This window comes from Erithacus rubecula, assembly GCF_903797595.1.
Source record: "Erithacus rubecula genome assembly, contig: scaffold_90_arrow_ctg1, whole genome shotgun sequence".
Lineage (NCBI taxonomy): Eukaryota > Metazoa > Chordata > Aves > Passeriformes > Muscicapidae > Erithacus > Erithacus rubecula.
This window is the reverse complement of record NW_027635424.1, coordinates 1-506244: the sequence shown is the minus strand read 5'-3', so window position 1 is coordinate 506244 and position 506244 is coordinate 1. Positions and strand designations below refer to the sequence as shown.

Sequence of the window (506244 nt, the reverse complement as noted above, 5' to 3'; positions counted from 1 at the left end):
TCATTGTATGGTCTTCAGGTGGGTTTCAAGGTCATCATGGGGCATCTAGGTGGTCTTAAAGGTCATTATGTGACACCTGAGTAGATTTCAACTTCTTTCTGTGACCTCGTATCACTGAGGACTCTCTTTCCAGGTTAATGGTGTCCTGTTGGACCTTCCCTTCACCCACAACCACCAGCTCCAGGTGTCCCTCCGTGGCGTCCACGGCTTCATCACCACTGGCGCGGGTGTCACTGTCACCTTTGACTGGTACAGCTACGCCCGTGTCATCATCCCCAACACCTATGCCAGTGCCGTCTGCGGCCTCTGCGGCAACGCCAATGGCGACCCCCACGACGACTTTGTCACCCGTGACGGCCACCATGCTGACAACGAGACCCACCTGGGGGACAGCTGGAAGGTCGGCGATGTCCCTGGGTGTTCAGCTGGGTGCAGCGAGGGCTGCCAGGTGTGCAGCGACGCCCAGAAACGTGCCTACCGTGGAGACAAGCACTGCGGGCTGCTGGGGAAGAAACGGGGGCCCTTTGCTGCCTGCCATGCTGTCATCGACCCTGCCCCTACCTGGATGACTGTCTCTTGACGCCTGCCTGTACGAGGGACACCAGGACACCGTGTGCCAGGCCATTGGCGCCTATGTGGCTGAGTGCCAGAGCCAGGGAGCTGCCGTGCGGCCGTGGCGCACGGCTGCCTTCTGCAGTATGAGGGGAACCTTGGGGGGCTTGGGAGAATACGGGGGGCTTGGAGGGCAGGGGTTAGGCAAGGAGTTTTGGGCTGTCCATGGAGGAGTTTGTGGTGTCTGGCAGGGGGAAGGAAAGGGGGGTTGGGGCTGTCTGTGGGAGGTTTGGGGTGTCCATAACAGTTTTGAGGTGTTACAAGAGGTTTTAGGTCTCCATGGGGAGTTTTACGGTGTCAGCGAGGGTTTTGGGGTCTACCCAGAGAGTTTTGAGGTGTCCATGGGCGATTTGGAGTTTGCACAAGGAGAGGCCTGGATGAGAGGTTCTGGGGTTCAGACAAGGGAGTTTGGGGATGTCCAAAGCAAAGTTGGTGAATTTGGGGCCTGCATGGGGAGTTTTGAGGTATCCATGGAAACCTGGGGTGTCCATGAGAGTTTTGAGGGTTTGCAGGGAGATTTTTTTGTCCATGAGGGTTTTGGTTTTCTCAACTCTTCTCCTTTCCTGACAGGCCCTGTGTGTCCCCCAAACCAGCACTATGAGCTCTGCGGCCCCCCCTGCCCCCCCACCTGCCAAGGTGAAGCTGGACCTCAGGACTGCTCTGATGTCTCCCCCTGCTCTGAAGGTTGTTTCTGCGATCCCGGATTTTTCCGGAGCGGGGATCACTGCGTGCCCCTCCCCCAGTGTGGCTGTCTTTTGGAGGGCCGTTACTACCCTCGGGGGGTGCAGTTTTACCCTGAGCCCCCCTGCACTCAGCGCTGCCTCTGCTCTGAAAATGGGAGGCTGGAGTGTCACCCCACTGCAGGCTGCTCCAGCGATGAGGAATGCACGGTGCAGGATGGGGTGCTGGGGTGTCACCCCCGCAGCAGACAGTGCCAGGTTTTGGGGGCAGGGATTTACAGCACCTTCGATGGGCACCTGGGAAATTTTGGGGGGTCCTGCACCCCTGCTGCTGGAGTTGGAGAGGGGTGAGCCTGAAGAAGGGCTGGAGCCTATCACAGTGGCCTTGGAGCAGGAGGACACGGAGGTGCAGCGGGTGACGGTGATGGCACACGGAGTGACCGTGGTGATGGACAGGGGACAGCAGTGGGAGGTGATGGTGAGTGGAGGGCCTGGGGGCTTGGAGGCGTAAGCCCTGGTTTTGGGTGCAAAAAGATATTTGGGGGCAAAAAAGTGGATGGAAAAAGGGTTATGGGAGGTGCAGCAGTGAGGGAAGGCCTGGTTTAGAGTGAGTACTCTGACTTTGGGGTGTATGCCCTGTTTTGTGGGTGCAAGCCATGTTTTGGGGGCAAAGCTTTTGGGGGTGTAAGCCTGGTTTGGCAGGTACAAACCCTGTTTTGGGGGAAAAAGGAGTTGGGTGAAAAAGAAGGGGGTGAATAAGGGGTTTTGAAGGACATGGCAGTGGGGAGAGGGCTATTTGGGGGTGTAAGAGCCGCTTTGGGACACATCCCACTTTTGGTGTGCACCCTGGGGTGTATGGACTCTTTCTAGCCTGCTAACCCTAGGTTTGGGGCAAAAAGCATAATTTTGGGGTTGAATACTCTCTTTTGGAGTGTAATCACTATCCATTTTGGGATGTAAGCCATGGGTTTGAGGTGAGCAGAAGGAAGCCCAGATCCTGGTTTTGGGGGTGCAAACTCTGTTTTTGGGGATGCCATCCCTATTTTGTGGGGTTAACCCCACCTTTGGTGGTCCACCTTCCCTTTTGGGATCCTCAGCCCTGTCTCCCCCCAGGTGGATGGCGAGCGCCACTTGCTGCCGCTGTGGCTGCGTGGAGGCGCGGTGGGGGTGGCGCAGGTGGGGTCCCACCGGCTGCTCCAGGTCCAGGGGGGCCCCAAAATCCTCTACGATGGCAACGCCTATGTGGTGCTGACGTTGCCCCCCGCATCCCGCCGCCCCGGGGCCTCTGTGGCAACTTAAACGGGGACCCCAACGACGACGACCCTGACAGGGCGGCTCTGGGCATCCCCCCCCCAAACTGCAGCCGCCTGGCGCCAGCCCCCGCTGCTCCCCGGCTCAGGAGCGGCGCTGCGCGGTGCTGGAGACCCCAAGGGACCCTTCGCGGGGTGTCATGGGGCGGTGCCACCCCAGGCGTACCTGGAGACCTGCAAGCGCCAGGTGTGCGGGGGCGTGGGCGACCCCTGCCCCGGCTTTCAGGGCTACGCAGCCGCCTGCCAGGCAGCCGGAGGCACGCTCCAGGAGTGGCGGGAGGCCACGGGCTGCCGTGAGTACATGGAGGGGTTGGGAGTTTTCGGGGGGGTCGGGAGTCCGAGGTGACAGGAAGTTTGGCGTTGGGAATTTGGGGTGGTGAAGTTTTGGGAGGATGGGAATCTGGGGGTCAGGATTTTTGTGGGGCAGCAATTCTGCAGGGAGTGGAAATTTTGGTGGGGGTGGGAATTTGGAAGTCTGGGGGTGGGATGGAGCAGGGTCTGATTGCTGTATGGAAAAAGGGTCACGTGCACATTGCTAAGCCCCTATCTGGGGAATACCATAATCACACCCCCAAAGGGCTCCCCCCACCTCCTCCCAAAACGGGAAACCTGTGTCCCCTAGTGGAATCCTGTGCAACCAGTGGGGCCCCCCCCGATGTCCCCACATGGGGACCCCATGGGACCACCCACCCCATAGATGGGATGGCATTGATCCCAGAGACACCTATTGACCCCCAGATGATCCCCCGCTGTCTCCCATTGACCCCCTCTGTTTCTTCCCTCCCTCTCCCAGCTCTCACCTGCCCCCCAAGAGCCATTACCAGCTGTGTGCCCGCCTGTGAGCACACCTGCGCAGGCGTGTCGGCCCCGCCCCCGTGCAGCGAGCGCTGCTTTGAGGGGTGTCAGTGCGCCGAGGGGCTGCTGTTCGACGGGGCGCGCTGCGTCCTCCCGAGGAGTTGCGGCTGCCTCCACCAGGGGCGCTACTTCCAGGTGGGTGTGGCCCCAGTGCCTTCCAGTACAGCCCAGCTGCAGCCCTAGCTCCTTCCAGGCTCCCCATATTGATCTCGGGTCTCTTCAGTGTGCCTCCCCAGTCCCCAGTCCTCCCAGTGCACCCCCGTTCCTTCCAATGTGCCCTCTCGAGTGTTCCCAGTCACCCCAGTCCCCCAGTATACTTTGCAGTATCCTCAGTCCCTCTGAGTGCAACACAGTTCCTCCCCATAGCTTCCAGTCTCTCCCAGTTGATCCCAGGTCCCTTCAATGTACATCCCACAGTGTCTCCAGTCCCTCCTAGTACACCCCAGCATCCCCCATGTCACCATTCCTCCCCAGTGTGTCCCACTTTCCCCAAACATATCGCCCAGTGGATCCCTCTTTACCCGGCATCTCTCCAGTCTCCTCCAATCTTCTCTGGTATTCCCTGTATTGTCCACGGTCCTTCCCAGGGTCAAGTCCTCCCCCACTGTTCCAAATCCCTCCCAGTTTGTCTCTGTTCCCCCCACAGTGCCTCCCAAGGAATCCCATTCCCTTAGTGGGGGGACTTAGTATCCTTCCCAGTGTCTCCCAGCACATCCCAATGTCTCCCTGTGTCTCCCCAGTGTTCCCAGTTTCTCCCAGCAGGTCCCAGTCCCCCCAGTGTGCCCCCATGGGGATGGGGATGTATGAGGATATGGGCACACACTGGGGACATGCTGCTGGTCCTCATGGGCACCCATTGGAGATATGAAGGCACATAGGGGATATGGGAGACATGGGCCCCCTTCCCCCCCCACCACCTCAAACCATCATCATCCCCATTTTTTGAGCCATTTTAGGCCACTTTTCCCACTTTTCACATTTTATCCACGGAAAACAGATCGCTGAGACCATGCTGATGCCTGATTGCTCCAGTCCTGCACCTGCCGGGGGCCTGGGGGCCTCCAGTGCCGCCCCTTCACTTGTCCCTTTGGCCACACCTGTGGCCTCCGTAACGGCACCCGCGCCTGCATTGAGCACCCGGGGCGCTGCTCCCTGTCCCCTGCCACACGTTTCGTCACCTTTGACGGCGTCACTGGGGCCGGCCTGGCCACTGGTACCTACGTGGTGGCCAGCGTGTGTGACCCCCGGGACCCCGCGTGGTTCCGGCTGCTGGGGGACATCGGGGACACCGGGGAGCAGCCGGCAGTGATGGCACTTCACCTCTTCACCCCCCACGGCTTCATCACCGTGCGGAGGGACGGGAAGGTCTGGGTAAGTTAGCACCACTCTGGCTGGCACCCCAAAGTGCTGTCACCGCTGTGTTTTGTCACCCTAGACATCCTCCTGAGCTTCATTTTAATTAAAAAAAAAAAAAAAAAAAATCAATATTTTTTTTCTGTAATGTCACCAGGTTAGAATTCACATGGGTTGTCCAATCCCATCAGCACCACAGGATGTTCTTTCCTTAATTTTGCCCCTAGTGGCTCCATTTTCCTCCCCTTGGCTACCAGTGAAGCACCTATGTGGGTGATGGTCACTAAGAGACATCCATAGATTGACGCACCCCATAATTTTTGACCAAAACTGCTCTTTTTGCCTCAGTTTCATGTCAGAGGAGCACTACATGGGTTGTCCCTCATCCTGCTCCTACCATGCCTTGACGCATCTCGTCATTTTCCCACCAACTCCCTCTTTACCACCCAGATTCCTGCAGCTACCCTTCCCCCCTGCGTGGCTACAATGCCCATTATTCTCCTAACTTGGTGTTCTCTAGCTCAATGGGGTCCCCACCCCGCTGCCCGTGGAGCTCCCGGGATCGCTGACCGTCACGGCGACGCGCGCGGCGCTGCGGGTCGGCCGAACCCCGGGGTTCCTGGTGGAGCTGGGCGCCGCGGGGGTGACGGTGGAGGTGCCCAGGGAGGCGCGGGCGACGCTCTGCGGCCTCTGCGGCGACTACGACGGGGCCAGCGGCACGACCTGCGGGGGCCCGACGGAGACGAGCACGCGCAACGCGGGGCGCTGGCCGAGCCTGGCGGCACCCGACTTCACCCCGGTGGGTGGCACCAGGGGACACCTGGTGGATGGGGCTGGGGGCATTGGGGGTGTCTTGGGGGTGGCCTAGGGGAGCGGTGCCAAAAATGGGGGGAAATACCTAAAAGAGAGGGAAAGAACCCCCCCCCCCCAAAAGGGAGACAGAAGCTCTGGAAGATGGAAAAGAGACCAACGAGGGAAAAAAGAGTTCTCCAAAATGTAGAAAAAGAGCCCCAAAAAGATGGGAAAGGATACCAAAAAGAAGGGAAAGATCAAAAGTGGGGAAGGAGCCCAAAAAGTAGGAAAATAGACAAAAAAAAGGAGCAGAGCAGAGGAGGAGGTAAAATAACCTCAAAAGATGGAAAAGAAGAGACCTATAAATGAGGAAGGAACCAAAAAGAGAAAAGAACTGAAACAAGTGGAAAGAGACAAAAAAGGAGAAAAGAAGGGGAAGAACACTTAAAAAGAAGCTCCTGAAATGAAAATAAAAGCTTCAAAGAAATGGGAAAACACAACAAAAATGGGTGAAGGACCCACAATGGGAAAGGAATTTAAGAAGGGAGCAAGAGCACAAAAAAAAATGGGCAAAGAGGCCAAAAAAAAGACACCAGAAACAGGGGAAAGAACCCCACACAAAGAGGGGGAGGGCAGTGGGAGAGAAGCACAGGAGAAGGTGGGGAAAGGGCCCAAAATGGGGGAAAAGTGAATAAAAAAAGGGGGAAAGAGCCTCCCAAAGTTGGGAAAGAGACCGGCAGCAGAGGGGAAATAGCACAAGAATGGGCATAGCAAGTCCAGAAATGGGGGAAAAGACCTGGAATTGGAGGAAACTGCCACGAAGTTTCCCTCTACTTTTGCCTTTCTTCCCATCCAGTGGATGTGGAACAATTGACATTTCACCTGGGTGCCGCGCCCCGTCGCGACGTCCATCTTCAAACCACCTCAGATCCGGAAACCCGGATTTTTTATGAGCCCCGAACTGTGTTTTCGCCCCCAAATAAAACCTGCGGGAAACGCCGTTGCGGGTGATCTGGGATAAAAAGCGGGAATTGAGAGGAAGCGAGAGCGTGGGAATGCGCTGGGAGCAGCTGGGGCGGGAGGGCTGTTCCAGCCCGTCTGCCGCGGGCGTTCCGTTCCCCCCCGTCGGTCAATATTTCCCACCGCCGAGTCCCACGGGGGGAAGGGAGGGGGGGGGCACCCTGGATGTTTGGAGCCGGGGAGGGTGAGGCGAGGGGGTTGCGACATCCGAGTCCACCGGCAGGTGTTGCTGCGGCACACCTGCGGGGGACCCGCCCCCGGTATGCCCGTTCCCCCAGTTGTGCCCCCGTGTCCCCCAGTCTGTCCCAGTACAATAGCCCGCTACCCCCCAGTCTCTTCCAGCCGTGCTCGGCTGGCCCAGTGTACCCCTATTGTCCCCAGTCCCTTCCAGGGCATTCCAGTCCTCCCGCACTATTCCCCATGGTGTTCCCAAATCCCTCCCAGTTTGTCCCAGTTGACCCAGTCCCTCCTACTGCATCCTAGTGTCACCCAGTGTCCCCCCAGTGCCAGTTTAAGCCTTGTAGTGTCCCCCCAGTATGTCCCCAGCATCCCCCCAGTGCCTCTGAATGAATCCCAGTCCCTCCCAGGGCCCCTCCCCAGTGGCCCCATCAACATTCCCAGTGTCTCCCAGTATGTTCCAATTAACCAGTCCCTCCCAGTGTCCCTCCCCAGTGTCCCTCCCCAGTGCCCCTCCAACATTCCCAGTGTCTCCCAGTATGTTCCCAGTGCCTCCCAATGTATCCTAGTCACATTCAGTGCCCCCCCCACCCAGTGTCCCTCAGTAGATCCCAGCCTACCCACAGTGTTCCCCCCCAGTCCATCCCAGTCCATTCCGTCCCCCCCAGTTGCAGTCTGGGCAGAGACAGAACTGCCTGGGGCCCTGGGAGGTGCCATCTGGGGGTGTCCCATGTCATCCCCCACCTCCCCAGCCTGTCCCCTCCTGGGGATAAAGTGGCTCCAGTCACAGCACTGGGACAGACTGGGACCCGTGGGAGTGCAGTGAGTGGGGACACTGGTGGGTGTGCGGGACATGGGGACATACGGGACATGGGGGCACATGTGGGACATGGTGGACACAGGGAAATGTGGGGGACCAGTGAGGGCACGAGGAGCACATGGCAGGAAATGGTGGGGAACATAGGGAGGGCTTTGGGGGGGGGGTCTTTGGGAACATGCAGGATATGGGCAGTCATCATTCTGAGTTGTGATCCAAAGCCGATTTTATTGAGGATACAAAAGGGTTCATATAGGGTATACCTGACTGATTCTTAATTTTGGTTAACAATTTCCTAGTGGGTTATACATTCTCCATGACATCCGGTACTGGGTAATCATTACAAGTTTCACAACCACCTCCAGGCCCATGACCTCAGCCTTAGTGCTTCATGTCCTCAGGAGCCTCTGCTCCAGCAGCACCTGGGCACAACTTACCTCAGAAGCACCTCAGGGTCACCTGTGTGTGATTTTCCCCAGTGAGACATTATGACATGAGCCCTCAGCTGGTCCCGATGCTGATGGAGCAGGTTCCATGGGGTGGTGACGTGTTCCTGTAGCTGCACATTGGCCAAAGTAGGTCTGTGAGATTCAGCATTGACACAATGAAGTATCCCAAGCCCTGTCACTAAGTCCAGGAAGACAGGTAGGAACAGGTTGCCCAGAGAGGTTGTGGCTGCCCCATCCTGGAGCTGTTCCGTGGATGGGGTTTGGAGCATCCCCAGGCTCCCACCTTTCTCCCTTGCTTTGTCATCCCTCTGCTTCCCAAAATGTTGGTTTTTTTCAGGTTATTTTTATTTTTATTCTTTTTGTAGGCAGTTTTCTCCCGGTGCCTGAGCATCTCCTCATGGGACAGCTTTCAGCAGCTGCAACTCTGCCCTTACCAACAACCTATGAGAGCTTGATGGTGGATCTTAGAGCTGCAGGAGTGGGAGATTTTCCTTCTTTAAAGGTGTTTTGGGGTGCAATGGAGGCTCAGAGCTGTGTGGTTTCTAATCTGGCAGATCCACTGAAACTCCTTGATGCAGGTCTCAGTGGTGACCTAATTCCCCCTGGACCATCCCACAGGCTCAGCCAGGGGTCCAGCTGGGAACCAGCAGGCACAGAAGGTCAAACCTGGGAATCCCAGGGGGTAGGAGGGGATTTGCCTCTTCAGATAGGTCCAGTCCCTCCTGCTCTGGCAATATCCTAGCAGATCCAGAAGTTATATAGAAGTCTCTGCAGGCTTTTATGTAGCAAATAATGGTTCAGGGAAAAGGACAAGTGGTGACGCCAATGTGTGACAGTAGTCACCCCAGAACAGTCTCCATCCTCAGTCCCAGGAATGACCCCCTCTTGCTCTGCCACAGAGCACCTGGGGAACTTGACTGAACCCAGGCTTCTGGAACACCATCACCCTGGGAACACCTTCATCTGGGACCTGTCCTACATCTGCAGTGCCATCAGTTCCTTCACCAGCCCATTCTGGCCCAGTGGTACCAGCAGTGTGGCCCCCAGACTCCTGCAAGTACCTGTGGTTTTCAATCCATGTCTGTATCCAGGCTTTTGGGGCTACCTAAGAGCAGAGGCCAGACAAAATTAAGAGAATAAAAAATGATTATATTTACTGAAAGGCCTTCAGGTACATTTTGGACAGACAAAACTCCCAGGGACTACACCCAAAATGGACCATGGGATCACAGGTTTTCATACTTGCATAAGTTTGAATCCATTTGCATACTGGGGTTAATTTTTCAATTACAGCTTCAGGTAATGAAGTAATTTATCCCAAGTTTGCTCTCCCCCAATTCACTTTTGTTTACATCCCTCAAGGCCTGAGACAGTAAGGTGTCCTTACTATACCCCCTAGTTCCAGGGATTCCCCACGTCTAGAAAGTGATTGTTTGTCTGACTGAAGTGGGAAAGCAGCATCTAACATTATATATGGAGTTTAGAGTTATACACTAAAGAATTACAGGATTACAAATATATGAAAAATATAAAAGCTAAAATCCTAAGGTGCTGCATATAGGTAAAACCTTATAAAATAAGGGCTTGTTGCCTTGTAAAATCATGGCTCAGGCCTGCTACTTCAGCTAAGCAGGAAAAGACTGTGGGAAAGTTTAGAGGTAGAAAAACAAGTTATATAACCATCACATGTTTGCATCAATGTTGTATGATGGTTGGTTGAATTATATTCTTTGTACATAAATGGAATGTAACTGATAATCAGCTAACTGCTTAAAAAGGCCTGGTTTCTGTAATAAAGTATCTCTCCTTTGCAGCTGCCTAGGGACTCTGAATCACTTTGCTTTGTACACTAAGGCATCAGAGACCAAATATCACTGGGCCCTGGCCCAGCATCCAGTCCCCAGGGCAGAGCCTGCACACCTCACCCCCTGAAAGACCGGATCAGTGCTGTGTTAAGCCATCAAGAAGTCGCCTGGTCCCCTGCACACCCAGAGAAGGATAATCGTGTAAGTCCCATTTGCTCCCCAGAGACCATCCTGAGCTTCACTTGTCTCCAATCAGATTTTGGGAAAGCTGCTGGAGCAGAGACACCTTGGGCTGGGGCTGTTATCTGGCGGCTGTGACAAGCCAGAGAACTTTCCTCAGCTCCAGAGGGCATTCTCCAGGGTGGTATTGCCATCTCCTATGAATCTGCCCCCATCCTTGCAGCTTCCAGAGCTCTCTGACTGCTGGTGGAGAACTGCAAGGGAAGGGTGAGAAGAGGAGAGGCTCCTTCGGCATGATGCCCACCAAGATCCACCTGCATGTGGCTGGATTCTCACACCAATCGGGAGCTCAGAGTTTCCTCTCATCCCTCCCCCCATCTCTCTCCTCATCCCTTCCCTCATTCCAGCTCACCCCAAACTTTTCCCTAAGCCAAGGCACCTCATGAGGGGTCAGATGAGTCTTGGGTCCCAGCCTAGAGCAGACTCCAGCCTGTCTCTTTTGGGGGTTGGGCAAAGCACTCACGAGCTGGCACCACGAGCTCATCCCCTGCTCTGCACCGTGGCTTCCTGCTGGTGGCAGGATGTAGCCCCTCTGAGATGCACTGACCCTCAGTGCCAACGCACCCAGGCAGCCCAGAGAGCCCCAGAGCCTCTGACCCCATGGATGGGGGCCGCTCCTGATCCTGTGCTCTACCCCTGATCTGAGCAGCCAGAGGTGTCTGGCAGACAATCTCATAGAGTGTGTGCAGGAAGCAGGGGTAGTAATTTGAAGCCCGAGGAAGGTTTCTGAGCCTTTATTGAAATGACCACCAGGAGGCTGACAATCACCTCGTGCAGAAGCTGTGCATGTGAGACAAGGGTTTACATAACCATGTGATTCGAAAATAGGTTACAACATGCAAGTTAGGAAAGTATAATGTGCACACTAAAAAAAAAAATGTATAAAAGCTAGTACTGTGTGAAGAATGGACGAGCGAGTTTGTGTCACTCACTCCTGGTGTCAAATAAACAAATACCTGCTCTACAGGCCCTATACCATGGAGTACTGTTTTCTTGTCTGTTTTCAAGCATCACCGCTGCTGCCAGAGCCGGGCGGGACTGGGGACAAGGGAGTGGACACGGGGGAAACCAAAGGCCCTTGGGCTGCAGGGATATTCACACTTGGACAGTGCCAGCACAGAGCTTCAGCCCACAATTAACCCTGAGGGAAACGCTGGGGAAGGCTCCATTTCAGGCTTCTTTACTCATCGCTGTGAAGGGACCAAAATAAAAGGGGAACAAGCAGGACCTGACCCCTTCTCCTTTGGGAGGATCCCCATGCCTTGGGCTATGGAGGGACCATGAGAGTGGTGTGAGGGGCTGTGAGGGGCTATTAGGGTGTTTGAGGGGCTGTGAGGGGCTGTGAGGTGTTTTGAGGCTTTGTTTGTGTGAAAGTTCATGAGAGGCCATGAACTGTGAAGGGCTCTCAGGGGCTGTGAGGTGCTGTGACAGTCCATGAGAGTTTGTCAGGGCTGTAAAGGGTCATGAGGGTCCACGTGCTGTAAGGGGCTGTGAGAGGCCTTGAGGGGTAAAAGGGTCTCTGAGAGGCTGTGGGGAAGCCAAGCACCTCATGGAACCAAGGGTCCATTGGACCAAGGAAATCATTCTTGACGGTACAGAATGGCATGGGACCAAGGGGCATTGCCTCACACCAAGGCCTTGTGGAACCAAAGAGATGATGGTGATGCTATGGAACGTCATGGAACAAAAGGCCATTATGAAACTGTGGAATCAAGCAGATTGTTTATTGACAGTATGAAATCTCATGGAACCAAAAGTTCATTGAATCATTGAGGGGCCTTATGAAATCATGGGAGACCATTATGGGGGTTTAGAGGAGAAGGAGAGGCTTTTTTTTTTTTTTATAGAAAGCCTTCTCCAGCGTGAGGGACAACAAGGCACAAAGCAGCAGTGGTGGATCTGATGGGATTTGGGCTTGGATCCAATTGGATTTGGAACAAAAGCGCAGATTCTGGGAGTAAATTGGAAAGATCCAATAGATTCTGAGAAAAGGAAGTTCGTCCCAGTCATCCCTGAACCATCCCAAACCAGACGCATTTATTAATGATTCTGGAGATTCCCAGAGATTCCCAGCTACTCCAGAGACATCTTCAGCACCAGTCAGAAGTTCTTGTTGCATGTCCTCATTGGCTTCACAGGGCTGGGCAGGGGCTCCTTGGAGTCAGGATCCTCAGGAATGCTGGAGCCAGAGCTAGATTCTGACAGCACTGCAATCACTGGTGTCTGGAAGATCCAGGGATCCCGAAGACAGATCTGCTTGGATTTCTCCTTCCTCTTCACTTCTTTCCTGTCTCCTTCTGCTCCTCCTCCCCTGGAGCGTGGAGTTTTGTCCCTTTGCATCTGGCACCAGCTCCTGGAGCGGTCCCGGTGCTGTCCAGCCTTTGGAGTTTCAGCATGATCCCTGGAAGGATCCAGTGGGAAAGGTCATCCTGAGGTGGGGGACACCAGGTTGCCCCCAAGCCTTCAGCCTCACTTGTTTGGGGACTTTTCCAAATTCTTCTTCCTCCCCTCGGTTTCTGACTTTTCCAACTTCTCAGACTTTTCCGACTTTTCAAACTTTTCCAATTTTTCCAACTTTTCTGACTTTTCCGTCTTTTCTGACTTTCCTGACTTTCCTGACATTTCTGACTTTTCTGACTTTCCCAACTTTCCTGGCTTTTCTGACTTTCCCAAATTTTCTGACTTGCCCAACTTTTCTGACTTTTCCATCTTTTCCGACTTTTCAGACTTTCCCAACATTTCTGACTTTCCCAACTTTCCCAACTTTTCTGATTTTTCTGACTTTTCTGAAATTTCCGACTTTCCTGACATTTCTGACTTTCCCGACATTTCTGACTTTTCTGACCTTTCTGACTTTTCAGACTTTCCCAACTTTTCAAACTTTTCCGACTTTTCCAACTTTTCCGAGTTTTCTGACTTTCCCAACATTTCTGACTGTCCCAACATTTCTGACTTTCCTGACAATTCTGACTTTCCTGGCATTTCTGACTTTCCTGGCTTTTCTGACTTTCCTGACTTTCCTGACATTTCTGTCTTTTCTGACTTTACTGACTTGCCCAACTTTTCTGACTTTTCCACCTTTTTTGACTTTTCCAGCTTTTCCGACTTTTCAGACTTTCCCAACATTTCTGACTTTTCCGACTTTTCTGACTTTCCCAACTTTCCTGATTTCTCTGACTTTTCTGACATTTCTGAATTTCCCACCTTTTCTGAGTTTCCCAACATTTCTGACTTTTCCGACCTTTCCAACTTTTCAGACTTTCCCAACTTTTCCAACTTTCCCGAGTTTTCTGACTTTCCCAACATTTCTGACTTTTCTGGCATTTCTGACTTTTCTGACTTTCCTGACTTTTCTGACATTTCTGTCTTTTCTGACTTTCCTGACTTGCCCAACTTTTCTGACTTTTCCACCTTTTCTGACTTTTCCAGCTTTTCAGACTTTCCCGACATTTCTGACTTTTCTGACTTTTCTGACTTTCCCAGCTTTCCTGATTTTCTTGACTTTTCTGCCATTTCTGACTTTCCCACCTTATCTGAGTTTCCCAACATTTTTGACTTTTCCGATCTTTCTGACTTTTCAGACCTTCCCAAATTTCCCAACTTTTCCAACTTTTCTGACTTTCCCAACTTTTCCAACTTTCCCGAGTTTTCTGACTTTCCCAACATTTCTGACTTTCCCACCATTTCTGACTTTTCTGACTTTTCTGACTTTCCTGATTTTCCTGACATTTCTGACTTCCCTGATTTTTCTGACTTTTCCAGCTTTTCCTTCATCCCTTCAGATTTGGACTTTCCTGACTTCTCCTTTTTCCCCAGTTCAGTTTTCAACATTCCTGATTTCTCCTTCCTCCCCAATTCAGTTTCTGACTTCTTTTTCTCAAATTCTGTTTCTGATTTTCCCAGATTTTCCTTCCTCTCCAATTCAGTTTCTGACTTCTTTTTCCCCAGTTTGGTTTCTGACTTCCCTGATTCTTTTCCTTTCTTCCCCAGCTCTGTTTCTGGCTTCTTCTCCTTCCCCCTCCTCCTCTGGGTTTTCTGCTTTTCTGGAATCTTCTTCCTCAGGTTTTTCCTTTCTTCCTAATAGTCCAGAAACTGTCTTTGGAACTGAGAAGGAGATGGTGAAGTCAGACGTCACATAATTTGTCCCATTTCTTCCTTTTCCCCCCACATTCTTCCCTTTCTCCCCATATTTCTCTCTTCTTTCCCCATTCTTTTTCTTTCCCCCTTTTCTTTTCCATTTTGTCAATTTCTTTCCTTTTTTCCTCATTTCTTTGGCCTTTTCACTCTCCATTCCCCCTTTGCCCTTTCCCATTTTTCCCATTTTCCTTGTTTTTTTTCCACCAATTTCTTTTCTGTCTCCAACTTTTTTTTTTGCTTTATTATCCCCAAAATTCCCATTTTCCTAATTTTTTGCTATTCTCCCCTTTTCCTTGATTTTTCCCTATTTGTTTCCTTCCCCCATTCCTTTACTTTGTAATCCCAATTAATTCCCATTTTCCCAATTTTTTCAGATCCCACCTTTTTATTTCTTTTTTTCCCATTCATTTTCATTTTTCCTCATCAAAAAAAAAAAAAAAAAAAAAAAAAAAAATTACCTTCTCTGCCTCTCTCAGTTTTCCTGCCTTTCCCTTCTTTACTGATCTGTGGTCCCAGATCACCCCTGGGACGTGGGGTCTCCTTGGGGACGTTCTGAAGGCTCTTTAGCAGCCTTGCCCTTGAAAGTGGTGCCTGGACCATTTCCCTCTTGAATCTGGGTAGGAAACACCATGATCATCGCAGAACCACCCTGGAATCACCACAGTTTTCCCCAAATCTGCATAATTTCCCCCTCAATTCACCACTTATTCCTAAATTCACCTTTTTTTCCCCCCAAATCCACTATAGTTTTCCTTAAATCCACCACATTTCCACCAAATCCATACTATTTTTTTCCAAATCCACCATTTTGCCCCAAATCCATTTTTTTTCCCAAATCCACTTTGGTTTCCGGCAAATTCACATTTTTCCCAAATCCCCCATTAACCTCAAATCCACCATAGTTTTTCCAGATCCATTATATTTTTCCCAAATCCATCTTATTTTTTCTCCAAATCCAACACATTTTCCTTAATATACTATGTTTTCCCTCGAATCCACCATGTTTTTCCAAAATCCACCCTGTTTTTCCTCAAATCAATGTTTTTCCTGTTCCACCACATCTTCCTTAATCCACCTGTTCTTTTTCTACAATCCACCACATTTTCCTCAAAATCCACCTCATTTTCCCAACCCACCATGACTTCCCAAATTCATCTTTTTTTCCCCAAATCTCTTTCCCTCCCAAATCAACCCCATTCCCCCAATTCCACCATGGTTTTCTCCCAAATCCTCCTATCTTTCCTCCAAATCCACCATATCTTCCCCAAATCTCCCATCTCCCATTTTCCCAAAATCCACCAGTTTTCCCAAAATTCACCATCCCCCAGACCGTCCCAGGGCAGAATTCCTCAGGCCCTCTAAATCCAAGGAATCCTGGAGTGGGTTGGGTTGGATCCCATTCCAGTCCCATCCCAGAGCCCGGATTGCCCCTGGACGCACTCAGGGAAGACGATGATGGAGCCACATGAGGTCAGAGCAGCCACAGGGACTCCCCGAGGCACCACTATGTCCAGGAGCTCCTGGATCTGTAGCAGAAGAGAACAGGGATGGGACTTTCTCCATGGGGATGAGGTACTCAACATTTGAAGACCCTAAAGATAGTGCGACCTTCCCATGGATGAAAAGTTCATTGTTGCAGGAGCACCAAAATGGTTGGGAGTTCCTATCATGGGTGAAGACAGCAGTGATGGAAGACTCCAAAGATGAGGAATCCAGCATTTCAGGAACCCAAAGAGGAGATGGCGCGACCTCCTTAACATGGATGAGGGAACTTTGGAGGAGCCCAAAGACAGTGGAATCTCCTCAATATGACCAAGGGACTCAGGGACCCCAAAGACGGTGGAACTTCCTTAATGTGCATGAGGAACTCAACAATAAAGGAGACCAAAGAGGACCTCAAAGATGTTGGGACCTCCTTCATGTGTATGAGGAAATGCTGGACAATCCCAAAAATGGTGGGATTTCCTCAACATGGCCAAGGAACTTAAGCGTCCCAAAGATGGCAGGACCGTCTCCCCATGGATGAGGTGATTTTAAAGGAACACCCCACTCCCCTGCTCCCATCCCCTCAACCTCCTCACCTTGAAGACCCCGTTTTCCAAGTTCTCCTTCCCGGCCACTGCCTCCAGGAAGTCGTGGTAGAACCTCATCCGGACCTTGTGCCGCTCCACCAGCAGGACTCCAATGTCCCCCAGGACCAAGGCCACGTCCTCACCTGTCCCCAAGCACCGCGACAGGAGGGACATAGTGGCCTGGAGGGCGCCCTCCACCCTGCGCCGGGGCAGTCCCAGCACTGCTGCCACTGCAAACGTCCGGAGTGAGTCCAGGTTCCCTGGGAGGACATGGAAGATGGCGGGGATTTGGGCTATCCTTGCGGGGTTTGTGGTTTTCTGGTAGGGTTTTGGGGGTTTCTTGAGGTTTTATGGGGTCTCCTTGTGGCTGTTGTTGTCCACTCTTATTTTTTTCTTAATGTCTTAGGATGTTTTGGGGTCTTCTCAGAGTGATTTGGGGTTTTGAGGGATTTTCTTTGTCTCCTTATGGTATCTGGGGTCTTCTTGTTGTTTTATGGGATTTTTCAATTTTTTTTTTTTTTTTTGTGTCTACATGATTTTTGAGTTTTTTTGACATCTCCTTAGAGAATTTGGAGCCTTCTTATGTTTTTGGGAGGGTTTCTTGTAGGTTTTTCAGGTTTTCTTATATGTTATGGGGTCTTCCTATGGGATTTTTGGAACTTCTGTTCATTGTGTAGGGTCTTCTCATGGGTTTTGGGGTCTTCTCATGGTTTTATGGGGTGTCTCTGTATTTTTGGGGGTCTCCTCATTGATTTATGGGGTCCTCCTTGGTTTATGTGCTTTTTTGGGGTGTCTTCATAATTTTTGGGGTCCTCTTGTGTTTTTTTTTGGAGTCTCCTCAGGGGCATAAGGGTCACGTGATGGTATTTTGGGGTCTGCTTGAGATTTTTTTTTTTTTTAGATTTTCTTGTGGTTTTTTTGGAGTTCCTTGTGGTTTTTGGGGGGTTTTCTCTTTTTTTTTTTTTTTTTGGTCTTACTATGCATTTTTTAGGGGGGAGGTCATGATTTTGGGGGTCTCCTCATGGTTTTATGACATCTCCTTGTGAGTTCTGGGCTCTTATAGTGGTTTTTAGTGTCTTCACAAAATTTTTGGGGTATCCTAATGGGTTGTGGTTTTTGAGGACTTCTTGTGGGGTTTTCTGGGTCTCTTTTTGGTTTTCTGGGGTCTTCTCATGGGGAGATTGGAAGTCTCCCTATGTTTTTGGGGTTCTCCTTGTGAATTTGGTCATCTTCTTTTTTTTTGTTTTTTTGTGGTTTTTTGTGTTTTTTTTTGTTTTTTTGTGTCCTCATGGGTTTTAGGGGTTCTTCTCATGGTTTTTTGGGGTCTTGTGGGTTTTGGGGTCCTGTGCTTATTAGGTATCTTCTCATGGTTTTATGGGCTATCCTTGTCTTCTGTGGGGGTCTCCTCATTGTTTTATGGGACCTCCTTGTGGTTTTGGGATCTTCTTATGTTTTTTTCAGGTTTCATGTTTTTTTTGGGTCTTGTCATATGCTTTTTTGAGGTCTTGTAATGTATTTTTGGGTCTCCTCAAATGTTTGGGGGTGTTCTTGTGATTTTTGTTTTTTCTCATGGGGCTTTTTAGAGTATCTTCATGGGTTTGGGGGCTTCTCATGGATTTTTTGGGATCTCCTCTTATATTTTTGAGGGAGTTCTCCTTGTGATTTTTGGGATCTCGTGTTTTTTTGAGGTCTCCTTGTGATTTTTGGGATCTCCTCATGGACTTTTAGGGTCTCCTCAAATTGTTTTGGTTTCTTTTCGCACCTTTCAACTCCCCATTTTCTACCCCCTCCCTCAACCCTCTACCTCCATCCGTGCCCACCTCAGAATCCCCATAGTCCTACCAGGCCAGAATTCCCAGTCATCCATCAAATTGTGGTTCTGGACCAAATTCCTGGCCAGGCAAAAAATCGGCCTCTGTGTTGTCACCTCCATGTCTCCAAGCTGCACCCGCCAGGGAACCACATCCAGGGCGCCGAAGGTTGGGATCCACACCCCCTGCAACCAGAATTCTGGCAATTTTGGGATCTGCTTTCCCCCAAAGTAGAATTTTGGGATTTTGAAGTGTGAGTTTGAGATTGTGGGGTCTGTGCCCCATGTAACTTGGAGTTTTCAGATTTTGGGATCTGCTCCCATCTGGAAGTGGACTTGCATGATTTTGAAGTGTAATTTCAGGATTTTAGGATCCCTGCCCCCTGAAAAAGAGATTTTGGAATCTGCACCCGCTGCAAGAGGAGTTTCAGGCTTTCAGGATCTGAATGCCCTGAAAGAGGAATTTCGGATTTTGGAATGAAGCAGAGGTGATCTTGACTCTCAGGAGGAAGCATGGCAGGGGAATTGGAGTGACCTTCTTCCGCAGCAGGAGCTCTTCCAGGACGAAGTCAGCCACTGCATCCCAAATTTTCTTCCACTCTGGCAATTGAGGAAAACTCAGTCAGAGTGGGTCCCGACAGATTCTGGCATTCCTGGGGTCCAGGAGGTGCTGGTACCTTCAAGGGTGGTGGCTGAAGCAACCTCTGTCCTCCCCCAGAGCTCCACCCTGGTCCTCCTGGCAATGCGAGCTGGGGAGCTCATCCCGTACTCTCTCAGGATGTGGGATCAGGATGTGGGATCAGGATGTGGGATCAGGATGTAGAGTCTGGGATGTCTCACCACCAGACTAGCTCCCATTGCATCCCCCAAGGATGCTTGGTGACTCTGCTGGTGGCACTGTGACTTCACTGGGGCCTCTATGATGTTGTGGGGACAGGGGTGCGGGATACGGGGATGAGGCAGGGAGGAGGGACGGAATATGGATTGGGGGACATGGAATGGGAGACATGGAGGGTGTGGGACCAGTGGGATGGGACATGGGATGGGGGATATGGGGGATGTGGGATGGGGCATGTGAAATGGGGTTGGGAGATGTGGAGAAGGGGGGATGGAGGACATGAGAGATGGGATATGGAATGAGGGCTACAGGATGGGGACATGGTATGGGGAACATGGGAGATATGGAGGAATGGCAAGAGTGGGGGATATGGGGGATGGGGGACATGAAATGGGTGACATGGAGAGGGGACTTGGAGGATGTTGGATGGGAGGCACCGAATGGGGGACAAGGGAGACATGGGGGACACAGTCTCCAGGTGTTCAAAGACATTACAATAAACAGACATAATGACAAAGCAATTTTTATTATCAGGTCCTTACACCGGGTCAATGCCCAAATCTTGGGACAGGGATCACAGTTGCTTGGCTTCACTGCCATCCAGTTCTATACCAAAGCTGTGTTATTCCAGCAGAGAGCAGCAGGGTCACCAGGGGCTTCCTCAACTGGCGGCTGAAATCTTTTCACACATCTCGCAGCTCACCTGAGGACAGGGATCTAGTGATGGTCTCTGGCCCTGACTCTTCCTCATGTTGTGAGGGCCCTGCCTCCTCTTCCTCCCTCACTAAGGGATTGGTGCAGATTTGGTTTTGGATTTCTTCTGTGTAGCAGCCACTGCTCCTAGCAGGGGCTATTCCCCTGGTTCAGGAGTGCCCACGGTGCCTGTTGCTTTGCTTTCCTCCTGAGGGTGCTGTCCAGTGACCAGCAGTGTCCCACAAACAGTAGCCAGGTTGCATCATTTTGCACCTCTCTGAAGCTGTTGCAGCATTTTTAACAGGGTCCTGTAGCTGTTCAGGGGTGAACTTCCAAAACATTGGAGAAGAGGCGTCCTCCAAACACCAATCCGTTTGCTCCCACATTCCATGCCGCTCATGACTATCCAACCTCGGGGCAGATCTCTGAATGACTTTCCTAGAAATCTCTGACTCTGAGGAGAGCTGGCAGACTCGGCAACAAGAATAGGCTTTCCTTAACACCGAAAGGGAATTAAAACTTCTCAAAAGCTGTAGGAACAGGCCTGAAAAAGATCCCTGAGAGGAGCACAGATGGGAATATGCACAGGGTGAGCTTCCCTACCCACATGAGCAGACCAAACAACTGGACCTAATAGAGCAAAAGCTCAGATCAAATTTATTCCTGACCTGCTCCGGGCAGATTTGTTGTGCCCCACAATGACACCAGAAAGGTGCTGTCCCACATCCACACAGCTCCTTTCCAACCACATCCTGCTCTAACTTCCCATCAGCAGATGGGAAGTTTGTCTCTCAGTGTTCACATGTTGACTGTGAAGCCACTTCTGCTCCAGGAGCCTGGTTGGCCCCATACTTGGGACAAGATATTAATCACAAAAAAGCTCATTCCAGCAGAGGTAAGACAGGAGCAGAGGAAAGGGGAGAGCCAGGCCCAGGGGACATGGCTGGAATGGTGATGGTTGTGGGGGGTCACTGGCCTTGCAGCAGTCTGGCTGGCCCTGACAGGCATTCTGGCCAGGAGGCAGTGTTAAGGCCATCCAGCACATGAGAGACCCCACACAACAGGAATTCCGTTCTTGGGGAGCTGCAGGAGTGAGGCAAGAGGGAGAGGCCTCTCCTGGGCTCTGACTCTGGGAGCAGCTCTGTTACATAGCCCAACCAGCCCTGAGACACAGGGAAGCTGGCCAGGCTGTGATCTGTGATCTGTGGTGCCCAGTCCAGTATCAGACACTTGGACATCCCAGAGCACAGAGAGCTCCCTTGTCCCAGATAGTTCTTGGCACTGGAGGGTTTAGGAAAATGCCACAGGCTGTGGGGATCAGCCACAGGGAACTGCCAGGGATGGCACTTGCCATCATCTCTCTGCAAACCACCTTGATCCCCATCCTTTCCCTTCTTGGGGTCCTTTCTTAGACAGCCCATGGGAAATCTTGCAGATTCCCCAAATGCCCTTTGTGGGTTTCCATCATGAATCTGTCCTGACGCAGAACCCGCCTTGCTCAGCTGGCAAGGCCATGGTGGAGAGCTCTGCCATTGACCCCTTGGTGAGTCCTTGAAGAGGAGCTGTCAGAGCTTTCCTTGAATTAATTGTTAAATTTTTGTTGTTTAAATTGGAATGCCCCTAAAATACCATCTACTGCACCCTCCTTGCTGAGGTGTTTTGGTCTAGGGCAAATTTGGGAGGAAATTTTTGAATGGCATTTTTTTTTTTAACTGGTTTGGTAAAAAATATTTTTTTAGAGAGAAGTGGAAAAATCTATATATTTAACAGACAAAGTATTTTTTAGGTTGGAAATGAGCAATACTAAACAGCAAAACTTTTTGCTGTTTTGAGGAGATGGTAAATTTCGAAGGGGTTTTTTTGTTGGTTGCAGCTTGGCTTGCTAAGTTTGTTTGTATTTTTTTGGCATTGGGAAAAGGCCAGGCTTGGTGGGCTACAAGTGTGAGTTTCCGTGGTTTTTCTGGGATTTTAGTTTAGAGAAGGTTTGAATAATTTTAAGAAAAAGGGAAAAACAGCTCAGGGGACTTTTTATTTTAGCTAGTGAGAAAATTAATTAAAAAGCAAAAGAGACTTTCTTTTGTTGTTTATTGTAGACAACAGAGTTTGTCTGAAGAATATGGGGGAGTAAGTGCTGTTTTTGATAACAAACTCTGCATTTTTTATTTTTTTTTTTAATTTTTGGAACTAGTTTTAAAGTTGTAGACCTTAATACCAACAGAAGAGAACAGAAGATTTGAGGATGCAAGCATTATAAAGTTACCTTATGACATTTTACTTTTTATTTTTATGTTGTTAGTTTATAATTATATTTATTATATATTTTAATTTTATAAATACATACATTATATATATATATATATATACACACAGGATCTAGTTATATACAGATAATAACAGTGATATTTGACAGTGACATTTAATAGTAATATCTATATATGATTTTTACTTAATATTTAGATTTTTTGAGGTACATATTGTGCTGTTTTATTATTTTATATTATTTATTACATGCAACCTGGTTTGCGAGCAAAGACAATTTTATGAATGGGTTTGTTTGTATTTGAGGCAAAAATGATTTAAACTTTTTTTTTAATAAATTTTTGGGTTTGAGACCATATGGTGCAGTTAATTTGTCAGGCTTTTTTGTATTTATATTTGGATTACAATTTTGCATACTAGAGGGGCTTTATTTGTTTGATTTGCTTGATGGCAGTACAGTTTTATAGTTAAGGATAACTTGGGAAATACTGTTTATGGTTAAATTTATTTTTTGGTTTTGTGCTTATTAATAGGTGATGTTTTTGTCTTGATGACTGGAAGCATTATGGGTTTATTGGGCTAGGAATATTTTTTTTTGGTGTTATTTATTTAATTTTGATATTTTTATTTGTGCAGCATGATTTATTTGTTTGTTGTTTTTGTTAGTTTTTCTTAGTTTTATTTTTGGGGACATGGGCATTTATATGATGAATTTTTACAGGCAGGTTTTTTAACTGAGTGGCAATGTTTTTTATTTATTAGTAGTTTAGATTTTTTTTTATGTTGTCAGTGAGTCTTTAAATTTTTTCAGCTAATTTTACAGAGCATTGGCTATTATTTATGAATTGGTGTAAAGGTAGAGCTTTGGCTACTTTTTTCTTTTAGCAATGTTTAGGGCTAGCTGAACAGCTTTGAGTTGACTTTTTTTCGGTAGCTTGTGTAGCTTGTTGTGTGTGGCTTTATACAGTTTTTATTTTTGATTCATTTTTACAATGTGACAGGAGCTGTTGGTGAAAAGAGCATAACGTGTTTTATTTGTTGGCAGTTGGTTGTATGGTGAGGCTTTTTAGCATGTGTTGTTTGGTTTTGGTTTGGTTTTTTTTGTATTAGCAAAGTTTTTACATTTGGGTTAATTTGCAATTATTATTAAAATTTTAGGGTGATTTAATTTTTTAATACAGGCAGGTTGTGTGATGAGGGTAATTTATTTGTTTTATGTGGTGTTGGTGGCATGATGGGCAAAGGGAACTTTTGCTTTGAACATTTATTTTAGAAGTGGTAGTCAAAGTGCTAGGAGGAGTTGTGTTTTTGTGTTAATTATGAACACAATTATGAATTAGTTATGAATTATGTTATTACGTGTTAATAAGGAACACTTCTTTAAAAAGACTTTACAGATTTAAAGGGGAAGAAGGAAAGGCTGAAAAGCCTCATCCTTTGCTCTTTTTTAAAAAAATTGGGTGCAATTACTAATAAACCTCCAAACATGCTACAGGAACAGGGATACAGGGTAGGACGAAGAAACTATAAACTATACATACTTGGAACAAACTTTAGTAGCTTTATAAACACTTTATAAATCACTATCACTGAGCTCAGCATAACAGTTATTTAAATATATGTGTTTTTACTGAAAAGCTAGGTGCTAGGACACTACTGGAGCTATCTTCGGATAAGAAAATAAGTTTAGGGACCAGAAAGGTATTAAAACTTTAAAAAAACTTAGAGACTCAAGACATATGAAGACTTCTACTTGAAGACTTCTACTTTGAGGGACATTATGAATTCAAACAACATGGTTATTGATGGCTTTATCCCATTACAGAGTAAGTACAACCAAAATGCAATTAGAACAGGTTTTTTTCCAGTTTCTCGGGCCACGCGCTGGGCGCCAAAAAATATTTCTTTTGGTTTAGCAAAAATTTGGGAGGAAACTTCTGAATGGGATTCTTCCCCCAGCTGGTTCGGGGAAAAATATTTTTTCGGAGAGAAGTGGAAAAAAACTGTTTATTTAACAGACAAAACACTCCCCAGCACGGAAATTAACAATAATAAACAGCAAAATGTTTCACTGCTCTGAAGAGATGACAAATTCAGAAGAGTCCTTCCATAGATTGCAGCCCAGATCACTCAGTCTGTTCTCAGTCGCTCCAGAATTGGGAAATGCCACAGCCCAGGCCAGTCCTGGTGATCCACAGGTGCGAGCTTCTGGTGCTCCTCTGGGTTTTCAATCCTGAGCAGGTTTGAACAATTTTGAGAAAAAGGAAAAAAAATAGTCCAGGGGACTCCTTTGCCTCAGCTAGCCAGAAAACTAAGTAAAAAGCAAAAGAGAGCTCTCTTGTGCACTGCAGAAGAGCAAATGCCATTTCTGATAACAAACTCGGCATTCCCCCCCCCCCCCACTTTTAGTCTTGGAACCAGTTTTAAAGTTGCAGAACTCAATATTTAACACTAACAGAACAGAATAGATGATTTGGCCTTGGCCCTTTGCATTCCTAAAACATCCAGGTTTGCTCAGCACCAGAGAAACCTTTCCCTTGTTTGTCCCCTCCTGTCAACAGTGCCACCAGGGTTCTGCTCTAACTGGAACCTGGGGACACTTTCTCAGTTATTTTTCACAGTGGGACCCATTAGAACTTGAATAAACTTTTGAGATTGATTGTAACTTTGAATTATTGAGAGGTTTCTTCAACTCTGTTTCACAGATTGATGTTCAGGGACTCAGCAACCAACCTGCAGGAGAAGTCCTTGTGCTGTGCCTGTGCTGCTGAGCTGGCTGGGATCCTGGCACAGAGGCAGCTCCTGGCAAGTGCAGCAGTGCAGAGAGAGCTCTGCCCAGGAGCAGCTTCTGTGCACAACCCAGCAGGGCTGGAGCACTGCCTGCAGCCACCCTGGGCACAGAGCTTCAGTCTGTCAGGGCTGGGAAGATGCTCAGAAGTGACTGGGGCAGAAACACTCCCAGCCCTTGACACAGGAAGCCTCTGGCTGCAGGACAAGGCAGCTGCAGCTCCTGGAGTGATCTCCTAAAGCTGGAACATCCCAATACCTACAGACTCTGTGAGTACATTCTCTTACTATCTCGAGTGTGAAGCACGACAACACGCTCAGAGCTTCAGCTGAGTCCAGGGGTATTTCCAAGACAATCATTTCTTATAAAATGAAATTTCCTGAATCTTTGTTTACCATTTCCTACCCTTGGGGAATGGGGGAGGTCTCGGTTTGAGACAAGTTCAGGAGGAAACATTCTGAGAAATGATACACAAATTCTTCATTTTCTAAATTCTGGAGGCACTGAACTCCAACTTTGAGTGCTCTGCAGGAGTTTCCTAAGGTGCTTTCAGCCACTCCTCTGCACTAGGACAGCACCAGCATGCCCTTTGCTGGACCCATCAGGCTCAGTCTGACCTGTCCTTTCTCCCCCATCTGCAAACAGAAACTGCCCCAGCCAGTGCCCTGCAAACAGGCAGGATTCTGTAGGGCCAAGGAGAGTGCACAAAGATTTGGGGGCTGTGAGCACTGGCAGGGAGACATCAGGCAGGGAAACACCTGCAGGATGAACATCTCCAGGAAGCAGAGAGAAGATCAGGCTATGAGAGAAAACAAAACCCTGTGGCAGGGAGAGTCTAGAGATCTCCATAGGATCCCCTGCAGTGCAGCCCCTCCTCTGAACAAGCCCCCTCCCTCCTGTCCCCCAGCCAAGCCTCTGCTCTCAGGGCTGAGGGTCCAAGGCATGAAGCCCCTTCTGTGCAGGCAGAGAGGCAGCAGAACCATGGGGCAGCTCTGCAGCCCCAGGCCCAGTTCCCTCTGCAGAGCACAGGGCTGGGAGCAGCTGCCTGGCACTGGTGGCTCTGGGAGGGGGCACGGCTGGCTCAGGGTGACTCTGTCCCCAGTGCCTGGCTGTGGGCAATGCTGTCAGTGCAGCCAGGGAAGGAACTCCAACTCCTTTACTCCAATGCCATCACTGGGACCCTTGGAAGTCTCCCTGTGATTTCCTCCCAAGCTTTGAGCTTCCCTCCTGGATGCCAACCTGTCCTGTAGCACCTTTGGGTTATCTGAAAGCCCCAGTACTGATGCTCTACCCAGCACCATTACTGCTCCCACTCCTCCAGCAGTACCTTGATCCTGGCCCAGCTGTGGAAGCGTTCCCATCGCTGTTGGGAACGATCCTGTCCCACTCTATCTCCTGATCCTAGATTTCATGCCCCTTCATCCAGCTGATCCCAATGGTGCTGGGGTAGAATCTGTATCCCCAGCAGGGCAATGTAAGAATCTCATGTTTCACTTTTCTGAACACATGAATACTGGGGACCTGTGGGAATTGGATAATGGTGAGATCCATCCATGGATGTCCTATGGGAATGAGATGGGGGTGAGATCCATCCATGGAATTCTCATTGGACTGGAAAGATGATGAGATACTCTCATGAAATCCCCTTGGAATGGTGTGATCCATAGACAGTCCAACAGAGTCCCAGGGATCTCAAGCCCACCTCTATGAAGCCCCACACATCCCAGCCCAGCCCAGCCCCATGGATCCCATTTCACCTGACAGACCCTGTGCCATGGGACCCCCTGGCTCCCCCACCCAGCCCCACCCTGGTTGCTCCCGCCCCACAGCATCTCCAGGTTCCCAGCAGCCATGCATCAGTTCACCTTGTTGATCCAGGTCATGCTATCCCAGTTTCTTGGCTCGGCCCCAGCAGCCATTCCTGGCATCTGTGGCTGCATCTCTCCCTGCCTGCTGTCACAGTGCTCGAAGGGGTCCCATCCAGATCCCTGTGGACACACTGGGGGACCCCTGGGATGGGCTCCAACGGCAGCACTCCCAGATACTGCAGGAGTGGAGAACTGGGGGGACACAGACGTGTTTGGGAAGCTTGGGGGGACCCAAAGTGAGAGGCTGATGGGCCATGGGGAGCTCACAGGGAAAGTAAAGTGGGAATTGGGAGAGCTGGGAAAGCCAGGAAGAAGGTTTGGGGATCCCAGGGTCAAGAAAAGGAGAGTTGTGGGGAAACCCAAGATGGGCAAGAAGGAAGGTCCTGGGAGTCCTTACTGTTGAGGAATGGAGGGGGCAGGGAAAGTAGGAATGGAGGTCCAGGGACTCCCAGGTCCAAAGAAAAGGAGGAGGGGGCCACAAGGTGGGGAGACCCGGACGGTCAGCAGTGGGGATTCTGGGGCTCCCCAGTGTTGAAGAACGGGGTGCTGGGGGTTGCGAAAGGTGGAAATGGGGACCCAGGGACTCCCGGGGTCAAGGAAAAATGGAGAAGGCTGGGAGAGGCAGGATGTCTGGGACAAGAGTGGGCAGGAAAATGGGCTGTGGGGGAAATTCCACTGCCGGATACGCGGCCATGTGCGGGGGAGTCCCAGTGCTGGGAAAGAAGCTGCAGCGGGTCTGCAGTGCCCAGGACTGGGGGTTCACGGAGATCCAGGTGCCCAGGAATGGAGCTGAGGGGAATTCCGGTGCAGGGAATGGCGGTTCAGGATACCGGGCCGGGAGTCCCGCGCCCCTCCCGCTGCCCCCGTAGCGCTGAGAGCGGCCCCCGCCGCAGCCATGGCGGCGCTCGGCGGCCCCGCCCCCCGCTAGCCCCGCCCATCACTGGGCCCGCCCCCGACTCGACCCCGCCTCCCGACTCGGCCCCGCTCCCGCCCGTCTTTGCCTTTAGCCCCGGCCCCGCCTCCAGCCCCGCCTCCGCCTCCAGCCCCGCCCCCGCCTCCAGCCCCGCCCCCACCTCCAGCCGCGGCCCCGCCTCCTCCCAGCCCCGCCCCCGCCTCCGCCCGGTCCCGCCCCCGGTCCCGGCCCCGCAATTGGCGCCGCTCGCCCCTGCCCACCAATGGCAGCCCGCGCTGCCCGTGACATCACCGGAAGCGGACCTGCCCGCGGGAGCACTGCGGGAGAGAATTCCCGCGGATTCACCTGGATCCCCTCCCGGACCCCCTGAACCACTCTGCAGGCCGAGCAAGGAGTGCAGAGCTGGGGCAACCCAGAAACTGGCGGGGCCTGGTGGCGCCAGGCTGAAGGAAACGGAGCCGCCAGAGCCGGGAGAGGCGGGAAGGGTCCAAGCTTCAAGGGAAAGGGAGTGCAGGGAGTGGGAGGGGGGGTCATGGGGGGTCCAGGGTGTCCCTGTGCCCAGGAGGGAGGAGTCCAGGTGTCTCTGGTGTTGAAGAAAGCGGGGCATGGGAGCTGGGAAAGGCAGGAATGGGGGTACAGAGGGTCCTAGGGTCAAGGAAAAGGGCTCTTAGGTCTGGGAGAGGAGGGATGGCTGGAAAGGGGGTGCAGGGGGTATTGGTGCACTATAAGGGGTGAAGAGGTGTCCCGGAGCCGGGGATGGGGACTTAGGAGGATCCCGGTGCTGGCTGTGGGGATGCAGTGGGGTCTCGCTGCACAGGGATGGGGTCCGGGTGCTCCTGGTGGCCGGATAAGGGGCTCCCAGTGGCCAGGAATGGGGGTTCCGGGTGGTTCCCGTATCTGGGAATTGGAGTTCGAGGGCGTTCTTTTCCTGGGAATGGAGATTCAGGCGGTTCCAGTGCTCAGGAATGGGGGTTCAGCGAGTCCCAGTGGCAGAGAGGGGATGCAGGGGGGTCCCATATACAGCAGTGCAGGTTCAGGGCTGTTGGATAACGGGGTGCAGGGGGGTCCCAGTGGCCATGAAGGGGGGTTCCTGGCGATTCCCCTGCCCAGGAATGGGGGTTCAGGGGGTCCTGCTGCTTGGGTCCCACTCATCCCTCATCACCCCTCCGGGGGTCCCCCAAGAGCCCCGGGATTGCCAGGAGAATCCCCAGAGCCAGCACTGCTCCACTGGTGCTGAAAGTGGCCAGAAAATCAATTCCCTGAGACAATTTGTGCCATTAGAAACTAGGAATTCTTTATCTGCACAGGACACTCATTCTGTGTGTGAGCTGACACTTTACAACAAGGTATTTATCCATCATAAAAATACATATTCATTACAATGTGCTCCTACTCTTAACTCATAAACATCACCTTCCTAGAACTCATTTGCATGCATCTGCTTCTTATGGTTCTGGAAGGTCTTCTCAAGGGGCCTCTGGTGGCTGAACTCACTGAATGCTTTGAGATTAAAGGTGACATTTCCTTGAACATCTTGTCTGGGCTTGTCCTGTTGCTTCTTGTTACAGAAGCTAACTTGCCAGAAAACCCACTGTAGTTCTCTTTATCTGTTTCTCCACTGTTTCCAGCCATGTTTATCATCCTGTGTGCACGCCTTTACATCCTTTTATCTATTTTGTCAGTTCGTTTTTAAGCTCCATCAAGCAGCTTCGGGGGAACTGAAAATTACTATTCTCTACGTCAATAATCATGTCCTTCCTTCTCTTGAGACTGTGTCTCTTTTTAGACAAGTCTCAATACTCTGTTTTCCAGCACAAAGTGTCCCAAGAACTCTAACATGGAATCATAGCACACCAAGGGCACTCAGTGCAATGACTACAGTGACTGCCACAAATGCATTTCACAGCAGCCTCCAGTTTGGCACCCATGAAGCCAATCCTACCAAGAATTTTCTTCATTCTGCCACTCTTCTACTACTCTTTCTATCTTGGTTATTCCTGATTGTTGGACTTCAAACCCATTTCTGACAGAAGTGCAATGTTACTGTCCTATAACGGCACAGGTTCCTCCCAGGCCAGCAAGCAGATAATCCAAAACCATGCAATCGTGTAGAACCCTGTTTCTGTTTGTTGGAGCTCACAGGATGTGCTATTGCATATTTTAATAGCATCATTAGCTACTTCTAATAAACGATTTAGCTGTAGGACAAGGCAGTGCACATGGGGCACAGGGTGAAACAGAATCTTTGGCTTTCTGAAATCAAAGGCCACTCTTAGGGTGGAAAATGTGGTCTTGGCCCCAAGTCTTCCTTGTGGTTGCTGCCATAGTATCCTCAGGGACGTATCAGCAGTGCCTGGAAACAGCACCCAAACCATCCTTTAGGAAGCCATTTACAGGCATTGTCTCCACACACCCAGCAGCTCCCATTCCCAGTACCAAAGGTCTGATTTCCCATTTCCCACTGTGGGCTGCTGATGGATCCCGGGCTCTTTCCTGTGCTCCTGTTGTGTCCCAGGTGCCTTTGAGTTTCACAGAGTTTCAAGGCGTTTCACAGCACCTGGGAGTGCTGTAACACTGACCCTGAGCAGCTCCAGCACCCCGAGTTCTACTGACATTGGGACTGAGGGTAAAGCACAGAAATCCTTTCATGTTGTGGCCTCTAACTCTAACAGGGTTTGGTTTCTCCTGAAGGGAAATCTTAGGGAATCCTATAAAACTGATAATTGCAGTCCTTTGTTCCACAGCACAGTTTTCTGTAACTGCCCCTGCACTGGCTCCATTGCGAGTCAGAGCCCATTGACAGAGCTCTGGCCATCCCACAGGGTGGACCCTCCAAGGGAATCCCATTCCTCCCAGTGTTACTTGAGAACACATCCAGCAACTGTATATTGAGTATTTTGGCTGCTTTGAGCTTTAAATTTTCATGACTAATCCCTTGGTGAAACTCTAGAGATGTCTTTGGCAAACAAAGATTCTGGTTGACGCTCAAGTTACACCTTACAGAGAAAAGTAGTACTTTGGTGACAAGGTTATTAATTCTTTTTCCTCAATCTCATTTGGGTTAGGAACAGTAATTCTGTTGCCCACAGAGCTGACACCTGTTTAATTTCAGAATAATGTCCCCAAGGTCCTTTGATGTTCAGCTTTCCTGTGCTGTCTGTGGGTGACAAGGCTTGGAGAGGTGCCTGGTCCCTGTCCCTGAGGGCACCCAGGCTCCTGGATGGAATTCCTGTGCTGCTGTGTCCAGTCCCATCAGTCCTGATGACAGCAACTGCCCATTGTGAATCCTGCAGTGTTTTAGCCAGAGATACGAGGAGCTACTAATGTCTGCTCCACCTTTAACATGAACATCCCTTGGCATGTGTGGAGTTCAACAGGGCTGGCTGTAAAGCAGCTTATAGAGGCTTAATTTTTCTGCACCCCTGGGTTGGATCCAAATCCTCAACAAAGATATTGGGGGTTCTTGCACCCTCGCCAATGAGGGTTCTTAATAGATTTTACTGAGTTGCAGCTCAGTTGAGCAACTCATCCTTTCTTCCTTTTCCCTGGCTTGTGACTGGTATGGAGTGTGTAAATCCCAGTGAATTCCCAAGGCCTTGCTAACTTGTCCCACTATTCTTACCCTAAAATTAAACCCTGTCTGATGACATTCCTAGAGGAACTCCACCTCATAGAATTACTTGATTTATCAGTATTTTCACTAATCCTTTTCCATGTTGGTACAATAGGGAAATGCTTCAGGCCACTGGAAAAGGTATCCACTCAAACTAAAAGATATTTATAACTCTCTTTATGTGGAATTTTTGTAAAGTCAATTTGCCATAGTCTCCAGGGCAGTTAGATTTGATAGCCCTTATCACCACTTTATTTCCAGTATTTGGGTTATTTATTTTATGTGTGCCACACTTTTGCATCTTTGAATATACAATTTTGGCCATTTTGGAGCTAATTACTGTCTTTCTTCAGTGTTTCAACAATTTTTCTGCATTCCAAAGTGTAAATTAATGTTTCTCTCACAATTGCCTCAGGAACTATTACTTGTGGGGAGGACTGCCCATCCACCAGGGTGAAATCTAGAATTTACTGCTTCAGTTAACTGAGTCTCTTGCACCATATTCTGGCTGCCTGCCAGGTAGACTAACTTCTCATTGTGGAACCAAAACGTGGATGCCTCTTTAGACAGTCTGTCAGCCAAGTAGTTTCTGTATTTTGGCCCTATTTAACTTGTCTGATGTGTTCCATGGTGCAGAGTTGCAACTTCAGCTGGTTTTTGTACTGCTTCCAGCAAGTGTTCTATTTGTGTCCCATGTTTGATTGACAGTACCTTGTGCTGAACAACAAACAACAACAAACCTCTCACTCCGCAGATTTTCCCCAGCAAGAAGTACAACCAAAAGTGTACTTAGAATCCACCCAGATCTATCTTCTTTCTTTTTCTCTCTTCCTCTCCTTCCTTCTTCCTTCCTTCCTTGCCTGTCCTTCACTTTCCTTCCTATCCTTCCTTCCTTCCTTCCTTCCTTCCTTTCCTATCCTTCCCTTCCTTACTGCTTCCTCCTTCCTTCCCTTCCTTCCTTCCTCGCTTCCTTCCTTCCTTCATTCCTTCATCTTCCTCTTCCTCTTCCTTCCTTCCTTCCTTCCTTCCTTCCTTCCTTCCTTCCTCCTTCCTTCCTTCCTTCCTTCCTTCCTTCCTTCCTTCCTTCCGTCCTTCCGTCCTTCCTTCCCTCCTTCCTCCTTTCCCTCCTTCCCTCCTTCCCTCCTTCCCTCCTTCCCTCCTTCCCTCCTTCCCTCCTTCCCTCCTTCCCTCCTTCCCTCCTCCCCTCCTCCCCTCCTCCCTCCTCCCCTCCTCCCCTCCTCCCCTCCTCCCCTCCTCCCCTCCTCCCCTCCTCCCCCCCTCCCCTCCTCCCCTCCTCCCTCCTCCCCTCCTCCCCTCCTCCCCTCCTCCCTTCCTCCCTTCCTTCCTTCCTTTTCTAATGCCTGTGCTACAGCAAGTGTTTTCGCCTTCTGTGCTGAAACCTTATGAGAGAGCCTTAGATGGGCAGTTTTTAAAAGTCCATACCAAGGCTGGACTAATAATTCAGAATTAACAATCCACCAGTTGGCAATTCTGAGAAAGACAAGCAACTCTTACAGTTTGTGGCTGGTACTCGAATGTGCTTTGACCTCAGAGAATTTCAAAACTCAGGAAGGTCACACAGTCTTCTTCACCACTTGGGCCTTCATCCTTGATTCCCTGTGATTGCTTAATGCTGAAATGTTTAACAATTCAACAGTCACGTCTCAGCACTGTACCTAGAAAATTTGTTAATGACAGGTAATAAGCCTTTTCAGCTTTACAGTTTTAATGGATATTGGTTTTGTTTTACCATTCCTGTGTCTGATTTTAGTTTGATTCTTAGAGGTTCCTCTCTTTTTGATTTTCCAGGAATCCCACTGACCCACACAATGGGGATTACTGCATCTTTAATTTTCTTTGAGATCGGTTCAGATTGGGAAGTCAGTTCCTGTAACATAAAAAATCTAAGCTTTCACAAATTTAGGCTCAGGGATTTTAATGTGAATATCCCCTTCTCAGTACTTGATTGCATTCAATTTTTCCAGTAAATTTCCTCCTAAAAATGGTTTTGTAGAGTTAGGCAAATATAAAAAATAATGGGCTCTCTGTACTTTTCCCAGTTTGAATGTCATTGGATTGAAAAAGGGGCACATTTCACAAATCCCAATGGCAGTGACAGTTGTGATGGAATCATCACTTACTTCCCTTGCAGGGTGTTTAACATCAAATAACCAGCTCCTGTGTCTATAAAAAATTCCAGTTTTCCATTTCCCAGCATGGCTGTTACCACAGGCTCTGCTGGGGATGAAACCTCTGGTCCCCTTCACAGGTACCCAGCCATTGCCATGAGGGGGTTTGGAGGACTTCTGGTTTTAGGTGAGGACACTCCTGCTTCATTTTTATCACCATTGATTTGTTCCCAGTCTTCCTAATGAAGGTTGAGGAACTGAACTCCTTCCTCTGCCATGAGAATCCCCCCACTCCCTGGGGGCAGCAGTCCTTTGCTGATTTCTCCTGTAACTGCTGTTATCTTCTGTGTAGTCACCTCGTGCTGTTTCCTGCATTTCCTGTAATTTTATTCAAATACCATCGGGGACTATACAATGAAAATAGGAGTCAGGCAACTTTTACCTTTCCCCTGAACCTTATCTTTACTGCTTTTTTGTCTATGCCTGCAGCCAGCCTTCTTAGCCCTCTATGCATTGGACTTTACAAATGCATTCAAACCTTCTTTCTTATGACAATCCAAATACTTAGAGCAGACATGTCCCATGCTACACATAGAACACCAACATTTAATAGTTTTGTCATAATCTTCCTTCTCTAAAGCCTAAACAAAAGTGTCCAAAGATGTTAAATTAGTACCACAACCCTTTTGTTGTTCAGGGTGATTTCTCAAAGTTAAAAACATTTCTGTGTACATCACTTCATCTCATTTTGTTCTTGATGCAAGAATAACATCACTTGTAACAGAATGTTACAGTGCCACCACCCATTGCTCATTGTCACCTTCCCCAGCCCATTCCATCACTCCATGTTTCCAGAGGCTGGTCCATCACAGGGGACGTCATAAATCCATTCAGTGCCTGCTCCTTGGCCAAGTGTCTCTAAGTTTGTTTCGGAAGTGCCTCCCATTATGTGTCTCCATTCTTCCTGCAGTGCTGTGTCCCCAGAACTTGTTTTCAAAGCCCAGGACAGCGTTCCAGGCAGTGACATGGGACACAGGGTATGTTTGCAGTCATCTAGGAGTTGTTTTCACCACCACAGGCTCACAGCCCTTGCTGTGGTGGGTTTGGGGCACTGTGATGTGTCAGTCTGCCAGGCCTCCCCGTAGTTGTATTCCAGTCCTTGTGAGCAAGACCCTCCCTCAATAGGTTTTTTATTTTGGAGGTCAAAAACTCTTTAATTTGATATTTCTGAGCCCAAGTCCTCCCTAAATGAGTGTTTCTAATCTCCCTACATTGATGTTTCAGACACCAAAATATCTTCAAATGTGGTTTGCTTAGCTCCAAATCTCTCTAAATTGCTGTTTCTGAGTTCAAAATGCCCCTAAATTGCTTTCTATGAGACTCAGAGCTCCTTTTTTTCTACAGCCAAAACCCTTTAAAAATCAGTGTTCTGGAGCCACAAAGCTCCCCAAAATGATCTTTTTCAGCTCCAAAGCTCCTCACATCACTATCACAGCACCCAAGCTAATGAAGTAGAGGCTTTCTAAGCTGGGAAGTTCCCAAAATCAGTGTTCCAGAGCCCTGATATCCCTAACTCAAGCCAGGTGTCTGAGAGGAATGTCACATTTGTGTTTACAAATGAGCTGTAGATCTGTTGGTAGGTAAAGTTAGCACCCAGACATTAAAGAAACATGAATGGAAAAAGATATTTGCCTTTACAAACAAACTGTAGGTTCGCTGATAAATGAAATTGGATATTGGAAGATGAAAGAATCAACGGGGAAAATCTATGAGTTCTGTAAGAATTAAAAATTAAAATAAAATGTTATACATTAACCAGGAATCTCATGTGTCAGGTGTTCCAGGAAGTCTGTGCCTCTCAAGTATCTCAGCCAATGGGGAGAGGGAAAAGTGGCCGGGAGATTGGGATAAAAAGGGAGGCTGCGTCTTCCAAAATGTGGAGAGATCCCAGGGGAATGCCCTATGGTCTCTCCCTTTATTAAAATAAAGCAAAACGGACTCCTCTGTCTCTTTTTTTGGACATCAGCCTCTGGTGTTAGTGGATTAATTTTCCTGTGGTGCCCTATTTGTCATCAGAGCGTGGAGTTCACTCCCAGTGCTCCCAGTCCCCTCCCAGTGCATTCCCTGGGATGCCTCCAGGAGCAGGGAGCAGCTGCTGGCTGTGCTCATTCCCCCACCCAGCCCGAGGATCTGCTCCCTGCTCAGAGCATTTTCACTTTCGGTGTTCCATGCATTTGCAGGAAATCAGTGTAAAACCAAGAAAGGAAGTGCTGGAGGGAGGAGCCCGTGGGGGTGGGAATGGGAGCAGGCAGGATGAGATATAACCGGGATGAGCCCCTGGTGGCCTGACCCTGCTACTCACACCCCCAGCGTGGAGCTGCTCCTTCCCAGCCTTGTCCAGGTAGGCACCAGACCCTTGCTCCTGTGTTTCCCCATGGGTTTGCTATTTCTGCTCCAGAAAGTGACGTTTCTGAACCCAAAAGCTCCCTAGATTGCTGGTTTGTATCTCCAATGCGCTCTAAATGGGGACTACAGAGCCCAACATCTGCTTAAATTGGGTTTTTTAGAGCCCAAAAGCTCTTTAAATTGCTCTTTCTGATCTGAAAATATCCCCAAGTCACTCTCCCTGATTCCCAAAACTCCTGACATTATTTTTTCTCAGCCTTGAACTCCCAAATCAGGGTTTCTCAGGCCTGTGTGTCCCTAAATCAGTGCTTAAGAGCCCCAGCCCTCCCTAAATCAGTATTACTGAACCCAAATGGTCTTTCCGGTCCCAAAAATTCTCAGCTGGGTTTTTCTGAGCCCCAGTGCTCCTGAAACTTCTGCATTCTCAAATTGAAGTTCCCCAGATGGCTGTTTTTGAGGCCAAAAGGGCCTTGAAGTGGAATTGCTGAGCCCCAAAGTATCCTAAATTGCTGCTTTTGAGCCCAAAGTCTCTGGACATTGATTTTTCTGAGCCCCAAAGCTCATTAAATTGGTGTTTTTGAGCCCTGAAGCTCCCCAAGTTGCTTTTCCTGACCCCCAAGGATTCCTGACATCCCTTTTTGAGTACTGCAGTTCCTTAAGCGTGTTTCTGGGGCCAAGAGCTCTCTAAACTGGAATTTTGCCCGAAAAGCTGCCTAGATGGGACTTCCTGAGGCCAAACATTCCCCAAATCAGTGGTTTTGAGCCACATGCTCTCTAGATTGGTGTTTTTCCACCCCAATTCTGCCTAAAGCAGAATTGTTCAGAGCCCCCACATCTTTGTACATCAGTGTTTTGGACCCCAAAGCTCCCTAAATGGCTGTTTCTGAGTTCCAAAGCTCCCAAACTTGCAGGTTCTTAGCCCAAATGCTCCTGAATGGGAGTTTGTGAGCCCTGGGAACCCAAAATTGCTTATTTTGAGCTCAGAAGCTGCCTACATAATTTTCTTTTCTGAGCCAAAAATATCCCTAATTTATTTGGAAGGCTGTGACTGAGTGCTGGTGGAATGCGGTGGGAGGGGAGAAGCTCCAGAGGGAGGATTAGGATGGGAGATGTGAAGAGCAGCTGGGATGCTTGGAGATCCTCAAAGGTTAAGCTGACTTGTGTGAGTGAGCAGTGGAGGGGTCAAAAAGCAGGGACACCGTCTCTTGGCAGTTTAGAAACTCCTTGGGAGTTTCAGGGAGGGCTGGCAGAAGAGCTCTGGGGGCAACCTGGAGGGGTGTCCAGGCCAGTGAGCAGGTTCCCATGATGAATGGCAACTGCCCTGGCATTCAGGGCCAGGCAAGGCAAAGGGTTCCAACAGCGTGGGGGATCTTGGAATGATGGCTCAGCAGAGCTGCCTGGTAGGGGAATAGGGAGATGCTCATGGGGACCTGGTCCTGGCCCACAGGGAAGATCTGGTCAGGAATCTGCTCATCAGTGCCAGCCTGGGCTGCCACAACCAGGAAATAGTGGGGTTCCGGGCACCAAGGGGCAGGGACTAGGGCCAGCAGCAACGCCCAGAGCTGGGGCTCCAGAAGAGAAGACTTCAATGCACTCAGGGTGCTGAACCAGGTGGCGGCAGGAGCAGCAGCTCTGAATGGTGAAGGAACCCAGAAAATCTGACAGACCCTGCGGGTCAGCCTCTCCCAAGGGCAGGAATGGCCTTTCTGAGAAGCCACGAGTAAAGCACCCATCTGCTGAGGCTCTTGGCTGAGCTGGCCAAGCTCCAGGGTGAAAAGGCAGCACAGGGAAGATGAGCGTGTGAGCCAGCAGCAAAGCAAGCCAACAGCACCCTGTGCTCTGTGAGAGGAGCACAGACAAGGGAAGGGTTTGACCCCCTGCCCAGCACATTTACACCACACCTGCCCAGCAACAGGGTGGCTGTGCCAATCAGGAACCACTGCACTGGTGGGTCGCTGGGGTGGGAATCCCCCAGCTGTCCTTCACATGGTCCTGGTTTGAGGACAGGTGTCTGCCGATAAAGGCAGAAGTTTTCCTTTGAAATAGAGACTTTAGTTCCACTCCCCCCCAAGTATTACAATTGTTTGAATCAAGGACTCTGAGGCAGAGATAAGGGAGTAGGAATAACAGCTCTTTTACTAATATATCTAACTATACAAGCAGAAAACAATAGCAGTTGTTAAAATTACCAACAAAACAGAATAGATAACTCAGTTCCAGTCCCTTCTTTAGCTGCAGGCACCCTCTCTCTGTGCTCGGTCCTGGTGCTGCAGACAGAGCAAAGCCCGGCAGCTGCAGAGAGCAGGCAGGAGCGCAGGCGGGAGGGGGCAGCAGCGCCGGTCTCGGGTGGGAACGGGCCGGAGCGGGCAGGTCCTCGCTCACCGTTTGTGTTCGGGTGATCAGCTGTGTCTGCAGAGGCAGGAGGCTGGAACGGGGCAGATGCAGGGCAAGTGATCACAGAGGGTCTGGCTCTGCTGTGTTCCACAGCAGGGGCTGCAGATGGGGCATCCTGCTCCGAGCTCCCCAGAAACACGAGTCCCTTCCCAAAGCATGAGAGGGCCCTCCTGAAGCCGCTGCCACTGACCCCTTTGCCTGGAGTCATCAAAGATCCTGGGTGTAACCCGGCCAGCTCCATTGGCATGATAATGGGAAAATTTTTTTCAATTGACACAGTAATAGAAAAGCAGTCAACCCCCAACATTATCCACCTGGAATTCTTTCCATGCCAACATGCTACAGCAAATTAAAACTTTTAAATCATATACATACATGCAGTTACAGGCACAGTATCATAGATAGTTCACCCTAGAACAAGGTCCCCTTGGGGTATGAATCGGGTCTCTCCATCCAAGTGCAACTTGGTCCTTGAACGAAAACCACCCCACGAACAGGATTGTCTTTGCTGGAAGCAGAGTTCACCCAAACAGTTTTTCCTAACATGCCTCTCAGGTGTACCACTGGAACCTTATCTCCATCTGGTGTTCCCAAGGGCTGAGACTGGGGAGGGTCTGCTCAGTTAGTGGAACTTCAGGTATTCACTAACCATGTGGCCTTTGGCAGATTAATCTCCCAGTTCTTGAAAGTCCCCCCATCAAGTGCCTTTAAGGTGGTTTTAAGTAGACCATTGCACCGTTCGACTTTCCCAGCCGCTGGTGCATGGTAGGGAACATGGTAACACCCACTCGATGCCATGTTCTCTAGCCCAGGTGTTTATAAGGCTATTTTTGAAATGAGTCCTGCTGTCTGACTCAATTCTCTCAGGGGTGCCATGCCTCCAGAAGACTTGCTTTTCCAGGCCCAGGATGGTGTTCCGAGCAGTGGCGTGGGGCACAGCGTAGGTCTCCAACCATCCGGTGGTGGCTTCCACCATGGTCAGCACGTAGCGCTTGCCCTGGCGGGTTTGATGCAGTGTGATATAGTCAATCTACCAGGCCTCTCCATACTTATATTTGGACCATCGCCCCCAATACCAGAGGGGCTTCACCTGCTAGGCTTGTTTGATGACAGCACACATCTCACAGTCATGGATAACCTGAGAGATGCTGTCCACGGTTAGATCCACCCCTCGGTCTCGTGCCCACTTATAGGTGGCATCTCTGCCCTGATGACCTGTGGCATCGTGGGCCCATCGAGCTAGGAACAATTCTCCCTTGTGTTCCCAATCTAAGTCTATCTTTGAGACCTCTATCTGTGCAGCCTGATCTACCTGCTCATTGTACCTGTGTTCTTCATTAGCCCGACTCTTGGGAACATGGGCATCCACATGACGGACTTTCACGGGGAGCTTCTCTACCCAAGTGGCAATGTCTTTCCACTCATCAGCAGCCCAGATTGGTTTTCCTCTACATTGCCAGTCAGCCTTTTTCCACCTCTCCAGCCACCCTCACCGAGCATTGGCTACCATCCACGAATCAGTGTAAAGGTAGAGCTTTGGCTATTTCTCTCTCTCAGCAATGTCCAAGGCCGGCTGAACAGCTTTGAGTTCAGCAAGTTGACTCGATCCACCTTCTCCTTCGGTAGCTTGTGCAACCTGTCGTGTGGGGCTCCATATGGCAGCTTTCCACTTCTGGTTCATCCCCACAATGTGGCAGCAACCGTCGGTGAAAAGGGCGTAGCGTGTTTCATCTGCTGGCAGCTGGTTGTACGGTGGAGCTTCTTTAGCCCGGGTCACTTGCTTCTGCTCCACTTCATCAGCGAGACCAAAATCTTCACCTTCTGGCCAGTTTGTAATTATCTCCAAAATCCCAGGGAAATTTGGGTTGCCAATACGGGCGCACTGTGTGATGAGGGCAATCCAGTTGCTCCATGTGGTGTTGGTGGCGTAGTGAGAAGAGGGAACCTTTCTTTTGAACATCCACCCCAGCAGTGGCAATCGGGGTGCCAGGAGAAGCTGTGCTTCCATGCCAATCACCAGCTTGAACTCCCTCACAGGCAACAGGATTTCCTTCTCTGTGGGAGTGTAATTGGTTTCAGACCCTTTGTAACTTCTACTCCAGAATCCCAGGGGTCGGCCTCAGGTCTCACCAGGCACCTTCTGCCATAGGCTCAGTGGTGACCTGGCACCGTCCATCTTGCCATTTCACTCCCAGGAACTGGATCTCTCGGGCAGGTCCTTTGACTTTGTTCTTTTTCAGGGCAAAACCGGCTCCCAGCAAAATCTGGATGATCTTCTCTACTTTTTCAAATACCTCCATTGCCGTGTTCCCCCACACAATGATGTCATCGATGTACTGCAAATGTTCTGGAGCCTCACCCTTCTCCAGTGCAGCCTGGATCAGTCCGTGGCAGATGGTGGGGCTGTTTCCACCCCTGGGCCAGTCGGTTCCAGGTGTACTGCACGCCTCTCCAGGTGAAAGCAAACTGAGACCTGCACTCTGCTGCCAAAGGAATGGAGAAGAATGCATTTGCAATGTCAATGGTGGCATACCACCTTGCTGCCTTGGACTCCAGCTCGTACTGGAGTTCCAGCATGTCCGGCACGGCAGCGCTCAGCGGTGGAGTCACTTCATTCAATGCCCGATAGTCCACAGTCAGTCTCCATTCCCCATCAGATTTCCGCACAGGCCAAATAGGACTGTTGAAGGGTGAGTGGCTCTTGCTGATCACCCCTTGGCTCTCCAGCTCATGGATCATTTTGTGGATGGGGATCACAGCATCTCGATTTGTCCAGTTCTGCCAGCGGTGCACTGTCATGGTGGCAATTGGCACCTGTTGCTCTGTCACTTTCAGGAGTCCTACTGCAGAGGGGTTTTCTGACAGCCCAGGCAAGGTGTTCAACTGCTTTATGCTCTCTGTCTCTACAGCAGCTATTCCAAAAGCCCACCTGAACCCCTTTGGGTCTTTGTAGTAGCCGTTCCTGAGGAAGTCTATGCCTAGAATGCACGGTGCCCCTGGGCCAGTTACAATTGGATGTTTCTGCCACCCCTTCCCTGTCAGGCTAATCTCAGCTTCCAGCAAAGTGAATTCCTGTGATCCCCCTGTCACCCCAACAATGGAAACAGGTACCTTCCCCACATGTTCTGATGATATCAGGGTGCATTGTGAACCAGTATCAACTAGCATTTTATGTTTCTGTGGCTTTGATGTGCCAGGCCATCGCACCCACACTATCCAATAAATCCTGTCATCCCATGCCTCTCCCTGGCTAGAGGCAGGGCCCCTCTAGCCCTGGTTATTATTTCTTTCCTGGGCACACATAGTGGAGGTTCCTTCCAGGGGATCTGACAGAACATCCTCCTTGCTGTAATACCGTGCATCTTGCTTGTGGGAGGTTGAGGCTACCTTCATTTTAGTGCGGTTCCCTCGGTTAGCATTTCCCTCCCTGAGCTGATGCACCCGTGCTGCCAGGACAGAAGTGGGTTTCCCATTCCATTTTCCCATGTCTTCCCCATGGTATCGCAGGAAAAACCACAGGTCAGCTAGTGGGGTGTACCCTCTCTCCTTAGCTGGGGGGCATTGGGTTCTAGATTTGGGGCCTGTGACTCGGACTGGTGCCACACTGATCTTCCTTATCTCCTCCCTTATCTCCTCCCTCATTGGAGGTCCCTGGCCACGGCTGAGACATTGGCCTGCATTGGGCCATTCATCATACTCAAAATTTCTGAGCTTGTTGGCAACAGAACACACTGTCTCTTGGTGGTTATCAGCATTAATCTTTGCTATGAAGGTGGTATATTGAGATGGCCCCAAGGTTGCCAAATTCCACAGCATCTGCCCCGTGCACCTGACCTTGTCTGGGTCATTGTCATGCTGTCCATCCCTCCCAAAGATTATCTCTAATACTGCCACTTCTCTCAGCTGCTGGATCCCTTCCTCAAGGGTCTTCCAGCGCATTCTACGGTGGTGCTCCTGCATTCTCTCTCTGTGGACAAACGTCTCTCTCACACTCCTTAAAAGCCGGTCCCAGAGGGAAAGGAGGCCTTGCTCCCTTACAAATATCTGGTCCATATTTTATTCCTGGGCCAAGGATCCCAAATTCCGGGCCTCAGTTCCATCCATTTGTACACCTGTTTCTGTAAGGTCCCAGACCTGGAGTTACCAAGCTGTAAAAGGCTCACGGCCCCGCCGAGCAATGTCTTTACGCAGGTTACGAAGACTATCGTAGTCTATAGTCACCGAGGGACTCGGTGACTATCTTAGTCGCTGGCTCCCTTGCTGGTTGTGAGGACCCTCCTTGCTGATCCCCATTATCTAGGTGCCTCGTTTTAATCATAGATTTTCTAATTTCCACAGGGGCAACTGTTGCTGGCTGTGGCTGCTCCTGTGATCCAGCTGGAACCTGGACAGATACAACATCTACGGGTTCCACTGCATCACCATTTGACTCTCCCTCTTTAGGGCAGGGGGAGGGTTTCTCACCAGCTGGAGAAAAGTGCTCCTTCAACATCTGTCTTTGCTCCTTTAACATTTAGCCTATATCCTTCACTAGAACCCCCGCCCATTCTGGGTGGCTCATTTCTGCTATGGGCTGGGGGGCAGGGTTTGGCTCTGGGGCAGCATCCCTAGTCCCTTGGGCAGGGTCATGTTCTGTGGCAACATCCCTAGTCCCTTGGGCAGAGGCAGGTTCTGGGGCAACATCCCTAGTCTCGGGGGCAGGCTCTGGGGCAGCACCTCTGTTTCCTGGGATAGGTATCAGGGTTGTTATCCAAGCCAATATTCCCTTGTTTCTGAATGCTAAGTAGAACAGGCCTATCGGCAATGCCAGCCACTGTATAATAATGCTAGCAATTAAAGCAGATCTGAAATCCTCGAAAACTGGTGGGGTAGCCTCCAAGAAATAGGTGATAGGCTGGGAGAAAATTTCCGTTGCATTCAATACCTCACAGTAAGTACCATGATTGAAATAACACCTGAAACACGCAGTTAGAGTACGAAAGCTCTCGATCCATGCAACCGCTTCCCAGAAAAAAATTAAAAACCCATGAATTCCTGACATAATCAATCCACCAAATGAATTGGATAATAGCTAAAATAACTTTGGTGAGGGGGCCCATATTCAAATAAGGGCTTGCAAATGGAAGAGAGATATCTGTGACCACATGGAGCCCAAATTAGATTAAACCGGACAACATGATGCCAGTTAAGAGAGCTGTTACTCCTGTCTTAACTCTCCACTCAGTGCCCTCTGTCCCACATCTGGGCACCAAAATCTGTCCTGGTTTAAGGACAGGTGTCTGCCGATAAAGGCAGAAGTTTTCCTTTGAAATAGAGACTTTAATTCCACTCCCCCAAGTATTATAATTGTTTGGATCAAGGATTCTGAGGCAGAGATAAGGGAGTAGGAATAACAGCTCTTTTACTAATGTATCTAACCATACAAGCAGAAAACAATAGCAGTTGTTAAAATTACCAACAAAACAGAACAGATAACTCAGTTCCGGTCCTTTCTTTAGCTGCAGGCACCCTCTCTCTGTGCTCGGTCCTGGTGCTGCAGACACAGCAAAGCCCGGCAGCTGCAGAGAGCAGGCGGGAGTGGAGGTGGGAGGGGGCGGCAGCGGCCACGCCGGTCTCGGGTGGGAACGGGCTGGAGCGGGCCGTTTGTGTCCGGGTGATCAGCTGTGTCCACAGAGGCAGGAGGCTGGAATGGGGCAGATGCAGGGCAGGTGATCGCAGAGGGTCTGGCTCTCCTGCGTTCGGCCGAGTGGGCTGCAGACGGGAGTTCCTCCTCCGAGCTCCCCGGAAACACGAGTCCCCTCCTGAAGCATGAGAGGCCCCTCCGGAAGCCGCCCCCATCTACTCCTTTGTCTGGAGTCATCCAAGATCCTGGGTGTAACCCAGCCAGCTCCTTGGCATGATAATGGGAAAAAATTCTTTCAATTGACACAGTAATAGAAAAACAGTCAACCCCCAACACACGTGCTGGTGGGATTTCCCCAAAAAGATCACTGTCTGCAACAGCAAAACCAGCAACAAAGATGTGACTTCCCAAACAGAAATGTCTGCAGCAGAGCAATCTGCACCTGCAGTCGCCCCTCTGGGCAAGGCCAATGGAATCACTGTTGGCAATATACAGCAGTGACTCCCCCTCATCACAAGGCTTCACGGCAGTGAGCCCTCCCTGGTCTGGGCACTGCTGAGGGCCCTCATGTGCTGTGTGCAGTTTTGCCAGAGAGAATGGAATGGGGAAAGGACCCTGTTCCCTTCCTGGGGCCTTCACTGTGCTCTGCTGAGGCTTGAGGGAGCCCTGCTGCCCTCCAGAGCCCCCAGGGCTTTCAGTGCCTTTGCCTCATCAAGGCCTAGCTGTGTTGCAGAGGGTGGGGGCCAGTCAAGAACCGTTGGAGGGAGACCAAAAAGTTAATTATTCCATAGAATTACCATTCAACGTTCATTGTCCCTTCCCTCCCACAGGCTACAGATACTAATCCAGTTCCTAATTCATTCGTACAATGAAAAAATTCTCAATTCAGGCCTCATTTATTTTTTTTTTTTTTTTTCCCCTGATAGCAAAAATTGTTGCTGTGACCCTGGCTACATATTTGCTTGGAGCGAAGTACAATGTAAGTAGCATATTGATTACGTACAGTGTGGATTATGGCCATAATTGTATAATGGCCAATTGTTTGTTTCTATAATCCTGGCTGATTAGATAAATGGTTAGTCTAAATATTTAATGAATATTTCATAGAGTGAGTATATCTTAATATAAAATATAAAAATTAAAACAATAGCTCGCCTTAGCACCCCAGTCAAAGCATAATGAAATTTCACCTCCACTCATACAGCCCTCCTGGATTTAGCTCAAATACTGGTATTAATGTTGTACTAGACTCAATGCATAATTCAGACTGTCTAAGTTAATGGGCCTTTGTTGGCAGACCAGACTCTGTTGGTCTCTGTCCAGCAGAGACATCACTGACAATGCAGAAAAGACAGTTTCTTCTTTTTCTCTTTTTTCTTTCTTTTTTTTTTTTTTTTTTTTTTTTTTTTTTTTTTTTGGCTATACTTTTTCTTTCTTCTCTCTTCCCACCCTTCCTTCATTTTCTTTTTCCTTCTGCTCCCCTCTCCTCTCTTTCCCCTTCCTTTTCTTTTTTCCCCTCAAAGCTTCAGGTTTGGCTCAAGATTGCAGATTCTACCCTGCATAAATTAATTTTCCTGTCTAAACCTGTTTGTCAGGGCTCCTTCAAAGTATGAGAGTGAGACAAATACAGACAGAGAGAGCGATTTGTGTCTGATTGTGAGAAGTGGGGAGACTCATTCCTGGAAGCACAATCATCGTTCTACGAGTGGCTCTCAGAGGTAAATGCCTGTGTTCATAATAGCAGAGACACATTCAGGACAGCTCCATGTGCACATCATCTATTCACTGTTTCTGTATAAGAAGCCATCACTCTGCTTTCAGGAGAAAAGCCCTCAAATATTGAGCGTTTTATGCCATTTATATTCTTTACTTCCTTTCAGACCAGAGCAAAATAGGAAAAGGTAGTGGGAGGAAATAGAGTTGGGTTCCATCCTGGGGTGAACCCGTGGGACAGCCATGGGCCTGGGCCTCTGACTTCTCTTGGGTCCCTGCTGGCATTTCTCTATTTACAGTTCTCAGTGGAGCTCTTTTCCTCACCTGGGCTTATACTCCCCTTGAACAACAGGAAAGCTTTCTTGACATGCAGCAGTTTTTAACAAGGGGTTCCTTAATTCAGTCCAGGTTCTCCTTCTTCTCTGGAACATGGCCCTGGGCAAAGAAAAGAAAAAGTCAGGAGGAGCAGACAGCTCAGGAAATGGAGTGCAAGAAAGAGAGGGAGAGCAGTGAGCTGTGCCCTGAGCAGACCTTTCCTCACTCCTGAGCAGCCCCTGCTTCTGCTTTCAGCCCATCATTGCTGCTCTGATGGACCCACTCAGAAGGGACAGGCAGCTTTGCTGGAAGGATCAGTGAAGCTGTCCTTTCTGCAGCCAGCTCTGCAGACCAGGATGTTAAAGAAACTTCCCAGTGTGACCATTCCTGAGGCTCTCTGGCCATCCCACTCCAGCCACCAGAGGTGTTCAGTGCTGGGACCAGAGCTCCTCCACAGCAGTGGCCCTAGTGCCCCAATGGGCCCTGCTGGACTCCCCACACACCCCCACTCCCACACTCAGCCCCTGTGTCCTCCCTGGTTCCAGCCCAGGTTTCCCACAGCAGAGTCTCAGATGTCTGATTCCCTAAAGCCATTTATTCCCAGTGCAGTAACACAGGAACAGCCTGAGCTGCTCCTCCAACAAAGGAATCCCTCAGTTTTACACCCTCACAGTCTGTATGCCCAAGGCTCAAGTCTGGCTCTTCCTCCGGAGCCCTCAGCTCCTGCTGGGACTCTCAGTGTCCATTTCCTGGCTGTGCCACAGCTCTTGGTGCCCTTTGTTGTGCTTTGTTGGCACCATGGGCTCTTGTCTCAGACTCTCACCTGGAGCTCAACTTGCACCTGGCACTGCAGCTGCCCCCAGCCACCTGCACCAGGTGTGTTCACAACCAGGAGAGGGTGGGAGGTGAGGTGGTTTCCATTTTGTCTTTGTTACTCAACTTTCTGCTCTCTTGGGAGTTGCTGAGAAAACAAAGCAATCGTCCCCAAGTTCAGTCTGGTTTACCCACGATGGCACCAGATGAGGGATGTCACAGGCTTTATGTGAGCTCTCTTGAATCTCCTGTCCAGTTGAGTAGAGGGAGTGAGAGAAGTTTGGTGGGCATCTGGCAGCCAGCCAAGGTCACTTATCCTTTCTCCATAGATTTCTTCATAACTGATCAGGATAACTTCCAGGATATGAGTTTGAAGGAACTGAAAATGGTCTCTTACAACTGTGGAAAATTGTGGCTGGGGTTGGACACCAGGTTCTGCACTCTGCAAAAGCAGAAAGTCTTAACTTTGACCAAGGAAGATGATGTGTGTGTCTGTGAGAATTCTCAGAGCTCCAGGGCAGACAAGATGGGTTAGGGACCAGCTGGGAGTAGAGCAGAACATCTTAACAATTGTTATCTTCTCTAATCCTGTGCCCACCACAGAGATTTTTCCCCTCTTTTCCCTTGCATTGCAGAACGAGTCTTGAGAAAAGTACGCAGAAGAATGGAAACACGAACATGGCTGAAAAGTTTGGTAAGAGCTGTATTACTTCTATTTAGACATTGATAGAAGGGAAAATAATTAAATTTTAAAACTCTGAGTAGATCAGAGATTTGGGTAGTATAAGGGATATATATTTTGAGATATATCCCAAAGATCTCTTCAATGCTTCCATAGGGAAAATCCTTAGGGAAATTTTGCAATGAAGCTTCCTCTTTTTCATTTTTCTTTTTATTCCAATGTGAACCTAATGGCCAAGAAGAAAGGAGTTCATGGCAGCATTGGCCTCCAAGGAGGCCAATTTGAGACCATAAGTAAATGTGGACTCATGTGTCCCATTGCTCTTGTCTGTGGCCATCCTTGGGAGTCCTTGTGATGGAATGTGTCATCCCTGAGAGAAGTGAGGCCAGTGGAGGTCTCTCCCCCGAACACATTGCCTGCAGAACCTCTCCCAGAGCACAGCAGAAGGCCTGGCCTTTGGGGTGGGATCAGTTTGGTCAGAGGGCGACCTTCTTTAACCAGAGACATGTCCTACTCTAGCAGGGGGTGTTGCTGAACAAGGCTTTGAGGGTCAGACTGAAATGAATGTGCCAAGGGACAGTGAAGGGAGCTGGGAGGTTCCTCTCCACTCTGGAGTGTGAGGCAGAAGGGTCTCACCCTCTCGAGGGTGGCTGTGCTCTGGTGGGACTGAGGCAGCTGTGTGGTGCCTGAGAGCTGTGGCAGCTGAGGCAGCTTCCTGGCCCAGGAGAGCCTCGGTGGCCCCGAGGGTCACGAACCCACCAGCATTGCTGTGGGGCTCCTGGTCCACAGGACCTCATGGCTCCTGGGCCAGCTGTGGGATGTGTTCTGCCCCAGAACCTGCTCAGTGCAGTCCTGGAGTTCCTTGGGGAAAGGCCCTTGTTAATGTCCTGATTTTTTTTCTGTTTTTGTTTTCATATGTACCTGATTTGCAGTAGGTACAGTAGCTTCCTGTGTGGCTGAGAAAGTCATAGTAGCAATAATCGACAAGATATACAACGAATACTGTGAGTGTGGACTCATGTATACCATTTCTCTTGTCTGTGACCATCCATGATATGGGATGGGGTGGGATGGGATGGGATGAGATGTGTTATCCCTGAGAGAAGCGAGGCCAGTGGAGGTCTCTCCCCCGAAAGCACAGCAGAAGGCCTGGCTTTTAGGGTGGGATCAGTTTTGTCAGAGGGGTGACCATTGACCAGAGACACGTCCTACTCTAGCAGAGGGTGTTCCTTGCGATTGGTAACAATTTCAAAGACATAGCACATCCCTTCTAGGAACATAGCACATCCCTTCATTTCCTTTCTTTGAGCACTAAAGAAGGAATCTCAACCTGGGCTTAGCTACAGGGACAAAAGGCAGAAGCCTTTCTGTGCAGGTCAGTGCCAGTCCTTGCCCACACTACCTGGAAACTAAACCCTGCCAAGCAAGAAGGAGATCCAGAGGTCTGTTGTGCATGATGGCCTGGTGCAGTCAGATCAAACAATCCCACTGTCCATAAATTCCCATTTCCAAAGGTCTCCAGCCAGTCCTTTGTTATACTGCCCTTCCCCATGCCCTTCCCTGTGCAGATGCCCAAGATTCCAGGGTGCAGAGATATTCCAGCAGTGGGATTCTCCCAGCCCAGACCAGGACAGCCTGGCCTCTGCTGGATTGCACCTCCTGGATTCTGAGGCCAGCTGTCCTCCTGCCCCTGCTCTTTCCAACTGGGATGCTATCAGGGGAATGTCATTCCCTCAAGGAACACTTGGAATTTAGTGTGACCGGAGCTCTCCACTATGTCCAGGCCTTTGGGCTGTGAGATTGGGATTCCTCCCAGTATTCCTCACCAGCAGCACAGGAGCTCCAAACCCATATTTAGAAGGGCTCTCAGTAGCGCCAATACTCCTTACAACAAGCAGAAGCTGTTAGAGAAAAGTTTCCATATCAGGAAGAAAACTGGGGCTACAGTAGGGAGGCCAAGGCTTCTTCCCAGAGCAAACTCCTGTTGCAATAGTATTTGAAAGCCAGGGTAGTAGTAAGTGGTACCCAGAGGTGCATCAGCCTGTGAATTCCTCATCTCTGTTTTTCAGGGATGAGTGAATTCTTTTCCAAGGCTACTGAATTAGAAAGGATGATCTAAAGAAAGAGAGGTCTGGAGCAAATAAGTTGGTGGACAGGCAGGACGTGAGGGAACTAAGCCTGAGTTTTTTGTTTCTCCTCTGAACAAAGAAATAAAGGAAAAAAGAAAAAAACTTTTCCACATTGAACCTTGAGCACAGTGTTTAATTACTCTGAAGTGATTAGTTCTCCAGAGAGAGGAAGAAAAAAACAACCAGCAGAAAGATCTAAGAGACCCTCAGGAAGAGACTTTTAAAAAGAGAATATGAGTATCCGCAGGGAGACTGGGTGGTCTTCTGCTCAAAGGAGAAATGTCAGTTTCCCAGTGACACTAATCTTTTTGTACAGAATGGAGAAACACAGAGAAGACCAAAAAGCACCAAGAATCCAACACCATAAAGGACCTGGAGTGCAAGACAGGCAAGGGCTACCAGGACCTCAAGAATAAAATAGAATATCTGCATGAAAATTTCAAAAAATTTGAGGGGTCCACACAGTATGAGTTTCAGCTCCTCAGAGCAGAGCTGGAGAAGCCCCAAGGTGAGCAGGACCTTTGTCAAGCAGACTTTCATCCATGCGAAGGCAGAAGCTGCTCTACAGTCCAACCACCCTGTGAGCTCATCCTGCACAGCCCCCCAGAGGGCAGGGGCATTCCTTCCATGGGGAACAGCTTCCGTGGTCCATGGCACTGAAACACCTCCATGCTGAAGTGTTCTCTGCAGGTGCAGGTGCTGAAAGAGCCCCTTGTGTCCCTATTTTTGCAGAGGATGTGTGCTGGGAGTTCTCTCAGTGCCTGATACTTGCTAAGGGTCCCACCTTGGAGTCCTGTTGCCGTCCTTTTCCCCACTGGTCTTCTGGTGCTCCTACACTGCTGGTCCTGTGCTGGGGCACATGTGAGATCAGTCTTGTTTCCCTGTTGGTGATCAGCAGGGAGGGGAGCTTCCCTGGGCAGAGCCTGGCCGTGTCTGTGAGCACAGGGAATACAGAGAGCAGCTGTGCCTGCAGGAGCTGGTGCTGGGCAGGGAAGGAGTCAGCCAGGGCACAGACTGCAATGTGGCCGGGCTAGCCCCAACCTGTGGCCCTGGGCCTGGCTCAGGCTGGACACAAAGTTTGTAGGGAAAAGCCTCATGACCCAGAGCAGGGAAAGCTGAGGAAGGATCGACCTTCCCTGACTCTGGGGCAAGTTCTTGGGGCAGCTGCAGGCAGCAAAGCCACAGCAAAGAGCAGCCTAGGGCAGGGTAGGGAACCCCCTGGAATTCCTGTTGGCTCAAGCCATTGTGGGCTTAGAATTAAGGTTTTGACCCACTTTTCAATGGTGGAGCTCTATTTACTGGGTTGCAGAAAGCAGAAATGAAAGGTTGGAAAGAGATAAAAATTTGCTTTACGTTTCTTGTCCCCTCCCTGCTAAAAGTCTGAGGGTAAAGTTAAAACCATTTCCAGATTGTGCCTTCATGTCCAAATGGAATTCCTGCAAGTTGAGGTTTTCTAAGGGGATAAGAGGATGGAAAAAAGCCACCCACAAGAAAGCCCTGGAGAGAGACCCTGTTTCAGGGATGTTAAATCAGAGCCTGTGGGCATGCTTGTGTCAGATAGCTGTTCTCCTGCTCAAGGAGGAAACAACAGTGGCCCAGTGTTCTTTCTTCACAGGAAAGAAGGAGAAGGAAAGGGCACAGGCCCTGGAATCCAGGTTGAGGAAGAATGTCCGGCAGCTCTCCCGAAGAATTCAAACTCTGGAAGAAGATGTAGAGGATTGGCCAAACACCATAAAGTATGAGCTTCACATTTGCAGAGCAGAGCTGGAGAAGAACCAAGGTGAGCAGAGCCATTGCCAAGCAGACTTCCAGCCATGCGAAGGCAGAAGCTGCTCTACAGTCCTACCACCCTGTGAGCTCATCCTGCACAGCCCCTCGGAGGGCAGGGACAATCCTTCCATGGGGAACAGCTTCTGTGGTCCATGGCACTGAAACACCTCCATGCTGAAGTGTTCTCTGCAGGTGCAGGTGCTGAAAGAGCCTCTTGTGGCCCTATTTTTGCAGAGGTTGTGTGCTGGGAGTTCTCTCAGTGCCTGATACTTGCTAAAGGTCCTCCTTGGAGTCCTGTTCCCATCTCTGTCCCTTTCCCCACTAGCCTTCTGGTGCTCCTACACTGCTGGTCCCGTGCTGGGGCACGTGTGAGATCAGCCTTGTTTCCCTGTTGATGATCAGAAGGGAGGGGAGCTTCCCTGGGCAGAGCCTGGCTATGTCTGTGAGCGCAGGGAGTGCAGAGAGCAGCTGTGCCTGCAGGAGCTGGTGCTAGGCAGGGAAGGAGTCAGCCAGGGCACAAACTGCAATGTGGCCATGCTGGCCCCAGCCTGTAGCCCTGGGCCTGGCTCAGGCTGGACACAAAGTGTGTTGGGAAAATCCTCTTGGCCCCAGAGCAGGGAAAGCTGAGGAAGGATCGGCAACCCCTGAACCTGGAGCGTGTTCTTGGGTCAGCTGCAGCTATCAAAGCCACAGCAAAGAGCAGCCTAGGGCAGGGCAGGGAACCCCCTGGAATTCCTGCTGGCTCAAGCCATTGTGCGCTTGGAATTAAGGCTGTGACCCTCTTTTCAATGGTGGAGCTGTGTTTACTGGGTTGCAGAAAGCAGAAATGAAAGGTTGGAAAGTCATGAAAATTTGCTTTACATTTCTTGTCCCCTCCCTGCTAAAAGTCTGAGGGTAAAGTTAAATGCATTTTGTCCTTGTTTAGGGCAATTATGGAGAAAACCTCCAGAAGGAGCCCCCAGAATACAAACCCCGATGACTCCTTCCCTCACCACTGGGTTCAGGAAGAATTTCCTGAGAGAAAAGTGGAAAAAACCTGTTTATTTAACAAACAAAACACTCCCCAACACAAGAAAAAAAATTGAACAGCCCCAAATGACATAAAAGCTCCTGCATGGCTCTGAGAGGATAACAAACTCAGAAAGTCTCTCCTGCCAGTGATTGGCAAGTTATCTGTCTCTGTCACTGGGGATGACTGCTGCAGATCATAAAATGCAGACTTCTAGTGTTCCTTGGTGTCTCCCAGGTCCCTATCCGGAACAGGTTCAGATGGTATTCAGGAAAGGGAAAGAAAGAAAGAAAACAACAGTCCAGGGAAAGAAATTGGACTGCCTAGCTAAACTAGCTAATAAACAAAAGCAAAAGCAAAAGCAAGCAAGCAAAGCAAGCAAAGAAAGCAAGCGAGCAAGCCTAGCCACCCCTAAGCAGAGACCATGGGGGAGGTGAGCCGGCTGATAACGAGACAAAACAAACCTTCACTTTCAGAGTCAGTTATGAAAGTAGAGAACATAATACCAGGCATAAACAAAACACACAATTAGGGATACAAGCACCATAATGTCACCCCAGGACATTCCACCTCTTATCCCCGTATCATGAGCAAACTACAAAACACCATTTAAAAACTTCATCAAGTAAAACCTTCCATCTCACTTGCTTAGACCTTTGACACTTACACATTTCCTTCTATCTCGCTTAGACCTTCGACACACACTTCCTTCTGTCTCATGTCTGTGTGATCTAATGTACTGACAATGGTGTTAACATTCAGCAAACAATATTTGCATATGTCTCACTTCACAATCAGATCTCCCTGAGGTACATACCGTGTTGTTCCATCTCTCTGCATTATCCACCATGTGCAACCTGGTCCTTGGGCAAAGACAATCCCACAATTTGGTTTATCTCTACTCAAGGCAGAATTGATCCATACTGTCTTCCCTAACAAAGCTCTGACATGGGCCACTGGGACTTCATCTGCTATATTAAGGAACTCTCTCCATCCTTTTGCATCACCCACCAAGTGCAAACTGGTCCTTGAGCAAAACCCACCCCCACGAACAGGATTGTCTTTTCTGCAGGCAGAGTTCACCCAAACAGTTTTTCCTAACATACCTTTCAGGTGTACCACTGGAACCTTATCTCCATCTGGTGTTCCCAAGGGCTCTGACTGGGCAGGGCCTGCTCGGTTAGTGGAGCCTCGGGTATTCACTAACCATGTGGCCTTTGGTAGATTAATACCCCAGTTCTTGAAAGTCCCCCCACCAAGTGCCTTTAAGGTGGTTTTAAGCAGACCATTGCACTGTTCGATTTTCCCTGCTGCTGGTGCATGGTGGGGAACATGGTACACCCACTTGATGCCATGTTCTCTAGCCCAGGTGCTTATAAGGCTATTTTTGAAATGAGTCTCATTGTCTGACTCAGTTCTCTCAGGGGTACTATGCCTCCAGAGGACTTGCTTTTCCAGGCCCAGGATGGTGTTCTGAGCAGTGGCGTGGGGCACAGCGTAGGTCTCCAACCATCCGGTGGTGGCTTCCACCATGGTCAGCACGTAGCGCTTGCCTTGGCGGGTCTGAGGCAGTGTGATGTAGTCAATCTGCCAGGCCTCTCCGTACTTATATTTGGACCATCACCCCCCATACCAGAGAGGCTTCACCCAAGCTTGCGTTGCTTGATGACAGCACACGTGTCACAGTCATGGATAACCTGAGAGATGCTGTCCATGGTTAGATCCACCCCTCAGTCTTGTGCCCACTTATAGGTGGCATCTCTGCCCTGATGGCCTGAGGCATCGTGGGCCCATCGAGCCAGGAACAACTCTCCCTTGTGCTCCCAATCTAAGTCTATCTTTGACACCCCTATCTTTGCAGCCTGATGGTTTTGCTGCTTGTCATTAGCTCTACTTCTGGGCATCTACATGGCAAACCTTCACAGGTAGTTTCTTTAGCTTGGTAGCAATGTCTTTCCACTCATCAGCAGCCCGAATTGCTTTTCCTCTGTGCTGCTATTTCGCCTCTTTCCATCTCTTCCACCATCCGCACAGAGCATTGGCTACCATCCAGGAATCTGTGTACAAATAAATCTTTGGCCACTTCTCTCTTTCTGCAGTGTGTAAGGTCAGCTGAATGGCTTTCAGTTCAGCAAATTGACTTGATCCACCCTCTCCTTCAGTGGCCTTTGCGACCCGTTGTGTGCAGCTCCATACAGCTGCTTTCCACCTCCAGTTCATCCCTACGATGCGACAGGAACCGTCAGTGAATAGAGCGTAACGTGTCTCCTCTGCTGGCAGTTGGTTGTATGGTGGAGCTTCTTCAGCCTGTGTCACTGGTTCTTGTTCCTCATCTGTGACACCAAAATCCTCACCTTTGGGCCAATTTGTAATTACTTTCAAAATCCCAGGGTGATTAATTTTTCTAAACCGGGCGCACTGAGTGATGAGGGCAATCCACTTGCTACATATAGCACTGGTGGCATGGTGGGTGGAGGGAACCTTTCCTCTGAACATCTACTCCAGCACTGGTAGTTGGGGTGCCAGAAGGAGTTGTGCTTCCGTACCAACCACTTCTGAAGCGTCTTGGACTCCCTCATGGGCGGCCAAGATTTCCTTCTCTGTTGGGGTGTAGTTACCTTCAGACCCACTGCAGCCCTGACTCCAGAATCCCAAGGATCGGCCTCGGGTCTCACCAGGCACCTTCTGCCACAGGCTCCAAGACAAACCATGGTTCCCAGCTGCAGAGTAAAGTATATTTTTCACATCTGGTCCCATTCTGACTAGGTCAAGGGCTACAGCATGAGCAATTTCCTCCTTTATCTGGGCAAAAGATTGTTGGTGCTCAGGGCCCCAATGGAAATCATTCTTCTTGCGGATAACCAGGTAAAGAGGGCTCACAATCTGACTGTACTCAGGAATGTGCATCCTCCAGAAACCTATCGCACCTAAGAAAGCTTGTATCTCCTTCTTGTTGGTTGGTGGGGACATAGCTATGATTTTTTGATGACATCAGTAGGAATCTGATGCTGTCCATCTTGCCACTTCACTCGCAGGAACTGAATCTCCCGAGCAGGACCCTTAACTTTTCTCTTCTTGATGGCGAAGCCGGCTTCCAGGAGGATTTGGATAATTTTTCTCCTTTCTCAAATATTTCTGCTGCTGCGTTCCCCCACACAATGATATCATCAATGTAGTGTAAATGTTCTGGAGCCTCACCCTTTTCTAGTGTAGTCTGGATCAGCCCCTGGCAGACGGTGGGACTGTGCTTCCACCCCTGGGGCAGTCGGTTCCAGTTATACTGCACACCCCTCCATGTAAAGGCAAACTAAGGCCTGCACTCTGCTGCCAAAGGAATGGAGAAAAATGCATTGGCAATATCAATGGTGTCATACCACTTTGCTGCCTTGGACTCCAGCTCATACTGCAGCTCCAGCATGTCTGGCACGGCAGCACTAAGTGGTGGAGTCACTTCATTCAATGCACTGTAGTCCACAATCAATCTCCATTCTCCATCAGATTTGCGCACAGGCCAGATGGGGCTGTTGAAGGGTGAGTGGCTCTTGCTGACCACCCCTTTCCAGCTCTCAGATCATCTTATGGATGGGAACCACAGCATCTCAAGTTGTTCTGTACTGCCGGTGGTGCACTGTCATGGTGGCAATTGGAACTCTTTGCTCTTCTCCCTTCAGAAGTCCTACTGTAATTTGATTCTCAGATAGTCCAGGCAATGTGTTCAATTGCCGGATGCCCTCTGCCACCACAGCTGCTATCCCAAATGCCCACCTGAGTCCTTTTGGATCTTTAAAATACCCCCTTCGGAGGTAATCTATGCCTAAAATGCATGGGGCCTCTGGGCCAATCACAATAGGGTGTTTTTTCCATTCCTTTCCAGTCAGACTCACATCAGTTTCCACCAGGGCAAAGTCCTGAGATCCACCAGTCCCGCCAAGTGATAGTGAGAGATTCCGTCCCCACGTATCTTGATGGGACTAATGTACATTGTGCACCAGTATCAACCAATGCTTTATACTTCTGTGGTTTCGGTGTGCCAGGCCAACGAATCCACACAGTCCAGAAAACATGATTTGCCCTTGCCTCACCCTGGCTGGAGGCAGGGCCCGTCTAAGCCTGTTTATCCTTCTTTCCTGGGGCACACATCTTAGAGGTTCCTTCAAGAGGGTCGGACATGTCATTATCATCATCATTCTTGGCAATTTGGCTACGGGCAACTGGAGCTGCTCTCCTTTTGGTGCAACTTCCTCTTTGAGTCTTGCCTTCTTTCAATTCACACACCCGTTGTGCCAGAGCAGCAGTAGATTTTCCATCCCATCTCCTCATGTTTTCTCCACAATCATGTAGGAAGAACCACAGATCAGCTTGGGGGGTGTACCTTCTCTCCCCATAGGGGGAATGTCTGCGTTGAATACCAGGGCCTCTAATTTGCACAGCCGAGATTTGGAGGAGGTCCTTCTTAATCTGCTCCCTGAGTCTCCTATGATTCTCCTCTATCTTATCTTCTAATTTCTGCAGTTGTATTTCCACAGCTGCAATTCTGTCATGTGTTGGGCCATGTACAGCATCTGCATACGCTCGGAGCTTCTTTGCCATATTGAGCACAGTCTCTTCCCTCTTATCCCGCTTAGTTATCACTAAAGCAGAAGCGTATTCATGTGACCCAAGTCGCACGAGTTTTCTCTACATCACAGGTGTACATGGTACTAAATCTGGATTCTTAGTTGTTATGTCATCTGAGAAGATAATCTCTTCCACTATCATCTCTCTCAGGCGTTGGATCCCTCTATAGTCTTCCATTGTGTCTGCTGCATATACAGATAGTCTGCATATAAATATCTTTGTGCTACACTGTCCAGGACCTGTGCCCAGAGGCTGTGAGGGTTAGCCCCCCTGATAATTCCTTGGTTGATGATGGGATCATGTGACAGGGATCCCAGATGCCTCCCTTAGTGCTGTCCAGAATTGTAGCCTTGCCTGCAGCATCCCAAAGCCGGACCAGGCAACTAATTATAGACTCCTCAGGTCATCAAGTGTAATCCTTTCGTAGACCATGGAGGGCCTTTAGGGAAAAGGACTCAATATTGGCCTCTGATCTTGCACTGGTTGCTTTGACTCCTGGTTTAATTTCAGGAGACATTGAGGGTCCTTCTCCTGCATCATCATCACCATCGTCCTCCACTGGTCGATTGGTCTTGGCCGTGCGCTTTCCACTTCTCGTGGTGGTAGCAACAGTCATTGGTTGAGGCTTACTGTCTGGTTTAGCTGCTGGCCTCAAGCTTGGGGTGTTGTCTGCAGCCTGACTGACTGGGATAGTGGCTGATTTATCTCCCTGTTCCCTTTCCTCTGTCTGTGGCCCTACAGTAACTAACAGGGTAGGATAAGCATATGCCAGGGCCCAGCTCACTGTAGTGATCTTTTTCTCCCTAGAGTTATCATGGCACTTCTCCTTCAGGTACTTTGCCACCTCAGCTGGATTCTGAATTTGTTCATATGGCAAGTCCCAGACTATAGGGTCAGAAAATTCCTTTAAGATTTGGCCCATATCCTCCCATTTCCCACACCACTCAGGATTCCTCACGCTTGGCTCAACTCCTAAGTCAGGAGTCTCATCAGCCCCTCTAGAAATCTCATCTCTTATTCTATAGAAACTCCAGACTGTATAGAGAAAGCTTACTTGATTAAACACCAGAAAGATGGTCTCTTTAACATTCAGGGAAACTGAATATTCTCTAATACGGATGTAACAAATTCAGAGGAGAAGAAGGAAAACAAAGGCTGAAAAGCCTCATCCCCTGCTTCTCCTCTAACAAACTGGGTACACAACCATAACCATGATCCATGCATTCCTGGAACAGACTCCAGCATCTTTATAAACCTCCTGAAAGCCATTGCAACCAAGCCCAGCCTGATGAATATTCTGGTCAGTGCCCCTCTACTACAGAAACTACATATTAGGGACAATACCAGAGCTATTTCTGGATAAGAAAATAAACCTAGGGACCACAGAGTTATTAGGACTTCAAAAAACCCTAGGGACCAGAAAGACATGAAGGCCTCCACCCCAAGAGACATTCTGAGTTCAAACACCATAGCCAGTAACCACTCTATACCAACACAAAGTAATTGGAACCAAAATATTATTAGAACAAAATTTTTTTCTCCATCTTGAGCCCCAAGCCTTGGGCGCCAAAATATTTGTCCTGGTTTAGGGCAAATTTGGGGAAACCTTCTGGAAGGAGCCCCCAGAAAACAAACCCCCATGACGCCTCCCCTCACCACCAGGTTTGGGAAGAATTTCCTGAGAGAAAAGTGGAAAAAACCTGTTTATTTAATAAACAAAGCACTCCCCAACACAAGAAAAAAATGAACAGCCCCAAATGACAAAAAAGCTCCTTCATGGCTCTGAGAGGATGACAAACTCAGAAAGTCTCTCCTGCCAGTGATCGGCAAGTTATCTATCTCTGGCGCTGGGGATAACTGCTGCAGATCATAAAATGCAGACTCCTGGTGTTCCTTGGTGTCTCCCAGGTCCCTGTCTGGAACAGGTTCAGATGGTATTCAGGAAAGGGAAAGAAAGAAAGAAAGAAAAAAAGTCCAGGGAAAGAAATTGGACTGCCTAGCTAAACTAGCTAATAAGCAAAAGCAAAAGCAAAAGCAAGCAAGCAAAGCAAGCAAGCAAAGCAAGCAAAGAAAGCAAGCAAGCAAGCCTAGCCACCCCTAAGCAGAGACCATGGGGGAGGTGAGTCCGCTGATAACAAGACAAAACAAACCTTCACTTTCAGAGTCAGTTAAGAAAGCACAGAACATAATAACAGGCATAAACACAAATCAAACAGAACACACAATTAGGGATACAAGCACCATAATGTCACCCCAGAAAATATATCCAGATTGTGCCTTCATGGCCAAATGGAATTCCTGCAAGTTGAGGATTTCTAATGGGGAAGGAGGAGGGAAAAATCCTCCCACAGGAGAGCCCTGAGGAGAGACCCTGTGTCAGGCAGGTTAAATCAGAGCCTGTGGGCATGCTTGTGTCAGATAGCTGTTCTCCTGCTCAAGGAGGAAACATCAGTGGCCCACTGATATCGTTCTTTCTTCACAGAAATGAATGTGGAGGATATATCCTTAGCCCTGGAAACCATGTTGAGGAAGAGCAAGCGGCAGCTCTCTCAAAAAATTGACACTCTGAAAGATGATATAGATGAATGTCAGGAGACCATAAACAATGAGCTTCAGGTCCTCAAAGCAGAGCTGGAGAAGAACCAAGGTGAGCAGGACCTTTGTCAAGCAAACTTTCATCCATGCGAAGGCAGAAGCTGCCCTACAGTCCAACCACCATGTGAGCTCATCCTGCTCATCCCCTCAGAGGGCAGGGGCAGGGACATTCCTTCCATGGGGAACAGTTTCTGTGGTCCATGGCACTGAAGCACCTCCATGCTGAAGTGTTCTCTGCAGATGCAGGTGCTGAAAGAGCCTCTTGTGGCCCTATTTTTGCAGAGGGTGTGTGCTGGGAGTTCTCTCAGTGCCTGATACTTGCTAAGGGTCCTCCTTGGAGTCTTGTTCCCATCTCTGTCCCTTTCCCCACTGGCCTTCTGGTGCTCCTACACTGCTGGTCCCGTGCTGGGGCACATGTGAGATCAGCCTTGTTTCCCTGTTGGTGATCAGCAGGGAGGGGAGCTTCCCTGGGCAGAGCCTGGCTGTGTCTGTGAGCACAGGGAATACAGAGAGCAGCTGTGCCTGCAGGAGCTGGTGCTAGGCAGGGAAGGAGTCAGCCAGGGCACAAACTGCAATGTGGCTGGGCTGGCCCCAGCCTGTGGCCCTGGGTCTGGCTCAGGCTGGACACAAAGTGTGTTGGGAAAATCCTCTTGGCCCCAGAGCAGGGAAAGCTGAGGAAGGATTGGCCTTTCCTGACCCTGGGGCATGTTCTTGGGGCAGCTGCAGCCATCAAAGCCACAGCAAGGAGCAGCCTAGGGCAGGGCAGGGAACCCCCTGGAATTCCTGCTGGCTCAAGCCATTGTGGGCTTAGAATTAAGGTTTTGACCCACTTTTCAATGGTGGAGCTCTATTTACTGGGTTGCAGAAAGCAGAAATGAAAGGTTGGAAAGAGATGAAAATTTGCTTTGCATTTCTTGTCCCCTCCCTGCTAAAAGTCTGAGGGTAAAGTTAAAACCATTTCCAGATTGTGCCTTCATGGCCAAATGGAATTTCTGCAAGTTAAGCATTTCTAAGGGGGAAGGAAGAAGATAAAATTCCCCTACAGGAGAGCCCTGAGGAGAGACCCTTTGTCAGGCAGGTTACATCAGAACCTGTGGGCATGCTTGTGTCAGATAGCTGTTCTCCTGCTCAAGGATGAAACATCAGTGGCCCACTGATATTGTTCTTTCTTCACAGAAATGAATGTGGAGGATATTGCATTAGCTCTGGAATCCATGTTGAGGAAGAACAAGCAGCAGCTTTCTCAAAAAATTCAGACACTTGAAAATGATACAGAGCAACGTCTGGATACATTAAATTATGACTTTCATCTCCTCAGAGCAGAGCTGGAGAAGAACCAAGGTGAGCAGGACCTTTGTCAAGCAAACTTTCATCCATGCGAAGGCAGAAGCTTCTCTACAGGGCAACCACCCTGTGAGCTCATCCTGCTCAGCCCCTCAGAGGGCAGGGGCAGGGACAGTCCTTCCATGGGGAACAGCTTCTGTGGTCCATGGCACTGAAACACCTCCATGCTGAAGTGTTCTCTGCAGGTGCAGGTGCTGAAAGAGCCTCTTGTGTCCCTATTTCTGCAGAGGGTGTGTGCTGGGAGTTCTCTCAGTGCTGTGGCAAATAGCAGCCTAGGGCAGGGTAGGGAACCCCCTGGAATTCCTGCTGGCTCAAGCCATTGTGGACTTGGAATTAAGGCTTTGACCCACTTTTCAATGGCGGAACTCTATTTACTGGGCTGCAGAAAGCAGAAATAAAAGGTTGGAAAGAGATAAAAATTTGCTTTACGTTTCTTGTCTGTTACATCTAGATATTGCTTGGGGTGAAAGGCGAGTAAAGGAGCAGGAAATGCCTTTGTGAAGGTTTTTCAGTGATGTTTATTTCAGTCAAATGTGCACCGTCCATGGTTCGGGGAACAAAAGCAAAGGGTCTTGTGAGGGTGCAGGTTTAAGTACTTGAGATGCCCAGGGCTGGGAGAGCATCAGGGACCAACCAATTTCCGGGAGACATGGAGGTAGCAAAAGGGTGAGGTTAGGGTAAAGGGCTAACACGGAATTAGGGCGGGAGTGACCTAAAGGCTGACGGACAGGGAGAGAGCAGGGGGTTGACTTAGGGAACAGAACAGGGGTTGCATTCCCTAGTTGGGAACACTTTTCTGGGTCTCCACAGTTGTCGTCACCCTGCTAAAAGTTTGAGGGTAAAGTTAAAACCATTTTCAGATTGTGCCTTCATGGCCAAATGGAATTCCTGCAAGTTGAGGATTTCCATGGGGGTGTCCTAGTTTGAAGGACAGGTGTCTGCCAATAAAAGCAGGAGCTTCTCTTTGAAATAGAGAATTTAATTCCACTCCCTCTAAGTATTATAATTGTTTGAATCAAGGACTCCAAGACAGAGATAATGGGGTAGGAGTAACAGCTCTTCTACTAATACATATTTAACCGTACAAGCAGAAAAAACAGCAGTTGTTAAAATTACCAACAAAACAGAACAGATAACTCAGTTTCAGTCCTTTCTGTAGCTGCAGGCACACTCTCTCAGAGTGTCCCAGTGGTCCGGGTCCCAGAGGTGCAGACAGGGCAGAGCAGGCAGCGCTGTGGAGAGCAGGCAGGAACAGGAGGGTCGGGGGCGGCAGCAGCTGTGCTGTGCCTCAGATGGGAGTGGGCTGGAGGGGGCAGCTCCTTGCTCATCATTTGTGTCCCGGTGATCAGCTGTGTCCTCAGAGGTAGGAGGCTGGAATAGGGCAGATGCAGAGCAGTTAATTGCAGAGGGTCTGGCTCTGCTGCGTTCTCAACACGTGTGCTGTAGACGGGGATCCTCTCCCTCCGAGGTCGCCAGAAACACGAGTAGCCCCTCCCGGAAGCTCTCTCCCACCTACTCCTTTGTCCAGACTCATCAAAAGAGCAAGGCTCCATTAGCATGATAATGGGAAAAATCCTTTAAGCTGAAACAAAATAAACCAAATCCCCAACAGGGGAAAAGAGGAAGGAAAAAACCACCCACAAGAGAGCCCTGAGGAGAGACCCTGTGCCGTGGAAGGTATATCAGAGCCTTTGGGCATGCCTGTGTCAGATTGCTGGTCTCCTACTCAAGGAGGAAACAACAGTGGCCCAGTGTTCTTTCTTCACAGGAAAGAACAAGAAGGAAAGGGCACGGGTCCTGGAATCCAGACTGAGGAAGAATGTCCGGCAGCTCTCCCGAAGAATTCAAACTCTGGAAGAAGATGTAGAAGATTGGCCAAAGACCATAAAGTATGAGCTTCAGGTTCGCAGAGCAGAGCTGGAGAAGAACCAAGGTGAGCAGGACCTTTGTCAAGCAAACTTTCATCCATGCGAAGGCAGAAGCTTCTCTACAGGCCAACCACCCTGTGAGCTCATCCTGCTCATCCCCTCAGAGGGCAGGGGCAGGGACATTCCTTCCATGGGGAACAGCTTCTGTGGTCCATGGCACTGAAGCACTTCCATGCTGAAGTGTTCTCCACAGGTGCAGGTGCTGAAAGAGCCTCTTGTGGCCCTATTTTTGCAGAGGGTGTGTGCTGGGAGTTCTCTCAGTGCCTGATACTTGCTAAAGGTCCTCCTTGGAGTCCTGTTCCCGTCTCTGTCCCTTTCCCCACTGGCCTTCTGGTGCTCCAGCACTGCTGGTCCTGTGCTGGGGCACATGTGAGATCAGCCTTGTTTCCCTGTTGGTGATCAGCAGGGAGGGGAGCTTCCCTGGGCAGAGCCTGGCTGTGTCTGTGAGCACAGGGAATGCAGAGAGCAGCTGTGCCTGCAGGAGCTTGTGCTGGGCAGGGAAGGAGTCAGCCAGGGCACAGACTGCAATGTGGCCGGGCTAGCCCCAACCTGTGGCCCTGGGCCTGGCTCAGGCTGGACACAAAGTGTGTTGGAAAAATCCTCTTGGCCCAAGGGCAGGGAAAGCTGAGGAAGGATCGGCTGTCCCTGTGTGAGGTTTCTCCTTTGGCCCGAGATCACCTCAGGTAATCACATGAGGTGGTTCAAACCCTGGTTTTCCCCGAAGCAGCCGAAGAGAGATTGCTGGAGATGGTTTTCTCTTGTTTCAAGGAGTGTTTATTGTTTCTTATCTCAGGACCTTTTACTTGGCCAGCAGCAGTCTGCCCAGCTGGGCATCCAAAGTAGAATCTGCCTGGTGAAGGCAGGGCTTATCTTATATAGTTTGTACTACGTATTACATGTTCACAAAATTTTCCCAATACAGTACAATTTCATTAAATGGTCCAGCCCTGACCCCATCCAATCTAAGGTGCCAAGTTGTCACCCAACATGGATGACATGGAGAAGGAGGAAAAGGTATCCACCCCCCAAATTCTCCATCTTGGCCATGTGTCCCTTATCATAAAAAATCCAAAAGGTCTATATATCTACGTACTAACAATCTAATTTACACTTTACTGATTTTGGTAGCTTGTTTCCATTCCCTCTGGGTTGGCAATTTCCCCCAGAGGTTAGAATTCAGTGCCTGAGACACCAGGATCTCACTCAGGAGTCTTTAAGACCTTGTCAGGGGAGTTTTGAGACCCCCAAAGAGGCCAGGGGTATGTCCTGGGCTCCCACAATTGCCATTACCTGACACTGGGGCATGTTCTTGGGGCAGCTGCAGCCAGCAAAGCCACAGCAAGGAGCAGTCCAGGGCAGGGCAGGGAGCCCCCTGGAATTCCTGCTGGCTCAAGCCATTGTGGGCTTAGAATTAAGGCTGTGACCCACTTTTCAATGGTGGAGCTCTATATACTGGGTTGCAGAAAGCAGAAATGAAAGGTTGGAAAGAGATGAAAATTTGCTTTGCATTTCTTGTCCCCTCCCTGCTAAAAGTCTGAGGGTAAAGTTAAAACCATTTCCAGATTGTGCCTTCATGGCCAAATGGAATTTCTGCAAGTTAAGCATTTCTAAGAGGGAAGGAAGAAGATAAAATTCCCCTACAGGAGAGCCCTGAAGAGAGACCCTGTGTCAGGCAGGTTAAATCAGAGCCTGTGGGCATGCTTGTATCAGATAGCTGTTCTCCTGCTCAAGGAGGAAACATCAGTGGCCCACTGATATTGTTCTTTCTTCACAGAAATGAATGTGGAGGATATTGCATTAGCCCTGGAAACCATGTTGAGGAAGAACAAACGGCAGCTCTCTCGAAAAATTGAGACTCTAGAAGATGATATAGATGAATGTCTGGAGACCATAAACAATGAGCTTCAGGTTCTCAAAGAAGAGCTGGAAGAGAAGAACCAAGGTGAGCAGGGCCATTGCCAAGCAAACTTTCATCCATGCGAAGGCAGAAGCTGCTCTACAGTCCAACCACCCTGTGAGCTCATCCTGCACAGCCCCTCAGAGGGCAGGGGCAGGAACAGTCCTTCCATGGGGAACAGTTTCTGTGGTCCATGGCACTGAAACACCTCCATGCTGAAGTGTTCTCTGCAGATGCAGGTGCTGAAAGTGCCTCTTGTGTCCCCCATCTTTGCAGAGGGTGTGTGCTGGGAGTTCTCTCAGTACCTGATACTTGCTAAGGGTCCCCCATGAAGTCTTGTTCCCGTCTTTGTCCTTTTCCCCACTGACCTTCTGGTGCTCCCCTGTGGAGCCCAGAAAGGTGCTCCCAACTAGGGAATGCAATCCCTGTTCTTTTCCCTGCGTCAACCCCGTGCCCTCTCCCTGTCGGTCAGCCTTTCTGTCACTCTCACTATCTTCCCCTGTTGCCTTTTCACCCTAAATCCTCCCTTGGACACCCCGTTTCCCTTGGTAACTGGTCCCTAAGGATTTCACTGCCTGCTCATCCCGTGTACTTAAACTTGGACCTCCACAAGCCCCTTCACCTTTGTTCCCTGGACCCTGAATGATGCACGCGTGGCTGAAATAAACATCTCTGTAAAACTCCTGCAAAAGCCTTTCCTGCTCCTTTACTCGTTTTCACCCCAAGCAACATCTCAATGAAACAAATGGCGCTCGAAACCGGGACTCTTCTGTGATTGCATCTGCATTAACCAGCCCAAGACTGTTTTTTAATCTTACTGTGGTGAGTTTGAAACTCTGCAGCACTCTTTGCTTTTTCTTCTTTTACTCTCGCGTGTTGGGAAGAGACTTGGGGTAAAAAATGCCAGTAAAATACATCTGCTCACAGTGGGAAATTTATCTCCAATTTAAAAACATTCTTCGTCGCCGCAATTTTCAGTTTTTAATGGGGGATTTGAAAATGTTAGTACGCTGGCTGTGTGAAAATTATCCTGACGTTTCCAAAAAGTCGTTTTTAAATGATGATTCTTTGAATGAAGTTGCCGAAAAATTGCAACATCAAAAACTTCCAGTGATAAAATCTCTACGTCTGTTTATTTTAATTAGTCTAGGTGTTCAGCTTTCTAATGAATGTTCAGAAAATGCTGACTCCAGCCAAAAACCTCTCCTCCACGTTCCCCTTCACCTACAGCCTCTCTCCTGTCACAAGATAAATTTTCATTTTCATGTTTTTCCCTCACCCCAGGTGTACAAAATGACACAGACTGCATGGTGGGATGTATGGAGTCCCCCTCCTCTCCCGTTTTTGGGTCACGCCCTTCCCCTCCTGTTCAAAACCCTGCACCCACGCACACTCTGCCCTCTGAGCAGCCATGCCGAGCAGCTGCTGAGACAGAGAGCCCGCAGCTGTGCCGGGGCCGCCCCAAAGCCAGAAGCAGTGGTCCGGCCTCAGAAGCTCTGCACCAGAAGCCACACGCCCAGAAGCAGCACGTGCTGCCCTTTCGCCTGTGCCGCCAATAAGGAGAGCGGGAGAAGCAGCCCAGAGCTCGCCACCCGCGCACCCCGCCCCACGGGCTGCTGGAGCCCGCGCACCCAGCCCTGCCAGCACGCACCACACCCCCAGCCCAGCGCCAAACGCACTCCTCAAGCTCTGCTGCTGCCTGCCCACAACAGAAACAACCCCGCCAACACCAGCACGTCCAGCAGCACAGCCACGAACACAAACTCACCAGCAAAAGTAAAAACATCATTGCTAAAAAAGTTTTAGGAGCCATCAAGTGGTTCAATGTAAAAAACAGATATGAATTCATCACCCGAAATAATAACAAGGAAGATGTGTTTGTCCATCAAACTGCAATGAAAAGAAATAACCCCCAAAAATGTTTCCACAGTGTAGGAGATGGAGAATTAGTACAATTTGACATAGTACAAGGGAAAAAAGTTCTTCAACCAACAAATGTTACTGGACCTAATGGATTTCCAGTGAAAGGAAGCATCTATACACCAAACTGCAGTTACTTTTCAGCTACTAAAAAACGTTGCCCTTTACGCAACAACCAAAGCCAACAGCCTTCAAATCACAGCAGCAATCCTAAGCAAAAATGGCACAACATGCTAATCAGCTGTCCTGGAGCCAAAAGTGTATTCCTCCATTTGCAAAACTTGCCAAAGAAATAAGTGCCTTCCCCCAATCCCTATTGCCTCCCTACTTCCCTTGCACTTTTCCCTTTTCCCATCCACAAAATAAGTTCTTTCAAAATTTCCCCAAATCCCATTTTTTTATGTTCCCTCAAATTCCTAACCCCATTTCCCCTCCAAAGTCTCCCTCCCACTGCCATGCTTCTCCCTACCTTTGCTACCCAGCCGTTAATCTGTTTTCCCAAAATTCCTTTTTAATACAAAGGGAGGGATGATATGGGAGGGGGGGTGGGGGGGGGGGGGGGGGGAAGGAAAAAAAAAGAAAAGTCTCCCAAGGTAACAATCTTTGTTTTTTTCTTCAAAATTAATGATCTCTTTTTAGAGTTTCAACAGGTACAGCACTCTCATTCTGCTAGCTACATTGCTAACAGCCACCAGAGTGCCAGTCTATGCTGAAAAATCCATTTCCTGACTCAGTTTCCTGACAAGCCATGCCAAGAAAACTTCCATCTTCCTTCCTGCCAGTTCCAAGATGCTTCAAAAATCCCTTCTTACACTAAAAACCCAAAAAATGGCTTGCATTTTATAAATTTTTTTATGAATGCTTTTAATTGTTTTTGTTATTTTGTGTTCTTTAGTTGCCTCAACCATTTGATTTTAAAATCCTTAATAGAAACCTTCTTAATGAATAAAGAAAAGGGGAGTTGTGGAGACCAAAGGAATTCCCAACTAGGGAATGCAACCTCTGTTCTGTTCCCTAAGTCAACCCCCTGCTTTCTCCCTGTCAGTCAGCATTTTGGTCACTCCCACCCTAATTCCCTGTTGGTCCTCTGCCCTGACCCTTCCCTTGTGGCACCCCCGTGTCCCCTGATAATTGGTTTCTAATGCTCTTCCTGCCCTGCTGATCCAGTCACAAACCTGAACCCTCACAAGCCCCTTTGCCTTTGTTCCCCGAATGCTGGACGGTGCAGGCATGGCTGAAATAAACATCTTTGTAAAATCCCTGCAAAGGCCTTTATTCATTTTTACCACAAGCAACATCATAAATGCAACAAAAATGGAAAAAAATAGCCCAGGGGACTCCTTTGTCTCAGTTGGCCAGAAAACTAACTAAAAAGCAAAAGAGAGCTCTCTTGTGCATTGCAGACAACACAGTCCTTCTGGAGAATGCGGGGAGAGCAAGTGCCATTTCTGATAACAAACTCTGCATGCCCTGCACCCCCCCCCCCCCCCCCGCCCCCTTTTAGTCTTGGAACCAGTTTTAAAGTTGCAGAACTCAATATTTGACACTAACAGAACTGAACAGACAATTTGGGGATACAAGTCTCATAAAGTCACTCCAAGACATGGTGGAAGGCACAGCTGCCACTAGAGCATATATTCAAAACTCCAGACCTTAAACAATTTTTGGAATGGTACATCCACTTCTATGGACAACCTGTTTGTCTGTCTTGCCACATTCATCATAAAATATGTCTTCCTTATTATCCAATCTAAATTTATCCTTCACAATTTTAAAGACATTGCAACTTCCTTTGCCACAGGCCTGAAAATAAACAGTCTTTTTATTATTTTCTTGCATATATATATGACTGTAATGTTTCATCTGAAAAGACCTTGAAAAGACACAGAAAACTCCCAAGATGGGATCTAGATGCAACAAGCACATGACTCATAAAGACTGGGGGCTTGGGCTAATTGATGTGAAAACTGAGGACAGAGTAGTGTGAAGAGTGCTTGAAGTGGAGTTCTTCATTGTATGTAACAGCCTGAGAAAGCAACAATGTAACACAGACGACCTCAAAAGGCCTAGACTAAACAAAAGGAGAAAGGAATTTCTGTCCCAGGGCAGGGCTGTGGTGCAACACATCCCTCAGAAGGAGTCTGGAGCAGCCCAAGGCTTTGTGTGTCCAGGCAGAGGCAGGCAGGATGCAGAGCTGTCAGCAAAGGAAGGGGCCAGTGAGGTGGGGCAGCAGGGGATGACGACAGCCTGTGGGGACAGAGGCACAGGACATGGACACCGTAGGACAGCCTGGGCTGCGCAGGGCACAGGGATGGGCAGCAGCTGAAAGGCCCTGCCAGAGCCAACTGCTGCAGCACTTGGGCCATGGCTGCTGGCCCTGGGCCTGAGGCCAGCAGGGGACAAGTGAGCCTTGCTGTGCTGGGGCCTCATTGCCTCCTTGTCCCTGCTCAGCTGCCTGGCAGGGGCTGCCCCATGGTCCTGCCCTTGGCATTGCACATCCCTAGAGCTCAGTGGCCCAGGAAGAGCCCTGAGCAATGAGGGAGGGACAGGATGTGCCTTGCCAGGTGCTGGGGCTCAGGCCTTGGCCCTTTGCATTCCTGAAACACATCCAGGTTTGCTCAGCATCAGAGACACCTTAATTTTCCTTGTTCCTAACTCTCATCACTGCCTCCAGTGTTCTGCTCTAACTGGAACCTTGGGACACATTCTCAGCCCAGTCCCTCAGTGAGACCCATTAAAACTTCAAGAAACTTTGGAGTATCAATTAAATTTCGAGTTCTTGAGAAGTTTTTTTGAAAACACTCTCTCAGGGACCAAATCTGATTTTAAAAAATAGACTCCTTAGAGGGTCATTGAACTCCAAGTGTTGTGTCTCCTGGAACAGAGGGAAATACTGGCAACCAGGAAAAGATTCAAAAAGACATTTCTGCTGAGGAGCAGCTCATCTCCCAGCCCAGCAGGGCTGAGGGCACTGCCTGCAGGCGCTGAGGGGACAGGGGCCAGGCACAGACAGGCTGAAGGCAATCAGGATTGGGAAGACATTGAGCTGAGACTTCACTTGGGGAAACACATTGACAGCTCTGGACATGGTGAGTCTGTGGGTGGAGGGCAATGTCCCTCGTGCTCCTGGAGGGATCTGCTGGAGCCAGCACAGCCCACAGCCTGGGCCCTGGGCACGGTCACAGGAACAGGGCAGGATGGTTCCTGCTGCCTGGGATGGCTGCAGGAACTGAACCTGGGACTGCAGCCAGGGCGTGCCCAGGGATGTCCTGCAGAGCAGCTCCTGCAGCCCTCAGCGCTCTTGGCCAGCCCAGGGTATGTGCCACCTGCCAGGGGCAGCTCTCAGCCTGCCTGGCAGCTCCCCATGCACTGTGGGGAGAAGTTGGAGGTGGAAGGAACCACCCCCATCAGGGCAGATTCCTCTTGATGTGGAGATGGTGCTGCATGGCCAAGGCTGCTCTCAGCATTCTCCTCAAGGCAAGGGAAAGGGGCTGTCAGGTTGTGTCTGTGTCACTGAGACCACTGCACTGTCCCACTGGGCATCAGCAGATCTGCCTCACATCTCTCTCACAAAGTGCCTCCTCACCATCCTCTGCCTACAGACAGCAGCAGCAGCACCTTGGCTTGCAGCATTTGTGTTTGTCTCAGCTGTCCTTAAGGCCCTGCTGGTAGGGAGATGCCCCTGGGCAGTGCCGTGTGCTGGGAGGGGTTTGCAGTGCAGAGCTGAGCCCCCAGGGCTGGGCTGGGTTGGGCTCTGAGAGCACTGGCAGGGACAAGGCTTGGATAGAGAGAAACAGCTCCCAGTAGGCACAGCTCCAGGTTGCAGAGAGACAGACCACTCCTGGGTATCCCTCCCTCTCCTGTTGCACAGGGAAAGAGAGAAGGGTTTAATGAGACTGACTTTCAAACTGGAGCCTTAAAAAGTTCACTTTATTTTTCCAGCACATTTTAAATATGATCACCCTGAAATAGAGAGAAGTGTGATCTGCTAGGGCACCTGTGAGGAACCTGGTCTGACAGTCAGCATGTCTGACTGCACTTGGCCACAGGGAGCCCTTTTTCTCTCTGAGCTCCCCAATGTTCAGGCTGAGAGCAATGGTTAAGATCAAGCACTAACTCAGCAGCATGAACTGGAACTTAAAAATAAGTTTTTTTGTAAATCTCTCCCACAGGGAGACAAAAAATTTTGAGGGGATTCCTTATTTATCTATTGGAATTGACTCAAGGAAATCTGCCCCACCTTGTCAATGTCCTCTTTCAACAGTCCACCATGCCCAGAGTGAAGAAATGTCCAACAGCAGCTCCATCAGCCACTTCCTCCTGCTGCCATTGGCAGACACACGGCAGCTGCAGCTCCTGCACTTCTGCCTCTTCCTGGGCATCTCCCTGGCTGCCCTCCTGGCCAACGGCCTCATCATCAGCGCTGTAGGTTGCGGCCACCACCTGCACACCCCCATGTTCTTCTTCCTGCTCAACCTGGCCCTCAGCGACCTTGGGTGCATCTGCACCACTGTGCCCAAAGCCATGCACAATTCCCTCTGGAACACCAGAACCATCTCCTATGCAGGATGTGCTGCTCAGGTGTTTTTCTTTGCCTTTTTCATTTCAGCAGAGATTTCTCTCCTGACCATCATGAGCTACGACCGCTACGTGTCCATCTGCAAACCCCTGGACTACGGGACCCTCCTGGGCAGCAGAGCTTGTGCCCACATGGCAGCAGCTGCCTGGGCCAGTGCCTTTCTCAATGCTCTGCTGCACACAGCCAATACATTTTCCCTGCCCCTGTGCCAGGGCAATGCACTTGGCCAGTTCTTCTGTGAAATTCCGCACATCCTCAAGCTCTCCTGCTCACACTCCAACCTCAGGAAACTTGGGCTTCTTGTTTTCGCATTCTGTTTTGTATTTGGTTGTTTTGTGTTCACTCTTTTCTCCTATGTGCAGATCTTCAGGGCTGTGCTGAGGATCCCTTCTAAGCAGGGACGACACAAAGCCTTTTCCACCTGCCTCCCTCACCTGGCTGTGCTCTCCCTGTTTCTCAGCACAGCCACATTGTGCTACCTGAAGGCCCCCTCCATCTCCTCCCCATCCCTGGATCTGTCCCTCTCAGTTCTGTATTCAGTGTTGCCTCCAGCCCTGAACCCCCTTATCTACAGCCTGAGGAACCAGCAGCTCAAGGCTGCAGTATGGACACTGATAACTGGTGCATTTCACAAACATTGAACTCCTTCCTCAAATCACTTGCAATAAAAGCTTCTTGTTGGTTTGGTTGCAGGTGATTTAGTCCTGTGTTTTAGTTTTTCATTTTTGTCCTCAAATTAATGCCATCGTTTGTACCAGTAATTGTTTTGGTTCTCTCCACCTTTGCTGTGGCCACAGACTGTGTCAATGAGGATGTGTGCTCTCTGTGGCTTTAAGTGCAATAAAAAAATCTCTGGTTTTCACTGGAGATCTCCTACACGTTCCTTTCTCTGAAGCTGCAGCAACAATGTCTGTGCGCAGAGCTGGGGACAAGTCAGTGCTGGCACACCAGCTCTGCTGCTGCTGGCCACACCATTCCTGATCCAGACTGGATGCCAGTGGCTCACCTGGGCACACTGCTGGCTCATGTCCAGCCTGCTGTCCATCAGGGTACCCAGGTCCATTTCTGCCTGGCTGCTCTCCAGCCACCCAGTACCCAGTCTGGAGCACGGCAGGGATTGTTGTTGAACAAAGTGGAGGACCCAGTACTTGGCCTATTTAAGCCCCACTTTGTTGGATTTGGGCCCTGGATCAAATTTTTCCAGGTCCCTCTGCAGATCCCTCCTATCCTCCAGCAGATCCAGACTCACAATGAATTTTGTCATTTGCAAATTTGCTGATGGTACACTCAATGCCTCATCCAGATCATCAGTGCAGATATTGAAATCTATGCTGATGATAAATTATTAGGAACAGCTTGGGTAGCTCATCCAGCAGCTCCCTCATTTCCCTAGTTTGGATCCCATCTGCTCTCAGAGACACCTGTGAGCATCTGAGAGGCTCAGCAGGTCCCCAGCTGCTTTCTCCTGGATCAGAGGGTTCTGTTCTGCTCCCTGTGCCCATCTACCAGTTCAGGAGAACACTTGTCGTGAGGAAAACCTGTCTTATTGATGAAAACTGAGGCAAAGAAGGGGTTAACTACCTCAGCCTTTTCCTTGTCTTTGGTGACAATATTCTTATCAATAAACACTGGAGTTTCTCATTGTCCCTCCTTTTGCCATTAATATAGTGCTCAAAACTTTTTGTTATTCTTTACCAACACAGCCAGGTAAAGTCCTAATGGGGCTTTCACCTCTCTAATTTTCTTACTGCATGACGTAACAAAATCCTTAAACACTTCCTGAGTTGTCTGTCCTTCTATCCAAAGGTGATGCATCCTCTTTTTACCCCTAAGTTCAAGGAAAAAGACCCATGAGGTCCCAGGCCAGTCATTTTCCTACCTTGCTTACTTTTGGCACAGAGGGACTGGTTGTTCTTTCTCCTTTCTTTCTTGAAGTGTGTCCATCCTTCCTGGAATCCTTTGTTTTTAAAAGGCTGTTTCCCTTAAAAAAATCAATACCTGATTTGGTACTCCTCAAATCTGCATCCTGAATAGGACAAATTATTTTCTCTCTAAGTCTGGTGTAGAACTGTTGTTGATGCCCATCCTTTTTTTACAGAATTTTTAAAAACTCTAAAATTGTATAGTCAATGTATCCCAAACAGCCTTTGACCACCACATCTCCCACCAGCCCTTCTCCATTAGTGAACAGCATTAGTGAACAGAGCTTTCCTGGGGTTTGGGAAGGGAAGGAAATCTCCCCAAATAGCAGCCTGGAAGGTTCAGCCTGGAGGTGAGGAAACAGCAAATTCCCTGCCAGGGCAGAATGTTGGTGGCCGAGGTGTCGCAGCATGAGGCTGGGCCATGCCATGGCTCTGTGTGCCAGGAGCCAGCAGCGCTGGGTGCAGGGAGCCCAGGGAGGGCACAGCAATGCTGGGATGAGAAAGGCTGGGGGGACAGCGAGATGGGCGTGTGCAGACGGCCAGGGCAGAGAGCAGCATGCACAGGGGCACAGGCTGCAGGAGAGATGGCCAAGGGCTGGACAGGGCACCCAGGGCCACAGACACCCAGGCCTTTGTGCCCTGGGCTGGACAGCGCCTCTGGAACCCCACAGGAGGAACTTTCCTTGCAGGGGGTGCACTTTGCTGCTGCCTTGGCCCTCCCTGAGCAGGCTGGTAGGGCTTGCAGCGTGATGCCATTTGTCCTTGCTGCCCCTCCCATCCCACTGCCCCAGGAACTGCCCTGAGTCACCCGTGAGGGACAAGCCCTGCTGGGCCAGGCCTGGGCTCAGCCCTGGCCTTTCTACTGCCTCCAACACGTCCAGGCCTTGCTCAGCATTGCAGTTCCTGCTCACAGTCTTTGGCTCCTGCAATCCTGCCCTCAAGGATCTGCTCTCACCAGTCCCTGGGGAGCCTTTGGCAGTCCCTGCCCTCAGTGGGGACAGGGATGCTCCAAGGCACTTGGAGTTTTGCTTCTGATTCCTTGAGCATTTTCTTCAACCTTCTCTCAGTGCCTGGGGTTCCTGGACTCAGCCCTAAACCCACCCTGGGGATCATTAAAATACAGAAACCCCTCAGGAGTTCTTTGTCTTCCTTCAATTGTCTTCTAGTCTTCAGAGTTGTGCAGCTGAATGGAGTCAGTTTGGATTTATGTTAAGAGGGAAGATTTCAAAGGGCATCTCATGACTTTTATTCTTTAATCAATGGAGTATTTGTTTTTTACTTTTTCAAATCAGAGAGAACACTATAGAAGCATTCCCAAGGTGATCTTGATGCTGAATGTCTCCTTAGGAATTTTAGGCATACAGAAGGATGAGCCCCTTGCTGGCTGACCCTATTTGGACAACCTGCACCTCATTCTCAGCCTCAACGTCTGACATCCCCTACCTGGGACTGACATCCCTGTGCTGTGGATCAGAACCTAGTCCCCTGAGCTCTGCAGCTGGGTGTCCCAGCCCATTGCACCATGTCCCATCAGCTCTCCTCAGGGCTTAGCCTGCACACAGGCACAGGAGAAGTTTTACTCTTTATGAGGAAAGAATGGAGAAGCCTGAGCAGGTTTCCTAAGCAACAAACCCTACCGAGGAACCACATGCTCAGCACAAGCTGGCTAGAATGATGTCACCTTTCTACAAGGCACAGTGTGACCAGAACTGATCTTTGTAAGCAGAATTCTCTGAATTTTTCGGCTGAATCCCTTGTTCCTGTCCTTTCCCTGTATCTGTGTTGCAGATGGAAGCTGCTGGTGCCATTCTCACCTTTAACTCCCCTTTGGAACGCAGACAGATATTCCCAGGTGTGTTAAGCAGGATTTGCTCAATGTTTCTATTAAACTTTTGAATTCCTCATGGAACAAAGGTACCATTTTGACACTGAGGAAACAAGGAATCACTTGTGACACTGAGGTCCCATGGAACCAAGGGCCCATTGTGACACAGCAGGGCCACGTGGATCCAGTGGTCCATTGTGACACTGTGGATCCATGTAGACCACAGCAACACCACCAGAACCTCATGGACTCCAGGAGTCCATGGTGCCCCAGTGGGGATGCATGGAGCCAATGGTCCATTGTTACCCTGCCCACCCTAGGAGTCCATTTTGGCACCATGGGAGCTCATGGAATGAGGTAGGCCATGGTGACACTGCAGAACTTCATGATATCCAACATCCATTGTGATCCAGCAGGACATCATTGGAACCAAGGAACTGCTGCGGACAGTACAAAAACTCATGGAACCAGGGTCTGCTGTGGCACTGCAGAACCAGCACAGCTGTTGGACCTTGTTCCCTGGCCCTTGGGAAGTGAATGTGGCAAGTTGGGTCGGCACTGGGGTGTGGGCAGTAGATTTGGTCAGTGGATATGGTCAGTGGGTGCAGTCAGTGGGCACAGACATTGTGTTTGTTCAGTGGATGTAGTCTGTGAAGTTGTGGTAATTTGGTGCGGCCAGTGGGTCTGCTCAGTTGCGTGTGGTCAGTTAGAGTATGGTCACTTGTGTATCAGTCAGTTTGTTCAGCTAGGTAGTCAGTGGATTGTGGTCAGAAGCAGTGGGCAGTGGGTGTGCTCAGTGGGTGTGGCCATTTTGGGTGGTCACTGGGTTTGGTCAGTGATGTATGGTCAGTGAGGGGGTGTGGTCAATGAGGGTGGTCTGTGGGAGGTGGTCCGTGGTGGTATGGTCACTGGTGGTGTGGGAAGTGGGTGTGGGCAATGGGTGTGGTCATTTGGGTGGTCAATGTGTGTGATCAGTGAGGTCTGTGCAAAGGTGTCTTGGCAAAGGTTGTGGTCAATGTCTGTGAGCAATGGATGCTGACAGTGGTGTGTGATCAGTTAATGTGGTCAGTATGTTAGTCAGATGGGGGATGGTCACTTAGGTGATCGGGGGTTTGGTCTTTTGTGAGGTCAGTGGGAGATGTTAGTGGGCGTGGTCATTTGCTTGTGGTCATTGTGGTTGTCAATTGTGTGTGGTCACTGAGAAATGTCATTGGGGTGGCCATTGGTGTGTATGAGGGGTGTGGTCATTGGGTGTGGTCAGTGGGTGTACAATCAGTTTGGGGGTCATTGGAATGTGGTTGGGGTTGTGGCCAGTGGGTGGGGTCCATGGAAGTTGTCAGTGGGTATGGTCAGTGGATGTGGTTGGTGTGTGTAGATGATACCATAGCCCCCAAGAAAGGTCCCTGGGAATTCGTCCCCTAAGACAAAGAAACCCCTCAGAGCGATGCCCCTCCCACTCCTTATCAAAACCTCTGTAATCTATTAGGATTCCTATTGATCTTTTAACTTGTTAAATGATTGGGATTTTTCTTACTTAGAATTTTAAAGTAATTGGATAATTTTTTTAACTTGCCGTTTTATTGGTTAGAAACTCAATCCCAAAGAAAGATAGAAAAACCCTTTTTTTATACTATGTAATCAGATTTTCCTAGTGGATACCCTTTGGAGAAATTAACTACCTTTGGAACCTCTGCAGTGAAGTCTTGAAATCTTTTCGGCTGGCTTTGTAGCTATACTGCATTGAGGACTTTTCAAATCTATCCAGACTCGTAGCAGTTTGAGGCTAGAAACTCCCCGCTAGTACTAAAGTTACAGAGCAGAACAGGGTTATATATAGAAAAAACTAGGAATCACTGAGATCATAGTGGGATTGCTGCAACCATGGCAATGGCCTGGGCTGGGTGATGGGGTGCCTCAGGTTGTGTATGGAGCACTGTGACCCTGCGGGGCCTGATGGAACCAAGGGGACATTGTGACACTGTGGGGCCTCATGGAATCATGGAGACCACTGTGACATTGTTAGGCCTCACAGAACCAATGGGACTATACTGACACTGTGGAATCCATGGAATGTTGGGATGCTTGTGACACTGTGAGGTCCCATCAAACCAAGGGGCCATTTTGACACCATGGGCCTCATGGAACCATGGAGACCATTCTGACACTTGGGGTGTCATGGAATCAAGGGGCCATTGTGACACTGTGGGCAGTATGGAGCAAAGGAGACCATTGTGAGCCTTCAGGGCCTCGTGGAACCAAGAGGCCCCTGTGAAACAAGAGGGGTCTGATTGAACGAAGCAGAACATTCTGATACTGTTGACCCATGGAATCAAGGGAACACAGAACAGGTCTGGCTGGTTTTGTCCTCCCAGGAGCCACCTGATTGATCTAGCCGACTTTGGCATGTTGAGGTCATCATCTCATCTGCTACTGAAACACTGGGGCTTCCTACATTCCATCCTATGGAAAAGAAACTGTCCTTCTTGGATAGGCACCCAAGGCCACAATTGGATTCCACCTCCTACATTGCCTGTTGTGACGACTGGAGGAGAATTGTTGGCTCAAAATATTTCATGTGTGGGAGAGGAAGGGGCAGGTGCAGACGTGCCCTGCTCTGCAACCCCAGCAATGCACTGGCCTTACCCCAATGCTCCCAGAGACTCTGTCCCAGCCCAGCAGTGTCTGCCAGTTCCTGGCACACCAAAGGCAATGCTCCACACAGATTCCTGGAGGCCCAGTCCAGCTCCTGAGTGACCAAATGATTGAAAGTCCAAGCTGAGGGATGAGCCCAGGATGACCAAGTAGAATTTAAGGCTGAACACAAGGCAAGCATACATCTGACCATACCACCTCTTGGAATTTGAATGCCATCTGAACACTGCTGGAAATCCAGGGGTTGGTACCTGTGTGTGGTTTCTCTGTATTTATTGTCTTTCTCTCTGCATCTTCTATTTCTTTGGTTTATGTCTTCTTCCAAATTTGAGTAAGTTGGTGGGGTGAATTTCTAGACAGGGCCATCAGCTGCTGCGGTCCTGCCTCCTTCTCCCTTCCCCCAGAGTGGCTAGACAGGCTTGTGGTGTAGCTGGAATGCTGCCCTTGATGAGTTTTTTCCAGAAATCATCAGGCAAGGGGGATGGGCAGCCATCAGCCCTTGGGTGCAGCCTCTGAGTTCTAGCCTGGATTTTGAGATCCTGCCCCCCTCCCAGAGCAGCACGTGCCCTTCTGACCTGGGGTCCTGCTCTCCTGGCCCCGGCCCCCAGCACAGCTACTGAAAACATTTCCATTGTAAAATAACCCTGGACTGCAGCCCAGGAGAGATCACTTGACCATCTGCAGGCCTGGGCAAAAGATGAACTCTTGCACTGCCCAGAATGTGACTTGCAGACACTTTGTTCTCTTTCCTGATTGAAAGAACAGGACAAGATGAAGATAGGCACAGAAACAGCATGAAAACACCATGGGCTACAAAGGGAAAAGTCAGATCTCAGATGACAGAAGGAGGTGAGTCATGGACTGAAATTTCTGTGTTTTTAAGCTGTGGAGAAGAGAGAGACTTTTTTTTCCCTATAACTCAAGAGAAAATGCATTATTGGGTTGATGAACGTTTAACTGTAGACATGAGCAAGAGGCATTTTGCTAAAGGAAAGCAGGATGTGAAATGGCTGTGATCCATGAGAAATCTGAGTAGAGAGAAGAGAGATGAAGATCCAGCTGTACCCAGGGAAGAGAAGAAGAACAGAACTGTGTTTTCAAAGATGAAGATAGCTTTTTTTTTAACTATTTATAGTCTTTAAATTGTCGTGTCCCCTAAGTTGATATCATCCCTCACAATTAGGTTGGGATAACTGTAAGTCGATGAAAAGGGACAGTGGTGCAGATGGAGCCCAGGTAGTGAGGGCCAGGTTGAGCGGAGAAAGAACAGGGTGTGTGCAGGTGGTGGCCACAGGCTATGGCGCTGATGATGAGGCTGTTGGCCAGGAGGACAGCCAGGGAAGATGCCCAGGAAGAGGCAGAAGTGCAGGAGCTGCAGCTGCCGCATGTCTGCCAATGGCAGCAGGAGGAAGTGGCTGATGGAGCTGCTGTTGGACATTTCTTCACACAGGTTATGGAGTCCTACTGAAGGAGGACACAGTGAAAAATCAGGCAAAACCTTACTGAGAAGTGTCCAAGCCCATTCTCCCAGCTTATCATCTCATTTGCTGAAGATGCCCTTCATGTCTGGTGCTGGTTTTTCAGCCCTGGAAAGCACTGAGGGACCTGAGCCCCAGGGCTGAGGGCTGTGCTAGTGGGGAGGGAACACCAGAGCTGGGATGCTCAGGGCAGTGTCTGCCCTGCAGGGCAGGGCTGGCAGGTGCCACATCTGCCTTGCAGCAGGGCTTCCCTCAGCACTGCCTCCCTCCCTCCCTGCCCATGGCTCTGCTGCTGGAGCTGTCCCAGCCTCAGCTGTTCCTGTGGCACCAAGCTCCTTCCCTGCAAGAGCTGCCAGAGCCCAGCCCAGCCCCTAGGCCAGCTCTGCCCTGCAGCTGCTCTGGGGTGCAGGGATTAAAGAACAGCTCCCCCAGGCCTGGGCACCATGGAAAAGTGATGCTGGATGGATCTGGAGGCTGGGGAGGTGGAGGCATCTACTGAGGGTCCCAGGAAAATTCAGTGTGATGGATTAAGAGCCTCAGCCCCTACTCTACCCTGCACAGTTGAGTTGCCACACTTGCCAGCCTGAGCCAGTGAAAAGTGGGAAGACAAGGAAGAAGAGACTCAAGCAGGAAAACCTTGCTTTGAATGAGCTCATGAGAAGTTCCCTCAGAAATGACCTGGGCATGAGCTGGACCTGAGAGCAGCCCTGGCCCACACAGCACTCTCTGCACAGCAGCAAGCTCTGCCCCAGCAGGAGTAACTCCTTGCACCCACAGCTCCCCTCCATCACCCATAGGGAGCTGCCAGGCAGGCTGAGAGCTGCCCCTGGCAGGTGGCACATGCCCTGAGCTGGCCAAGAGCCCTGAGGGCTGCAGGAGCTGCTGTGCAGGACAGCCCTGGGTAGGCCTGGCTGCAGCCCCAGCTTCAGCCCCTGCAGCTACCCCTGGCAGCAGGAGCCGTCTTGCCCTGTTCCTCTGACAGTGCCCAGGGCAGCCTTGCTCTGTAGCACATCCTCCCCCAAAGCAGAAATGGCAGCAGAGCCATCCTTACAGTCATATCAGTCCTGTCGTGGGTCAGCTTTAGGAGATCCCTGCAGCCAGAGAATTACTGTGTCAGAAGCTGTGAAGATTTCTCTATGAATAAGTGTAGAAATTTCCTTCCAGCTGCTTTAAGCCTTTCTCTACTCAGCCCAGGTACTTGCAGGCAGTGCCCTCAGCCCTGCTGGGCTGGAAGAGGAGCTGCTTCTCAGCAGAAATGTCTTTTTGAAGCTCTTCTTGATTGAGCTTGGGAGCTGCCTCTGTACCAAGAGCCCAGCTCAGCTCAGCAGCACAGACACAGCATAAGGACTTTAATGACCCACTCAGGGCATTGGTGCTCTCTGCATCAGACTCTGTCCCTGAGAGAGTGTTCAAAATCTTCTTAAGAACTTCAAGTCAAACTGAAACACCGAAGTTCCTAGAAGTTTTAATGGATCCCCACTGAGGGACACAACTGAGAAAATGTCCCCAGGTTCCAGTTAGAGCAGAACACTGGTGGAAGTGATGACAGATGGAGACAAACAACGGAAAGGTGTCTCTGATGCTGAGCAAACCTGGATGTATTTCAGGAATGCAAAGGGCCAAGGCCTGAGCCCCAGCCTCTGGCAAAGCACATCCTGTCCCTCCCTCATTGCTCAGGGCTCTTCCTGGGCCACTGGGCTCTGGGGATGTGCAATGCCAAGGGCAGGACCATGGGCCAGCCCCTGTTAGGCTGCTGAGCAGGGACAAGGAGGCAATGAGGCCCCAGCACAGCAAGGCTAACTTGTCCCCTGCTGGCCTAAGGCGCAGGGCCAGCAGCCATGGCCCAAGTGCTGCAGCAGTTGGCTCTGGCAGGGCCTTTCAGCTGCTGCCCATCCCTGTGCCCTCTGCAGCCCAGGCTGTCCTACAGTGTCCATGCCCTGCGCCTCTGTCCCTGCAGACTCTTGTCATCCCCTGGCTGCCCCACCTCGCTGGCCCTTTCATTTGCTGACAGCTCTGCATCCTGCCTGCCTCTGCCTTGCCACACAAAGCCTTGGGCTGCTCCACACTCCTTCTGGGCGATGTGTTGCACCACAGCCCTGTCTTGGTTCAGAAATTCCTTTGTCTTTGTGTCCAGTCTGCTGTTTCCCATCTGCACTTGGAATTAATTCTTTCTTTCTGTGGTTGTTCTCTACTATATCAAAAGGATCCACCATCTCTGAAAACACTCTTCATACCCTCTCAGGGTTCTTCTTTTCTGCTGTTCTCAGTGTCCATTCCACTGAGGACAGAGCTCCTTTGTCTCTGTGTAGTGGTCATGTGCTGGAGGCCATGGGTAGCTGGAACAGGAGAAGAATTCTTTTCTCTAGGAAGGAAACCACTGAACCCTGGCGTCTTGAAAACAGATGAGAGGCACTCACAAGAGGCCAAGATTAGACCTGTCTGTCCTTCCAACTTTCTTCTGAAAGCAACCCTTGGACATTTGTTGAGTTTTGGCAGTCGAATTGTATTTTAACCATGACTGCTTCAACCAGAATGCAGGTTCTTCTCCATAGGAAACAAAAAGTTGAACTCCCAGGTTTTAAAGACTGAGTAGAGGCAACGCCATAGACACCAAGGCCAGCCAGACCTACAATCAGGCAGGAATCCTTGGACAGACAGAATTTTGGAGCCCAAATCCCACTTAAGTCTATGGGCATCTGGACGAGAAGAACATTGGAACAAAAGTGTGGAGCCCCAGGGTTTCAAAGGCAGATGAGATAGACATCCTACTGTCACAGGGTTGTAGAGAGTGATGAAGTCTCCCCTGAACCTCCACTTCTCCAGGATAAACAATTCCAGCTGTTTCATCTGCTGCTCACAGGACTTTTGTTCCAGACCCCTCACCAGCCTTGTGCCCTTCTCTGGACACACTCCAGCCCCTCCTTGTCCTTCCTAGATTGGAGGCTCAGAACTGGACACAGCATTTGAGGTTCTGCCCAACCAGTGCTGAGCACAGGGGAACAATCACTGCCCTGGTCCTGCTGGCCACAGCATTCTCGGTCCAGACCAGGAGCCATTGGCCTTCTTGGCCACCTGGGCACACTGCTGGCTCATGTCTAGCCTGCTGTCCATCAGTGGCCCCAGCTCCCTTTCTGCCTGGGCACTCTCCAGCCCCCCTGTCCCCAGCCTGTAGCACTGCAGGGGTTGTTGTTTCCAAAGTGCAGGATCTGGTCCTTGGTCTTGTTTAACCTCACCTTGTTGGATTTGGGCCCTGGATCCAGCTTGTCCAGGTCCCTCTGCAGAGCCCTCCTACCCTCCAGCAGAACAACACTCCCAGCCAACTTGGTGTCACCATGGTTTCATAAGGTCCTAGAGTGTCACAATGATCTCCATGATTCCATGAGGCCTCACAATGTCACAATGTCCCTTTGCTTCCATGGGAACCCTTGATGTCACAAAGTCCCTTGGATTCTTGGGCCCTGCAGCATCACAATGGCTCCTTGGTCCCTCAAGGCCCTGCAGTGTCACAATGGTGCCTTGGTTCCACAAGGTCTCACAGTGCAGCAATGCTGTTCTTGGGCTCCACAGTGTCACAATGACCTCTTGGACCCAAAGGACACCATGGTGTCAAACACATTTCCTTCATTACATGTGTCCCTGAGGAGCAGCACTGGCCCCTTGGTTCCATGGGCCCCTGCAGTGACACCATGGCCCCATATTACATGAGGTCTTGCAGTGGCACAATGCTCTCCATGGTCCCACAAGGCCCTGTATTGTCACAGTGGCCTCTGTGGATCCACAAGGACCCACACTGTCACAATGGACTCCTTGCTTCCATGTAGCCCCACAGTATCACAGTGCCCCCTTGGCTCTGTGGTGCCATGTTGTACACAGTGTCACTATGGTCCTCTCAGTTCCATGACACCCCATAGTGTCACAATGGTCCCTTTTTTTTCCCAGGGTCCTGCAGTGTCACAATCATCACACAATCACCCAGGCTGGAAAACGACTTTGAGAACTTTAAGTCCAACCTGTGACCCAACACCACCTTGTCACCCAGACTATGGCACCCAGTGCCACATCTAGTCTTTCCTGAAACACCTCCAGAGATGGTGACTCACCCACCTCCCTGAGCAGCCCATTCCAATGCCCCATCACATTTGTGAAGAATATTTCCTAACATCCCGCATAAACCACTCCGAGTGCAGAGACTGTGTCCTCTTTTCGTGTCACTGTTCCCTGTGAAAAAGAGTCCAAACCCCACCGTCTGAACCCTCCTGTTATGGAGTTCTAGAGAGTGATGTGGTCTCCCCTGAGCCTCCTCTCTTCCAGGATAAACAACCCCAGCTCCTTCAGCTGTTCATCAGAGCATCTGTCTTCTGGACCCCTCACCAGCCTTGCTGCCTTTCTCTGCACACGCTCCAGCTCCTCCATGTCCTTCCTGAATTGGGGGCTCAGAATTGGACACTGCATTCGAGGTGCTGCCCAACCGGTGTTGAGTAGAGGGCAAGAATCAATGCCCTGGTCCTGTTGGACACAACGTTCCTGATCCATAAGTGTGGGAGCCCAGGGCTTACCCCTGGCCTCCTTGGAGGTCTCAAAACCCCCCTGGCAAGGGTCTCAAAGACCCCTGAGTGAGACCAAGGTGTCTCAGGCGCTGAATTCAAACCCCTGGGGGAAATTACCAACACAGAGGGAAGGGAAGCAAGTCACAAAAATTAGGAAAGTGTAAATTAGAATGCTAAAATGTAGTTAAATAGACTTTAGGGAATATTTGTGATAAAGGACACGTGGCCAAGAAGGAGAATATCGGGTGTGGATGCCTCTTCCTCTTTCTTCTCACTGTCATCCATGCTGGGTGATATGCTGGCACTTTCAGATTGGATGGGGACAGAGCTGGACCATTTAACAAAGTTGTCTTCTATTGGAAAGTTGTTATAAATATCTAGTACACAATTTAGAGTATAAGAAGATAAGCCCTGCCTTTACCAGGCAGATTCTGCCCTGGATGCCCAAGGCAACAGAGCGCTGTTACCTGGGCAAAGAATTCCTGAGATAAGAAGTAACAAACATCCTTGAAGCCTCTGAAAACCCATCCCCAGCAGTCTCTCATTGGTGGCATCGGAAAGAGGTGGGTTCCAGACCACCTGCGTGCCCTGCTGGAGGTGATTCCAAGCCTAATGAGACACCCCAGGCAGCGACACATAGGAGTCCCAGGGGTTGGATGAGGGAAATGGTGGGAAGTGAGGAAAAAGTCTGATTGACTGTCATCCATGAAGGGTCTTGATTTTAATATCTCTTTAGAATGCATTAGAAGATGCTGCAGGTCAGTATCTATTGGGCATTATTGATATCAATGAAGAACCAGAAAAAGTAAACAGCACAAAACTGTTGTCTCTTCATTGTTTTCAATATAGCATATTCACTTGGAATACACTTCTGAAATCTGTCTAATTAATCACAGGACAATTGAAAATTAAAATCACCCCTAGGGGATTTTCTTCTTTGGGGGTTTTGAACAAATATTTATAAAAATTTCTCACTGAATTTCACAAGTGCAGAGGCCTCTGGAGAAGTAAAATTCATCCACATCCTCCAAGTGGCTGAGGATCAATCCTCATCAGAGCAGGAATGAACAGAAATGGCCACAGCTTTGTGGCTGCCCCAGCTCTGGGATGGGCCCTGGCCTGGAGCAGAAGCAGCTCTGCAGGGCCCCAAGGCCGGGGCTGTTGTGCTGGCCTGGGCAGATGGGATGGCAGCAGGGGCTGCAGAGCTCTCAGGAGCTCAGGGAGAGGGGAGCAAGACACACAGGGAGCCTCCTTTTGCCTTGGCCAAGCACCTTGCTCATGGCTGGGACTGAGTCCTTTCTGAGCTGCAGCTGCTGCTGTGCCCTTGCCAGGGGCTGAGGCTGTGGGGCCACTGCCCAGAGCCCCCTGCCCTGAGCAGAGCTGTGGGGCCAGAGCCGGCTGGGCTGTGCTGGGGAGAGGCCCTTGGTGCTGCACAGAGCTCAGGGCAGCTGGCACAACTTGCAGGGAGCTGGACTGGCCTGAGAGAGCCTGCCAGATAAAGCAGCAGTGTCCGTCTCAGCCTGGCTGAGCGTGCAGGGGCAGGACTCAGCCCTGGCCTTGTGGGGCAGGGCCAGCGCCTGGGGAAGGCATTGGAAACAGGCAAGTGGCTGAGAGAGGAGGCTGCTCTGTGCCCTTGGTGGCATGCAATGAGCAGGGAGGAGCCCAGGACATTTGTCAGAGCCAGCCTTTTCCCCAGGCATTTCCAGCCCTGGCTGCTGAGTCCAGGTTTGCCCTGGGCTGAGTTTGGCTGTGGCCCAGCTCCATCCTCCCGCAGGGCTCAGGGCCTGTTCCCGGCCATGGCCAGCCCTGCCCGGCCTCTCTGCTTGCCCAGAGCCCGGCAGAGCCCGGGGCAGGGCTGTCAGTGCAGGCCCACAGGTGCCATGGGCTGTGCAGGAGCTGGTAGAGGCTGTCCAGCAGGGAGGCCATGGGGCACAGAGCCCCAGGGCTGCTGTGGGCACCATGGCTGCACGTCCAGCTCCAGAGGAGATGTGACAGAGAGGACTAGAGACAAATAATTCCTGCTGGATTCTTTATTGTGTTTGCTTACAGAGGTGACTTGCATCCACAGGTAGAGGAGGTGTTTAGTGTCAGATAACACTGGTAGAGTGGAAAGAATAATATTATTGAGCTGAAAAATTATTTCATGCATAATAATTTCACTCACTGATGTTGTAGTAGTCAAACCTGCTCCAATACTTTCCTCAGGGTTTCTTTCAGATGAGAGGTGACCAATAGAGACCACAAGCAGCCAGAGATCTCTGTCTCATCCTGACCGATTTCGTCTGGAGAACCCTTGCATATATGGAATTTTTCAGGGGCAGTATCAGTTTTGGCCATGGGTACCTGGTACGACAGATGGTTCTTTTCCATTGGAAGGAAAGCATAGGGCTCAGGTGCTTCAAGGGTGTTATGGGATGATGTTTAGACTGGCTCCTCTCCTTGCTTCCCCCATGCAGCTGCCGGCCCCTTCCTCGGGCTGTTTTATCTAGGCTGGTGTTTTCCAGAAACCCTTCTGATGAGAAGAAACCCTCAACTCGCGAGGATCAGTCAAACTTGCCAGGTGGCCCCCAGGAGGACCAGACCAGCCAGATCTGTTCCATGTCCTGTTGGTTCCACGAGGCCTCTCAGTGTCACCTTGTTTCTGCACTGTCACAATGGCCGCTTGATTCCATGAGGCCTGCATTGTCACAATGGTCTCCATGATTCCATGGGGCCTTGCAATGCCACTGTGGTCTCCATGGATCCACCCTGCCCTGCAGGATCACAATGGCCCTTTGGCTGAACAAGGCCCTGTAATGCAACAATGGCCTCTTGGTTCCACAAAGCCCTGCTGCTTCACACCTGCCCCTTAGGACGCTGCAGCCCAGAGTGCCACGATGGTGTCCTTGGTTCCACGAGGTTCCACAGTGTCACAATCACCCCTTGGTTGCACTGTGTCTCCACAGTGTCACAATGGCCCCTTGGATCCATGGTACCCTGCAGTGTCACAATGGTCTCCATGGTTCCTTGATGTTTCCTTAATGTCACCATGGTCTCTATAGGGAGGAAACAACTGAGCCTCAGTGTTGCAGGGGCAGATGAAAGGCAATCATCAGACGCACTGGGACAGCCAGACTTGACTGGATTGGCAATTTTGTCTGGTAACCATCTCCAGATAAATGGAATTTTAGAGGTGGAATGCCAATTTTGGACATTAACACCTGGAGGAAAATGATAGTCCTTTTCCATAAGAAAGGAAGAATGGAACACTGTTGTTTCAGAGGCAGATGGAAGGCGGCCATCAGAGGTTAAAGGCAGCCTGAACTCTGTCCTGGCAACTTTTCTTGGAAAGTAACCCTCGGATTCACAGAATTTTGGAGTTGGAATCCTAATTTTGGCCATTTCTGCATTGATAAGAAGGCTGGTTCTTTCCCATAGGAAGGAATGCACCAAGGCCCAGTATTTCAAAGGCAGAAAAGGAGAGAGGTGGCTCCTGGGAGACCAATCCAGCCAGACCATCTTGTCCTGGCAGCTTTTGCCTGGGAGAAAGTTTTTGGACATACAGAATTTGGGAGGTAGAATCCCTATTCTGACCATAGACACCTTGACAAGAACCATAGTTCTTTTCCATTTGAAGGAAAGCACTGATCCCCAGTGTTTCAAAAGCAGGTGAGAGGCAGCCTCCAAGAGACCAAGGACAGCCAGACCTGTCTGTCTTGGCAGCTTTCACTTGGGAGCAATCCATGGATGTACAGAGTTTTGGAGGTGGAATCCCAATTTTGGTCATGGGCACCTGGTCGAGGTAAATGTGGTTTTTTTCATAACAAAGAAAGTGTGAAGCCCAAATATTTCGGAAGAAGAAGAGGGCTGAGCACCACAGGCCAAGCCAGCCTGATCTGTCTTTCCTGGCACCTTTCATCTGGTGCAATCCTTGGACATAGGGATTTTTGGAGGTGCAATATCAATTTTGGCCATGAGTGCCTGACATGGAAGGAGAGTTCTTTTCATTAGGAAGGAAAGCACCGAGCCACAGTGCTTCAAAATGCAGATCAGAGCCAGCTGTCAAGAACCTAAGGCCAGCCAGACTTGTCAGTCATGGCAGATTTTGTCTTGGAGTTATCCTTGGATACAAGGAATTCTGGAAGGGGAATCCCAAATTTTGCCTTGGCTGCCTGGATGTCAAAGTGGCTTTTTTCCCCATAAGAAAGAAAAGCATATGGGTCCCAGTGTTTCAAAGGCAGATGAGAAGTAACCCCTGGGTAGCTAAACCCGCCAGATCTGTCTGTCCTGACAGATTTCATCTGGGAACTATCTTTGCATATAAGGAAATTAGGAGAAGGAATCCAAATTTTGGCCATGGCCACTTCAACGAGAAGGATGGTTCTTTTCCACAGGAAGGAAATCACAGAGCCCCAGTACTTGAGTGGCTGATGAGCAACAGCCCTCGACATACCAAGGTCAGCCCCATCTGTCAGGTGGCCCAAGGAGTCCCAGCCAGCCAGACCTATTTCATGTTCCCTTGGTTCCACAGGGCCCCAAAGTGTACCAGTGTTCTCCTTGCTTCCATGGACATAGTGTCACAATACTCTCCTTGTTACAATATTCTCCTTGTCACAATGTTCTCCTTGCTTCTGCAGTGTCACCATGGCCCCTGGGCTTCATGCAGCACTACTATAGCAAGGCTAATACGTGCAGTTTAACAGCTAGATTCTTGCCCTGAATCCTCAGCTGAGCCATTTTCATGGCCTGCTAATAAAGCCTCAGCTGAGCCATGTCCATTGCAAGCATCAACAGGCTTGTGCTGACCCAGGCCCTGACTGCCTGAGCAATCACAAGTTCCACCTGGGGGGAGGCCCACGAATGCCCAGGGGCTTAAAACATAGAGCAGGTGCTCAGCCTATGGTGCATACCCTGACTTCTGCTGGGGGCTGTGTCTCACCCACAGTGGAACCCGAGGAGTTGGCAGCCATGTGTGTGCCTTTCTATTGAGCTTCTTTTTTTCTGTGTCTCTCCTCTCCTAATGGTCTTCATATGGAATGGTTTTGGGTATCTCAACAACTGAAGTGTTTAAAAGTTTCTAAGATTACATGGATTAGGTTAATGAAGTTCCTGCTCTGACAAGTGTTTTATGTTGAATTGGATATTGTATTAAATCCTTTTCAAGTATTCCTTGATTTTCTACAATTTGCCAGTAAAATTTTGTAACATTTTGACACCTTGAGAATATCTGGCTGGGAATTCTCCTGTGCACCAAATTTAAGTAAAGGAACCTTTGGTGACCCCCTGCATTTCAGTGTTCTGGGGTGTTACAACCTCTGAGGCTAACAATGGCCTCTTGTTTCCATGAGGTCCTGCAGTGTCACACTGGCCCCTGGTTCCATGAGCATCTGGAGTGCCACACAGGCTGATGCCATTTGTCCTTGCTGCCCCTCCCATCCCACTGCCCCAGGAACAGCCCCGAGCCACCCGTGAGGGACAGGCCCTGCTGGGCCAGGCCTGGGTTCAGCCCTTGGCCTTTCTGCTGCCTCCAACCAGCCCAGGCCTTGCTTGGCATTGCAGTTCTTGCTCACAGCCTTTGGCTCCTGCAATCCTGTCTTCAAGGATCTGTTCTCACCAGTCCCTGGGGAGCCTTTGGCAGTCCCTGCCCTCAGTAGGGCCACTGATGCTCCAAGGGATTTGGAGTTTTGCTTCTGACTCTTTGAGCAGCTTCTTCAACCTTCTCTCAATGCCTGAGGCTCCTGGACTCAGCTGCAAATCCACCATGAGGATCATTGAAATACAGAAAGCCCTCAGGTTCTCTTTGTCTTCTTTCAAATGTCTTCAAATCTCCAAGGCTTGTGCAGCTGCTTGGAGTCAGCTTGGACTTTTCTTAAGGAGCATGATTTCAAAATGCATCCCATGACTTTACTCTAGGGAATGTTTTTCTACTTTTCAGTTATAACGAAGTGATAGAGGCATTTCCCATGTGATATTGACGCTGACTGTCTCCTCAGGAGGTCCGGGAACATTTAAGAAAGAGCCCCTTGTGGGATGACCCTGTTTGGACAACCCGCTTCTCACTCCTATTATAGCCATGTCATGATACATCCTACCTGGAACTGACACCATAAAACACCATAAAATATAAAAAAACCTCATTAATTTCTCTTTATTATAAAAATATTATTAAATTTTAGAATTATAATTTTATTATTTATATTATTACTAATCTATATTTTATAATAAATTTTTTATTTATAATATAATAAAAACCTTTAAAAATATAATAAAATATAATAAAAATTAAAAATATAATAAAAATATAATAAAAACCTTTACATTATTAGAAATGAAAAAAATTATTGGTCATTGCTATTAAGTTGTGGGAGTCCAGGGTTTTTCCCTGGCTCCTTTGGGGGTGCAAAAACCCCCCTGGCAGACCCCTCAGAGACCCCCGAGTGCTGCCCAGGAGCTGCAGGGGCTGAATTTGGCTCCTTGGGAGAATCTGCCCACATTGAGAGAAAAGACACAGAAAATAATGATGAGTAGACTGTAAATTAGAATGTTAGAACGTAGATAAATAGGTTTTCTTGAATGTTTATGATAAGGGACACGTGGCCAAGATGGAGAATTTGGGGGGTGGACACCTTTTCCTCCTTCTTCTCCATGTCATCCATGTTGGGTGACACGTTGGCACTCTTGGATTGGTTGGGGTCAGGGCTGGACCATTTAATAAAATTGTATTGGGAAAATTTTGTAAGCATGTAATACGTAGTACTAACTATATAAGATAAGCCCTGCCTTCACCAGGCAGATTCCACCATGGATGCCAGGCTGAGCAGACCGCTGCTGGCCAGGCAAAAGGTCCCAGAGATAAGAAATAATAAACAATCCTTGGGAAAAGAGAAAACCGTCTCCAGCAGTCTCTTCGGCGGCTTCGGGAGAAAACCAGGGTTGGAACCACCCTTCGTGTCCCTCTGGGGTGATCTCGGGGCAAAGGAGGAACCCCAGACTGCGACATTAAGTAACACCATTTCCTTCATTCATTAATTAAGCTCTATTGGTTTATTACGTCGCACCCTTTAAGATAATTCATAATGTTATACTCCTTTCTTCATCTTTTTCATCATCTTTATTCCAGACAGGGTCAGGTTGGGCACTTTGGGATCCACGGAGACATTTTTAAGGCACATTCAGTGCAGTTTTGGGACTGAGGGAAGAATTTTGAGGGACGGGAGGACTATTGGGGACATTGAGTGGGAACTAAGAAAGAACTTAGGGATCCTGAGGGAAAGTCTTGTCTTCAAAGTGGCTCGTGGCAGTCTGTAAGGGGGGGTTTCTGGTGCGCGGGGGATGATGGGAGTTGTAGGAGTAGGTATAATGCAGTTTAATGGGGCCGCAGAGCATTACGGGAGTTCTGGGCGCAGCTGCAGTTTCTCTCAGTGTGGTGCAGAGATTGACCGGAGATGAAGTCACTGCTCACATAGCACTCTACAGGAACCGTGGAGCATGATGGGAGCTGTAGTACCAGAAGTGATTCTAACAGAGCATTTGCAAGTTCCGGGAGGGCACTTGGGGGACACTTTTGCCTCTAAACTGTGACTTCAGGTTCTCAGAGTGGAGCGCATATGGTTCAGGAGCACTTGGGGAGAGCTTGGGGAGCTCTGATTTAGCTCTTTATGGAGTGGGGCTTGGCAGGAGTTTAGGGCACAGGACTGTGTTATGAGGTGCTCTGAGCTCTCGGGGGATGACAGGAGATGAATTCCCAGAAGTAACAGGCATCTGTGGGCTTGGGAACATTCATAGGATCTGGGGATGTTTTCTGGGGGGAGTCCCAAATGGGTGCTGAGGGGGAACTTAGGGATCCTGGAGGGTCTGGGGACACTTAGGGAACATATGGGGAGGATACTGGGCTTCTGTGGAATGCGGGACATGATGGGTGTTGTAGTCCAAGCTCTGATGATGTTTCATGAGGTTGTGGGGCATGATGGGAGTTAGAGGCAGAAAGGAAAGATGGCACCAGCTCCAGGCACTGCCCCCAACAACACGAACCACCGTGTGGAACCTCCTTGGTGGCACCTTGGACTGAGACACACCTGAGGAGGGTAACTGTTTGCAGTGCACTAATATAAAAATGTTTAGGTTACCTAAAAAAAAAAAATCATTATGAAACCCTCTTTTCCTGAGTGCAGCCCATTCTCTAAGTAAAGCAGGTCCAAGGTGAGTGAGGACAGGCAGGATGGGATTGGGCAATGTGGAGCAAGGTTGTCCACATTGGGTCAGACCCCAAGACACATCTACTCTGAGCAGGACAGACGTCCTGATGAGAAAACCTGGATCAATAGCAACCACAGAAGACTGCAGTCATCTTGGCTCTAAAGAGAACAGCAATAAAATAAACCCTTAAAATAGCAATGTTTCTCAGAAAAAAATTCTCAGAAGCTCTTTGAAATATTTCTCCATAACTGGAGTAGGAAACCTGCCTAATAAACTTCACCAGACCAGAGGAAAATCAAGGCAGAATCATGGTTTTTCAAGAAATCTCTCAAGAATTCAGTCATAAAGGAACTCCAAAGTTTCTGATACCGTTCATGGGTTCCACTGAGGTACACAACTGAGAAAGTGTCCCAGGTTCCAGTTAGAGCAGGAAATTGGAGACAGAGGTGACAGGTGGGGGCAAAGAGAAGCCAAGTCTTGGTGCCTTGGGACACAACAAGGTCTGTGCCACCAAGGGCTCTGAGGGGACACCTTGTCCTGAGCCACTGAGACCTCCTGGCACAGCCCCAGCAAGGCAGGGCACTGTCACCCCTTGTGCTGCCCTCAGCATCCCCCTCACATCCCAGTGGCCTCAGGGATCTTCTGGGAGTAATCCCTGGGGAGCCTTGGTCAGGAATGGCCCTGGGGGCTCCTTCATGCTCCCAGGGACTGCAGCTTTTTCAGAGGACTTTGGGTTTTGCTTTTGCCTGGGAGACTCTGAGATGTTTGTGCAATCATGGCCTCCAATTATCAGCTTTAATTAGTCTCTTGAGAGCCTTTCTCAGTAACAACATTCAGTGGGGCTCATTAGTACTTCAAGGTACTTGGAGTTTTTAAGGTAATTTCCCTTTTCCTTTCTTCTGTGAGTCTCTGAGTAATTTTTGGGCAATTGTCCAAGTTTAGGACAAATTTGGGGAAAAAGAGCTCCAAAGGCCCTCCCCCCCCCTTTTCTTTTTCACAATTCCTTCCTTCACTGAGCTCAGAAAGAATTGTTCTTCTGGTGAAAATGGAAAAAACTTTTTTATTAACAAAAATACAAAAGAAACACTCCCCAACCCAAACCCAGATGAGACGAACCCAGCCGGTCCTCGCCGGGGAGAGCGGCAGAGCCTCCCAAGCCGACCTCCAGCAGCGGCCCCCGAAGTCCAGATCCTCGTCCTCCGGAGTCGGTGCAAATCCCTGGAGCAGGAAGAAGGGAGAGAGGGGGAGGGGCAGCCGGGAGCAGGCCCAAAGCAAGCCCAAGACAAGCTAAAGCGAGCCCAAGACAAGCAAAAGCAAACCCAAGACAAGCCAACACAGGGGCACAGACAAAACAGCTGGGGTAAAAGGGAAAAAAACGGCCAAAGCAGCCAGGGGAGGGGGTTACAGCTGAGCAGACGGCAGAGAGCAAGACACAGCCCACAACCAAAGCGCAGCAAGAGAGAGAGAGCCGGAAAACACCAGCCTAGATGAAACAGTCCGAGGGAGGGACCGGCAGCTGCACGGGGGAAGCAAGGAGAGGAGCCAGTCCAAACATCAGCCCATAACAGCAATCATGGTCTCCATTTTCTCCTCCAAGGAGTCTGTGAGGAGTCTGTGTCTGGGATGGACCTCAGTGGGTCCCATTTATGCTTTGTGGCACTTTGGGTTTTTCTTCTGCCTTGGACTCCTGGAAGGGTTTGTGCAATCTCCTCTCAGGACCTGAGGTTCAATGGCTCAGCACCAAATGCATCATAGGGGTCACTGGGATCAAGGAAGTCTTGAAAAACCATGGCTATGGCCTTGATTTCCCTCTGGTCTGATGCCGTTCATAAGGAAGGTTTTCAACTCCAGTTATGGAGAAATATTTCAAATAGCTTCTAAGAAATTCACATACATTTTTTCAAGGTATTTTATTACAGTTCTCATTAGAGCAGAGGTGGTTGCAGCATTCTGTGATTGATATTGATCCAGGCTCTCTCCTCAGGAGGTCTGGCCTGCTCAGAGATGTTGTGCTGTGAGATCTGACCCAGTGTGGACAACCTTTTTCTAACCCCATTCTGTCTGCCCTCACTCACCTGGGAACTGCTTTGCTTGGAGGACTGTCTGCACTCAGGCAGACAGAGGTTTTTCCTTTTCTTTCTTCTTTGAAGGAATTTAAAACTCCTAACTTTCCCCACTTAAAACAGACACATTCCTCAGCTGTGTGCCAGCCCAAGATGCCACCAAGGAGGTTCCCCTTCTCCAAGGCAGAACTCTGCATGGAGCGTTTGAGACCTTTGGACTCCTTGGTTCCCTGAAGTGTGGAGAGTTAGGAATATGCATGCGGAAGAAATCGAGCTGTACGGTCAGTTAGGACCCCTTCCCCCCATTGCAGTCAGACCTTTGCTCCGTTCCTGGACTCACCCAGCTGGACGTGAGCAGAAGGAAATGATACTGACTGCCCAAGCTATAAAAACCCTTGTGACCCTTCAATAAACTCCATTTGCTGTCCACCACGTTGGTGTCCTAGAGCATATGGACTGCCATGCCGGGCTTGAACCAGGTCGCCGCAACAACTGGTGCCGAATCCTGGGAGACGATTTCCACCCGGGGTCCGAGGATCGCCTGGACGAGGACCCGGCGGCTGCACAGCTGGTCTAGTGCAGTGTGGGGAGATGTCCCTGGACCAGCAAGGAGCATGAACGGTATCACAAAGGTCATAAGTGAGATCCACACACAGTGGGGTATCGATTCTAAGCTTAAGGATTTTATTCTCACTGTGCCAAGACTGATAAATCTAGGGGCTATAAAAAGCTCCATAGAAATTCTCCATCCAGAGATATGGGATAAATGCACTAGGGCTCTGGCCGAGGAAACCATGTCTTCAGTCTAAGGGAAAACCCTCAAATAGTGGGGCAGAGTCATCCAGGTTTTGCAAAGGGCTTGACAAGAACAGGAGACCTGGAAAGCCGAGCGAACTTGTTTATTAGCTGCGCCACAGATGGGGATCAGGGAAGCCACGCACACCACGGAGGAGTTTGAAGCACTCGTGAGCGCAGACGCGCGGACCCTGGAACCCCTTCTGTTGCCCGATGCCCCAAACAGAACACAAACTAACAGAGTTAGTTTATGCGGTGCTTTATTCAGGGCCCGGGGAACCTGCGGACTAGCGTCCAAAGTCAGGATGCCACAGTTCCCTTTTTCCATCAGGTTTTTATACCTTTTTACAAAGTGGTCTACGTGCAGAAATACACATTCTTCAAAACAATACAGATACATAAATCTTGCAGGTATCATTCCTAAAAGTTATAAATTCTGCATGCTTGTCTACTCAGAACTATAGGCTACCCCCCTTAATCCCCCTTGTATGTTTGCCCATCACCAGAACCCTTTATTTATTATTATTATACTTTAGCCTTATCTTGAAAGTTTCTAGATGTCCTATATGCTCTACTAAATCCTTTGATTATTGTTTTCACAGTTCTAAATGTTCTATATGCTCTACTAATTCCTTTCACTATTGTTTCACAAGGTAGGTTCTCAGGGCCTGTCCGAAAACTGCAGTTTTCTAAGCCTTAGCATGACTACTACTATATCTACATTAGTCCTTTTTCTCATTATTTCGGTATCAACTCCCCTCTTTTGAGCATTCTTCAGATTTTCTGCAAGGATGCTCAATTCTTCAAGTTGTGGTTTCTATGTAGAACGGTGAGTCTTCTTTTCGAGTTGGCAGGATTACTTCTTTCTGGGTCAGTGCTCTCATGACACGTCGAGTATAAGTTCCTTCTCTGGCAATCATTCCTAAAAGACATCTATACATAATCATGCATACTACAATAATTAATACAATCATTATTACATATTGTACAATTGATGATATCCAACCAGAGACTTAGATTCCTAGGGAGCTAAACAGTGCTCCTACTCAGTTATGTTCAGCTTCCTCCTGGACTTCATGCACTTTTGTTTCAATTTGTTCCAATTGACTTATGTCCTTTTCTACTTCTTCTGTGACATTTGGGATATGTATGCAGCAATGATCAACTTTTCTTTGGAGGTATCCACAGACTCCATGTTCTTTTAATAAAAGCAAATCTAATGCCATTCTATTTTGGATTGTCATTCTTGTTGTTGCCTGCAATTGTAAATTTAGATCCTTAAATCCTTTCTTTGTAACTGTAGCTAGCCTCTCAGTTTGTCCTAGTAATTTGTACAGCATCTCCCCGTTTTTATATGTAGAAATTGGTGCAAACAAGGATTCCAATACCTACCCAAATTTAACTCCTGATGAGGGTTCATGCCATTCATCTTCATTTCCCTGTCCTAGTTCTTCTGCTACTTTATTTGTTTCTCTCTTTGCTCGTGACTGCATCTCTTTCTTCGTTAATTTAGACTGTTTCCAAAAAGGACATAATGTGGGAACCCCTAAGGTAATTTGTGTTACAGGCCCGTCTAATGGTAAATGTGTTGTCCATTGTCCATGTTCCATAATCCATACTAAATTTCCTGGACTCCTGATAGTTGTATCCTTACAGCTCAAAGTTTTACCCTTCTGGTCCTGCGGGAAAGCTCTTCCTGGAATTGAATGGTTAAGTTTTCTACACTCACAACCCCATTTTATAAGCATTCTGACCGGTGCCAAACTAATTTGATTCTCTGGAGTGTCACAGGTGAGAATTTGGGTGCAGTTCCAATTTTCTTTTGTGGCGCTCAAAGTTTTTGTAGAAGTGCTGGTTTGAGATAGTTCTGTGTGAGTGGCATTTTTGCTTCCCGTCCATTGGACACACCAATTAACTTGTCCAATGTAACTATAATGTTCTAATATGCTGGGGCCCCATACTGTTTTTCAACTGTCCCACGAGGATTCCTGCCGGGACGAGTTCTGGCATATCATTTCATAATAGCTTTCATTTTTAGGTATTCTTTTCTTTTGCCAATGTGGTATAAAACATTCCCACTTAGCAGCATCTTCAGGTTTTACTTTTCCCCCTGCCGCTAATTGAATTCCCCAATCCCTAATTTGTCCTAACCTTCCATGGCTAATTAGACAATCCTTATAGGTTAATATTCTTAATGTTTCTCCAACCTTTTCCCATATTTCTTCAATTTCGATTTTATTTCGTAATTTTAATTCACAACTTCCATTCTTACCTCTTTTTATTAGGGGTAAATTTCCTACTGGAATCACTTCCCAAGGGATTGGTTCCCCTGCAGCTTGTGGCAGAGGTAAACATGCCGTTATTTTTGATACGTTTTGTATTTGTCCAAAATCTCGAATTAAACCTACTACTAAATTTTGTTGTTCCTGGTTTCTCTGTAGTGCCAGGCTTGTATCTCTCAATCCATTCCACATATCTACTCGTGCACTGACTGGTATTACCTGCACCGAGTACCCCCTTCGGGTTTTATTTTCCTTTAAAATACCTACATTTATGTCCCCATAATCAAAGTTTTCTTTAATCTACACAATGCATGAGAATTGTCCTACCTGATCAGCTTGCATATGAGATATTGTCAATGTGGTGTTACCTTTTTGCTGTTCCATATCCCAAAATGTCACGATTCCTTCTGTAAATACTTCATCTGTGGTGATTTGTCTCCAGGCTCCCTTTACTTCTTTTAATCCAGCTCTCTGGTTGTCAGAAAACAGACAGGTTAAATTTATTCCCGCACCTTCTGGCACCATTACATCTGGCTCCGGAACTGTAATTTTAACAAATGCTTCTCCCACTTGCATTATACAGACTAATGTTAAAAGAACTAAGTCCTTGCCCTGAACACCAGCTTTGTTGCTGACAGAGGCTGTACTTCCCATCTTTACGGGACCTTCTTGATTCGAGTGTAGTGAATCTAGTTGTCGATCCCTTGGACTTTCACTGCCGTGTAGGTAGTCATGATCACTTGGTGAGGACCGCCCCATACTTCTTTCAAGGGTTCTGTATTCCAGTTCTTCACATATACTTGATCTCCTGGCTGGATGTCATGGACAGGATTTTCCAAGGGCAGAGGCCGGTTCCACTGCAATGCTCCCAGCAGCGCTGTAAGGACTTTATTTAAAGACAAAATGTAACTCAACAATACTTGATCTCCTACTAAGTGAGGGTCCCCTTTGTAAGTTGCAGCATGATATGGCTTGCCATACAAAATTTCGTATGGACTTACTCCTATCTTTTCTCTGGGTTTAATCCTGATTCTTAGCAAGGCTAGAGGTAGTGCCTGAGGCCACTGTATCTTTGTTTCCTGACAAATTTTCTTAATCTGCCCTTTTAATGTCTGATTCATCTGTTCTACCTGGCCACTAGATTGTGGTCTCCAGGGCGTATGGAGATCCCAGGCTATCCCTAATACTCTGGCTACCTCTTGGACTACTCCAGCTACAAAGTGAGGTCCCCTATCTGAGGACATTCCTAATGGGATCCCAAATCTAGGAATGATTTCTCGTAGTAAGGTTTTAATTACTTCCTTTGCCTGGTTAGTCCTGCACGGGAAAGCTTCCGGCCACCCTGAAAAAGTACACACATACACCAGTAAATAACGGTACCCTTGTGCTTTTGGTAGCTCTGAGAAATCTATTTGCCAATAGTCTCCTGGTTGCGGCCCCACTTGTAACTTTCCTAGTTGTATTTGCCTTCGTGTCACTGGGTTATTTTTAATACAGACAGGACACGTGGCGTTAATCCGTTTTGCCATTGTTAACATCTGGTTGGAAATTACCTCATGTTTTAAAAATTGTACCAATGCGTCTGCTCCCCAATGGCACTTGTTATGTTCGCTTTCTAAAATTGTTTTCATTACTTTTGTCGGCAGTAGAACCTGACCTACAGCTGTGACATACCATCCTTTTTCATTCTTCTGGGCCTGGAGGAATTGAGCAAGCTTTTCATCTTCATGTGTATACCATGGTTTCTGCTCAAGAAAAGAAGTTGCAGGGTTAATTCGCACTGGCAATAAAGCTAATTGTGTCCATACCTCTCGGGCAACCTGTTTAACAACTCTGTCAGCCAACTGGTTTCCTTGGAACGCTTTTCCCTCTTCCTTTTGCTGTCCTTTTACATGCATCACTGCCACTGCCTGAGGTTTATGCACTGCTTCCAATAGTGCTAATATTTCTTCTTTGTGCTTAATTTCTGATCCTTGAGAATTCAACAGTCCTCTTTCTTTCCATAGTGCTCCATGTACATGTATTACTCCAAAGGCGTATTTTGAATCAGTCCAAATGTTTACTCTTTTCCCTTGACTCAATTCTAAGGCTTTCACCAGAGCATGTATCTCGGCTTTCTGGGCTGAAGTTTCCGGGGTTAAAGCTCGAGCTTCTATTATTTGTGTCAAAGTCACTACTGCATATCCCGCTGTCCAAGTTTGGGACAAATTTTAGAAAAAAGACCTCCAAAGGGTCCCCTCCCCCCCTTACAATTCCTTCCTTCACCAAGCTCGGAAAGAATTTTCTTCAGGGGAAAGTGGAAAAAACTTTTTTATTAACAAAATACAAAAGAAACACTTCCCAGCACAGACCCAGATTGAGATGAACTCGGCAGATCTTCGCCGGGAAGGGCAGCAGAGCTTCTTTGGCAGACTTCCAGAGGTGGTCTCCGAAGTTCAGATCCGTTTCCTCTGGAGCCGGTGCAAATCTTAGGGATGGGGGGGGGAAGGGAGAGGGGCAGTTTAGGCAGCTGGGGGGGGGGGAAAAGCAGCTGAAGCAGCGGAGGGAAGGGGGGCAGGGGGGCAGCAGAAGCAGCGGCAAGCAGCAGCAGCAGAAGCAGCAGCAGAAGCAGCGGCAAAAAGCCCCAAAAGCTGAAAAACACCCGGCTAGATAAAACAGCCCGGGGGAGGGGCCGGCAGCTCCATGGTGGGGGGTAGGGAGAGGAGCTAGTCAAAACATAACCCATAACATTCCACCCCTTATCCCATATCGTGATCATTGACACACGATTGGGATACACACTTACTAGGCACAAACTTTCTCTGACTTGCTAAAAACCTTCAACACTTACACATCTCCTCCTTCTCACTTGCTCAGGCCTTTGTCACTTACACATTTCCTTCTATGCATAAAATCTGGCATACAATGGTAGTGGCACTCAACAATAATATTGTGTACAACTTTATCCTATAATCAGATCTCCCTGAGGTACACAGCAGGTTGTTCCATCCTTCTGCATAATCCACCAAGTACATCCTGGTCCTTGAGCAAAGGCAATCCCACGAATGGGTTTGCCTGTACTTGAGGCAGGATGAATCCATACTGTCTTTCCCAGCAACCCTCTAACATGGGCCACTGGGACTTGGTCTCCGTCTACTACATTAAGGCCTTCAGACTGGGCAGGACCTGCTCGGTTGGTGGAACCTCGAGTGTTGACTAACCAAGTGGCTTTTGCCAGGTGCTGCTCCCAGTTTTTTAGAGATCCCCCACCCAATGCCTTTAATGTGGTTTTCAACAATCCATTGTACCTCTCCACTTTACCTGCAGCTGGTGCATGGTAAGGGATATGGTACACCCACTCAATACCATGTTCCCTAGCCCAGGTGTTGACAAGCTTATTTTTGAAATGAGTCCCATTGTCTGACTCAATTCTCTCAGGCGTACCATGCCTCCAAAAGACCTGCTTTTCCAGGCCCAGGATAGTGTTGCGAGCAGTGGCATGGGACACAGGGTAGGTCTCCAACCATCCGGTTGTGGCTTCTACCATGGTCAGCACATAACGTTTCCCTTGGCGGGTCTGAGGCAGTGTGATGTAATCAATCTGCCAGGCCTCCCCATAAAAGTATTTGGACCACTGTCCACCATACCAGAGGGGTTTTACCCGCTTGGCCTGCTTGATGGCAGCGCAAGTGTCACAGTCATGAATGACTTGGGTAATGCTGTCCATGGTAAGATTCACCCCTCGGTCTCGTGCCCACTTATAGGTGGCATCCCTACCCTGATGGCCTGAGGCATCATGGGCCCATCGAGCCAGGAACAACTCTCCCTTATGTTCCCAATCTAAGTCTATCTTTGAGACCTCTATCTGTGCAGCCTGATCTACCTGCTCGTTGTGCCTGTGTTCTTCATTAGCCCGACTCTTGGGAACATGGGCATCCACATGACGGACTTTCACGGGGAGCTTCTCTACCCGAGTGGCAATGTCTTTCCACTCATCAGCAGCCCAGATTGGTTTTCCTCTACGTTGCCAGTCAGCCTTTTTTCACCTTTCCAGACAACCCCACAGAGCATTGGCTACCATCCACGAATCAGTGTAAAGGTAAGGCTTTGGCCATTTCTCTCTCTCAGCAATGTCCAAGGCCAGCTGAACAGCTTTGAGTTCAGCAAGTTGACTCGATCCACCTTCTCGTTCGGTAGCTTGTGCAACCTGTCGTGTGGGGCTCCATACGGCAGCTTTCCACTTCCGGTTCATCCCCACAATGCGGCAGGAACCGTCGGTGAAAAGGGCGTAGCATGTTTCATCTGCTGGCAGCTGGTTGTACCGTGTAGCTTCTTCAGCCCGGGTCACTTGCTTCTGCTCCTCCTCATCAGCGAGACCAAAATCTTCACCTTCTGGCCAGTTCGTGATTATCTCCAAAATCCCAGGGCGATTTGGGTTACCAATACGGGCGCGCTGCGTGATGAGGGCAAACCACTTGCTCCATGTGGCATCGGTGGCGTGGTGAGTAGAGGGAACCTTTCCTTTAAACATCCATTCCAGCACTGGCAGTCGAGGTGCCAGGAGAAGTTGTGCTTCTGTGCCGATCACCTCTGAAGCAGCTTGAACTTCTTCATAGGCAGCCAAGATTTCCTTCTCTGTGGGAGTGTAGTTGGCTTCGGACCCTCTGTAGCTTCTGCTCCAGAATCCCAGGGGTCAGCCTCGGGTCTCACCAGGCACCTTCTGCCACAGGCTCCAAGACAAACCATGGCTCCCAGCTGCTGAGTAAAGTATGTTCTTCACATCTGGTCCCCTCCTAACTGGGCCAAGGGCTACTGCATGGGCAATCTCCTGTTTAATCTGAGCAAAGGCTTGCTGCTGTTCAGGGCCCCAGTGGAAATCGTTCTTCTTGCGGGTAATAAGGTAAAGAGGACTCACAATCTGGCTGTACTCAGGAATGTGCATTCTCCAAAAACCGATGGCACCTAGAAGAGCTTGTGTCTCCTTCTTGTTAGTAGGTGGGGACATAGCTGTAATCTTGTTAATAACATCAGTAGGAATCTGACGCCGTCCATCTTGCCACTTCACTCCCAGGAACTGAATCTCCCGAGCAGGTCCTTTAACTTTACTCTTCTTGATGGCGAAGCCGGCTTCCAGGAGAATTTGAATAATTTTTTATCCTTTCTCAAACACTTCTGCTGCTGTGTTTCCCCATACGATGATATCATCAATATATTGTAGATGTTCCGGAGCTTCACCCTTTTCCAGTGCAGTCTGGATCAGTCCATGACAGATGGTAGGACTGTGCTTCCACCCCTGGGGCAGTCCGTTCCAGGTGTACTGCACGCCCCTCCAGGTGAAAGCAAAGTGAGGCCTGCACTCTGATGCCAAAGGAATGGAGAAAAATGCATTTGCTATGTCAATGGTGGCATACCACCTTGCTGCCTTGGACTCCAGCTCGTACTGGAGTTCCAGCATGTCTGGCACGGCAGCGCTCAGCGGTAGAGTCACTTCATTCAATGCCCGATAGTCCACAGTCAGTCTCCATTCCCCATCAGATTTACGCACAGGCCAAATGGGGCTGTTGAAGGGTGAGTGGGTTTTACTAACCACCCCTTGGCTCTCCAGCTCTCGGATCATCTTATGAATAGGAATCACAGCATCTCGAGTTGTTCTGTACTGCCGGCGGTGTACTATTGAAGTGGCAATTGGTACTCGTTGTTCTTCTCCCTGCAGAAGTCCTACTGTAATTGGATTCTCAGATAGTCCAGGCAAGGTGTTCAATTGTCGAATATGCTCTGCCATCACAGTTGCAATTCCAAATGCCCATCTTAGTCCTTTTGGGTCCTTAAAATACCCACTCCGAAGGTAGTCTATGCCCAAAATACATGGGGCCTCTGGACCAGTCACAATAAGATGTTTCTTCCAATCCTTTCCAGTTAAACTCACTTTCGCTTCCACCAGGGTGAAGTCCTGCGATCCACCTGTCACACCAGCAATTGAAACAGATTCTGCTCCCATGTGTCTTGATGGAAGTATCGTACACTGTGCACCTGTATCCACTAAAGCTTTATATTTCCGTGGTTTCGAAGTGCCAGGCCATCGAATCCACACAGTCCAAAAAACACGATTTTCCCTCGCCTCACCCTGGCTAGAGGCAGGGCCCATCTAAGCCTGTTTCTCCTTCTTTTCTGGGGCATACATCTTAGAAGTTCCCTCAAGAGGATCAGACATGTCATTATCAGTATCACGTTCAGCACTTTGGCTGCGAGAGACAGGAGCGGCTTTCCTTCTGGTGGAACTTCCTCTTTCAATCTTTCTTTCCTTCAAATCCCGCACTCGTTTTGCCAGAGCAGCTGTAGGCTTCCCATCCCATCTTCTCATGTTCTCTCCAGAATCTCGCAAGAAAAACCACAATTCAGCTCGGGGAGTGTACCTCCTCTCCCAACTGGGGGAACAGCTGCGTTGGGTACCAGGGTCTCTAATCTGTACAGCTGAAATTTGGAGGAGGTCCTCCTTAATCTCCTCCCTGAGTTTCCGATGATTTTTCTCTATTTTATCTTCTAAGTCTCGCAAGCGTGTTTCCACAGCTGCAATTCTAGCATGAGTCGGGCCATGTACTGCATCCACATATGCACAAAGCTTCTTTGCCATATCGAGTACTGTCTCATACACCTCATCTCTCTTCATTATCGCTAAGGCAGACGCATATTCAGGTGGCCCAAGCCGCACGAGTTTTCTCCACATCACCGGTGTGCATGGTACCAGGTCTGGATTTCTAGTTGTTACGTCATCTGAAAAAATAATTTCTGCTACTGCCATTTCCCTGAGGCGTTGGACCCCCTGCTCTATGGTTTTCCATCGGGTCTGCTGCACATATAACTCATCTGCACACAGATATCTTTGTGCCACGCTATCCAGGACCCGTGCCCAAAGGCTTTGAGGGTTAGCTCCCCTCATCACACCTTGGTCGATAACAGGATCATGAGACAGAGACCCCAAATGTCTCGCTTTAGAGCCATCCAAAACCGTGGCCTCCCCTGCTGCATCCCAGAGACGAACCAGCCAGCTAATAATAGATTCATCAGGTCTCCGGGTGTAATCTTTTCTTAAACCACGAAGATCCTTCAGGGAAAGTGATTCATTATTAGTCTCTGCTCTTCCATTAGTTGTTTTAACTCCTGATTTTACATCAGGAGGTGTTGAAGGTCCCTCTCCAGCATCATCATCATCATCATCTTCCACTAGCCTATCAGTCTTCTTGGTGCATTTCCCACTTCTCGTACTAGTAGCCACAGCCATTGGTTGGGGCTTGTTCTCCAGTTTAGCTGCTGGGTTTTGGCCTAGGGGGTTGGCTGCAACTTGAGTCACTGGGATAGGAGATAATTTATCTCCCTGTTCCCTCTCCTCTGTCTCCTGCTCTATCATGCCTAGCAGGGTACGATATGCATGTGCCAGGGCCCAGCTCACTGCAATAATCCTTTTCTCTTTAGAACCATCCTGACACTTCCCCTTTAAGTACCTTGCAACCTCAATCGGATTTTGAATCTGTTCTGATGGGAATTCCCAAATTATGGGGTCAGAAAACTCCTTTAAAATCTGGCCCATTTTCTCCCATTTGCCATTCCACTCAAGATTCCTCCTGCCCAGCTTGACTTCCAAATCAGGAGTCCTCCCAGCCCCTTTAGAAATCTCGGCCTTAATTTTGTATAAACTGCAAATGGTGCAACAAAGACTTAACAAATTAACTGCCAAAAAGATAATGTCCTTAATATTCAGGGAGGTCTGAATATTTTCTAATAGAGATGTAACTAATTCAGAGGAGAGGAAAGGAAATAAAGGCAGAAAATCCTCTTTTCCTGCTTCTCCTCTAAGAAATAACACAAGCCATGATTTATATATTCCTGAAGCCGATTCTAACATTCTTATAAATCTCTTATATGCCATTATCACCAAGCCTAGCCCGATGAGTATTTTGGTTAATACCCCTTTAATACAAAAACTTCGTATTAAAGAGAGCACCGGAGCTATCTCTGGATAGGTAAACAAGCCCAACGACCACAACGGTATTAACACTTCAAAGAAACTTAATAACCACCCATACAGGCAGGCTCCCACAACAAAAGACATTCTGGATTCAATAGACATACCAATACCAACAGTTGCAAACAAAATATTATTAGAATAAAGTTTTTTCCACTTTTCTGGTTTCCCCGTACGGGCCACCAAATTAATTTGTCCAAGTTTGGGACAAATTTTAGGAAAAAGACCTCCAAAGGGTCCCCTCCCCCCCTTACAATTCCTTCCTTCACCAAGCTCGGAAAGAATTTTCTTCAGGGGAAAGTGGAAAAAACTTTTTATTAACAAAAATACAAAAGAAACACTTCCCAGCACAGACCCAGATTGAGATGAACTCGGCATATCTTCGCCGGGAAGGGCAGCAGAGCTTCTTTGGCAGACTTCCAGAGGTGGTCTCCGAAGTTCAGATCCGTTTCCTCTGGAGCCGGTGCAAATCTTAGGGATGGGGGGGAGGAAGGGAGAGGGGCAGTTTAGGCAGCCGGGGGGGGGGAAAAGCCGCTGAAGCAGCGGAGGGAAGGGGGGCAGGGGGGCAGCAGAAGCAGCGGCAAGCAGCAGCAGCAGAAGCAGCAGCAGAAGCAGCGGCAAAAAGCCCCAAAAGCCGAAAAACACCCGGCTAGATAAAACAGCCCGGGGGAGGGGCCGGCAGGTCCGTGGTGGGGGGTAGGGAGAGGAGCTAGTCAAAACATAACCCATAACACCCGCATACCTGGTTCCGTTTTCCACAAAGCTGTATCCATCTGTAAACAGTTCCCATTCCGGATTCTTCAAAGGCTCGTCTTTCAGGTCCTTCCGGCTGGCATACACCTGTTCAATGATTTCTACGCAGTCATGTGTCAATTCGCCTCCTTCTTCCTGGCTGCTGCTCCTAAGAAATTCTGCTGGGTTGAGATGATTAGTTATTTTTAATTCAATGTCATCTTGTTCTCGGAGAAGTGCCTGGTATTGTAACATGCGGCTTGATGAGAGCCAATGCCCCCCTTTTTGTTCCAAAACCGCAATGACCATGTGGGGAACAAATACTTCCATCCTTTTTCCCAGAGTCAATTTTCTGGCTTCCCGAATTAGAAGCACTGTTGCTGCCACAGCTCTAAGACAACCTGGCCATCCGGCACTTACAGTGTCTAGCTGCTTTGAGAAGTACCCCACCGGGCGCTTCCATGAGCCCAGTTTTTGGGTGAGCACCCCTATTGCCAGTCTCTGTCTCTCATTTACGTATAATTGAAAAGGTTTTGTAAGATCTGGCAATCCTAGTGCTGGGGCTTCCTTTAAGGCTTGTTTCAGACTCTGGAATGCCTTTTCTTGAGTTTGTCCCCACTGAAACACAGGGCTTTTGGCTGCCTCATACAGTCCAAATTCTGGGATCCACAAGCGGCACCACCCTACCATGCCCAAAAAGGATCTTAACTCTTGTGGATTTCGTGGTGTGGGTATGGTGCAAATTGCTTGTATTCGATTAACTCCCAACTTTCGCACCCCTTGTGAAATTTCACAGCCTAGGTAAATTACTTGGGTTCTTACCAGCTGAGCTTTTTCTTTCGATACTCGGTATCCAGCTTGTCCCAGCATATTAAGTAATCTAATAGTGAGTCTGAGGCAAACATCCTTTTCTGTGGAGGCTATAAAGATGTTATCAACATATTGTAGGAGAACATATAAGAAAAGTGATTCTTTTACCTGAGTCGTCTTCCATTCTTCTAACTCTCGAGCCAATTGGTTTCCAAAAATAGTTGGTGAGTTTTTGAATCCTTGTGGTAGACGCGTCCAGGTGAGCTGCTTCTTGCATCCCGTGTCTGGGTTCTCCCATTCAAAGGCAAAGTATTTCCTACTTTCAAGTGCCAAGGGGATACAGAAAAATGCATCTTTCAAATCAATCACTGTGAACCACTTAAACCTTTCCGACACAGCTGTCAACAATGTATACGGATTAGCTACTACTGGGTGTATATCTTTAGTGATGTTATTAATTGCTCTTAAATCTTGAACTAATCTATACTTACCATTTGGCTTTCTGACTGGGAATATCGGAGTATTGAATTCTGACTCACATTCCTGTAAAATTCCCAAGCTAAGAAATTGTTCAATCATGGGTGCTATTCCTATTCGTGCTTCCAATTTCAAAGGATATTGTCTTACCCTTACTGGGGAGGCTCCTTCTTTTAGTTCTATTACAACCGGTTGTGCTGCTTTTGATTTTCCAGGTACTCCTGTTTCCCATACCCATGGTACTACAGCTTGTTCTATTTCTTGTGGTATTTCTGCTGCTTCAACTTCTTTTACTACAAACAACTTAGCAATATTCTCCTCAGGAAATTCCAATCTTACTCTACCTTTTTCAAATATTATCTTTGCCTCTAACATTGACAATAGATCCCTCCCGGATAGCGATTCTGGGCTATTTGGCATATATAAAAATTGATGATCAAATTCTTTCCCCCCAAATTTTATATCTAATGGCCGCAAAAATGTTCGTTCCTCAACTTGTCCCGTAACCCCCACTACTTGGATAGTAGAATTACTCAAAGGTCCTAGCTTAGTGTTAACAGCTGAATATGATTCCCCCGTATCTACTCTAAATTCTAATGGTTCCCCATCTGCTTCCATTATTACCTTTAAATCCTGGTCTAGTCAGCTCTGATTTTGGTAATTCCCCATCATAAGGGCTTGGGCGACACCTTGGGGATTTCCCGGGAAAGCACCTGTATTATTCATCAATCCCTGATTTCCATTCCCGCTGGCTATAATTCCTCCCCCAAAACCCATTCCTTGGTTGAGAGGACACTCATTTTTCTAATGTCCTCTATTTTTACATAGAGCACATTGATCTATCCCTAGCTGTATTCTCCCTCTTCCCATATTAAATTGACCCATAAGTCCTCCCGCACCCATTGGCATTCCCCCCTTTGCTATTCCCCTTCCCCCTCCTGGTCCACATCCACGACTCCCCCCTCCCATATTATTTCCAGCCGCTTGCTGTAACACCGCCAACATAGTAGCCTGTTGTTTCCTGGCCGTTTCTTTTTCCCTATTATTATATACCTTCCACGCAACTTCCAACAGTTTATCTAAATTCCGAGTATCCTCTCCCTCCAATTTTTGTAATTTTTTTCTAATATCTTCCTGAGACTGCCCCATAAAAATTAATGCTAGTTGTAAATTTCCCGATTCCCCTTCAACTTCTAAATTAGTGTATTTACGAGCTGTGTCCTTAAGCCGCTCTAAAAAGGTTGACGGAGGCTCATTCTTTTCCTGCCTGACCGAATACAACTTAGACCAATTCAAAGTTTTTGGTATTCCATTCCGTATTCCTTCTGTTAACAAATCCTGATAAGCTTTAAGTCTCCGAGACCCGCCCGTCGAGTTGGGATCCCACTCCGGATCTTCCCTAGGTACTAAATCATTTACTGTACCATCCACAAGCCACAACCTAATCATTTCTCGTGCTTTCTCTGTCATAGCTTTAAACACCATTTCCTTTTCAGTAGAATCCATTATTGTGTCTAACAAAACTTGTAAATCATTCCAATCTGGGTTCTGAGTCTTAATTACCATTTTTACCACCCGCGCAGTTCGTTCAGGATCCTCCCGATACGCCCCCACTGATTGTTTCCAAATTAGTAAATCATTCGGAGAGAAGGGAACTTTCACTATGACCCGTTGCCCCTGTGGCCCGACAGCTTCACGAAGCGGAACCATTAAATGAGCACCTTCTTCCTTTTTCTTCCTTTCCACCTCCCACCGCCCTCTCCGAGTTATTTTACATAAGGGGGTCCGTGGTATATCAGTGGTTTCTATTTTTGCTTCCCGATCCTCCCTTTCTACCTCTGGCATACTTCCTCCACGTTCCTCCACCGGAGGGGCACTAGGGGCTATCAGCAAAGAAACATCCTCCTCAGGTTCCAAAAACCTAACCGAGCATTCCTTCTCTTTCTGCCAACCCTTACATCCATCACAATTCTGCTTTAATGTTTTCAAAACCATGATCCCACACTCCTTTTGCCACTCCGGTTTATCTTTCAAATAATAAAAGAGGTCTAGATACGGTATTTCATCCCATTTTTCATTACTTTGCAGAAAATGCATCAAAGGTGTAATAATGTCAGGATTCAGTGTACCATTCCTAGGCCATTGCATACCATCGGGTTCATATAAAGGCCATACATGATTACAGAAATCAATCAATTTCCTTTTACTTAGTTCTTGACCAAAATTCCCCACATTCCAATGTTGTAATAAACAGCCCAAAGGCGAATCGTCCGGGATTTCTATCCCAGAACTTGCCATAGTTTCACCTCTTTTTTTTTTTTTTTTTTTTTTTTACAATATACACCACACAACACTCACACCCTTTCCACAAACCTTGCCACACTGCACACCACACAGAACACTCACACCCTTTTCCACCAATCCACCAATCTTGCCTTTCTCGTCGCCGCGAGTGGCAAGTGCTGAACCTGCGCAGTCACTGCCGCGTCTGACGGTCAGCGCCTAGGCTTTTCCACAACCTTAAAGACGTCTGTGACCCCCGTGCGGAATCGCCGTTCCGACTTAATCGGCAGGCCCCCCTTCCCCTCAATAAAAAGAATAAAGCACCTTCGGGCTTACCTCCAGGTCGTCCGTCAGGCGCGGGGTCGGGCACGGGTTGATGTTCTCCCCAGAAATCACCTGGTGCCGGCGTGGAGTGGATCAGCCCATGAACCGCCCCAGCCACCTCCGGAGTCCCACCTGGGTCGCCATAAAACTGTTGCCCGATGCCCCAAACAGAACACAAACTAACAGAGTTAGTTTATGCGGTGCTTTATTCAGGGCCCGGGGAACCTGCGGACTAGCGTCCAAAGTCAGGATGCCACAGTTCCCTTTTTCCATCAGGTTTTTATACCTTTTTACAAAGTGGTCTACGTGCAGAAATACACATTCTTCAAAACAATACAGATACATAAATCTTGCAGGTATCATTCCTAAAAGTTATAAATTCTGCATGCTTGTCTACTCAGAACTATAGGCTACCCCCCTTAATCCCCCTTGTATGTTTGCCCATCACCAGAACCCTTTATTTATTATTATTATACTTTAGCCTTATCTTGAAAGTTTCTAGATGTCCTATATGCTCTACTAAATCCTTTGATTATTGTTTTCACAGTTCTAAATGTTCTATATGCTCTACTAATTCTTTTCACTATTGTTTCACAAGGTAGGTTCTCAGGGCCTGTCCGAAAACTGCAGTTTTCTAAGCCTTAGCATGACTACTACTATATCTACATTAGTCCTTTTTCTCATTATTTCGGTATCACTTCCACAGTCCCCCGGGACAGGACTCACCACCATCGAAGGGAGGGGAGCGCACGCGGACATTTTGGCAGGGTGTCCTGGTTTGAAAGGACAGGTGTCTGCCAGTAAGGGCAGAAGTTTCTCTTTGGAATAGAGACTTTGGTTCCACTCCCCACCCAAGTATTATAATTGTTTGAATCAAGGACTCTGAGGCAGAGATAAGGGGGTGGGAATAACAGCTCTTTTACTAATATATCTGACTGTACAAGCAGAAAACAACAGCAGTTGCTAAAATTGCTAACAGAACGAAATAGAGAACTCGGTGTCAGTCCCTTTAGATGCAAGCACGTTGTCTCTGTGCTTAGTCCCAGTCTGGATCTGACGAGGGCAGACGTGAACGGAGGCAGGAGGGGGGGGGGGGGTGGGGCGGCAGCGGCCACACTGGTCTTGGGCGGGAATGAGCTGGAGCGGCGGCTCCTCGCTCACCGTCTGTGTCCGGGTGATCAGCTGTGTCCGCAGAGGCAGGAGGCTGGAACGGGGCAGATGCAGGGCAGGTGATCACAGAGGGTCCGGCTCTCCTGTGCTCCGGCCGCATGGGCTGAAGATCCCAGGCGTCCTTCTCTGAGCTGGCCGGAAACACAAGTCCCCTCCCGGAAGCCTCAGAGGCCCCACCGGGAGCCATTCCCACCCACCCCTTCATTTGTGAATATGCAAGGCCCGAAGATTAGTGTTAGTAAGATTATAGTGAGTGGGCCTATTAGGGTAGAAATTAGGGTGGTGAGTCATGGGGACCGATTGAACCATGACTCGAACCAGCCCTGTTGAGTTTCTCTGTCCATTTTTCTTAGGTTTAGTTGGTGTCTCAGTTCGGCCATGGAGTCTCTAATCACTCCGATGTGGTCTGCATAAAAGCAGCATTCCTCTTTCAAGGAGGAACACAGGCCTCCTTGCTGCAAGAACAAAAGGTCCAGTCCTCGCCTGTTTTGGAGGATGACCTCTGAGAGTGATGAAAGGGATTTTTCTAGGGAAGAAATAGATTTCTCATTTCTCTGCAAGTCCTCATCGACAGTCATCTGCAGTTGGGCCAGTCCTTGATGTTGTGTGTCCAGGGACGAGACGCCCGTGGCAGCGCCAGTAGCTCCTAAACCGAGGAGAATTGCGATGGTTATGCACGTCATCAATTCTCGCTTATGGAGCCGGTCGGGTTCCTCGAACAAGTGGTACACTTCTTCTTCCTGGCGATGCAGGACTCTGGGGACAATTAAAACTTGGACACTAAAGTCAAAAGAATGATCGAATTTGTCAAGGGGTACACATGGGCTTATCCTGGATCGTTGACAGACCCACATTCCTGATGCTGTTGGGATCAGTCATTGGAACTTCCCCCCTTTAAGTCTGACGAATTCCTGGCAGACATTGCCCATCCGCTTTGTCAAGGTTGCATTGCCAAAGCATTTGCCTTGACCTGAAACCTGGCTTAGGATGATGTGTCTCCGGGGGGTGTCCCATCTGCATTGGCGTGGATTGTCTGACTTTGAAATATGAATGGAAGATCGAGGGCAACACTTTTGTAAAAAGGGGGTTGCGCATCATAGCATAACCAGCATAATTCTGTGAGGTTCAGGTTGGATTGGTTTAATGATAAAAAGGTAGCATTTAACACGCTCAAGAATGAATTGGAGAGGGTTGGTTTGGCTAAGAGATCGGATGGGGAGGAGGTAGATTTTAACAACTGTGTTTTGTGGCTAGAGCTATGGTTAGCTGCAATCTCCTTCCTTGGTCTACTCATTGCAAGAACCGGATTGGGTCAGACTGATTGGCATATTGGAGTTGGGAATCTGATAATTTGCATGTTTGCCCAAATGCCGCGAGAAGAGTGAACAAATGCTGTCCACGCTTTGCTCGTGGCCCAGCTATCATGGGTCGGCTGCAGGATTGTCATGATATAGCCTGTGTCGGTGTGCTGTTTCCTGCCTTGGGGCAAGATTATGTACCCATCCATATCAAATTTTGGTTTGAGACAGCTGTGGGGATATAATAAATTTGCAGGAACTTATCAGGCTGTTGTGGTTTCCAACTATTGCCTGTTACAATAGTTTTACACCCCCACTACCCACAATATCCATACCTTGGGTAATTACAGTAACTTTTTCCTGGGTTGGAAGCAGGTCACCAATAGGTCTGAAATAATGTTGTCTCCTCAAATTAGAGGAACCCTGTATAGGAGGGAAAAATGTCTTTTAGCCTGAACTTGAAAGATGGTGTGTCATCTGTAACAATTACTTTGATGATCCTCTCACGTGAGAGATGGCGTAGAACCCACCTGAAGGGCTGGTGAGGGTAATGCTTTGTGTCTGCCTGTCCTCCACCTATTAAACCTAGAAACAGGATAGCACAGAGATACCGTTGCTGTTTTGATTTTGATGGTGCGAACTTCTCAGGTGATGCCAGGTTTCTCGGTGGTCTCTCTCTCTGTCCTGGTAGTGGGGCGTACGCGTTGCGGGGGCATCTGATGATCCAGTCCTGCAAACAAAGACTCACAATCCTCATTAGCTCCACTCTGAAGGTCTGGTTTGATTGATTTGAGTGGACACCATTTAATGTCCCCATCTCTTTTAACATCCGCATACCCCCACCCCGTGAGCACTAGTCTCCAACCTTGTTCCCACTCCCCCAGTTCATTTTTGATCACAACCCGTGGGCCTTTCTCTAGTGCTTGAGTGGCCCAGTGTCTCTGAGCAAAACTGTTTGCTTCATCCACCCTAGGGAATTGATTTAACGTTAGCAGCGCAATTGCTAGTATGTGAGCCTGGTCACTCGGGGGAATGGCATTGGAGAAGCCTTCTGTCTTTGCTAGTACTTCCAGTTTGGTTTTCAGAGTCTGATTTGCTCTTTCAACGATGGCTTGTCCTGTGCTGTTGTACAGGATGCCAGGCACCAAGGCGATGTTCCATTTTGAGACGAATGCTTGGACCGCCTTTGAGGTGAAGTTTGTGCCATTGTCTGTTTTGATTTGTTTTGGAACTCCAAGCCATGCAATGGCTTTCAGCCAATGTTTGATGGTCGCTTTGAAATCAGACTTGGGATGCTGTGCAGCCACGATCCTACTGCTGCATGTATCCACGGTAACTGCGAGCCACGCTTGGGGTCTTAACAGCTGGCATTGTGTAAAGTCTGTCTGCCATATTTCTGAGGCTTTGAGGTCCCTAGGGTTCTCGCCGCTTGACCACAGTGGTGATTTCTGACAGTGAGGGCACATGGTGACCACGTGCTTTGCATCCACGGTAGAAATACTGCACTTCTTTGCAAGTGCTTTTGCTTCGATGTGAAGAGATTCATGCAACTGACGGGCTTCTTTCAGCATCTGTATGCCTTTTGCGTCAGCGTCAGCCTTGTCATTGCCAATCTGGTAGAATCCTTTGATCGGGTCATGGCTGTTGACGTTGATGACAGATATGGTGCCTTTCCAAGAATAGAGTGCTTCTTCTAGCATCACTGACACCATGGACACTGACACACCTAGTCCGGACATGGCTAGGCAGAGCTTGGCCACAAATATGGAGTCTGTCATAAGGTTAAGGTGCTCTTCTGGGAACAGTCTGCACACTAGCACTATGGCAACTTCTTCAAGTTGTTGGACTGAAAGCGTGGGGTCAGTTATATTGACACATTGCCATTTTTCTCCTGAATGCCATACTGCCGCTGCGCTAGAGGTCAGCGACCATGCGTCTGTGAAGATGGTTGGTCCTGCCTACAGTCAGTCAATTATCTTTGGTGGGAGGTCGATGTGGACAACCGTAAGCAGCTGAGTCCAAGAGGGTTTTGCTGCGTAGCGAACCTCTCCTCCGAAACCTGCAAGGGCCATGGCTATGTATTCAGATATTGTTGTTGTCTGCGCGGAGAGCTGTTTGCAGAAGGGCAATTATATCTTGGCCAGTTCGATGTCCAGATGTCTTAGGGTGAGTTTCCTGCATTTCATGATGAGGCTGCTGAGGCACTTGACTCCCGGGGAAAAGGTGTGTGACGGTTTCCCCAAGACCACCCATTGTATCTGTTGGGCTTTGTCAGGGGGTCCTTGGGCTAAGGCTCCCACTCCCCCTTTTTTTGTAAAGTGGACATGCAGATTGATCGGTGTACTTGAATTCCATCTGGTGAGCATGCTCACTGACATCTGGTGTTTGATAAAGTTGAGCGAGCTTATAATTTCTGGTGTCAGGGTTTTCTGCTCCCATGGGTTCTTTCCTTTCAAGAGGTGGTTTAGAGGGTCCATGACCTCGGGAGGAATAAGGACAATGTTGCGGAGCCACTGTAAGGACCCTACCAGCTGCTGCACGTCAGAGAGCGTCTTGATATCTTGGCGGATTTTCATCTGGGGAGGGGTTACGTAGGAGCTTGTGATTCCCACTCCTAGGAAGGTCACACACGGTCCCTTTTTTTTTTTTTTTGCACTCACTATTTCAAAGCCATTTGTCTTTAAGGTCTTGGAGATGGTTGATACCTGCTGGTCTACTTGGCTTGTTGATTGTGCAGCGATCAAGATATCGTCCATGTACGGCATGATGGTCACAGTCGGATTGTTCTGCCGGACTGGTGCTAGCGCTCAGTCTATTGTGATCTGGCAGATGGTAGAGGAGTTGATCATTCCTTGGGGTAACATTTTCCAATGAAACCGTAGGTTGGGCTGCTGGCTGTTTGGAAAGATGATGGAAAAGGCGAACCGCTCCTTGTCGTCTTCATGAAGGGGAATAGAAAAGAAGCAGTCTTTGATGTTGAGCACTGTGCAGGGTTGTCCTCTCAGTATCATTGAGTTCATGGGCAGCAAAGTTTGTATTGGGCCCATCGGCTGGATTCTCTTGTTCACTTCCCGCAGGTCATGCAGGAGACGAAAGCCTTCACCGGACTGTTTAAGTATCACGAAGATTGGGGTGTTACATGGGCTCATGGAGGCTTCTATATGATTCTTGTGTAACTCACGGTCAACTAGCTCAAGAAGAGCAATTGGACAAGGGCTTATGTGTGACCCACACCAGATCGACTGATTGCCAAGTTAGTTTGATAGGCAATAGTGGGTATGCGACAGTGGCCCTTAGAATAAATTTGCCACCCAAACGTCCAGCATGGCTAGGGCATCTCTCCCCAGGAAGGGTGGGCAATCCGACATAACATTTATCGTAAGGGTGATAGTCCTTCCTGGTAATTTCTCGGTACAGAGTGTTATTGCTATCGGTTGGGTGCTTTTGCAGGCTCGGGACATCTCTCAAACTCCGCCCACCATGAGGCTTCTTCTAGTTTCCATGGTAGAGGCCAGTGTATGTCTGGGATGACGATGACATGTGATCCTGTGTCCACCCAAAAGGGAAGGCAGAGGGCCGAGTTGTCAGACCTGTTCTGGAGACGACACTCTGCCCACACGATCAGTGGGTGCTTACCCATCTTCACAACATAGTCCACCCATGGGTCTTGTTGCTTTGCTTTCATGGCAAAAGCCACCCAGAGGCCTCATCCCCAGGGAGCTGTTCTTGGTATTCCTGAGGTGCAGATAGGTTTGATTGAGCTATTGGTTGGGCAATGAAATTGGTCATTTCTTGAAGGGGTAATGGGTGTGGAAGCCCCATGCCCCATTGAGGGCTGCAGTAGCTGGGCCGTTGCATGTTCCAGGAGGGAGGGAGCTGGGTGCAGCCCGGCTGCCCCCTCCCCTTCCCATTTCCCTGAGGCTTGGATCTGCATTCCTTAGCTAAATGCCCCTTCTTTCTGCATGCCCAGCACGGTCCCCTAAGCTTCCCCTGGCGTTGCGGAGCAGCTGCTGGTGGGCGTCCTGACTGGGGGCAGTTTGCTTCTACGTGGCCTGCTTGGCCACACTTGAAGCATGCCATCACACAGGTTATTGCAGTGTGAACTGCTGCTTGGATAGGAGTTAGGTGTTCTTCCTTTGCAACATGTCTGATCATGGTTGCGAGATTAGACCCAGGTGTCAGTGATCTTAAAATGTCCTTGGTGGCTGAACTGCATTGCTGGCATAAGCAGTCTGCTAGCACTGGACCTTTCACCTCTGAAGGTAATGCAGAGGAATCTAATGCTGCCCGAAGACGGCCCACAAAGTGAGTGAAGCTCTCACTCTCACTCTGCTTTATAGTGAACCATGGCAATGATTTGGCTATTACTTTAGAAGCAGCACGGATGGCTTCTCGGGCAGCACGGGTATTGTCATGACCTCATGGGCCCGCAGGCCTTCTGTCTGTGCTTATGGGGTGATCATTTTAGAGTCTGTGCCCATTAGCCTCTGTATACTGGAGTCGTGCAGTGGATGGTCTGCCCCTGTTATTAAGGCTAGCTGCTTTACACAATTGTCCTCCCATACTTGTTTAAAAACAGTCATCCCCGCCCCATCAAAAATTAGTCTACAAGTCTGTTTGATATCAAAGGGGAGCACGTCATCGCCTCCAAAAACGCTATCAATGAGTGTGGAAACAATGGCAGAAACAATTCCCCTTCGTGATCGATTTGACTATTGCCTGCATGTCCTTTGGGTTTACCGGCAAGTTGGTTCTTTGATTTCCGCCTGCCCCCCCAACTCGAACCAGGAACACAAGAGTGGCCAATGGAGCCCACTCCGCACAAAGTATTTTTATTTTCCGCCAATCTGTAAGCAGGATTCGATCTTTCTTGACCTACGCAGGAGCGTTGCTTCTAGTGGTTTTATATGCCGCTGCTCCCTTTTTGTTACAACCTAAATCAGTGTCAGAGTCATCCTATGACCACCTTCCCAGCCACCCATCCCAGCTTGAGTCAGAGTCCGAGCCGGAAGTAGACTGGCTGGATGCTTCCGGGCTGCTGAGCCTTTTCCTTGGGCTCCGCCCTTGCCCCTTCTTCCGGGGGTCACGTCATTCCCTCGCCCTGGGCACCCCCCGTCTCCTGTTGGGAGAGGTACTTTCCCTATAAGGACCTGATATAAAATGAGCTCTTTGATTGGTCTTAAGCTCCTTCTCGGGGGCCGCCCCTCCTCTGTGCTCGCCCACGATTGCTCTGTTCATCAAGCCTTCTGCATATCCGCGCCCTGCACCACAGGTCCACCCCCCAACACGCGCTCCAGCGCCATTTTCAAATGCATATGGCGGGGGTGCCTTTTTATCAACCACTTCGGATTCTGAGATTATAACTGTGTTCCGCACCTCCTCTGCTAGTCCCTGTGTTGGGGATTGAGTGTTTTTCTGTTACTGTGTCAATTGAAAGAATTTTTCCCATTATCATGCCAATGGAGCTGGCCGGGTTACACCCAGGGTCTCTGATGAGTCCAGACAAAAGGGGTGGGTGGGAACGACTCCCGGAGAGGCCTCTGAGGTTTCCGGGAGGGCACTCGGGTTTCCGGCGAGGTTGGAGGAGGACGTCCGGGATCGTCAGCCCACGCGGCCCGAGCACAGCAGAGCCAGACCCTCTGCGATCACCTGCCCTGCATCTGCCCCGTTCCAGCCTCCTGCCTCTGCGGACACAGCTGATCACCCGGACACACACGGTGAGCGAGGAGCCGCAGCTGCAGCCCGTTCCCACCGAGACCGGCGTGGCCGCTGCCGCCCCACCCCCCTCCTTCCTGCCTCCGTTTCCTTCTGCCCTTGTCAGATCCAGACTGGGACTAAGCACAGAGACAACGTGCTTGCATCTAAAGGGACTGACACCGAGTTATCTATTTTGTTCTGTTAGCAATTTTAACTGTTATTGTTTTCTGCTTGTACAGTTAGATATATTAGTAAAAGAGCTGTTATTCCCACCCCCTTATCTCTGCCTCAGAGTCCTTGATTCAAACAATTATAATACTTGGGTGGGGAGTGGAACCAAAGTCTCTATTCCAAAGGGAAACTTCTGCCCTTACTGGCAGACACCTGTCCTTTCAAACCAGGACACACAAATTACTGCTATTTGTTAAAAAACATTAGAAATGGTTAACATTATGTTAATCGAACGTCGACAATTACTTTAAGGCATGCCAGTTACTAACACAATTAAAATTTTATACTAATATTACTAACCCGTGAAATTTTATAATGTCTACATTTTGTAATTTTATTTGATTTTTACTACTCATGAGTTGGGGGGGAAATGTGGAGAGTTAGGGATATGCATGCGGAAGAAATCGAGCTGTACGGTCACTTAGGACCCCTTCCCCACTCGCAGTCAGACCTTTGCTCCATGCCTGGCTGCACCCAGCTGGACTTGAGCAGAAGGAAATGATACTGACTGCCCAAGCTATAAAAACCCTTGTGACCCTTCAATAAATACTATTTTGCTGTCCACCAAGTTGGTGTCCTGGAGCAATGGATCGAGTGGCCTGGAGCAAGGACCGCCCTGCCGGGCTTGAACCAGGTCGCCGCAACACTGAGGCCTTGCAGTGTCACAAAGGCCCCTTGGTTCCATAAGGTTCTGCACTGTCACAGTGGAGATTTGTTTCCATGAGGTTTTGTACTCAGCAATGGTTCCTGTAGTTTCAAATTGTCACAATGCAGCCTTGGTTCCATGAGGTTCATTGGTGTCACCATGGTCTTCTTGGTTCTAGGAGCCATCACAAGGTCACAACGCACCCTTGGTTCCATAAGGTTCCGGCAGCAGGACTTCCCCTGTGGTACAGCAGAGCTCATCTCTCCTGTCCATCAGCTGAGCCATCACTCAGGGCATCTTCCCCCTCTCAGGAAGTGCTGAGATAACCCAGGCCCGACATCTGTCCTGTCCTGAGTTCTCTCTGGTGCCAGGAAGGTGGAATTCCCAGCTGACCATGAACATCTTGCATTGAGAGCAGACTGAAGGGAGATTAGCCTTGAATTTCTGAGTGACTTACACTTCATTTACTTTAAAAGCCATAAAAGCCACACAAAACTTTCACAAAGCAGAAGTCTTCTGCATAATCCCTGCAAATGGGCAGGGCTTCTCTCCCAAGTCTGGATGCATCTTTGTGGTTCCTTTATTGGAAGCTGCGTGAAAGGGCTCCGTGTGTACTCCCTCATCAATTTGGTGGTTACGTTGACTCATGATCTCTGCTATTTTTCACTAGCTGTAATATAGGTAACATTATTGTGCATTCTATTTGTATGTACCTGTACTTGTTTGTTTATCCTGTGCAGTAAGTAGTCATTTTATAGTCTCTTATCTTTTAATCTTGAGTCCATTCGATAAACAATTCATTTTATAGTAGACCTTATCTTCAATTCTAAAGAACGTGTGAGCAAGACCAATTTGGGGTGCAGGTGGTCTGAAACAGAGCTACTGCAGAAACCTGAGCATAAGGCAGGATTTGTCTGAGCTTTCACTCCATTCAAAACATATTTCATTTAAAAAGAGAAGGAGAAAATATCTTTCTCCCTTTAATTCCTTTCCTGTTTATAGACTGATATCAGAAATCTCCAGTTGATATTGATCCCAAGTATCTCCTAATCAAGTCTGAAAAGATATGAAAATCAAGATCCTTTATGACTGACAATGAATCACACTTTGTTCCTACCCCCACCCCACCATTTCCCTCATCCAACCCCTGGAACTCAGAGCAGCCTTGTGCAAATCTGAGCTTTCTCCACTCCAGCCTGTGCCTGCAGCTCTCAGCTCCTTAGCACCAACTCCCACCTTCTTTGCTTGCATAAGGAGCTGCCTGAGACACAGAGGGATGTTCATTTATTGTCAGCAATCAGAACCAAGGGAAGGAACAGCTTCATAAAAACTAAAGTCATTCCTGTGCTGGATATTACATCTCCTTTCCACAGCAGACAGTCTCAAAGCAATGGAAAACACATTCTGTACCCAGCACAGATCCCATGATGCCCCAAACCCTCCCTGCCCAGATTCTGCCCAGATTTGCTCTTTGCCCAGAGGAAGGAAAAGAGAGAAAGTAGCTGAAAAGCTCTCTTGTGCACAGCTACAGCTGCACCAATATTGTGGGCTCACAATAACTTGATCCAACACGTTCTACTGCATCTGTTCCCTGGGTAGAAATCTGGCTGCATGGCCAGGCCCAAGGAGTGCTGGGCACTGGAGCCACATCCAGGGGTGCCCCCAGGGTTCAGGATTGGGGCCATGGCAGTTCAATCTCTTTCTTGCTGATCTAAACGAGGCCATCAGTCAGTTGCCAGGCGAGCCCAAGCTGGCTGGGAGTGTGGCTGTGCTGCAGGGCATGAAGCTCTGCAGAGGGATCGGCACTGGCTGGAGTCATGGGCCCAGGACAATGGGATGAGGTTCACCAAGGCCAAGGGCTGCCTCCTGCCCTGGGCTCACAACAACTCTTAATCCCTGGCTGTGCCCTGCCTCTGATCCCCACAGCCTGTCCTGTTTCCTTCACCCCTGCATTGCCAGGAAATTTTTGGGACAAGGGAGCTCTGCTGTGGGTATGGTGGGAGGTGCAGGTGCCACCACTGCATTGGGAATTACAGCTCATCAGGTTTGTATCTTTTGGGGTCGGGAACTGGTGAGACTCAGAAGCATAGATAGGTTTCTCTTCATGGCAAACATAAAAAAATGTAGCAATTATATAATTCCATAAGCATCACCGTTTTCCCAATCAACTCTGTGCAATGTCAAAGCAGTATCTGATGTGTCCACCTGTGGGAAGATAGTTTGTAGAGACAGTACAGAAGGCAATATTTCCCGATGAATTACAGCTGTATTGATTGCTGGGAAATGAAAACAGCCTTGCCTGCTGTTGGGGGTTGAGTGTTTTTCTGTTACTGTGTCAATTGAAAGAATTTTTCCCATTGTCATGCCAATGGAGCTGGCCGGGTTACACCCAGGGTCGCTGATGGGTCCAGACAAAAGGGGTGGGTGGGGACGGCCCCGGAGGGGCTTCTGAGGCTTCCGGGAGGGCACTCGTGTTTCCGGCGAGCTGGGAGCAGGACGCGCGGGATCGTTCAGCCACGCGGCCGAGCACAGGAGAGCCAGACCCTCTGCGATCACCTGCCCTGCATCTGCCCCGTTCCAGCCTCCTGCCTCTGCGGACACAGCTGATCACCCAGACACACACGGTGAGCGAGGAGCTGCCGCTGCAGCCCGTTCCCGCCTGGGACCGGCGTGGCCGCTGCTGCCTCTCCCCCCTCCTTCCTGCCTCCGTTTCCCACCTGCCTTTTTGGCAGATCCGGGCTCTGGACTAAGCACAGAGACAGCGTGCTTGCATCTAAAGGGACTGACACCGAGTTATCTATTTCGTTCTGTTAGCAATTTTAACTGTTATTGTTTTCTGTTTGTATAGTTAGATATATTAGTAAAAGAGCTGTTATTCCCACCCCCCTTATCTCTGCCTCAGAGGCCTTGATTTAAACAATCATAATACTTGGGGGAGGGGAGTGGAACCAAAGTCTCTATTCCAGAGGGAAACTTCTGCTCTTACTGGCAGACACCTGTCCTTTCAAACCAGGACACCTGCCCAATGAGGATGGGCATTCTAAAAATGTGGGCTTGCTAGTCAAGGCTAAGTTGCAGATGCAGTTAGAGCTTGAGACCCAGAGTCTGCTGCAGTTTGGGATAAACTCTGCTGGCTGTGCTGTGAGGAGGAAGGGGCATGTTGTTTTGTAAGGGACAGACAAGGTAAGATGCTGTGCGAGGGACACACAGGGTTAGGTGTCCGGGTAGGAGACAGGTTGGAGTTAGCCTGTCATGCAGAAGGAAACTTAGAGAGAGAAGAGAAGAAAGTGCTGTGTGGAACTCCACATGAGAAAAGGGTCCGAGTTGACTGAAACAAGTAATGAAAAGTACTTAATAAGGGACTGATGATGGTGTTAGTCATGTCTGTCTTGATATAATTACTATATCCGCCATGCCCAAGGCATTTCTATATGAGTACAATTTTAGACAAACACATTAGAAAGGGTGATTCTATAATAGAATTAAACAAAATTATGTATTGACTAATGTGTAATGACCAGAGAACAAATGGAGAAGGAAATCTGGGAGCAATGGGAAGGCCATTGAACCACTTGGTCTAATGAAGAGGTGTCCTTAGACATGGCCATTTAAATAGGAGAGGGGGAAACACCCAAATGAAAGGGGACATTAAATAATACATAGTATAGTGGTAACACAGGTAGAGGGGAAGATCAGTATTTCTTCCCCTATCATCAGTAAAGTTTCAGGAAATTTCGGTTATCTCCTGGTGGGGAAACTTGGGCATTTCTTCAAGTACTCAAATGCCCCAGCTAATGAGATGTGTTTGTCCACCTTGTAAGCTGCATGTCCCCTACAGCCCCAGAGGGCTCCTGTCCTGTAAACATCTGCTCTGGCCCATTCCAAAATCAGGATCAGCATCTTCCTGGGATCATCAGGGAGCTGAGGTTGGAAGGCACCTCAGCAAGTCCAACCTGCCACAAACTGTCCCAGACCAAGTGGTTCACAGCTTGATTTGGTCTGAATTTGAAAACCCCAATGGCCAGGGATGGGGCAGCATCTCAGAATGTGTCTGAGCGCATGGGAACAAAGGTTTTCCACATTTCCTGGCTGATTTCTCATCATTCCTCTCCCAACCATTTAGTCTTTCCGTGCTCCAGGTCCCCCAGTGCAGAGCCTGGCTCTGTGTTCTCCATTAGATCCTGGGTGGCACTGCCAGGCTGGCATGAGGAGCCCCTCAGCCTTCCCTGCTCTGCATTGGACAAGCCAGCTCCCTCAACCTCTCCTCACAGACAAAGGGTTCCAGCCCCACCTTGGAGGCCCTTCCCTCACCCTGCTGCAGCTGCCAGACATCTTTGCTGCCCTGGGGAACCCAAATCAGGTCACAGTGACCTGGATAATCCACGTTCTTGGTGTACTGGTCACTCAGCCCTGGGTGCTCCTGGCCTGCCTTACTGCCATGGCACTTGTCTGCCTCCTGCCCAGCTGCTGCCCACCAAGAGTTTTCTGCCAGGGCCTGGTGGATGGAGGGAGGACTGTGGGTGTTGTCTGTCAGAACTTAGCACTTGACACCAAAAAGCATTCCCTAGAAAAGCAGAAGCCTGTGACTTGGATTGGTTCACAATTCCCTGGACTAAGAACTGTCTGGATGTCCGGGCCCAGATTGTGGTGGGGAATGGTGCCACATCCAGCGTGTGTGCAGTGGTGTCCTACAGGGATCAGTGTGGGCCCAATCCTGTTTAACATCTTTATAGATAGCCTGGAGAAGAGGATTGAGTGCACCATCAGGAAATGTGCAGATGTCAACAAGCTGGTGTGAATGTGCTGGTGGGTAGGAGGGGTCTGCAGAGGGACCAGGACAGGCTGGATCCAGCACCCAAATCCAACGAGGTGAGGTTTAACAAGACCAAGTGTTGGGTCCTTTACTTTGACCACGACAACCCGTGCAGTGCACCAGGCTGAGGACAGAGTGGTTGGAGAGCAGCCAGGCAGAAGGGGACCTGGGGGCTCCTGGCCTGGGTCAGGAATGGTGTGACCATAGGGACCAGGGCAGTGATTTTTCCCCTGTGCTCGACACTGGTTGGACAGCACCTCAAGTGCTGTGTCCAGATCTGGGATTCCCAAATTAGGAAGGACATGGAAGGCCTGGAGCGTGTCCAGAGAATGGCAACAGGGCTGGTGAGGGGTCTGGAACAAGTCCTGTGAGGAGCAGCTTAGGGAGCTGGAGTTGTTTATTCTGGAGAAGAGGAGGCTCAGGGAGACAAGGTGATGTCTGAGCACAGGTTGAACTTGATGATCTTCAAGGACTTTTCCAGCCTGGCTGATTCTATGATTCTCTGAAACCACCCTTGAAGCAGTTGCAGGATGAGCCCTGGGCCCCCTCTTCAGAAGGTCCAGCAGCCCAGGTCCCTCAGTTTCTCCACACAGCCCCAAAGCCCATCCTGTCAGTCCTGCAGAGCCTCACCAGCCCTCCTCAGTGCCCAGAATAGGGAGCCCCACACCCAGACACACCAGCCTGTGGGCTTCATTGAAGCCACAGGCTGAAAATTGCAAGGGCCTGAGGCCTTTTTCTCCTTTCTCATGCTAAGGAAAATTTCTCTCGGGTCTGCTGCAGTTTGCCTGTTCCTCCCTGGATCTTCCCAAGGTGATAAACCTCGGGAAAAACAGGAAGGAATTCACAATAAGATTAAGCACCTGCTGTTTTTCAGAAAGTAAGGAAAAACAGTTCTCACGATCCGTGAGAACGTTCTGTTTTCTTCTACTATCCAATGGACGGCCGTTCCTCTCTTCTTCAGCGATCCACACTATAAAAGTGGTTCGCCTTCACAATAAAGTTGCTTCTCTTTGCTGCTAGCTGGAGGAGTCATTGTCGTTATTCTCCGCGGCCGTATCGCGAATAACGACAATTGGAGGTTCTACCGAGATCGTCCTTCACGGGAGCCGAGACCGTCTTTCGCCAGGACAGCGCGAGCGCTGCCACGGAGCCAGCCTCGGCTACCTCGGACCGCGAGCGCTGCCGCGGAGCCAGCCTCGGCTACCCCGGTCCGCGAGCGCTGCCGCCGAATCGGAGCCCCGGCAACCCCGGACTGCGAGCGCCCTAGCGACCGTTCCTCTTTCAGCGGAGAGAAGGTACTGTGTTTCCCCCCCCCTCCCTCCTCCAAACTAGCGGCTAGGCGAAAAATTCTAAAATGGGGAACAATCTATCCAAACAAGAGGAGATTATTATCTCATTATGGAGGGATGTTCTAGAGGACTTAGACACCCAAATCCCAGATAAAGATTTGATTGCCTTGCTAGCTTGGGCAAAGGAGCGCAGTTTTTCAGAGGAGGAAGGAGAAGTTTTTTCAATGGAAGTTTGGAAAGAGCTGGGGAATCTGTTGTGTGCAGCTCTCCATAAAGGAGATGTTTCAGTGTGCCCGCTGCTTACTACCTGGGGGACTATTCATCAGAGTTTTGTGGAGGATGAGGCGAGATTTGAACGGAGCGAGGGCGAGTCCAATGACTGCTCCGAGAACCCCCCAAAGTCAGGACAGCCCCTCCCGCTCGCACTCCAAGATAGCGCGGCGTCCTTTCCCCGGAGAGCGGTAACGGCAGAGACAGTGCAAAAGCCAGCTATTACACTGGAGGTAGTGGAGCAAGTCACGTTTGCGATCGCGACGGCCATCTGGGAGGCGTTTGTGCCCTATGTCACCATCCCCGATGAACCGCGGCGCATCGCGAATGGCCCGGCAGCGAGAATGGGTCCCTGGCTGCCGGCGGGCCCCCCCCCAGACCAAAGACGGCAGGGGCAGCCGGCCACAGGGGCGGGGCTATCGCTACCCCCTGCGCGACGCTTGACGTCACGGCCCACGATCCCAGAAGCTTCGGGTCCCCCCACCAACCCTCCCGGGACGCCGCCGGGATCCTCCTCGTCTCTAGGGGCGTGTCCTGCCGCGCGGGCCCCAAACAAGGTCGCCGCTCCTGCCTCCGCGGCCGGCCCTGTCTCAACGGGATCGGAGACCGCCGCGACATCCTCCGTGGGGCAGGAGTCGCCGCCTTCGTCATCCCACTCCAGCGCCACAGACGCCGACGAACAACAACACCCCCGCCGGAGGTGTGGTGTTTCTTCGGCCAGCAATCGCGGCAGAAACCCCCGCGTAATTTGGGAGGCTGTCAGGTTGCGGGCATTGCAAAACGGGGATTGGGACCTCTTAGAGAAGGTGGGAATGCCAAGAAAAGGAGTTTTCCAGATGGAGGGAAGCGTCCAGGGTGACCCCGCGGGGCCCTACCCGGCCCCCGGGGATGACCTGTCGCAAAGCAGTGATGGGGACACCCGGGGGACGGAAGGGGCTCAGGCTTTTCCCGTCTTCAAAGGGGCGCAAGGTCAACTCGACCGGCATGACCCAATTGCTTGGCGTGTTGTCCAAGATATACAAGATAAGGTAGCACGCTTTGGACTCGGTTCCACCCAGGTCATGCAGATTCTTAGAGTATTAAATACAGACCTGTTAGCACCTTATGATATAAGGCATATAGCACAGGTGCTATTTCAGCCAGTGCAGTTCAGAGTGTTTGAGGACACCTGGGCGCAAATGGCTGATAGGGCTGCTGCAGACAATATGGGGCTGCCCCAGGATGACCCTAGGTATGCAATAGGCCGAGAGGTTTTGATGGGTACGTTTCGTTTCTCTAACCCTGACCTCCAAGCATCTTGGCCCCCTCCCATTCTTGAGCAATGCCAAAAAATAGGGTTCGCAGCAATTATAAAAACAATAGAAGCTGCAGCTCCTAAAACAAAATATGTGAAGATTACTCAGGGTCCTAACGAACCATTCCTACAATTTGTAGAAAAGGTGGCTGCAGCCCTAGAGAAACAGGTCGAAGATGATGCTCTCAGGCAGATGTTGTGTAAACAGCTAGCCAAAGATAATGCCAATGCTGACTGTGCAAAAATTATACCGTCTCTACCAGGAGATCCCTCACTAACTGACATGATACAGGCATGTTCAAAAGTGGGGACTATAGATCATCAGATCTCTGCCCTGGCAGCTGCCATGTGGCAGCATCAAAAGATGTCAGGAGGTGGATATTATAAACAGGGAAAACCTAAAGGCAAGAAGCAAAAACAGCAACAGGCTAAAATGCCTACCTTTTTGTGTGCCAAGTGCAAAAAGCCAGGACACTATGCAAACCAATGCAGATCAAAAAACCCTCCTCCTGGCCAGGGAAACGGGCAGGGGAGCGCTTGGGGGTACAGCGCTCAGATAGAAACAGTACCCCAGGCTTCCTCAGCCAGCACTCAGCCAGCACCCGGGGGTCAGCCGGAGTGGATGTATACACCGCAGCCACAGTCATCTTAGACTCGACTGGTGTACACAAGATCCCTCTGGATGCCACTGGACCTTTGGGCAAAGGCCTGAGTGCCCTGCTCATAGGGCGGTCCAGTGCCACCCTCCAGGGAATCTTTGTCCACCCCGGGGTCATTGATGCTGATTTCACAGGTCAAATCTATGCCATGGTTTCTACACCTTCTCCTCCTGTCACTATCCCAAAGGGAACTCGAATTGCCCAATTGGTGCCTTTCTATTCGTCTGTTCTCAGGGTTGATCAGCGAAATCGCAAAGACGGTTGCTTTGGATCCACAGGACCACCACAGGTTTTCTGGACAATGAATGTCTCGGATCAGCGACCACAAATGATGTGTACTCTGACTCTCTCAGGTGCCAACCCGTCTCAGACTCAACTCAGAGGTTTGCTGGACACTGGGGCGGATGTAACAGTGATCTCACTCTCTGCCTGGCCTCCCACATGGCCTGTGGCCCCTCTGGGTCGGGCCATTGCAGGCTTGGGGGGCACAACACAGACCTTTGTGAGTCAGAGGCCTGTGTTGATCAGAAATATGGAAGGGCAGACAGCCACGGTCCGACCATACATCACTGCAGCCCCTATCAACCTCTGGGGACGAGATGTGTTGGCAGCCTGGGGGGTGCGCATGGAAGCAAATTTTTAATTAGGGTCACTGAAGTGAAGGGCAAGAACTATCCTATGATACCCCTACGGTGGTTGTCTAATACCCCCGTATGGCAAAATCAGTGGCCCTTGCCAAAACAGAAATTAATAGCCCTTCGAGAATTAGTAAAGGAACAATTGCAGCAGGGACACATAGAACCCTCTAGTAGTCCCTGAAATTCCCCAGTTTTTCAGGTACCTTTGAATTTGGTCACTGACTCCGCTTATGTTGCAGACATCACCCAGCGTCTGGATTGCTCGCTCCTGAAGGAGGTCGACAATGCCGACTTGTTCCGGCTGTTGAAGGTCCTGTGGTGCGCAATCCAAGACCGAACTCATCCATATTACGTGCTGCACATACGGAGCCACATGGATCTACCAGGTTCTTTAACAGAGGGTAATGCCAGGGCTGACAGGCTGGCCAACCCTGCGTGGGTGGCACCTCAGCCTGACAAGATCGCACAGGCCCGGGCATCACACGAGTTTTTTCATCAAAATGCACATACCCTGCAAAAACAATTCCATTTAACAGCCAATGAAGCTCGTGACATTGTCACCTCTTGCGATGCTTGTCATGGCCTTGCTGCACCTTTACCTGCAGGGGTGAACCCCAGGGGCCTAAGAGCCCTGCAGCTTTGGCAGACAGATGTTACTCACATCGCTGAATTTGGCAGATTTAAGTATGTGCATGTGTCTGTTGACACCTTTTCTTCTGCCATGTGGGCATCTGCTCACACAGGGGAAAAAGGCAGCGATGTGATTGCTCATTGGAGAAAGGCTTTTGCGACCTTGGGCATACCCTCTGCAGTGAAAACTGACAATGGCCCTGCTTACATCTCTCAAAAGACGAGGCAGTTTCTGCAGATGTGGGGAGTCTCACACAGGCTGGGCACCCCACATTCTCCAACAGGTCAAGCCATTGTCGAACGCGCTCAAGGTACTCTGAAACGCGTTCTCGAAAAACAAAAAAGGGGAATGGCTGGTGAAACACCACACAGCCGACTAGAAAAAGCTTTATATACCATCAATCACCTCACTGTGCCACAAGATTCCAATAATCCTGTTATTGTGAATCACTTTACTTCTTTACAGGCTGCAGATGAGATACGCTTGCCCCGAGCGAAGGTGTTCATACGGAACTTGACCACGAACAAGTGGGAAGGCCCGCATGAACTCATCGTTTGGGGCCGTGGGTATGCTTGCGTCTCAACAGATACCGGGGTACGCTGGCTGCCTGCGAGATGTGTCCGCCCTGACCTGCGACATCAGAGACAGAATGCAGCCGAGGCACAGCCTTTGGATGCTGACCAACAGGCCGACCGCCAGCCAGATGGTCCCTCTACCAGCAGAGGATGAACTCTTTTGTTTCTTTGGAACTGTTTTCAGTCTTTGGACATTGTTAGATAAATTTTATATTGGAAATCACGGGTCTGGCGAATGGTGGCGGGTTTCTTTCCTATTGTATTAGAAGTAAGTTGCTGGGAAGCATCAGGTGCGAAGGTTTCCCTGGATGCTTCAAGCGTCCACGGATCTCCAGGGATGTGTTTGCTCCCCTCCGACAAGGATCCTAAGGAGGACAGCAAACACCTCCTTTTTTCTTTTAAAACTAAAAGGGGGACTTGTGGGCTTCATTGAAGCCACAGGCTGAAAATTGCAAGGGCCTGAGGCCTTTTTCTCCTTTCTCATGCTAAGGAAAATTTCTCTCGGGTCTGATGCAGTTTGCCTGTTCCTCCCTGGATCTTCCCAAGGTGATAAACCTCGGGAAAAACAGGAAGGAATTCACAATAAGATTAAGCACCTGCTGTTTTTCAGAAAGTAAGGAAAAACAGTTCTCACGATCCGTGAGAACGTTCTGTTTTCTTCTACTATCCAATGGATGGCCGTTCCTCTCTTCTTCAGCGATCCACACTATAAAAGTGGTTCGCCTTCACAATAAAGTTGCTTCTCTTTGCTGCTAGCTGGAGGAGTCATTGTCGTTATTCTCCGCGGCCGTATCGCGAATAACGACACCAGCCCAGATGTGCTTCCCTGGCCTGGAGTGCCTCTGGCAAGGGAGGAGCACAAGGCACTGAAGGACCCTGCAGATAATTCCTGGAGCACTTGGAGGATGATCCTGCTCAGGAACTGAAATGGGGAGTGGGGCCAGAGAGGAAAGGGCAAAGAGGGATGGGCTGTTTGTAGAGGAGGGGACAGGAAAAAAGAAAGAGGAAGAAATCAGAATTTTGAGAGAGTAAAGAAAGCAAAGGTGAATCAAAGGAAATGCTGAGGGCTGTTTTGGGGTGGCTGCCAGGCTGCCCTGGGTGTGAGCAACAACATCTGCAGTGGGACAGGAAACTCACAGATCATGGGAACAAACTTTCTGGCTGAGTGCTGAAGCAACAACAATTCTTAGTGGGTTCCCTCCTGTCCCCCAGCCCTTTCTGACACCAGGGGCTGATGGCATTTGTGCTCACTCAGCTCCATCTCCCCACAGCACCACCATGGGGGTGCTGACGCCTGCTCTGTGCAATGCAAACAGGGGCTCCTGAGCCAGTGCTGCCATGTCTGTGCCTGCAAGGATGCGGCACCTGCGTGAGCTCGGGGAGAGGCCAAGGCTGCAGAGGGGGATGTTGTTGCAGGTGCATGAGGACACTCTGGGATGCTGCCCTGGGCTGTCCAGCACAGTGGGGATGGATCAGCCCTTGCTCTGCTGCTCCTTTACAAGGTCTCCCCCTTGCAGGGACCTTGCAGAGCCCCAGCCATGCTGTTTGCCCCCAGCCTGCCCATGGCCAGCCTGGGGCTGCTCACGGGGGTTTTCTCTGCTAAGCACTGGCCTGGTCAAGTGTTCTGGAGTGCCTGGGCACGGAGCCTGGAGCCCCCAGGCCCTGCCGTGAGGCATCAGAGCTGCCCCAGCATTGTCCATGACCTGTCCCTGCTGCAGCCCTGGCACTGCCACCCCCAGGGCTGTGCCTGGCCCCGAGAGCACTCCAGCCCTGCAGCAACACTAGGGGCAAGAATGCAGCGGGGCAGTGGCATGGGAGCAGCACTGGCAACACCAAGTGCTGCTGCTACTGCTGGGCACAGCTGCTGTGCCAGCATTGATCTGCCCCAGATCTGCACACAGACATTGCTGCTGCAGCTCCAGAGAAGGGAATAAAAGGTCTCTGGAAAAAGGACTCTGCTCTGAGATGGTTTATTCTGTTTTAAGTGGTTGAGAGCACAGCTCATCATTGACGCAGTGAGTGGATCACAGTGAAGGTGAAAAAAAAAGCAAAATAAAATATGCTGAAGGCAATGACGTTTCTTTGTGCACAATATTAAAAAACTAAAATAAGGGAATGGAAAAAAAAAATTAACCAAACCAACAAGGACAATCAATGATGACTTTCACTACAAGTGTTATGCAGAAACAGACAAGAAGTTTAATGTTTCTGAAAGCCTACAGTAATCAATGTCCACACTGCAGCCTTTAGCTCCTGGTTTCTCAGGCTGTAGATGAGGGGGTTCAGGGCTGGAGGAACCACTGAGTACACAACTGATAGGGCCAGATCTAGAGTTGGGGAGGAGATGGAGGGGGGCTTCAGGTGAGCAAATATAATAGTGCTGAGAAACAGGGAGACCACAGCTAGGTGAGGGAGGCAGGTGGAAAAGGCTTTGTGCTGTCCCTACTTAGAGGAGATCCTCAGCACAGCCCTGAAGATCTGCACATAGGAGAAAACAATGAACGCAAAACAACCAAATCCTAAAAAGGAACTAACAGCATTAAGCCCAAGTTCCCTGAGGTAGGATTTGGAGCAGGAGAGTTTCAGGATCTGGGGAACCTAACAGAAGAACTGGCCAAGGCCATTGCCATGGCACAGGGGCAGGGAAAATATATTGGCTGTGTGCAGCAGAGCATTGAGAAAGCCACTGCCCCAGGCAGCTGCTGCCATGTGGGCACAAGCTCTGCTGCCCAGGAAGGTCCCGTAGTGCAGGGGTTTGCAGATGGACACGTAGCGGTTGTAGCACATGATGGTCAGGAGAGAAAACTCTACTGAAATGAAAAAGGCAAAGAAAAACACCTGTGCAGCACATCCAGCATAGGAGATTTTCGTGATGTCCCAGAGGCAATTGTGCATGGCTTTGGGGACAGTGGTACAGATGCAGCCCAGGTCAGTGAGGGGCAGGTTGAGCAGGAAGAAGAACATGGGGGTGTGCAGGTGGTGGCCGCAGGCTACGGCGCTGATGATGAGGCCGTTGGCCAGGAGGGCAGCCAGGGAGATGCCCAGGAATAGGCAGAAGTGCAGGAGCTGCAGCTGCCGCGTGTCTGCCCAGTGCCAGCAGGAGGAAGTGGCGGATGGAGTTGCTGTTGGACATTTCTTCAATATGGTCATGGTGGACTGTTGAAAGAAGGCATTAAAAGGCTATAATAGTTTTCCTTGAGTCAATCCTGTGCAATTATATTAGGAATCCTCTTAAAAAACTTCTCTTCCTGTGGGGGAACTTAACTAAGAGCTTCTTTTTTTTTTTTTTTTAGTTCAGTTTTGTTCTGCTGAGTAGCTTTCTCATCTTCGTCATTGCTCTCAATCTAAGCTGTGGGGATCCCAGTGGGAAAATAGAGCTTCCAGTGGTGCAGAGAAGTCAGACCTGTTGGTCCTACACAGCTGCCCTGTGCTCAGTACACATCCCTCTTATTCAGGGTGATCACAATTTCAACGTGCTTGAAAAATAAAGTGTAGTTTTTGAAGGCCCAGATTCAAAATCAGTCTGCCTAAACTCTTCTCTCCTTTCCTGTGCTGCTGAACAGGGAAGTATATCCAGTGCTGGTCGGGCTCTCCGCTGCCTGGAGTTCTGCCTACTGGGAGCTGTTTCTCTCTCTCCAAGCCTTGTCCCTGGCAGTTCTCCCAGAGCCCAGCCCAGCCCTGGGGGCTCAGCTCAGCTCTGCCCTGCACACCCCTCCCAGCACAGACCACTGCCCAGGGGCATCTCCCTGCCAGCAGGGCCTTAAGGGCAGCTCAGACAAACACAAATGCTGCAAGCCAAGATGCTGCTGCTGCTGTCTGTAGGCAAAGTAGGGTGAGGAGGCACTTTGTGAGGGAGATGCGAGACAGATCTGCTGATGCCCAGTTGGACAGTGCAGGAGTCTCAGTGACAGACACACCAGACAGCCCCTTTCCCTTCCCTTGAAGAGAAAGCTGAGAGCAGCCCTGGCCATGCAGCACCATCTCCACAGCAGGAAAAATCTGCCTTGTTGGGGGTGGCTGCTTCCTCCTCCAACTTCTTCCACAGTGCACGGGGAGTTGCCAGGCAGGCTGAGAGCTGCCCCTTGTAGGTGCACATGCCTTGAGCTGGCCAAGAGCCCTGAGGGCTGCAGGAGCTGCTCTGCATGATAGCCCTGGGAAGCCCTGGCTGCAGCCCCAGCTTCAGCCCAAGGAGCCATCATGCCCTGTCCCTCTAACCGTGCCCAGGACCCAGTCTGTGAGTTTTTCTGGCTCCAGCAGATCCCTCCAGGATCACAGAGGACATTCCTCTTCACCCACAGACTCACCATGTCCGGATCTGTGAATGTGTTTCCCCAAGTGAAGTCTCAGCTCAATGTCTGCCCATTCCTGATTGCCTTCATCCTGTCTGTGCCCGGCTCCTGTCCGCTCAGTGCCTGCAGGCAGTGCCCTCAGCCCTGCTGGACTTGGACAGGAGCTGCTCCTGAGGAGAAATGTCTTTTTGTATCTTTTCCTGGTTGACAGTATTTCCCTCTGTGCCAGAAGACGCAACACTAGGACTTTAATGACCCTCTAAGGAGTCTGTTTTTTAAAATTTGATTCAGTCCCTGAGAGAGTGTTTTCAAAAAAACTTCTCAAGAACTTGAAATTAAATTGATACTCCAAAGTTTCTTGAAGTTTTAATGGGTCTCACTGAGGGACCGGACTGAGAACATGTCCCAGGGTTCCAGTTAGAGCAGAACAATGAAGGCAGTGATGAGAGTTAGGAACAAGGAAAATTAAGGTGTCTCTGATGCTGAGCACACCTGGATGTGTTTCAGGAATGCAAAGAGTCAGAGACTGGGCCCCAGCCCCTGGCAAGGCATATACTGTCCCTCCCTCATTGCTCAGAGCTCTTCTTGGGCCACTGGGCTCTGAGCATGTGCAATGCCAAGGGCAAAACCATGGGGTGGCCCCTGCCAGGCTGCTGAGCAGGGACAAGGAGGCAATGAGGCCCCAGCACAGCAAGGCTCACTGATCCCCTGCTGGCCTCAGGCTCAAGGCCAGCAGCCATGGCCCAAGTGCTGCAGCAGTTGGCTCTGGCAGGGCCTTTCAGCTGCTGCCCATCCCTGTGCCCTCTTCAGCCCAGGCTGTCCTACGGTGTCCATGCCCTGCGCCTGTGTCCCTGCAGGCTGTCATCATCATCTGGCTGTCCCACCTCGCTGACCCCTTCCTTTGCTGACAGCTCTGCGTCCTGCCTGCCTCTGCCTGGCCACACAATGCCTTGGACTGCTCCAGGCTCCTTCTGGGTGACGTGTTACACCACAGCCTTTCCCTGAAACAGAAATTCCTTTCTCCCTTTGTCCAGTCTGGACTTCATCAGCTCCTCTTTTCATTAATTCTTTCTTTTGTCTTAATTCTTTCTTTTTCTGGCTATTCTCTATTACCTCAAAAGGATCCATCATCCCTGAAACTGCCGTTCAAGCACTCCACAGTCTCTCCTCTGCTGTCCTCAGTCTTCACTCCACTGAGCGTAGAGCTTATTTGTCCTTATATCATGATCATGTGCTTGAGGCTTCCAAACACCACACTGGGAGATCTCTGGACACTCTATAACGTGTTGGCACGTGGAAACATTCTGCTCATAGTCTAAGATCATCACCAGGGCACATGGCGACCACACCTATCTGTCCTGGCAGCTTTTGGCTGGTAGCCATCTTTGGATATACTCAATTTGGGAGGCTAAATCCCAGTTTTGGCCACAGATTTTGAATGAGAAGCCTGGATCTGTTCCATAGGAAGAAAAGAGCTGAGACCTTATGTTTCAGGGGGAGATGAGAGGTGAACACCAGATCAAGGCCTGCCAGACTTGACAATACTGGCAGATTTTTTCTGGGAGCAATCCCTTGATGTGAGGCTCGAACCTCCAGTTCTCTAAGGTACCCGGTGTGGACCTCTTAGTCTCCTGCTTCCTCAGGTTATCTTAAACAAGCAAAGCAGCTCATAGTTAAAATGGTTATTTATTACAAAGCAGATCTTATTAGAAAGCACATCAGTCTCTACAGGCACTCAGACAAGCAATGGCAAAGCAGTGACAAAGCAATGGCAAATGCAGTAGCAATAAGCCAACGGCTAAAGGCCCTGGCAAAAGCCAATGGCTAAAAGCACCAACTTTTCCCAAATCATAGTCTTATATAGGATTTTTCTAACAAGCTAAGACACAATCTCCACCACTCCTTAACCTATTATAATTCTAGATTCTTGGCACGCCAGGTTACGTATAATACTACACATACACCTTATCATGTTCTATGTGAAAAATGTAAGCAATGTTCTTACTGTAGCTTTATTATGACTAAATCCTGTCTACAAGTGTGGGCTTGGAGCCTCATGCTGAAGATATCAGTATGTTTCAACCTTCACTAGAACTCGCTCTGCTACTCTGGCATTGGAAACCTTTCACTTAATAAAAGCATTTAAATTCACCCTTAAACTTCCTAACTTAGTTCTACTTCAATGTCTAATTTATGTGTGAGTGGCTTAATATACTTCAATCCATCCAAAGGCTTTAATTCAATCCCTGCACTCTGATTTCTCTCTGAAGAATTCAGAGAGACCCCTGACTCACTAATTCCAACAAGTGTCTCACAGTGATTGTGTGCTACTTCCCAATTACAGCATCTCAGGAGCTCCAGAGCACATCTGGGGCACCTAGTTCTCCTTCTATAAGATATACAATACCATCACTTTTTGAACCCTTGACAGTGGAGAAGGACCCAAAATTGGATGCCACCCTGGTTCCCAATGAAAAATCTGCCCACACAAAAAGCAAGGAGTTACCCCTATTAGTCCTCACTGTTGTGGATTTCTGAGATTATCCTCAACTGGGGGTAATTCCCAGTCAAAAGCCAAATATTACTTGTTCTACTCTAATACAATGCACCTAAGAAAACCCTCTCCTTTCTCCTTTTCATCTGTTTGACAATAGTCCAGTCTCCTCCTTTAGCTAAAAATTCACCTGGTTGGAGCCCAAACCATCTAGAGAGCTCTTCCCTGAACACTCGGGCACTTGCGGCTCATGCCTGAGCCTTGCTGGCCATTTTAACAATTTATTAAGAACAAACAAATGGCTTGTTTCATGCAAAAAGTTTCCAATTCCTTGCAACTATAATTTTTAGCACAAGATGGCAGAGTTGTATCACAAATGAACGGACTATTAACTTGTTGCAAATACAACTTTTGACACAAGACAGTAGTGTTGCCTGAAAAATAAAAGATAGCCATCAGACTTGTAGGAAAATCTCATCTAGCACTCTTCACAGACACACATCCAATCACAACCACAAAAACAGTTTGCCAAAATAGCAGCAATAAACAAGGATTTGCCCAAACTCACCCCCGTAATTGCTAACAGTGTCTTTCACGGCACGAGCAATCCTTCCACTGGCAGTTTAAACACCAAGATTCACTCAAGCCCACCCCCAGAACTTGCTAGCGGTGCCATCTATGGCACAGCAGAATCCCTTCACCGGTAACTTAAACAGTTCTTTCTGCTTGCAAGTGGTACCTTTCACCCGACATTGCACATTGAGCATCTTCTATGTCTTACCAATTAGCCCTCTCACCCTGGGGTAATTTTAAAATGATAAACACACCAATATGTCCTTGGCCAGCAGACTAGTCTGTCTCCCACACTGAAGCAGGTGGGAGTGGAGGTCTCTTGTCCAAGAGGGACTCGGGTTGGTGCACCTGGAGTTGCAACACTAGCGTCTGTTCCTGCTGGAAGAGAAGGTCCTGCGCGGCCACCAAAATTATTCATGAAAGGCAAGGACAAAATACGTTTCAACCAGTTTAATCAAAAGAATATGTTCATTTCAGAGCTGGGCAGATATGCGGGATTGTTCCCAAAGGCTTTTAGCCCTCTATTTATTCACAAAAGTCATGCATATTCTAAGATGCCTATACATATTTATTACCTGTCACTGCCCATTCCCCGCTCGGTATTAAAATTAGTTGCATACTCATTGTGGTTGCATAGTGTTCCCTTGGTATTGGGTCAGTGGTCTTTTAAATCAGTCAGAGGGTTTCAGGGAAGGAAGTAAGGACCGTCTGGCTCTAAACATTTTACCTCTGCCCTGTTACTATGACTACCTGACGTGTTAATCCCCTCATTCTGGTCTTTATTAGTTTTAGTGTCAAAATTTATGATGTATGGGTCTCCCCTGCCTGGCTCTAAGTATTTTCTAATGTAGATCAGTTTTTGCTTAAATGCTTCATCTCTAGGAAGGATCACCACCTCTAACACCAAGAAGAAAAGAAGGGTAATCGTAGTAGGTGACTCTCTTATGAGGGGAAATGAGGGCCCCATATATCGACCGGACCCATCCCACAGGGAAGTCTGCTGCCTCCCTGGGGCCTGGGTACAAAATACCACTGAGACACTTCCTGGGCTGATTCAGGTCTCCGATTATTACCCACTGCTGATACTCCAGACTGGCAGTGATGAGATTGAAAAGAGGAGTGTCAAAGGGATTGAAAGGGAGTTTAGGGCACTGGGTCAAGTAGTTGATAGGACAGGTGCACAGGTAGTGTTCTGCTCAGTCCCTTTAGTGGCAGAAAAAAATGATGAAAGAAATGGGAGGACTCACATCATTAACAAGTGGCTCAAGGGTTGGTGTCATCGGCAAAATTTCAGATTCTATGATCATGGGGCAACTTTTACTGCACTTGCTCGGCTAGAACTGGATGGGATACATTTCTCTGTTAAGGGCAGAAGGTTTTTAGCTCATGAACTGGCAGACCTTGTTGAGAGGGCTTTAAACTCGGTCTGAAGTGGGAAGGGGATGCATCTGGCCTGTCTGGAAGCAGGCCCAAGGACAGTAATACTGTGTTAGGAGAGAAATCAGTGGCCCAGCTGAGGTGCATGTATACCAAAGCACGCAGCATGGGTAACAAACAGGAAGAGCTGGAGGCCGTGGTGCAACAGCAGAGCTATGATGTAGTCGCCATCACAGAAACATGGTGGGATGACTCACATAGTTGGAGCACCACACTGGATGGCTACAAACTCTTCAGAAGAGACAGAAAAGGGAGAAGAGGTGGAGGGGTGGCCCTTTATTTTAGGGAGGTTTTGGATGTCATAGGTATTGAAACTAATGGTGGTGAAGTTGAGTCCCTATGAGTAAGAATTAAGGGAAGGCAAACAAGGCTGACATCCTACTGGCATTCTGCTATCGTCCACACAACCAGGATGAAGAGCATTCCAGTACTTTATTATTCTTTCAGTGAAAATTTTTTTCCTAACAACCAACCTATACCTTCCCTGACGTAGCTTGAGACTGTGTCCTCTGGTTGAGTCAGCTGCTGCCCGGTGGAAGAGACTGACCCCACCTGTGTACAGCCTCGCTTCAGAAAGTTGTAGAGAGCTATAAGGTCACCTCCAAGCTTCCTCTTCTCCAGGCTAAACAACCCCTCACATCTTTGGATATGTTTAAAGAAAGGCTGGACATAGCACTTGGTGCTATAGTCTAGACTCTGAGTTGTGGTGTTAGGACATAGGTTGGACTCGGTGATCTTAGAGGTCTCTTCCAACCTCATTATTCTGGGATTCTGTGATTCCATATGTGTGTTTTGGCTGATTCTGAATGTTAAACAATCAATCTTTATCAACTTCTAATCTCTACACTAAGATATATACCTTTATGGGTTATATTCCTAACCTCTAGCTTCTAATCTTCTAAGATATCCCATAACTTGCTTCCTCAAACACGCAATGGTTTCAGCTGAAACAGAATACTATGGTTCAGTGGAATCCCACTTTGGCCATGGTCGCCTGGTCAAGACGAATGGTTTTTTCCACAGGAAAGAAAAATGAGAAGTCCAAATGCTTAGTATGAAGATGAGAGGTGGCCACCCTTGGGTTAAGCCAGCCTGAGCTTTCTTTCCTGACACCTTTCACTTGGGGGAAATCCTTGGACATAGGGATTTTTGCAGGTGGAATCTCAATTTTGCTTGTGGGTGCCTGGAATGGAAGAAGAGTTCTTTTCATTTGGAAGGAAAGCACAGAGCCTCAGTGTTTCCAAAGGCAGACAAGAGCCAGCCCTTAGAAAGCCAAGGCCAGCCAGACTTGTCAGTCATGGAAAATTTAATCTAGGAGCTATTTCAGATATAGGCAGTTCTGGAGGTGGATTCCCAATTTTGGCCATGGGCACCAGTAGGACAAGGACAGTTCTTTTCCACAGGAAAGAAAGCCCAGAGCCCCTGTGTTTCAGTTGCAGATGAGAAGCGACCTTCAAGTTGCTAAGGTCAGCCAGACCTGTCAGATGGCTCCCAGGAGCCCCAGCCAGCCAGACTTGCTCCCTGTTCCCTTGGTTGCATGAGACCCCACAGTGTCACAATGTTCTTGATTCCATGAGCCCCTGTATTGTCACAATATTCTCCTTGTCACAATATTCTCCTTGCTTCTGTGGTGTCACAAAGGCCTCTCGCTCAGTGGTTCTTCTGAAAATGGTTCTCCTCTCCTTGGTTCTGCAGACCTCACAGCTTCATCACTGACTTTTGGTTCCATACAGGTCCTGAGTATCACAACGGTCCTCTTGATTCCATGAGGCACCAGAGTGTCACAATGGTCTCTTTGGTTCCATGAGGTTCCGCAGTGTCACCATGGTTGCTATCAGAGGCTGGATGAGATCCATGTCCCAGACACCTCGGGATGAGCTGTCAGTCAGTCACACAGTGGGCTGGTGCTGACCCAGGCTCTCATTGCCCGAGCAATCATAAGTCCCACCTGGGGCAATCCCACAAACGCCCAGGGGCTGAAAAAAACCCAGAGCAGGTGCTCAGCCCATGGACCGTACCCTGCCTTCTCCTGGGGTCTGTGTCTTACCCACAGTATAACTCTAGGAGTTTGAAGCCATGTGTGTGTATTTCTATAGAGGTTCTCTCTTTCTGTCTCTCTCTCTGTCCTCTCCTAGTGACCTTTCTATGGAACAGTTTTGGGTATCTCAACCACTGTAGTGTTTAAAGGTTTCTAAGGTAGAATGGGTTAAGGCAATAAAGTTCCTGCTATGATAAGTGTTTTATGTTTAATTGGATATTGTATTAAATCCTTTTCAAGCATTCCTTGATTTTCTGTACTTTGCCAGTAGAATTTCTGTCATTTTGACCTCTTGAGAATATTGCGTAGGGATTCTCCTGTGCTCCAAACTCGAGTAAGGGAACCTTTGGTCACCCCCAGCATTTCAGTGTTCTGGGGTGTTACAGCCCCGCAAGACTTCAATGGCCTCTTGTTTCTATGAGGCCCCACAGTGCGACAGTGGCCCTTGGTTCCATGAGCATCTGGAGTGTCACACAGGTTGCTGCCATTTTTCCTTCCTGCCCCTCGCATCCTACTGCCCCAGGAATAGCCCCAAGCCACCCGTGAGGGACAGGCCCTGCTGGGCCAGGCCTGGGCTCAGCCCTTGGCCTTTCTGCTACCTCCAACCAGCCCAGGCCTTGCTCAGCATTGCAGTTCCTGCTCACAGCCTTTGGCTCCTGCAATCCTGGCCTCAAGGATCTGATCTCACCAGTCCCTGGGGAGCCTTTGGCAGTCTCTGCCCTCAGTGGGGCCTTGGCGTTTTGCTTCTGACTCCTTGGGCAACTTCTTCAAACTTCTCCCAGTGCCTGAGGGTCCTGGGCTCATCCCCAAATCCACTGTGGGGCTGATTAAAATGCAGAAAGGCTTCAGGAGTTCTGTGTCTTCCTTCAAAGGTCTTCAAGCCTTCAGGGCTTGTGCAGCTGCTTGAAGTTTGGAGTTCTGTTAAGGAGAAAGATTTCTAAGTGCACCCTGTCATGGTCCGCCCAACTCGAGCGGGAGTCGTGATTGGTTCTTTTATGGATCTCAGAGTGCAAAAGACCCAGCAGGGGACAAAACCAGTTTACTTTTACGGAAATGCACTTTATTTAGTGCCAACCAAAATGCGATAGTGGGACAGAGAGAGACAGAGAGAGAGAGAGAAAAAGGGGCGTCGGGATTATAGCTACCAAGACGGACAGATGAATCCTTGTGGAGCCAGCCAATAGATGTCTGTTGCCGTCTGGGGAGATCTCGGGGGTCTCCTCTGAGAAAGTCACTTTTATAGCTCTTTCCCATAGCAAGTGGCTTCTGGCCAAAAGGTGGGAAGATTTATGAACTATTGTATGTGGAGCTCGTTACCCTGAGGAACAGGAGGAAAGAGGATGCTTCAAGGCACACCAAACCATCTTTGTTGTTATGAACACACGCAGGGTAGCCCAAACTGACCAGTCCATTGTTCTTCCATCTGTGGGAGCTTTGTTGAGTAAGGGCCCCGTGACTAGTCATCACGAGAAACCAGTCCTGGTAGGCATCACCTGCGGAACAGTCACTTGGCATTCCTCCCATCCCTGGCCAGCACAGGCCTCAGGCGAGGGTTGTTGGGCAGGAACAGACTAGAGGCTCGGACAGACTCTCACAGGTGGGGACAAAGAAAAGCCAGGTCTTGGTGCCCTGGGACACAGCAGTGTCTGTGCCATCAAGGGCTCTGAGGAGACAACTTGTTCTGAGGCACTGGGGCCTCCTGGCACAGCCCCAGCAAGGCTAGGCACTGTCACCCCTTGTCCTGCCCTCGGCAACCCCCCACATCCCAGTGGCCTCAGGGATCTGCTGGGTCCAGTCCCTGGGGAGCCTTGGTCAGGAATGGCCCTGGGGGATCCTTCATGCTCCCAAGGACTGCAGGTTTTTTAGAGGACTTTGGGTTTTGATTTGCCTTGGAGTATCTAAGATCTTTGTGCAATCATGGCCTCATGGCCTCCAATTATTTGCTTTAATTAGTCCCTTGAGAGCCTTTCTCAGTAACAACACTCCGTGGGGCTCATTAATGCTTTAAAGTACTTCAGTTTTTTTAAGGTACTTGGAATTTCTTTTGTGGCACCAACTCTTTTAGTAGTTTAAGCAGTCATAGCCCCAATTGTCTGCTTTAACGAGTCCCTTGAAAATTTTGTATTGATACTCAGTAGGGCTCATTAATACTTTTAGATACTCAAGGTTTTAAAATACTTTGGATTTTCCTTACCTCTCTGACTCTCTGAAAGGTTTTTGGGCAATCCTGACCTCCAATTCTCTCCTCCAAGGAGTCCATGTGGAGCCTATGTTGGGGATGGACCTCAGTGGGATCCATTAATGCATTGAGACACTTTGGATTTTTTTCTGACTTGCACTTCTGGAAAGGAGATATTTGGCATGGACCCTGGTGGTTCTTGTAGCCTGCAAAGGCAGGTACAGACCCACAGAAGACTGAGCTTCAGAAGAGGCATGCTTTTGAAGAGGATTGTGGAGGAGATTTCTGTCCCTTTGCCAAGAAAAGCCGAGTTCCAGACGCGAGTCAGAGAGGATGTATCCCGGGAAGCCTCGCTCCTTTGCACTGCTGGTTGGTTTCAGGAACCTCCAAATCGATTTTGGACTAATTGCTTTTTGGTTAAGATGGTTCAGAATCAGACACGTCATAGGATTCCCACCTAGCCATGAGCAGGGGGAGGGAAGTTTATGGCTGCCTTGCTATCAGCAGGCGGAGAAAGCAATTAAAAGTCCCTCAGGGACTGGGGAAGTATTCTCACCTAACCATGAGCTGGGGGGGGGAAGTTTATTACTGCCTTGCCAGCAGCAAGTTGTTCAGGAAAGGCCTTGCCATCAGCAAGGTCAGGGAAAAATTAAGTTAGAAATATTTCCAAGTGAGTTACAGAACTTAGATTTTTCCTATTTCACCCCTTCAGAAACCCTGACCCCAGAAGGCGGGAGGGCGCTACAGATGACTCCCCAGGCCATGGGAGAGAGAGGGAGGGGGAACGGGAACGCGAAAAAGGCAGGGGGAAAAGTGCGGGCTCGGTGCGTTTAGCCCCAGGGATGTCTGGGCAGAGACAAGCTGCGGTGTGACCAGGATGCAGAAAGGCAGGACCGTGTGGGCGGCTCTCAGCCCAAAGAGGGAGTGAGCGGCAGCCTTCACACTGACCGGGAAAAAAGCAAGGAAAAAGTGCGGGTTCGGTGCATTTAGCTGCAGGGATGTCCAGAAAGAGGCAACCTGCAGCAGTGGCCGAGACGCAGAGAAGTGTGAAAAGGCACAGACAGATCTGTCTCCAGCTGTCAGGAGTGCTGGGGGAGGAGATGAATGCCCTGTTTAAGGGAAATCCGAGATATCCACATTAGAACTGGCAGATTCTAATGGGGAGAGAAATTTATGCTTTATAAAGTCAAAGGAGAAAAAATTAACAACTTTTAAGCAATTGTAGGCAGCTGCCCAGACAGAGCCAGACAGAGAAAACCCGAGGGCAGCAGCGTGAAGTCACTAGCCCGGGCTCACTGAGAGGGCGGGGCACAGCCCCCCTGCTCTCAGAGAGGCTTCGGCAGCACCCCCGATGCTCTCCCTGTGCCTGCACAAATCCAGTGCAGCAGACGGGAGGAGGAATGGGGGGTGGAGAGATGCCAAGAACTGCTTTTTATCTATATTGTGAAGAACAAACAGAGCAAGGGAACAGGATAAGAGAGTCAGTTTTATTTTCAGTTCTTGTATGTTAAACTAAAGGTGTGTGTTTTCCATTGTTGTTAAAAAAGAAAAAAAAAAATCTGAAACTTTAAGAATGGTGAAAGTATTTTAATCGTATTAGGTATTTTAATACTTGAAGGTATAATAAGGTATTTTGTATTTTATTTGAATATATATCATCTATATTTAGTGATTTGTTATTGCTCAGATATGAGTGGACATTTATCTAAATATCAACATTGAGTTTTAATTTTCCTATAGTTAATTGTTTTAGAGAAGCCAGTTTATAAGTATTTGCAATACTGTCAATATAAATCAATAGATTTTGAGTTGGATTTTAAAATTTAAGTTTAGTTTCTGCATTTAATGTTAAAAAAATTGTAATGAGATTGTATGAATTCTACACCACAGAACAATTTTGTTTTCTGTTTCATTGTTTAATCTGAAATCTTTCAACATTTTAAGTAAGTTTTGGAAAGCCTCCAAACATGTTCTTGAATCAAATGTATGAAGATAATCAGCGAAGTTGTGAACTAAATAGTTTTTTGTTTTCGTTTTATTAATTCTCTCTTCTATTTTGGCATGTGTTTTGTGACCTGACACTGTGCTATCTTATGGTTTTGAATATTTTGCAGAATTCGAGAAAATTATTTGAGCTTCATTCTCAGAACAAATTTCTAGTGCTATCGTTTTCCTGAGTAGCTATCACAGAAGCACTGCAGTGTCTTGCCATGTTCAAAGTATCTTACGCTAAAGATGAATTTTAGAGTGTTGGGGGTTGAGTGTTTTTCTATTACTGCGTCAATTGAAAAGATTTTTCCCATTATCATGCCAATGGAGCTGGTCGGGTTACACCCAGGGTCTCTGATGAGTCCAGAAAAAAGGTGTCAATTGCCTTGGCTCCCGGAGGGGCCTCTGAGGTTTCCGGGAGGGGACTTGTTTTTCCGGCGAGCTCAGAGGGGGACGCCCAGGATCTTCAGCTCACGCGGCCCGAGCACAGGAGAGCCAGACCCTCTGTGATCACCTGCCCTGCATCTGCCCCGTTCCAGCCTCCTGCCTCTGCGGACACACACGGTGAGCGAGGAGCCGCCGCTCCAGCCCGTTCCCACCCGAGACCGGCGTGGCCGCTGCCGCCCCTCCCCTCCCCCCTCGCCTCTGTTCCCATCTGCCCTTGGCAGATCCGGACTGGGACTAAGCACAGAGACAACGTGCTTGCATCTAAAGGGACTGACACCGAGTTATCTATTCCGTTCTGTTAGCAATTTTAACAACTGCTATTGTTTTCTGCTTGTACACTTAGATATATTAGTAAAAGAGCTGTTATTCCCACCCCCTTATCTCTGCCTCAGATTCCTTGATTCAAACAATTATAATACTTGGAGGGGGAGTGGAACCAAAGTCTCTATTCCAAAGGGAAACTTCTGCCCTTACTGGCAGACACCTGTCCTTTCAAACCAGGACAGATTTTGGCGCCCAACGTGGGGCTCAAGGGCACTGAGTTGAGAGTTAAGACAGGAATAACAGCTCTCTTAAGCGGCAATATCTTGTCTGGTTTACTCTGGTTTGTGTTCCATGTGGTCACAGCCATCTCCCTCCCATTTGCAAGCCCTTATTTAAATTTGGGCCCCCTCACCAAAGTTACTGTAACTATTATCCGATTCGTTTTGTGGTTTGATTATGTCAGGAATTCATGGGTTTTTAATTTTTTCTGGGAAGCGGTTTCATGGATCCGGAGCTATCGTACTCTAACTGCGTGTTTCTAGGGCTATTTCAGTAATGGTACTCACTGTGAGGTAACGAGTGCAAGGGAAATTTTCTCCCAACCCATCACCCAGTTTTTTGAGGCTACCCCACTGGTTCTCAAGGATTTCAGATCTCTTTTAATTGCCACTGTTATTATACAGTGGCTGGTGTTGCTGATAGTCCAGTTTTACTTAGCAATCAGAAACAAGGGAATATTGGCTTGGACAACAACTCTGATACCTGCCGCAGGGACTAGGGATGCTGCCCCAGAACCTGCCTCTGCCCCAGGGACTAGGGATGCTGCCCCAGAGCCTGCCCCTGAGACTAGGGATGTTACCCCAGAACCTGCCTCTGCCCCAGGGACTAGGGATGCTGCCCCAGAGACTAACCTTGCCCCACAGCCCACCTCAGAAATGAGCCACCCAGAGTGGGTGGGGGGTCTAGTGAAGGATATAGGTCCAATGTTGAAGGAGCAAAGCCAGATGTTGAAGGAGCATAGCCAGATGTTTAACGAGCACAGCCAGATGATGAAGGAGCATTTTTCTTTAGCTGGTGAGAAACCCTCCCCCTGCCCTAAAAAGGGAGAGTCAGATGGTCTGCAATGGAACCCGTAGATGTTGTATCTGTCCAGGTTCCAGCTGGATCACAGGAACAGCCACAGCCAGCAGCAGTTGCTCCTGTGGAAACTAGGAAATCTAAGACTAAAACGAGACACCTAGATAATGGGGATCAGCAAGGAGGGTCCTCACAACCAGCAAGGGAGCCAGAGGTTGAGATTGTCACCGAGTACCTCTCATACAGTAGTCTCCGTAACCTGCGTAAAGACATTGCTCGGTGGGACCATGAGCCTTTTACAACTTGGTTACTCCGGGTCTGGGACCTTACGGGAACAGGTGTACAACCGGATGGAACTGAGGCCAGGAATTTGGGATCCTTGGCCCAGGATTCAGGTGTGGACCAGATATTCGTAAGGGAGCAAGGCCTCCTTTCCCTCTGGGACCGGCTTTTAATGAGTGTGAAAGAGAAGTTTGCCCACAGAGAGAGAATGCAGGAGCACCACAGTAGGATGCGCTGGCAGACCCTTGAGGAAGGGATCCAGCAGCTGAGAGAAACAGCAGTATTAGAGGTACTCTTTGGGAGGGATGGACAGCATGACAATGACCCTGACAAGGTCAAGTGCACAGGGCAGATGTTATGGAATCTGTCAACCTTGGGTCCATCTCAATATACCACCTACATAGCAATGATTAATGCCGATAACAGTCCAGAGACAGTGTGTTCTGTTGCCAACAAACTCAGAAATTTCGAGAGCATGATGAATGGCCCAATGCAGGCTAATGTCTCTGCCGTGGCCAGGGACCTCCAACAGATCGAAGATAGGATGAGGGATATGAGGGAGGAGATGATGGAGAGAATTGAGGAAGTGAGGAAGATCAGCGTAGCACCAGTACGAGTCACAGGCCCCCAAGTCAGAGCTTCACGTCCCCCAGCTAAGGAGAGAGGGTACACCTCACGAGCTGACCTGTGGTTTTTCCTGCGAGACCATGGGGTAGACATGGGAAAATGGGATGGGAAACCCACTTCTGTCCTGGCAGCACGGGTGCGTCAGCTCAGAGAGGGAAATGCTAACCGAGGTAACCGCACTAAAATGAAGGTAGCCTCAACCTCCCACAAGCAAGGTGCAGGGTATTACAGCAAAAAGGATGTTCTGTCAGATCCCCTGGAAGGAACCTCCACTATGTATGCCCAGGAAAGAAATAATAACCAGGACTAAGGGGTCCTGCCTCTAGCCAGGGAGAGGCATGGGATGACAGGATTTATTGGATAGTGTGGGTGCGATGGCCTGGCACATCAAAGCCACAGAAACATAAAGTGCTAGTTGATACTGGTTCACAATGCACCCTGATACCATCAGAACATGTGGGGAAGGTACCTGTTTCCATTGTTGGGGTGACGGGGGGATCAAAGGAATTCACTTTGCTGGAAGCTGAAATTAGCCTGACAGGGAAGGGGTGGCAGAAACATCCAATTGTAACTGGCCCAGGGGCACCGTGCATTCTAGGCATAGACTTCCTCAGGAACGGCTGCTACAAAGATCCAAAGGGGTTCAGGTGGGCTTTTGGAATAGCTACTGTAGAGACAGAGAGCATTAAGCAATTGAACACCTTGCCTGGACTGTCAGAAAACCCCTCTGCAGTAGGACTCCTGAAAGTGACAGAGCAACAGGTGCCAATTGCCACCAGGACAGTGCACCGCCGGCAGTACCGGACAAATCGAGATGCTGTGATCCCTATCCACAAGATGATCCGTGATCTCGAGAGCCAAGGGGTGGTCAGCAAGAGCCACTCACCCTTCAACAGTCCTATCTGGCCTGTGTAGAAATCTGATGGATAATGGAGACTGACTGTGGACTATCGGGCATTGAATGAAGTGACTCCACCGCTAAGCGCTGCCATGCCGGACATGCTGGAACTCCAGTACGAGCTGGAGTCCAAGGCAGCAAGGTGGTATGCCACCATTGACATTGCAAATGCATTCTTCTCCATTCCTTTGGCAGCAGAGTGCAGGCCTCAGTTTGCTTTCACCTGAAGAGGCGTGCAGTACACCTGGAACCGACTGCCCCAGGGGTGGAAGCACAGCCCCACCATCTGCCACGGACTGATCCAGGCTGCACTGGAGAAGGGTGAGGCTGCAGAACATTTGCATTACATTGATGACATCACTGTGTGGGGGAACATAGCAATGAAGGTATTTGAGAAATGAGAGAAGATCATCCAGATTTTGCTGGGAGCCGCTTTCACCATTAAAAAGAGCAAAGTCAAAGGACCTGCCCGAGAGATCCAGTTCCTGGGAGTGAAGTGGCAGGATGGACGGCGCCAGATCCCCACTGAGGTCATCAATAAGATCACTGCAATGTCTCCACCAACAAGCAAGAAGGAGACACAAGCTTTTCTAGGTGCTATCGGCTTTTGGAGAATGCACGTCCCTGAGTACAGCCAGATTGTGAGCCCTCTCTACCTGGTCACTCGCAAGAAGAACGATTTCCATTGGGGCCCTGAACAACAGCAAGCCTTTGCCCAGATAAAACAGGAAATTGCTCATGCAGTGGCTCTTGGCCCAGTCAGGACAGGACCAGAGGTAAAGAATGTGCTTTACTCTGCAGCTGGGAACCATGGTCTGTCCTGGAGCCTTTGGAAGAAGGTGTCTGGTGAGACCAGAGGCCGACCCCTGGGATTCTGGAGCAGAAGCTACAAAGGATCTGAAGCCAACTACACTCCCACAGAGAAGGAAATCTTGGCTGCCTATGAAGGAGTTCAAGCTGCCTCAGAGGTGATTGGCACAGAAGCACAGCTTCTCCTGGCACCCCGACTGCCAGTGCTAGGGTGCATGTTCAAAGGAAAGGTTCCCTCTACTCACCACGCCACCGATGCCACATGGAACAAGTGGATTGCCCTCATCACGCAGAGCGCCCGTATTGGTTATCCGAATCGCCCTGGGATTTTGGAGATAATTACAAACTGGCCAAAAGGTGAAGATTTTGGTCTTGCTGAAGAAGAGGAGCAGAAGCAAATGACCTGGGCTGAAGAAGCTTTACCGTACAACCAGCTGCCAGCAGATCAAACACGCTACGCCCTTTTCACCGACGGTTCCTGCTGCATTGTGGGGATGAACCAGAAGTGGAAAGCTGCCATACGGAGCCCCACACGACAGGTTGCACAAGCTACCGAAGGAGAAGGTGGATCGAGTCAACTTGCTGAACTCAAAGCTGTTCAGCTGGCCTTGGACATTGCTGAGAGAGAGAAATGGCCAAAGCTCTACCTTTACACTGATTCGTGGATGGTAGCCAATGCTCTGTGGGGTTGGCTGGAAAGGTGGAAAAAGGCTGAATGACAACGTAGTGGAAAACCAATCTGGGCTGCTGATGAGTGGAAAGACATTGCTACTCGGGTAGAGAAGCTCCCCGTGAAAGTCCGTCATGTGGATGCCCATGTCCCCAAGAGGCAGGCTAATGAAAAACATAGGCACAACGAGCAGGTAGATCAGGCTGCACAGATAGAGGTCTCAAAGATAGACTTAGATTGGGAACACAAGGGAGAACTGTTCCTGGCTCGATGGGCCCACGATGCCTCAGGCCATCAGGGCAGAGACGCCACCTATAAGTGGGCACGAGACTGAGGGGTGGATCTAACCATGGACAGCATCTCTCAGGTTATTCATGACTGTAACACGTGCGCTACCATCAAACAGGCCAAGCGGGTAAAGCCCCTCTGGTGTGGGGGACGATGGTCCAAATATAAGTATGAAGAGGCCTGGCAGATTGACTATATCACACTGCCTCAGACCCGCCAAGGCAAGCGCTACGTGCTGACCATGGTAGAAGCCACCACCGGATGGTTGGAGACCTACCCTGTGCCCCACGTCACTGCCCGGAACACCATCCTGGGCCTGGAAAAGTAAGTCCTCTGGAGGCATGGTACCCCTGAGAGAATTGAGTCAGACAATGGGACTGATTTCAAAAATAGCCTTATAAACACCTGGGCTAAAGAACATGGCATCGAGTGGGTGTACCATATTCCCTACCATGCACCAGCGGCTGGGAAAGTCGAACGGTGCAATGGTCTGCTTAAAACCACCTTATAAGCACTTGGTGGGGGGACTTTCAAGAACTGGGAGATCAATCTACCAAAGGCCACATGGTTAGTGAATACAAGAGGTTCCACTAACCGAACAGGCCCTGCCAAATCAGAGCCCTTGGGAGCACCAGATGGAGATAAGTTTCCAGTGGTACACCTGAGAGGCATGTTAGCGAAAAACTGTCTGGGTGAACTCTGCATCCAGCAAAGACAATCCTGTTCGTGGGTTGGTTTTCGCTCAAGGACCAGGTTGCACTTGTTGGGTGATGCAAAAGGTTGGAGAGACCCGATGCATACCCCAAGGGGACCTTGTTCTAGGGTGAACTATCTATGATACTGTGCCTGTAACTACATGTATGTATATAATTTAAAGGTTTCAATATGATGTAGCATGTTGACATGGAAAAAATTCGGGGTGGATAATGTTGGGGGTTGAGTGTTTTTTCTATTACTGTGTCAATTGAAAGAATTTTTCCCATTATCATGCCAATGGAGCTGGCCGGGCTACACCCAGGGTCTCTGATGAGTCCAGACAAAAGGTGTCAATTGCCTTGGCTCCCGGAGGGGCCTCTGAGGTTTCCGGGAGGGGACTCGTTTTTCCGGCGAGCCCAGAGGACGACGCCCAAGATCTTCAGCCCACGCAGCCGGAGCACAGCAGAGCCAGACCCTCTGCGATCACCTGCCCTGCATCTGCCCCGTTCCAGCCTCCTGCCTCTGCGGACACAGCTGATCACCCGTACACAAACGGTGAGCGAGGAGCCGCCGCTCCAGCCCGTTCCTGCCCGAGACTGGTGTGGCCGCTGCCCCCCCCCACCCCCTCCTGCGCCCTCCACCTGCCTTCCGCAGATCCAGACTGTGGACTAAGCACAGAGACAGCGTGCTTGCATCTAAATGGACTGACACCGAGTTCTCTATTCTGTTCTGTTACCAATTTTAACAACTGCTGTTGTTTTCTGCTTGTACAGTTAGATATATTAGTAAAAGAGCTGTTATTCCCACCCCCTTATCTCTGCCTCAGAGTCCTTGATTCAAGCAATTATAATACTTGGGCGGAGTGGAACCAAAGTCTCTGATTCAAAGGGAAACTTCTGCCCTTACTGGCAGACACCTGTCCTTTCAAACCAGGACATAGAGAAAATGAGTTGCTAGAGGAGTTTGATTTCTTTTTGAAATTTTTAATTGTAGCTTTGTTGTTAAGAGTTGTGGGTTTTTTTCTTTAATAAGAGGATGTCATGGAGTTCTCTTCCAATTAGAGTTTAGGCTCTGGCCAAGCCTTGATTTTAACTGAAAGAGAAATTTTATAAACCCAGGTGTTTTCTTCATCAAAATAATATTCCAGTCGTTTGAATTGGCAATTTGACTTATCAATATAACAGCTGAACCTGACTTTGAAGTGAATTTGGTGTTCATTTTCCAGGGATGACCATCTAAATCCTCATTGAATAAAGGTTTGTAAGCTGTCTGCAGATCCTGAGGTGATGATACAGTGTTTTAAAATTGATGATTATCTAATCTTGTAAATGTATGTCTGTTGTTTAAATCATTGTTAATTATTGCATTGTGTTTACTTGCAGAAGATTGTAAAGTTTGGGTTTGTTTTTTTGTTAGATAATAGTTGAAATAATAGTAGAAGGGAAAATTCTCCAGTTTTGATCAAAAATTTAGAGACAACAGCAAAGGAGCAAGTGCAGCTCCTGCACTTCTGCCTCTTCCTGGGCATCTCCCTGGCTGCCCTCCTGGCCAACGGACTCATCATCAGTGCTGTAGCCTGCGGCCACCACCTGCACACCCCCATGTTCTTCTTCCTGCTCAACCTGGCCCTCACTGACCTGGACTCCATCTGCACCACTGTCTCCAAAGCCATGCACAATTCCCTCTGGGACACCAGGACCATCTCCTATGCAGAATGTGCTGCACAGGTGTTTATGCTTGCCTTTTTAATCTCAGTCGAGTATTTCCTCCTGACCATCATGTGCTATGACCGCTACGTGTCCATCTGCAAACCCCTGCACTATGGTACCCTCCTGGGCAGCAGAGCTTGTGCCCAAATGGCAGCAGCTGCCTGGGGCAGTAACTTTCTCAATGCTGTGCTGCACACGGCCAATACATTTTCCCTGCCCCTGTGCCAGGGCAATGCCCTGGGCCAGTTCTTCTGTGAAATCCCACGCATCCTCAAGCTCTCCTGCTCCAAATCCTACATCAGGGAACTTGGGGTTTCTGTTTTCCCTGCTTCCTTAGCACTTGGTTGTTTTGTGTTCATTGTTTTCTCCTATGTGCAGATCTTCAGGGTTGTGCTGAGGATCCCCTCTGAGCAGGGACGGCACAAAGCCTTTTCCACCTGCCTCCCTCACCTGGCTGTGCTGTCCCTGTTCCTCCGCACAGGCACATTTGCCTACCTGAAGCCCCCCTCTATATCCTCCACATCCTTGGATCTGGCCCTGTCAGTTCTGTACTCGGTGGTGCCTCCAGCCCTTAACCCCCTCATCTACAGCCTGAGGAACCAGGAGTTAAAGGCAGCAGTATGGACACTGATAACTGGTGCATTTCACAAACATTGAAATCCTTCCTCAAATCACTTGTAAGAAAAGCTTCTTGTTGGTTTGGTTGCACGGGATTTTTTTCCTGTGTTTTTGTTTTTCAATTTTGTTCACAAATTAAGGCCATAGTTTGTGCCATGAATTGTTTTGGTTCTCTCCACCTTTGCTGATGCCACAGACTGTGTCAATGAGGATGTGTGCTCTCTGTGGCTTTAAGTGCAATGAAAACATCTCTGGTTTTCACTGGAGATCTCCTACTTGTTCCTTTCTCTGGAACTGCACCAACAATGTCTGTTTGCAGAGCTGGAGACAGGTCAGTGCTGGCACACCAGCTCTGCTGCTGCTGGCCACACCATTCCTGATCCAGGCTGGGTGCCAGTGGCCCAAGTGGATACACTGCTGGCTCATGTCCAGCCTGCTGTCCATCAGGGTACCCAGGTCCATTTCTGCCTGGCTGCTCTCCAGCCACCCTGTCCCCAGTCTGGAGCACTGCAGGGGTTGTTGTGGAAAAAGTGGAGGACCCACTACTTGGCCTATTTAAACCTCACCTTGTTGGATTTGGGCCCTGGATCAAAATTTTCCAGGTCCCTCTGCAGATCACTCCTATCCTCCAGCAGATCCACACTCACAATTAACTTTGTCATTTCCAAATTTGCTGATGGTGCACTGAACGCCTCATCCAGATCATCAGTGCAGGTATTGGAATCTACACTGATGGTAAATGATTAGGAACAGCTTGGGCAGCTCATCCAGCAGCTCCCTCATTCCCCTAGTTTGGATCCCATTTGGTCTCAGAGACACCTGTGAGCATCTAAGGGGCTCAGCAGGTCCCCAGCTGCTTTCTCCTGGATCACAGGGGTCTGTTATGCTCCCTGTGCCCATCTAACAACTTAGGAGAACACTTGTCTGGAAGACAACCTGTCTTATTGATGAAAACTGAGGCAAAGAATGGGTTAAGTACCTCAGCCTTTTCCTCGTTTATGGTAACAATATCCTTATCAATAAACATTGGAGGTTCTCCTTGTCCCTCCTTTTGCCATTAATGTAGTGCTCAAAAATTTTTTGTTATCCTTCACCGATGCAGCCAGGTAAAGTCCTAATAGGGCTTTCACCTCTCTAGTTTTCTATGTGAATGGCGTAACAAAATCAATACACATTTCCTGAGTTGTCTGTCACTCTGTCCAAAGGTGATGCATCCTCTTTTTAGCCCTCAGTTCAAGGAAAAAGACCCATGAGGTCGCAGGGCAGTCATTTTCCTACCTTGCTCACTTTTTGGCACAGAGGGACTGGCTGCTCCTTCTCATTTCTTTCTTGAAGTGTGTCCATCCTTCCTGGAATCCTTCATTTTTAAAAAGCTGTTTCCCTTAAAAAAAAATCAATACCTGATTTGGTACTCCTCAAGTCTGGTGAAGAACTTTAGTAGATGCGCATCCTTCTTTCACAGAATATTGAAAAACTCAAAAATTTCATGGTCAATATATCCCAAACAGCCTCTCGCCACCACATCTCCCACCAGCCCTCCTCTGTTTGTGAACAGCAGAAGACAGAGCTTTCCTGGGGTTTGGGAAGAAAAGGAAACATCCCCAAAGGGCAGCCTGGAAGGTTCAGCCTGGAGGTGAGGAAAGAGCAAAGTCCCTGCCAGGGCAGAATGTTGGTGGCTGAGGTGTCCCAGCATGAGGCTGGGCCATGCCATGGCTCTGTGTGCCAGGAGCCAGCAGCACTGGGTGCAGGGAGCCCAGGGAGGGCACAGCAATGCTGGGCTGAGAAATGCTGGGGGCACAGAGAGATGGGCGTGTGCATCCAGCCAGGGCAGAGGAGCAGCACGCACAGGGGCACAGGCTGCAGGAGAGATGGCCAAGGGCTGGGCAGGGCTGGCAGGGCCACAGGCACCCAGGCCTTATTGCCCTGGGCTGGGCAGCGCCTCTGGAGTCCCACAGGAGGAACTTTCCTTGCAGGGGCTGCACTTTGCTGCTGCCTCGGCCTTCCCTGAGCAGGCTGGCAGGGCTTGTAGGGTGATGCCATTTGTCCTTGCTGCCCCTCCCATCCCACTGCCCCAGGAACAGCCCTGAGCCACCTGTGAGGGACAGGCCTTTCTGGGCCAGGCCTGGGCTCAGCCCTTGGCTTTTTTGCTGCCTCCAATCGGCCCAGTCCTTGTTCAGCATTGCAGTTCCTGCTCACAGCCTTTGGCTTCTGCAATCCTGCCCTCAAGGATCTGTTCTCACCGGTCCCTGTAGAGCTTTTGGCAGTCCCTGCCCTCAGTGGGCCCAGGGGTGCTTCAAGGGCCTGACTCCTTGAGCAGCTTCTTCAAACTTCTCTCAGTGCCTGAGGCTCCTGGACTCAGACCCAAATCCACCGTGGGGATAATTGAAAAGCAGAAACATCTCAGGAGCTCTTTGTGTTCCTTCCATTGTCATCAAGTTTCCAGGGCTCGTGCAGCTGCTTGGAGTCAGATTGGAGTTCTGTTAGGGAGGAAGATTTGAAAATACACCTCATGAGTTTATTTTCATCAAGGGAATGTTTTCTTTAATTTCAGTTCAGAGAGAAACTTATAGAAGCATTTCCCAAGTGATCTTGATTCTGAATGTCTCCTTGACAGGTCTGGGCACATTGAAGAAAGAGCCTCTTGCAGCGTGACCCTGTTTGGACAACCTGCTCCTCACCCCCAACCTCAGCATATCATGGTATCTCACACCTAGGACTAACAATTAAAAATATTTTAAAAATTTATAATTTTTTCTTTATAATACAAGTGTTATTAAATATTAAAATTAAAATTATGATTTTTCTTATTTGTGGTATTACTCTTCCATATTTTAAAAATCTAATATTTATATTTATAAAAAAACCCCGATACATTATTAGCAAGCAAAAAAATTATTGGTCATTAGATCTAAGTAACACAAATCCCTTAATTAATTAAATAAGCTCTCTTGGTTATTGATTTCTGCCTCTGTAATATAATTTGTAATATTTGTAGCCATTTTGTCATCTTTATTAGCAACTTTTTAACACACAGCATAAAGGTAGGCACTTTGGGGTCCAGGGAGACATTTCTGGGGCAGATTTGGGGCAGTTTTGGCTCTGGGGAAAGAATTTGGAAGGAAGTTGAAGAACGGGAGGACACTTGAGGTTATCAAGTGAGATCTAGAAGAGAACTGAGAGATCCTGAAGGGAAGGTCTGGGCTTCAGAGCGGCACTTGGGTGTCCAGGGGGGCACTTGGGGATAAGGGACAGGAATCTGGGGCATTGCAGGGTCTGGGCAGGAACTTGGGGGGCTCTAACGGGACTCTATGTGCTGTGAGGGATGATGGGATTTGTAGGCATGGGTATAATATGGATAATGGGGCCATGGAGCATCATGGGAGTTGAAGGCGCAGCTCCAATGTCTCTCAGTGGGGCGTGGGGCATGATGGAAGAAAAAGTCACGGCTGGAATGGTGTTTTACTGAAACTGCGCAGCATGATGGGAGCTGTAGTGCAATGGAAGTGATTCTCTCCGAGAGTTTGGGGTCCGGGAGGGCACTTGGGGGACACTTTTGCCTCTGAGCAGCAAATTCAGGTTCTCAGGGGGCAACATATAAAGTTTGGGAGCAGTTGGGGGGAGCTTGAGGAGCTCGAACTGGGCTCTTTAGTGCGTGGAGCACGACAGGAATTTTAGGTGCATGACTGGGTTATGAGGTGCTCTGAGCTCGCGGGAGATGGCAGGAGATGAATTGCCAGAAGTGGCTGTAACGGGCATCTGTGGGGCTGGGAGCATTCAGGGGATCTGGGGATGTTTTTGGGGGGTCCAAATTGGAAGATGAGGTGGCACTTAGGGATCCTTAGGGGTCTGGGGGACACTTCTGGGACATATGGGGGGATTCTGGGGTTCTGTGGAGTGCAGGGCATGATGGGCACTGAAGTCCCGGATTCAATGGGGCTCTATGGGGCCACAGGGCATGACAGGAGTTGGAGGCAGAAAGGAAAGATGGCGCCAGCTCCAGGCTTCAGCCCCGAAGCACCGATCCCCGGCACTGAACCTCCTTGGTGGCACCTTGGGCTGGCACACACGTGAGGAGTGTGTCTGTTTGCACTGGGGAAAATTAGAAGTTTTAGATTGCATCAAAAATAACAAAAATGAAACACCCCTCTGCCTGATGAGCCTACTTTTTGAAGCAAAGGAGGTCCCAGGTGATGGAGGACAGACAGGATGTGGTTGGGGAATGTGGAGCAAGTATGTCCACACTGGGTCAGACCTCAAGGCACAGCATCTCTGAGCAGGCCAGACCTCCTGAGGAGAGAGCCTGGATCAATATCAATCACAGAATGCTGCAGTCACCCCTGCTTTAAAGAGAACTGCAATAAAATACACACTTCCAAAAAAGAATGTGCATTTTTTGAAGCTCTTTGAAATATTTCTCCATAACTGGAGTCGGAAAACTTCCTAATGAACTGCAGCAGGCCAGAGAGAAATCATGGCAGCTCCATGGTTTGTTAGGAAACCTCTCAAGAATTCAGGCATAATCAAACTCCAAAGTTTCTGATCCCACTCATGGGTCCCACTGAGGGACACAACTGAGTAAGTGCCTGCCCGAGCAGGGTTTCGGCTGCCCTAGTCTGCCTCAGCCAAGGTGGGGCTGCCTTCTCTTCTTTCCTCAGTTTCTCCATTCCTTTACCCAGAAGTGGTGCTGACCCCAGCGCTGGACCTCATGACCGGACCCCTCCCATCAGCATTTCCAGCTGCTTTGCCGCCCCCACCCTGTGCTGACAGCTGTGATGGCTTTGCCCTCACTTTAAAGGGGGGAGCAGCAGGGACTGGTTTCATTTCTCTAGTGGCCATGGGAGGAGGGAGTGCTGGGGCAAAGAGGGAAGAGCTGAAAACTTGCAATGATAATACCCAAATGAGAGGGGCTCAGGCTTTTCCTGTGCCTGTGCCTGATGCTGTTCCTATTGTAGGACAGCGAGATTGGAAAAAGAGAAAGAAAAAATCTAACCAATCCAGTTATTGTGAATCACCTTTGCCTCATTTCAGGCTTCAGATGAGACATGCCTAGGTCTTTGCTACTGACCATTAAGGTGTCTGCCCTGACCTGCACCAGGGTCAGAGTGTGAACACAGCTCAGCTTTCACATGCTGACCAGCTCACCAAGCACCAACCAGATGAAAACACCAACCAGATGATCCCTCTTCAAGCAGAGAATGGACATTCATCTGTTCGTGTTTGAACTGTTGATATAGTTTTCATTGTTGTATTAGAATAACTACTTAGTGGTGGATTTTTCACTGTTTGATAAGTTTGGTGAATGGTGGTGGGTTTGTTATTATATTAGAATTAAGTTTTAGAAGTGAGTTTGTTAAAAGCACCAGGTATGAAGAGTTCCCTAGGCATTTCAGGTATCCACAAATCCCCTGAGGAGTGGTGTTTCTTCTCCTTTGCAAAGGGCCCTGTGGAGGCTTACAAACACTTCTCTTTCTTTCCATTTATAAAAAATAAAAGGGGGAATTGTGGACACTGCTGAAGGCCTAGGCACATTTTAGCTAGGCTTTCTTCTCAAATTCTTAGTATTTTTCTCAGGCCATGGAACTTTCTCAGCCTCTAGCCAGGATTTTTCCCAGGCTAGAGATTTCTTCTTCCTTGTAAACACAAGAGAAAGAATCATAACAGAGATAAACACCTGCAAGGTCCCTGAGAAAATCAGGGAGGAGAGGTGTCTCTTTCTCTGATCAATGACTTGTCTGTTTTTTGTTTTGCACAAAGTACCTTATTTGAGGCAATGGTTTCTTTCAATAAATTGCTCTGTCTTGCTCTTTTCTGCACCAAGCAAGAGAGTGTCTTGTTGCTGTTTTTTCGCCTCTCCGTATCTTTCTCCATGGCAACAGGTGTTGAGCCCTGGAAACTCAGGGCCTGAGAGGACATTGCACAGACCTTTCCAGAAGTCCAAGTCAGAAGAAAATCCAAAGTGTCTCAATGCATTAATGGGTCCCACTGAGGTCCTTCCCCTACATAGGCTCCACATGGACTCCTTGGAGGAGAGAATTGGAGGCCAGGATTGCCCAAAAAAAGGTTTCAGTGAGTCAGAGAGGCAAGGAAAATCCAAAGTACTTTTAAAACCTTGAGTATCTCAAAGTATGAATGAGCCCTACTGAGTGTCAATAAAAAATACTCAAGGGACTCGTTAAAGCAGACAATTGGGGCCATGATTGCTTAAACTACTAAAAGAGCTAGTGCCACAAAAGAAATTCTAAGTACCTTAAAAAAACTGAAGTACCTTAAAGCATTAATGAGACCCACTGAGTGTTGTTACTGAGAAAAGCTCTCAAGGGACTAATTAAAGCAGAAAATTGGAGGCCATGATTGCACAAAGATCTTAGATACTCCAAGGCAAAAGCAAATCCCAAAGTCCTCTAAAAAACCTGCAGTCCTTGGGAGCATGAAGGAGCCCCCAGTGTCGTTCCTGACCAAGGCTCCCCAGGGACTGGTCCCAGCAGATCCCTGAGGCCACTGGGATGTGGGGGGGATGCTGAGGGCAGCACAAGGGGTGACAGTGCCCAGCCTTGCTGGGACTGTGCCAGGAGGCCCCATGGCCTCAGGACAAGGTGTCTCCTCCCATCCCTTGGTGGCACAGACCCTGCTTTGCCCCAGGGCACCAAGACTTGGCTTTTCTTTGTCCCCACCTGTCAGCTCTGCCTCCAATTTCCTCCTCTGACTGGAACCTGAAGACACATTCTCAAACATGTCCCTCACTGGGACCCATTAAAACTTTAAGAAGCTTTGGAGTTTGATTCTGACTTGGAGTTCTTGAGAGGTTTCTTCAGCTCCCTCTTAAGGCCTATGTTCAGGGCCTCAGCACAAACCCCAAGAGGGTCATTGAAGTTCTTATGCTGAACTGGGCTTGGCTCCTGGCACAAAGGGCCATCCTGGCTATTAAGAAGAACTTCAAAAGCACATTTCTCTGGATGAGCAGCTCTTCTCCCAGCCCAGCAGGGCTGCAGCACTGCCTGCAGCCACCCCAGGCACAGCATAGACACAGAGAGCTTCAATCAGTCAGGCCTGGGAAGATGCTGAGGAGTGACTGGGGCAGAAACACTCCCTGCCCTTGACACAGGAAGCCTCTGGCTGCAGGACAAGGCAGCTGCAGCTCCTGGAGAGATCTCCCTAAGGTGGAACATCCCAATGCCTACAGACTGTGAATACAACTGTCTGAGTATTTTATGTACATGGGAAGTGAAATGTTCATGAAACTCTGACATGCTTTGGGTTTCTGATCAATCACAGAATATTTCCAAGACAAGAATTTTGATAAAATAAGGAAATTTCCTAAGACTTTGTATTCAGTTTTCTACTAATGGAGAATAGGGGGGGGGTGGCGGGAAGGGGGGGCGGTGGGGTTTGGCGGGGGTGGGGGGGGGGATAATATTAAAAGTATTATTTATTTTGACAAGTTCCTGAGACATTGAAACTTTTACTTTCAGTGATCACTCAGTTCAGAGGAGATTCCTTTCAGCCACTCCTCTACTCATGGACAGCACCAGTATCCTTTTTGCTGGACCCTTCAGGCTCAGTCTGACCTGTCCTTTCTCCCACCTGTAAACAGAACGTGCCCCAGCCAGTGCCCAGCAAAGAGACAGGGTTGTATAGGGCCAAGGAAAGTGCACAGAGATTTGGGGGCTGTGAGTGCTGGCAGGAAGAGATCAGATAGAGGGAAACACCTCCAAGAGGAAAATCTCCATGATGCAGAGAGAAGATCAGGGAATGAAAGAAAAAAAAAAAAAACCCAGGAATGTTGTGGCAGGGAGAGTTTAGAGATCTCCATAGCATCCCCTGCAGTGCAGCCCCTCCTCTGAACAAGCTCCCTCCCTTCTATCCCCCAGCCAAGCCTCTGCCCTCAGGGCTGGGGGTCCAAGGCATGAAGCCCCTTCTGTGCGGGCAGAGCTGCAGCAGAGCCATGGGGCAGCTCTGCAGCCCCAGATCCAGTTCCCTCTGCAGAGCACAGAGCTGGGAGCAGCTGCCCGGCACTGGGGGCTCTGGGAGGGGGCGCAGCTGGCTCAGGGTGACTCTGTCCCCAGTGCCTGGCTGTGGGCAATGCTGTCAGTGCAGCCAGGGAAGGAGCTGGATCTCCCTTAATTCAGTGCCATCACCGGGACAATTGGAAGTGTCTCTGAGATATCCTGCCAAGCTGGGAGCTTCAATCCAGGATGCAAATCTGTCCTAGAGCAACTTTGTGTTATCAGAAAGACTCAGAGGGAATGGCAGAGGTGTTCTGACTGTGAAAATTCTGTTGGAGTGATAAAATTAACGACGCGAGTCCTTGGCTACAAATGTAGTGCTGGGCTGTAGAGGATCCATCTGCTCTCAGCAGTAACTGCTGGTTTTGAAGGGAAACATGGGGGGATAATCACATTTCACCTGAATAGGATTAAAGCCCCGAGAAATTCTGAAAAGTTCAAAACGACAGATCAACTTTCTTTTCTCTCAGCTTATCACTTTGCCACACAGAACATGCTCTGGTCTCCCTGAGGGCAGCAGAAATGTTGAGATTTCTGATATCCATGAATACCAGGAAAAATATGGAGGAAGCTTAAAAAACTATTCAAGAATTCTTAAACCTTAAAAGATATCTGCATGTGTTAGAGGGGAGGATGTATGGGAATTTCATTTTTATTTTGATTAAAGCTATCTCCTCTAATCATTCACTGTATTTTCCTCCATGAGAGAGTCCAATACCTAGAAACACCAAATGTCCAACAGCAGCTCCATCAGCCACTTCCTCCAGCTACCACTGCCAGACACGCGGCAGCTGCAGCTCCTGCACTTCTGCCTCTTCCTGGGCATCTTCCTGGCTGCCCTCCTGGGAAACGGCCTCATCATCAGTGCCGTAGCCAGCGGCCACTACCTGCACACCCCCATGTTCTTCTTCCTGCTCAACCTGGCCCTCACTGACCTGGACTCCATCTGCACCACTCTCCCCAAAGCCATGCACAATTCCCTCTGGGACACCAGGACCATCTCCTATGCTGGATGTGCTGCACAAGTTTTCTTCTTTCTTTTCTTTATATCTGCATAGTATTTCCTCCTGACCATCATGTGCTATGACCGCTACGTGTCCATCTGCAAACCCCTGCACTATGGGACCCTCCTGAGCAGCAGAGCTTTGGCCCACATAACAGCAGCTGCCTGGGGCAGTGGCTTTCTCAATGCTTTGCTGCACACAGCCAATACATTTTCCCTTCCCCTGTGCCATGGCAATGTCCTAGTCCAGTTCTTCTGTGAGGTCGCTCAGATCCTCAAGCTCTCCTGCTCCAAATCCTACATCAGGGAACTTGGGCTTCTTGCTGTTGGTATCTCCTTAGAGTTTGGATGCTTTATGTTCATTGTTTTCTCCTATGATCAGATCTTCAGGGTCGTGAAGAAGATCCCCTCTGAGCAGGGACGGCACAAAGTCTTTTCCACCTGCCTCCCTCATCTAACTGTAGCCTCCCTTTTTATCAGCACTGGCTTTTGTACCTACCTGAAGTCGCCCTCCATCTCCTCCCCATCTCTGGATCTGGCACTTACAGTTCTGTACTCAGTGGTGCCTCCAACTCTGAACCCCTTCATCTACAGCCTGAGGAATCAAGAGCTCAAGTCTGCATTGTGGAGTTTTATGATTGGATGCTTTCAGAAACAGCAAACCTGTTGCCAATTTCCAGTTGTAATAAAAGTAATTTTATTCATCTTGTTGGTTTCACTTTCCAGGTTGGTTTTCTTTGGTTTATTTTTTATTATTATCCATAAAGAAATGTCACTGTGCTATTTCTTATTTTTTGGTCTCTACCTTCCCTGTGGCTGCAGACTGTGTCAATGAGGGACTGCACTCCTGGTGGCTTTCAATGGACTAAAGGACCTCTCTTTCTCAGCAAAGTATTCTCCAGAGATGCCCCTTTTGTTCCCTTCTCTGGAGCTGCAGCAGCAATGTCTGTGTGCAGAGCTGGGGCAGATCAGTGCTGGCACAGCAGCTGTGCCCAGCAGCAGCAGCACTTGGTATTGCCTGTGCTGCTCCCGTGCCAGTGCCCCGCTGCCCTTCTGCCCCTCCTGTTGCAGCAGGGTATGACTACTCTCGGGTCAGGCACAGCCCTGGGGGTGGCATTGCAGGGCTGTAGTAGGGACAGGCCATGGGTACTGCTGGGGCAGCGCTGATGCCTCAGGGCAGGGCCTGGGGGCTCCAGGCTCCTTGCCCAAGCTCTCTCCAGAACACTTGGCCAGGCCAGTGCTGAGCAGAGAAAACCCTCGTGAGCAGCCCCAGGCTGGCCGTGAGCAGGCTGGGGGCAAACAGCATGGCTGGTGCTCTGCAAGGTCCCTGCAAGGGAGAGACCCTGGCAAGGAGCAGCAGAGCAGGGGCTGATCCATCCCCACTGCACTGGACAGACCAGGGCGGCGTCCCAGAGCGTCCTCATGCACTTGCCAGCAACATCCCCCCTCTGCAGCCCTGGCCACTCCCCCAGCTCACACAGGGGCCGCATCCTTGCAGACACAGACACGGCAGCACTGGCTCAGGAGCCCCTGTTTGCATTGCACAGAGCAGGTGTCAGCACCCCCATGGTGCTGCTGTGGGGAAATGGAGCTGAGTGAGCACAATTGCCATCAGCCCCTGGGGCCAGCTAGGGCTGGGGGACAGGAGGGAAAACACTCAGGTTTGTCATGGCCTCTGCAGTCAGCCAGAAAGTTTGTTCCCTTGAGCTGTGAGTTTCCTGTCCCAATGCAGATGTTTTTGTTCAGAGCCAGGGCAGCCTGGCAGCCACCCAAACTCCCCTGGTATTTCCTTTGCTTTGCCTTTTCCCTTATCTTTTTCCCGATCCAGATTTCTTCCTATTGTTCACTCCTTTTCCCTCCCCTGCAAATAGTCCATCCCTGTTTTCCTTGTGTTCCAGAGCCCTCACCAGCTGTGTTTCCCTTCTCTGGACATGCTCTAGCCCTCCCATGTTCTTTCTAATTTTGGGGCCCAGAACTGGACACAGCACTTTAGGTTCTGCCCAGTCAGTTTCGAGTTCAGGTGAAAAATTACAGCCCTGGTCCTTCTGGCCTCACCATTCCTGATCTAGGCCAGGAGCCATTGGCCTTCTTGGCCACCTGGGCACACTGCTGGCTCATGTCCAGCCTGCTGTCCATCAGTGCCCCCAAGTCCCTTTCTGCCTGGCCACTGTCCAGCCAATCTGTCTCCAGCCCATAGCACTACAGGGGTTGTTGTGGCCAAAGTACAGGACACGGCACTTGGTCTTGTTAAAGCTCACCTTGTTGGATTTGGCCCCTGGATCCAACCTTTCCAGCTCCCTGTGCAGAGCCCTCCTACCCTCCAGGAGACCATCTTGGTGTCAGCATGGTTCCATGTGGCCCTGAAGTGTCACAATGATCTCCACAATTCTATGACGTTCTATAGTGCCACAATGCATCCTTGTTTCACTAGGCCCTTCAGTTTCACAAGGAAACTTTGGCTCCATGAGGTCTTGCATTGCAGCAATGTTCTCTTTGCTTCCAGAGTGTCTTAGTGGCCTCTTGGTCCCACGAAGCACCACGGTGTCAAACATTTTTTCTTCATTTCATGTGTCCCTGCAGTGTTACAATGGCCTCTTGGTTATATGAGGTTCAGCAGTATCACAGTGGTCTCCATGGTTCCATGAGGCCCCAAGGAGTAACACAGGCCCTGTGATTCCATGGGGGCCCTGTGCTGTCACCATGGCCTCATTTTTCCATGAGGTTCCACAGTGTCACAATGGACCCCTTGTTTGAGGAGGCCAAAATATGTCTCCACAGTCTTCTTGATTTCATGAGGACCCAAGGAATGACTGGGCCTCCAGAATTGCGTAAGGCTCCAGAGTGTCACAATGGACTCCTTGTTTTTACAGGATCATAATAGACTCTTGATTACATGAGATCCTGCAATGTCACAATGGATTCTTTGTTCCGTGACAGCCTGCAGTGTTAAGTGTCACCCTAGTGTCCAAGTACCTGAGGCCCTGCAGTATCACAGTGTCCCCTTAGTTCCAGGGGGCACCTAGGTGTCAAAATTGTTCCCTTAGTTCCATGAGACCCTGCAGTGTAGCAATGGTCCTTTTGTTCAACAAAGCCCACTGTGTCACTATGGCCTCTGTGGTTCCACAAGGACTCAGAGTCATCAATGAACCTTAGTTGTATTTAGTCCCACACTGTCACAATGGGACCTTGCTTCCCTGGGGCCCTGCAGTGTCACAATCATCGGAATCACAGAATTAACCAGGCTGGAAAAGACTTTTGAGAACATGAAGCTCAACCTGTGAACCCAACACCACCTTGTCACACAGACCATGGCACTCAGTGCCACATCCAATCTATGCTGAAACACTTCCAGGGACAGTGACTCACCCACCTCCCTGAGCAGCCCATTCCAGTGCCCAATCACCATTTCTGTGAGGAATATGTCCTAATGCACAGCCTGGTGCAGATTCAGGCTGCATCCTCTTGTCCTATAACTGTTCCCTGGGAAAAGAGCTCAACTCCCACGTGGCTACATCTTCCTGTTAGGGAGTTGTAGAGAGTGATGAGGTCTCCCCTGAGCCTCCTCTTCTCCAGGATAAACATCCCCAACTTCCTCAGTTGCTTCTCTCAAGACTTGTGTTCCAGACCTCTCACACGCCTTCTTGCCCTTCTCTGGACACGCTCCAGCATTTCCATGTCCTTCCTCCAGCAGATCCAAACTCATACCTGGCTTGGTGTTTGTCCTGGTTTGAAAGGACAGGTGTCTGCCATTAAGGGCAGAAGTTTCCCTTTGGAATAGAGACTTTGGTTCCACTCCCCTCCCCCAAGTATTATAATTGTTTGAATCAAAGACTCTGAGGCAGAGATAAGGGGGGTGGGAATAACAGCTCTTTTACTAATATATCTAACTGTAAAAGCAGAAAACAATAACAGTTAAAATTGCTAACAGAACAAAATAGATAACTCGGTGTCAGTCCCTTTAGATGCAAGCATGCTGTCTCTGTGCTTAGTCCACGGCCCGGATGTGCCGAAGGGCAGACGGGAACAGAGGCAGGAGGGAGCAGGAGGGGCGGCAGTGGCCACGCCGGTCTCGGTGGGAACGGGCTGGAGCGGCGGCTCCTCGCTCACCGTGTGTGTCCGGGTGATCAGCTGTGTCCGCAGAGGCAGGAGGCTGGAACAGGGCAGATGCAGGGCAGGTGATCGCAGAGGGTCTGGCTCTGCTGTGCTCGGGCCACGTGGAGCTGGAGATCCTGGGAGTCCTGCTCTGAGCTCGCCGGAAACCTGAGTGCCCTCCCGGAAGCCTCAGAGGCCCCTCTGGGAGCTGTTCCCACCAACCCCTTTGTCTGGGCTCATCAGATATCCTGGGTGTAGCCCGGCCAGCTCCATTGGCATAATAATGGGAAAAATTCTTTCAATTGACACAGTAACAGAAAAACACTCAACCCCCAAGAGTGTTATCTGCAAATTTGCTGATGGTGGGCTCAGTCTCCTCCTCTAGATCATCAATAATGTTGCTAAATAGGACTGGACCAAACACAGATACCTTCAGGACACCATTGGTTACTGGACACATACTGGATGCAGCACCATCCCTACCAGTCTCTGGGCCTGGCCTCCAGCCATTTCTTAACCTAGCAAAGACTAAACCTGCACAAGCAGTGGGATGCAGCTTTTCCAGGGAATGCTGTGGCCCATGGTGTCAAGTCTTTGCTGAAGTGCAGGCACACAACATCCACAGCCTTTCCCACATCCACCAGGTGGGTCACCTGGTCATACAAAGAGATCACCAGAGGTCATACAAATGACCTGCCCGTCTTAAATCCATGCTGGATGGCTCTGATCCCTCAGACATCCTGTAGATGCCCTGTGATGGCTCTCAAGGTGATCTGTTCCATCACCTTGCTGGGCACCGAGGTCAGGTTGACAGGCCTGGAGCTCCCCAGATCCTCCTTCCAGCCCTTCTTGGGGATGGGCTCACATTCACACCTCCAGTCCTCTGGGACATCCCTGATGAGCCAGAACTTATGAGAAATGATGGAGAGCAGCCTGGGGAGCTAATCCAGCAGCTCCCTCATCCCCCTGGGATGGATCCCATCTGGTCCCAGGGACACCTGTGAGCATCTGAGTGGCTCAGCAGGTTCCCAGCTGTTTCCTCCTGGATCACAGAGGGTCTGTTTTGCTCCCTGTCCCCATCTACCAGCTCAGGAGAACACTTGTCCTGAAGGCAACCTGTCTTATTATTGGAAACTGAGGAAATGAAGGGGTTAAGTACCTCAGCCTTTTCCTCATCTGTGTTTACTCTATTTCCCTTCACATCCAATAAGGAATAGAGGTTTTCCTTGTCCCTCCTTTTCCTATTAATATATTTATAAAATATTTTTTATGATCTTCCACAGTAGTGGCCAGGTAAAGTCCTTATTGAACTTTCACTTATCTATTTTTTCTTTCTGCAAGACCTAACAACATCCTTGAACAAATCCTGAGCTGCCTGCCACTCTGTCCAAAGGTGATACCTTCTTTTTCCTTTGAGTTCCTGGAAAAAGCTCCATGCCCAACCCGGCCAGCGTTTTCCTCGCTAGGTCACTTTTTGGCACAAAGGGATGCGGACACTGCTGAAGGCTCATGGGGAACTTAATTGGGTTTTTCCCCAGATCGATAACTTTTCTTAGCTCCAGTCAGGAACTTTCCCAGGTTGGAAATCTTCCTCAGAGACAAAAAAAAAAAAAAAAAAAAAAGGTAGAAAGAAAGCACAGATAGACACCTGGTGTTGACCACTGAGTTGTGTGAGTGTCTTGTGATATTTTTGCAGAGACCATGTTTCTGAATAGGTGTTGCCTTCTTTGACCAATGAGTCTTTTCTACTTGGTTTTTTACAATCTCCCTTATATATATGTGCATTGGCTTTTCAATAAATAGCTCAGATTTGCTGTTTAGAAAAGGAGTTGTGTTGCTGTATTCTTTCGCTGTATCCTAGCCCCAACAGAAACAAAGGGACAGGCTTCTTCGGCTCCTTCAGGATTTCTTTCTTGAAGTGTCTTCATCCTTCTAAAGAAACCTTTGTTTTTAAGGGCTATTTCCCTTAAAAAAAAAAACAAAACAGTGCCCAGCTCAGTTATCCCCAAATCTGCATCCTGAATAGGCTGAAAACTGCTCTCACTAACTCCAGAGTAGAAGTTTTGTGGATGCATCTCCTTCTTTCACAAAATATTTTAAAAATCTGTAATTTCATGGCCACTCTATCCCAAATAGCCTCTGACCACCACATCTCCCACCAGCCCTTCTCTGTTTCTGAACAGCAGGAGACAGAGCTTTCCTTGGGAATGGCAAGAGAAGGAAAAAACCTCCTGAAAGTACAGCCTGGAAGGTTCAGCCTGGAGGTGAAGAAACAGCAAAGTCCCTGTCAGGGCAGAATGCTGGGCCATGCCATGGCTCTGTGTGCCAGGAGCCAGCAGCGCTGGGTGCAGGGAACCCAGGAAGGGCACAGCAATGCTGGGCTTAGAAATGCTGGGGGGACAGAGAGATGGGCGTGTGCAGCCGGCCAGGGCAGAAGAGCAGCACTCACAGGGGCACAGGCTGCAGGAGAGATGGCCAAGGGCTGGGCAGGATTGGCAGGGCCACAGGCACCCAGGCCTTTGTGCCCTGGGCTGGGCAGAGCCTTTGGAGCCCCACAGGAGGAACTTTCCTTGCAGGGGCTGCACTTTGCTGCTGCCTCGACCCTTCCTGAGCAGGCTGGCAGGGCTTGCAGTGTGATGCCATTTGTCCTTGCTGTCCCTCCCATCCCACTGCCCCAGGAACAGCCCTGAGCCACCTGTGAGAGACAGGCCCTGCTGGGCCAGGCCTGGGCTCAGCCCTTGGCCTTTCTGCTGCCACCAACCAGCCCAGGCCTTGCTCAGCATTGCAGTTCCTGCTCACAGCCTTTGGCTCCTGCAATCCTGCCCTCAAGGATCTGCTTTCAGCAGTTCCTGGGGAGCCTTTGGCAATCTCTGATCTCAGTGGGGCCAGGGATGCTCCAAGGCACTTGGAGTTTTGCTTCTGACTCCTTGAGCAGCTTCTTCAACCTTCTCTCAGTGCCTGGGGTTCCTGGACTCAGCCCTAAACCCACCCTGGGGATCATTAAAATACAGAAAGACCTCAGGAGCTCTTTGTCTTCCTTCAATTGTCTTCAAGTCTTTAGGGTTATGCAGCTGAATGTAGTCAGTTTGGATTTCTGTTAAGGAGGAAGATTTCATAGTGCATCTCCTGACTTTATTTCTTTAATCAATGGAGTATTTTTTTTTACTTTTTCAATTCAAAGAGAGCATGATAGAAGCATTCCCCAGGTGATCTTGATGTTTAATGTCTCCTTAGGAGTTCTAGGCACACAGAAGGATGAGCCCCTTGCTGCCTGACTCTATTTGGACAACCTGCTCCTCATCCCCAGCCTCACCATGTCTGACATCCCCCACCTGGGTCTGACATCCCTGTGCCCTGCATCAGAACCTAGTCCCCTGAGCTCTGCAGCTGGGTGTCCCAGCCCATTGCACCATGTCCCACCTGCTCTCCTCAGGGCTCAGCCTGCACACAGGCACAGGAGATGTTTTCCTCTTTGTGAGGACAGAATGGAAAAGCCTGAGCAGGATTCCTAAACAACAAACTCCACTCATGAACCACATGCTCAGTATTGGCTGCCTGGAATGATTTCACCTTTCTCCAAGGGACAGTGTGACCAGAAATGATCTCTGTAAGCAGAATTCTCTGTGTGTTCCAGCAGAATTCTCTGTGCCTGTCCTTTCCCTGAATCTCTGTTGCAGATGGAAGAAGCTGGTGCCATTCTCAGATTTAACTTCTTTGTTGAATGCAAACAGATGCTGCTCAATGTTTATGCAAAGCTTTTTTATCCGCATGGAACCAAGGACAACTGTGACAGTTCAGAGTTTCAGAGAAACAAGGCACCATTGTGACACTGAGGGGAATTATGGAATCAAGAAGACCATCGTGACGCAGCGAGGCCACATGGAACCAATGGTCCATTGTGACAATGCAGATCCAAGGAGACTGTGGTGATACTATGGGACCTCATGGAACAAAGGGACCATTGTGACACTCAAGAACTTCATGAAACCCAGAGTCCAGTGTGACATAGCAGCGCCTCATTGGAACAAGGGAACCATTTTTGACAGCACAGAAACTCATGGGGCAATGGTGACACAGCAGGGCCACATGGAACCAAGGAGACCTGTGACATATGGGAACCCTAAAAAACCAAGGGTGCATTGTGATACTGCAGCAACAAGCAGACCATTGTGACACTATGGAAGCTCATGGAACGCAGCAGCCATTGTGACACTCCAAGGTCCCATTGACCAAGGGAGACCATTGTGACACTCTAGAACATCACAGCACTAAGGGTTTATGGTGACACAGCATAGTCCCATGGAAAGAACTGTACATTGAGACAGTGCAGATCTCAGGAGACCATGGTGACACTATGGAACCTCATGGAACCAGGGGGCTATTGGGACACTGGGGCCCCATTGAACCAAATATTGATTGTGACACAGCGGGTCTGCCTGTAACCAATTGTCCATTGCAATACTGCAGATCCAAGGGACTGTGATGACACTATGGCAGTTCATGGAACCAAGGGGCTGTTGTGACACACCAAGGCCTTGTGGTGCCAAGAAGAGCATTGTGGAAATGCAGAACCAAGGAGCCATTTTGATAGTACAGACCCAAATGGAACTAAGAGGCCATTGTGAAATTGTACAAGGGACATAATGGAGTCAAGGACAGCACTGATACTGAAATGTGCTGGATAGAAACTTTTGAACACAGTTTTGAGTATTTGAAAGCAGATATTCTTTATTACAGCATGGTGGTCACTATGGTAATCCTTCATCCATTTGTGTGTACTGGGCAACAGGTGAACAGAGATTTATCTCACACACTGATTACGTCTTCATTAGCTATCCCCATTACCTTTGACTTTATTTGACATAATGGTACCCATTACCACAAATCCTTATGTGCTTCATTGGGGTCTGTCTTCAACATCTGGTAAAGGTGGCTGTTCCTCGATCCCTGCTTTTGAATGATGGCAATTTTCTTGTTTTGCATAATTTCTACTTTATCAGCAGTCTTTGAGAGCTGAGCTGGCATCCTCCTTGCATTTGAATGACTTCAGTTTGCCTGAGTGCCATCTTTTATCTGTTTCTCCAAGACTGTGCTGTTCTGTTTTACTGTTCTTGATAAGAGTAAATGTTCTCTTCTCCTGTCCTTGTCACAGTGCTCGCCCCGCATGAGGCGTGCCAGCAACCCCCTCTAACCATGGGCTTGGGGCGGGCAAGTGTTCCTGAGGGAACAGGGATGGGACAGCTGGGCTGGACTGACAAGAGGGATGTTCCATTCCTTGTCACACCATAATCAGCAATAAAGTGAGAGATGTGGTGGGGGCACAAGGAAAATAGGGGATTGATTTCTTTTTTAAGACATTTTTCTTTCACAACACCAGCTACACTTCTCCCTTAGAATAGTAAAGCGTTTTCCAATGATAAAAGATTTACTGTGCATTTGTTTGATTCTACTTGTGTTTTTTTGGTTTTTGTAGTTGGTTTGCTTTCAGGGTTTTTTTATTGTGGGTAGGTTTTGCTTTGTGTTTTATTTTTGGTCAGGTTTGTTTTTTTTCCCTATTGACTTTCTTCTGATGCATAAGTTTGTTCTCCCTTTTCATGTTTCTTGGTTTGTACCTGATAACAAGGCAAATTTACCCAACTCAGTCATCTTGCCCAATTATGTTTTGCGATCATCATCAACTAGAAGAGTTTGGTCACAGACTGCCTGCAACTTGGGAGCATCCACAAAGGAATTGAAAGTGCATTTTATGCCATTATAGAGATTATAGAAATGTTCCACACTGGTGGTCAAGGGCTGGTGTGTTGGTTTTACGTGCTCGGGGGGAGGGGTGGATTTCCCCTCAGGGCAAGCACTATGAGGCTGGGGAGTGGGAGGGACTCTCCCATCTCTGGGAGCTTCCCCTGTAAGCTGCTGGCACCAATCAAAGAGCTAATTTGGTGACAGACAGCTCGGGAAACCAATGGAAAGTTATTTTGCTTTCACAAATCATATTGGATTACATTAACTGGGTTCTTTCGACCTCCAGAGGTGCGAGGGTCTCTGGCCAAGGCTCCAGACTGGCTCTGGGCTCGGTCTGGGGCCTAGCCCAGCACTCCAGCCCTGCATCGGCTCTGCGGGGGCCCAGCTCGGCACTGGCTCTGCGGGTTGACCTTGGCCAGGCCCCGGCTTGGCTCGGCGGGGCTGTGGCTCGGCCACATGGCTCCCGACCATAACGCCTCTGGCTGCGCTCCCGACCGCATGGCTCCGGGCAACCCTGGCCATGGCCTGGTGGCCCCCGGCTCTGCATGGCCCCGGCAGGGCCGCATGTTGCTTCTTCATGATCTGGATACAATTTTAACTTCTTAATGCCTGAATAAGATTCTCGATCTCCTGAGCTCCCCTGAATGAGAGGAAATAAAGCATAGAAACTACAAAAGTCAGCGGAATGAAGATAAAGGTCCTGGTGGGAAGAGATTGAAAAAATGCAACTAATAAGTAGCTGAAAACCTTTTTTGTGGGCTAAGGGGATTGTGGCTACACTAAAATTCCTTTAAACTGTGAGATATACTTGGGGAGGTTTGGATGCTTGAGAAGAAGACTTTTTGCCTCGAGGAAATGGAGCTCTCTCTCTCTCTCTCTGTTCTGGGACTGCAATATGAAGAGAGACATTTGATAGAGAAGGAGATGAAAAGAATTTTGTTTTTTAGCAGCCTGCCTTTAAAAGTAGTACCCCATGTGTGCATCATAACCCATAACATGGCTCTGGAAAGACTGTGTAAATGGGAGAAAAATTTATGGTTCTGTAGGTTCCGGGTGGATGCAGACTCTGACGGTGAAGACACCCCCTAAGCCATAACTAAAAGAGGAACTTTTCTCTCTTAAGTAAACTAAACTGATTCTTTGGGTGAATAACTGACTGAAGTGTTCTCTATATGTTGTTGGTAAGAAATGTGGAATGAGGTGAAGAGGGAATAATCTAGGAATTTTAATATGATATATTTTTTTTTGGTGTTAATAATAAATTTCTTCTTGTACCCTTTTAAGTTTTAAGGATGCGTTGTCTTTACTCATAAATCCTATCTCTAAAAAAAATTAAATATATTAAAATTGGCAAACCCAAGTCACACTGTGACATCTGGTCACTGAGGGATGTCACCAGGGAGTGATATTTGACCCTCATTGTTCAGCCAAATTCCCACCCACCCCATGTTCCACTCCTGCAGCCCAGCTCTCTCCAGTCTGGCTCTGAGGAGAGCACAGCAGACCATGTCATAGGCCTGGCTAAAGTCTGGGCACACAACATCCCCTTCTTTTTCCTCCCACGGGGCTTCTGCAATCCCTGCCTTGTGCTGCGAGTGCCTGGAATGGCTGCAGGAGGATTTGCCACATGCCCCTCCCTGCTGAGCCTGACCAGTCTGTGACTGTCCCAGTGCTCCTCCCTGCCCTGTTTGCAGACTGGTTCCATGTCTACTCTTCCCAGACCTTCTGGGATGGCTCCAGAATTTCCAAGGGGTTTGAGAGAGGTCTCAGAGTGACACTGCCCAGTCTTCCCAACATGCCTGACACCAAATGCCTTTTCCACAACCCTCAGTTCGAGGTCTGTGCCCAGAACACAACACAGCCCTGTCCACATGCTCAGGGTGGTTCAGAAAGGAGGCAGCTCTGATTTTTTCTCTCAAACCCCCACCCCAATGGGCTCTCTCTGCAGTCAATGGCTGTCCTGAGCATTTTTTCCTGGAGCCTCCTTGCCCAGGATGTTTCTCTCTATGCAGTCCTAACCATAGCCCAGCAATGAATTCAGGTGTTTTCCCAGAGTGTAGTGGCCTCAAGGCACTGTTTGTGCCACCAGAACTCTGCCACCCCCAAGTGCTGCTGATGGTGTTTGTGCTCACTTGGGTTCATTTCCCCATACACACACGATGCACTGCTTAAATCTCCTCAGTACAGAACAAACATGGCCTGCTGGCCTGGTCACTTGATGTCCCTCCAAGCAGGAACAAACAACCTCCTGCAGGTGGGGGAGAGGCAAGTGCTGGGTGTGATGAAAACCTTTTGTTCGCCTGATAGACCTTGAGAGGATTTGCAAGGACTTGGAGGCTGGGATATCGTTTTGCTGTTTTGCTTTACTTGCAAGGATACTGTTAATTATTTTGCTTTGCTTGTTTGAAAGACCTTGGGAGTGAGCCAAGATGTCTCTAATTGTTTTGCTTTGCTTGCCAAGATGCTGATAGTTATTTTCACTTTGCTTGCGTTAATCATCTATCGCCTTAAGTGTTAGTAAGGGTCAGTAAAACAAGGGTGAGGAAGACTACTCACCTTCATCCCTCAACCACCAGAAGGCAGAAGAAGACCCCCTAGCAACTGGAGGAGCGTGTGCGGAACTACTAGAGGGGGAGGCATGAAACCCGAGAAGCATGTGTAGAACTACTAGAGGAGGGGCATGGAACCCCGGAATCTGAACAACTTAAAAGGAGCGAGCTGAGAGGGGGGGCCGCGGCAGTTTCGGAGCTGGAGCTCCTCTGTTGCCCGCCGCTGTTGATTTTGCTTTTGCCTTCTGTAACTAATAAAACTTTTTAATTTTGATTTGATCCTTTATGGCCCATTGCGTTCATTTATAACAATTTGGTGCCGTGACTCAGATTGAGAATTCAGAGTAGGTTCCCCGCCTGCGGGGAGGTGCGCTCCACTGATTCATTTCAGTGGCCCCGGGACGGGGGCCCTATCCCAACCTCGACCGATGAACCCAAATTAAGAAAGCAAAAGCAAAGGTAAGAGGGCCCGGCTGACCCCTTAAATTTTGTGCACAAAGTCGGGACGAAGACACAGGACGCGTGAGTATAAAAGGGAATCCGTTCGGGCGGGGTCGGGATCCCGGAGTACGACGAATGGTGTGTGAGTGAGAGGGGGGCTGGCAGCCAGACTATCCAAGCGAGTGCGGACCCTTAGTGGTGCGGTTCCCATTGACCCGCGAGGGCGTGGGCCACGAAACAGGGGAAGCGAAAGTGATTTGTAGTGTGAGTGAAGGTACTGCAGAGGAATGGGACAGGGGAAGAGCAAGCCCCCTGCAGAAGTTAAGCTCCCACCCATACCCAGAGATAGTCCCCTGGGGTTTATATTAGAAAACTGGGACTATTTCCCTGGGACAGAGAATAAGGATAAAGCCAAGATGATACATTACTGTGTAGAGGTTTGGGGTGGGAAGGAAATTTTTAAAAATGTGTTCTGGCCAATTTTTGGATCAACAGAAAATTGGGTAAAACAAAAAAAAATTTTGGGGTCAACATGAAGAAGCCCCCTAACATAGAAGAGAGTGAATATGCAAGAATTTGGGTGGCCCGTCCTAAAGCTTTTATTTATAAACTAACTGAAAAACCAGAGGGCAGAAGGAAAAAAAAGAAGGCAAATAAAAGGGAGGAAAGCTTGATTGTCCCACCACCATTTGTGCCAGTTCCAAGTGCATCACCTCAAGCAGAAGACTTGGACTCAAACTCACCTAATTATCAGGGGCCAGTCACAAGAAGTAAAACAAGGAAAGAACAGGAAGACCAGGAAAATCTGTTCCCACTGAGAGAAATGCCCATGGGGGGACCTCAGGCTGGAATAGGATTTATATCTGTGCCCCTTAGTTCAGGAGATGTTAGGGAATTTAAGAAGGAAATGGGACATTTATTAAAGGACCCACTGGGAGTTGCTGAAAGAGTGGACCAATTTTTGGGCCCCAATATGTACACCTGGGAGGAATTACAGTTCATTCTGAACATTTTGTTCACTGCTGAAGAGAAAAATATGATTAGGAGAGAGGGGATGAGTATCTGGGATGCCCAACACGCTCAGAGTCCTGCAGCTAATATCAAATGGTCCATTCAAAATCCATCAGAATCCTGTGCATCGAGCACACATGCAGGAATTAAAGACAATCATAGTTTAGGGAATTAGGGAAGCAGTCCCGAGAGGCCAGCACATCAATAAAGCATTTAATCAGAGACAAAAGAGGGATGAAACTCCTACAGAGTGGTTAGAAAGGTTAAGAAAAAATTTCCAGCTTTACTCAGGGATGGATCCAGACGGCCAAATGGGACAGGCAGTGTTAAAGGTACATTTTGTGTCTAAATCTTGGGAGGATATAAGAAAGAAGATACAAAAATTAGAAGATTGGCAGGATAGAGGCTTAGATGAGTTATTAAGAGAGACTCAAAAAGTGTATATTCGGAGGGAAGAGGATAGCCACAAACGACAGGTTAAAATGATGGTTGCTGCGGTACGAGAAAGTAGGGAACAAGATCGGAGGGAGACACAGAAGCGGCCAGTAAGGGAGCATAGGGAGCCTAGGGAGAAATGTGACACCAAGGTGTGTTTTTATTGTGGAAAAAAGGGACATTTCAAGAAAGAGTGTAGGGTCAGGATTCGGGATGAGAAGGAGTTTGAGACAGATTAGAGGGGTCAGGGGCTCTATCTTTTGGGTACCCGGAAACATCATAAGGAGCCCTTGATAAAACTAAAGGTGGGTCCCCATGGCCAGGAGATAATTTTTCTGGTTGACACAGGAGCTGAAAGATCGACTATTCAGTTTTTGCCAAAAGGATGTAGTTTATCTAAAGAAACTGCCACGGTGGTAGGAGCAAAAAGAAAACCTTTTGAGGTGGGGGTTATTAAAAGGGTGACAGTTGAATCAGAATCAAAAATTGGATTGGGAGACTTTTTGTTAGCATCGGAATCTGAATATAATTTATTGGGAAGAGATATGATTATAGAACTAGGAATTAGGATAGAAGTAGCAGAGAATGAACTACGAATTAAACTCTGCTCTCTTAGGGTGGAAGATGAAGAAAAGATAAACCCCGAAGTATGGTATAACCCAGAAAATGTGGGACAGCTAAAAATAACCCCATTTTCAGTGATTATTAGAAATCCGGAGGTCCCAGTAAAAATAAAGCAATATCCCATATCCCCTGAGGGTCGACGGGGATTGAAACCTGAGGTAGATAGATTATTAAGCAAGGGGCTGCTAGAACCATGTATGTCACCCTTTAACACACCGATACTCCCTGTGCACAAATCAGATGGCACTTATCGGTTAGTACATGATTTAAGAGAAATCAATAAACGCACAGTGGCTCGATTCCCTGTGGTGGCAAATCCATATACACTCTTAAGTAAATTAGGGCTTAAAAATTTATGGTATAGTGTCATAGATTTAAAAGATGCCTTTTGGCCTGCCCTCTTGACGAGGCGAGCCGGGATTACTTTGCATTTGAATGGGAAGATCCTGATACAGGGAGGAGGCAACAATTGAGGTGGACAGTGTTACCCCAGGGGTTCACAGAATCTCCAAATCTGTTTGGACAAGCATTGGAACAAATTTTACAGGATTACCAAACAAGACCGGGAGTCAATTTGATCCAATATTTAGATGATTTACTCTTAGCAGGGGAACATGAAGAGGATGTAAGAAAAGAAAGTATAAAGATATTGAACTTTTTGGGGCTTAAGGGATTAAAGGTTTCTAAGACTAAACTTCAGTTTGTAGAAGAGGAGGTAAAATACTTGGGACACTATTTAAAGAAGGGGGAGAAGAGAATAGACCCTGAAAGAATCCAAGCAATTATGTCACTACCTATTCCAAAGAACATGAGACAAGTTTGTCAAATCTTAGGACTTACTGGGTATTGTAGACAGTGGATTGAGAATTATAGCAGTAAAGCTAGATTTCTTTACCAAAAAATTAACACAGGAAGGAATAATGAAATGGAGGCAGGAGGACATGGAGAAACTTCAGGAATTAAAAGAAAGTCTGGTCCATGCCTCGGTCTTAAGCCTCCCAGATTTAAGAAGACCTTTTTTCTTGTTTGTGAACATAGAAGAGGGTGTTGCATTTGGGGTACTTACCCAGGATTGGGCAGGGAAAAAGAAGCCCGTTGCTTACTTGTCAAAAATTTTAGATCCTCAGAGTAGAGGCTGGCCAACCTGTTTACAAATAGTGGCCGGATGTGCCTTACTGGTGGAAGAAGCTAGAAAAATTACTTTTAATGGGAATCTTAAAGTAATGTCCCCTCATAATATCTGGGGCGTATTACAGCAAAAAGCAGAAAAATGGATATCAGATGCCAGGCTTTTAAAGTATACAGGGATTCTGATAGAGGCACCCAATTTGATGTTAGAAACTAGTACACTACAGAACCCAGCTGCATTTTTATATGGGAAGCCAGAGCATGAATCTTTAGCCCATGACTGTATAGCTACAATAGAAGAACAGACTAAGATTAGACCGGATTTGGAGGAAGAAGAGTTGGAAAGTGGTGAAAAACTTTTTGTGGATGGATCCTCCAGGGTAATAGAAGGAAGGAGAAGATCAGGGTATGCAATAGTGCAGGGTCCGAACTTACAGGTGGTAGAATCGGGCACATTAGACAGATCGTGGTCTGCCCAAGCATGTGAATTATATGCAATATTAAGAGCCTTAAAACTTCTTGAAGGGAAGGAGGGGACAATATTTACTGACTCTAGATATGGATTCGGGGTAGTCCATACATTTGGAAAGTTATGGGAAGAAAGGGGTCTTATTAACTCACAGGGGAAGAATCTGATACACCAAAAACTTATAGTTGAAATATTAAAAGCTCTGAGAGGGCCAAAGAAGTTAGCAGTAGTTCATTTAAAGGGACACCAACGAGGAATAGATTTAAAAAGCAGGGGAAACAATGCTGCGGACCAGGAGGCAAAACGGGTAGCCCTGAAAGAGATGGTCCTAAAAGAAAAAGGGGGGCAAAAAGACGAGAATGGAGTCAATAACGATGAAGAGACTGATACAATTTTTACGAATGAGGAAAAAGGAAAACTTAGGAGAAGGGGGGTTAAAGAGGAATCAGGGAAGTGGATATTATCAGACAGCTGGGAAGTGTTACCAAAGGCAGTAGCTCAAAGGATACTGTATAAATTACATCAGAAAACTCATTGGGGAGCCCAGGGGCTGGTAGATCACTTTGCTGCCAAGTACATGAGCATCGGGCTCCACGATATAGCTAAACATATTACAAAGGGATGTCCTACCTGCTTGCGGGTAAATCGAAGCAACCTCAGAAAATTACCCCATGGGGGAAGGCCTTTAGCAAAACGACCCTTTGCAAATATTCAAGTGGATTTTACCGAATTGCCAAAGGTGGGGAGGATTAAATATCTTTTGGTAATAGTAGACCATCTTACCCATTATGTGGAAGCCTTCCCGACATCCAGAGAAACCGCACAGACAGTAGTAAAAGCTTTACTGGAAGAAATAGTTCCCAGATATGGTGTACCAGAAACAATTGACTCCGATAAGGGGCCACATTTTACTTAGAAGGTAACTCAAGAGTTAGCAGTAGCATTGGCAATAAGATGGGAACAGCATACTCCTTGGCACCCTCAAAGTTCAGGCCGAGTAGAAAGGATGAATGGAGAAATAAAGAAACAACTTACTAAATTGGTATTAGAAACAAAGTTATCATGTGTTAAGTGCATTCCCCCGACCTTGTTAAACATTCGGACTCAACCCCGAGCTGATTTAGGAATTTCCCCATTCGAAATGTTATATGGCATGCCCTATAGTCTGGAAAAGACACAGACAAATCCGAATGTTAATAAGCATTATGTTAACAAGTACTTAGTAATCTTAATGAAATTCAGGAAACAGTTTTGGGAAAAAGGAATCTTGGCTCAGAGACCACCTTTAGATCTTGTATTACACCAGGTTCAGCCCGGAGACTGGGTACTGGTTCGAAGTTGGAAGGAAAATCCAATAACACCTAAGTGGGAAGGACCTTACCAGGTGCTGCTTACAACTGACACAGCGGTGCGCACTGCAGAGAAAGGGTGGACTCATGCAAGTCAAATCAAAAGACCAATAGATCTGTCCAAGTTTACCAACAATCTTGAGTGGGAAGTGAAAGGCACACCTGGAGACTTGAAATTAACACTGAAAAAGAAGGTATAGCCTTGAGAGACTTTTTTACCCCTTTTTCTCCTTTCTCTAGGATATGAGACCTGTATCACATGGATGCTGAACTTTGGGACCCAAAATACTTTTCTTTCACAATAGAAAACAGAAAAACTGGAGCACCACTAGAGGGCAGGGAAAGCTTACTGGCTGCTGAAGTTAAAATCAAATGTAATGCTGAAAATTGTTGGGGAAATTGTAACCCATTTGTATGTTTTGTTTGTTTAGTTTGTAAAGAGTGGTGGACCCATTGCCGCAACGGTTACATCCCTAGTGGGGTGTGTTGCAATTGTTATTTGAGTCAAAGGAAACTCACTTCTCAAGTCCTAGACACCATAGTGGCTGCTGGTGGGCTTTCGGTGGGATCTGAAGAGTGGTGGAAAATCTTTTCAAAGGGAGTGAACCCTCAATTTTACTGTTATCACTCTAACGAACCTACCCCATTTGTAGCCAAAATTGTAGCTGCCCTGTGTAGACGGTGGGTACCTGAACTCAGCTGTTACACTCCTCTGATTAAAGCCCGTAAGTGGAGCAAGTACATAAAACGAATCAAAAAGCATGGGACAAGCACCCCTCCTGAAGAATACTCCTCCTGCCGAGAAGATGGAACCCCCCATAGCTCGTTGCAACCGAGTTGATGGGCGAGGCAGAGGAGGAAAATATTGTGGAGAGGGTTACCCAGGTGCAAAGAGGAGAACAGAGATCAAAGCCCAGGGCAAGAAAAATAGACACTGGAATAATCAAAAAAATCATTGGCAAATAAGTTGCGGACAATGGGAAAGCTGCTACCTCCAGTTAGGAATAATTTGTTTAATGGTTTTAGAAGGGGTGCATGCGAGTCACGAGCCCTTTAAATGGTCACTTATGAAATGGGAATGTCAGAGAGAAATTCAAACACAAATTACTTGGGGAAGTCCTAGGTTTAATATAACCTTGATGACCTGCTTGATAGTAGGGTTCTAGCCCCTATAGTGTATTCTACATGTGTCCATCATCCAATCCAGGAAGGTCATACTGTAATTACCCCGGATAATTTTACTGTGGATATTGGGGCTGTGAAACGATTTCCCTGGGATGGCCGGTCCAAATCCAAGATAAATACTTAAGAGTTGAAAGAGGTCCACATGGATGTAAAAAGCCCTGGACAGATCTGTCAGGGGGGGGTGATGTTTATCGGTACTTGCAAATGAGTCTATCTTAACATCACGCAGCCCCAAGACCCAGGATGGGTAATAGGAAAAATCTGGGGAGTTAGAATATGGAAACCTGGGAAAGACCAGGGAGGATATATTATTATAAAAAAGGAAATTGTACCCCATGCTTCTCAACCTGTTGGACCAAATCCTGCAATAATAGACTCAGAAACCACAATAATAAATCAGGGTGACTTAGACAGCATGACCCAAGAAAATTTCATGGAGGCCAACAATAAATCACAGTTAATAGGAACCACAGTCATGACACAATCAAGTAGAGGGGCCCTATGGAAAATTCTATAAGCCACCTTTAGGCTGTTGAATGACACATACCCCAATTTGACTAAGGTTATGCTGGTTATGCTACAGTATTAATCCACCCTTTTACGAAGCTTTAGGTTCTGTAGCAAAGTCTAGAAGGGTAAATGGGACCAATCCCTCCTTGTGCCTTTGGAAAAGGGGAAAAGAAAACACCCCAGGAGTGTCAATGGCTCAGGTAAAGGGGAAGGGGAGGTGTATAGGCAATATACCTCGAGATAAAGACCACCTCTGCGGGGTAAAAATGGCCATAACTGATTCCCACGAACCGGCCCAATGGTTAATCCCTGCTGCAAAGACCAAGTGGGTTTGTAACACATTAGGAGTAACCCCGTGTATATCAATATCTTTTTTCAATGAAACATCCGAATACTGCATTCAGGTCATGGTAATGCTCCGGATTGTATACTACCCAAAAGACTATGTGTATACTCATCAAATCCCTTCAAAGCATCACATAGAAAAACAAGAACCATTTACAGCCCTCACAGTTGCTGTATTACTGGGCATAGGAAGTGCTGGACTGGGGACAGGAGTGGCTTCCTTAGTGAACCAACAGCAAAGATTTAAAAATCTCAGAATGTCAGTAGATGAGGATTTAAGTAGAATAGAGAAGGCAATGGACAGTTTCGTAAAATCAGTAAGATCTCTTTCAGAAGTTGTATTACAGAATAGACGGGGATTAGACCTGCTGTTTTTACAGCAAGGGGGGCTGTGTGTGGCTTTGCGGGAGAAGTGTTGCACCTATGCGGACCACACTGGGATAGTAATTGACACTATGGCTGAGCTCCAGAAACAACTGGAGCAACGTAAAAAAGAAAGGGAGGCCCAACAAAGTTGGTATGAATCTTGGTTTAACTATTCTCCCTGGTTAACAACCTTGTTGTCTACCATAGCAGGACCATTAATTTTGCTAATCTTAGAACTCACCCTTGGCCCTTGCATTTTTAACAAAATCATTAGCATAGTAAAGAACAGGTTCGAAGCAGCTCACCTCATGTTAATACGAGCAAAATATGAAGCCTTAAATGGGGAAGAAACAGAAGACTATTTAGAATTAAGTAAGAAAGAATTACAAAGGCTTAGCGAACAAAAGTAATAATATAGAAAAAAGGGGGAGTTGTGATGAAAACCTTTTGTTCGCCTGATAGACCTTGAGAGGATTTGCAAGGACTTGGAGGCTGGGATATCGTTTTGCTGTTTTGCTTTACTTGCAAGGATGCTGTTAATTATTTTGCTTTGCTTGTTTGAAAGACCTTGGGAGTGAGCCAAGATGTCTCTAATTGTTTTGCTTTGCTTGCCAAGATGCTGATAGTTATTTTCACTTTGCTTGCGTTAATCATCTATCGCCTTAAGTGTTAGTAAGGGTCAGTAAAACAAGGGTGAGGAAGACTACTCACCTTCATCCCTCGACCACCAGAAGGCAGAAGAAGACCCCCTAGCAACTGAAGGAGCGTGTGCGGAACTACTGGGGGCGGGCATGAAACCCGAGGAGCATGTGTAGAACTACTAGAGGAGGGGCATGGAACTCCAGAATCTAAACAACTTAAAAGGAGCGAGCTGAGAGGGGGGGCCGCTACAGTTTCGAAGCTGGAGGCTCCCCTGTCGCTAGGTGCTGTTGATTTTGCTTTTGCCTTCTGTAACTAATAAATCTTTTTAATTTTGATTTGGTCCTTTATGGCCCATTGCGTTCATTTATAACACTGGGTATGGTCGTTGCAGGGTCTGGTGCGGGACAATTTCCCTGGGGCACCCTCCCAGGTTGTCCCAGAACAAAGACACAGCCCAGGCCCTGCTCTGCTGCTCCCTCAGGTCCAGCCCAGGAGCTCTGGCTGTGCCAGGACACAGCTGTGTGCTCCCTGCATACTGCCCCTCTGGCCCAGGCACTGGGCTTTGCTTTGCCAGGGCATTCCTGGAGCACGTTCCTGACAGTAGCTCTGGAGGAGAGCAAAGCCTTCCTGCCCTGACCTCAGGAGATGCCCTTTGCTGATGGAGCTGCTGTGCTGGAGCCCAGCTGTGTCCCAGCAGTGCCCATGGCCTGTCCCTGCCTGTGCTCACAGCATGGACATGCAGCAGGACAGTGACCAAGTTGCCAGAGAACTGCAGCCTTACAGCCACAGAAGGTTTGGGAAAGAGATGGTGGAGATGGGAAGAGCAGATGTGGGAAGAGCCAGGACCAGTGTCCCTGGCTGTGCTGCTGTGCTGGGAGTCTCTTCCCTCCACCTCTGCTCACAGGCACTGCCCCTGCAGAGACAGGGAAAGGCTGAGGAAGGATCCTGGACAGACAGGAGAGAGCATTCACTTGTTTTTATTTAAATGCATGGGAAGAGACCTCTTGCACGTCTTTGTCTTCTACAAAAAAGTAGATATTAATGTAGAAATGCAAAGAGTAATTTAGAGTATTTTGTATAAAACACAACATTAGAAAAAGCTACCAAAAGAAAAAAAAAATGGAGACAGATAAGAAAAAGAAAAAAAAAAAGAGACAGTAAAGAGTTATTTTCTAAAGACAGTGAAGAATAAAAGAGAGCATTTAATTCTTCTGAAAACACAGTCATCAATTTTCTCAGGGCAGGCTTGAGCTCCTGGTTCCTCAGGCTGTAGATGAGGGGGTTAAAGGCTGGAGGCACCATTGAATACAGAACTCACACTGCCAGATCCAGGGATGGGGATGAGATGGTGGGGTGCTTCATGTGAGCAAATACTGAAGTGCTGAGAAACAGGGAGACCACATCCAGGTGAGGCAGGCAGGTGGAAAAGGCTTTGTGCCGTCCCTGCTCAGAGGGGATCCTCAGCAAAGCCCTGAAGATCTGCACATAGGAAAAAAGAATGAACACAAAAACAACCAAATGCTAAGGATATAGTAAAAGCAGAAGCCCCAAGTTTCCTGAGGTTGGAGTGTGAGCAGGAGAGCTTAAGGATCTGGGGGATTTCACAGAAGAACTGGCCCAGGACATTGCCATGGCACAGGGGCAGGGAAAATGTATTGGCTGTGTGCAGCAGAGCATTGAGAAAGCCACTGGCCCAGGAAGCTGCTGCCATGTGGGTACAAGCTCTGCTGCCCAGGAGGGTCCCGTAGTGCAGGGGTTTGCAGATGGACACGTAGCGGTCGTAGCACATGATGGTCAGGAGAGAAAACTGCGCTGAAATGAAAAAGGCAAAGAAAAACACCTGTGCAGCACATCCAGCTTAAGACATGTTCCTGGTGTCCCAGAGGGAATTGTGCATGGCTTTGGGGACAGTGGTGCAGATGCAGCCCAGGTCAGTGAGGGCCAGGTTGAGCAGGAAGAAGAACATGGGGGTGTGCAGGTGGTGGCCGCAGTCTACGGTACTGATGATGAGGCCATTGCCCAGAAGGGCAGCCAGGGAGATGCCCAGGAAGAGGCAGAAGTACAGGAGTTGCAGCTGCCGTGTGTGTGCCAATGGCAGCAGGAGGAAGTTGCTCATGGAGCTGCTGTTGGACATTTGCTCTTTCTGGACATTCCACCCTGATGAAGGAGGAAAGACAGTGAAGTTTTTCAGAGAGTTTTTCCACAGAAAATCAAGGTCCTTCTCATTGACTCCTGTGACGAAACACTTCCCCCTTTTCTGTGTCTCAGAGACCTTTCTTCACCTTGCTCTCTGGAGCCCTGATTTCTGTTGGCCAATGTTGTGTAAGGAGCCAGACCCTGACCTGCAAGACACCTGGAAATCAGCCCTGACCCTTAGTCACTGCAGGGGAACAGGGACGGCAGGGGCCAATCCTGGTATTTGAACTTGGACATAGAATCTTCTGCTAAGGCAGAGGAGCTGCCTGGGTGAAGGGATGGGGATAAGAGTGGATAGAATGAGAGATTGTGCTGCACAGAGGGGAGAACAAAGTTCAGTGAGACAGGAGGACTGTCTGAGGCTCAGTGCAGACTAAGGAGAGCTGCTCTGTCCTTTCAACCAGTCCCAGCTGCCCTGGATTTGCACCATTCTGAGGTGCAGTCTTGTGTTACCCTGGAAAGCCAGAAGACCCTACTGAGATCAGAGGGATCCCTGACACACAAAGTGGCTCCTTCCTTTTCCTAAGGCAGGGAGAGTCAGCTCATTCCCAGCCTCCCAGCCTGCCCTGCCCAGAGCTCCCGGGGGACAGGGAGCTGGGACACCCCATTGCTGTGCTCAGTCTGCACAGGAGGAGCCCAAGGGCTGGGCCTGAGCCTGCAGCTGGAACTGTCATTCTCAGAGAGCCCATCAACAATGCCATGAGCACCTGAGCAAGGCAAGGAGAGAGAGAGCTGGCCCTGAGGAAAAGCCTTTCCCTGGCCAGCCCTGCACAGCCCCTCCCAGGCAGCACCAGGGCTAGACAGTGACCCTCAGGCCCTGGTCAGCAGGGAATGGCACATGGCAGGAGAGATGCCCTTCATGTCTGGTGCTGCTCTGCTGGCCCAGGAGGGCACTGAGGGACGTGAGTCCCAGGGCTGAGGGGTGTGCTGGCTGGGTGGGGACACCAGAGCTGGGCTGCTCAGGGCAGTGTTTGCACTGCAGGGCAAGTCTGGCAGGTGCCACATCTGCCCTGCAGCAAGGCTTCCCTCAGCACTGCTTCCCACCCTCCCTCCCTTCCTGCCCATGGCTCTGCTGCTGCAGCTGTCCGAGCCCAAGCTGTTCCTGTGGCCCTGGGCTCCTTCCCAGCCAGAACTGCCAGAGCCCAGCCCAGCCCCTAGGCCAGCTCTGCCCTGCAGCTGCTTGGTGATGCAGGGATTAAAGAACAGCTCCCCCAGGCCTGGGCACCGTGGAAAGGTGATGTTGGATGGATCTGGAGGCTGGGAAGGTGGAGGCACCTGCTGAGGGTCACAGGAAAACTCAGTGTGATGGTTGAAGAGCCTTGACCCCTGATCTACCCTGCACAGCTGAGTTTCCTTTTCCACCAAGCTGAGCCTGGGAAAAGTGGGAGAACATATTCAGGAAAGAAGAGACCCAAGCACAAAACCCCTTTCCTGAATGAGCTAGGAAATATCCCCTCAGAAGTTGCCTGAGCATGAGTAGGATCTCTGAGCAGCCCTGACCCACACAGCACCCTATGTAAAGCAGCAGGACCTGCCCTGGCAGGAGTCACTCCTTGCACCCACAGCACCCCTCTGCCATGCATGGGGAGCTCCCAGGCAGGCTGAGAACTGTCCCTGGCAGGTGGCACATGCCCTGGGCTGGCCATGAGCCATGAGGGCTGCAGGAGCTGCTCTGTAGGACAGCCCTGGGCAGCCCTGGCTGCAGCCCCAGCTTCAGCCCCTGCAGCCGTCCCTGGCACCAGGAGCCATCCTGCTGTCCTGCCTGTCCCTCTGACCGTGCCCAGGGCAACCCCGCTCTGCAGCACATCCTTCTCCTTTTCCTCTGCCACAGAGAAACTGGGAGAGTCCTCCTGACACAACTCCCAGGCTGTGGGCTGAGCTGGATCCAGGAGATCCCTCCAGGAGCACAGGGGACATTGCCCTGCACCCACAGACTCACCATGTCCAGAGCCGTGAATGTGTTTCCCCAAGTGAAGTCTCAGCTAAATTTCTTCCCAGTCCTGATTGCCTTTAGCTTGTCTGTGCCTGGCTTTTGTCCCCTCAGTGCCTGCAGGCAGTGCCCTCAGCCCTGCTGGGCTGGGAGAAGAGCTGCTCATCAGCCTAAATGTCTTTTTGAAGCTTTTCTTGGTTGAGCTTGGGAGCTGCGTCTGTGCCAGGAGCCCAGCTGAACTCTACAGCACAGACGAAGCACAAGAAATTTAATGACCCTCTCAGGGCTTTTTGGCTGTTTACATCAGACTCAGTCCCTCAGAGAGTGTTCAAAAAACTTCTCAAGAACTCAAAGTCAGATTGAAACTCCAAAGTTTCTTGAAGTTTTAATGGGTCCCACTGAGGGACACAACTGATAAAGTGTCCAAGGTTCCAGTTAGAACAGAACACTGATGGCAGTGATGTCTGGAGGGGACAAACAAGGGAAAGGTGTCTCTGATGCTGAGCAAACCTGGATGTGTTTCAAGATACAAAGGGCCAAGGGCTGAGCCCCAGCCCCTGGCAAGGTACATCCTGTCCCTCCCTCATTGCTCAGGGCTCTTCCTGGGCCACTGGGCTCTGGGGATGTGCAATGCCAAGGGCAGGACCATAGGGCGGCCCCTGCCAGGCTGCTGAGCAGGGACAAGGAGGCAATGAGGCCCCAGCACAGCAAGGATCACTTGTCCCCTGCTGGCCACAGGCCCAGGGCCAGCAGCCATGGTCCAAGTGCTGCAGCAGTTGGCTCTGGCAGGGCCTTTCATCTGCTGCCCATCCCTGTGCCCTGTGCAGCTCAGGTTGTGCTCCAGTGTCCATGCCCTGAGACTCTGTCCCTGCAGGCTGTCGTCATCCCCTTGCTGCCTCATCTTCCTGGCCCTTCTTTGCTGACAGCTCTGTGTCCTGCCTGCCTCTGCTTGGCCACACAAAGCCTTGGGCTGCTACAAACTCCTTCTGGAAGACATGTTGCACCCTAGCACTGCCCTGGGACAGAAATTCTATTTTCTTTTTTCCCAGTCTGGGCCTCCCCAATTGTACTTCACATTAATTTTCTTTTTCCACCTGTTCTCTGAGAAACTGATCCACCATCTCTGAAACTGCCCATCAATTCCTTCCAGGGCTCTCCTCTGCTGTCCTCAGGCTCCCCTTGTCTGAGCACTAAGTTTCTTTGTCCCTACAGAGTGCTCATATGTTTGATTCCATGGGCACCTGGATATGTACGACAGTTATTTTCTATAGGAATGAAACTACAGAACCCCAGGGTTTTTAAGGTGGATCAGTCAGTCACCAGAGGCCAAGGCAAGTCAGACCTGTGTGTCCTTGCAGCTTTTGTCTGAATGCAACCCTTGTATATTTGTGGAGTTCTGGAGGTGGAATTCCATTTCAGCCATGAGTGCTTGGACCAGAATGACAGCTCTTCTCCATGGGAAGGAAAGGGCAGAGCCCCAGTGTTTCAAAGGCTGATTGGAGGCAGCCTGGATGATGCCAAGGACAAGCCCCTATCTTTTTGTCTTTGTAGCTTTTGTCTGGGTGCAATCATTGAATAGACAGAATTTGGGAGGCCAAATCCTACTTTTGTCCATGGGTATCTGGACAAGAAGGACAGTTCTTTCCCATAGGAAGGAAAGTAGGGGGCCCAAGTGTTTTAAAGGGAGATGAGAGCTGGCCCTCAGGAAGGCAAAGGAACCTAGAAATTCCTGGCAGCTTTTGTCTAGGATCTATCCTTGGCTAAAAGGGATTTTGGAGGCAGATTCCCACTTTTGGCCATGGACTCTTGCACTTGAAAGATTTTTTTTTTTTCCATAGCAAGAAAAGCATGGCTCCAATGTGTTTTAAAGGCAGATGCAAGGTGGTCCCACAATACGCCAATGCCAGCAGGGCTGTCTGTCCTGGCAGGTTTCATACGGGAACAATCCTTGGCTATAATCAGATTTGGAGGTAGAATTGAAATTTCTGCCATGGGCACATGGAGGAGAAGGACAGTTCTTTCCCACAGGAAGGAAAGCATGGAAATCCTGAGGGTCAGGGGCAGATAAGAATCAAGCCTCAACATGCCAAGTTCAGCTGGACCAGTCAGGCAGCCCCCAGGAGGCCAAGTCAATCAGATCTGCTCCATGTTCCCTTGGATCCATGGATCTCCGCAGCATCACAATTGGCCCTTGGTTCCATGAGGCCCCAGAGTAACACAACAGATCTTTGTTTCTATGAGACCCAGCAATACCACAATGTTCTTATTGGCTCCACAGTGGCACAATGGCCCCTTGCTTCCATGAGGCCTTGCAGTGTCAAAATGGTTTCCCTGGTTCCATGGGACTGCACAATGACACAACAGCATCTTGGTTCCATGAGGTCGCAGAGTGTCCCAGTGGTATCCATGATTCCATAAAATCTTGCAGTGCCAGAATGGCCTCCTAGTTCTATTGGGCTCTGCAGGATCACCATGGGCCCTTGGTTCCACAAGGCCTGGCTGTCACAATGGCCCCTTGCTTCCATGGGGACCCAGAGTGTCCCAATGGCCCTTTGCTCCCATGAGACCTTGCAGTGTCACAGTGGCTGCCTTGGTTCCACAAGGCCCTGTGCTGTCTCAAGGGCTCCTTTGTTCCATGGAGACTCAGAGTGCCAGAATGGTCTCATTGCTTCCATGGGCCCTGTGATGTCACAATGGCCTCATTGTTTCCATGAGGCCCTGCAGTTCCACAGTGGCCCTTTGGTGTCCCAATGTGTAACAATGGTATCCTTGGTTCCACAGAGTCAGTCTCATGCAGCCCCACAGTGTCACTACGGTCCTCTTGATTCCATGAGGCCCTGCTGTGCTAAAATGACCCCTTGGTTATACAAGGCCCTGCAGTGTCACAATAGTCTCTTGGTTTCAGTGGGTCCTGAAGTGCCATAATTGTCTCCCTGGTTCCATGAGATCCCATAATGTCACAATGACTTTTGGTTCCATGACCTTTCATACTGCCAACAACAATCTCCTTGGTTCTGCAGTGTCACAATGGACCCTGGTTCAATGAGATTCTGTAGTTTAACATGGACATCTTGATTCCATGAGGTTGTGTAGTGTCACCACGGTCTCTTTTGTTCCACAAGGCCTTGCTGTGTCACATGGACCCTTGGTTCCATGAGGTTCCATACTGTCAACAATGATTTTCTTGATTCTGCGTGTCACAATGGATCCTAAGTTCTATGAGGTTCCTGGCCTCCCACTGCCTTTCAGAGACACTTGTAATACCTCACAGCCCCTCATAGATGTCACCACCACTCACAGCCCCCCATTGCCCATCACTGCCCCTCACAGCCTGTCACAGCCTCTCATGGCCCCTCATGGCCCCTCACAACCCCAGGCATGGGGATCCTCCCAAAAGGAGAAAGGGTTAGGTCCTGCTTGTTCCCCTTTTATTTTGGTCACTTCACAGCAATGAGTAAAGAAAGGCTGAAATGGAGACTTTCCCCAGCATTTCCCTCAGGGTTAATTGTGGGCTGAAGCTCTGTGCTGGTGCTGCACAAGTGTGAACATCCCTGCAGCCCCCAAGGCCTTTGCTGTCCCCCGTGTCCATTCCCTGTCCCCAGTCCCGCCCAAGGCCTTTGCTGTCCCCCATGTCCATTCCCTGTCCCTAGTCCCACCCAAGGCCTTTGCTGTCCCCTGTGTCCATTCCCTGTCCCTCGTGTCCATTCCTTGTCCCCCGTGTCCATTCCCTATCCCCAGTCCTGCCAGGCTCTGGCAGCAGCAGGAGCTGCAGCGCAGTGGGCACCGGCCCGGCCGGGGCTCCTGGGTAAGAGCAGCAGCAGCACCAGCCCCTTCCCACCTGCTCCTGCCTCACTCCCAAAGGCTTTTTCCAGGTGAATTGTGGAGCAAAGCAGCAATCACCCACACACAGCCCTGATTCCTCAGGGCCCCCCTGTGCTGCCCTGACCCAGCCTTCAGAGAAAGAAAGGGTGGGGTTCCAGTGCTGCTTTCAGCCCTGTTTTACTCACCCTGAGGTGACAGCAGGAGGCTTTTGTTGCCTTTGCCTTGGGAGTAGTAGATCATGGCTGCTCTTGCCCCTCTTCTGCTTGCCACTTGAATTTTATCTGTAAAACTGCAATTGCCTTTTTTGATCAGTGCTATCCAGAGTACTTTCATGAGGGAGAACTCGGCCTTTTTGTTGCAGGCATCACAATTTGCACATCTTGTAATGCTCACAAGTCCCTGAGCACAAAGTTGAGGAGATCTAAAACTACACAGGCCGCATTTGCAGTGCTCAAACACAGCCCTGTTTCTGGTGCTGCTGAAATAGATTCCGTTTCCAGAGGCCATTACTGAAATTGCCTCTGGACTCTCAAATAAAATGAAAAAATCCACCAGGACAAAGAGAAACCAGAACTTGTCTCCTCGCTTCATTGTTCCTTCCGAGCAGCAGCAGAAAATGGAGATTCCCAGAGGTATTTCCAACTGCTGCTGGTCCCAGTGGGAGCCCAGCCTGCTGCCCAGCCCCAGCAGGATCCTGAGCCCAGCCTGGGGCAGCTCTTGCAGTGTTGAGAGCTCAGTGCACGCAGGGCTGGGCCCAGAGCCCCAGGCACGGCCGCCCATTGCGGGGCAGCGGTGCAGGTGGAATGTCCTGCCTCCCAAACCTCCTGCTCCTGCCACACAGCACCCAGCCTTCTCCCCTGCTCCTCCTCTCCCAGCATGTCACAAATTCCAGCTCAGATGAGGCTTCCCCAGAGAGGGCTCAGCCTGAGTGTCCCTGCAGAGGAAAAGGGCATCTTTCAGGCAGTTCCACAAGTTCACGGTTCTCATTTCATGGGGAATCTGGGATGAAAATAGCATTGCTAAAAAGGACAAAAGCAGAGGGAATGAACTGGAAATTATTAGGGCAAAAATGACTCTTCTTACAGACAAAGTTCATTCCCTGCATATGTCCAAGGAACTGATGGTACTTTTGATTTTTACCAGTGCAAGAGATGTAGAATCATCTAAACTGAGCACAGAAACAAACTCCCTCTGTTGGACCATTTTCGTGTTCTAGATCACTTTCAAGATGTCCATGGGGTTGTTGGAATTCTCCACAATTCTCCACTTCTGGCTGCAGGCTGTGGAGATTCTTTCTCTGCATTCAGTCAAGGTTGGATTCCCTAACAATTCCTGGCACCACCTCCCATTTTCTTAGGTTAGAACAGTAACTGAAAACTTTACCCAAGGCACAACTACCCAGCCCACAAGAAAAAGAAAGAACATGTTGGAAAGTTTTGCAAATGTTTGTCCTGCTTTGCTGCAAGACTTGTGCTACATGTACAGCAGGGAAAGCCAAGAGAAGCTGCACCTTGGTGGCACTTGGTGGCACATCTTGTGACAGAAGCTGCACCTCGTTCTCCAGGAAAGACTCTTGGAAAGAGCAAACAGAACTGTGGAGAAGATTCTAGGAAAACAAAAACTGCTTTTAAGAAATTAAATAAAAATTGAAAGAAACAATCCAAGATCTTTTTTCTATTTATTTCTATGCTCCCCTTTTCATCATTGCACTACTTCTCCATCTCATTAATTCCAAATGGATCTCACCTCTAATATCTATGACTTGTCAAGTTTTAGACACTACAAAAACCCATGATCGACACAGAGTGTGCCTTCTCCCGTTTTTCTTGGAAAGCAGTGCTGTAACACAAACACAGTGCTTGGGTCAGGTATAAATTCTGCATTCAGGGGATGTGTTCAGATACTGTTTGAATCTCAGCATGGAAAATGTGCTGCAGCAGCCAAGGGGATTCCTCTGCCACTTTCAGGAGTCAAGACTCTGGATCTCAACTCAGCACAGCAGAGTTCCTGTGTTTGGACAGGAGCTCCGTCAGCTCCTTGCTCTGCAAGGCTGAGGCTTTTCCCCATTGCTGGGCACAGGCTGGTGGAGCAGCGCTGCTGTACACGGGGACACACAGAGCGACCAGGAGCAGCTGCCTTTGTTCACTGGGAGCTCCAAGGCCTAAACTCTGAGCAGACAGGGCTGGAAGAGACTCACAGGCTCCCTGTTTGCTGTGCTGCCCCACTTGTGCCTGGCGCAGCTCTGTGTGGGGCAGAGGGAGAAAAAGGGACAGTTCCCTCCCAGACCAAGCCCAGGGACCCCTCAAGACCCAGGGCTTGGGGCACTGTCAGAACGCACTGCTTCAGCCACCACTTCTGCTGGCACTAACAGCAACACCCAAACTGTGGCTGATCCTGAGGGAGCCCGAGCAGTGCCTGGATCTAATCCCTGACTCTGGGGCAGGGCTGGACAAATGACCCCCACACCAGCAGCAGCAGCAGCAGCAGCAGCAGCACATGGACCAGACTTTCAGCACAGCCCCTGCCACTCTTCCCTCCCAGTGGTGTCACAGCAGTCTGGGGCACCTGGGAGCCACCTGTGCCAGCAGGGACTTGAGATGGCAGCCCTGGGCTCCTGGAGGTTGTGCAGGGAACAGAGGTGGGGACTCCCTGTCCATGTGCAGCTTCCAGATGGAAAAGGCTGCTGTGAGCAGCCAGCTCCAAGGCCACAGAAAGGAGGGGCTGGAGCCCTTAATCTGTGCCTGTTCCACAGTCCTGGGCAGCAGCCCCCGAGCACAGGGGGAACGGAGGGCACAGCAAGAGGGGCAAAACCAGTCAAGGTCAGGGACTGGGAAAAGCCAGAGCTGGGAGCAGGAACAGCTGCTTCATTGCACTCTTGGAGAAAGTTCTTGGCTGGTTGAAAATGCTTACAGGCATCAAAGGCAGAGAGGAGACCAGACAAAACAATGCTCCTGTTTTCACAGCTGCCCCTCACAGTGTCCCATAAGGAATTGGATGAACTGTATTCTTCTCTCTGAGTCATCTTGTTCAGTATGAGCAGTTTAGCACCAGGAGAAAAAGGAGCTGAAGCTTTAGGCCACAAGAGCTGAGCAAGGGGAAACTTTTTGACCAAAGTAATGCTGCCAACATGGACCTAGCTGAATCCAGCAGATAACATCCTGAATCCTTTATTTTGGAAAAGACTTCTGAGCACTTCAAACCCAGGTGTTCACCCAGCACTGACAAGCCCAGCACTAAAGCATATCCCTGAAGGGCCAAGGCCTGGATAACAGACCCTGAGCCAAAGTGACCTCTGCATGAATCTTCCAAACAAAGGTTATCTTTGTATGCACTCATTAAAGAAATGCTGTCATTAGTACTGTGATAGATGCATTTATATTAGTAAAACATATATTGACCTTTCTGTATTTAGAAATAGGACAAGGCCATGAAATCCAACATCTGGCCTTTTTTGGGGGTGTATGGTCAAAGTCAGCCCCCTTGGTTACTCCTTGAGCCCTAGTCAGGCTTTGGGAGTGACCCAAGAGCAGAATGAATCCAGCTGTTCCTGCAGTAGCAGTGCTGTCAGTTTGTTTATTCAGCACTGTCAGAGCTGGGGCCTCTCACAGCGGGTTGCAAGCCTCACCTGTGGCTGGAGGCACCTGCAGGAATTCCCAGTGTCTGTGAGTGGCTCTGCAGTCCTTGGCTGTGACAGCTTCCCCCAGCTGATGTGTGCACCTGGGTGATAACAAAGTCTGAGGGGAACTGCTTCTGTCTGTTTCTTAATCACTGCAGCAATCTTTGGTAGTGATGGTTGGGTGCATTGTTGAGCTTCTTCGTTTGGAATCATTTGCTGCTCTGAACTACAGTAAATGACACTGATTCCCGACCTTGATGTCTGTGTCTCTGCTGCTGACCCTGCCCACTGGTAAAACGAAGTTGGTGTTGTCTGGCTAGATCACCACAAAATGTTGCTTTTTTAAATGAAAATGTTAGAAATCAATCCTGTCCTAAATTCCCAGGTTTAGGGATAACCTTCCCTAGAGTTTTCTGGCTCTGGAGTGGGCTGAGGTCAGATTAATGTGGGAGCAATTTGAAAGTCAACTGAAAGATGCTGAACCATTTGATGTATATGAATAGGTAAAAATGAAAAGAACTTGTGTGTTTGGGAAGATGAGGATGAATTTTGTTAACAGCATCCCAGAAACAGTACCAACAGAGGAAATGATTGCTGTCAAAATGCTCCCATGTGTAAAGACAGAAAAGGTTTTAAATATTGAACTTGGATTAATTTGTGCAAATGAAAAGAGTAATGATATAATAAATAATTATATGCACATATATATATTATAGAGTAAAATATTTATGTATATACTTTCCCATATATATAATCACATTGTAAAATAATGCTCCAAATACTAATTTTTGAGCTTTGGCTGCTTAGGGATGTAACACTAATTACTCTGCAGGAAATGACTGGCCAGGACCAAAAAATCACTGGTGAACTCTGTGACATTGTATACAATGAATGAAAGAGGAAGGGATGAAATTGGCAATTTTTATAGTGTTTGCTGACACTAGGACGTGGAATGCCTTCTCTTTTCCTGCAAAAATTAAAACGAGACTGTTGGGTTTTTCATTCACCAGACCACCCACAAACTGCAGCATTGATTGAACAGATGCAAAGGTTGTTAAAAGAGCAGCTGGAAAAAAAGTAAGAGATGGGAACGTGTCACAATGAATATCCCATCTCACAGATGTGCTCCATATCATTAACAATGGGAACGCAGGGTAATGGAAAACCCCTGAATGTGCATGGCTGAACCCAATTTGAAAACACAGCCATGGACAATGACACTTGGACTGCCTGGGAAATTATTCTGGGTGTCATGGCCCCTGACAGGCTGCTGGGCTGGACCTTCATGCATTAGAATTAGTTAGGATAAATCAGAAGCAAATGAGAGCTATCAATACCAGAATAGGAACTCAGATTCCTCCAGGACAAATCGGTTTGATAGATGGTCACTCCAGCTTGGGCTTGAAGTGTTCATGTCTTGAGGGGAGTAATTGGTTCAGATTGCCAAAGAGAAATTAAAGTAAATCTGTTACAAAATAGAAAACAATTGGATTATTCAACCAGATGGCAGGGTAGCACAACTATTGATATTTCAGTTTTTAAAACAACTGTGAGAAAAGGGCATCCACCTTAAATCACTGCTGTTCATGGAATTAAGGGTTTTGGATGAACTAGTCCTAACAATGGAGCCAGAGTGTGGGTGCAGAGGCCAAATGACCCTCCCAGGCAAACTGAAGGAACAGCTGTGGGGAAAGACAACACTGTTTGAATCCTGAACCCTGGGTGAGAAAGATGGGAATATGTCCCTGCAGCCAAGTGTTCTGTGCCAGAACAAGTGGATGTTATGGGATATTGTTTTGCAGATCCTGTAGCACCAAATCTCCCTGTTTGTCCCAACAGCTCTGTTATGGGTTATGTTTTGACTAGCTCCTCTCCCTACCCCCCACCATGGAGCTGCCGGCCCCTCCCCCGGGCTGTTTTATCTAGCCGGGTGTTTTTTCAGCTTTTGGGGCTTTTTGCCTCTGCTTTCGCTGCTCGCTGCTGCTGCTTTGGCTGCTGCTTCTGCTGAGCCCCCTTGCCCCCCTCCCCTCCGCTGCTTCAGCTGCTTTTCCCCCCCTGGCTGCCTAAACTGCCCCTCTCCCGTTCCCCCCCCCCCATCCCTAAGATTTGCACCGGCTCCAGAGGATACAGATCTGAACTTCGGAGACCACCTCTGGAAGTCTGCCAAAGAAGCTCTGCTGCCCTTCCCGGCGAAGATCTGCCGAGTTCATCTCAATCTGGGTCTGTGCTGGGAAGTGTTTCTTTTGTATTTTGTTAATAAAAAAGTTTTTTCCACTTTCCCCTGAAGAAAATTCTTTCCGAGCTTGGTGAAGGAAGGAATTGTAAGGGGGGGAGGGGACCCTTTGGAGGTCTTTTTCCTAAAATTTGTCCCAAACTTGGACAAATTATTTTGGTGGCCCGTATGGGGAAACCAGAAAAGTGGAAAAAAACTTTATTCTAATAATATTTTGTTTTCAACTGTTGGTATTGGTATGTCTATTGAATCCAGAATGTCTTTTGTTGTGGGAGCCTGCCTGTATGGGTGGTTATTAAGTTTCTTTGAAGTGTTAATACCGTTGTGGTCGTTGGGCTTGTTTACTTATCCAGAGATAGCTCCGGTGTTCTCTTTAATACGAAGTTTTTGTATTAAAGGGGTATTAACCAAAATACTCATCGGGCTAGGCTTGGTGATAATGGCATACCGGAGATTTATAAGAATGTTAGAATCGGCTTCAGGAATATATAAATCATGGCTTGTGTTATTTCTTAGAGGAGAAGCAGGAAAAGAGGATTTTCTGCCTTTATTTCCTTTCCTCTCCTCTGAATTAGTTACATCTGTATTAGAAAATATTCAGACCTCCCTGAATATTAAGGACATTATCTTTTTGGCAGTTAATTTGTTAAGTCTTTGTTGCACCATTTGCAGTTTATACAAAATTAAGGCTGAGATTTCTAAAGGGGCTGGGAGGACCCCTGATTTGGGAGTCAAGCTGGGCAGGAGGAATCTTGAGTGGAATGGCAAATGGGAGAAAATGGGCCAGATTTTAAAGGAGTTTTCTGACCCCATAATTTGGGAATTCCCATCAGAACAGATTCAAAATCCGATTGAGGTTGCAAGGTACTTAAAGGGGAAGTGTCAGGATGGTTCTAAAGAGAAAAGGATTATTGCAGTGAGCTGGGCCCTGGCACATGCATATCGTACCCTGCTAGGCACGATAGAGCAGGAGACAGAGGAGATGGAACAGGGAGATAAATTATCCCCTATCCCAGTGACTCAAGTTGCAGCCAACCCCCTAGGCCGAAACCCAGCAGCTAAACTGGAGAACAAGCCCCAACCAATGGCTGTGGCTACTAGTACGAGAAGTGGGAAATGCACCAAGAAGACTGATAGGCTAGTGGAAGATGATGATGATGATGATGCTGGAGAGGGACCTTCAACACCTCCTGATGTAAAATCAGGAGTTAAAACAACTAATGGAAGAGCAGAGACTAATAATGAATCACTTTCCCTGAAGGATCTTCGTGGTTTAAGAAAAGATTACACCCGGAGACCTGATGAATCTATTATTAGCTGGCTGGTTCGTCTCTGGGATGCAGCAGGGGAGGCCACGGTTTTGGATGGCTCTAAAGCGAGACATTTGGGGTCTCTGTCTCATGATCCTGTTATCGACCAAGGTGTGATGAGGGGAGCTAACCCTCAAAGCCTCTGGGCACGGGTCCTGGATAGCGTGGCACAAAGATATCTGTGTGCAGATGACTTATATGTGCAGCAGACCCGATGGAAAACCATAGAGCAGGGAGTTCAACGCTTCAGGGAAATGGCAGTAAAGGAAATAATTTTTTCGGATGACGTAACAACTAGAAATCCAGACCTGGTACCATGCACACCGGTGATGTGGAGAAAACTTGTGCGGCTTGGGCCACCTGAGTATGCGTCTGCCCTAGCGATAATGAAGAGAGATGAGGTGTATGAGACAGTACTCGATATGGCAAAGAAGCTTCGTGCATATGCGGATGCAGTACATGGCCCGACTCATGCTAGAATTGCAGCTGTGGAAACACGCTTGCGAGACTTAGAAGATAAAATAGAGAAAAATCATCGGAAACTCAGGGAGGCTATAAAGGAGGACCTCTTCCAAATTTCAGCTGTACAGATTAGAAACCCTGGTACCCAACGCAGACGTTCCCCCAGTTGGGAGAGGAGGTACACTCCCCGAGCTGAATTGTGGTTTTTCTTGAAGGATTCTGGAGAGAACATGAGAAGATGGGATGGGAAGCCTACGGCTGCTCTGGCAAAATGAGTGCGGGATTTGAAGGAAGGAAAGATTGAACGAGGAAGTTCCACCAGAAGGAAAGCCGCTCCTGTCTCTCGCAGCCAAAGTGCTGAACGTGATACTGATAATGAAATGTCTGACCCTCTTGAGGGAACTTCTAAGATGTATGCCCCAGAAAAGAAGGAGAAACAGGCTTAGAGGGGCCCTGCCTCTAGCCAGGGTGAGGCGAGGGAAAATCGTGTTTTTTGGACTGTGTGGATTCGATGGCCTGGCACTTCGAAACCACGGAAATATAAAGCTTTAGTGGATACAGGTGCACAGTGTACGATACTTCCATCAAGACACATGGGAGCAGAATCTGTTTCAATTGCTGGTGTGACAGGTGGATCGCAGGACTTCACCCTGGTGGAAGCGGAAGTAAGTTTAACTGGAAAGGATTGGAAGAAACATCTTATTGTGACTGGTCCAGAGGCCCCATATATTTTGGGCATAGATTACCTTCGGAGTGGGTATTTTAAGGACCCAAAAGGAATAAGATGGGCAATTGGAATAGCAACTGTGATGGCAGAGCATATTCGACAATTGAACACCTTGCCTGGACTATCTGAGAATCCAATTACAGTAGGACTTCTGCAGGGAGAAGAACAACGAGTACCAATTGCCACTTCAATAGTGCACCGCCAGCAGTACAGAACAACTCGAGATGCTGTGATTCCTATTCATAAGATGATCCGAGAGCTGGAGAGCCAAGGGGTGGTCAGTAAAACCCACTCACCCTTCAACAGCCCCATTTGGCCTGTGCGTAAATCTGATGGGGAATGGAGACTGACTGTGGACTATCGGGCATTGAATGAAGTGACTCTACCGCTGAGCGCTGCCGTGCCGGATATGCTGGAACTCCAGTACGAGCTGGAGTCCAAGGCAGCAAGGTGGTATGCCACCATTGACATAGCAAATGCATTTTTCTCCATTCCTTTGGCATCAGAGTGCAGGCCTCAGTTTGCTTTCACCTGGAGGGGCGTGCAGTAGACCTGGAACCGAATACTCCAGGGGTGGAAGCACTGTCCAACCATCTGTCATGGACTGATCCAGACTGCACTGGAAAAGGGTGAAGCTCCGGAACATCTACAATATATTGATGATATCATTGTATGGGGAAACACAGCAGCAGAAGTGTTTGAGAAAGGAGAAAAAATTATTCAAATTCTCCTGGAAGCCGGCTTCGCCATCAAGAAGAGTAAAGTTAAGGGACCTGCACGGGATATCCAATTCCTGGGAGTGAAGTGGCAAGATGGACGGCGTCAGATTCCTACTGATGTTATTAACAAGATTACAGCTATGTCCCCACCTACTAACGAGAAGGAGACACAAGCTTTTCTAGGTGCCATCGGTTTTTGGAGAATGCACATTCCTGAGTACAGCCAGATTGTGAGCCCTCTTTACCTTATTACCCGCAAGAAGAATGATTTCCACTGGGGCTCTGAACAGCAGCAAGCCTTTGCTCAGATTAAACAGGAGATTGCCCATGCAGTAGCCCTTGGCCCAGTTAGGAGGGGACCATATGTGAAGAACATACTTTACTCAGCAGCTAGGAGCCATGGTTTGTCTTGGAGCCTGTGGCAGAAGGTGCCTGGTGAGACCCGAGGCTGACCCCTGGGATTCTGGAGCAGAAGCTACAGAGGGTCCGAAGCCAACTACACTCCCACAGAGAAGGAAATCTTGGCTACCTATGAAGGAGTTCAAGCTGCTTCAGAGGTGATCGGCACAGAAGCACAACTTCTCCTGGCACCTCGACTGCCAGTGCTGGGGTGGATGTTTAAAGGAAAGGTTCCCTCTACTCACCACGCCACCGATGCCACATGGAGCAAGTGGATTGCCCTCATCACCCAGCGCGCCCGCATTGGTAACCCGAGTCGCCCTGGGATTTTGGAGATAATCACGAACTGGCCAGAAGGTGAAGATTTTGGTCTCGCTGATGAGGAGGAGCAGAAGCAAGTGACCCGGGCTGAAGAAGCTCCACTGTACAACCAGCTGCCAGCAGATGAAACACGCTACGCCCTTTTCACCGACGGTTCCTGCCGCATTGTGGGGATGAACCGGAAGTGGAAAGTTGCCGTATGGAGCCCCACACGACAGGTTGCACAAGCTACCGAAGGAGAAGGTGGATCGAGTCAACTTGCGGAACTCAAAGCTGTTCAGCTTGCCTTGGACATTGCTGAGAGAGAGAAATGGCCAAAGCTCTACCTTTACACTGATTCGTGGATGGTAGCCAATGCTCTGTGGGGTTGGCTGGAAAGGTGGAAAAAGGCTGACTGGCAACGTAGAGGGAAACCAATCTGGGCTGCTGATGAGTGGAAAGACATTGCCACTCGGGTGGAGAAGCTCCCCGTGAAAGTCCGTCATGTGGATGCCCATGTTCCCAAGAGTCGGGCTAATGAAGAACACAGGCACAACAAGCAGGTAGATCAGGCTGCACAGATAGAGGTCTCAAAGATAGACTTAGATTGGGAACATAAAGGAGAGTTGTTCCTGGCTCGATGGGCCCACGATGCCTCAGGCTATCAGGGTAGGGATGCCACCTATAAGTGGGCACGAGACCGAGGGGTGGATCTTACCATGGACAGCATTACCCAAGTCATTCATGACTGTGACACTTGCGCTGCCATCAAGCAGGACAAGCGGGTAAAACCCCTCTGGTACAGTGAACGGTGGTCCAAATATAAGTATGGGGATGCCTGGCAGATTGATTACATCACACTGCCTCAGACCCGCCAGGGAAAACGTTATGTGCTGACCATGGTAGAAGCCACCACCGGATGGTTGGAGACCTACCCTGTGTCCCATGCCACTGCTCGCAACACCATCCTGGGCCTGGAAAAGCAGGTCTTTTGGAGGCATGGTACCCTTGAGAGAATTGAGTCAGACAATGGGACTCATTTCAAAAATAAGCTTGTCAACACCTGGGCTAAGGAACATGGTATTGAGCGGGTGTACCATATCCCTTACCATGCACCAGCTGCAGGTAAAGTGGAGAGGTACAATGGATTGTTGAAGACTACATTAAAGGCATTGGGTGGGGGATCTCTAAAAATCTGGGAGCAGCATCTGGCAAAAGCCACTTGGTTAGTTAACACTCGAGGTTCCACCAACCGAGCAGGTCCCGCCCAGTCCAAAGGCCTTAATGTAGTAGACGGAGACAAAGTCCCAGTGGCCCATGTTAGAGGGTTGCTGGGAAAGACAGTATGGATTCATCCTGCCTCGAGTACAGGCAAACCCATTTGTGGGATTGCCTTTGCTCAAGGACCAGCATGTACTTGGTGGATTATGCAGAAGGATGGAACAACCTGCTGTGTACCTCAGGGAGATCTGATTATAGGATAAAGTTGTGCACAAATATTATTGTTGAGTGCCACTACCATTGTATGCCAGATTTTATGCATAGAAGGAAATGTGTAAGTGACAAAGGCCTGAGCAAGTGAGAAGGAGGAGATGTGTAAGTGTTGAAGGTTTTGAGCAAGTCAGAGAAAGTTTGTGCGTAGTAAGTGTGTATCCCAATCGTGTGTCAATGATCACGATATGGGATAAGGTGTTATGGGTTATGTTTTGACTAGCTCCTCTCCCTACCCCCCACCATGGAGCTGCCGGCCCCTCCCCCGGGCTGTTTTATCTAGCCGGGTGTTTTTTCAGCTTTTGGGGCTTTTTGCCGCTGCTTTCGCTGCTCGCTGCTGCTGCTTTGGCTGCTGCTTCTGCTGCTCCCTCCTGCCCCCCCTCCCCTTCGCTGCTTCAGCTGCTTTTCCCCCCCTGGCTGCCTAAACTGCCCCTCTCCCGTTCCCCCCCCCCCATCCCTAAGATTTGCACCGGCTCCAGAGGATACAGATCTGAACTTCGGAGACCACCTCTGGAAGTCTGCCAAAGAAGCTCTGCTGCCCTTCCCGGCGAAGATCTGCCGAGTTCATCTCAATCTGGGTCTGTGCTGGGAAGTGTTTCTTTTGTATTTTGTTAATAAAAAGTTTTTTCCACTTTCCCCTGAAGAAAATTCTTTCCGAGCTTGGTGAAGGAAGGAATTGTAAGGGGGGGAGGGGACCCTTTGGAGGTCTTTTTCCTAAAATTTGTCCCAAACTTGGACGAGCTCTTTGGAAAATGCTCTGATCCACGGGGCTCCATGTGAAGGCTGATGTGACACTGAGGGGGTTCCACACGAATTCCATCCAGGAGCCTGGGTGCCCTCAGGGACTGGGACCTGGCACCCCTCCAGCCAGAGGGGAAAGGACCCCACCAAACCTTGTCACCCACAGACAGCGCGGGAAAGCTGAACAGCAAAGGACTTTGGGGACATTATTCTGGAATTAAACAGGTGTCACCTCGGTGGACAACAGCATTATTTTCCCTACTTCAAATGTGGTTGAAGAAAAAGAATGAAAAACCTCTTCATTAATCTCGACTGATGCCTGTAAATTTTTTCTTGACAGTCAGCCAGAATCTTTGTTTGTCAGAAACAACTCTAAGTTTACCAAGGATTAGTTGTGAAAATGGCCATGAAAAAGTGAGGATTAAAGTACACAGAGTACTCAATCTAACTAATTGCTGGATATGTTCTCAACCAGAGGGAAATCAAGGCAGAGCCATGTTTTGTCATGTTTTTCATGGTTTGCTTTTTCAAAAGGAGCCCCACGGTTCATTTGGCACCAAGGCCTTGAACCTCAGTACCTGAGAGAAGATTGGACAAAACTTTCTAAGGAGTCCAAGTCAGAAGGAAAACCCAAAATGTCTCAAAGCACCAAAGGGTCCCACTGAGGTCCCTCCTCAACACAGGCTCCTCATGGACTCCTTGGAAGAGAGAATTGGAGGCCATGATTGCACAAAAAACTTCTCAGAGACTTAGTGAAGAAAGGAAAAAGGAAAATACATTAAAAAACAGAAGCATCTAGAGGCATTAAACACCAATGACTGTTGTTATGGAGAAAGGGCTCTCAAGAAACTAATTAAAGTGGATAGCTGGAGGCCATGAATTCACAAAGCTCTAAGAGATTCCAAGGCAAAAGCAAAACCCAAAGTCCTTTAAATAACCTGCAGTCCCATGGTGCATGAAGGAGCCCCCAGGGCCATTCCTGTCCAAGGCTCCCCAGGGACTGGTCCCAGCAGATCCCTGAGGCCACTGGGATGTGGGGGGGATGCTGAGGGCAGGAGAAGGGGTGACAGTGCCCAGCCTTGCTGGGGCTGTGCCAGGAGGCCCCAGTGGCTCAGGACAAGGTGTCTCCTCAGAGCCCTTGGTGGCACACACCCTGCTGTGCCCCAGGGCGCCAAGACTTGGCTTTTCTTTGTCCCCACCTGTCATCTCTGCCTCCAATTTCCTGTTCTAACTGGAACCTGGGGACTTTTCTCATTTCTGTCCGTCAGTGACATCCATTAAAACTTTAAAAAAATTTGGAGTTCCATTCTGACTGAATTCTTGAGAGATTTCCTAAAAAACTGTGTCTCTGCCTTGATTTCCCTCTGGTCTCGTGCAGTTCATCAGGAAGTTTTCCTACTCCAGTTATGGGGAAATATTTCAAAGAGCTTCTGAGAAATACACATTCTTATTTTAAGTATGTATTTTATTGATGCTCTCTTTGGAGTAGAGGTGATTGCAGCATTCTGTGATTGATATTGATCCAGGGTCTCTTCTCAGGAGGTCTGGCCTGCTCAGAGAAACTGTGCCTTGAGGTCTGACCCAGTGTGGACAAAGTTGCTCCACATTCCCCAAACCCATCCTGTCTGTCCTCACTCACCTGGGACCTGCTTTGCTTTGAAAACTAGCTTCACTCAGGCAGAGGGATGTTTCATTTTTGTTATTTTTGACGCAATCTACAACTCCTATTTTTCGCTACTGAAAACAGACACACTCCTCAGATGTGTGCCAGCTGAAGGTGACAACAAGGAGGTTCAGCGCCGGGGATTGGTGCTTTGGGGGCGGTGCCTGGAAATGACGCTATCTTTCCTTTCTGCCTCTAACTCCCATCTTGTTCCGCAGCCCCATAGAGCTCTATTGGAGCCGGGACTACAATGCCCGTCATGCCCTGCGCTTCACAGTACCCTGGATTCTCCCCATATGTCCCATAAGTGTCCCTCAAAACCCCAAGGATCCCTAAATGCCCCCTCTGCTTCCATTTGGGAACTTCCAAAAGCATGCCCTGATCCCCTGAATGCTCCCAACCCCATAGATGTCCCTTACAGCAACTTCCGCAAACTGATCTTCTCTCATCCCCCCCGAGCTCAGAGCAGCTCAAAACCCAGTCAGGCGACTAAAATTCCTGTCATCCCAGCACCATAAAGAGCCTGGTCAGAGCTCCCCAAGCTGCCCCCAAGTGCCCTCAATCCATATATGTTCCACTTTGAGGACTTGCAGTCAAACCTCAGACACAAAGGTGTCCTCCAAATGCCCTCCCGGACCCCTAAACGCAACGTCTGAGCCACTTCAGGACTACAGCTCCCATCATGCTCCGCGGTTCCACAGAGTGCTAGCCGAGCTGAGATTTCATATCCCGTCATGCCCTGCGCTCAACCGAGAGACATTGCAGTTATGCCTACAACTCCCATGATGCTTCACGGCCCTATCAAACTATATTATACTTTCGCCTACAACTCCCATGATTCCCTGCACCCCAGAGAACCCCGTTAGAGCTCCCCAAGTGCCTGCCCGGACTCTGCAGGGCCCCAGATTCCCCTCCCTGACCTCCAAGCGCACTCCTGGACACCCAAGTGCTTCTCTGATATCCATCCACACATTCCCTCAGGATCCCTAAGTCCTGTCATGGATTCCACTCGATGCCCCCAAGTGCCCTCGTGTCCCTCTGATTTCTTCTAAATTCTTTCCCCACAGCCAAAACTGCCCCGAATGTGGCTCAGAAATGTCTCCCTGATACCCAAAGTGCCCAGCTTGACCCTTTCTGATAAAAACATGATAAAAAAATTACTACAAATATTACAAATTATCTTAAAAGAGGATAAATAATAGCCAATAGAGCTTACTTAATTAATGAAGCGAATTGTGTAACTTAGAACGAATGACCAATCATTTATTTAGTTTCCAATAATGTATAGAGTTTTAATATAGAAATTAAAAATTATAGAATAGCAATAATTTAAATAAGAAAAATATCGCTGTAATTTTAATATTTAAAAATATTTTTATTTTAAAGAGCAATTTATGAGTTTGGTCGGTATTTTGAGTTGCTAGTCTCAGGTGGCATATATCATGAGATGGTTATGATGGCGTTGAGGAGCAGGTTGTGCAAACAGGGTCAGCCTTCATGAGGCTCTTTCTTGTATGTGCCCAGAGCTCCTAAGGAGACATTCATCATGAATATAACTTGGAAAATGCTTCTAAAACTTTCCCTCTGAACTGAAAACTAGAAAAACATTCCCTTGATGAGAATAAAGGCATCAGATGCACTTTGACATCTTTCTCCTTAACAGAACACCAAACTTCAAGCACCTGCACAAGCCCTGAAGGCTTCAAGAACTTTGAAGGAAGACCAAGAACTCCTGAGGTATCTCTGTATTTCAATCAGCGCGATGGTGGATTTGGGGCTCAGCCCAGGACCCTCAGGCACTGAGAGAAAGTTGAAGAAGCTTCCCAAGGAGTCAGAAGCAAAACTCCAAGTCCCTTGGAGCATCCCTGGACCCACTGATGTCCGGGACTGGCAAAGGCGCCCCAGGCACTGGTGACAGCAGATCTTTGAGGGCAGGATTGCAGGAGCCAAAGGCTGTGAGCAGGAACTGCAATGCTGAGCAAGGCCTGGGCTGGTTGGAGGCAGCAGAAAGGCCAAGGCCTGAGCCCAGGCCTGGCCCAGCAGGGCCTGTCTCTCACAGGTGGCTCGGGGCTGTTCCTGGGGCACTGGGATGGGAGGGGGAGCAAGGAAAAATGGCATCAGCCTTCAAGCCCTGCCAGCCTGCTCAGGGAGGGCTGAGGCAGCAGGAAAGTGCAGCCCCTGCAAGGAAAGTCCCTCCTGCAGGGCTCCAGAGGAGCTGCCCAGCCCAGGGCACAAAGGCCTGGGTGCCTCTGGCCCTGCCAGCTCTGCCCAACCCTTGACCATCTCTCCTGCAGCCTGTGCCCCTGTGCATGCTGCTCCTCTGCCCTGGCCGGCTGCACACGCCCATCTCGCTGTCCCCCCAGCATTTCTCAGCCCAGCATTGCTGTGCCCTCCCTGGGCTCCCTGCACCCAGCGCTGCCGGCTCCTGGCACACAGAGCCATGGCATGGCTCAGCCTCAGCTGAGACACCTCGGTCACCAACATTCTGCCCTGGCAGAGACTTTGCTGTTTCCTCACTTCCAGGCAGAATGTTCCAGACTGCTCCTTGGGGAGATTTCCTTCTCTTCCCACAGGCCAGGAAAATTCTGTCTCCAGCTGTTCTCAAACAGAGAAGGGCTGGTGGGAGATGTGGTGGTCAGGGGCTCTCTGGGGTACAGTGACCATGAAATTACTGTTGTTTTAATATATTCTGTGAAAGACGGAGAGGCATCAACCAAACTTCTGTACTGGACTTAGAGCAGATTTTCAGCCTAATCAGGATGCAGATTTGGCAGGTACCAAATCATTTACTGATTAGTTTAGGGAAACAAGGAGTACAGAAATGAGGGAAACGCTTCAAGAAAGAAATATTGAAGGAGAAGGAACAGCCTGTACTTGTGAGCCACAAAGTGAATAAGCTGGGAAAATGTTTGGCCTGGCTAGATATGGAGCTTTTTTGAGGAACTGTTCTTGTTTGATATTACATCATTTTGTATCCCCAAATCCTGTGCTGTTCATGCCTGGAAAGTTTGTTTTGACTAGTAACTTGCCGGCGCCCTCCCCCATCGACCACCACCACTGGCTGGGGGCTGCTGCGCTCCTCCCTGCTCGCCCTCCCCCCTCTCCGCTTGCCCTCACTGCTCGGCTTTTGCTGGCTTGGTAGCTGCTGCTCGCTTGGCTGCCTCCCCTTCCTCCCGCCCCCCCTTTCCCCCCACTTTTGCTTCTCTTAGCTACTCTTTGCTGCTTTTTTGCATCTTTTTCCCTTATTAGCTGGGAATACCACCCAAACCTGTTTTGGACTCCACCTGATCTGAAACATCAAGAAGATCCTGGACTCTCTTCATGACAAGACATACGCGTTTCTGCTCTCCTCGACATCGGAGATGCTCTGAGGCTGTCCACCTACTCAGATGGGTTGCAAATTCCTTTGGCATTCGTGGCTGTTTTTCCTTGTGTTGGGGAAAGTTTCTTTCTTTGTGTGTTTGCTAAATAAACAATTTTTTTCCATTTTTCCCTCAGAGGAAGTTCTTCCCAAACCCGGTAGAGGAAGGGGGTGGAGTTCTGGGGGTTTGTGTTTTCTGAGGGACTCCTGTGAGATTTTTTTCTTATAATTTTGGCCCAAACCAGGACAAATATTTATTATTGCCCAACATTAGGGGCAAGAGGAAGTGGAAAAAAATTTATTACTTTGTAACTGTGTATTGGTATAGATTTATAATGTCTTCTGGGATGGAGGCTGGCATGTGGTTTTGGTTAGTAGGGGTTTTTGAGGTCTTAACACCTCTCTGGTCTCTGGGGTTATTTTCCTATCTGGAAATAGCTCCATTATGGGCCCTTATCTGTAGCTTTTTTACTAGTGGGATACTGACCAAAATATTTATCGGGCTGGGCTTGGTTGCAATGGCTTGTAAGAGGTTTATGAAGATGCTGGAATTGGTTCCAGGGATATCTTCTGGATCCTGGTTCTGGTTATGCATTCAGTTTTTTAGAGGAGAAGCAGGGGAGGAGGCTTTTCAGCCTTTTTTTTTTCTTTCTCTCCTCTGAGTTTTTTACATCTTTATTAGGAAATGTGCAGTTTTCCCTGAATACTAAAGACATCATCTTTCTGATATTTAATTTAGTAAGCTTCCTTTACATGGTCTGCAATTTTGTTAAAATAAGGGCTGAGATTTCTAGAAGTGCTGGTATGAATCTTAATTTAAAGCAAAATGTGAGGAGTCCTGAATGGTGTGGGAAATGTAAAGACCTGGGCTAAATTTAAAAAAAAATTTCTGTTCCTATAGTTTGGAACTTCGCACATGAGCAAATTCCGAACCCAGCTGAGGTGGTAAAATATTTGAAAGAGAAATTCCATGATAATCCTAAGGAAAAAAAGATTACTGCAATGAGTTGAGCCCTGGCGTATGCTTATTGTACCGTGTTAGATACTGTGGACCCACAGAGAGAGGAAAGTGAACAGAGAGATAAATGAGATACTATCCCAGTTAGTCACGCTGCAGTTAACAACCCAGGCTTGAGGACAGAGGTGAAATTAGACAGTAAGCTTCAACCAATGGCTGTACTGATGCCAGGAGTACAAGAAGCGGGAAGTGCACGACTAAGACCGATAGCCCAGTGGAGGGTGATGATGATGATGATGCAGAAGAACCCTCAAAGACACCTGAAATGAAACCTGGAGACAAAGCGGTAGGTGCATGATCAGAGACCAATCTTGAGTCCTTTTCCTAGAAGGACCTTTGGGGTCTACGGAAGGATTAAACAAGGCAACCTGATAAGTCCATAATTAGTTGGCTGGTCCAGTTTTGGGATGCGGCAGGTGAGGCTACCATCCTGGATGGCACTGAAGCGAGACATCTAGAATCCCTGTCACACTATCCCGTCATAAATCAAGGGATGATGAGGGGGACTAACCCTCACAGCCTCTGGACACAGGTCCTGGACAGTGTGACACAAAGATACCTGTGTGCAGATGATTGGTATATGCAGCAGACACGATGAAATACCATAGAGCAAGGGATCCAACGCCTGAGAGAGATGGCAGTGGAGGAGATAATTTTCTCAGTTGATATAACAACCAAGAATCCAGATTTAGTACCTTGTACCCCAATGATGTGGAGGAAACTTGTGCGGCTTGGGCCACCTGAATATACATCTGCCCTAGCAATAATGAAGCGAGATGAGGTGTATGAGATTGTACTTGATATGGCAAAGAAGCTTCATGCATATGCGGATGCAGTACATGGCCCAACTCGTGCTAGAATTGCAGCTGTGGAAACTTGCAAAACTTAGAAGGTAAAATAGAGGAGAATCATCGGAGACTCAGGGAGGAGATTAAGGACAACTTCCTCCAAATCTCAGCAGTACAGATTAGAAACCCTGGTACCCAAGGTAGATGTTCCTCCGATGGGGAGAGGAGGTACACTCCCCGAGCTGAGTTGTGGTTTTTCTTGCAGGATTCTGGAGAGAACATGAGGAGATGGGATGGGAAGCCTACAGCTGCTCTGGTATAACGGGTGCGGAATTTGAAGGAGGAAAGATTGAAAGAAGAAGTTCCACCAAAAGGAGAGCCACTTCTGTTTCTCATAGCCAAAGTGCCAAACATGATACTGATAATGACGTCTGACCCTCTTGAGGGAACCTCTAAAATGTATGCCCCAGAAAAAAAGGAGAAACAGGCTTAGAGGGGCCCTGCCTCTAGCCAGGGTGAGGTGAAAGAGAGCCTTGTTTTTTTGACTGTGTGGATTCATTGGCCTGGCACTTTGAAACCACGGAAATATAAAGCTTTAGTGGACACAGGTGCACAGTGTACGATACTTCCTTCAAGACACGTGGGGGCAGAATCTGTTTCAATTGCTGGTGTGACAGGTAGATCACAGGACTTCACCCTGGTGGAAGCGAAAATGAGTGTAACTGGAAATGACTGGAAGAAACGTCTTATTGTGACTGGTCCAGAGGCCCCATGCATTTTGGGCATAGATTACCTTGGGAGCGGGTATTTTAAGGACCCAAAACTACTCAGATGGGTATTTGGAACAACAACTCTGATGGCAGAGCACACCCGTCAATTGAACACCTTGCCTGGACTATCCAATTTCAGTAATCCAATTATAGTAGGACTTCTGAAGGGAGAAGAGCAACGAGTACCAATTGCCACTTCAACAGTGCACCACCAGCAGAATAGAACAACTCGAGATGCTGTGATTCCTATTCATAAGATGATCCAAAAGCTGGAGAGCCAAGGGGTGGTCAGCAAAACCCACTCATCCTTTAACCGCCCCATTTGGCCTGTGCACAAATCTGATGGAGAATGGAGACTGACTGTGGACTATCGGGCATTGAATGAAGTGACTCCACCGCTGAGCGCTGCCATACCGGATATGCTGGAGCTGCAGTATGAGTTGGAGTCCAAAGCAGCAAAGTGGTATGCAACCACTGACATTGCAAATGCATTCTTCTCCATTCCTTTGGCAGCAGAGTGCAGGCTTCTGTTTGCTTTTACATGGAGGGGTGTGCAGTACACCTGGAACCGACTGCCCCAGGGGTGGAAGCACAGCCCTACCATCTGTCATGGACTGATCCAGACTGCACTGGAAAAGGGTGAGGCTCCAGAACATTCACAATATATTGATGATATTATTGTGTGGGGGAACACAGCAGTGGAAGTGTTTGAGAAAGGAGAGAAAATAATCCAAATCCTCCTGGAAGCCGGTTTCGCCACCAAGAAGAGTAAAGTTAAGGGACCTGCACGGGATATCCAATTCCTGGGAGTGAAGTGGCAAGATGGACGACGTCAGATTCCTACTGATGTTTTTAACAAGATTACAGCTATGTCTCCACCTACTAACAAGAAGGAGAAACAAACTTTCCTAAGTGCCATAGGCTTATGGAGAATGCACATCCCTGAGTATAGCCAGATTGTGAGCCCTCTCTACCTGGTCACTCGCAAGAAGAACGATTTCCACTGGGGCCCTGAACAGCAGCAAACCTTTACCCAGATTAAACAGGAAATTGCTCATGCAGTAGCACTTGGCCCAGTTAGGATGGGACCAGATGTGAAGAACGTACTTTACTCAGCAGCCGGGAGCCATGGTTTGTCTTGGAGGCAGTGGGAGAAGGTGCCTGGTGAGACCCAAGGCCGACCCCTGGGATTTTGGAGCAGAAGTTGCAGAGGGTCTGAAGGTAATTACACTGCCATAGAGAAGGAAATCATAGCTGCCTATGAGGGAGTCCAAGCCGCTTCAGAAGTGATTGGTACAGAAGCACAGCTTCTCCTGGCACCCCAACTGCCAGTGCTGGGGTGGATGTTCAGTGGAAAGGTTTCCTCCACTCACCATGCCACCAGTGCCACATGGAGCAAGTGGACTTCCCTTATCACTCAGCGCATCCGGATTGGAAATCTAAATCGCTCTGGGATGTTGGAAATAATTACAAACTGGCCAGAAGGTGAAAGTTTTGGTGCCGCAGATGATGAACAAGAACCAGTGACACGGGCTGAGGAAGCTCCACCATACAACCAGCTACCAGCAGAGGAAGCACACTACACTTTGTTCACCGATGGTTCCTGTGGCATTGTAGGGCTGAATTGGAGGTGGAAAGCAGCTGTATGGAGCCCCACACAATGGGTCACAGAAGCCACTGAAGGAGAGAGCAGATCAAATGAGTTTGCTGAACTTAAAGCCATTTAACTGGCCCTAGACATTGCAGAAAGAGAGAAGTGGCCAACGCTCTATTTGTATACTGATTCCTGGATGGTAGCCAATGCTCTGTGGGGATGGTTGAAGAGATGGAAAGAGGCAAAATGGCAGCGGAGAGGGAAACCTATTTGGGCTGCTGAGGAATGGAAAGACATTGCCACTCGGCTAGAAAAACTACCTGTGAAAGTTCGCAATGTAGACGCCTATGTCCCCAAAAATAGAGCCAATGAAGAGCAGTAAAATAATCAGCAAGTAGATCAAGCTGCAAAGATAGGGGTGTCGAAGATAGACCTTGATTGGGAGCACAAGGGAGAGTTCTTCCTAGCACGATGGGCCCATGATGCCTCATGTCATCAGGGCAGAGATGCTACCTATAAGTGGGCACGAGACTGAGGGGCAGATATAACCATGGACAGTATTTCCCAGGTTATCCACGACTGTAAGGCATGTGCTGCCATTAAGCAGGCTAAGTGGGTGAAGCCCCTCTGGTATGGTTGGCGATGGTCCAAGTATAAGTATGGAGAGGCCTGGCAGATTGATTACCTCACACTGCCTCAGACCCGCCAGGGGAAGCACTATGTCCTGACCATGGTGGAAACCACCACTGGATGGTTGGAGACATATCCAATGTCTCATGCCAGAGCCCACAACACCATCCTGGACCTTGAAAAGCAAGTTCTCTGGAGGCATGGCACCCCTGAGAGAATTGAGTCAGATAACGGGACTCATTTCAGGAACAACCTTATTAGTACTTGGACTAGGGAACATGGCATAGAGTGGGTGCACCACATCCCTTACCATGCACCAGCTGCAGATAAAATGGAAAGGTACAATGGGTTGCTGAAAACCACTCTGAAAACATTGGGTGGGGGGTCATTTAAAAACTGGGCAAAACATCTAGCAAAGGCTACTTGGTTAGTTAACACCAGAGATTCCATCAACCGAGCAGATCCTGCCCAGTCTGACACCCGTAATATAGTGGAGAGGGATAAAGTCCCCGTGGCCCATGTCAGAGGCTTGTTAGGGAAGTCAGTATGGGTTAATTCTGCATCGAGTACAGGCAAACCCATTTGTGGGATTGTCTTTGCTCAAGGACCAGGCTGCACCTGGTGGATAATGTAGAAAGATGGAACCACGCGATGCGCACCTCAGGGAGATCTATTTGTGGAGTGAAAAAGAAGGAAATATGTAAGTGTTGAAGGTCTGAGTAAGTGAGAGGAAAGAATTTGTGTAAGTGTTAAAGGACTGAGTAAGTGAAATTAAAGTTCTTATTTAATGAAGTTTTTAATCCTGTTCACAATATGGAGATAAGGGGTAGAATGTCCTGGGTTGATGTTATCCCCAAATCGTGTAGAAGGTTTGTTTTGGCTACTGGCTCGCCGGCACCCTCCCCCATCAGCTGCCGTCGCTGGCTGGGGGCTGCTGTGCTCCTCCCTACTGGTTTCCCCCCCCCCCCCCTTCCACTTTTGCTGCTTTTGCTGCTGCTGCTTGCTAAGCTGCTCTCCCCTTTCAGCCTCCTTTCCTCCCTGCTTTTGCTTGGCTTATTTTGCTGGCTTTTTGAATTTTTTTCTTTCCTTACTAGCTAGGAAACATCACCCGAGCTGAAAACATCAAGAAGATCCCGGACTCGGTTGTGAAAAAGACATACACGTTCCTCCCCTTCCCGACATCACAGCCGCTCTGAGAGTTACACATACTCAGACGGGTGACAAATTCCTCTGCCATCCGTGGCTGGTTTTTTTTTTTTCCCTTTGTGTTGGGGAGTGTTTCTTTTTGTGTGTTTGATAAAATAAATAAGTTTTTTCCACTTATCCCTCTGAGGAAGTTCTTTCCTGAACCCAGTAGGGAGAGGGGGGAGGAGTTCTGTGGGGTTTGTTTCTGGGGGGGTCTCCCTGGGGAGAGTTTTTCCCCTAATCCAAACCAGGACAGTCCTGAACAATAAAGAAATCTTTTGTCATATGGATCACTGAGGGTTTGTGTTGTTTCTGTCTCCAACCACGACCTCAAAAAATGTAATGGGTGTGGCCAGTGTGTGTGCACCGTGGGTGTGGTCATTGAGGTGGTCAATGGGTGTACAGTCAGTTTGGGCGTCATTGGGGTGCGGTCAGTGGGTGCAGTCAGCAGGTCTGGTGGGTGGGTGTAGTCAGTGGGTGGGGTCAGTGGGTGTGAGCAGTGCAGAGTGGTCAGTGGGTGTGGTCAGTGGGTGTGGACTGTGGGTGTCATGAGGGGGAAAATTTGGTGGGGTGTGGTCAGTGGGAGTAAGGGCATTGGTGTCTTGGCCATGGGTCTGTTCATTGGGTGTGATCAGTGGTTCTGGTCAGTGAGGGTGGTCAGTGGGTATGGCCATTTGAGGTAGACATGGGCAAGGTGCTTGGCTGAGGGAAAAGGAGGCTCCCTGTGTGCCCTGCTCCTCTCTCTCTGAGCTCCTGAGAGCTCTGCAGCCCCTGCTGCCATCCCATCTGCCCAGGCCAGCACAACAGCCCTGGCCTTGGGGCCCTCCTGAGCTGCTCCTGCTCCAAAACCAGTGCCCATCCCAGAGCTGGGGCAGTCACAAAGCTGTGCCCATTTCTGATCATTCCTGCTCTGATGAGCGTGGATCCTCAGCCACTTGGAGATTACTGATGAATTTTCCTACTCCAGGGGCCTCTTCTTTCTTGAGTTTTCAGTTCAAGAATTCAGTGACAAAGACTCATAAAAATTTTTTCAAAGCACCCAAACAAGAAAAGCCCCTGGGAATAATTTAAGTTTAAAATTCTTCTGTGGTTAATTAGACAGATTTCAGAAGTGTATTCCATGTGAATATGCTTTATTGAAAACAATGCAGAGAGAACTGTTTTGCCCTGTTTTCTTTTTCAGTTTCTAGATTGATATCAGCAATGTCCAATTGATATTGACCTGCAGCACCTTTTAATGAAGTCTGAATAGATATGAAAATCAAGACCTTTCATGGCTGACAAGCAATAACACTTTGTCCCTCCTTCTCCATAATTTCCCTCATTCAGCCCCTGGAACTCCTATAGATCAGGAATGCTGTGGCCAGCAGGAGCAGGGCAGTGATTCTTCCCCCGTGCTCAGCACTGGTGAGAAAGCACCTTGAGTGCTGTGTCCATTTCTGGGCTTACAATTTAGGAAGAACATGGAGGGGCTGGAGTGTGTCCAGAGAAGGGCAACAAGACTGGTGAGGGGTCTGCAACACAAGTCCTGTGAGGAGTGGCTGAAGGAACTGGGATTGTTTATCCTAGAGGAGGATCAGGGGGTCTTCATCACTCTCTACAACTCCTTGACAGCAATGAGTCTGTCTCATCTGCCTTTGAAACACTGGGGCTCCTTACTTTCCTTCCCATGGAAAAGAACTGTCCTTCTCGTCCAGATGCCCATAGACAGAAGTGCGGTTTGGCCTCCCAAATTCTGTCTATCCACAGATTCCTCTCTGACAACAGGTCTGGCTGGCCTTGGCCTGCTTGGGGCTGCCTCTAACCAGCCTTTGAATCACTGGGACTCCAACCTTTCCTTCCTGTGGAGAAGAATTGTCATTCTGGCTCAGGCACCTAAGCTGAAAAGGAATTCCCCCTGCAAAACCCCTCATATATCAATGGGATCCTTTCAGGCAAAAGCTGAAAGGACAGAGAGGTCTGGCTTGCCTTTGCCTCTGGTGAGTGCCTCTGATCTGCCTTCAAAACCCTTGGCTTCTGTGGTTTCCTTCCTATAAAAAAGAACTGTCCTCCTTGTCCTGCTGCCCATGGCCTCAAGCACATGACCACTATACAGAGACAAAGCTGCTCTGTGCTCAGCGGAGTGGACACTGAGAACAGTAGAGAAAAGCCCTGGGAGGGATTGAAGGGCAGTTAGAGAGAAAGAAGATCCTTCTGACATAGGAGAGAGCATCCAGAGAAAGAAAGAATCAATTCAATGGGCACCTCGGTAGGCCCAGACTCGAACAAAGGAGAAAGGAATTTCTCAACCAACACAGGGCTGTGGTGCAACGCATACCCCAGAAGTAGTGTGGAGCATCCCAAAGCTTTCTGTGGCCAGGCAGAGGCAGGCAGGACGCAGAGCTGTCAGCAAAGGAAGGGGCCAGCTAGGTGGGGCTGCTGGGGAATGATGACAGCCTGCAGGGACAGAGGCGCAGGACATGGACACCATAGTACAGCCTGGGCTGCAGAGGGCACAGGGATGGGCAGCAGCTGAAAGGCCTTGCCAGAGTCAACTGCTGCAGCACTTGGGCCATGGCTGCCGGCCCTGGGCCTGAGGCCAGCAGTGGGTAAGTGAGCCTTGCTGTGCTGGGGCCTCATTGCCTCCTTGTCCCTGCTCAGCAGCCTGGCAGGAGCCACCCCATGGTCCTGCCCTTGGCATTGCACATCCCCAGAGCCCAGGGACCCAGGAAGAGCTCTGAGCAATGAGGGAGAGACAGGATGTGCCTTGCCAGGGGCTGGGGCTCAACCCTTGGACCTTTGCATTGCTGAAACACATCCAGGTTTGCTCAGCATCAGAGACACCTTTCCCTTGTTTGTCCCTACCTGTCATCACTTCCACCAGTGTTCTGCTCTAACTGGAACCTGGTGAAACTTTCTCAGTTGTGTCCATCTTTGGAACCCAATAAAACTTCCAGGAAGTTTTGAGTTTGATTGTAACTTCATGATCTTGAGGAGTTTTTTTAGCACTCTCTCAGGGATGGAGTCTAATGTAAACAACACCAATGCCCTGAGTGGGTCATTAAAGTCCTTGTCCTGTGTCTGTGCTGCTGTGCTGATATGGGTTCCTGGCATAGAGGAAACACCTGGTAACCAAGAAAATGTTTAAAAAGACATTTCTGCGAAGGAGCAGCTCTTTTCCCAGCCCAGCAGGGCTAAAGGCACTGCCTGCAGGCACTGAGGGGACAGGAGCCAGGCAGAGACAGGCTAAAGGCAATCAGGATTGGCAAAACATTGAGCTGAGACTTAACTTGGGGAAACATCTTCAGAGCTCTGGACATGGTGAGTCTGTGGGTACAGGGCTATGTCCCCTGAGCCTCTGGAAAGATCTTGGGGAGCCAGCACACAGCCCACAGCCTGGAGGATTTGTCAGGAGGAGTCTGCCAGTATCAAGGAGGAGAAAAAGGAGGTCAGATCCTGGTCAGCCCAGGGCATGTGCCATCTGCCAGGGGCAGCTCTCAGCCTGCCTCGCAGCTCCCCATGGACTGTGGGAGAAGTTGGAGGTGGAAAGAGCCACCCCCATCAGGGCAGATTCCTCCTGCTGTGCAGATGGTGCTGCATGGCCAGGGCTGCTCTCAGCTTTCTCCTCAAGGGAAGGGAAAGGGACTGTCAGGTGTGTCTGTGTCACTGAGTCTCCTGCACTGTCCCACTGGGCATCAGCAGATCTGTCTCACATCTCCCTCACAAAGTGCCTCCTCATCCTCCTGTGCCTACAGGCAGCAGCACCTTTGTTTGCAGCATCTCAGTTTGTCTGAGCTGTCCTTCAGGCCCTGCTGGCAGGGAGATGCTCTTGGGCATTGCCCTGTGCTGGGAGGGGTGTGCAGGGCAGAGCTGAGCCCCCAGAGCTGGGCTGGGCTTTGGCAGCACTGGCAGGGACAAGGCTTGGATAGAGAGAAACAGCTCCCAGTAGGGACAATTACAGGAAGCAGAAAAACAGACAAACACTTGGTATCCCTCCCTCTCTTGTTGCACAGGGAAAGAGAGAAGGGTTTAAATAAACCAACTTTCAAACTCAAGTCTTTAAAAAGTCCACTTTATTTTTCCAGCACATTTTAAATATGATTACCCAGAAATAGAAAGAGGTGTCGTGCTATGGGCACCTGTAACGATCCTGTTCTGGCAGTCAGCAGGTCTGACTGCACTTGGCCAGAGGGAGCCTTTTATTCCTACTGAGCTCCCTAGTGTTCAGGCTGAGAGAAATTCTGAAGATGAAGCACTAACTCAGCAGCATGAACTGGAATTTAAAAATAAATTTTTAATAATAGTCTCCCACAGGGAGACAAATACATTTGAGGAAATTCCTAATTTATCTATTGGAATTGACTCAAGGAATCTGTCCCACCTTGACAGTGTCCTCTTTCAACAGTCCACCATGCCTGGAGTGAAGAAATGTCCAACAGCAGCTCCATAAGCCACTTCCTCCTGCTGCCATTGGCACACACGCGGCAGCTGCAGCTCCTGCACTTCTGCCTCTTCCTGGGCATCTCCCTGGCAGCCCTCCTGGGCAATGGTCTCATCATCAGCGCCGTAGCCTGCGGCCACCACCTGCACACACCCATGTTCTTCTTCCTGCTCAACCTGGCTCTCACTGACCTGGGCTGCATTTGCACCACTGTGCCCAAAGCCATGCACAATTCCCTCTGGAACACAAGGACCATCTCTTATGCAGGATGTGCTGCACAGGTCTTTATGCTTGTCTTTTTTTATCTCAGTCGAGTATTTCCTCCTGACCATCATGTGTTACGACCGCTACGTGTCCATCTGCAAACCTCTGCACTACGGGACCCTCCTGGGCAGCAGAGCTTGTGCCCACATGGCAGCAGCTTCCTGGGCCAGTGGCTTTCTCAATGCTCTGCTACACACGGCCAATACATTTTCCCTGCCCCTGTGCCAGGGCAATGGCCTTGGCCAGTTCTTCTGTGAAATCCCACAAATCCTCAAACTCTCCTGCTCCAAATCGTACCTCAGGGAAGTTGGAGTTTCTGTTTTCGCTACTTCCTTAGCACTTGGTTGTTTTGTGTTGATGGTTTTCTCCTATGTGCAGATCTTCAGGGCTGTGCTGAGGATCCCCTCTGAGCAGGGACAGCACAAAGCCTTTTCCACCTGCCTCCCTCACCTGGCTGTGCTCTGCTTGTTTCTCAGCACTGCAGCATTTGCCTACCTGAAGCCCCCCTTCATCTCCTCCCCATCCCTGGATCTGGCACTGTCAGTTCTCTACTCAGTGGTGCCTCCAGCCTTTAACCCCCTCATCTACAGCCTGAGGAACCAGCAGCTCAAGGCTGCAGTGAGGACACTAATATTTGGTGCATTTCACAAACATTGAACTCCTTCGTCAAATCACTTGTAATAAAAGCTTCTTGTTGGTTTGGTTGCAGGGGTTTTTTCCTGTGTTTTACTTTTTCTATTTTGTCAACAAATTAAGGACATCATTTGTGCCATTAATTGTTTTGGTTCTCTCCACCTTTGCTGTGGCCACAAAATGTGTCAATGAGGATGTGTGCTCTCTGTGGCTTTAAGTGCAATAAAAAAATCTCTGGTTTTCTCTGGAGATCTCCTACTTGTTTGTTTCTCTGGAGCTGCAGTAACATCGTGTGTTTGCAGAGCTGGGGACAGGTCAGTGCTGGCACACCAGCTCTGCTGATGCTGGCCCCACCATTCCTGATTCAGGCTGGGTGTCAGTTGCCCACCTTAGCACATGGCTGGCTCATGTCCAGCCTGCTGTTCATCATGGTCCCCAGATCCATTTCTGCCTGGCTTCTCTCCAGCACCTCTGTCCCCAGCCTGGAGCACTGTAGGAGTTGTTGTGGCCAAAGTGGAGGACCCAGTACTTGGCCTATTTAAACCTCATCAAATTTTTCCATTTCCCTCTGCAGATCCCTCCTATGCTCCAGCAGATCCACACTCACAATGAACTTTGTCATTTGCAAATTTGCTGATAGTGCACTGAATGCCTCATCCAGATCATCAGTGCAGATATTGAAATCTACGCTGATGAGGAATGATTAGGAACAGCTTGGGCAGCTCATCCAGCAGCTCCCTCATTCCCCTAGTTTGGATCCCATCTGGTCTCAGAGACACCTGTGAGCATCTGAGAGGCTCAGCAAGTCCTCAGCTGCTTTCTCCTGGATCACAGGGGTCTGTTCTGCTCCCTTTCGCATCTACCAGCTCAGGAGAACATTTGTCTTGAGGACAATCTGTCTTATTGATGAAAACTGAGGCAAAGAAGGGGTTAAGTACCTCAGCCTTTTCCTTGTCTTTGGTAACAATATCCTTATCAATAAACATTAGCGGTTCTCCTTGTCCCTCCTTTTGCCATTAATTTAGTGCTCAAAAAATTTTTGTTATTCTTCACCAACACAGCCAGGTAACATCCTAATGGGGCTTTCACCTCTAATTTTCTTTTTGCATAACAAAATCCTGAAACACTTCCTGATTGTCTCTCCCTCTGTCCAAAGGTGATGCATCCTCTTTTTTCCCCTGAGTTCAAGGAAAATGATCCATGAGGTCCCAGGCCAGTCATTTCCTACTTCGCTCACTTTTTGGCGCAGAGGGACTGGCTATTCCTTCTCATTTCTTTCTTGAAGTGTGTCCATCCTTCCTAGAATCCTTTGTTTTTAAAAGGCGGTTTCCCTTAAAAAAATAAATACCTGATTTGGTACTCCTCAAATCTGCATCCTGAATAGGACAAATTCTTTTCTCTCTAAGTCTGGTGTAGAACTTTTGTTGATGCCCATTCTTCTTTCACAGAATTTTAAAAAAACTTTAAAATTTCATGGTCAATGTACCCCAAACAACCTCTGACCACCACACCTCCCACCAGCCCTTCTCTGTTTCTGAACAGCAGGAGACAGAGCTTTCCTGGGGTTTGGAAAGAGAAGGAAACATCCCCAAAGAGCAGCCTGGGAGGTACAGCGTGGAGGTGAGGAAACAGCAAATTCCCTTCCAGGGCAAAATGTTTGTGTCCGAGGTGTCACGGTGTGAGGCTGGGCCATGCCATGGCTCTGTGTGCCAGGAGCCGGCAGCACTGGGTGCTGGGAGCCCAGGGAGGGCACAGCAATGCTGGGCTGAGAAATGCTGGGGGGACAGCGAGATGGGTGTGTGCAGCCGGCCAGGGCAGAGGAGCAGCACGCACAGGGGCACAGGCTGCAGGAGAGATGGCCAAGGGCTGGGCAGGGCTGGCAGGGCCACAGGCACCCAGGCCTTTGTGTTCTGGGCTGGGCAGCGCCTCTGGAGCCGCACAGAAATAACTTTCCTTGCAGGGGCTGCACTTTGCTGCTGCCTCAGCCCTCCCTGAGCAGGCTGGCAGGGCTTGCAGTGTGATGCCATTTGGCCTTGCTGACCCTCTCATCCCACTGCCCCAGGAACAGCCCTGAGCCACCTGTGAGAGACAGGCCCTGCTGGGCCAGGCCTGGGCTCAGCCCTTGGCCTTTCTGCTGCCTCCAACCAACCCAGGCCTTGCTCAGCATTGCAGTTCCTGCTCACAGCTTTTGGCTCCTGCAATCCTGCCCTCAAGGATCTGCTCTCAGCAGTTCCTGGGGAGCCTTTGCCAGTCCCGGACATCAGTGGATCCAGGGATGCTCCAAGGGAATTGGAGTTTTGCTTCTGACTCTTTGGGCAGCTTTTTCACCCTTCTCTCAGTGACTGGGGGTCCTTGACTCAGCCCCAAATCCATTGTGGGGATCATTAAAATGCAGAAACCCCTCAGGAGCTCTTTGTCTTCCTTCAAAGGTCTTCAAGTCTCCAGGGCTTGTGCAACTGCTTGGAGTCAGTTTGGATTTCTGCTAAGGAGGAAGATTCTAAATTGCATCTTATGGCTTTATTTTCCTCAAGGAATTTTATTTTTTTTTTCAGTTCAGAGAGAAACTGATACAAGAATTTCCCAAGTGATCTTTATGCTGAATGTCTCCTTAGGAGGTCTGGGCATGTTGAAGAAAGAGCTACTTGTGGGCTGACCCTGTTTGGACAACCTGCTCCTCAACCCCAACCTCACCATGTCATGCTGTCTCCCACCTCGAACTGACAATTCATCATAAAAAAATCCTAATTTCTCTTTAAAATAAAAATTATGTTAAATTTTAAAATTATGGTTTTGTATTTCTTATTTATAATATCACTATTTTATATTTTTAAACCTAATTTTTATTTTTATATAAAACTCTATACATTATTGGCAATGAAAAATATTATTGGTCATTGCTTCTGTTACACAGTTCCCTTCATTCATTAAATAATTCCTTTTCGTTATTGATTTCTCCCTTTATAAGATAATTTTTAATATTTTTAGTCATTTTGTCATCTTTATTATCATATTTTTCTCAGAAAGGGTCCAGGTGGGCATTTCAGGGGTTCAGGGAGACATTTCTGGGGCACATTTGGGGCAGTTTTGGCTCTGGGGAAAGAATTTGAAAGGAATTTCAAGGACAGGAGGACACTTGAGGTCATCGAGTGGGATCTAAAAGAGAACTTAGGGACCCTGATGGAAGGTCTGGGCTTCAGAGCGAGACTTGGGTGTCCAGGGGGGCACTTGGGGTCAGGGAGGGGAATCTGGGGCCCTGCAGCGTCCAGGTGGGCACTTGGGGAACTGAAAAGGGCTCCAAGTGCTGTGAGGGATGTTGGGAGTTGTAGGCGTGGGTATAATTCAGTTTAATGGGGCCATGGAGAATCATGGGAGTTTCAGGCGTAGCTGCAATGTCTTTCAGTTGGGTGCGGGGCATGATGGGAGAAGAAATCACGGCTGGAATGGTGTTTTTCTGGAACTGCACAGCATGATGGGAGCTGTAGTCCCGGAAGTGATTCCAAGAATTTGCGGTCTGGGAGGGCACCTGGGGGAAACTTTTGCCTCTGAGTGGCGAATTCAGGTTCTCGGGGGCAACATATAAAGTTTGGGAGCACTTGGGGGAAGCTTGGGGAGCTCGAACCAGGGTCTTTATTGTGCGGAGCATGACAGGAATTTTAGGTGCATGACTGGGTTATGAGGTGCACTGAGCTCACGGGGGATGGTAGGAGATGAATTCCCAGCAGTGGCTGTATCGGACGCCTCTGTGGGGCTGGGAGCATTCAGGGGATCTGGGGACTTTTTGGGGGGTCCAAATTGGGAGCTGAGGGGGCACTTAGGGATCCTTGGTGGTCTGGGGGACACTTCTGGGACATATGGAGGAGAACTCTGTGGTACTGTGGAGCGCAGGGCATGACGGGCATTGTAGTCCCGGCTCCAATGGGTATTTAAGAGGCCACGGGGCATGACAGGAGCTAGAAGCAGAAAGGAAAGATGGCTCCGTTTCCAGGCACCACCCCTGAGGCCCCAATCCCTGGCACTGAACCTCCTTGGTGGCAGCTTGGGCTGGCACACACCGGAGGAGTGTGTCTGTTTGCACTGGGGAAAATTAGGAGTTTTACACTGCATCAAAAATAACAAAGATGAAACATCCCTCTGCCTGAGTGAAGCTAGTTTTCAAAGCAAAGCAGGTGCCAGGTGAGTGAGGACAGACAGGATGGGTTTGGGGAATGTGGAGCAAGTTTGTCAACACTGGATCAGACCTCAAGGCACAGCATCTCTGAGCAGGCCAGACCTCCTGAGAAGAGACCCTGGATCAATATCAATTACTAGATGCTGGAATCACCTCTACTCCAAAGAGAACAGAAATAAAATGCATACTTTAAAATTAGAATATGTATTTCTCAGAAGCTCTTAGAAATATTTCTCCATAACTGGAGTAGGAAAACTTCCTGATGAACTGCACCGGACCAGAGGGAAATCAAGGCAGAACCATAGTTTTTTAGGAAATCTCTCAAGAATTCAGTCAGAATGGAACTCCAAAGTTTCTTAAAGTTTTAATGGATGTCACTGCGGGATACAACTGAGAAAAGTCCCCAAGTTCCAGTTAGAGCAGAAAATTCTAGAGGTGTTTCTGGCCCACAGAAATTCTGTCTGACTATCAAGATACAATTGACAGGCATCAGTAGTGGATTAGTGGCACAATTTTTCATTCTTTTTCCTCAGTCTCATTTAGGGTAGGAACAATAATGCTGTTGTCCACAGAGCTGACACCTGTTTAATTCCAGAATAATGACCACAAGGCTCTTTGCTGTTCAGCTTTCCCGTGCTGTCTGTGTGTGAAAAGGCTTGGTGGGGTCCTTTCCCCTCTGGCTGGAGGGGTGCCAGGTCCCAGTCCCTGAGGGCACCCAGGCTCCTGGATGGAATTCGTGTGGAACCCCCTCAGTGTCACATCAGCCTTCACATGGATCCACGTGTATAAGAGCATTTTCCAAAGAGCTGTTGGGACAAACAGGGAGATTTGGTGCTACAGGATCCGTAAAACAACATCCCATAACATCCACTTGTTCTGGCACAGAACACTTGGCTGCAGGGACGTATTCCCATCCTTCTCACCCAGGGTTCAGGATTCAAACAGTGTTGTCTTTCCCCAGAGCTGTTCCTTCAGCTGGCTCAGGAGGGTCATTTGGACTCTGCACCCACACTCTGTCTCCATTATTAGGATTGTTTAATCCAAACCTTTTGTCTCCATGAACAGCAGTGATTTAAGGCGGATTTTTTTTTTTCACAATTGTTTTAAAACTTCAATATGAATAATTGTGCTACCCTGCCATTGGGTTGAATAATCCAATTGTTCACTATTGTTTAACAGAATTGCTTCAATTTCTCCTTCATAATCTGCACCAATTACTCCTCCCAATCTATGAACACTTGAAGGCCAAGCTCGAGTGAGCATTTATCAAACCAAAGTGTCACAGAGGAATCTGAATTCCCATTCCAGTGTTGATAACTCTCATTTGCTTCTGATTTATCCTAACTAATTCTAATGCATGAAGGTCCAGCCCTGGAGACTCTGGGGTGTCTCTGTCAGGGGCCATCACACCCAGAATCAATTCCCAGGCAGTCCAAGTATCACTGTCCATGGTTATATTTGCAAATTGGGTGTGGCCGTGCACACACAGGAGTTTCCATTTCCCAGTGTTCTCATTGTTAAGGGTATGGATCATATCTGTGAGATGGGATTTTCATTGTTGCTCATTCTCACCTCCAATTTTTTTTCCAATTGCTCTTTTAACCATCCCTTCATCTGCTCAATCAATTCTGCAGCTTGTGGGTGGTCTGGTGTATGAAAAATCCAGCTGTCTTACTCACTTTATTTTTCACAAGAAACGGAGGAAACATTCTACATCCTAGTGTCAGCAAACCCTGTAAAAACTACCAGTGTCATCCCTTCCTCTTTCATTCATTGTATACAATCTCACAGAGCTCACCAGTGATGTTCAGGCCCTGGCCAATTTTTTCATGCAGAGTATTAAGTGTTACATCCCTGAGCAGTCAAAGCTAAAAAATTAGTATTTGGAGCATTATTTTACAATGTCATTATGCATATGTGAAAATATACACAACAAATTTTATTACATTATATATATGTAAATATTTATTTATTATATTGCTACAAACTGCAACTTCTTCCTATGTATCCATAAGAAGGAGCTAGGCTTAGCATGGAGATAAGCACGAGGTTCAAAAGAGTGGCTCCTTGCCTTTCTTTATTTCATGGTGGTCCCATGGCAAAAGAGAGAGAAGGTCTCAGGTCTTGGCTTTTTCTAGGAAAGGTCAGGGAGGGGTTAGTTTGGCTCTCTGCCAATAGGATAGGGGCAGTGGGGAACAGGTAAAACCTTCCTTATACCTCTGGTATCGGATTACAACATCTCACTGTTTTCTGTTTATTAAGTGAGGGCAAGATATTAAATTTATTTTGATTGGAATTATGATTTTGCCCACCATTTGTAATTGGTGGGAGAATTAGATTGTTCTATGTTTTTCATTTCTATGTGATTGATTTCAGAGGTGGAAGGAATGATACCATTCATAGCTTTGAAAACTAAGTGACATAGGATCCCGAATGCCATTATTACAAGGAAAATAATAACAAAGAATAACAAAATTGTTTTAACAGTAGAGGCCCACCACCCTGAGAACCCCCAGCCTTTGAACAGTTCATTGAACCAATCTTCTGATTCTTGCTTCACTTGTCCGATCAATCTGTCCATGTTTCGGAGGGCAGCGTGGACGTTAGGAGCTTTTGAGGTCAGATTCATACAGCAGAGTCCTTCAAATTCCTGGCATTCATGTCCATGCAGTAGCAGAAGAAAATCTATAGCAGCACGAATTTGGAGTGTGGCCTGCCTGGTATTTTCCTCATCTTCTAGGAGTGAACTGATGGCAGTTGATGTTAAGTTTGCCTGTTTAACCACCCAACACTCTAGGTGGCCTAATTCACCTCCAGCTTTGGCAGCTGCAACCCACGGAAGAAACACAGACACAGCTATTCTTTTTGATTTGGCCGAATGGAAAATATCAGCATTACAGTTTGGATCCAAATTGTCTGCACTCCTCTTTTGTATTTTTCCAACCAATTTGTTCTTGTGAGTCCAATCACTAATTAAGGTTTTGTTGGGTGCGAACAGGCACAACTGCCTGAAGGTACATGGCTCTTCTAGAAGTCGAGAAAAAAACCTTGCCCATGTCCAGTCTCCACAAATCAAAAACAATCCCTTAGGGAGACTTTTGGGACTTGAATACATTTGAGTGCCCATTGCAATATGATTTAAAATATTACACCAATGTTTGGCAGTAAATTCCTTAGGAAATTGTCGTATGAGATGGAACTCATTAGTGTTAGTAGGTTTCGTAACAATATTAAAATGAATGCAGTATTGTGCTGGGTAGGAACCCAATAACTCCAATTCTTGGTGTTCCTGAGCTGCTTTGGGCAGCTTTGGCAGCAACTCCTCTATGGGGTTTTTACGTGCTACAGCTTCCTGCCTAGGATTTTTATCATTGGGCTTTTGTATTTCAAAGCTGGCTGAATATTCTCCAGCCTTCAATGGGACTCCTACCAGTCAGGTGGACATAGGATCCTTTGATGCTGCAGTGGACAGACATATGTTTTCCTGTTGGAGCGTATGTGTCAGGGTCACCCAAACGTTTTGACGTGGCTGAGGGACGATCCATGCCGCGGCCAAACTGTTCAGTGTTTACAAGAAGACAACTTGGAAGGGGTTCTTCCTAGGGCTGAGTGAAGGGCAGATTTTCTCTAAAAAAAAAAAAAAAAAAAAAAAATTTAAAACACATTAAAAGTCTCTGTCTGCCGGAATGTCCTTCTTTATGAAAACTTTTCCTCTTCTTTCCGGTGGCATCTTCTTTTTGAAGCAACGGCTACTTGCTTCTCATCTTCTTCTGCTGGAGCTGGATTGCTTGGAACAAAAGGTTTCACCCACTTTTGGAGAATCCACCAAGGGCCTGAGGGAGTGGATGTGCACGCATAACCACGTCCCCAGGTAACAAGCTCATAGGGACCTTTGGTTTCCCATGTTTCTGGGTCACTAATCAAAACTGGTGGATGCTGAGACAATTCAAACTGTTTACTGCTGTTAAAGTGACGTACCACAGGAGGACTCATGTTTTCAAATGAACAATTAAGAAATTGATAGTGAACAGGGCTTTACAGAGCTTTTGCTGTGGAGACATCCACACAGTGGAATTGCTCTGTTTAGCCATGACCTGTGTGAGCATCTGGTGGGCACACTCGATCACAGCTTGGCCTGTGGGGGAGTGGGGGATGCCAGTTTTATGCTCCACTCCCCGCTGCTGGACAAATTCCAGGAACTCGTTGGATGTGTATGCTGGGCCATTATATGTTTTGATTGCCCTAGGGATCCCTAACACTGAAAAGGCTTGCACTAGGTGTTGTTTGGCATGTACAGCCCTTTCTGCTGCATTAGCAGATGCATAAATTGCTCCTGAATATGTGTCAATACTCACATGTGCATATGTGAGGCGACCAACACTGGGAATGTGTGTGATGTCTGTTTGCCACACTTCACAGCTGCCAAGGCCTTGGGGATTAACCCCCATAACCAGTGATGTCATGGCCTGGAGTTGGCAGCTGGGACACGTGGCCACAATGGCTCCAGCCTGATTCCGTGTTAGCTGGAACTGATGGACCAAACCTGGAGCATTCTGGTGGTATTGCTGGTGGCTCAGCTTTGCCTGTTGGAAGATGTCAGGGAGGCGTGCTTTCTCAGCTGGGGCTGCAAGGGAGTCTGCCATTCGATTCCCTTCTGTGATTTCTCCTGGCAGCTCGATATGTGACCTTACATGCATCACATAAAAGAGATGTTCTCTATGTGAAATTAAATAGATTAGTTTTGAAAGTAGCCTGAAGAGATTCTCATTATCAATATCTTTGAGAACTGCCTGCTCCGCTCTAGACACTACTCCTGCAACATAAGCTGAGTCAGTTACCAAGGTAAATGTCTCTGAAAACTTCTCAAAGGCTCTCACAACTGCAGCCAGCTCGGCTATTTGGGGTGAACCCTCCACAAATTCAACACCAGCTTCCCAATGCTGAGTCTGTGGGTTTCTCCAAGTCATCACCGACTTGTGAGAGGCCCCTGATGCATCTGTGAACACTGTGAGAGCCTCAAGTGGTCTCCAGCTCCTCTTTTCACGAGGAATGAGGTGGAATTCCTCATTGAACAACTTATGAGCTGGGACGTGGACTGATATTTGTCCACTGTAGCTGTCTAGAGATATTTGGAGGCTGGCATTACTCTGGAGCAAGTGCTCAAACATCTCTTTGGTCAACCTTTCTGGGGAGTTCCTTCCCTCCTCAGAAAGTTTCACTGGAAGGTGAATGCATGCAAAGTCACAACCAGCCAGCTCATGCAGTCTCATCCTTGCCTTCTGAATCAACTGAGCCATCAGCTCTTGTGGCTGAGTGATGGTTTTGTATTTTTGATGGGAGAGGAAGACCCATTCTGTTGTAATCCGATACCAGAGGTATAAGGAAGGTCTTACCTGTCCCCTCCTGTCCCTATCCTATTGGCAGAGAGCCAGAAATCTCCTCCCTGGCCCTTTCCTAGAAAAAAGCCAAGACCTGAGATGCTCTCCATATTTTTGCCTTGCCACCACAATGCAATAAAGAAAAGGCAAAGAGCCTCTTTTGTTTCTTTTACCTCCTTCCTGCTGGGCTCTGGGCTTCTTTCTAGTAGCTGAAGGGAAGCTCCAGATCGTCTTAGCAATTGGCACTCTACATGAGTCTTGAATAGCTCACGCGTGGTTGGGATCCCATTTTACGGATTTATTTGGCTTTTTGGGCTGGTCAATTGCCTCCCACACCTGGAACCTGCTTTTTTGCACTGCTCGGGCTTGGAGGGTCGAGCCGGGAACTCACTCCAGCACCAGAGGGAGTCCGCTCGGGAAGGAGGACTTTTCATGCAACTGCACAGCAGCCGAGGTCCGTGGGACAGGTGACAGTCCCCCATGGGTGGCGGGAACCCCAGGATCTGCCCCTAGGAGCAGGGAGGGGGTTCCCCACCAGACCAGCAGTCACGCGAGTGAGGGGAGGAATTTGGACCCCACAGCGCGGTGGTGGCGGCACGTGAGGGACCGGTGCAAGTGGAATTACATCATCCCACTCGCACCAGGCGCGGCTCCGACACCACGCAGCACCCGGGACCCCCCCAGGAGCAGGGGGAGGTGGCAGGGCTCTCCCGGGGCTGCCATGGCTGGGGAAACGCGGCCACATGGTCGGCATTGCGTAATCCCTGCCACGTGGTTCCCTCACTCCCTTTCTCCCAGATTTTTTTGAAATCGAAACAGAAAGGAATTGTTTTTGTTTGTGTGGATATTGTGTGAAAAGGTAGAAAATTGTGTAGATTGCTTTTTAAAACATCAAAATTTTCTGCACATCAAAAGAGTATATTTTCCCAGCTTAAGCAACAATTACATGGTGAAAAAATTGCGGTTTCAAAAACACGATTAGAACACTTTGTATGCTGGCTGTCCTTTGAAATTCCAAATTTAGAATTGCAAGATATAAATTCGGTTTTATTTTGGGATAATATAGGAGATTTATTAACATTAAAAGTCGAAAATGGGGATATTACTGCATCTCTGTTCCTTCCAATTTTCTTACAAATTCGCAAAAAATTGCTGCAAACAGAAAACAACAGATAGCCACAGCAGAGTGTACCTAATTTCCCATCCCGTTCTCCAAACCCCTCTGCCCCTACATTGGAGGGGTCTCGCGGGCCATTCCCAGAAAAGCAGGGCACCCAAAGTATTGGCATATATTCTGGGTCCCCAAGTCCACCCCAATACCCTGGCTCTGACAATCATGCGCAGATTGTCAGAGAATCTTCCCTTACCCTCCTTTCCTGCCTGTATTATCTCAAGAAAACTGTTCTGATAGCTCTAAAAGTGGCTTTTTTTCCTCTCAGAACATCGACCATGTGGTGGGGGTTAGTTTTCAAAATGGCGGCAGCCATGTGTTGTCTCCTTCCTTTAATCCCTTTCACCCTCCTCTCCCCACCCTCTTCCCCGCCCCCCTCTGTGTCCCCTCCCACAACCCATTCCTGTCCTTGGCCACTCCGCCCTCTCCCTCCTCCCTGTGCCCGCCCCTCGTGATGTCAGCCTGTGACCCCGCTCCCTCCCCTGCTCAGGTTTCACAGGCCCGCCCCCAGGGCTGCCGCGGGAATGGGGGTGGGGGAGGCGAGGCCCACCCTCCGGCCTGCCGCGGGAGTGGGGGGGAGGGTGAGGCCCAGTCAGCCTCCAGTGCTGCGGGGGGGGGAGGGAGCCAGCCCCTTCCCAGGCCCCAGGGGGAGGGGGTTGCCCAGGCAGCCTCCGGTACCGGGTGAGGAGAGGGAAGCCAGCCCCTTCCTGGGCCCCAGGGGGAGGGGGGTGCCCAGGCAGTTTCCAGTACTGGGTGGGGGAGGGAAGCCAGTCCCTTCCCAGGCCCATGGGGGTGGGGAGTAGAATGCCTTCTTGCTCCCAGGGGAATGCCTGCCCTCATGCTTGCCACGGGAATGGGAGTGGGGAAGGAGGGGCTGGCCCTCTAAGCGGGGAGGGCAGTGGAGTCCCTGCAACCTTCGGTGGGGGTGGCAGGGAAAGAAGCCAATCCTGTTCCTGGGCCCCAGTGGGGAGGGAGGCAGGTCGGGGGGGTGGGGTGGAATACCTTCTGTCTCCCATTGGAATGGAACACATGGAAAATTCACTGGGAGTCAGGACCAGGAGGAGGAAAATATACCTTTAGATGCTCCTGTAATTTATATTGGGAAAAGAAATGGTAAGAAGGTTTATCAACCATTGTCTTACCAGGATAAAAAGAAAATTTGCAAAGTAAAAAGAGAATTTGGCAGAGGGAGTGAAATTTTTAAGGGCATGATGAGAGCCACTTTTACTTCAAATGAGATGGTACCTCACGAATTAAAGGATCTTTTCAGGTGTTCGCTAACTCCCTTAGAATATGATTTATGGTTTCATATTTGGAAACGTACTTTAATGGTTCTTTTAACAGAGCTTCACCAAAGCCCTGACAATTCCAAAGATTTGGAAGATAATGATATTACACTTGATCATTTATGTGGTGAAGGTAGTTTCCATTGCTCTGAAAAACAAATTTGAGTATTGTCTAAATATGTTTTAGATAAAATTTGCAATATAACAGTAAAAGCTTTTAATCAATTACTAACATTTGAAGTAATTGGTATTTACATTAATGTTAAACAATACACTTTTTAGAATTTTTTGCAGTTTCATAGATAGACTTCACGCACAGGTTGAAAGAATAGTGCATGACCCAGCAATCCAGGCAGAATTAATAAAGGAGATGGCACAGAGAAATGCTAATGACACCTGTCGCAGAGTTATCCTTGGACTTTCTCTGTACCCTTCTCCTACCTTAGCACAAATGATAGAAGCCTGCACCAGTAAAGCTGAACTGTTCAGTGCACCAAAAAGAAATCCAAGGCCAGTACCATCCAAGCCTGCAGCAGCTGAAGCACCACAAGTGAGGAAGCACCCAATGCCACCTGAACAGCTACAGCATATCACCTGCTTCCAGTGCAAGAAGCAAGGACATTTTGCCAGAGACTGCCCCCACAACCAGAAATAGAAGCAGCCAAATAAACAAAAAAACTGAGTTTACAGCGTGTGCCCGCTATAAATACCATCACGCGCAAAGATATAAATACTGCAGGCACTACTTTGGCAAAAGCCTCTCTCTTAAAAACAAAGGAGGAGGATGGAATAAAGTGTGGGGGGAACCAAAACAATTTAAATGTTCAATTAAAAAGGTTTGGCAGCCGTGTGGCAGATTCAGACTTGTAACTACCAAATGTTTTCATTTCAGGTCTACTGATTGGACAATTATTACAGTGGACCTGTCAAGCATCTTATTAGATATGACTGTATTTCGCATGGAAATAGAGAGAAGACAAATTTCAGAGGATGCCACCTTGGAAGTATCTGGGCTTGGAAATTACTGCACGGACCATTGTCCCAGAGAAATTGGAAATCAATTGTAATCCCAAAACGCTAGCAGACCTCCATTCCCTGTTTGGGTCTTTGAATTGGAGAACATCCCTTCTATGTGATGCATGTAAGGTCACATACAGAGCTGCCAGGAGAAATCGCAGAAGGGAATCGAGTGGCAGACTCCTTTGCAGCCCCAGCTGAGAAAGCATGCCTCCCTGACAATCTTCCAACAGGCAAAACTGAGCCACCATCAATACCACCAAAATGCTCCAGGTTTTGTCCGTCAGTTCCAGCTAACACGGAGTCAGGCTCGAGCTATTGTGGCCACCTGTCCCAGCTGCCAACTCCAGGCCATGACATCAATGGGTATGGAGGTTAATCCCCAGGGCCTTGGTAGCTGTGAAGTGTGGCAAAAAGACATCACACACATTCCCAGTGTTGGTCGCCTCACATATGCACATGTGAGTATTGACACATATTCAGGAGCAATTTATGCCTTTGCCCATGCAGGAGAAAAGGCTGTACATGCCAAACAACATCTAGTGCAAGCTTTTTCAGTGTTGGGGATCACTAGGGCAATCAAAAGAGATAATGACCCAGCGTACATATCCAAGGAGTTCCTGGAATTTGTCCAGCAGTGGGGAGTGGAACATAAAACTGGCATCCCCCACTCCCCCACAGGTCAAGCTGTGATAGAGCGCGCCCACCAAATGCTCACACAGGTCCTGGCTAAACAGAGCAGTTCCACTGTGTGGATGTCTCCACAGCAAAAGCTCTGTAAAGCCCTGTTCACTGTCAATTTCTTGAATTGTTCATTTGGACACATGACTCCTCCTGTGGTACGTCACTTTAGCAGCACCAAACAGTTCAAGTTGTCTCAGCATCCACCAGTTTTGATTAGGGGCCCAGAAACATGGGAAACCAAAGGTCCCTATGAGCTTGTTACCTGGGGACGTGGTTATGCGTGCACATCCACTCCCTCAGGCCCTTGGTGGATTCTCCAAAAGCGGGTGAAACCTTTTGTTCCACGCAATCCAGCTCCAGCAGAAAGAGATTAGAAGCAAGTAACCACCGCTTCAAAAAGAAGATGCCGCCGGAAAAAAGGCAAAACATCTTCATAGAGAAGGACATTCCAGCAGACAGAGACTTTTAATGTGTTTTAAAATATTAGTTTTTCCTTTTAGAGAAAACCTACCCTCCACTCAACCTCTTGAACAACCCCTTCTAAGTTGTCTTCTTGTTAACACTGGTCAGAAGATTGGTTCAATGAACTGTTCAAAGGCTGGGGGTTCTCACGGTTGTGAACTTGTATAGTTAAAACAATTTTTTTTTCTTTCTTATTATTTTCCTTGTAATAATGGCGTTCGGAATCCAGCGTCACTTAGTTTTCAAAGCTATTAATGCTATCATTTCTTCTACCTCTGTAGCCAATCACATAGAAATGAAAAACATAGAACTATCTAATCCTCCCACCAATTACAAATGGTGGGCAAAATCATAATCCCAATCAAAATAAATTTAATATCTTGCCCGCACTTAATAAACAGAAAACGGTGAGATGTTGTAATCCGATACCAGAGGTATAAGGAAGGTCTTAACTCTTCCCTCCTGTCCCTATCCTATTGGCAGAGAGCCAAATATCCCCTCCCTGACTTTTTCCTAAAAAAAGCCAAGATCTGAGATCCTCTCTCTCTCTTTTGCCCTGGGACCACCATGAAATAGACTACAATCTGTAAGAAAGGCAAGGAGCCTCTTTTGAACTTTGTGTTTATCTCCATGCTAAGCCTAGCTCCTTCTTATGGATACATAGGAAGAAGTTACAGTATTTAGCACACCTCCATGCTGAAGTGTTCTCTGCAGGTGCAGGTGCTGAAAGTGCTTCTTGTGTCCCCCATCTTTGCAGAGGGTGTGTGCTGGGAGTTCTCTCATTGCATGAAACTTGCTAAGGGTCCCCCCTTGAAGTATTGTTCTCGTCTCTGTCCTTTTCCCCAGTGGCCTTCTGGGGCTCCCCTGTGGAGTCCCAGAAAGGTGTTCCCAACTAGGGAATGCAACACCTGTTTTTCCCTAGGTCAACTGCGTGCCTCTCCCATTCGATCAGCCTTTCGGTCACTCTCACTCTGTTCCCCTGTTGGCCTTGTCACCCTAAACCCTCTCTTGGAAACCCTGTTTTACTTGGCAACTGGTCCCTAAGGATTTTGCTGCCTGCTCATCCCATGTACTTAAACTTGGACCCCCACAAGCCCCTTCGCCTTTGTTCCCTAAACCCTGAACGATGCATGCATGGCTGAAATAAATATCTCTGTAAAACTCCTGCAAAAGCATTTCCTGCTCCTTTACTCGTTTTCACCCCAAGCAACATCTAAATGCAACAAATGGTGCTCCAAACCAGGACTCTTCCGTGATTGCATCTACATTAACCAGCCTAAGACTGTTTTTTAATCTTACTGTGGTGAATTTGAAACTCTGCAGCACTCTTTGCTTTTTCTTCTTTTACTCTCGCATGTTGAGAAGAGACTTGGGGTGAAAAATGCCAGTAAAATACATCTGCTCACAGTGGGAAAAAAAAAGCTTTGTGTGGCCAGGAAGAGGCAGGCAGGACAAAGAGATGTCAGCAAAGGAAGGACCAGCGAGGTGGGGCAGTCGGGGGATGATGACAGCCTGCAGGGACACAGGCGCAGGACATGGACACCGTAGGACAGCCTGGGCTGCAGAGGGCACAGGGATGGGCAGCAGCTGAAAGGCCCTGCCAGAGCCAACTGCTGCAGCACTTGGGCCATGGCTGCTGGCCCTGGGCCTGAAGCCAACAGGGGACAAGTGAGCCTTGCTGTGCTGGGGCCTCATTGCCTCCTTGTCCCTGCTCAGCAGCCTTGCAGAAGCCGCCCCATGGTCCTGCCCTTGGCATTGCACATCCCCAGAGCCCAATGCCCTGGGAAGAGCCCTGAGCAATGAGGGAGGGACAGGATGTGCCTTGCCAGGGGCTGGGGCTCAGACCTTGGCCCTTTGCATTCCTGAAACTCATCCAGGTCTGCTCAGCATCAGAGACACCTTAATTTTCCTTGTTCCTAACTCTCATCACTGCCTCCATTGTTCTGCCCTAACTGGAACCTTGGGACTCTTTCTCAGTCCAGTCCTCTGTGAGACCCATTAAAACTTCAAGAAACTTTGGAGTATCAATTTAATTTCAAGTTCTTTAGAAGTTTTTTTGAAAACACTCTCTCAGGGACCAAATCAGATTTAAAAAAAACAGACTCCTTAGAGGGTCATTAAAGTTCTACTGTTGTGTCTCCTGGCACAGAGGGAAAAACTGGCAACCAGGAAAAGATACAAAAAGACATTTCTCCTCAGTAGCAGCTCCTCTCCCAGCCCAGAAGGGCTGAGGGCACTGCCTGCAGGCACTGAGGGGACAGGAGCCAGGCACAGACAGGCTGAAGGCAATCAGCAAAGGGAAGACATTGAGCTGAGACTTGACTTGGGGAAACATTGACAGCTCTGGACATGGTGAGTCTGTGGGTGCAGGGCAATGTCCCCTGTGCTCCTGGAGGGATCTCCTGGTGCCAGCACAGCCCACAGTCTGGGCCCTGGGCACGGTCAGAGGGACAGAGCAGGATGGCTCCTGCTGCCTGGGATAGCTGCATAGTGAAGCTAGGGCTGCAGCCAGGGCTCTCCCAGGGCTATCCTGCAGAGCAGCTCCTGCAGCCCTCAGGGCTCTTGGCCAGCCCAGGGCATGTGCCACCTGCCAGGAGCAGCTCTCAGCCTTCCTGGAAGCTCCCCATACACTGTGGGGAGAATTTGGAGGCAGAAGGAACCACCCCCATCAGGGCAGATTCCTCCTGCTGTGCAGATGGTTCTGTATGGCCAGGGCTGTTCTCAGCTTTCTCCTCAAGGGAAGGGAAAGGGGCTGTCAGGTGTGTCTGTGCCACTGAGACTCCTGCACTGTCCCACTGGGCATCAGCAGATCTGCCTCACATCTCCGTCGCACAGTGCCTCCTCACCCTCCTCTGCCTACAGACAGCAGCTGCAGCACCTTGGCTTGCAGCATTTTTGTTTGTCTGAGCTGCCCTTAAGGCCCTGCTGGCAGGGAGATGCCCCTGGGCAGTGCCCTGTGCTGGGAGGTGTGTCCAGGGCAGAGCTGAGCACCCAAGGCTGGGCTGGGCTCTGGCAGCACTGGCAGGGACAAGGCTTGGATACAGAGAAACAGCTCCCAGTAGGCACAGCTCCAGGTTGCAGAGAGACAGACCACCCCTGGTTATCCATCCCTCTCCTGTTGCACAGCGAAAGAGAAAATGGTTTAAAGAGACTGACTTTCAAATTGGAGACTTTAAAAAGTCCACTTTATTTTTCCAGTACATTTTACGTGTGATCACCCTGAAATAGAGAGAGGTGTTGTGCGCTAAGGGCACCTGTAATTAACCTGTTCTGACAATTAGTAGGTCTGACTGCACTTGGCCAAAGGGAGCCCTTTTTTCCCTTTCAGCTGCCCATTATTCAGGCTGAGATCAATGCTTAAGATGAACCACTAACTCAGCAGCACAAACTGGAACTTAAAAATAATTCTCTTAGTAAAACTCTCCCACAGGGACACAAATAATTTTGAGGGGATTCCTAATTTGTTTTTTGGAATTGACTCAAGGAAATCTGTCTCACCTTCTCAATGTCATCTTTCAACAGTCCACCATGCCCAGAGTGAAGAAACGTCAAACAGCAGCTCCATCAGTCACTTCCTCCTGCTGCCATTGGCAGACACACGCCAACTGCAGCTCCTGCACTTCTGCCTCTTCCTGGGCATCTCCCTGGCTGCCCTTCTGGGCAATGGCCTCATCATCAGTACTGTAGCCTGTGGCCACCACCTGCACACCCCCATGTTCTTCTTCCTGCTCAACCTGGCCTTCACTGATCTGGGCTCCATCTGCACCACTGTGCCCAAAGCCATGCACAATTTCCTCTGGGACACCAGGAACATCCACTATGCAGAATGTGTTGCCCAAATATTTTTTTTTTGTTTTCTGTGCTACAACACAGTTTTCCATTCTGACCATCATGTGCTACGACCACTACGTGTCCATCTGCAAACCCCTGTACTATGGGACCCTCCTGGGCAGCAGAGCTTGTGCCCACATGGCAGCAGCTGCCTGGGCCAGTGGCTTTCTCAATGCACTGCTACTCACGGCCAATACATTTTCCCTGCCCTTGTGCAAGGGCAATGCCCTGGGCCAGTGCTTCTGTGAAGTGCTACACATCCTCAAGCTCTCCTGCTCCAAATCGTACCTCAGGAATGTTGGACTTACTGTGCTTGGTGCCTTTCTAAGTTTTGGTTGTTTTGTGTTCATTGTTTTCTCCTATGTGCAGATCTTCAGGGCTGTGCTGCGGATCCCCTCTTAGCAGGGACAGCACAAAGCCTTTTCCACCTGCCTCCCTCACCTGGCTGTGATCTCCCTGTTCCTCAGCACTGCAGTATTTTCCTACCTGAATCCTCCTTTCATCTCATCCCCAACTCTAGACCTTTCCCTGTCAGTTCTGTACTCGATGGTGCCTCCAGCCCTGAACCCCCTCATCTACAGCCTGAGGAACCAGGATCTCAAGGCTGCAGTGTGGACACTGATGACTGGTGCATTTCAGAAACATTGAACTCCTTGCCTGGTTCACAAAATCACTTGTAATATAAGTCATCTTTGATTGTCCTTGTTGGTTTGGTTGTTGTGTTTTTCTTTTCATTCCCTTATTTTAGTTTTTTGAATTTTGTTCACAAAGAAATTCTTCACCGTATTTCATTTTGCTTATTTGCACCTTCACTGTGATCCACAGACTGTGTCAATGATGCGCTGTGCTCTCAATCACTTTAAACAGAATAAACCATCTCCAAGCTAAGTGGTTTTTATTCCAGATGGCCCTTTTATTCCCTTCTCTGGAGCTGCAGCAGCAATGTCTGTGTGCAGAGCTGGGGGAAGATGAGTGCCTGCATGGCAGCTGTGCCCAGCAGCAGCAGCACTTGGTGTGGCCAGTGCTGCTACTGTGCCACTGCCCCACTGCCCTCCTGCCCCTTGTGTAGCTGCAGGGCCTGAGTGCTCTCGGGGTCAGCAGTAGCCCTGAGGCTGCCAGTGCTGGGGCTGCAGCAAGGACAGGCCATGGGCACTGCTGGGGCAGTGCTGACGCCTCAGGGCAGGGCCTGGGGACTTCAGGCTCTTTGGCCACACTCTCTCCAGAACACTTGGCCAGGAAAGTGCTGAGCAGAGAAAACCCCTGTGAGCAGCCCCAGGTTGGACATGGGAAGGATGAGTGTAAACATCATGGCTGGTGCTCTGCAAGGTTGCTGCAAGGGGGAGACTCTGGCAAGGAGCAGCAGACCAGGGGCTGATCCATCCCCACTGTGCTGGACAGCCCAGGGCAGTGTCCCAGAGTGTCCTCATGCACCTGCCAACAACATCCACCCTCTGCAGCCCTGACCTCTCCCCCAGCTCACACAGGTGCCACATCCTTGCAGGCACAGACACGACAGCACCGGCTCCGGAGCCCCTGTTTGCATTGCACAGAGCAGGTGTCAGAACCCCCATGGTGCTGCTGTGGGGAGATGGAACTGAGTGAGTACAAATGCCGTCAGGCCCTGGGGCCAGAAAGGGCTGGGGGACGGGAAGGAAAACAATCAGGTTTGTCCTGGCCTCTGCAGTCAGCCAGAAATTTATTCCCATGAGCTGTGAGTTTCCTGTCCCACTGCAGACGTTGTGGCCCAGAGACAGATTGGCCTAGAAGCCACCCCCAAACTGCCCTGACTATTTCCTTTCCTTCACCTTTGCTTTCTTTCCTATTTGCTCATCCAGATTTCTTCCTCTTGCCCATCCTTGTCCCCTTCCCTGAAAACAGCCCATTCATGTTTGCCCCTTCCTTTCTGGCCCCACCCCCCATTTCTATTCCTGAGCTGAATCCAGGGGAAGGTCCCTTGGGGAGCAGGATCATCCTACAAGTGCTTCAGGAATTGTCTACAGGGTCCTGCAGTGCCTTGTGCTGCTCCCTTGCCAGAGGCATCAAAGGCCAGGGGGGCTCATCTGGGCTGGTGTGTCTGGGTGTGGGGCTCCCTGTTCTGGGCAGTGAAGAGGGGCTGAAGAGGCTCTGCAGGACTGACAGGATGGGCTTTGGGACTGTGTGGAGAAGCTGAGGGACCTGGGCTGATGGACCTTCTAAAGAGGAGGCCCAGGGCTCATCCTGCAGCTGCTCCAGGGGTGGTTTGAGAGAATCACAGAATCTGCCAAACTGGAAAACTTATTGGAGATCATCAAGTCCAACCTCTGCCCTGACACTGCTTTGTCTACCCTGAGCCTCCACTTTTTTTGGTATAAACAACCCTAGCTCCCTCAACCACTTTTCACAGGACTTGTGTTCCAGACCCCTCATGAGTCTTGGTGCCCTTCTCTGGACAGGCTTCAGCCTGTTCATGTCTTTCCCTAATTGGGGGCCCAGAACTGGGCACAGCACTTGAGGTGCTGCCCAACCAGTGCTGAGCAGAAGGGAAGAATCACTGCCTTGGTTCTACTGGCCACACCATTCCTGATCCAGACCAGGAGCCATTGGCCTTCTTGGCCATCTGGGCACACTGCTGGCTCATGTCCAGCCTGCAGTCCATCAGTGCCCCCAGATCCCTTTCTGCCTGCTTGCTGTCCATCCACTATGTCCCTAGGCTATAATACTGCATGGATTTGTGTGGCCAAAGTGCAAGACCTGTCACTTGGTCTTGTGAAACCTCACCTTGTTGGATTTGGGCCCTGGATCCAGTCTGTTCAGGTCCATCTGCCGAGCCCTCCTACCCTTGAGCAGAGGCACACATACACCTAGCTTTGTGGCATCACAGTTCTGTGAGGCCCTAGAATGTCACAATTATCTCCATGATTCCATGAAACCTCACAGTGTCACAATGTCCCTTTTTTTTTATGGGACCCCTTGGTGTCACAAAGTCCCTTGGAACCTTGGACTCTGCAGTGTCACAGTGGATCCTTGGTTCCATGGACCTCTGAGTGCCACCATGAATTCCTTGGTGCTGCAGTGTCACAATGGAGCCCTGGTTGCACAAGATCCTGCAGTGTCATGAGGGACCCTTGCTTCCATGGGGGACCACAGTGTCACAATTGTTCCCTGAGTTCCAAGAGTCTTTGCCACGGAGCAATGATCCCTTGATTCCATTGGGCCCCAGGCTCTCACAAGGCTTTCCTTGGTTCTGCAGTGGCACAATGGCCCCTCGGTTCCACAGGGCGCTGCAGTGTCAAAATGGCCCTTTGCTTCCCCAGGGCCCTGTAGTGTCACAATCATCACAGAATCACCCAAGCTGGAAAAGACCTTAGGAGTGCATCAAGTTCAATCTGTGACCCAACACCACCCTGTCATACAGACCATGGCACTCAGTGGCACATTCAGTCTATCCTGAAATACTTCCAGGGACAGTGACTCAGCCACCTCCCTGGGAAGCCCATTCCAATGCCAAATCACCCTCTTTTTGAAGATTATTTCCTAATGTCCAGCTTCAACATTCCCTGGTACTGCTTTAGGCTGTGTCCTCCTGTCCTGTCACTGTTCCCTTGGAAAAGAGCCTGACCCTCTCTGGCTGCACCCTCCTGTCAGGGAGTTGTAGAGAGTGGTGAGGTCTCCCCTGAGCCTCCTCCTATCCAGGATAACCTTCCCCAGCTCCCTCAGCAGCTCCTCATAGGACTTGTGTTCCAGACCCCTCACCAGCCTTGTTGCCCTTCTCCGGACACACTCCATGCCCTCCATGTCTTTCCTAAATTTAGGGGCCCAGAACTGGACACAGCATTTGAGGTGCTGCCCAACCAGTGCCAGGCACAGCATCCTGCTGGCCACACCATTCTTGATTCATAAAAGTCCCAGGGCTTCAATGAGATAAATTGTAGGGAGGGGGTGGGGACAAAGTGGTATTGATTGTCAGACATGAAGGTTGTTGATTTTCATATCTATTCAGAGTGCATTAAAAGGTTCTGGGGGTCAATATCAATTGGGCATTGCTGATATCCATCAATAAAGAGAAAATAAAACAGGAAAAACTCTTTTCTTTGCATTGCTTTAAAAATAGTACATTCACTTGGAATACACTTCTGAAATCTGTCTAATTAACCACTAAAGAGTTGAAGATGTGAATTATTCTCGTGGGCTTGTCACATTTGGGTATTTTGAACAAGTGTTTATTTGGCCTTTGTCACTGAATTCCTAAAATGAAGAGCTCAAGAAAGAAGAGGCCTCTGGAAAAGTAAAATTTATCAGCATCCTCCAAGTGGCTGAAGATCCATGGTCATCAGAGCAGGAATGAACAGAAATGGCCATAGCTTTGTGGCTGCTCCAGCTCTGGGATGGACCCTGGGCCTAGAGCAGAAGCAGATCTGGAGGGCCCCAAAGCTGGGGCTGTTGTGCTGGCCTGGGCAGATGGGATAGAAGCAGGGGCTGCAGAGCTCTCAGGAGCCCAGGGAGAGGGGAGCAGGGCACACAGGGAGCCTCTTTTTTCCTTGGTCAAGCACCTTGCCCATGGCTGGGGCTGAGTCCTGTCTGAGCTGCAGCTGCTGCTGCTGTGCCCTTGCCAGGGGCTGAGGCCGTGGGGCCACTGCCCAGAGCCCCCTGCCCTGAGCAGAGCTGTGGGGCCAGAGCCAGCTGGGCTGTGCTGGGGAGAGGCCCTTGGTGCTGCAAAGAGCTCAGGGCAGCTGGCACAGCTTGCAGGGAGCTGGGCTGGCCTGAGAGAGCCTGCCAGAGAAAGCAGCAGTGTCCATCTCAGCCTGGCTGAGTGTGCAGGGGCAGGACAGCCCAGGCCTTGTGGGGCAAAGCCAGCACCTGTGGAAGGCAGTGGAAACAGGCAAGTGGCTGAGAGAGGAGGCTGCTCTGTGCCCTTGGTGGCATGCACAGCGCAGGGAGGGAGCCCAGGACATTTGTTAGTGCCAGCCTCTGTCCCCAGGTGTTGCCAGCCCTGGCTGCTGAGTCTAGGTTTGCCCTGGGCTGAGTTTGGCTGTGGCCCAGCTCCATCCTCCTGTGGGGCTCAGGGCCTGTTCCCAGCCATGACCAGCCCTGCCCAGCCTCTCTGCTGGCCCAGAGCCCGGCAGAGGTCAGGGCAAGGCTGACAGTGCAGGCTCACAGGTGCCATGGGCTGTGCAGGAGCTGGCAGAGGCTGCCCAGCAGGGAGGCCATGGGGCACAGAGCCCCAGGGCTGCTGTGGGCACAACGGCACAGGGGCCGTTCCCACCTGCAATGCTCCTGTCCTGGGCTGGGTTGTGAAGGGGCTGTGCCACCATGGCTGGATAAGGGGGCACAAAGAGGCCATGGAGCCGCTTCCGGGGCTGGCATCAAGGCCAGGCACACACAAGGAATTGCTGTGCATTGCCTGTGCTGGACAGGGCTGGCTGTGGCAAGGGCAGAGCTCAGCTGGCCTTGGTTGCTGCAGGAAATGTCAAGAGAGCAAGGAGCCTCCATGGCTGTGTTGGAGACCAAGGCTGGAGGAGAGAATGCAGGGCTGCTGTGGGATGGGGAGGGGATTGAATTCCTGCAGATACTGATGTGAGGCTTAAGAAAGCTTGATGGGAAGAGAAGCTTCACAAGCCTCAAGGAGGGGAATGTTACCAATCTTCACCAGGGGAGCACACACAATGTTTGTTCTTCCTAACCCACTGGTCCTTGGAACTGCCCAATGCCCATTGTGTGAGAAGGAGAATTGGAAAGCGACCAGCCTTATTTGTGCCAACTTTTAACGGCTCACCAGGCAGTCAGGTGTGACTCTGGCATCACCAACCACCAGGGACCACTAAAGAGATTCCCAGGATTGAATAACACATCTATGAAAGGGAGGGAAAATTAGTTGATCATTTCAGGGAAAGGACTATCATATGTGTTTGTTCTGGGACAATCACTAAATATGTATCTAAAATAAAACCTCTAAGCAGGAATATTACTGTGCTCAGCATGCACAGCTTTGGGAGGAGCTATTCTCCCCTTCTGCCTCTGGCTGAATAAAGAATGATGCTTCTTACTGCTCCCTTGGTGTTAATCAGTTTCCTTTTTTTTTTTTTTTTCCTGATTTTTTTGTAGCAGTGTCAGAATGACTCCTTGGTTCCATGAGACCCTGTAGTGTCATCATGATCTCCTTGACTCTGCAGCATCATAATTGGACTCCTGCTTACATGAGTCCTCAAAGTGTCCCAATGGATCATGGATCCTTGTTTCCATAAGGTCTCACTGCATCATGACATTCTCATCACTTCACCCAGGCCCCACGGGGTTCCAAAGGTCTGCTTTGCTCGGCAGCTTTAAAAGAGCCCTTGGTTCCATGAGGCCCTGCAGTGCCTCACTGGCCTTTGTTTATACAAGACCCTACAGTGCCACAATGATTTGCTTTCACCAGGCCCTGAAGTGTTAGAATGGCTCCTTGGTTCCTGAGGCTCCGCAACGTCACAACAGTCCTTGTTTCCATGGGACACCCCAGTGTCAAAAGGGTCTCCATGGTTCCACAGTGTGACAATGGACCCTTGGATACAGGAACCCTGCATTTGCAGGGCTGGAACCTCTTGGCCCTGGAGCCAGGCTGAAATGGCTGGAGCTATTCAGCCTTGGTATGAGAAAGATCAGGGAGACGTTAGTGCCCATTCCAGCACCAAAAGGGGCTTTGAGAGAGCTGGAAAAGGACTTTGGACAAAGGGCTGGGGTGACAGGACAAAGGGGAATGGCCATGAGGTGAAGGAGGGCAGGTTTTGATGGGACATTGGGAAGAAATCTTCCCAGTGAGGGTGGTGAGGCCCTGGCACAGGTTATCCAGACAGGCTGCAGACTCCCCACCTCTGGAGGTGTTCAAGGCCAGGGTGGATGGAGCCAATCTGGTCCAGTGGGAGCTGTCCCTTCCCATGGCAGGAGATTGGAACTGGATAATCTTTAGGATTCCAATCCAAGCCATTCTATGATCCTAGATTTGCCCCTCCCTGCCTCATTTAGCAGCAGGTTGACATGTTCTTTTTGCAGCCATTTATTGCAAACACAGGGACTGAATTGATTTTGCTCTGGATGTTGCCTGCAGCTTCCATCAGCTCCAGGTGAGCTTTGACAGTTGGAAACAGAGACAAATAATTCCTGCTAGATTCTTTATTGTGTTTGCTTATACAGGTGACCTGGATCCATATGTAGAAGCCTTGTTTTGTGTGAAATAACCTGCTAGAGTGCCATGAATAGTATTTTTTTTATCTGAAAATAGCATTTCATGCATAATACACAATGAGAAAAAAAGACATATGATGAGAAGAATATCTGAGTTTTTGGGAAGATGAGAGACACATTGATGTCCCAGTAGGCAAACCTGCTGAAATACTTTCCCCAAGACTTCCTTGAGATAAGGGGTTACCACCAGATGCAAGGCCAGCCAGAGTTTTCTAGCCTGTGCTGGCACCTTCTGTCTGGGAGAGTGTTGGGAGTTGAGTGCTTTTCTATTTCTATTACTGTATCAATTTAAAGAATTTTTCCCATTATCATGCCAATGGAGCTGGCTGGGTTACACCCAGGATCTCTGATGACTCTAGACAAAAGGGGTAGAGGGCAGCGGCTTCCGGAGGGGCCTCTTGTTCTTCCGGAGGGGAACGTGTTCCCTGCGAGCTTGGAGCTGAAGACCCCATCTGCAGCCTCACAATGTGGAACACAGGAGAGCCAGACCCTCTATGATCACCTGCCCTGCATCTGCCCCGTTCCAGCCTCCTGCCTCTGCGGACACAGCTGATCACCCGGACACAAACGGTGAGCAAGGAGCTGCCCTCTCCAGCTCGTTCCCACCCGAGACCGGGATGGCCCTGGGGGCTTGTCATGCTCCCAGGGACTGCAGGTTTTTCAGAGGACTTTGGGTTTTGCTTTTGCCTTGCAGTCCCTGAGAGCTTTGTGCAATCATGGCCTCCAATTACCTTTTTTAATTAGTCCCTTGAGAGCCCTTCTCAGTAATAACACTCAGTGGGGCTCATTAATACTTCAAGGTACTTCCATTTTTTAAGGTACTTTCCTTTTTCCTTTCTTCTCTGAGTCTCTGTGAGGTTTTTGGGCAATCATGGTCTCCATTTTCTCCTCCAAGGAGTTCATGAGGAGCCTATGTTCGGGATGGGCCTCAGTGGGACCCATTCATGCTTTGAGACACTTTGGGTATTTCTTCTGCCGTGGGCTCGTGGTAAGGTTTGTGCAATCTCCTCTCAGGCCCTGAGGTTCCAGGGCTCAGCACCAAATCCAACATGGGGCTCATTTTAAAAAAATCAAACCATGACAAACATGACAAACCATGGCTCTGCCTTGATTTCCCTCTGGTTCAGAACATATCCAGCAATTAGGTCGATTGAGTATTTTGGCTACTTTGATCTTGATGTTTTTACCACCATTTTCATGACTAATCCTTAGTTAAATTCTAGAGGCGTTTCTGGCAAAAATTCAGCCTGACTATCAAGATACAGTTTACAGGCATCAGTAGTAGTTTAGTGACATTTTTTTTTCATTCTTTTTCCTCAATCTCATTTGTGTTAGTAACAATAATTATGTTCTCCACAGAGGTGACACTTGTTTAATTCCAGAATAATATCCCCAAGGCTCTTTGCTGTTCAGCTGCACCACGCTGTCTGTGGGTGACAAGGCTTGGTGAGGTCCTTTCCTCTCCAGCTGGAGAGCTGCCGGATCCCAGTTCATGAGGGAACACAGGCTCCAGGATGGAATTTGTGTGGAACCCCCTCAGTGTTATGGTGTTATAGGAACCCTGCATTTGCAGGGCTGGAACCCCTTTGCCCTGGAGCCAGGCTGAGATAGCTGGAGCTTTTCAGCCTTGGTATGAGAAGGCTCAGGGAGACATTAGAGCCCATTCCAGCACCAAAAGGGGCTTTGAGAGAGCTGAAAAGGGACTTTGAAGAAAGGGCTAGAGTGACAGGACAAAGGGGAATGGCCATGAGGTGAAAGAGGGCAGGTTTTGATGGGACATTGGGAAGAAATCTTCCCAGTGAGGGTGGTGAGGCCCTGGCACAGGTTATCCAGACAGGCTGCAGACTCCCCACCTCTGGAGGTGTTCAAGGCCAGGGTGGATGGAGCCAATCTGGTCCAGTGGGAGCTGTCCCTTCCCATGGCAGGAGATTGGAACTGGATAATCTTTAGGATTCCAATCCAAGCCATTCTATGATCCTAGATTTGCCCCTCCCTGCCTCATTTAGCAGCAGGTTGACATGTTCCTTTTGCAGCCATTTACTGCAAACACAGGGACTGAATTGACTTTTCTCTGGATGTTGCCTGCAGCCTCCATCAGCTCTAGCTGAGCTTTGGCTTTCCTAAACTCATGAACTCACACTGAGGTCAGATTTATGAATTCCACCTCCTGGTCATTGTGTTTTGGCTCATTCCTGCCTCTTGTCCCTGAGGCAGCACAGCCTCCTGGCCAGCAGAGGCCCCACACCCCCCACACTAGACACGGCACAGCACAGGGAGTGGTTTAGGACGGCAAATGTTCCCCACCAGAGTGTCCACTCCAGACCTCAGTGTCCAGTCCCACCACTACATCCCATGCCAGGGATCACAGAGAGCCCTGCTCTGGGGTCTCTCAAGGGCTGGGTGAAGAGGGAGCCCAGGCAGGGCTGATGCTCTCCCTAGCGCCATGCTGAAATCAGCAGGAGGAAGAAGATAACCACAGAACAAATAGACCAAGAAACTGGGGCGAGTGCCCAGGTCTGAAAGTGTCTGATGGAAGAACCTGGAGGGATGCTCAAAGCCCTGGGGCACCTTCTCAGGCTGGCCATGCCACCAAGGCCACAGACCAACCATGCCATCAAGGCCACAGATCAACCTCCTCAGTGCTGCCCCTGCCTGTCTGAGATCCCTGCCAGGGGACTGGCACAGCACCACACACCTGCTGGAACTTTTCCTGGCCCTGCAGAGTCACACAGCTCAGCTGACACAAGTGGGTTTTATCTCCTGGACACTTCCCAGTCCAGTCCAGCTTCTGCCCAGCTCAGCCCAGCCCAGCAGCCCTTTCTGGGTGAGCCCCATGGCAGTGCCCACTCTGGAATGCTCCAGTACTGGGGGCACTCACCCCATAGCTCTGGCCCCCTTGAAGGGCTCGGCACCTGCTGAGGGGCAGAGAGGTAGGACAGCTCCCACATCAGCCCCAGGGCTGGAGACCCTCATGGCAGAGGAAATGGAACTCAGTGATGGTGCAGAACTCCTGGTCCTGGCTCTAGGAGATGGCCAGCAGAGGTTGCCTCTGCCTGCTCAGTGTCAGCCCTCTCTCTCCCCAGACCTACACAGCAGCCCTGGGCAAGGACAGAGGGGCCTGGCCAGAGCTGGTACCTGCAGCAGCTGCTTCCTCTGCATTCCTCCCTGCAGGTACAGAAACGCTCCCTTGCTTCTCTCCCTGGACATCCCTTTCCCCAGCTGAGAGTGTCCTGGCTGGCTGGGCTGGCTTGTGCTGCTGGCGCAACCCCTGCTCCCCACAGAGTCCTGAACTGGCACTGCTATCTGGGGCACACCAGGCTCTGCTGCTTTCCACGGCTCGGGCTGCAGGGAAGCAGCAGCTTCAGGGGGAAGGTTGCAGAAAGGCTCTGGGCACTGAGGCTGAAAGAGACACCAGAGGGTCCACAAGTTCTCTGTGTGGAAGCTGAGCTTGTGACCATTGAGCCCTCCCAAGTGCTGGGGCTGCACCTCCAGCTCCAGCTGAGCTTTGACAGTTGGAAACAGAGACAAATAATTCCTGCTAGATCCTTTATTGTGTTTGCTTATACAGGTGACCTGGATCCATATGTAGAAGCCGTGTTTTGTGTGAGATAACATGCTAGAGTGATATGAATTGTATATTTTATCTGAAAATAGCATTTCATGCATAATACACAATGAGAAAAAAAGACATATAATGAGAAGAATAGCTGAGTTTTTCAGAAGATGAGAGACTCATTGATGTTCCAGTTGTCAAACCTGCTCAAATACTTTCCCCATGGCTTCCTTGAGATGAGGAGTGACCACCAGAGGCCAAAACCAGACAGAGTTCTCTATCCTGTTCCGGCACCTTCTGTCTGGGAGAGTGTTGGGAGTGGAGAGTTTTTCTATTACTGTATCAATTTAAAGAATTTTTCCCTTTATCATGCCAATGGAGCTTGCTGGATTACACCCAGGATTTTTAGGACTCTAGACAAAAGGGGTTGAGGTGGCAGTGGCTTCCGGAGGGGCATCTTGTTCTTCCGGAAAAGACTCGTGTTTTCGGCAAGCTCGGAGGAGGACACCCCATCTGCAGCCCACGCGGCCAAATGCAGGAGAAACAGACGGTCTGTGATCACTTGCCCTGCATCTGCCCCATTCCAGCCTCCTCCTTCTGTGGACACAGCTGATCACCCAGACACAAACGGTGAGCGAGGAGCCTCCCACTCCAGCCCGTTCCCACCCGAGATCCGTGTGGCTGCTGCCCCCTCCCGCCTGTGCTCTCGCCTGCTTTCTGTGGCTGCCGGGCTTTGCTCTGTGTTCAGCACCAGGACCGAGTGCAGATAGAGTGTGCTTGCAGCTAAAGAAAGGAGTGGAACCGAATTATGTGTTCTGTTTTGTTGGTAATTTTGACAACTGCTATTGTTTCTGCTTGTATGGTTAGACATATTAGTAAAAGAGCTGTTATTCCTACCCCCTTATCTCTGCCTCAGAGTCCTTGATTCAAACAGTTCTAATACTTGGGAGGAGTGGAATTAAAGTCTCTCTTCCAAAGGAAAATTTCTGCCTTTATTGGCAAACACCTGTCCTTCAAACTAGGAAAAAGTGCCCTTGCATATAGGGAATTTTTTAGGAGGAATTTCAATTTTGGCCATAGGAATCTGGTTAGATGGATGGTTCTTTTCCCTAGGAAGGAAAGCTGGGGGGCCCAGTTCTCCAACAGTTGATGAGAGGCAGCACTCGACATGCCAAGATCTGCTGGACCTGTCAGGTGGCCCCCAGGAGGCCAAACCAGCCAGACCTGTTCCATGTCCCCTTGGTTCCATGGGGCCCCACAGTGTCACAATGGTCTCCATGATTCTATGGGGCCTTGCAGTGCCTCAAAGGTCTCCATGGATACATGGTGTCCTGCAGGATCACAAACGAGGTGCTCACAATTATCTCCATAGGAAAGAAACAACTGAGTCTCAGTGTTTCAAGGGCACATGGGGGGAAGTCACCAGAGGCCAAGGACTGCCAGACTTGATGGTATTTGCAGATTTTTTCTGGGAGTAATCCCCAGACACATGGAATTTTAGAGGTGGAATACCTATTTCATACATGGACATCTGGAGGAAAAGGACCGTTCTTTCCCATAAGAAGGAAACACAGAACTCCAATGTTTCAGGGAGAGATGAAAGGCGGCCATCACAGGCCAAGGCCAGCCAGACCTCTCTGTTCTGGAAGCTTTTTTCTGAAAAGCAATTCTTGGATATATGGAAATCCAGAGGCAGAATCCTAATTTTGACCATTTCTGCATTGATAAGAGAGACAGTTTTTTTCCATAGGAAGAAAAACAGAGGCCAAGTGTTTCAAAGGCAGATGAGAAATGGTTCCTGGGAGCTCAAACAAGAAAGGCCTGTTTTTACTGGAAGTTTTTGTTACAGAGGAATCCTTGGATACACTGATTTTGGGTGGAGGAATCTCAATTTTGACCATGAACACCTTGACAAGAAGAACGCTTCCTTTCCATTAGAAGGACAGCATCAAGCCCCAGTGTTTGGAAATCAGGTGAGAGGAAGCCCCCAAAAGAGCAAGGGAAGCCAGACCAGTCTGTCCTGTCAGTTTTCACCTGGGAGCAATCCTTGGGTGTACAAAGTTTTGGAGGTGGAATCCAAATTTCAGATAGTCAGATGGTTTTTCCATAGGAAAGAAAAGTGCAAAGCCCAAGTGTTTTGGAAGAACATAAGAAGTCATGGGCCTAGCCAGCCAGACCTGTCTCTCTGGCAGGTTTCATCTGGGGGGCTATCCTTGGACATAGGGATTTTTGGAGATGGAACCTCGGTTTTTGCTATGGGCGCCTGGAAAGGCACAAGATTTCTTTTCATTAGGAGTGAAAACTTCACGGGTAGATAAACAGTGGCCTTTGACATGCCAACGTCAACCAGACGTGTCAGGTGGCCCCCGGAGGCCCAGCCAGCCAGAGCTGTTCCATATTCTCCTTGGTTTTGTGGGGCCTCACAGTGTCACAATATTCTCACTGTCACAATATTCTCCTTGTCATAATATTCTCCTTGCTTCTGTAGTGTCACCTTGGCCCGTGGGCTCCATGTGGCCCTGCTGTGTCACAATGGTTCCTTGGTTCCATGACATTCCATAGTGTCATGTATGGAAAATCATGCTATGAAAAGCCAGTGTCCATAAAGGAGGCAGAGGAGTCCTTCAGCTTTATTAGAAGAAAAAGAAAGAGTCCACCAGGGCACACACCCATGGGGTTTTCTCTCTCAAGGTTCCGGTATGTACAGCCTCCCTTTATCCTAAACTCCTGGCTGCACCTTGCCCTCTTCCTATCCCCATTGGGCAAGGTACTAGGAAAGAACAGCCATCCCAAACAGTCTGCCACATCTTCCACTCTTGAACCTTTCATTTTAACCCAAAGTTCATAAAGACAAGCTCATGCAGACCCTTGTCTGTTTCAGGAGCCAAGCTTTCTGGGCTCTTTAATAAACCAGTTGCTTAAAGTTAATAGAGACAAAAAGTCCCATTTCAAAGATGTTAACACCCATAACTTCAGTCGTTGGATTCTCTTTAAAGGCATCTTGCCTATCAGTCACAATGGGTTCCTTGAGTTCCATGAGGACCCACAGTATCACTGTGGCCACTTGGTTCCATGAGGTTCTGCAGTGTCACCATGGTCCCTGTTAGAGACTGTATGACAATAATGTTCCAGACACCTCAGGATGAGCTGGCAATCAGTCACACAGTGGGCTGGTGCTGATCCAGGCTCTGATTGCCCAGGCAATCACAAGTCCCACCTGGGGGAGGCCCACGAATACCCAGGGACTCAAAACACAGAGCAGGCACTGAGCCCATGGTCTGTACCCTGCCTTCTGTGGGTCTGTGGGGTCTGTGCCTCACCCACACTGGAACCTGAGGAGATGGTAGCCATGTGTGTGTCTTTCCATAGAGCTTCTCTCTTTCTGTCTCTCTCTTCCCTCGCCTTCTAATGCTATTTCTATGGAACAGTTTTGGGTACCTCAACAATTCAAGTGTTTAAAAGTTTCTAGGTTAAATGGGCAAAGTTAATCAAATTCCTGCTATAAGGGTTTTATGTTGAGTTGCATGCTGTATAAAATCCTTTTACAAAGTTCCTTGACTTTTTACACTTACCAGTCAAATTTTGTGTCGTGTTGACCTCCTGAGAATACCTGACTGGAGTTGCTCCTGTGCACCAAGCTGGAGTAAAGGAACCTTTGGTCACCCCCTGCATTTCAGTGTTCTGGGGTATTACAGCCCCTCAGGCTCACAATGGCCTCTTGTCTCCATGAGGCCCTGCGGTGTCACACTGGCTCTTGGTTCCATGAGCATCTGGAGTGTCAGACAGGTTGATGCCATTTGTCCTTGCTGCCCCTCCCATCTCAGTGCCCCAGGAACATCCCCAAGCCACCCATGTTGGGCCAGGCCTGGGCTCAGGCCTTGGCCTTTCTGCTGCCTCCAACAAGCTCAGGCCTTGCTCAGCATTGTATTTCCCTGCTCACAGCCTTTGGCTCCTGCAATCCTGCCCTCAAGGATCTGTTCTCACCAGTCCCAGGTGAGCCTTTGGCAGTCCCTGCCCTCAGTGGGGCCACTGATGCTCCAAGGGAGTTGGAGTTTTGCTTCTGACTCCTTGGGCAGCTTCTTCAACCTTCTGTAAGTGCCTGAGGGTCCTGGACTCGGTCCCAAATCCACCGTGGGGATCATTAAAATACAGAAAGTTTTCAGGAGCTCTTTTTCTCTCTCTATATGTCATCAAGTCTCCAGGGCTTGTGCAGCTGCTTGGAGTCAGTTTGGAGTTCTGTTAAGGAGGAAGATTTCAATGTGCATCTCATGACTTTATTTTCCTCAAGGGAATGTTTTTATATTTTTCATTTCAGAGAGAAACTGGCAGAAGCTTTCCGCAGGTGATCTTGCTGCTGAATGTCTCCTTAGGAGCTCTGGTCACAGAGAAGAATGAGCCCCTTGCAGACTGATCCAGTTTGGACAATCTGCTCCTCACCCCCAGCCTCACCAACTCATGATATCTCCCACCTGGGACTGACAACCGAAAATATAAAAAACTTCATCAATTTCTCTTTAAAACAAAAAGGTAATTAAATAATAGCATTTTATTTTTTTGAAGTATAATATTACTATTCTATACATTTTAACTTAATTTTAAAAATTATATTAATAATCTTTATATTATTGGCAATCAAATAAATTATTGGTCATTGCTTCTAAGTAAGATAAATCCCATAATTAATAATTCAGCTCTATTGGTTATTTATTTCTCCCTCTTTACGATAATTTGTAATGTTTTATATGTGATTCCTGCTAATTAAATTGTAACAATATTGGCAAAATTGTTGCCTTATAATTAATCAAAACTTGTACTTAATTGCTTTAAAACAAAAAGAGATAAAGGAAATGGTTAAAAAAGCAGAAAAAAAAATCGTCCTCCAGATGTTAGGTTGGAGGCAGGATGAGAAGGGTATAGGTCTAAGAACAGTGTCTAGAAATAGGTTTTTGACTTGAATTGAGCCAAATTGGCATGATTTCAAACCACTGAACACTGGACTAAGGCCTGTTTTGGGGACATATATTTAATTATGTAACTCTAATCTCAGTGTGCCTGCACTACCTGCAAGGTCAAACAGCGAACACTGAGGAAGACCCAGAGCCTTCATTGGAAACAAGACCCCCGAGAGAGGAGAGACCCTGACCACTGGTGACACATGAGCAACACAACATAGTGACGTAGATTTTAGGAATAGAAACTAGGAGGAGCTTTCTAGAAGATTCTGTATTAATGTGTATTAGTAAACTGCATATAAGTGAGATTTTAGCTTGACTGATTTGGTACGTTGTGAGGAATGGCCCTGCCCATACCCTTGGTCGGGGTATCCCCTGGTCTGTTTTGCTTATGCTTTATTCAACAGATCCCAACCTCTATTATACTTGAATTGCAGCTAAATTTTGCATTTACTCAAATTTATATGACTCATACATTTTGATTATATTCATTTATATACAATTGCTATTATTAATAAATTACTGCTAAATGTAACTTTGTGGTTTGATTAATTGGACAAAATCGAACACATCCAATATCCATTTGTACAAGTAACATTTGTAATCATTTTATCATCTTTATTATCAGCTTTTACTCAGATAGGGTCAAGGTGGGCAGTTAAGGGTCCAGGGAGACATTTCTGGGGCACATTCGGGGCACATTGGTTCTGGGGAAAAATTTAGAAGGAAGTCTGGGCTTCAGAGTGGCACTTGGGGATCCAGGGAGGCACTTGGAGGTCAGGAAGGAGAATCTGGGACCCTTCAGGGTCCAGGTGGGCAATTGGGGGGCTCTAATGGGGCTCTTGAGGATGCAGGGGATGATGGGAGTTGTAGGCGTAGGTATAATACGGTGTAAAGGGGCTATGGTGCATCATGGGAGCTGTAGGTGCAACTGCAATGTCTCTCTGTAAGGTGTGGGGCATGATGGGAAATGAAGTCTCAGTGTGCTACTGGAACCGTGAAGCATCATGTGTGCTGTACTCCCGGAAGTGCCTCTTGAGGAGAGTTTGGGGTCCGGGAGGGCACTGCGGGGACACTTTTGCCTCTGAACAGCGACTTGAGGTCCTCAGTGGGGAACGTATACAGTTCGGGAGAGCTTGGAGGGATCTTGGGTAGCTCTAACTGGGCTCTTAAAGGCACAGGGCATAGCAGGAATTTTAGGCGACTGACTGGGTTATGAGGTGCTCTGTGCTCACAGGGGATGGAAGGAGATGAATTCCCAGAAGTGGCTGTAACGGGCATCTGTGGGCTTGGGAGCATTTGGAGATTCGGGGATGTTTTAGGGAGGTTCCCAAATGGGCTCTGTGGGGACATTTGGGGATCCTGGAGGTTCTGGAGGATATCTATTGGACATATTGGGGGGATACCGGGGTACTGCGGAGCGTGGGGCGTGATGGGCATTGTAGTCTCAGATCCAATGGGGCTCCATGGGGCCACAGGACATGACAGGAGTTAGAGACAGAAAGGGAAGATGGCGACAACACCAGGCACCACCCCTGAGGCCCCGATCCCCAGCACTGAACCCCCTTGCTGGCACCTTGGGCTGGCACACACCTGAGGAGTGTGTCTGTTTGCACTGGGGAAAATTAGGAGTTTTATATTGCGTCAAAAATAACAAAAAGGAAAAACTCCTCCTTCCCTCAGACCAGCCAACCCTCCAAGCAAAGCAGGTCCCAGGTGAGTGAGGACAGACAGGATGGGGTTGGAGAATGTGGAGCAAGGTTGTCCACACTGGCTCAGACCTCAAGGCACAGCTTCTCTGAGCAGGCCAGACCTCCTGAGGAGACACCCTGGATCAATATCAATCACAGAATGCTTCAATCACCTCTGCTTTCAAGAGAACAGTAATAAAATCATTATTTTAAAATAGCAATGGATATTTTTAAGATGCACTTAGAAATATTTTCCATAACTATTGTAAGAACACTCCTAATAAACTGCACCAGACCAGAGGGAAATCAAGGCAGAGTCATGGTTTGTTAGGAAAACTCTCAAGAATTCCAAGTGGGAATCAAACCGTAAAATTTCTTAAGTTTTCATGGGTCTCAGGGAGGAACGTGAGTGAGAAAGTGTCCCCAAACCTCAGTCAGAGCAGAGAACTGGAGACAGAGATGGCAGGTGGGGACAAAGAGAAGCCAAGTCTTGGTTCCCTGGGACACATCAGGGTCTGTGCTATAAGAGCTCTGAGGAGACACCTTGTCCTGAGCCACTGGGGCCTCCTGGCACAGCCCCAGCATGGCTGGACACTGTCACCCCTTGTCCTGCCCTCAGCATCCCCCTCACATCCCAGTGGCCTCAGGGGTCTACTGGGACCAGTCCCTGGGGAGTCTTGGTCAGGAATGGCCCTGGGGGCTTGTCATGCTCCCAGGGACCGCAGGTTTTACCAAGGATTTTGGGTTTTGCTTTTGCCTTGCAGTATCTGAGAGCTTTGTACAATCATGGACTCCAATTATGCTTTAATTAGTCTTTTGAGAGCCTTTCTGAGTAATAACACTCAGTGAGCCTCATTACTACTTCAAGGTACTTCAGTTTTCAAGGTACTTTCCTTTTTCCTTTCTTCTCTGAGTCTCTATGAGATTTTTGGGCAATAAAGGCCTCCAATTCTCTTTTTCAAATAGTCCATGAGGAGCCTGTGTTCGGGATGGACCTCAGTGGGACCCATTCATGCTTTGAGATACTTTGGGTTTTTCTTCTGCCGTGGGCTCGTGGTAAAGTTTGTGCAATCTCCTCTCAGGCCCTGAGGTTCCAGGGTTCAGCAGCAAATCCACCCTGGGGCTCATTTTAAAAAAGCAAACCATGACAAACATGACAAACCATGCCTCTGCCTTAATTTCCCTCTGGTTCAGAACATATCCAGCAATTAGGTCGATTGAGTATGTTGGCTACTTTATCTTTACATTTTCATGACAATTTTCATGACTAATCCTTGATAAAACTTTAGAGATGTTTCTGGCAAACAAGAATTCTAGCTGACTATCAAGATACGATTTACAAGCATGAATAGTTGGTTAGTGACAGTTTTTCATTCTTTTTCCTCGATCTCATTTTTGTTAGGAACAATAATTCTGTTGCCCCAGAGCTGACACCTTTTTAATTGCAAAATAATGCCCCCAAGGCCCTTTGCTATTTAGCTTTCCCGCGCTATCTGTGGGTGACAAGGTTTGGTGGGGTCCTTTCCCCTCTGGCTGGAGAGGTGCCAAGTCTCAGTCCCTGAGGGCACCCAGGCTCCTGGATGGAATTTGTTTGGAAGTGCCTTATTCTCACATCAGCCTTCACATGGACCCCTGTGGATCAGAGCATTTTTCAAAGAAGTGTTGGGGCAAACATAGAGATTTGGTATTACAGGATCTGTAAAACAATATCCCATAGCATCCACTTGATCTGGCATAGAACACTTGGCTGCAGGGACATATTCCCATCCTTCTCACCCAGGTTTCAGGATTCAAACAGTGTTGTCTTTTTCCAGAGCTGTTCCTTCAGCTGGCTCAGGAGGATCATTTGGACTCTGCACCCACACTGTGACTCTGTTATTAGGACTGGTGTATTCAAACCCTTTATCTCCATGAACAGCAGAGATTTGAGGTAGATGTTCTTTTTTCACGGTTGTTTTAAAAACTGCAATGTCAATAATTACGCTGCCCTTCCACATTTGAATATGGGGTTGAATAGTCCAACTGTTCACTATTGTTTAAGAGAATTACTTGAATTTCTCCTTGATAATCTGCACCAATTACTCCTCCCAAGACATGAACACTTGAAGGCCAAGCTCGAGTGAACATTTATCAAACCAAAGCATCCAGAAAGAATCTGAATACCTGTTCTGGTATTGATAACTCTCATTTGCCTCTGATTTATCCTAACTAGTTCTAATGCATAAAGGTCCAGCCTTACGACCTCTGGGGTGGTCCTATCAAGGACCATCACACCCAGAATAATTTCCCAAGAAGTCCAAGTCTCACTGTTCATGGTTGTATTTCCAAACTGGGTGCAGCCATGCATATCCAGGGGGGTTTCCATTCCCGGAGGGCCCATTGCTAAGGGTATGGCACACATCTGTGAGATGGGATTTTCATTGCAATAAATTTCCATCTCCTATTTTTTTTTTTCAACTGCTCTTTTAGCAACCTCTTTATCTGCTCAATCAGTGCTGCAGCTTGTGGGTGGTCTCGTGTATGAAAACCCCACCAGTCTTACACACTTTATTTTTCACAGAAACATACAAAGCATTCCACATTCTAGTGTCAGCAAACCCTGTAAAAACTGCCAATTTCATCCGTTCCTCTTTGATTTGTTGTATACAATCTCACAAAATTCACCAGTGATGTTTGGGCCTAGACAGTAATTTTGTGTAGAGTATTAAGTGTTACATCCCTGAGCATGAAAAACTAAAAAATTACTACTTGGAGTATTATTTCACAATGCCATTATATATATGCGAAAGTCCATATATGAAATTTTAATTATACATATACATATACATATACATATACATATACATATACATAAACATAATATCATATACATATATATATATATATAATATATATATTATATAAACGTGTATAATTACTGATTTTAATATTACTCTATCCTTTGCACAAACTAATTCAAGTTCAAGATTAAAAGCCTTTTCTTTCACTCCATGTGGGAGCATTTTGGCAGCAATCATTCTCTCTGTTGGTGCTGGTTTTGAGATGCTGTTAATAAAATTCATCCTCATCTTCCCAAACACACAAGTTATTTTCATTTTTCCATATTTCAATACATCCAGTGGTTCAGCTTCTTTCATCTGACTTCTCTATTGTTCTCATGATGCTCTGACCTAAGCCCATTCCAGAGGCAGCAAACTCTAGGGAAGGTTTTCCCTCTACCTGGGAATTTCAGACAGGACTGATTTCTTACATTTACATACAAAAAGCAACATTTTGTGGCGATCTAGCCAGACTACACCAACTTTGCTTTACCAATAGTCAGGGTCAGCAGCAGAGACACAGAGACCAAGTTCAGAAATCAGTGTCATTTACTGTACATCCTTCTGTCTTCATTCTCCTCTTCTGTTCCCCCCAAAACCTGGCCAGGTCTCAAGGAGGAACCAAGGAAGCTGACTTGGATCATACACCCTCACACAAAGTCAGATATCAGATTTCATGGCTTTGTGCATCTTCTAAATACAAAAAGGTCAATATATGTTTTATTAATGAGTGGATACACCTATCACTAATGACCATGAACATTTTGCTAATGAGTGTATACAATGATAACTTTTGGTTGGAAGGTTCATCCAGAGGTCACCTTTGGCTCAGGGCCCGCTGTCCAGGCCTTGACACTTCAGGGATGTGGTTTCATGCTCAGTTTGACAGTGCTGGATGAACAGCTGGACTCAGAGTGCTCAGAGGTCTTTTCCAACAGTAAGGATTTGATAATTCTAGGATTCCACCTGCTCAATTCAGCTAGGTCCATGTTGGCAGCATTATTTTGGTCCAAAAGTCCCCTCTTGGTCACCTCTTGTGGCCTAAAGCTTCAGCTCCTTTAGCTAAGCTGCTCATGTTGAATGAGACACTCGCAGAGAAGAATACAGTTCATCCAATTCCTTCTGGGACACTGAGAGGGGAGGCTTTGAAAACAAGAGCATTGTTTTTTGTGGTCTGCTCTCTGCCCTTCACACCTTTCAGTACTTTGAACCAGTCAAGAGCTTTGTCCAAGAGTGCAGTGAGGCAGCTGTTCCTGCTTCCAGCTCTGGCTCTTCCCAGTCTATGACCTTGACTGGTTTTGTCCCTCTTGCTGTGCCCTCTGTTCCCCCTGTGTTCAGTGGCTGCTGCCCAGGACTGTGGAACTGGCACAGATCAAGGGCTCCAGCCCCTCCTTTCTCTGCCCTTGGAGCTGCCTGCTTACAGCAGCCTTTTCCATCTGGAAGCTGCACATGGACAGGGAGACACCACTTCTGTTCCCTTCACAACTCCAGGAGCCCAGGGCTGCCATCTCAAGTCCCTGCTTACACTGGGGGCTCCCAGGGGGCCCCAGGCTGCTGTGACACCACTGCACACAGGAGGGAAGAGTGGCAGTGGCTGTGTTGAAAGTCAGGTCCATGTGCTGCTGCTGCTGCTGCTGCTGCTGCTGCTGCTGCTGCTGCTGCTGTGGGGGTCATTTGTCCAGCCCTGCCCCAGAGTCAGAGATCAGATCTGGACTCTTCTGCTGCTCCCTCGGGATCCGTGAAATGGGGAACATATATGGGTGTGAAAATTCAGGATTTTAGAAGCCTATAATATGCTTAAGCATGTGGAGGGAAAATAGATCACATGGAGAAACAGTATCCAACAGAGCACACAGGAGCTTAGTTGCCAGGAAAAAAAAACGTGAAGATAAGATATATTGTGAAAACTCAGGAAAGCAAGACCTAGGTATTATACAAGCCTGACGAAGCAGAAATCTGTGGCTCCAAAAACCATCCAGAACCAGACAAGTGGTTTTCAGTGGGGCAGATTAACGTGAGGAAGAGCCAGACCTTCACTTTGCCATCCAGAAGGAGAGGTCGAACAGCAATCACCAAGGAAGAAATACGGCCTTCATCCCAAGGACCACCAAACATGACAGCAGGAGGTGTGGCAGATAATTATAATCCAAAGTGGGAAAAGGCAGAGATGGGTGGGCAGGGAGGTGTGGGCTTGTGGGATCAATGTGTATTTACACCTGGAACCTGTCTTGACCAGGTACTCATGGTTGGAAGGAAATATCCCCCCATGTTTCCCAGCTGGCAATGAAAGAAACTTACACTCTACAATTTTGGTGTCAATTCCTGATTCCAAAAATCAGTGTGACACTCCAGATGCTCATGGAACCAAGGGTCAGTGTGACACTGCAGGGGCCCGTGGAAACAAGAGGCCATTGGGAGCCTGCAGGGCTGTAACATCCCGGAACACTGAACTTCTGGGGGTGACCAAAGGTTCCTTTACCCGAGCTTGGTGCACAGGAGAAACCCCAGCCAGATATTCTCAAGACATCAAAACGGCACAAAAACTTTACTGGAAAAGTATATAAAATCAAGGAAATCTTGAAAAGGATTTAATACAATATGCAATTCAACATAAAAGAGTTACCATAGCAGGAACTTCATTATCTTACCTCATTTAATCAAGAAACCTTTAAAAATTTCAGTTGCTTTGGTACCCGGAACTGTTCCATATAGAGAGTATTAGAAGGAGAGGGAAGAGAGAGAGAGAGATAGACGCTCTATAGAAAGCCACAGACATGGCTACTATCTCCTTGGGTTCCAATGTGGGTGAGACACAGAACCCAGCAGAAGGCAGGGTACAGACCATGGGCTCAGTGCCTGCTCCATGTTTAAAGCCCCTGGGCCTTCATGGGCCTCCCAGGTGGGACTTGTGATTGCTCGAGCAATGAGAGCCTGGGTCAGCACCAGCCCACTGTGTGACTGACTGACAGCTCATCCCGAGGTATCTGGGACATTGATCTCATCCAGCCTCTCACAGCGACCATGGTGACACTGTGGAACCTCATGGAACCATGGGTCAGTTGTGACAAGGACAGAAAGAGATCCAAGGACACCATAGAGACACAATGAAACCTCATGAAACCAAAGAGACCATTGTGACACTCTGGTGCCTCATGGGATCAGGGGATACTTGTGAAACTCAAGAGTCCCATGGAACCAAGGGTCAGTGGTCAAATCGTGGGGCCGTAGAACCAAGGAGCCATTGTGACACCGCAGGGCCACATGGAGCCCAGGGTCCATGGTGACACTGCAGAAGAAAGGAAAGCATTGTGACAAGGAGAATATTGTAACAAGGAAAGTATTGTGAAACTTCAGGGACTCATGGATGCAAGGAGAACATTGTGACACTGTGGGGCCCCGTGGAACCAAGGGAACATGAAACAGGTCTGGCTGGATGGGCCTCCTTGGGCCACGTAACAGGTCTGGCTGACCTTGACATGTCGAGGGCTGTTGCCCATCAGCCACTCAAGTACTGGGGCTCTGTGATTCCCTTCCTGTGGAAAAGAGACATCCTTCTTGTTGAAGTGGCCATGGCCAAAATTTGAATTCCTTCTCCTAATTTGCTTATATGCAAAGATTGTTCCGAGATGAAATCTGTCAGGACAGACAGATCTGGCTGGTTTGGCTACCCAGGGGTTACTTCTCATCTGCCTTTGAAATACTGGGACCTTGTGCTTTTCTTTCTTATGGGGAAAAAAAGCCACCTTTGACATCCAGGCACCCATGGCCAAATTTGGGATTCCACCTCCAGAATTCCTTGTATCCAAGGATAACTCCAAGACAAAAGCTGCCATGACTGACAAGTCTGGCTGACTTTGGCTTCCTGGCAGGTGGCTCTGATCTGCATTTTGAAGCACTGGGGCTCGATGCTTTCCTTCCTAATAAAAAGAACTCTCCTTTCATGCCAGGAACTCATGGCCAAAATTGATATTGCACCTCCAAAAATCCCTATGTCCAAGGATTGCCCCAGATGAAAGGTGCCAGGAGAGATAGGTCAGGCTGGCTTGGCCTACGGTGCTCAGCCCTCATTTTCTTCCAAAATACTTGGGCTTCACACTTTCTTTCCTATGGAAAAAAACATTCACCTCGACCAGGTGTCCATGGCCAAAATTGGGATTCCACCTCCAAAACTCTCTACATCCATGGGTTGCTCCCAAGTAAAAGCTGCCAGGACAGACAGGTCTGGCTGCCCTTGGCCTCTTGAGGCTGCCTCTCACCTGCTTTTGAAACACTGGGGCTCAGTGCTTTCCTTCAAATGGAAAAGAATGATGGTTCTTGTCAAGGTGTCTATGGTCAGAATAGGGATTCTACCTCCCAAATTCTGTATGTCCAAAAAATTTCTCCCAGGCAAAAGCTGCCAGGACAAAATGGTCTGGGTGGCTTGGCCTCTCAGGAGCCACCTGTCTCCTTTTCTGCCTTTGAAATACTGGGGCTCGTTGCATTCCTTTCTATGAGAAAAGAACCAACCCTCTTATCAATGCAGAAATGGCCAAAATTGGGATTCAAACTCCCAAAATTCTCTGTATCCGAAGGTTACTTTCCAACAAAAGTTGCCAGGACAGAGTTCAGGCTGCCTTTAGCCTCTGATGGCCACCTTCCATCTGCCTCTGAAACACCAGTGTTCCATTCTTTCCTTCTTATGGAAAAGAACTGTCTTTTTCCTCCAGGCGTTAATGTCCAAAATTGGTATTCCGCCTCTAAAATTCCATATATCTGGAGATGGTTACCAGAAAAAATTGCCAATACAGTCAAGTCTGGCTGTCCCAGTGCGTCTGATGACTGCCTTTCATCTGCCCCTGCAACATTGGGGCTCAGTTGTTTCCTTCCTATAGAGACCATGGTGACATTAAGGAAACATCAAGGAATCATGGAGACCATTGTGACACTGCAGGGTACCATGAATCCAAGGAGACACTGTGACACTGTGGAGACACAGTGGAACCAAGGGGTGATTGTGACACTGTGGAACCTCGTGGAACCAGGGACACTATCGTGGCACTCTGGGCTGCAGGGTCCCAAGGGGCAGGTGTGAAGCAGCAGGGCTTTGTGGAACCAAGAGGCCATTGCTGCATTACAGGGCCTTGTGCAGCCAAAGGGCCATTGTGATCCTGCAGAACAACATGGAACTGTGGAGACCATTGTGGCATTGCAAGGCCCCATGGAACCATGGAGACCATTGTGACGCTGTGGGAACTCATGGAACCAAAGGGCCATGTGACAATGCAGGGCCTCATGGAATCAAGGGGCCATTGTGACACTGCAGAAACAACATGACACTTCGTGGAACCAAAAAGACATGGAACAGATCTGGCTGGTCTGGTCCTCCTGGGGGCCACCTGGCAAGTTTGATTGATCCTCGTGAGTTGAGGGTTTCTTCTCATCAGCCCTTGAAGCACTGGAGCCCCATGCTTGCTTTCCAATGGAAAGGAACCATCTGTCTTACCAGATGCCCATGACCAAAATTGATACTGCCCCTGAAAAATTCCTCATATTCAAGGATTCTCCAGACGAAATTGGACAGCACGGGACAGAGATCTCTGTCTGCTTGTGGTCTCTAGTGGTCACCTCTCATCTAAAAGAAGCCCTGAGGAAAGTATTTGTGCAGGTTTGACTACTAGAACATCAATGAGTCTCTCATCCTCTGAAAAATTCAGATGCTCTTCTGATTATATGTGCCTTTTTTTCGTCATGGTGTATATTGCATGAAATAATTTTTCAACTAAATAATATTATTCTTTTTACGCTACCAGTGTTATCTGACAGTAAACACCTCCTCTATCTGTGAATGCAAGTCACCTGTATAAACAAACACAATAAAGAATCCAGCAGGAATTATTTGTCTCTGCTCCCAACTGTCACATCTCCTCTGAAGCTGGAGGTACAGCCGTGGTGCCCACAGCAGCCCTGGAGCTCTGTGCCCCATGGCCTCGCTGCTGGGCAGCCTCTGCCAGCTCCTGCACAGCCCATGGCACCTGTGGGCCTGCACTGTCAGCCCTGCCCTGGCCTCTGCCGGGCTCTGGGCCAGCAGAGAGGCTGGGCAGGGCTGGTCATGACTGGGAACAGGCCCTGAGCCCCACAGGAGGATGGAGCTGGGCCACAGCCAAACTCAGCCCAGAGCAAACCTGGGCTCAGCAGTCAGGGCTGGCAACGGCTGGGGACAGAGGCTGGTGCTGACAAATGTCCTGGGCCCCCTCTCTGCTCTGTGCATGCCACCAAGGCTACAGAGCAGCCTCCGCTCTCGGCAACTTGCCTGTTTCCAATGCCTTCCCCAGGCGCTGGCCCTGCGCCACAAGGCCTGGGCTGAGTCCTGCCCCTGCACACTCAACCAGGCTGAGATGGACACTGCTGCTTTCTCTGACAGGCTCTCTCAGGCCAGCACAGCTCCCTGCAAGCTGTGCCAGCTGCCCGGAGCTCTTTGCAGCACCAAGGGCCTCTCCCCAGCACAGCCCAGCCAGCTCTGGCCCCACAGCTCTTCTCAGGGCAGGGGGCTCTGGGCAGTGGCCCCACGGCCTCAACCTCTGGCAAGGGCACAGCAGCAGCTGCAGCTCAGACAGGACTCAGCCCCAGCCATGGGCAAGGTGCTTGGCCAGGGCAAAAGGAGACTCCCTGTGTGCCCTGCTCCCCTCTCCCTGATCTACTGAGAGCTCTGCAGCCCCTGCTGCCATTCCATCTGCCCAGGCCAGAACAACAGCCCCGGCCTTGGGGCCCTGCAGATCTGCTTCTGCTCCAGGCCAGGGCCCATCCCAGAGCTAGGGCAGCCACAAAGCTGTGCCCATTTCTGTTCATTCCTGCTCTGATAAGGATGGATCCTCAGCCACTTGGAGGATGTGGATGAATTTTACTTCTTTGGAGGCGTTTCCTTTCTTGAGCTTTTCATTTCAGGAATTCAGTGAAAAAGGCTCGTAAACATTTCTTCAAAACACCCAAACAGGAAAATCCCCTGGCAATAATTGAAATTTTCAATTCTTCTCTGGTTAATTACAGATAATTAAGAAGTGTATTCCAAGTGAATATACTATAGTGAAAACAAAGCAGAGAAATATAATTTATCCTGTTAAGTTTTTTTTCCTCTTTAGCAATGGATTCCAGCAATGTCCAATTGATATTGACCCCCAGAACCTTCTAATGCAGTCTGAATATATATGAAAATCAAGACCATTCATGGCTGACAATCACTAACACCTTGTGCCCACCCCCTTCTCAGCATTTTCCTCAGCCTGTCCCTGGGACTCCTATGGTTCAGGAATGGTGTGGCCAGCAGGAGAATAGCAGGGATTCTTCCCCTGTACTCTGCACAGGTGAGGCCATGCTGCCATTGCTCTGTCCAATTCTGGGACCCCAATTTAGGAAGGACTTGGAGGGGCTGGAGTGTGTCCAGAGAAGGGCAACAAGGCTGGTGAGGGGTCTGCAACATAAGTCTTGTGAGGAACGGCTGAGGGAGCTGGGGATGTTTATCTTGCAGAAAAATAGACTCAGGGGTTGACTTATAACTTTCTACAACTTCCTGAAAGGTGGATGTGGTCAGGTAGGGTTGGTCTTTATCAGCAGGCAGCAACTGACAGAATAAGAGGACAGAGTCTTAAGCTGTGCCAAGGGAGATTTCAGTTGGACATTAGGAAAAAGTTTTTTACTAAAAGGCTGATAAATGCTGTAATGATCTGCCTAGGGGTTAGTGGAGACCCCATTCCTGGATGTTTTTAGAAAAAGATGTGGCAAGGAACTTGGTCACACGTGAAACATTTAGGCAGGGGTTGGACTTCATAATCTTGATCTTCCAACCTCATCATTCTCTGATTCTGTGAATTCTCTGAGTCTTTCAGCTGAATTCTCTGTTCCTGACCTTTTCCTAGAGCTCCTTTGCAGATGGAAGCTGCTGGTGCCATTCTCACCTTTAACTCCTAATTGGAATGCAGACAGATGTTTCCAGGTGTGTTAAGCAGGTGTTGCACAATGTTTATGTGTAATTTTTGCATCCTCATGGCAAAAAGGAGACCTTTGCAGAACTGCGTAACCTCATGGAACCAGAAAACCATTGAGACATTGGGGCTGGATGGTGCCCAGGAGATCATTGAGATATTGGAGACACAAGGACACCATGGTGACACTATGGAAACTCATGGAGCCATGGACATCGTGACACAGCAGGGCTTCATTGACCCACGGAGTGAACTGTGGCTGTTCCAAAGCTCATGGAACCAAGGGGCCATTGTGACACTTCAGAGCTTTATGGACCAAGGGGACCACAGTGACACTGTGAGGCTCCATGGAACCAAGTGGCCGTGGTGACACTGGAGCCTCATTGACCAATGGTGCATTGTGACACTGCATGGCAGTATGGAATCATGGAGACCACTGTGACACTCCATGGCATCATGGCAGCAAGGGGCCATTGTGACACTGTAGGGCCTCGTGAAACTAAGGAGTCATGTAACACTGTGGGACACAAGGAACTAAGGGATCATTGTCATACCGTGGGGACTTATGGAATTGCAAAGACCTTTGTGACACCGCAGGGCTTCATGGAATGAAGGGACAGTTGTGACACTGTGGGGCCTCATGGATCTGTTATATCTGTGATTCGTGCTAATTAAGTTGAAAAAAATATTGGTAAAATTGTGTCATTACAATTAATAAAAAATGCATTTAATTGCTATAAAGCAAAAACAGATAAAGAAAATGGTTAAACAAAGCAGAAAAAATCATGCTCCAGATGTTAGGTGGGAGTCAGGATAGGAAGGGTATAGGTCTAAGAACAAGTGTCTAGAAATAGGTTTTCCACCTTGAATTGAGCCAAATTGGGATGATTTCAAACCACTGGACACTGGACTAAGGCCTGTTTTGGGGACATATATTTAATTATGTAACTCTAAGCTCAATGGGCCTGCGCTACCTGCAAGGTCAAACAGCGAAGACTGCGGAAGACCCAGAGCCTTCATCTGAAACAAGACCCTCAAAAGGAGGAGAGACCCCTGACTAGTGGTGACGCATGGGCAACACAACATAGTGATGTAGATTTTAGGAAAACAGAAATGAGGAGAAGCTTTCTAGAAGATTCTATATTAATATGCATTAGCAAACAATATATAAGTGAGATTTTAGCTTGGCTGATTCGGTATGGTGTGAGAGGAATGGCCCTACCCGTACCTTGGTTGGGGTATTCCCAGGTCAGTTTTGCTTATGCTTTATTCAACCGAACCATTGGACCTCTATTATACTTCAATTGCTGCTAAATTTTGTATTTACTCAAATTTATATAACTAATATATTTTGATTGTATTCATTTATATACAATTGCTATTATTAATAAACTACTGCTAAATTTAACTCTGTTGTCTGATTAATTGGACAAAGTCAAACACATCCAATAGCCATTCATAACACATGGAACCAAGAGGCCACTGTGACACTGCTGGGCCTTGTGAGACAATGGAGAGCATTGTGAAGGAGCAGGACCTTGTGTAATGATGGGGCCATTGTGACACTGCAGGCCCTATAGAACCAAGGGACCAGTTCTGCTCCTCAGTGACTCATGGAATGAAGGAAACATGTTTGACACCATGGTGCCACCTTGGGACCAAGAGGCCATTGTGACACAGTGAGCTCCACGGATCCAAGGTGTCCCATGGAACCAAAGGGACATTGTGACACTGGGAGAACTCATACAATCATGGAGGCAATTATGACACCCTAGGGCCCCATGGAACCGTGGTGAATCCACGTTGGCTGGGAGTGTGGATGTGCTGGAGGGTAGGAGGGCTCTGCAGAAGGATCTGGACAGGCTGGATCCAAGGCACAAATCCAACAAGTGAGGTTTAACAAGTTCCAGTGCTGAGTCCTGCACTTTGGCCATAACAACCCCTGCAGTGCTACTGATTGGGGACAGAGTGGCTGGACAGTGGCCAGGCAGAAAGAACCTGGGAGCACTGATGGACAGCAGGTGTGACATGAGCCAGCAGTGTGCCCAGGTGGCCACGTGGCCAATGATTCCTGGCCTGGATCAGGAATGGTGTGGCCAGCAGGACCAGGGCAGTGATTCTTCCCCTGTGCTCTAAACTGGTTGGGTAGCACCTCAAGTGTTCTGGGCCCCCAGTTTAGGAAGGACATGGAAGGGCTGCAGTGTGTGCAGAGAAGGGCAACAAGGCTGGTGAGGGGTCTGCAACACAAGTCCTGTGAAGAGCAGCTGAGGGAGCTGGGGATGTTTATCCTGGAGGAAGGCAGACTCTGAGGAGTTGCCTTATCACTCTCTACAACATCCTGAAAGATGGATGGGGTCAGGTAGGGTTGGTCTTTTTCACCAGGCAACAACTGACAGAATGAGAGGACATAGTCTTAAGCTGTGCCAAAGGAAATATAGGTTGGATATTAGGAAAAACTTTTTTACTAAAAGGCTGATAAAGTGTTGGAATGATCTGACCAGGGGTTAGTGGAGCCACCGTCCCTGAATGTTTTCAGAAAAAGATGCAGCATGGCACTTGGACCCATATGAAACTTTTAGGCAGGGGTTGGACTTGATGATCTTGATCTTCCAACCTCATCATTCTCTGATTCTGTGAATTCTCTGAGTCTTTCAGCTGAATTATCTGTTCCTTACCTTTTCCTAGAGCTCCTTTGCAGATGGAAGCTGCTGGTGCCATTCTCACCTTTCACTCCTAATTGGAATGCAGACAGATGTTTCCAGGTGTGTTAAGCAGGTGTTGCTCAATGTTTATGTGGATTTTTTGTATCTTCATGGCACCAAGGAGACCTTTGTGGAAGTCATGTAACCAGAAAGCCCTTGAGAGATTTGGGCAGGATGGTGCCAAGGAGGCCATTGAGATACTGCAGATCCAAGGAGACTGCAGTGACACTATGGAAACCCATGGAGCCATTGGCACTGTGACACAGCAGGGTTTCATGGAACCAAAGGGTGAACTGTCACTCTACCAAACCTCATGGAACCAAGAGGCCATTGTGACACTTCCAGAGCCTTGTGGACCAAGGTAACTACAGTAACACTGTGGGGTCCATGGAACCAAGTGGCCATGGTGACACTGTGGATCCTCATGGACCAATGGTCCATTGTGATATTACATGGCAGTATGGAATCATGGAGTTCATTGTGACACTCCACAGCATCATGGAACCAAATGGCCATGGTGACACTGTGGGGCCTCATGAAACCAAAAGTTAATTGTGACACTGCAGGGCTTTGTGGAGCCCAGGGACTGATGTTGCACTGTGTGGCCACATGGAGCCAAGACATGGATAGTTAATGGATTTGTTGCACATGATACAAATTTGAATTTTTTTCATGTAGTTTCACTCCAGGGTTTGTTTGCCTTTGCCCAAGGGGAAGAATTGAAGTTTCTCTTCAAAAGACTCTGTTCACCATGGTTAGGTAAAGGCTGATGAGTTCAACATCTACAGATTGGGAGTAAGATGCAGAAGATACATAAGAGGTAAACAAGAATTAAGGAACTTCACCCCCAGTGTGGTTGGAGACACCTGGTCTGGGAAAAGATTGGTAAAACAATCAAAGAATGAGGGCCTAATTCACATCAAAGGCAAAGGAATCAATAAGCAATAGGAGATTGAATACTAAGAACTTTGCAATTTAGATCAATTAATTTCTTCAATGAACTTGAATTTATTTAGGTTCTGTCTGCATAAATATGTGAAAAGCCTAGTAAAAAAACATGTGTGATAGAATGACTTTCACTGCACAAGCCGGGCATGTGTGGATGGAATGATTTCTATTGCACATGCTGGGCACAGTAACATCCTGGCCAGAAGAAAGTAATGCCTAAATTGTCTAACACTGAAAAGATGCTATTGGGGAGTTTCTGTTTTTCATGCAGTTTCAGTGTCAGTGTCACTGAGGTCTATCACCAACACAGGCTCCTCCTGGACTCCTTGGAGGAGAGCATTGGAGGCACAGATTGCACAAAGTTCTCAGAGACGACAAGGCAAAAGGAAAACCCACACCAGTGACTCCCTGGGATCTGCTGTCACTGCCACAGCCTGGCAGGAACCTCAGCCCTGCAGGTGTCACCCTGCCCTGTCCCTGCCCAAGGTGCCTCACAGCCAGAGAGATGGACACAGGGAGCTCTGGGCACAGGAGCTCTTCCCAGCCCTGCATGCAGGGGTTCCCAGGGGACTTACCTCTCTGGAAATTCCAGAAACAGCTGAAGGTGTTTCTGCTCGCTGGTTTTATGTTCCCTCACACTCACACAGGATGTTCAGGGCTGTGGAATGTCCCTGCACTGCAATCACAGACTCCTGACCGAGTGACTTGATGTCCCTCCAAGCAGGGAAGAACAACCTCTGTGCCCTGGGATGAGTAGCCACTACTGGAAGTGGCACTGGGTTTGCAAGGACACTGCTGGGACAGACCCACCCTGAACACTGCCACACTTTGTCTGTCACTGCTGTTCTCTTCTCCAGGGTGCTGTGTTGGGAACACCCTTGAGAGCAAATTGGGAGGGAGATTGAAGCTTTCAGGCCCTGCACTTGGGAGTTGCCCTTGCATGATGGAAATGCTGTTACAGAGTGCAGCCCTGTCCCAGAAGTACCCATGGAGCAGAAGCCCTAGAGCTCTCTGGCAGTGAGGAGCACTGGGGTTCCCTTTTCACCCCAGCTCTGCCCAGAGGCAGCAACCCTGTAGCTCCAGAGAATCCAAGGAGGAAGGATGTCAGGCAAACACTGCAATAGAGAGTTCTTTATTTAGTGTAAGCATCTATGTAGTACAACTCCTGGATTATATAGTCTGTGCTTCACACTAGGAACACAAATACCAAATGAAAAGTGATAAAGATAAGGATTTCTTGTGAAGAAATTTTGAAAAGTGTGTGTCCTGGGTTGATGTTATCCCCAAATCATGTAGGCTTGTTTTGGCTAGTGTCTCGCCTGCACCCTCCCCCATCGGCCGCAGCGGCTGGCTGGGGGCTTCTGTGCTCCTCCCTGCTGGTTTCTCCCCCCCCACCCCCTTCCTCACCCCCTTGCTTTGGCTGCTTGGCTGCTTGTAGCTGCTCGCTGCTCGCTCAGCTGCTTCCCTGCCCCCCCTCCCCCCTTTACTCTCTGGTTTCACTTGGCTTTTATGCTGGCTTTTTGCATTTTTCTTCCCTTATTAGCTAGGAAACATCACCCGATCTGAAAATATCAAGAAGATCGCGGACTCAGTCGTGAAAAGACATTCACGTTCCTGCCCTCCCCGACATCAGAGCCCCTCTGAAATTTACACCTACTCAGATGGGTGACAGATTCCTTTGCCATCCGTGGTTGTTTTTTCCTTGGTGTTGGGGAGTGTTTCTTTTTGAGTGTTTGCTAACATAAACAATTTTTTTCCACTTTTCCCTCTAAGGAAGTTCTTTCCCGAACCCGGTAGGGAGAGGAGTTCTGTGGGGTTTGTTTTCTGGGGGGCTTCTTTGGGAGAGTTTTCCCCCTAATTTTGTCCCAAACCAGGACAGTGTGATACCTGTGCCAGCAGAAAAAACACAGGACACAGAGTAGTCATTAATGAGTAATACCGTAATAGTTATACAGGAGAATGAGAGTTTATTGCTTCTGAAAAGCATTCATGATAATTTTGCTCAGGCCATCCTTGAGCTCCTGGTTCCTCAGGCTGTAGATAAGGGGGTTCAGGGCTGGAGGCACCACGGAATACAGAACTGACAGTGACAGATCCAGGGATAGGGAGGAGATGGAGGGGGGTTTCACGTGAGCAAACATGATAGTGCTGATAAACAGAGAGAGCACGGCCAGGTGAGGGAGGCAGGTGGAAAAGGCTTTGTGCCGTCCTTGCTCAGAGGGGATCCTCCGCATGGTTCTGAAGATCTGCACATAGGAGAAAACCATGAACACAAAACAACTGAGTCCTAAAAAGGCACTAACAGCAATGAGCCCAAGTTCCTTGAGGTACAATTTGTCACAAGAGAGCTTGACAATCTGTGAGATTTCACAGAAGAACTGGCCCAGGGCATTGCCCTGGCACAGGGGCAGGGAAAATGTATTGGCCGTGTGCAGCAGAGCATTGAGAAAGCCACTGGTCCAGGCAGCTGCTGCCATGTGGGCACAAACTCTGCTGCCCAGGAGGGTCCCATAGTGTAGGGGTTTGCAGATGGACACGTAACGGTCGTAGCTCATGATGGTCAGGAGGAAATACTCTGCACCAATGAAGAAGAGAAACAAAAAGAGCTGTGTAGCGCATCCTGCATAGGAGATGTTCCTGGTGTTCCAGAGGGAATTGTGCATGGCTTTGGAGACAATGGTGCAGATGCAGCCCAGGTCAATGAGGGCCAGGGTGAGCAGGAAGAAGAACATGGGGGTGTGCAGATGGTGGCCGCAGGCTACGGCGCTGATAATGAGGCCGTTGGCCAGGAAGGCAGCCAGGGAGATGCCCAGGAAGAGGCAGAAGTGCAGGAGCTGCAGCTGCCGCGTGTGTGCCAATGGCAGCAGGAGGAAGTGGCTGATAAAGCTGCTGTTGGACATTTCTTCACTGGACAACATGGACTGTTGAAAGAAGATATTGACAAGTTGGATCCAACTTATTTGAGACAATCTTATGCTATTTTCTATGGAATCATTTCAAAATTACTGTTTTCTAGCGTAAGATTATTGCTAAACTTTTTGAATGAATGTTTTGCTGCTGAGTTACTGCCTCATCTTCAGCATTTCTCTGAGCAACAATATTGGAGAACCCAGAGGGAAAACACGGCACCCTGTGCCCCAGTGCAGTCAGACCTGATGGTTCAAAAGAGATGCCCTTTGCTTATTACACCTCCTTCTTTTACAGGGTTCATACACATACATTTTCCATAAAAATAAAGTGGACTTTGTGAGGCTCCAGTTTCAATGTCAATCTCTCTAAATCCTCCTTTTTCACTGTGCAGATAGAGAGGGAGGGTATTCAAGGTTGGTCTGGCTCTCTTCTGCCTGGAGTTGTGCCTACTGGAAGCTGTTTCTCTCTATTCAATGTTTGTCTCTGCCCGTGCTCCCAGAGACAAGCCCAGCCCTGGGGGCTCAGGTCTGCCCTGCACACCCCTCCTAGCACTGGGCTCTGCCTAGGGGCATCTGCCTGCTGGCAGGGCCTTAAGGACAGCTCAGACAGACTGAGATGCTGCAAGCCAAGGTGCTGCTGCTGCTGCCTGTAGGCACAGGAGAGTGAGGAGGCACTTTGTGAGGGAGATGTGAGGAAGATCTACTGATCCCCAGTGGGACAGTGAAGGAGTCTCAGTGAAACAGACACACCGGACAGCCCCTTTCCCTTCCCTTGAGGAGAAAGCTGAGAGCAACCCTGGCCATGCAGCATCATCTCCACAGCAGGAGGAATCTGCCCTGCTGGGGGTGGCTCCTTTCACCTCCAACTTCTCCAAACCGTCCATGGGGAGCTGCCAGGCATGATAAGAGCTGTCTCTGGCAGGTAGGCAATGAGGCCCCAGCACAGCAAGGCTCACTTGTCCCCTGCTGGCCTCAGGCTCAGGGCCAGCAGCCATGGCCCAAGTGCTGTAGCAGTTGGCTCTGGCAGGGCCTTTCAGCTGCTGCCCATCCCTGTACCCTCTGCAGCCCAGGCTGTCCTATGGTGTCCATGCCCTGCGCCTCTGTCTCTGCAGGCTGTCATCATCCCCCAGCTGCCCCACCTGGCTGGTCCCTTCCTTTGCTGACAGCTCTGAGTTTTTCCTGCCTCTGCCTGGGCACACAATTCCTTAGGCTGCTCCAGACTCCTTCTGGAAGATGTGTTGCACCAGAGCCCTTCTTGGAGAGAGAAATTCCTTTCTCCTTCTGTCCAGTTTGGACCATCGCAGCTGCCCTTTGCATTAATTCTTTTTTTCTCTGGCTGTTTTCCACTATGTGGAAAGGATCCACATAGGATTCACTATCCCTGAAACCACCCCTCTATCCCTCCCAGGGCTCTCCTCTGCTCTCCTCAGTTTCTACTTAACTGAGTACAAACCTCTTTTGACCCTATCTAGTGGTCAAGGACTTGATACCTTGGCCACCTGGACAAGAAGGACAGTGCTTCTCTTCAGGAAGGAAACCAGAGAATGCCAGGGTTTTGAAGGCAGATTGGAGACAAAGGTAAGCCAGACCTCTCTGCCATTGGCACTTTTGTCTGAAAGCAACTCTTGGATATATTTTGGAGGTAGAATTCTATTTCAGCTGTAGGTGCCTGGACCCACAATCAAAATTCTTCTCCACAGGAAGGAAAGGGCAGACCCATAGTGTTTCAAAGGCTGATTAGAGGCAGCCCCAGGGAGGCCAAGGCCAGAGAGACCTGTTTGTCTTGGCAGCATTTGTCTGGGAGCAATCCTTGGATAGACAGAATTTGGGGGGCATAATCCCAGTTTTGTCCACGGGCATCTGGAAAAGAAAGACAGTTCCTCTCCATAAGAAGAAAAGTACCAAGAGCCCCAGTATTTCAAAGGCAGATGAGAGCTGGCCCTCAGGAAGCCGAGGGAACCTAGACATTCCTGGCAGGTTTTTTCTTGGAGCTGTCCTTGGATACAAAGTATTTTAGAGGTAGATTCTCATATAGCCATGTATGTTTGGACATGAAAGATATTTCTTTCCATGGGAAGAGAAGCACTACCCCCCAGTTTTTTAAAGGCAGATGCAAGGTGTCCCCTATGAGACCATGGCCAGACAGAGATGTCTATCCTGGCAGGTTTCATATGGGAACAATCCATAATCAAATTTTGAGGTATCTCAATTCTGGCACATAGAGGAGAAAGAGAGTTCTTTCCCACAGGAAGGAAAGCACAGAACTCCATAATTTCCGGGGCAGATGAGAAGCAATTGCTAACATGCCAAGGTCAGCTGGAACAGTTTTGACCCCAGGAGGCCAAGCCAACAAGGTCTATTCCATGTTTTTAGATCCTTGGAGCCCTGAAGCTTTACAATTACCCCTTGGTTCCATGAGGCCCCACAGTATTAGAATAGATCTTTGTTTCCATGAGGCCCAGCAATATCACAGTGTTCTCCTTGGATTCTGCAGTGGCACAATGGCCCCTTGTTTCCATGAGGCCTTGAAGTGTCAAAATGGTTTCCCTGGTTCCCTGGGACTGTGAAATGACACAATGGCTCTTTGCTTCCATGAGGTCTCAGAGTGTCACAATGGTGTCCATGATTCCATAAGGTCCTGCCGTGTCACAATGGTTCCTTGCTCCTATTGGGCTCTGCAGGATCACCATAGCCCCTTGGTTCCACAAGACCTGGCTGTGTCACACTGGCCCGTTGCTTCCATGGGGGCCCATAGTGTCGCAATGGCCCCTTGTGTCCATGAGACCTTGCAGTGTCACAGTGGTTCTATGAGGCCCTGGGATATCTCAATGGCCCCATGAGTTCATGAGGACTCAGAGTGCCAGAATGGTCTCCTTGCTTCCATGACACCCTGCCAAGCCTCTTGATTCAATGAGGCGTCAAAGTCTCAGAATGGTCTCCAGGATTCCATGAGGTCCCGCAGTGGCACAATGGTCTCATTAGTTCCACGAGGCGCTGCAGTTCCACAACGACCCTTTGGTGTCACAAGGCCTTGAAGTTCATAATAGTATCTGACTTTGAATTCCTGAGAGGTTTCTTTTCTTCCTTTACCCTATTTTTTTCCTACCTCACATGATTGCCATCAATTTCTCCTCAAATTCCCCCTTGGGAAACCTTCTCCTTAATGTTTATCAGTGGGACTCACTAAAAGTAGGAGAAACTTTGGGGTTTGAATCTGACTGAATTCTTGAGAGGTTTCTTCAACTCCCTCTCAGGGACTGATGTTCAGGGACTTAGCCCAACCCCCCAGTGTTTCATTGAAGTCCTTGTACTGTGTCTGTGCTTCTGAGCTGGGCTGGTCTCCTGGCACAGAGGCAGCTACTCACAAGCACAGCACGGCAGAGAGACAGCTGGTATTTCCAATATATTGTTTGGAGCTCCTTGGCAGCACCAAATGCACACAGGGGCTCACTGGGTTCAAGCAAGTCCTGACAAATCATGGCATGGCCTTGATTTCCCTATGGTCCAGTGCAGTCCATTCCAACGGTTTTCAACTCCAGGTATGGAAAAATATTTCAAAGAGCTTCTTAGAAATATTTATTATTACTTTAAAGAGTATATTTTATTATTCTTTTCTTTAGAGCAGAGGTGATTTCAGCATTCAGTGATTGATATTGATCAAGAGTCTCTCATCAGGACGTCTGGCCTGGTCAGAGAAGCTGTACCTTGAGGTCTGACCCCATGTGGACAACCTTGCTCCACATTTTCCCCAACCCCATCCTGTCTGTCCTCACTCACCTGGGAGCTGATTTGCTTGGAAAACTGGCTGTGCTCAGGCAAACCGGTGTTTTCCTGGTTCTTTTGAAGCAACCGAAAACTCCTAAGTTTCCCCACAGCAAACAGACACACTCCTCAGGTGTGTGCTAAGCCCAAGGTGCCACCAAGCAGGTTCTCCTTTCCCCAAGGCAGAACCCTGCAAGGAATGTTTGACAACTTTGACCTCTTTGGTTCATTGAGGCCTTGCAGAGTCACAAAGACCCCTTGGTTCCATGAGGTTCCAGTCTGTCACAATTGATGCTCTTTTTGGTTCCATGAGGCCTTGATCTGTCACAATGGATTTTTGGTTCATGAGGTTCTGTACTCAACAATGTTCTCTGTAGTTCCAAAATGTCACAATGGACCCTTGGTTCTAAGGGGTTCATTGGTGTCACCATGGTCTCCTTGGTTCTAGGAGGCATCACAATGTCACAATGCATCCTTGGTTCCATGAGGTTCCTGCAGCAGGACTTCCCCTATGGCACAGCGGAGCTCATCTTTTCTGTCCATCAACTGGGGCCATAACTCAGGGCATCTTCCCCCTCTCAGGAATTGCTGAGATAACCCAGGCACAACATCTGTCCTGTCCTGTGTTCTCTCTGGTACCAGTGAGGTGGAATTCCCAGCTGACCATGAACATCTTGCCTTGAGAGTAGCTGAAGGGAGATAAGCCTTGAATTTTTGAGTGACACACATTTCACTTTACAAACTAGAAAACTTGCACAAAACTTTCACAAAGCAGAAGCCTTCTGCATAGTCCCTGCAAATGGGCAGGGCTTCTCCCCCAAGCCTGTATGCATCATCGTGGTTGCTTTTCTGGAAACTGAGTGAAAGGGCTCCGTGTGTACTCCCTCATCAATTGGGTGGCAAGTTACATTGACTCCTCATCTCTGTTATTTTTTCACTACCTTTAATATAGGTGACTTTATAATGCATTGTGTATCTACCTGTATTTCTTTTGTTTATCCTGTGCAGTAAGTGGTCTGTTTAAAGTCTCTTGTCTGTTCATCTTGAGTCCATTCAGTAAATAATTCATTTTATAACAAATCTTATCAGCTATTCTAAAGAACTTGGGAGCAAGAGCAATTTGGGGTGGAAGTCACCTGAAACAGAGCTTCTCCCAGAAACCTGAGCATAAGGTAGTTCTTGTCTAATCTTTCACCCCATTCAAAACACATTTCATTCCAAAACCAAAAGAGAGAATGTCTTTTTTTTCCCATATATTCTTTTCCTATTTATAAATTGATATCAGTAGTCTCCAACTGATATTCCTCCCCAGAAGCCTCCTCACGCAGTCTGAACATATATGAAAATCAAGACCCTTTATGGCTTACAATCAATCAGACTCCCTCCCTACCCCTACCTCACAATTTCTCTCATCCATCCCCTGGGACTCAGAGTAGCCTTGTGCAAATCTGAGCTTCCTCCACTCCAGGCTGTGAAGCAAAAATCAAAGGGTTAAGAGTTTAGCTGAGGGATAGAAGCTATACATATAGTGATTGTAGTAGAAGCAATGTAGAAAGTGGCTGAGCCAGTAGAGTTAAGGCAATAAATCTCTTGCTTGGCTTTGTTCTGCCAAGATGGGTGGATGGGATATTGTTAATTAAAGTAACTATAATTGCACCTGGGCTCTGAAACCAGGTTGGGAGTTTGAACTATGGCCAGAGGGCATAAGAACCTAACGACTAGACAAAGATGAAAAGTTCAAGGCAAGAAAGACTCACTGACTTCATCATTAGAAGACCACTTACCCATTTCAAACACCCACCAACCTATTTGAAGGAAGGAAGTGCACAAGTCTAAAAGAACTTTGAGCAAATTTTAATACGAAATGGGGCTGGGCGGGGTTAGGCAATGCATATATATAGGCATATATGGAATTGTATTAATATATAAGACTTCTGTGTATAAAAGAAGGCAAGAGCCTGGGTATTTTGCACATCCTTGTGGGACATTTCTCTCAGGTGTGCCCAGCATTGTAATAAACATACCACTTTCTAAAATCAAGTAGTTGGAGAGTCCTTGTTTTGACATCAATTGGTGAGCCAGCCAGGAGGAACTCTTTTTGGCTGCAGAAGCAGCCCGGGCTGTGGACGTCTCTGGGACCTTCCTGGAGGGACCTCGCCTCCCTGCCTGCTCATCACGGGGACCAGCAAGACCTGTTGCTGGTGTACAGAAAAAATGGTATGTTTAAAATTATTGTGTTAGTCTGTAAGGCGTATGAGTGGTTTAAAGGCAGCTAGTAAGTGGCAGAAGATATTCTGCGAATCTGCACAAGCCTGTGCAGCTTCACTTTCAAGCATCAGGGGTGTGTAGCTGACAGCGTAGGGTTAAATGTTTCTAAAACATGGGAACTGTATACAATAGATTCAGGGGGTGGAAAGAAAGGTTGGGTCTGGTAGGGTTGGGAAAGGGAACTAGGCCCTAGGAACGAATGTTGAGCTTTGCCTGCACCTGTGAAATCATCATATGATAAATAACACGATTGTTCTATGTAATGATGGTTTGGCAATTGAATATAATTATTGTTTAATTGTAATAAGAATAATGAGAAACAATGATTCATGAGAAAGGATGTTTTGGGGGTCTTGATGAAAAATACAAGAATACATGCTTGGATAAGATCAATGTATACAATAGAACAATATGGGTTTAATAATTAACATATAGTTATATAATGAAAAGGGTATAAAAACATGTCCATCTCAAATCCACGTTGGAGTCAGATTTGGGTTTGTACCCCTGATTCCCAGAGCTCTTCAATACAAGCACCTGCATATAATTGTCCCATGATTATGTGTTTCTATGCCAACATAGTGGCAGGCAAAAGAGTTTCTTGTGTCATGGATCCCGCTAGCAGTTCCGGGGGTGACCTGGAAAAATCCTTGTTTATTGCTGATATTTTTATTGCTGCTATTGTTATCTTGACTGTGTCCTGACTGTGTGAGTGACTGTGTGTGTGATTGCTGAGACATAGCTTTGGATGACATGAGAGCATAGCCCGGATTTACATTTTTGTTTTCAGGTGACAGAAACAGCCAGAGAAGGGCAAAGCAACTGAAGTGACCATTTAAATTTGCATCATGCTGTGCTGTGTTGAAAACAAGTGAATACTTTGTCCCTTAATAGAGAGATACCCTTTTCCCACAGTGATTTTGACTTTTGGATTTGGGTTGTGTGTGGGGAATTCCTGTTTGTCGGGGACGGCATTCCCTGTAGCACTTGGTGTTTGGGTTTAACCGGTCCCCTGCCACCGCTGGTCATTGTGTATTTTAGAGTAAGATTGCCATCTTGTGACAAAAGTTATAATTGCAGCAAACTGGTAAATTTGCTCTGTGTTGCCTGTGTTGTTACTCGGGCTGTGTTGTTGGCTGTGCTGTTGTAGTTTGTGGATAGAAGCGGCTGTTGAAGCTCGAGCCCAAGCTGAAGGAGTCCGGCCGTCTAGGCAGGCTCTTTCTAGATGGTTTCAGCTTGAGCCAGGAGAGTTTGTGAATACAGAGGGGGACTGGACCACTGTAAGATGAGAGGATGGTAGAATAGATAGGGTATTTTTGGGAGAAGTATGCTTGAGCCAAACTAGTTCGCATTTGACTTTTGACTGGGAACTACCCCCAGCTGAGAGAGGGCTTAGAAATCCATTGAGGTGGGGAGAACAGGAGTGATTCCTTGTTTTGTGTGTGGTCTGACAATCTTCCACTGGGAACGGGAATGACATTCAGCTTGGATTCTTCTCTGGTGTAAGAAGTGTGAGAATAGGTGATATTGTACATCTTACAGGTGGAGGCCTGTGCGCCCCAAGTGTGTACCACAGCTGTCATGGTATTATAACTGGGAGACAGCACACACTAAATGTGAGGTAGTAAATGTAGCATGTGGAATAGATCATTTAGTCCCTGAGGACTGGGACATTTTTGAGGAAGACTGGGAGAGGGTGAAATGATGGTGTAAGCTTTGCAGGACCAATTAAAGGAATTTCCATCCTGCAGTGCTCTGTCCATGACCCTTGGGAATTTAAAATATAAGGGGGTCATATTTGTTGATTCTCAGAGTTATAGTGTGGTTGTTTGAGCACATTTTAAATCATGGCTAGAAGAACAGAAGGGATCGTCCTCCCTCAGTGGTTTGAAATGGATCCTTGGGAATTTGTAAATCCAGTGAACTATTGGGTAGAAAGAGTAAACAATCAGGTTCATCTGGAAGGAATATACAGAACTTCAGCAGAGAGATTGGTATCTTTGGACTGGGAATAGCCTACAATAGAGGGTCTGGACATTCAAGACAGACGAAGTGCAATAGCTTGTTTTTGCGAGTGTTACAAGGCTTTTGGGGCTTCTAGAAGTTGGCACTACACATGGTTACTATTACACTGTAGGACTTGTTAAAAACGTTGGTATTGTTCCTCTGAGAGATGGCAAAGGCTATGCCCTCAGTGTAGATCGAGTCATCCTAGCCAAGCCGATTTTGAGCGTAAGACCTAAAGTTTGTGTGTGGAAAATCACATTCAATACCTGCAACTTGGGCATGTGTGTGAGGAGAAAATTGGGAAAGGACTGTGAGGCTGTGTGGAGGGAGATTTGAGTGGAATTACATAACACACGGAGAAGGAGGTAATGGGTACTAGTCAAAGCAAGGAGATTTCTAAGGCTAGTCCTTTAGGCTATGTTTTGACACACTGGAAAGCCATAGTAGGGTATGGGGGCACTGAAAATAAGAGAAGTTTGATCAAATTTTGCACACAATGGTGGCCCCTTTAATCTGGGAGAAGGTCTCAGATGGCCACTGGCTGGAACTTTAGACAATGAGATTCTCTTCCAGCTGATTCTATTCTTAAGGAGAAAATAGAAATGGGAGGGGGTGACATAAGCAGATATGTTTTTCTCTCTCAGGAATCATCCTGAGTGGCAGAGAGATTGCAGCATCTGAGCCCCCCCCTCTGATCCCTTGGTATTGGCCCTTGAAAATTACAGTAAAGCAAATAGAGGAAAACCAAAGAGATGTTGCAGTGCGTGCTCAATAAACCCAATACTGTGTTCATTCTGGTAAGGTTTATCAAACAGAGGCACAAGAACAGGAACTAATTGACCTGTATAGGTCACCCCTTAAAAGTCAGAGGAAAAGGAAGATTCAACAGGGTCATTTACTCCTACCCCTACTCCAGCTCCCTCAAGGAAGAAATGAGCTGAGCCATCTCCTCCCTCACTTACCTCTAAATTATATCCCCCATTGCTTAACAGTGATAGTGAAAATAGTGAAAGCAGTGAAGATGATTTTTCCCCAAATGGTCCCATAGCATCTCGGACCAGAAAAGAAAAAGCAAAAGAAAGAATATAAGCACCTTTACAGGAGGCAGTAGGACCCTGTAGTGTCCTTCCCTGTAGGAAGGCAAAGTGCTAGTTAAAGTACCCTTTTCTACTATTGATCTGGAGGCATGGGAAAGAGCAGCTAAGAATTACCAAAATGATCCCATAGGCACTGCTAAGTGATTAAGATTTATAATTAGACAACACAGATCTGATTGGGCTGACATTCAGTTACTGTTGGATGCTTTAATAGAAACAGAAAAGCAGCTAATTTTGAAAAGAGAGAGAGATCTAGCAGATACATTCCAGATAATAAAAGAAGAGAATGTAAAGGAATTTTTCCCTCTCCAGGATCCACATTGGAATCCAAATTACCCAGAGGAAAAGGAAAAATTAGAAAATTATCAAGAGTTTATAATAAAAGGAACAGAAAAAGCAGTGCTTAAAACCATAAATTGGTCTGCTCTGAATGCTGTGAAACAAAGTCCCGCTGAAGCCCCTCCTGAACTTGCAGATCATTTGTGAGAGGCAATGCGTTGCTATACGACTTTAGATCCTGAATCTGAGGAAGGGATGTAACAATTAGCGAAGTGTTTAAGACAGTCCACAGGGGACATCATACACAAACTTCAGAAGATTTGGGGTTCAAGAGGGCAGAATTTAGAAACTTTACTAGTTGAGTGTGCTGCTTTTGCTTTAATTAGCACTTAGAAGAGAGCATCCACGGAAGTTTTCTTTTTGAGGACTTCCTCTGTGAGTTGACAGGATAAATTGGAGGTTGGTTTGGTTGTTGACAGCCTGGGAAACCAATTGGACTATTTGGTCTGCCTTTGCGAATTTACATTTTGAAGTGAGCAAAACACAGGAAGGCTTTTTTTTCTTCTGGCAGGAGTGCAGGTAACAGGGCCCAGGCCTGGCTTCACTGCAGGCATGTTATCCTGGCAGGGGGAAGGGCTGGGCCCCCTGTCTGGGGAGCAGGCATGTCCCTACAGGGAGGACAGGTGACCATTGGCAGTGGGTGCTGTAGCTGGGGCCCAGGGAGGCTGATTGCAATCCTCATTGTCCCCTCCTCACACTTCCCAGAGCAGCCGCTGCTGTTTCTGGCCTGGGCCAGCCTATCCCAGTGTGGCCTGAGTTTCTTGAGATCTTGGCACAGCACCAGCATGGCCTGGCAGCAGCCTCTGCATTTTCTGTGTGAGATCTGAACTCTTTCCATACTCAGAAAAAACTAGCAAACTTTCAACTTTTCTTTGAGTGAGAGTAAAAAAAAAGAGAAAGAAGACACCAAGGTTAGTGAAGCAAGAGTCAGGATTTAGATGGAAGGAAAATGAGGAGACACTGTGAATTTAGGCCAAAAATCCTTTTGTAAGCTATGAGGATGGACTGTACTACACTAAAAATTCTTATAAACCATGGAGAAAGACATGAGGTGTTCAACAAACGTGTGTGTTCAAATCGTGAGCAAAAGCAACTGTGTTTAAGACACCTTGCCCCAAGGGAAGAAGGCAATCTCTGTTCCTGCGGATGGAGCATAAACAGGGAGAAAGAGAGATGAAAAGAACCTTTTCTTTTGAACAGTTCATTCTTATAAGTAAATACGCCATGAGTTTAACATGGCAAATAAGCACAGGGAAGGCTGTGAAGACGGGACAGTTTCGCAATTGCAAATTCCTGGATGGCTGCTGTTGCTGCAAAGTAAAGCCAAGAGAAAACTGTTTATTCTTCTTGTAAAAAAGTGCCTATAGTCTGATGAAGAAAGACTCGTCTCCATAGAGTGAACTGAAAAAGTTTTATTTTTAAGTTGGCAGCATTTGTTGCTATATCTTATATTCTAAACCGAAACCTATCTCTATTGAACTGTGTTTAATTCTAAGCTTTGGTTTACAGACCCAATGTTCTGAGAATTCCTTGCATTTTTAATTCCAACACCAAGGTTGCAGTGAGAGCAGAACACTGGAGGTAGTGATGACGGGGGAATAAACAAGGCAAAGGTGCCTTTGATGCTGAGCACACCTGGATGTGTTTCAGGAATGCAAAGGACCAAGGGCTGAGCCCCAGCCTGGCAAGGCACATCCTGTCCCTCCCTCATTGCTCAGGGCTCCTTCTGGGGCACTGGGCTCTGAGCATGTGCAATGCCAAGGGCAGGACCATGGGGTGGCCCCTGCCAGGCTGCTGAGCAGGGACAAGGAGACAATGAGGCCCCAGCACAGCAAGGATCACTTGTCCCCTGCTGGCCTCAGGCCCAGGGCCAGCAGCCATGGCCCAAGTGCTGCAGCAGTTGGCTCTGGCAGGGCCTTTCAGCTGCTGCCCATCCCTGTGCCCTCTGCAGCCCAGGCTGTCCTATGGTGTCCATGCCCTGCGCCTCTGTCTCTGCAGGCTGTCGTCAACCCCCGGCTGCCCCACCTCGCTGGTCCCTTCCTTTGTTGACATCTCTGCGTCCTGCCTGCCTCTGCCTGGCCACACAAAGCATTTGCCTTGACACCAAAAGGGTTCATTCAGTTTTACTGTGCCTGTGAATTTTTAGAACTCTTACAAGGCATGCAGGGGCTGCTTCTCAGCAAGAATGTTTGGAAGAACAGAAGAAGACATCTGCCTCAAAGGTGCAGTGATACAAAAAAACAAGGGCTGAAGCTGAGAACTTGGGGTGGGTTTCTGCTAACGGGTAAAATGCAATACACATTCATTGACTGCATATTGTAAACACACTTGTAGAATCACATGTTTATCTAAGGTTAGGGGTTTTCCCATGTTGTGCCTGAGGCTTCAATAAATGATGTCCTCTTTATCACCAAATTAGTTTTAAAGAGTTCTATTCTGATATTTCAGAGATTTTGTGAATGCAGGACCTTACAGAACTGTGGACTCTACTGTGACACTGTGTAAACTCATGGAACAAGGGCTTCATTGTGGCACCGTGTAACCCCATGGAACCAAGATCCACATTTGGCACATTAGGGCAACATGGAACCAACGGTCCCTTGTGACACTGTGGATCTAAGGACATAATTTTTGACAATGAGAAACCTCTTGGAACCAAGGGGCCATTCTGACACAGCAAGGCCTCGTGGAGCCAAAGGCCCATTGTGACACTGTGGAACTTCATGGAACCAAGGTGACAATGTTATACTACAGAACCAAATGTAACAGAGGTTCCATGATGACACTGCAGAAACAAGGAGACTGTTGTTGATACTATGAAAGCTCATGGAACGGGAAGTCCATTGTGACACAGCAAGGTTTTGTGGAACCAGGGGTCCTTTGGTAAGCTGTGTGATCTCATGGACCCATGAGCCAATGTGACAGAGTGTGCAACCAAGGGGCCATTGTGACACTGCAGACCCAAAGAGACCATTGTGACTGAGGAACCTCATGGAACCAAGAGTCCACTGTTACACTGTGGGGCCCTGTGGAACCAAGGGGACCACAGTGACATTGCAGGGCCTCTGATGGAACAATGGAGACTATTCTGACATGTTGGGACCTACTGGAACCAAGGGGCCATTACAGCATGGCAGGGCCTCATGGAATCAAAAGGACTACATTGAACAGTGTGGGTCTCCATGGGATGAAGGGTCCATTCTGACACCTTGAAACCAAGGATACCATTTTGACACTAAGGAACACCATGGAACCAAAGGTGCATTGTGACACAGCAGGGCCTCATGAAAGCAGGGAGGCCATTTTTACACTTTGAAGCCTTGTGAAACTAAAAGGCCATTGTGGCACCTCAGAGCCTTGTGGAGCTAAGGGGACTATAGTGACACTGTGGGGCATCATGAAAACAATGGTCTGTTGTGACACTGTGGGTTGTCATGGAATCAATGGTTTGTTTTGACACTGCACATAGAATCATGGAGACTATTGTGACACTGCAGGTGATGCCTTGGAGTGGCTATCTAGAAGAGGCTAGACAAGGTTAAGAGAATAAAGTGGGTATTAATTAAAGGCCTTCAATAAATATGCCTTGGTCAGTCAAAAGCCTCCCAGAGGCTACACCCAAGATGGACAGACGGTGGTCACAAATATTTCAGACAGATAAAAGTTTGGTCAATTTACATATCAGGAGTTAATACTCCAATTACAACTTTAGGCAATGAAGTCATATTTCCTGAGTTCACTTTTGTCGCCCCAGTTAAGCTCCCCCACACCAATTCACTTTTCTTTATCCTTTTCAGAGCCTGAGGCTTTACATTGTTCTTCATTTTCAGAGGAATTGCTTTGTCTGACAAAAATGTGAAGACAGTTAACTAAGACTTTATATGGAGTTTAGAGTTATGTCCAAATGTAGTTAAGGGTTTGAAATATACAAAGGCTAAAATCTTAAGGCATTACAGCTCTCATTCAACCAAGGGGCCATTGTGACACTTTGTGGTCCCATGGAACCAAGGAGTCCATTGTGCCACTAAAAGGCCTCATGGAAGCAAGGAATCATTGTGACACTATGGGGTCTTGTTGGGCCAAGGGATGATTGTGTCACTGTGTGGCACCATTTAACCAAGGATTCCATTGTGACACTATAGGACCCATGGAACTAAGGATTCATGTAACAACGCTGAACCCCATGGAACCAAAGGTCCATTGTGACATTGTGGGGCCTCATGGAATCCTGGAGTCCATGATGACATCATGGGGGCCTCATTGAATCAAGGGGCTCTGCAGGACCTCATGGAACCAAGGAGACCCTTCTGACGTGAGTCCCCATGGAACCAAGGGTCCATTGTGATACTGTGGCACCAAGAAGACCCCTGTGACACTGCAAGGCCTCTTGGAAAGAAGGGACCATTGTGACACTACAGAACCCCATGGAAATGAGAATCCAGTGAGACACAGCTGTGCCTCATGGAACCAAGGATCTGAATACGACACAACCATTGTGACACTGCAGGGCCCCATAGATCCAAGAGAACAGGTAACAGATCTGGTTGGCTTGGCCTGACTTGTCCAGATGCCTTTGGCATGTCAAGGGTCTCTTCTCATGTGCCCCTGAATCACTGAGGCTCTGGGCTTTCCTCCAAATGGAAAAGAACTGTCCTCATTTAGGCATTCATGGCCAAATTGGGATTCCACCTCCAAAATGCCCTATATCCATAGATTGCTCCTACAAAAGAGCTGCCATTAGCAACAAGTCTAGTTCCCCTTTTCTTCCAGAGGGGTGGCTCTCACTTGCCTTAAAACACTGGGGCTCAGTGCTTTCCTTTGTATGGAAAAGAAATGTTTTTCCTGCACAGGCACCCATGGCTAAAATTTGTACTTTTCCTCCAAAATTCCTATCCTCAAGAGTTTGTCCCAGACAAAAGTTGCCAGGACACAGAGGTCTGACTAGCCTTGGCCTCTGGTGGTCACCTCTATTCTGCCCTGAAATACTGGGGTTATGTGCTTTCCTTCCTATGGAAAAGAACCATCCTTCCTCTCCAGGTGTCCATGGCTGAAACTGTGATTTGATCCACAAACGTCCTAGATCCAAATATTGCTCCTACAAAAAAAGCTGCAATTACAGACAGGTCTGGCTGGCCTTGGCCTCCTGAGGACCAGCTCTCACCTGCCTTCCAAATACTGGGGCTGTATGCTTTCCTTTCTGTGGAAAAGAACTGGCCTTCTCCTCCAAGTATAAAGGGCTGAAATCAGGATTCCACATTCAAAATTTTAAATATCCTCGGGCTGCTCCCAGAAAAAGTGGTAAGGACGGACAGGTCTTCCTGGCCTTGGCCTCTGGTGGCTACAGTCCATAAGTCCCTGAAACAGTGGGGCTCCATATTTTCCTTTCTGTGAAGACCATTGTAACACTGAGGGGCCTTTGGAAATGAAGGGGCCATTGTGACACTGTGGGGACTCCACTGAACAAAGAGATCATTGTGACACTCCACAGTATCATGGATACAAGGGGCCATTGCAACATTGTGGGGACCCTGTGACACCAAGGACATCACTGTGGCACTCTGGGCCGCATGGTCCCAAGGGGCTGGTGTGAAGCAGCAGGGCTTTGTGGAGCCAAGAGGTCACTGCTGTATTACAGGGCCTCGTGCAGCCAAAGAGCTGTTGTGATCCTGCAGGGCACTGTGGATCCATGGGGACCATTGTGGCATTGCAAGGCCCCATGGAACCATGCAGACCATTGTGACACTGTGGGCGCCACAGAACCAAATGGCCATTGTGACCCTGCAGGGTCTCATGGAAGAAAGGGCCATTGTGACACTGCAGAAGCAAGGAGAACATTGTGACACTGAAGAGCCTCATGGAACCAACAGGACATGGAACAAATCCGGGTGGTCTGGTCCTCCCAGGAGTCACCTGGCAAGTTTGACTGATCCTGGCGAGTTGAGGGTTTCTCCTCACCAGCCCTTGGACCACTGTAGGCCTGTGTTTTCTTTCCTCAAGGAAAGAACCATTCCTCTTTCCAGGTGCCCGTGGCTGAAATTGGTACTCCCGCTAAAAAGTTCCCTGTATACAAGGGTTGTTCCAGCAAAAATCTGCCAGGACAGAGAGCTCTGCCTGGCCTTGGCCTTCTGCAGGCTCTCTCATATCCCACCACAGAATGGGGCTCCATTTCTTCTTTCATTTGGAAAAGAACTGCCCTTTTCTTCTAGGGGCCAGGGCCAAAATTTGCATTTAGGCTTCCAAATTCCATCAGCCAAGGATTGCTCCCAGACAAAAGTAGTCAGTACAGAGAGGTCTGGCTGCTCTTGCTCCTCTGGTGATTTTCTTAGACTACGAGCTGAATGTTTTCATTTACCAATACATTGGAGACCACTCAAAGATATCCCAAGATGGTGTGTCTGAAGAACTCAAGCACATGAACAATGTATAGGGACAAAGGAACTCTGTGCTCAGTGGAGTGGAGACTGAGGACAGCAGAGGAGAGCCCTGGGGGGGATTGAAGGGTGGTTTCAGAGATGGTGGATGCTTTTGAAGTAGTAGAAAACATCAAGAGAAAGAAAGCTGTCAAATGCTTTGTGCGGCCAGGAAGAGGCAGGCAGGACGCAGAGATGTCAACAGAGGAAGGGACCAGAGAGGTGGGGCAGCTGGAGGATGATGACAGCCTGCAGGGACAGAGGCACAGGGCATGGACACCATAGCACAGCCTGGGCTGCAGAGGGCACAGGGATGGGCAGCAGCTGAAAGGCCCTGCCAGAGCCAACTGCTGCAGCACTTGGGCCATGGCTGCTGGCCCTGGGCCTGAGGCCAGCAGGGGATAAGTGATCCTTGCTGTGCTGGGGCCTCATTGCCTCATTGTCCCTGCTCAGCAGCCTGGCAGGGGCTGCCCCATGCTCCTGCCCTTGGCATTGCACATGCTCAGAGCCCAGTGGCCCGGGAAGAGCCCTGAGCAATGAGGGAGGGACAGGATGTACCTTGCCAGGGGCTTGGGCTCAGCCCTTGGTCCTTTGCATTCCTGAAACACATCCAGGTTTGCTCAGCATCAGAGACACCTTTCCCTATTTTGTGTCCCCCTGTCATCAGTGCCAAGAGTATTCTGCTGTAACCGGAACCCGGAGACACTTTCTCAGTTTTGTTCCTCAGTGGGAACCATTAAAACTGTAAGAAACTTTGGACTTTGGATCTCAGTTTGCGTTCCTGAGAAGTTTTTTGAACACTCCCTCACGGATGGAGTCTGATGTAAACAACAACAAAGCCCTGAGAGGGTCATTAAAGTCTTTGTGCTGTGTCTGTGCTGCTCAGCTGGGCTGTACTCCAGGCAGAGAGGGACCTCCTGGAAACCAGGAAGAGCTTCAAGAAACACATTTCTCTTGATGAGCAGCTCTTCTCCCATATCAGCAGTGCTGAGGCTCTGCCTGCAGCCATCCCGGGCACAGCACAGAGGCACAGAGAGCTTCAATCAGTCAGGGCTGTAAAGATGCTCAGAAATGACTGGGGCAGAATCACTCCCAGCCCTTGACACAGGAAGCCTCTGGCTGCAGGACAGAGGCAGCTGCAGCTGCAGCTCCTGGAGCAATCTCCTAAAGCTGGAACATCCCCATGCCTACAGACTCTGTGAATACATTCTCTGAGTCTCTCTTGTGTAGAGAAGCCAGGGGTGCCCAGGGCTGTCCTGCAGAGCAGGGTCCTGCAGCCCAGGGCACTGTGCTGGGGTAGGGACTCAGGCTGCCTGCCAGGGACAGCTCTCAGCCAGCCCAGGAGCTGCTCCCAGTACTGGGGGACAAGGTCTGGGTGGGTGGAAGAAGACAGATGGTAAGGCTTGGAAGTGTTCACCTTGTGTGGTGAGGATGCTGAATGCTCAGGGCATGACATTTAACTGCAGAATATTTACAAGTAGATTATACAGGGAGAACAGCAAAGGAGGGGCTGCATAAAGAGAAAATTCAGATTTTTAAAAATCTATTTCTCTGGGTTGCCTGGATAGTAAATTGTACACTGCTATTAATCTCTAAGTTCAGATTGAGAAAAATAAAAAAGTTTTCTCTCCAATCACAATAAACCAGGCAATAAACCAGTGACAGAAATCAGGGCTCCTTACAGGCAGCACCAGTGTCAATTTTCCAGCCTCCTCACAGTTTCTCTGTTGTTGTCATCAGAGCCTGCACAGGCAGAATTAAACCTGGGGAGTGCCCAGTGATGGGAAGGGTCTGCAGGGCAGAGCTGAGCCCCAAGGGCTGAGCTGGGCTCTGGCAGCACTGGCAGAGCCCAGCCCTGAGCACAGGGAAGCTGCTCCAGGCAGCAGAGCCCTGGGCAGGCAGTGAGGGGAAAATGCCACCAAGCTGGGCTGGAAGATTTAAAGTTGTTTCCAAACCAAAGTATTATATGATTATTTTTTTACAGATTCCCAGGCTAAGACTCAGCAAATGTCCAACAGCAGCTCCATCAGCCACTTCCCCTGTTACCATTGCCAGACACGCAGCAGCTCCTGCATTTCTGCCTCTTCCTGGGCATCTCCCTGGCTGCCCTCCTGGGCAACGGCCTCATCATCAGCGCCGTAGCCTGCGGCTACCTCCTGCACACACCCATGTTCTTCTTCCTGCTCAACCTGGCCCTCACTGACCTGGGCTGAATCTGCATCACTGTCCCCAAAGCCATGCACAATTCCCTCTGGGACACCAGAACCATCTCCTATGCAGGATGTGCTGCGCAGGTGTTTTTCTTTCTATTCTTCATCTCAGCAGAGTATTCCCTTCTAACCATCATGTGCTATGACCGCTATGTGTCCATCTGCAAACCTCTGCACTATGGGACTCTCCTGGGCAGCAGAGCTTGTGCCCACATGGCAGCAGCTGCCTGGGCCAGTGGCTTTCTCAATGCTCTGCTGCACACGGCCCATACATTTTCCCTGCCCCTGTGCCATGGCAATGCCCTGGGCCAGTTCTTCTGTGAAATCCCACACATCCTCAAGCAATCCTGCTCCAAATCCAGCTACCTCATTGAACTTGGTCTCATTTTGGTTAGTACTTTCCTGGTTATCAGTTGTTCTGTGTTCATGGTTTTCTCCTATGTGCAGATCTTCAGGGCAGTGCTGAGCATCCCCTCTGAGCAGGGAAAGCACAAAGCCTTTTCCACTTGCCTCCCTCACCTGGCTGTGGTCTTCATGTTCCTCAGCACTATTATGTTTGCCCACCTGAAGCCCCCCTCCATCTCCTCCCCATCCCTGGATCTGCCCCTGTCAGTTCTGTACTCAGTGGTGCCTCCAGCCCTGAATCCCCTTATCTACAGCCTGAGGAACCAGGAGCTCAAAGCTGCAGTGTGGAGACTGATGACTGGATGCTTTCAGGAACATTAAACTGCAGGTCAATTTCTGAAAATAACTTGTAATAAATGTCTTCTTTAATACTTCTTCTTGGTTTGGTTGTGCAATTATTTTCCCTTTGTTTTAGTTTTATCATAATGTCTATTAAGAAAGCTATTGTGCGTTGCATTTCTCATTTAGTTTGTCTCCATATTCCCTGTGGCCACAATGTGTCAAAAGAGGGCTGCACTCTTGATGGCTTTAAAAACGCCAAAGGATTTCTCTCTCAGCAAATTCTTCACAGGAGATGCCCTTTTTGCTCTCTTTACTGGAGCTGCAGCAGCAATGTCTGTGTGCAGAGCTGGGGCAGATCAGTGCTGGCACAGCAGCTGTGCCCACCAGCAGCAGCTCTTGGTGTTGCCAGTGCTGCTCCCGTGCCAGTGCCCCGCTGCCCTCCTGCCCCTTGTGTTGCTGCAGGGCCTGAGTGCTCTGGGGCCGGGCACAGCCCTGGGGGTGGCAGTGTCAGGGCTGCAGCAGGGACAGGCCATGGACACTGCTGGGGCAGCGCTGCCGCCTCAGGCCAGGGCCTGGGGGCTCCAGGCTCCGTTCCCAGGCTCTCTCCAGAACACTTGGCCAGGCCAATGTTGAGCAGAGAAAACCCCCATTAGCAGCCCCAGGCTGGCCATGGGCAAGCTAAAGGCAAACAGCATGGCTGGTGCTCTGCAGGGTCCCTGCAAGGGAGAGACCATGTCAAGGAGCAGCAAAGCAGGGGCTGATCCATCCCCACTATGCTGGACAGCCCAGGGCAGCGTCCCAGGGTGTCCTCATGCACCTGCCAACAACATCCCCCCTCTGCAGCCCTGGCCTCTCCCCCAGCTCACACAGGTGTTGCATGCTTGCAGGCACAGACACGGCAGCACTGGCTCAGGAGCCCCTCTTTGCACTGTATAGAGCAGGCGTCAGCACCTCCATGGTGCTGCTGTGGGGAGATGGAGCTGAGTGAGCACAAATGCCATCAGCCCCTGGGGCCATCAAGGGCTGGGGGATGGGAGGGAAACAACTTTGGTTTGTCATGGCCTGTGAAGTCAGCCAGAAAGTTTGTTCCCTTGAGCTGTGAGTTTCCTGTCCCCCTGCAGATGTTGTTGCTCAGAGCCAGGGTTGCCTGGCAGCCACCCCCCAAACTGCCTTAACCACTTCCTTTGCTTCACCTTTACTTTCTTTGCTCTTGCCTGAACAAGATTTTTTCCTATTGCCCATTCCTATTCTTCCTCCTGCAGACAATGCATCCCTGTTTTCCCTTTCCTCTCTGGCCCCACTCCCCATTTCAGTTCTTGAGGTGGCACCATGGGAACTTCCCTTGTACAGCAGGATCATCCTACAAGTGTTTCAGAAATTTTCTGCAGGGATCTGCAGTGCCTTGTGTTGCTCCCTTGCCAGAGGCACCACAGGCCAGGGGGGCACATCTGGGTTGGTGTGTCTGGGTGTGGGGCTCCCTGTTGTGGACAGTGAGGAGGGGCTGGAGAGGCTCTGCAGGACTCACAGGATGGGTTTTGAGGCTGTGTGGAGAAGCTGAGGGACCTGGGCTGCTGGACCTTGTGAAGAGGAGGCCCAGGGCTCATCCTGCAACTGCTCCAGGGGTGGTTTCAGAGAATCACAGAATCAGCCAGGCTGGAAAAGACCTTGGATATCATCAAGTCCAACCTGTGCCCTGACACTGCTTCATCTACCCTGAGCCTCCACTTTTTTGGGATAAACAACCCCAGCTCCATCAGCCACTCCTCACAAGACTTGTGTTCTAGACCACTCACCAGCCTTGGTGCCCTTCTCTGGACACCCTCCAGCACCTCCATGTCCTTCATAAATTAGCAGCCCAGAACTAGACACAGCACTTGAGGTGTGGCCTCACCAGTGGTGAGTACAGGGGAAAAATCACTGTCCTGGTTCTGCTGGCCACACCATTCCTGATCCAGACCAGGAGCCATTGGCCTTCTTGGCCATCTGGGCACACTGCAAGCTCATGTCCAGCCTGCTGTTCATCAGTGCCCCCTGGTCCCCTTCTGCCTGGCCACTGTCCAGCCACTATGTCCCCAGCCTGGAGCTCTGCAGGGGTTGTTATGGCCAAAGTGCAGGACCCGGTCCTTGGTCTTTTTAAACCTCACCTTGTTGGTTTTGGGCCCTGGATCCAGCCTGTCCAGGTAACTCTGTAGAGCCCTCCTACCTTCCAGCACATCAACACTTCTAGCCAACTTGGTGTCACCAGAGCTCTCTGATGCCTTAGATTTTCACAATAGTTCCCACGAGTCCATGAGGCCTCCCAGTGTCACAGTGTCCCTTTTGTTCTGTGGGCCCTCTTGATGTCACAAAGTCATTTGGGTCCTTAGACTCCACAGTGTCACAATGGATCCTTGGTTCCGTGAGATCTGGCAGTGCAGCAATGCTCTCCTTGGTTCCACAGTGTCACAATGGCTTCTTGGTCCCAAGGGGCACCACAGTCTCAGTGTCAAACATGTTCACTTCATTCCATGAGTCTCTGAGAAGCAACCATGCCCCTTGGTTTCATTGGTCACAATTGTTCCCTTAGTTCCAAAAGTCCTTGAAGCGGAACAATAGTGCCTTGATTCCATTGGGCCCCAGGCTCTCACAAGGCTCTCCTTGGTTCTGCAGTGGCACAAACCCCTTGGTTCCACAAAGCCCGGCAGTGTCACAGTGGCCTCTGTAGTTCCACAGGCCCCAGACTGTCACAATGGACTCCTTGCTTCCATGTAACCCCACAGTGTCACAATGTCTCCTCACTTCCCCAGGGCCCTGCAGTGTCACAATCATCAAAGAATCACCCAGGCTGGAAAAGACCTTTCAGAGCATCAAGTCCAACCTGTGACCTAGCACCACCTTGTCACTCAGACCAAAGAACTCAGTGCCACATCCAGTCTATGCTGAAACACTTCCAGGGACAGTGACTCACCCACCTCCCTGGGTAGCCCATTCCAATGCCTAATCACCCTTTCTGTGAAGAATATTTCCTTAAGTTCAGCGTAAACGTCCCCTCGTGCAGCTTAAGGCTGTGTCCTCTTTTCCTGTCACTATTCCCTGGGAAAAGACCCTGACCTCCCCCTGGCTGTGCCCTCCTGTCACGGAGTTGTAGAAATTTGCATCTGCCCTGGGAGACAAATTCCCTTATTCTTGGATGCAGTCTGGCCCTCTCCATCTGCTCCTGGCATTAATTCTTTTTTTCTCTGCCTGTTCTCTCCTATGTTAAAAGGATCCATAATCTCTTAAAAAACCTTTCAATCCCTCCTAGGGATCTTCTCTGCTGTTCTCAATCTCCACTCAAAGGAGCACAGAGCTCCTTTGTCTCTATACAGGGGTCATGGTTTTACTGACTCCAACCCCCACCTTGGGAGATCTATGGGCCCTCTCCAAAGTGTTGGCAAATTAAAACATTCTTCTCATAGTCTAAGGAAATCAACACAGAACAAGGCAGGCAGACTTCTCTTTTCTGGCTACTTTTCTCTGCGCTCAATTCTTGGATAGATGCAATTTTTTGAGGTAGAATCCCAATTTTGGCCATTGACACCTGGGTGAGAAGGGGAGTTCTTTTCCAGTGGATGGGAAACACTGAGACACAGTATTAGGTGGTAGAGGAGAAACAGTTCTCAGGAGACCAAGGCCAGCTAGAGCTGTCTGTCCTAGCAGATTTTTGCTGGGACAAACCCTTGCATATAGTGATTTTTATAGGGGGAGTACCAATTTCAGCATTGGGCACCTGGAAAAAGGAGTGGTTCTGTTCCAGAGGAAGGAAAGAAAAGAGCCCCAGTGCTTTAGGAGCTGATGAGAGGCAGTCCTCCATATTCCAAGATCAGCTGGACCTTCCAGGCAGCCTTCAAGGATGCCCAGCCAGCCAGACTGGTTCTATGGTCCCTTTCTTCCATGAGGCCCGTCAGTGTCACAATGTCCTCCTTGCTTCTGCAATGCCACAATGGCCCCTTGCATCCATGAGGCCCTGCAGGGTCACAATGGCTCTTTGGTTCCACAGGGTCATCACAGTGTCACAATATCCTCTTCATTTCAGAAGGTCCCACAGTATCACCGTAGTCTCACCATGTATTTCTAAATACAATGTTTTTTATTACTTAGTTTTTATATTTATTTTTAAAAAATCTATACATTTGTTACAGCCAAGGAATTAATCTTCATTTGTTGTAAGTAACAGAATTCCTTTTGTTTATTAATTAAGCTCTATTGATTATTTTTTTCTCACTCATTATGATAATTAGTAATATTTGTAGTACATTTGCCATCTTTTTTATACACTTGTTTTCAGGCAGTGTAAAAGGGGGTACTTTGGGCTTCAGGCAGACATTTCTGGAGCACAGTTCGGGAAGTTTTGGGCCTGGGGATGGAATTTAGAGAGAACTTGAGGGTCTGGTGTACATCTGGGGGAGCTGAGGAGGCACTTGGATGGGCACTGAGGGATTCTGACAGAGAATTTGATGTGTGTGGGAGAGCACTTATGCATCCAGGGGAGCACCTGGAGGTCAGGGATGGGAATCTGGGGACATTCGGGGTCTGGGCGGGCACTTGGGGGTCTCTAAGGGGGCTCTCTGGGGCGCAGGGGGTGATGGGAGTTGTAGGCGGGGGCATATTATGGTTTGATAGGGCCGTGGAGCATCACTGGAGTTGTAAGCACTGTTTCATTGGTTGTTTATGTTTACCATAGAGCATGATGGGAGTTGTAGTCCTGGAAGTGGCTTGGACAAGGCATCTGGGGGTCCAGGAAGGCACCTGGGGGACACTTTTGCATCCAAGCCAGGACTTGAGGTCCTCAGGGGGACATATATGGTTCAGGAGTACTTGGGGTAGCTCAGGGATCTCTAACCAGGCTCTTTAGGGCACAGGGCACAGTAAGAGTTTCAGGCACTCCAATCGGGCTCTGTTGGGCCATGGGGCATGATGGGAGTTAAAAGCAAAAAGAAAAGATGGCGCCAACACCAGGCACCCACCCCGAGTCCCCAGTCCCCGGCACTGATTTGCTGTGGGTGGTGATGGGCAGGGACCTCGGCAAATGGGAGGCGGCAGAGGCGTGAACAGCCCATTCAACCCCTGCAGTCCCTCCCAGTACAGCCCCGTTCATCCCCAGTGCAGCCCACTAAAAATCAGTGCCCTCCAGGTCCTCCCAGTATAGCCCAGTTCATCCCCAGTACAGCCCAGCACATCCTCAGTGCCCCTACAGTCCCTCCCAGTACAGCCCAGTTCATCCCAAGTACACCCCACTCCCCCTCAATACACCTGAGTTTAGTCCCAGTCCCTTCCAGTCCCCCCCAGTGTCACCCATTGTAAGCCCCAGTGTCCCCCAGAGTTCCCCACAGTGTCCCAGTTTGCATCGCAGTGTCTACAGTTTGTCCTGGTATTTCCCAGTATCACCCCCACTATGTCCTAGTGTCTCCCAGAAGGTTTTCTGTGTTTCCCAGTATGGCCCAGCCCGCCCCAATGTTTCCAAAAAACATGGAAAAAACCCAAAAAAACCCAACTCTTTTCCTGAGTGCAGCCAGTTGTCCAAGCAAAGCAGGTCCCAGATAAGTAAGGACAGACTGGACGGGGTTGGGGAATGTGGAGCAAGGTTGTCCACATGGGGTCAGACCTCAAGGCAGAGCTTTTCTGAGCAGGCCAGACCCCCTGAGGAGAGACATGGATCAACATCAGTCATAGAATGATGGAATCATCCCTTTTCCAAAGAGAACAGCAATAAAATACACCCTTTAAAATAGGAATGGGGATTTCTGAGAAGCTCTTTGAAATATTTCTCCATAACTATCATAAGAAATCTTCCTGATGAACTGCAGCAGACCAGAGGGAAATCAAGGCAGAGCCATGGTTTGTCAGGAAACCTCTCAAGAATTCAGTCATAACTGAACTCCAAAGATTCTGATAGCATTCATGGGTTCCACTGAGGGAAAAAACTGATAAAGTGTCCCCAGGTTCCAGTTAGAGCAGGAAATTGGAGGCAGAGATGACAGGTGGGGACAAAAAGAAGCCAAGCCTAGGGGTCTGTGCCACCAAGGGCTCTGAGGAGACACCTTGTCCTGAGCCACTGGGGCCTCCTGGCACAGCCCCAGCAAGGCTGGGCACTGTCACCCCTTCTCCTGCCCTCAGAATCCCCCCCACATCCCATTGGCCTCAGGGATCTGCTGGGACCAGTCCCTGGGGAACCTTGGTCAGGAATGGCCCTGGAGGCTCCTTCATGCTCCCAAGGACTGCAGGTTTTTCTGAGGACTTTGGGTTTTGGTTTTGCCTTGGAGTCTCTGAGAACTTTGTGCAATCATGGTCTCCATTTATCTAGTCTCTTGAGAGCCCTTTGTCAGTAACAACACTCAGTGAGGCTCAGTGCCTCTAGGTGCTTCAGTTTTTAAATGCATTCTGCTTTTTTCTTTTCCACACTCTCAATGGTTTTTGGGCAATCATGGCATCCAATTCTCTTGTACAAGGAGTCCAAGAGGAGCCTGTGTTGGGGATGGACCTCAGTGGGACCCATTAATGCCTTGAGGCATTTTGGCTTTTTCTTCTGACTTGGACTCCTGGAAAAGTTTGTGCAATCTCAGGCCCTGAGATCCAAGGGCTCAGCACCAAATGCACCACAGGGCTCATTTTAAAAAAGTCAACCATGACAAACATGACAAATCACGGTTCTGCCTTGATTTTTCTCTGGTTTGATGCAGTTGATTTGGAAGGCCTTATACTCCAGTTTTGGAAAAATACTTCAAAGAGCTTCTGAGAAATACACAATCCTATTTTGATGGGTGTATTTTATGACTGCTCTCTTTAAAGCAGAGCTGATTGCAGCATTCTGGGATTGATATTGATCCAGGGTCTCTCCTCAGGAGGTCTGGCCTACTCAGAGAAGCTCTGCCTTGAGGTCTGACCCAGTTTGGACGCCCTTGCTCCACATTCCCTAAGCCCATCCTGTCCATCCTCCCTCACCTGGGATGTGCTTTGCTTTCAGAACTGCCAGCACTCAGGTAAAGTTTTTCAATTTTTTTTTTTAAGCAATCGAGAACTCCTCAGTTCCCTCACAGAAAACAGATGCACTCATCAGGTGTTTGCCAGCCCAAGGTGCAGCCACCAAAGAGGTTCCCCTTCCCCAAGGCAGAACCCTGGAAGCAATGTTTGAGACCTTTGCACTCCTTGGTTCCCTGAAACCTTGCAGTGTCACAAAGGCCCCTTGGTTCCATGAGGTTCTGCACTGTCACAGTGGAGATTTGGGTCCATGGAGCCCCACTGTGTCACAATGCCCTTTTGGTTCCATGATGCCTTGATCTGTCACAATGGACTTTTGGTTCCATGAGGTTCCATAGTCTCAGCAATGGTTTCTGTAGTTTTAAAGTGTCACAAGGGACCCCTGGTTCGATGAGGTCCATTGGTGTCACCATGGTCTCCTTGGTTCCATGAGGCATTACAATGTCACAACGCACCCTTAGTTCCATAAGGTTCCTGCAGCAGGGCTTCCCCCATGGCCCAGCAGAGCTCATCTCTTCTGTCCATCAGCTGGGGCCATAACTCAGGGCATCTTCCCCCTCTCAGGAATTGCTGAGATAACCCAGGCACAACATCTGTCCTGTCCTGAATTCTCTCTGGTGCCAGGCAGATGGAATTCCCAGCTGACCATGAATGTTTTGCCTTGTGAGGAGACTGAAGGGAGGTAACCCTTGATTTTCTGAGTGACACACAATTCACTTTACAAACTAGAAAAGCCACGCAAAACTTTCACAAAGCAGAAATTTTCTGCATAGTTCCTAGAAATGGGTGGGGCTTCTCTCCCACATCTGGATACATCTTCATGGTTCCTTTTCTGGAAGTTGAGTGAAAGGGCTCCATGTGTACTCCCTCATCAATTTGGTGCTAAGTTACATTGACTCCTGATCTCTGCTATTTCTTCACTAGCTGTAATATAGGAAACTTTATTGCACACTGTGTTTGTACTAACCTGTACTTCTTTTGTTTATCCTGTGCAGTAAGTAGTCCATTAAAGGATTCTTGTCTGTTTATCTCAAGTCCATTCAGTCAATAATTCAGTTTAGAATAGACCTAATCAGCCATTCTAAAGAACGTGGGAGCAAGAGCAATTTGGGGAGCAGGTCACCTGAAAAAGAGCTACTGCCAGAACGTGAGCATAAGGCAGAACTTGTCTAAGCTTTCTCTGCATTCAAAACATATTTCATTTAAAAACAAAAAGACAGAATATGTTCTTTTCCACATTTATTCCTTTCCTGTTTATTGATTGATATCAGCAATCATCAGTTTATATTGATCTCCAGAACCTCCTAATGCAATCTGATTAGATATGAAAATAAGAACCCTTTATGGCTGATAATCAATCATACTTTGCCCCTACTCCCACCCCACCATTTCCCTCATCCAACCCCTGCCACTCAGAGCAGCCTTGTGCAAATCTGAGCTTCCTCCACTCAAGGCTGTGCCTGCAGCTTTCAGCTCCTTGGCACCAACTCCCACCTGTTTTCTATGGAGAAGGAGCTCAAACCAGGTTAAGCTGGAAAACATAGTGTCACCTAAACCTGAACCTTAGGCAACTCAAGAACTGTTACTCCTTTTTCACCCTCCTCTCAATGCTCTCATGGCTCATATTGGGCACCAAAATCTGTCCTGGTTTCAAAGATAGGCGTTTGCCAAGAAAGGCAGGAGCTACTCCCTGATTTGGGGAGTGCAGACCCACCCCCATCCTCCAAATTATTATAATTCTGGAATCAGGGGCTCTCAGGCAGCAATATGGGGGTAGGAATAATAGTTTTTTACTTTATCAAGGCAAACAAAACAACAATAACTAGGAAATCAACAAAGAGAACAGGAACCCAGTAACAGTTCTTTCGGCTGTAGGCACCTTTCCCTTGAGGTGCAGTTACCATCCCAGCTAGAAGGCAGCACTGGCCAGCTCCCGGTGAGCACAGGAAGGTGTGGTGATCCTGCATGGCTCCAGGGGCACTGGGGTGATGGCGGCTGTGTCCCAGATGGGAAGGGTGGAGGAGAGAGGCTGCTCACGGATCTCGGGGGCAGTGTCGGTCCCTGTGCTCCAAAAGGATGCATGGAGGTGGAGGTGGAGGTGGACGTGGAGGTGGAGGTGGAGGTGGACGTGGAGGTGGACGTGGGCGTGGGAAGGTGTCCAGGCAAGGGGCTGTGGGGTCCCCCATCTGAGGAAGGCAGCTCCCAGCGTTGGTGTGTCAGAGTGGGGTTTTTCCAGTGACCATTCGCCTCCAAGACCAGCAAGTGGTAGAGAAAAGGGAGTGCAGCTACCTCCCATCCATGCTAGGATGTAGTGAACAAATCCTTAGCATCACAATGGGAAAAATTCCACAGAAAGAAAAGGGAAAAACAACCAACCTAAAACAGCAGGGACAGGGCAGCATCTCAGTATCTATGTGAGCTCAAGGGAACAAAGGTTTTCCACATGTCCAGGCTGATCTCCCCTCATTTCCCTTCCACCTCTTGTGTTTTGTCTCCCCCAAGGCCCCTCGGTGCAGAGCCTGGCTTTGTGTTCTTTATCAGCTCCTGGCTGGTACTGCCAGGCTGGCATGAGGAGCCCCTCAGACTTCCCTGCTTTGGGCTGGACAAGCCCTGCTCCCTCAGCCTCTCCTCACAGCCAAAGGGCTCCAGCCTCACCTTGGAGGCCCTTCCCACACCCTGCTGCAGCTGCCAGACATCTTTGCTACCCTGGGGATCCCAAACCAGGCCCCAGTGACCTGGATAATCCACATCCTTGATGTCCTGGTCACACAGCCCAGGTTGCTCCTGGCCTGCCTTGCTGCCAGGGCACACAGCTGCCTCCTGCCCAGCTCCTGCCCACCAAGACGTTTCTGCCAGGACTGTGGATGTTGTCTACCAGAACTTTAGCCCTTGACACCATGTCCAAAAGCATTCCCTGGAAAAGCAGAAGCCTGTGGCTTGGATTGGTTCACAAATCCCTGGACTAAGAACTGTCAGGATGTCCAAGCCCAGAGAGTGGTAGGGAATGGTGCCACATCCAGTGTGTGTGCAGTGGTGTCCTACAGGGATCAGGGTGGACCCAGTACTGTTCAACATCTTTATGCACAGTCTGAAGAAAGGGATTGAGTGCACCATCAGCAAATGTGCAGATGACACCAAGGTGGGTGTCAGTATGAATCTGCTGGAGGGTAGGAGGGGTCTGCAGAGGGACCTGGACAGGCTGGATCCAGGGCCCAAATCCAACAAGGTGAGGTTTAAAAAGACCAAAGACCAGGTCCTGCACTTTGGCCATAACAACCCCTGTAGCGCTCCAGGCTGGGGACAGAGTGGCTGGACAGCAGCCAGGCAGAAAGGGACCAGAAGGCACTGATGGACAGCAGGCTGGACATGAGCCAGCAGTGTGCCCAGGTGGCCAAGAAGGCCAATGGCTCCTGGCCTTGATGAGGTATTGTGTGGCTGAGAGCAGAGCTGCTGTGCCAGCACTGACCTGACTCCAGCTCTGCACACAGACATTGCTGCTGCAGCTCCAGAGAAGAGAACAAAAGGGGGATATCTAGTGAAAACTTCAGTGGGAGATGCTTTAGTTCATTTAAAGCCACAGAGAGCACAGCTCATCATTTACAGAGTCTGAGGCCACAGTGAAGCTGGACAGAATCAAAATGAGAAATGGCACATATGGTGAGGTTTTTTTGGGGGAAAATGCTGAAACAATAAAACATCCTAAATAAAAGCCAAACAACCAAACCAAAAAGAACAATGAAAGTTGACTTTATATCCAAGTTTGGGACAAATTTTAGGAAAAAAGACCTCCAAAGGGTCCCCTCCCCCCCTTACAATTCCTTCCTTCACCAAGGTCGGAAAGAATTTTCTTCAGGGGAAAGTGGAAAAAACTTTTTTATTAACAAAATACAAAAGAAACACTTCCCAGCACAGACCCAGATTGAGATGAACACGGCAGATCTTCGCCGGGAAGGGCAGCAGAGCTTCTTTGGCAGACTTCCAGAGGTGGTCTCCGAAGTTCAGATCGGTTTCCTCTGGAGCCGGTGCAAATCTTAGGGATGGGGGGGGGGGGAAGGGAGAGGGGCAGTTTAGGCAGCCGAGGGGGGGAAAGCAGCTGAAGCAGCGGAGGGAAGGGGGGCAGGGGGGCAGCCGAAGCAGCAGCAAAAGCAGCAGCGAGCAGCAGCCAAAGCAGCGGCAAAAAGCCCCAAAAGCTGAAAAACACCCGGCTAGATAAAACAGCCCGGGGGAGGGGCCGGCAGCTCCATGGTGGGGGGTAGGGAGAGGAGCTAGTCAAAACATAACCCATAACATTCCACCCCTTATCCCATATCGTGATCATTGACACACGATTGGGATACACACTTACTAGGCACAAACTTTCTCTGACTTGCTCAAAACCTTCAACACTTACACATCTCCTCCTTCTCACTTGCTCAGGCCTTTGTCACTTACACATTTCCTTCTATGCATAAAATCTGGCATACAATGGTAGTGGCACTCAACAATAATATTTGTGTACAACTTTATCCTATAATCAGATCTCCCTGAGGTACACAGCAGGTTGTTCCATCCTTCTGCATAATCCACCAAGTACATCCTGGTCCTTGAGCAAAGGCAATCCCACGAATGGGTTTGCCTGTACTCAAGGCAGGATGAATCCATACTGTCTTTCCCAGCAACCCTCTAACATGGGCCACTGGGACTTTGTCTCCGTCTACTACATTAAGGCACTCAGACTGGGCGGGACCTGCTCGGTTGGTGGAACCTCGAGTGTTGACTAACCAAGTGGCTTTTGCCAGGTGCTGCTCCCAGTTTTTTAGAGATCCCCCACCCAATGCCTTTAATGTGGTTTTCAACAATCCATTGTACCTCTCCACTTTACCTGCAGCTGGTGCATGGTAAGGGATATGGTACACCCACTCAATACCATGTTCCCTAGCCCAGGTGTTGACAAGCTTATTTTTGAAATGAGTCCCATTGTCTGACTCAATTCTCTCAGGCGTACCATGCCTCCAAAGGACCTGCTTTTCCAGGCCCAGAATGGTGTTGCGAGCAGTGGCATGGGACACAGGGTAGGTCTCCAACCATCCGGTGGTGGCTTCTACCATGGTCAGCACATAACGTTTTCCCTGGCGGGTCTGAGGCAGTGTGATGTAATCAATCTGCCAGGCCTCCCCATACTTGTATTTGGACCACCGTCCACAATATCAGAAGGGTTTTACCCGCTTGTCCTGCTTGATGGCAGCGCAAGTGTCACAGTCATGAATGACTTGGGTAATGCTGTCCATGGTAAGATCTACCCCTCGGTCTCGTGCCCACTTATAGGTGGCATCCCTACCCTGATGGCCTGAGGCATCATGGGCCCATCGAGCCAGGAACAACTCTCCCTTATGTTCCCAATCTAAGTCTATCTTTGAGACCTCTGTCTGTGCAGCCTGATCTACCTGCTCGTTGTGCCTGTGTTCTTTATTAGCCTGACTCTTGGGAACATGGGCATCCACATGACGGACTTTCACGGGGAGCTTCTCCACCCGAGTGGCAATGTCTTTCCACTCATCAGCAGCCCAGATTGGTTTTCCTCTACGTTGCCAGTCAGCCTTTTATCACCTTTCCAGCCAACCCCACAGAGCATTGGCTACCATCCACGAATCAGTGTAAAGGTAGAGCTTTGGCCATTTCTCTCTCTCAGCAATGTCCAAGGCCAGCTGAACAGCTTTGAGTTCAGCAAGTTGACTCGATCCACCTTCTCCTTCGGTAGCTTGTGCAACCTGTCGTGTGGGGCTCCATACGGCAACTTTCCACTTCCGGTTCATCCCCACAATGCGGCAGGAACCGTCGGTGAAAAGGGCGTAGCGTGTTTCATCTGCTGGCAGCTGGTTGTACGGTGGAGCTTCTTCAGTCCGGGTCACTTGCTTCTGCTCCTCCTCATCAGCGAGACCAAAATCTTCACCTTCTGGCCAGTTCGTGATTATCTCCAAAATCCCAGGGCGACTCGGGTTACCAATACGGGCGCGCTGCGTGATGAGGGCAATCCACTTGCTCCATGTGGCGTCGGTGGCGTGGTGAGTAGAGGGAACCTTTCCTTTAAACATCCACCCCAGCACTGGCAGTCGAGGTGCCAGGAGAAGTTGTGCTTCTGTGCCGATCACCTCTGAAGCAGCTTGAACTCCTTCATAGGTAGCCAAGATTTCCTTCTCTGTGGGAGTGTAGTTGGCTTCGGACCCTCTGTAGCTTCTGCTCCAGAATCCCAGGGGTCGGCCTCGGGTCTCACCAGGCACCTTCTGCCACAGGCTCCAAGACAAACCATGGCTCCCAGCTGCTGAGTAAAGTATGTTCTTCACATCTGATCCCCTCCTAACTGGGCCAAGGGCTACTGCATGGGCAATCTCCTGTTTAATCTGAGCAAAGGCTTGCTGCTGTTCAGGGCCCCATTGGAAATCGTTCTTCTTGCGGGTAATAAGGTAAAGAGGGCTCACAATCTGGCTGTACTCAGGAATGTGCATTCTCCAAAAACCGATGGCACCTAGAAAAGCTTGTGTCCCCTTCTTGTTAGTAGGTGGGGACATAGCTGTAATCTTGTTAATAACATCAGTAGGAATCTGACGCCGTCCATCTTGCCACTTCACTCCCAGGAACTGAATCTCTCGAGCAGGTCCTTTAACTTTACTCTTCTTGATGGCGAAGCCGGCTTCCAGGAGAATTTGGATAATTTTTTCTCCTTTCTCAAACACTTCCGCTGCTGTGTTTCCCCATAAGATGATATCATCAGTATACTGTAGATGTTCCGGAGCTTCACCCTTTTCCAGTGCAGTCTGGATCAGTCCATGACAGATGGTAAGACTGTGCTTCCACCCTTGGGGCAGTCGGTTCCAGGTGTACTGCACACCCCTCCAGGTGAAAGCAAACTGAGGCCTGCACTCTGCTGCCAAAGGAATGGAGAAAAATGCATTTGCTATGTCAATGGTGGCATACCACCTTGCTGCCTTGGACTCCAGCTCGTACTGGAGTTCCAGCATGTCTGGCACGGCAGCGCTCAGCGGTGGAGTCACTTCATTCAATGCCCGATAGTCCACAGTCAGTCTCCATTCCCCATCAGATTTACGCACAGGCCAAATGGGGCTGTTGAAGGGTGAGTGGGTTTTACTAACCACCCCTTGGCTCTCCAGCTCTCGGATCATCTTATGAATAAGAATCACAGCATCTCGAGTTGTTCTGTACTGCCGGCGGTGCACTATTGAAGTGGCAATTGGTACTCGTTGTTCTTCTCCCTGCAGAAGTCCTACTGTAATTGGATTCTCAGATAGTCCAGGCAAGGTGTTCAATTGTCGAATACGCTCTGCCATCACAGTTGCAATTCACAATGCCCATCTTAGTCCTTTTGGGTCCTTAAAATACCCACTCCGAAGGTAGTCTATGCCCAAAATACATGGGGCCTCTGGACCAGTCACAATAAGATGTTTCTTCCAATCCTTTCCAGTTAAACTCACTTCCGCTTCCACCAGGGTGAAGTCCTGCGATCCACCTGTCACACCAGCAATTGAAACAGATTCTGCTCCCATGTGTCTTGATGGAAGTATCGTACACTGTGCACCTGTATCCACTAAAGCTTTATATTTCCGTGGTTTCGAAGTGCCAGGCCATCGAATCCACACAGTCCAAAAAACACGATTTTCCCTCGCCTCACCCTGGCTAGAGGCAGGGCCCCTCTAAAGCCTGTTTCTCTTTCTTTTCTGGGGCATACATCTTAGAAGTTCCCTCAAGAGGATCAGACATGTCATTATTAGTATCACGTTCAGCACTTTGGCTGCGAGAGACAGGAGCGGCTTTCCTTCTGGTGGAACTTCCTCTTTCAGTCTTTCCTTCCTTCAAATCCCGCACTCGTTGTGCCAGAGCAGCCGTAGGCTTCCCATCCCATCTTCTCATGTTCTCTCCAGAATCTCGCAAGAAAAACCACAATTCAGCTCGGGGAGTGTACCTCCTCTCCCAACTGGGGGAACGTCTGCGTTGGGAACCAGGGTTTCTAATCTGTACAGCTGAAATTTGGAGGAGGTCCTCCTTAATCTCCTCCCTGAGTTTCCGATGATTTTTCTCTATTTTATCTTCTAAGTCTCGCAAGCGTGTTTCCACAGCTGCAATTGTAGCATGAGTCGGGCCATGTACTGCATCCGCATATGCACGAAGCTTCTTTGCCATATCGAGTACTGTCTCATACACCTCATCTCTCTTCATTATCGCTAGGGCAGACGCATATTCAGGTGGCCCAAGCCGCACAAGTTTTCTCCACATCACCGGTGTACATGGTACCAGGTCTTAATTTCTAGTTGTTACGTCATCCGAAAAAATAATTTCTGCTACTGCCATTTCCCTGAGGCGTTGGACCCCCTGCTCTATGGTTTTCCATCGGGTCTGCTGCACATATAAGTCATCTGCACAGAGATATCTTTGTGCCACGCTATCCAGGACCCGTGCCCAAAGGCTTTGAGGGTTAGCTCCCCTCATCACACCTTGGTCGATAACAGGATCATGAGACAGAGACCCCAAATGTCTCGCTTTAGAGCCATCCAAAACCGTGGCCTCCCCTGCTGCATCCCAGAGACGAACCAGCAAGCTAATAATAGATTCATCAGGTCTCCGGGTGTAATCTTTTCTTAAACCACGAAGATCCTTCAGGGAAAGGGATTCATTATTAGTCTCTGCTCTTCCATTACTTGTTTTAACTCCTGATTTTACATCAGGAGGTGTTGAAGGTCCCTCTCCAGCATCATCATCATCATCATCTTCTACTAGCCTATCAGTCTTCTTGGTGCATTTCCCACTTCTCGTACTAGTAGCCACAGCCATTGGTTGGGGCTTGTTCTCCAGTTTAGTTGCTGGGTTTCGGCCTAGGGGGTTGGCTGCAACTTGAGTCACTGGGATAGGGGATAATTTATCTCCCTGTTCCCTCTCCTCTGTCTCCTGCTGTATCGTGCCTAGCAGGGTACGATATGCATGTGCCAGGGCCCAGCTCACTGCAATAATCCTTTTCTCTTTAGAACCATCCTGACACTTCCCCTTTAAGTACCTTGCAACCTCAATCGGATTTTGAATCTGTTCTGATGGGAATTCCCAAATTACGGGATCAGAAAACTCCTTTAAAATCTGGCCCATTTTCTCCCATTTGCCATTCCACTCAAGATTCCTCCTGCCCAGCTTGACTCCCAAATCAGGAGTCCTCCCAGCCCCTTTAGAAATCTCGGCCTTAATTTTGTATAAACTGCAAATGGTGCAACAAAGACTTAACAAATTAACTGCCAAAAAGATAATGTCCTTAATATTCAGGGAGGTCTGAATATTTTCTAATAGAGATGTAACTAATTCAGAGGAGAGGAAAGGAAATAAAGGCAGAAAATCCTCTTTTCCTGCTTCTCCTCTAAGAAATAACACAAGCCATGATTTATATATTCCTGAAGCTGATTCTAACATTCTTATAAATCTCTTATATGTCATTATCACCAAGCCTAGCTTGATGAGTATTTTGGTTAATACCCCTTTAATACAAAAACTTCGTATTAAAGAGAACACCGGAGCTATCTCTGGATAGGTAAACAAGCCCAACGACCACAACGGTATTAACACTTCAAAGAAACTTAATAACCACCCATACAGGCAGGCTCCCAAAACAAAAGACATTCTGGATTCAATAGACATACCAATACCAACAGTTGAAAACAAAATATTATTAGAATAAAGTTTTTTCCACTTTTCTGGTTTCCTCGTACAGGCCACCAAATTAATTTGTCCAAGTTTGGGACAAATTTTAGGAAAAAGACCTCCAAAGGGTCCCCTCCCCCCCTTACAATTCCTTCCTTCACCAAGCTCGGAAAGAATTTTCTTCAGGGGAAAGTGGAAAAAAACTTTTTTATTAACAAAATACAAAAGAAACACTTCCCAGCACAGACCCAGATTGAGATGAACTCGGCAGATCTTCGCCGGGAAGGGCAGCAGAGCTTCTTTGGCAGACTTCCAGAGGTGGTCTCCGAAGTTCAGATCCATTTCCTCTGGAGCCGGTGCAAATCTTAAGGATGGGGGGGGGGGGGGGGAAGGGAGAGGGGCAGTTTAGGCAGCCGGGGGGGGGGAAAGCCGCTGAAGCAGCGGAGGGAAGGGGGGCAGGGGGGCAGCCGAAGCAGCAGCAAAAGCAGCAGCAGAAGCAGCAGCCAAAGCAGCGGCAAAAAGCTCCAAAAGCCGAAAAACACCCGGCTAGATAAAACAGCCGGGGGAGGGGCCGGCAGCTCCATGGTGGGGGGTAGGGAGAGGAGCTAGTCAAAACATAACCCATAACACTTTAATACAAGAGATTTACAGAAACCGCCCAGCAGTTTAGTATTTCTGTAATTGTCCACTCATCAGTCTCCACACTGCAGCCTTGAGCTCCTGATTCCTCAAGCTGTAAATGAAGGGGTTCAGAGTTGGAGGCGCCACTGAGTACAGAACTGACAGTGCCAGATCCAGGGATGTGGAGGAGATGGAGGGGGGCTTCAGATAGGAAAACACACCACTGCTGAGGAAAAGGGAGACAATGGCCAGGTGAGAGAGGCAGGTGGAAAAGGCTTTGTGCCGTCCCTGCTCAGAAGGGATCCTCAGCACAACCCTGAAAATCTGCACATAGGAGAAAACAATGAACACAAAGCATCCACAAGTTAAACAGACAGTAACAGCAAGAAGTCCAAATTTGTTGTAATGAGGTATAAAGAATGATTCAGCAAACCTCTGTCCATCTCTTCCGGTTGGTCCCTGGCTCCCTGTCCCTCTTCCTGTCCTGTGACCTTCCCCTGTGACCTTGTAGCCCACCTGGAGTTACTGCATTACCCCCTGTGTCCTTACCCCATTGGCTGCCATCCAAGGCCACTCCCATTACCTTCTCCTGAATACCCCGCTCCCGGAGAGAATCTGTCTCTTTCCTGCCACACCATCGCCATGAAATAAACCTGGGACCTGAAAGAGCCTCTTTTGTATCCTTTTCTAACCCATGCGGATACTTTGTCTGATCCTAAGTAATTAGGAAAAAGACACAGTAATCTTAGCAGGTGGTGCCTGACGAGGGCTTACTTTTAAGACCCTACTAGCCTGGAAGTCCCAGGTTTTTTGGACTTTAAAAGGCCGTCTGTGCTGGTCATCTACCTCTGTGACTTCAGAGCTGCTTTTACCAGCCCCGAGCACACGAGGAGGGGACGGGGAACTCTTCTGAGGTACTAGAAGAGCCGTTTCTGGGTTAGAACTTTCGCTGAGTTACTGGTGGGACCGCACCTCGTCTGAGAGAGGTAAGTGAACCCCAATTTAGCCCCGAGGTACAGGGGGGGGGTTTAGACGGGGTGGCTCCAGGCCCGTGGGGGGGGGTGTGCCCCGCGGGGTGGTAGCGGCGGCGGCAGTTACAGTGCGGAGCAGGGAGCACATGCGCGGTGTTGCGCAACCCGCCGGCATTACACGTGCTCGGCCAAGCTCTGCCTGGCGTGTGCTGCCTTATTGCTGTGAGCACAGGCGCTGGGAATTCCCTGAGGAGGGTTTCCCCGGGAACGGCTGTGTGGCCCTAACGGCAGCCACGTGTTGTGACAAAGCCCAGCACCCCCACACAGAAACATCACCTGGGTTTGCGACTAACTGCTATTGTGTAACTTTTTGCGAGAGTACGGGACCTGTGCATTTTGTTTTTATAACATCGGAATGGGGGGGAATTTCTCTGCACAGCAAAAGAGTATTATTTCTCAGCTTAAAGAAATGTTAGATGCACAGGATGTTGTAATTTCTAAGAAACAGATTGGAAAGTTTGTTAGCTGGTTGTCTCGAGAAATTATAGAATTTGAGAAGCAAAATATCAATTCGATTTTATTTTGGGACACTGTTGGAAATTTATTAACTTCTAAAATACAGAAAGGTGATACCACTGCTGCTTTATTTTTGCCTATATTTTTAAATGTTCACAAACAATTATCACAATTAGAAAACAATGATCAACCACAGGAAAATTCTTTAAAGCCCCCTATACCTAATTCGGAACCTTCTGTCCCTAAATTAAAAAGTAAATTAGAAATACCTCAAGAAACTACTAATGCTAAAGATCCCCCGAAATATACAGACTTAAAAACTTCTGAACAGCCTGCTACAAACTTGCCAGTGTATCCATCTCTGTCAGCCTTGCCTTCTGAGCATGCTAATTTAGAAAATCACCCTTCTCTAGTGCAGACAGAGAAACCTGTAGTACCTTCTTACAATATGCCTTTTTCTCCAAATAATCCGTTCCTGCATCCAGCACCTATACCTCAGTATTTTTCTGGCTGTTTTAACCCATTCTTCCAACCCTGTAACCCTACACCGTCTCCTAACCCTTCTATTCACACGGGGAGGGACAAGCCACACCCAGGAGCGGGAGAGGAAGCATGTGTCTCAGTTACACAGCCTCAGACTGCAGAGGCACAGAATCAATTAACCCCTAACGTACCGGTTAACCCTGAACCTGACCGTATTTTGGATTCAGCCCCGGTTCATTATGTAGGTAAAAATAATGGTAAAAGAAGCTACCAACCATTATCATACCAAGATCGGAAAGAGATTTGTAAATTACAGCACCAGATTGGGAGACAAAGTGAAATATTTAAAGGCATTTTAAAAGCAACTTTTACATCAAATGAACTTGTTCCGCATGATTTAAAGGACCTTTTCAGGTGTTTGCTAACCCCAGCTGAATATGAATTATGGTCTAATATTTGGAAACGTTCCTTAAGCAGTCTTTTAATAGAGCTTCACCAAAATCCTGAACATTCTAAGGATTCTGATAATAATGAACTTACATTAAATCATTTATGTGGGGAGGGGGAAATACACTGCCCTGAAAAGCAAACTAAATTGTTGTCTAAATTTATTCTGGATAAGGTTTGTAATGCTGCTGAAAACGCCTTTATCAAATTGCCAACAGTTGAAGTAACTAGTAGTTATGTTAATATTAAACAATATTCTTCTGAGACTTTTTTAAGCTTTGTAGATCGCTTAAAGGCACAGGTGGAACGACAGGTGCATAATCCAGCCATGCAGGCAGAACTGATTAGAGAATTAGCAGAGAAAAACGCCAATCAAGCTTGTCGGAGAGTCATCCTCAGTCTGCCACTATACCCAGAACCAACCCTAGCACAGATGATAGAAGCCTGCACACACAGAGCGGAGATGTTCAGTTCTCCAGAGAGGACCCCGAGTCCAGCACCACCTGAGCCTTCAGCACCTGAACCACCACAGATGAAGAAGCCGCAGATGTCATCACAGCAGCTGAAAAACATCACCTGTTTCTAGTGTCAGCAGCAAGGACATATGGCTAGAGACTGTCCTCAGAACAGGAAACAGAATAAAGTCAACAAACAAAAAAACTAGAAATGAGGCGCGGGCCTGTTATAAACACCATAACGCGCCAGGATATAAATTCTGCAGGCTACACTCTAGCAAAAGACTCTCCCTTAAAAATAAAGGGGGAGGAGGGGATGGGCAATGTGGGTATAACAGATAATGTAAATGTTAAATGTTCCCTTGACCAGGTCAGGCAGTCTTGTGGCCGTGTTAGGCTCCAGACTACCAAAAGTTTTCATTTCAGATCTGCTGAGTGGACTATCATCCTGGTGGACGTTTCGAGCCCCCTAATTGATAGGATGGTTTGCCACACAGAGCGTGAGTATTTTGTTGTGGGAGACACAGCACACACACCTTTAGAACTTGAGATAGCACCTATGATCATAAAGGGAAAAATATCCAGTGTTATCATATTAGCACGATGCTCTCAGCCACCTTTCTATTTGAGTGAGGGGCAAGTTCTGGCCCAAGCTTTTCCTATTCCAGCAGATATTACAGCAGATGATAAGTCACCAGAGGTTTACTGGGCAGAGACGGTACGTGAAGAAAAGCCTTCCCTAGCATGCAACCTGACACATAAATCAGACCATCTACATGTGCAAGGTGTTCTGGACCTAGGCTCAGATGTAACCATTATACCTGAAAGGATGTGGCCTTCACAGTGGGAATTGCAGCCTGTGGCTGGGCAAATTCAGGGTATAGGAGGAGTTAAATTGGCTAAAATAGCAAAAAGCATTGTGCAGATTGAGGGACCGGACGGCAAATTGGCCAGTGTTCGTCCGTTTGTAATTGATTACAAGTGTCCCTTGTGGGGAAGAGATGCCATGTCACAATGGGGAATTAAAATGATAATTCCAAAAACTCCTCAGGATTTTTAGAAGCGGCCACTGTGCAGTGCCGGGTCCAGAAGTTAACATGGCTAAATGATACACCTGTCTGGACCACTCAGTGGCTATTAAGAAAAGAAAAGTTACAGGCACTGGAAAAACTTGTAGAGGAGCAATTAGCAAAAAATCACATAGAGGAAACAACAAGCCCCTGGAATTCTCCAATCTTTGTAATAAAAAAACCAGGGAAAGACAAATGGAGATTATTACATGACCTTAGAGAAATAAATAAAGTAATTCAAGACATGGGATCTCCCCAACCTGGGATGCCTTCTCCAACTATGTTACCTAGAGATTGGCAATTGGCAGTATTAGACATTAAAGATTGTTTTTTCCAAATCCCATTACACCCTGAAGATGCTCCCAGGTTTGCATTCTCAGTACCATCATTGAACAGAGAGGCTCCAATGAAGAGATACCACTGGAAAGTGCTTCCACAGGGTATGAAGTGCAGTCCTGCTATTTGCCAGTGGTATGTAGCTTCATTGTTGTCTCCTGTGCGTGCACAGAGAAAAGAAGCAATCATATTACATTATATGGATGATGTCCTGGTGTGTGCTCCTGATAACTTCATACTCCAAAACACGCTTGACCTAGTAGTTAAAGTTTTAACCTCTGCTGGATTTCAATTACAGGATAACAAGGTTCAAAGGATGCCGCCTTGGAAGTATCTGGGCCTAGAGATCACTGCCAGGACCATTGTTCCACAGAAATTAGAAATTAATTGTAATCCCAAAACTCTAGCAGATCTCCACTCTTTGTGTGGTTCATTGAACTGGGTAAGACCTTGGTTAGGCCTCACTACTGAGGACTTACAACCCCTTTTTAATTTATTGAAAGGGGACAGAGAGCTGGTTTCTCCCAAGGAACTGACACCTGAGGCAAAAGCTGCAATTGAAAAGGTACAGAAAGCTCTGTCTGAGAGGCAGGCTCACCGCTATCAGCCTGAACTGCCTTTCAATTTCATTGTTTTGGGGAAACTGCCACACTTACATGGTTTAATATTTCAGTGGGTTGAGGGGCAGAGGGACTCACTCCTAATCATAGAATGGGTCTTCCTCTCCCACCAAAGATCCAAAACTATTACACAACCACAGGAGCTTATGGCTCAGTTGATTCAAAAAGCAAGAATGAGGCTGCGTGAACTGTCCGGTTGTGATTTCACATGCATACACCTGCCAGTTAAACTTTCTGGGGAGGGAAAGAATTCTCCTGAAAGGCTGACAAAAGAAATGTTTGAACATCTGCTACAAAGCAATGCCAGCCTCCAGATATCTCTGGATAGCTACAGTGGACAGATATCTGTTCACAGCCCAGCACATAAGTTGTTTAATGAGGAATTCCACCTCATCCCTCGTGAGAAGAGGAGCAGGAGACCGCTCGAGGCACTCACAGTGTTCACAGATGCATCAGGGGCCTCTCATAAGTCGGTGATGACTTGGAGAAACCCACAGACTTAGCATTGGGAAGCTGATGTTGAGTTTGTGGAGGGGTCACCCCAAATTGCAGAACTGGCTGCAGCTGTGAGAGCCTTTGAGAAGTTCTCAGAGCCTCTTAATCTGGTAACAGATTCAGCTTATGTTGCTGGGGTAGTGTCTAGAGCGGAGCAGGCAGTGCTTAAAGACATTGATAATGAGCAGCTGTTTAGGCTGCTGTCAAAACTAATCTATTTGGTTTCACACAGAGAACATCCCTTCTATGTGATGCATGTGAGGTCACACATGGATTTGCCAGGTGAGATCACAGAAGGGAACTGTATGGCAGACACTCTTGCAGCTCCAGCTGAAAAGGCATGCCTTCCTGACATCTTCCAACAGGCAAAGCTGAGCCACCAGCAATATCACCAGAATGTACCAGGTTTGGTCCGTCAGTTCCAGCTAACACGGAGTCAGGCTAGAGCCATTGTGGCCACCTGTCCCAGCTGCCAGCTCCAGGCCATGCCATCGCTGGGTACAGGGGTTAACCCTCGGGGCCTTGGCAGCTGTGAGGTGTGGCAAACAGACATCACACACATTCCTAGTTTTGGACGCCTCAAATATGTTCATGTGAGTATTGACACATATTCAGGTGCAGTTTATGCCTCAGCTCACGCAGGGGAAAAGGCAGCACATGCAAAACAACACCTAGTACAAGCCTTCTCAGTTCTGGGAATCCCTAGAGAAATAAAAACAGACAATGGCCCAGCATACATATCCAAGGAGTTCCTGGAATTCACCCAGCAGTGGGGAGTAAATCATAAAACAGGCATCCCATACTCCCCTACAGGCCAAGCTGTGATCGAACGCACACACCAGACACTCAAACAAGTTTTAGCTAGGCAAAGCAGTTCAACTGTGTGGATGTCTCCCCAGCAAAAGCTCTGTAAAGCTCTGTACACAATCAATTTCTTGAATTGTTCATTTGAAAATATGACTCCTCCTGTGGTCCGTCATTTTAACAGCAGTAAACAGTTTAAATTGTCTCAGCACCCACCAGTGTTGATTAGGGATCCAGAAACATGGAAAACCAAGGGTCCCTATGAGCTAATAACCTGGGGAAGGGGTTATGCATGTGTATCCACTCCCTCAGGCCCTCGGTGGATTCCCCAAAAGTGGGTTAAACCTTTTGTTCCCAAAACTCCAGCTACAGCAGAAGAGGATGAGAAGCAAGTAACAGTTGCTTCAAAAAGAAGACGCCGCAGAGGAAAAGAAAACAAAAATTTCATGAAGGAATACCCTTCAACAGAAAGAGACTCATAACATGTTTTAAAATATTTGTTTTTCCTTTTAGAAAAACTACCCTCCAGTTAACCCTGTGAAGAACCTCATCAAAGTTGTCTTCTTGTTAACAAAAAATCAGAAAATTGACTCAATGAACTGTTTAGAAGCTGGGGGTTCTCAGGGTGGTGGACTTCTATTGTAAAACAATTTTGTTATTCTTTGTTGTTTTTTCCTTGTAATAATGGCATTTGGGATCTTATGTCATTTAATTTTAAGGCCATAAATGGTATCATTCCTTCTACCTCAGTAGACAATCATATAGAGATGACAAATATAGAACAATCTAACCCTCCTTCTTATTACAAATGGTGGGCAAAAAAATAATTCGGACTAGAATTAGATAATATCACCCCCTACTTAAAAAAAACCAAAAAACGGGGAGATGTTGTAATGAGGTATAAAGAATGATTCAGCAAACCTCTGTCCGTCTCTTCCGGTTGGTCCCTGGCTTCCTGTCCCTCTTCCTGTCCTGTGACCTTCCCCTGTGACCTTGTAGCCCACCTGGAGTTCCTGCATTACCCCCTGTGTCCTTACCCCATTGGCTGCCATCCAAGGCCACTCCCATTACCTTCTCCTGAATACCCCGCTCCCGGAGAGAATCTGTCTCTTTCCTGCCACACCATCGCCATGAAATAAACCTGGGACCTGAAAGAGCCTCTTTTGTATCCTTTTCTAACCCATGCGGATACTTTGTCTGATCCTAAGTAATTAGGAAAAAGACACAGTAATCATAGCACAAATTCCCTGAGGTAGGATTTGGAGCAGGAGAGCTTGAGAATATGTGGGATTTTACAGAAGAACTGGCCCAGGGCATTGCCCTGGCACAGGGGCAGGGAAAATGTATTGGCTGTGTGTAGCAGAGCATTGAGAAAGCCACTGGCCCAGGCAGCTGCTGCCATGTGGGCACAAGCTCTGCTGCCCAGGAGGGTCCCATAGTGCAGGGGATTGCAGATGGACACATAGCGGTCGTAGCACATGATGGTCAGGAGGAAATACTCAGCTGAGATAAAGAATAGAAAGAAAAATAGTTGAGCAGCACACCTTGCATAGGAGATTGTTCTGGTGTTCCAGAGGGAATTGTGCATGACTTTGGGGACAGTGGTGCAGATGCAGCCCAGATCAGTGAGGACCAGGTTGAGCAGGAAGAAGAACATGGGGGTGTGCAGGTGGTGGCCGCAGGCTACGGCGCTGATGATAAGGCCGTTGCCCAGGAGGGCAGCCAGGGAGATGCCCAGGAAGAGGCAGAAATGCAAGAGCTGCAGCTGCTGTGTGTCTGCAAATGCCAGTAAAAGCAAGTTCCTGATGGAGCTGCTGTTGGACATTTCTTCACTTTGGCCATGGAGTCCTGTTGAAAGGAGACATTGACAAGGTGGGATAGATTTTTTTTAGTCAATCCTGTGCAATTAAATTAGATTTCTTCCTAAAAATACTTATCTTCCTATAGGGGCACTTCACTAAAAATTTTTATTTTTGAGTTTAGGTTTCTGCTGCTGAATCACTGCCTCGTCTTTACCATTTCCTCAGCCTGAACACTGGGTATCCAAGAAAGAATACAGGACTCCCTGTGTCCCAGTGCAGTCAGACCTGTTGGTCCTACATAGCTCCTCTTTGCACATTACACTTCCCACTATTTTAGGGTGATTAGAATTATGAAGTGCTGGAAAAATATAGTGGATCCTTTGAAGGTTCCAGTATCAGATACAATCACCTTAAACATTTTTCTCTTTCCCTATGCAGCTTGATATGGAGGGATATCCGGGGCTGACCTGGCTCTGTGCTGCCTGGAGTTATAGCTATTGGGAGCTGCTTCTCTCTATGCAAGCCTTGTCCCTGCCAGTGCTGCCAGAGCCCAGCCCAGCCCTGGGGGCTTGGCTCTGCCCTGCACACCCCTCCAAGCACAGGGCAATGCCCAAGAGCATCTCCCTGCCAGCAGGGCCTTAAGGGCAGCTCAGACAAACAAAAATGCTGCAAGCCAAGGTGCTGCTGCTGATGCCTGTAGGCAGAGGAGAGTGAGGAGGCACTTTGTGAGGGAGATGTGAGGCAGATCTGCTGATGCCCAGTGGGACAGTGCAGTGGTCTCAGTGACACAGACACACCTGACAGCCCCTTTCCCTTCCCTTGAGGAGAAAGCTGAGAGCAGCCCTGGCCATGCAGCACCATCTCCACAGCAGCAGAAATCTGCCTTGTTGGGGGAGGCTGCTTCCCCCTCCAACTTCTTCCACAGTGCACGGGGAGTTGGCAGCAGGCTGAGACCTGTCCCTAGAAGGTGGCACATGCCCTGGGCTGGCCAAGAGCCCTGAGGGCTGCAGGACCTGCTCTACAGGACATCCCTGGGCAGCCCTGGCTGCAGCCTCAGATTCAGCCTTTGCAGCCATTCCTGGAAGCTGGAGCCATCCTGGAAAGGCTGACATGGAACAGAGACTAGACAAAGCAAATGAAATAAAACAGGTATTTTTTGAAAGGGTATGCGTTGGGCAGTGCAAGAGCCTGGCAGGGGCTGCACCCAAGTCAAATCCAAGATGGATACTGCTCACCAGTTTTTTACACTTTCAAAAGTTTTAGTTCATCCACATCTTGGGGTCAATTATCCAACCACAGCCCCAGAATATGGAGTCTCAGCTCCCTGGCTTGCCCCCTGCCCTTAGCCATTGTTTATGATTTTTGGGTACCGGTTGTACTTGATTTTCTAGCAGGGAATTGATTATTTTGTCTAACTAGCCCGTGAAGAGACCTTACTAACAAGTAATATGAAGTTTCAGAGTAACAGACTAAACTGTGCAGAATGTCGAAAATGTAAAAGCTAAAACCCAAGACATCATTACCCCCACAGACTCACCATGTCCAGAGCAGTAAAGGTGTTTCCCCAAGCGAAGTCTCAGCTAAATGTCTCCGCAGCTCTGATTGCCTTCAGCTTGTCTGTGTCTGGCTCCTGTCCCCTCAGTTCCTGCAGGCAGTGCCCTCAGCCCTGCTGGGCGGGGAGAGGAGCTGCTCCTCACCAGAAATGTCTTTTTGAATATTTTCATGGTTGCCAGGTGTTGCCTTTGTACCAGGAGCCCAGCCCGGCTCAGCAGAACAGACACAGCACAAGGACTTTAATGAAACTCTCAGGGCTTCAGTGCTGTTTACATCAGACTCAATCCCTGAGAGAGTGCTCAAAAAACTTTTTAAGAACTCAAATTGAGATGGAAACTCCAAAGTTTCTTGAAGTTTTAATGGGTCTCACTGAGGAACACCACTGAGAAAGTTTCCCCAGGTTGCAGTTAGAGTAGAGCACTGGTGGCAGTGATGACAAGTGGGGACAAACAAGGGAAAGGTGTCTCTGATACTGAGCAAACTTGGATGTGTTTCAGGAATGAAAAGGGCCAAGGCCTGAGCCCCAGCCCCTGGCAAGGCACATCCTGTCCCTCCCTCATTGCTCAGGGCTCTTCCCAGGCCACTGGGCTCTGGGGATGTGCAATGCCAAGGGCAGGACCATGGGGCCACCCCTGCCAGGCTTCTGAGCAGGGACAATGAGGCAATGAGGCCCCAGCACAGCAAGGATTACTTGTCCCCTTCTGGCCTCAGGCCCAGGGCCAGCAGCCATGGTCCAAGTGCTGCAGCAGTTGGCTCTGGCAGGGCCTTTCAGCTGCTGCCCATCCCTGTGCCCTCTGCAGCCCAGGCTGTGCTATGGTGTCCATGCCCTTTGCCTCTGTCCCTGCAGGCTGTCATCATTCCCCGGCTGCCCCACCTCGCTGTCCCTTTCTTTGCTGACAGCTCTGCATCCTACCTCCCTCTCCCTGGCCTCACAAAGTCTTGGCCTTGATACCAAAAGTTTTAACTCAAGTTTTATTCTGCCTGTGAAGTCTTATCACAGGCACAAGGCATGCTGGGCCTGCTTTTCCAGGAGGGACAATTGAAGGGGAAGAATACATCTGGCTTAAGGCGATGGCAATAGAAAAAACAAAGACCAATCTTGGGAATTTTGGTTGGGTTTTATGGAAATGTGTAAATTGTTACACACATGTGGTGACTGAATATAAGCAACACACTTGTAGAATCAGTTGTCCATATAAGGTTAGGAGTTATCCCAGGTTGGACCTAAGACATAAATAAATGATGTCTTCTTCCCCACCAAATTGATGTCAAGGAGTCTTATTCTGATATTTCAAGATTTGGCGACAGTGTGGCCTCTCAGAATCGAAGATTCTACTGTGCCATTTTGGAACCTCATGGAACCAAGGGTCCATTGTTACACTGTGGGGCCCTTGGAACCACAGGGACCATACAGGGAGTGTGGTTCTCCATGAAACAAAGGGACCATTCTAATACTGCCTGGCCTCATGGAACCAAGGAGTCAATTGTGACAGTGTTGGGCCTTGTGGAACAATGGAGTCTATTATGACACTGAATCACAGAATTAATGAAGATGGAGAAGACCCTTGAGACCTTTAAGTCCACCTATGACCTAACATCAGCTCATCAACTGAGCCATGGCACTGAGTGACACGTTCACTCTCTGTTTTTAAATGCCATCAGGGACAGTGACTCCACCACCTCCCTGGGCAGAAGATTCCACTTCCCAATCACTCATTTAGTGCAGAATTTTTTCTTGATGTCAAAGCTAAACTTCTGCTGGGGCATCTTAAGTCTTTGTTCTCTCTTTCTTTCAGTGGTTTCCTGAGAGAAGAGATAGACCCCCACCTGACTACAACCTCTGTCCAGATAGTTGTAGAGAGTCTCCCTGGAGACCATTGTAGACATTGGGGCCATTGTAGCATGGCAGGGCCTCATGGAATCAAGGGGATCACAATGACAGTGTGGGGCTCCATGGGACAAAGGGGCCATTCTGACACTGTGGAACCAAGGAGAACTTTGTTACACTGCAGGGAACCATGGAACCAAGGAGACCATGATGACACTTTGAGGCCTCATGGAACCAAAGGACCATTGTGGCACTACAGGGCTTCATGGAACCAAGGGCACAAGTGCGACACTCTGAGCAGCAAAGGACCAAGGGGGCATTCTCACACTGCAAACCAAGGAGACCATGATGACGCTTTGAGGCCTCATGGAACCAAATGACCATTGTGGCACTACAGGGCCTCATGGAACCAAGGGCACAAGAGAGACACTTTGAGCTCTAAGGGCACAAGAGCGACCCTGTGTGCTCCTAGGGACCAAGGGGGCATTCTTACACCGCAAACCAAGGAGACCGTTGTGACACTATAGGGCATCATGGAACTGAGGGTCCATTGTGACACAGCATGGCCTCATGGAACCATGGAGGCCATTTTTACAATTTGAGGCTTTGTGGAACAAAAGGACAATTGCTGGAATTTCAGAGCCATATGAAACCAAGTAAACCATTGTGACACTGTGGGTCTCAATGGAACTAGCGGGCCATGGTGACACTGTGGGGTCTCATGGAATCCATGGTCCATAGTGACACCGCGGGGCCTCATGGAATCCTGGAGGCCACGATGACACTTTGAGACCTCGTTGAATCAAGGTGCTCTGCAGGGCCTCATGGAACCAAGGAGACCCTTCTGCCATTGTAAGTCCTCACAGAACCAAGGGTCCCTTGTGATACTGTGGTGTGGGAAATGCAGGCGCAGAGAGTTCTCAGGGCTTTGTGCGTACAGGATCAGAGATAGAGATGGATGCAAGGTTTGTCGTAAGACCTCAGAGAAAGCTTAGAGTATTAGAGCATTAAAGTGAAACATGCATGAAACAAGAATATAAGTTGATAGGTTAAGCAGAAATATGTTTTAAGCAAGCAGATATAGGCATTATGTAAGCAAAGCAGTATGAGATAAGTATAAGATAGTAAATGGTTTTAGAGTTTAGCAATAGAATCTGTTAGAAAACTAGCTAGAAGTTTAAGATGTATCAGCATAAATTTGTGAATTATTATATGATTGGTTAAAAATAAATAATTGCATCAAAGCCATGAAAAGCAAAGCAATTAATGTTTGGTATAAAAATACACAAGCATGCTTTGTAGAAGTATTTGATTGGCTAAAATTATATAAACCATTGTAACTATTATGATATTATGGTGTTTTATTTAACACCTTTAATGTCTCATCCTTTGATGAGGCTGGTGCTGTGAGGCAATAAACCATCTTTTACAACATCTCAATTGCCCCAGCTCTCGATATATTTTGTCCCAGCTCTCGTAATATTTATATCCCAATACTGTGGTACCAATGAGACCCCCCGTGACACTGCAAGACCTCATGGAAGAAAGGGGGCCCATTGTGACACACCAAGGACTCAGGCAGCCAAGGAACCCTTGTGACACTGCAGAACCTTAGGGATTAATGGAGACCATTGTGATACTCAGCGGCCTCATGGAACCAAGGAGCCATTGTGTCATTGTGCAGTCCCATGGAAACAAGGAAAGCATTCTGTCATTGCAAGGCCTCATGGAAGCAAGGGACCATTTAGACACTGTGGAGCCCCATGGAAACAAGGGGCCAGTGTGACACATTTAGGCCTCATGGAACCAAGGATACAATATGACTACCACTGTTGTTGAGGCTTGGTTAGCAAGCAATGAACATAGCTCAGCTGAGGCCTTATTAGCAGACCATGAAAATGGCTTGTCTGAGAGTTCAGTGCAAGAATCTAGCTGCTAAACTGCATGTATTGACAAGGTCAGGCTATAGCAGCCTATTCATAAAATTGATAGTAATGCAGCTAGAGGATATGAGAGAAGGAAGAGATGGATAGTTTGTTGCTATATAGAGGATAGATGCAGTGAGTTCGCTGCTAAAATGCACATATACAGACTTAGCTAAAAAAGTAGAAGGGGTGGTCTTCTCACGCTTGCAAGAGCCAATAGTAGGAGAGGCGTATGTACCTAAAACCAATGAAATTATGCCAAATATGCTTAAGTCATTATATTTTGGATTATAAATATAGATGGTGCCTTCAATAAATAGAACTATGCTTTATTGATCACACTGAATGGTTGCATATTTCCGTCGCCGATGTTCCTCCGCAACTGGCGCCCGGAACAAGGACCCTGCAGCTCTGCAACTCTGCACCGACCCACTGCCAGAGGTATGTGAGTGGACAAGCACCAAGTAGCAGCGCTTTGAGGGCAAGGATCTCTGTATGCTGGCATACTAACGGATCCCGTGCTTGAGCCACTCCCGATAAAGGAAGCTCACCGTCCCAGTTACGCTGCCAGTCAAAGGCTGCCATGCGTGCATGTTAGCAAGCTATCAGCTTAGATTGCTGGACTGCCCCTCTCCTTCTTTTGTAAAAAGGGAGGGATATGGATAAGCAAACGGCATATGATTTATTTAAATGCTTTGTAGAAAAGGTAAAGGTAGAACTTAATCTTAAGAAAGATTTACACAAGCTGTTAGACAATGCTAAAGAAAAGGGCTTTTCTAACAACGCAGATGACTTTTTCAAAACTGAGGAGTGGCAAAATCTAGCGGATTGTTTGTATAGAGCAGTTATAGATTAGGATATAGTACCAAAAATGTTGTCTCAGCCCTGGCGGGTCATAATCAATTGCTTAGAAGCATATAAAGCAGAAAAAAAACCAAAAATGCTGCTGTTGCCTGTATGCATTTGGATGGCAAACTACCCACTATGCTATCCACCACAGGACAAACTAAAACCCTTGCTGCACAGCCAGGGATGTATATTTTTGGAGGAGACAATCTTCCTCAAGCACCAACTACACAAGTTTTATTACCTCCTAAATCTGTCTCTGAAGCAGTGCCCTCTGCCCGCCCCCCCCCCCCCCCCCCCCCCGCTGCTATCACAGCAGGAGGAACTGCCTTCAAAGGACACAGCTGAGTTAGAAAAACAAGCGGCACATTCCTACCATAATAAGGTGCCAAAAGCAGAGGTAAAATCAAGGGTAGAGTGGAATGGGGAGAGATTATGAAGGAAGAAATAGCGATGGGAGAAAGGAATTATGTGGCAAGATTACAGGAGCCGAGTACAACACAGCAAGCATTTCCAGTTGCATTTACCCATACCGGGGGAAATAGAATGGAAGCATCAATAACTCCTTTAGATTGGAAATTGTTAATGCAGCTTCGTAGTACAGTTAATGAAGCTGGCATGCATGGGGAACCAAGAAAGCAAGTGCTTAATATTTTTGGGGATCAGGGTTATTGTTGCAAGAGGATGTAAAAAATGTTTTCAAACTAATTATGACAAGCTCACAATTTATGCTATGGCAGGCTCACTTCCAGGGTCTTTGTCAGGATGCTGCACTTATTCAAAGAGCACAGGATGATCCGCTTCACGGGATCACATTAGAACACTTTATGGGGATTGGTCGATTTGCCACACCCGAGAGTCAAGCTCTATTGGGGCCAGATGTTGTAAAAGAGGCAATGCAGTTAGCTCGGGTTGCATATGATAAGGTTAGACCAGAATGAGGGGAATTGCCATCTTATATGAATATTAGACAAGACCCACAGGAGCCTTTTTCTAGTTTTGTTGACAAACTTACTGCAGCGATAGAAAGGTCAGGGTTACCCCTGTTTATGCAGGGATCTCAACTTTAGGAGTGTATTACTCAGAATAGCAATCCCCGGGTAAAATCACTGATAGCTACTTTACCAGGCAATTGGGAAGTAGTAGAGCTTTTAGAACGTATGAGTAAAATTCCTCAGGGAACTCAGGCTATGTTAGTTGAAGCAGTAAATAAGTTGACATCAACCTTAAAAGAGAGGCAATCTCAGAGTCAAGCCTTTGCTGCTGTGCTGGAGTCCCAGAACCAAGCCCTTGGTGGTGCCAGTCAAGCCTTTGCTGCTGTGCTGGAGTCTCAGAGTCAAGCCTTCGCTGCTGCACTGACACCACTAAAACCTCCTGACTCCCAGAGTGCTGGCAAGCCTCGTTCAACTAGCAACTGCTTTCAATGTGGTCAGTCCAGCCACATATGCCGGGAGTGTCGTATTACAAATGTGTGGTGTCATAACTCTCAGCTCAACTCTCATGCAACTGAAGCCTGCAGATGGAAGACAAAAAACGGACAGGCAAGTGCAAAGGGACACTGCGCCAGGACACAAGCTGTGGCCCACACCTCCCAGGCATTCCAGGGGGCCCCTCCCTTTTCCCAGCCAGCGAACTCTGGCCAGCAACAAGAGGCAGCCTCAGCTTGGACTTGGCGGCCGCAATAGATATTGTTTTAAAGGATACTATGCCTGTAAAAATCCCTACTGGAGTGTGTGGAACTTTAATGTTAAATGGACAATCTTATGCAGCTTTGTTGTTGGTTAGATTCTCAACCAACTTACAGGGTTTGACTGTGGAACCTGGAGTTATCGATGCAGACTATACAGGGAAAATTATGGTCATGGCTCATACACACTTCCCTCCTATCAGTGTTCCTGCAAGAAGCCGTATAGCTCAGCTGGTCCCCCAGCAGCAACTGATAAAGGAGGCACAAGAACCTATGTTAGGAGCCGGTGGATTTGGATCTACAGGAGGCTTGGTACTACTGACCCTCACAATGGAACAATGTCCGGTAGTGGAAGTTATGTTACAGCATAGCCCTCAAGATAAATGGCTCGAGCCTTATTGGAGACTGGTGTGGACATTACGATTATTGCCCGGCATCACTGGCCATCCACCTGGCTTTTGCAAAATCGCTTGGAGGCAGTTGAGGGGGTCGGTGGAGCAGGACGGGTCCAGAAAAGTTGTGAACCAGTATCCATTACTATTGAACAAAATACAGTATCTATTGTGGTGACAGTAATGGACCTCCCTACTGGAGTACAGACATTAATTGGGCGAGATGTGCTTGCTCAAATGGGACTGGTCCTATGCATGGACAATGGTCCTTTTTGATGGCGGCCACTACTTTGACTTTCCTGATCCAGCTTACCTGGCTTACAGAGAATCTAGCTTGGATAGAGCAGTGGTTGCTAAAAAGGGAAAGTCTTGAGCAAGCCCACCTTTTGGTACAAGAACAACTACAGCAGGGACATGTACGGCCCTCAACTAGCCCTTGGAATACCCCTATCTTTGTTATTCCGAAAAAATCAGGAAAATGCTGGCTGCCCCAGGATCTTCATGCTGCGAATGCACAGATGCAGACCATGGGTGCACTTCAGCCAGGTCTGCCTAATCCTGCCATGATCCCTCGTGGATGGGATATTCTAATTGTGGACTTAAAGGACTGTTTCTTTACAATTGCCTTGCACCCTCAGGACATGCAACGCTTTGCCTTTACCTTGCAAGCCATTAATAGAGAGGCAATTGCTCAATGGTATGAATGGACTGTTTTGCCACAAGGCATGAGAAATTCACCCACACTTTGTCAACTGTTTGTAGCAGCTGCATTACAACCCCTGCGAGTGCTGTGGAAGACCACATTGATATTCCATTTTATTGACGATATCCTGTTTGCACAGGAAAAAATCTTTACAAAAGAACATGAGCATAAAATAATCAGCATTCTGGAAAAGCAGGGACTGGTGGTTGCTCCTGACAAAATACAGCACACTGCTCCTTGGCAGTATTTGGGCTGGCAGATATCTAATACTACAATATGACCCCAGAAACTGGAGTTAAAAACAGCTATCCACACATTACATGATGCTCATGCTTGGATACCTCCAGTTGCTCCGACCAGTAATTGGATTTTCCAACCATGAGCTGGAAGTCCTTCGGCCTTTGCTGAAAGGTACTGACCCTGCTGCATCTCTATCTGTCACTGTTCAGCGAAAACAGATGCAACAGCAGTTAACCACCTCTATTATGGAATGGGCTGTCTCCCGAAGGATAGCAGAAGTACCTATAGACATTACTGTTCTACTTGGAAAAAAACATATGGTGAGTGCCCTTACATAGACTACACCTGACCATCAGACACTTGTCTTGGAGTGGCTTTTTACATCTTTGCAGCCTCGCACTACAATACAAAGTCCTGTTGCTAACCTTGCTGCTTTAATAAAAAAGGGGAGATTTAAATGTCTCCAAATAACAGGACTTGAACCAGAAAATATCTATGTGCCCCTGAGAGCTGAGGACTTGGCATGGTATATGTATCATTCTCCAGACTTACAGGCAAGTGTCCTGGAAGCAGCACAAAATGTTCAGCTGAAATCGACAAAAAATACGGTTTTACAGTGGATGCAGTGTCATGCCATGGATGTGAGGACTTTGAAGGAATGCACTGTATGAACCTTTCTGACCATTCTGTCTCTATTCATGCACAGCTGAGCAGGCTGCAAGAGCTTAGCAATCATTTGCAGAAAAACACTTGGTTAGGATTGACTGATTGGTTGAAGTCTTTACCTTTGGGGCCATGGTTAATTTCTTCAGCAACTTATAATAGTGGCAATAATTTTGGTGGTAACCCTTTTGTTTATTCCTTGCATTTTACAATGTTTGCGGCGTAGTATGGAAAGCACAGCAGAATCAGTGATGAACCGAGTTTTTATCGCAAAAAATGAAAAAGCGGGAATTGTCGAGGCTTGGTTAGCAAGCAATGGACATGGCTCAGCTGAGGCCTTAGTGGCAGGCCATGAAAATGGCTTGTCTGAGAGTTCAGTGCAAGAATCTAGCTGCTAAACTGCACGTATTGACAAGGTCAGGCTATAGCAGCCTATTCATAAAATTGATACTGCTGCAACTAGAGGATATGAGAGAAGGAAGAGATGGTTAGTTTGTTGCTATATAGAGGATAGATGCAATAGGTTTGCTGCTAAAAAGCACGTATACAGACTTAGCTAAAAAAGTAGAAGGGGTGGTCTTCTCACGCTTGCAAGAGCCAATAGTAGGAGAGGCGTATGTACCTAAAACCAATGAAATTATGCCAAATATGCTTAAGTCATTATATTTTGGATTATAAATATAGATGGTGCCCCCAATAAATCAAACTATGCTTTGTCACTCACACTGATTGGTTGCGTATTTCCCTCGCCAAAGTTCCTCCACACATTGTGACACTGCAAAGCCCCATCGAAACAAGGGGCCACTGTGACACTGCAGGGCCTCATGAATCCAAGGGAACAAGTAACAGGTCTGATTGGCTTGGTCTGACTGGTCCAACTGCCCTTAGAATGTCATGTGAGGAGAGAAGACAAAAGACTGTGCATGATTCAATGTGAATCATGAAAAAACTGTTTATTTTGCCTCTAAACATGGTTTATATTTACTTACTCTCTTGGATTACACAGTCACACATTATTTCATTGGTAACTCCTTTTTCTCCTTGCATCTCTGGATTGGTAGCTTCACTTTGTCCACAAGGCAGGCACACATATTTTTCTTAATCTTACTGGTTGATATCGTAAGCCTCATTTTACTCTGTTTGACACCCCTGTGTTTGTCAGCAACTTCCTGCTTCTTCTTTCTTCTTGCAATATCAGCTTTTTTATCCACAGAGATAACCTCATTCAGAAGGTTAGGCTGTTTCATTTAGGACATATCTGTTTTCCTGTCAATATGATCCTACAATTCCCTCTTCTTTCTTTCTTTCTTTCTTTTTTTTTTTTTTTTTTTTTTTTTTTTTTTTTTTTTTTTTTTTTAATCAGCCAAGCCTTGTTTATAGCATTTTCAATCATATTTGTAATTCCTCTAAGTATACATGGCACAATGATTAATAACAACACTATTACAATCAAAATAGTATGTGCCTGGATGAGAATATCTATCAAACATCCAGTAATTCTCCAGCCTTTAAGCCATTCTCCCAATCCTCCAACAGTCACCGATAATTTTTTCATATTCTCTTTCAATTGTGCCAGTTTCCTGTTAATTGATTCTTAGTGATCAGAAAGTTTCATACAGCATATTCCTTCAAAATCTTCACATCCTTATCCTTGAGCTAAAAGTAAAAAGTCAATAGCTGCTCTATTTTGTAAAGTTGCCTGCCTTATGGTATCTACATCTGTCAAGAGGAGTGATATTACTTCAGAGGCTAAGTTGATTTGTTTAGCAGTCCAACATCCTAGGTTGTTGAGAATCGTAAGCACCTTTCCTGATGCAATTTGGAATAAAAACAAAGACTTTAGGTTCATCCCAAAACTGTATCATCACAGTGTGGGCCTAACTGATTTACATCTCTCTTTCTCCTTACCTTGGTAACATTCCATATCATGTGATTCACTAACTGTTTATGGTCTGGCCCAAACATGATTAATTTTCCATTAAAACAAGATGCACCTACCAGGTTACTTGGATTTCCAGCCCAGGCCCTATCTCCTCCAATCAAAAAATTCCATTGGGTAATTGTAATCCCTGTGTATTTTTGTCCCACATTTTGCTGGATACCCTGTTTCTGGGATAGTAGCTGTTAGAATCATCCCCTCTGTGTCTATAAAATACACTGCTAGGCTGTACAATAACTTTTATTGACTTGCTATTGCCTTCTATTAGCTATTTCACCTGTTGTGCATTACCTTCAAAATACAGACATCATCTTTTGGCCGTAAAGATCCTAATAAATTTAATTCTAAATTAAACCAATAGTGGCTAAACCAATGTATAATTCAATTGCATTATTATTTGTCCCATCCAGCAGGCATTCCCATCAATCTCAGGTTTCAAAGTTTGTCATATTACACTAGCTTGAGTCAGATTCATTGTTGCCCATGTTTTGTTTTTTACCAGGTACCTAAATTGTGTAGCCTCAAGCCATGGCACCCCAATCAGACAGGTCATAAATGGATCCCCCAGAGTTGCCATAGGAAAACAAAAGTATTATTGTCCTGTCTGGTTGGCAAATGTGACCCTTATGTTTTCCCTGGGGTTAATTTTCACTGCTGGATGTTTATTAGGTATTGTTACCCATAGCCCAATCAAGAACATCCTTAAATTCCCATTGATTAACCACATTTTTGCAGCTTGTTGATTTCACTTAATAACGGATTGGAATCCAAATATACTTGCCACACTTCTTGGTTACAGGTATTGCATCTTTAGCCAATCTCCCTGTCGCACCATGCCAAACCATTATTTTTTATCATTTGGCTTCTTGGATGCTAATACTCTGCTACAATTAATAAATTAGTAACTTGTTCTCTTACCTCCGATTCCTTTGTAATACACTTTCTACATAAGGTACAAATCAAAAAATGACTATGCTTATACCATTGCTTTTGACACCCTTCACACTGATAGAAAATCCAACAGGTACAGTCGCAATTGGCCCTGCAACTAAATACACTCATTTAACTTCCATCTGGCTGTTCTCTGGTGTCATACTTTTATCAATTATCCAAAGTCTCACCCATTTTGCTGGGATCCATCTAATGCCAGAATCACAACTGAAACATTTCAGACCTTGGTGTCTTTTTCCTTGTTGTATCAACAGCTTAACAGCCACAGCAAATGCAGTAGCAATGTATCCTGCTTTTTCCTCAGTTGTACCTTCTCTGGAGCAAGCCTCAATCATTTCCGCCAAGGTTGCAGTTCTTGGCAGAGCCTACAACAATCTCTTACAAACTGGATTTGCATTTTCTACAGCCAAGGTCATAAGCCAAGTCTCTGTTACAGAGTCAGAAAGTGGAGCTTTTTATAAAAACATTTTTCAGCCTATGTAGGATCTGCACGTATGGTTCTTTAATATCTTGCCGAATTTTCACATAAGAGGGAGTTGGTTTCCCAGATGCTGATAATGTTTTAAAGCTAAAGACCTTGTGACTGCCATAAAGCTTCTAAGTGCAGTCATGCTTGTACTTGTGCGTCGGTAAAGGGTCCCTGAGCTAGTAACGTATCTACAGAAATTCCCTTTAACAGATCCCCATCATTCCTTTCCAGATTGCTAACTGCGGCAATGTGACACAAATCAGACCACCTTGCCCACCAAATCAACTCTTTCATAGGTTTTAATATCAGTCTAGCTATTTGCATGTGTTGGGGATTGAGTGTTTTTTCTATTACTGTGTCAATTTAAAGAATTTTTCCCATTATCATGCCAATGGACCTGGCCAGGTTACACCCAAGATCTTTGATGACTCTAGACAAAGGGGGTAGTTGGGGGCGACTTCCAGAGGGGCCTCTCATGCTTCTGGAGGGGCCTCATATTTCCAGCGAGCTCGGAGGAGGATGCCCTGTCTGCAGCCACACGGCTGAATACAGGAGAGCCAGACCGCTCTGCTTTCACCTGCCTTGCATATCCCCCATCCCAACCTCCTGCCTCTGTGGACACAACTGACCACCAGAACACAAACGGTGGACGAGGAGCTGCCCTCTCCATCCCGCTCTCCCCCTGAGACAGGCGTAGCTGCTGCCGCCCCCTCCCACTTCAGCTTCCACCACTTCTCTGCAGCTGCTGGGCTTTGCTCTATCTGCAGCACCAGGACCGAGTGCAGAGAAAGTGTGCCTGAAACTAAAGAAAGGACTGGAACTAAGTTATCTGTTCTGTTTCATTGGTACTTTTAATAAATGCTGTTGTTTCTGCTTTTACAGTTAGGTATATTAGCAAAGGAGCTGTTATTCCTACCCCCTTATCTCTGCCTCAGAGTCCTTGATTCAAACAATTATAATACTTGGGAGTGGAATTAAAGCCTCTATTTCAAAAGAAAACTTCTGCCTTTACTGGCAGACACCTGTCCTTCAAACCAGGACAGCCTGCTATCAAAAGGGGTTAAGAGTGATCCAGTAAAACTACTGTCAATAAAGGTCTGTGTATAGGGGGAGGTTAAGCCATACTGCAAAACCCACTGTCTAACTTCTTTAATAATTTTCCAGTCTAGTACAAACCATGAATTAGGATGTTTCCTCCATTCCCACCACTCCCCCTAAGTTGCACCAGATACGCCATTTGAATGCATTTACTCTCAGTCAAATCGTCCTCTATCAATCCTTTCCAATCTGGAAATCATCACTGCCCCTGGCTCTCTCCATATTTTTAACGTAACTCCCTGTTAGCTGATCCATGGCTGCCTTCTCATCTCGTATGAATGACTCATGCATTTTCTTTTGTTGTTCCAACTCCCACAATTTCTTAAATAACTCCAATGCTCATAAAGATTGATCACCCATTGCTTGCTGAATGCACTGGCCATCAGGTGATGGTGAAGTTGATGGAGGGAGTGATGGGTACAGGCAGTGAGTGTGAGGGACAGGTTGTGGTGGAGGGATTGCAGCTCCCTCTCCCTCAAGCTCAACTTCCATTGTTGCCCGATGCCCCAAACAGAACACAAACTAACAGAGTTAGTTTATGCGGTGCTTTATTCAGGACCCGGGGAACCTGCGGACTAGCGTCCAAAGTCAGGATCCCACAGCTCCCTTTTTCCATCAGGTTTTTATACCTTTTTACAAAGTGGCCTACGTGCAGAAATACACATTCTTCAGAACAATACAGATACATAAATCTTGCAGGTATCATTCCTAAAAGTTATAAATTCTGCATGCTTGTCTACTTAGAACTATAGGCTACCCCCCTTAATCCCCCTTGTATGTTTGCCCATCACCAGAACCCTTTATTTATTATTATTATACTTTAGCCTTATCTTGAAAGTTTCTAGATGTCCTATATGCTCTACTAAATCCTTTGATTATTGTTTTCACAGTTCTAAATGTTCTATATGCTCTACTAATTCTTTTCACTATTGTTTCACAAGGTAGGTTCTCAGGGCCTGTCCAAAAACTGCAGTTTTCTAAGCCTTAGCATGACTACTACTATATCTACATTAGTCCTTTTTCTCATTATTTCGGTATCAACTTCCCCCTTTTGAGCATTCTTCAGATTTTCTGCAAGGATGCTCAATTCTTCAAGTTGTGGTTTCTATGTAGAACGGTGAGTCTTCTTTTCGAGTTGGCAGGATTACTTCTTTCTGGGTCAGTGCTCTCATGACACGTCGAGTATTAGTTCCTTCTCTGGCAATCATTCCTAAAAGACATCTATACATAATCATGCATACTACAATAATTAATACAATCATTATTACATATTGTACAATTGATGATATCTAACCAGAGACTTGGATTCCTAGGGAGCTAAACAGTGCTCCTACCCAGTTATGTTCAGCTTCCTCCTGGACTTCATGCACTTTTGTTTCAATTTGTTCCAATTGACTTATGTCTTTTTCTACTTCTTCCGTGACATTTGGGATATGTATGCAGCAATGATCAACCTTTCCTTGGAGGTATCCACAGACTCCATGTTCTTTTAATAAAAGCAAATCTAATGCCATTCTATTTTGGATTGTCATTCTTGTTGTTGCCTGCAATTGTAAATTTAGATCCTTAAATCCTTTCTTTGTAACTGTAGCTAACCTCTCAGTTTGTCCTAGTAATTTGTACAGCATCTCCCGGTTTCTATATGTAGAAATTGGTGCAAACAAGGATTTCAATACCCACCCAAATTTAACTCCTGATGAGGGTTCATGCCATTCATCTTCATTTCCCTGTCCTAGTTTTTCTGCTACTTTATTTGTTTCTCTCTTTGCTCGTGACTGCATCTCTTTCTTCGTTAATTTAGACTGTTTCCAAAAAGGACATAATGTGGGAACCCCTAAGGTAATTTGTGTTACAGGCCCGTCTAATGGCAAATGTGTTGTCCATTGTCCATGTCCCATAATCCATACTAAATTTCCTGGACTCCTGATAGTTGTATCCTTACAGCTCAAAGTTTTACCTTTCTGGTCCTGCGGGAAAGCACTTCCTGGAATTGTATGGTTAAGTTTTCTACACTCACAACCCCATTTTATAAGCATTCTGACCGGTGCCAAACTAATTTGATTCTCTGGAGTGTCACAGGTGAGAATTTGGGTGCAGTTCCAATTTTCTTTTGTGGCGCTCAAAGTTTTTGTAGAAGTGCTGGTTTGAGATAGTTCTGTGTGAGTGGCATTTCTGCTTCCCATCCATTGGACACACCAATTAACTTGTCCAATGTAACTATAATGTTTTAATATGCTGGCGCCCCATACCGTTTTCCAACTGTCTCACGAGGATTCCTGCCGGGATGAGTTCTGGCATATCATTTCATAATAGCTTTCATTTTTAGGTATTCTTTTCTTTTGCCAATGTGGTATAAAACATTCCCACTTAGCATCTTCAGGTCTTACTTTTCCCCCTGTCGCTAATTGAATTCCCCAATCCCTAATTTGTCCTAACCTTCCATGGCTAATTAGACAATCCTTATAGGTTAATATTCTTAATGTTTTTCCAACCTTTTCCCATTTTACTTCAATTTCGATTTTATTTCGTAATTTTAATTCACAACTTCCATTCTTACTTCTTTTTATTAGGGGTAAATTTCCTACTGGAATCACTCCCCAAGGGATTGGTTCCCCTGCAGCTTGTGGCAGAGGTAAACATGCCGTTATTTTTGATACGTTTTGTATTTGTCCAAAATCTCGAATTAACCCTACTACTAAATTTTGTTGTTCCTGGTTTCTTTGTAGTGCCAGGCTTGTATCTCTCAATCTATTCCACATATTTACTCGTGCACTGACTGGTATTACCTGCACCGAGTACCCCCTTCGGGTTTTATTTTCCTTTAAAATACCTACATTTATGTCCCCATAATTAAAGTTTTCTCTAATCCACACAATGCATGAGAATTGTCCTACCTGATCAGCTTGCATATGAGATATTGTCAATGTGGTGTTACTTATTTGCTGTTCCATATCCCAAAATGTCACGATTCCTTCTGTAAATACTTCATCTGTGGTGATTTGTCTCCAGGCTCCCTTTACTTCTTTTAATCCAGCTCTCTGGTTGTCAGAAAACAGACAGGTTAAATTTATTCCCGCACCTTCTGGCACCATTACATCTGGCTCTGGAACTGTAATTTTAACAAATGCTTCTCCCACCTGCATTATACAGACTAATGTTAAAAGAACTAAGTCCTTGCCCTGAACACCAGCTTTGTTGCTGACAGAGGCTGTACTTCCCATCTTGACGGGACCTTCTTGATTCGAGTGTAGTGAATCCAGTTGTCGATCCCTTGGACTTTCACTGCCGTGTAGGTAGTCATGATCACTTGGTGAGGACCGCCCCATACTTCTTTCAAGGGTTCTGTATTCCAGTTCTTTACATATACTTGATCTCCTGGCTGGATGTCATGGACAGGATTTTCCAAGGGCAGAGGCCGGTTCCACTGCAATGCTCCCCGCAGCGCTGTAAGGACTTTATTTAAAGACAAAATGTAACTCAACAATACTTGATCTCCTACTAAGTGAGGGTCCCCTTTGTAAGTTGCAGCATGATATGGCTTGCCATACAAAATTTCGTATGGACTTACTCCTATCTTTTCTCTGGGTTTAATCCTGATTCTTAGCAAGGCTAGAGGTAGTGCCTGGGGCCACTGTATCTTTGCTTCCTGACAAATTTTCTTAATCTGCCCTTTTAATGCCTGATTCATCCGTTCTACCTGGCCACTAGATTGTGGTCTCCAGGGCGTATGGAGATCCCAGGCTATCCCTAATACTCTGGCTACCTCTTGGACTACTCCAGCTACAAAGTGAGGTCCCCTATCTGAGGACATTCCTAATGGGATCCCAAATCTAGGAATGATTTCTCGTAGTAAGGTTTTAATTACTTCCTTTGCCTGGTTAGTCCTGCACGGGAAAGCTTCCGGCCACCCTGAAAAAGTACACACGTACACCAGTAAATAACGGTACCCTTGTGCTTTTGGTAGCTCTGAGAAATCTATTTGCCAATAGTCTCCTGGTTGCGGCCCTACTTGTAACTTTCCTAGTTGTATTTGCCTTCGTGTCACTGGGTTATTTTTAATACAGACAGGACACGTGGCGTTAATCCGTTTTGCCATTGTTAACATCTGGTTGGAAATCACCTCATGTTTTAAAAATTGTACCAATGCGTCTGCTCCCCAATGGCACTTGTTATGTTCGATTTCTAAAATTGTTTTCATTACTTTTGTTGGCAGTACAACCTGACCTACAGCTGTGACATACCATCCTTTTTCATTCTTCTGGGCCTGGAGAAATTGAGCAAGCTTCTCATCTTCATGTGTATACCATAGTTTCTGCTCAAGAAAAGAAGTTGCAGGGTTAATTCGCACTTGCAATAAAGCTAATTGTGTCCATACCTCTCGGGCAACCTGTTTGGCAACTCTGTCAGCCAACTGGTTTCCTTGGAACGCTTTTCCCTCTTCCTTTTGATGTCCTTTTACATGCATCACTGCCACTGCCTGAGGTTTATGCACTGCTTCCAATAGTGCTAATATTTGTTCTTTGTGCTTAATTTCTGATCCTTGAGAATTCAACAGTCCTCTTTCTTTCCATAGTGCTCCGTGTACATGTATTACTCCAAAGGCGTATTTTGAATCAGTCCAAATGTTTACTCTTTTCCCTTGACTCAATTCTAAGGCTCTCACCAGAGCATGTATCTCGGCTTTCTGGGCTGAAGTTCCCGGGGTTAAAGCTTGAGCTTCTATTATTTGTGTCAAAGTCACTACTGCATATCCCGCATACCTGGTTCCGTTTTCCACAAAGCTGGATCCATCTGTAAACAGTTCCCATTCTGGATTCTCCAAAGGCTCGACTTTCAGGTCCTTCCGGCTGGCATACACCTGTTCAATGATTTCTACGCAGTCATGTGTCAATTCGCCTCCTTCTTCCTGGCTGCTGCTCCTAAGAAATTCTGCTGGGTTGAGATGATTAGTTATTTTTAATTCAATGTCATCTTGTTCTCGGAGAAGTGCCTGGTATTGTAACATGCGGCTTGATGAGAGCCAATGCCCCCTCTTTTGTTCCAAAACCGCAATGACCATGTGGGGAACAAATACTTCCATCCTTTTCCCCAGAGTCAATTTTCTGGCTTCCCGAATTAGAAGCACTGTTGCTGCCACAGCTCTAAGACAACCTGGCCATCCGGCACTTACAGTGTCTAGCTGCTTTGAGAAGTACCCCACCGGGCGCTTCCATGAGCCCAGTTTTTGGGTGAGCACTCCTATTGCCAGTCTCTGTCTCTCATTTACGTATAGTTGAAAAGGTTTTGTAAGATCTGGCAATCCTAGTGCTGGGGCTTCCTTTAAGGCTTGTTTCGGACTCTGGAATGCTTTTTCTTGAGTTTGTCCCCACTGAAACACAGGGCTTTTGGCTGCCTCATACAGGGGTTTTGCTTTTAGTCCAAATTCTGGGATCCACAAGCGGCACCACCCTACCATGCCCAAAAAGGATCTTAACTCTTGTAGATTTCGTGGTGTGGGTATGGTGCAAATTGCTTGTATTCTATTAACTCCCAACTTTCGCACCCCTTGTGAAATTTCGCAGCCTAGGTAAATTACTTGGGTTCTTACCAGCTGAGCTTTTTCTTTCGATACTCGGTATCCAGCTTGTCCCAGCATATTAAGTAATCCAATAGTGAGTCTGAGGCAAACATCCTTTTCTGTGGAGGCTATAAAGATGTCATCAACATATTGTAGGAGAACATATAAGAAAGGTGATTCTTTTACCTGAGTCGTCTTCCATTCTTCTAACTCTCGAGCCAATTGATTTCCAAAAATAGTTGGTGAGTTTTTGAATCCTTGTGGTAGACGCGTCCAGGTGAGCTGCTTCTTGCGTCCCGTGTCTGGGTTCTCCCACTCAAAGGCAAAGTATTTCCTACTTTCAAGTGCCAAGGGGATACAGAAAAATGCATCTTTCAAATCAATCACTGTGAACCACTTAAACCTTTCCGACACAGCTGTCAACAATGTATACGGATTAGCTACTACTGGGTGTATATCTTTAGTGATGTTATTAATTGCTCTTAAATCTTGAACTAATCTATACTTACCATTTGGCTTTTTGACTGGGAATATCGGAGTATTGAATTCTGACTCACATTCCTGTAAAATTCCCAAGCTAAGAAATTGTTCAATCATGGGTGCTATTCCTATTCGTGCTTCCAATTTCAAAGGATATTGTCTTACCCTTACTGGGGAGGCTCCTTCCTTTAGTTCTATTACAACCGGTTGTGCTGCTTTTGATTTTCCAGGTACTCCTGTTTCCCATACCCATGGTACTACAGCTTGTTCTATTTCTTGTGGTATTTCTGCTGCTTCAACTTCTTTTACTACAAACAACTTAGCAATATTCTCCTCAGGAAATTCCAATCTTACTCTACCTTTTTCAAATATTATCTTTGCCTCTAACATTGACAATAGATCCCTCCCGAATAGCGATTCTGGGCTATTTGGCATATATAAAAAGTGATGATCAAATTCTTTCCCCCCAAATTTTATATCTAATGGCCGCAAAAATGTTCGTTCCTCAACTTGTCCCGTAACCCCTACTACTTGGATAGTAGAATCACTCAAAGGTCCTAGCTTAGTGTTAACAGCTGAATATGATTCCCCCGTATCTACTCTAAATTCTAATGGTTCCCCATCTACTTCCATTATTACTTTTAAATCCTGGTCTAGTCAGCTCTGATTTTGGTAATTCCCCATCATGAGGGCTTGGGCGACACCTTGGGGATTTCCCGGGAAAGCACCTGTATTATTCATCAATCCCTGATTTCCATTCCCACTGGCTATAATTCCTCCCCCAAAACCCATTCCTTGGTTGAGAGGACACTCATTTTTCTAATGTCCTCTATTTTTACATAGAGCACATTGATCTATCCCTAGCTGTATTCTCCCTCTTCCCATATTCAATTGACCCATAAGTCCTCCCGCACCCATTGGCATTCTCCCCTTTGCTATTCCCCTTCCCCCTCCTCGTCCACGTCCACGACTTCCCTCTCTCATATTATTTCCGGCTGCTTGCTGTAACACCGCCAACATAGTAGCCTGCTGTTTCCTGGCCGTTTCTTTTTCCCTATTATTATATACCTTCCACGCAACTTCCAACAGTTTATCTAAATTCCGAGTATCCTCTCCCTCCAATTTTTGTAATTTCTTTCTAATATCTTCCTGAGACTGCCCCATAAAAATTAATGCTAGCTGTAATTTTCCCGATTCCCCTTCAACTTCTAAATTAGTGTATCTAAGAGCTGTCTCCTTAAGCCGCTCTAAAAAGGTTGACAGAGACTCATTCTTTTCCTGCCTGACCGAATACAACTTAGACCAATTCAAAGTTTTTGGTATTCCATTCCGTATTCCTTCTGTTAACAAATCCTGATAAGCTTTAAGTCTCCGAGACCCGCCCGTCAAGTTGGGATCCCACTCCGGATCTTCCCTAGGTACTAAATCATTTACTGTACCATCCACAAGCCGCAACCTAATCATTTCTCGTGCTTTCTCTGTCATAGCTTTAAACACCATTTCCTTTTCAGTAGAATCCATTATTGTGTCTAACAAAACTTGTAAATCATTCCAATCTGGGTTCTGAGTCTTAATTACCATTTTTACCACCCGCGCAGTTCGTTCAGGATCCTCCCGATACGCCCCCGCTGATTGTTTCCAAATTAGTAAATCATTCGGCGAGAAGGGAACTTTCACTATGACCCGTTCCCCCTGCGGCCCGACAGCTTCACGGAGCGGAACCATTAAATGAGCACCTTCTTCCTTTTTCTTCCTTTCCACCTCCCACCGCCCTCTCCGAGTTCTTTCACATAAGGGGGTCCGTGGTATATCAGTGGTTTCTATTTTTGCTTCCCGATCCTTCCTTTCTACCTCTGGCATACTTCCTCCATGTTCCTCCACCGGAGGGGCACTAGGGGCTATCAGCAAAGAAACATCCTCCTCAGGTTCCGAAAACCTAACCGAGCATTTCCTTCTCTTTCTGCCAACCCTTACATCCATCCCAATTCTGCTTTAATGTTTTCAAAACCATGATCCCACACTCCTTTTGCCACTCCGGTTTATCTTTCAAATAATAAAAGAGGTCTAGATACGGTATTTCATCCCATTTTTCATTACTTTGCAGAAAATGCATCAAAGGTGTAATAATGTCAGGATTCAGTGTACCGTTCCTAGGCCATTGCATACCATCGGGTTCATATAAAGGCCATACATGATTACAGAAATCAATCAATTTCCTTTTACTTAGTTCTTGACCAAAATTCCTCACATTCCAATGTTGTAATAAACAGCCCAAAGGCGAAACGTCCGGGATTTCTATCCCAGAACTTGCCATAGTTCTAAACGTTTTTAAAGACATCATTTCACCTCTTTTTTTTTTTTTTTTTTTTTTTTTACAATATACACCACACAACACTCACACCCTTTCCACAAACCTTACCACACTGCACACCACACACAACACTCACACCCTTTTCCACCAATCCACCAATCTTGCGAGTGGCAAGTGCTGAACCTGCGCAGTCACTGCCGCGTCTGACGGTCAGCGCCTAGGCTTTTCCACAACCTTAAAGACGTCTGTGACCCCCGTGCGGAATCGCCGTTCCGACTTAATCGGCAGGCCCCCCTTTCCCTCAATAAAAGAATAAAGCACCTTCGGGCTTACCTCCAGGTCGTCCGTCAGGCGCGGGGTCGGGCACGGGTTGATGTTCTCCCCAGAAATCACCTGGTGCCGGCGTGGAGTGGATCAGCCCACGAACCGCCCCAGCCACCTCCGGAGTCCCATCTGGGTCGCCAGGAAAACTGTTGCCCGATGCCCCAAACAGAACACAAACTAACAGAGTTAGTTTATGCGGTGCTTTATTCAGGACCCGGGGAACCTGCGGACTAGCGTCCAAAGTCAGGATCCCACAGCTCCCTTTTTCCATCAGGTTTTTATACCTTTTTACAAAGTGGCCTACGTGCAGAAATACACATTCTTCAGAACAATACAGATACATAAATCATGCAGGTATCATTCCTAAAAGTTATAAATTCTGCATGCTTGTCTACTTAGAACTATAGGCTACCCCCCTTAATCCCCCTTGTATGTTTGCCCATCACCAGAACCCTTTATTTATTATTATTATACTTTAGCCTTATCTTGAAAGTTTCTAGATGTCCTATATGCTCTACTAAATCCTTTGATTATTGTTTTCACAGTTCTAAATGTTCTATATGCTCTACTAATTCTTTTCACTATTGTTTCACAAGGTAGGTTCTCAGGGCCTGTCCGAAAACTGCAGTTTTCTAAGCCTTAGCATGACTACTACTATATCTACGTTAGTCCTTTTTCTCATTATTTCGGTATCACCATCAGCTCATTTTCTGCTGAGCTTGGTGTCCCTTGAGGGTTAACAGTGCCTGGGTCCTGTGATGGAGATAAGTTCTTTATCTGTGACCCTCCTCCTTTTGCTTTTTTCAGCACTGGTACCGATGGAAGAGCAAAGGAAGGAATGCCTGGGTCATTGTGAAATACTTTTATTGGATACGTGGACAGTGGGTTCGGCTCCAGAGTGGCAAATTCTCCAGAAGCAGCATTGTATTCTACGTTAATTTCCCAGACTACAGTAATTACTGATTTCTAAGTTGGTGCTTGTTCTTTTACCTCCTTTGATCCATTACTTACTTCATCCTACAGAATATGTACTATTTGTTCCCATGTCTTTATTTTAAATGCAAAATTCGCTTTTGTGTTAGCTTCAGGGGACACTCGCGTTCTCTGCTCCATAGTAACAGTTTCCGGAGGATACCCTCATCATATTTAATCCCTCTATTAGAAAGGATATGGAGGAGAAGTTTTACTACTGCACTTTTGTCTTGAGTCAGATTTTGTACCATCTCCTCCTCCTGGCTTCTCCCCCCACTGGGCACCAATTGCAACGTATGTTATTCAGTCCCAGGCTGCCCTCCAACCTGCTGATCTCAATCCCCTGAGCCGTCCTCCAGCCAGGCTCTTCTTCTGGGTTGCTCTGCCAACTTTCCTCCGATTTCGATCATGTTTGGGTCAACATAGGAGGAGAGGACACAAAGGACTCTCTGCACGATTCACTGCAAATCAAGCAAAAGCAGTTTATTGTGCTTCTAAATATTGTTTATATTTACTTCTTATCTTGGATTACACAGTCACACATAATATAATTTTACCTCCGCTTTGTCCATGCATCTCTTGATTGGTAGCTCTATATTTTCCACAAGGCAAGAACACATTGTTTTCTTCATGGTTGATATCATAAACATCATTTTACTTGGGTTGACACCCCTATGTTTGTCAGTAACTTTCTTCTTTCTTCTTGCCACATCAGCTTTTTTATCCACAGAGATTACATCATTCAGACGGTGAGGCTGGTGCATTTAGTACATATCCATTTTCCTGTCAATATGATCCTACACAGTCCCTTTAGATGCAAGCACGCTGTCTCTGTGCTTAGTCCAGAGCCCGGATCTGCTGAAAAGCAAGCGGGAACAAAGGCAGGAAGGAGGGGGGGGGAGGGGCGGCAGCGGCTACGCCGGTCTCGGGAGGGAACGGGCAGGAGCGGTGGCTCCTCGCTCACCGTGTGTGTCTGGGTGATCAGCTGTGTCCACAGAGGCAGGAGGCTGGAACGGGGCAGATGCAGGGCAGGTGATCGCAGAGGGTCTGGCTCTGCTGTGCTCGGCCGCGTGGCTGAACGATCCCAGGCGTCCTCCTCCCAGCTCGCTGGAAACGCGAGTGCCCTCCCGGAAGCCTCAGAGGCCCCTCCGGGGGCCGTCCCCACCCACCCCTTTGTCTGGACTAATCAGGGACCCTGGGTGTAGCCCGGCCAGCTCCATTGGCATGATAATGGGAAAAATTGTTTCAATTGACACAGTAACAGAAAAAAAACTCAACCCCCAACAGTTGTTAAAAGAGCAGTTGGAAAAAAATAGGAGATGGGAATTTGCAGCAATGAAGAACCCATCTTAAAGATGTGCTCCATCCCCTTAACAATGGGAACACTGGGAAATGGAAACCCTCTGGATGTGTATGGCTGCACCTAATTTGCAAATACATCCATGGACAGGGACACTTGGAATGCCTGGGAAATTATTCTGGGTGTGATGGCCCCTGACAGGGCCACCCCAGGGGCTACAGGGCTGGACCTTTATACATTGGAATTAATTAGGATAAATCAGAAGCAGATGAGAGTAAACAATACCGGAATGGGAAATTAGATTTTTCCAGGACACTTTATGTTTGATAAATGCTCACAGAGCTCAGCCTTGAAGTGCTCATGTCTTGGGAGCAGTAATTGGTGCAGGTTATCAAAGAGAAATTAAATCAATTCTGTTAAAACAATAGTGAACAATTGGATTATTCAAGCCAATGGCAGGGTAGAACGATTATTGATATGGCAGTTTTAAAACAACTTTGAAGAAAGAACATCCTCCTTAAATCACTGCTGTTCATGGAGACAAAGGGTTTGAATGCACCAGTCCTAATAATGGAGCCAGAGTGTGGGTGCAGAGGCCAAATGGGCCTCCTGAGCCAGCTGAAGGAACAGCTCTGGAAAAAGACAACACTGTTTGAATCCTGAAACCTGGGTGAGAAGGATGGGAATATGTCCCTGCAGCCAAGTGTTCTGTGCCAGAACAAGTGGATGTTATGGAATATTGTTTTACAGATCCTGTAGGACCAAATCTCCCTGTTTGTCCCAACAGGTCTTTGGAAAATGCTCTGATCCACAGGGTTCCATGTGAAGTCTGATGTGACACTGAGGGGTTCCACACAAATTCCATCCAGGACCCTGGGTGCTCTCAGAGACTGGGACCCGGCACCTCTCCAGCTGGAGGGGAAAGGACCCCACCAAGCCTTGTCACCCACAGACAGTGCAGGAAAGCTGAACAGCAAAGAGCCTTGGGAACATTATTCTGGAATGAAACAGGTGTCAGCTCTGTGGACAACAGAATTATCATTCCTAACCAAAATGAAATTGAGGAAAAACAATGAAAAACCGTGTCATTAAACTACTACTGATGCCTGCAAATTTTATCTTGATAGTCAGCCAGAATCTTTGCCAGAAACACCTCTAGAATTTTACCAAGGATTAGTAATGAAAATGGTAATGAAAATGTCAAGATGAAAGCAGCCAAAATACTCAATCTAACTAATTGCTGGTTATGTTCTCAACCAGAGGGAAATCAAGGCAGAGCCATGGTTTGTCATGTTTGTCATGGTTTGATTTCTTAAAATGAGACCCAAGGTGGATTTAGTGCTGAACCCTTGAACCTCGGGCCTGAGAGGAGAATGCACAAACCTTTCCAGGAGTCCAAGTCAGAAGAAAAACCCAAAGTGTCTCAGAGCATTAATGGGTCTCACTGAGATCCATCCCCAACACAGGCTCCTCGTGGACTCCTTGGAGGAGAGAACTGGAGGCCATTATTGCCCAAAAACCACGCTCAGAGAAGCTGTGCCTTGAGGTCTGAGCCAATGTGGACAACCTTGCTCCAGATTACCCAACTGCATCCTGTTGATGCTCACACACTTGGGACCTGCTTTGCTTGGAGGGTTGGCTGGTCTTAGGGAAAGAGGAGTTTTTACTTTTTGTTATTTTTGACGCAATCTAAAACTCCTAATTTTCCCCAGTGCAGACACACTCCTCAGGTGTGTGCCAGCCCAAGGTGCCACCAAGGGGGTTCAGCGCCAGGGATCGAGGCCTCAGGGATGCTGTCTGGTGTTGGCGCCATCTTTCCTTTCTGCCTCTAACTCCCATCAAGCCCCGCAGCCCCATAGAGACTCATCGGAGCCGGGACTACAATGCCCATCACAGCCCATGCGCCACATAACCCCGGTATCCCCTCCATATGTCCAATAGATGTTCTCCAGAACCTCTAGAAACACCAAGTGTCCCCTCAGCGCCCATTTGGGAACCTCCCAAAAACATCCTAGAATCCCCAAATGCTCCCAAGCCCACAGACATCCAGTACAGCCTCTTCTGGGAATTCATCTCCTGCCATCCCCTGTGAGCTCAGAGCACCTCATAACCCAGTCATGCACCTAAAATTCTTGTCGTGCTCCACGCACTAAAGAGCCCGGTTTGAGCTCCTCAAGCTCCCCCAAGTGCTCACAAACATTATACGTTCCCCCCTGAGAACGTGAATTCGCCGCTCAGAGACAAAAGTGTCCCGCAAGTGCCCTCCTGGACCCCAAACTCTCAGAGAGAATCACTTCCATTGCACTACAGCTCCCATCATGCTGCGCAGTTCCAGTAAAACATCGTTCCAGCCGTGACTTTTTCTCCCATCATGCCCCGTGCCCCAATGAGAGACATGGCAGCTGAGCCTCAAACTCCCATGATGCTCCATGGCCCCATTAAACTGTATTATACCCACACCCAGAATTCCCATCATCCCTCACAGCACTTGGAGCCCCTTTACAGTTCCCCAAGTGCCCACCCAGACCCTGCAGGGCCCCACATTCCCCTCCATGACCCCCAAGTGCCCCCTGGACACCTGAGTCCTGCTGTGAAGCCCAGACCTTCCCTCAGGGTCCCTAAGTTCTAACTAGATCCAACTCTATGACCTCAAGTGTCCTCCCGTCCTGGAACTTCCTTTCAAATTCTTTCCCCAGAGCCAAAACTGCCCCAAATGTGCCCCAGAAATGTCTCCCTAAACCCCGAAGTGCCCACCTGGACCCTTTCTGAGAAAAAGATGATAATAAAATGACAAAATGACTACAAATATTACCAATTATCTTATAAAGGGTGAAATCAATAGCAAAGAGAGATTATTTAATGAATGAAATGAACTGTGTAACTTAGAAGCAATGACCAATAATATTATTCCTTGCCAAAAATGTATAGAGTTTTATATATATATAAAAAATTAGGTTTAAAATATAGAATAGTAATATTATAAATAGGAAATATAATACGGGAATTTTAAAATTTAACAACAGTTTTTATTTTAAAGAGAAATTAGATATTTTTTTATGATGAAATGTCAGTCCAAGGTGGCAGATAGCATGACATGGTGAGGTTGGGACTGAGCAGCAGGTTGTCGAAACAGGGTCAGCCCACAAGAGGCTCTATCTTCAATGTGCCCAGACCTCCTAAGGAAACATTCAGAATTAAGATAATTTGGGAAATTCTTCTATCAGTTTCTCTCTGAACTGAAAAGTAGAATCAAATTGCCTTGAGGAAAATAAAGTCGTGAGATGCAATTTGGAATCTTCCTCCTTAGCAGAAATCCAAACTGACTCCGAGCAGCTGCACAAGCCCTGGAGATTTGAAGACGATGGAAGGAAGACAAAGAGCTCCTGAGGGCTTTCTCTATTTTAATGATCCTCAGTGTAGATTTGGGGCTGAGTCCAGGAGCCTCAGGCACTGAGAGAAGGTTGAAGAAGCTTCTGAAGGAGCCAGAGGCAAAACTCCAAGTCCCTTAGAGCATCCCTGGCCCCACTGAGGTCAGGGACTGCCAAAGGCTCCCCAGAGACCGGTCAGAGCAGATCCTTGAGGGCAGGATTGCAGGATCCAAAGGCTGTGAGCAGGAACTGCATTGCTCAGCAAGGCCTGGGCTGGTTGGTGGCAGCACAAAGGCCAAGGGCTGATCCCAGGCCTAGCCCAGCAGCGCCTGACCCTCACAAGTGGCTCGGGGCTGTTCCTGGGGCACTGGGATGGGAGGGGTAGCAAGGACAAATGGCATCATCCTGCAAGCCCTGCCAGCCTGCTCAGGGAGGGTCGAGGCAGTAGCAAAGTGCAGCCCCTGCAAGGAAAGTTCCTTCTGTGGGGCTCCAGAGGTGCTGCCCAGCCCAGGGCACAAAGGCCTGGGTGCCTGTGGCCCTGCCAGCCCTGCCCAGCCCTTGCCCATCCCTCCTGCATCTTGTGCCCCTGTGCGTGCTGCTCCTCTGCCCTGGCCGGCTGCACACGCCCGTCTCGCTGTCCCCCCAGCATTTCTCAGCCCAGCATTTCTGTGCCCTCTCTGGGCTCCCTGCACTCAGCGCTGACGGCTCCTGGCACACAGAGCCATGGCATGGCCCAGCCTCAGCTGAGACACCTCGGTCACCAACATTCTGCCCTGGCAGGGACTTTGCTGTTTCCTCACCTGCAGGCTGAACCTTCCAGGCTGCACTTTGGGGAGGTTTCCTTCTCTTGCCAATCCCCAGGATAGCTCTGTCTCCTGCTGTTCAGAAACAGAGAAGGGCTAGTGGGAGATGTGGTGGTCAGAGGTTGTTTGGGGTACATTGACCATGAAATTTTAGAGTTTTTAAGAATCCCGTGAAAGAAGGATGGACATCAACAAAGGTTCTGCACCAGACTTGGAGAGAAAATAATTTGTCCTATTCAGGAGGAAGATTTGAGGAGTACCAAATGAGGTACTGCTTTTTTTAAGGGAAACAGCCTTTTAAAAATGAAGGATTCCAGGAAGGATGAACACACTTCAAGAAAGAAAGGTGAAGGATCAGCCAGTCCCTCTGTGCCAAAAAGTGAGCAAGGTAGGATAATGACTGGCCTGGGACCTCATGGATCTTTTTCCTTGAACTCAGGGGTAATAAGAGGTTGCATCACATTTGGATAGAGGGACAGACAACTCAGGAAGTGTTTAAGGATTTTGTTATGTCATAGAGAAAGAAAATTAGACAGGTGAAAGCCCCATTAGGACTTTACCTGGCTGCATCGGTGAAGGATATCAAAAAATTTTTGAGGCAAAAGGAAGGACAAAGAGAACCTCCAATGTTTATTGATAAGGATATTGTTACCAAAGATGAGGAAAAGGCTGAGGTACTTAACCCCTTCTTTGCCTCAGTTTTCATCAATAAGACAGGTTGTCCTCAGGACAAGTGTTCTCCTGAGCTGGTACATGGGGACAGGGAGAAGAACAGACCCCTGTGATCCAGGAGAAAGCAGCTGAGGACCTGCTGAGCCCCTCAGATGCTCACAGGTGTCTCTGAGACCAGATGGGATCCAAACTAGGAGAATGAGGGAGCTGTTGGATGAGCTGCTCAAGCTGTTCCTAATCATTTATCATCAGTGTAGATTTCAATATCTGCACTGATGATCTGAATGAGGCATTCAGTGCACCATCAGCAAATTTGCAATTGGCAAAGTTCATTGTGAGTGTGGATCTGCTAAAGGATAGGAGGGATCTGGAAAATTTTGATCCAGGGCCCAAATCCAACAAGGTGAGGTTTAAATAGGCCAAGTACTGGATCCTCCACTTTGGCCAAAACAACCCCTGCAGTGCTCCAGGCTGGGGACAGGGTGGCTGGAGAGCAGCCAGGCAGAAATGGACCTGGGGACCCTGATGGACAGCAGGCTGGACATGAGCCAGCAGTGTATCCACTTGGGCCACTGGCACCCAGCCTGGATCAGGAATGGTGTGGCCAGCAGGAGCAAAGCTGGTGTGCCATCACTGACCTGTCCCCAGCTCTGCAAACGGACATTGGTGCTGCAGCTCCAGAGAAAGGAACAATTAGGAGATCTCCAGTGAAAACCAGAGATTATTTATTGCACTTAAAGCCACAGAGAGCACACATCCTCATTGACACAGTCTGTGGCCACAGCAAAGGTAGAGAGAACACAATTAATGGCACAAAGAATGGCCTTAATTTGTGGACAAAACTGAAAAACTAAAACACAGGGAAAAAACACCTGCAACCAAACACACAAGAAGCTTTTATTACAAGTGATTTGATGAAAGAGTTCAATGTTTGTGAAATGCACCACTTATCAGTACCCACACTGCAGCCTTGAGCTCCTGGTTCTTCAGGCTGTAGATAAGGGGGTTCAGGGCAGGAGGCACCACTGATTACATAACTGACAGTGCCAGATCCAGGGATGGGAAGGACATGAAGGGGGGCTTTCGGTAGGCAAATGCTGCAGTGTTGAGGAAAAGGGAGAGCACAGCCAGGTGAGGGAGGCAGGTGGAAAAGGCTTTGTGCCATCCCTGCTCAGAGGGGATCCTCAGCACAGCCCTGAAGATCTGCACATAGGAGAAAACCATGAACACAAAACAACCAAATACAAAACAGGCAAGGTATTCAACTGCTTAGTGCTCTCTGTCGCTATAGCAGCTATTCCAAAAGCCCACCTGAACCTCTTTGGGTCTTTTTAGTAACCGTTCCTGAGGAAGTCTATGCGTAGAATGCACGGTGCCCCTGGGCCAGTTACAATTGGATGTTTCAGCCATCCCTTCCCTGTCAGGCTAATCTCAGCTTCCAGCAAAGTGAATTCCTGTGATTCCCCCCGTCACCCCAACAATGGAAACAGGTACCTTCCCCACATGTTCTGATGGTATCAGCGTGCATTGTGAACCAGTATCAACTAGCACTTTATGTTTCTGTGGCTTTGATGTGCCAGGCCATCGCACCCACACTATCAAATAAATCTTGCCATCCCATGCCTCTCCCTGGCTAGAGGCAAGGCCCCTCTAGCCCTGGTTATTATTTCTTTCCTGGGCATACATGGATCCCCTTCCAGGGGATCTGACAGAACATCCTCCTTGCTGTAATACCCTGCACCTTGCTTGTGGGAGGTTGAGGCTACCTTCATTGTAGTGCGGTTCCCAGGGTTAGCATTTCCCTCCCTGAGCTGACGCACCCGTGCTGCCAGGACAGAAGTGGGTTTCCCATCCCATTTTCCCATGTCTTCCCCATGGTCTTGCAGGAAAAACCACAGGTCAGATCGTGAGGTGTACCCTCTCTCCCTAGCTGGGAGGCATGAAGCTCTGACTTGGGGGCCTGTGACTCAGGCTGATGCTTCACTGATCTTCCTCACCTCCTCCCTCAACTCCCTCATCTCCTCCATCATCTCCTCCCTCATATCCCTCATCCTATCTTGGACCTGTTGGTGGTCTCTGGCCACGGCAGAGACATTGGCCTGCATTGGGCCATTCATCATGCTCTCAAAATTTCTGAGTTTGTTGGCAACAGAACACACTGTCTCTGGACTGTTATCGGCATTAATCATTGCTATGTAGGTGGTATATTGAGATGGACCCAAGGTTGCCAAATTCCACAGCATCTGCCCTGTGCACTTGACCTTGTCAGGGTCATTGTCATACTGTCCATCCCTCCCAAAGAGTACCTCTAATACTGCTGTCTCTCTCAGCTGCTGGATCCCTTCCTCAAGGGTCTTCCAGCGCATTCTACGGTGGTGCTTCTGCATTCTCTCTCTGTGTACAAACTTCTCTCTCACTCTCATTAAAAGCCGGTCCCAGAGGGAAAGGAGGCCTTGCTCCCTTAGGAATATCTGTTCCACACCTGAATCCTGGGCCAAGGATCCCAAATTCCTGGCCTCAGTTCCATCCAGTTGTACACCTGTTCCCGTAAGGTCCCAGACCCGGAGTAACCAAGTTATTAAGGACTCACGGTCCCGCTGTGCAATGTCTTTACACAGGTTACGGAGACTATTGTATGAGAGGGACTCAGTGACAATCTCAACCTCTGGCTCCCTTGCTGGTTGTTAGGACCCTCCTTGCTGATCCCCATTATCTAAGTGCCTCGTTTTAATCTTAGATTTCCTAGTTTCCACAGGAGCAACTGCTGCTGGCTGTGGCTGCTCCTGTGATCCAGCTGGAACCTGGACAGATACAACATCTACGGGTTCCACTGCAGCACCATCTGACTCTCCCTCTTTAGGGCAGGGGGAGGGTTTCTCACCAGCTGGAGAAAAATGCTCCTTCATCATCTGGCTATGCTCCCTAAACATCTGGCTATGCTCTTTCAACATCTTTCTTTGCTCCTTCAACATTTGGCCTATATCCTTCACTAGAGCCCCCACCCACTCTGGGTGGCTCATTTCTGCGGTGGGCTGTGGGGCAGGGTTAGGCTCTGGGGCAGCATTCCTAGTCCCTGGGGCAGGCTCTGGGGCAACATCCTTAGTTCCTGGGGCAGAGGCAGGTTCTGGGACAGCATCCCTAGTCCCTGCAGCAGAGGTAGGTTCTGGGGCAACCTCCCTAGTCCCACGGGGCGGGCTCTGGGGCAATATCCCTAGTCCCTGGGGCAGAGGCAGGTTCTGGGGCAACATCTCTAGTCCCTGGTGCAGGTATCAGAGTTGTTTTCCAAGCCAATATTCCCTTGTTTCTGAATGCTAAGTAGAACAAGCCTATCAGCAACACCAGCCACTGCATAATAACACTAGACATTAAAGCAAATCTGAAATCCTTGAGAACCAGTGGGCTAGCCTCAAAAAACTGGGTGATGGGTTGGGAGAAAATTTGCTTTGCGCTCGTTACCTAACAGTAAGTTCCATTACTGAAATAACCCCAGAAACACGCAGTTAGAGTACGATAGCTCCGGATCCATGCAACCGCTTCCCAGAAAAAATTAAAAACCCATGAATTTCTGACATAATCAATCCACCAAACGAATCGGATAATAGCTACAGTAGCTTTTGTGAGGGGGCCCATATTCAAATAAGGGCTTGCAAATGGGAGGGAGATGGCTGTGACCACATGGAACCCAAACCAGATTAAACCAGACAACATATTGCCACTTAAGAGAGCTGTTATTCCGGTCTTAACTCTCAACTCAGTGCCCTCTGCCCCACGTTGGGCGCCGAAATCTGTCCTGGTTTGAAAGGACAGGTGTCTGCCAGTAAGGGCAGAAGTTTCCCTTTGAAATAGAGACTTTGGTTCCACTCCCCGCAAGAATTATAATTGTTTCAATCAAGGACTGTGAGGCAGAGATAAGGGGGTGGGAATAACGGCTCTTTTACTAATATATCTAACCGTACAAGTAGAAAACAACAGCCGTTGTTAAAATTGCTTACAGAAACAGAATAAATAACTCGGTGTCAGTCCTTTTAGATGCAAGCATGCTGTCTTTGTGCTTAGTCCCAGCCCGGAGCTGTCGAGGGAAGGCAGGGGGGCGCAGAAAGGAGGGGGCGGCAGCGGCCACGCCAGTCTCGGATGGGAACCGGCTGGAGCGAGCGGATTCTCGCTCACCGTTTCTGTCCGGGTTATCAGCTGTGTCCGCAGAGGCAGGAGGCTGGAACGGGGCAGATGCAGGGCAGGTGATCACAGAGGGTCTGGCTCTCCTGTGCTCGGCCACGTGGTTGAAGATCGGGTGTCCTCCTCCTCACTCGCCAGAAACACGTGTCCCCCTCCCCCCCCCCCCCCCCGGAAGCCTGAGAGGGCCCTCCGGGAGCCGCTGCAATTGCAAACTTTTGTCTGGAGTCATCAGAGATTCTGGGTGTAACCCAGCCAGCTGCACTGGCATGATAATGGGAAAAATTTTTTCTATTGACACCGTAATAGAAAAACACTCAACTCCCAACAAGGACCCTAATGAATTTGTGACACCAAGAGGGCCCACAGAACCAAAGGAACACTGTGATCCTGGTAGGCCTCATGGACTCATGGGAACTACTGTGAAAATCTAAGGCATCAGAGAGCTCTGGTGACACCAAGTTGGCTGGAAGTGTTGATGTGCTGGAAGGTAGGAGGGCTCTACAGAGTTACCTGGACAGGCTAGATCCAGGGCCCAAATCCAAAGAGTGAGGTTAAAGAAGACCAAGTGCTGGGTCCTGCACTTTGGCCACAACAACCCATGCAGCACTCCAGGCTGGGGACACAGTGGCTGGACAGTGGCCAGGCAGAAGGGGACCAGGGTGCACTGATGAACAGCAGGCTGGACATGAGCCAGCAGTGTGCCCAGGCGGCCAAGAAAGCCAATGGCTCCTGGTCTGGATCAGGAATGGTGTGGCCAGCAGGACCAGGGCAGTGATTCTTCCCCTGTACTCGCCACTAGTGAGGCCACACTTCGAGTGCTGTGTCTAGTTCTGGGCCGCTGTTATGGGTTATGTTTTGACTAGCTCCTCTCCCTACCCCCCACCATGGAGCTGCCGGCCCCTCCCCCGGGCTGTTTTATCTAGCCGGGTGTTTTTTTCAGCTTTTGGGGCTTTTTGGCTGCTGCTTTCGCTGCTGCTGCTTGCTGCTGCTTCTGCTGCCCCTCTGTCCCCCTCCCCTTTGCTGCTTCAGCTGCTTCTCACCCCTCCCCGGCTGCCTAAACTGCCCCTCTCCCTTCCCCCCCCCCCCCATCCTTAAGATTTGCACCGGCTCCAGAGGAAATGGATCTGAACTTCGGAGACCACCTCTGGAAGTCTGCCAAAGAAGCTCTGCTGCCCTTCCCGGCGAAGATCTGCCGAGTTCATCTCAATCTGGGTCTGTGCTGGGAAGTGTTTCTTTTGTATTTTGTTAATAAAAAGTTTTTTCCACTTTCCCCTGAAGGAAATTCTTTCCGAGCTTGGTGAAGGAAGGAATTGTAAGGGGGGGAGGGGACCCTTTGGAGGTCTTTTTTCCTAAAATTTGACCCAAACTTGGACAAATTACTTTGGTGGCCCGTACGGGGAAACCAGAAAAGTGGAAAAAAACTTTATTCTAATAATATTTTGTTTTCAACTGTTGGTATTGGTATGTCTATTGAATCCAGAATGTCTTTTGTTGTGGGAGCCTGCCTGTATGGGTGGTTATTAAGTTTCTTTGAAGTGTTAATACCGTTGTGGTCGTTGGGCTTGTTTACTTATCCAGAGATAGCTCCGGTGCTCTCTTTAATACGAAGTTTTTGTATTAAAGGGGTATTAACCAAAATACTCATCAAGCTAGGCTTGGTGATAATGACATATAAGAGATTTATAAGAATGTTAGAATCAGCTTCAGGAATATATAAATCATGGCTTGTGTTATTTCTTAGAGGAGAAGAAGGAAAAGAGGATTTTCTGCCTTTATTTCCTTTCCTCTCCTCTGAATTAGTTACATCTGTATTAGAAAATATTCAGACCTCCCTGAATATTAAGGACATTATCTTTTTGGCAGTTAATTTGTTAAGTCTTTGTTGCACCATTTGCAGTTTATACAAAATTAAGGCCGAGATTTCTAAAGGGGCTGGGAGGACTCCTGATTTGGGAGTCAAGCTGGGCAGGAGGAATCTTGAGTGGAATGGCAAATGGGAGAAAATGGGCCAGATTTTAAAGGAGTTTTCTGACCCCATAATTTGGGAATTCCCATCAGAACAGATTCAAAATCCGATTGAGGTTGCAAGGTACTTAAAGGGGAAGTGTCAGGATGGTTCTAAAGAGAAAAGGATTATTGCAGTGAGCTGGGCCCTGGCACATGCATATTGCACCCTGCTAGGCACGATAGAGCAGAAGACAGAGGAGAGGGAACAGGGAGATAAATTATCCCCTATCCCGGTGACTCAAGTTGCAGCCAACCCCCTAGGCCAAAACCCAGCAGCTAAACTGGAGAACAAGCCCCAACCAATGGCTGTGGCTACTAGTGCGAGAAGTGGGAAATGCACCAAGAAGACTGATAGGCTCGCGGAAGATTATGATGATGATGATGCTGGAGAGGGACCCTCAACACCTCCTGATGTAAAATCAGGACTTAAAGCAACTAATGGAAGAGCAGAGACTAATAATGAATCACTTTCCCTGAAGGATCTTCGTGGTTTAAGAAAAGATTACACCCGGAGACCTGATGAATCTATTATTAGCTGGCTGGTTCGTCTCTGGGATGCAGCAGGGGAGGCCACGGTTTTGGATGGCTCTGAGGCGAGACATTTGGGGTCTCTGTCTCATGATCCTGTTATCAACCAATGTGTGATGAGGGGAGCTAACCCTCAAAGCCTTTGGGCACGGGTCCTGGATAGCGTGGCACAAAGATATCTGTGTGCAGATGACTTATATGTGCAGCAGACCCGATGGAAAACCATAGAGCAGGTGGTCCAACGTCTCAGGGAAATGGCAGTAGCAGAATTTTTTTTTTTTGGATGATGTAACAACTAGAAATCCAGACCTGGTACCATGCACACCGGTGATGTGGAGAAAACTCGTGAGGCTTGGGCCACCTGAGTATGCGTCTGCCCTAGCGATAATGAAGAGAGATGAGGTGTATGAGACAGTACTCGATATGGCAAAGAAGCTTCGTGCATATGCGGATGCAGTACATGGCCCAACTCATGCTAGAATTGCAGCGGTGGAAACACACTTGCAAGACTTAGAAGATAAGATACAAGAGAATCATTGGAAACTCGGGGAGGTAATTAAGGAGGACCTCCTCCAAATTTCAGCTGTACAGATGAGAAACCCTGATATCCAATGCAGACGTTCCCCCAGTTTGGAGAGAGGGTACACTCCCCGAGCTGAATTGTGGTTTTTCTTGCGGGATTCTGGAGAGAACATGAGAAGATGGGATGGGAAGCCTATGGCTGCTCTGGCACAACGAGTGCGGGATTTGAAGGAAGGAAAAATTTCCAAAAGGAAAGCCGCTCCTGTTTCTCGCAGCCAAAGTGCTGAACGTGATACTGATAATGACATGTCTGATCCTCTTGAGGGAACTTCTAAGAGGTATGCCCCAGAAAAGAAGGAGAAACAGGCTTAGAGGGGCCCTGCCTCTAGCCAGGGTGAGGCGAGGGAAAATCGTGTTTTTGGAATGCGTGGATTCGATGGCCTGGCACTTCGAAACCACGGAAATATAAAGCTTTAGTGGATACAGGTGCACAGTGTATGATACTTCCATCAAGACACATGGGAGCAGAACCTGTTTCAATTGCTGGTGTGACAGGTGGATCGCAGGACTTCACCCTGGTGGAAGCGGAAGTAAGTTTAACTGGAAAGGATTGGGAGAAACATCTTATTGTGACTGGTCCAGAGGCCCCATGTATTTTGGGCATAGATTACCTCTGGAGTGGGTATTTTAAGGACCCAAAAGGACTAAGATGGGCATTTGGAATTGCAACTGTGATGGCAGAGCGTATTCGACAATTGAACACCTTGCCTGGACTATCTGAAAATCCAATTACAGTAGGACTTCTGCAGGGAGAAGAACAATGAGTACCAATTGCCACTTCAATAGTGCACCGCCGGCAGTACAGAACAACGCGAGATGCTGTGATTCCTATTCATAAGATGATCCGAGAGCTGGAGAGCCAAAGGGTGGTTAGTAAAACCCACTCACACTTCAACAGCCCCATTTGGCCTGTGCGTAAATCTCATGGGGAATGGAGACTGACTGTGGACTATCGGGCATTGAATGAAGTGACTCCACCGCTGAGCGCTGCCATGCCGGACATGCTGGAACTCCAGTACGAGCTGGAGTCCAAGGCAGCAAGGTGGTATGCCACCATTGACATTGCAAATGCATTCTTCTCCATTCCTTTGGCATCAGAGTGCAGGCCTCAGTTTGCTTTCACCTGGAGGGGCGTGCAGTACACCTGGAACCGAATACCCCAGGGGTGGAAGCACAGTCCTACCATCTGTCATGGACTGATCCAGACTGCACTGGAAAAGGGTGAAGCTCCGGAACATCTACAATATATTGATGATATCATCGTATGGGGAAACACAGCAGCGGAAGTGTTTGAGAAAGGAGAAAAAATTATCCAAATTCTCCTGGAAGCCGGCTTCGCCATCAAGAAGAGTAAAGTTAAAGGACCTGCTCGGGAGATTCAGTTCCTGGGAGTGAAGTGGCAAGATGGACGGCGTCAGATTCCTACTGATGTTATTAACAAGATTACAGCTATGTCCCCACCTACTAACAAGAAGGAGACACAAGCTTTTCTAGGTGCCATCGGTTTTTGGAGAGTGCACATCCCTGAATACAGTCAGATTGTGAGCCCTCTTTACCTTATTACCCGCAAGAAGAATGATTTCCACTGGGGCTCTGAACAGCAGCAAGCCTTTGCTCAGATTAAACAGGAGATTGCCCATGCAGTAGCCCTTGGCCCAGTTAGGAGGGGACCAGATGTGAAGAACGTACTTTATTCAGCAGCTGGGAGCCATGGTTTGTCTTGGAGCCTGTGGCAGAAGGTGCCTGGTGAGACTCGAGGCTGACCCCTGGGATTCTGGAGCAGAAGCTACAGAGGGTCCGAAGCCAACTACACTCCCACAGAGAAGGAAATCTTGGCTGCCTATGAAGGAGTTCAAGCTGCCTCAGAGGTGATTGGCACAGAAGCACAACTTCTCCTGGCACCTCGACTGCCAGTGCTGGGGTGGATGTTTAAAGGAAAGGTTCCCTCTACTCACCACTCCACCGACGCCACATGGAGCAAGTGGATTGCCCTCATCATGCAGCGCGCCCGTATTGGTAACCCAAGTCGCCCTGGGATTTTGGAGATAATCACGAACTGGCCAGAAGGTGAAGATTTTGGTCTCGCTGATGAGGAGGAGCAGAAGCAAGTGACCCGGACTGAAGAAGCTCCACCGTACAACCAGCTGCCAGCAGATGAAACACGCTACGCCCTTTTCACCGACGGTTCCTGCCGCATTGTGGGGATGAACCGGAAGTGGAAAGCTGCCGTATGGAGCCCCACACGACAGGTTGCACAAGCTACCGAAGGAGAAGGTGGATCGAGTCAACTTGCTGAACTCAAAGCTGTTCAGCTGGCCTTGGACATTGCTGAGAGAGAGAAATGGCCAAAGCTCTACCTTTACACTGATTCGTGGATGGTAGCCAATGCTCTGTGGGGTTGGCTGGAAAGGTGGAAAAAGGCTGACTGGCAACGTAGAGGAAAACCAATCTGGGCTGCTGATGAGTGGAAAGACATTGCCACTCGGGTAGAGAAGCTCCCCATGCAAGTCCGTCATGTGGATGCCCATGTTCCCAAGAGTCGGGCTAATGAAGAACACAGGCACAACAAGCAGGTAGATCAGGCTGCACGGATAGAGGTCTCAAAGATAGACTTAGATTGGGAACACAAGGGAGAACTGTTCCTGGCTCGATGGGCCCACGATGCCTCAGGCCACCAGGGTAGGGATGCCACCTATAATTGGGCACGAGACCGAGGGGTGGATCTTACCATGGACAGCATTACCCAAGTCATCCATGACTGTGACACTTGCGCTGCCATCAAGCAGGCCAAGCGGGTAAAACCCCTCTGCTATGGTGGACGGTGGTCCAAATACAAGTATGGGGAGGCCTGGCAGATTGATTACATCACACTGCCTCAGACCCGCCAGGGAAAACGTTATGTGCTGACCATGGTAGAAGCCACCACCAGATGGTTGGAGACCTATCCTGTGTCCCATGCCACTGCTCGCAACACCATCCTGGGCCTGGAAAAGCAGGTCCTTTGGTGGCATGGTACCCCTGAGAGAATTGAGTCAGACAATGGGACTCATTTAAAAAATAAGCTTGTCAACACCTGGGCTAGGGAACATGGTATTGAGTGGGTGTACCATATCCCTTACCATGCACCAGCTGCAGGTAAAGTGGAGAGGTACAATGGATTGTTGAAGACCACATTAAAGGCATTGGGTGGGGGATCTCTAAAAAACTGGGAGCAGCACCTGGCAAAAGCCACTTGGTTAGTTAACACTCGAGGTTCCACCAACCGAGCAGGTCCCGCCCAGTTTGAAGGCCTTAATGTAGTAGACGGAGACAAAGTCCCAGTGGCCCATGTTAGAGGGTTGCTGGGAAAGACAGTATGGATTCATCCTGCCTCGAGTACAGGCAAACCCATTCGTGGGATTGCCTTTGCTCAAGGACCAGGATGTACTTGGTGGATTATGCAGAAGGATGGAACAACCTGCTGTGTACCTCAGGGAGATCTGATTATAGGATAAAGTTGTACACAAATATTATTGTTGAGTGCCACTACCATTGTATGCCAGATTTTATGCATAGAAGGAAATGTGTAAGTGACAAAGGCCTGAGCAAGTAAGAAGGAGGAGATGTGTAAGTGTTGAAAGTTTTGAGCAAGTCAGAGAAAGTTTGTGCCTAGTAAGTGTGTATCCCAATCGTGTGTCAATGATCACGATATGGGATAAGGGGTGGAATGTTATGGGTTATGTTTTGACTAGCTCCTCTCCCTACCCCCCACCATGGAGCTGTCGGCCCCTCCCCCGGGCTGTTTTATCTAGCCGGGTGTTTTTTCAGCTTTTGGGGCTTTTTGGCTTCTGCTTTCGCTGCTGCTGCTTGCCGCTGCTTCTGCTGCCCCCCCGTCCCCCTCCCCTTCGCTGCTTCAGCTGCTTCTCACCCCCCTCCCCCGGCTGCCTAAACTGCCCCTCTCCCTTCCCCCCCCCCCCATCCTTAAGATTTGCACTGGCTCCAGAGGAAATGGATCTGAGCTTCAGAGACCACCTCTGGAAGTCTGCCAAAGAAGCTCTGCTGCCCTTCCCGGCGAAGATCTGCCGAGTTCATCTCAATCTGGGTCTGTGCTGGGAAGTGTTTCTTTTGTATTTTGTTAATAAAAAGTTTTTTCCACTTTCCCCTGAAGGAAATTCTTTCCGAGCTTGGTGAAGGAAGGAATTGTAAGGGGGGGAGGGGACCCTTTGGAGGTCCTAAAATTTGTCCCAAACTTGGACAGCCGCTAGTTTACGAAGGACATGGAGGTGCTGGAGGGTGTCCAGAGAAAGTCACCAAGGCTGGTGAGTGGTCTGGAACACAAGTCTTGTGAGGAGTGGCTGAGGGAGTTGGGGTTGTTTGTCCCAAAAAAGTGGAGGCTCAGAGTAGAGGAAGCAGTGTCAGGGCAGAGATTGGCCTTGATGATCTCCAAGGACTTTTCCAGCCTGGCTGATTCTGTGATTCTCTGAAACCACCCCTGGAGCAGTTGCAGCATGAGCCCTGGACCTCCTGTTCAGAAGGTCCAGCAGCCCAGGTCCCTCCGCGTCTCCACACAGCCTCAAAACCCATCCTGTCAGTCCTGCAGAGCCTCTCCAGCCCCTCCTTGTTGAGAATTGGTTAGAAAGCCATGGACACTGTGGATATGGCTCAGCTGAGGCCTTGTTGCAGGAGAGCAGCTCCCTGCTAAGTAGTAGCTAGGCTTTGCTCTGAAGCACATTTTGCTGAGCAGCAGTGTTTGCTTCTAAGAGACTTTTGCAAAAGCAATAGAGCTAGCGTAATTTGCAGAGTTAGTCGATAAGTAATACATATGTCCATTGTTCAATCAAGTCCTTAACTTCCAGGGAAGCACGTAACAAGCGAGGTATAACCCTGGGACAGATACTATATAGCAATAAGTATAAGAGAAGTAGCAGACAAGACTAGCAGCGAGGTAGCACATATAATTTTTGGCTAGAAATTCAGTAGGCGTGATTATCTCACACTTGCAATAACCAATAATAAGAGAAGGCGTGCATAGTAAAAACCAATAAGATTGTACTAATATGAATAATGCTGATTTATGCTGTTATAAATGAACGCAATGGGCCATAAAGTATCGAATCAAAGTTAAAAAGATTTATTAGTTACAGAAGGCAAAAGCAAAATCCACAGCGCCAGGCGACAGGGGAGCCTCCAGCTCCGAAAGTGCCACCCCCACCCCCCCCTCCCCGCTCACTACTTTTAAGTTGTTCAGTTTCCGGGGTTTCATGCCCCTCCTCTAGCAGTTCTACGCATGCTCCTCGTGTTTCATACCCCCCCTTCTAGTAGTTCCTCGCACGCTCCTTCAGTTGCTAGGGGGTCTTCTCCTGCCTTCTGGTGGTCGAGGGATGAAGGTGAGTAGTCTTCCTCACCCTTGTTTTACTGACCCTTACTAACACTTAAGGCGATAGTTAATTAACGCAAGCAAAGTGAAAATGACTATCAGCATCTTGGCAAGTAGAGAAAAACAATTAGAGACATCTTGGCTCACTCTCAAGGTCTTTCAGACAAGCAAAGCAAAATAATTAACAGCATCCTTGCAAGTAAAGCAAAATAGCAAAATTATATCCCAGCCTCCAAGTCCTTGCAAATCCTTGCAAATCCTCTAAAGGTCTATCAGGCGAACAAAAGGTTTTCATCACACCTCCCCCCTTTTTCTATATTATTACTTTTGTTCGCTAAACCTTTGCAATTCTTTCTAACTTAATTCTAAATAGTCTTCTGTTTCTTCCCCATTTAAGGCTTCATATTTTTCTCGTATTAACATGAGGTGAGCTGCTTCTAACCTGTTCTTTACTATGCTAATGATTTTGTTAAAAATGCAAGGACCAAGGGTGAGTGCTAAAATTAGCAAGATTAATGGTCCTGCTATGGTAGACAACAAGGTTCTTAACCAGGGAGAATAGTTAAACCAAGATGCATACCAACTTTGTTGGGCCTCCCTTCCTTTTTTACGTTGCTCCAGTTGTTTCTGGAGCTCAGCCATAGTGTCAATTACTATCCCAGTGTGGTCTGCATAGGTGCAACACTCCTCCTGCAAAGCCACACACAGCCCCCCTTGCTGTAAAAACAGCAGGTCTAATCCCCGTCTATTCTGTAATACAACTTCTGAAAGAGATCTTACTGATTTTACGAGACTGTCCATTGCCTTCTCTATTCTACTTAAATCCTCATCTACTGACATTCTGAGATTTTTAAATCTTTGCTGTTGGTTCACTAAGGAAGCCACTCCTGTCCCCAGTCCAGCACTTCCTATGCCCAGTAATACAGCAACTGTGAGGGCTGTAAATGGTTCTCGTTTTTCCATGTGATGCTTTGAAGGGATTTGATGAGTATACTCATAGTCTTTTGGGTAGTATACAATCCGGGGCATTACCATGACCTGAATGCAGTATTCGGATGTTTCATTGAAAATAGATATTGATATACACGGGGTTGCTCCTAATGTATTACAAACCCACTTGGTGTTTGCAGCAGGGATTAACCATTGGGCCGGTTCGTGGGAATCAGTTACGGCCATTTTTACCCCGCAGAGGTGGTCTTTATCTCGAGGTATATTGCCTATACACCTCCCCTTCCCCTTTACCTGAGCCATTGACACTCCTGGGGTGTTTTCTTTTCCCCTTTTCCAAAGGCACAAGGAGGGATTGGTCCCGTTTACTCTTCTAGACTTTGCTACAGAACCTAAAGCTTCATAAAAGGGTGGATTAGTACTGTAGCATAACCAACATAACTTAGTCAAATTGGGGTATGTGTCATTCAACAGCCTAAAGGTGGCTTGTAGAATTTTCCATAGGGCCCCTCTACTTGATTGTGTCATGACTGTGGTTCCTATTAACTGTGATTTATTGTTGGCCTCTATGAAATTTTCTTGGGTCATGCTGTCTAAGTCACCCTGATTTATTATTGTGGCATCTGAGTCTATTATTGCAGGATTTGGTCCAACAGGTTGTGGATCGTGGGGTACAATTTCCTTTTTTATAATAATATATCCTCCCTGGTCTTTCCCAGGTTTCCATATTCTAACTCCCCAGATTTTTCCTATTACCCATCCTGGGTCCTGGGGCTGCGTCACGTTAAGATAGACCCATTTGCAAGTGCCGATTTTCATCACCCCCCCTAACAGATCTGTCCAAGGCTCTTTGCATCCATGTGGACCTCTTTCAACTCTTAAGTATTTATCTTGGATTTGGACCGGCCATCCCAGGGAAATCGTTTCACAGCCCCAATATCCACAGTAAAATTCTCCGGGGTAATTACAGTATGACCTTCCTGGGTTGGATCCTGGACACATGTAGAATACACTATAGGGGCTAGAACCCCTCCTATCAAGCAGGTCATCCAGGGTTATATTAAAGCTAGGACTTCTCGAAGTAATTTGTGTTTGAATTTCTCTCTGATCTTCCCATCTCATAAGTGACCATTTAAAGGGCTCGTGACTCGCATGCACCCCTTCTAAAACCATTAAACAAATTATTCCTAACTGGAGGTAGCAGCTTTCCCATTGTCCGCAACTTATTTGCCAATGATTTTGTTGATCATTCCAGTGTCTATTTTTCCTGCCCTGGGTTTTGATCTCTGTTCTCCTCTTTGCACCTGGGTAACCCTCTCCACAATATTTTCCTCCTCTGCCTCGCCCATCAACTCGGTTGCAACGAGCTATGGGGGGTTCCATCTTCTCGGCAGGAGGAGTATTCTTCAGGAGGGGTGCTTGTCCCATGCTTTTTGATTCGTTTTATGTACTTGCTCCACTTATGGGCTTTAATCAGAGGAGTGTAACAGCTGAGTTCAGGTACCCACCGTCTACACAGGGCAGCTACAATTTTGGCTACAAATGGGGTAGGTTCGTTAGAGTGATAACAGTGAAATTGAGGGTTCACTCCCTTTGAAAAGATTTTCCACCACACTTCAGAATCCACCTGAAAGCCCACCAGCAGCCACTATGGTGGCTAGGACTTGAGAAGTGAGTTTCCTTTGACTCAAATAACAATTGCAACACACCCCACTAGGGATGTAACCGTTGCGGCAATGGGTCCACCACTCCTCTTTACAAACTAAACCAACAAAACGTACAAATGGGTTACAATTTCCCCAACAATTTTCAGCATTACATTTGATTTTAACTTCAGCAGCCAGAAAGCTTTCCCTGCCCTCTAGTGGCGCTCCAGTTTTTCTGTTTTCTATTGTAAAAGAAAAGTATTGTGGGTCCCAAAGTTCAGCATCCATGTGATACAGGTCTCATATCCTAGAGAAAGGAGAAAAAAAAGGAAAAAAAAAAAAAGTCTCTCAAGGCTGTACTTTCTTTTTCAGTGTTAGCTTCAAGTCTCCAGGTGTGCCTTTGACTTCCCACTCAGGATCGTTGGTAAACTTGGACGGATCTATTGGTCCTTTGATTCAACTTGCATGAGTCCACCCTTTCTCTGCAGTGCGCACTGCTGTGTCAGTTGTAAGCAGCACCTGGTAAGGTCATTCCCACTTAGGTGTTATTGGATTTTCCTTCCAACTTCGGATCAGTTCCCAGTCTCCGGGCTGAACCTGGTGTAATACAAAATCTAAAGGTGGTCTCTGAGCCAACATTCTTTTTTCCCACAACTGTTTCCTGAATTACATTAAGATTACTAAGTACTTATTAACATACTGTTCATTAACATTTGGATTTGTCTGTGTCTTTTCCAGACTATAAGGCATGCCATATAACATTTCGAATGGGGAAATTCCTAAATCCGCTCGGGGTTGAGTCCGAATGTTTAACAAGGCCAGGGGAATGCACTTAACCCATGATAACTTTGTTTCTAATACCAATTTAGTAAGTTGTTTCTTTATTTTTCCATTCATCCTTTCTACTCGGCCTGAACTTTGAGGGTGCCAAGGAGTATGCTATTCCCATCTTATTCCCAATGCTACTCCTAACTCTTGAGTTACCTTCGAGGTAAAATGTGGCCCCTTATCAGAGTGAATTGTTTCTGGTACACCATATCTGGGAACTATTTCTTCCAGTAAAGCTTTTACTACTCTCTGTGCGACTGAGAGACAGAAAGACGGAAGCTCTATAGAAAGACACACACGTGGCTACCATCTCCTCGGGTTCCAGTGTGGGTGAGGCACAGACCCCAGAAAAAGGCAGGGTACGGACCGTGGGCTCAGTGCCTGCTCTTTATTTTAAGCCCCTGGGCCTTTGTGCGCCTCCCCCAGGTGGACCTTGTGATTGCCTGGGCAATCAGAGCCTGGGTCAGCACCAGCCCACTGTGTGACTGACAGCTCATCCTGAAGATTCTGGGACATTGATCTCATCCAGCCTCTAACAGCGACCCTGGTGGCACTGTGGATCCTCATGGAACCAAGTGGCCATAGTGATACTGTGGGGCCTCATGGAACTCAACGAACCCATTGTGACTGATAGGCAAGATGTCTTTAAAGAGAATCCAACGACTGAAGTTATGGGTGTTAACATCTTTAAAATGGGACTTTTTGTCTCTATTAACTTCAAGCAACTGGTTTATTAAAGAGCCCAGAAAGCTTGGCTCCTGAAACAGACAAGGGTCTGCATGAGCTTGTCTTTATGAACTTTGGGTTAAAATGAAAGGTTCAAGAGTGGAAGATGTGACAGGTGTTTGGAATGGCTGTTCTTTCCTAGTACCTTGCCCAATGGGGATAGGGAGAGGGCAAGGTGCAGCCAGGAGTTTAGGATAAAGGGAGGCTGTACATACCGGAACCTTGAGAGAGAAAACCCCATGGGTGTGTGCCCTGGTGGACACTTTCCTTTTATTCTAATAAAGCTGAAGGACTCCTCTACCTCCTTTATGGACACTGGCTTTTCATAGCATGATTTTCCATACATGACACTATGGAATGTCATGGAACCGAGGAGCCATTGTGACACATCAAGGCCTCATTGGAACAAAGGGATCATTGTTGACAGTACAGAACCTCATGGAACCAAGGGGCCATGGTGGCAGTGTGGATCAGTGGACACCATGGAGACATTATGGAACCTCATGGAACCAAAGTGGTCATGGTGACACTCTGGTGTGGTAGGAAATCTGGGGGACCCTTGTGAAACTCAGGACTCCTATGGAACCAAGGGTCAAGGATTAAGCTGTGGGCCCATAGAACCAAGGAGCCATTGTGACATAGCAGGGCCACATGGAGCCCACGGGCCATGGTGACACTACAGAAGCAAGGAGAATATTGTGACGAGGAGAATATTGTGACACTGTGGGGACTCATGGAATCAAGGAGAATATTGTGACACTGTGAGGCCCCACAAAAACCAAGGAAACATGGAACAGCTCTGGTTGGCTGGGCCTCCTGGGGGCCACCTGACAGGTCTGGTTGACCTTAGCATGTCAAGGGCCACTGTTTATCTGCCCCTGAATCTTTCACTCCTAATGCAAAGAAATCTTGTGCCTTTCCAGGCACCCACAACAAAAATTGAGGTTCTATCTCCAAAAATCCCTATTTCCAAGGATAGCCTCCCAGATGAAAGGTTCCAGAGAGACAGGTCTGGCTGGCTAGGCCCATGACTTCTTATGTTCTTCCAAAACACTTGGATTTTTCACTTTTCATTCCTATGGAAAAACCATCTGTTTATATGAAATTTGGATTCCACCTCCAAAACTTTGTTCATCCAAGGATTGTTCCCAAGTGAAAACTGACAGGACAGACTGGTCTGGCTTCCCTTGCCCTTTTGGGGGCTTCCTCTCACCTGATTTCCAAACACTGGGGCTTGATGCTTTCCTTCCAATGGAAAGGAAGCGTCCTTCTGGTCAAGGTGTCCATGGTCAATATTGAGACTCCTCTTCCCAAAATCAGTGTATCCAAGGATTCCTCTGTAACAAAAGCTTCCAGTAAAAACAAGCCTTTCTTGCTTGAGCTCCCAGGAACCACTTCTCATCTGCCTTTGAAACACTTGGCTTCTGTTTTTCTTCCTATGGAAAAAAAAACCTGTCTCTCTTATCAATGCAGAAATGGTCAAAATTAGGATTCTACTTCTGGATTTCCATATATCCAAGAATTACTTTTCAGACAAAAGCTTTTAGAACAGAGAGGTCTGGCTGGCCTTGGCCTGTGATGGCGGCCTTTCATCTCTCCCTGAAACCCTGGAGTTCTATGTTTCCTTTCTATGGGAAAGAATGGTCCTTTTCCTCCAGATGTCCATGTATGAAATAGGTATTCCACCTCTAAAATTCCATGTGTCTGGGGATTACTCCCAGAAAAAATCTGCAAATACCATCAAGTCTGGCAGTCCTTGGCCTCTGGTGATTTCCCCCCATGTGCCCCTGAAACACTGAGGCTCAGTTTTTTCTTTCCTATGGAGATCATTGTGAGCACCTCGTTTGTGAACCCGCAAGGCACCGTGTATCCATGGAGACCTTTGAGGCACTGCAAGGCCCCATGGAATCATGGAGATCATTGTGACACTGTGGGGCCCCATGGAAACAAGGGGACATGGAACAGGTCTGCCTGGTTTGGCCTCCTGGGGGCCACCTGACAGGTCCAGCAGACACTGGCATGTCAAGGGATGCCTCTCATCAACTGTTGGAGAACTGGACCCCCCAGCTTTCCTTCCTATGGAAAAGAACCATCCATCTAACCAGATTCCTATGGGCAAAATTGATTCTCCCCCTAAAAAATTCCCTATATGCAAGGGTTCTCTGTCCTGGTTTGAAGGACAGGTGTTTGCCAATAAAGGCAAAAGCTTTTTTTTGGAATGGAGACTTTAATTCCACTCCTACCAAGTATTATAATTGTTTGAATTAAGGACTCTGAGGCAGAGATAAGGGGGTAGGAATAACAGCTCTTTTACTAATATATCTAACTGTACAAGCAGAAACAACAGCAGTTGTTAAAATTGCCAACAAAACAGAACAGATAACTCGGTTCCAGTCCTTTGTTTAGCTGCAGGCACACTCTATCTGCACTCGGTCCTGGTGCTGCAGACAGAGCAAAGCCCGGCAGCTGCAGAGGGCGGGCAGGAGCGCAGGCGGGAGGGGGCGGCAGCGGCCACACCAGTCTCAGGTGGGAACGGGCTGGAGCGGCAGCTCCTCGCTCACCATTTGTGTCCAGGTGATCAGCTGTGTCTACAAAGGCAGGAGGCTGGAATGGGGCAGATGCAGGGCAGGTGATTGCAGAGGGTCTGTCTATCCTGCATTCAGCGGCGTGGACTGGAGATGGGGCGTCCTGCTCCGAGCTCGCCGGAAACACGATGCCCCCTCCGGAAACATGAGAGGCCCCTTCGGAAGCCATTCCCACCTACCCCTTTTGTCTAGAGTCCTCAAAGATCCTGGGTGTAACCCAGCCAGCTCCATTGGCATGATAATGGAAAAAATTATTTAAATTGATACAGTAATAGAAAAACACTCAACTCCCAACACTCTCCCAGACAAAAGGTGCCAGCACAGGATAGAGAACTCTGGCTGGCTTTGGCCACTGGTGGTTACCCCTCATCTCAAGGAAGCCATGGGGAAAGTATTTGAGCAGGTTTGACTACTGGACCATCAATGAGTCTCTCATCTTCTGAAAAACTCAGATATTCTTCTCATCATATGTCTTTTTTTTTCTCATTGTGTATTATGCATTAAATACTTTTTTCAGATTAAAAAATACTACTCATATCACTCTAGCATGTTATCTCACACAAAACACTGCTTCTACATATGGATCCAGGTCACCTTTATAAGCAAACACAATAAAGAATCTAGCAGGAATTATTTGTCTCTGTTTCCATCTGTCACATCTCCTCTGAAGATGGAGGTGCAGTCCCAGCACTTGGGAGGGCTCAAGGGTCACAAGCTCAGCTTCCACACAGAGAACTTGTGGACCCTCTGGTGTCTCTTTCAGCCTCAGTGCCCAGAGCCTTTCTGCAACTTTCTCCCTGAAGCTGATGCTTCCCTGCAGCCCCAGCCATGGACAGCAGCAGAACCTGGTGGGCCCCAGATAGCAGTGCCAGTTCAGGGCTCTGTGGGGAGCACGGGTTGCGCCAGCAGGACAAGCCAGACCAGCCAGCCTGGACACTCTCAGCTGGGGAAAGGGACGTCCATGGAGAGGAGCAAGAAAGTGTTTCTGTACCTGCAGGGAGGAAAGCAGAGGAAGCAGCTGCTGCGGGTACCAGCTCTGGCCAGGCCCCTCTGTCCCTTCCCAGGGCTGCTGTGCAGGTCTGGGAAGAGAGAGGGCTGACACTGAGCAGGCAGAGGCAACCTCTGCTGGCCATCTCCTAGAGGCAGGACCAGGGGTTCTGCACCGTCACTGAGTTCCATTTCATCTGCCATGGGGGTCTCCAGCCCTGAGGTTGATGTGGGGGCTGTCCTCCCTCTCTGCCCCTCAGCAGCTGCCGATCCCTTCAAGGGGGCCAGAGCTAAGGAGGTGAGTGTCCCCAGTACTGGAGCATTCCAGAGTGGGCACTGCCATGGGGCTCACCCAGAAAGGGCTGCTGGGCTGGGCTGAGCTGGGCAGAAGCTGGACTAGACTGGGAAGTGTCCAGGAGATAAAACTCACTCGTGTCAGCTGAGCTGTGTGACTCTGCAGGGCCAGGAAAAGTTTTAGCAGGTGTGTGGTGCCATGCCCTTCTCGTGGTAAGATCTTAGACAGGCAGGTGCAGCAATGAGGAGGTTGGTCTGTGGCCTTGGTGGCATGGCCAGCCTGAGAAGGTGCCTCAGGGCTTTGAGCATCCATCCAGGTTCTTCCATCAGACACTTTCAGACCTGGGCACTCCCCCCAGTTTCTTGGTCTATTTGTTCTGTGGTTATCTCTTCCTCCTGCTAATTTCAGCACGGCTTTATAGAGAGCATCAGCCCTGCCTGGGCTCCCTCTTCACCCAGCCCTTGGCAGACCCCAGAGCAGGGCTGTCTGTGATTCCTAGCATGGGATGTGATGGTGGGACTGGACACTGAGGTCTGGAGTGGACACTCTGGTGGGAAACATTTGCCCACTTAAAACACTCCCTGTGCTGTGCTGTGTCTGGTGTGGGGGATGTGGGACCTCTGCTGGCCAGGAGGCTGTGCTGCCTCAGGGACAAGAGGCAGGAATGAGCCAAAACACAATGACCAGGAGGTGGAATTCATAAATCTGACCTCAGAGTGTGTTCATGAGTTTAGGAAAGCTAAAGCTCAGCTGGAGCTGATGGAAGCTGCAGGCAACATCAAGAGCAAAGTCAATTCAGTCACTGTGTTTGCAGTAAATGGCTGCAAAAGGAACATGTCAACCTGCTGCTAAATGAGGCAGGGAGGGGCAAATCTAGGATCATAGAATGGCTTCGGTTGGAATCCTAAAGATTATCCAGTTCCAATCTCCTGCCATGGGAAGGGACAGCTCCCACTGGACCAGATTGCTCCATTCAACCTGGCCTTGAACATCTCCAGAGATGGGGAGTCTGCAGCCTCTCTGGGTAACCTATGCCAGGACCTCATCACCCTCACCGTGAAGAGTTCTTCCCAATGTCCCATCTAAACCTGCCCTCCTTCACCTCATGGCCATTCCCCCTTGTCCTGTCACTCCAGCCCTTTGCCCAAAGTCCCTTTCCAGCTCTCTCCAAGCCCCTTTTGGTGCTGCAATGGGCTCTAATGTCTCCCTGAGCCTTCTCATACCAAGGCTGAACAGCTCCAGCTATCTCAGCCTGGCTCCAGGGCAAAGGGGTTCCAGCCCTGCAAATACAGGGTTCCTGTAACCAAGGGTCCGTTGTCACACTGTGGAACCATAGAGACACTTGTGACACTGGGGTGTCCCATGGAAGCAAGGGACTTTTGTGTCATTGCGGAGCCTCAAGGAACCAAGGAGCCATTCTGACACTTCAGGGCCTGCTGAAAGCAAATAATTGTGGCACTGTGGGCTCTTGTATAAGCAAAGGCCAGTGAGGCGCTGCAGAGCCTCATGGAACCAAGGGCTCATTTAAAGCTGCAGAGCAAAGCAGACCTTTAGAACACTGTGGGGCCTGGGTGAGCTGATGACAATGTCGTGATGCAGTGAGACCTTATAGAAACAAGGATCCATGATCCATTGGGACACTTTGAGGACTCATGTAAGCAGGAGTCTGACTAGGATACTGCAGATCCAAGGAGATCATGATGACACTACAGGGTCTCATGGAACCAAGGAGCCATTCTGACACTGCTACAAAAAAAATCAGAAAAAAAAAAAAAAAAAAAAGGAAACTGATTAACACCAAGGGAGCAGTAAGAAGCAGCATTCTTTATTCAGCCAGAGGCAGAAGGGGAGAATAGCTCCTCCCAAAGCTGTGCATGCTGAGCACAGTAATATTCCTGCTTAGACTTTATTTTAGATACTTGTTGAGTGATTGTCCCAGAATAAACACATATGATAGTCTGTGGGAGTCCAGGGTATCTCCCTGGCTCCTCTGGGGATGCAAAGACCCCCCTGGCCGACCCCTCAGAGACTCCCAAGTGCTGTCTAGGAGCTGCAGGGGCTGGATTTGGCTCCTTGGGAGAATTTGCCCGCATTAAGAGAAGAGACACAGAAAATAATGATGAGTAGAGTGTAAATTAGAATATTAGAATGTAGTATAAGTAGGTTTTTATATTGTTTATATTAAGGGCCATGTGGCCAAGATGGAGTATCCTGGGTGTGGTGGGCTTCTTCCTCCTCCTTCTTCGTTTTATCCATGCTGAAGTTGCACCCTGGGAACCACAGATTGGATGGGAAAAGAACTGGACATTGTAAAGAGGTTGCATGGCATTGGGGAAAAATTCTAAATATTGTATACGTAGTTTAGAGTATAAAGACCTTGGCACAGCCCTCCCAGGGGTTCTTCTGCAATGGTCGACCTGCAGAGCAGACCTGTGTCAGAATGGCAGAAACATTATTAAGATAAGATAAATAAACAGCCCTGAAACAACACAAGGTAGTCTCAAGCTGCTTTCTTGCCGGTGCCTCCGAGAGAACCAGACTTCTTACAACCTGCAAACCCTCTCTGGGGAGGTCTTACGCCTGAAGAGACCCTCAGAGCCGGAACAGTCCTTTCCCTGAAATCATCAACAAATTTTCCCTCCCCTTCATAGATATGTTATTCAGTCCTGGGGATCCCTTTAGTGGCCCCTGTGGTTGGTGATGCCAGAGTCACACCTGACTGCCTGGTGAGCTGTTAAAAGTTGGCACAAATAAGGCTGGTCGCTTTCCAATTCTCCTTCTCACACAATGGACATTGGGCAGTTCCAAGGACCAGTGGGTTAGGAAGAACAAGCATTCTGTGTGCTCCCCTGGTGAAGATTGGTAACATTCCCCTCCTTGGAGCTTGTGAAGCTTCTCTTCCCATCAAGCCTTCCTAAGCCTCACATCAGTATCTGCAGGAATTCAATCCTTTCCCCATCCCAGAGCAGCCCTGCATTCTCTCCTCCAGCCTTGGTCTCCAACACAGCCATGGAGGCTCCTTGCTCTCTTGACATTTCCTGCAGCCACCAAGGCCAGCTGAGCTCTGCCCTTGCCACAGCCAGCCGTACCCAGCACAGGCAATGCACAGCAATTCCTTGTGTGTTCCTGGCCTTGCTCTCAGCCCCGGCAGCGGCTCCATGGCCCCTTTGTGCCCCTTGCCCCAGTCATGGTGGCACAGCCCCTGCACAACACAGCCCAGGACAGGAGCATTGCGGATGGGAACAGCCCCTGTGCTGTGGTGCCCACAGCAGCCCTAGGGCTCTGTGCTTCATTGCCTCGCTGCTGGGCAGCCTCTACCATCTCCTACACAGCCCGTGGCACCTGTTTGCCTGCACTGGCAGCCCTGCCCTGGGCTCTGCCAGGCTCTGGGCCAGCAGAGAGGCCGGGCAGGGCTGGCCATGGCTGGGAACAGGCCCTGAGCCCTGCAGGAGGATGGAGCTGGGCCACAGCCAAACTTAGCCTGGGGCAAACTTGGGCTGAGCAGCCAGGGCTGGCAACGGCTGGGGACAGAGGCTGGTGCTGACAAATGTCCTGGGCCCCCTCTCTGCTCTGAGCATGCCACCAAGAGCACAGAACAGCCTCCTCTCTGGGCCACTTGCCTGTTTCCAATGCCTTCCCCAGGCGCTGGTCCTGCCCCACAAGGCCTGGGCTGAGTCCTGCCCCTGCACACTCAGCCAGGCTGAGATGGACACTGCTGCTTTCTCTGTCAGGCTCTCTCAGGCCAGCCGAGCTCCCTGCAAGCTGTGCCAGTTGCCCTGAGCTCTGTGCAGCACCAAGGGCCTCTCCCCAACACAGCTCAGCCGGCTATTGCCCCACAGTTCTGTTCAGGGCAGGCGGGTCTGGGCAATGGCCCCACAGCCTCAGCCCCTGGCAAGGGCACAGCAGCAGCTGCAGCTCAGATAGGACTCAGCTCCAGCCATGGGCAAGGTGCTTGGCCACTCCCTGTGTGCCCTGCTCCCCTCTCCCTGAGTTCCTGAGAACTCTGTAGCCCCTGCTGCCATCCCATCTGCCCAGGCCAGCACAACAGCCCCGGCCTTGTGGCCCTGCAGATCTGCTCCTGCTCCAGGCCCAGGGCACATCCCAGAGCTGGGGCAGCCACAAAGCTATGGCCATTTCTGTTCATTCCTGCTCTGATGACCATGGGTCCTCAGCCACTTGGAGGTTGTTGATCAATTTTACTTTTCCAGAGGCCTCTTCTTTCTTGAGCTCTTCATTTCAGGAATTCAGTGACAAAGGCCAAATAAACACTCGTTCAAAATACCCAAACATATCAAGCCCATGAGGATAATTCACATCTTCTAGTCTTTAGTGGTTAATTAGACAGATTTCAGAAGTGCATTCCAAGTGAATTTACTATTTTGAAAACAATGCAATGAAGAGAGTTTTTTCCTGTTTTGTTTTCTCTTTATTGATGGATATCTGCAATGCCCAATTGACCTTGTCCCCCAGAACCTTTTAATGCACTCTGAATAGATATGAAAATCAACAACCTTCATGTCTGACAATCAATACCTCTTTGTCCCCACCCCCTCCCCACAATTTATCTCATTGAAGCTTTGGGACTTTTATGAATCAAGAATGGTGTGGCCAGCAGGACCCTGTGCCTGGCACTGGTTGGGCAGCAGCTCTAATGCTGTGTCCAGTTCTGGGCCCCATAAATTTGGGAAAGACATGGAGGGGATGGAGTGTGTCCAGAGAAGGGCAACAAGGCTGGTGAGGGGTCTGGAACACAAGTCCTATGAGGAGCTGCTGAGGGAGCTGGGGATGTTTATCCTGGAGAGGAGGAGGCTCAGGGGAGACCTCACCACTCTCTACAACTCCCTGACAGGAGGGTGCAACCAAAGAGGGTCAAACTCATTTCCCAGGGAACAGTGACAGGACAGGAGGACACATCCTAAAGCAGTACCAGGGGATGTTTAAGCTGGACATTAGGAAGTAATCTTCAGGAAGAGGGTGATTTGGCATTGGAATGGGCTTCCCAGGGAGGTGGCTGAGTCACTGTCCCTGGAAGAGTTTCAGGATAGACTGAATGTGCCACTGAGTGCCATGGTCTGGGTGACAGGGTGGTATTGGGTCACATATTGAACTTGATGCACTCCACAGGTCTTTTCCAGCCTGGGTGATTCTGTGATGATCGTTACACTGCAGGGCCCTGGGGAAGCAAGGTGCCATTGTGACACTGCAGGGTCTTGTGGAACTGAGGACTAGAGTGACACTGTGTACGACATGGCACCACAGAGCCAAGGAGCCACTGTGACACTGTGGGGCTACATGGAAGCAAAGAGTCCATTGTGACACTTTGGATCCCAGTGGAACCACAGAGGCCACTGTGACACTGCAGGGCCCTGTGGAACCAAACGTCTATTGTGCCACTGCAGAACCAAGGAGAGCCTTGTGAGAGCCTGGGGCAATGGAATCAAGGAGCCGTTTCTCCGTGGCAAAGACTCATGGAACTGAGGGAACAATTGTGACACTATGGTCCCCCATGGAAGCAAGGGTCCCTCATGACACTGCAGGATCTTATGGAACCAGAGCTCCATTGTGACACTGCAGCACCAAAGAATTCATGGTAGCACTCAGAGGCCTCATGGAACCAAGGATCCACTGTGAAACTGCAGGGCCCAAGGTTCCAAGGGACTTTTTGATACCAAGGGGTCCCATGAAAACAAAGGGACATTGTGACACTGGGTGGCCACATGGAATCATGGAGATTATTGTGAAGTTCTACGGCCTCACAGAACTGTGATGACACAAAGCTAGGTGTATGTGTGCCTCTGCTCAAGGGTAGGAGGGCTCTACAGTGGGACCTGGACAGACTGGGTCCAGGGGCCAAGTCCGACAAGGTGAGGTTTTACAAGACCAATGCCAGATCTTGCACTTTGGCTACACAAACCCAGGCAGTGATATAGGCTAGAGACATAGTGGGTGGACAGCAAGCAAACAGAAAGGGACCTGGGGTCATGATGGACAGCAGGCTGGACATGAGCCAGAAGTGTGCCCTGGTTTCCAAGAAGGCAAAAGGCACCTGGGCCTGGATCAGGAATGGTGTGGCCAGCAGGACCAAGGCAGTGATTCTTCCCTTCTGCTTTACACTGGTTGGGCAGTACCTTGAGTGCTGTGTCCAGTTCTGGGCCTCCAATAAAGGAAAGATATGAACGGGCTGGACCCTGTCCAGAGAAGGGCAACAAGGCTGGTGAGGGGTCTGAAACACAAGTCCTGTGAGGAGCAGATGAGGGAGCTCAGGTTGTTTATTCTGGAGGAGTCTCATGGAGACAAGGTGATGTCTGGGCACAGATTGGACTTGATGATCTCAAAGGACTTTTCCAGCTTGGCTGATTATGTGATTCTCTCAAACCACCCCTGCAGCAGTGTCAGGATGAGCCCTGGGCCTCCTCTTCACAAGGTCCAGCAGCGCAGGTCCCTCAGCTTCTCCACACGGCTCCAAAGCTCATCCTGTCAGTCCTGCAGAGCTTCTCCAGTCCCTCCTCACTGACCAGAACAGGGAGCCCCACACTCAGACACACCAGCCCAGATATACCCCCCTGGCCTGTGGTTCCTCTGCCAAGAGAGCAGCATGAGGCACTGCAGTACTCTGCAGACAATTCTTGTAGAATGATCCTACTCCTCAAGGGATATTCCCATGCTGCCAAGTAAGGAACTGAAATGGGGAGTAGGACCAGAGAGGAAAGGGAAAACAGGGATGGGCTGTTTACAGAGGATGGGGCAAGGATGGGCAACGGGAAGGAACCTGGAGCAGGAAAGAGGAAAGAAAGCAAAGGTGAATCAAAGGAAATGCTCAGAAAAGTTCATAGTGGCTGACAGGCAGCCCTGGCTCTGAGCAACCATGTCTGTAGTGGGACAGGAAACTCACAGCTCATGGGAACACATTTTTTGGCTGACTGCAGAAGCCACGACAAACCTCAGTGGTTTCCTTCCCGTCCCCCAGCCCTTGCTGGCCCGGGAGCTGATGGCATTTGTGCTCACTCAGCTCCATCTCCCCAAAGCAGCACCATGAGGGTGCGGACACCTGCTATGTGCAATGCAAACAGGGGCTCCTGTGCCTGTCCTGCCGTGTCTGTACCTGCAAGGATGAGGCACCTGTGTGAGCTGGGGGACAGGCCAGGGCTGCAGAGGGGGAATGTTGTTGGCAGGTGCATGAGGACGCTCTGGGACGCTGCCCTGGTCTGTCCAGTGCAGTGGGGATGGATCAGCCCCTGCTCTGCTGCTCCTTGCCAGGGTCTCCCCCTTGCAGGGACCTTGCAGAGCACCAGCCATGCTCTTTGCCCCCAGGCTGCTCACTGCCAACCTGGGGCTGCTCATGGGGGTTTTCTCTGCTCAGCATTGGCCTGCACAAGTGTTCTGGAGAGCTTGGGCAAGTAGCCTGGAGCCCCCAGGCCCTTTCCTGAGGCATCAGCACTGCCCCAGCAGTGCCCATGGCCTGTCCCTGCTGCAGCCCCGGCACTGCCACCCCCAGGGCTGTGCTCAGCCCCGAGAGCATTCAGGCCCTGAAGCAACACGAGGGGCAGGAGGGCAGTGGGGCAGTTACACGAGAGCAGCACTGGCAACACCAAGTGCTGCTGCTGCTGGGCACAGTTGCCATGCCAGCACTGATCTGCCCCAGCTCTGCACACAGAGATTGCTGCTGCAGCTCCAGAGAAGGGAATAAAACGGCCATCTGGAAAAAAAAAAACACTTAGCTGGGAGATGGTTAATTCTGTTCAAAGTGATTGAGAGCACAGCTCATCATTGACACAGTCTGTGGATCACAGTGAAGGTGCAAATAAGCAAAATGAAATATGGTGAAGGCAATGATATTTCTTTGTGCACAATTTTAAAAAAACTAAAATAATGTAAATAAAAGAAAAACACAACAACAAAACCAAAGACAATCAAAGATTAATTTTATTAGAAGCGATTTGGTGAACCAGGAAAGGAGTTCAATGTTTCTGAAATGCACCAGTCATCAGTGTCCACACTGCAGCCTTGAAATCCTGGTTACTCAGGCTGTAGATGAGGGGGTTCAGGGCTGGAGGCACCATCGAGTACAGAAAGGACAGGGACAAGTCTAGAGTTGTGGAGGAGATGAAGGGGGGCTTCAGGTAGATAAATACTGCAGTGCTGAGGAACAGGGAGACCACAGCCAGGTGAGGGAGGCAGGTGGAAAAGGCTTTGTGCTTTCCCTGCTCAGAGGGGATCCTCAGCACAGCCCTGAAGATCTGCACATAGGAGAAAACAATGAACACAAAACAACCAAAACTTAGAAAGGCACCAAATACAGTAAGTCCAACATTCCTGAGTTACAATTTGGAGCAGGAGAGCTTGACGATCTGGGGGATTTCAGAGAAGAACTGGCCCAGGGCATTGCCCTTCTACAAGGGCAGGGAAAATGTATTGGCCGTGAGCAGCAGTGCATTGAGAAAGCCACTGGCCCAGGCAGCTGCTGCCATGTGGGCACAAGCTCTGCTGCCCAGGAAGGTCCCATAGTGCAGGGGTTTGCAGATGGACACATAGCGGTCGTAGAACATGACGGTCAGAATGGAAAACTCTGTTGTAGCACAGAAAACAAAAAAAATATATTTGGGCAACACATCCTGCATAGGAGATGATCCTGGTGTCCCAGAGGGAATTGTGCATGGCTTTGGGGACAGTGGTGCAGATGCAGCCCAGGTCAGTGAGGGCCAGGTTGAGCAGGAAGAAGAACATGGGTGTGTGCAGGTGGTGGCCACAGGCTACAGTGCTGATGATGAGGCCGTTGCCCAGGAGGGCAGCCAGGGAGATGCCCAGGAAGAGGCAGAAGTGCAGGAGCTGCAGGTGCCGTGTGTCTGCCAATGCGAGCAGGAGGAAGTGGCTGATGGAACTGCTGTTGGACATTTCTTCACTTTGGCCATGGAGTCCTGTTGAAAGGAGACATTGACAAGTTGGGACAGATTTCCTTTAGTCAATTCCAAGAAACAAATTAGGAATGCCCTCAAAATTATTTTTGTCCCTGTGGGAGAGTTTAACTAAGAGAATTATTTTTAAGTTCCAGTTCGTGCTGCTGATTTAGTGGTTCATCTTCAGCATTGCTCTCAGCCTGAACACTGGGCAGCTCAAAGAGAAAAAAGGGCTTCCTGTGGCCAAGTGCAGTCAGACCACCTGATTTTCAGAACAGGTTCCTCACAGGTGCCCTTAGCACACCACAGCTCTTTCTATTTCTGGGTGATCACACGTAAAATGTACTGGAAAAATAAAGTGGATTTTTTTCATGTCTCCAGATTGAACATCAGCCTCTTTATACCCTTCTTTCTTTCCCTGTGCAACAGGAGAGGGAGGGATACCCAGGAGTGGTCTGTCTCTCTGCAACCTGGAGCTGTGCCTACTGGGAGCTGTTTCTCTCTATACAAGCCTTGTCCCTGCCAGTGCTCCCAGAGCCCAGCCTAGCCCTGGGGGCTCAGCTCTGCCCTGCACAGCCCTCCCAGCACAGGGCACTGCCCAGGGGCATCTCCCTACCAGCAGGGCATTAAGGACAGCTGAAACAAACACAAATGCTGCAAGCCAAGGTGCTGCTGTTGCTGTCTGTAGGCAGAGGAGGGTGAGGAGGCACTGTGTGACGGAGATGTGAGGCAGATCTGCTGATGCCCAGTGGGACAGTGCAGGAGTCTCAGTGACACAGAAACACCTGACAGCCCCTTTCCCTTCCCTTCAGGAGAAAGCTGAGAGCAGCCCTGGCCATGCAGCACCATCTTCACAGCAGGAGGAATCTGCCCTGATGGGGGTGGCTCATTCCTTCCACTTCCAACTTCTTCCCACAGTTCATGGGGAGCTGCCAGGCAGGCTGAGAGCTGCCCCTGGCATGTGTCACATGCCCTGGGCTGGCCAAGAGCCCCGAGGGCTGCAGGAGCTGTTCTGCAGAATAGCCCTGTGCAGCTCTGGCTGCAGTCCCACCTTCAGCCTCTGCGGCCGTCCCTGGCAGCAGGAGCCATCCTGCCCTGTCCCTCTGACCGTTCCCAGGGCCCAGGCCACTGTGCTGGCTCCAGGAGATCCTTCCAGGAGCCTGGGGGACATTGCCCTGCACCCACAGACTCACCATGTCCAGAGCTGTGAATGTGTTTCCCCAAGTGAAGTCTCAGCTGAATGTCTGCCCAGTCCTGATTGCCTTCAGCCTGTCTGTGCCCAGCTCCTGTTTTCTCAGTGCCTGCAGGCAGTGCCCTCAGTCCTGCTGGGCTGGGAGAGGAGCTGCTCCTCAGCAGAAATGTCTTTTTGAATCTTTTCCTGGTTGCCAGTATTTCCCTCTGTTCCAGGAGACACAACACTTGGACTTTAATGACCCCCTAAGGAGTCTGTTTTTTTAAAATCAGATTTGGTCCCTGAGAGAGTGTTTTCAAAAAAACTTCTCAAGAACTTGAAATTAAATTGATACTCCAAAGTTTCTGGAAGTTTTAATGGGTCTCACTGAGGGACTGGACTGAGAACATGTCCCAGGGCTCCAGTTAGAGCAGAACACTGGAGGCAGTGATGAGGTTAGGAACAAGAAAAATTAAGGTGTCTCTGATGCTAAGCAAACCTGGATGTGCTTCAGAAATGCAAAGGGCCAAGGTCTGAGCCCCAGCCTCTGTCAAGGCAGATCCTGTCCCTCCCTCATTGCTCAGGGCTCTTCCTGGGCCACTGGGCTCTGGGCATGTGCAATGCCAAGGGCAGGACCATGGGGCGGCCCCTGCCAGGCTGCTGAGCAGGGACAAGAAGGCCATGAGGCTCCAGAACAGCAAGGCTCATTTGTTCCCTGCTGGCCTCAGACCCAGGGCCAGCAGCCATGGCCCAAGTGCTGCAGCAGTTGACTCTGGCAGGGCCTTTCAGCTGCTGCCCATCCCTGTGCCCTCTGCAGCCCAGGCTGTCCTATGGTGTCCATGCCCTGTGCCTCTGTCCCTGCAGGCTTTTGTCATCCCCCAGCTGCCCCACCTCGCTGGTCCTTCCTTTGCTGACATCTCTTTGTCCTGCCTGCCTCTGCCTGGCCACACAAAGCCTTGGGCTGCTCCAGACTCCTGAGAAATGTGTTGCACCACAGCTATGCCATGGGACAGAAATTCCTTTCTCCTTTTGTTTAGTCTGGGCCTTTTGAGGTCATCTGTGTGGCATTGTTTTTTTCTCAGGCTGTTACATACAATGAAGAGCTCCACAATCTCTCAAACCACCCTTCAAACACTCTTCACACTACTCTGTCCTCAGTTTTCACATCAATTAGCCCAAACCCCCCAGTCTTTATGAGTCATGTGCTTGATGCATCTAGATCCCATCTTGGGAGTTTTCTGTGTCTTTTCAAGGTCTTTTCATATGAAACATTACAGTCATATATAATTTCAAGAAAATAATAAACAGACTGTTTATTTTCAGGCCTGTAGAGGCAAAGGAAGTTGCAATATCTTTAAAATTGTAAAGGATAAACTTAGATTGGATAATAAGGAAGGCATATTTTATGATGAAGTTGGCAATACAGACAAACAGGTTGTCCATAGAAGTGGATGTACCATTCCAAAAATTGTTTAAGGTCTGGAGTTTTGACCATATGCTCTAGTCGCAGTTGTGCCTTCCCTCATGTCTTGGAGTGACTTTATGAGGCTCGTATCCCCAAATTGTCTGTTCGGTTCTGTTAGTGTTAAATATTGAGTTCTGCAACTTTAAAAACTGGTTCCAAGACTAAAAAAAAAGGGGGGAGGGAGGGGCAGGGCATGCCGAGTTCGTTATCAGAAATGGCACTTGCTTTCCCCACATTCTCCAGAAGAACTGTGTTGTCCGCAGTGCACAACAAGCAAGCTCTCTTTTGTTTTTTTAGTTAATTTTCTGGCTAGCTAAGGCAAAGGAGTCCCCTGGACTATTTTTTTCCTTTTTTGTTGCATTTATGATGTTGCTTGTGGTAAAAATGAATAAAGGCCTTTGCAAGGATTTTACAAAGATGTTTATTTCAGCCATGTTTGCACTGTCCAGTGTTCAGGGAACAAAGGCAAAGGGGCTTGTGAGGGTTCAGGTTTTGTGATGGGATCAGCAGGGTGGGGAGAGCATTAGAAACCAATTATCAGGGGACACGGGGGTGCCACAAGGGAAGGATCAGGGCAGAGGACCAACAGGGAATTAGGGTGGGAGTGACCAAAAGGCTGACTGACAGGGAGAAAGCAGGGGGTTGACTTAGGGAACAGAACAGGTGTTGCATTCCCTATTTGGGAATTCCTTTGGTCTCCACAACTCCCCTTTTCTTTATTCATTAAGAAGGTTTCTATTAAGGATTTTAAAATCAAATTGTTGAGGCAACTAAAGAACACAAAATAACAAAAACAATTAAAAGCATTCATAAAACAATTTTTAAAATGCAAGCCATTTTTTGGGTTTTTAGTGTAAGAAGGTATTTTTGAAGCATCTTGGAACTGGTAGGAAGGAAGATAGAAGTTTTCTTGGCATGGCTTGTCAGGAAACTGAGTCAGGAAATGGATTCTTCAGCATGGACTGGCACTCGGGTGGCTGTTAGCAAAGTAGTTAGCAGAATGGGAGTGCTGTACCTGTTGAAACTCTAAAAAGAGATCATTAATTCTGAAGAAAAAACAAAGATTGTTACCTTGGGAGATTTTTCTTTTTTTCTCTCAACCCCCCCATATCATCCCCGTCTTTGTATTAAAAAGGAATATTGGGAAAACAGATTAAAGGCTGGGTAGCAAAGGTAGGGAGAAGCATGGTGGTGGGAGGGAGACTTTGGAGGGGAAATGAGGTTAGGAATTTGAGGGAACATAAAAAAATGGGATTTGGGGAAATTTTGAAATAACTTATTTTGTGGATGGGAAGAAGGGGAAAGTGCAAGGGAAGTAGGGAGGCAATAGGGATTGGGGGAAGGCACTTATTTGTTTGGCAAGTTTTGCAAACGGAGGAATACACTTTTGTCTCCAGGACAGCTGATTAGCATGTTGTGCCATTTTTGCTTAGGGTTGCTGCTGTGATTTGAAGGCTGTTGGCTTTGGTTGTTGTGTGAAGGGCAACGTTTTTTAGTAGCTGAAAAGTAACTGCAGTTTGGTGTATAGATGCTTTCTTTCACTGGAAATCCATTAGGTCCAGTAACATTTGTTGGTTGAAGAACTTTTTTCCCTTGTAGCATGTCAAATTGTACTAATTCTCCATCTCCTGCACTGTGGAGACATTTTTGGGGGTTATTTCTTTTGATTGCAGTTTGATGGACAAACACATCTTCCTAGTTATTATTTCGGGTGATGAATTCATATCTGGTTTTTACATTGAACCACTTGATGGCCCCTAAAACTTTTTTAGCAATGATGTTTTTACTTTTGCTGGTGAGTTTGTGTTCGTGGCTGTGCTGCTGGATGTGCTGGTGTTGGCGGGGTTGTTTTTGTTGCGGGCAGGCAGCGGCAGAGCTTGAGGAGTGCGGGTGGCACTGCGCTGGTGGTGCGGTGCGTGCCCGCAAGGCTGGGTGCGCGGGCTCCAGCAGCCCATGGGGCGGGGTGCGTGGGTGGCGAGCGGTGGGCTGCTTCTCCCGCTCTCCTTTTTGGCGGCACAGGGGAAAGGGCAGCGCGGTGGCTGTGCTGGTGATGTAGTGTGCTGCTTTTAGGCGCGTGGCTTCTGGAGCAGAGCTTCTGAGACTGGACCGCTGCTTCTGGCTTTGTGGCGGCCCTGGTACAGCTGGCGGCGGGGTGGCTGCGGGCTCTCTGTCTCAGCAGCTGCTTCGCACGGCTGCTTGGAGGGCAGAGTGTGCGTGGGGGCAGGGTTTTGAACAGGAGGGGAGAGGCGCGACACAAAAACAAGAAAGAAGGGGGACTCTGTGCATCCCAACACGTGGTCTGCGCCATTTTGTACAGCAGGGGAGAGGGGAAAATGTGAAAAACAAAACTTTTCTTGCGACAGGAGAGGGGCTGTAAAGCAAGGGGAACACGGAAAAAGTTGGGGTTCAGCATTTTCTGAACATTCATTAGGAAGCTGAACACCTAGACTAATTAAAATAAACAAACGTAATAGTTTTTACTACTGGAAAGTGTTCACTTTGCAATTTGCCCGCAGCTTCATTTAAAAAGTTATTATTTAGAAATGATTTTTGTGAAACATCAGGATAATTTTCACACAGCCAGCATACTAAAAGTTTCAAATCCCCCTTCAAAAATTGAAATTGCTGTGATAAAAAATGTTTTTAAATTGCAGATAAATTTCCTGCTGTGAGCAGATATATCTTACTGGCATTTTCACCCCAAGTCTCTTCCCAGCATGCAAGAAAAAAAGGAGAAAAAGCAAAGAGTGCTGCAGAGTTTTAAACTCACCCCAGTAAGATTTAAAAAACAGTCTCGGGCTGGTTGATGTAGATGCATTCATGGAAAAGAGTCCGGGTTCGGAGCGCCATTGGTTGCATTTAGATGTTGCTTGGGGTGAAGGAGCAGGAAAGGCCTTTGCCGGTTTTACAGAGATGTTTATTTCAGCCACGAATGGATCCAGGGTTCAGGAACAAAGGCGAAGGGGCTTGTGGGGGTCCAGGTATTGTCATGGGATCAGGAGGCGGGGAAATCCTTAGGGACCAATTGCCAAAGGACAGGGGGCTGTCACAAGGGAAGGGCCAGGGCAGAGGGCCAACAGGGAATTAGGGTGGGAGTGACCAAAAGGCTGACTGACAGGGAGAAGGCACAGGGCTTGTTCTAATTGGGAACGGCTTTCTGGGTCTCCGCAGTCTCCCTTTTCGTCATTACTGCCACATTTGCCTACTTGAAGCCCCCCTCCACCTCCTCCCCGTCCCTGGATCTGGCCCTACCAGTTCTGTACTTGATGGTGCTTCCAGCCCTGAACCCCCTCATCTACAGCCTCAGGAACCAGGAGCTCAAGGCTGCATTGTGGACACTGATGACTGGGTGGTTTCAGGAATATTAAAGTGCTGACAAATTTCTGAATATCACTTGTAATAAAAGTAATCTTTGATACTTCTTGTTGGTTTCAATTTGAAGCTTTTTTTCTTTGATCTACTTTTTTTTTTTTTTTTTTAATATTGTCCACAAATTTTCATTCTTTGTGCCATTTCCCGCTTTGTTTTTCTCCACCTTTCCTATGACCACAAACTCTGTCAAGGAGGAGCTGCACTCTCAGTGGCTTTAAATTAACTAAAGGATCTCCCAGCAAAGTTTTTTCCAGAGATGTCCCTTGTGTTTCCTTCTCTGGAGCAGCAGCAGCAGTGTCTGTGTGCAGAGCTCGGGGCAAATCAGTGCTGACACAGCACGGTGCTGCTGTGAGGAGATGGAGCTGAGTGAGCAGAAATGCCACCAGCCCCTGGGGCCAGCAAGGGCTGGGGGATGGGTGGGGAAACAACACAGGTTTTTTGTGGAGGCCTCTGAAAGTCTGTTCCCATGAGCTGTGAGTTTCCTATCCCATTGCAGATACTGTTGCTCAGAGCCAGTAAAGCCTGGCAGTCACCACCAAACTGCCCTGAGCATTTCCTTTGCTTCAGCGTTGATTTCTTTACTCTTCCTTGTAAAATTTCTTCCTCTTGCCCAGCCCTGTTCCTTCCCCTGCAAACAGCCCATCCCAGTTTGCCCTTTCATCTCTTGCCCCACTCCCCACTTCACTTCTTGAGTTGGCATCATAGGAACATGCCTTCGGGAGCATGATCATCCTACAAGTGCTTCAGGAATTGTCTGCAGGGTCCTGCAGTGTCGCATGCTGCTCCCTTGCCAGAGGAATCACAGGCCAGGGGGGCTTATCTGGGCTGGTGTGTCTGGGTATGGGGCTCCCTGTTCTGGGCAGTGAGGAGGGGCTGGAGAGGCTCTGCAAGACTGACAGGATGGGCTTTGGGGCTGTGAGCAGAAGCTGAGGGACCTGGGCTGCTGGATCTTCTGAAGAGGAGGCCCAGGGCTCATCCTGCAACTGCTCCAGGTATGGTTTCAGAGAATCACAGAATCAGCCAGGCTGGAAATGACCTTGGAGATCATCAAGTCCAACTTGTGCCCTGACACCACCTTGTGCCCCATGAGCCTCTTCTGCTCCAGAATAAACATCCCCAGCTCCCTCAGCCACTCCTCACAGGACTTGTGTTTCAGACCCCTCATCAGCCTTGTTGCTTTTCTCTGGACACACTCCAGCCCCTCCATGTTCTTCCTAAATTGGGGGACAAGAACTGCACACAGCACTCGAGGTTCTGTCCAACCAGTGCAGAGTACAGGGGAAGAATCACTGCCCTGGTCCTGCTGACCATACCATTCCTGATCCAGGCCAGGAGCCATTGGCCTCCTTGGCCACCTGGGCAAACTGCTGGCTCATGTCCAGCCTGCTGTCCATCAGTGTCCTCAGGTCCCTTTCTGCCTGGCCACTGTCCAGTCACTCTGTCCCCAGCTTGGAGTGCTGCAGGAGTTGTTTTGGCCAAAGTTCAGGATCTGGCACTTGGTCTTGTTAAACCTCACCTGGCTGAATTTGGAACCTGGATTCAGCCTGTCCAGGTCCTTCTGTGGAGCTCTCCTATCTCCAGCAGATCCACACTCACACCGAGATTGGTGTCATCTGCACATTTGCTGATGGAGCACTCGATCCCCTCATCCAGATCATCAATGGAGATATTGAAATCCGCGCTGGCTGGCTCTGATCCCTCAGCCATCCTCTAGGTGCCCTGTGATGGCTCTCAAGGTGATCTGTTCCATCACTTTGCTGGGCACTGAGGTCAGGCTGACAGGCCTGGAGTTCCCCAGATCCTCCTTCTTGGGGATGGGCTCACATTCGGACCTGTACTCTTCTCGTACTTCCCTGGTGAGCCAGGACTGATGAGAAATGACAGGGAGCAGCTTGGGGAGCTCATCCAGCAGCTCCCTCATCCCCTAGGATGGATCCCATCTGTTTCCAAATACACCTGTGAACATCTGAGTGGCTCAGCAGGTCCCCAGTTACTTCCTCCTGGATTATAAGGGTCTGTATTGCTCTCTGTCCCCATCTGCCTCCTCAGGCGAACACTTGTCCTGAGGAAAACCTGTCTTATTGTTGAAAACTGAGGCAAAGTATGGGTTAAGTTTCTCAGACTTTACCTCATCTTTGATATCATATTTTCTCCAATAAGGAATAGAAGTTCTCCTTGACCATCCTTTTCCCATTAATGTATTGATAACATAATTTTTGTTATCCTTCACAGAAGTGGCCTAGTTAAGTCCTAACTGAGGTTCCAGCTCTGTAATTATATTTCTGCATGACCTAAAAACATCCTTAAACATTTCCTTAGTTGCCTGCCTCTTAGTCCAAAGGTGATGCAGCTTCTTTTCTCCCTGAGTTCCTGGAAAAAGCTCCATGCCCAGCCAGACCAGTCATTTTCATTGCTAGCTGACTTTTGGCACATGAGAAAGGCTGTTTCTTCTCCCTCAAGATTTCTTTCTTGAAGTGTCTCCATACTTCCTGCAATAGTTTCTTTTTAAAGACTGTTTCCCTTAAAAAAATCAGTACCTGATTATCTAAATCTGCATCTTCAATAGTCCAAAGACTACCCTCCATAATTCCAGAGTTGAAGTTTTGTTTATGCCCCTCCTTCTTTCATAGAATATTGAAAAATTCAATCATTTCATGGATACTGTACCCCAAACAGCCTCTGACCACCACATCTCCCACCAGCCCTTCTGTGTAAACAGCAGGAGACAGAGCTATCCTGGGGAGTGGCAAGAGAAGGAAACCTCCCCAAAGTGCAGCCTGGAATGTTCAGCCTGGAGGTGAGGGAACAGCAAAGTCCCTGCCAGGGCAGAATGTTGGCGTCCCAGGTGTCCCAGCTGAGGCTGGGCCATGCCATAGCTCTGTGTGCCAGGAGCCGGCAGCGCTGGGTGCAGGGAGCCCAGGGAGGGCACAGCAATGCTGGGCTGAGAAATGCTGGGGGGAGAGTGACATGGGCGTGTGCAGCTGGCCAGGGCAGAGGAGCATCATGCACAGGGGCACAGGCTGCAGGAGAGATGGCCACGGGCTCGGCAGGGCAGGCAGGGCCAGAGGCACCCAGGCCTTCGTGCCCTGGGCTGGGCAGCGCCTCTGGAGCCCCACAGAAGGAACTTTCCTTGCAAGGGCTGCACTTTGCTGCTGCCTCGGCCATCCCTGAGCAGGCTGACAGGGCTTGCAGTGTGATGCCATTTGTCCTTGCTGCCCCTCCCATCCCAGTGCCCCAGGAACAGCCCTGAGCCACCCGTGAGGGACAGGCCCTGCTGGGCCAGGCCTGGGCTCAGCCCTTGGCCTTTCTGCTGCCTCTAACCAGCCCAGGCCTTGCTGAGCAATGCAGTTCCTGCTCACAGACTTTGACTCCTGAAATTCTGTTCTCAAGGATCTGCTCTCACCAGTCCCTGGAAAGCCTTTGGCAGTCCCTGCCCTTAGTGGGGCCAGGGATGCTCTAAGGCACTTGCAATTTTGCTTCTGTTTTCTTGGGAACCTTCTTCAACCTTTTCTCAGTGCCTGAGGCTCCTGGACTCGGCCCCAAATCCACTGTGGGGATCATTAATATACAGAAAGCCCTCAGGAGCTCTTTGTCTTCCTTTCATTGTCTTCAAGTTTCCAGGGCTTGTGCAGCTGCTTGGAGTTCTGTTAAGGGGAAAGATTTCGAAGTGCATCTAATGCCTATATTCTCATCAAGGGAATGTTTTTCTCGTTTTCAGTTGAGAGAGAAAGTTATAAAAGTATTTCTCAAGTGATATTTATGATGAATGTCTCCTTAGGAGCCCTAGGCACATACAAGAAAGAGCCTCGTGCAGGCGGACCCTGTTTGGACAACCTGCTTCTCAACCCCATCATAACCATCTCATGATATCTCCCACCTGAGACTGGCAACTGAAAATACAAAAAAACCTCATAAATTGCTCTTTAAAATAAAAATATTTTTAAATATTTATATTAGAGTTATATTTTTTCTTATTTTAATTATTACTATTCTATAATTTTAAAATATTTTTTTTATTATTCTATTAAAACTATACAATATTGGAAAATTAAAATATGATTGGTCATTTGTTCTAAGTTACACAATTCTCTTCATTAATTAAGTAATCTCTATTGGTTATTATTTATCCTCTTTTAAGATAATTTGTAATATTTGTAGTCATTTTGTCATTTTTATTATCATCTTTTTCTCAGAAAGGGTCAAGGTGGGCACTTCGGGGTTCAGGGAGACATTTCTGGGGCACATTTGGGGCAGTTTTGGGTCTGGGGAAAGAATTTGAAACGAAGTTCAAGGACGGGAGGACACTTGAGGTAATAGAGTCGGATCTAACTTAGGGACCCTGAGGGAAGATCCCAGCTTCAGAGAGGGATGCGGGTGTCCAGGGGGGCACTTGGGTGTCAGGGAGGGGAATGTGGGGCCCTGCAGGGTTTGGGCGGGTACTTGGGGAACTCTAAAAGGGCTCCAAGTGCTGTGAGGAATGATGTGAATTGTAGGCGTGGGTATAATATAGTTTAATGAGGCCATGGAGCATCACGGGAGTTTGAGGCGCAGCTGCAATGTCTCTCGTTGGGGCGTGGGGCATGATGGGAGAGCAAATCACAGCTGGAATGGTGTTTTACTGAAACTGCGCAGCATGATGGGAGCTGTAGTGCAATGGAAGTGGTTCTCTCCGAAACTTTGGAGTCCAGGAGGGCACTTGAGGGACACTTTTGCCTCTGAGCAGAGAATTCACGTTCTCAGCTGGGAACGTATAAAGTTTGGAAGCATTTGGGGGAGCTTGAGGAATTCGAAATGGGCTTTTTAGTGCGTGGAGCACGACAGGAATTTTAGGTGCATGACTTGGTTATGAGGTGCTTGGAGCTCGCGGGGGATGGCAGGAGATGAACTGCCAGAAGTGGCTGTAACGGGCATCTGTGGGGCTGGGAGCATTCAGGGGATCTGGGGATGTTTTTGGGGGGTCCAAATTGGAAGCTGAGGGGGCACTTAGGGATCCTTAGGGGTCTGGGGGACACTTCTGGGACATATGGGTGGGATTCTGGGGTTCTGTGGAGTGCAGGGCATGACAGGCATTGTAGTCCCGGATCCAGAGGGGCTCTATGGGGCTGTGGGTCATGATGGGAGCCAGAGGCAGAAAGCAAAGATGGCACCGACTCCAGGAACCACCCCCAAAGCACCGATTCCTGGCGCTGAATCTTCTTGGTGTCACTTTGGGCTGGCACACACCTGAAGAATGTGTCTGTTTGCACTGGGGAAAATTAGGAGTTTTAGATTGCATCAAAAATAGCAAAAATGAAACATCCCTCTTCCTGATGAGCCTACTTTTTGAAGCAAAGGAGGTCCCAGGTAATGCAAGACAGAAAGGATGAGATTGGGTAATGTGGAGCAAGTTTGTCCACACTGGGTCAGAGCTCAAAACACAGCTTCTCTGAGCAGGCCAGACGTCCTGAGGAGAGAGCCTGGATCAATATCAATCACAGAATGCTGCAGTCACCCCTGCTTTAAAGAGAACAGCGATAAAATACACAATTCCAAAAAAAGAATGTGCATTTTTTGAAGCTCTTTGAAATATTTCTCCATAACTGGAGTCGGAAAACTTCTTGATCAACTGCAGCAGGCCAGAGAGAAATCATGGCAGCTCATGGTTTGTTAGGAAACCTCTCAAGAATTCAGACATAATCAAACTCCAAAGTTTCTGATCGCATTCATGGGTCCCACCGAGGGACACAACTGAGTAAGTGCCTGCCCGAGCAGGTTTTCGGCTGCCCTAGTCTGCCTCAGCAGAGGTGGGGCTGCCTTCCCTTCTTCCCTGAGTTTCTCCGTTCCTTCACCCAGAAGTGGTGCTGACCCCAGCGCTGGACCTCATGACCGGACCCCTCCCATCAGCATTTCCAGCTGCTTTGCCGCCCCTGCCCTGTGCTGACAGCAATGATGGCTTCGCCCTCACTTTAAAGGGGGGAGCAGCAGGGGCTGGTTTCATTTCTCTAGTGGCCATGGGAGGAGGGAGTGCTGGGGCAAAGAGGGAAGAGCTGAAAACTTGCAATGATAATACCCAAATGAGAGAGGCTCAGGCTTTTCCTGTGCCTGTGCCTGATGATGTCCCTATTGTAGGACAGCGAAATTGGAAAAAGAGAATGAAAAGATATAACCAATCCACTTTTTGAGGATCACCTTTGCCTCATTTCAGGCTTCAGATGAGACATGCCTAGGTCTTTGCTACTGACCATTAAGGTGTCCGCCCTGACCTGCACCAGGGGCAGAGTGTGATCACAGCTCAGCTTTCACATGCTGACCAGCTCACCAAGCACCAACCAGATGAAAACACTGAGCAGGTGATCCCTCTTCAAGCAAAGAATGGACATTCATCTGTTCATGTTGGAACTGTTGATATAGTTTTCGTTGTTGTATTAGAATAACTACTTAGTGGTGGATTTTTCACTGTTTGATAAAGTGTGGTGAACGGTGATGGGTTTTGTTATTGTATTAGAATTAAGTTTTAGAAGTGAGTTTCTTAAACGCACCAGGATGAAGAGTTCCCTAGGCACTTCAGATATCCAGAAATCCCCTGAGGAGTGGTGTTTCTTCTCCTTTGCAAAGGGCTCTGTGAAGGCTTACAAACACTTCTCTTTCTTTTCATTTTTAAAAACTAAAAGGGGGAATTGTGGACACTGCTGAAGGCCTAGGCACATTTTACCTAGGCTTTTTTCTCAAATTCTTAGTATTTTTCTCAGGCCATGAAACTTTCTCAGCCTCTAGCCAGGATTTTTCCCAGGCTAGAGATTTCTTCTTCCTTGTAAACACAAGAGAAAGAATCATAACAGATATAAACACCTGCAAGGTCCCTGAGAAAGTCAGGGAGGAGAGGTGTCTCTTTCTCTGATCAATGACTTGTCTGCTTTTTGTTTTGCACAAAGTACCTTATTTGAGGCAATGGTTTCTTTCAATAAATTGCTCTGTCTTGTTCTTTTCTACACCAAGCAAGAGAGTGTCTTGTTGCTGTTTTTTCGCCTCTCCGTATCTTTCTCCATGGCAACAGGTGTTGAGCCTTGGAACCTCAGGGCCTGAGAGGACATTGCACAGACCTTTCCAGAAGTCCAAGTCAGAAGAAAATCCAAAGTGTCTCAATGCATTAATGGGTCCCACTGAGGTACAGCCCCACAATATGCTCCACATGGACTCCTTGGAGGAGAGAATTGGAGGCCAGGATTGCCCAAAAAGCTTTCAGAGAGTCAGAGAGGTAAGGAAAATCCAAAGTACTTTTAAAACCTTGAGTATCTCAAAGTATGAATGAGCCCTACTGAGTGTCAATACAAAATACTCAAGTGACTCGTTAAAGCAGACAATTGGGGCCATGATTGCTTAAACTACTAAAAGAGCTAGTGCCACAAAAGAAATTCCAAGTACCTTAAAAAACTGAAGTACCTTAAAGCATTAATGAGCCCCACCGAGTGCTGTTACTGAGAAAAGCTCTCAAGGGACTAATTAAAGCAGATAATTGGAGGCCATGATTGCACGAAGATCTTAGATACTCCAAGGCAAAAGCAATACCCAAAGTCCTCTAAAAAACTTGCAGTCCTTGGGAGCATGAAGGAGCACCCAGGGCCACTCCTGACCAAGGCTCCCCAGGGACTGGTCCCAGCAGATCCCTGAAGCCACTGGGATGTGGGGTGGATGCTGAGGGCAGGAGAAGGGGTGACAGTGCCCAGCCTTGCTGGAGCTTTACCACGAGGCCCCATGGCCTCAGGACAAGGTGTCTCCTCAGAGCCCTTGGTGGCACAGATCCTGCTGTGCCCCAGGGCACCAAGACCTGGCTTCTCTTTGTCGGCAACTCTCATGTCTGCCTCAAATTTCCTCCTCTGACTGGAACCTGGAGATACTTTCTCAAACATGTCCCTCACTGGGACCCATTAAAACTTGAAGAAACTTTGGAGTTTGATTCTGACTTGGAGTTCTTGAGAGGTTTCTTCAGCTCCCTCTCAAGGCCTATGTTCAGGGCCTCAGCACAAACCCCAAGAGGGTCATTCAAGTCCTTATGCTGTGTCTGTGATGCTGAACTGGGCTGGGCTCCCGGCACAGAGGGCCATCCTAGCTACTAAGAAGAACTTCAAAAGCACATTTCTCTGGATGAGCAGCTCTTCTCCCAGCCCAGCAGGGCTGGGGCACTGCCTGCAGCCACCCCAGGCACAGAACAGAGGCACAGAGATCTTCAATCAGTTAGGCCTGGGAAGAGGCTGAGGAGTGACTGGGGCAGAAACACTCTCAGCCCTTGACACAGGAAGCCTCTGGCTGCAGGACAAGGCTGCTGCAGGACAAGGCTGCTGCAGGACAAGGCAGCTGCAGCTCCTGGAAGGATCTCCTGAAGGTGGAACATCCCAATGCCTACAGACTGTGGGTACAACGGTCTGAGTATTTTATGTGCAGGGGAAGTGAAATGCTTATGAAGCTGCGACATGCTCTGGGTTTCCGATCAATCACAGAATATTTCCAAGACAAGAGTTTTAATGAAAATAATGAAATTTTCTAAGAATTTGTATTCAGTTTTCTACTAATGGAGAATAGCGGGGAGGGGGGGGGTGGGGGGTGGGCGTTGGGGGAATATTAAAGGTATCATGTATTTTGACAAGTTCCTGAGACATTGAATCTCTTACTTTCAGTGATGACTCAGTTCAGAAGAGATTCTTTTCAGCCACTCTTCTACTCATGGACAGCACCAGTATTCTTTTTGCTGGACCCTTCAGGCTCAGTCTGACCTGTCCTTTCTCCCACCTGTAAACAGAACCTGCCCCAGCCAGTGCCCAGCAAACAGACAGGGTTGTATAGGGTCAAGGACAGTGTACAGAGATTTGGGGTCTGTGAGCACTGGCAGGAAGAGATCAGGTAGAGGGAAACACCTCCAGGACGAAAATCTCCATGATGCAGAGAGTAGATCAGAGAATGAGAGAAAACAAATCCCAGGAATGTTGTGGCAGGGCGAGTTTAGAGATCTCTACAGCATCCCCTGCAGTGCAGTCCCTCCTCTGAACAAGCTCCCTCCCTTCTATCCCCCAGCCAAGCCACTGCCCTCAGGGCCAAGGATCCAAGACATGAAGCCCCTTCTGTGCAGGCAAAGCTGCAGCAGAGCCATGGGGCAGCTCTGCAGCCCTAGGCCCAGATCCCTCTGCAGAGCACAGGGCTGGGAGTAGTTGCCCAGCACTGGGGGCTCTGGGAGGGGTTGCAGTGGCTCAGGGTGACTCTGTTCCCAGTGCCTTGCTGTGGGCAATGCTGTCAGTGCAGCCAGGGAAGGAGCTGGATCTCCCTTAATTCAATGCCATCACTGGGACAATTTGAAGTCTCTGAGATATCCTCCCAAGCTTCAATCCAGGATGCAAATCTGTCCTAGAGCAACTTTGTGTTATCAGAAAGACTCAGAGGGAATGGCAGAGGTGTTCTGATTGTGAAAATTTTGTTGGAGTGGTAAAATGAACGACGTGAGTCCTTGGCTACAAATGTGGTGCTGGGCTGTAGAGGATCCATCTGCTCTCAGCAGTAACTGTTGGTTTTGAAGGGAAACATGGGGGGATGATCACATTTCACCTGAATAGGATTAAAGCCCAGAGAAATTCTGAACAGGTCACAATGAGAGATCACCTTTATTTTCTCTCAGCTCATCACTTTGCCTCACAGAACATGCTCTGGTCTCCCTGAGGGCAGCGGAAACGTTGAGATTTCTGATATCCAGGAATACCAGGAGAAATATGGAGGAAGCTTTAAAAACTATTCAAGAATTCTTAAATCCTAAAGGATATCTGCATTTGTTAGAGGGGAGGAAGTATGGGAATTTCATTTTTACTTTGATTACAGCTATCTCTTCTAATTGTTCACTGTCTTTTCCTCCATGAGAGAACCCAATACCTAGAAACACCAAATGTCCAACAGCAGCTCCATCAGCCACTTCCTCCTGCTGCCATTGGCAGACACACGGCAGCTGCAGCTCCTGCACTTCTGCCTCTTCCTGGGCATCTCCCTGGCTGCCCTCCTGGGCAACGGCCTCATCATCAGCAGTGTAGCCTGTGGCCACCACCTGCACACACCCATGTTCTTCTTCCTGCTCAACCTGCCCCTCACTGACCTGGGCTGCATCTGCACCACTGTTTCCAAAGCCATGAACAATTCCCTCTGGGACACCAGGAACATCTCCTATGCAGGGTGTGTGGCACAGGTGTTTTTATTTGCCTTTTTCATTTCAGCAGAATTTTTCCTCCTGACCATCATGTGCTATGACCGCTACGTGTCCATCAGCAAACACCTGCACTACGGGACCCTCCTGGGCAGCCGAGCTTGTGCCCACATGGCAGCAGCTGCCTGGGCCAGTGGCTTTCTCAATGCTCTGCTGCACACGGCCAATACATTTTCCCTGCCCCTGTGCCAGGGCAATACCTTGGGCCAGTTCTTCTGTGAAATCCCCTAGATCCTCAAGCTCTCCTGCTGACACTCCAACCTCAGGAAACTTGGGCTTCTTGTGTTCGCATTCTGTTTTGTATTTGTTTGTTTTGTGTTCATTGTTTTCACCTATGTGCAGATCTTCAGGGCTGTGCTGAGGATCCCCTCTGAGAAGGGACGGCACAAAGCCTTTTCCACCTGCCTCCCTCACGTGGTCATGCACTCCCTGTTTCTAGGCACAGGCACATTGTGCTACCTGAAGCCCCCCTCCATCTCCTCCACATCTTTGGATGTGGTCCTGTCAGTTCTGTACTCGGTGGTGCCTCCAGCCCTGAACCCTCTCATCTACAGCCTGAGGAATAAAGAGCTCAAGGCTGCATTGTGCACACTGATCACTGGACGATTTCATGCAAAGTAAACTGCGGTCCAGTTTTTGCAAATCACTTGTAGTAAAAGCCATATTTAATTGTTTCTTTTTGGCTTGGTTGTTGGTTTTATCTTTTATTCAATTCATTTTATTTTATACAATATTTAACACTATGAAATGCTGCTGTTTGTACCCTCGAATTATCAAAATATGATTATTGGTCTAATACCGATACTCAATTGTGTCGGACAAAAGACTCTCTAACAATTTAAAGTTAGAAAGTGTATGTTTATTCAGCGCTGGGCAGCAGTGTGAGGTAATCCTCTAATACGCACTTCAAAATCACAGGTGATCACAAAGTTTATTCATTAGCAAAGGATTGAAACAAATACATATTCATAATAACAGCCCCTCCCATTCTTCGCTTTATATGGTAATTAGCTTGAATAGCTATTAAGCATGCTTGATTGACTTCTTAAATTAAGTCTGGGTTCGTTTTCGTGTGGAGGGGTTTTAAAAGGAGGAAATAAGGCGAGTCTTCCTCACCCTCAACTCTTTACATTTTCTATCACTGACAATAAAAATGATTTCTGGGGATAGTCCAATTTTCCAAAGAATGGGTTTCTGGTTGCATTGTCTATGTTCCTTTGCATCTGCTCACTAGCTTCATCTTTTCCTATTGTAAGTGCAACTAAGCAATCACAAAATGAGAGGCAATCAATTATTTAAGTTTCAGATAACCGCTCCCTTCTAACTTTTAGTTGTTTTCAGCAAGGTAACTAAAATTCTAGTTTTCCAAGGTTAGTGTTCCATTCCCCATTTCTTCTTTGAAATGAGTAAATTCTTTTACTCAATATGGGGATTTCTCTTCATCTCTCCAACACGCATGGCGGTGATCTCTTAAGACCAAGCCTTACTCCTTTGATAGTGAGGTTAACTCTGCCACTTGTTGTAACATTCTCCAATTCCAAACAAGTACAGCAATAGACAAATCAAACTTATACTGACTAAATTAAGCAGCACAGTGATTGGGTGAATTAAGGCATTAAGCAAACCAGTTGCTCTTGGTGATCATCCAAATAGCACATCTCACCGATGATGAGACACATGTTCTTCAAATTTTTAAATACTTCTTTTATGGTTTTCACATCATAGTGTATCATGATCAAAGTTCTTTTCTCTGCATCTTGATTTTTTAAAAATTTTTCTTAATTTTTAATGTTTTAGTAGCTGAGCAACTAGGGTTAAATTCATACCTATAGGCGCAGGCAATATTTCTTGCACAGTAACCAGGTTTGCCTTTATGTACTGATGTGATATTACAGGTGCCTGATAGGAAAAGTCGCATCCTTTGATTTTAGCAAAATTACAAACACATAAATTGAACTGAGTCTCATCCACGATTTGATTGTCTATTATTATGGTGGGACATGCTGTTCTAAGACAGACACAACCTTGTGCTATATACACAAGTGAAGTTGTTTGGTTGGTTAGATGCATTTCAAAGTGGCAAATGCTTTGGTCCGTGTCCAGGCAACTATCTTTGTCATCTTCTAATGTTCCCTCACATATATATCCCAATTGTTTTCTCATAGAGCAGGGCTCTAGGTTAATGTTCTGCCATTTTCCTTCAATTTTTCATGCCCACATTCTATGTTTAGAAGGATACAGTACAGTCCCTTCATGATTTAGTCCTAGAGCAACTATTGGGTGTATTAAGCTCACGGATGCGCTACGTATAGTTAAAACAAAAGCTGTCACTGGTTTTGTCTCAGGGTCATAGGTAAAATTAACCAAAACTCCCAAGGTTTAAGATCTCTTTCCATTTTAGAGGCATTATCCCAAACAATTTTACTAATTTCAGCAGGGAATATCCCTTCCTCAATTTTCCTGATAACTGCGGCTGCCACTGACTGCATCCACATTTGTGCTTGAGTACATTAAAGAGCCAGAGAAATGTTTGCACTAGCTGTGCCTAGTGCTTTAATTATTACCTCATGGTCTTGCTCTTCTATGTTTACCCATTTTGGTAATATTTTGGATAGTTTCCAATGATTGTTACCTAGTGCTAATAAAGAAAATTGCAAAGGCTGCTGTAAATTGACTAAATCATTTCTCTTCACAGTTAATTTGTTCATTAACACGTCTGAGTTCATTGTGTTTAAAACTCTCAATCTCATTCTTAATATTCCAGTGAGGTTTTTCTTTTTCTTTAAACTAGAGGATATACGATTTTGAAGTCATGTAGTCCATTCCACAAAAGGAGTTTTGAGAAATGTGGCACATTCTGGCCAAATGGTAGAAGCATTTACCTGCATTCTCGTTTTTACTCGCTTCAGAGACCATCCTGGGTTAGTTAGCAGTCTCTGAATTCCTGTTTTCTTAATAGCATATGGTCCAATTTTAGTAATTGTGGGAATTATGCGTCGTTCCTTTTTCCTTGAAATAATTGGAGTTTGGATTGTTACAGCCCTCTCTGACACTGGTGGGGTTGATTTGGCTTTGATTTTGTGAAACTCGATGGAATATGGAGTAACATTAAAATCAAGATCAAACCCTTTGTCTGCGCATCCTTCAATTTTAAGTCTAAATTTAGGACATGTGGTCAAATGTTTGTCACAGCGTCCAGGACTAACTTGGATGAGTTCCATGGGTGTATGGTAAGCCTCATGGAACCCATCTGGTACAAATGCATATTCACATTCCCAAACATTCCTTTCTTCCCACATACTTGCATTTGTGACCCTTAACATTTCCCTCAAAGCCCTACGAGAGTAGGGATTGCAAGCTTTCCCTTGGCATTGATAAATCCGGTTACGTTATACTGGTTGCTTTGACTCTTATTGTGGTTGTGGCAATGACCACAAGGGTCACAACCATTCACATTACGTCCATGATAGCTATAAGTCTACTACTTGCTGTTCTTGGTGAATTTCAGCTTCAGGTCTCCATTGCCTAGTGCAATTCTCCAAATTTCTTCAGGAGCCTTCTTCACTCATCAATGATGGATCCACGCCTTCTGTTCTTTGATCTTGAAAACAATGAAGGTGGTGAGGAGTACCTGGAATGGTCCTTCCCACTGTGGCTCCAAAGTCTTTTCTAAAAAAGACTTAACACATACATAATCCCCAGGTTGTACATCACGTAGTGGCCCATCTAATTCTTTGCTTTGGGCCCCAGCCATATATTTTCCAGTTTCTCTAAGCTGTTTATTCAGGGCCACCATGTATTTGTGTAGAGTTTCTTCCTCTACTTGAATGGGTGTTATTCCTTCTTGGACCGCATATGGCCTCCCATACAATATTTCAAAAAGGCTTAATTTCCCATTTGTTCTTGGTTTTGTTCTAATCCGTACTAATGCCAGTGGAAGAGCCTGGGGCCAAGGCAAATTTGCCTCTTGCCCCAGCCTAACAATTTGTTGTTTGATCATATGGTTCATTTTTTCTACTTGGCCACTGGATTGAGGGTGATATGGAATATGCAATTCCCAATCTATCCCCAAGTGGTAACTAATTTGCTGTACAACTTCTGAGATAAAATGCGACCCTCTATGAGAAGATATAGCGGCTGGGACTCCAAAACCTGGTATGACTTTTTGTAACAATACCTTGGTCACCTCTCATACATCAGCTGTCCAGCTAGGGAAGGCTTCTGGCCATCCTGACAAGGTATCTGTTAACACTAATGAGTACCGATACCCCACTTTCCTGGGCAATTCCATAAAATCAATGTGACATTGCTGCCCAGGTCCCCAGCCCTTCCCAGTTTTTCCAACTTTAGGCTTTGGAATGTTTTTAGGATTAGTTTGGAAGCAAAGACCACACTGTCGAGTTACATGTGTAACTGTGCCTTGTAATTTTCTAGCCAGAATTCTATCCTTTAAATAATTGTACAAGGCGTCCATTCCCCAATGTGTTTTCTCATGTTCTTTTAGCACTAGTGACCACAACAAGAAGGTACTACAAGTTTTCTCTCTTTGGTTACAGCCTACTCTTCCTGTTTATAAGTTGCTTCTTCTTCCTTAATAAGTTTCCTATCCTTTTTGTTATATACTGGCTTACCTTTGTTATGGGCTGATGTTTGGACTGGCTTCTCTCCTTGCTTCCCCCATGCAGCTGCCGGCCCTTCCCTCGGGCTGTTTTATCTAGGCTGGTGTTTTCTGGCTGCCTCTTGCTGCGCTTCGGTCTTGGGCTGTGTCTTGCTCTCTGCCGTCTGCTCAGCTGCACCCCCTCCCCCGGCTGCTTTGGCCATTTTTTCCCTTTCCCCCCCCCCCCCGCCCCCAGCTGTTTTGCCTGTGCTCCTGTTTTGGCTTGTCTTGGGTTTGCTTTTGCTTGTCTTGGGCTCGCTTTAGCTTGTCTTGGGCTTGCTTTGGCCTGCTCCCAGCTGCCCCTCCCCCTCTCTCCCTTCTCCCCACTCCAGGGATTTGCACCGACTCCAGAGGACGAGGATCTGGACTTCGGGGGTCGCTGCTGGAGGTCGGCTCGGGAGGCTCTGCCGCCCTCCCCAGCGAGGACCGGCTGGGTTCGTCTCATCTGGGTTTGGGTTGGGGAGTGTTTCTTTTGTATTTTTGTTAATAAAAAAGTTTTTTTCCATTTTCACCTGAAGAACAATTTTTTCTGAGCTTAGTGAAGGAAGGAATTGTGAAAAAAAAAAAGGGAGGGGGGGGCCCTTTGGAGCTCTTTTTTCCCCAAATTTGTCCTCAACTTGGACATACTTTTTGGTGCCCCGTGTGAGGATTGAACTCGCGACCTTTAGAGTATCAGCACCAGAAAAAAGTGGAAAAAACTTTTATCTAATAATATGTTGTTTTCAGCTGTTTGCATGGCTAAGTCTCTTAAATCCATAATGTCTTTCGTTGTGGGAGCCGGTTTTTATGTCGGCTCGTTAGGTTTTTTTGACGTTTTAATACCTTTGTGGTCATTGGTTTTTTTACTCATCCAAAGATAGCTCTGGTGTTGTCTTTAATACGTAGTTTCTGTATGAAAGGGATATTAACGAAAATGCTCATCGGGCTAGGCTTGGTTGCAATGGCATACAGGAGATTTATGAGAATGTTGGAATCTACTTCAGGAATGTATAAATCATGGTTCGTGTTATTTATTAGAGGGGAAGCAGGCAAAGAAGATTTCCTGCCTTTATTTCCTTTCCTCTCCTCTGAATCGGTTACATCTTTATTAGAAAACATTCAGATCTCCCTGAATATTAAGGAAATCATCTTTATGGCAATTAATTTAGTAAGTCTTTGTTGCACCATTTGCAGTCTATATAGAATGAAGGCTGAGATTTCTAAAGGGGCTGGGAAGACCCCTGATTTAGGAGTCAAGCTCAGCAGGAGGAATCTTGAGTGGAATGGCAAATGGGAGAAAATGGACCAGATTTTAAAAGAAATTTTCTGACCCCATAATCTGGGAATTCCCAACTGAAAATATTCAGGATCCAATTGAGGTTGCAAGCTACTTAAAAGGGAAGCGTCAGGATGGTTCTAAAGAGAAAAGGATTATTACAGTGAGCTGGGCCCTGGCACATGCATATCACACCCTGCTAGGCACTATAGAGCAGGAGACAGAGGAAAGGGAACAGGGAGATAAATTATCTCCTATCCCTGTTGCGCAGGTTGTTGCCAACCCCCTAGGCCGAAACCCAGCAACTAAACTGGAGAATAAGCCTCAACCAATGGCTGTGGCTACCAGTACAAGAAGTGGGAAACGCACCAAGAAGAATGATCGACCGGTGGATGATGATGATTATGATGATGCTGGAGAGGGACCCTCGACACCTCCTGATGTAAAATTAGTAGTCAAAACAAGTGGTGGGAGAGCAGAGACCAATAATGAGTCCTTTTCCCTGAAGGATCTTCATGGATTAAGAAAAGATTACACCCGGAGACCTGATGAATCTATTATCAGCTGGCTACTTCGTCTCTGGGATGCAGCAGGTGAGGCTACAGTTTTGGATGGCTCTGAAGCGAGACATTTGGGGTCTCTGTCCCATGATCCTGTTATCAACCAGGGCGTGATGAGAGGGGCTAACCCTCAAAGTCTCTGGGCACGGGTCCTGGATAGTGTGGCACAAAGATATCTGTGTGCAGATGACCTGTATGTGCAGCAGACCCGATGGAAAACCATAGAGCAGGGGGTCCAACGTCTCAGGGAAATGGCAGTAGCAGAATTTTTTTTTTTGGATGATGCAACAACTAGAAATCCAGACCTGGTACCATGCACACCGGTGATGCGGAGAAAACTCGTGAGGCTTGGGCCACCTGAGTATGCGTCTGCCCTAGCAATAATGAAGAGAGATGAGGTGTATGAGACAGTACTCGATATGGCAAAGAAGCTTCGTGCATATGCGGATGCAGTACATGGCCCAACTCATGCTAGAATTGCAGCGGTGGAAACACGCTTGCAAGACTTAGAAGATAAGATACAAGAGAATCATTGGAAACTCAGGGAGGTAATTAAGGAGGACCTCCTCCAAATTTCAGCTGTACAGATGAGAAACCCTGATATCCAATGCAGACGTTCCCCGAGTTTGGAGAGAGGGTACACTCCCCGAGCTGAATTGTGGTTTTTCTTGCGGGATTCTGGAGAGAACATGAGAAGATGGGATGGGAAGCCTATGGCTGCTCTGGCACAACGAGTGCGGGATTTGAAGGAAGGAAAAATTTCCAAAAGGAAAGCCGCTCCTGTTTCTCGCAGCCAAAGTGCCGAACGTGATACTGATAATGACGTGTCTGACCCTCTTGAGGGAACTTCTAAGATGTATGCCTCAGAAAAGAAGGAGCAACAGGCTTAGAAGGGCCCTGCCTCTAGCCAGGGTGAGGCAAGGGAAAACCGTGTTTTTTGGACCGTGTGGATTCGATGGCCTGGCACTTTGAAACCACGGAAATATAAAGCTTTAGTGGACACAGGTGCACAGTGTACGATACTTCCATCAATACAAGTAGGAGAAGAATCTGTTTCAATTGCTGGTGTGACAGGTGGATCGCAGGACTTCACCCTGGTGGAAGCAGAAGTGAGTTTAACTGGAAAGGATTGGAAGAAACATTTTATTGCGACTGGTCCAGAGGCCCCATGTATTTTGGGCATAGATTACCTTCGGAGTGGGTATTTTAAGGACCCAAAGGGACTAAGATGGGCATTTGGAATTGCAACTGTGATGGCAGAGCGCATCCGGCAATTGAACACCTTGCCTGGACTATCTGAGAATCCAATTACAGTAGGACTTCTGCAGGGAGAAGAACAAAAAGTACCAATTGCCACTTCAATAGTGCACCGCCGGCAGTACAGAACAACTCGAGATGCTGTGATTCCTATTCATAAGATGATCCAAGAGCTGGAGAGCCAAGGCGTGGTCAGCAAAACCCATTCACCCTTTAACAGCCCTATTTGGCCTTTGCGCAAATCTGACGAAGAATGGAGACTGACTGTGGACTATCGGGCATTGAATGAAGTGACTCCCCCGCTGAGCGCTGCCGTACCAAACATGCTGGAACTCCAGTATGAGTTGGAGTCCAAGGCAGCAAGGTGGTATGCCACCATTGACATAGCAAATGCATTTTTCTCCATTCCTTTGGCATCAGAGTGCAGGCCTCAGTTTGCTTTCACTTGGAGGGGCGTGCAATACACCTGGAACCGACTACCCCAGGGGTGGAAGCACAGTCCTACCATCTGTCATGGACTGATGCAGGCTACACTGGAAAAGGGTGAAGCTCCAGAACATCTACAATATATTGATGATATCATCGTATGGGGAAACACAGCAGCAGAAGTGTTTGAGAAAGGAGAAAATATTATCCAAATTCTCCTGGAAGCTGGCTTCGCCATCAAGAAGAGTAAAGTTAGGGGACCTGCTTGGGAGATCCAGTTCCTGGGAGTGAAGTGACAAGATGGACGGCGTCAGATTCCTACTGATGTTATTAACAAGATTACAGCTATGTCCCCACCTACTAACAAGAAGGAGACACAAGCTTTTCTAGGTGCCATCGGTTTTTGGAGAATGCACATCCCTGAATACAGTCAGATTGTGAGCCCTCGCTACCAGGTCACTCGCAAGAAGAACGATTTCCATTGGGGCCCTGAACAGCAGCAAGCCTTCGCCCAGATCAAACAGGAGATTGCTCATGCAGTGGCACTTGGCTCAGTCAGGAGGGGACCAGATGTGAAAAACGTACTTTACTCAGCAGCTGAGAGCCATGGTTTGTCTTGGAGCCTGTGGCAGAAGGTGCCTGGTGAGACCCGAGGCCGACCTCTGGGATTCTGGAGCAGAAGTTACAGATAGTCCGAAAGTAATTACACTCCTACAGAGAAGGAAATCCTGGCTGCCTATGAGGGAGTCCAAGCCACTTCAGAAGTGATTGGTGCGGAAGCACAGCTTCTCCTGGCACCCCGACTGCCAGTGCTGGGGTGGATGTTCAGTGGAAAGGTTTCCTCCACTCACCATGCCACCAGTGCCACGTGGAGTAAGTGGATTGCCCTTATCACTCAGCGTGCCCGGATTGGAAAACTAAATCGCCCTGGGATTTTGGAAATAATTACAAACTGGCCAGAAGGTGAAAGTTTTGGTGTTGCAGATGAGGAACAAGAACCAGTGATACGAGCTGAAGAAGCTCCACCATACAACCAGTTGCCAGCAGAGGAAGCATGCTATGCTTTATACACTGATGGCTCCTGTCGCGTCATAGGGACAAATCGGAGATGGAAAGCAGCTGTATGGAGCCCTACACGACGGGTTGCAGACGCTACTGAAGGAGAAGGAGGATGTAGTCAATTTGCTGAACTTAAAGCTGTCCAACTGGCCTTAAATATCGCCGAAATAGAAAGGTGGCCAAAGCTCTTTTTGTATACTGATTCTTGGATGGTAGCCAACGCTCTGTGGGGGTGGCTGAAGAAATGGAAAGAGGCGAACTGGCAGCGTAGAGGGAGACCAATTTGGGCTGCTGATGAGTGGAAAGACATTGCCAATCGGGTAGGAAAACTACTTGTCAAGGTGCGCCATGTAGATGCCCATGTCCCCAGAAGCAGAGCTAATGAAGAGCAGCGAAACAACCAGCAAGTAGATCAGGCTGCTAAGATAGGGAGGTTGGAAATGGATTTGGATTGGGAACATAAGGGAGAGTTGTTCCTGGCTCAATGGGCCCATGATGCCTCAGGCCATCAGGGTAGGGATGCCACCTATAAGTGGGCACAAGACCGAGGGGTGGATCTAACCATGGACAGTATTACTCAAGTTATCCATGACTGTGACACTTGCGCTGCCATCAAGCAGGCCAAGTGGGTGAAGCCCTTCTGGTATGGTGGATGGTGGTCCAAGTACAAGAATGGGGAGGCCTGGCAGATTGACTATATCACACTGCCTCAGACCCGCCAGGGAAAACGTTATGTGCTGACCATGGTGGAAGCCACCACTGGATGGTTGGAGACCTACCCTGTGTCCCATGCTACTGCTCGCAACACCATCCTGGGCCTGGAAAAGCAGGTCCTTTGGAGGCATGGTACCCCTGAGAGAATTGAGTCAGACAATGGGACTCATTTTAAAAAAAACCTTGTCAACACCTGGGCTAGGGAACATGGTATTGAGTGGGTGTACCATATCCCTTACCATGCACCAGCTGCAGGTAAAGTGGAGAGGTACAATGGATTGTTGAAAACCACATTAAAGCCATTGGGTGGGGGATCTCTAAAAAACTGGGGGCAGCACCTGGCAAAAGCCACTTGGTTAGTCAACACTCGAGGTTCCACCAACCGAGCACGCCCCTCCCAGTCTGAAGGCCTTAATGTAATAGACGGAGACAAAGTCCCAGTGGTCCATGTCAGAGGGTTGCTAGGGAAGACAGTATGGATCCATCCTGCCTCGAGTACAGGCAAACCCATTCGTGGAATTGCCTTTGCTGAAGGACCAGGATGTACTTGGTGGATAATGCAGAAGGATGGAACAACGCGCTGTGTACCTCAGGGAGATCTGACTATAGGATGAAGTATACACAAATGTTATTGTTAAGTGTTGCCACCATTGTATACTAGATTCTATGAATAGAAAGAAATGTGTGTTGAAGGTTTGAGCAAGTCAGAGGAAGTTTTCATATCATGTTTAGTGAGTGTGTATCCCAATCGTGTGTCAATGATCACGATATGGGATAAGGGGTGGAATGTTATGGGCTGATGTTTGGACTGGCTCCTCTCCTTTCTTCCCCCGTGCAGCTGCCGGCCCTTCCCTCGGGCTGTTTTATCTAGGCTGGTGTTTTCCGGCTGCCTCTTGCTGTGCTTCGGTCTTGGGCTGTGTCTTGCTCTGGCCGTCTGCTCAGCTGCACCCCCTCCCCCGGCTGCTTTGGCCATTTTTTCCCTTTCCCCCCCCCCCGCCCCCAGCTGTTTTGCCTGTGCTCCTGTTTTGGCTTGTCTTGGGTTTGCTTTTGCTTGTCTTGGGCTCGCTTTAGCTTGTCTTGGGCTTGCTTTGGCCTGCTCCCAGCTGCCCCTCCCCCTCTCTCCCTTCTCCCCACTCCAGGGATTTGCACCAACTCCAGAGGACGAGGATCTGGACTTCGGGGGTCGCTGCTGGAGGTCGGCTCGGGAGGCTCTGCCGCCCTCCCCGGCGAGGACCGGCTGGGTTCGTCTCATCTGGGTTTGGGTTGGGGAGTGTTTCTTTTGTATTTTTGTTAATAAAAAAGTTTTTTCCATTTTCACCTGAAGAACAATTTTTTCTGAGCTTAGTGAAGGAAGGAATTGTGAAAAAGAAAAAGGGAGGGGGGGGCCCTTTGGAGCTCTTTTTTCCTCAAATTTGTCCTCAACTTGGACAACCTTCAATAGAGATCTTTCCATCTGGAATTAATGCTGCCTCGATTATTTCATTGGGTACCTCACCTTTGTCTGCATCTTTTGCCTCTCTTTCCTCCAGCATATTTCCTTCTTACAATTCTAAGCTCAGTTTTTGGTGTGCCCTGATGTGCATAATAGCCACCTTTTCAGGTAACTGAACTGCATCTAATAGTTTTAACATTTCCTGTGCATGCTTATTACTATTTTCCTTGTGAGGTCATTAGTCCACTTTCTTTCCAAATAACTCAGTGTGCATGTACCACTCCAAATGCATACCTTGAGTCTGTATAAAAGGTTGATTTCCTTTTGCCAGCTCTAAGGACCAGGTTAAGGCAATTGTTTCAGCTTTTTGTGCAGAGGTATTTGTTGGCAATGGTCCAGACTCTATTACCTCTCTGCTTGTGGTAACTGCATACCCAGCATGTCTTTTTCCACTGATGATATAGCTGCTTCCATCAGTGAACCAGGTCTTAGCATCCTCAAGAGGGGTGTCCTTCAGATACAGGCGACTGGAGTAGGTGGCATCAATGGTCTCCAGGCAGTCGTGAAAAACTGGTTCTCCCATGCTCCCACTGAGGAAAGAAGCTGGGTTCACAATGTAAATTACCAAAATTTCATCATCGTGTTCAACCTGTATGTCCTTGTGATTTAGAAATCTTTGTGGGGAAAGCAAATGTCCCCCTTTCACTCCAGGATTGCAGACACTGTGTGGGATACTAGCACGGTCATCTTATGGCCTAGGGTGAATTTGCGTGCCTCTTGGATGTTCACTGCTACTGCTGCAACATCTCTGAGGCACCCTGGCCACCCCTTGGCTGCTGTGTCCAGCTGTTTGGAAAAGGTAGGCAACTGCCCTCTGGTACTGCCCCAGGTCCTGTGCTAGTACTCCCAGAGCAATCCCTTGTTTTTTGTGAGAAAAGAGAAAGAATGGTTTACTCACATCTGAAAGTCTCAGGGCTGGAGCTGACATAAGAACCTTCTTCAGTTGGTTGAAGGCTCGTATTTTGCTTCTGTTGTCCACTGAAGATCCCTACTCCCTTCCATGATTAAGACGTACAGGGGTTTAACGAACAATCCATAGTTCTAAATCCACCACCCCGTCATGCCTAGAAAGGTTCTCAGTTCTTTCACTGTCTGGGGTTTTGGGGTTTGGCATATTGCTTCCTTACATTCTTGCCCCAAGGTCCTTTGTCCAGCACTTACTTCATAGCCCAGGTAAATAACTGTTTGTTTCACCATCTGGGCTTTCTTTTGGGATACCCGGTACCCCTGCAGGCCCAAAAAGTTTAGGAGGCTCACTGTCCAATCCACACATGGCTCCTGGGTTCGGGACGCTATTAAGAGATCATCCACACACTGAAGCAGCTGTCCTTCTCCTGGTGGGGGTCCCAAGACCCCAAATCCTTTGCCAGCTGTTCTCTAGATATAGTAGGGGAGTTCTTGATCCCCTGGGGCAGTACACATAATGTGAGCTGAGTTTTATGTCCAGTTTTGGGATTCTTCCATTAAAATGCAAAAGTTTTCTGGCTGGCTTCATAGAGAAGGAGGCAAAATAAAGCATCCTTCAAATCTAGAACAGTAAACCAGGTTAGTTCAGGTGTTAAAAGAGTTAACAAGGTGTAGGGGTTAGCAACCACTGGGTATAAATCTTCATTTATCTTATTAACAGCTCTTAAATTCTGTATTAACCTTCAAGCTTTTTACTAACCATCAGAGTTTTTCAGGGGCAAAATAGGAGTATTAAAATCAGATTGACACTCTTTTAATAGTGCTATTTGCAAAAAGTTTTCTATGATTGGGCTAATTCCTTCTCTGTCTTCCCTTTTCAAGGGATATTTTTTGTCCCTTACTCATTGTTCTCCTTCCTTAAGCCGGATTAGTACTGGTAGAGCATTCTTTGCTTTCCCTGGTATATTAGAGACCCACATTCCAGGGAATACCTGATCTTTTACTTTTTTAATAATTTGTTCTTTGTTTTCAATTTAACAGTTTCACATATTGTTGATCTTTTTCCTTCAAACTATTTTCCCCATTTTTAAATATTATTTTTGCTTCCAGCTGCTCTAGCAGATCCCTGCCCAAAAGTGCAGTTGGAGATTTAGGCACATAAACAAGTTGAAGTATTCCCCACTGTTTTCCCAATTTATACTTTAACAGTTTACAAAAATTTGTTTTTTCAGGTCGGCCAGTAGCCCTTTTACATTTTCCTGTATTATTGTTACTAGTTTCTTTGTCCCTGGTTTACACCCTTCTTCCCCATTGCTGAAAAGTCTCCATGCCTCATCTAGCAAATTTTCCACGGTCCAACTTGCTGGGCCTTGCATGTTCTGGAGCTTTCACTTGATGTTTCTTGTAGATTGCCCTAAAAACAAGTTTACCAATTGTTGCATCCTCTTATTAGATTCAAGATCCAGAGTGGTGTGTTGACGCATTGCTCTTCGCAGCTGGTCTAGAAATTCAGAAGGAATTTGAGAGTTTTTTTCAATAGCATAAACATTAAATATCATAACATAAAATAGAGTAGATATTGTTGGGTTGGCTCCTGTGGCTCAGGAATTGGGAGGCGACTCCCATATTAATTACTGTTCTCTCATGTGAGGAGGAAGCAGGGGATGAAGCAGGGGTAAAATCTGAAGTTGATGGCAATTCCAAATCTACTTCCCTTATCACCCTCCCCTTTCCTTGTCCTTTAGGGGGTGGTCTGAGCAATTCCTCTGTCTCCTCTTCCTCCATCTCCATACAATATACCTTGTTAGGATGTGTACACCTTTGATTTATTGAGCATGTGCTGCAACACCTCCTGGGTTTTTCCTTATTAGCTTTAATTATCTTTCTCAAGAGCCAACACTGAAGGGTCAGAGGGTGGTCTAATTCCACAAGCCCTTTGCCACTCAGGGTGATTCCTAATGGTGAAAAACATGTCAGCATAAGTAACTTCATGCCATTTCTGCTCAGGCCAAAGGATAAGCATCAGGTGTACCAAAGTGTTACAGTCCAATATCCCTGATGGGGGCCACCTTGCCCCCTCCTCAAGTTTATAAAGTGGCCACCACTGTGTGCACAACTTAACAAGCTCTCTTTTAGTTTCTGTATCCTTATGATCCACCAGCACTTTACAATGTGCCAAAACACATCCCAAAGGACTACCTTTAAGAACCTTTTTGCTTTCACTTGGCCCCATACTGAAAATTTGGTTTTTTTTTCAATGCCTTTTAACCTTATCTAGTTCCGGAGCTTCACCTAGCAGTAACTTGGTACAAAGATTTTCCACTTATACACTTGTCTGATCCACAATGATCCACAATGAAACACAACTCGGGGGTTACAGTCACAGCCCTGTCTTGGACAGGGAAGTTACTTTTTCCCTGGGATCCTCCTCCCTGATTCTTTTATTCCTTGGCATATAATTTTATCTGCAAAGGAAAGAGGAAGGGATAAAATCAACCAACAAAATAAAGAGTTAACAGTGAAAACCAATTAACCAAATCACTTAAAATAACTCAAAAAGACACACAACCCAACACTCTTAAACAGTTCACTTATAAAACTTCAACAGTGAAAACCAATAAACAAAATCACTTAAAATAACTCATAAGGGACAATACCTCATAATAAGGGACACACATATTGCAACCAAACACTTTTAAATAGTTCAATTACAAAGCTACCAATTTATTCTCTCCCCCTGTAGTTACTAATCATAGGTATCAAACCTCTTTCTTTATACCTAGGTTAAAATTCACAATGCTCTGCCAAAAATCTATCAAACTTTGGTCAAAACGCCGTTTCTCTGCGGTGGAGAAAGAAAGCAGATCTGGGCTCATGTTGCTGCCTCACCCCTCTGCACTTAGAAACTAATCATGCTTAGTCAAAACACCACCTTTCATACTAACAATTTTAAAGCTTCACAAAAACTAACAATATTTTTTTGCAAATCCACAATTTTTCTACTTCCACACAGTCAAAATACACATGCAGCCTAGCTCACACATTTCAAGCGTATTGCCAGCACTACATATTCCTCTGCATTCTGGGGCGTAAATACCTCTTTTACTACTCAGGTGTAAATCTCAAAATTTTTTACAACTTACAAAAGCAAAACTTTTCCCAACACGCTCCCAAAAGCACAAAAACGAAAACACATACGGCAAGCCACTGACCCACAATTCAAGCACACAAAGCTCACTAAAACAAGCTTCACGTTCAGACACACACATACATTTGGCACATGCAAACTGTGATCAAGCCCACAAAAGGAGTCACCACAAACTGACGCCTGCAAGCTTGTTGACCCAAACTGGAAATTACCACCACGCCACCTTTAAACCACAAATTTAACTGGAGCCGCCACTGCTCCAGTACCACAGCAATACTGGCAATGCTGTTATTGCCACTGTTATTGCCGTGCCAGCTCTGCTCCCGGGGCCACGACTGGCCAGCCTCTATCCCCCACTACGAGGCAAGAGTTCCTGGAGCTGTTGTCAGCCTTACCTGGAACACAAATCACTACCAAATTCCTCAGAAATTTACAAACAAATCCACTTTAGGCTTTTCCACTGTGTGCTCAATGTCTCACAGCGTCTTACTAGTTTGCCTCTCTTACAGGTACCTATCTTTAATTTTCAAACATATTTTTTGTCCGTATCTCTGGCAGTTCTAATTCTGCTCCCAGGGGTGCCAGTGAGGAAAAGGAGCCCTCTTCCTAGGAAGTTCCCAGGTGGGCGCCCTAGAGGGGTCCAGAACCCTGCTGGCCCCTTGGCCAGAGAGAACAGGGTTCCACCAGGGTCACCAACTGAATTACCAAAATATGAGTATTGGATTAATACCAATACTCAACTGTGACAGACAAAAGACTCTAAAGTTAGAAAGTGTATATTTGTTCATCGCTGAGCAGCAGCGTGAGGTAATCCTCTAATACACACTGCAAAATCACAGGTGATCACAAAGTCTATTTATTAGCAAAGGATTCAAACAAATACATATTCATAATAACAGCCCTTTCCATTCCCCGCTTCCTATGATAATTAGGTTGAATAGCTATTATGCATGCGTGATTGACTTCTTAAATTAAATCTGGGATCATTTTTGTGGGGAGGGGTTTTAAATAGAGGAAGTAAGGTGAGTCTTCCTCACCCTCAACTCTTTACATTTTCTATCACTGACAATACAAATGATTTATGGGGATAGTCCAATTTTCCAAAGAATGGGTTTCTGGTTGCATTGTCTATGTTCCTTTGGATCTGCTCACTAGTTTCATCCTTTCCCATTGTAAGTGCAGCTAAACAAACATGAAATGACAGACAATCAAATATTTAAGTTTCAGATAACTACTCCCTTCTAACTTTTACTTGTTTTCAGCAAGGTAACTATAATTCTAATTTTCTGAGGTTAGTGTTCCAGGCTGCTGTGAGCAGGCAGGTCCAAGAGCAGAGAAAGAAGGGGCTGGAGCCCTTGATCTGTGCCAGTTCCACAGTCCTGGGCAGCAGCCACCGAGCACAAGGGGAACAGAGGGCACACAAGAAGGACAAAACCAGTCAAAGTCAGAGACTGGGTAGAGCCAGAGCTGGGAGCAGGAACAGCTGCTTCACTGCACCCTTGGAGAAAGCTCTTGGCTGGTACAAATCACTGAAATGTGTGAAGGGCAGAGAGGTGACACCAAGCAATGCTCTTGGTTCCACACTCTCCCCTCTCAGTGTCCCTGAAGGAACTGGATGAACTGTATTCTTCTATCCTAGTGTCTCATTCAGTATGAGCAGCTGAGCACTGCTCAGGAGCTAAAGGAGCTGATGCCTCAGGCCACAAGAGCTAAGCAAGAGGGGACTTTTGGACCAAAGTAGTACTGCCAACATGGACCTAGCTGAATCCAGCAGATGACAACCTGGAATTATAGAATCCTTTTTGTGTGAAAAGACCTCCGAGCCCATTGAATCCATCGGTTCATCCAGCACTGTCAAGCCCAGCACTAAAAAACATCCCTGAAGTGCCAAGGCCCTGAGCTAAAGGTGACCTCTGGATGAACCTTCCAACCAAAGGTTATCTTTGTATCCATTCACTAATTAAATATGCATGGTCATTGGTGCTGTGATAGATGTATCCACTCATTAGCGAAAAATGGATTGACCTTTCCATATTTAGAAACTGGACAAGGCCATGAAATCCAACATGTGGCCTTGTTTGGAGGTGTATGATCAAAGTCAGGTCACTTGGTTCCTCCTTGAGACCTGGCTAGAATTTTGGAGGAACCCAAGGGCAGAATGAAACCAGAATGAGCTACAGTAAATGACACTGATTCCTGAACTTGGTGTCTGTGTCTCTGCTGCTGACCCTGCCCACTGGTAAAACAAAGGTGATGTAGTCTGGCTAAATCACCACAAAATGTTGCTTTTTGTATGTAAGTGTAAGAAGTCAGTCCTGTCCAAAATTGCCAGGTAGAGGGAACACCTTCCCTAGAGTTTGCTGCCTCTGGAGTGGGCTTAGGTCAGAGCAACGTGAGAACAGTGGGGAAGTCAGCTGAAAGAAGCTAAACCACTGGACATATTAAAATGCATGTAAAAATTACATATGGAAAAATGAAAAGCACTTCTGTGTTTGGGAAGATGAGGATGAATTTTAATAACAGCATCTCAGAAACAGCTCCAACAGAGAGAATGATTGCTGTCAAAATGCTCCCACATGGAGTGACAGAAAAGGCTCTTAATCTTGAAGTTGGATTCATTTCTGCAAAGGAAACAGTAATAGTATAATCAGTAATTATATACATATATATAAATTTGATGTATGTACATTCACATATGGATAACAACATTGTAAAATAATGCTCCAAATATTACTTTTTTTATCTTTGGCTGCTCAGGGATGTAACAGTAAATACTCTACAGAGAATGACTGGCCAGGACCCAAATATCACTGGTGAACTCTGTGAGTTTGTATACAACAAATGAAGGAAGAAGGGATGAATTTGGCAGTTTTATAGGGTTTGCTGACACTAGGATGTGGAATGCTTTCTCTGTTCCTTCGAAAAATAAAGTGAGTAAGACTGCTGGGTTTTCCATACACCAGACCACCCACAAGCTGCAGCAATTGAACAGAAAAGGAGGTGTTAAAAGAGCAGTTGAAAAAAAATAGGAGATAGGAATTTGTCACATTTAAAACTCATCTCACAGATGTGCTCCCTACCCTTAACAACTGCCCCACTGAGAGAATGGAAACCCCCTGGATGCGCAAGGCTGCACCCAATTTGAAAATACAACCATGGACAGTGACACTTTGACTTCCTGAGAAATTATTCTGGGTGTGATGGCCCCTGACAGGGCCATCCCAGAGGCTGCAGGGCTGGACCTTTATGCAGTAGAATCAGTTAGGATAAATCAGAAGCAAATGAGAGTTATCAATACTGGAATGGGAATTCAGATTCCTCCTGGATACTTTGGTTTGATAAATGCTCACTCCAGCTTGTCCTTGAAGTGTTCATGTTTTGGGAGGAGTAATCAGTGCAGATTGTCACAGGGAAATTAAAGTAATTCTGTTAAACAATAGTGAATAATTGGATTATTCAACCCCATGGCAGAGTGGCACAATTATTGGTATTGCAGTTTATAAAACAACTGTGAAAAAAGGACATCCACATTAAATCACTGATGTTCATGGAGAAAAAAGTTTGGATTAACCAGTCCTAATAATGGAGCCAGAGTGTGGGTGCAGAGGCCAAATGACCCTCCCAGGCAAGCTGAAGGAAGAGCTCTGGGGAAAGACAACACTGTTTGAATCCTGAAACCCGGGTGAGAAGGATGGGAATATGTCCCTGCAGCCAAGTGTTCTGTGCCAGAACAAGTGGATGTTATATGATATTGTTTTACAGATCTTGTAGGACCAAATCTCCCTGTTTGTCCCAACAGGTCTTTGGAAAATGCTCTGATCCCCAGGGCTCCATGTGAAGGCTGATGTGACACTGAGGGGGTTCCACACGAATTCCATCCAGGAGCCTGGGTGCTCTCAGGGACTGGGACCAGGCACCTATCCAGCCAGAGGGGAAAGGACCCCATCAAGCCTTGCCACCCACAGACAGCACGGTACAGCTGAACAGCAAAGGACCTTGGGAACATTATTTTGGAATTAAACAGGTGTCAGCTCTGTGGGCAACAACAGAATTCTTGTTCTTAACACAAATGAGATTGAAGAAAAAGAATTAAAAACTGTCACTAAACTACTACTGATGCCTGTAAATTGTATCTTGATAGTCAGCCATAATCTTTGCTAGAAACACCTCTAGAATTTTACCAAGAATAAATCATGAAAATGGTAATAAAAATGTCAAGATCAAGGTATCCAAAATACTCAATCTAACTAACTGCTGGATATACTTTCAACCAGAGGGAAATCAAGGTAGAGCCATGGTTTGTCATGGTTTGCTTTTTTAAAATGATCCTTATGGTGCATTTGGTGCTGAGTCCTTGAACCTCAGGGCCTGAGAAGAGATTGCACAAATCTTTTCAGGAGTCCAAGGCAGAAGAAAAACCCAAAGTGTCTCAGAGCTGTAATGGGTCCCACTGAGTTCCCTGCCCAACATAGGCTCCTTATGGACTCCTTGGAGGAGAGAATTGGAGGCCATTATTGCCCAAAAACCTCACAGAGACTCAGAGAAGAAAGGAAAGAAGAAAGTACCTTAAAAAGCTGAAGTATTTTGAAGCATTAATGAGACCCACTGACTGTTGTTACTAGAAAGGGCTTTCAAGAGACTAATTAAAGCAGATAATTGGAGGCCGTGATTGCACAAACCTCTCAGAGACTCCAAGGCAAAAGCAAAAGCAAAACCCAAAGTCCTTGTAAAAACCTGCAGTCCCTGGGAGCATGAAGGAGCCCCCAGGGCCATTCCTGACCAAGGCTCCCCAGGGACTGGTCCCAGCAGATCCCTGAGGCCACTTGGATGTGGGGGGGATGCTGAGGGCAGGACAAGGGGTGACAGTGCCCAGCCTTGCTGAGGCTGTGCCAGGAGGCCCCAGTGGCTTAGGACAAGATGTCGCCTCCCATTTCTTGGTGGCACAGACTGCTGTGTCCCAGGACTCCCAGGCTTCTCTTTGTCCCCACCTGTCATCTCTGCCTCCAATTTCCTGATCTAACTGGAACCTGGGGACGCTTTCTCAGTCATGTCCATTTGTGGGACCAATAAATGGGAACAGAAACTTTGCATTTTGGTTTGGCATTAATTTTTGAGAGGTTTCCTAACAAACCATGGCTGTGCCTTAATTTCCTTCTGGTCTGCTGAAGTTCAATAGGAAGGTTTTCAACACCAATTACAAAGAAATATTTCAAAGAGCTTCTAAGAAATGCACATTCTTATTTTTAAGGGTGTATTTTATATTTGTCTCTTTGGAGCAGAAATGATTGCAGCATTCTGTGACTGCTGTTGATCCAGGGTCTCACCTCAGGATGTCTGGCCTGCTCAGAGAAGCTGTGCCTTGAGCTCTGACCTAGTGTGGACAACCTTACTCTACATTCTCCTAGCCCATCCTGTCTGTCCTCCCTCACTTCAGACCTGCTTTGCTTGGAGAACTGGAGCATTCAGAAAAAGAGATGTTTTTTCTTTTTTTTTTTTTTTTTTTTTTTTTGTTAAAGCAATCTACAGCTCCTCATTTTCCCCACTGCATGCAGACACACTCCTCAGTGGTGTGTGCCAGCCCAAGGTGCCACCAAAACCACCCCAGAGCTGCCCTGGGCCAGCTGTGAGGGTGGATCATCATCCCAACCTGCACTGGGCCACTGCCAGGGGCTGTGGCCATGGACACTGCACTGACCCCACTGCTGGGTTTGGGGCCACGGCAACTGTGAGAAGTTCGGGTTTCCTTGAAAACACTGGGGAGGACTGGGACATACTGGGGGACATTGGGAACACTGTGGGGAACCCAGGAGGACATTGGGGCTTTCAATGGATGACACTGGGGGTAACTTGAAGGGACTGGGAATAAACAAAGCTGTATTGGGAGGGACTGGTGTGTACTGGGAGGGGCACTGTGGATTTACTGCACTGTAATGGGGATGAACTGGGCTGTACTGGGAGGGACTGCAGAGGTTGAATGGGCTGTTCCTGCCTCTGCTGCCTCCCATTTGCTGAGTACCCTGCCCATCACTGCCTGCATCCAATCAGCACTGGGGATTTGGGCCTCGGGGAGGGTGCCTGGTGTCAGCGCCATCTTTTCTTTTTGTCTCTAACTCCCATCATGCCCCAGGCCCGAGAGAGCCCCATTGGAGCACCTAAAATTCCTGCCTTGCCCTGTGCCCTAAGGTGCCGGTTAGAGCTCCTCGGGCTACCCCCAAGTGCTCCTGAACCGCATATATTCCTTCCTGAGGACCTCAAGTCGTGGTTTGGATGCAAAAGTGTTCCCCAAATGCCTCCACAGGCCTCCAGATGCCATGTCTGAGCTACTTCTGGGACTACAGCTCCCATCATGCTCTATAGTGAGAATAAACAACCAATGAAACATTGCTTACAACTCCCATGATGCTCCATGGCCTATCAAACTGTATTATACTTTTGCCTACAAATCCCATGACCCCCTGCGTTCAAGAGAGCCTCTTTAGAGATGTGAAAGTGCCTACCCGGACACCAAAGGGCCCCAGATTTCCCTCACTGACCTACAAGTGTCCCCCTGGACACCCGAGGGCCGCTCTGAAGCCCAGATTTTTTACTCAGCATCCCTAAGTTCTCTCTTAGTACCCAAATTCTCTCAAGATGTCCCCAAGTGTCCCCCTGTCCCTCAGCTTTCTTCTAAATTATTTTTTCACACCTAAATCTGCCTCGAATGTGCCTCAGAAATGTCTCCTTGGACCCTGAAGAGGCCACCTTGACCCTGTCTGAGAAAAAGTTGATAAGAAAGATGAAAAAATGACTACAAATATTACAAATTATCTTAAAGAGGGAAAAAATAATAACCAATAGAGATTAATTACTCAATTAAGAGAATTTATTTACATAGAAAAATGACCAATAATTTATTTGGTTATTAATAATGTAATGATTATTAATATAAACATGATGTTAAAATGTATAGAATAGTAACATGGAAAATAAGAAAAATATAATTTTTATATTTAATAATGTTTTTGTTATAAAGAGTAATTTATGAGGTTTTTTTATATTTCTGGTTGTCAGTCCCAGGTGGGAGATATCATGAGATGGTAAGGTTGGGGATGAGGAGCAGGTTATCCAAACAGGATCATCCTGCAAGGGGCTCATTCTGCTCTGTGCCCAGACCTTATAAGGAAACATTCAGCAGCAAGATCACTTAGGAATTCTTCTATCAGTGTCTCTCTGAATTGAAAAGTAGAAAAATATTCCCTTCATGAAAATAAAGTCATGAGATGCACTTTGAAATCTTCCTCTTAAACAGAACTCCATACTGACTCCAAACAGCAACACAAGCCCCGGAGACTTAATAACAATGGAAGGAAGACAAAGAGCTCCTGAAGGCTTTCTGTATTTCAATGAGCCCCACAGTAGATTTGGGGCTGAGTCCAGGAGCCTCAGGCACTGAGAGAAGGTTGAAGAAGGTTCCCAAGAAAACAGAAGCAAAATTGCAAGTGCCTTAGAGCATCCCTGGCCCCACAAAGGGCAGGGACTGCCAAAGGCTCCCCAGGGACTGGTGAGAACAGACCCTTGAGACCAGGATTGCAGGAGTCAAAGTCTGTGAGCAGGAACTGCAATGCTGAGCAAGGCCTGGGCTGGTTGGAGGCAGCACAAAGGCCAAGGGCTGAGCCCAGGCCTGGCCCAGCAGGGCCTGTCCCTCACGGGTGGCTCGGGGCTGTTCCTGGGGCCCTGGGATGGGTGGGACAGCAAGGACAAATGGCATCACACTGCAAGCCCTGCCAGCCTGCTCAGGGAGGGTCGAGGCAGCAGCAAAGTGCAGCCCCTGCAAGGAAAGTTCCTTCTGTGGGGCTCCAGAGGCGCTGCCCAGCCCAGGGCACAAAGGCCTGGGTGCCTCTGGCCCTGCCTGCCCTGCCGAGCCCGTGGCCATCTCTCCTGCAGCTTGTGCCCCTGTGCATGCTGCTCCTCTGCCCTGGCTGGCTGCACACGCCCATCTCGCTGTGCCCCCAGCATTTCTCAGCCCAGCATTGCTGTGCCCTCCCTGGGCTCCCTGCACCCAGTGCTTCCGGCTCCTGGCACACAGAGCTATGGCATGGCCCAGCCTCACTCTGGGACACCTCGGACACCAACATTCTGCCCTGGCAGGGACTTTGCTGTTTCCTCACCTGCAGGCTGAACCTTCCAGGGTGCTCCTGGGGGAGGTTTCCTTCTCTTTCCACAGGACAGGAAAGCTCTGTCTCTTGCTGTTCACAAACAGAGAAAGGCTGGTGGGAGATGTGGTGGTCAGAGGCTGCCTGGGGTACAGTGACCATGAAATTACTGTGGTTTTAATATATTCTGTGAAAGAAGGAGAGGCATCAACCAAACTTCTGCACTGGATTTAGAGCAGATTTTGGCCTACTCAGGATGCAGATTTGGCAGGTACCAAATCATTTACTGATTAATTTAGGGAAACAAGAATTACAGAAATGAGGGAAATGCTTCAAGAAAGAAATATTGAAGGAGAAGGAACAGCCTGTACTTGGGAGCCAAAAAGTGAATAAGCTGGGAAAATGTTTGGCCTGGCTAGGTATGAAGCTTTTTTGAGGAACTGTCCTGGGTTGATGTTACAACGCTTTGTAACCCCAAATCATGGACTGTTCATGCTTAAAAGGTTTGTTTTGACTAGTAACTTGGCAGAGCCCTCCCCCATCAGTTGCCGCCGGTTGCTGGGGGCTGCTGCGCTCTTCCCTGCTTCCCTCCCCCTGCCTCGCTTGCCCTCACTGCTCGGCTTTTGGTGGCTTGGTAGCTGCTGCTCACTTGGCTGCCCCCCCTTCCCCCCTTTATTCGCTTGACTTAGCTGCTTTTTGCTGCTTTTTTGCATCTTTTTTGCCTTATTAGCTAGGAATACCACCCGAATCTGATTTGGACTCCACCTGATCTGAAACTTCAAGAAGATCCCGGACTCTGTTTCTGACAAGACATACGCGTTTCTGCCCTCCTTGCCATCAGACACGCTCTGAGACTGTACACCTACTCAAATGGGTGACAAATTATTTTGGCATCTGTGGCTGTATTTCCTTGTGTTGGGGAAAGCTTCTTTCTTCGTGTGTTTGCTAAATAAAGAAGTTTTTTCCACTTTTCCCTATGAGGAAGCTCTTCCCAAACCTGGTAGAGGGAGGGGGGAGGAGTTCTGGGTTGGTTTTTTTTTTTTCTGGGGGGGCTCCTTTGGGAGATGTTTTCTCCTAATTTTGTCCCAAAAAAGGACAGGAACTCATGGGAAAATAGAGTAAACATCACCTTTGCACAAAGAGGCACGTAATTTAGGAAATGTTTAAGGCTGTTGTTTGGTCTTGGAAAAACAAAATGAGAGAGGTAAAACTTCATTAGGATTGAACTTGGCCACATCTGTGAAGAATACAAAAATTACTTTAGTGGCAATGGGAGGGACAAGGAGAGCCTCCATTGTTTATGGAAGAGGGTATGCTTACCAAGCATGAAGAAAAGGCTGAGCTACTTAACCCCTTCTTTGCCTCAGTTTTATACAATAAGACAGGTTGTCCTCAGGACAAGTATTCTCCTGAGCTGGTACATGGGGACAGGGAGCAGAACAGCCCCCCTGTAATCCAGCAGGAAGCAGCTGGGGACCTGCTGAGCCACTCAGATACTCACAGGTGTGTCTGGCACCAGATTGGAACTGTCCTAGGAGATGACAGAGCTGCTGGATGAGCTCCCCAAGCTGCTCTCCATCATTTCTCATCAGTCCTGGCTCACCAGGGAGGTCCCAGAGAACTGGAGGTGCCAATGTGAGCCCATCCCCAAGAAGGGCTGGAAGGAGGATCTGTGGAACTCCAAGCCTGTCAGCCTGACCTTGGTGCCCAGCAAGGTGATGGAACAGATCACCTTGAGCGCCATTACAGCGCATTCTAGGGGGTTGAGTGTTTTTCTATTACTGTGTCAATTGAAAGAATTTTTCCCATTATCATGTCAATGGAGCTGGCCAGGTTACACCCAGGATCTCTGATGACTCTAGACAAAAGGGGTAGGTGGCAGCGCCTTCTGGAGGGGCTTCTTGTGCTTCCAGAGAGTGACTCGGGTTTCTGGCGAGCTCGGAGCAAGATGCCCCATCTCCAGCCCACGCGATTGAACACAGGAGAGCCAGACGGTCTGTAATCACCTGCTCTGCATCTGCCCCATTCCAGCCTCCTGCCTCTGCGGTCACAGATGATCACCCGGACACAAACGGTGAGCAAGGAGCCGCCCGCTCCAGCCCATTCCCACCCGAGACCGGTGTGGCCGCTGCTGCCCCCTCCCACCTCTGCTCCCGCCTATCCTCTGCAGCAGCTGGGCTTTGCTCTGTCTGCAGCACTGGAACCGTATGCAGAGAGTGTGCCTTCAGCTAAAGAAGGGACTGGAACCAAGTTATCCATTCTATTTTGTTGTTAATTTTAACAACTGCTGTTGTTTTCTGCATGTACAGTTAGATATATCAGTAAAAGAGCTGTTATTCCTACCCCCTTATCTCTGCCTCAGAATCCTTGATCCAAACAATTATAATACTTGGGGGAGTGGAATTAAAGTCTCTATTCCAAAGGAAAACTCCTGCCTTTACTGCCAGACACCTGTCCTTCAAACCAGGACAGATTTTGGCACTCAGATGTGGGGCTCGAGGACACTGAGTGGAGAGTTAAGGCAGGAATACCTGATCTCTTAAGCAGCAACATGCTGTCCGGTTTAATCTGGTTTGGGATCCATGTGGCCACAGATATCTCTCTCCCATTTGCAAGCTCTTATTTGATTATGGGCCCCATCACCAAAGTTACTGTAGCTATTATCCGATTTGTTTGGTGGATTCATTATGTCAGGAATTCATGTTTTTTAATTTTTTCTGGGAAGTGGCCACATGGATCCAGAGCTATCGTACTCTTTCTGGGGTTATTTCAATAGTGGTACTTACTGTGAGGTAATAAATGCAAGGGAAATTTTCTCCCAACCCATCACCCAGTTTTTTGAGGCTACCCCACAGGTTCCCAAGGATTTCAGATCTGCTTTATTTGCTAGTGTTATTAATCAGTGACTGGCGTTGCTGATAGGCCTGTCGACTTAGCATTCAGAAACAAGGGAATATTGGCTTGGATAACGATGCTGATATCTACCCCAGGAAATAGAGGTGCTGTCCCAGAACCTGCCCCTGCCCCAGGGACTAGGGATGCTGCCCCAGAGCCTAACCCTGTCTTACAGCCCACCACAGAAATGAGCCACCCAGAGTGTGTGGGGGCTCTAGTGAAGGATATAGGCCAGATGTTGAAGGAGCAAACCAGAAGTTGAAGGAGTACAGCCAGATGTTGTGAGAGTCCGTCTGAGCCTCTCGTCTGTTTCTGCCCAACGACCCTCGCCTGAGGCCTTCGCTGGCCAGGGATGGGAGGAACGCCAAGTAACTGCTCCACAGGTGATATATACCAGGACTGGTTTCTCATGACGACTAGTCACGGGGTGCTTACTCAATAAAGCTCCCACAGATGGAAGAACAATGGACTGGTCTGGTATGGGCTGCCCTGCATGTGTTCCTAATAACAAAGATGGTTTGGTGTTCCTTGAAGCGTCCTGTTTTCACCTGTTCCTCAGGGTAGCGATCTCCACATACAATAGTCCATAAATCTTCCCACCTTTTGGCCAGAAGTCACTCACTTTGAGAAAGGACCATAGAAGTGACTTTTTTAAAGAAGACTCCCCGAGATCTCCCCAGACAACAACAGACCTCTATTGGCTGGTTCCATGAGGATTCATCTGCCCATCTTGGTAGCTATAATCCCGACCCCCCTTTTTCTCTCTCTCTCTCTCTCTCTGTCCCACTATCGCATTTTGGTTGGCACTAAATAAAGTGCATTTTTGCAAAAGTAAACTGGTTTTGTCCCCTGCTGTGTCTTTTGCACTCTGAGATCCATAAAAGAACCAGTCACGACTCCTGCTCGGGTTGGGCGGACCGTGACAGGGTGCACTTTGAAATCTTTTCCCTTAACAGAACTCCAAACTTCAATCAGCTGCACAAACCCTAAAGGCTTGAAGACCTTTGAAGGAAGACACAGAACTCCTGAGGCCTTTCTGTATTTTAATCAGTCCCACGGTGGATTTGGGGATGAGCCCCAAACCCCCAGGCACTGAGAGAAAATTGAAGAAGTTGCCCAAGGAGTCAGAAGCAAAACGCCAAGGCCCTTGAAGCATCCCTGGCCCCACTGAGGGCAGAGACTGCTAAAGGCTCCCCAGGCACTGGTGAGATCAGATCCTTGAGGGCAGATCCTTGAGGATTGCAGGAGCCAAAGGCTGTGAGCAGGAACTGCAATGCTGAGCAAGGGCTGGGCTGGTTGGAGGCAGCAGATATGCCAAGGGCTGAACCCGGGCCTGGCCCAGCAGGGCCTGTCCATCACGGGTGGCTTGAGGCTGTTCCTGGGGCAGTAGGATAGGAGGGGCAGCAAGGACAAATGGCATCAGCCTGTGTGACATACCAGATGCTCATGGAACCAAGGGCCAGTGTGACACTTCGGCGCCTCATGGAAACAAGAGGCCATTGAGGGCTTGCGAAGCTGTAACACCCCAGAACACGGAAATGCTGGGGGTGACCAAAGGTTCCTTTACTGGAGTTTGGTTCACAGGAGAATCCCTACGCAATATTCTCAAGAGGTCAAAATGACACAAAACCTACTGGCAAAGTATAGAAAATCAAGGAATACTTGAAAAGGATTTAATACAATATCCAATTCAACATAAAACACTTGTCATAGCAGGAACTTCATTAACTTAACCCATTCTACCTTAGAAACCTTTAAACACTACAGTTGTTGAGATACCCAAAACTGTTCCATAGAAAGAGCATTAGGAGAGGACAGAGAGAGAGAGACAGAAAGAGAGAAGCTCTATAGAAATACACACACATGGCTTCGAACTCCTAGAGTTCCAGTGTGGGTAAGACACAGACCCCAGCAGAAGGCAGGGTACGGTCCATGGGCTGAGCACCTGCTCTGGGTTTTTTTCAGCCCCTGGACTTTTGTGGGCCTCCCCCAGGTGGGATTTGTGATTGCTCAAGCAATGAGAGCATGGCTCAGTACCATCTCACTGTGTGACTGACTGACAGCTCATCCTGAGGTGTCTGGGACATTGATCTCATCCAGCCTCTGACAGTGACCATGGTGACACTGCGGAACCTCAGGAAATCATGAGTCAGTTGTGACAACGGGGGTTCAAGGACACCTATGGAACTTCATGGAACCAAAGAGACCATTGTGACACTCTGGTGCCTCATGGAGTCAGGAGGACCGTTGTGATACTCAGGACCTGTATGGAACCAAGGGTCAGTGATGAAGCTGTGAGGTCTGTAGAACCAAGGAGAGGAGAACCACTTTCAGAAGAACCACTGAGTGAGAGGCCTTTGTGACACCACAGAAACAAGGAGAATATTGTGACAAAGAGAATATTGTGACACTACAGGGGCACATGGAATCAAGGAGAACATTGTGACACTGTGGGGTCTCATGCAACGAAGGGAACAGGAAGCAAGTCTGGCTGGCTGGGGCTCCTGGGGGCCATCTGACAGGTCTGGCTAACCTTGGCCTCTTGAGAGTCGCTTCTCACCTGTGACTGAAACACTAGGGCTCTGAGCTTTCTTTCCTGTGCAAAAGAACTGTCCTTGTCCTCCTCGTGCCCATGGACAATACGGGGAATCCACCTCCATAATTCCCTATATCCCAAATAGCTCCCAGATTAAATCTGCCATGACTGACAAGTCTGACTGGCCTTGGCTTCCTGAGGGCTGGCTCTTGTCTGCCTTTGGAAACACTGGGACTCTGTGCTTTCCTTCCAAATGAAAAGAACTCTTCTTCCATTCCAGGCACCCACAAGCAAAATTGAGATTCCACCTGCAAAAATCCCTATGTCCAAGGATTTCCCCCAAGTGAAAGGCGTCAGGAAAGAAAGTTCAGGCTGGCTTAACCCAAGGGTGGCCACCTCTCATCTTCTTCCTAAACACTTGGACTTCTCATTTTTCTTTCCTGTGGAAAAAACCATCCATCTTGACCAGATCACCATGGCCCAAAGTGGGATTCCACCGAACCATAGTATTCTGTTTCAGCTGAAACCATTGCGTGTTTGAGGAAGCAAGTTATGGGATATCTAAGAAGATTAGAAGTTAGAGTTTAGGAATATAACCCATAAAGGATATATCTTAGTGTAGAGATTAGAAGTTGATAAAGATTGATTGTTTAACATTCAGAATCAGCCAAAACACACACATGGAATCACAGAATCACAGAAAAATAAGGTTTGAAGAGACCTCTAAGACCATCGAGTCCAACCTATGTCCTAACACCTCAACTCAGAGTCTAGACTATAGCACCAAGTGCTATGTCCAGCCTTTCCTTAAACATATCCAAAGATGTAAGGGGTTGTTTAGCTTGGAGAACAGGAGGCTTAGAGATGATCTTATAGCTCTCTACAACTTCCTGAAGGGAGGCTGTACACACATGGGGGATCAGTCTCTTCCATTGGGCAGCAGCTGACACAACCAGAGGACACAGTCTCAAGCTCCGTCAGGGAAGGTATAGGTTGGATGTTAGGAAAACAATTTCACCGAAGGAATAATAAAGTACTGGAATGCTCTTCATCCTAGTTGGGTGGACGATACCAGACTCCCAGTAGGATGCAGCCTTGTTGGCTTTCCCTTAATTCTTACCCATAGGGACTCAACTTCACCACCATTAGTTTCAATACCTATGACATCCAAAACCTCCCTAAAAATAAAGGGCCACCTCGCCACCTCTTCTCCCTTTTCTGTCTCTTCTGAAGAGTTTGTAGCCATCCAGTGCAGTGCTCCATCTATGTGTCATCCCACCATGTTTCTGTGATGGTGACTACATCACAACTCTGCTGTTGCACCACGGCCTCCAGCTCTTCCTGTTTGTCACCCATGCTGCGTGCTTTGGTATACATGCACCTCAGCTGGGCCACTGATTTCTCTCCTAACACAGTCTTACCGCCCTTGGGCCTGCTTCCAGACAGGCCAGATGCTTCCCCTTCCCCCTTCAGACCTAGTTTAAAGCCTTCTCAACAAGGTCTGCCAGTTCATGAGCTAAAAACCTTCTGCCCTTAACAGAGATGTATCCCATCCAGTTCCAGCAGAGCAGGTGCTGTAAAAGTTGCCGCATTATCATAGAATCTGAAATTTTGCTGATGACACCAACCCTTGAGCCACTTGTTAATGATGTGAGTTCTCCCATTTCTTTCATCATTTTTCTCTGCCACTAAAGGGACTGAGCAGAAAACTACCTGTGCACCTGTCCTATCAACTACCTGACCCAGTGCCCTAAACTCCCTTTCAATCGCTTTGTCACTCCTTTTTTCAATCTCATCACTGCCAGCCTGGAGTATCAGCAGTGGGAAATAATTGGACAGCTGAATCAACCCAGGAAGTCTCTCAGGGATATTTCACACCCAGGCCCTAGGGAGGCAGCAGACTTCCCTGTGGGATGGGTCTGGTCGAAATATAGTGTTGGGGGTTGAGTGTTTTTCTGTTACTGTGTCAATTGAAAGAATTTTTCCCATTATCATGCCAATGGAGCTGGCCGGGCTACACCCAGGGTCCCTGATGGGTCCAGACAAAGGGGTGGGTGGGGATGGCCCCCGGAGTGGCCTCTGAGGCTTCCGGGAGGGTACTCGCGTTTCCGGCGAGCTCGGAGGAGGACGCGCGGGATCGTTCAGCCACACGGCCGAGCACAGGAGAGCCAGACCCTCTGCGATCACCTACCCTGCATCTGCCCCGTTCCAGCCTCCTGCCTCTGCGGACACAGCTGATCACCCAGACACACACGGTGAGTGAGGAGACGCCGCTGCATCCCTTTCCCGCCCGGGACCGACGTGGCCGCTGCTGCCCCTCCCCCCTCCTTCCTGCCTCCGTTCCTGCCTGCCTTTTTGGCAGATCTGGGCTCTGGACTAAGCACAGAGACAGCGTGCTTGCATCTAAAGGGACTGACACCGAGTTACCTATTTCGTTCTGTTAACAATTTTAAGTGTTATTGTTTTCTGTTTGTATAGTTAGATATATTAGTAAAAAAGCTGTTATTCCCACCCCCCTCATCTCTGACTCAGAGTCCTTGATTCAAACAATCATAATACTTGGGGGAGGGGAGTGGAACCAAAGTCTCTATTCCAAAGGGAAACTTCTGCCCTTACTGGCAGACACCTGTCCTTTCAAACTAGGACATATAAGGCCTCAGTTCCCCTCAGAAGAGTCATCTCCTTCGATTACCCTTCTTTTCTTCTTGGTATTAGAGGTGGTGATCCTTCCTACAGATGAATCATTTAAGCAAAAACGGATCTACATTAGAAAATACTCAGAGCCAGCCAGGGGAGAACCATCCATCATAAATTTTGACACTGAAACTAATAAAGACCAGAATGAAGGGATTAACAGGTCAGGTAGTCATAGTAACAGGACAGAAGTCAAAAGCTTAGAGCCAGTTAGGCGGTCCTTACTTCCTTCCCTGAAACCCTCTCACTGATTTAAAAGACCACCGACCCAATACCAAGGGAACACTATGCAACCACGAGTGTGCAACTAATTTTAATACCGAGCGGGGAATGGGCAGTGACAGGTAATAAATATGTATAAGCATCTTAGAATATGCATGACTTTTGTGAAAAAATAGAGGGCTAAATGCCTTTGGGAACAATCCCGCATATCTGCCCAGCTCTGAAATGAACATATCCTTTTGATTAAACTGGTTGAAAGGTATTTTGTCCTTGCCTTTCATGAATAATTTTGGCAGCCGGGGCAGGACCTTCTCTTCCAGCAGGAATAGTGTTGCAACTCCAGGTGCACCAACCCGAGTCCCTCTTGGACAAGAGACCTCCACTCCCACTTGCTTCAGTGTGGGAGACAGACTAGTCTGCTGGCCAAGGACATATTGGTCTGTTTATGATTTTAAAATTACCCCAGGGTGAGAGGGCTAATTGGTAAGACATAGAAGATGCTCAATGTGTGATGTCGGGTGAAAGGTACCGCTTGCAAGCAGAAAGAACTGTTTAAGTTACCGGTGAAGGGATTCTGCTGTGCCGTAGAGGGCATCACTAGCAAGTTCTAGGGGTGGGCTTGAGTGAATCTTGGTGTTTAAGCTGCCAGTGGATGGAAGGATTGTTCGTGCCGTGGAGGACACTGTTAGCAATTACGGGGGTGAGTTTGGGCAAATCCTTGTTTATTGCTGCTATTTTGGCAAACTGTTTTTGTGGTTGTGGTTGGATGTGTGTGTGTCTGTGAAGAGTGCTAGATGAGATTTTCCTACAAGTCTGATGGCTATCGGGTTTTTTTGAGGCAACACTACCATCTTGTGTCAAAAGTTGTATTTGCAACAAGTTAATAGTCCGTTCATTTGTGATACAACTCTGCCATCTTGTGCTAAAAATTACAGTTGCAAGGAATTGGAAACTTTTGCGTGAAACAAGTCATTTGTTTGTTCTTAATAAATTGTTAAAAGTGGCCAGCAAGGCTCAGGCATGAGCCGCAAGTGCCCAAGCGTTCAGGGAAGGGCTCTCTAGATGGTTTGGGCTCCAACCAGGTGAATTTTTAGCTAAAGGAGGAGACTGGACTATTGTCAAACAGATGAAAAGGAGAAAGGAGAGGGTTTTCTTAGGTGCATTGTATTAGAGTAGAACAAGTAATTATTTGGCTTTTGACTGGGAATTATCCCCAGTTTAGGATAATCTAAGAAATCCACAACAGTGAGGACTAATAGGGGTAACTCCTTGCTTTTTGTGTGGGCAGAAGATTTTTCATTGGGAAGCAGGGTGGCATCCAATTTGGGTCCTTCTCCACTCTCATGGGTTCAAAAAGTGATGGTATTGCATATCTTATAGAAGGAGAACTAGGTGCTCCGGATGTGCTCTGGAGCTCCTGAGATGCTGTAATTAGGAAGTAGCACACGACTAGTGTGAGACACTTGTTGGAATTAGTGAGTCAGGGGTCTCTCTGAATTCTTCAGAGAGAAATCAGAGTGCAGGGATTGAATTAAAGCCTTTGGATGGATTGAAGTATATTAAGCCACTCACACATAAAGTAGACATTGAAGTAGAACTAAGTTAGGAAGTTTAAGGGTGAGTTTAAATGTTTTTATTAAGTGAAAGGTTTCCAATGCCAGAGTAGCAGAGCGAGTTCTAGTGAAGGTTGAAACGTACTGATATCTTCAGCATGAGGCTCCAAGCCCACACTTGTAGACAGGATTTAGTCATAATAAAGCTACAGTAAGAACATTGCTTACATTTTTCACATAGAACATGATAAGGTGTATGTGTAGTATTATACGTAACCTGGCGTGCCAAGAATCTAGAATTATAATAGGTTAAGGAGTGGTGGAGATTGTGTCTTAGCTTGTTAGAAAAATCCTATATAAGACTATGATTTGGGAAAAGTTGGTGCTTTTAGCCATTGACTTTTGCCAGGGCCTTTAGCCATTGGCTTATTGCTACTGCATTTGCGATTGCTTTGTCACTGCTTTGCCATTGCTTGTCTGAGTGCCTGTAGAGACTGATGTGCTTTCTAATAAGATCTGCTTTGTCATAAATAACCATTTTAACTATGAGCTGCTTTGCTTGTTTAAGATAACCTGAGGAAGCAAGAGACTAAGAGGTCCACACCGGGTACCTTAGAGAACTGGAGGTTCGAGCCTCACATCAAGGGATTGCTCCCAGACAAAATCTGCCAGTATTGTCAAGTCTGGCAGGCCTTGGTCTGGTGTTCACCTCTCATCTCCCCCTGAAACATAAGGTCTCAGCTCTTTTCTTCCTATGGAACAGATCCAGGCTTCTCATTCAAAAGCTGTGGCCAAAAGTGGGATTTAGCCTCCCAAATTGAGTATATCCAAAGATGGCTCCCAGCCAAAAGCTGCCAGAACAGATAGGTGTGGTCGCCATGTCCCCTGGTGATGATCTTAGACTATGAGCAGAATGTTTCCACGTGCCAACACGTTATAGAGTGTCCAGAGATCTCCCAATGTGGGGTTTGGAAGCCTCAAGCACATGATCATGATATAAGGACAAATAAGCTCTACGCTCAGTGGAGTGAAGACTGAGGACAGCAGAGGAGAGACCGTGGAGTGCTTGAAGGGCAGTTTCAGAGATGATGGATCATTTTGAGGTAATAGAGAATAGCCAAAGAAAGAAAGAATTAAGGCAAAAGAAAGAATTAATGAAAAGAGAAGCTGATAAAGCCCAGACTGGACAAAGGCAGAAAGGAATTTCTGTTTCAGGGAAAGGCTGTGGTGTAACACGTCCCCCAGAAGAAGTCTGAAGCAGTCCAAGGCTTTGTGTAGCCAGGCAGAGGCAGGCAGGTCGCAGAGCTGTCAGCAAAGGAAGGAGCCAGCGAGGTGGGACAGCCAGGGGATGATGACAGCCTGCAGGGACAGAGGCACAGGGAATGGACACTGTAGGACAGCCTGGGCTGCAGAGGGCACAGGGATGGGCAGCAGATGAAAGACCCTGCCAGAGCCAACTGCTCAGCCCTTCGGCCATGGCTCCTGGCCCTGGGCCTGAGGCTAGCAGGGGACAAGAGATCCTTGCTGTGCTGGGGCCTCATTGCCTCCCTGTCCCTCCTCAGCAGCCTGGCAGGGGATGCCCCATGGTCCTGCCCTTGGCATTGCACATCCCCAGAGCCCAGTGCCCCGGGAAAAGCCCTGAGCAATGAGGGAAGGACAGGATGTGCCTTGCCAGGGGCTGGGGCCCAGTCCTTGACCCCTTGCATTCCAGAAACACATCCAGGTGTGCTCATTGTGAGGGAATGGTGACCTTTTTGTTCGTTGTAAGATAGGTTATCTTGAAACCCGGACATGCAGACTTAAGATAAGTAATCCTGAAGCCCGGGGATGCGGGCTGGTCTGTGGGTATGTGATTACTGATTACTTAGGCTAGCACAATAACCAAACGTCTTAGTAATTTTTTTAGGAAAACAAGCAACCAAAGGAGCAAGCAGAACGAGCTGGAAAGATGAATCAGCAAGAAGGGAAGAACTTCAAAGGGGGACTTGCGACTCGATCAGGAGTGGCAGTTTTGTGGAGCGGAGTCTCCCTGCCACCCAGCGTTGCAATTTGCCTTTGCCGTCTGTACTCAATAAATTTTTCAAATTGGTTTTGAGTATGGCCCTTTGTGCTCATTTAGAACAATTTGGTGCCGTGACTCGGATTGAGATTGGGTAAGGGGGATTTCCCGTCTGTGGGAAGGCGCGCCCCACCCTTTTGGTGGTCCCGAGGGACGGGAGCCCCCTCTCCCACCTTGACCGACGAACCTAAAACCAGAAGGCAAAAGCAAAGGAGGAAAGGGCCCGGTTGACCCCTTAAATTTTGTGCACAAAGTCCGGACGAAGACGCGGGACGCGTAAGTAAAAGGGGATTTGTTCAGGCGGGGTCAGGATCCCGGAGTGCGGCGACGTGGTGTGTGACTGAGAGGGGAACTGGCAGCCAGATTCCCCAAGCGAGTGCGGACCCTCAATAGTGCGGTTCCCATTGACCCGCGAGGGCGTGGGCCACAAAACAGGGGAAGCGAAAGTGACTTTTTGTGCGAATGAAGGCACTCCGGAGGAATGGGACAGGGGAAGAGTAAGCCTCCTGCAGGGATTAAACTCCCACCTGTACCAAGGGACAGTCCCTTGGGGTTTTTATTAGATAATTGGGAACATTTTCCGGACACAGGGGGGAAGGATAAGGCGAGGATGATACACTATTGTGTAGAGATATGGAGTGGAAAGGAAATCTCAAAGGGTGTGTTTTGGCCAGTATTTGGGTCTTCCAAGGACTGGGTGAAGCAAAAACTAAACATTTGGGTAAATACAAAGAAACCTTTTCACCTGGAGGAGAGTGAATATGCTAAGGTGTGGGTGGGCCGCCCAGAGGTGTTTATTTTTAAACTAACAGAAAAATCTAGCGAGAATAAGGAGAAGAAGAAGGGGGGTCGAGCTGAGGAGACTATAATAGTCCCTCCCCCATATGTGCCCCCACCCCAAGCGCAAGGAGGGGGTCCCAATGCACCCCCGGAGGAAGATTTGGATTTAGATCAGTCAGAATATACTGGGCCAACAACTCGGAGCAGGGCTCGGAAAGGGCTGTTTCCCTTAAGAGAGATGCCCATGGGGGGACCGCAGGCGGGAATAGGATTTATATCGGTGCCCCTTAGCTCGGGGGATGTGAGAGACTTCAAGAAAGAAATGGGACACTTGTTGGAGGATCCATTGGGAGTGGCTGAAAGGGTAGATCAGTTTTTAGGCCCAAACATGTATACATGGGAGGAATTACAGTCTATTTTAAACATTTTGTTTACGGCAGAGGAAAAGAATATGATTAGGAGGGAGGGGATGCGTATTTGGGATGCCCAACATGCGCAGGGGCCGGCGGCAAATATAAAATGGCCCCTTCAGAACCCGAATTGAAACCATCAGAACCCGGCCCATAGAACCCATATGCAGGACTTAAGAACTATTATAGTCCAGGGAATTAGAGAATCAGTCCCAAGGGGTCAGAATATTAATAAAGCCTTTAATGAGAGACAAAGAAAGGAGGAGACCCCCACGGAATGGTTGGAGAGGTTGCGGAAGAACTTCCAACTTTATTCAGGAATGGACCCGGATGGTCAGATGGGACAGGCAGTGCTGAAAGTGCACTTTGTTTCAAAATCCTGGGAAGACATTAGGAAGAAGATACAAAAGATGGAAGACTGGCAGGATAGAGGCTTGGATGAGTTGTTAAGAGAGGCTCAGAAGGTATATTTTCGAAGGGAAGAGGAGAGTCACAAGCGACAGGTTAGGATGATGGTTGCTGCGGTGCGGGAAAGTAGAGGGCAAGATCAGGGAAAGATGCAAAAACAGCCTATAAGAAAGTTTGGGGGTCCAAGAGATTCAAGGGAGAGGCAAGACCAGAAGGCGTGCTTTTATTGTGGAAAGAGGGGACATTTCAAGAGGGAATGTCGAGTTCGAATTAGAGATGAGAAAGAATTCAAAGCAGATTAGAGGGGTCAGGGGCTCTATTTAATGAGGACCCGGAAACAACAAAAAGAGCCCTTGATAAAACTGAGAGTGGGTCCCTATGACCAGGAGATAACCTTTCTGGTCGACACGGGTGCAGAAAGATCTACCATTCAATTTTTGCCCAAGGGATGCACCCTGTCTAAAGAAACCGCCACTGTAGTGGGGGCAAAAGGAGAGCCTTTTGAAGTAAGGGTGATAAAGAGGGTGACGGTAGAATCAGAATCAAAAATAGGAATAGGGGACTTTTTACTAGTACCAGAATCTGATTATAACCTATTAGGAAGAGACATGATCATAGAATTAGGAATTCAAATAGAAGTAGTGGAAAAGGAATTACAAATTAGGCTTTGCCCCCTTAGACAAGAGGATGAGGACAGAATAAGTCCTGATGTGTGGTACAACCCAGGAAGCGTTGGACAACTGAAAATAGCCCCATTCACGATAAAAATTAAGAACCCTGAGGTCCCCGTGAGAATAAAACAATACCCCATTTCCCTAGAAGGAAGGAGGGGACTAAAACCTGAGATAGAAAGACTACTAAATAGGGGGCTGCTGGAGCCTTCTATGTCTCCCTACAATACACCTATACTTCCTGTCAAAAAGACGGATGGGTCATACCGTCTAGTACATGATTTCAGGGAGATAAACAAATGGACCATAGCAAGGTTTCCTGTAGTAGCAAACTCCTACACCCTTTTGAGCAAGCTAGGACCTGATAATTTATGGTATAGTGTAGTGGACTTAAAGGATGCCTTTTGGGCCTGTCCCCTCTATGAAGCAAGCCGGGATTACTTTGCTTTCGAATGGGAAGACCCTGATACAGGAAGAAGACAACAGCTTAGATGGACAGTGTTACCCCAGGGGTTTACGGAATCTCCAAACTTGTTTGGACAGGCACTGGAACAGATCTTACAAGATTATCAAACTGGGCTGGGGGTGACCCTGATACAATATGTGGATGACCTATTGCTGGCAGGGAAATTGGAGGAGGACGTAAGAGAAGAAAGTATCCGGCTATTGAATTTTCTGGGACTTAAAGGGCTGAAATTTTCCAAAGCCAAACTTCAATTTGTGGAGGAGGAAGTCAAGTATTTGGGACATTACTTGAGAAGGGGAGAAAAGAGAATAGATCCCGAAAGGATCCAAGCAATTGTGGCATTGCCAATACCAAAGAATAAAAGACAAATTCACCAAATTTTAGGACTTACTGGGTATTGTAGACAGTGGATTGAAAACTATAGCAGCAAGGCCAGATTTTTGTATTACAAATTAACACAAGAAGGGTTGTTAAAATGGAGCCAAGAGGACACAGACAAACTCCAGGAGTTAAAAGAGAGCCTGGTCCATGCCCCAGTCCTAAGCCTCCCCGATCTAAGGAGGCCATTCTTTTTATTTGTGAACATAGAAGAAGGTATTGCTTTTGGGGTGCTTACTCAGGACTGGGCGGGGAGGAAGAAGCCAGTGGCATATTTGTCAAAAATTTTAGATCCAGTGAGTAAGGGGTGGCCCGCATGCTTGCAAATTGTAGCGGGATGCGCTTTATTGGTTGAAGAAGCTAGAAAAAATTACCTTTAATAGTAGCCTAAAGGTGATGTCTCCTCATAATATCCGGAGTGTGATGCAACAAAAGGCAGACAAATGGATCTCTGATGCGAGACTTTTAAAGTATGAGGGCATTCTAGTAGAAGCCCCTGATTTAACACTAGAAACTACCACCTTACAGAACCCAGCTGCATTTTTATATGGGGAACCGGAACATCAACCCCTAACCCACGATTGCATAGCAACCATTGAAGAGCAAACAAAGATTAGGCCTGATTTGGAGGAAGAGGAGTTAGAAGATGGTGAAAGATTATTTGTGGATGGATCCTCTAGGGTGATTGAAGGAAGAAGGAGATCGGGATACGCAGTTGTGGGGGGTTCCGACTTGCAAGTGATAGAGTCAGGTGCTTTAGATAAATCTTGGTCTGCACAAGCATGCGAGTTGTATGCCATATTAAGCGCTTTAAAACTCCTCAAGGGAAAAGAAGGAACAATATATACTGACTCTAGATATGGATTTGGGGTGGTACATACCTTTGGAAAATTATGGGAAGAAAGAGGCTTGATCAATTCACAGGGGAAAGACCTAGTGCACCAGAAGCTAATAGTTGAAGTATTGCAGGCTTTGAGGGGACCTAGGAGAGTGGCCGTGGTCCATCTAAAAGGACACCAACGGGGGATAGATTTCAAAAGCAGAGGAAATAATGCAGCGGACCAAGAAGCTAAGCAAGCAGCCTTAAGAGAGATGTTCCTAAAAGAAAAAGGGGGGCAAGAAAACCAAAAAGTACATAATGAGGAAAGTACTAACATAATTTTTACTAATGAGGAAAAGGAAAAATTAAGGAAAATGGGGGTTAAGGAGAAGTCAGGAAAATGGATGCTAGAGGATGGACGAGAGGTATTACCCAAGGCAGTGGCCCAAAGAATTTTACACAAACTACATCAGAAAACACACTGGGGAGCTCAAGGATTAGTGGATCATTTTGCGACTAAGTTCATGAGTATGGGAATTCATGATATGGCCAAACATATTACCAAGGGATGCCCCATTTGTTTGCGAGTGAATCGAAGCAATCTTAGAAAACTACCCCATGGGGGAAGGCCATTAGCAAAAAGACCCTTTGCAAATCTTCAAATAGATTTTACTGAATTACCAAAAGTGGGGAGAATTAAGTACCTTCTGGTGATAGTCGATCATCTTACTCACTATGTGGAAGCCTTCCCGACCGCCAGAGAAACGGCACAAACGGTCACAAAAGTCCTGCTGGAAGAGATAGTCCCAAGATACGGGGTACCAGAGACTATCGACTCTGATAAGGGACCACACTTTACATCCAAAGTAACACAGGAGTTGGCAGAAGCGTTAGGAATAAAATGGGAACAGCATACCCCCTGGCATCCCCAAAGCTCAGGCCGAGTGGAGAGAATGAATGGGGAAATAAAGAAGCAGCTTACTAAATTGGTAATGGAAACTAAATTATCTTGGGTAAAATGTATTCCACTAGCCTTGCTGAACATCCGAACCCGACCCCGAGCGTATGTGGGGCTTTCCCCATTTGAAATGTTATATGGCATGCCATACAATCTAGAAAAGGTACAAAATAATCCAAATATTAGTGAACAATATGTCAATAAGTACCTGGTAGCTCTAATGAAATTTAAGAGAAAGCTGTGGGAAAAGGGAATGTGGGCTCAAAGACCACCACTGGATCTTATGTTACACCAGGTACAGCCCGGGGACTGGATATTGATCCGGAGTTGGAAAGGAAATCCAATAACACCCAAGTGGGAAGGACCTTATTTGGTGCTACTTAAAATGGACACGGCGATACGCACCGCAGAAAGGGGGTGGACTCATGCGAGTCAAATAAAAGGACCGGTAGACCCATCCAAATTCACCAAGGACTCTGGTTGGGAGGTAAAGGGTGCAGTCGGAGACTTGAAGTTAACTTTAAAAAGGAAGACAGTTCTGAAAGACCGTGTTGAAAGTTGAAGGGAGACTGAATTTTGATAAACCGCCGAATGGACTCAGGGGACATTTGGGTAGGAGATAACTTGATATTGCAAAAAGAATTAATCGGAACCTCAGAGTCACCTGGATATTGCGGATATTTAGAGGAACTTGCACAACAACCTTACTATCGAGACATTAGGTTAACAAATAAAGGGAAATTCTATAATGGGGAGGGGAATGTAAATCATAAAGATATAAGGGTGGCATGCAGCTGGTTAGACTGTGATTGCTACCCATTTGTATGCTTTTGTTGCAAAATTTGCAGAGAGTTGTGGTGGGTTCATTGCCAAAGAGGGAGGGCTCCTAAAAGAGTATGCCAGCCTTGTTGAGAGGGACAGCGCGAGCTGACTACCTTGGTTTTAATTCAAAAGGTAGCAGTTCGAGAGATAAAAGTGGGATCCCCATCTTGGTGGCAAATATTTTCCAAAGGTATTAACCCTGAGCTTTATTGTTACCACCCCAATGAGCCTTTGGGACCATTCAATAAGGATATTGTAAAAGTGAAGTGCCGGAAACAGGAAAAGAAACTCAGGTGTGATACTCCACCATTGAAAGAAAAGAATTGGCATTCTAAAGGAAGGAAGTGGGAGAGAGGAGCAAATTGCACCCATGAATAATATCCTTGCTGCCGCGAAGATGGGTTAACCCGCAACTAGCAGCAACCTAGTTGGCAGGTGAGGCAGAAGGATAAATAGTGGGGGAAAAGGGCTCCCAAATATAATCACCAATAAGGCACTTATCCGTTCAAGAACCCAAGGCCGGGAGGGAAGTGGTAAGAGGGATGAAATGGAAAGAATTGGTAAACAACGAACTAACTTTGGCAGTGAACACCCCCTAACCCTAAAATTGTGTGTGATGGGGGGACTTCTGGGACTTGTTATGGGACCAGCAGCAGCTAGTCACGAACCCTTCAAATGGTCGCTAATAAGGTTCGAGGATCAGAAAGTTCTCTCTACAGTAATAACCTCGGGAAGTCCTTCGTTTGGTTGTCAGCCCTGCGACCTTATGCCAACAAAACCCTGCCTAAACAAGATAGGATTTTATTTTTGTCCTGCATCCAACCCGGGAAGGAGTTATTGTAATTACCCAGAGGAGTATTATTGTGGATATTGGGGATGTGAGACGGTGGCTCATGGCTTCACCCCAGGAGGCGGGAAGGATGAATACATAACTTTAGGGTGGATACCAGAGGGCTGCACTCCCTCTAGGATAGGCTCTGATACAGAAGTGGCGAACATTGGCAACTGTGCAGGAATGAAAATAACCGTCAACCGGGATAAGCTTCAGGACCCAGTGTGGATAATTGGAAAACTTTGGGGAACCAGGTTATGGGAACCCGGGAAAGATCGAGGGGGGCACTTCCTTATAAAGAAGGAGCCAGTCCCACACGACCCGGAACCCGTAGGGCCAAACCCAGTTATCCATGAAGAAGAAGAGATTGGCACAAAATTAAATAACAATGTAGCCCTGGAAACTAACGGGTCAGGAAATGGGACTAGTTTATTCAATCAATCACATGAACTTCAGGCCACCCAAGAATATGGTGCTTAATGGAAAGTAATGCAGGCCACATTTGAGGTTTTAAATAATTCTCACCCTAATTTAACAAAGGAATGCTGGTTATGTTACATGATAAGACCACCCTTTTACGAGGCTCTGGGGTCATCTGCAAAATCTAAACGAGTCAATGGAACAAACCCTAGAGAGTGCTTATGGAAAAAGGGGAAAGAAAAAACCCCTGGGTTATCACTGGCCCAGGTAAGGGGAAAGGGGAGATGTGTAGGGAATATACCCGCAGAGAAAGACCATCTCTGTCAGGTTAAGATGTCCATTTCCGACTCACGGAGACCTGCTCAGTGGCTTATTCCCGCAGCCAACACAAAATGGATTTGTAATAATCTAGGAATCACCCCATGCCTAGATACTAAAAACTTTAATGAAACATCGGAATATTGCATACAGGTTCTCATCATCCCCTGAATATCATATCACCCAAAGGATTATGTGTCTGAACATCAGGTGACCCCTGAATATCACTTAATGAAAAGAGAACCATTTACAGCACTCACAGTGGCAGTGTTGCTGAGTGTTGGGGGGGCCGGGATCGGTACCGGAGTAGCGTCCCTAGTAAACCAGCAGCAAGGGATGAGGGATCTGAGAATGTCAGTGGATGAAGACCTAAGTAGAATTGAAAAGGCTATTGATGGCTTGGTAAAATCAGTAAGGTCTTTATCAGAAGTAGTGTTGCAAAATCGTAGAGGGTTGGACCTGTTGTTCTTACAACAAGGGGGATTATGTGTAGCCTTACGGGAAGAGTGCTGCACGTATGCAGATCATACCGGCATAGTCATAGACACTATGGCTGAGCTCCGAAAACAGCTAGAGCAACGAAAAAGGGAACGAAAGGCTCAACAAAGTTGGTATGAATCATGGTTCAATCATTCCCCTTGGCTAACCACCCTTTTATCTACTATAGCAGGACCTATAGTTTTACTGGTAATCGGATTGACATTCGGCCCCTGTATTTTTAACAAACTAATTAATATTGTAAAGGGGAGATTAGAAGCTGCCCACCTTATGCCGATACGGGCGAAATATGAGCCTCTAGATGGTGTTGAAACTGAGGATTGCTTAGAACTTAGCAGAAAAGAGCTCCAGAGATACAAAAAACAAAAATAGGTAAATAGAAAAAGGGGGGATTGTGAGGGAATGGTGACCTTTTTGTCCGTTGTAAGATAGGTTATCTTGAAACCCGGACATGCAGGCTTAAGATAAGTAATCTTGAAGCCCGGGTATGCGGGCTGGTCTGTGGGTATGTGATTACTGATTACTTAGGCTAGCACAATAACCAAACGTCTTAGTAATTTTTTTAGGAAAACAAGCAACCAAAGGAGCAAGCAGAACGAGCTGGAAAGATGAATCAGCAAGAAGGGAAGAACTTCAAAGGGGGACTTGCGACTCGATCAGGAGTGGCAGTTTTGTGGAGCGGAGTCTCCCTGCCACCCAGCGCTGCAATTTGCCTTTGCCGTCTGTACTCAATAAATTTTTCAAATTGGTTTTGAGTATGGCCCTTTGTGCTCATTTATAGCACTCAGCATCAGAGACATCTTTATTTTCCTTGTTCCTAACTCTCATCACTGCCTTCATTGTTCTGCTCTAACTGGAACCTTGGGACATATTCTCAGTCCAGTCCCTCAGTGAGACCCATTAAAACTTCCAGAAACTTTGGAGTATCAATTTAATTTCAAGTTCTTGAGAAGTTTTTTTGAAAACACTCGCTCAGAGACCAAATCTGATTTTAAAAAGCAGACTCCTTAGAGGGTCATTAAAGTCTAAGTGTTGTGTCTCCTGGCACAGAGGGAAAAACTGGCAACCAGGAAAAGATACAAAAAGACATTTCTCCTCCGGAGCAGCTCCTGTCCAAGCCTAGCAGGGCTGAGGGCACTGCCTGCAGGCACTGAGGGGACAGGAGCCATGCACAGACAGGATGAAGGCAATCAGGACTGGGCAGACATTGAGCTGAGACTTCACTTGGGGAAACACATTCACAGCTCTGGACCAGGTGAGTCTGTGGGTACAGGGCAATGTCCCCTGTGCTCCTGGAGGGATCTCCTGGAGCCAGAACAACTCACAGCCTGGGTCCTGGGCATGGTTAGAGGGACAGGGCAGGATGGCTCCTTGGGCTGAAGCTGAGGCTGCAGCCAGGGCTGCCCAGGGCTGTCCTGCAGAGCAGCTCCTGCAGCCCTCAGGGCTCTTGGCCACCTCAGGGCATGTGCACCTACCAGGGGCAGCTCTCAGCCTGCTGCCAACTCCCCGTGCACTGTGGAAGAAGTTGGAGGGGGAAGCAGCCTCCCCCAACAAGGCAGATTTCTGCTGCTGTGGAGATGGTGCTGCATGGCCAGGGCTGCTCTCAGCTTTCTCCTCAAGGGAAGGGAAAGGGGCTGTCAGGTGTGTCTGTGTCACTGAGACCACTGCACTGTCCCACTGGGCATCAGCAGATCTGCCTCACATCTCCCTCACAAAGTGCCTCTTCACTCTCCTTTGCCTACAGGCATCAGCAGCAGCACCTTGGCTTGCAGCATTTTTGTTTGTCTGAGCTGTCCTTAAGGCCCTGTTGGCAGGGAGATGCCCCTGGGCAGTGCCCTGTGCTGGGAGGGGTGTGCAGGGCAGAGCTGAGCCCCCAGGGCTGGGCTGGGCTCTGGGAGCACTGGCAGGGACAAGGCTTGGAAAGAGAGAAACAGCTCTCAGTAGGCACAACTCCAGGCAGCAGAGAGTCAGACCAGCACTGGATATACCTCCCTGTTCAGCAACACAGGAAATGAGAGAAGAGTTTAGGCAGACTGATTTTGAATCTGGACCTTCAAAAAGTCTACTTTTCAAGCACGTTGAAATTGTGATAACCCTGAATAAGAGGGATGTGTACTGAGCACAGGGCAGTTGTGTAGGACCAACAGGTCTGACTGCTCTGCACCACTGGAAACTCTATTTTCCCACTGGGATCCCCACAGTTTGGATTGAGAGCAATGACTAACATGAGAAAGCTACTCAGCAGAACAAAACTGAACTAAAAAAAAAAACCAAAACCAAAAAAACCCTTAGTTAAGTTCCCCCAGAATAAGAGAAGTGGTTTTAAGAAAATACCTAATATAATTGCACAGGATTGACTCAAGGAAAACTATTATAGCCTTTTAATGTCTTCTTCAAACAGTCCACCATGGCCATATTGAAGAAATGTCCAACAGCAGCTCCATCAGCCACTTCCTCCTGCTGGCACTGGCAGACACGCGGCAGCTGCAGCTCCTGCACTTCTGCCTCTTCCTGGGCATCTCCCTGGCTGCCCTCCTGGGCAACGGCCTCATCATCAGCGCCGTAGCCTGCGGCCACCACCTGCACACCCCCATGTTCTTCTTCCTGCTCAACCTGGCCCTCACTGACCTGGGCTGCATCTGCACCACTGTCCCCAAAGCCATGCACAATTCCCTCTGGAACACCAGAAACATCTCCTACTCAGGATGTGCTGCACAGGTGCTTTTCTTTACCTTTTTCATTTCAGCGGAGTTTTCTCTCCTGACCATCATGTGCTACAACCGCTATGTGTCCATCTGCAAACCCCTGAACTATGGGACCCTTCTGGGCAGCAGAGCTTGTGCCCACATGGCAGCAGCTGCCTGGGCCAGTGGCTTTCTCAATGCTCTGCTGCACACAGCCAATATATTTTCCCTGCCACTGTGCCATGGCAATGGCCTGGGCCAGTTCTTCTGTGAGGTTCCGCAGATCCTCAAACTCTCCTGCTCAAAATCGTACCTCAGGGAACTTGGGCTTAATGCTGTTAGTTCCTGTTTAGGATTTGGTTGTTTTGTGTTCATTGTTTTCTCCTATGTGCAGATCTTCAGGGCTGTGCTGAGGATCCCCTCTGAGAAGGGACAGCACAAAGCCTTTTCCACATGCCTCCCTCACCTAGCTCTGGTCTCCCTGTTTCTCAGCACTATTATATTTGCTCACCTGAAGCCCCCCTCCATCTCCTTCTCAACTCTAGATCTGGCTCTGTCAGTTGTATACTCAGTGGTTCCTCCAGCCCTGAACCCCCTCATCTACAGCCTGAAGAACCAGGAGCTAAAGGCTGCAGTGTGGACAATCATTACTGGATGCTTTCAGAAACATTAAACTTCTTGCCTGTTTCTGCATATCACTTGTAGTGAAAGTCATCATTGACCGTTCTTATTGATTTTGTTGGGGTTTTTTTTTTTCATTCCCTTATTTTAGGGGTTTTTTTTTAATATTGTGCACAAAGAAACACCATTGCCTTCACCATATTTTATTTTACTTTTTTTTCACCTTCACTGTGATCCACTAACTGCATCAATGATGAGCTGTGCTCTCAATCACTTTAAACAGAATAAACAATCTCAGAGCAGAGTCCTTATTCCAGAGACCTTTTATTCCCTTCTCTGGAGCTGCAGCAGCAATGTTTGTGTGCAGATCTGGGGCAGATCAATGCTGGCACAGCAGCTGTGCCCAGCAGTATCAGCATTGGTGTTGCCAGTGCTTCTCCCATGCCACTGCCCCGCTGCATTTTTGCCTCTCGTGTTGCTGCAGGGCTGGAGTGCTCTCGGGGCCAGGCACAGGCCTGGGGGTGGCAGTGCCAGGGCTGCAGCAGGGACAGGCCATGGGCACTGCTGGGGCAGCTCTGATGCCTCAGGGCAGGGCCTGGGGGCTCCAGGCTCTGTGCCCAGGCTCTCTCCAGAACATTTGACCAGGCCAATGCTGAGCCGAGAAAACCCCTGTGAGCAGCCCCAAGCGGGCCATGGGCAGGCTGGGGGCAAACAGCATGGCTGGAGCTCTGCAAGGTCCCTGCAAGGGGCAGACCTTGGCAAGGAGCAACAGAAAAAGGGCTGATCCATCCAAACTGCGCTGGACAGCCCAGGGCAGCATCCCAGAGTGTCCTCATGCACCCGTCAACAACATGCCCCCTCTGCAGCCCTGGTCTCTCCCCCAGCTCACGCAGGTGCCGCATCCTTGCAGACACAGACATGGCAGCACTGGCTCAGGAGCCGCAGTTTGCATTGCACAGAGCAGGTGTCAGCACGTCCATGGTGCTGCTGTGGGGAAATTGAGCTGAGTGAGCAAAAATGCCATCAGCCCCTGGGATCAGCAAAGGCTGGGGGACACCAGGGAAACCACTCAGGTTTGTTGTGGCTTCAGTAGTCAGCCAGAGAGTTTGTTCCCATGATCTGTGGATGTCCTGTCCCACTGCTGTTGGGGGTTGAGTTGTTTTTTTTTCTATTACTGTGTCAATTGAAAGAATTTTTCCCATTATCATGCCAATGGAGCTGGCCGGGCTACACCCAGGGTCCCTGATGGGTCCAGACAAAGGGGGTGGGTGGGAACGGCTCCCGGAGGGGCCTCTGAAGCTTCCGGGAGGGCACTCGCGTTTCCGGCGAGCCGGGAGGAGGACGCCTGGGATCGTTCAGCCACGCGGCCGAGCACAGCAGAGCCAGACCCTCTGCGACAACCTGCCCTGCATCTGCCCCGCTCCAGCCTACTGCCTCTGCGGACACAGCTGTTCCCCCGGACACACACGGTGAGCGAGGAGCCGCCGCCCTCGGTGAGGGTGAGCCCGTTCCCGCCCGAGACCGGTGTGGCCGCTGCTGCCCCTCCCCCCTCCCTCCTGCCTTCGTTCCCGTCTGCCCTCTGGAAAATCCGGGCTCTGGACTAAGCACAGAGACAGCGTGCTTGCATCTAAAGGGACTGACACCGAGTTATCTATTTCGTTCTGTTAGCAATTTTAAGTGTTATTGTTTTCTGTTTGTATAGTTAGATATATTAGTAAAAGAGCTGTTATTCCCACCCCCCTTATCTCTGCCTCAGAGTCCTTGATTCAAACAATCGTAATACTTGGGGGAGGGGAGTGAAACCAAAGTCTCTATTCCAAAAAGGGAAACTTCTGCCCCTACTGGCAGACACCTGTCCTTTCAAACCAGGACAACTGCAGACATTGTTGCTCACACCCAGGGCAGCCTGGCAGCCACACCAAAACAGCCCTGAGCATTTCCTTTGATTCACCTTTGCTTTCTTTACTTTCTCAAAATTCTGATCTCTTCCTCTTTCTTCTTTCCTGTCCCCTCCCCTACAAACAGCCTCTCCCTCTTTGCCTTTTCCTCTCTTGCCCCACACCCCATTTCAGTTCCTGAGTTGGCACCATGTGAATGCCACTTGTACAGCAGGATCATCCTCCAAGTGCTCCAGGAATTATCTGCAGAGTCCTTCAGTGCCTTGTGCTTTTCCCTTGCCAGAGGCACCCCTGGCCAGGGGAGCACATCTGGGCTGGTGTGTCTGGGTGTGGGGCTCCATATTCTGGGCACTGAGGAGGGCTGGAGAGGCTCTGCAAGACTGACAGGATGGGTTTTGGTGCTGTGTGGAGAAGCTGAGGGACCTGGGCTGCTGGAGGTACTGAAGAGGGGGCCCAGGGCTCATCCTGCAACTGCTTCAAGGGTGGTTTCAGAGAATCATAGAATCAGCCAGGCTGAAAAAGTCCTTGGAGATCAAGTTCGACCTGTGCCCAGACATCACTTGTCTCCCTGAGCCTCCTCTTCTCCAGAATAAACTGTGATGAGTAAAAAAACCTTTTGTTTGCCTGATAGACCTTGAGAGGATTTGCAAGGACTTGGAGGCTGGGATATCATTTTGCTGTTTCGCTTTACTTGCAAGGATGCTGTTAATTATTTTGCTTTGCTGGTCTGAAACACCTTGAGAGTGAGCCAAGATGTCTCTAATTGTTTTGCTTTGCTTGCCAAGATGCTGTTAATTATTTTAACTTTGCTTGCGTTAATCACATATCACTTTAAGTGCTAGTAAGGGTCAGTAAAACAAGGGTGAGGAAGACTACTCACCTTCATCCCTCGACCACCAGAAGGCAGAAGAAGACTCCCTAGCAACTGGAGGAGTGTGCGCAGAACTACTAGAGGAGGGGCATGAAACCCGAGGAGCATGCGTAGAACTACTAGAGGAGGGGCATGGAACCCCAGAAACTGAACAACTTAAAAGAAACGAACGGGGGGGGGGGGGGGGGGGGGGGGCACGGCAGTTTCGGAGCAGGAGCTCCTCTGTCGCCCAGCGCTGTTGATTTTGCTTATGCCTTCTGTAACTAATAAATCTTTTTAATTTTGATTCGATCCTTTATGACCCATTGCGTTCATTTATATCAATTTGGTGCCGTGACTGGGATCGAGAATTCGGAGTGGGTTCCCCACCTGCGGGGAGGCGCGCTCCACTGATTCATTTCAGTGGTCCTGGGACAGGGACCCTATCCCAACCTCGACCGACAAACCCAAAACTAAGAAAGCAAAAGCAAAGGTAAGAGGGCCTGGCTGACCCCTTAAATTTTGTGCACAAATTCCAGATGAAGACGCAGGACGCGTGAGTATAAAAGGGAATCTGTTCGGGCGAGTGGTGTGTGTGTGAGAGGGGGGGCTGGCAGCCAGACTCCCCAAGTGAGTGCGGACCCTTAGTAGTGCGGTTCCCATTGACCCGCGAGGGCGTGGGCCACGAAACAGGGGAAGCAAAAGTGATTTGTAGTGTGAGTGAAGGTACTGCAGAGGAATGGGACAGGGGAAGAGCAAGCCCCCTGCAGAAGTTAAGCTCCCACCCATACCCAGAGGCAATCCCCTGGGGTTTTTATTAGAAAACAGGGACTATTTCCCTGGGACGGAGAATAAGGATAAGGCCAGGATGATACATTACTGTGTAGAGGTTTGGGGTGGGAAGGAAATTTTTAAAAATGTGTTCTGGCCAATTTTTGGTTCAACAGAAATTTGGGTAAAACACAAATTAAATTTTTGTGTCAACATGAAGAAGCCCTCTGACATAGAGGAGAGTGAATATGCAAGAATTTGGGTGGCCCATCCTAAAGCTTTTATTTATAAACTAACTGAAAAACCAGAGGGCAGAAGGAAAAAGAAGAAGGCAAATAAAAGGGAGGAAAGCTTGATTGTCCCACCACCGTTTGTGCCGGTTCTGAGTGCACCACCCCAATCAGAAGACTCGGACTCAGACTCACCTAGTTATCAGGGGCCAGTCACAAGAAGTAAAACAAGGAACGAACAGGAAGACCAGGAAAATCTGTTCCCATTGAGAGAAATGCCCATGGGGGGACCTCAGGCTGGAATAGGATTTATATCTGTGCCCCTTAGTTCAGGGGATGTTAGGGAATTTAAGAAGGAAATGGGACATTTATTAGAGGACCCACTGGGAGTTGCTGAAAGAGTGGACCAATTTTTGGGCCCCAATATGTACACCTGGGAGGAATTACAGTTAATTCTGAACATTTTGTTCACTGCTGAAGAGAAAAATATGATTAAGAGAGAAGGGATGCGTATCTGGGATGCCCAACACGCTCAGGGTCCTGCAGCTAATATCAAATGGCCCCTTCAAAATCCTCAGTGGGATCATCAGAATCCTGTGCATCGAGCACACATGCAGGACTTAAGGACAATCATAGTTCAGAAAATTAGGGAAGCAGTCCCAGAGGCCAGAACATCAATAAAGCATTTAATGAGAGACAAAAGAGGGACGAAACTCCTACAGAGTGGTTAGAAAGGTTAAGAAAGAATTTCCAGCTTCACTCAGGGATGGATCCAGACGGCCAAATGGGACAGGCAGTGTTAAAGGTATATTTTGTGTCTAAACCTTGGGAGGATATAAGAAAGAAGATACAAAAATTAGAAGATTGGCAGGATAGAGGCTTAGATGAGTTATTAAGAGAGGCCCAAAAAGTGTATGTTCAGAGGGAAGAGGAGAGCCACAAACGACAGGTTAAAATGATGGTTGCTGCGGTACGAGAAAGTAGGGAACAAGATCGGAGGGAGGCACAGAAGCGTCCAGTAAGGGAGCCTAGGGAGCCTAGGGAGCCTAGGGAGAGATGTGACACCAAGGTGTGTTTTTATTGTGGAAAAAAAGGGACATTTCAAGAAAGAGTGTAGGGTCAGGATTTGGGATGAGAAGGAATTTGAGACAGATTAGAGGGGTCAGGGGCTCTATCTTTTGGGGACCCAGAAACATCATAAGGAGCCCTTGATAAAACTAAAGGTGGGTCCCCATGGCCAGGAGATAATTTTTCTGGTTGACACGGGAGCTGAAAGATCGACTATTCAGCTTTTGCCAAAAGGATGTAGTTTATCTAAAGAAACTGCCACGGTGGTAGGAGCAAAAAGAAAACCTTTTGAGGTGGGGGCTATTAAAAGGGTGACAGTTGAATCAGAATCAAAAATTGGATTGGGAGACTTTTTGTTAGTATCGGAATCTGAATAGAATTTATTAGGAATAGATATGATTATAGAACTAGGAATTAGGATAGAAGTAGCAGAGAATGAACTATGAATTAAAGTCTGCTCTCTTAGGGTGTAAGATGAAGAAAAGATAAACCCCAAAGTATGGTATAACCCAGAAAGTGTGGGACAGCTAAAAATAACCCCATTTTCAGTGATTATTAGAAATCCGGAGGTTCCGGTAAAAATAAAGCAATATCCCATATCCCCTGAGGGTCGACGGGGATTGAAACCTGAGGTAGATAGATTATTAAGCAAGGGGCTTCTAGAACCCTGTATGTCACCCTTTAACACACCGATACTCCCTATGTGTAAATCAGATGGCACTTATGGGTTAGTTCATGATTTAAGAGAAATCAATAAACGCACAGTGGCTCGATTCCCCATGGTGGCAAATCCATATACACTCTTGAGTAAATTAGGGCCTAATAATTTATGGTATAGTGTTATAGATTTAAAAGATGCCTTTTGGTCCTGCCCTCTCGACGAGGCGAGCCGGGATTACTTTGCATTTGAATGGGAAGATCCTGATACAGGGAGGAGGCAACAATTGAGGTGGACAGTGTTACCCCAGGGGTTCACAGAATCTCCAAATCTGTTTGGACAAGCATTGGAACAAATTTTACAGGATTACCAAACAAGACCAGGAGTCAATTTGATCCAATATGTAGATGATTTACTCTTAGCAGGGGAACATGAAGAGGATGTAAGAAAAGAAAGTATAAAGCTATTGAACTTTTCGGGGCTTAAGGGATTAAAGGTTTCTAAGACTAAACTTCAGTTTGTAGAAGAGGAGGTAAAATACTTGGGACACTATTTAAAGAAGGGGGAGAAGAGAATAGACCCTGAAAGAATCCAAGCAATTATGTCACTACCTATTCCAAAGAACAAGAGACAAGTTCGTCAAATCTTAGGACTTACTGGGTATTGCAGACAGTGGATTGAGAATTATAGCAGTAAAGCTAGATTTCTTTACCAAAAATTAACACAGGAAAGAATAATGAAATGGAGGCAGGAGGACACGGAGAAACTTCAGGAATTAAAAGAAAGTCTGGTCCATGCCCCGGTCTTAAGCCTCCCAGATTTAAGAAGACCTTTTTTCTTGTTTGTGAACATAGAAGAGGGTGTTGCGTTTGGGGTACTTACCCAGGATTTGGCAGGGAAAAAGAAGCCCTTTGCTTACTTGTCAAAAATTTTAGATTCTGTGAGTAGGGGCTGGCCAACCTGTTTACAAATAGTGGCCAGATGTGCCTTACTGGTGGAAGAAGCTAGAAAAATTACTTTTAATGGGAATCTTAAAGTAATGTCTCCTCACAATATCCGGGGCGTATTACAGCAAAAAGCAGAAAAATGGATATCAGATGCCAGGCTTTTAAAGTATAAAGGGATTCTGATAGAGGCACCCAATTTGATGTTAGAAACTAGTACACTACAGAACCCAGCCGCATTTTTATATGGGAAGCCAGAGCATGAATCTTTAGCCCATGACTGTATAGCTACAATAGAAGAACAGATTAAGATTAGACCAGATTTGGAGGAAGAAGAGTTGGAAAGTGGTGAAAAACTTTTTGTGGATGGATCCTCCAGGGTAATAGAAGGAAGGAGAAGATCAGGGTATGCAATAGTGTAGGGTCCAAACTTACAGGTGGTAGAATCGGGCATATTAGACAGATCTTGGTCTGCCCAAGCATGTGAATTATATGCAATATTAAGAGCCTTAAAACTTCTTGAAGGGAAGGAGGGGACAATATTTACTGACTCTAGATATGGATTCGGGGTAGTCCATACATTTGGAAAGTTATGGGAAGAAAGGGGTCTTATTAACTGACAGGGGAAGGATCTGATACACCAAAAACTTATAGTTGAAATATTAAAAGCTCTGAGAGGGCCAAAGAATTTAGCAGTAGTTCATTTAAAAGGGACACCAACGAGGAATAAATTTAAAAAGCAGGGGAAACAACGCTGCGGACCAGGAGGCAAAAGGGGTAGCCCTGAAAGAAATGGTCCTAAAAGAAAAAGGGGGGCAAAAAGACGAGGATGGAGTCAATAACGATGAAGAGACTGATACAATTTTTACGAATGAGGAAAAAGGAAAACTTAGGAGAATGGGGGTTAATAAGGAATCAGGGAAGTGGATATTATCAGACGGCCGGGAAGTGTTACCAAAGGCAGTAGCTCAAAGGATACTGTATAAATTACATCAGAAAACTCATTGGGGAGCCCAGGGGCTGGTAGATCACTTTGCTGCCAAGTACATGAGCATCGGGCTCCACGATATAGCTAAACATATTACAAAGGGATGTCCTACCTGCTTGCGGGTAAATCGAAGCAACCTCAGAAAATTACCCCATGGGGGAAGGCCTTTAGCAAAACTACCCTTTGCAAATATTCAAGTGGATTTTACCGAATTGCCAAAGGTGGGGAGGATTAAATATCTTTTGGTAATAGTAGACCATCTTACCCATTATGTGGAAGCCTTCCCGACATCCAGAGAAACCGCACAGACAGTAGTAAAAGCTTTACTGGAAGAAATAGTTCCCAGATATGGTGTACAAGAAACAATTGACTCCGATAAAAGGCCACACTTTACCTCGAAGGTAACTCAAGAGTTAGCAGTAGCATTGGGAATAAGATGGGAACAGCATACTTCTTGGCACACTCAAAGTTCAGGCCAAGTAGAAAGGATGAATGGAGAAATAAAGAAACAACGTACTAAATTGGTATTGGAAACAAAGTTATCATGGGTTAAGTGCATTCCCCTGGCCTTGTTAAAAATTCAGACTCAACCCCGAGCTGATTTAGGAATTTCCCCATTCGAAATGTTATATGGCATGCCCTATAGTCTGGAAAAGACACAGACAAATCCAAATGTTAATGAACAGTATGTTAACAAGTACTTAGTAATCTTAATGAAATTCAGGAATCAGTTGTGGGAAAAAGGAATGTTGGCTCAGAGACCACCTTTAGATCTTGTATTACACCAGGTTCAGCCCAGAGACTGGGTACTGGTCCAAAGTTGGAAGGAAAATCCAATAACACCTAAGTGGGAATGACCTTACCAGGTGCTGCTTACAACTGACACAGTGGTGCGCACTGCAGAGAAAGGGTGGACTCATGCAAGTCGAATTAAGGGACTAATAAATCCGTCCAAGTTTACAAACGATCCTGAGTGGGAAGTGAAAGGCACACCTGGGGACTTGAAACTAACCCTGAAAAAGAAGGTACAGCCTTGAGAGACTTTTTTTTCCCCTTTTTCTCCTTTCTCTAGGATATGAGACCTGTATCACATGGATGCTGAACTTTGGGACCCACAATACTTTTCTTTTACAATAGAAAACACAAAAACTGGAGCGCCACTAGAGGGCAGGGAAAGCTTACTGGCTGTTGAAGTTAAAATCAAATGTAATGCTGAAAATTGTTGGGGAAATTGTAACCCATTTGTATGTTTTGTTTGTTTAGTTTGTAAAGAGGAGTGGTGGACCCATTGCCGCAACGGCTACATCCCTAGGGGCTGTGTTGCAATTGTTATTTGAGTCAAAGGAAACTCACTTCTCAAGTCCTAGACACCATAGTGGCTGCTGGTGGTCTTTCGGTGGGATCCGAAGAGTGGTGGAAAATCTTTTCAAAGGGAGTGAATCCTCAATTTTACTGTTATCACTCTAACGAACCTACCCCATTTGTAGCCAAAATTGTAGCTGCCCTGTGTAGACGGTGGGTACCTGAACTCAGCTGTTACACTCCTCTGATTAAAGCCCGTAAGTGGAGCAAGTACATAAAACTAATCAAAAAGCATGGGACAAGCACCCCTCATGAAGAATACTCCTCCTGCCGAGAAGATGGAACCCCCCATAGCTCGTTGCAACTGAGTTGATGGGCGAGGCAGAGGAGGAAAATATTGTGGAGAGGGTTACCCAGGTGCAAAGAGGAGAACAGAGATCAAAACCCAGGGCAGGAAAAATAGACACTGGAATAATCAAAAAAAATCATTGGCAAATAAGTTGCGGACAATGGGAAAGCTGCTACCTCCAATTAGGAATAATTTGTTTAATGGTTTTAGAAGGGGTGCATGCGAGTCACGAGCCCTTTAAATGGTCACTTATGAAATGGGAAGGTCAGAAAGAAATTCAAACACAAATTACTTCAGGAAGTCCTAGCTTTAATATAACCCTGGAAGACCTGCCTGATAGGAGGGGTTCTAGCCCATATAGTGTATTCTACATGTGTCCAGCATCTAGCCCAGGAAGGTCATACTGTAATTACCCCGGAGAATTTTACTGTGGATATTGGGGCTGTAAAACGATTTCCCTGGGATGGCTGGTCCAAATTCAAGATAAACACTTAAGAGCTGAAAGAGGTCCACATGGATGCAAAAAGCCCTGGACACATCTGTCAGGGAGGGTGATGTATATCGGTACTTGCAAATGGGTCTATCTAAACGTCACGCAGCCCCAGGACCCAGGATGGGTAATAGGAAAAATCTGGGGAGTTAGAATATGGAAACCTGGGAAAGACCAGGGAGGATATATTATTACAAAAAAGGAAATTATACCCAACGATCCTTAACCTGTTGGACCAAATCCTGCAATAATAGACTCAGAAGTCACAATAATAAATCAGGATGACTTAGACAGCATGACCCAAGAAAATTTCATGAAGGCCAACAATAAATCACAGTTAATAGGAACCACAGTCATGACACAATCAAGTAGAGGGGCCCTATGGAAAATTCTACAAGCCTCCTTTAGGCTGTTGAATGACACATACCCCAATTTGACTAAGGAATGCTGGTTATGCTATAGTATTAATCCACCCTTTTACGAAGCTTTAGGTTCTGTAGCAAAGTCTAAAAGAGTAAACGGGACCAATCCCTCCTTGTGCCTTTGGAAAAGGGGAAAAGAAAACACCCCAGGAGTGTCAATGGCTCAGGTAAAGGGGAAGGGGAGGTGTATAGGCAACACACCTCGAGATAAAGACCACCTCTGCGGGGTAAAAATGGCCGTAACTGATTCCCACGAACCAGCCCTGCTGCAAACACCAAGTGGGTTTGTAACACATTAGGAGTAACCCAGTGTATATCAATATCTATTTTCAATGAAACATCCGAATACTGCATTCAGGTCATGGTAATGCCCCGGATTGTATACTACCCAAAAGACTATGTGTATACTCATCAAATCCCTTCAAAGCATCACATAGAAAAACGAGAACCATTTACAGCCCTCACAGTTGCTGTATTACTGGGCATAGGAAGTGCTGGACTGGGGACAGGAGTGGCTTCCTTAGTGAACCAACAGCAAAGATTTAAAAATCTCAGAATGTCAGTAGATGAGAATTTAAGTAGAATAGAGAAGGCAATGGACAGTCTTGTAAAATCAGCAAGAACTCTTTCAGAAGTTGTATTACAGAATAGACGGGGATTAGACCTGCTGTTTTTACAGCAAGGGGGGCTGTGTGTGGCTTTGCGGGAGGAGTGTTGCACCTATGTGGACCACACTGGGATAGTAATTGACACTATGGCTGAGCTCCAGAAACAACTGGAGCAACATAAAAAAGAAAGAGAGGCCCAACAAAGTTGGTATGAATCTTGGTTTAACTATTCTCCCTGGTTAACAACCTTGTTGTCTACCATAGCAGGACCATTAATCTTGCAAATCTTAGCACTCACTCTTGGCCTTGCATTTTTAACAAAATCATTAGCATAGTAAAGAACAGGTTAGAAGCAGCTCACCTCATGTTAATACTAGCAAAATATGAAGCCTTAAATGGGGAAGAAACAGAAGACTATTTAGAATTAAGTAAGAAAGAATTACAAAGGTTTAGCAAACAAAAGTAATAACATAGAAAAAGGGGGGAGTTGTGATGAAAACCTTTTGTTTGCCTGATAGACCTTGAGAGGATTTGCAAGGACTTGGAGGCTGGGATATCATTTTGCTGTTTTGCTTTACTTGCAAGGATGCTGTTAATTATTTTGCTTTGCTTGTCTGAAACACCTTGAGAGTGAGCCAAGATGTCTCTAATTGTTTTGCTTTGCTTGCCAAGATGCTGATAGTTATTTTCACTTTGCTTGCGTTAATCATCTATCGCCTTAAGTGTTAGTAAGGGTCAGTAAAACAAGGGTGAGGAAGACTACTCACCTTCATCCCTCGACCACCAGAAGGCAGAAGAAGACCCCCTAGCAACTGAAGGAGTGTGCGCAGAACTACTAGAGGAGGGGCATGAAACCCGAGGAGCATGCGTAGAACTACTAGAGGAGGGGCATGGAAGCCCGAAAACTGAACAACTTAAAAGGAGCGAGCTGAGAGGGGAGGCCGCGGCAGTTTCGGAGCAGGAGCTCCTCTGTCGCCCGGCGCTGTTGATTTTGCTTTTAGCTTCTGTAACTAATAAATCTTTTTAATTTTGATTCGATCCTTTATGGCCCATTGCGTTCATTTATAACGCAAACCATTGAAAACTAGAATTTAAGTTACCTTGCTGAAAACAATTAAAAGTTAGAAGAGCATAGTTATCTGAAACTTAAATAATTGATTGTCTGTCATTTCATGCTTGCTTAGATGCCCTTAAAATGGGAAAAGAGGAAAGTAGTGAGCACAACCAAAGGAACATAGACAATGCAACCAGAAACCCATTCTCTGTAAAACTGGACTATCCCCAGAATTCATTTGTATTGTCATTGACAGAAAAGGTCAAGAGTTTAGGGTGAGGAAGACCTGCTTTACTTCCTCCTTTTAAGACCCTTCCCCACGAAAACAACCCCAGACTTAATTTAAAAAATCAATCGCCCATGCTTAATATCTATTCAAGCTAATTACCATAGGAAGTGGGGGATGGGAGGGACTGTTATTATGAATATGTATTTGTTTGAATCCTTTGCTAATAAATAGACTTTGTGATCATTTGTGATTTTGCGGTGTGTATTAGAGGATTTCCTCAGCTGATGCCCAGCGCTGAATAAACATACACTTTCTAACTTTAAATTGTTAGAGAATCTTTTGTCCATCACAGTTGAGTATCAGTATTTCACCAATACTCATATTTTGGTAATTCACAGATGTGTCACACTGGCCTCTTGTTTCCATGGGGCTCCACAGTGTCACAATGGTCCCTTGCTTTCATGAGGCCTTGCCGTGTCACAGGGGTCTCCTTGGTGCCGCAGTATCACAATGGACCCTTGGTTTCATGGGGACTCACAATGGCAGAAGGGTCTCCCTGGTTCCATGGGGCCCTGCAGAGCCCCTTGATTCAACAAGGCCTTGAAGTGTCATCATGGCCTCCAGGATTCCATGAGGCCCCGCAGTGTCATAATGGACCTTTGGTTCCATAGGATCCTGCACTGTTACAGGAATCCTTAGTTCCATGGGGACGTGTAGTGTCACAATGGACTCCTTGGTTCCATGGGGCTGCTAAGTGTCACAACAGTCTCCATGATTTCAGGAGGCCCTGCAGTATCACAACAGACCATTGATTCCATTGAGCCCCACAGTGTCACTATGGATTCCTTGGTTTCATAAGGCCCTCAAATGCCACAGTGTCCCTTTTGTTTCACAAAGCCTCAAAGTGTAAAAATGGTTTCATGATATACAGAAAAGACTCTCTAACTCATGAGAAATTAGAGTTATAAAGTAGGTATGTATTTATTCAGCTCTGAGGTGCATGGGGATAATTCCACCCAAAGCATGCACACCAAAACTTCAAACTCTTGTTCTATTTATTCCCCAGCAGCCTAGGATTACACAATACACCTAATACATATTCCTGTCCTAGCCCCGCCTAGTCCTGCCTAATCATGCTTTGTATTAATATGAACCAAAAGTCCTTTTGCGCTTGCACCTCCCCAGTTCAGGGGGCGTTGGGTGTCTGATGAAAGCTTCCAAACCCTTCATCACACTTGAACTTTTCAACTTTGTCCCTGGAACATACGTCTTAGCCCTTTGGGCACATTCCAGACCTTGAGATTAGTTTTTGCTGGTTTAGGGTTTTGGATTTATCACTTATCACTTGTAGTCTTACACTCCTCACTCTATTTGCAAGTTCTGGCTCCATTTATCTCAAACCAGTCTGCCCCTCATCCTGATTTTTGCAAGCATAGTAAATGTCAGGCATTCCTCATTGTCTTGGGTTTTGATGAACTCCTCAATTCCCTGTCTCGGTGTCAGCTTGGAATTCTGTTAAGGAGGAAGATTTCAAAGTGCACCTCATGATTTTGCTTTACTCAAGGGATTTTTTTTTTTTTTTCACTTTTTAGTTCATAGAAAAAGTGATAGAAGCATTCTCCAGTTGCTCTTGATGCTGAATGTCTCCTTGGGAGTTCTAGGCACACAGAAGAATGAGCCCCTTGCTGGTTGACCCTGTTTGGACAACCTGTTCCTCATCTCCAGCCTCACCATGTCTGATATCCCCCACCCGGGACTGAGATCCCTGTGCCCTGCATCAGAACCTTGTCGCCTGAGCTCTGCAGCTGGGTGTCCCAGCCCATTGATCCATGTCCCACCTGCTCTACTCAGGGTTCAGCCTGCACACAGGCACAGGAGAAGTTTTCCTCTTTGTGAGGACAGAATGGAAAAGCCTGAGCAGGATTCCTAAACAACAAACCCTACTGAGGAACCACATGCTCAGTATTGGCTGGCTGGAATGATGTCACCTTTCTACAAGGGACAGTGTGACCAGAACTGATCTCTGTAAGCAGAATTCTCCGAGTCTTCCAGAATTCTCTGTCCCTGTCCTTTCCCTGGATCTCTGTTGGAGATGGAAGAAGCTGGTGCCATTGTCAGATTTAACTTCTTTGTTGAATGCAAACAGATGCTCCCAGGTGTTTTAAGCAGGTGCTGCTCAATGTTTATGCAAAGCTTTTGTATCCGCATGGAACCAAGGACAACTGTGACAGTTCAGAGCCTCAGAGAAACAAGGCACCATTGTGACACTGAGGGGAATTATGGAATCAAGGAGACCATTGTGACAATGCAGATCCAAGGAGAGTGTGGTGATACTATGGGACCTCATGGAACAAAGGGACCATTGTGACACTCAAGAACTTCATGGAACACAGAGTCCAGTGTGACACAGCAGTGCCTCATTGGAACAAGGGAACCATTGTTGACGGCACAGAAACTCATGGGGCAATGGTGACACAGCAGGGCCACATGGAACCAAGGAGACCTGTGACATTTAGGAACCCTATAGAACCAAGGGTGCATTGTGTCACTGCAGAAGCAAGCAGACCATTGTGACACTATGGAAGCTCATGGAACCCAGCAGCCATTGTGACACTCCAAGGCCCCATTGATCAAGGGAGACCATTGTGACACTCTAGAACATGACAGCACTAAGGGTTTATTGTGACACAGCAGAGTCCCATGTAAACAACTGTACATTGAGACAGTGCAGATCTCAGGACACCATGGCGACACTATGGAACTTCATGGAACCAGGGGGCCATTGGGACACTGGGGCCCCATGGAACCAAATATTGATTATGCTACAGCGGGGCTGCTTATAACCAATTGTCCATTGCAATACTGCAGATCCAAGGGACTGTGATGACACTATGGCAGTTCATGGAACCAAGGAGCTGTTGTGACACACCAAGGTCTTGTGGTGCCAAGAAGAGCATTGTGGCAATGCAGAAGCAAGGAGCCATTTTGAAAGCACAGACCCAAATGGAATGAAGAGGCCATTGTGAAATTGTACAAAGGACATAATGAAGTCAAGGGCAGCACTGATACTGAAATGTGCTGGATAGAAACTTTTGAACACAGTTTTGAGTATTTGAAAGCAGATATTCTTATTACAGCATGGTGGTCACTGGTAATCCTTCATCCATTTGTGTGTACTGGGCAACGGGTGAACAGAGATTTATCTCACACACTGATTACGTCTTCATTAGCTATCCCCATTTCCTTTGACTTTATTTGACATAATGGTACCTATTACAAAATCCTTATGTGCTTCATTGGGGTCTGTCTTCAACATCTGGTAAAGGTGGCTGTTCCTCGATCCCTGCTTTTGAATGATGGCAATTTTCTTGTTTTGCATAATTTCTACTTTATCAGCAGTCTTTGAGAGCTGAGCTGACATCCTCCTTGCATTTGAATGACTTCTGTTTGCCTGAGTGACATCTTTTATCTGTTTCTCCAAGGTTGTGCTGTTCTGTTTTACTGTTCTTGATAAGAGTAAATGTTCTCTTCTCCTGTCCTTGTCACAGTGCTCGCCCCGCATGAGGCGTGCCAGCAACCCCCTCTAACCATGGGCTTGGGGCGGGCAAGTGTTCCTGAGGGAACAGGGATGGGACAGCTGGGCTGGACTGACAAGAGGGATGTTCCATTCTTTGTCACACCATAATCAGCAATAAAATGAGAGCTGTGGTGGGGGCACAAGGGAAATAGGGGATTGATTTCTTTTGTAAGACATTTTTCTTTCAGAACACCACCTACACTTCTCCCTTTGGATAGTTAAGCGTTTTCCAATGATAAAAGATTTCCTGTGCATTTGTTCGATACTGCTTGTGGTTCTTTGGTTTTTGTAGGTGGTTTGGTTTCAGGGTTTTTTTATTGTGGATAGGTTTTGCTTTGTGTTTTATTTTTGGTTGGGTTTGGTTTTCTTCCCTATTGACTTTCTTCTGATGCATAAGTTTTTTCTCCCTTTTCATGTTGCTTGGTTTGTACCTGATAACAAGGCAAATTTATCCAACTCAGTCATCTTGCCCAATTATGTTTTGCGATCATCATCAACTAGAAGAGTTTGGTCACAGACTGCCTGCAACTTGGGAGCATCCACAAAGGAATTGAAAGTGCATTTTATGCCATTATAGAGATTATAGAAATGTTCTACACTGGTGGTCAACGGCTGGTGTGTTGGTTTTATGTGCTTGGGGGGAGGGGTGGATTTCCCCTCAGGGAAAGTACCCTGAGGCTGGGGAGTGGGAGGGACACTCCCCTCTCTGGGAGCTTCCCCTGTAAGCTGCTGGCACCAATCAAAGAGCTAATTTGGTGATGGACAGCTTGGGAAACCAATGGAAAGTTATTTCGCTTTCACAAATCACATTGGATTATGTTAAATGGGTTCTTTCTGTTTCAGTCTCCGGAGGTGCGAGGGTCTCTGGCCGGGGCCACAGACCGGCTCTGGGCTCGGTCTGGGCCCAGCCCAGCACTCCAGCCCTGCACTGGCTCTGCGGGGGCCTGGCTTGGCACTGGCTCTGCGGGTTGACCTTGGCCAGGCCCCAGCTTGGCTCGGCGGGGCTGTGGCTTGGCTACATGGTTCCCGACCACATGGCCTCTGGATGCCCCCCCGACCGCATGGCTCCGGGCAACCCTGGCCCTGGCCTGGTGTCCCCCGGCTCCGCATGGCCCCTACAGCACCGCATGTTGCTTCTTCACAATCTGGATACAATTTTAACTTCTCAATGTCTGAATAAGATTCTTGATCTCCTGAGCTCCCCTGAATGAAAAGAAATAAAGCATAGAAACTACAAAAGTCAGCGGAATGAAGATAAAGGTCCTGGTGGGAAGAGATTGAAAAGATACAACTAATAAGTAGCTGAAAACCCTTTTTGTGGGCTAAGGGGATTGTGACTACACTAAAATTCCTTTAAACTGTGAGATATACTTGGGGAGCTTTGGATGCTCGAGAAGAAGACTTTTTCCCTCGCGGAAATGAAGCTCTCTCTCTCTCTGTTCTGGGACTGGAATATGAATAGAGACATTTGATAGAGAAGGAGATTAAAAGAATTTTGGTTTTTGGCAGCCTGCCTTTAAAAGTAGTACCCCATGTGTGCATCATAACCCATAACATGGCTCTGGAAAGACGGTGTAAATGGGAAAAAAATTCATGGTTCTGTAGGTTCCGGGTGGATGCAGACTCTGAAGGTGAAGACACCCCCTAAGCCATAACTAAAAGAGGAACTTTTCTCTCTTAAGTGAACTAAACTGGTTATTTGGGTGGATAACTGACTGAAGTGTTCTCTATATGTTGTTGGTAAGAAATGTGGAATGAGGGGAAGAGGGAATAATCTAGGAATCTTAGTCTAAATTTTTTTTTTTTGGTGTTATTAATAAATTTCTTCTTGTACCCTTTTAAGTTTTAAGCCGTTGTCTTTATTTCTAAATCCTATCTTTAAAAAAAAATAAATATATTAAAATAGACAAACCCAAGTCACACCATGACATTTGGTCACTGAGGGATGTCATGAGGGAGTGGCTGCAAAGGGGACTCTGTCCCATGGATGATATTTGACCCTCATTGTTCAGCCAAATTCCCACCCACCCCATGTTACACTCCTGCAGCCCAGCTCTCTCCAGTCTGGCTCTGAGGAGAGCACAGCAGACCATGTCACAGGCCTGGCTAAAGTCTGGGCACACAACATCCCCTTCTTTTCCCTCCCACGCGGCTTCTGCAATCCCTGCCTTGTGCTGCCAGTGCCTGTAATGGCTGCAGGAAGAATTTCTACATGCCCTTCCCTGCTGAGCCTGACCAGTCTGTGACTGTCCCAGTGCCCCTCTCTGTCCTGTTTGCAAACTGGTTCATGTCTGCTCTTCTCAGACCCTCTGGGATGGCTCTAGACTTTCCAAGGGGTTTGAGAGAGGTCTCACAGTGGCAGTGCCCAGCCTTCTCAACATCCCTGATACCAAATGCCTTTTCCACAACCCTCAGTTCGAGGTCTGTGCCCAGAACACAACCCAGCCCTTTCCAGATGCTCAGGGTAGTTTGGAAGTGAGGCAACTCTGATTTCTCCTCTCAAACCCCCACCCCAATGGTCTCTCTGTGCAGTCCATGGCTGTCCTGAGCATTTTTTCCTGGAGCCTCCTTGCCCAGGATGTTTCTCTCTATGCAGTCCTAATCACCACCCAGTAATGAATTCAGGTGGCTTCCCAGAGTTTAGTGACCTCAAGGCACTGTTTGTGCCACCAGAACTCTGCCACCCCAAGTGTTGATGATGGTGTTTGTGCTCACTTGGATTCATCTCCCCAACACACACACAGGGTACTGGTGAAATCTCCTCAGTACAGAACAAACATGGCCTGCTGGCCTGGTCACTTGGTGTCCCTCCAAGCAGGGACAAACAACCTCCTGCAGGTGGGGCAGAGGCCAGTGCTGGTTATGGTCGTTGCTGGGCCTGGTGTGGGACAATTTCCCTGGGGCACCTTCCCAAGCTGTCCCCAGAACAAAGACACAGCCCAGGCCCTGCTCTGCTGCTCCCTCAGGTCCAGCCCAGGAGCTCTGGCTGTGCCAGGACACTGCTGTGTGCCCCCTGCACACTGCCCCTCTGCCCCAGGCACTGGGTTTTGCTTTGCCAGGGCATTCCTGGATCACATTCCTGACAGCAGCTCTAGAGGTAAGCAAAGCCTTTCTGCCCTGCCCTCAGGAGATCCCTTTGCTGATGGAGCTGCTGTGCTGGAGCCCAGCTGTGTCCCAGCAGTGCCCATGGCCTGTCCCTGCCTGTGCTCACAGCATGGACATGCAGCAGGACAGTGACTAAACTGCCAGAGCACTGCGGCCTCACAGCCACAGAATGGCTGGCAAGGAGTGGCTGGAGCTGGGAAGAGCATATGTGGGAAGAGCCAGGGCCAGTGTCCCTGGCTGTTCTGCTGTGCTGGAAGTCTCTTCCCTCAACCTCTGCTCACAGGCACTGCCCTGCAGAGACAGGGAAGGGCTGAGGAAGAATCCTGGACACACAGGACAGGGCAGGAACTTGTTTTTATTTAAATGCATAGGGAACAGATCTCTTGCAAGTCCTTGTGCTTCAAAAGAAAAGTAGATATTAACATAGAAATGTAAATAGAAATACTGTATTTTTTTTTAATACACCAAATACAATAGAAAAGTTTACCATAGAAAAAATGGACAAATAGTGGGAAAAAAGACTGAGACTAAAAAGATTTACATTCTAAGGGCTCTACAGCAGAAAATATTTAAATGCTTCTGAAAATATCGAGTCATCAACATTCTCATGGCATTCTTGAGCTCCTGGTTCCTCAGGCTGTAAATGAAGGGGTTAAGGGCTGGAGGCACCACCGAGTACAGAACTGCGACTGAGGAATCCAGGGATGGGGAGGAAATGGAGGGGGGCTTAAGGTAGGCAAATGACCCAGTGCTGATAAACAGGGAGACCACAGTCAGGTGAGGGAGGCAGGTGGAAAAGGCTTTGTGCCGTCCCTGCTCAGAGGGGATCCTCAGCACAGCCCTGAAGCTCTGCACATAGGAGAAAACCATGAACACAAAACAGCGAGAAGCTAGACAGACACTGACAGCAATGAGCCCGAGTTCCCTGAGGTAGGAGTGTGAGCAGGATAGCTTGAGGATCTGGGGTACCTCACAGAAGAACTGGTCCAGGGCATTTCCATGGCACAGGGGCAGGGAAAATGTATTGGTTGTGTGCAGTAGTGAATAGAGAAAACCACTGGCCCAGGCAGCTGCTGCCATGTGGGTACAAGCTCTGCTACCCAGGAGGGTCCCGTAGTGCAGGGGTTTGCAGATGGACACGTAGCGGTCATAGCACATGATGGTCAGGAGGAATAACTCTGCTGAAAAGAAAAAAAAAAAAATAAATCTATGCAGCACATCCTGCGTAGAAGATGGTCCTGGTGTCCCAGAGAGAATTGTGCATGGCTTTGGGCACAGTGGTGCAGATGCAGCCCAAGTCAGTGAGGGCCAGGTTGAACAGGAAGAAGAACATGGGGGTGTGCAGGTGGTGGCCGCAGGCTACGGCACTGATGATGAGGCCGTTGGCCAGGAGGGCAGCCAGGGAGATGCCCAGGAAGAGGCAGAAATGCAGGAGCTGCAGCTGCCGCGTGTCTGCTAATGGCAGCAGGAGGAAGTGGCTGATGCAGCTGCTGTTGGACTTGTATTCGCTCTGAGCATTGTGGGCTGTTGAAAGAAAACATTGAGAAGCTGGACTAGACTCTTTGAGTTAATCCTATGGCATTTTATTTTCAATTCTCTCTAAACTGCTTTTCTTCATGAAGGAAAAGTTCACAAAATATTTTTTGTTTTGACTTTGGGTTTGTGTGGTTGAGTTACTGCCTTAGCTTCAGCATCACTCTCAGCCTGAGGAGCCCAGAGGGAGAACAAGGCTCCCTGTAATCCAGTGCAGTCCTACCTGCTGGGACCTCCCACCCAGATGTCCCTTGCTCATTACACCTCCCTCTATTTCAAGATGGCTGAAGAAAAACATGTTTGAAAATAAATTGGACTTTTTGAAGACTCTAATTAAAAATAATATTCTCCAAACCATCGACTCTTTCTCATGCAGCTGCATAGGGAGGAGTGGCCAGGGTTGGTCTGTCTCTCTGCTGCCTGGAGCTGTGACTACTGGGAGATGTTTCTCTCTCTTCAAGCCTTGTCCCTGCCAGTGCTGCCAGAGCCCAGCTCAGCCTTGGTGGCTCAGCTCTACCCTGCACACCCCTCCCAGCACAGGACACTGCCCAGGGGCATCTCCCTGCCAGCAGGGACTTAAGGGCAGCTCAGAGAAAGTGAGATTCTGCCAGCCAAGGTGCTGCTGCTGCTGTCTGTAGGCAGAGAAAGGTGAGAAGGCACTTCGTGAGGGAGACCTGAAGCAGATCTGCTGATGACCAGTGGGACAGTGCAGGAGTCTCAGTGACACAGACACACTTCACAGCCTCTTTCCTTTTCCTTGAGTAGAAAGCTGAGAGCAGCCCTGGCCATGCAGCACCATTTGCACAGCAGGAGGAATCTGTCCTGATGGGGGTGGCTCCTTCCCCCTCCAAATTCTCTCCACAGACTGTGGGAGCTGCCCCTGGCATGTGTCACATGCCCTGGGCTGGCCTAGAGCCATGAGGGCTGCAGGAGCTGCTCTGCAGGACAGCCCTGGGCAGCCCTGTCTGGACCCCCAGCTTCAGCCCCTGCAGCCACCCCTGGCAGCAGGACCTGTCTTGTCCTGTACCTCTGATGCTGCCCAGGGCAGCCTGGCCCTGCAGCACATCCTCCTTATCCTCATACTCAGAGAAATTGGGAGAGTCCTCCTGACACATCCCTTAAGCTGTGGGGTTTCCTGGCTCCAGGACAACCCTCCAGGAGCACAGGGGACATTGCCCTGCACCCACAGACTCACCATGTCCAGAGCTGTGAAGATGTTTCCCCAAGTGAAGTCTCAGCTCAATGTCTTCCCTATCCTGATTGTCTTTAGCCTGTCTGTGCCTGGCTCCTCTCCACTCAGTGCCTGTAGGCAGTGCCCTCAGCCCTGCTGGGTTGGGAAAGGAGTAGCTTCTCAGCAGAAATGTATTTTAGAACATTTTCTTGGTTTACCTTGGGAGCTGCCTCTTTGCCAGGAGCACAGCAGCACAGACACAGCACAAGGACGTTAATGACCCTCTCAGGGCTTTGTAGTGTTTGCATCAGACTCAGTCCCTCAGAGTGTGCTTAAAAATCTTCTCAAGAACTCAAGTTCAAGTTGAAACTCCAAAGTTTCTGGAAGTTTTAATGGGTCCCACTGAAGAACACAAAGGAGAAAATGTCCTCAGGTTCCAGTTAGGGCAGAACACCGGCAGCACTGTTGACAGAAAGGGACAAACAAGGCGAAGGTGTCTCTGATGCTGAGCAAACCTGGATGTTTTAGGAATGCAAAGGACCAAGGGCTGAGCCCCAGACCCTGGCAAGGCACATCATGTCCCTCCCTCATTGTTCAGGGCTCTTCCTGGGGCACTGGGCTCTGGGGATTTGCAATGGCAAGGGCAGGACCATGGAGTGGCCCCTGACAGGCTGCTGAGCAGGAACAAGGAGGCAATGAGGCCCCAGCACAGCAAAGCTCACTTGTCCCCTGCTGGCCTCAGGCCCAGGGCCAGCAGCCATGGCCCAAGTGCTGCAGCAGTTGGCTCTGGCAGGGCCTTTCAGCTGCTGCCCATCCCTGTGCCCTCTGCAGCCCAGGCTGTCCTACGGTGTCCATGCCCTGTGCCTCTGTCCCTGCAGGCTGTCGTCATCCACCGGCTGCCCCACCTAGCTGGTCCCTTCCTTTGCTGACATCTCTTTGTCCTGCCTGCCTCTGCCTGGCCACACAAAGCCTTGTACTTGATACAAAGAGGTTTAATTCAACTTTTACTGTGCCTGTGAACTTTTAACACAGGAACAAGCCATGCAGGGGTTTCTTTCCAGGCAGGGATGGTTGGTAGACAAGATTAAGGCATCTGGCTCAAGGATGAAGTGATAGAAGAAAACAAGGACTGAACTTGGGGATTTGGGGTGGGTTTTAATGAAATGGGTAAATCGTAATACACATGTATTTACTGAATATAAGCAAGACACTTGTAGAATAATGTGTCCACATAAGGTTAGGAATTATCCCACATCGGACCTGAGGTCAGAAAAAAATTGATGCCCTCTTTCACACTAAATTAGTGTTAAGGAGTCTTATTATGGTATTTTGGAGATTTGGTGACAGTGGGGCCAAGGAGTCAACTGTGATTCTATGAACCTTAAGGGTCCATTGTGACAGAGCAGAGTACCATGGAGCCAAGGAGTCATTTTGACACTGTGGGGCTGTATGGAACAAATATCCATTCAGACACAGTGGAGCCAGATGGAACAGAATGTGTAACACAAAACCAGAAAGGTTGGAAAAGACCCTGGAAATCATCAAGTCCAACCTGTTCCATGATGCTGCCTTGTCTCCCCTGAGACTTATCTCCTCCATGACAAGCAACCCAAGCTTCTGCAGCTACTCCTCACAGGGCTTATATTCCAGACCCCTCACCAGCCTTGTTGCCCTTCTCTGGACATGCTTTAGCCAGTCCATGTGCTTCCTAAATTCAGGAGCCCAGAACTGGACACAGCACTCGAGGTTCTGCCTAACCAGTGCTGAATATATGGGAAGCATCTCTACCCTGGTCCTGCTGGCCACACCATTCCTGATCCAGGCCAGGAGCCATTGGCCTTCTTGGCCACCTGGGCACACTGCTGCCTCATGTCCAGCCTGCTGTCCATCAGTGCCCCCAGACCACTCTCCAGCCACTCTGTCCCCAGCCTGTAGCACTACAGGATTTGTTGTGGCCAAAGTGCAGGACCCGGCACATGGACTTGTTAAACCTCACCTTGTAGGATTTGGGCCCTGGATCCAGCCTGTCCAGGTCCCTCTGAAGAGCCCTCCTACCCTGCAGCAGATGAAATCTCCCAGCCAACCTGGTGTCTCCACGGTTCCATGAGGCCCTGCAGCATCACCATGGTCTCTATGATTCCATGAGGCTTCCCAGTGTCACAGTGTTCCTTTGGTTCGCTGCGACTTGTTTGTGTCACAGAGTCCTTTGGACCCTTGGGCCCCACAGTGTCACAATGGCACCTTGATCCCCCAAGGCCCTGCAGTGTCACAATGGATCCTTGGTTCCATGAGGTCTTGCAGTACAGCAATGCTCTCCTTGGTTCCACAGAGTTACAATGGCCTCTTAGTCCCAAGGGGCATCATGCTGTCAGACATGTTTCCTTCATTCCTAGAGTCCCTGAGGAGCAGCACTGGCCCCTTGGTTCCATGGGTCCCTGCAGTGTCACAATGGCCCCATCATTATATGAGGTCCTGCTCTGTCACAATGCTCTGCATGGTCCTACAAGGCCCTGCAGTGTCACAGTGGCCTCTTGGTTCCATGAGGCCTCTAAGTGCTGCCATAATTCCTTGGTGCTGCAGTGTCACAGTGGAGCCCTGGTTACACAAGATCCTGCAGTGTCATGAGGGACACTGGGTTCTCTGGGGCACCACAGTGCCACAATTGTTCCCTTCATTCCAAGAGTCCTTGCAGTGGAGCAATGGCCCCTTGATTCCATTGGGCCCCAGGCTCTCACAGGCTCTCCTTGGCCCTTGCCAGAGGCTGAGGCCATGGGGCCACTTCCCAGAGCCCCCTGTCCTGAGAAGAGCTGTGGGGCCAGACCCGGCTGGGCTGTGCTGGGGAGAGGCCCTTGGTGCTGCACAGAGCTCAGGGCAGCTGGCACAGCTTGCAGGGAGATGGGCTGGCCTGAGAGAGCCTGCCAGAGAAAGCAGCAGTGTCCATCTCAGCCTGGCTGAGCATGCAGGGTCAGGACTCAACCCAGGCCTTGTGGGACAGGATCAGTGCCTGGGGAAGGCATTGGAAACAAGCAAGTGGCCTTGAGACGAGGCTGCTCTGTGCCCTTGGTGCCATGCAGAGAGCAGGGAGGGGGCCCAGGACATTTTTCACTGCCAGCCTCTGTCCCCAGCCGTTGCCAGCCCTGGCTGCATAGCCCAGGTTTGCCCTGGGCTGAGTTTGGCTGTGGCCCAGCTCCATCCTCCTGTGGGGCTCAGGGCCTGTTACCAGCCATGGCCAGCCCTGCCTGGCCTCTCTGCTGGCCCAGAGCTCAGCAGAGCCCGGGGCAGGGCTGTCACTGCTGCCCACAGGTGCCATGGGCTGTGCAGGAGCTGTCAGAAGCTGCCCAGCAGGGAAGCCATGGGGCACAGAGCCCCAGGGCTGCTGTGGGCACCAAAGCACATGGGTCGTTCCCACTTGCAATGCTCCTGTCCTGGGCTGGGCTGCACAGGGGTGTCCCAGTCTGGGGTTCCTCCTCTGCCCCGAGATCACCCCAGAGGGACACGAAGGTGGTTCAAACTCTGGTTTTCTCCCGAAGCCGCCGAAGAGAGACTGCCGGAGACAGTTTTCTCTTTTTCCAAGGACAGTTTATTGTTTCTTATCTCTGGGACACTTTGCCTGGCCAGCAGCGGTCTGCTCAGCCTGGCATCCATGGTGGAATCTCCCTGGTCAAGGCAGGGCTTATCTTATATAGTTAGTACTACGTATTACATGTTTACAAAATTTTACCAATACAATACAATTGTATTAAATGGTCCAGCCCTGACCCCAACCAATCCAAGAGGCCAACGTGTCACCCAACATGGATGACATGGAGAAGAAGGAGGAAAAGGTGTCCACCCCCCAAATTCTCCATCTTGGCCATGTGTCCTTTACCATAAACATTCAAGAAAACGTATTTATCTACGTTCTAACATTCTAATTTACACTCTACTCATCATTATTTTTTGTGTCTCTTCTCTCAATGTGGGCAGATTCTCCCAAGGAGCCAAATCCAGCCCCTTCAGCTCCTGGGCAGCACTCAGGGGTCTCTGAGGGGTCTGCCAGGGGGGTTTTTGCACCCCCAAAGGAGCCAGGGAAAAACCCTGGACTCCCACATCTCCCCCCTCTCTTTGCACCAAAAAGACCTCCTTCACGGTTTTGTCCAGAGCCCTTTTCACAGCTTTGTTCAAGGCGTGCCGAGTGCATTGGATGATGCATGGCAAAGCAATGAGAATACTAACAAGCTCCACTAATATGTAAAAACCTACTTTCAAAATTTCTTTTTACAAAGGCAAAAGATCAAAAAGGTCAAACAGACCATCCAGGCACAATAACTGTGCTAGAACTCGGAAGGATGGTTTGTTTGAGACTACAATATAATTGCTATATACATTCTAATTCAGAGTAACATCCATTGTTTGGTTCTTTTTAACCCCTAAAACATCACATACAATTCCAAAATCCATTGTTGAACCAAAAATTTCTAATTCTTTTGGTTTGAAAACAGCCACAGGGAGAAATTGAACCCACACATGCCATCCATTCACAGGAGTTGTCACAACTCACATCACCCATGAAGGGATGCCCTCCGGAATGAGCCATTCTTTCACTGTCAATCCCACCAGACATGTTGAAAATGGCTTTTTTGCCTGGAATGCCTCAAACAAATTGTTTCCAACCCCACTGCCCATGCTAAACTTTCCCAAACACTCTCCCTTGGCTGCATCAATGGTAAATCCTCTTTTTCACCTAATACAGTTGACAAAAAATAAGATACAACAGCATATAAACAATCATTTTTCACTGTCAGTCCTTAAGTCTTTTAAATCTTGTTTGAAGAGAAGTTCACATCCTTTTTCCTTGATGTCTGCCAACACTCCCCTTGGAATCTTGGCGGCTTGTTGTACTGGATCATTGTGAGGAGGGTCTCCTGCTAATTCTGCCATGGTGAGGTTAGCATGAGCACCACCTTGGTATTTCTTTCGCAGCTCCTTCAAAGTTCTTCTCCATCTGCGCTCCCATATAAGTCCTTGTGTGTCAGTAAGTATCAATGACACAAGAGATTTCATGTCACATGAAGTCAAGTCATATTCATTGAGAATACCTTTTAAAAACTGTTTAAAATATGAAGATCCTAGTCCATAATCTCTAATTGCCTTAATAAAATTTTTAACTAAATCATGATTTAATTTTTGCCATCTTTGGTTTTGTCCTTGTGGGTCATAATTCACTGGCATGGCTATCTCACCAGTCCCAATTGCAGGACATTTTCTGCTTCTTGTCAAGTCCATTTGAATATTTGTCCAATCAGCTAAAGTATCTTGAGCTGCTGTTGCAGGTCTGTGTGTCTCTGTAGGAATTTGTCTGCTCAAATGTATTACTTGTTGAGATTGAGGCCAAGCTGCTGCCTCATCCATTTTTTGATTCATTGGTATTGTAGAAATTTGTGGTCTTTGCCGCATTGTTCATTGAAAAGTCCTTGCCCATTATTGTCATCAACCTTGTTCTTCCCTTCATTATCACTTGTACTGTCATTTCTAAGTCTGTAAGAATTGTCCTTGGAGATATGTAAGATAGGAAAACCCATTCTATAATTAAAAGAGTGTCTTTTTTGTGTTCATCCCAATGAAAAATCAAACCATATAGCTGTGTTTCTTCTCCCAACACTACTAAATGGAATGGTAAAGAGTCCACGTATCGGTGTGAAGTGGTGAGTGCCACAGTAAGTCCTACTAAAAATCCATTGTCAGGTACATGTTCCACTGTGAAAGGAGATCTCTTCCCCATACAGTGAATGGCTTTTACACGAGTAATAGCTGTCTTCTGTCCGGGTCCTGTGAATGTTATTGAATTTTCACTTTGGAGGCATACAGAACTTCCTCCAATGCCTGTGATTTGATCCAAAGGTACAATCAAGTTCCATTCTCGAGGTCAGAAAATATATGAAATATATGAAATCAGTGTCACGTCCGGTGTTCACCATCCCTGTGATGGTTGTTTTCCTGTTATGGTATATCAAGTCCCAAGTAATAGTTGGCTGTTCACGGGTTATGTACTTCAACCATAACGTGTGTACTTTGACATGGTCATTGTAGTGTGGATGCCCTTCGCCCATCACCAGCATTGCTTGATGCTCCAATGGATGCGATGGCAGAGCTATCGCTTTTGCCAGTTGAGTATTTTGTGGAATTGTCAATGAGGGTCGAAGAGCCCTTACTAAAATTGTCAGCTTTTCGAAGCAGTCTGTTGAAACAACAGTAGGATACATTGTCAGTCCAAAATTGCTGCACCGGTCTCTGCCTATTATCAAAAAATCTTGTCTCTTTCGGCACGGTGCTTTCAGTCCTGTACGTATAGATGCAGATTCTTCATTCAAAAAAAACAAATCACTTTTGAAGCTGACAGGATGTACTGCGTTCCTGGGCAGCAAATCCCTGTCACAGGGGATGTCCCCTAACACCCTGCTGAGGGAGTCAGATTGACGCTCCCCAACAACTGTATTGTCTGTGCCGGTGTTGTTGCTGTTCCTTGTTGCACTGCCATCATTTCTGTCGTAGCACAAGATGGTCCTGCACTTCGTGTTTTTTGGCAGTGGCAATGGTTTTCTGTCCACATCCGTCAGAGAATAACATTCACTTGCCAGATGTCTTCCTCTGCGACATCTAGGGCAAAGTTCTGGTGGCTTGAAAGTCTTTGTGGATTGAGGACAATTTTTCCCAAAATGTCCAAAAATTCCACAGTCGTAGCATTGTCCTTTAGATGGATTCTTTTTCCTCTTAAAATTTGCAAAAATCTTTTCATGTTGTTCTTGAAGAACTTCTGTCATTTGCTCCTTGACAACTGAAGCTATATGTTGTGGTATTTCAATCTTGCTGCAGGCTTCAACCATCTCCGTCCTCTCTCTGTGGAGACACAAACAGAACCCTTCCCCCAAATGCTTACTTTGTAAGCTTTTCAACTTTCTCTGTCTCTATATTTTTGATCAAAACTGAAAAATTTTCCCTTGTACTATTATTTCAAGTATTATCTAACAAAGAAAACAAACCCAAAGTTTACAATCTTCTGCAAGTAAACATAATACAATAATTAACAATACTTTAAATAACAGGCATACATTTACAAGATTAGATAATTATCAATTTAAAAAAAAACTGTGTCATCACCTCAGGGTCTGCAGACAGCTGACAAACCTTGATTCAATGAGGAATTAGATGGTCATCTCCGGAAAATGAACACCAAATTCATTTCAAAGTCAGCTTCAGCTGTTACATTGATAAGTCAAATTGTCAATCCAAACGATTGGAATATTATTTTGATGCAGAAAACACCTGGGTTTACACAATTTCTCTTTCAGTCAGAATTAAGGCTTGGCCAGAGCCTAAACTCTAATTGGAAGAGAACTCCCTGACATCTTCTTATTAAAGAAATAAACCACAACTCTTAACAACAAAGTTACAATTAAACATTTCAAAAAGAAATCAAACTCCTCTAGCAACTCATTTTCTCTAAAATTCATCTTTAGAGTAAGATACTTTGAACATGGCAAGACACTGCAGTGCTTCTATGATAGCAACTCAGGAAAACCATAACATTAAAATTTTTTTTTTCTGAGAATGAAGCTCAAATAATTTTCTGGAATTCTGCAAAATATTCAAAACCATAAGATATCAAAGTGTCAGGTCACAAAAGACCTGCCAAAATAAAAGAGAGAATTAATAAAAGGAAAATAAAGAAACATTAAGTTCACAACTTAGCTGATTATCTTCATACATTTGATTCAAGGACATATCTGGAGGCTTTCCAAAACTTACTTAAAGTATTGAAAGATTTCAAATTAAACAATGAAACAGAAAACAAAATCATTCTGTAATATAGAATTCATACAATCTTATTACAGTGTTTTTAAAATTAAATACAGAAACTAAATTTAAATTTTAAAATCCAACTCAAAATCTATTGATTTATATTGACAATATTGCAAATACTTATAAACTGGCTTCTCTAAAACCATTAACTATAGGAAAATTAAAACTCAATGTTGACATTTAAATAAATGTCCACTCATATCTGACCAATAGCAAATCACTAAATATAGATGATATATATTCAAATAAAATACAAAATACCTTATTATACCTTCAATTATTAAAATACCTAATACTATTAAAATACCTTTACCATTCTTAAAGTTTCAGCTATTTTTTTTAACAAAATTGCAAAAACAAACACCTTTAGTTTAACATACAAGAACTGAAAATAAAACTGAGTCTGTTATCCTGCTCCCTTGTTCTTTGTTCTCCACAGTATAGATAAAAAGCAGCTCTTGGCCTCTCTCCATCCCCCATTCCCCTCCCGTCTGCAGCACTGTGTCTGTGCAGGCACAGGGGGAGCAGTGGGGGTGCTGCCGGAGCCTCTGGAGCAGGGTGGCTGTGCCTCCCCCCCCTCTCTCGGTGAGCCTGGGCTGTGACCTCACGCTGCTGTGCCTGGGTTTGCTCTGTCTGGCTCTGTCCGGGCAGCTGCCTGCAATTGCTTCAAAGTTGTTAATTTTTTCACCTTTGACTTAAAAAGCATAAATTTCTCTCCCCATTAGAATCTGCCAGTTCTAATGTGGACAACTCAGGTTTCCCTGAAACAGGGCATTCATCTCCTCCCCCAGCATTTCTGACAGCTGGAGACAGGTCTGTCTGTGTCTTTTCACAATTCTCGCTTTCCTGCGTCCCGGCCATTGCCGCAGGTTGCCCCTCCCTGGACATCCCTTGCAGCTAAATGCACCGAATCCGCGCTTTTTTCCTGTTTTTGTCCCGGTCAGTGTGAAGGCTGCAGCTCCCTTCCCCCTTTGGGCTGAGAGCCGCCCGCATGGTCCTGTCCTTCTGCGTCCCAGTCCCCGCAGGTTGCCTCTCCCTGCACATCCCTGCGGCACCGAGCCCGCATTTTTTCGTGGTCTTGTCCCCCTCCCCTCTGTCCCCCACAGCCCGGGGAGTCACCTGCAGCGCCCTCCCGCCTTCTGGGGTCAGGGTTTCTGAAGGGGTGAAATAGCAAAAATGTATGTCCTGCAACTCACTTGGAAATATTTCTAACTTAATTTTTCCCCTGGCCTTGCTGATGGCAAGGCCCTTGCTGAACCACCTGCTGCTGGCAAGGCAGTCATAAACTTCCCTCCCCCAGCTCATAGCTAGGTGAGAATCCTTCCCCAGTCTCTGAGGAACTTTAATTGCTTTCTCCGCCTGCTGATAGCAAGGCAGCCGTAAACCTCCCACCCCCTGCTCATGGCTAGGTGGGAATCCTATGATGCGTCTGATTCTCAACCATCTTACCCAAAAGCAATCCGTCCAAAATCGATTCGGAGGTTCCTGAAACCGACCAGCAGTGCACAGGAGCAAGGCTTCCCGGGACACCTCCTCTCCGACTCGCGTCTGGAACTCGGCTTTTCTTGGCAGAGGGCCATAAATCTCCTCCAAAGTCCTTTTCAACAGCTTGCCTTTTCTGAAGCTCTGTCTTTTGGGGGTCTGTACCTGCCTTTGCAGGCTACAAGGATCCACCAGGGTCCGTGCCAAATGTCTCTGCCTGGGGGGGTCTCCTCCATCTCTGTGTGTCTTCTTGAGCTTGCCCTTCTGGGGGTCCACACCCACCTTTGTGGGCGGCGGTGCATCCAGAGACGTCAGATGTCACTGCCCAGCCAGGGGGATGCCAGATGTCAATGCCCACCCAGGGACGCCAGGTGTCCCAGTCTGGGGTTCCTCCTCTGCCCCGAGATCACCCCAGAGGGACACGAAGGTGGTTCAAAACCTGGTTTTCCCCGAAGCCGCCGAAGAGAGACTGCCGGAGACAGTTTTCTCTTTTTCCAAGGACAGTTTATTGTTTCTTATCTCTGGGACACTTTGCCTGGCCAGCAGCGGTCTGCTCAGCCTGGCATCCATGGTGGAATCTCCCTGGTCAAGGCAGGGCTTATCTTATATAGTTAGTACTACGTATTACATGTTTACAAAATTTTACCAATACAATACAATTGTATTAAATGGTCCAGCCCTGACCCCAACCAATCCAAGAGGCCAACGTGTCACCCAACATGGATGACATGGAGAAGAAGGAGGAAAAGGTGTCCACCCCCCAAATTCTCCATCTTGGCCATGTGTCCCTTATCATAAACATTCAAGAAAACGTATTTATCTACGTTCTAACATTCTAATTTACACTCTACTCATCATTATTTTTTGTGTCTCTTCTCTCAATGTGGGCAGATTCTCCCAAGGAGCCAAATCCAGCCCCTTCAGCTCCTGGGCAGCACTCAGGGGTCTCTGAGGGGTCTGCCAGGGGGGTTTTTGCACCCCCAAAGGAGCCAGGGAAAAACCCTGGACTCCCACATAGGGGTTGTGCCACCATGACTGGGGCAGGGGGAACAAAGGGGCCACAGAGCCGCTGCCGGGGCTGACAGCAAGGCCAGGCACACACAAGGAATTGCTGTGCATTGCCTGTGCTGGGCAGGGCTGGCTGTGGCAAGGGCAGAGCTCAGCTGGCTTTGGTGGCTGCAGGAAATGTCAAGAGAGCAAGGACCCTCCATGGCTGTGTTGGAAACCAAGGCTGGAAGTGAGAATGCAGGGCTGCTGTGGGATGGGGAAAGGATTGATTTCCTGCAGATACTGATGTGAGGCTTAGGAAGGCTTGATTGGAAGAGAAGCTTCACAAGCATCAAGGATGGGAATGTTACCAATCTCCACCAGGGGAGCACACACAATGCTTGTTCTTCCTAACCCACTGGTCCTTGGAACTGCCCAATGCCCATTGTGTGAGAAGGAGAATTGGAAAGCACCCAGTCCCATTTGTTCCAACTTTTAACAGCTCACCAGGCAGTCAGGTGTGACTCTGGCATCACTAACCACCAGGGACCACTACATGGGATCCCCAGGACTCAATAACACATCTATGAAGGGGAGGGAAAAATTGTTGATGATTTCAGGGAAAGGACTATCATATGTGTTTATTCTGGGAGAATCACTATATAGGTATCTAAAATAAAGTCTCTAAGCAGGAATATTACTGTGCTCAGTATGCACAGCATTGGGAAGAGCTATTAGCTCCTTCTGCCTCTGGCTGAATAAAGAATGCTGCTTCTTACTGCTCCCTTGGTGTTAATCAATTTCCTTTTTTTTTTCTGATTTTTTGTAGCAGTGTCAGAATGGCTCCTTGGTTCCATGAGACCCTGTAGTGTCATCATGATCTCCTTGGCTCTGCAGTATCATAGTCGGACTCCTGCTTACATGAGTCCTCAAAGTGTCCCAATGGATCATGGATCCTTGTTTCCATAAAACCTCAGTGCGTCATGACATTCTCATCAGTTCACCCAGGCCCCACAGTGTTCCAAAGGTCTGCTTTGCTCTGCAGCTTTAAATGAGCCCTTGGTTCCATGAGGCCCTGCGGTGCCTCACTGGCCTTTGCTTATACAAGAGCCCACAGTGCCACAATGATTTGCTTTCAGCAGGCCCCGAAGTGTTAGAATGGCTCCTTGGTTCCTTGAGGCTCCGCAATGACACAACAGTCCCTTGTTTCCATGGGACACCCCAGTGTCACAAGGGTCTCCATGGTTCCACAGTGTGACAATGGACCCTTGGTTACAGGAACCCTGTATTTGCAGGGCTGGAACCCCTTTGCCCTGGAGCCAGGCTGAGATAGCTGGAGCTGTTCAGCCTTGGTATGAGAAGGCTCAGGGAGACATTAGAGCCCATTGCAGCACCAAAAGGGGTTTGGAGAGAGCTGGAAAGGGACTTTGGACAAAGGGCTGGAGTGACAGGACAAGGGGGAATGGCCATGAGGTGAAGGAGGGCAGGTTTTGATGGGACATTAAGAAGAAATCTTCCCAGTGAGGGTGGTGAGGCCCTGGCACAGATTATCCAGAGAGGCTGAAGACTCCCCACCTCTGGAGGTGTTCAAGGCCAGGTTGAATGGAGCAATCTGGTCCAGTGGGAGCTGTCCCTTCCCATGGAATGAGATTGGAACTGGATAATCTTTAGGATTCCAATCCAAGACATTTTTTGATCCTAGATTTGCCCCTCCCGGCTTCATTTAGCAGCAGGTTGACATGTTCCTTTTGCAGCCATTTACTGCAAACACAGGGACTGAATTGATTTTGCTCTGGATGTTGCCTGCAGACTCCATCAGCTCCAGCTGAGCTTTGGCTTTCCTAAACTCATAAACTCACACTGAGGTCAGATTTATGAATTCCACCTCCTGGTCATTGTGTTTTGGCTCATTCCTGCCTCTTGTCCCTGAAGCAGCACAGCCTCCTGGCCAGCAGAGGCCCCACATCCCCCACACTAGACATGGCACAGCACAGGGAGTGTTTTAGGTGGGCAAATGTTTCCCACCAGTGTGTCCACTCCAGACCTCAGTGTCCAGTCCCACCACCAATCCCATGCCAGGGATCACAGACAGCCCTGCTCTGGGGTCTGCCAAGGGCTGGGTGAAGAGGGAGCCCAGGCAGGGCTGATGCTCTCCCTAGAGCTGTGCTGAAATTAGCAGGAGGAAGGAGATAACCACAGAACAAATAGACCAAAAAACTGGGGGGAGTGCCCAGGTCTGAAAGTGTCTGATGGAAGAACCTGGAGGGATGCTCAAAGCCCTGGGGAACCTTCTCAGGCTGGCCATGCCACTAAGGCCACAGACCAACCATGCCATCAAGGCCACAGACCAACCTCCTCAGTGCTGCACCTGCCTGTCTGAGATCTTTACCAGAGCACTGGCACAGAATCAAAAACCTGCTGGAACTTTTCCTGGCCCTGCAGAGTCACACAGCTCAACTGACACAAGTGGGTTTTATCTCCTGAACACTTCCCAGTCCAGTCCAGCTTCTGCCCAGCTCAGCCCAGCCCAGCAGCCTATTCTGGGTGAGCCCCATGGCAGTTCCCACTCTGGAATGCTCCAGTACTGGGGGCACTCACCCCATAGCCCTGGCCTCCTTGAAGGGTTCGGCAGCTGCTGAGGGGCAGAGAGGGAGGACAGCCTCCACATCATCCCAAGAACTGGAGACCCCCATGGCAGAGAAAATGGAACTCAGTGACAGTGCAGAACCCCTGGTCCTGGCTCTAGGAGATGGCCAGCACAGGTTGCCTCTGCCTGCTCAGTGTCAGCCCTCTCTCTCCCCAGAACTGCACATCAGCCTTGGGAAGGGACAGAGGGGCCTGGCCAGAGCTAGTACCTGCAGCAGCTGATTCCTATGCTTTCCTCCCTGCAGGTACAGAAACGTTCCCTTGCTCCTGTCTGTGGATGTCCCTTTCCCCAGCTGAGCGTGTCCAGGCTGGCTGGGCTGGCTTGTCCTGCTGGCCCAACCCCTGCTCCCCACAGAGCCCTGAACTGGCACTGCTATCTGGGGCCCACCAGGTTCTGCTGCTGTCCATGGCTGGGGCTGCAGGGAAGCATCAGCTGCAGGGGGAAGGTTGCAGAAAGGCTCTGGGCACTGAGGTTGAAAGAGACACCAGAGGGTCCGCAAGTTCTCTGTGTGGGAGCTGAGCTTGTGACCCTTGAGCCCTCCCAAGTGCTGGGACTGCACTTTCAGCTCCAGAGGAGATGTGACAGTTGGAAACAGAGACAAATAATTCCTGCTAAATTCTTTATTGTGTTTGCTTATAAAGGTGACCTGGATCCATATGTAGAAGCGCTGTTTTGTGTGAGATAATCTGCTAGAGTGATATGAATAGTATTTTTTTATCTGAAAATAGCATTTCAAGCATAATACACAATGAGAAAAAAAAAAAAAAAGACATATGGCGAGAAGAATATCTGAGTTTTTCAGAAGATGAGAGACTCATTGATGCTCCAGTAGTCAAACCTGCTCAAATACTTTCCCCATGGCTTCCTTGAGATGAGGGGTGACCACCAGTGGCCAAGGCCAGCCAGAGTTCTCTCTACTGTGCTGGCGCCTTCTGTCTAGTAGAGTGTTGGGAGTTGAGTGTTTTTCTGTTACTGTATCAATGTAAAGAATTTTTTCCCATTATCATGCCAATGGAGCTGGCTGGGTTACACCCAGTATCTCTGATGAATCCAGACAAAAGGGGATGGTGGCAGCGGCTTCTGGAGGGGCCTCTTGTGCTTCCGGGAGCTCGGAGCAGGACGCCCCGTCTGCAGCCCACGGGGCCGAATGCAGGACAGCCAGACCCTCTGTGATCACCTGCCCTGCATCTGCCCCATCCCAGCCTCCTGCCTCTGTGGACACAACTGATCACCCGGACACAAACGGTGAGTGAGGAGCTGCCCTCTCCAGCCCGTTCCCACCTGAGACCGGTGTGGCCGCTGCCGTCCCCGCCCGCCTTTGCTCCCGCCTGCCCTCTGCAGCTGCCGGGCTTTGCTCTGTGTGAAGCACCAGGACCGAGTGCAGATAGAGTGTGCCTGCAGCTAAAGAAAGGACTGGAACTGAGTTATCTGTTCTGTTTTGTTGGTAATTTTGCAACTGCTGTTGTTTCTGCTTGTACGGTTAGACATATTAGTAAAAGAGCTGTTATTCCTACCCCCTTATCTCTGCCTCAGAGTCCTTAATTCAAACAATTATAATACTTGGTAGGAGTGGAATTAAAGTCTCTATTCCAAAGGAAAACTTCTGCCTTTATTGGCAAACACCTGTCCTTCAAACCAGGACAGAGAACCCTTGCATATAGGGAATTTTTTAGGGGGGAGTATCAATTTTGGCCATAGGAATCTGGTTAGATGGATGGTTCTTTTCCCTAGGAATGAAAACTGGGGGGCCAAGTTCTCCAACAGTTTATGGGAAGCAGCCCTCTACATGCCAAGGTCAGCTGGACCTGTCAGATAGCCCCCAGGAGGCCAAACCAGCCAGACCTGATCCATGTCCCCTTGTTTCCATGGGGCCCCACAGTGTCACAATGGTCTCCATGATTCCATGGGGCCTGGCAGTGCCTCAAAGGTCTCCATGGATACATGGTGCCCTGCAGGATCACAAACGAGGTGCTCACAATGATCTCCATAGGAAAGAAACAACTGAGCCTCAGTGTTTCAGGGGCACATGGGGGGAAGTCACCAGAGGCCAAGGACTGCCAGACTTGATGGTATTTGCAGATTTTTTCTGGGAGTAATCCCCAGACACATGGAATTTTAGAGGTGGAATACCTATTTCATACATGGACATCTGGAGGAAAAGGACCATTCTTTCCCATAGGAAGGAAACACAGAACTCCGGTGTTTCAGGGAGAGATGAAAGGCGGCCATCACAGGCCAAGGCCAGCCAGACTTCTCTGTTCTAAAAGCTTTTGTCTGAAAAGCAATTCTTGGGTATATGGAAATGCAGAGGTAGAATCCTAATTTTTGACCATTTCTGCATTGATAAGAGAGACAGTTTTTTTCCATAGGAAGAAAAACAGAGGCCAATGTTTCAAAGGCAGATGAGAAGTGGTTCCTGGGAGCTCAAGCAAGAAAGGCCTGTTTTTACTGGAAGTTTTTGTTACAGAGGAATCCTTGGATACACTGATTTTGGGAAGAGGAGTCTCAATTTTGACCATGGACACCTTGACAAGAAGGACGCTTCCTTTCCATTGGAAAGAAAGCATCAAGCCCCAGTGTTTGGAAATCAAGTGAGAGGAAGCCCCCAAAAGGGCAAGGGAAGCCAGACCAGTCTGTCCTGTCAGTTTTCACTTGGGAGCAATCCTTGGATGCACATTTTTGAGGTGGAATCAAATTTCAGATAGTCAGATAGTTTTTCCATAGGAAAAAGAAAAGTGCAAAGCCCAAGTGTTTTGGAAGAAGATGAGAGGTCATGGGCCTAGCCAGCCAGACCTGTCTCTCTGGCTGCTTTCATCTGGGGGGCTATCCTTAGACATAGGGATTTTTGGAGATGGAACCTCAGTTTTTGTTGTGGGAACCTGGAAAGGCACAAGATTTCTTTGCATTAGGAGTGAAAGCTTCAGGGGCAGAAAAAGAGTAGCCCTTGACATGTCAAGGTCAACCAGACCTGTCAGGTGGCCCCCAGGAGGCCCAGCCAGCCAGAGCTGTTCCATGTTTCCTTGGTTTTGTGGGACCTCACAGTGTCACAATATTCTCCTTGATTCCATGAGTCCCCACAGTGTCACAATATTCTCACTATCACAATATTCTCACTGTCACAATATTCTCCTTGCTTCTGTAGTGTCACCATGGCCTGTGGGCTCCATGTGGCCCTGCTATGTCACAATGGCTCCTTGGTTCTATGGGCCCACAGCTTAATCCTTGACCCTTGGTTCCATAGGAGTCCTGAGTTTCACAAGGGTCCCCCAGATTTCCTACCACACCAGAGTGTCACCATGACCACTTTGGTTCCATGAGGTTCCATAATGTCTCCATGGTGTCCACTGATCCACACTGCCACCATGGCCCCTTGGTTCCATGAGGTTCTGTACTGTCAACAATGATCCCTTTGTTCCAATGAGACCTTGATGTGTCACAATGGCTCCTCGGTTCCATGACATTCCATAGTGTCATGTATGGAAAATCATGCTATGAAAAGCCAGTGTCCATAAAGGAGATAGGGGAGTCCTTCAGCTTTATTAGAATAAAAGGAAAGAGTCCAGCCGGGCACACACCCGTGGGGTTTTCTCTCTCAAGGTTCTGGATTGTACAGCCTCCCTTTATCCTAAACTCCTGGCTGCAGTTTGCCCTCTTCCTATCCCCATTGGGCAAGGTACTAGGAAAGAACAACCATCCCAAACAGCCTGCCACATCTTCCACTCTTGAACTTTTCATTTTAGCTCAAAGTCCATAAAGAAAAGCTCATGTAGACCCTTGTCTGTTTCAGGAGCCAAGCTTTCTGGGCTCTTTAATAAACCAGTTGCTTGAAGTTAATAGAGACAAAAAGTCCTATTTCAAAGATGTTAACACCCACAACTTCAGTCATTGGATTCTCTTTAAAGACATCTTGCCTATTAGTCAAAATGGGCTCCTTGAGTTCCATGAGGCCCCAAAGTATCACTGTGGCCACTTGGTTCCATGAGGTTCTGCAGTGTCACCATGGTCGGTGTCAGAGGCTGGATGAGATGAATATCCCAGACATCTCGGGATGAGCTGTCAGTCAGTCACACAGTGGGCTGGTGCTGACCCAGGCTCTGATTGTCTGGGTAATCACAAGTCCCACCTGGGGGAGGCCCACGAAGGTCCAGGGGCTTAAAACATGGAGCAGGCACTGAGTCCATGGTCCATACCCTGTTTCTGTTGGGGTCTGTGTCTCACCCACACTGGAACCTGAGGAGATTGTAGCCATTTCTGTGTCTTTCTATAGAGCTTCTGTCTTTCTGTCTCTCTCTTCCCTCTCCTTCTAATGCTCTTTCTATGGAACAGTTTTGGGTACCTCAACAATTCAAGTGTTTAAAAATTTCTAGATTAAATGGGCAAAGTTAATGAAGTTCCTGATATGGTAAGTGTTTTATGTTGAGTTGGATGCTATCTAAAATCCTTTTACAAAATTCCTTGACTTTTTACACTTGCCAGAAAAATTATGTGTCATGTTGACCTCCTGAGAATACCTGACTGGAGTTTCTCCTGTGTACCAAGCTCGAGTAACGGAACCTTTGGTCACCCCCAGAAGTTCAGTGTTCTGGTATTACAGGCCCGCTGTTTCACAATGGCCTCTTGTCTTCATGAGCCTTTGCAGTGTCACACTGGCCCTTGGTTCCATGAGCATCTGGAGTGTCACACAGGTTGATGCCATTTGTCCTTGCTTCCCCTCCCATCCCTATGCCCTAGAAACAGCCCCAAGCCACCCATGCTGGGCCAGGCCTGGGCTCAGGCCTTGGCCTTTCTGCTGCTTCCAGCCAGCCCAGTCCTTGCTCAGCATTGCAGTTCCTGCTCACAGCCTTTGGCTCCTGCAATCCTGCCCTCAAGGATCTGCTCTCACCAGTCCCTGGGGAGCCTTTGGCAGTTCCTGCTCTCAGTGGAGCCACTGATGCTCCAAGGGACTTGGAGTTTTGCTTCTGACTCCTTGAGCAGCTTCTTCAACCTTCTCTCCATGCTTGAGGCTCCTGGACTCAGCCCCAGACCCACCGTGGGGATCATTAAAATACAGAAAGTTTTCAGGAGTTCTTTTTCTCTCTCTATTTGTCATCAAGTCTCCAGGGCTTGTGCAGCTGCTTGAGTCAGTTTGGAGTTCTGTTAAGGAAGAAGATTTCAATGTGCATCTCATGACTTTATTTTCCTCAAGGGAATGTTTTTCTAGTTTTAATTTCAGAAAGAAACTGATAGAAGCTTTCTGCAGATGATGTTGATGCTGAATGTCTCCTTAGGAGCTCTGGGCACAGAGAAGAATGAGCCCCTTGCAGACTGATCCAGTTTGGACAATCTGCTCCTCACTCCCAGCCTCACCAACTCATGATATCTCCCTGACAACCTGAAAATGACTGACAACCGAAAAAATAAAAAAAACCCTCATATATTTCTCTTTAAAACAAAAATGTAATTAAATAATAGCATTTTATTTTTCTGAAGTATAATATTACTATTCTATACATTTTAACTTAATTTTAAAAATTATATTAATAATATTTATGTTATTAGCAATAAAATATATTATTGGTCATTGCCTCTAAGTAAGATAAATCGCATAATTAATAATTTAACTCTATTGGTTATTTATTTCTCCCTCTTTAAGATAATTTGTAATGTTTTATATGTGATTCCTGCCAATTAAATTGTAACAATATTGACAAAATTGTTGCATTATAATTAATCAAATATTGTATTTAATTGCTTTAAAGCAAAAAGAGATAAAGGAAATGGTTAACAAAACAGAAAAAAATCGTCCTTCAGATGTTAGGTGGGAGTCAGTATAGGAAGGGTATAGGTCTAAGAACAGTGTCTAGAAATAGGCTTTCGATATTGAATTGAGCCAAACTCTCATGATTTCAAACCACTGGACACTGGACTAAGGCCTGTTTTGGCAACATATATTTAATTATGCAACTTTAAGCTCAGTGTGCCTGCGCTACCTGCAAGGTCAAACAGCGAACACTGAGGAAGACCCAGAGCCTTCATCGGAAACAAGACTCCTGAAAGGAGGAGAGACCCCCAACCCCTGGTGACACATGGCAACACAACATAGTGACATAGATTTTAGGAATAGAAACTAGGAGGAGCTTTCTAGAAGATTCTATATTAATATGCATTAGTAAACAGCATATAAGTGAGATTTTTAGCTTGACTGATTTGGTACGGTGTGAGAGGAATGGCCCTACCCATACCCCCAGTTGGGGTATCTCCCAATCGGTTTTGCTTATGCTTTATTCAACCAAACCCTATTATACTTGAATTGCTGCTAAATTTTGAAGCTATTCACATTTATATAACTCATATGTTTTGATTGTATTCATTTATATACAATTGCTATTATTAATAAACTACTGCTAAATTTAATTTTGTGGTTTGATCAATTGGACAAAATCGAACACATTCAATATCCATTTATAACAGTAACATTTGCAATCATTTTATCATCTTTATTATCAGCTTTTAAAGAGGCAATTGGGGGGCTCTAATGGGGCTCTTGGGGACGCGGGGGAAATGATAGGAGTTGTATGTGCACGTATAATACAGTGTAAAGGGACTGTGGTGCATCATGGGAGCTCCAGGCGCAATTGCAATGTCTCTCTGTAAGGCGCGGGCATGATGGGGGATGAAGTCTCAGCTGGAATGACATTTTACCAGAACCGTGCAGCATGACGGGAGCTGTAGCCCCAGAAGTGCCTCTTGCAGAGAGTTTGGGGTCCGGGAGGGCGCTGCGGGGATATTTTTGCCTCTGAACGATGACTTGAGGCCCTCAGGGGGGAAGGCATACGGTTCGAGAGAGTTTGGAGGGATCTTGGGGAGCTCTAACCGGGCTCTTCAGGGCACGGGGCATGGCAGAAATTGTAGGCGACTGACTAGGTTATGAAGTGCTCTGAGCTCACAGGGGATGGCAGAAGATGAATTCTCAGAAGTGGCTGTACCGGGCATCTGTGGGCATGGGAGCATTTGGAGATTCAGGAACATTTTTGGGAGGTTCCCAAATGGGCACTGAGGGTACACTTGGGGATCATGGAGGTTCTGGGGGACACCTATTGGACATATGGGGGGGATACCGGGGTACTGTGGAGCGCAGGGCATGATGGGCATTGTAGTCCCGGCTCCAATGGGGCTCTATGGGGCCACGGGGCATGACGGGAGTTAGAGATAGAAAGGAAAGATGGCGTCAACACCTGGCACCACCCCTGAGGCCCCGATCCCCAGCGCTGAACCCCCTTGGTGGCACCTTGGTCTGACACACATCTGTGGAGTGTGTCTGCACTGGGGAAAATTAGGAGTTTTAGATTGCATCAAAACTAACAAAAAGGAAAAACTCCTCTTTCCCTGAGACCAGCCAACCCTCCAAGCAAAGCAGGTCCCAGGTGAGTGAGGACAGATAGGATGGGGTTGGAGAATCTGGAGCAAGGTTGTCCACACTGGCTCAGACCTCAAGGCACAGCTTCTCTGAGAAGGCCAGACCTCCTGAGGAGGGACCCTGGATCAATATCAATCACAGAATGTTGCAATCACCACTGTTTTCAAGAGAACAGTAATAAAATCCATCCTTTAAAATAGGAATGGATATTTTTAAGATGCACTTGGAAATATTTTTCCATAACTATTAGAAGAAGCACTCCTAATGACCTGCACCAGACCAGAGGGAAATTAAGGCAGAGCCATGGTTTGTTAGGAAACCTCTCAAGAACTCCAAGTGACAATCAAACCCCAAAGTTTCTTAAAGTTTTAATGGATCTCAGGGAGGAACGTGAGTGAGAAAGTGTTCCCAAGCCTCAATCAGAGCAGAGAATTGGAGGCAGAGATGACAAGTGGGGACAAAGAGAAAACAAGTCTTGGTGCCCTGGGGCACAGCAGGGTCTGTGCCACTAAGGGCTGTGAGGAGACACCTTGTTCTGAGCCACTGGGGCCTCCTGGCACAGCCTCAGCAAGGCTGGGCACTGTCACCCCTTGTCCTGCCCTCAGCTTCCCCCCCACATCCCAGTGGCCTCAGGGATCTGCTGGGACCAGTCCCTTGGGAGCCTTGGACAGGAATGGCCTTGGGGGCTCCTTCCTGCTCCCAGGGACTGCAGGTTTTTTAGAGGATTTTGGGTTTTGCTTTTGCCGTGCAGTATCTGAGAGCTTTGTGCAATCATGGCCTCCAATTATGCTTTAATTAGTCTCTTGAGAGCCCTTCTGAGTAATAACACTCAGTGGGCCTCATTAATACATCTAGGTGCTTCAGTTTCTTAAGGCACTTTGCTTTTTCCTTTCTTCTCTGAGTCTCTGTGAGGATTTTGGGTAATCATGCCCTCCAATTCTCTCCTCCAAGGAGACTATGAGTAGCCTGTGTTGGGGATGGACCTCAGTGGGACCCATTCATGCTTTGAGACACTTTGCGTTTTTCTTCTGCCGTGGGCTCCTGGTAAGTCTTGTACAATATCCTCTCAGGCCCTGAGGTTCCAGGGCTCAGCACCAAATCCACCATGGGGCTAATTTTAAAAAAGCAAACCATGACAAACATGACAAACCATGGCTCTGCCTTGATTTCCCTCTGGTTCAGAACATATCCAGCAATTAGTTAGATTGAGTATTTTGGCTACTTTTATTTTTACATTTTCATGACAATTTTCATGATTAATCCTTGATAAAATTCTAGAGATGTTTCTGGCAAACAAAAATTCTAGCTGACTATCAAGATACAATTTGCAAGCATGAGTTGTTTTTTAGTGACAGTTTTTCATTCTTTTTCCTCAATCTCATTTTGGTTAGGAACAATAATTCTGTTGTCCACAGAGCTGACACCTTTTTAATTCCAGAATAATGCCCCCAAGGCCCTTTGCTGTTCAGCTGTACCATGCTGTCTGTGGGTGACAAGACTTGGTGGGGTCCTTTCCCCTCTGGCTGCAGAGGTGCCAGGTCCCAGTCCCTGAGGGCAGCCAGGCTCCTGATGGAATTCGTGTGGAACTCCCTCAGTGTCACATCAGCCTTCACATGGAGCCCCATGGATCAGAGCATTTTCCAAAGAGCTGTTGGGGCAAACATGGAGATTTGGTGCTACAGGATCTGTTAAACAATATCCTATAACATCCACTTGTTCTGGCACAGAACACTTGGATGCAGGGACATATTCCCATCCTTTTCACCCAGGTTTCAGCATTCAGTGTTGTCTTTTTCCAGAGCTGTTCCTTCAGCTGGCTCAGGACGCCCATTTGGCCTCTGCACCCACACTCTGGCTCCACTATTAGAACTGGTGCATCCAAACACTTTAGCTCCATGAACAGCAGAGATTTGACGTAGATGTCCTTTTTTCACAGTTGTTTTAAAAACTGCCATGTCAATAATTACGCTGCCCTTCCACAATTGAATATGGGGTGGAATAATCCAAGTGTTCAGTATTGTTTAAGAGAATTACTTTAATTTCTCCTTGATAATATGCACCAATTACTCCTCTCAAGACATGAACACTTCAAGGCCAAGCTGGAGTGAACATTTATCAAACCAAAGCATCCAGAAGGAATCTGAATACCTGTTCTGGTATTGATAACTCTCATTTGCTTCTGATTTATCTTAACTAGTCCTAATGCATAAAGGTCCAGCCCTGCAGCCTCTGGGGTGGTCCTATCAAGGGCCATCACACCCAGAATAATTTCCCAAGAAGTCCAAGCCTCACTGTCCATGGCTGTATTTCTAAGCTGGGTGCAGCCATTCATATCCAGGAAGGTTTCCATTCGCAGTGGATCCATTGTTAAGGGTATAGAACACATCTGTGAGATGGGAATTTCATTGCAATAAATTTCCATGTCCTATTTTTTTTCAAGTGCTCTTTTAGCAACCTCTTTATCTGCTCAATCAGTGCCTCAGCTTGTGGGTGGTCTGGTGTATGAAAAATCCAGCAGTCTTACTCACTTTATTTTTCACAGAAACATACAAAGCATTCCAAATCCTAGTGTCAGCAAACCCTGTAAAAACTGCCAATTTCATCCGTTCCTCTTTGATTTGTTGTATACAATCTCACAGAGTTCACCAGTGATGTTTGGGTCCTCGACAGTAATTTTGTGTAGAGTATTAAGTGTTAAATCCCTGAGCAAGAAAAACTAAAAAATTACTACTTGGAGTATTATTTTACAATGTCATTATATATATCTGCGAAGATCCACATATCAAATTTTAATTATACATATACATATACATAATATCATATATATATACACATATATAAAATATATATTATATATCTATTATATATATGTGTACAATTACTGATTATAATATTACTCTATTCTTTGCACAAACTAATCCATGTTCAAGGTTAAAAGCCTTTTGCGTCACTCCATGTGGGAGCATTTTGGCAGCAATCATTCTCTCTCCTGGTGCTGTTTTTGAGATGCTGTTAATAAAATTCATCCTCATCTTCCCAAACACACAAGTTCTTTTCATTTTTCCATATTTCAATACATCAAGTGGTTCAGCTTCTTTCAGCTGACTTCTCCATTGTTCTCATGATGCTCTGACCTAAGCCCATTCCAGAGGCAGCAAACTCTAGGGAAGGTTTTCCCTCTACCTGGGAATTTCAGACAGGACTGCTTTTTTACATTTACATACAAAAAGCAACATTTTGTGGCGATCTAGACAGACTACACCAACTTTCTTTTACCAATAGGCAGGGTCAGCAGCAGAGACACAGACACCAAGTTCAGGAATCAGTGTCACTTACTCTACAGCATTCTGTCTTCATTCTCCTCTTGGGTTCCTCCCAAAACCTGGCCAGGCCTCAAGGAGGAACCAAGGAAGCTGACTTTGATCATACACCCTTAAACAAGGTCAGATATCAGATTTCATGGCTTTGTGCAGCTTCTAAATACAAAAAGGTCAATATATGTTTTATTAATGGATGGATACACCTATCACTAATGACCATGCATATTTTGCTAATGAGCGTATACAAAGATAACCTTTGGTTTGAAGGTTCATCCAGAGGTCACCTTTGGCTCAGGGCCTGCTGTCCAGACCTTGACACTTCAGGGATGTGGTTTCGTGCTCAGTTTGACAGTGCTGGATGAACAGCAGGACTCAGAGTGCTCAGAGGTCTTTTCCAACAGAAAGGATTTGATAATTCCATGATTCTACCTGCTAGGTCCAAGTTGGCAGCATTACTTTGGTCCAAAAGTCTCCTCTTGGTCACCTCTTGTGGCCTAAAGCTTCAGCTCCTTTAGCTAAGCTGCTCATGCTGAATGAGACACGCACAGAGAAGAATATGGTTCATCCAATTCCTTCCGGGGCACTGAGAGGGGAGGCTGTGAAAACAAGAGCATTTTTTGGTGTGGTCTCCTCTCTGTCCTTCACACATTTCAGTACTTTGAAACAGCCAAGAGCTTTGTCCAAGAGTGCAGTGAAGCAGCTGTTCCTGCTTCCAGCTCTGGCTCTTCCCAGTCTCTGATCTTGACTGGTTTTGTCCCTCTTGCTGTGCCCTCTGTTCCCCCTGTGTTCGGTGGCTGCTGCCCAGGACTGTGGAACTGGCACAGATCAAGGGCTCCAGCCCGTCCTTTCTCTGCCCTTGGAGCTGCCTGCTCACAGCAGCCTTTTCCATCTGGAAGGTGCACATGGACAGGGAGTCCCCACCTCTGTTCCCTGCAAAACTCCAGGAGCCCAGGGCTGCCATCTCAAGTCCCTGCTGGCACTGGGGTGTCCCAGGGGCCCCAGGCTGCTGTGACACCACTGCACACAGGAGGGAAGAGTGGCAGGGGCTGTGCTGAAAGTCAGGTCCATGTGCTGCTTCTGCTGCTGCTGTGGGGGTCATTTGTCCAGCCCTGCCCCAGAGTCAGGGATCAGATCTGGATTCTGCTTCTGCTCCCTTGGCATCCATGATATGGGGGACATATAGGGTTGTGAAAATTCAGGATTTTAGAAGCCTATAATATGCTTAAGCATGTGGAGGGGAAATAGATCACATGGAGAAACAGTATCCAACAGAGCACACAGGAGCTTATTTGCCAGGAAAAAAAACCATGAAGATAAGATATAATGTGAAAGCTCAGGAAAGCAAGACCTAGGTATTATACAAGCCTGATGAAGAAGAAATCTGTGGCTCTAAAAACCATCCAGAACACGACAAGTGGTTTTCAGTGGGACAGGTTAACCTGAGGAATAGCCAGACCTGCACTTTGCCTGCCCAGAAGCAGGGGCCAAACAGCAATCACTGAGGAAGAAAAAAGGCCTTCATCCCAAGGACCACCTAACATGACAGCAGGAGCTGTGGCAGATAATTATAATCCCAAGTGGGAAAAGGCAGAGATGGGTGGGCAGGGAGATGTGGGCTTGTGGGATCAATGTGTATTTACACCTGGAACCTGTCTTGACCAGGTACGCATGGTTTGAAGGAAATATCCCCCCATGTTTCCCAGCTGGCAATGAAACATATACTTTGCAATTTTGGTGTCAATTTCTGATTCCGAAAATCAGTGTGACACTCCAGATGCTCATGGAACCAAGGGCCAGTGTGACACTGCAGGGCCCCATGAAAACAAGAGGCCACTGTGAGCCTGCAGGGCTGTAACATCCCAGAACACTGAACTTCTGAAGGTGACCAAAGGTTCCTTTACTTGAGCTTGGTGCACAGAAGAAACCCCAGCCAGATATTCTCAAGACATCAAAATGGCAGGAAAACTTTATTGGAAAAGTATATAAAATCAGGAACTCTTGAAAAGGTTTTAATACAACATCCAATTCAACATAAAACAGTTACCATAGCAGGAACTTCATTATCTTACCTCATTTAATCTAGAAGCCTTTAAACACTTCAGTTGCTTTGGTACCTGGAACTGTTCCATATAGAGAGTATTAGAAGGAGAGGAAAGAGAGAGACAGACAGAAAGACAGAAGCTCTATAGAAAGACACACATGACTACCAGCTCCTCGGGTTCCAGTGTGGGTGAGACACAGGCCCCAGCAGAAGGCAGAGTACGGTCCATGTTTAAAGCCCCTGGGCCTTCATGGGCCTCCCAGGTGGGACTTGTGATTGCTCGAGCAATGAGAGTCTGGGTCAAGACCAGCCCATTGTGTGACTGACTGACAGCTCATCCTGAGGTATCTGGGACATTGATCTCATCCAGCCTCTGACAGCTACCATGGTGACCCTGTGGAACCTCATGGAACCATGGGTCAATTGTGACAAGGACAGAAGGAGATCCAAGAACACCATGGAGACACCATGGAACCTCATGAAACCAAAGAGACCATTGTGACACTCTGGTGCCTCATGGGATAAGGGGGACCATTGTGGAACTCAAGAGTCCCATGGAACCAAGGGTCAGTGATCAAATTGTGGGGCCGTAGAACCAAGGAGCCATTGTGACACAGCAGGGCCACATGGAGTCCAGGGTCCATGGTGACACTGCAGAAGCAAGGAAAGCATTGTGACAAGGAGAATATTGTAACAAGGAGAATATTGTGACACCTTAGGGACTCATGGATGCAAGGAGAATATTGTCACACTGTGGGGCCCCGTGGAACCAAGGGAACATGAAACAGGTCTGGCTGGCTGGGCCTCCTGGGGGCCACGTGACAGGTCTGGCTGACCTTGACATGTTGAGGGCTGTTGCTCATCAGCCACTCAAGTACTGAGGCTCTGTGATTTCCTTCCTGTGGAAAAGAACCATCCTTCTCGTTGAAGTGGCCATAGCCAAAATTTGGATTCCTTCTCCTAATTTCCTTATATGCAAAGATTGTTCCCAGATGAAATCTGTTAGGACAGACAGATCTGGCTGGTTTGGCTACCCAGGGGTTACTTCTCATATGCCTTTGAAACGCTGGCACCTTTTGATTTTCTTTCTTATGGGAAAAAAAGCCACCTTTGACATCCAGACACCCACAGCCAAATTTGGGATTCCACCTCCAGAATTCCTTGTATCCAAGGATAACTCCAAGACAAAAGCTGCCATGACTGACAAGTCTGGCTGACCTTGGTTTCCTGACAGCTGGCTCTCATCTGCATTTTGAAGCACTAGGGCTCGGTGCTTTCCTTCCTAATGAAAAGAACTCTCCTTCCATGCCAGGCACTCATGGCCAAAATTGATATTGCACCTCCAAAAATCCCTATGTCCATAGATTGTCCCAGATGAAAGGTGCCAGGAGAGACAGATCAGGCTGGCTTGGCTGAGCCCTTGGTTCTCAGCCCTCATCTTCTTCCAAAATATTTGGGCTTCACACTTTTCTTTCCTATAAAAAATACCACATTCACCTCGACCAAGTGCCCATGGCCAAAATTGGGATTCCAACTCTTGTACATCCATGGATTGCTCCCAAGTGAAAGCTGCCAGGACAGACAGGTCTGGCTGCCCTTGGCCTCTTGGAGGCTGCCTCTCACCTGCTTTTGAAACACTGGGGCTCAGTGCTTTCCTTCAAATGGAAAAGAACGATGGTTCTTGTCAAGGTGTCTATGGTCAGAATAGGGATTCTGCCTCCCAAATTCTGTATGTCCAAAAAATTTCTCCCAGGCAAAAGCTGCCAGGACAAAATGGTCTGGCTGGCTTGGCCTCCCAAGAGCCACCTCTCTCCATTTCTGCCTTTGAAATACTGGGGCTTGGTGCATTCCTTCCTATGGGAAGAAAACCAACCCTGTTATCAATGCAGAAATGGCCAAAATTGGGATTCCACCTCCAAAATTCTGTGAATCCGAGATTTACTTTCAACAAAAGTTGCCAGGAAAAGGTTCAGGCTGCCTTGAATCTCTGATGACTGCGTTCCATCTGCCTCTGAAACACCAGTGTTTCATTATTCCCTTCTTATGGAAAAGAACTGTCTTTCTCCTCCAGGCGTTAATATCTAAAATTGGTATTCCGCCTCTAAAATTCCATATATCTGGAGATGGTTACCAGAGAAAATTGCCAATACAGTCAAGTCTGTCTGCCCCAGTGCGTCTGATGACTGCCTTTCATCTGCCCCTGCAACATTGGGGCTCAGTTGTTTCCTCCCTATAGAGACCATGGTGACATTAAGGAAACATCAAGGAACCATGGAGACCATTGTGACAATGCAGGGTACCATGGATCAAAGGGGCCATTGTGACACTGTGGAGACACAGTGGAACCAAGGGGTGATTGTGACACTGTGGAACCTCATGGAACCAAAGACACCATCGTGGCACTCTGGGCTGCAGAGTACCAAGGGGCAGGTGTGAAGCAGCATGGCTTTGTGGAACCAAGAGGCCATTGCTGCATTACAGGGCCTTGTGCAGCCAAAGGGCCGTTGTGATCCTGCAGGGCAGGGTGGATCCATGGAGATCATAGTGGCATTGCCATGCCCCATGGAATCATGGAGATCATTGTGACACTGTAAGGACTCATGGAACCAAAGAGTCATTGTGACAATGCAGGCCTCATGGAATCAAGGGGCCATTGTGACACTGCAGAAACAAGGCGACACTGAGGGGCCTCGTGGAACCAACAGGACATGGAACAGATCTGGTTGGTCTGGTCCTCCTGGGGGCCACCTGGCAAGTTTGACTGATCCTCGCGAGTTGAGGGTTTCTTCTCATCAGCCCTTGAAGCACTGAAGCTCTATGTTTTCCTTCCAATGGAAAAGAACCATCTGTCCTACCAGGTACCCATGGCCAAAACTGATACTGCCCCTGAAAAATTCCATATATGCAATGGTTCTCCAGACGAAATCGGACAGGACATAACAGGACAGAGATCTCTGGCTGCTCATGCTCTCTAGTAGTCACCTATCATCTAAAAGTAGCCCTGAGGAAAGTATTTGTGCAGGTTTGACTACTAGAACATCAATGAGTCTCTCATCCTCTGAAAAATTCAGATGCTCCGCTGATCATATGTGCCTTTTTTTAACTCATGGTATATTATGCATGAAATAATTTTTCAGCTAAATAATATTATTCTTTTCACTCTACCAGTGTTATCTGACACTAAACACCTTCTCTACCTGTGGATGCAAGTCACCTGTATAAGCAAACACGATAAATAATCCAGCTGGAATTATTCATCTCTAGTCCTCTCTGTCACATCTCCTCTGGAGCTGGAGGTGCAGCCGTGGTGCTCACTGCAGCTCTGGGGCTCTGTGCCCCATGGCCTCCCTGCTGGGCAGCCTCTGCCCACTCCTGCACAGCCCATGGCACCTGTGGGCTGCACTGACAGCTCTACCCCGGGCTCTGCCAGGCTCTGGGCCAGCAGAGAGGCCAGACAGGGCTGGCCATGGCCGGGAACAGGCCCTGAGCCCCACAGGAGAATGGAGGTGGGCCACAGCCAAATTCAGCCTAGGGCAAACTTGGGCTGACAGTCAGGGCTGGCAGTGTCTGGGGAAAAGGCTGGTGATGACAAATGTCCTGGGCCCCCTCCCTGCTCTGTGCATGCCACCAAGGGCACAGAGCAGCCTCCTCTCCCAGCCACTCGCCTGTTTCCAATGCCTTCCACAGGCGCTGGCCCTGCCCCACAAGGCCTGGGCTGAGTCCTGCCCCTACACGCTCAGCCAGGCTGAGATGGACACTGCTGCTTTCTCTGGCAGTCTCTCTCAGGCCAACCCAGCTCCCTGAAAGCTGTGCCAGCTGCCCTGAGCTCTGTGCAGTACCAAGGGCCTCTCCCCAGCACAGCCCAGCCGGCTCTGGCCCAACAGCTCTGCTCAGGGCAGGGGGCTCTGGGCAGTGGTCCCACGACCTCAGCCCCTGGCAAGGGCACAGCAGCAGCTGCAGCTCAGACAGGACTCAGCCCCAGCCACGGACAAGGTGCTTGGCCAAGGCAAAAGGAAGCTCCCTGTGTGCCCTGCTCCCCTCTCCCTGATCTTCTGAGAGCTCTGCAGCCCCTGCTGCCATCCCATCTGCCCAGGCCAGAACAACAGCCCTGGCCTTGGGGCCTTCCAGAGCTGCTCCTGCTCCTGGCCCAGGGCCCATCCCAGAGCTGGGGCAGCCACAAAGCTGTGCCCATTTCTGTTCATTCCTGCTCTGATGAGCATGGATCCTCAGCCACTTGGAGGATGCTGATGCATTTTACTTTTACAGAGACCTCTTCTTTCTTGAGCTCTTCAATTTGAGAAATTCAGTGTGAAGGGCTCATAAACATTTGTTCAAAACACTCAAACAAAAAAAGCCCCTGGGAGTAAGTTTTCAATTCTTCTGTGGCTAATCAAGAAGATTTCAGAAGTGCATTCAATGTGAATAAACTATTTTGAAAACAATGCAAAAAGGACATTTTTCTCCTGTTATGTTTTTCTATTTCTAGATTGATATTCACAATCTCCAGTTGACGTTGACCTGCAGCACCTTCTAATGCAGTCAGAATTTACATGAAAGCCAAGACACTTCATGGCTGACAATCAATAACACTTTGTCCCCCCTCCCTCCTGACCATTTCCCTCATCCAAACTCTGAGGCTCCTCTAGATCAGCAATGATGTGGCCAGCAGGACCAGGGCTGTGATTCTTCCCCTTTACTCAAAACTGATTGGGCAGCACCTTGGGTCCTGTTGTCCAATTCTAGGCCACTCACTTTAGGAAGAACATGGAGGAGCTGGAGCGTGTTCAGAGAAGATCAAGAAGGCTGGTTAGGGGTCTGGAACACAAGCCCTTTGAGAAAGAACTCAGAGAGCTGGGGAAGTTTATCCTGGAAAAGAGGAGGCTCAGGGGAGACCTCATCCCTCTCTACAACTCCCTGAAAGGAGAGTTCCGCCAGTGGGGTTTGGGCTCTTTTTCGCAGAGAACAGTAACATCAGAAGAGGACACAGTTTTAAGCTGCACCTGGGGACGTTTATGAGGATGTTAGGGAATCTTCTTCATAAAAAAGGTGACTGGGAATTGGAATGGGCTGTCCAGGGAGGTGGGTGAGTCACTGTCCATGGAGGTGTTTCAGAAAAGACTGGATGTGGCACTGAGTGCCATGATCTGAGTGACAAGCTGGTATTAGGTCACAGGTTAGCGTTAATGCTCTCAAAGCTCTTTTCCAGCCTGGGTGATTCTGTGATGATCGTGACTCTTCAGGGTCTTGGGGAAACAAGGAGCCATTGTGACACTACATGGTCTTGAGGAACTGACAGGACCATGGTGATACTGTGTATGTATGACATGGCACCACAGAGCCAAGGGGCCACTGTGACACTGTGGGGCTACATGGAAGCAAGGAGTCCTTTGTGACACTCTGGGTCTTCGTGGAACCACAGAGGCCACTGTGACTCTGTAGGGCCTTGTGGGACCATTGTTCTGAGCTAAAAGGACAATTGTGACACTGTGGTGCCCCATGGAATCAAGGGTCTCTCGTGACACTGCAGGATCTTGTGTAGCCAGGGCTCTATTGTGACACTGCAGAACCAAGGAATTCATGCTGGCACTCAGAGGCCTCATGGAACCAAGAGGCCACTGTGACACTGCAGGGCCTTGTGGAACTATGCAGAGTTTTGTGACAGAGCAGGACTTCGTGTAATGATGGGGCCATTGTGACACTGCAGGACCCCATGGAACCAAGGGACCAGTGCTGCTCCTCAGGAACTCCTGGGATAAAGGAAACATGTTTGACACTGTGGTGCCCCTTGGGACCAAGAGGCCATTGTGACACTTGTGGAACCAAGGAGAGCATTGCTGCACTGTGAGACATCATGGAACCAAAGATCCATTGTGACACTGCAGGGCCCAAGGTTCCAAGGGACATTGGGACACCAAGGGTCCCAGTGGAACCAGAGGCACATTGTGGTACCAGGAGGCCTCATGGAATCATGGAGACCATTGTAAACCTCCAGACTGCCATATGCAACCCAGGTGAAAACAAGATGGCTGGAAGTCCAAGCTCCCTGGAGACTTGGACAGGCTGGATGCAGGGCCCAAATCCAAAAAGGTGAGGTTTAACAAGACCAAGTGCTTGGTCCTGCACTTTGGTAATAGCAACCCCTGCAGCACTCCAGGCTGGGGACATAGTGGAGGGACAGAGGCCAGGCAGAAGTACACCTGTGAGCACTGATGGACAGCAGGCTGGACATGATCCAGCAGTGTGCCCAGGTGGCCAAGAAAGCCGATGGCACCTGGCTTGGATTAGGAATTGTGTAGCCAGAAGGAACAGGGCAGTGATTCTACCCATGTGCTTAACACTGGTGAACTGCACCTCGAGGGCTGTGTCCAGTTCTGGGCTTCCAAATAAGGAAGGACATGGAAGGCCTGGAGTGCTTATAGAGAAAGGGCAGCAAGGCTGGTGAAGGGTCTGGAACACAAGTCCTGTGAGAAGTGGCTGAGGGAGCTGGGGTTGTTTATCCTGGAGAAGAGGAGGCTCAGGGAGATAAGGTGGTGTCAGGGCACAGGTTGAACTTGATGATATCCAAGGTCTTTCCAGCCTGACTGTTTCTGTGATTCTCTGAAACCACCCCTGGAGCAGTGTCAGGATGAGCCCTGGGGCTCCTCTGCAGAAGGTCCAGCAGCCCAGGTCCCTCAGCTTCTCCATATAGGCCCCAAAGCCCATGTTGTCAGTTCTGCAGAGCCTCTCTAGCCCTCCTCACCGCCCAGAATAGGGAGCCCCACACCCAGACAGATCAGCCCAGATGTGCCCCCAGGCCTTTGGTTCCTCTTGCAAGGGAGCAGCATGAGGCAATGCAGGAGCCTGCAGACAATTCCTGAAGCACTTGTAGGATGACCCTGCTCCCCAAGGGAAGTTCCCATGGTGTCAGCTCAGGAACTAAAATGGGGAGTGGGGCCAGAAAGTAAGGGGAAAAGAGGGATGGGCTGTTTGCAGGGAAGGGGTCAAGGATGGGCAAGAGGAAGACACCTGGATGAGCAAATAGGACAGAAAGCAAAGGTGAAGCAAAGGAAATGGCCAGGGCAGTTTGGGGGTGGCTGCCAGACAGCCCTGCCTCTGAGCAACAACCTTTGCAGTGCGGCAAGAAACTGACAACTCATGGGAATAAACTTTCCGGCGGACTGCAGAGGCCATGACAAACCTGAGTAGTTTCCCTGCAAACCTCCAGCCCTTGCTGGCCCAAGGGACTGATGGCATTTGTGCTCACTCAGCTCCATTTCCCCAAAGCAGCACCATGAGGGTGCGGACACCTGCTATGTGCAATGCAAACAGGGGCTCCTGTGCCTGTCCTGCCATGTCTATACCTGCAAGAATGTGGCACCTGTGTGAGCTGGGGGACAGGCCAGGGCTGCAGAGGGGAGAGGTTTTTGGCAGGTGCATGAGGAGGCACTGGGACACTGCCCTGGGCTGTTCAGTGCAGTGGGGATGGATCAGCCCCTGCTCTGCTGCTCCTTGCCAGGGTCTCCCCCTTGAAGGGACTTTGCAGACCACCAGCCATGCTGTTTGCCCCCAGCTTGCCCATGGCCAGCCTGGGGCTGCTCACGGGGCTTTTCCCTGCTCAGCACGGACCTGGTCAAATGTTCTGGAGAGAGCCTGGCCAAGGAGCCTGGAGTCTCCAGGCCCTGTCCTGAGGCATCAGCACTGCCCCAGCAGTGCCCATGGCCTGTCCCTGCTGCCACCCGCAGGGCTGTGCCTGGCCCCGAGAGCACTCAGGCCCTACAGCAACATGAGGGGCACGAGGGCAGCGGGGCAGTGGCATGGGAGCAGCACTGGTAACACCAAGTGCCGCTGCTGGGCACAGCTGCCGTTCCAGCACTGATTTGCCCCAGCTCTGCACATAGACATTGCTGCTGCAGCTACAGTGAATGGAATAAAGTGGGCATCGTGATAACACTGCTGGAAGAGTCTTTCATTCATTTAAAGACACCAGAATCACAGTTCCTCATTATCACAGACTGTGTGTCAAAGAAAAAGTGGAGAAATATAAAATGGGAAAGTGTGCAAACAACAGCATTTCATAGTGTTAAATATTGTATAAAATAAAACAAATTGATTAAAAGAACAAAACAATAACCAAGCCAAAAAGGAACAATTAAATATGGCTTTTATTAAGCTTGTTTTCTAAAAACTGTATGGCAGTTTATTTTGTCTGAAATTGTCCAGTGATCAGTGCCCACACAGCAGCCTTGAGGTCCTGGTTCCTCAGGCTGTAGATGAAAGGGTTCAGGGCTGGAGGCACCGTCGAGTACAGAACTGAGAGGGACACATCCAAGGATGTGTAGGAGATGGAGGGGGGCTTCAGGTAGCACAATGTGCCTGTGCTGATAAACAGGGAGAGCACAGCCAGGTGAGGGAGGCAGGTGGAAAAGGCTTTGTGCCGTCCCTTCTCAGAGGGGATCCTCAGCACAGCCCTGAAGATCTGCACATAGGAGAAAACAATGAACACTAAACAACCAAATACAAAACAGAATGCGAACACAAGAAGCCCAAGTTTCCTGAGATAGGATTTGGAGCAGGCGAGCTTGAAGATCTGGGGAACCTCACAGAAGAAGTAAACTTGGATATTGCCCTGGAAAAGGGGCAGGGAAAATGTATTGGCCGTGTGCAGCAGAGCATTGAGAAAGGCACTGGCCCAGGCAGCTGCTGCCATGTGGGCACAAGCTCTGCTACCTAGGAGCGTCTCATAGTGCAGGGGTTTGCTGATGGACACGTAGCGGTCATAGCACATGATGGTCAGGAGGAATAACTCTGCTGAAAAGAAAAAGGCAAAGAAAAACACCTGTGCAGCACATCCATAGTAAGAGATGATCCTGGTGTCCCAGAGGGAATTGTGCATGGCTTTGGGGACAGTGGTGCAGATGCAGCCCAGGTCAGTGAGGGCCAGGTTGAGCAGGAAGAAGAACATGGGCATGTGCAGGTGGTGGCCGCAGGCTATGGCGCTGATGATGAGGCCATTGCCCAGGAGGGCAGCCAGGGAGATGCCCAGGAAGAGGCAGAAGTGCAGGAGCTGCAGCTGCCGTGTGTCTGCCAATGGCAGCAGGAGGAAGTGGCTGATGGAGCTGCTGTTGGACATTTGGTGTTTCTAGGTATTGGGTTCTCTCATGGAGGAAAAGACAGTGAACAATTAGAAGAGATAGCTGTAATCAAAGTAAAAATGAAATTCCCATACATCCTCCCCTCTAACAAATGCAGATATCCTTTAGGATTTAAGAATTCTTGAATAGTTTTTAAAGCTTCCTCCATATTTCTCCTGGTATTCCTGGATATCAGAAATCTCAACGTTTCCGCTGCCCTCAGGGAGACCAGAGCATGTTCTGTGAGGCAAAGTGATGAGCTGAGAGAAAATAAAGATGATCTCTCATTGTGACCTGTTCAGAATTTCTCTGGGCTTTAATGCTATTCAGGTGAAATGTGATTATCCCCCCATGTTTCCCTTCAAAACCAACAGTTACTGCTGAGAGCAGATGGATCCTCTACAGCCCAGCACCACATTTGTAGCCAAGGGCTCACGTCGTTCATTTTACCACTCCAACAGAATTTTCACAATCAGAACACCTCTGCCATTCCCACTGAGTCTTTCTGATAACACAAAGTTGCTCTAGGACAGATTTGCATCCTGGATTGAAGCTCCCAGCTTGGGAGGATATCTCAGAGACTTCAAATTGTCCCGGTGATGGCACTGAATTAAGGGAGATCCAGCTCCTTTCCTGGCTGCACTAATAGCATTGCCCACAACCAGGCACTGGGGACAGAGTCACCCTGAGCCAGCTGCGCCCCCTCCCAGAGCCCCCAGTGCCAGGCAGCTGCTCCCAGCCCTGTGCTTTGTAGAGGAAACTGGGCCCGGGGCTGCAGAGCTGCCCCATGGCTCTGCTGCAGCTCTGCCTGCACAGAAGGGGCTTCATGCCTTGGACCCACGGCCCTGAGGGCAGAGGCTTGGCTGGGGGATAGAAGGGAGGGAGCTTGTTCAGAGGAGGGGCTGCACTGCAGGGGATGCTATGGAGATCTCTAAACTCTCCCTGCCACAACATTCCTGGGGTTTGTTTTCTCTCATTCCCTGATCTTCTCTCTGCATCATGGAGATTTTCCTCCTGGAGGTGTTTCCCTCTATCTGATCTCTTCCTGCCAGCACTCACAGACCCCAAATCTCTGTGCACTTTCCTTGGCCCTATACAACCCTGTCTCTTTGCTGGGCACTGGCTGGGACAGGTTCTGTTTACAGGTGGGAGAAAGGACATGTCAGACTGAGCCTGAAGGGTCCAGCAAAAAGGATACTGGTGCTGTCCATGGGTAGAGGAGTGGCTGAAAGGAATCTCCTCTGAACTGAGTGATCACTGGAAGTAAAAGTTTCAATGTCTCAGGAACTTGTCAAAACACAAAATACTTTTAATATTCTCCCCCCCCCCCCCCCCCACCCCCACCCCCACCCCTACCCCCAACTATTCTTCATTAATAGAAAACTGAATACAAAGTCTTTGGAAATTTCCTTATTTTTTTCAAAATTCTTGTCTTGGAAATATTCTGTGATTGATCAGAAACCCAAAGCATGTCAGAGCTTCATGAGCATTTCACTTCCCCTGCACATAAAACACTCAGACAGTTGTACTCACAGTCTGTAGGCATTGGGATATTCCACCTTCAGGAGACCTCTCCAGGAGCTGCAGCTGCATTATCCTGCAGCCAGAAGCTTCCTGTGTCAAGGGCTGGGAGTCTTTCTGCCCCAGTCACTTCTGAGCATCTTCCCAGGCCTGACTGATTGAAGCTCTCTGTGCCTCTGTGCTGTGCCCAGGGTGGCTGCATGCAGTGCTCCAGCCCTGCTGGGCTGGGAGAAGAACTGGTCATCTAGAGAAATGTGCTTTTGAAGGTCTTCTTGGTAGCCAGGATGGCCCTCTGTGCCAGGAGCCCTGCCCAGTTCCGCAGCACAGACACAGCATAAGGACTTGAATGACCCTCTTGGGGTTTGTGCTGAGGCCCTGAACATAAGCCTTGAGAGGGAGCTGAAGAAACCTCTGAAGAACTACAAGTCAGAATCAAACGCAAAGTTTCTTAAAGTTTTAATGGGTCCTAGTGAGGGACAAGTTTGAGAAAGGGCCCCCATGTTCCAGTCAGAGGAGGAAATTGGAGGCAGAGCTGACAGGTGGGGACAAAGAGAAGCCAGGTCTTGGTACCCTGGGGAACAGCAGCGGCTGGGAGGAGACACCTTGTCCTGAGGCCATGGGCCCTCCTGGCAAGGCTGAGTACTGTCGGCTTTTTTCCTGCCTTCAGCATCCCCCCCACATCCCAGTGGCCTCAGGGATCTGCTGGGACCAGTCCCTGGGGAGCCTTGGTCAGGAATGGCCCTGGGGGCTCCTTCATGCTCCCAAGGACTGCAGGTTTTTTAGAGGACTTTGGGATTTGCTTTTGCCTTGGAGTATCTAAGATCTTTGTGCAATCATGGCCTCCAATTTTCTGCTTTAATTAGTCCCTTGAGAGCTTTTCTCAGTAACAACACTCAGTGGGTCTCATTAATGCTTTAAGGTACTTCAGTTTTTTTAAGGTACTTGGAATTTCTTTTGTGGCACCAACTCTTTTAGTAGTTTAAGCAGTCATGGCCCCAATTTTCTGCTTTAACGAGTCCCTTGAGTATTTTGTATCGACACTCAGTAGGGCTCATTCATACTTTGAGATACTCAAGGTTTTAAAAGTACTTTGGATTTTCCTTGGCTCTCTGACTCTCTGAAAGCTTTTTGGGCAATCCTGGCCTCCAATTCTCTCCTCCAAGGAGTCCATGTGGAGCCTGTGTTAGGGATGGACCTCAGTGGGACCCATTAATGCATTGAGACTCTTTGGATTTTCTTCTGACTTGGACTTCTGGAAAGGTCTGTGCAATGTCCTCTCAGGCCCTGAGGTTCCAGGGCTCAATACCTGTTGCCATGGAGAAAGATACGGAGAGGCGAAAAAACAGTCACAAGACACTCTCTTGCTTGGTGCAGAAAACAGCAAGAAAGAGCAATTTATTGAAATAAACCATTGCCTTAAATAAGGCACTTTGTGCAAAACAATATACAGACAAATCATTGGTCAGAGAAAGAGACACCTCTCCTCCCTAACTTTCTCAGGGACCTTTTTAGGTGTTTATCTCTGTTATGATTCTTTCTCTTGTGTTTACAAGAAGGAAGAAATCTCTAGCCTGGGAAAAATGCTGGCTAGACGGTAAGAAAATTTCACGGCCTGAGAAAAATATTAAGAATTTGAGAAAAAAGCCTAGCTAAAATGTGCCTAGGTATTCAGCAGTCTCCACAATTCCCCCTTTTAGATTTTAAAAATGAAAAGAAAGAGAAGTGTTTGTAAGCCTCCACAGGGCCCTTTGCAAAGGAGAAGAAACACCACTCCTCAGGGGATTTCTGGATACCTGAAGTGCCTAGGGAACTCTTCATACCTGGTGTTTTTAACAAACTCACTTCTAAAACTTAATTCTAATACAATAACAAAACCCACCACCATTCACCAAACTTATCAAACAGTGAAAAATCCACCACTAAGTAGTTTTTCTAATACAACAACAAAAACTATATCAACAGTTCCAACACGAACAGATGAATGTCCATTCTCTACTTGAAGAGGAATCATCTTGTTAGTGTTTTCATCTGGTTGGTGCTTGATGAGCTGGTCACTATGTGAAAGCTGAGCTGTGATCACACTCTGCCCCTGGTGCAGGTCAGGGCAGACACCTTAATGGTCAGTAGCAAAGACCTAGGCATGTCTCATCTGAAGCCTGAAATGAGGCAAATGTGATCCACAATAACTGGATTGGTTAGATCCTTTCTTTCTCTTTTTCCAATTTCGCTGTCCTACAATAGGAACAGCATCAGGAACAGGCACAGAGAAAGCCTGAGCCTCTCTTCTTTGGGTATTATCATTGCAAGTTTTTAGCTCTTCCCTCTTTGCCCCAGCACTCCCTCTTCCCATGGCCACTAGAGAAATGAAACCAGCCCCTGATGCTCCCCCATTTAAAGTGAGGGAAAAGCCATCGTCGCTGTCAGAACAGGGCGGGGGTGGCAAAGCAGCTGGAAATGCTGATGGGAAGGGTCCATTCATGAGGTCCAGCACTGGGGTCAGCACCACTTCTGGGTGAAGGAACGGAGAAACTCAGAGAAGAAGGGAAGGCAGCCCCACCTCTGCTGAGGCAGACAAGGGCAGCCAAAACCCTGCTCGGGCAGGCACTTTCTCAGTTGTGTCCCTCAGTGGGACCCATGAATGGGATCAGAAACTTTGGAGTTTGATTATGCCTGAATTCTTGAGTGGTTTCCCTCTGGCCTGCTGCAGTTCATCAGGAAGTTTTCCGACTCCAGTTATGGAGAAATATTTCAAAGAGCTTCAAAAAATACACACTCTTTTTTGGAAGTGTGCATTTTATTGCTGTTCTCTTTAAAGCACGCGTGACTGCAGCATTCTGGGACTGATATTTATCCAGGCTCTTTCCTCAGGACGTCTGGCCTGCTCAGAGATGCTGTGCCTTTAGCTCTGACCTAGTGTGGACAAACTTGCTCCACATTCACCAAACCCATCCTGTCTGTCCTCCATCACCTGGGACCTCCTTTGCTTCAAAAAGTAGGCTCATCAGGAAGAGGGATGTTTCATTTTTGTTCTTTTTGATGCAATTTAAAACTCCCAATTTTCCCCAGTGCAAACAGACACACTACTCAGATGTGTGCCAGCCCAAGGTGCCACCAAGCAGGTTGTGTCGGGGATCGGTGCTTCGGAAGTGGTGCCTGGAGTCGGCGCCATCTTTCCTTTCTGCCTCTAACTCCTGTCATGCTCCGTGGCCCCATAGAGCCCCATTGAATCCAGGACTACAATGCCCATCATGCCCTTTACAGAACCCCGGAATCCCCCCCATATGTCCCAGAAGTTTACCCCAGATCCCCAAGGATCCCTAAGTGCCCCCTCAGCTCCCAATTTGGACTCCCCAAAAACATCCCCAGATCCCCTGAATGCTCCTAGTCCTACAGATGCCCGTTACAGCCACTTCTCGCAATTCATCTCCTGCCATCCCCCGTGAGCTCCAAGCACCTCATAACCCAGTCATGCACCTAAAATTCCTGTCATGCTCTGCGCACTGAAGAGCTTGGTTCGAGTTCCCCAAGCTCCCCCAAGTGCTCCCAAACTTTATACGCTCCCCTTTGAGAATGTGAATTCAACGCTCAGAGGCAAAAGTGTCCCCAAGTGCCCTCCCGGACCCCAAACTCTTGGAGAGAATCACTTCCATTGCACTACAGCTCCCATCATGCTGCGCAGTTCCAGTAAAAAAACCCTTCCAGCCATGACTTCCTCTCCCATCATGCCCCGCTCCCGAATGCGAGACATTGCAGCTGCACCTCAAACTCCCATGATGCTCCATAGCCCCATTAAACTGTATTATACCCATGCCTAGAATTCCCATCATCCCTCACAGCACTGGGTGCCCCTTTAGATTTCGCCAAGTGCCTGCCCGGACTTTGCAGGACCCCACATTCCCCTCCCTGACCTTCAAGTGCCCCCCTGGACACCCGAGTCCTGCTCTGAAGCCCGGACCTTCCCTCGGGGTCCCTAAGTTCTCTCTTAGATCCGACTCTATGGCCTCAAGTGTCCTCCCGTCCATCAACTTCCTTTCCCCAGAGTCAAAACTGCCCCAAATGTGCCCCAGAAATGTCTCCCTAAACCCCAAAGTGCCCACCTGGACCCTTTCTGAGAAAAAGATGATAATAAAGATGACAAAATGACTACAAATATTACCAATTATCTTATAAAGGGTGAAATCAATAGCAAAGAGAGATTATTTAATGAATGAAATGAACTGTGTAACTTAGAAGCAATGACCAATAATATTTTTCCTTGCCAATAATGTGTATACTTTTATATAAAAAAAATATTAGGTTTAAAATATAGAATAGTAATGTTATAAATAAGGAATATAATATGGCAATTTTAAAATTTAACATCAGTTTTTATTTTAAAGAGAAATTAGATATTTTTTTTTATGATGAAATGTCAGTCCAAGGTGGGAGATAGCATGATATGATGAGGTTGGGACTGAGCAGCAGGTTGTCTAAACAGGGTCAGCCCACAAGAGGCTCTATCTTCAATGTGCCCAGACCTCCTAAGGAAACATTCAGCATTAAGATAATTTGGGAAATTCTTCTATCAGTTTCTCTCTGAACTGAAAAGTAGAATAAAATTCCCTTGAGGATAATAAAGTTGTGAGATGCAATTTGGAATCTTCCTCCTTAGCAGAAATCCAAACTGATTCCAAGCAGCTGCACAAGCCCTGGAGATTTGAAGACAATGGAAGGAAGACAAAGAGCTCCTAAGGGCTTTCTCTATTTTAATGATCCCCAGTGTAGATTTGGGGCTGAGTCCAGGAGCCTCAGGCACTGAGAAAAGGTTGAAGAAGCTGCTCAAGGAGTCAGAAGCAAAACTCCAAGTCCCTTGGAGCATCCCGGGCCCCACTGAGGTCAGGGACTGCCAAATGCTCCCCAGGGACCGGTGAGAGTAGATCCTTGAGGGCAGGATTGCAGAAGCCAAAGGCTGTGAGCAGGAACTGCAATGCTGAGCAAGGCCTGGGCTCGTTGGTGGCAGCAGAAAGGCCAAGGGCTGAGCCCAGGCCTGGCCCAGCAGGGCCTGACCCTCACAAGTGGCTCGGGGCTGTTTCTGGGGCCCTGGGATGGGAGGGGCAGCAAGGACAAATGACATCACTCTGCAAGCCCTGCCAGCCTGCACAGGGAAGGTCGAGGCAGCAGCAAAGTACAGCCCCTGCAAGGAAAGTTCCTTCTGTGGGGCTCCAGAGGTGCTGCCCAGCCCAGGGCACAAAGGCCTGGGTGCCTCTGGCCCTGTCAGCCCTGCCCAGCCCTTGGCCATCTCTCCTGCAGCGTGTGCCCCTGTGCGCGCTGCTCTTCTGCCGTGGCCGGCTGCACACACCCATCTCGCTGTCCCCCCAGCATTTCTCAGCCCAGCATTGCTGTGCCCTCCCTGGGCTCCCTGCACCCAGCGCTGACGGCTCCTGGCACACAGAGCCATGGCATGGCTCAGCCTCAGCTGAGACACCTCGGTCACCAACATTCTGCCCTGGCAGGGACTTTGCTGTTTCCTCACCTGCAGGCTGAACCTTCCAGGCTGCTCTCTGGGGAGGTTTCCTTTACTACCCAAACCCCAGGAAAGGTCTGTCTCCTGCTGTTCAGAAACAGAGAAGGGCTAGTGGGAGATGTGGTGGTCAGAGGTTGTTTGGGGTACATTGACCATGAAATTTTAGAGTTTTTAAGAATCCCGTGAAAGAAGGATGGACATCAACAAAGGTTCTGCAGCAGACTTGGAGAGAAAACAATTTGTCCTATTCAGGATGCAGATTTGAGGAGTACCAAATCAGGTACTGCTTTTTTTAAGGGAAACAGCCTTTTAAAAATGAAGGATTCCAGGAAGGATGGACACACTTCAAGAAAGAAAGGTGAAGGATCAGCCAGTCCCTCTGTGCCAAAAAGTGAGCAAGGTAGGAAAATGACTGGCCTGGGACCTCGTGGACCTTTTTCCTTGAACTCAGGGGTAATAAGAGGTTGCATCACCTTTGGATAGAGAGACAGACAACTCAGGAAGTGTTTAAGAATTTTGTTATGTCATGCAGAAAGAAAATTAGACAGGTGAAAGCCCCATTAGGACTTTACCTGGCTGCATCGGTGAAGGATAAAAAAATTTTTTGAGCACTACATTAATGGCAAAAGGATGGACAAGAAGAACCTCCAATGTTTATTGATAAGGATATTGTTACCAAAGATGAGGAAAAGGCTGAGGTACTTAACCCCTTCTTTGCCTCAGTTTTCATCAATAAGACAGGTTGTCCTCAGGACAAGTGTTCTCCTGAGCTGGTAGATGGGGACAGGGAGCAGAAAAGACCCTTGTGATCCAGGAGAAAGCAGCTGAGGACCTGGTGAGCCCCTCAGATGCTCACAGGTGTCTCTGAGAGCAGATGGGATCCAAACTAGGGGAATGAGGGAGCTTTTGGATGAGCTGCCCAAGCTGTTCCTAATCATTTATCATCAGGATAGATTTCAATATCTGCACTGATGATCTGAATGAGGCATTCAGTGCACCATCAGCAAATTTGCAATTGGCAAAGTTCATTGTGAGTGTGGATCTGCTGGAGGATACGAGGGATCTGGAAAATTTTGATCCAGGGCCCAAATCCAACAAGGTGAGGTTTAAATAGGCCAAGTACTGGGTCCTCCACTTTGGCCAAAACAACCCCTGCAGTGCTCCAGATTGGGGACACGGTGGTTGGAGAGCAGCCAGGCAGAAATGGACCTGGGGACCCTGATGGACAACAGGCTGGATATGAGCCAGCAGTGTGTCCACGTGAGCCACTGGCACCCAGCCTGGATCAGGAATGGTGTGGCTAGCAGCAGCAGAGCTGGTGTGCCATCACTGACCTGTCCCCAGCTCTGCAAACGGACATTGGTGCTGCAGCTCCAGAGAAATGAACAATTAGGAGATCTCCAGTGAAAACCAGAGATTATTTATTGCACTTAAAGCCACAGAGAGCACACATCCTCATTGACACAGTCTGTGGCCACAGCAAAGGTGGTGAGAACCAAATTAATGGCACAAAGAATGGCCTTAATTTGTGGACAAAACTGAAAAACTAAAACACAGGGTAAAAACACCTGCAACCAAAAACACAAGAAGTTTTAATTGCAAGTGATTTGATGAAAGAGTTCAATGTTTTTGAAATGCATCACTTATCAGTACCCACACTGCAGCCTTGAGCTCCTGGTTCTTCAGGCTGTAGATAAGGGGGTTCAGGCCAGGAGGCACCACTGATTACATAACTGACAGTGCCAGATCCAGGGATGGGGAGAACATGAAGGGGGGCTTTCGGTAGGCAAATGCTGCAGTGCTGAAGAAAAAGGAGAGCACAGCCAGGTGAGGGAGGCAGATGGAAAAGGCTTTGTGCCATCCCTGCTCAGAGGGGATCCTCAGCACAGCCCTGAAGATCTGCACATAGGAGAAAACCATGAACACAAAACAACCAAATACAAAACAGGCAAGGTATTCAACTGCTTAGTGCTCTCTGTCGCTATAGCAGCTATTCCAAAAGCCCACCTGAACCTCTTTGGGTCTTTGTAGTAACCATTCCTGAGGAAGTCTATGCCTAGAATGCACGGTGCCCCTGGGCCAGTTACAATTGGATGTTTCTGCCACCCCTTCCCTGTCAGGCTAATCTCAGCTTCCAGCAAAGTTAATTCCTGTGATCCCCCTGTCACCCCAACAATGGAAACAGGGACCTTCCCCACATGTTCTGATGGTATCAGGGTGCATTGTGAACCAGTATCAACTAGCACTTTATGTTTCTGTGGCTTTGATGTGCCAGGCCATCGCACCCACACTATCCAATAAATCCTGTCATCCCATGCCTCTCCCTGGCTAGAGGCAGAGCCCCTCTAGCCCTGGTTATTATTTCTTTCCTGGGCATACATAGTGGAGGTTCCTTCCAGGGGATCTGACAGAACATCCTCCTTGCTGTAATACCCTGCACCTTGCTTGTGCGAGGTTGAGGCTACCTTCATTTTAGTGCGGCTCCCTCGGTTAGCATTTCCCTCCCTGAGCTGACGCACCCGTGCTGCCAGGACAGAAGTGGGTTTCCTATCCCATTTTCCCATGTCTTCCCCATGGTCTCGCAGGAAAAACCACAGGTCAGCTCGTGAGGTGTACCCTCTCTCCCTAGCTGGGAGGCATGAAGCTCTGACTTGGGGGCCTGTGACTCATGCTGATGCTACGCTGATCTTCCTCACCTCCTCCCTCACCTCCCTCATCTCTTCCATCATCTCCTCCCTCATATCCCTCATCCTATCTTTGACCTGTTGGAGGTCCCTGGCCACGGCAGAGACATCGGCCTGCATTGGGCCATTCATCATGCTTGTGATGAAAACCTTTTGTTCGCCTGATAGACCTTGAGAGGATTTGCAAGGATTTGCAAGGACTTGGAGGCTGGGATATAATTTTGCAATTTTGCTTTACTTGCAAGGATGCTGTTAATTATTTTGCTTTGCTTGTCTGAAAGACCTTGAGAGTGAGCCAAGATGTCTCTAATTGTTTTTCTCTACTTGCCAAGATGCTGATAGTCATTTTCACTTTGCTTGCGTTAATCATCTATCGCCTTAAGTGTTAGTAAGGGTCAGTAAAACAAGGGTGAGGAAGACTACTCACCTTCTTCCCTCGACCACCAGAAGGCAGAAGAAGACCCCTAGCAACTGAAGGAGCGTGCGCAGAACTACTAGAAGGGGGGGCATGAAACCCGAGGAGCATGCGTAGAACTGCTAGAGGAGGGGCATGAAACCCCGGAAACTGAACAACTTAAAAGTAGTGAGCGGAGAGGGGGGGGCACGGCAGTTTCGGGGCTGGAGGCTCCCCTGTCACATGGCGCTGTGGATTTTGCTTTTGCCTTCTGTAACTAATAAATACTTTTTACTTTGATTCGATCCTTTATGGCCCATTTCGTTCATTTATAACAATGCTCTCAAAATTTCTGAGTTTGTTTGCAACAGAACACACTGTCTCTGGGTGGTTATCAGCATTAATCATTGCTATGTAGGTGGTATATTGAGATGGACCCAAGGTTGCCAAATTCCACAGCATCTCCCCTACGCACTTGACCTTGTCAGGGTCATTGTCATGCTGTCCATCCCTCCCAAAGAGTACCTCTAATACTGCTGTTTCTCTCAGCTGCTGGATCCCTTCCTCAAGGGTCTTCAAGCGCATTCTACAGTGGTGCTCCTGCATTTTCTCGCTGTGTACAAACTTCTCTCTCACACTCATTAAAAGCTGGTCCCAGAGGGAAAGGAGGCCTTGCTCCCTTACGAATATCTGGTCCACACCTGAATCCTGGGCCAAGGATCCCAAATTCCTGGCCTCAGTTCCATCCAGTTGAACACCTGTTCCCGTAAGGTCCCAGACCCGGAGTAACCAAGTTATAAAGGGCTCACGGTCCCGCTGTGCAATGTCTTTACGCAGGTAACGGAGACTACTGTATGAGAGGGACTCGGTGACAATCTCAATCTCTGACTCTCTTGCTGGTTGTGAGGACCCTCCTTGCTGATCCCCATTATCTATGTGACTCGTTTTAATCTTAGATTTCTTTGTTTCCACAGGAGCAACTGCTGCTGGCTGTGGCTACTCCTGTGATTCAGCTGGAACCTGGACAGATACAACATCTACGGGTTCCACTGCAGCACCATCTGACTCTCCCTCTTTAGGGCAGGGTTTCTCACCAGCTGGAGAAAAATGCTCCTTCATCATCTGGCTATGCTCCCTAAACATCTGGCTATGCTCCTTCAACATCTTTCTTTGCTCCTTCAACATTTGGCCTATATCCTTCACTAGAGCCCCCACCCACTCTGGGTGGCTCATTTCTGCGGAGAGCTGTAGGGAAGGGTTAGGCACTGGGGCAGCATCCCTAGTCCCTGGGGAAGGCTCTGGGGCAACATCCTTAGTTCCTGGGGCAGAGGCAGGTTCTGGGTCAGCATCCCTAGTCCCTGCGGCAGAGGCAGGTCCTAGGGCAACATCCCTAGTCTCTGGGGCAGAGGCAGGTTCTAGGGCAACATCCCTAGTCCCAGGGACAGGTATCAGAGTTGTTGTCCAAGCCAATATTCCCTTGTTTCTGAATGCTAAGTAGAACAGGCCTATCAGCAACACCAGCCACTGTATAAAAACAGTGGCAATTAAAACAGATCTGAAATCCTTGAGAACCAGTGGGGTAGCCTCAAAAAATTGGGTGATGGGTTGGGAGAAAATTTCCCTTGCACTCGTTACCTCACAGTAAGTACCATTACTGAAATAACCCCAGAAACACGCAGTTAGAGTACGATAGCTCCGGATCCATGCAACCGCTTCCCAGAAAAAATTAAAAACCCATGAATTCCTGACATAATCAATCCACCAAACTAATCGGATAATAGCTACAGTAACTTTTGTGAGGGGGCCCAAATTCAAATAAGGGCTTGCAAATGGGAGGGAGATGGCTGTGACCACATGGAACCCAAACCAGATTAAACCAGACAACATATTGCGACTTAAGAGAGCTGTTATTCTGGTCTTAACTCTCAACTCAGTGCCCTCTGCCCCACGTTGGGCGCCAAAATCTGTCCTGGTTTGAAAAGACGTGTCTGCCAGTAAGGGCAGAATTTTCCCTTTGAATCAGAGACTTTGGTTCCACTCCCCCCAAGTATTATAATGGTTTTAATCAAGGACTCTGAGGCAGAGATAAGGGGGTGGGAATAACAGCTCTTTTACTAATATATCTAACTGTACAAGCAAAAAACAACAGCAGTTGTTAAAATTGCTAACAGAAACAGAATAAATAACTCGGTGTCAGTCCCTTTAGATGCAAGCATGCTGTTTTTGTGCTTAGTCCCAGCCCGAAGCTGCCGAGGGAAGGCGGGGGGGCGCAGAAGGGAGGGGGCGGCAGCAGCCACACCTGTCTCGAATAGGAACGGGCTGGAGCGGGCGGCTCCTAGCTCACCGTTTGTGTCCGGGTGATCAGCTGTGTCCGCAGAGGCAGGAGGCTGGAACAGGGCAGATGCAGGGCAGGTGATCGCAGAGGGTCTGGCTCTCCTGTGCTCGGCCGCGTGGCTGAAGATCGGGCGTCCTCCTCCTCGCTCGCCAGAAACACGAGTCCCCCTCCCCCCGGAAGCACAAGAGGCCCTTCCGGGAGCCGCTGCAATTGACACCTTTTATCTGGAGTCATCAGAGATTCTGGGTGTAACCCAGCCAGCTCCATTGGCATGATAATGGGAAAATTTTTTCAATTGACACAGTAATAGAAAAACACTCAACTCCCAACAAGGACCCAAATGACTTGTGGCAC

The 506244-nt window shown here is 48.2% G+C and overlaps 8 protein-coding genes, 1 long non-coding RNA gene and 4 pseudogenes across 13 annotated transcripts; 8 read left to right on the top strand and 5 right to left on the bottom strand.

Annotated features, from left to right (window-relative positions):
* Positions 1-1581: 1581 nt before the first annotated feature.
* Positions 1582-3331, top strand: LOC306816832 (alpha-tectorin-like; the record flags this gene model as incomplete). Its single annotated transcript, XM_079333282.1, has 2 exons — positions 1582-1770; positions 2406-3331. The coding sequence occupies 2 exons, from the start codon at positions 1582-1584 to the stop codon at positions 2589-2591; spliced, it is 375 nt and encodes a 124-aa protein (XP_079189408.1). The 3' UTR covers positions 2592-3331.
* A 1146-nt stretch (positions 3332-4477) lies between these two features.
* Positions 4478-5678, top strand: LOC306816831 (IgGFc-binding protein-like; the record flags this gene model as incomplete). Its single annotated transcript, XM_079333281.1, has 2 exons — positions 4478-4828; positions 5331-5678. The coding sequence occupies exons 1-2, from the start codon at positions 4766-4768 to the stop codon at positions 5676-5678; spliced, it is 411 nt and encodes a 136-aa protein (XP_079189407.1). The 5' UTR covers positions 4478-4765.
* Positions 5679-12210: 6532 nt separating this feature from the next.
* LOC306816830 (coiled-coil domain-containing protein 81-like) lies at positions 12211-18891 on the bottom strand (the record flags this gene model as incomplete). Its single annotated transcript, XM_079333280.1, has 8 exons — positions 12211-12333; positions 14114-14214; positions 14706-14860; positions 15688-15773; positions 16329-16579; positions 18162-18315; positions 18665-18729; positions 18807-18891. The coding sequence occupies 8 exons, from the start codon at positions 18889-18891 to the stop codon at positions 12211-12213; spliced, it is 1020 nt and encodes a 339-aa protein (XP_079189406.1).
* A 28281-nt stretch (positions 18892-47172) lies between these two features.
* On the top strand, positions 47173-64842 carry LOC306816826 (uncharacterized protein; the record flags this gene model as incomplete). The annotated part of the gene is made up of 5 exons (XM_079333278.1): positions 47173-47188; positions 49622-49813; positions 50921-51085; positions 62409-62573; positions 64343-64842. 5 exons carry the CDS (start codon positions 47173-47175, stop codon positions 64666-64668), a joined length of 864 nt encoding a protein of 287 aa, XP_079189404.1. The 3' UTR covers positions 64669-64842.
* Positions 64843-70606: 5764 nt separating this feature from the next.
* LOC306816824 (olfactory receptor 14J1-like) lies at positions 70607-151963 on the top strand (the record flags this gene model as incomplete). The annotated part of the gene is made up of 2 exons (XM_079333277.1): positions 70607-71035; positions 151394-151963. The coding sequence occupies exons 1-2, from the start codon at positions 70673-70675 to the stop codon at positions 151961-151963; spliced, it is 933 nt and encodes a 310-aa protein (XP_079189403.1). The 5' UTR covers positions 70607-70672.
* On the bottom strand, positions 130739-131672 carry LOC306816825 (olfactory receptor 14J1-like; annotated as a pseudogene). Its single transcript has one exon. The product of its transcript is annotated as an olfactory receptor 14J1-like (transcript).
* A 21811-nt stretch (positions 151964-173774) lies between the features above and the next one.
* Positions 173775-445749, top strand: LOC306816846. The gene is made up of 3 exons (XR_013777791.1): positions 173775-173832; positions 178725-178826; positions 445697-445749. It is a non-coding gene; the product is annotated as an uncharacterized lncRNA (long non-coding RNA).
* Positions 180222-183949, bottom strand: LOC306816823 (olfactory receptor 14J1-like; annotated as a pseudogene). Its single transcript has 2 exons — positions 183037-183949; positions 180222-180236 (listed from the first exon to the last, which is right to left on the bottom strand). The product of its transcript is annotated as an olfactory receptor 14J1-like (transcript).
* On the top strand, positions 217156-218111 carry LOC306816822 (olfactory receptor 14C36-like; annotated as a pseudogene). The gene has a single exon. The product of its transcript is annotated as an olfactory receptor 14C36-like (transcript).
* Positions 269791-374510, bottom strand: LOC306816845 (olfactory receptor 14A16-like; the record flags this gene model as incomplete). Its single annotated transcript, XM_079333295.1, has 2 exons — positions 269791-270659; positions 374366-374510. 2 exons carry the CDS (start codon positions 374508-374510, stop codon positions 269869-269871), a joined length of 936 nt encoding a protein of 311 aa, XP_079189421.1. The 3' UTR covers positions 269791-269868.
* LOC306816821 (olfactory receptor 14A16-like) lies at positions 390386-391354 on the top strand (annotated as a pseudogene). Its single transcript has one exon. The product of its transcript is annotated as an olfactory receptor 14A16-like (transcript).
* On the top strand, positions 436486-437436 carry LOC306816844 (olfactory receptor 14J1-like; the record flags this gene model as incomplete). Its single annotated transcript, XM_079333294.1, has 1 exon — positions 436486-437436. Exon 1 carries the CDS (start codon positions 436504-436506, stop codon positions 437434-437436), a length of 933 nt encoding a protein of 310 aa, XP_079189420.1. The 5' UTR covers positions 436486-436503.
* Positions 445750-456281: 10532 nt separating the features above from the next.
* On the bottom strand, positions 456282-458575 carry LOC306816820 (olfactory receptor 14J1-like; the record flags this gene model as incomplete). Its single annotated transcript, XM_079333276.1, has 2 exons — positions 456282-457165; positions 458488-458575. 2 exons carry the CDS (start codon positions 458573-458575, stop codon positions 456465-456467), a joined length of 789 nt encoding a protein of 262 aa, XP_079189402.1. The 3' UTR covers positions 456282-456464.
* Between the last annotated feature and the right edge of the window lie 47669 nt (positions 458576-506244).